The sequence below is a fragment of the Desmodus rotundus genome, chromosome 2, assembly GCF_022682495.2.
Source record: "Desmodus rotundus isolate HL8 chromosome 2, HLdesRot8A.1, whole genome shotgun sequence".
Classification (NCBI taxonomy): Eukaryota; Metazoa; Chordata; class Mammalia; order Chiroptera; family Phyllostomidae; genus Desmodus; species Desmodus rotundus.
In genome coordinates, this window is record NC_071388.1 from 59,511,085 (window position 1) to 60,041,028 (window position 529,944).

Here is a 529,944-nt window from a genome sequence, read left to right on the forward strand (position 1 = left end):
TACAAAAGATCAAGGAATCCAAGAGCTGGTTCTTTGAAAAGATAAACAGGATTGACAAACCTTTAACCAGACTCATCAAGAAAAAAAGAGAGAGGACCCAAATTTGTAAAATCAAAAATGAAAGAGAAAAAATATCTACTAACACCAAAGAAATACAAAGGATTTTAAGAAAATATTATGAACAACTATATGCCACAGACTGGACAACCTGGATAAAATGGATAAATTCCTAGAAATATACAATCTTCCAAAACTAAATCAAGAAAAATCAGAGAATCTGAATAGACAGATTACATCTAATGAAATTGAAGCTGTAAAAAAAAAAAAACAAAAAAAAAAACTCCCAACAAACAAAATCCTTGGACTGGATGGCTTCACAGGAGAATTTTACCAAACATTCAAAGAAGAACTAACACCCATTCTTCTCAAACTATTTCATAAAATTCAAGAGGAGGTAAGGCTCTCAACCTCATTTTACAAGACCACTGTTATTCTAATTCCAAAACCAGATAAAGACACTAAAAAGAAAGAAAATTATAAGCCAATATTCCTGATGAACATAGACACTAAAATCCTCAACAAAATATTAGCTGAATGAATACAACAATGCATCTAAAAGATCATACACCATGATCAAGTAGGATTCATTCTGGGAATGCAAAGTTGGTACAACATTCACAAATCAATAGATGTGAGACAGCAAATAAATAAAATTAAGGATAAAAACCATGTGATCTTAACAATAGATGCAGAAAGAGCATTTGATAGAATCCAGCACCCATTTCTGATAAAAACTCTCAGCAAAGTGGGATTAGAGGGACCATACCTAAACATTATGAAGGCCATATATTACCAACCCATGGCCAGCATCATACTCGATGGGCAAAAACTGCAAGTGTTCCCCCTAAGAGCAATGAGCATGAGACTGTGTTGTCTTCTTTCACATCTCTATTCAACATAGTACTGGATATCCTAGCCACAGCAATCAGACACAAAGAAAAAATAAAAGGCATCCAGACTGGAAAGGAAGAAGTAAAGCTGTCTTCATTTGCAGATGCCATGATACTGTACACAGAGAACCCCAAAGATTCCACCAAGAAACTAGTAGAACTGAAAAATAAACCCAGCAAAGTAGCAGGATACAAAATTAATATCCAGAAATCAGTTGCATTTTTATATGCCAATAATGAACAGAAAAGGAAATTATGAAAACAAACCCATTCACAATTGCTAAAAATAGAATAAAATACCTGGGAATAAACCTGAGGATGTAAAAGACCTGTTCTAGGAAAATTATAAAACACTGAAGAAAGAAATTAAAGAAGATACAAATAAGTGGAAGTTAAAGACAACTAAGCACTACTAGAGCCATCTTTTAGAAAAAAAACAAATTTCTTGGCCAACCCAATATCATGCCTGACTTTCAACTCTCAGCATCTTAGCAAGGGACTAGAGCTAATGTATTGAGATAACTTTTATTGGCTCATAACACGTTTTTTGTATATGAAGAGCAGTGGCAAAGAGTGTAGGCTCAGACTGCCTGGGTGCAAATTTTACTTGTACAACTTACTGTGAAGTCTTTGACAGTTCCTGGGAAGGTTCTTTGGCTCCCGTAGCCTCTTTGCTCACTGTAAATGGGGATATGGATAACACACTTCTGGTCAGGCTGACTTGCAGAGAACCTGAGAAAGGGGCTGGGGGTCATGTGATTTACTAGGGGAGTGTTGGCAAGGAGGAAAGAGGAAGAGGGCAGGGCTAAGTCAGGAAGTGGACTCAGCTAGGGTCTAGCTTCCCTGTCATCCACAAAGAGCTCATGAATTGGACCACGAAGCACAGAGTTAGTCCTACCTTAAGGCAAGGGACTAGCTTTTTATGCCCCATGTCCCTTAGTCATTGGCTGCTGAGAGTCACCCAGGTCTGTTGTGCAGTGTAATCTCCCAGCACAGCTCCTGTTAGGTTGATGGCTTATCCCTGGAGAAAAGGGAGAGCTGTAAACCTTTAGCAACCCCCACACAGCAGCTGGGCAGCGAATGCCCCTGTCTGGTAAAAGACATAAACGTTCCAATGGCAACCACTCCAGCTACCACCTCACTCGGTCATTATGCCCCATTGTGAGGGGCAAGCACAATATCACAAATAAAGCACTTAGAACAGGTAACATGTATCGAGAATAGGTAACAATGCTTAAACCAAGCATTGTTCTAAGTGCTTTGCTCTTAGAAAACTGCATAATATAAAATAAACCCTCAAATGTCAGCTAATTTTGTCATCTCATTTAATAGCAGACTTCCTAAAACATATTAAGTATTTAATAAATGAGGGATGAATCACACGTTTGAGGCAGATGGTCTTCTCATCTCTTTGATTAGGCTCTATGGCTTCTCACTGTCCTTGTTTTTCTGTTCAGTGTTAATACTGTGTTTTGGACCTTGTATATTCTGTGGGTGTTGACTTGACACATTTCAGCCATTTAAGAACTTCAGTATTTCTAGTGTTATTGTTGTACAAGGGGTACGTGCGTAAATTTGGGTGAGTATCTAGGAGTGCCTGGCCTGCTTGCTAATGACTCCCACCCCCCATGCTGTCATTCCCAAGGAAGCTTGGACAAACAACAAAAATGGGAAGGGAGAATTAACAAGGTTTTTGCTAGTACTTGTGGGCATCAGCTAGGGTTCCTCAGAGAATCAGAAGCCTGAAGAGTGCTGTCTTGTAAGTGATTTACTATAGGGACTTCACCTGACACCGCAGGGGGAGTTGGGTAACCGCCTGTGTGAGCCTGCTGGCTCTGCTTCTGGTGCTGGCCCACCTGCAGGGCAGGTCCTCGGAAGGGCAGCAGGGACAAGCTGGCACCCAGGTCATTTTCCAAGGTCTCCAGACCTCCCACTTTGATAACAGGGGGCCTGCAGGAAAAGTGGGTGCCTGCCACAGAGCTGAACAACCCCCTGACTCAGGAGTCAGAGAAGCTGAGGGAGCGTGGAGAGGCAGCTGGAGGAGCCATGGGTCTGGCAAGGAGGCTTCAGGGTCTCCTGGAGTTTCCGATCACTTGTTAAGAAAAACAGAGAGGAAAGGAGAGAAGGGCATATAGTGGTCTGAATAGGCTGGACTGAGCTGTGGCAACAATTCCAAACCTCAGTGGACTAAAACTAGATTTTGATCTTATTCACTCTACTGGTCCTTCACAGGACCGTGGTAAGGGCTCTGCCCCTCAAGGCATCTCAGGGTCCGCCTGATGGAGCAGCCACCATCTCAGGGATGTGGATGTGGTGGGTGGTTAGGGTGATTGTCCTGGTTTGATCCCACCCCCTACCACCACCAGCACTGTGTCCTCCTGCTGTGCAGTTCCCTCACTGCAAAAGAAGGAAAGGGAGCCCTGAAGTGTCTCACTTCTGCAATTAAATTAAAGAGACACTTGTTACTTCTCACCAAAATTCATTGGCCCCAACTGGTTAGATGACAACACCCAATCACAGAGAGCCACAAAGTGATACCCTATTTGGTATGCAGAGAGCCAGAAGTACCCAGAGAACCACGTACTGCCATGGAGTCATTGAGGGATGTGGAATTCTGTTCCATCAGGCCCTTTGGGGAGTGAATTACAATGACCACAAGTATCCCAGAGTCTTTCCCAATGGCTCATTCTATACAAAGACAATAAATGTCTGTGCCTAAAGCGCTGGTTCTTCGGGATGACCTCCTATTCCAAAGCCTTCATTTTCTCCTCAGAATATGATACAAACTCCTTTCATAGTGGAGATCAGATGCTGCTCTAATCATGCCCACGGAAGGATCCAGGCATGTCAGGTCATGCTAGGGGGACAGGTGGCGCAGACCTTCCTAGGGACTATAAGGAGAAATTAAGGGACCCCGGGGGATACAAGTCAGACAGGGGAAAAACACAATGTATGTGGCCTTGGTCCAACACCTATGTCTGTGCAAAGCATTGTGCCTGTCACTGAGAAGGGATCACACTGGATTCCTGACTGCAACGATCAAAAAGAGTTATTTTTACAAAAAATATCTGGTAGCTCAAGGCAGCCTTGTTCTGGGATGTAGGTAATACAAAGGGTAAGGAAAGAGATTGCCTCTTCTTCAGGCGGGAGCCCAGCCCAGCATCTCTGCAGTGCCATGCTATCAGGGTCAATGGTAGTTCAGGCTTGGGCATCGCTGACCAGCTTTGGCACAGTATGTTTTGAGCAGATATGGGTGGGAAATGGCACTGGGCGTTTTGATAGCAAAGGAAGCAGCAAGGCCTTGTCAGCGGTGGTAGATGTCAGAGGCGATGGCTATACACATGTGCACGGAGAGATGGTGCAGGTGAGGAGGAAAATGAGCATGTCACAAGCAGCCAGAGAACTGGGTTTCTGGGTGCACAGGGGGCCACTCTGAGAATATGCAGAAGTGAATTATTATTCTATTTAACAGCTACTGGACACATACTACTTAGGTAGTAAACAAAAGGGACAAAGTCCCTGACATCATGGAACTTATGTTCCAATGGGATAGACTGGCAAGACAACAATTTAACATATACATAAATAATTGCAAAGAGTGGTAAGTACTACAAGACAATAAAAAGCACACACACACTATTTTACTTTTTATTACACCTTTAATGTATAAGGTGAGATACTTTGCATTTCTTTGATTGTGGCTCAGAGTAGAATTACATTATTATGATCCTAATTTTACTACTAGGCTATTGAAGCTGGGAGAACTTCGAGGCCATCTGTAATACCACCACTTTCACAGATTTCACAAGCCTTGGCCATGAAGGTTGGCAGGTCTTCAGTTGATGGGGAAAAAGAAGTAGGCTGAGGCTGAGAAGGGCCCAGAGGACTAACGCTGTTGTCACTAAGGTCGGGATACAGAAGTTACCACTGTAGTAGCTAAAGGGACACTTGAAACCTTACCCTAGTCTAGGCAAGTACTGGTGTCCAAAGGTCCACTCAGGTGGACAATATCAGGCATCTGTGGTCACAGGTGCTCTCTATGACAAGTGGCGGAAGGTCTTGGTGCTAATACGGTTCATCCTGGAAGGAGGAGGATCACGTTGACAGCAGATGCCCACAGAAGAGTCTGGTAACCTGGAGTGTGGGCAAGGCCTGGGAAGGTCATCAGTGACCCATTCATTTAGTGCATATCCATTAGGATTCTACTATGTGACGCGCTGTGTGCTACATGTTGGGAATACAGTGATAAACCCTCAAAGACCTTTCCCTTATGAAGCTTATACTTTACTAGGCTCAGCCCAGAGAGCTGTAGATTCCAGTCCTAGATGAGTACAGCACAAACTACCAACCAGGTGTGTGGAAGAGGCTGGTCACATATCCTGGGTGGTATCTGCATTTTTATGGGCCCACGGAGAGATGCTGAGAACTTTGTCCAGGTAAAGGATTGAGACAGAAGGTAAGGATGGCATAGTCCTAACACCATCTGAATTTATTTTTATTAACTCAGAGCAAGAATGAGGATGTAGTCTACAGAGAGGCTGAAAGGTAAGCTGTCCATGGCTGAACAGGGTTGGAGCAGCCAGTGTCCTGCCAGAGTCCCTGAAAGTTAATGCAGCTCAGCCACCATCCATGTAGCCAGCAGCCAATGAAAAGGGATCACAAACACTCAGTCCTTTTGCTCTAGCTTCTTCCCTTACTCTCATCCCCCGCTCCCCTCAAATCCATCACAGGAATATCCCTTAGACTACATGACTGAATTCTGCTTCTTCTGTTTTTAACCCCTGGCTCCTTGTTAGATTTAATGTGTACTTATTCCATACTCTTTAGGCTTTTGATCATTTGAGATAAAATTCCTACCCTGAATATTCTTGGCTCTGGGCCTTCATGTCCATCCACCTGGCCTGTAGCCTAGTCAAACCTACATAAGCAACCTTCAAGAGAGTCCTGATTATTTTGTCATGAACCCATGGTTGCAGGGGCAAGCCCGTTGCTATGGCAATGTGGATGATCTATCAGGCTCATGCTGTCACTCTGCTTTGGGACTCTGAGGGCTCTGGGAGAGGAACACCAGCCTCCTGAGGGAGATAACAACCCTTGTGGGCCAATTACCAGAGGAAAGGGCAAAATGCCTCCCTCACTCTGCCCCAGCAGGCCCTGTGGCTCACAGCTCCTCCCCCTTCCCCTTCCCTGCTTCTGTTCCTGCCCCTGGGGAGATTTGGAGGGAATCCAGAGAAATTACTAGGTTTCATTATGCAGCTTTGAACCTGCATCTTGATTCTCCAGAGAAGTCAAAAGGATGACATTTCTCTTTTCTTGCCTAACTGAGGATGTAGAAAGATGATGACCCCACTCATGCAACCTGGTAGTCCCTCTGGGCAGGTAGCACAGGTTTCTGTCTGCAAAGAGACTTGGAGATCAAATCCATGCCTCTCAGTTCTGTTTGCATTGGTGAAGGTCCAAAGTGCAACCTCTACCTCCATGCCCATTGGGTCATTTGATCCACTTCCACAATCATTCTCATGAAGCTTTGTGCATCCTTCTGTCTCAGCCTTCCACCCCTCTTCTCCTCCCTACTCATTTTCACCCTGGCCCTTGAATTCCCACAACTAGCAAATCACCTTACCTGCACAGTTCCTTCTATAGCACTCCCTTACCTCCTACCTCCTATCTTGCTGAAGGCTCTTCCCTGAGGGCACTTCCTCTTTTGCAGCTCTCTCAGGTGGTAACTATTGTCTCATATCCCTTGTATTTCAGAACAGCAAGGTGGGTTGATATTTCTATGGGGAATATAATTACAAAGAATAGATAAGTCAACAAACACTTAATGAAGTAGGGTTGATTTCATATTACCAGAAATCTGGGTACAGATGGCTACTGGTATTGGTTTAGTGGTCACTCAAAATGAGGACTCCCGTCTCTGTGATTACCTTTGACTTTTCCTCATGTTTATAACCTCTTGGTCACTGCAGCTCAGCCATCACGTCTGCATTCCAGTCAAGAAAGGGTAATGCCTGCATCAGAAAAGCAAAAACATTCTCAGATTCTCTGGTCAAGTTAAGCTTATGTCTGATTGGCTAGAGGCATGCCACATGGCCACTCTTTAATGAAGGGGAATCTAAGAAGGTAGGCATACTTAGCCAGCATATTGCACATCAGAAAATAGAATTTTGTTAGGTAGAAAGGAAAGGGATATATTTACCTGGCAGGGGAGATACCATGATCACGAAGGTGGTTTTCCCAGGGCGAGGCTTATCTGGATGTGCTGACCCCTGCGATTTCCCCAAATGTGGGAAACTTGACTGCATAATTTGTGGTGTGGGGGACTGCGTTCCCATTCTCCCCTAAAAAGAAACAAAGGAAAGGGATAAAGATGTGAGGCAGAGAACAAGCAGTGTCTGCCATAGTGTCTCCCCACTCCCCCACATTGTATTTCCACTGTTTTGTTTAAGACCCACTTCATATGTGCATTGGCAAGTGGCAAAAAGCTCACTGTTCCATAGGACAAGCCAGTTGCTTGCCCACTATCCCCAAGCCTTGATCAGTCTGGGTGATGCCCAGGTGGGTTGCCTGTCCAGCACATGGCCACTCAGGTGCTCACCTTCCTTTCCTCTTCAGTGATTTTTCTCTCCACTCAGTCATCCACTCCCACAGACACTCCCTGGGTATCGTCACTACTTGTAATGCTGCTCCTCCTAAATTACTAACACCAGTACTCCTCTGCTTGACTGTGACCTTCCCTTCTTCCAGGGGAAGGAATGCAAAAAGAAGGACCATTGTCACTGCCTGTCCTCTGCTATGCCCTAGTCCCTCAACCTTTACCTTTCTATCTGGCATAGATTTCATGAGCAGTATTTCTATACTCCCTTCTCTGCCCCGTATTTCTCCACTCCCATCCCCCTTAGACTCTCTTGTCCCTCTGTTGCCTCCACTTGTCTAAGTTCTATACCTGGATGAACCCAATGGTCTGTTTCACTGTGCCTGTATCCAAGCTGATTATTACCTAATGAGGCAGACTGATTCCATTGTAAGTTCAAGGTCATTAACTTCCAACAGGTCCTCACACTATACAAAACACTACAGTTCTGTTTTTCATTTTCCTATTTCACACAGTGGCTGTGGAAACCTTTCTCCTTTTTTCAAGCCTACAATCTCTATTCTTAGACTATTAAATAAAAAATAGGGGCTTTAACATAGGAACACTGTTATTTAATCTCCTGAGTATTTCTGCACTTATCCTGTGGGTCCTTGTCTCCTGTTCCAGTAGCAGAACTTTCCCACCTCCCATCTCCCATCTAGAAAGAATCCCTGTCTGCCCTCCAGGAAGCTCACACTATCTACTATTTTTTTCCTAGTTGAATATTCAATCTTTCCTTCTTACCCAAACCGTTCAGATTTTATTTATACATTTCACATTTCTGTCATTAAAAAACCCCCCAAAACTATCACAATCCACTTTCAGTTATTACCTGATCTCTCTTCCCACCTACACAGGTCAAATTCTGGAGAGAGCTGTCTGTATTTTTCTGAACTTCGGTATACCCTAACCTCAATCCATACCATTCTGCCTTTCAGTCTTACCATCAGCTTCCCCTGGAATTGTGGATTACTCTCATACTAAAACCCAGGATTTCAGTATTTCTCTTAATTGACCATTCTCTACTTCTTTGAAACACTGTCTTCTGACTTACGTGATTTAACTTTCTCCTGGCTTTCTTTCCACCTCTGCAGCTGTTCCTTTATTGCCTCCTTTGCAAACTCTAATTGGCCAGTAAGTTATGGAGATCCTCAAGACTTGTTTCAGTCATCTTTCCTTCTTCACTTCATACTGTCTTCCTAAGTGCCCATGATCTCAACTTCATAACTTCAGTCTAGACTTCTCTGAGCTCCATAACTTCTAATTTTCTTTCAACTTAACATATTTTCTTGTATAAAATTCTTGACTGTGTAAAAGTCAAATGTATTAATTATCTATTGCTGAGTAACAAAGCAAAACTTAGCATTTAAAACCACAAACATTTATTATCTCATAGTTTCTGTGGGTCAGGAGTCCAGGTGTGGTGGAGCGAGAGCCCCTGGCTGAGTCTCTCAGGAGGCTGCAAACAACATGCTGGCCAGGGCTGTGGCCATCTGAGGGCTCCAGTGGGGGGGGGCACTGCCAAGCCCACTCAGGTGACTGTCGGTGGGTGTCAGCTCTGCAAGGCTGTTGCCGGGAGACATCAGTTTCTTACCACAGGGGCTCTTCACAGGGCTAGGTTCCTGGAGGCTTGCTCCTCCAGAGCAAGGGAGGATTCAGAAGGGCTGGTGGTCGGGAGAGGAAGATGAAAGGCAAAAATTTCTTTATAACCTAGTCGCAGAAGTAACATTTCATTATTTTTGTTTTATTCAATTCATTAAAAGCAAAACATAAACTCACACAAGGGGAACAAGCTATATAAGGATGTAAATACCAAGAGTTAGGAATCATCAGGAGTCATTTGAGAGGCCACCTACAACATCATCTCACATCATTATGTCCAAAATTAAACTTTTGCTCTACCGACCCCACCACCCCATCTCGGAAACATGGTTCTCCTTCCAGTTTCTCTTTTTCGGTGACTGATACCACCATAGTTCCTGTTCTGGAACCTAGAAACCTAGGAGTTATTCTGAGCTATCTTGTCAATCTCATCCCTCCATATCATGACCAAATTCTGCCAGTTTATTTCTCAAATATCACCTATCTGCTCATTTATCTTCACCACTACTACCATTATCAGTCTAATAGAAGCAAACATCATTTCCTGCTTAGATTTGCTATTGCCTACTAACAAGTCCTCTCTCATCAACTCTGACGACTTCCCCTCCAATACACATTCTGTGATGCAGACAAAGTGATTTCTTCACCATATAAATCTGATTGTGACACCTTTTGCTTAAAATCATGAAATGGTTTCTCATTCCCTATTGGACAAAGACTCCTCAATAACCTATACTGTTCTACATGGTCTGGTCCCTCTCTCCCTTCCAGCCTCACCTCACACATAGCTCCTTTTCACTCCTTTATCCAGGCATGCTGGCTTTCTTTCAGTCCTACTAGCCACAGGGTCTTTGCATAGGCTGTTTCTGCTCAGAACATTCTTTCCTCCTTTTTGCATACTTTTGATTTATTTTTTAGATCTCAGCTCAAGCATTGCTTCTATAAGGAATCCCCTTTCTAGAACCTCAGAGATTCATGCCCTTCTTCTTGAAGCTTGTCACAGTTGCAATTTTATACTAGTTTGTGTGATTGATTGTCTCTTCTATGTTCTGTAAGTGCCATTAACTGAGAGTTATAGAACTGCTGTAACCCCAGCCTTTAAAGTACCTGGTACTTAATAGATGCTCAATAAACCTCTGTTAAGCAAATGGAATTTCTTGACCATAACTCTCGCCAAATGGATGCAGGTCTACTTGCTTGACCTGGTGGGAATCACTGGGCCAGTATGTAATTAAATTTTGCCTGCTTGCTCAGAATCCTGGAGTGCTCTGGACTCCAGATCCAGAGAGGTCTCACTACATACTTAAGGGATGAACTGCCCCAGACCACTGATCTCAGCATCCAAGTGTACTTAATTGACCTTTGTATCCAGTTAAAGTCAAAGCATCACAGGGTACCAGGCCATACATTCTTGATTACTGGACCTGGCTTGGCATGATTTGCTCTGAATGTGCTATCCAGGCTTGTTGGAAAAGGGGGCATCTATTTCCTTCTTTCATCATTAGGAGAGAGCAATTATGAGTCCGCTGTGGCACATATAGCTACTTCCTTCTTTCCTTGGAAATGCCACAATCTGCTGGTAATGGAGGATGCTGGCTTTGCCTCAGCGCCTTGTAAGAATGGGAAAGCCAGGCTCTGCTAGGACTATGATGTCTCACTGTGGTACACATATGGGAATGCTTCTTACCCCTGCTCCTCTCCACGATTGTCTTCCACCACACTGAGCCGCAGCTTTCCAAGGCTCCACCTCTGGGGCACCTGCACTCTTATTTAAGTACAAGAGGCAGTGGAGCGTATGCCTACCACAGAGCTCCAAATGCTCAGGAATGGACTTTAAGAAAGTGGGGGTTAAAGCATCTCTGGATGATGGCTTAATTGACTCCCCAAACTGGGACCACATGAGCCCCATCCCTTTAGCACATTGTAAGAAAACCTCGACTTTAAGACTGAGGAGTTTAAACTTGATACTGGGTTGTACAAAACGTCTGTTTAGTTTTTTCTGTAAGATAAAAGACTCATTTTTTATTTTCACTAACAGCTTTATTGAGTTAGATATTCTGAATATGCCGGCTACCTCCCACATGGCAGAACGTTGATTGTTCTCAATGTCTCTCTCGATTTGATCGCTATCAACTTCAGCTGGTCTATCTGACTGTGGAGCATCGTCCAGAGACAAATGTCCAGCAAACTGCTTTTGACATGTTCAATCAGTCACAGCACCTTCTCTGTACACCGCACAATTTTTGTGTGTGTTTCAGTTGTGTTTTTACCTTTCTTGAAAGGGTAAAACATAATATGCCAAAAATGTTGCATATTTTCTTCCATCTTCAATATTAAAATGGCTGCACAAAAATTCACAGATTTTAATAAGGTTTTTTTAATATGCACGCTGATGTGACAGCTGTCACAATACAATCTAACAAAATTGTTTTGAATGAAGTTAAAGACAACTGAGTGCTAGTAGAGCCATCTTACGGGAAAAACCAAATGAACTTTTTGGCCAACCAAGGACTTAGCAAAGAGTTTGCAGCAAGAAATAAAATTTAGGAAAAAATCTATCTGATAACCTTATGCATTATATTTCAAAAAGATAAGTAACTGGGGCAGGGAAACAAGTTGGGGTATAAAGACAATCCAAAGCAAGAAAAGTTGCAGGCCTGGACTAGAGCTGTAGCTGAGAGATTATTAAGGACTGGATGAACCCGAAAGAGCTGGGCCAGAACGATCCAATAGGGCTTAAGTGTGGATGAAGATATAAAATGATTCTACGTTGGAGAGTAGGGAGATGTCTGCCCTCTGTTTGCTGTAGCATGCATATGCACTGAGAGTGCCCAGATCCCCCTGTCTCCCACTTTTACCGTAACTGTGGAATACTTCCCATTCACAGGGACTGACTGATCTCAACTCCTCCAGGCTCCCTTGCTGATCTGACACACTTCTCCATCTTCATTTGCAACACTCTCTGAGACTTAATTTTATATTCACTCTGCAGCTCCATATACCACAACTGTAGCCAAGAGGTATTCTCCCTTCTCTCCTAACCCCTGGAACTGTAGCCACCTGGTCCTGCCCTGCTCGCAGGACACAGGGGCCAGCTGGGGGGGGTACGGTGACAAGCAAGGGAGACATTAAGTTAGGGCATCTTGAGTTTGAGGAGACAGAGGAATCCCCTTATTGCAGCAGCAAATGGTGGCTGGAGAGGCTGTGAACAGCCTGGACTGGAGTGGGAGGTGGGAGTAGAGACTGTCTGGGTAAGTCTGAGAGCAGAGAGGGAGAAGAGCTGAGGATTAAGTTTACTTCCAGTGGGGGAGGCAGAAGGGGAGGCCTAAACCACTGCTTTTATCAAATAATTTGTGGTCAGTTCTAGATCAGTCAAGCTCTGGTTTTCCTGTTCGAAGGTTTAGCAGGAATTCTAATTCTCTTTTCTTCCATCCTCTTGCTGAGCGTTTTGGTTGACTGATAGCATCTCTGCCAGAGGGTGAGCAGAAGAAATGAAAGAAGATGAAAGTCGAATTGGTAAATTTTACTTTTTGTTAACAGCTCTGGGAAAGCACAGTGGTGAGAATGTTAGGCAATGGTTTAACAATATTAGTAAAAAATGCTATTATAAACAGGACTCACGTGATCGATTTGTGCCCTACTATTCCCCAAATGCTACTGAGATGAAAGAGTTGGCAGCATTGTTTTTTTATTGCTTATAATTTAAACTTTAGATTTAGCAAGCCATAGATACCAAACTGTCTTTTGTATGTCCCACAGACAGGGGAAATGCATTTTTATGTAAAATTTGATCCTGTTACATTTAGTTTATCATTTTAATCTGTCAAGATATTTTGTGTAATATCAAGGACTCTGCCATTCAAGTTCTTTTTCATGCTTTCCTGTTCTGTGTGAAAAGAAATAATCCTCTGAGAACTGAAATATTTCATAATTAATAAATATAAGATTAACTTTCATCAGATATAACCCATCCTAACAGATGATGATGACTAGAATCTTGACTAGTTAACAGTAAGAAAAAGGTCAGCTACTAATATGTAACTGAACACAAATTAATCAATCCCCCCCACCCCCCAAATCTGAGGCCAGGCCTGGTTAGCAGAGGCCTCCTTATAATAGGGATCCCACTCCCACTGGGAGCCAGCAGCCTCTCAGGGGAGCTGCTCCGCTGGGGCTGTGACAGCAGGCTACGCACAAAGGGGTGAGTCTGCCGCAGCTCCAGCAGAGTGATGTCACTGAAAATGTGGACCCAGATTTTTCTAGAGTCCAGAAGTGACTATGCCAGCTCAAGAAAACAAGCCTAAAAAACAGGTTTGTGAGCCACCAGGAACCTCCGGTGATAGGACGTAACCAACAAAGACATTGGATAGGAACAACCTGTCCATGTATCCACCAAAAGGACCGGCAAGCAGAGGTGTGGCATCTGTCCCATTCCTGTCACGTGGGAGGTGAGTTCTGTGGGGCAGTCTGAGCACACAATCCTTGGAGACTCTCCAGTTCCCTTTGCTTTAATTTTATGCTCACCCAGAAAGCTTCTGCTCACTAATTTGATTTTACAAGGAACTTTAAAACTAGCAAGGGGGTGATCTGAATAAGGGGATATGCTGATTTCAGTCGGTGGAAAGGCCAGTTCCTTTGTATCAATAAATTAGCATTTTGGTTTTCTACAGAACTCTTTCTTGAGTTTGTTTAGCATTTGTCTGCCTTATAGAGCTTTGAACGGCTCTGAGTAGGCTGAATAGGTAACCGGCCAGTAGGCCTTCTTTTTGTAAATGCAGCAGGCACTGTTTCCTTGGTGAATACGATTAAATCGTTAGCCTAGTCATGGGCTCAGGTTGGTAATTCAAAATTATCTTATCACACCCTTTGATTTATTTATTTATTTATTTATTTATTTATTTATTTTAGTCCCAGACTTTTCCTTCCATGTTCCTGACCCCCTCACATTTCCATCTGTCTAGCAACTAATTGCTTTTTGGGTACCACTGTCTCCCCGATTTGACGTCACTTTTCTTCTTCAACATTCTTTTGTTTTGTTTCTTTCTTTACTTTTTGTTGTTTTAATTTGGAAACTCACCTGCTTCCTCAGTGATCTTACTGAGATCCCATACGTCACAGGCTCACCAGGAGTGAAACAAATATCCTTTTAGAGCTGGGCTGACCGATATGATAGCCACTAGCCATGTGTGACTTTTGAATACATAAAATGTGGCTGAAATGAGATGTGCTGTAAGTGTAAAATTCACACTAGATTTCGAAGACAGTATCAAAAAAGAATGTAAAATATGAATATATTACAAAACTGAGCACGTTAAAATGACAATATTTTGCTATATTAGGTTAAACAAATGTATTACTAAATAGATTTCACCTATTTCTTTTTACTTTTTTAATGTGGCTACTAGAAAACCTAAACCTACATATTTGGCTAACAGTATAATTATATTGTCAGTACTGTTTTAGAGTGTCTTAATGTGGGTATTCTTTACAGTTCTATAAGTAGCTTAAAGACTATATTAAAAACTCCATTTGATTGGACCATCCAAAGTTAATCTACCATTTCTTTTTCTCTATTTTGACCCACCTTCTCAAGTCATTTTCATTTTTCCTTTTGTTTAAAAGCTAAATGGAAGGAGAAATTTTCTTTTTCGATTCAGAAGTAGGCACAAGATAAATACATTTAAATGTGATAGGGACATAAGGAAAACGGAAAGTAAACCACACTGCCTGTAGAAAAGCTGTTAACAAAACACACTGACATATACACCTGGACAAGCATCAGTTCCATGGGGAAACACAGCCACTTTAATTACTTTACCTATGGGCCCTGCACTAAGAATTGTTTCTTTCCACTTGAGTGGAAGCATGCTCGATGCCAGGTTAAGCTGTTGGGAGTTTTGCTTCTTTTATACCAGGCCTGTCTTCTGAGGCTCACTTTTATGTGTTACTAAATGATAATTTATATGTGTAGTACACTGACAATGGTGAGTCTAGGTTAGAGGGTCAGAGGGATCTAGGTTTTATCCTGGCTTGTGTCAGTTACTTTACCTCTAGAACTTCATCTGCCAATCTGTAAAATAGAGATAAGACCATTCTTCCTTTTCTGATGGGGAAACACCCTGCCTTTGCTCCTAGCCTTTCTCCACTCTCATCTTTTGAAATCTGCTCTGCAAATACAATTGAGTCTCTGCGTTTGGCCAAAGAAATTGTATTCCTCACCGCAAGTCTTGTGAAAAGAGCTTTGAGAAGACAACTGGCCTGGGCATGTGACATATGTCTACTGACCCAGGCTGGAGAACGCTCAAAATGAAGAAGTGTGGCTTGCAGAATGCATCCATGGTGGGCAAGGAGATTAGGCTGGTGAGAAGATGCCTGCACTGGAGTATGTGTGGACAAAGGACATCGGTGTGTTTCCCGCAGACCAAACACAGGGAGAGAAAGCTGGCCATGAACCTTCTTAAAGGGACTTTGCCAAAGAGCACAAAAAGAAGTCTCAACTACAAGGGGACTCCTTGCAGAATTCTGAAGACTGGGGCTTGCAGAGGGAGCATAATGAGCTAGGGAGGCTACTGAGTGGTCTTTGAGGAGCCCTGGGATATGACCCAAGAAAAAGGGTCAGTTTTTAAATACTTATCAGCTCACAAAAGCAGCCCTCGAGAGTTAGCTTCATATTTGGAGGATAATGTTCCATATGTTTAAAATGGTTTATAATTCGTCCTTCTCCGGCCACATTTCAACCCCCTTCTCACATCAGCTGTACAAAAGTTCCTCAGGTGAGTGAACTTGTTGCTTCTTGCTAGGCTGAGGTCTAGGCTAGAACCTGTCTGGGAAGCCTGTGTTTTTCCCTGAGTAATCCTGTTCCATGCAAACAGTTCCCAGGCTCAGGGAGGGGGGCTGCCATTAGCCTGGTAATGATAAGATGCCCCTTATAGGGACAGTAGTAAATGAGACTCACATTATTCAATAAGAAATTGTGGTCATCAGCTGTGTTAACCAGCACCATGATGAGAAATTGAAGCACAGAATAGAACACTGCGGCTTCCACGTTAAGCCCACCATGTCAACCGGCTTTAGTCAGCTTAAAGACTAACTCAGAAGTGGAAGAAGGAGAGCACGAGGGTAAGGTAGGGATACGGAAACAGGACTTTTTTGTGTGGCACATTTGAATGCATGCCAATAAATAATGAGGTGTTAAAAGAGGAGAATGCAAAATAAGTGCTAAGGGGACTGAAAGAAAGGATCATCCTGCACCTCAAGAGTTTGGGGTGGGCTTCAAATAGTCCAGACTCTAAGGACTGCCCTCAGGTGGCTATCCAAAAGTGAAAGCCTGGGAATTCCTCATTTGGAAATAAGAGTGAGAGGTAACTGGGGCCAGGGGTTAAGGAGAAACAACAGGATTGGTAGGTGGGGGGCGCATTGTGATTGTGAAGAGTGCAAATACCGGTATGAGGGAGCACAATGCCCATCAGAGGCCCACGTACTGAAAGAATGACTTTTGAGGAATTAAGTGATATTCGAGCGTATTAAAGCATGCACGCTCTCTTTTTTAAATATTGAGAGGGCCAAAGAATCCATGCCAGACTGTCACGAAACAAGGGAAGGAATTAAAGTTAAGAAGGGGAAACAATAGGGGGAGAGCTGACCCTTTCCCTTTTTCCCCAAACCCTAGAGACACATTATTCACACATTTTGATTTTAAAATAAACTTTTTATGGTTAGCTAAGGTTTTGAGCAATTCAACAGCTTTTCCTTTGTGGAGGCCAGTTGGGGAGGTGTTTGCCTGGGTATACAGGGGACGAATTCAGGTTACATCTCCCATCAGGCTGGGATATCAGCACAAGGCATCCCCGCAGTACTAGTGATCTATCCATTCACACACCTACGCACCCACCCACCCACTCATCTTCCGTCCCTTCCAGCAAACAAACATGTTTCTGAGTGCCTACCATGTGTGCGGGTCCATACTCTACCCGGGCTAATACATAACACTGCTCTCTCCAGTGTGTGTCACCGTATTGGGGGTGGAGAATGTAAAACAAGCATGGCAAAACTTTGATAACTGTCACAGCTGGGAGATGAGTAATTAGGGGTTCATTATAGCATTTCTTCTGCTTTTTGGTATGTTTGATAATTTCCTAATAAAGTTAGATAACTGTCCTTTTCCTCAAGCAAGGAAGCTGGATTTAATAGATGCCTATGTGATAGGGCAAGTTCAGCTCGGAAGTTACACTTATCTTCCCCCAAGGTACTAGGGGAAGATAAGTCCTTGGGGCAGGGTGCAGAAGATGCACAGGAAATGCCTCCTGGTTGACGGTAACAGTTCTCTGTAAGTACTTGCTCACATTGAGTAAAGCCCAAAACTATAGGTGTGACTTGGCGCTGCTTTGGGAGGTGCTATTAAGTCAAGGTCAGGAGTGAGGAAGTAGCCTCTGCTACATTCCAGGGCCTTATCTAATCTTTCCTTCCTTCCCCTTTACTTAAAGTCAGCAGTGGTAAGTAGATATTCAGAGTTGGCCAACATCTTCTGAGCACTTACTATGTGCTAGGCGTTATACAGTCTTTGGATTAGATTCCACTCACTTGTCTTACTGAGGATAGATCTAGGAGCGGAGAAATTCCTCAAGGTGCGGGGAACATGACACACTCAGGCAAGGGCAGGTGAGGAACCCTGTCCCTCCAATTCAAGTCCTGTTGAATAGGTCAGAGACTTCGGATCAGGCCACGTGGTGTTGAGCAAGTCACTGGGCCTCCCTGAGCTGACTCAGTTTCTCTATCTGTAAAAAGGGTACAGTATAACCTAATAAGGTTTCTTTGAAGGATCACAGACCTTTACTGTCAAGATCCTGGCACCAAGCGAGGGCTCCGTAAGTGGCAGCCATCATTCTTGGCCAAGTGCAGGCGCATCCTCCCGGGCGCGCCTCCCGCGGGCGTCCCTCGGGACTGGACGGACCCGCCCCCGCAGCTCTGGTCGCGTAGTGCTGGCGGCAGGTGGCCCAGCGTCTCGGTGCCCACGTTCCGAAGCGGGGAGTGCCGGCGGGTTGGAGGACTAAGCTCTCCCCAGGAAGATCTCCTCCCTCCCCCCACACGCCTGGCGCAGGTGAGATTTGCGGCTCAGGCCGCCGGGACGGCGACTTTAGGAAAAGTCGAGGCAGACGGCACTGCCTGCGGCGGGGAGAGGGGTCCTGGGGGTGCCCTTTCCTTCCCCCAGTTTCGCCGCTGGGCCGGTCCCGGTGCCCGGGCCCGCGGGCTGCGCGCTCTGCGGCCGCGAAAACCCGGAGAGGCGGATCGCGGCGCGCTCGCAGCCAACTCCTCCGCGGTCCGGCCGCGGCGCTGGGCATGCTCAGTGCGGCCGGCGCGCCGCCGTCCGCCAACTCGGAAGCTCGCGCTCCCGGGCCGTGGGGGCGAGAGCGCCGGCGGCGAGCCGGCGTTGCCCGCCGCCCCCAGACAGTGGCAAACTTCTCGGCGTTCCCCGGGCTCGCTAGGACGATCCTGATACCCTACCAATAAAATCACTCAAACCTCCCCCCCCCCCCCGCCCTATCCCACCCCGAATAATGGAGGCTGCGGCCGCCTGAGTGCCGCCGCCGGCCCCTGCCCCCTAGCTGGGGACCAACAGGTAAACTGTTAGGCGGGTGGGGGAGGGTGGGAGGAGGAGCGGCGGTCGGGGGGAGGGCGGCGGCCTAGGGGAGACCGAGATGCCCGCGGGCAGGCTGCCCCCGTCGGCGCTCACCGCCCACCCTCCTCAACCCCCGTCCCCAGCCCCTGGAGGGGCAGCAAAGGGTTAAGCCGGCCCCGCGCCACCGTGAGCGCGGCCCCCACCAGCCGCCGCGACCGCCAGCTGCGCGACTCGGCGCCTGCCCGGAGCCGCCGATGCGCCACCGGAGCCCCGCGGGCGTCTAGGAAGCATCCGCCGCTTCCTCCTCGGCCGCATCTCTGCCTGCCCCATCCCCTCCAGGCCTCTTTCTGCCCCGGCGGGGTCTGCGCCCAGGTGGCGGGGGTGTGCGGGGCGCGCGGCGGCGGCGGAGGAACCCTGCCGGGGAAGAGGGGCGGGGGCGGGCCACTCCGCTCTCTCCGCCTGGGGCGGTAGGGCCACCCTAGCCTGGGGCTAGCACTTGGGCTACCAGCCCGGGCGCCGAGAAAAGTTTTTTTTTTTCCCTGTGCCCTTCCCCCACCCCCTGCCTCCGTCCGGCTGGGGTGGGTTTGGGTCCATTGGTGAAAAAAGTCACACGTTTCCAGCGGCTGCTCCTCCCCCGGGGGACACGGTTGGGGGAACTGGAGGCAGACGCCGCGAAGGACCCGGCGGACCTCCAGCCCCTCCGCCGCCGCCGCAGGAGCGCTGCGTCCTGGGGCTCCCGAGCAGCCGGGTGCCCGCCGAAGGCTGCCCCCATCAGTGCGTGTCTGCGTGCCTGGCAGCGGCAGCATCCAACCTGCTTTATTCCTTCCTGCAGCGCCACAGCGAGCGAGCGGGCGAGGAGGGGGAGAGAGGGAGTCTGTCTGCAAAGTGCTGCTCCCTGGTGCTCAGAGGCGGCTGCTCCAGCTCCAACTCTCATTCATTTCGCCGGTTAACATGAGAGATCATGGCCGCCTTCGGGCTTCTCAGCTATGAGCAGAGACCGCTGAAACGCCCCCGGCTCGGGCCGCCCGACGTCTACCCGCAGGACCCCAAACAGAAGGAGGTAAGGGCGCCGGCGGCCTCCCAGGCAACCGGAGCCGCGCTCCGCAGCGCTGACCCGGGGCCAAGTTGGCCCAGCGGGCAACGGCGGCGCTGCGGGGGAAGGGTCGGGCAGGGGACTGGCGACGGGGGCCCGGCTGGGGGCTGGGGACTGGGGGACCCCGGGCGGCAGAAGCCGAGCGGCTGTCAGTTCCCGCGCCCCATAGGGGCGCTTGCTCTTCGGGTGTAGGGTCGCTTCTCAGTTAGCGGGCCTTGCACGACAGAGCTGGGCGCCTCATCGGGTTCTTCTTTGCCGTAACCTTTCAGCTCGCTCTCCCCTGCTTCTGCGTGCTTTATTTTCCTTCCCGCCGCATCGGTAAATCGTCGTAAACTTTTTGGAAGATTTTGGAATGAGGTGCATCCGACACAGATCTTGGGTTTTGCGCTAGCGGAGCAGGGACGGGGTGTGTGTGGGGGGGAGGGGGGCCTTTTCTGTTCATAATTTTCAGTTGGGAGTGAAGTCATTTTTATCGAGGTGATAAATATTTAGTTCTTTGAAGGTACTACTTTCCTTATCCCTTTTCCCCTTAAAGATCAATATTACAGGGAAACGCCGATTTCATCCCTAGAGGCGATTGGCTTAATTGCTGGAGGCTGTTTTGTATATGTAAAACTCGTCGGGTTAGGTCCCGGGATTTCTTATATGTTTGAATGAAATTTAATTGTAGAAATCAGTGATTCGTGCCCTAGTACACTATCTTCAATGGCTAGAGTAACCATGGTATTTTGTAGCCATGTATATGTTTGTCAGTAGTTAACAAGTAATTATGTAACAACTCTCTTGTTATAATGATCACCTTTCGCTACACAATTTGTCCAGGGATTTGCCTTTTTTTTTTTTTTTTTTTTTTTTTTTTAGATCACCAGCTACCCAGCTCTGCTTTTCTGAGTTTTCCAGTTGCAGCCCACCCATCCTCTGTTTTTTTTTTAGCTAAACCGAAAGTGAGCACGTTTCAGAACTTCTCTTTCTGGGAATGTGAAAACCCTCTATTAAAAGTTTACAGGCTGACTGACAGGACAGAAAAGGCTCTGTAAAGAAGGAGGTGGGGGAAGGGGTCCTTAAGACTTCCTTTCGAAAAATGTATCTAATAATAGAGAAAGAATGGTCTGGTCCAACTGTTTTGTTAATAATGTTTCTGAAACAAGGAGTGAAAACTTCTTTTAGAGGTTTAGCACATTAGATACGTTTGGGCATCCACAGAGTAATTCAGATTGAACTGGGAAGGTTTTACAGGTGGCTTTCAGCTGAGGCTTAACATGATGAAAGGAGTTTGATGAGGTTTTTTAGATTTCTTTCCCACCCATTTTCTATTTTCCTTCCTGACTGAGAATAAAGTTAATTGCCAAGGACTGGAAATAACAGGAGAAGGACCAAGTGTAAAGAAAGTTAATAACTTAAAAGATTAGTGGCAGAAAATTCTTGGGAGTTTTGTTTGGGACAGGTACATTGATACGTTGATTGGCTGATCTTTATTATCTTGTAATGAATGTCCTGCTACATTTTTCTGGAGGGCACCATAATTGATGATAGCATCTTCCTAGTTAAGGGGGTGGTGGCCTGTGATGCCATGTGGACATTTATTCTCAGGTCGAAACTCATTCAGGATTGAGGCCCCTATGATTTTGGAAAAAAATAGTTTGGGACTTTTGGGATCTTACAACATTTTATGGAATTCTAAAACTGGGAGGGACCTTAAAGTCTACTTTTTATAACTTTTGACAAAGTGAAACGGAAGCCCAGGAAAGGGGATCTGATTTAATCAAGGCATGCGGTGAACAAGCAGAGGAGTTGGACCATTAAACCAGTATTTATATCAGGACCAAAACTGTGTTAAGGATGATTTATGCTAAATTATGTTGTTCTGATGTTACTCCTTTTCTCCCCAAGTCAGTCACATTTTGTCTCTCTGGAGCGGAGTCAGAGTTATGTGTGACAATAGCCAAATTTGAGTACAGTACGGAACAGTGCTTCGCTGTTCTTGGGTGGTGGTGTGGTGAGCAGTGTGCTTTTTACAAGCTTCAGTGATTTATGCATTGCCTCAGAATTTCTACCCTGCCTGGATCACCTGTTCTTTTATTCTAATGTTTTCTGTAATTAACTTTTAAGAATCTCTTTTATGTTTCACATATACACATGAGATCATGGATTTGATGTGATGCCTATATATTCAATATGTAAAACCTATAATTTATATCATGTATACATAGCTTTAAATTTTTATTTACTTGATATTACACACATACATGATTATGTGTATTAAAACACGACCATGGTATCAAAACCCTAAAAAGTTCACCTGTGCATCTAAGACCGTTGTTGTGTTCATCAGAGATATGCGCCCCATGTTGTGGAAAATGGTGTCTAACGGAGGAATTGCAGGCTTCCAGGTTGGACAGACCTGGGTAAGGATTCTGGTTCAGCCTCTTTGCAATTGTGTGGCCTTGGGCAAGACGCACAACTTCTCATTTGTAAATTAGGAGAACTGTGCTTTTCAGAAAAATTTGAGAACCTGGTACTAAATTAGCATTACATTTGTGTGAAAAAAAACCCGGTAGAAGGTATTCTTATTACTGTAGCTGTAACTTAATTGTTGTTGTTAACCAGTCCTAATAGTGTTCTGAAAGACACCTCCCAGGGGATAAGATGGGACCCGTGAATGCAGATCCCTTCCGGAAAAGTGTGGGAGGAGCAGAGAGCTGCAGGCTTTAACCTGCTGATGAGTTGATTATATTCATCGGAGAGTGTGCTGTGGATGTGCACTCCATGGGACTTTATCATACATTGTGTTATAGTGCTTTGTCCTCTGGAAACATAGACTGTTCTTCAGCCTTGAAAACAGGGAATCAGAAAACTAAGCGTCCCCATTGATTCCTTCTTTTCCGTCACACCCCATAATACATCTGTCAGGACATCTGGTCTAGTCCAGTTTCCAAATGTATTTCCAAGTGCATTCACTGCCCCTAAGTTTCACCAATATGCTTGACCTCCTTTCTGCTTCAGGCTGACTTTTTTCCTGCCCCAGGACTCATATGCCTGGACACTTGTCTGCCTCTCCACCTCCACTGTTCCACCTAGTGTTCTCACCTTAGCCTGTGGTTAGGAGGGTAGGGTAGGCTCTGGAGCCAGTCTGCCTGGGTTCAAAACCTGGCTCTGCTGTTCACATAGTCCTCTCCTCTCTATGCCTCAGTATCCCTTCCTGTAGAGTGGGGTTGGGAATGCTGTCCACTCCATCGTGCTGTTGGAAGTTTACGAGGATAGTACTTGTAAAGCACTTAGAATAGAGTCTGGAATGTGTTCAACACTCAAATACGTGCTGTTACAAACTCTTGTCAGGCCTGCCTCTTCTTCGTTAGTTAGGTCTCAGCCCGCTGAACTGCCTGAGAGGCCTCTCTAGAATAAGTATGTAACCTGTGACTATGGGTTTATTTGCGTGTTGCCAGCCCCCACTGAAAGGTCAGTTTCAAGGGTGAGCACCGTTCCAGGCATCACTGGAGCATCAGGCGTCTAGTGCCGTTAGTTCCTGGGATCCTTAGGGCATGACTACTTGGAAGTACAATGAAAGTGGGAATGAATGAGTAAAGAGAAAATCTGGTGCCTGAGGGGCATAGGGAAAGTCTGGGTTAGGGCAGAAATTATCTACCTCTACCTTAAAGGCTACAAGGCCGAAAGCTAAATTAAACTCTACATGTAGGAAGGAGGAGTTTTCCCTGGGGTGAGAGGAGGTCTAAACAGCTGAATAGTAAATATTTTCAGGAAATTAAATTAGTTACAAGAATAAGGTTGGGGCAGTAGTGAGATTGCCAGGGATCAGGAACCATACAGCCCCTCCACCAGCAGCTGCAGTCCGGGGCGAGGTGGGGCGGGGCGGGGGACGGTAGCCTGGTGTGCAGTGCAGGAGCTGCTTCAGGACAAGTTCCACGTGACTTGTCCTGGGGTGGGGTGGGAATGGGATGGTGCTGGCGGTGGCAGGGGGTGGCAGAGGCAGCAGTGGCAGGGGCGGCAGTGGTGGTCGTAGCTGGGTGTGGATAACCCAGAACCACTCTAGGGCTTTTTAAGAACAGATGGCTTGGTTTTTCAGATTCATAGGTTGAGGTGGGCTCCATCATTTGCATTTCTGACGAGATTCCAGGTGACCCCATGCTACTGGTTTGGGCCCCGCTTAAGAGAACTGTGACCTAGAGAGATGAAGGCATCCAGTTTGGCGGGTGCTAGAGAATCGTGCTGACACAGGTAGGGCAAAATTGGACATCTGTGTCTGGCTAAGTTGCGGTAGTTTGGTTTAGCACTCAACTTAGCCAGGGTTTGGTGGGCTTTTCCCAGAAGAAGTGTCCTCTCATCTCAGCTCTGAGGGAGTGAGTCAGGAAGTCTCAGCCCTCTCCATATTTTATTACACTTGGAGTAAAGTACAGACTCCTTACCTAGCCTACCAGTGGGGCGCCTGCTCACTTCCATAACCGCTGACTGTAGCCAGACCACCTGCCTTGGCGTTCTGGCTCCATCACTTACTGCCTGTTTGACTCAGACCTCACCTGTGGAAGGGGGTTCACACTTGTTTCTAACTCACGCCGTTGTTTGAAAGATAAAATGAGATTTGAACTATGCCTGGCACTCAGACCGTGCTCAGTGCAGGCCAGCTACTGTTAGCGTAATCACCTACTCCCCTCCCCCCCCCCCGCCCCCCCCCTCCCCCGCTGTTAAATGATCCCAGGGCTTCCCATTGTACTTACGACAACATCCACAAGACCCTGCCCTTTAGTATCTGGCCTCTGGACCTTGGAGGCACCCTTTCCTGACTTGCTCACACTCCTCCTGGTTGAGTGGTGGGACCACTGGTCCCCTCTGTTCTTCCCACAGGTCTAACTCTTTTGTGTCCAGGTCCTGGCACTCACTGTCGCTATAGTCATGTTTTCTGTCATTTGGCTCTTAGAGACTCCCACCCATGTTCCCTGCCCTGCTTGTTCATTATCTTGTGTTAGTGTGTTTTGTAGTGCTTGTCAGTGTTTGAGAGTCTGCCGTCAGGTTGCTTATTCATTCCCTGGCCTGCCTTCCACACTGGAATGCAGGCTTCATGAGAGCAGGGGCTGGTCTGTGGTGTCCTTGTTGTGAACGGCCGTGTGCCTGGGATTAGAGAATGTGTTCAGTATATGGTTGTGGAAAAAATTAATGAAATGCAGAAAGAACTCTTACTGAGCAGTTGTATTTGTAACATTTAACTGCCCCAATGCATATTTTATGTTGGCAAAGACTGTTCTTATTAGCATCCAAAACTCTTAAAACATTAAATGCTTATTTTAGAGACAGCTGGGGAGGTGGGGTGAGGGTAGGTGAACATTTGTTTCTTTACAATCTTTGAGCGGGAGGACGTTGATAAAGTTGCCTGGGAAGACAGGGTAGGTTGGCAAGTTGCCTGGGGGACCAAAAGACAGAGATGGTTCGGGCAAGAGCTTCCCCTGAGATTAATTGGCTCCATCAGAGACACCTGCCTGAATACCAGCGCTCCTGGAGGGGCTTCTGTGTGTTTAACTGTGGAGTCTCTGAGGCCAGAATCTGTGCATAGGAAGCACTGGGTCAGAGACCCTGCTGCTGCTTCCTGCTCACAGAAGGGTCGCTGCCCAAACTTTGTGGTCAAGGAGGAGGAACTGAGGTGACTGTCATTTCTCAGGGTCTGCCAGCACCTGCAGTGGAATCAAAGATGCCTGGGAAATAAGCCAGCCTGTGAGAAACACAAATATCATATGATCTCACTTATATGTGGAATCTAATGAACAAAATAAACTGGCTAACAAAATAGGAATAGAAAAGCAGATATAATGTCATACCTCCGCCCAGACCTGCTGAGTCAGAATTTCTGGGGAGGAGGCTGAGGAATTTGCATTTTAGACAAGCTTTCTAGGTGATGCCAAATCACAGTAAGTTTGAGAACCATTACTTTAGCTTGTCCCTTGATCTGTAAAGAACCTTGGGGCCACTCCCCCTTATTCCTACCTGCTCCTCACTATTTGATGTATTAGAATCTTTAGACAAATACACTGTTCAAAGTATTAGTACCTTTTGGTACTACAAAATAGTTTTGTTTTCTGTCAGCTGTGATGGTTTGTAGCAGAGCAGAATTCTGTGCCTTGGTCTTTAAATATCCACAGCTCCCTCCTGCATGCACTGGGCTAAACTGGGGCCCAGCGGAGCAGTTTGTCCCATGAGGATGTTCTTTAAACTTGTTCTGGGCTGCAGAGTTTTGTGTTTGACTCTGGATCTGGGTCTCGACTGGGCACTTTGGGGGCTCACGCAAAGCTGTTAATTTGGGGTACAGCCACCATCCTTCAGTCTTTTGGATATTTCACTTGGGCTGGCCGGCACCTGTGGAGATGAAAAGTGATCCTTTAGGAAGCCGGAGGACCAGGAGGTGAGGTCCGGACGGCAGACTGCATTGGCTGAGGACGAAGTAGGGGAGATGAGGGTGAAGGGTCACAGGGTTTTAGTAAACCAGTGCCTCTTGTGGGGGGTGTGCACGTAGATGTGCAAACAGAACAGAACTAGACTAGACGGAGTAAGTGGAAGTTGGAAACTCCAAGAATTGTAATGTATTTAATGAGCTTCTGAACTCCACTTGTGAGGCTTCTTTAAAAAAAAAATATATATATATTTATTTATTTTTTAAAAGAGGGGGGAAAAGAGGGAGAAAGAGAGGGAGAGAAGCATTGATTGGCTGTCTCTTGTAGGTACCACAGCTGGGATGTGCCCTGACCGGGAACTGAATCAATGACCTGTTGCTTTGTGGGATGACACACTGGTCAGGGCGGTCAGGGCGGCCAGGGCATGAGGCTTCTTGACTTGACTAGGCAGGAATTGGAGCAGTTGGAGGGAGCATAAGCAGAGTGAGTGTGATTAACAGTTCTCTTTAGTAGTGTTCTCTGAGCACTGCTGAGAGGAGCTGGTTGATGGAGCCTGGAGCGTGGAGCCTGGAGAAAAGCGGACCTGAGGCCTACGTGGGGAGGGCCAGAGGGAGAGGCCTGCCTCCTACACATTCCTCCCGGAGAAGGGAAGTGGAAACACTCAGATTTGTCTTTAGAGAATTTCTGACCCGGGGTGATGGCAACAACACAGTTCCTAGTAACAACCTCCAACCTATTTCTCTGTTTTGGGAAATTTACATAATAAAGAAAAATGTCGTTACGTTACAAAACAGCATGATTTCATAAAGAGGAGCTGGGTGGAAAAGGTGAAAAGGATTAAGGAAAAGACAAGAACACCCCCCTTATGCCCCGCCCCCCCACGAAAAACCCCCCACAAAACCCTTTATAGACAACAGCATGGTCATTACCAGAGGGAAATGGGAGTTTGGGGAGGCAGGAGAGCGTAAAGAGGGGTAAATGGTGATGGAAAGAGACATGACCTGAGGGTGGTGAGCACACAGTGCGGTGTACATACAGATGGTGTGTTACAGAACGGCACACCTGAAGCCTATGCAATTTAACTAACCAGTGTCACCCCAATAAGTTCAATGAAAAAATATACAGGGTGGGGTGTAAGTAGGTTTACAGTTGTGAGTAGGCGAAACATGCAAAAAAGAGTTTATTCTTGTGTTATTATTTATTAATTATTTTATTATATTCCGTAAGGCCAGTGGGAAACCTACTTCTGCCCCACCCTGTGTGTCTACATAATCTGGAAGGACTAGCACCCGCACACAGACAGTCGTTATCTTTTCAGGATGGGATCAGGGGTGATTTCCAATTTCTTTCTTGCACTGACCTGTATTCCAAGCTGTAACAGTAACCGTGTACTACTATTGCCATTGCGGGGAAGAGCTTAGAGAACAATTACTGACTGACTTCGGCTGAGTTGACAGGAATGGGCCGTTGTTGGCTCCACACCCAGCTAGAGCCTCTGTAGCTGACGCATGGGCAGAGGGGCTTTAAAGGATATAGGTATAGACACTTACGCACCTGATGCCGCCCAAGTGCGGTAAGGTTGGGGTGGGGGCTTTTGTGTGAGCATTTCAGCTCTGCTACTTGTGCTGTGTGATTTGCGGTGTTGTGTCCTTTTCCTCACCTGTGAGCTGGGAGAATACTACCGGATCCTCTAGAGTGTTTTAAATGTGAAGGCGCGTAGTGAGTTTAAATTATTACCAATTGTGAGGTATATATTCAGTGGTGTGCTGCAGGAGGCTTGTACCAGCTGAGTATTAAAATTTCAGGAGTTTTGTGGGCTGGTTAATATTATGTTGGTAGCTTGAAATCTGGCATAATGGGAGTATTTGCACTAAGGAAATTGGCAAATGGTACAAATCAGGGTTTTTATTTTCTTGGTGGTTTTTTATTTTTCCTCCATAGCCAGTCATAAAGCATTTGCCAGCACACCACACTTGTATGTCGCACACACTGGGCTGGCTGCTCCACTGTGATTCTTGTCCCAGGTGCCCCTTAACCGCTTCCTACAAAAAAGTTTTTTTAAAAAGCCAGATTCTCACTTTCCTAGCCTCTTGTGCATCTTGGAGCAAGCAGATGACTTAATTCTGTCTAATGACATTTAGTGAAAATTTACTATGGGACGTCTGGAGAAGAATTTTTTCCTCACTGAAAGGAGAGTGCTCTTAATGCCTGATAGCTCCTTAGTTTCCTGTCTTTGGATAAGTAGTAAGAAGATGTGATACCTGGAGCTAGGGCGCTTCTCTGTGATCATGAGGCAACAATCCCATGGATGAAAAGCCAACACAAGAGGAGGCGATTGAGTGGCTTTATGAAATTGTTAAAGCTCTTGAGCTGACCTTGGGAATGCTTCTCCCTAGACTTTTTGTTAAGTAAACAATAGATGTTCACATGGTTTAAGCTGTTGGACCAGCTGTCCATTTCTTGTAGCTGAAAGCATTCTAATGTTACGGTACTTCCCATTTAAATTTTGGCACCCTCAAATCATCACAGCACGAGCCCCCTTTTTCCGAGAATACACACCTCCAGAGCACTCTTACTCTCTGGCTTCATGAGTACACAGCAAGAGACACAGTGCCCATGGCATCCCATAGGCAGCATTGTGAACCCTGCCCCGTGCCTCTCAGATGCAGAGGGAAAGTGGAAACAGCTTCTTTATTTATTTCCACTTTTGGCAGAAAGAGGTTGGGTGGGAAGGGAGGGAGAGTCCTGTTCTTTTTTGTTTGGAGAGGGAGATTTTGTGGGTCTGTACCATCATAGGGGGAAACCAGGTATGTTTAGAGCTAAAATGAAGGTTAGAGATATTCTAACTTTGTCAGTCAATACAAAGGGAAACCGAGTCCCAGAGAGGTTAAAGTGGCGTGTTAAGGCAGATCTGGGCCAAGCATTCGTGTGCCCTGATTTGTTCTTGCATCTTGGCTTGGCCTCCCCTCTGTAAATAGCCTTTGCTTCTGGTGCACACCCTCATGTTGCCCTGGAATGAGAATTTCTTTGCATTTTGGGGCATCAGTGCCTCCATGAGAGCTGAGGACTGCTCAGCTCACCATTTGATTTTCTCAGGACTTGCTAGAATCTTGTGTGGTGTTTCCTGGGCAGAGGGAAGAATACTCGGAAAGGTCAGGTACTCTTGTCTTTGAGGTTTTGGATGGAATGTTCTAGTCCTGTCTCAGGCCTTTGGTGTAGGTAGCTCTGGCATGGCATTGGTGGGCTGTGTTCGTAGGGAATGTTCCTATTGACTTGCTTTTTATTGGCTGAAACACTCCTCTATTTATGGATAGATTTCTTGGAGATACAAACATACAAGCTGTACAGCTGCCCACTTCCAGGGAGCAACACTTGTATGTCCTTCTATATAAATGGCTCCTCCTGATGTGGGCAATGCTCTGGCCCTGAGAAAAGGAGAGGAAATTTAGCCCCTGGGTTTTGTTTTTTCATGCTTTGAGGGAAACATTACTATAATGTGCCTGCCAAGCAAATTTAGTCAACCAACATTATTGAGCACCTTGCAGGCCCTTTGCCTGCTGTGGCTTCGTGACCCCAGGGCCCAAGACTTTTTTTCTTTTTTATTGTATTTACTGCGCTTACATTGGTTAATAAAATTATATAGGTTTCAGGTATACAGTTGTATCATATGCCATTTGCATGTTGTACTGTGTGTTCACCACCCCAAGTCAAGTTGCCTTTCATCACCATTTATCCCCCCTTTTACCTTTTTCTCCCTCAACCCCTTTTCCATCTGGTAGTCACCATTCTGTTGTCTGTGTCTAAGAAGAATTTTGGGTTTGTTTGTTTATTTATTTATTTATTATTTTTTGCATAATCCCTTCACCTTTTCACCCAGCTCCTCACTCACCCTCCCCTCTGACAGCTGTCAGTCTGTTCTCCATCTATGAGCCTGTTTCTATTTTGTTTGTTAGTTTGTTTTGTTCATTAGATTCCACATATGAGTGAAATCATAAGGTACTTGTCTTCCTCTGACTGGCTTAACATATTTCACTTAGCATAATACTCTCCAGGTCCACCCATGCAGTTGCAAAGGGTAAGAGTTCCTTCTTTTTTACAGACGAGTAGTATTCCATAGTGTGAATGTACCACTGCTCTTTTATCCACTCATCCACTGAGGGACACTTGGGCTGCTTCCATATCTTGGCGATTGTAAATAATGGTGCAGTGAACACAGTGGGGCACATGTTTTTCCGAATTAGTGTTTTAGGTTTCTTCAGATATATTCCCAGATGTGGAATCCCTGGGTCATAAGGCAGTTACATTTTTAATTGTTTGAGTGAAGTCCATGTACTGCTGTCCACACTGGCTGCATCAGTCTACATTCCCACCAAGTGCCTGCTTTTGAGCACAGTGCCTGACCCATGCCTATGACTCAGGATTTCTTTTATGAATGAATGTAAGAATAAAGGAATGTTAGCATTGGATGTGGTCCTAGGCCTCTGAAGATTGCAATGTAGAGCAGTGGTTTCCATGTGAGGGAGGTGAATCCCATCCTCCCTCCCCCACCATGCTGTTACCATGTAGTTGGTAGAAGCCAGGGATGTTGCTAACACTCTCCAGTGCTCCGGACAGCCTCCCACAACAAAGGACTGTATGGCCTCAAATGTTATCAGGTCCAAGGTTGAAAAACCCTGGTGTAGAGGGAGTTACAGTCTTGAGTGAGGGATAGAATGCCGCACATCTTCTTCGAGAGGAGTGTACAAAGTGCTATGCCAGCAAGAGGGAGTGGCCCGTTTTTGGGCAGGACCTACCTGGAAGGGATTTTTGAGTCTGGGACTTGGAGGCTGTGTAGGAGTGGATGGGGCTGAGAAAGTGGGAGGAAATTCTGGGAAGAGGGCCCCGTGCGTGCAAAGGGTTACAGGCCCGAGGGACCAAGGGGGGTTGCTCTGTGCTGTGGTCCTGAGTCAAGGTGTGAGGTGTGCAGGTGTGGGGAGCTGGGTTGGGGCGGGAAAGAGGTGGGATTGAGCTCTGGGGACCTTGGTATGCTGTGTTGAGGCATTTGGGTATCATGGTGGAGGTGATGTGGTGCCGTTGAAGGCAATGAGATTTTAGATGACTGAGGGTCACAGTTCGAGGGGACAGTGGTTCTGAGGGTCATGCTGAGGCAGAGACTGACCAACTAGGTGGTCACTGACATTCCAGGCCTGGTGGTCTGGGTATTAGTTTCTGGTGGCTGCCATAACAAGTTACCACAGACTGGGAGGCTTGAATTTATTCTTTCTAGAGATAAGAAGGCGGAAGAAAACAGGTCGGGTCTAGGCTCGCACTCACTCCCCCGGAGGCTCTGGGGGAGAATTCTTTCCTCTTGGAGCCTCTGCTGGATGCAGGTGTCCCTTGCCTCATCTGTGGCCGCATCTGCCTACCTTCTGCCTCCGTCTTCAAGTGGCTGCCTTCTCTGTGTGTCTCTTTTTCTCTGAGTGCCTTATAAGGACACTGTTATTGGATTTAGAGTCCACCTGAATAATCTAGGATGATTTCCTGTCAAGATCTACAGGAGCCCTTTTTCCAAATAAGGTAACATTCACAGGTTCCTGGATTTGATGTAGACATCATTTGGGAGTCCTTTTTTTTTTTTTGGCCCGTGGGGGTTGGGAAGCTTGGGAATAAAAAGGAAGAGAGGATTTAGAGAGGATTTAAGAGAGGTGATTTGGATGGCAGGATGGACAAAGTATGGAAGTGTGATGAATGTAAGAACATACCAACATTTTTAGCTTAGGCTAAACCTTTTGATTTCAAGTCACCTTTATAATGTAATCTCAACCATTTGTAAGGATCCCATAGAGCTGTTGTGTATGTAGGTTTTATATTGCAATATTTACTGTATTAGAAGTAAAAACTGAGAAATTTTAGAAATGTATGTTCTCTTACAAATAATTTCAAACTAATTTCATGGTAAAAATGGTTTTTATGAACAATAGCCATTTTTCTAAACAAGTGAAAATTGTTTTACATTTTTGCAAATCTCTTTAATGTCTGGATTCTCATATTGAGTTCTACACTGAGTCTGTTACAATATGTTGTTTTGGCTGAAGAATATGAAAAAAAACCTGGCTTCACACAGATACGTGGTTGGAAAGTTCTTGGGAACCGCAGAGGTCTTAGACGTGGAGAACCACTGGCTTACACAGTTGATAGGTAGATTGATGGTGGTCCCCAAATTAACACACCTTTGGGAACAAAAGAACATGTTTGATCCCCCTCCACCCCAAGGATTGGGGTGGTGGGGGAGAGGTGGGGAGAGAATGAGTTCCTTTCTGAATGTTTTCAATTTGAGTTGCCTCTGGGGAATCCAGGTTGAAATAAATGTATAGAGTGGAACCTAGAAATCTGGATTTGGGTGCTTGAAGTCGTGGCTGTTGTTACCTGTTGAGAGCATGTGAATAGGTGGAGGACAGGCTGATTCCAAGGATGGGACCTTCCGGCACCGGACGTCCTGGACCCTGTCTGGCAGGACCTCTGAGGAGAGCACTTGGAGGGAGATGGGTGTGGGGTGCTGAGCAGCCAGAGGGAGAGTTACATGGAGTGAGACTCCAGCTATACCGGCCCCCTCTTAGTTGAGCAGTATGTCTCTGGGACCCTTACCCATGTGGCTCCTGTGGCCTGCTTGCCTTATTCTCTTTATCACTGCAAGTGATTGTGTGCTCTTCAGCACTCAGCACTGTTTGTGCTTGACTTATTTATCACCTGCTCTGTCCCCCAACCAATGCAAGTTCCATGAGGCAGGCAGGAGCCATGTCCTTTATACCCCCCACTGACACAACTGGAGGCAAGGAGAGGGACGTGGCAGGAGTTAAGTATTTTGTTGACAGCATCTGGTAACCAGGCAGTCATTGTCAGCAAATGGTTGTTAGAATACTGTTAAGTCAAGACGAAGTACAGGGATGCCAGGAAGTATCAAGACCTGGTTCCTCCCCTTGAGGCACTTTGAGTGGAGGGATGGCACTCCTGTGTGCCAAGCAGTCAAGTCATTAAAAGGTTCGGTGGGGTGATGGGAGCAAAGAGGGTGGGATTAGAAAAATCTTCAGAAATGTAGGTGTTTTCCAGGTGTCAAGGATGCAGAGATGGGAAATAGGACACCACCTTCGGAGGAACTGCAAAAAATTCAGTAAAGCAAGAGTATATTGAATCTATAAACTCGAACACGTTGGCAATTTTAGGGATAGTTGTGGGAGAGGAACAGATGAAACTGGCTGCAGAGAAAAGGGATAGCTGCTTGGTCCTGGGGGTCAGGGGATCAGAACCCAGGGGGAGAGATGCCTTATGTAGAACATCTGGGTCACTGCCTCTGAGAAAGAGGGGAGACAGGACACTTAGGGGCTCCCTGTTTGCCTTGAGTTTTCTACAGGAATTTCCAGAGTCAGTATGTGTAGAGATTTTCCTCAGCAAGAATAAACTCAGCCTTCAGCCCATACGCACTGTGCCACAGCTCAGCTATGCCAACGCTGTCTTGTCAGTTAAAACTGGGTAGCATTTGCTGCTGTCGTTTTCCCGCTGTTTCATTCATGGATTAACCTACTGAGGTTGTTGAGGAGAGGACGATTTAAGGCATTGGCGGCAGTGAAAAACAAATAAAGTGTTTTGACTGAAGTGTTGTTGGAATTATTTTGCTAAAATTCTGGTTTATGTAAAGATGCGAGGTTCCATTAAAACTATGTCCAAGGCTGAGCTAAATAATTTATCCTTCTCCTGAATTCTGCATGGAAGATTGATATTGACATTGCTCGGTTTTTGTGTCTTTTTTTTTTTTTTTTAAAGCTCCACACAGTGTTACCTTAGTAGACAGTATGGAAAGTATTTTCCGGGTCAGAGCTGTTTTTACTTTATTAGTTTTAGACTAAATGTCAACTCCTTCTTGAAAAAAAATTTATGAATTGGACATGCTGTTTACATTTCTACTAATCACATGAGATCTACTTTTAAGTCATCATTAAATAGTCAAAATGTTTTCCGAGTTACATTTTCATTTTCTTAGTACTGCCATGTGTGACTTCCATTAGGTGATAGGAGGGTGTGGAAGAGAAACAGAAGCCTGCTGTGTGTCCCCTCTAGAACTGTGCTTCTCAGAATATCTGTGGTGAAGGATCAGTTTTCCTTTTTAAAATTAATTTTTAATCTGTTACACTGATATATGATGAAAACGAATGGCTGAAAAAATGAAATGCTGATTGAATGCAGTGGCCGAAGTTTCCAAGCACTCACGCTCAGCTTTTGGATGCTTCTTGTTGAGGATCTGTTTGGGTTTCTGATGGCACTGCTCTAGAAGTTAACATCTGCTTCACTGATACACATAAAACCGTTTAAAAATGGCTAGTAGGGTTTTTTTAACCCTCACCTGAGGATACTTTTTATTGATGAGAGGGAGAGGTGGTCAGGGAGAGAGGGAGAGAGAAACATTGATCGGTTGCCTCCCCCACCCCTGTTCGCACCCCCAGCGGTGGGGATTGAACCAGCAAACTTGATGTGTGGACGGGATGGAATCTGCAACCTTTTGGTGTATGGACGATGCTCCAGACGCACTCAGCCAGGGCTGTGTTAGTTTTATTTATTTTAGAATTGAGGAATAATATATTCATTCAGTGTGGTATATAAAGTGCCACTTTTCATTCTGATAGCCAGTGTTGTGTTGGTTATTCTGAATGTTTTCCTTGTTTGCTTTCATGCTAGCCTCACAAGCACCTTTGAGGTGCGTACTATTATTTTCTTTTTACAGATGAAGAAACTGAGGCATGAGGAGGGATTAACTTGCTCAAGGTCATTTAGCCATATACTGATGGAGCTGGAGTCGGACTTCTGAGCCCCTGCGTAGCCATTCTGCTCTCTACATAGTGAGGCAAAAATGCTGTGTGAGTTCAGAAAAGAGGGTTGGAATACTTGGAGGTTTTAGGAGGATGGAGGATGTGAGGGGCAGGACCTGCTTGACTGGGGCCATGCTGCCCCCTTTCTTAAGACAAAGTGGGGAGGTAAGATGAGTGAGGTGCAGGGGCGGGTGGGGGGCAGAGAGGGGCAGTCTCGCAGGTCAGGCTGGGAGTCCAGGCAGGCTGGGGTGTGGTGGGTGGAGAGAAGCTCACGAGGTCCTGCCGTCAGATTTATCTCACTAGCTCACGGGTGATGAATGCAGTGGGGGAGAGAGTGAGTCCCAGAGGCTGCGAGGGAGGTGGCTGCGGTGACCAAAGCAGGAAGAAAAAAAGCCAAGTGATCAGGGCTGTAAATAGGACTGGAGGAGAATGGGCAGCTGGTGACGCTGGTCAAAGGAAAGGGAGAGAGGAGTATGAAGAATGCTCGACCTCTGGGACACTGTTCAGCTCGGATGGTGGGTGCTGTTGCTCGTGGACCTTGGGGTCTCACATTTTTGTGCTGTCTTTGGTGGTCTGACCAAGGATCTAGAATTCCTGAATTGCTGAATCAGAAGAAATGTCTGGACTCCCCTCCCCATTCACCCTGTGACTTCTGGCATGAGCTGGTTTACTGAAGAGCTTATGACGGAAAGGGCCAGTGTACCTTTGGTTCATACCGCTTGCTCATGCCCTCGGTACCTGTTATCTGCCTCCCGCGGGATGCTTTGGCAGTGGTGGTAAACTGCCGGAATTGGTTGGAAGGCTGGTTAAGCTCTGTGGAAGAGGTGGGGATGATCAAGCTCCTGAAAGTAGAGAGGGTGAAGGCTGAGAGGGGCTCACAGAGGTTTGTGTTCAGACTACGTTTTCGAAGGTGGACTTGCGAACATTTGTTTTCTTGCTCACAATGGTAGGTTTAGCCTCTCTGATTTCAAGCAATTGACCTAAAACAAATGAAAAAACTCACCAGCACCACCAACAAAAAGAGACATTACCAATTTCTGTTCTGTCTCTCCCAAGCAGGAAGAAGGATGCTCTGCATTTTAACCTGATTTTTCCTGCACGCATTTTATCCTTATCACCCAACAAGTTTTCCTTTTTAATGAACATGCAATTCATTGGGTGGAAATTGCACATGCCTACCAATGGGCATGTGCCAAGCGTGGGGCCAGGGGTAGAACTAGGCTGGGGGGTCAAGGGATGAACAAAAGGGACCCGGTTGGGGGTGAGTGTGTGTCAGTTAACTGGATAGCCTGTGACACATGGCTTGTGTGTTTTCTCTGCCCTCAGACCACCCAGCACCGAGGGAGGAAGGTTCAGTACTAGGTGAGAAATATGATTTATGGAATGCAAGGATTGTGAGGGACTGTGACTTACTGAAGCAGTGGGTGCTGTAAAGAGAAAACTATCTTTTGAGGCTGCCTTAAACAAAATTCTGGGCAGGGTAAACTAGCGGATACCTTAAGTCCTCTTTCCTGCTTTATGATTATGCAAATCTAAAACTTCAAGTATTTTTCTCCGGCAGTTTTCCTACAGTTTTTCTGAGAGCCACATCCAGGTGTTTGGTAGCAGAGCGGAGGGTGACATAGTGTTACATGTGATGTGGATATGAATTAATGGGATATAATAATTTAGATAAGAGGGGAATAAATGCGGAGTATATTTAGATGTAATCTGAAGCCAAATCTCTCCCACTTTAAAACGGGAAGGCAGGGCTGGCTGTCTCAGTAGGTTGCTTAGGTAGGGGGAGGAAGGTGGTCACGGGGAATTGGCCCATCTGAGAGCTGCGTGTTTTCAGCATGTCGTCTTTGGTGGACATTTCACCCAATTCATTGGCAAGTTACTTGAGTAACCGGTCATGTGTGAGATTTGGGCCTGTATGTGCTGGTCATACAAAAGATTGCAGTCACGATGATGATTCCCACCTCTGAAGTACTTAGTGTGTGCCAGCGACTGTGCTTGGGTGCCTCACGTGTGATTTTCACTCACTGTTTACCGTGGGCACTGGCAGGAAGTGGAGGGATCTCCATTTCACAGAAACGAAGGCAGCCAAGACTGCGATGCAGGTGTGTTGGGGCCACACTGAACTCCTCAAAGATCTTGCTGTATCTGAGAATAGATTGCACCTCCTGGCGCCCGGATTCTTACATGGCCTCTTAAGCATTTCATTTTTGCCCACGTTAGTTTTTCACCCTGTCAAATGGGGGTCCAGCCTGCCTAGGCCACTTGGCTCTTAGGAGGATGGGCATGAATGTGCTGCTTAAAGGCCGGGTGGCCCTGGCCAATATGGGTCACATGGTTGGAGCATTGTCCCGTAAACTGAAAGGTCGCAGGTTTGATTCCCTATCTGGGCACATGCCTGGGTTGCGGGTTCTATCCCCTGGTTGGGGTGCATATGTGAGACAACCAATTGATGTTTCTCTCCCTCTCTCCCTCCCCCTCTCTCTAAAATCAGTAAGCATGTCGTTGGGTGAGAATTTAAAAAAAAAAAGGCCAGGGTATGGTGTTATGATTGACATGATTTTCTTCTCTTTTGCCTGTTTCTCAGTACAGATATGAAATAAGACTTGTTTTGAGTTCCTGTCCTATTGGTTTCATTTAAGTCCCCACCATTAGTGATTGATGGCCTGCAGGTGTGCTGTGGATGGGGGTGAATATTAATAGCAGTGTAGATGGGAGTGGATGTATAGAGCAGAGTTTCAGATGCAAATGTGGCCCCATGTCAGAGATGTTGGAGGGGGAAGGGGACGTGCTGGGTTGTCATTCAGGAGAGTCCTCCCCTAAGTCAGTCTGGCCCATTCCCTTGGCCCTCTTCAGGAGGGCCTCTCTCTCTATCTTTTTAACTTCTCAGACCACTATTAAGTGACACCTGACTTAGAGGAGATGCAAACAGAAATTACTCCCTGTTGCTGTGTTGCAGGGCTGGTTGTCCGCTTATACAGAGCCCGTGATCCTGCCTTTCCCAGCTGCTGTACACTCCGCAGACAGCCTCTTGCTGCCGCCACGTGGCCTGGTCCTCATTTTGAGGGGTAGTCTTGCCCTGAGGGATAGAGCAGAGCTTTCCTTCTTGCTTCCCGTACGTGTATATTTTAGTTTCCCCGGGCTGCCGTAGCTAACTACCACACCTTCGATGACTAAAAATCATGGAAATAGATTTTCTCACAGTTGTGAAGGCTGGGAGTTCAATCCCAGGGCAGAGCCACACCTAGAAGGCTCTAGGGGAGGATCCTTCCTTGCATCCTCCAGCTTCTGTAGTCCCAGGCATTCCTTGGCTATGGCGGCATAACTCCAGTCTCTGCCTTTGACTGCCTCCTTGCCTTTTCTCTGATACGGGCACCAGCCATATTGGATTAGGGCCCATCCTAATTTAGTATGACCTCTTCTTAACTTGGTGATGTCTGTAGAGACCCCATTTCCAAAGAGGGTCCTGTGCACAGGTACAGGGATTAGGGCTGATATTAGGGCACACAGTTCAACCTACAACAGTGGGCCTACAAGACCTATTTCTAGACTTTCCTCTGCGTGTCCCAGGTTTGTCTGGTACTGCATCTTGCCTTCTGGATCCCTCTGGCTCAGGAAGTCCTGGGTCCCTACCGTTGTTCTCAGCCTTCACCCTTTCTCCTGTTATCTTCAACTACTTCCTGCATGGGTTCTTTGGTGCCATCAAAACATGGACAACATCCTCACATCTCAGCTCTCCCGGTACTCCATGACCCCATTTCCCTAGTTCTTCCCGCTTCCCATACTTTTCCTAAGCACACAGACTGTGTGCTCACTATCTCCTTCACTTCCCACTCTCCCTCTGCTCCTGCCAGTCTGGCTTCTGCCCTTGTTGTTCCACTGAGACCCTGCTCAGGTTGGGAGTGACAGCCACATTCCCAGCAGCACTTGCTCCCTTGGTGCAGAGGCGTCCTCCTTGGCTTCTGGGGTCCAGCACTCCCGGTTTCCTTCACCCCTCTCAGGCTTGACCATCTCAGTGTCCTTCGAAGGCTTTTCTTCCTCTACCTGGCCATTAACTCAGTATTGGATTCTTTGTGGGGTCTGGCCTAGGCCCTTGTCCCCTCTCACTTCACCTTCTCCCCAGGTGACCTTGGCCACCCCCGGCTTCAGTTAGTACCACTCAGGCACCTCACAGCTTTCCGACTCCATCCTAGACCTCCCTGCAGTCTAGATTTGTATATCTAAGTGCCTGTAAGAAACCTCTTGTTTTGTTTGCTTGCTATGTCAAATTTACATTTAAAACTGAACTCGTTTTACAATTTACATTTACTTGTTTTTAATTTACATTTAAAACAAGTTCAGTTCTCCTCTTCCCTCCAACCCCTCCCCAACACTTCTGTACCCTGGCTTGAGCTGTTACCATCCCAGAAATGGGGCAGACATCACTGACAGCCTCACTCTTTGTCATTCCATTATTAACACGCCAATAAAAGCCCTGTTGAGTAGCCCTCATAATTATCCCTCCACATACCCCCTTTTCTTCATCTCTGTCACCACCATCTTGATCCCAACTACCGCCCTCCGATGTCCTTACTCTTCTTATGAGAGCCTGACAGCTGGTGCCGGTCCCCCTGCCCACGGCCTCCCATTCAGTGTGACCCTACTCCAGTCAGCTGCTCGTGCTTCAGACCGAGTCAGGTCGACGATGTCCTCCCTCCACATAAAACGCCTTACTGTTCTTATGATAAAGGCAGAAGCCCTTCACCTGGTCCATGGACCTTGCGTAGTCTGCCCCCACCTACTGCTTGGTCTCATCCCGCACCTGCCCGCCTTCTGCTCCTGCTGTGACCACATTCTTCCCTGCATTTCCCAGCCCGAGAGCCTTTACACAGGCTCTCCCTGTCTTCTCTTAACTCGCTGGGGCAGGCATCCTCGTGATTGTTATGCCATCTTGGTGAACTCACCCGTTTATCATTATGATCTTTGATATCTTGAAGTCTACCTCATCCATATTAATAAAGCCACTCCAGCCCTCTTATGTTCATTATTTGCATGCTATTTATCTTTTCCCATCTATTCATTGTCAACTTATGTTTTTATATATAAAGTACACCACATAGTTGGGTTTTGCATTTTTATCCATTCTGACAATCCCTGTCTTTTAATTGCAATCTTAGTCCATTAACATTTAATTAGTATTTAATTATTGATATAGTTGGATTTAGGTATATTATTTTACTATTTGTTTGAACTGTTTTAAAAAGTAATTTTAATTTATCTCTTTGTATTTTAGTTATATCTCTTCACGTGGTTTTTTTGTGTGTGTGATAGCTCTAGATGTTACTATGTACATCCCTCATTTTTCAATCTTGGGGTTCATATTGTTTCACTCTATGTAAAATGTCAACCTTGCCATTTTAAGAGTTCTCTTAATTTAGTTAACACCTACTTCGACTCAGAGCTCAGTTCAAAGGTCAGTTCTGCAGGGAATTCTTGTTTGACGTCTCAGACTAGTGAGGCCTCTGTTGGGGCTTCTGAGCAGGTGGTGCTTTTCCGGGGGCACTGATCACTCTTGCAGTTTGCCCACTGTGGGATCCCCAGCACTTAGCACAGGGCTGTAAACTTAGTTGTTTGTTGATTGAATGAAGGGGAGCCCTGCCTCGTGGCTTCAGGAAGGCAAAAGATTTCATGATAATGTACTCCAGGGGATGGGAATGGCATTATGTAAGGCTGAGAGGTTGAAAAGACAATGTATGTGGGAAGGAGTATAATAGTCGAGTAGATTAAATGAGAGTTAAAATACAATACTTTTGTAGCTCTAAGTTTTTATAACAATAGCCACCATTTATAGAGCACTTGATGGGCCAGGCACCGTGCTGAAATCTCTGTACATTTTATCTTACATAATCTCAGCCCTGTGAGTTATTCTTGTCTCATTTCAAACGAAGCATCTGAGGTACAGAGAGGTCAGTTACCTTGTTTCCAATCACAGGTAAGGGCTGTACATTCACACTCAGATCTGTGTGATTCTGACACTTAGAATGGAAGGAAGTGAGACTGGTAAGTGAAGCTCAACTGTTCGAGGCATTGAATACCTGTCCTAAGTAATTGGGTTTTGATCCGGGGTCTACGTCAGGTGGAGAGAAGGCCAACAGATGTTAGTGAGGGTCTGTAGACTCTTATGCTAGATGCTTCTATTCTTTACCCCTTCTGGGGAAAAAAAAAAAAAGTGGAAAGCCCTCTGAGGCTTTTGAAAAGGGGAATGCAGGAAAGAAAACCGTTTCAGGATGATTAACCTGGGGCACTGGGCAGGCTGGATTCAGGTGAAGTCTGGATGGAGGCGGGGCAGTGTGTGAGGAGCAGTGAGGGGCCAGGGCCTGCTGTGACCTCGGCCACAGTCTGGGGAGGTGGCTGTTGTATTTTAAAGGAAAGAATGAATGTGAGATGTTTTGAGGGAAGTATGGATGAAATGGGTTAATGACGAGGTGTGAGGACAGAAAGATTATTCCCTTATCTTCTGAGTCATTTATATCTGCTAACTCTAAGTGTTGCCTAAAGACCATTAAATACATATCCGTGAGGGGTGCTGTCATAGCCTCGTTTCTCAGACTGGGATCTGCAGACGTCCACAGGGATCTGAGAGAATGTTCTTTTCAGAGGAAGGTGGGCGAGGCTAGGAAAAATGGCTCTAACGCTGTTTTTAAAGTTTCGTTGATTTGGGGGAAAACCCTGGCTAATGCAGCCGACCTGACAAGTGAATAGAGGGGCATTTTTCTGCTTCTGTGGCGTTCTCATCCCTGGTGGACATTTCTGTTCAGTTCGTTGACAGCTGCTGGGTTAGTTTGTTACATATGAGTAGGTGACTGTGGAAATTGAGTGTCTCTGCACATGTTCTGTGAGTTAGATGAGAAATCTGGGTTAGGTGAAGTGGGCGTGTGCCCCTGTGTGTAGGTTAGTGTGCATTCTTACTGCTTTTCAGATGGTCATTGAAAACTGTGCTCATCTGATCTTTTTTTCTTTAAGTGAGAAAGAGCTTAACCAGTTTCCTAATTAGTGTTAAAATGTTTTCACTTTCCCGAAGAAACGTTTATTGAAATTAAAAGATTGCTTTGAAAATGATCCAAAAAAATAAGATCATTCTCTGAAGTTCAAGGTAAATGCATGAGATTTATGGGTGCATTTGGAGTTCACCCAAGGTATTGAAGGTCTGTTTATTGTATTAGTATTAAATATGAAAATGCTCCGTGAACACTGGCCTTCCGTATGGATGTGGGCCAGTTTCTAGGCTTTTGTTTCTGTTTGTCTCTGGGTGCCATCTCCTTAAAGTTTCTTTAAAGCTGGTTATTTTAGTTAAAACCAATGACAAGATGTGCGGGAGACCTCTTTCCCCATGCTGATGTTATGTTTGGACCAGTTATGTTTTTAATGTGTTGAAATCCTTGTGCAGCCTGGTCGGGTGCGTGGCTGCTCTAGGCCACTGGGCAGAGACTGTGAATACATATTTTCAGCTGGCGTTGTCTCTTGGCTAAGTAAATATTAGGCACAAGTTATACAGTGCTCCCTCGATGCTGTTAGTGATAAATACATTTAAAACTCTCTTAAATTCATTGCTGTTCCCTCTCTTCCAAAAGAAAAAATATTTTTTTTGACTCCCCATGTCAGACAATGGGAAATTTTTAAACCTTTCTTAAGGGTCCTTGAACTGGAAAAGGCTTGGCTCTGCTGGTCTGGTCTCCGGAGCACAGGTCTAGGAACGAGACCCCGATTACTAGTCCTGTGTGCCTCAAGTGGTTGGGGTTTTAGTTGTCTCCCGTCTGCAGAAAGGCAGAGTAGCAGCTCATTGTTCTATCTGTCGTGAGAATCACTGACTAGGCGTAGTGGAACATGTTTAAATCTCTAGAAGCAGCATTGTAAGAATTTTGGTGGTGATTTTGAAAGGTTTGTTAAAAGATAAACTTAGGCATATTAAACTTTTAGGAATTTATTTGAGCAAAAATCAATTCAAATTGGACAGTACAAAAGCAGAAGTTGTTAGAAGCACTCCATTGACTGGGGAAAAGCTTTTATAGAGAAAATGTGGAAGCAAAGTAAGGAAATCATTGATTGTGCATAGTTTAAACCCTAGTTGGCTTTTTCTGATTGGTTCTTCTTAGGTTTGGCTTTTGACACATTACCGCCACCTCAGTCGAATGACCTCCTTGTTTAATTAATTTAACAATCCCCTCCTTCCTTTTTAAAAAATGATTTTATTTTTAGAGAGAGGTAAAGGGAGGGAGAGAGGGAGAGAAACATGGGTATGAAAGAGAAACACAGATCAGTTGTCTCTCTCACACTCACAACCTGGGGATCTGGGCCCCAACCCAGGTGTGTGTCCTGATGAGGAATCGAACTTGTGATCCTTTGGTCTGCAAGAGGACACCCAGTACACTGAGCCACATCAATCAGGGCAATAATTCCCCTTTTTGGTGAACCTCTTGTACATGAAATTAATCAAAAACTTGGTATTAATGCCACTCTCAGTCATCATGCCCCTTTCTCATCATGAAACTCAGGTTATGATGTTAGATTCATAGAGGAGTTGCTATTGCTGTTTGTCCTGTTTTTCATCTTGTTTCTGTTTCTCTAAGTGCAGTGAGACCATCTGATGTGTTGCCGATGGCTGCAAACATGCATTTAAAATGTTTGGGAGAACTCAGTGCACCAGGGAGAGTGTAAGAGGATGATACCAAAAGACTGAGTATACTTCTTAGCCATGGCCTCCATGGGCCAAACCAGTTGGTGTCAAATAAATTTAAAAATGTATCTGATGAAGTATCAACCTGTTTTAGCCACATAGCTTGTTAGTTAATATCTTGTTCGCATTTCTACAATACCATAGGTGTTAATTCAGGTACAAGAGGAGGTATTTGCTGTGGGACGACTCCTTGTTCAGCCAGTGAGTATTATAAAGCAATTCTATAATCAAAGACCACCTTAGCAAGAGAGCCTGGGGCCTTCTGTTGTGCTGCCATGGCCCGCCCTGGCAGTGGACTCAGCAATGGTTGCCAGAGTTTAGGATAAGTCTCTAAACAAATGTTTGTCTGTTCTAACTCTGAGCCAGGGAAGAAGGGGCTGTCCAAATGACCCCCATCCAGAGGGGTTAATTTCTGTTTGTAAACTTCGTTTTGGTTGCTGCTATAAATACAAGGGAATGGACCGATGTTCAGTTTCGGAGGTCTCGCGAAGGGACCGTGGAACAATAAATACAGCAGAGCACATTGCCCTTTCGTCCTGCAGCTGTCAAGACTGAGTGCCCAAGCATGGGGACCAGTACCAAGCCTCCATATAGAAAGGAGCCCCAGGTTGTTTGGAGTCAGAGGAGTCATTTTTCCCTTTTTCTGCTTTTTGTTACTTGAGGCCTTACACTGGGCCCAGTCCAGCTTAAATTAAGTTGGACCCAGTCCGACCTCAGAACCAGTTTGTGTTCTAGGTTGGACCCAGTCCAATTTCTTTTAAGTGAGCTTCCCTCGGACCCAGACTGAATAAAGAGAAGCTCAGATAAATATGAAGAGCTCTTTTAAATGCAAAAATCTGGGGTCTTAGCTACCTGGTACTCCAGATGCAGGGAGAAAGCAGTGCGCTCAGGAGTGCTGCGGGCAGTCTTACCTGGCTGCTCCTGGCTCTTGGGTGCCTTGGGGGTCTCCCATGGGTCCCAGTTCTGACCTCAGAACTATTGAAAAAAAAACTGAGGCATATTAAAATTTTAGAAATTTATTTGAGCAAAAGTTGATTTCAGTTGGGCAGCACCAAACTGAAGTGGTTAGGACCACTCCATTGCTGGGAGCTGGGGAAAAACCAGTATAGAGGAAAGGTGGAAGCAGAGTAAAGAAATTATTCATTGTTTATAGCATAAACACGAGTTCGCTGTTTGTAATTTGCTGACCTGAGGTTTTGCTGTTAAAACCTGGGGCATTTAGAAGTTTGGATTGGTTTGCTTATGTAGGTGCCAGCAGCATGAGCGCCACCTCGGTCTCATGGCCTCGTGTTGAATTGATGTAACAATACAGATGGAAATACAGACTCCAGAGTCATGAGCTAGTGATTTAGAATGTGCTTATTATGGTATTCAAACAGGTTTTCATTCACTTATTCTTTTGACAATAACTTACTGAGTGCCTGTGTGTGCTGTGTGCTACGTGCCAGGTGCAGCTCTGTGTGCTTGACACTCGTCTGAACAAAACAAAGACCCCTGGTCTCACGGCCCTTACGTTCTGGTAGGGGAAAGAGACAGTACGTGTTGTAAGTAAATTAATTGGTGTTTTTGGTGATAAGTGCTGGGGATTGTTGGAAGGTTGGAGTGCTGGGGATGAAATGAGTAGGGTGAGAAGTTCCAGTTTTCAATAGGGTCATCAGAATTTCTCATTGAGAGTATGAAATTTGAGCAAAGACTTCAGGTGGTTATGGAGTTGCCCATGTGCGTACCATGAGGAAGAGCAATCCAGGCAGAGGGAACAGACAGTGCAAAGGTGCTGAAACTTGAGAACACCCAACTGGCATACTGGAGAAACTGCAAAGAGAACTGGGAACAGTATGGCTGGAGTAGAGTGAGCAAAGAGCGGGGAGTATGGTTCAGAATGAGGTCAGAAAGGTAATAGGGGCCAGGTCACATAGGGACTTGTGGGACATCATAGGACCTTTGCTTATACTCTGAGTTGGGGAGTTAAGACAAGTTTTGAGCAGGAGTAACATGCCCTCATGTTTTAAGAACCCTGTGGCTGCTGGATTGAAATGGTCTTCAGGGGGCAAGAGTAGAAGCAAGGGGGGAGACTGGATGGGAGCCAAATTAGGAGACATTGCAGTGGCCACACAGGAGATGATGGTGGTCCTGACCTGGGGTGGTAGTGAGTAGTGGTCAGATTCTGGGTGTATCTTCATGCAACTTACAATCCAAGATTAAAAAGTTTTCAGCATTCAGGTTTCCCAATAGTACCTGTGTGAACCCTTGTTTGAGGAAAATCGGATGTGGTTGACAGATGTGTGGTCACGGTTCCATGTTCTTTTCCTTCTGGGGATTTGTGTGTGTGTGTGTGTACACGTGTGCACACAGACAGGGCATGTCTCTCCAGGCCAGTGGTTAGCAGTCACACGTGACGAGCCGCTCTCTGAGCCAGTGTCAGTTTAGAGTAGAAAGTTACGCAGCACTAAGTGAAACTAATTGGTCCTAAACGCTTCGCACATTTCCTCTTGATTAAGCTGGAACATATTTTTAGTAAAAATATATGCTGTTACCCAAGGTTTCTCGTAATTCTCTGATGATAAATGAAAGATAATCAATTTTCTTATCATGATCCCATTTGTGCCCCTTCTTTCTTAGACTCTGAGACTATGGAAATTTCAATAGGTAGTCTTGCCCTAGATTTCCCAATAATTAATTTGAAACTGTGGTAGCCAGTTTGAGATGTCTTCCGATAGGTGTGCAGCTCATTTTCTGTGCAGATCATGACTTCAGCGATCTTCTGTGCTTGGAGGAGACTTGATTGTCATGGAGCTGCATTTCCTGTCGTGGGGTCTTTGGAAAGCTTGCCAAGACAGTGGCGCACCAGGGTGTTAGGTAGAGCCACACAATTAAGTTACATGGAATGTCTCCAGGAGACCTCAGTTCTCAGCCAAGGTGACCGTTCAGATGCTTATATGTCATAGACTGCTTTGTTCTAAGGCTTCCTGCCTAATACAGTCATGATTTTGGTCAGTTGATTTTTTTTGTTTTCATTTTACCTTTGCAGCAATTATTTATGAGGAATAAGTATATATTCTTATTCTTTTATTGTGGACATCATTAACCCAACGGTTACTAAGGCCATTTCTTGGCCTGGATTGAAGGGAGTAGAAAGTAGCTTCCTTTGCTCAAGCCTTTCCTTTTTATGTTTTTAAGTTTGTATTTTAGGAACTCTGATTTACTTCTATAACTTAGTGATTTGGGCAGTGCAAGGTTTTTCTTTTTCTTTTTTTTTTTAAAGCTGGGCTATTTTTGATATTTTGTGACCTTGGGAAGAAAAGTTCCTGTGTATCTATCCAGTAAGAGATCCTTTTTTAATGAGAGTATGAGTTGTAGCTATATATTTTTGGATCACATTTTCATGTGTCATTTATAATTTGGTAGCATGGTATCTGGGGAGTTTGTCTTCCTAGTCTGGGATGGGGAAGTCAGTGTTTCAGTGTTGGCTCTTTCCATGTACTGTACAGGCTTAGTGCGCCTCGCTCTTCTCATCAGTAAATGGGCATGAAGACAAACACCTACCGTCCACCTCGGAGTAGGTAAAGATCAAGGAAGCCAAGATGTATGAAAAAACTGCAAGCTCCAAACGTTCCTTTAAATGCAGGTCATTGTGTTGTGTGGTTATCACAGAGCTTGTGCCTAAGAACCTTTCGTTTCTGTCTTTAACTTGCTATGGGGTCTTGGGTAAGTTGAGTGAGCCAGTTTTCTTGAATGTAAGATAGGGCTGTGCATAGGGGCTGTCTAAGAAGGAAGAGTCAAACTATGGGCTCTCTAGAAGCAATAAAAAAAGTCCGTTTAGTTTTTCTGTACGATGGCTCTAGTAGTGCTTAGTTGTCTTTAACTTCATTCGAGACACTTTTGTTAGATTGTATTGTGACAGGTGACATATCAGCGTGTGTTAAATAAAAGTTCTGAAAATTGGCGATTTATTTATTTATTTATTTATTTATTTATTTATTTATTTATTACTTTTAGACGGGGAGAAGGGAGGGAGAAAGAGAGGGAGAGAAACATCAATGTGCGGTTGCCTCTCATGCACCCCCAGCTGGGGACCTGGCCCACAACTCAGGCATGTGCCCTCACTGGGAATTGAACCGGTGACCCCTTAGTTCACAGGTTAGCACTCAATCCACTGAACTATACCAGCCACAGCCCAAAATTGGTGAATTTTGGGGCAGCCATTTTAATATGGAAGATACAAGAAAGATATGCAATATTTTCAGCATATTATGCCTTATTATTTCAAGGAAGGTAAAAATGCAACTGAAACACACACACACAAACACACACACACACAGATTTGTGCAGTGTATAGAGAAGGGCTGTGACTGATCAAACGTATCAGAAGTAATTTGCAAAGTTTCTTGGTACTATTGACATTTGGCCAAATAATTCTTTACTGTGTGGCTGTCATATGCATTAGAAGATGTTCAGCAACACCCCTGGCCTCTACCCACTGAAAGCCAATAGCAGGAGATAGTTGACATACTTGAAATATCCAAATCAATAAAGTTATTGGTGAAAATGAAAAATGTGTCTTTTATTTTATGGAAAAAAACCATACGGACTTTTTGGCCAACCCAGTAGTTTAAAAATTCTATGATTTTATATGTCTGTGTGTGGGGGAGGAATTTTTTGCTCCCTTGCCCCCCCAAGTTGTTAGTTAAAAAATTTCAAACTTGCAGAAGAGTTAAAAGAATGGTGTAATGAACACCCATACCCCTATCTATAGCCAGAGTCAGCAGTTGCCAACATTTTGCCACATTTGTTTTATCTCTCTCTACTCATTTATACATTGGGTTTTCAACTTTAATTTCTGCTTTCTTTGATGTGCGTTCAACAGTTCTTTTCTGCAGAGTGTAGCAAAGTTAGTCAGTAGGCTGTAGTATGAAGGGTAAGTGGGAGCGTTTACATCCTTCTGATTAATCAATACCTTTTCTTGAACAGGATGAACTTACTGCTGTGAATGTAAAGCAAGGCTTCAACAATCAGCCAGCCTTTACTGGAGATGAACATGGCTCAGCCAGAAATATTGTCATTAACCCATCAAAGGTACGCTACTTACCTGTGTTCCAAAACTTCTGCGAAGTATGTGTATGTGACACCGTTAGTAGTTAATGTTGATAAACTACTGTTATTTAAACCACGATCCATATTCAAATTCCCCCACATATCCTGCAAACTGCCCCGTGTAGGACCCAGTTGGGCATCATGCATTGTGCTTGGCTGTCCTGTCTCCGTAGTTCCTATAAATCTCATACAGCGCGCTCTCCAGCGTCTCGTTCTGTTTTTGCTTTTGTTTTGGGGGAGCTTTCAGGACTGCCATTTGAGGAGAGTCCAGTCCAGTTACTTGTCTTATATTTTAGTCCTTTGTTCTAGGTTTGTCTAGTTGTTCTCTCACGACAGGATTCAGGTTGAGTGCATTGCATTACGTCAGAAAGCACGCAGTGCCACTTTGCCCTTAGTGTTGGTTGCACTAAGTTCCATCACTTACGGAGGTGTCTGCCATCTCTTTACATCGTGACAGTAGTCATGGTTCCTTGTGGTAACCTCTGCACGGTGATACTTTGAGAACCTGTGAGTATCCTATTCTCCAATAAAGTTTTGTCCTGTGATTTTAGCATCAATTGGTGATTCTTGCTGAATGATTTATTTTGCTGAGGGATGCAAAATGATATTTTCTAGTAGTTACTATTTTTCATACATTTATTAGTTGGCATTCTTTTGCAAAGGACATCCCATTTTGGAGTATCACCTTTAACTTCTGGACTCCTTTTAAAATCTGATGTATTGTTTTCATTTTGCTTTTTGATACTCAAATTGTCTTATATTTGGGCCGTGGGGGTGCCTTTAACCTGGCTCTTGGGTTTTTTTTTTTTTTTTTGAGCACTGTACCTCTGACACAATAACACATTCCAGGTTCATGTTCTTTCCCGGTGTCAGCTCCGATCTGCATGCTTGGTATGGTCTTTGCTACTTGAGCATCGTAACTTCTAGGCCCTTTCAGTCGACAGAGATGGGAAACATGTTTCGATTTTTTTTGTTTGTTTTCCTTCCCTCCTTCCTTCCCTTTCCCTTCCCTCCCTCAGTGTCACGGGACTTCCCTGTATTGTCTTTGTACCTCCTTTCTCCTAAGGTGAGAACCCTGCCTCTCAGCAACATCAGCATATTTATTAATCTACTCTATCTTGCAATACACATAAAGAGTTTCAGAATAAATTATACTAATATTTTCAACAAAATTACTAGGTAAAGTTTTCAATTTTTCTACACTAATTTTTGTCTTTATAGTACTTACTTTCATTAACATTAGACAGTCAACTGGAGCCCCAAAGTCCCAGCCGCTTACAAGCCCAGCCCCACAGTTGCTGCCTTTTCTTCCCATCAACATGGTAGATGCCGCTGTGTCCTTTGCCAAGGGCTTCCTGGCAGGTGCAGTGGCTGTGGCCATATCCAAGATGGCCGTAGCGCCCATCCTGCGAGTCAAGCTGATGCTGCAGGTACTGCCTGTCAGCAAGCAAATCATAGCAGCTAAGCCAAGCCGTGCAAAAGCAGTATACTCTGTGTGGTTCTTATCCCCAAGGAGCAGGGAGTCCTGTCCTTCTGGCTGGTAACCAGATCCTTCTCCACCCAGGCTCTCAGCTTTGCTTTCAGAGATAAATATAAGCAGATCTTCCTGGGTGGGGAGGACTAGGGAACCCAGTTCTGCTGATACTTTGCAGCAAATCTGACATCAGGTGGTTGCTCTGGGGACACCTCCCTGTTTTTTGCATATCAAAGCTGGAGTTGAAATGGATTTCAAAGGCCTCAGGGACTGCCTGGTTAAGATCTACAAATCTGATGGGATCAAGGGCCTGTACAGAGGTTTCAATGTGTCTGTGCAGGATATTATCACATACCCACCTGCCTGCCCACTTCAGCTGCCCACTTCGGTATCAGTGACACTGAACAGGAATGCTCCAGGTCCCAAGAATACTCTCATCTTCACTAGCTGGGTGATGCACAGTCCGCCATGGCAGTGGCTGGGTTGACTTCCTATCTGCTTGACGCCATTTGTTGCTGTGTGATGATTCACTCAGGGTGCAGATGAACTGATACCATGTACAGAGGCATGCTTGACTGCTAGAGGAAGATGGCTTGTGATGAAGGAGGCACAAAGCTATTTTCATGGGTGCTTGGTCAGTGTTCTCAGAGGCAGCACTGGTGCTCTTGTGCTTGTCTTGTATGATGAAATCAAGAAGTTCACATAGTTCTGGCTGGTGTGGCTCAGTTGGCTGGAGTGTAGTCTTGTAAACTGAAGGGTCTTGGGTTCAATTCTGGGTCAGGGCACATGCCTGGGTTGTCTGATTGGGCCACATAGAACAGCCTCTGATCTGGTACACAGGAGAGGCAACCAGTTTCTCTCTCCAAATGATGTTTCCCTGCCTCTCTCTCTCCCTCCTTTTCCCTCTCTCTAAAATCAATAACATGTCCTTGGGTGAGGATAAAAAAAATAAAGAAAAAGAAATTCATATAAATTATTTCTTAGTCTTCCTTCTCTGCCCCCCTCAACCTCATGAGCAGGCATGTTGTGTTACGTGACGTATCTTGAGTATTCTTGAGACACTGTCGGCGATCACTGGCAGCAATTTACGGCTTGAAAGTGGGAAGCAGAATATTCATCTGACCAGTTTTCTTTAAAAGCCCTTTCCATGATGATGGGGCTCAAGTATATTTTTTATTTTAGTCACTCCTGATAAACAACAAATTTGAAGAAATAAAAAATATTCCAAAAAATAGTATAGTCAGAATGTAGTGTTAGTTTTTCTGAATTAAAATTTTTTTCTGTGTGGTAATATTAATAATTAGATATATAGATAGAAGTATTTGTTTCTGTTTGTAGTCTTTTAAGGTTTGATTTTGAAGTTATTTCTTTTTCAAATATTAAAATACTGTTATTAAGTTGAAACCATCATGCATATACATAAAAAGAAATCAAACATAGAGACTGGTGTCTATACTTTTTCCTTCTTCCCCAGAGATATCCATTGTTAAAGGTTTATGTATCATTCCAGATCTCTTCTTACGTGCGCACATGGACACACAGACACGAATGCAATTGACAACTCAGTAAACTATCAACCAAAGTATTTAAGTGGTGTGAAAGAAGATAGAAACATTTGTCTTTTTCCAATCTTGGCACTTTTTAAAATGCTATAACCACAATTATGTAAGTTGTAATTTGTGTTCTTCTTTTTTTATTGTGGTAAAACAAACATAACATAAAATTTACCATTTCAACATTTTAAAGTGTACAGTTCTTTGGCATTAGGTACATTCACATGGTTCTGCAACTATCACCACCATCCAAAACTTTTTCACCTTCCCTAACATATACTTTTAAAGAATGTAACATTTTTTGTCTGTACTTTTCTTTGAGGTTGAAGTATTCATGTTCATAATAATTAATGGATAGATAACATTTCATCATTTATGTACTATAATGGATCAAAGCTATAACAATGAGCTGTTGCCAGTTTCTTATGGTTATTAATAAAGAGGTTGGAGTCATAGTTGAACCTAGAGCTTTTGTTCTTTAGGGTAAATTCCTAGAAGAATGCTTCCCCAGAAGGTGCATTCGTCTTCCAGAGCGGCCATAACAAAATACCACAGACTGGGTGGCTTAAACAACAGAAATTTGATTTTCCGAGATAGTTTATTTTCTCACAGTTCCAGAGGCTGGAAGTGCAAGATGAGAGTGTCAGCAGGTCTGGTGTCTCCTGAGGCCCGTCTCCTTGGTGTGCACACACTGCCGCTCACACGGCGCCCTCTCTCTGTGCGCATGCATCTCTGCTGTTTCTTCCCTTCCCATAGTGATGCCAGTCGCGAGGGCGCCATCCTCGTGACCTCATTTCACCTTAGTTGCCTCTTTAAAGGCCCTGTTCTGGAAGACTGTCAGGGCTTCACAGCTTTGGCATCTGCATTTTGGGAAAACACAATTTAGTTCATAACAGAGAATATGAATGTTTTATCTCTTCATTTGAGCTGCCAAATAGTCCTCAGTTGTATCAAGTTTTATGTCAATTTAAATAACAATAGAACTATCACCCATTAGAAGTAACTTCTGCTGCTATCAACCCTCCTGTGACATTTACTCAAGAATCAACCCTTCTGAGGGAGTTTGATCTTATAAATATTAAATACATAAACTATAGAGTGTAGCCCCTCAACTTGTCCCATTTTCTTATTGAATAAGTAATTTTTAAAATAGCTCTGCGTGGATGGAAACAAGTTTTAAATTAAACCTTATCTCTCATACCTTGTCCAAGAGAGTGCAAATTGGTATAAACCTTATGGAGGGCAATTTAGCAGTATTGATTAAAATTAAAGATCATAAAATCTGAATTCCAAAAATTTATCTGAAAGCTATAGCTGTACATGTATGAGATAATAAATAGGGAAGGCTGTTCATTTAAGGTTTTTTTTTGTTTTTTTTCCTTCTGCTTTTTAAAATTTATTTATTTATTTATTTAGAGTATAATTTTATTTTTTTTAAACAGGGGAAGGGAAGGAGAAAGAGAGGGAGAGAAACATCAGCATGTGGTTGCCTCTCACGCGCCCCCTAGCGGGGATCTGGCCTGCAACCCAGGCATGCATCCTGACTGGGAATTGAACCCATGACCCTTTGGTTCACAGGCCTGCACTCAATCCACCTAGCTACACCAGCCGGGGCCATTTTAAGGGGTTTTGTAATAGCAAGTTTGGAATGAATAATCTAAATGTCCGTTTACACGGGTGCTTGATTCCATAAAATGTCCATCCACACAGTACATTACTATGTGTCTGTAAACATGAATGAGGACGCTCTCCTGTGAAAGGCTCTCAGACATTTACTAATTGTCCAGAAGGAGATTTACATACAAGAAAGAAAAAAAAATTTTCGTGTTTGTGCGTATTCTCACAAAGTAACACTGGAAAGTCATAAGAAACTAATCAAAGTTGGTTCCTTGGTGGTTGGCATTGGGACTTGGGGACGAGGCTCTTTACTTTTTTTTTTTTTTATTTTGGAATAATGTGAATATATTGCTGTTAAATAAAATTAAATGTGTGACCATGTTTTGAATTTTTTTTTTTTTTTGAGTCCTAACGTGCATTTTATTCTCTCTCTTCTTTCGGAGATTTTGACTTTGTTTACAGTATGCGGTTGTTCACCAGGTTTGTTAGGAAGTAAAACATATATACAGTCACCATGTTCCACCGCTATCGTGTATATGGAAGGGAGTATAATTGTAAAACAGGCTTCTCGGACTAGTTTTTTAAAATAATAATTTATGCCTTTGTTATGATTAAACTGCTCATACATAATTGCAAATAAATGTAAAACAATTTGCATAGGTAGGTGTTTTGGGTCCTTTGTTCAAAGACCAAATAAAGTTTCCCAATTGATTGAGAAATTTAAAATGAACAATTTGTTACTATTAGTGGCTTGTTTTTAAACAACTTTTTTTTTTTGCTAAATTTTTGCATTTATATAATCTGGGCATTATGTAAATATTTGCTTATACACTATGAAGTTGTTTTTTTAAAAAAGTAAAGCTTAGACTTTTTTTGTAATTACTCTAATGTTTATAGCCATTTTGCATCAACACACCAAAAACAGACTTCCTTCTATTGTACATTAATCGCAAGGATTAAGGAATCACAAGGCACATTAGAAGTTTTGTTTTTAACACTAGCTTTTCACCCTGGTAGATAATAAACTTGGCTAGTTGCTTACAACTGTTTTAGCCTATGGATCAATTGTTTGACTCATGATCATAAACTAAGTAGTGATTCTTATTGGGTTGGCCAAAAGGTCTGTTTAGTTTTTTTCCGTACGATGGCTCTAGTATTGTTTAATTGTCTTTAACTTCATTTGAAACAATTCTGTTAGGTTACATTGCGACAGCTGTCATATCAGTGTGCATTAAAAAAGAAAGAAACTTCAAAATCAGTGGATTTCTGTGCAGCCATTTTAATATCTGAAGATGGAAGGAAAGGTACATTTTTGGCATATTATGCTTTATAATATCAAGAAAGGTAAAAATGCAACTGAAATGCAAACAAAAAAGATTTGTGCAGTGTATGGAGGAGGTGCTGTGACTGATCAAACATGTCAGAAGTAATTTGCAAAGTTTCTTGGTACAATTGACATTTGGCCAAATAATTCTTTACTGAGGGGCTGTCTTATGCATTGCAAAGATGTGCAGCAGCTGGCTTCTACCCACTGGAAGTCAATAGCAGGAGATAGCCAACATACTCAACATATCCAAATCAATAAAGTTATTGGTGAAAATGAAAAATGTGTCTTTTATTTTATGTAAAAAACTAAATGGACTTATTGGCCAACCCAGTATTTTGCTTCACCAGAGTAGGTATTTTGTTTTAATCATGGTTATTACGTCTGATAACCTTATTGGAGGTATTTACTAGAAAGTATTACTAATAAACTTTCATATTAAAGAATTCCCAGGGAATGAAATGTGATACTTTGATAGGATTTGGAAATTCCAAGAGATTTTTTGTGGATTTATTTAATTTTTAGATATTACTTTATCTCCTTCCTTGTTGTCTTTCTCCTTCTTTTGACCCCTTTTGGTCTGGTTAATATGAAAGTGCTGCAGTAATTCACAGAAGCTCCCTTTGCTGTCTTGTTCCACTTAGAGCAGGTAACAGTAGCTTTCTCCTGAAACACTTGTACTCATGAAATTGGCAGCCCAATCAAAAATGTTGAATACTTAATTTAATTGAGTCTTGTAATTTTCCATTTAAATAAATTAAATTTCTCTAGACTCTTTTTAAAAAGCACTGAGTGTAAATACAGAGTTTCCTTTCCAAAAATACATGCTATTAAGAGGAAACAAGAAAAAGAATGATTACGGTGTGATTGATTACCAGGCTTTCTCTGCAGCACCTCTCAGGGAAAATATTCTCTCCAAGTGGGTGTAGAATAGGTAAAAGGGAAGTACAGCTGAAGATTAAAGCAGAACCCATTTTCTTGATATTTATTCAGGATGTAATTAATTGCATTTTACCAGAGATTTTCAAAGGCTCTTCTTTTTTTCTTGAACTACTTGTTAACGGCAGAACAAAGGTGCTGTGTGAGTTTTTTGCATTATGTTAATACAAGGAAGTCACAACTCTTGATTTCTAGAACTGAAATTGCCATTTTATTTTTTGATGGGCTGTTGGGAGATTTTTGATTAAAATGATAAAAATAAAATGCTAATATACATTACTAACATACTTACTGTCTTCAAACCTTTTCTCTTTTGTTTCCTCAGATTGGAGCTTATTTTAGCAGCATATTAGCTGAGAAATTAAAGCTTAACACTTTCCAGGACACTGGGAAGAAGAAACCACAAGTTAATGCTAAAGATAATTATTGGCTGGTTACTGCTCGATCGCAGAGTGCAATTCATAGTTGGTTCTCCGACTTAGCAGGAAATAAACCACTTGCTATTTTGGCAAAAAAGGTATTAAGTTTTTCTTACATTATTTTAATTACGGCATTACAGAAATGGAGATACTTGAAATACTGTTCAAGAATATATTTCTTTTCCCCAGTTCTCTTCAAAACTCAGAGCCTCAGTGCAGGCACACTGCCCCAGGTGTGTGCCGCACCTACGCTGTTTTCCTCCTTGTTTTGATGGCATGTGGCGCCTGGGACGCGCATAGACCTAAGCATTCTGCACGGGAAGCAGTTTATGTGGCTTTGGGGAGACAGGTTTGCAAATCAAAGACAGGCGGTATGACTTCATTATATTCTCAGTTTTATTAGCCCAGGACGTCCAAAGTGTGTTACAGAGAAGTCTTTGCTTTGATGTTACTTCTTGCCTTGAAAAGTAACCATTCAAATGTTTTAAGCCGTCTCCTTTGTAACAAATAGGATAGTGATAGTGATAGTGATTCTGTGTCTGTTTGAAAAACTTGTTTGAAAAAGTTTTAGAGCAAAATGGGCAGGCTTGCTTATAGCCCCTGGCTTTTTTTGGTGGGGTGGATGGTGGGTGGGAGGGAGGGTTCTTATAAAATCTTTGCCTTCGGTCATTTGCCTCAAGTGGGAAATACTACATGGATTCAACCATCTTAACAATACGAAATGTCTTTTGAAATTTAGAGAGCTAGAAACCTCCCTGTTTGTCTGGATCTCTAACTTCTTGCCCATGTTTCAAGTAATCTTACGGGTCTTTCTCATCTCCCCTGAAACCCCTCAGTTTTAGGGGTGCCCATCTTCTGTTCCTGATACTAGGGTTTCATTGTTTGCTTGGTGCCGGCCCGGTTCAGAGGAGAGCTCGTTTGTGTAGTTGCTTGTGTGTTTTCTAAAGCAACTCTTCGAAAAGAGTACACATAGCTCCCATTGCCTTTATTTTTGCCTTAGTGTCATAGCATTGTGTTGCCTTTCATAGATTTCAGTGGCAACCGAGTCATTGAAAAGCACAGCAGTCAGCATACCCACCTCTTTCTACTCAGGTAGTGCCTCTGTCTTAACACAGGCTGAGCCATGTGGCGTGTCTTTTCCAGTGAGGAACACGTACCAGGCGGGCCCACTGTGGCCTATGAATGGTACTCGAGGGCCATGTAAGTCAAGGGGCAGCCTTTGATATTCGATAGTCTACACCATCCCTGCTGGTTAGTGCCTTCAACTCCCACGCGGCCAACCCGACAACTTTGTTTTTAGGGTTTCTTTTTTAAAAGCTTTTGGAATGCATTTTGTGGCTATTTCCTGAAAGGGAAGACTGGTGAGGAGTTGATGCCCTTGCTTTAGGGGTGTGGCGGTCTCATCTTTGAGGCGGGAGATGAATTATGGTGTGGTGTATTAGCCATTGTTCTTCTCTCTTTATTAGGAGCTGCCTCTGGCCAAGTCAGGTGTTCCTCAGGTAAGCCCTGACATTAATTTTTTTGCAAAGTTAAAGATATATTCTTTATAAAACCATTGTCTCTACTTTGAAGTATTCATTTCTTGGGTGTTTCAAAAGTTTGTCCCCCGCGTCCCCCCTCTTCAGCATATCATCTTCTTGAGATGGTGAAATCTTTCTGAGTTGGGTAAAAGATTGCGTTCTCGTATATTCTTCAAATTCGAGTTTAAATACTTCTTTAATTTCTGGCATTTTTCTGTGAGATGGCATAGTTCCTGCTAATAAGCTCCTGAGTCATCTTCCGCCTCTGATAGAGGATTCAAAATCCTTTCCAGTATGGGACAGATCAGGTTTCTGGACCTGGACTTTCTGTTACTGCAAAGCTCCCAAGGATGTAGCCACGAGGTGAACAATGGCCTGTAAAGGGCCTTTTAATCATTGTCACGGCTGGATTTGGGAAAGGAGACTTCTGGCCCCTATCCTTGTAGCTCTGAACAGTTCACTGGTTGTCACGTGTTCACTTGGGGTGACTCTGATTACTGTGGTCTGTGGGATTTCCTTTTGCCTGCACCAGTGCTCTGTGACAGGGGGTGCTGATGTGATGTGCACCCAAGGGGGACGGTGACGCAAGGATGGGAGACGATCACATGCTAGGTGTCTGAGTTTTCTCTTGGTACTTACATGAAGCTCTGGCTTGATGTAGACACCAAACAGCTGCCAGTGATTGCCTAGGTTCAGCTGCAAGTTAAAAGTCAAATGGTTTCTTTGCTGAAAATAGAATCCATCACTGTAAGGAAGTCATACTTCAGTCAGGGTAAACATATTTTCCTTCTGTAACTGTAGAGTTGGCCCTAACCGTAAATTTGACAAAACCGTTAGTATGTGTCTTTTCCTTAATTAAATAACTTTCTTCACCTGTGTTCTTCTGAATTCTAAAGCCCCTGACTTGAGCAAACCACTTCTTAGGGCTCTGCCACAGGAGCAATGAGCTAAGCTAGAGGTTTGCCTTCTGCTGTCACTGTAAGATCTGTGGCTGAGTTTTGTTTGCTGTTTCATCTAAACATTTCACATGTTCAAAGAGTTTTTTGTTCCCTCCTGTCAAGTGCTTTTCAAAAGAAATCCTTTAGGCATCTGTAAAAGATACTATTAATGTTTCTTTGGAGATGCTAACTTCACTTTTTGGCATTTGCCAATTTTTTAGGCCTTGGTATTATAATCTTTTGCTACGTCTGACTAAGAGGCAACCTCACCTTGACAGTGGTGGAAATTAACTCACTGATACCAAATGTGTGCTCTAAGTGGAAAAAAAAAGCAGCAGCTCAGGTCTTGAACTAAATATTTTAAAGCCTGTGCTTCTCTTGTCCTTGGCTTAAACGATAGTAAACCCAGAGCCTTGTGCTCCGTGAAACTTACAAGGCTTGTGCCTTGTAAGCTAAATTTTCAAGAAATTTTCTTGTTAAAATATATCACTGTAGTCTGCAGAAAGGAAGCCTTACAGCTTTGGCCTGTGCGGTCTTCATCTCCCTTCCAGTCAGGTTGGGACGGTTGTAGTTAGTTGCCTGTGTCATGGGGGATGTGTTCTGAAGTCTGCACCCAAAGCAGGGACTAACACAGGGTCGGAAGTCTATTAAATTGCCCATAATACACACTGTATGGACACACTGAACGTCAGCGTTGCAACCAGCTAGATTTTCCTTCAGTATTGGAGCAGCCTGATGTTGCCTTTGTAAGAACCAGATGACTTCAAGTGAAATCAGGTGACTTCGCTTTGTTTTATAAAAAGTACTTATCTTTTAATTCTGGGATCACACTTTGGACCAAATATGTGAATAGTCAAATTTATGACATATGTATGATAGAAAAAATCCACTGACTGAACGAGGATTTGGTTAATTAAGAGAAAAATGCTATGCTATTTGGGTCAGTTAGCTGGTCTGAAGCCTTGATTCCCAACCCCAAATCAAACAAGAGCGTGGGGCATAGAGACCAAGGCTCTGGATGCCCGTGGTTGTGGGGGTTAGGATCCTCTCAGGAAAGGGTTAAGCCTGAGGCTTGAAAATAGTGGCTGGCATGGAGAAATCTTTGGAAGTGGTAACAAAACAAAATTGTTATAATTTTGATTCTTTTGCTGAACATGTAATTCTTTTGCTTTGCCCTTCCAACCACTCAGAGCGGTGGGCCTGGTATTACCATGTTCGTGGGTGAAGAGCATGGCAGAGGTGGTTTAACTAAACAGGCTGGTGCCTCCTGTGAGGGGTGAGCCCGCCTCTCCGTGCCACTGCTCCCGCCCTGCTGCCTCAGGGCCAGCAGGCTCTCTGTCCACTAGTCCCCTGTATTCGGGGAGAGATTATATATAGGTGGGCGGGCTAGTCCTTGGGGATTGTGAGGCATTCTAAAAGAGTGAATTAACTCTTTCAAACCATTTGGTGGTACATGGGGATACTACTTTGCTAAATAGTACCTTTGTGGTCTGGAGGAAATAATTAACTGCCCCAAGTGTCTACTTTCCATCAGTGAATTAATTACCCAGCTATTTCTAGCTCAGTGTTTATTAGGCAGATTCACTGATCTGTCATTTTAGCCTCTATTTTAAATTTTTGGCTAAAGGCACTTTTAAAAGCTTTGTGGAAATTGTTAATTCTTATGAAATGGTACATTTAAAAAGCTTTGTACAAAAAAAGTGTTCTTGGATAAAGTGTGGAGTTGGGGGCAGTTTTTGCACTTGACCTACCTGTCTGTTCCAGTTTTGAGATAAACTCACAGGATTGTCATGAAATTATTTTTCCTACTTTGTTGATATGATGAGTAGCTTTGAGCATCTGAAAATCATTTTGTAAATGTTTTAAAATTATTTACTTATTTTTCAGAGAGAGGGGGAGGGAGAGAGAAAGAGAGGGAGAGAAACATTGATTGGTTGCCTCTCCTACATCTCCAGCTGGGGACCTGTCTCACAACCTAGGCGTGTGCCCTGACTGGGAATCGAGCTGGTGATCTTCGATTTGTGGGATGTCGCCCAACCCACTGAGCCACACCAGTTAGGACGCAGATAATTTCTTAGTTAGAGTGAGAAAGCACAGCTGATAATTTGTGTTGCCAACGTGCAAACATAGTTTTGGGTTTTTTTTCTTAGTGAAAATTTGCTTAAAATCCATTAAGGATATACTTTTTTTTTTTTAACGGATATACTTTCTTATAACTAGAAGGAGCTTATAGGCTCTTTCTTTTGCCAAGTGGTGAACATAGTGTGTGATTATTATAAATGTTCTTTCTTTTTAGGTTCCCATCCTCAGTAAAAAAGAAGATGTTTTTGCATACTTAGCTAAATATTCAGTGCCAATGGTTCGAGCAACGTGGCTAATCAAGATGACTTGTGCCTATTATTCTGCTATTTCCGAAGCTAAAATTAAGAAACGCCAGGCTACTGATCCTAATTTGGGTAAGAGAGAGAGCATGCTACATTATACGTTTCATTATTGATTCTGCACGTAATTGTTGCCTGCACCCTCTGGGGAGAGTACTGATGCAGGTCATGGTGTGGCTAAGAGTCATGCGTGGTGTGGATGGAGAAGCCAGTCCTTGTTCACCCAGTCCCAGAGTCCTGGTTCCATCAGCAAGTTCTATCAAAACTACCTCAGAGACGCCCAGCACTTGAACACTCCCCACCGCTACAATTATTGACATGCTGGTTTTAGCCACCAGCAGCTCTTGCTGGATACGGCTTCTAAATCGGTCTCCCTGCTTTTACTTTTCTCCTTACACCATTGCCACACTGATCACGAGGCCTAAATCATATCATGTCACATCCCTATTGATAACTTTACTATGATAGTTTCTTACGAGCATCCAGACTCTTTGCTGTGGCCATCAAGGCCGTCCATGATTTGCTCCGTCTTCCTAAGACGCTCCGGCCGGACTGCTTTCCTTCCGTCCTCTCAAGTGCTGCCCGCCTTTCTTTCTCAGGCCTCCTGCATTCCCCCTCCCTGAACTTGGGCTGCTCTTCAGGATGCTTGTTACCTCCTTCTCTTCACCGAGCCTTTGGCTCCTGTCATTTCCTCAGCAGGGTTTTCTCTGGACACTTAGCTATGTAGCACTTCCTTTCTTCCTCTCCTTCCTCCCAGTTCTGTCTCATGTGTCGTGATTTTATTCACAGCATCTTCCACTAACTGAAATTGTCTTTAAAAATTTTGTGTCTGTCATTCCCCCCCCACCACACGCGCGCGCTGGCTCATGGTAGGTATTTATTGAATGAACTGAAGGGAAAGTATTTTTAGTCAGAGTCTTCACTCTTTTGGTAACTAGACAGTGACTCCTTGAGGTGGTGCTAAAACATGCTTTATAAAGGTTTGTACCACATTAGAACTGTGCACAGAGAATTACGTATAAAGATGTCTATTTAAAAATTAGGTTTACGAATAATTCTTTATGAAATGAAACCATGCTTATGATTTTGTTAGGGAGGCCCCAACTACGAGCGGTGGGGAGCAGGGACAGAAAGGGCAGGGTCCCAGATCAGTGGCACTAAAAGCATGAAAACATAAATTCAAAGCAAAATAAAACAGAAAAGAATTTTATGGCTGTCACTTCTGAGTTCACCATATCTCGTGTGTGTTAAAACAAGCAGAAATGAACTGTACATCAAAAACCTGCTGAGTGTATGTGTGAGTGTCCAGGGGAAAAGGCTGGAAGGAAATAATTCATAGTTAACAGTGGTTGTCTTTGGCGGTTGGCTGTTTTCACAGACTTTAGTTAACTCTGTACTTCTGAGTTTAATTTTTTTCATCAGCTTATTATTTTATTGGGGGGAAACAAAAGAAATGCCCCCTTTTTATCACTAAAGCAATACATTCTCTTTACCATGTTTTCAAATCGTGCTGAAGTGGATACAGTGTTCAAGTTTCTCGGTTCCCTTCTCTGTGTTTTCCTTCTTGGACTTCCCTTCATTCATTGTGTGCATGTATTTGTACAAACACACATATATAATTCTTATTTCTATATCTGCATCTCTGTTTATCTGTTGCATTTATTTACTTAGTTTTTAAAAAGATTTTATTTATTTATTTTTAGAGAGCGGGGAAGGGAAAGAGAGAGAGAAGGAGAGAAACATCAATGTGTGGTTGCCTTTCATGCACCTCCTACTGGGGACCTGGGTATAACCCAGGCATGTGCCCCAAGTGGGAATTGAACTGGTGACCTTTTGGTTCGCAGGCCGGCACTCAATCCACTGATCCCCACCAGCCAGGGCTATATTGCATTTATTAATACTTCTCCACAGAACTTGCATATCTGGTCACTCACTAGCTACCTCTATTATGACTAATAGGCACCTTAAACCTAATGTATATCAAACTGAAGTCTTTGACTTCTCACCATCCTTACACTTGCTCCTTCCTCAGGCTTCTCTTTGTTAGTAGATGTACTTGTAGTCACCGGTGGATAAAAGTAAAAGCCGTAATGTCATTCTGGGCTTTTATCTTTCTCTCAAAATGCTACATTCAGTTCCTCAGCAGTCCTGTCAGCATTCTTTCAAAGTATAATCAGAATTTGACAACAGATTCCTCCTTCCACGGCTGCTATTCTGGCCCCAACCCACCCCTCCCCCCCCACCTTTGCCTGTGCTATTGTGGGGCCTCCAGCTGATCTCGTTTTTGTTCTTGCTTCTCTAATGATAGCTTTCTACTTTGTAGCCAAAACATAAATGATGCCATACTCCTGTGCTGGGAATCCTCTCCTGGCTCCTTGTCTCAATCAGATGTCTATGTCAGCCGGACACCAGTGGCCTGCACACGTATTGGGACCTCGGGGCCTTGACCTGCAGCACCTCTCTCCCTCCCACCCACAGAGGTGCGTCCAGCCTGGCCCGCTCCCTCCCCCCACTGCCGTCAGCTCAGATGGCGCTGCGGCACTGAGAGAAGCCTTCTCAGACCTGGCTCTCTCCCTGTCTCTTCATCTTCTTGTCCTGCTTTTTTTTCATCATAGCTGTAAATACTGCCCCATGTTAGTATTTAAAATTAATTTATGATCACTTATCTCCTCCCTCTCCTGGCTATAATATTTCTCCATGAGAAACGTCAGGCTTTATGTATGCTGGATCTCCCAGGACAGTATCTGGCATATGGAAGGTGCTCAGTAATTTTTAAGATAAATAAATGGATACTTAGGCCTGAAGCATTTGTGTGTATGTGTGCATGCATTTTTTTCTGTTTGCCCCAATTCATAATCCTGGAATCTTCCAGCATCACCAGCTATAATGGAGAGTCTATTTCTCCATCCCCTAGATTCTCTTCATTTTTTTTTTTTTGTTTGTTTGTTTTGTAACTTGTTCCTCCCAGTGTTTGCCTTGATGGTTAGTTTAATCTGATTTTAACTGTCACAGAAAGGCAAAAAAGGGTGATCATGCAGGAATGATTCTGCCAAATGAAATGTACATTTTAGGACAAATAAGTTTGATAGACCCTCATCATTTGCAAGAACACGTGGAGTTTTAGGAATCCCAGATATGAGTGTGTCACCGGGACCGTATGATTTCCTCTACAAATAAATGGAGGCAAGCCTAGCTCCAATTTTTAGTTAAGAACATCATGTACTTTTTGTTAGATTCATTACATTTACCATTCATTTTCTTACTAGCATGACCAATTGGATTTTGGGTGGGGTTATTTTCTATGCCCACAAAGCTAAAGTTTCTATTATTTGTATATCCACAGTGGATGGTTGATTAGGCTTACCCACTAGCTTTTTTTATTTTTCCATAAGCCATGTAACATGAGTTTGTTTTCTGACTGAGTTTATTTACAAAGTGTTACAGTTCGTGGGTCTTTATGGTTATTCATGTGTATTAAAAAGTGTGCATTTTAAATCCACGAAGGTCAAGTGCCTATCAGTTTCTCATGGCGGAGAATAAAAGCTTTGACCTAAAAAATGTTTAAGGCTAAAGCTAAAAATATTTTTAAAATGCATGAGATCAGGAGTTCAACCCTTGGCCTGTCAGGCCTAGCATCCTGCAAAGAGCTTTGGGTTTTACCTGTCCCAGGTCTGCCACTGAGTGTCTGGGGGATTTCAAGCCGAGTCCTTGTTAGTCTCTCCGGACATCAGTCTTCTCAGCCTTGACCCACAATCCGTGTTGCCTTTAGTTGCCATGTCTTTCAGCCTTTTAAAATCTGGAACAGTTCTCCAGCCTTTTTCTTGACCTTGATATTTTTGAAGAGGACAGACGAGTTATTTTGTCCCTTGATTGCATCCGTCCAGTGCCTCGTGATTGGATTCAGGTGATGCACTTTTGGCAGGAAGACCAGGAAGCTGTGAGCCTCTCAGTGCATCCTGTCACATGGTCTTGAAAATGGTGGGCGCACGTGGGTCATCTGGGTGCCTACCAGATTTCTCTTCTGCAAAGTTACTATTCTGTGCTTGGTAATTAAGAAGTAATTTAACTATGTTAATATCCAGTTTATCTCTATTCTGACATGTGTTCCTAACATGCGAATGAGCATCGTATCTATATGGAAAGAGCACATGTTTCCAAATGTTTGATCTTGGTTTTCCGTCACCCTGCTGCACCTCCTAACCTCGCATTTTCTGCTTTGTCTTCTGCGCCTTCCTCAGCCTCTTTAAGCAGATTGTACAGTACATTTGGAAGCATTTGGCTGTGCAGACACAGCCATAATATAGCAAGTTTCCCACTCCAAGCAAGCAATACAGCCAAGCAAGTACACACATATATATGTGCTGAATTGGATTAAATTGCATACATTTCAGAAGATTAACTTGGAGTAATAGGTTCTGTGTTCAGGCTTTGATAGTGAAAAGAGTCATTCAGCACATTTGGGGTGAGATTGACTATCAGGTGTCACCCTTTTCTGGCATTGGTTTTATGTCTAGGTTGTCTTGATGTTTTTTCTTATGATTTATAAAGTTTATTTTTAGTAGAAATGGCCTTTATTCCTTTGTAATAGAAACATATGCTTTATTTTCACTTCCCACATTCAGAGTTAGAACAGAGTTATAAAATAGCAGTGCTGTTTGATTTTATTGAAGAGAGTTTTTCCTGAAGTTAAATGGGCTAACAGCAACAAGGGAGCAGGCCCTGGTGTGTGAATTCTTCAAACACAGCAACACAGAGATCCTCACTCTGGTCATGTGGAGAGTTACAGATGTGAGATGTAGATTAAATGGGCCGCTAACCTGGGGAGCTCACAGCCAGCAAAGGCACACCCAGTGGTGTGTCCCCAAAAGTGAGAGGAGGGAGGGCTCACCGGTGAGGTTTTATGTGTAGTTTCAAGGAGGGTAAAGAAATATTTGGCTTGGATAAATTGTAACATCTGGGCAGAGATTTTAAAATAGAGGTGAATTAGGGAAGCTTGGAGGAAGAGGTTGTAATTTTTAGTCCTTATGAGGCCTAAAAACGAAACTACAGAAGAGGTTATAGGTAAACTTGGTGTTTAGAAAATGCTGTCACGCAGGGTGAGTGCTGCAGGCTGGAGGGAAAGCACACCAGGCAAAACACAGCGTTAGTTTCTGATATTTTTCAGGGTTGATTGCTGTTCAGTTTTTAACTGAACAGGGATGCTTAGCTGTCTTCAATATTTTGGGCTTACCAGAGAAAAGCATTGAAAATGGTCTAGCTAATAGTTAAAAATAAAAAAGTAAAACTTACAGTTACATAACTAAAGGAAGTTTTCGGATAGATTAAGCAGTGTCGTTATAGGAAATAACAGAACTCCGTACATTTATCTGTAGGAATTCCCCCTGGGAGGGCTCTCATTGTTGCTGAGCCTGCGAATAGTAACTGCGCCGTTTACTGCCATCACTGCTCTCACTGTAACAACCTTCCCTGACTCATTACTGGATGCCCCACACGGAGGTGAGCAGGTTGCCCCTGCGAGCCTGCATTGAATCCATTCCCGATCGGACTGTGGAAATGATCTCGGTCGTTTGAGGGAGCTGTTTGGCCTCAGTGAGTCTTCATCATCCCCTTGCCGATGGACCCCGAGGCTGGGTTCCCTGTCAGCTTGTGTGAGAGGAATCCATCCCTCTCTGGCTGTCCTGGGGTGACTGTGCTGAGCCGTCTGTGTTCCCCACTTCATTGTGAACGTCTGCTAGGTTCGGCGTCTGTTCTCGCTGATTTCCGATTTACCAGTCGGGTTCCTGTGAGCGAGGTGCTTGACCCCCGTGTCACAGGGTCACGGGGAGGGTGCTCTGTGTGTGTGGCCCACGGACCCTCAGTGCACGCACGAGTCCACCGGGGCCCTGCGGCCTCCTGAGACACTGCTGGTCCGTGGGGACAGAGAGGGAGAGTGCAGGGTTAGCTCCTCCTGCCTTCTCTGCTACTTGGACTGCTTGGACACCTGCCCTAGGGCACAGGTGGCAAATGGCAAATGCACAGCCCACAGCTGAATCCAGCCCCCCACCTTGTCTTTGTCTGCCCGGAACTTTGTGTGGACCCCCCCCCCCCCCCCCCCCGCCACTGCACGGGGTCCTAAAATTACATCCGGCCCTTTGAAGGCGCCCAGGAGGCTCACGTGGCCCCCAGTGAAAATGCGCTCCACGCCCCTGTCCGAGGGCGAATAGTGAAGTGAATAAAGTGCAGAGGGCATCCCGTGAACTTGGAAGTCCAGGGAGCCCCGCAGAGGCAGTGATGGTTAGTACAGTTTGGAGGAGGCGGCACTTCCCGGGAGGACCGAGTTGGGGTGTTGTGCCAGGAAAAGTGTTTCTGGCAGAGGAGGAAGAGGGTCGTCAGACAGTTTGAAGAGGACTGGACTGCCAGGGTTTTACTTTTTTCAGCTCAGTCCTCAGTCACCAGTGGGTGGTGACGAAAGGCTGTTTGCCCGTGTGGGGTGTGTGAGTGCTGGCTGCTGGGTGGCGGGAGCCAGGGAAGGGCCTCGATCTGCAGTACTTGCAGTGCTCCTCCGTTCCTTGTCTGTCAAGTGGGGTGGTCGACGGTATCTTTAAGGATAAAATGGGTCACTGCTTCTACAGTGTTTAGAGCTGTGCCTGGAGCGCCGCAAATGGTCAGTAAATGTAGACTATTGATAGTCCGCGAGAGCGGCCATTGCGACTGCTGTCATCACTAGCTGGTCTTTATTAATTATTTTGTGCATTGTGCTCGGAACTTTGTAAACATCATCTGTAATCATTAGTGTAAGAGCCTTGCAGTGTAGGTTTTATTATTCCCTTTTGACAATGAGACTCAGGCCTCAAAGTGAAGTAACTGCCTGGCACAGGTGCAGGTTGACTCACTGGAGGGTGTTTGCTCTTTCCTTCCTGCTGTGACGTGGGTGCTGGGGGTGTGCATGGTGTGTGTGGGCCTGGGTCCCTGGAGGCAAGAAGCCTCACTAGGGAGAAAGGTGCAGCAGGGAACAGGAAGCAAAACTGGGGGCTGTGGCCGCATTGGAGGGCCTGGACTCTTGTTCTCATGAGTGCATGGGAGCAGGCAGAGCATAGCACAGTCCAGGGTACATAGAAATGAAAGAGGAAGATCACTTTGTTTGCAAGTTGAGCAACTCGAATTCTGGCTAGGAACCGTGGAGTGTTCAGTATGGTGGAAAGTGACAAGATGTGTCATGGGTGTGAGGTCACTTTTGAGGGAACAGATAGATTAGAAGAAACTTAAAATGCTTCGTGGTTAAACTGCCCAGGGAACTGGTCTGCTTACCCTCAGTACCACTGAGGTTTTGTTGGGTCGGGGGTTGCAGTTGGATGAGAAACTTCTTGGTTGACTGTGCTGGTGGAGCCACTGTCCTTATCGCCCCCATTCGCAAATGCGAGGCATAAACGGCTACCCTTCTTGCACAGTGGGTAATTAATTTGTGACATATTCACTGAGCCATTTGGACTGCAAAAATAAAGCCTGCTAAACACGTAATTGACAGTCTGGTTTCTTATCTGAGCCAACCAGCTTACTTTTAGTTTGGGTCCTTCAAGACACTGCATACTAACTTTTTTGATTCCAGCAACAAGCTTTTAGTTTCAAGTCAAGATTGCCTCCACATTTTCGCAGTGTTCCTTGTATCTCATTTGTCACAAGAGAGATAACTCGGAAGATTGGACAGAGTGCTTGTATTTAAGTGTAATTTAAATTCATGCTTTACTTAGGCATGAAAATAGATTTTAATTGGTGAGGTAACTCTGGCTCTCTGGTAAAAACCATTCTCCAATAAAAGGAATGGGGCCTGTGGGGTAAGAATGGGATAACCTGCAACTATCCCATTCCTCCACCATCTTTGCCCTGAAAGCTTTAGCATCCATTGGACCACACCACAGGCTGTCATTTCTTGGGGGGTGGCTAGATACTGTGAGCATGCCGGTGTATTATGGTGGTGGTGGGGTGTGTGTGTGTGTGTGTGTGTGTGTGTGTGTTCATGGCCACTTAAAATTTTGATGAAATCAAAGGTAATGTCTGGCTATGATTGCCTTTGACTTTCTTAGAGAAATACATTCAAGAACATCTTGTATTTCACTTGAATCAGGAGTGATTCAGTTTTAAAAGAAGGTTTTGTGAGCTCCTACGCGTTGGGGCAGATGCTGTAAAGAAGTTAACTAAGAGGGGGCCGTGCTCTCTGGCCTTCAGGGGCTCCCATTTTTGTGGAGACAAGATGCACACCTAAAGCAGGGCAACAGTACATGATTCCCCATAATTATATAGGAAATGATGGTGACACTGGAAAAATTAGGGGGTGTTTTTGTTTTGAAGGAGGAAAAATAATGAGCTGGGCCTTAAAGAAATATGGTCTTCAAGTAAAAATTGGGAACATTTTTTGTTTTTGTCTTCTTTTTGCATCTGAAAAAGTATTTCTTGATCGTGAGTTAATTATCTTCTTCCCTGGCAGGCCGAGGGCAAATGAGTTAGACTTGTGGCTCCGTTAGACCTGCTGCATTTGCTTTGTCTTCACTACTGTCGTTTCTTCTGGGCTCGCTGCGTTGGGTGAATTATCTAGCCTTGCATTTTCTGTTAAGAACCTATTGCCACTCAACATTACCTCTGTTTCCTCCTCAGTTCAATGTCAACTACTGCTTGGATCAGTTGATCATCTTCTGTGATAAAATGGTATCAGAATCTAAATTTCATTCTCAGTATTGTCATTTTTTACTCGTTATGACTGTTAGTATGTGCATGTATGACTACCCTGGGAATACCTACTGCAGAAATACCTGTGGTTTTGTAGTTTGCTGACTGGTTACTGCCCTTCGGGCAGTCCTCCCGAAGCCCCTTTGAGGTAGCCGATTACCTTCCGTTTACAAATTGGGAGAAAATCCGCGGAAAGTAGAAGAACTGGGAGCTCTGTCCTGTGTCTGGGCCCTGTTTGCCTTACAACCTGCCCGAATGCAGTGAGGGGTGACTGTGAGGCTGGGGCGAGGCAGTGATGCTGGGCGAGGCACGGAAAATGCTTCAAAAAGCTCAGTGATTAATGAGTTTTTGTTCGTTCATCTTGCAAGTCTATTGCTTAAAGCCTCAACATGAGAATTTTAAAAAAAGACAGCTTCTTGTGTGACTTAATTTTTAAAATAGGCAATACATCTCCAAGGTACAAAACACAAAATCTTCAGATGTTTGGAGTGAATTCTTGCCTCGCTGTGCGCCCTCCCGCTTTCTCCCAGACCCCCCATCTCACACCTCAGAAGCAGGTGTTAGCGGCTTCTTGTGTATCTTCTGGGATACCCTCTTTGTGTGCATATTCGCCTGTGTTTTCTGTTTCAGAAGCTTGGCGCTTCCTCCACACGGTGCATGTAGTGGCCTTGCTCTCTTACGGGGCTGTAAACTACTACCTTTTTAATGACGTGTAGAAGTTGGATCTTTGCACTGGGCTGTTAATTCCATGATGAGTAGAAAAAAATTTTTGTCAGGTTAAAAAGATACACCTTAAGTTTCGGAGTCATTTTCAGACAGAATTTGTATAGTCTTCCAAATGAAATCTCTGGGCTAAAGTGGCTCTAAAGCCCATTTCAGCTCACTGTTATTTTGGAGTCAAGGACTACGTAGAATATATAGACAGGATAGAAAACACGTTGGTGAAGGGTCGGTACATCACCAGTCGGAATGTCTTTGTGAGAGTAACACAGCTCAAGTGAACAGATTTAATTAAATGAATATATCGTGCATCAGACTTTGGTCTCCAGAAGAATAAAACTCTGCCTTTATTTTCATATTGGGATGTGTCTGCTGGGTCTGCTTGGTCTGTGTAGTGTATAAGCATTTTGATGTGTGAGAGCTTTTTGGTCTAGAGTTACTTTACGTGGTTATCTGGGAATATAATGCCTGTAGTAATATTTGTATTTGTGTCCTAATGAAAGACCGTTACCTGTCGAAAGCTTGTCCCAAAGTACAGACCTCTCAGCACCTGCCTTTCGGACAGAACAGTGAGCACAGCGCTGCTTGAGCTGTAGAGACTTGACTCGGACCATGTTGTTCATGGGATGAAATTTCAATGTAAACTCTAAAATGAAAGTGTAATTTATTTTTGCTTTGCAAATGACTGGGGGTTTCTACTGCGTCCACTGTAGCAGGAGCTGGAAGAGGATTGAGGGTAATGAAATCTCTGATGTAACTATTCAAATAGGTTTGAAGCCTTCAGGGGGGCTGGCAGGCAGAGGTTTTCCTCAGCTGCCCCTCCGTTTCACCCCCTTCCACCTGGATGCTCGGAGGGGCCTGGACCTGACATCTGCGCGGGGAAGCGAAGCTGTGGTCTCATCAAGTCCACTGTCTTGCTAAAGACAAGCCTGTTGTCTTGCTGTAGCTTTCCTCCCCTGGGGCGGTAAAACCCATGACTTGGTCTCAGATGTGGAAGGCTGTGGGGACTCGTCCTGAGGGGTTAATTAAGTGTACCAGTTTAATATTTGTAAAAATAATGTCCTGTTATTCATGCTGGGATTATCCCACCATGGCCAAGGCTCACTCAGGTCTCTACAGGAAGCTGAAAAGGTTGGCGGAACTTCCCGTGTGCTAATGTGGCATTAATTGCCAGCAGCATGGCACGCCCCCGAGAAGGAGTTGAGCTTCTGCGGCCTGTGTTTAGTATGGGCCCCTCCCTCAGGAAGAAACCCCCGAAGCTGTCCATGTGCCAAGAAACTGGTCGTGTGATTGATGTGTTGAATGAGAAATTCTTGTTCTAGGGGCTAAAATTGGATTCTGTGGTTGCCAAGAGCCTTGGCTTCAGATGCATGTATGGGATTGATAGGGAAAAAGAACAACTAGAAAAAAAAATCCTTAAATGTAACGGTTAGCATTGTCTACATTAGAATGGCAACGAGAATTGGAGACCTGGCAGCAAGAGGGAAAAACCAAGAAAAGAGTCAAATGCTGCTCTCCTCAGGTATCAGATACCGACGGGCCCCTGCAGGCCGGAAGGCGCAGTTAGGAGTACCCTCCCGCCTGGGACAGAAGTCTCTCTCTTACCCCACCAGTCCTTCCCTGTCAGCCCTTCTTTCTCTGTTCTCTGCCTGAAGACGTACCACCCGTTTCTTCAGTTGGCCGCTATGGTCTGTTTTTACCTTGAAATCCTTAAGCATGAACTGTCTGTCACACAGTTGTGCCGACATGTGTATGTTGCCTAGTAATGGCCCTTACCTGGGGGGAGGTATTTCTTTGTCATTCCCTCCTCAACTATACCATTACTGCTGCGGCAGAGTGCCCTTTGGTCAGCTCTTCACCTCTCTCTTCAGGTTTTCTTCCCTGCCTTTCACCCTCTCCTTGAACTTCAAAGAGAGAGAGACTGTGAGTAGTCTCCCTTAGCTACCTGCTCACTTCCACCTACACAAACTTACCTGCATTCTTCACCTGTCCTCCTCAGCTTGGTGACATCCTGCTTTCATCTGCATGCCATCTGTGGACTGCTGTCTGCCCAGCCCTATAAATCACATATGTTTGCTTTCTCCTTGGCACATATCACAGTTGTGAGCATGTTGTATATCACTTAGTTCTCAAAGTAACCCTGTAGGCTAAGTATACTGATCAGTGCTGTTTTTCATATATATACATATATATATATATATATATATATTTCCAGATTTTATTTATTTATGTTTAGAGAGAGGGGAAGGGAAGGAGAAAGAGAAACATCGATGTGTGAAAGAAGCACCCATCAGATGCCTCTCCCATGGCCCTGACCAGAGGGATGGGGCCCACAACCCAGGCATATACCCTGACTAGGGATGAACCCGTTTGTGGGACAATGCCCAGCCCCTTGAGCCACGCCAGTCAGGGCAGCCCTGTTTTAGAGATAAGTAACTGAGCCACCCAGGGGCAGAAGGAGTTGCCCAAGACCCCAAAGCGGGCAGGCGATTGGAGCGGGCCAGGAATCAGGCTGTCTGATCACACGTCCTGTGCTGTTCACCCCCAGCAAGCTAGCAATGTCCACCGAGGGCGCAGGAGAGGACTGAGTGCCCTGCGAGCACACAGCCATATTCTTACTCTGCAGGAGATCCGGTGCCTCCCCCAGGACAGTGCCTGCTGGGCACCTACTGTCATACTCTTTAAGGCGTTGAAGCCACATAGGAAACGGTCCCCACATCTGTGTCTTCATCCTGGCCCTTCTTCTGAGTGTCAGACCTGTGTATCTACCTGCCCCTGGACATATTTTCCCATGAATATTTCTGATACCTCAAATTCAAGTGTCCAAAACTGACCTCAAAACTAGGATACCTGGGTAAACTTGGTGGGTTGTAGTAATGTCTGTCCTGGTTGTGATATTATATTACAATTTTACAAGATGTTAGCCTTTGGGAAACGTAGGTAAAAGGTACGTGGGATCTTTCTTACAATTGCATGTGAATCTATAATTATCTCAAAATGAAAAGCTTAATTAAAACAGAAAGTTAGTAAAAACAAACTGCACTCAGTCCCTTCACCCTCCTCCCCCGCTTGCTGTCTCTATTCCACATCTTGGCCCGGGGCACCGGGAGGTCCGATCCACCGCCCCCTCCCCCTCCAATATCAGGCTGGTTACTGTTCTACCTGCCGCTTCTCTTTGGTTTCCTCCTCAGTCACTGCCCTGCTGGACTTGGCAGCCTCCTTTCAATTTGTCTTCCTGACAGCTTCCTGAGAGTATTTACATATCTGATTTTTTTTGTGTAAAATCCTTTTTTGGCTTTTAATAATTTGTGATAAAAGACCAAACTCCATAGCTTGTCACTCTGGGTCAATCATTGATTGGACTGCTGGTTGTAAATGCAGGCTTCTACATCCCACTCCAGATTTACGGGGTTACAATCTCTGAGTTTAAGCGCCCTCTGGTGACCATTTTGTGCACTAGCATTTGAGGACCTCTGGCCAACGCCTCCTTCCTAGCCTTACAGGTGACCCTTGCTCCCTCCCCCTTCCTGCTGGCAGCATAGTCTGGCATGTTACAGGCTGCTGTTTCTGTGTGTGGAACTCCTTGGTAACCCATTTCCCCAAGACTGGGCTAAAATGGGCCCCTGCTTCCTTCTCTGTGTCCTATGATGAGTCAGAGCGCTTATCACAATGCTGTCACTATCCGAGGCTCCCTACTTCAGGAATGAATCGCCTCAGGTAGGGACTGCTTCCTCCTCACCTTTGTAGTAGCCATAGATTCCAGTAGGCATTTAACGCTAGCCACAAAATACCCATGGTTATCTTGAGTTGTCACCGTGATCTCTAAGTGGCAGTAGCTAGTGTGGTTGCTCAGTGAATCAAACCAGAGGGAAAAGGCCAGTTCAAAATAACAGCTACTCATTCACACAGAAACAGATGCTCAGTATTGGCCAGTAAACACCAGTGTTCTCCAGGTAATTCTGTGTTGGAGAAAAACTTTTTAAGCATAAAAAAGATTTCAATAATTTATTACACTGTAGCGTTTCCACCCATTGCCAGCAGCCACCAGCCCCCTTCCCCCTAGAGGCCTGATTTTACTAACTGAACATTCAGTAAAACAGCGTTTTGGCCAGTGGGCTGCCTCTGTGGGTCCCATCACACCGAGGGTCCCATCGCACCGAGGCAGCGGTTTTCGTTTGGGCCACTCTCAATCCACACTGCCAGTCAGCACGCTGATTTCCCCTTTTGTTCCCACTCGAACAGTGGCTGAAGAGTGGGTTTCAGGTTTTCTGTGAATCATTTGATAGGATACAACCAATTAACTTTTAGAAGCCTCTTATTAGGGAAGTTTCAAACACAGGCACATAGAAAAGATTGTAATAAAGTACTTTTACCCTTCACCCAGGTTTAACCGTTAATTCCTAGCCACTCTTGTTTCTACCCCTTCCCCTTCCCCCTGCCCCCCACTCTGTCAAAGTCATATCATTTTATAGTGGGTTACTGTTTATCAATGTGGAATAGTCATTTACTTCATGGAATACTTCACTAGTAGTATTTTAAGGAAACATTTTTAAAAGTGACATAACAGCTTTAGTGAGATATAATTCACTTAAAATGTACAATTTAGTCGATTTTAGTGTGCTCATAGACTTGTGAAACCATCACACTTTAGAATATTTTTGTCACCCTAAAAAGAAATCCTGTAGCCATTAGCAGTCATTCCCCACTTCCCTGCAGTCCCCCTTGGCTCTAGGCAGTAGCCTTGTAGATTTGCCTATTTTGGACATTTCATGTAAATGGAGTCATAAAACATTTGGTCCTTTGAAACTGGCTGTTTTCAGTTAGCGGAATGTTTTCAAGGTTCGTCATGTATGTTGCAGTGTGTCAGTAGTTCATCCCCCCTCACGACCGACCGAAAGGCGTTCCATTGTGTGCACGTACTACGTTTCACTTACGCATTCACAATTTGTCGCGCATGGGGTTGCTTTCAACTTTTGGCTATTATGAATTATTCTGCTTCAAATATTAGTTCACAGATTTTTGTGTGAACGTGTGTTTTCATTTCTCCTGGGTATATAACTAGTTGTAGCATTGATGGGTTATATGATACTCTGTTTAACCTTTTGAGGAACTGCCAAACTTTTCCACAGTGGCTACATATTTTACATTTCTCCCAGCAATGAATGAGGAATTCTATTGGGTTGGCCGAAAAGTTTGTTTGTTTTCAGTAAGATGGCTCTAGTAGTGCTTAGTTGTCTTTAACTTCATTCAAAAACAATTTTGTCAGACTGCATTGTGACAATTGTCATATTAGCATGCATTCAAAAAAAACTTGTAAAAATTGGTGAATTTTTGATACAGAACTTTCAGCCAAGATGGAGGCATAGGTAGATACACTTTGCCTCCTTGCACAACCCGAAGAAGGACAACGACAAATTTAAAAAACAAAAAATAACCAGAACTGCCAGAAAATTGAACTGTATGGAAGTCCAACAACCAAGCAGTTAAAGAGGAAACATTCATTCAGATTGGTAGGAGGGGCGAGGCCAGGGCAGAGAGGACACATGGCAAGGCAGCGGCTGGAGGATGAGGTGGGCTAGGCAGAGGCTGGCGGATTGGGCAGCCCCACACTTGCATGTGAATAAACTGGGAAGAACAACTGGGGAGTGAAACCTCGCAACCCAGGGTACCAGCATGGGGAAATAAAACCTCAAAATCTCTGGCAGTAAAAACCTGTGGGGGTTGCGGTGGTGGGAGAGACTCCCAGCCTCACAGGAGTGTTCCTTGGAGAGACTCACAGGGTCCTAGAATGTACACAAGTCCACCTACCCATAATCAGCACCAGAGGGGCCAAATTTGCTTGTGGGAAGTGGGGCAGGTAACTTAGGCAAATACCTAAGGCTCTGCCCCTTACTAGGTAACAGGTGCACCGAGACAAAAAAAATATGGCCCAAGTGCAAGAACAGATCAAAGCTCCCAAAATAGAATTAAGTGATGAAGAGATAGCAACCTATCAGATGCAGAGTTCAAAACACTGGTAATCAGGATGCTCACAGAAAAGGTTGAGTATGGTCACAAAATGGAGGAAAAAGTGAAGGCTCTGAAAAGGGAAATGAAGAGAAATGTGCAGGCAACCAACAGTGATGGGAAGGACACTGAGACTCAAATCAACAATTTAGAGCAGAAGGAAGAAATAAATGTTCAGCCAGAACAGAATGAAGAAACAAGAATTCAGAAAAATGAAGAGAGGCTTAAGAACCTCCGGGACAACTTTAAATATTCCAACACCCAAATCATAGGGGTACTGGATGGAGAAGAGGAAGAGTAAGAAATGGAAAGCTTATTTGAAAAAATTATGAAGGAGAGCTTCCCCAATCTGGTAAAGGAAAAAGACTTCCAGGAAGTCCAGGAAGCTCAGAGAGTCCCAAAGAAGCTGGACCCAAGGAGGAACACACCAAGGCACATCATCATTGAGTTACCCAAGATTAAAGACAAAGAGAAAATCCTAAAAGCAACAAGAGAAAAGGAGACAGTTACCTACAAAGGAGTTCCCATAAGGCTATCAGCTGATTTCTCCATAGAGACCTTGCAGGCAAGAAGGGGCTGGGAAGAAGTATTCCAAGTTATGAAAGGGAAAGACCTACATCCAAGATTACTCTATCCAGCAAAGTTATAATTTATAATAGAAGGGCAGATAAAATGCTTCCCAGATAAGGTCAAGTTAAAGGAGTTCATCATCACCAAGCCCTTATTATATGAAATGTTGAAGAGACTTATCTAAGAAAAAGAAGAGAAAAAATACAAACAGTAAAAGGACAACAAACTCACAACTATCAACAACCAAACCTAAAAAAACAAAAACAAAATCAAACTAAGCACACAATTAGAACAGGAACAGATCACAGAAATGGTATCACATGGAGGATTATCAGTGGGAGGGGGAGGGCAGAGAATGGGGGAAAAGTTACAGGGAATAAGAAGCATAAGTAGTAGGTACAAAATAGACAGGGGGAGGGTAAGAATAGTGTAGGGGAGGAAGAAGCCAAAGAACTTACAGGTATGACCCATGGACATGAACTGGGTGTGGGGGAGGATGCGGGTAGGAGGGGGGGTACGGGGCAGAGGGGATTAAAGGGGGGGAATGGGACAGCTGTAATGGCATTATCAATAAAATATATTTTTAAAAAATTGGCGAATTTTTGTATAGCCATTTTAATATTGAAGATGGAAGAAAATATGCAACATTTTGGGCATATTATGCTGTATTATTTCAAGAAAGGTAAAAAGGAATGGAAATGCAGAAAACAGTTTGTGCAGTGTGTGGAGAAGGTGCTGTTAGTGATCAGCTGGGTCAGAAGTGGTTCGTGAAGCTTCGTGCTGGAGGTTTCTTGCTGGATGGTGCTCCGTGGGCAGTAGAGCAGTTGAAGTGGATGGCGATCAAATCAATACATCAATTGAGAACAATCAGTGTTATGCCACACAGGAGATAGCTGATGTACTCAAAATAATCTAAATCAATAAGTTTATTGGTGAAAATGAAAAATGTGTCTTTTATTTTACAGAAAAATCCATATGGACTTTTTGGCCAGTCCAGTAATTTGTGTATATTCTTACCAATGCTATTATATGTCTTCTTGTTTATATCTGTCCTAGTGGTATCTCGTTGTGGTTTTGATTTGCATTTCCCTGGTGGCTAATGATACTGAGCATCTTTATATGTGCTTATTGGTCATTTGTTCAAAGAACATACCTTATTTGGAGAAATGTATGTTCAGATCTTTTGCCCATTTAAAAAATAGGTTATTTGTCTTTTTATTACTGAGTTGTAATAGTTCATCATATATTATAGACCCAAGTCCCTTATCAGATACATGATTTGCAAGTATCTTCTTTCATTTAGTGTGTTGCCCTTTCCCTTCGTTGATGGAGGATATCAACAAAATACGTGAGGTAGGCAATCTTTCAGTCACTCTTACTGAGTGTTCAGAAAGGCAGTGTGTGGCATATCACACATAATGAAGGCTTTTTCCCCAATCTGCCCCAAAGTCAGGCTGGTTACATCCTCCATACAGGACTTCAGCCAAGATGGCAGCATAAGTAAACACGGCTTGCCTCCTTGCACAGCTACATCAAAATTACAACTAAAATATAGAATGGCCATCACTCAGAACCATCAGAAATCAAGTCGAATGGAAGTCTGACAACTACGGAATTAAAGAGACCACATCCATCCAGACTGGTAGGAGGGGTGAAGATGTAGAATGGGCTAGCCCCACACCCAGGTGGATAAAAATTCGAGAGGGATGTCTTGGGAGCGAGGAGTCCCAGCCCCATACCAGGCCTCCCAACCCAGGGTTCCAGTTCCAGGAAGGTAAGTTCCATAACTCTGGCTGCAAAAACCAGTGGAGGTTGAGTCAGTGGAAGAGACTTCTAGAGACCCAAGCAGTTCTCCTTAATGGCCCCCACACGGATTTACTTAGATTAACTCTCTCTGAGCTCCAGCATTGGGGTAGCAGCTTGAAAGTCACCAATAGAATATGAGCAGGAATTGAAGTGTCTTGCATCAAAGTGAGAAGCCATTGTCCCTTTCTGAGTCCTCCCCACACAGAGCCCGCAATTGGGTGCCACATCTGACACTCCATCAACCCGGCTAACACTGTTTGCCCTCCCTGTCCCCTGAGACTATCTCATGCAACTTACGGGCCCACCAAAGCTACTTTTCCATATGAATGTCTGCTGTTGGCTCATTCTTTACAACTTCCTAAATCCTCTTCAATAATCAATAGCCAGCCTCAGTGAGCCCCCAGGCCTCCTACCTCTTGCTAAGGGGTCTGAGGCCCTGCACTAGGAGCAACCAGCCTAGAGTCACAGCTTGGCTTCACTTGGGAATCTCCAAGCCCAGCACAAGTAGCAGCCATCTGAGATTGCTGTATAGCTCATGCAGGGTGGCCCAGAGGCCAAACAAAGGTGGGGGCTGACCTTGGCCTGCACCACCTGGGAAACCCCAGAGCCTGTGCACCCAGTGGACAGCTACAGACCACACTGGAGCACCACCACCCTGCTCCCACATGGCTGATCCTTCACAGAGGGCTGAGGTTGGTGGTCAGTGGTCACAGCCAGTGCTTGCAGCTGACTGGCCTGGGAAAATCCCTCCCATTGATGTGCCAACAGCAACCAAGGCTCAGTTGTAAGAGGAGGGTGTACTCAGCCCACACGAAGGGCACACCTCAAGTACTTAGCTTAGGTGATAGGGGAGGCTGTGCCGCTGGACTCTGTAGGACACCTACTGCATTAGGCCACACTACCAAGACAGGGAGTCATAGCAGCTCTACCTAATACATAGAAACACACACAGGGAGGCTGCCAAAATGAGGAGACAAAAGAAATGTACAAATGAAAGAACAGATCAAAACTCCAGAAAAAGAACTAAACAAAAGGGAGATAAACAATTCATCAGATGCAGAGTTCAAAACACTGGTTATAAGGATGCTCAAGGAATTTAGTGAGGACCCCAGCAACATAAGAAAGATCCAGTCAGAAATGAAGGATACACTATTTGAAATAAAGAACAATTTATAGTGAAACAAAAGTAGAGTGGATAGAGCTGAGAATCAAGTCAATGGTTTTGAACATAAGCAAAAAAAACAACCAATTAGAACAATAAGAACAAAAAAGAATCCAAAGAAACGAGGATAGTGTAAGCAGCCTCTGGGACAGCTAAGCTTTCCAACATTCACCTCATAGGGGTGCCAGAAGGAGAAGAGAAAGAGCAAAAAACTGGAAATCTATTTGAGAAAATAATGAAAGAAAACTTACCTAATTTGGTGAAGGAAATAGGCAAGTCCAGGAAGCACAAAGAGTCCCAAACGAGATGGATGTAAAGAGTCCCACTCTAAGACACATTATAATTAAAATGGCAAAGGTTGAAGATAAAGAGAGAATCTTAAAAGCAGCAAGGGAAAAACAGTTAGTTACCTACAGGGGCATCACCATAAGACTGTCAGCTTATTTCTCAAAGGAAACTTTGTAGATCAGAAGGGATTGGCAACAATATTCAAAAGTCATGAAAAGCAGGGACCTGCAGGTAACATTGCTCCACCCAGCAAAGATATCAGAAGTGAAGGGCAGATAAAATGCTTTCCAGACAAGAAAAACATTAAAGGAGTTCATCATCACCAAACCATTATTATACAAAATGTTAAAGGGATTTATTTTAGAAAAAGAAGATCAAAAAACTATGACCAGTGAAACAGGAAAAAATACAAATCAATCAAAAATTGAATCTAAAAAACAAGCTAAGCAAACGAAGAACAGAGACAGAATCATGGATACAGAGAGCATTTTGATGGTTGCCAGATGGGCCAGGAGTATGGGGGAGAATGGGTGAAGAGCTGAGGGGATTAAGAAATACAAATAGGTCATTACGGAATAGCCATGGGGATGTAAAGTACAGTACAGGAAATGGAGTAGTCAAAGAACCTACACGCATGACCCATGGACATGAACAATGGTGTGGGGATGGCCTGAGGGAGTGGGAGGTGTTGAGTGGAGGAGGGCGGGGGGGGGGGGGGTAAATTGCTACAATTGTTAATAGCATAATCAATAAAAAATAATTTAAAAAAATCTGTATATCCTGCAGTTTTGAGAAGTGGGCTTTTATCACTGGGGAGAGGCTAAAACCTTTTATTATAGGTGGTACTTCCTCAGGAAGAATTTCCCCTAGTGGCTGGTGGACGTAGGTTTCTCCCTCGAGGAGCATGTCATCTTTGACTTAACGTGCTGTAGCCAGTGGATCACCTTGAAGATGTGTTTTAGTCTCTGGACTTGGTGGGAGACTTTAAAGACAACGATCACTTTTGTATTTATTTCACATGCAGGAGTGTCCAACCTGCGGCCCATGGGCTGCATATGGCCCAGGAGGGCTATGAATGTGCCCCAACACAAAATTGTAACTTTATTTAAAACATGTTTTTTTGCTCATCTGTTTATATTAGTGTTTGTGTATTTTAATCTGTGGCCCAAGACAACTCTTCTTCTTCCAGTGTGGTCCAGACACACCAAAAGGTTGGGCACCCCTGAGTGAGTTCCCACGGGCTTTGATAACTTGGAAGAATGTAGCCAGGAGAATGAAACGTCACAAAATATATTTAAGTTTATTAAAAGTTTAATTGAATGTTCAGTATTTACATGGCCCTTTGTAGCACACTGATTAGCTCGTAGGTGCTTGTAGGTGAGTTGGTTATAATAAACATTGTATTAGAGAGGAATTTGGCATTTTCCCTGTAGTGGGTTTTGAAACCTTTAAGTTGTGCAGTGATGAATTTAAGCTAGAAATAAAGATGTTTGTGTGAAGATTTGAGAGGCAGAATAATTGGAAAGAACTTAATTTAGTAGTTATTCTGAGAGAAACTTGGGATGCATTGATTCAAGTCCATGCTTAACGGTTGACTGTGTAAGGCATTGTTTTCTGGGGATAACAGAGAGGTGGAGGAAATTCTAATCTATCACTTGGGCAGGCCGGGGGCGGGGAGGAGAGGGACAGAGAGATCCCTGCTATGTGGTGGGGTGGTGTCCAGAGACCAGAGAAGGCTGTGTGTTAGATGTGATGTTTGAATTGGGCCCAGAAAAATTCTCCCATGCGAGCACGTGTGAGTAGAGAAGGTATTGTAGATAGAGATTGCATCATACGCACAGGAATCAGAAAGCAGCTTGAGCTAGTGGAGGACATAATGCTAGGTGGTAGGCAGTATTCGAAGTGATTTAATTCCTAGCCAAGGAGTGTGGCCTTAATTCATTAAGGGTTGCCGATCCATCGAAGGGTTTGGAACCGGGACACTCACGCTGATGCTGGAAATGTTGTGCAGAGCAGCGCATTAGGCACTGGCCGCTCAGCTGAGGCAGAGCAGGGGCTGACAGCATTGGCTGCAGGTGCTGTCCTCAGTCTCTACCTACCAGTGAGGGCCTGACCTTTAGTTTTCTTTCCCAAAACTTTTCATCCTCTTAATGAGGATCTTAGCTACAACTTATTGATCAACTTCTGTAGTGCATGCACGGTGCTAAGTAACTCACCCTTACAGTCACTCGATATTTATATGTTATTGATCTGTATTGTGAAGGTGAGGAAAGGGAGAGTTAGTAGAGGTTAGAGCTGTTGCTCCAGGTTGCATGGCTGAGCGGCAGAGCTGGGATTTGGAATCAGGGCCATACTGTTCCCAAGTTCGTTTTTCCAGGGCCGATAAATGCGGTCTCTGTTGCTTCTCCGCTGTGTCGCACTGCAGGACGCCCTCTCCCGGAGCCTTGTTGCGTTGGCCTGCTGTGTGTGCCCCCTGGATGGGGGTGCTGCTCCTCTGCTGAGCGCCCGTCCTCTTATTACTGCTGCAGGTATTCCAGGCCCAGGGGCCTCGTTTAAGGTAACCTGGTCCACTTCTCCCCACTGTGTTTTCACGTACCAGAGTGGGGCGTCTCACACCTGTTTGTGCACTTCTGGGCTAGCTGCATCACCTTGGGTGAGCCGACAGGGCCTGGGTCTATGAAGTGGGAGGGTGAACTGCATGACCTCTGAACCCCCTCCTGTTGGGGGGTTAGGCATTAACAGAGAAGGAATAGTGGCTGTTGGATTTTTGGATGCTAGGGAGAGCATTGTCAGAAGGACCAGACATTTTACTCAGTCCTGACCCCTCTCTCAGTAACATTCATGCTCATAAACTTTCTGCAAGTGTGGCTTCAGACCTCGGGTTCCCCTGGCCATCCAGGGGCTGCAGACGTCTCCACACACTCCAAGTGCTTGAATTTAGAACTTCATTTGCAGAGCAGCCTCCTCGGTCACTTTCTGCATCTTTTTACCTTTGAATCCCGCCCTGCCACCCGTCTTCCCTGTGACTGTTATCTAGTCCTTTTCTCCTTTAGCACCTGGAAACTGGGCCTCCCACTTGAGACCAGTTAAGTCAGAATCTGGCAGGTGGGGCTGAAGGCACTGGCATTTGGTAAAAGCTCCCATTGGGGGGGCGGTTTACATTCAGGGCTGAGACCACAGCCTGTCTTTGCCACTGCTGACTGCCCCGTTGCCCCTACAATGACCAGTCCTAAGTAAGCGTGAGAGGGCAGCAAATCCTGATACTGGCTTGGCCAAAGCGTCCATTGGTTTTTTTTTCTGTAAAATGACTCCAGTAGCACTTAGTTGTCTTTAATTTCATTTGAAACACTTTTGTTATCTTGTATTGTGACAGCTGTCATATCAGTGTGTATTAAAAAAACATCAAAATTGGTGAATTTTTGTGTAGCCATTTTAATATTGAAGATGGAGGAAAATATGCAACATTTTGGGAATATTATGCTTTATTATTTCAAGAAAGGTAAAAATGCAGCTGAAATGCAAAAAAAGATTTGTGCAGTGTGTGGAGAAGGTGCTGTGACTGATCAAATGTTGTCAAAAGTGGTTTGCAAAGTTTCATGGTGGAGATTTCTCGCTGGACGATGCTCCATGGTCGGGTAGACCGGTTGAAGTTGATAGCGATCAAATCGAGACAGTATGACAGCAATCAATATTATACCATGCAGAAGATAGCCGACATACTCAAAATACCCGAATATATAAAGTTACTGGTGCAAATGAAAAATGTGTCTTTTATTTTACTGAAAAAGCCATACGGACTTTTTGGCCAACCCAGTATTTTCAAGGAGCACAGTACTTGTGGACATTTGTTTTTAATTTCTAATGAAAATTTTGCGTGCGTCCTAATTTTTTATACTAGTCCACTCGTGACTGTCTTATGTCCCAGACCTCTGAATCTACCTGCTTGATACTGCTTGAGTCTGTCAGTTGAGTACAGTTAAAATTAAAATACACTACTAAGAGTACTGCATTTGAATTCCATGTGAGTTCCAAAAGGAGTGGAGATTGTGGAACGGTATATTCAGCAAGTTTTTAAAAAGACATGTATATGTTTGTATCAACAGTCAAGTACATATAAACACTGAAAGGCTACATGTTAAAATGTTTAATGATTATGGGTGATGGGGTCACACGTTTTTTGTTTTCATAATTTGCATGACACATTTTCTATAGTGACCATGTATTTCTTCTACATTAAAAAAAAAAACCTTAAAAAGAAAATATATTCTTGACAAAGTAGGGTGTGTGAATGTGTGCGTTATTTTTAGCTCTCGAGACTAAAATACTCTGTGGGGATACTGAGAATAGTACCATACTGAGAGTGAGCTAATAGCAAGGCTTGGCACTCAAACTAGGATTTGGATCCTTGTTATTTTTGTTTTTGCTTATTACAGCTAAGCGAAACTCACCTCATCTGATGGTTGGCATTTTGCTCTGTTGAACAAGTGTCATGAGACTATTAGTCCATATCAGGGGCAGCAGAAGATGATGACATTGATAATTTACTCTTCTGTTTTTAACTCCAGTGGATTCATGTTAATGATAATCTGTTATTGGTGGCAAACGTTGACCTAGCATCTGTTCATCTTTTTGCATTGGTTTATTATTGGAGTTTAACATGTGCATTTGAATTTGAATTTTAAATAAGACACAGTTAGACTAAGTGGTTTAAACCACAACTTAACAGTAGTTATCTCTGGGTACTGTTTTGAAATAATTTTAACAGTATTCAACAAGGAAAAACAAAGTGCTCAATCCCTAACAGATGTTTAGTGTCTGCTTATACTTTTGTCAAAATAGCTTCCTTCAAAGTAAGGTGGAAGTACCTGCTGCCAAGTAATAGGAAAACAGCATCGTGCGGTAATGTTTCAATACGATGGTTTCTTCCGAAATGCTGTTTGGCTAATCCGTGGGGAAATTTGGCTGTGAGTATGCAGTTATTACATTTTTATCCACAGAATGGGCTAAAGTTGGCATCTCATCCCTCATGGTTGCCAGAGGCAACACACTGATTTAATTCGTGCCCCTGTGGCAGACGTTTCTGAGTAATTTCAGTGATTTTTTAATGCTACCGTTTCTGTTTCCTTCACAGTCCCCTGCCTGTTGTAGCTCCCCACTCCTGCCGATTGCCTTCTGAGGCGCCTTGTGTTGGCTGAGGGGAGTGGGATAAGTGAAGGCGCAGCTGCTTGTCCAAGAGGGCAGCCGCTCTGCATCCTGGCCGCTCCTGGGCCGGCCCCCCTTGAATGCCAGTCCTCTCACCGATTGTCACTCACAGAACCAATCTTAATTAGGCATGTTTGAGGCTTGACTCGGACTCCGAAAACATACTCTCAGAGAGCTGCACTTGGGGGATTTTGAATTCTTTTGGTACAGACTTGAGCTGTCTTGAAGGGCTCACCCCGGCTGTTCTGTTTCCTGCTTGTGCTTTGATATTTTTGTTATGCTGACTGTTGTTTAACGTGGAGGATCCCCTGATGCACCTAATTTGAGCGTAACTGCCTTCTCCTGGATGTGGGGTTGCAGAGCACAGAGGAGAGCTGCCTTCTCCGCTCAGAGCGGGCCAGATCCCTGCGGCCTGTGGAGGGCAGGCCGTGGTACACTGGCGTGTGTTGCTTAAGGGCTTTGGGGTGGACGAGCCTTTCTGAACACCGCTTTCTCCTGCAGAAGCCTTTTTTATGTCATTTGTTTTATAAGTCCATCCTTAAGATAATCAGAAAGGGGGGAAAACAGTTAATTCTTATACTATTTCTTTAAAAAATGCAGAATGGACACAAATATCTACCAGATATCTTCGAGAGCAATTGGCCAAGATTTCCGACTTCTACCACATGGCTTCCAGCACGGGCGACGGCCCAGTCCCGGTGCCGCCCGATGTGGAGCAAGCTCTGAAGCAGTGGGAGTACAACGCAAAGCTGGCCTTCCACATGTTCCAGGTAACCCTGAGCAGGCAGTCTCTGTAGCATCTCTTAGGAAGAGAGCAGATTCCTTATGGTTTAGTTTTCTGGGGGTTAAATTGTATCTCTGCGTTCAAAGGAAGCAATCTGACATTTCTCACATCGAATTAGATTGAAGGCAACACCTTTGCCCTGAGTCGATGGCATCTTACTACACATATTGATCTCCAGCTTTAATGATGTCAGCTCTTTTAGTGCACTATTAAATATAATCCTCTTCAGCCTTTTATTTTGCAAAAGGTAGATGTATTCATTCAAAAAGCTTTGTGCTGATGTAGATACCCTTTAGAGTCTAGTTATTCCAAAGGTAGGTCGTTTTAATTTGGTGAACCTACAGTTTAATACGCAGTTGAGGGGGCAGGTGAGGGCGTTGAGACGTGACTGAACAGCCACCCAGAGAAGCTGATGTGAGTCGTGTTGACCAGAAGAGGGCGCGTGTGCAGCCAGATGCCTCAATCTTTACTCGGGGCCAGGAGGAGGAAGTGTGTGTATTCAGCTGAAACTGTATTGCTCGCATACAGACTTTCACTCCCTGCTCTGCTGACCAGAGAGGAGAGGGATTAGAAAGAATGTGTGGCTTCTAAATTTCCCCCTGAGAACTTTAATTATAATTTCCAGCTTGTGATTTTTCCCTAAGAGGGAAAAATAGGAAAAAGCATGGTCCTTTTGTGAAGTAGCACTGTTAAAGTCAGTTAACACAACTCTTTACGTACCCTAGCTCCATTTACTAGCGGACTACTTCAGTGCCTGCTCGGAGCGTTTATGACTTTTATTGAGCAGAGGATTAGGCTGCATCTTTTAAAAAGTGTCTCTCACCATGCTTAATGGCTTTTGAAGGATTTCTTTACGTATTAGGACATTGAAATCAGTATGTCTTTTACAGGAAGCAATTAGGCCATAAACTGATTGGATTCTAATTGGAACATTAATACTACAGCTTAAAAGTTTGTTATACTTTTGAACTGCCATATTCTGAAATGTGAAACTGACCCTCGAATGTACCCGTGCGGACAGCCTGTGCCGAAACGAGGGCGTGGGTGCAGAGCCCCAGCCCCTCGAGGGTGGGCTGTTGTGTCGCCATTGGCAGTCGTGCTTGTGAAGGTCCTCGTTTTGAACGCTGCATTCACCATCTCTTATACCTCAGTGCAGGATTCCATTGTATTTATTTCTCTATTGAGTTAAAGTTCACTTTACTGGTTTTAAAGTTTTAAATTACAGTTTTTCTGTGACTAACGCTTTAACTCTTTTTGACTTTCAGTATTTAAAAAGTTAGAAATTAGCGATAAGTAACTATCTTGGTATCATGTCAATGTGGTGTCTTTGTAATCTCATAAATACTGTAATTTATCAGTACAGTATTTCATACAAATTGTCGGTAACGAGGGTCGTGGACCACTGGTAATGCACAGGTCTGTAAAAGTTGCCAGGAACAAAGTAGGAGTTCACATTAATTACTGAGGTTGTTACCCTAACGACCATGAAAGTGTGTGTCTTTCCCAGAAAAAATAGCTTTTTGTTTTCATCTTGAAGTTGCTTTCATGATGTGAGTCATAACGCAGAACTGTACGGTGGCATCACATGTGATGTGCACGGGCTGTCATAAAATAGCGCGTGTGCTCGCATGTACATGCGTGAAGGCAGTAGATGAAAAATGTTAGGAGTGCTTGTGTCTAGGGTCTCTTTCACCCCTGTGGGACGTTTTGGAACTTTGCAGGTGTGTTATCGTTTTTAGTAGTTATACTGGAATATTTACACATTGTAGTATTTTATTATGAATTCCTTTTATTTCTTCATATTATAGTTAGTTATGCCATTCTGTTTTTAAGGATATATTTTACGAGTAGGTTGTAGTGTCTGAATTTTATTTTAGCCTAGAGGAGACTATTAAGGGACCTGGGATTTGTCAGGGTTGTCAACTTCTGGTCGAGATAATGATATGATGGGTGCTTCTGTTCTTTATAGTTGCCACCACTGCCAGGTTCCCTCCAGTGAGGATGACGTCATGCACTTCTGACATCTCGCCGGGGGCTCGATATGCCTTGGGAGTCTTTTGAATTTTCTTTCTTGTAGGAATTAAAATTTTTAAAAATTTAGAATGAAGTATATAACCAAAAACCACCACCACCACCACCAACAACAAAATACCCAAACCAACCATATAAAGTAATATTAGTTCTTTTTGTTTAGAATTTGGGCTGTGATTAATGAGTTTTACTACAACTGAAACAATAATAGTAGAATTATGCTTAAGCAGAAGAATAACAGTGGTTTTTGCTTTAACATTATTAATGTAATTTTCTGTGCTCATTTAAGGAAGGAATGCTAGAAAAACATGAATATTTGACATGGATCTTGGATGTCTTAGAGAAGATCAGGCCAATGGATGATGATCTTCTTAAACTGCTGTTACCACTAATGCTGCAGGTACAGTACATATAACGTGAGCCAGCTGATTTTACGGGCAAGAAATGAGTCTGATAAGAATGGTTAAGTTTAGTAGAGATGGAAGAGGAAAAGATTTCATTTTGGAATGGAAGGCAGAATATCTTGACGCTACAATACACGAAGTGGTAAGAGGCTTCTTAAGTTTTAGCATCTTTTGTAAGGGCCGCGTTCAAAGTTTGATCTGCCTGCCCTTTTTACGTATCCTCACCCACAGTGATTTCTCCCGTCACTGAGCTAAGCGAGCAGCCCTTTAAATTCTGTCTCCTTGTTCACACAGATTCCTGTGAAAATAAAACAGATCATCTCTCTTTAAGGTTACGGAGGATCTTCTACATTTGTTTGATATTTTTTGAGCCACTGGGGATGGGAACTTCCTATTTTAGTGATTGGCCTAAAGTCTGTTAAAATTTAGGCTATGTGGATGAAGTTTATTTAAAAAATCGTTCTTGGAAAGGTGATACATGTATTTGATTACTCAAACACTGCGAAAAGGTGCCTGACGGAAAGTACTGCCGTTTCTCACCCTCGTGCGCGCAGCCTGTCGGGGACTGCACCGGGCCGCCATCCTGGGCGCCCTCCCTGAGAGGTGCTGTTGTGGCGGCAGCCACCGGCCAGGCGTGGCTGTTGAACGGTTGGACTGTGACTAGTACAGATCGGGCTGTGTTCTCAGTGAAAAATACACACCAAATTTCACACTTGATGCAGAAACAAGAGCATACGTAATGTCTCAACACTTTTTGTTTTGATTACATGTTGAAATGATAACATTTTGGCTATATGAGGATAAATAAAATATATTATTCTTTTAATTTTACCTTTGTTTTTTGAATGGCTGCTAGAAAATTTAAAATTACTTATACGGCTTATGTTTCTGTTGGACGGCACTGGCCTATATAGTACCTTTGAAGGTTTTTTTTTTAATTAAAAATATGTGTATTAAAATAGTTATTTCACCGGTCACGACTGAAATCTGGTGTCCTTGTACTTCTCAGTATTCGGATGAGTTTGTTCAATCGGCCTACCTGTCGCGTCGTCTTGCCTACTTTTGTGCCCGGCGTCTCGCCTTGCTGCTGAGTGATAGCCCCAGCCTCCTTGCCGCCCACTCGCCCCACATGATGATAGGACCAAACAGCTCCAGCATCGGGGCCCCTAGCCCTGGCACCCCCGGCCCCGGCGTGAGCCCCGTGCAGCTGGCCTTCTCAGACTTCCTGTCTTGTGCACAGCATGGTCCCCTGGTTTATGGACTGAGTTGTATGTTGCAGGTAAGTCCTTGGACCTGGTTACTTTATGTTAAATTTCCATGTAGGAAATAATCGTAGTGGGAATCACATCCTCAGCTGTCACATCACAGCTCTAGTTTTTTCCTTAACCAAGTAATTAATAGATGGAAATTTCATGTTTTTATTACCTATGTTAAATCGGGCTAAGAGAAGATTAGTTGCTTTAGTCTCGAAGAAAGTTACTGCAGTTGTTCTTGGTTAGAGCCGTTAGTAGTTCAATGATTAACAGTCCTTGAGGGAATCCATAGAATGAGTCAACTATATTCCTGTGCTGGAAGATCAGCTTCTTCACGCAACATTCTTTAGCTTCCTCAGTTTACATCTTGAGTTGGTTGCCTCTTCCAAACAATTTATCACACTCTGTTCATGTGCCAAGCGTTACTGTTGGTGCGGTGGTGACCGTCCAGTAGCGTGCCGGCCAGTGGGCTGACAGTAGGGAATGAGATGCAGCCCTGCCCTGGGGAGCTCACAGGTTAGTGTTCAGGGCACATTTCTTGGGCTCTTTGCTTAGACAGAGGCCTTGCCATAAAGACATGGTAGAGTTTACTGCTTTGTCAGGAAGACAGACTTTAAGTGGGCAATTTTTGTACACTCTGATAAGGGCTGCTGGGGGGATGCACAGGGAGCTGAGGGAGGTGAGAAGTAGAATTTCTGGTCCCATCTAGAATTCAGGGAAGCCTTCTGAAGGACATGGTCCTGATTGGTGCTTACTATATGAGTTAAGGAGAAAAGGTGTAGAGTCTTCCTGGCAGAGCTGACAGCAGGGGCAAGGGCCTAGAGGGTTGATTGGTCCTCCTGTGTGCAGATTGGTAGTAGTGGAACACAGAGCATAAAGTCTGTTGGTGGTCAGGGCACAGAAGACCCCCGTGTGCCTTCTAATTGGGATGTCATCGAAGGATCTTTGTGCACGGAAGTGACACGGTCAGTTGTGTGGGTTAAATTGTTTTAACCCCAGTAGTGGGATGATTTGTGGAAGTGGGGAGGTAGTGGAGAGAGAGACAAGGCAAAGAAATAAGTTTTAAGAGTCCAGGTAAGTTCAATTTCGGACTATTATTATTCCTTAGGATCTCCAAGTGGACATTTTTGAGAGGTGTTACATGTTTCATCCTGAAGATGAGGGCAACAACAGACTAATGTGTGGATTTGATTCATTTGTGGCCATTCAGCTGGTCAGAAGTCTGGGAGGGGGTGCAGGTACCTCAAGAATCAGCACTGAGAGAGGACTTGTGGGCCTAACAGGCATGAGGGGTGAGAGGTGGCAGAGGGGACTGCACAGGGAAGTCTGGCCAGACTGGGGAGAGAATGGGAGAGAATATTACTATAGAAACAAAGACGAGAGTAAGGAATACTGTCGTTAAGTCTGTTATTTTAATAGCATTTATTATTCTGGGCACTGTTCTAAGTTGTAACACATACTAAGTTATTAGTGTTCTTTTTGTAACACTAATACTGAAATGGTGGAATTCAAACCCAGACTGCCTGTGTCCAGAATCCACACTCTTAACTGCCACATGAGACGGCTTCTCTAGGTACCGCAGAAAGTTTCAATACGCAGTTAGTAGTGGGCAGGGCCCAGTGGATTGGGGAAGTGTGGTAAGGAGGTGGCTGAACTTGCCTTTGACAATCTGGTAGTGTCATTGATGATCAGTTAGATGTTGGGTGAAAAGTCAGATTAAGGGGTTGACGAGTGATGCAGAATGAAGGGAAGAGATAGAAATTGCTGCTGGGTGAATGGAGATTTTTTTAAAATTTACTTTTGATGGGCAGATATTTCTTAGCTAAGGCTAGAGTAGTAGAGAGAGAGTCAAGAACAGGAGCTGAGGGGTGTCGGATAGACCGGTGCCCTGGCTGTGGGAAGCTTTGGAATTAAGCACGCAGGGAAGAGCTCCACTGCGGATGGGAGATGAGCATCCCCATGGTCACAGACAGGAGGAAGTGGGCAGGGATGTGTCCCCGTGGAGACAGCTGCGCCAGAGGGTTCAGAGACTTAATGGTCTTCTCATCTGCCATCTGGGTTCCACAAACATGCCTCCTAGAATCTAGTACTTTTATTTCTAAATCCACTTTTTATAAAAAGGAAATGGTGCATTTATTGTCTAAGCCATCTTTATTTGCTGTTGAGTGGCACGATACCGTAATGGTGAAGACATATACTTTAACATCGTTTCAGACCGGATTTTAGCCTTTGCTCTCTCTTTTGGTAACTTTGACCTTGAAGCTCTGTTTCCCCAAGTGTACATGGCAGATGCTAACAGTTCTTATTACCTGACAGGGTTAAGGTTACGAGGACAGAAAGCTTTCAGGGCAGTGTTGGGCACCGAGCAAATGTTTCATTAAATGTAAGCTACACTATGTAATTTGCATTTAGGAGGCAGCATGGTTAGCATCATGGTTCCCAGCGTGTGTGCTGAAATCAGTTTGGGCCAGTTTCTAGTCTTTCTGTCTCATCGTCCTCTTGTGCAGAGTTGGGGCGTAGCAGCACTGTCTCGGGTTGTTAAGACATACCGGTAAGGTGGTCAGAGAAAACGTGGCATTCAGGCTGGTCAAGCAGAACCGGCCTGTCGGGCGCAGCCGGGGCAGACAAGCTACAATCTGTGGGCCAGACGCAGCCCACCAGCCATGATGGGTTCTGTGTTTTCAACGAGTTACTAAAGCAAAAAAAGAAGAATATGCGACAGAAGCTGTAGATGAACTGAAAATCTTAAAACATTTACTATCTGGCTTTTTATAGAAAAAATGTGCCGACTGCTAGTTCAGGTTACTGCCTGCCCAGCATTTAGGAAGCTACTTGCTGTACCATATTTGAAGTAGTAAAAAAAAAATTGCCTTTTTAGAGTTCATAATCTTATAAATTACGTATTTAATTCTACCTAATTTTTAAAATTTCTTGAAAAAATTGTTTTGTGATGATTACTTCATTTGTACTGTTTCCTTGGTTTCCTGTACCAGATAATTTCTCAATAACTGTACTTCCCTTTCAAATTAATAATTACTAGTTTTGTCTTATCAATTGAAAAATTATGGGGTAAAATACTCATATTTACTTTAAACTCACTGGTAAGAAACTGTAGAAATCCTGGCAAGGCGTCATTTTTACTGTGAGTTGTTCCGCTTTTCCCTTTCTCCCACTCTGGGTTTTCCTGGTTTACTTGCAGACTGTCACTCTCTGTTGCCCAAGTGCCTTGGTGTGGAATTACTCCACAAACGACAGTAAGAGTGCGACCCCCGGCTCACCGCTGGATCTGCTGCAGGTGGCTCCCTCCAGTCTCCCCATGCCGGGCGGGAACACGGCTTTCAATCAGCAGGTAGACTTTTGGTTGTGGTTTGGTGGGGATTCTCATTGTTTTTATTCTTTTTATTTTAATCTTCACATGATGACATGCTTACTGATTTAGAGAGGGGAAGGGGAGGAGAGAGAGAGGGAGAGAAACAGCGATGTGAGAGAGAAACATTGACTGGTTACCTCTGGCATGCACCCTGACTTGGACCAAACTCACAGCCCAGGCATGTGGCCTGGCTGGGAATTGAACCCACGACCTTTTGTCTTATGGGATGATGCTCTAACCAACTGAGCCACGCTGGCCAGGGCAAGGGTTCTCATTTTGAGAGGCATCAGGGCAAAATGAGTCGAGTGGGTTTTAACATTTTACGTGCTGGGTGATGTTCCCAGCTCTCCTCCTCCTCTCTGTCTGGGTGGCCTCGAGAAATATTTAGCCTCTGCAACCACAGAAGTTCATGTTGCTGCCATCTTGCGGCACAGTTCTGGCAAAGAGTTCTGCCACCCAGACAGTAGTTATGGTGATGGTTCTACATGACCACAACTCTCATAGTAGTAGTCTGTGAAATTTAGTAATTATCACATTTTTATTAGTGCTGGGTTACTCGGTTCAAAGATGTAAAGAAACTTGAACCAAAGAATGGAGACTAATATTTAGAATCAGGTCCCTGTTTTTTGCCAGGCAGTCGTAAATTAATGAATCACAGCTGTTTGCTTTCATACATAGAAGAATAGCTCAAAGATGATATTGAGAACTTTTACCTTTCTATATGATGTCCTAAAAGGTTTTCACTTACAAAGAATTTTGCAAGCATTTATTTTTGTGAGCATTTATTATTGAAAACTTGCATTGATTCACGAACTGTAAATTTTAAAATGCACTCTTGGGCCACAGGCTGAATTTCCTACAATGCAATCAAGACTGTAGTTCACCGTAGGATACTCTGCTCATGTGGAAAAGCCTGACATGATTTAGACAACCACTGTGGCTTTCCAAGCACAAGGTAATTAGAAGTGATTATTTTTCAGGTTCGGGCAAGGATTTATGAGGTAGAACAGCAGATTAAACAAAGAGGCCGCGCAGTGGAAGTTCGGTGGTCTTTTGACAAGTGCCAAGAGTCAACAGCAGGTACAGAATGAACACAACAGAGAGTGCTTTTGAATGCGGGGCTTTTTATGTTTTGCTTCTGATTCTTGCAAATTCATCCACACGTTGAATAAGGATGCCTTTTGACAAAGCCATCCTGTGAGTTTTGAGGATGTTCTTTAGTTTATGCCCTGAAGATCCTGGCTGGCACGTCAGGCTTGGCTTTGTCGGCGGTTCTTCTATGCTGAGAATGATTTCTTAACATTGTTTTTGCATCACGTAATAACGAGAATCGTACTGCACTGTTTTGGCTTCATTTGGCCTCTTTAACCGCTCGCTTCCTGCCCACTTCCAGGCGTGACCATCAGCCGGGTGCTGCACACGCTGGAGGCGCTGGACCGGCACTGCTTTGACCGGAGCGACTCCAGCAACTCCATGGAGACGCTCTACCACAAGGTTTTCTGGGCGCACCAAAACAAAGACAACCAAGAGGTGGTTACTCTTTTCACCTTTTATTGGCATTTTTTCTTACTTTTCATTCAGTAAATTTTGCTAAAGCCTTTTCTATGAAGTGTTATATCTTATAAAGTGGTCTTCACCCTGAACCCATATTTTTGTAGGACTGAAATGTCCCACTGTTATAAAAACAGAATGTCCATTGTGCTGGTCTACCTGCGTGTATTGATTGGAAAGACTTTTCTTTGTCATTTTCTCATCATTTCCCATCATTTCAGTTTCAGCAGAATATTCCTCACCTAGCGATTGGACTTTATGTAGTGGTTTTGCTTAACTAAGGAGGAATAGATGTAGCACATCAGAAGGCAGTGAATGAATACTTGTGGTGTCGGTCGTTGGAAAAGCTGTAGACAGTGTGCTATTCAGAATTCTCCGCAGAAACAGAACCAACAGGGAGAAATTATGTGTGTGTGTATGTACGGAAGAGTGAGAGTATTCACAGTCGTTTGACGCGGAGTGGTGTTTGGGCGAGTGGTGGATAGCTGTTTGGGCGAGTGGCGGATAGCGTCTGGGACGGTGGTCCCACGGATTCTAAAGGGGCTAAAACATCCGTGTGGCTAGTGACGCGGTGGCATCATGACGCAGTGCAGTGCGCTGCTCATGCGTGTGGTGGTGGTTCAGGCGTGAACAAGCCTGCTGTGCTGCCTGTCACGTGACAGTGTGCCCACGGTCCTTGGTAGTGCATTTTACTGTCATCTTAGAGTGCGTTCTTTCTACTTGCTGAGGAAGTTTGCTGTGAGACAGCGCGCCGCGTGAAACCAGCAGCAACCTCGTACGTGTCGTGTTTGCCGTGTCTGATTGCGTCATTTCTCCTGTTGTTTCGTGTGGTAACATGCTGTACAGGCTTGTAGCGTAGGAGCAATAGGCTGTGTCGTACAGCTGTGTGTGTAGTAGGTTATACCATCCAGGTTTGTGTAAGTGCCCTCTGTGATGTTTGCACAACCACACAATTGCCTACTTGACCCATTTCTCAAAATGTGTCCTAGTCCTTAAGTGGTGTGTGACTGTGTTTTAAGGAACTGGCTCACGTGATCATGGGGGCTGGCAAACCTGAAATGTGCAGGGCAGGCCAGCAGGTTGGGGGCCCAGGGAAGAGCAGGTAATGCAGCGTGAGTCTGAAGGCGGCCTGCGGGCAGACTTCCCTCCTGCTGGGAGCCCTGTATTTTCTGTTGAGGCCTTTACCTGTTTGAATGAGGCCTGCCCAGATTATGGAGGATAGTGTGTTTTACTGAGACTACTGATTTAAATATTATTTACATGAAAAAAAAAAAAAAGAAAGAAAAACCTTTACAACAACATCTAAATTAATTTGATCAAAAAATTAGCCAGCTAACTGGACATATAGAATTAGCCATCACACACAATTTTTACCATATGCTTCCTAGCAACAGACTGTTTCATTATTGAACTTATCTATAAACATAAATTTTTATTTTTTTAAACTTTTTTTTTTTTTTGAGAAATAAAGAGTTTGTGTTTTTTTACAATGGAAAGTATATATGGAAAGAAGAGATACAATGAAAGCAACCACCACAAACCTTTTGTTATCCTACATTTATGTGAACTTAATGTGAAACTTTTCCAGATTATTTCTCTTTCTGGAATATTTGTGAGTCAGCACTCTGCTTCTCAAAGATAAGGCTCAAGACCATTGATGCCAAGGAGGACATCCGAGTGTTGAGAGTGAGACACAGGGACTGAGGGTGATTTCTAGTTTACGTGAGCCTGGGTAGAAATGCCTCAGTACTTCCGGAGAGCATCCCGATGATAAAAGTCCACATCATTCCCTGCTTATGGACACAGGATAGAGCGTTACTGTGTTCTTTTGGGGTGGACACCTGAAAGTCAGTCTTTTTGTAATAAAGACTTTCTTGAGTAAGAGGCTTCAAGGATACTAAGATTTTTAATAATTAGAAGTGAGCTTGTCTGGAAGGAAAGTAGGACTACCTGAGATTCAAGGTGTGCTTTTGGATCGCTAGCCTGCTGGTGCTGAGTGTTGAGTAAAGGCTACCGTGCTCCCTGGGGAGGGTGTTGCCTGGCCTACTCAACCGCTTCAGTTTTGTGGTTAGCAGGATTGTATAATCCAACTTTGTAGTGAATGAAATGGGCATCTTCGGAATTATATGCCTCATTCACCCATACAGAATGTTACTCTCAGACCCTCGAAAGAGAAGATCATGAGTATCTTATCCAGAGCAGAAATTATGTTTGATGTTTTTGAATAAAATTGTATTATCAGGTGGTCTCTCAGGCACAGTTGTCTCCAATGTGCAAGAAGAAATGATGAGAACTTCTATTTAGATTACATTTTAAAACAACCTTATGCTTTAAGCAGTTCTAAGTTTTATAATGAACATAATTGTTATGATAGTATCAGTATAGAAATAAATAAATATGTGTATAGTGAAAATACTTACTTAAAAAATATTGAGCTGTATGTGAGAAATGTTGGGAGATCCCTGCTCTAAGTTTCCTCTCCGTGACAAACTTCACCCAGCAAGTGGGAAGCACATGCCACTAGAGGGCGACATGTGCTCAGCGCTGAGTCCTGGATGCTCTAGTCACAAACGCACTTCAGTGGAAGGACCTCAGCGTTTCCCAGTTGCCCGTTTAGGAGTAATGATTGCATGTTGACTCAATTCTGGGAAGATGCGATGTGAATGAGTGGTTCCTTTGTGGTTACTGTGCTGTTTTGTGAGTAAGACAAAAACTACATTTTAACCTGTAATTCAGACTGGTCACCTTTCTTAATAATTGGTCGGAGAGAGTAACTGGATAGAGCGAGCCTTCTGAACATTTAACATTAGTTAATTTTTTTCTTTTTTAACAACATGGCATTGGTATCTATTTGTGTGTGTGTATGTATATGTGTGCAAATGACAATGTTTCATCTCTGTTGACTCTTCACAGGGTTTGCTGTTTTCTTCTGAGTCACTTGATGTGCTACTTGAATTCGTGTATGAGCTGCAGAGCTGTGTTGACTGCTCAGTTCTGTGACCTTGAACAGGTTACTGATGGGCTCTGTGCCTTAGTGCCCTCACTTGTTAGCGGGCACAGAGCACTTGACCTGTCTATGTCTAAGGAGACATGAGCACTTTCAGAATTGTGAAGCACTGTGTAAATATGTTTCAAATTGTTATTGTCAAACGGTAATATTACTAGGATTGTATCAGAAGAGCCAATGTAGTAGTATATTGGAAGTTATAGTTCTGATAAGGAGGAGTTGCATAATGTGGTTAGTATTCGGAAACACACCTCGCCTCTTTAAAATGGACCTCCCCTTTGTGGGTTTATAGTTCGTTAGGACTTTGGCAAGGTGATAGGCCATAGAAAATGTACAAGTGCTGCAGTTGCAATGAGTTTGAGTTTTGCTTTTGCCGAAGTTGTGTTTAGGTATGTCTGGGCCCTGGATTGCATGGCCTCTTTACTCAGATCTGTTTGGGAAATTTGAACTTCACTCTCCTCGATTCCCTTTTCTTTGGAACTGCGAAGGGGAAGTACTGTCCTCTGCACTGACTTGTGGGGGGCGGGAAGAGCAGCTGTCCAGATGGGATGCGGGGTCAGAGGTTCAGATTTGTGGTGTGTAATGTCTCGGTGTTGGGTGGAAGCCCACTGGAAACAGTAATGCACGGGATGAAGGGATTCGGGGCCTCGGTCCTGCTCTTTGGTGGGACTGCGGTCACAAGAATGAGAGGAGCAGCTGCCACTGTGCCCACAATGGGGCGTGACAGCCTGTGGCATGCTTTCACTCCGTCCACATGAAAAGCATTGTTCCTGTGCCCTCCCCCTCCTCTCCTTCCTGCTGCCCCCAGGTCCTGAGCTACTGCTTCTTTGTCAGGGCTCTGGTGCTAGTTTGAGTAAGGGAGTGAAGATGCGAACATCAAAACCCTTAATGTTTACTTATTCTAGATCTGTGCCACTTGAGTTTCCGTTTACTGGAGTTGGGGTGTGAAAGTGTGCTTAGGACAGAGCTTGTCACACGGCTGCTAGATGGGCGCTGTGAACCTGTGGTGGGCTTCTGTGTACAGGCTGCCGGGAGCGTGGGGCTGCAGTGACCGTGGACTTGGCTTTTTAGGAACAGGGTAGCGTCTCTCGGACTCTGCTTGGGACTGCAGACACAGTTGCCTGATCCAGCAGTTCAAGAGAACTACGAAACCACGATTTGTATGTTGACTTTTGCAGTCTCACAACACTGCCGGCCCGGCTGCGTGTCTGGTGGTCATGTTTGCTCAGGTGCCTGTCACTCTCCAACTCCGAGTACGTGCTTTATACAACATTTACTCATCTGTTTAGTGTTCTAGAGCCATTTCAACTTCTGGCGACGGGAGCAGACAAGCCCAACACCCGTGTGAGGGAGTTACGGGGTGGGGTGCAGGGACCTCCTGACTGCAAACCCTGACTGAGTCTGTCACTTGTGGCCCCACCTCCAAGCAGCAGGATGAAGGCATGGCCCCTCAACCCTCTAGAGCCCTTGGGCCACTTCCTTCCTCTTGGCTTCTCTCCTTGTTGATGGGGGCATAAGGGGAGAAGCAGCTGCATCTTCGGGTGCTTGGGGATGTGGGTAGAAGGGAAAGTGTAAAGGGGGCAGGAAGAGCTGCCTTTTCACTTCTCTCTCTGGTGTTCCAGGAAGCCAACTTTGTCCTGAGTCATGAGTAGGACACACCAGCTGCAGTGGACAGAACTGGTCAAAACAGCTTGAGCCCGTGCATTCCCCTTTCCCTGCAAGCAAACAAAAGCATCTCATGGCAGAACCCTGGAACCCCACGTGTTTGATGTTCGTGTTTGTTTGATGCTTAGAATGTTCATGAAGCATTCTTTGACAACTGTGATGATCACATACTGGTGATCAGAATGGCAGCCTGAGGTGCAGAGCATGTGCCTGGTTCACATGCTGGTCTCCAGGGCCAGACCAGGCCTGTGTCAGTGTGGCTGATGCGCCACCTGGGCATCGGGACCTAAAAGACAGAGTCTCGGGTTCTGTGACTGTGCTTGTCTGTGTTTGTCTTCCTGCAAGCTGGGACTCCCACGGGCCGGGGTCTGTCTGTTCTGCTCGCTAGCACCAGGCCTGGGCCCACAGGTCCTGAGGAGATACTTACGAAATTTGTTTTTGGGGGCTCATAAAAATGCTGCTGGAACAGTGAACTTGAAGGGTAGAACTTGAACCAGATACAGCCTAGAACGGTAGGAGTGAGTGCGGTGTGCACTCGGTGTAAGTTGTCACTTTTGCCGGTGGTGCCCGATCAGATGTGCAGGGGAGTGTGCAGGTGGGAGCGTGGCTGACAGGAGGGTGCTCGCTCAGCTGTGAAGTCCGGCTACTGCGTTCCTTTGGGGGCATATGGACACTTCCCTTACTCTGGATGAGTGTCCATATCTTCACTTGTGAAGGGACACTCTATCTCTTGATGTTGTGAGAGTGACATGAAATCTTACAGATAAAACATTTAGATACTTACAGGGCCTAGATGTAAATCCTAGCTACTATTTTTACTGATGATGTATATTGGGAGACAGAAACTTCTGGAGAGATGGAAGGAATACGATCCCTCAGGACTACTGTGGACAGACAGACATACCCCTCCACCCCCAAGTGTCCATCACGCAATCCACTAATCCATAAAGTACAGCCAGGATCTGTCCGGCCTTCTTACATTCTTTGATTTTCACAAAGCCTTTTACCCTCAGTAGGGAAGGGGGAGGACGGGCTTGGCACACCGAGGTGAGGTGGCTGCAATGCCATGTTGTAAAAGAGATCATGACCATTTCAATGTTCAGGATCTGTCTCCCCTCCCCTCCCCTCCCGTGTTCTCTCCTCTCCTCTCCTCTCTTCTGTCTCCTGTTCTCTCTTCTCTTCTCTTCTTTTTCTTTCCTTCATTTCATTTCTTTTTTTTTTAACGTTACTTAATGTAAGGAAAACATTTTAGTCACTTTTTTTTCACTTTAGTCACTTTTCAAAGCCAACACTGAAGGGTGTCTAACAAGGCAAAAAGTCAGGCAAACAAGGAAAACATACCTTGCGTGACATCCCCTCGAGCTGCCCTGTGCCGAACTATGACAACTGTCATTAATGCTGACCCTGATCCTGCTGGAATCGACTGCACTTCAGTCAGAAATGACATGTTTTCCTGCCGGCTCTCCAAAGGAATCGTTGCTAATCTTTTACAGCCACCATGTTCTTCTTTTTAAAAATAAATCTAAAACTAACTAAATAAAAGGGCAGTTATATTCACATGACTGGGGACAAAATTGTGTGATCAGACATTAGACTTCGCTGTTACAGAGAAGGGCCAATAATGCCTTCATTAGCCTGGGGTGGGCCTCGGTTTGATTTGACCATGTACACAAACCTTTCTTAAACTTTTTTTCCGAGCACTTCACAGGCCCTGTTTTAAGTGTGTTATATCATCTAATTTAAGTTTTTGCTGGCCAGTGTGATGCATGTTTTAAAAAATTCTTTCATCTCCATCTTTACAGGTGAGGAAACCGAGGCTTAGAGAGAACGAGTACGTTGCCGACCTCCCCCCAGCTCCTTAGTGGGAAGACAGGAGTTGGGACCCTAAGCGGTTCCAGAATCGCACTCTCATTTAGATAGTGCCTTCTGTTCTTTGAACCCCTTTAAGAATAATTTGATTTTAGGTAACTATAGCCGAGCAAACCAGTGTCAGATGCAATTTTAGAAAAAGGAGTGTAAAACCTTTGTAATTGCCTTAAACAGTCTCCACATATTATTAATATTGGCATATTTTTTCTTAAGGAATAATCTTTAATTTTTAAAAGTTTGCTTGACAGTTTTAACATAGTAAGCAATACCTAAGTTAGAAGAAAGCCCAAATCCTCAAGCTGAGCAACCTGGCCTTTGTAGTACAGCACGGACTTGAGGCCAACTCAGGCCCGGATTTGAATCCTGGCTTTGCTGCTAAGTAGCTGGGTAGCCTCAGGCCAGTAGCTCACCTCCTTTAGTACCATTCTCTTTGTCCAGGGCCCTTCCATGGAGCCCTTTTCATAGGGAAGCACATGGTAAACAGTAAGCACCAGTTGTTATATTCTTGGCTGGGCAACTGTGGGTGTCAAGTCAGAAGAACCTAGCACCATCTTTTAGAAATTGTTATTTCCCTTGTTCTCATTTCTTTGTTTCCTTTATTATTTGTAAAAGTCAAGCAGTACAGCCCTGGCTGGTGTGGCTCAGTTGGTTGGAGCATCGTCCCATACACCCAAATTTGAGGGTTCAGTTCCTGGTCAGGGCGCATGCCTGGGTTGTGGGTTCGATCTCCGGTTCAGGTTTGTACAAGAGGCAACTGATTGATGTTTCTCTCTCTCCCCACCCTTCCTCTTTCTCCAAAAGCAATGAAAAGAAAACATCTTGGGTGAGGATTTTTTTTTTTTTAAAGGCGAGCAGTACAGTTTATTGGACCATATAGGGATGACTTGGGAGTTATGGCTAATGTTTTAATTATTTCCAGGATTAGAGACCTGGCATTTTTCAGGGGCTTTCAGAGGGGTTTGCTTTGTGATGATAATTTTATCTCACGGATGACTTTGGCTATCATACAGTTAAATATTTCTCAGAACTGTTTTCTCCCTTCGTATGATTTAATGTTGATTTGACTGAGGGATGGCAAATATCTTTTTGGGAACAGTACAAATTAATGACAATTAGTTGATATAAATGCTTGAAAAATGGTTTTAATATTGTTTTCATATCTCTTTTCTTCTCAGAACTGTACTATTTTTAACTGCTGTTTTGGGAAAAAAAAAAGGACATCTTTTTTGTTTTCATGGTGTCTGTTTTGTTTCAACATTGATTCTGAGGATGTGAGACCAGGAAAACCTGCCCCTTTCCTCACAGAAATCAGCCATTCTAAATATCTTTTGGAAATGTACATGTGAAAACATTCATATTTATGAATATTTTTCAATAATGAATGCTGTTTATATTTAAGTAATAAATCTTGTGAACTTGTTACTTTATATGGTGATACTGTTAGAAATACTATTTGTGACTGTGTCCAACAGGCTTATTATGTCTTATTAGCAGTTCAGACCAGTGTTTCACTTAAGCAACTCTTGGAATTCATCCAGATCTCCACAGTGTGCCTCGAACCGCGTGAATTGCTGTCACTATTCTACATATCATTCCATATTATTTATTGGTTCTATTATATGAATAATGTCTTTATCCCGATATGACCATTTTGTTTAATGTTGACTAAGAGTGCTTAATTACATTTGTAAACATGTTCTTTTAGTCTCAGATTAAAGAGCTATTAAAGAACTTTATTTAGGGCCCTGACTAGTGTGGCTCAGTGGGTTGGGTGTTGTCCCACAAGGCAAAATGTTGCCGGTCGATTCTGGTCAGGGCACAGGCCTGGGTTGCAGGTTCGTCCCTGGTTGGGGCGCGTATGAGAGACAGCCGGTCAGTGTTTCCCTACTGCATGGATGTTTCTCTCCCTTTCTTTCTCTCTCCATTACCCTCTCTCTAATAAGTAAACAAATAAAAGAAGTCTTAAAAATTTTTTTGAAAGCGCTTTATTCAGTATCTGATATCCAGTCAAGTTTGTTGTTGCTTGCAGTAACAAGCCATTGATTTTCCGTGCTCCCTTTCATGGAATTATTAATTAATTAATTTATTTACAGAGAGAAGGGATGGGAGGGAGAAATAGAGGGAGAGAAATATTACCTGTTGCCTCCTTCACGCCTCCAGCCAGGGACCTGGCCCACAACCCAGGCATGTGCCCAGACTGGGAATCACACCAGTGACCTTCTGGTTTATGGCATGATGCCCAACCAACTGAGCCACACCAGTCAGGGCTATGGTATCGTTTTATAATGTAGGTTGTATGTTTAAAATGGTAAACGATCTCACCAAATATCTTCAGATTTTTAAAGGAAATCTCCCTTCTTTGTTTGTTAAAGAATACAAGACCTGTGGTTAGCTTCTAGATACCAGTAGGTTGTTGAGTAGTAATTGAATTAAACGTAATCTAGTAAGTTTGCGCTACCTTCCCCCAGGAAGGAAAAAATGTGACGAATCCCGTGATGATAAAAACTTGCTTCACATTTGGAACACCTGTACTATAGATGTAGAGAGCACTCTTCATGATGATTGTTTGCAACAGGATTAATAGTTTCAGTATCTTCCCACTGTGGGTGTGTCCCAAGTTCATGTGGGTCAGATGAACAATTCTGTTTTTTAAGGGACCTTACTGATTTTTGAATTTTTGAATTGCTTGTTCTCATTATAGAAGTTTTTTCTGCTTGTGATGGTTATACACACAGTGCATGAATATATTCTTGTTTTTTTATTTTTTAATTTATTTTTTTTATTGTTGTTCAAGTACAGTTTTCTGCATTTTCCCCCCACCCCACTCCAACCCCCCCAGCCCTCCCCACCTCCCTCCCGTTTCCACCCCCCACCCCCGTTATTGTCCATGTGTCCTTTATGATTGTTCCTGCAAATCCTTCACCCATTTCCCCTTAAATTCCCTCCCCTTTCCCCTCTGGTTACTATCAGCGTGTTCTCAATTTCTGTGTCTTTGGTTATATTTTGCTCATTTGTTTGATTTGTTGATTAGGTTCCTGTTCAATGTGAGATCTCATGGTATTACATTCTTGATATCAAGAACTCCCTTTCAGCCAGCAACTTGGAATCCTGCTCTACTCTCCTGCTGAGAATGGGGGGCTACCAGAGTTCCTGCTGTGGAGCCAGACTTTCCAAGTCATGACCTGGCAGTTTTGAGACATTTAACATTTTTCAAACGTTAGGCCTCACTGTGCTCCACAATCATACGATGGTGTGAAAGCACTGAAAAGGGGAATTCTGTGTTTTGTGAGAAGCAGCCCCCTTCACTTTGGCCTTTATACTTTGGATACTTTCCTAGGCACATTGATGTGCCTAGATGTGAACACTTAATACTCTAACAGGATTTTTTCCTGCTCAATATTGTCCACCACATTTTGCTTGTTTATTTTGTTCTGTCTGTGGTGCTCAATTCTTTTATTCTTATACAGTTTTCCATTTATCTGGGTTGATGGGGGGTTAGATAATTATTTTATGTGAACTGTTGCCTTATCCTTTCAAACATTTGTTCCTTTTTATTCCCATTGACTAATCTTTTAGAATAAGAGTGTTGGGGCCCGCATCCTTGATTCATTAAATTAGGAAGGGAAATGCTTCTGGTGTTTTACACTTAGTCAACTTTTGGGTTACATCAGGGTTTTTCCATGTTAAGTAAGTGTATCTATGTGTGGGGGAAGGAAGATAAGATATTAGACCCCCCCCACCCCCAACCATTCTCCTTATGTTTTTCTTCAGTTTCACGTAGCACAGTACATTGCTTTTATATTCTTTGATTAAAAACTATCTATTGAACCTACCATGTGTCAGGCACAATGGGAGATATTGAAAACATAACCATGAAGAAGGCCCATCCCAGCCTCAAGCATCTAGTCTGAGAACAGTTAGGGGAGGAGTGAAGTCTTTGGTAGTTCACTCCCGTGGCTTCACTTTCTGTGTGATAATTAGATTAGAATTTGGGCTGGTGTATAGAGAGGTGGGAGTCAGGGCTGGGACCGTGGGTGGCAGTGGCTGGTTGGAGTGGGGTCTGAGTGACTGCTTGGGAGACTTCCGTATCGCCATGATGTCCTTGTGCTTCCAGTGATCCGGCTTCGCCCGCGATTGGGAGCAACAGGAAGTGTGGGCCTTGGAATTAGGCCTCCGAGTTCTCCCACTTTCAACCTCTGTGCCCTCGGCCACCTCACTTACCCCCTAAACCTCTGTTTTCTGATCTGTGAAATGGGAATAGCAATGCCTGCTTCCAAGTTTCTTGTTGAGGTGAGAGATGATGTAAGTAACACACCCAGTGCCTGCTCAATAAGTATTTTTGATTATTACTACTGCTACTATCTGTGGTTGGAAATTTACAGCTGTTAATATTGTTGCTGTGATTACATGTTTTTATTTATGCCCAGGCCAGAATTCAGGCTCTTGGCCCCCTTGTCCCAGAGGTACTTTCTTTAGTAGGTCTCAGAGGTGTGTCTCCTCTTCCTAATGGACATTTGAAGCCAGTAGCTGGAGATCTTAATAATCATGAATCTGTGTTTTGAAATATGCATATTACGCGGGAGTCAATATCAATGTTACAGAACAAGGAAATGGAACACTCAGCGGCCGTCAGCACCAAGGGCGGAAGCCAGAAGAGCCCAGGGCAGCTCGGTGCTCACACAGACGGCCACTGTCCACTGAGGGTGAGGGGAGGGGGGAAGGTCAGAATTGCTTTCCCAGGTTCTTTTGACATGCGTGTTGCTCTGCTTACCTGGTTTATTTTCTCAGAGTTATGTTGTGGCAAGAGTTTCATTAACTAGTTGAGTGATACTGGACAAGTCATTGAGCATCTTTATATCTTGGGGTTTTTTTATCTGCAAAACGGGGATACTAATAATTAGCTCATAGAAAATGAAGATTAAAATAATTCCTAAAACACATTTGTTGCAGTCTCTAAACTCAGTAAGCACTCAATAAATATTAATTATCTCTGTTACTGCCACCTTTGAGTTTGCCAAGTTACCTTTCTTAAGTGACTTGGAAAGTGATTTAGTCTGTACTATGTTATTTTACATTTTATTTTAGTCTATACTATGTTATTTTATAAATTCTTAGGTGAATGAGAAGATTTACATTTAAGATCAAGAACTTCCATTTTTAACTTTTGTTGTGTCTACTCAGGTCAGTTATTGGGGCTAAGACATTAGTAATGACTAAAATAAGGAATAAATACTCTAGAAAGCCTATTCTACAAAACAGATATTTGACCAGAATATAAACAATTTCATTTGGTCAGGCCTGGTCTCCTTTAACACCCAGACTTTCACGAGGTTGAGCACAGAGCGGTGTACCTCACGAGTACCTGATCATTGTTTTCTTGTGTTCAGAGAATCTCCTGAAGTCTCCACTGCCTGTCGAAGCTCCGCATCCAGAATGTAGCATTAAAGCCGAGAGGATGGGGTACTACAACTGGTAACCCCTCTGGGCACCACCTGGGGCAGGAGGAAGAACAGTACTCCCAGAAAAAGGAGGGGTGTGGCTCTTGGGAGAGGGAAGAATGGTGGCCCGAGGCAGAGCAGACCTTGTCTGAGGGCCGAGAACTCCCCCTTTTGGTTTGGGGAGGACTTGGGATTTATTGCTGATAATGCACCTTTGACCTCCCCTTCTCTCCATTTACTTGTAAGCCTCTCCCATCTACCTTTCTTACTTATATGTCTTTAATTGGATCATGAAATATCACATTTGAGTGCAGAAAAATAGAAATAAAAACGAAACAGCTCCCACAACATTTTTCGTACTTCCATTGCTGGAGACACATGTTTGTGCCTGTGAACTGTCAGCATGGACCTCCTTCTCCCTGTAAGGTCACTCCGCTTTTATTGATCTGACCCCTTTATGTGCCACTTTGAGCTCTCAGAAGGGACCGTCGCCAGTCCTTGGGGCTGAGACGGAGAGGGTTTTGGCAGCTTGCTTCACCGCTGCCTGAATCACTCATATCCCAGTAATGTGTGCTTTTAGGACTCTTGTTATGTAATAGAAATTACATTCAGAAGGGAAGTACCCATTTTTATTCCTACAAAGTGATACATGGGAACCTATTTATAGCTAGTTCCTAGATTAGGGCCTGGTAATTGTAGGTGACAAATACATATTTATTGAATGAATTAGTAAGTAAATGAATGAGGGAGGCTACTACCAATTTCATGGTACTCTTTTCAGTGTGTTATCATTAAACTTTTTTCCAGATTTTTAATTTTGTATTGTAGCCTCTTATATTTGTCATTTAATCAGCAGTCCTCTGCTGCTGGGATTCTTGAACCACGACTGTGTTTTCCACCTTTTATGCGTTGGCTTAAAACTACTTAGAATTAATTTCCCATTGTTGCTGTAACAAGTTATCAGAAACATAGTGGCTTAAAGCTGCACAGATTCTTTCCTCCTAGTTCTGGAGGCTGTGATCTTACAGGGTTGTGATTAAGCTGTCAGTCAGGCTGCATTCCTTCCAGAGGCTCCTGGGGAGGATCCATCTCCCTGCATTTTCCAGCTTCTGAGGCCTCAGCTGGTGTTCCCTCACCCCATGGTCAGAGCCAACAAGGGAGCATCTTTAGATGCCTCCTTGACTCTGACAGCTGCTTCCTTTGTCACAGTTCTTTCTCCGACTCTCCTCCTCCCTTACTCTTATAAGCACCCCCCCACCCCCCCACCCTGTGATTATTTAAGGACCATCCATATAATCCAGGATACCCCCCACATCTCAAGGCCCTTAACTTAATCACAGTCCAGAGTCCCTTTTGCCCTTTAAGATAACACATTCACAGGTCCTGCGATTAGGAGGAGGACATGTTTGGGGGGTGGCGGTCGTCATTCTGCCTGCCACGTACTTTGTTTTTGCTTTTGTTCATCTCTGTTTTGAAATTTAATTCTTTAAGATATTTCTTAAAAGCTACTTTCCAAAAGAAACATCTAATAAATCCCTTCAGTTGTCTCTGTGCTCCTGGTGAATGTTGTTGTGTTTGTGAGATAATTTTCATGTCCTTTTTCTATTCATCTAAATTATTTACGGACATGTGTGTCTGTTCCACTGAATTGCCATCTTGTGGAAGGCAGGGCCTGGATTTAGTTCATATCTTGAATTGCTAACGTACCTCAAATTTTTGCCTTGAAGTTATTATGTGTTAAAATAATATTTATTAAGTTTCACTTAAACAATTATTGGTTGTTTAAAGGAAAAGAAGCTGATTACTTTTAGAAATTTGTTTTTAGGATGAAAATGCATTTCAATTTACATATTTAAAGCCATGATGTCCTGGTAACAGGGAGTTAATTTGTAAAATAGCATCTGGCGGACAAATGGAAGCCACCCTTTAATAATTTTCCGACAGTTGATTGGTGCAGAGCAGTGGGGAAGGGTACAAGGCATTGGTATGTGGGGACCATAAGCCATGGGTGTCTGTTTGAATGAAACTGATGGGCTGTACCCTGGCACTGGTGTGGAGGGTCAAATAAGCAAAATAGTCTCATTATTTTTGATAATTAGTGGTAAATTCACTTAAAATGTGGACCAAAACTTCATAGTAAACAGGGGAAACAAGGTTTGAACATGATGTTATTTTGAAAAATAATGCTAAAATTACAAAAATTTATTGTATAACTATTTTAATAATGAAGAGCTAATGGCATGCTTGATTACCCAAGTATATCAGTGTGTAATTACTCATATTGCAGAGATAGCTTGCTTTCAAGTTGCTATAATATAACCTGATTTTTCAGTGTGATCTTCTGAGAAGTTAGTGTAGGTTGCCATCAAATCTCTTTTGTAACATCTTCCTGTTCCTTCGAAAGTCAGCACAGAACCTGCCCATTCCTGCCCCCAGCTCCAGTGTGCTAAGGAAAGAATGGTATCATTTGGCAGGCTGTTCAATATTCAGAAAGGAGTGGGCTTCGCACTCTTGGAATCTGGACATTATGGGAAAATATTTTTCAGTTGAAAATAGAATTTAAATGTATAACTTGTTATGGGCACAATTGATAGGAAGACAGGAAAATTTCTGTGATAAAATTTTGAAAACTCAGTAGCATTTTCCTCTGATGTTTTAAATTCACTTAATTCTGAGTAATCACAAATTGAGACTACAACTCCAGGCAGACTGCGGGGCCTGTCTTCCAGTTAAGCTCCCAGATGTCTGCAAGCTGGGACAGACGGACACTCACCTCCTTCGGGATTTGGAAAGTGCAGACTGTGAGACTTGATTACTTCCTCCTCCATCCTATGAAAAACCTCTCGTTGCTTTATGATTAATTTGCTCTCCTTTTCCTGTAATAAGGTGAACTTTTTGAGAACAGGGACCAGATCTTTTAAACTGTTGTTTTCTAGCATGTGTATTCTCATAGGTACTTCCCAAGTGCTTTTAGAAGCTGAGTTGACTCCTTCCGAGGACTTGTTTTCTAGCGTATACTCCAAACCAGTGGCCATATCTGGATGTGTTAAAAAGAAGTCTTTTTCCTTCATATGTTCTTTTCTATACATCTCTAGGTCAGGCAGAACCTGTTCCTTGAATTGGGTATGTCAACTATTTATCCTTTGTAGCGTATTTTCATCTGATTTTTATGATGCAAAGGAAAGTAAAACATGGTGTAAATGTGGATTGCTGCACATTACTTACTAGGTTCATTTATTAAGTATTGGTGGTGGTATTTTTGGATAACTTCTTTTGTTCTCTTTAATATTGTAAATGTGAGAATTTGGTGCTTCACTAGACTGGCTTTTATATCTTTCTTTCCTCTGGGTTAGATTGAATCCAGACAGGAATTCCTCCCAGTTCACTTTCTTTTTTTAAATGTTATGTTCAATCTTTGTATATTTTAATTGGATTATTTCTCTTGTTTAAATCAAGAGAGCCAGAGCTCCTTTTGAAATATCTGTCCCAGAGAACTTAACTTTTTTTTTTGTTTTGAGTCAAGATGTTTTTAATGAAATTTAGGGGGTAGGATGGGTAAAATTTGGGGGATAAACTGATTTTTATGACCTGAATTGTTTACTAGTGTTTAAAAGCTGATTAGGGATGCTTATCCTGAGATTCTTGGATATCTTCTCACAGTTCACAAATCTGCATTATACTAAGTGTGTGTGTGTGTGTGTGTGAATATACACATATATACAAGGGTTGGCAAAGTGGGTTTACAGTTTTGAGTACGTGAAACACAGTTTATTCTTGTATTATTATTTATTCTTGTATTATATATTTTCCATACAAAGAGTTGTCAACCTACTTTTGCGAAACCCTGTATATTTTTCCAGGAAATGTGCTCACAGCTATCATAATCTTATTTGAGCTTATGGATTTTATGTTTTTTAAATATATTTTATTGATTATGCTATTACAGTTGTCCCATTTTTTCTCCCCTTTATTCCCCTCTGCCCTGTATGCATCTCCCACCATCATTCCCCCACCTTAGTTCATGTCCATGGGTCGCACATATAAGTTCTTTGGCTTTTTCATTTCCCCTACTATTCTTAACCTCCCTCTGAGCTTATGGGCTTATGGGTTTTAGAACATTAAGAATATTTCATACAGCATATAAGTGCTAACTATTTTTTTTGGCATAGTGTTTCTACAGTGGGGCACATATTAAAAACTTGCAGTTGATGTTCCATTGGTTGGCATGGATCCTCTAAGAGAAAAGGCCAGATTGCATAGAAGGATGATCCCCCTGCCGGCTTACCGCCTCCTCTCTCCCCTCTGATTCGTGGAACTTGGGTCCCTGGGACTTTTCTTTGACTCCTCTCGTCCTCAGTCGGTGGGGCCCATTGATGGGCCATGGCAGCTTCAGCTCGCGTTCTGGTGGCAGCGCTGAGCCCTGCATAGGCCCAGCCTACTGTCATTTGTTAACTGTGTCTGCTTTTAACTTCCGTTTTATTTTGATGTGTTGTGGCAGTCAGTTTTCATGTGTGTTGTTTCCGTTGCAGTGGGTCTTTGATTGGCAGCCTACCCACCCCTCTACTCTGTTTCTTTGAGTTTCTCCTTGGGCTGGGTGATTTGATAACCTGGCTGTGAGGGAGGGCCTGACGGGGTCAAGAGTGGAGTGAAGTGCTTGGGCTTTGTAACAGCTGTTCTTGATATTCATTGGTCTGTTTCCCTTTCTGTTGACTTTTGAAATTGAGTTCTGGGGCATTGATAGGGCTAGGTTATGATCCTGTGTACATGAAGGCTTATGAAATTCTAATTCTCTTGGAAATGTCACAGATTCACCTGTTCTAAGTACATGATTTCCTTCCTTATGACTAAAGTTTTACTCTCTATATTTCAATTACAACTGAGATTTGGAAACACTTTGTAAAATGACTAATGAAATGTTACAAAAAAGCTTCTAAGCTTTAGCTAATTGCATTGCTTGCTTTTCCTGACTCTCATGGGTGGCTGTTTCATTTGATCTGGCTGGTACCCCTCTCTCTCGGTCATCAGGTTGCCCCCAATGATGAAGCAGTGGTGACGCTGTTGTGTGAATGGGCTGTGAGCTGCAAACGGTCAGGCAAGCACAGGGCGATGGCTGTGGCCAAGCTCTTGGAGAAGAGGCAAGCGGAAATTGAGGCAGAGGTAGGTTGTTTTCTTTCTACTTGTTGAATGCCATCATGTAAAAATAATGTTTTGGAAAGGATTCTATTTTCTTATCCTCATTATGCTATTTTTTTTTTTCTTTTGAAGGAAAATGGGGGAATGTACAAATTCACGTAAGGACTTCATAGTAGGCTTCCTCTAAATTAATGCAGCCAATACATTGGACTAACTTATAATTATCTTTTAAAATAAAACTTTAATATCTGAGAACAAAGAAATCTCCCTTTGTGAGGTTAAGATACATTCATACACACGTATGTGTATGTATTTTATATTACTCTATATGTTTGTGAATATGTTTATATGTTATGTAATTTAAAGCCACATTATGTTTTAGTGGAACCAGAAATACTTTGTGCCTATCAAATTATAGATACTAATTTATATTATTTTTTGAGATTGTATTCTGGCCTCAGAGAAAAGCAATTAAAGCCTCAGAAGTAGATTATCAAGGGAAAACAAATCTAACTCCGTAAACATTAGCTTTTGTTGAAGGGAAAGGGACAGTTTTCTGTGCCTGTGAGATTCAGCAGGGACCCCTCCGGAATAGGTGTGTATGAACTGATCGGGCCCCGCCGTCTCTCACCCGGGCCTGCAGGGCCTTCTCCCTGTCTCTCTGCAGCCGGAGCCATCTTTTCAAAGTGGAAATAGATCACATTGTCCCCTCATTAAAACTCCGTGACGTCTCCTTATGTGGCCCACGGAGCTGCCTCACATGAGTTGCCCTGCCTGCCTTTCCCACTCGTCCCCTACCTTTGTCCCCTGGGGCGCACACAGATGCAAGCCGCCTTGGTCTTCCTGTCCCTCCGTCCGTCCAAACTCGCTTTTATCTTTGGGTCTTTGCTCATACTGTTCCTTCTGGTGGCACATTCTGCTCCCCACTTCTTACATGGCTAGTTTCTTTCTACCATTCCTGTTTGAGGAAGCGTTACTTTTTTTGTAGCATTCCCCACATGTGTCACCTACTCAGGAAGGTCTTCCATTTACCACGTTATCTACAGTGAATGGCGCCCACCATACCTCAGTCACTCTGGTTTACTTTCCTTATTGGCTCACTGTTTAATGCCTGTCTCTCTAGAATGTAGGCTTCACAACAGGGTCCTTGGCACCCAGAATAGTGCCCAGCACATAGTAGATGCCCAGAAAATGTTGCATAAATGGATGAGCACTTAGCTGGCTCTCTGGTACTGATAATGCACCCACTTCCTAGGAAGCTATTAGAAAATGAAATAGGAAGAATATTTTCATTAACATCTCTGTTGGGAAAGCACCGTTCCAGGTACAAAAGATCATGTCAAAATTGGAGCTTGGAGATACTGAAGTTAAGGTGTAAAACATGAGCCCATTTCACAGTGTGCAAATTAGGAAAAGTATTTCATTCTTTTTTTATACACATGTATCAATAGATACAGTGAATTCTATTCTACAGTGAATTGCAGTGATTAAACTTCAGTAACTAAAGTTGAATTTTTCAGACTTCCTTGTTGCTTTCGGATTGTTGTTGTCATCCCCTCCCTTCCCCCCACGTGCCCCAGAACACAGACGCGCGTGCACACACACACAGTCACTTTCAGAAGAGGTGCACACATAGACTACTTTGTCATTTTTTTTTTTTTAATTTTTATTGTTATTCAATTACAGTTGTATGCCTTTTCTCCCCATCCCTCCACCCCACCCCAGGTGAACCCACCTCCCTCCTACTTTGTCATTTTAATAGGTATAAATGTATGCTTTCAGAGATGTTTAAGAAATTGATTTCTAATAAACATCAGTTTTGAAATTTGATCTTTGTAAAGAGATGATGGCTTGGAGAAATACCAATATAAAATCAGTACCTAATAGTAAAGAATAAGGATTAAAGTGATATCAAAAAGAGTAGAAAACAAGGACGTGATTGCTTCTGAGCAGTTTCTTTTCCAGTCTTCTAGTAAGTTCTGTCTAACGAATACACAAGTTGAAGAACTTGTCTGAATGGGTTTCTGTCTCATGAACTGTGGAGATTCCCAGAGGCTCGGAGAGGTCTTACTAGTGACGTGTGATGAGTCAGCGAAAGGCTCTTATTGGAGAAACTGTGTTAGCTTCCTCATTCAACACCACCCCTCCCCACACACTCTCGTGAATATACCCACCGGACAAAAACAAGCGCAAAAGAATCGAACTCAATAATACATGCCCAAATGTTTCCTAGGGAAAATACAGTTAAACATGAGCCCAGTGAAAATGAAGACACCTCAAGTTATTTTTAGCAATTTACACAGGGATAGTGAGTACTTTATTTTGTACTGTTATGTATTCAGTGGATACTCATACAGTACGGTGCAGAGTTTATAATTCATATGAATAATAGTTTCCAAAAGGGTGTTGTTTGGACTCATTTGAATTGTTCTGGGATAGTTCCCTCAACTTTTAGAAATTATATTTACCTACTATGCATGGCCCACAAATATGTACAGAAATCTTAATTAATTTTACATTTAATCTGGGAACTTAATAAAAGATTAACAAATTCATGACCCACTGTAACTATACTTGTCCTTTATAATTAACTGTGCTTGTTTATTTTTAATCTTAGAGATGTGGGGAATCAGAGGTCTTAGATGAAAAGGAGTCCATTTCTTCGGCATCTCTTGCTGGATCTAGTTTGCCTGTTTTCCAGAATGTTCTGCTGAGGTTTTTAGATACACAGGCCCCCTCATTGTGTAAGTAAAGGTTTTTTTCTACTAGATGTTAAATAAGAGAATGACTCCCTTTTTTTGAAGTGATTCTTTTTCTTTCTTATTTGTATCCTTTTTTTAAAAAAAGATTTTATTTATTTTTAGAGGTAGGAGAAGGAAGGGAGAAAGAGTGGGAGAAAAACATGGTTGTGAAAGAGAAACATTGACTGGTTGCCTCTTTCACATGCACTGACCAGGGACCAAACCCACAACCCAGTTACGTGCTGTGGCTGGGGATTGAACCGGTGATCTTTCGAGTTGTGGTCTCATGCCCAACCAGCTGAGCCACACTGGTCAGGGCTCTTATTTGCATGTTATCAAAAGTTCTTGGCACTTAATATAATGCACATTTTACTGTACATTATAAATTTCTGTGGCATGTTCTCTTTTGTGCAATTTTAAAATCAGGTGAACTTCAAAGGCTTAGAATTTTATGTAATTTAAAAAATAGAGCACCTCCTTCCTTTATATTTAAGTGGACTGATTTTCCCTTACTAGATCTTTCTTACCAAAATAGGTCCTGTGATGTTTCACTATATATTGTAATTTGGAATTTTCTCTTTTCAAACCATTTTCTAAATTTCTTATTTTCTAACTTGTGTATCTTAAAAGGTGAGCAGGAGTTAAACAATAGCACCTTATAACCAGGTCTTAGATACAAGGAAATTATTTGTAAAGATGGTTGGCTGCTTGCCAACTCTCTTGGATGTTCATGTCATCTTAGGTGCTTTTTCTGTCTTTTTTTTCTGTAGTTGGTGGGAAGTTGAGGGTTTGGGGAGTAAACAGCCACCCAGTGGGTTTATACTGTGGGTGGACACTAAAAAAATCGTGTGTGTGAGTTAAGCGGGCTTGATCTTATCCTGAGGCTTTTATATGTTGAAGTACAGCAGGGAGGGTCTTAGGATAGATAGTGATGAAATGACAGAAAAATGGCAAAAAGTGGAAAGTGATAGAAAAGGGAGGAAAAGAGCAGAGGGGAGGGATAGGGAGACGTTTGTGGAGAAAGAGGTAAAGCAGCGAGAGACGGTAGCACTCCCGATTGCTCTGAGGAGGGCCTCGTTCGGGTTGAGTGGCACCTTAGTTATTTCTGTCATTTGGTGGCTGGTCTAGGAGAGAGGAAGAGACAGAGCTGGAGTCAAGCTGATGGGTGGAATGTGGGGAACAGTAATGAAACAGGGAAAATGAAGTAGGAAAGTGAAAAGACAGCAGAGATGCCAGATGGAGGATACACTGTCAGCAATGGAAATTAGCAGCACTAACTCATCTTGTGTCAGGGGGAGACAATGTTTGCTGTTTGCTTTCATCGTCCTGGCTTACTCCTGTTCTCTCTCCGGGAAAAACTTCCCACCCCTGCGACTTTGCTGGTTCTGGGTCCCATTTTCTGTCAGAGAAAGCTGTTTTGTCTCTGTAGAAGAGGTTGCAGCAGTGAACTGGGTGGTGGGTTAGAGCAAACGTTGAGGCTTAAGGTTTAGGGAACCGAGTGTTGTGTTGTCTGGATCCACCTTTTCCTCTGTGAGTGTGATGGGGCCAGGCGCTGAGTTAAGACTAAGATGTTAGTCTTAACATTTTTTAACCCCTCAAGGTACTGATACGATATTTTAGAATATAGTTGCAATATTAAGAGTCATAATGTAAGTTCAATAGACTGGTTGTGAATTAAAAAAGATTGAAGAGTTCCCGTGTGTGTCCCTTTAATTTCATTGTTTTTCTGTTTCTTGTCGGTAGATCCCATTCACTTTTTTTTCAAATACCTCTTGCATTGCGGTCCTATTGAGAAGTCCCCTTTAAAGTAGCTCACAGCGTGCCCCACAATACACAGATGCACCCAACTATAGACAGTAGTCAGAGGCAGCTTTAATAATAAAACCAGAAGACAGCAGTCTGGGTCTGCTGGTTTTTTTAGCCTGAAACTTTTTGTGTTTATATTATTTTTAAATAGTTATCCATTTGCCAGGGACCACTGTCTTTAAATTTGAAATCGTACTTAGCATACTGGGTAGTATTTTTCAATTCCAGTGGGAGAGTTAAAACTTATGTGCCACAGTGCTTCATAGTAAATTTTCCAATGATCTTTTATTTTGTAAAAAAAATAAAATTATGAAAAGTGGTAAACATATTGTTAAGCCTTAGGTATTGTTTTTTTAAAAAAATATTTATTTCTTGTTTTATCGGGCTCAGAGGGACCGAAGTTGTGGTTGAATTGTCTCTTTCTAGCGGACCCGGACAGTGAGTGTGAAAAGGCGGAGTTTGTGAACCTGGTGCTGCTCTTCTGCGAGTTCATCCGGCACGACGTCTTCTCCCACGACGCGTACATGTGCACCCTCATATCTCGAGGGGACCTGTCAGTCACTGCCTCCACGCGGCCCCGGTCCCCGGCAGGAGAAAACGCCGACGAGCACTACCCGAAGGACCATGACGTGAAAATGGAGGTAATGGCCCCGGGGGTGGCGTTCCTGCTCCCTGCCCTCTCCTGCCGCCCTCTCCTGCCGCCCTCTCCTGCCTGCCTCCCTGCCCCGAATTCTGCGGGGACCCCCTCTGAGGAGGGTTCTTTTGTGATAGAAGGGTGATCACTTTTTAATTGTATTCTCTTGTTACAAAGCTCATTTATTTCTACTCCCCACTCACAAAGACAGTTGGACTATAATTTAGATCTTCCAGAATTTTCTTTTGCATCCTCTAAAACTATTAATGAAAGGATTTGATAGGCCATAAAATTTTTCTTTGGATTGGAATTATATACTTTCAGTTTTATGTATTTCTAATCCTTAGTTTTCCTTTAATGTTGTGCCTCAAAATCGGACTTGTTTTGGCTTTAAAGTCCCGGCTCAGTTTTTGTTCTAAGGAGCATCTTCCCGGACGTGTCCTGTTTGTTACTGGCACCACTCTTTTATACGTAATGGGAGCGTCTGTTTTAGTCTTAATGCATTGTATTTTCATTCAGTTAATTAAAAACTTAATCTCTGTTTTTCAAATGCTTTGAAATTATTTTTTGCAACAAAGTATTTTATTCTGTAAGTAGGACTTTATAATTTTTAGGCATTTTCTGATATTTTGGACATTGTTCCAAAAACGGAAATTTTCAAGGCAAAAACAAAACAAAACAAAAACACATGAAGTTGGTGATGGGAAGTGGTAGAAAATGCTGAGAGATTGTGACAATTCCTTAAGAGTAAAGCTTCATATTGGTTCTGTGATAGTTTAAGCATTTAATATTAGATTTTTAAAACAGTGACTATACTTACTTAAAAACCTGACATTAGAATTACACACATTGGTTTATAGTTTATACTCTTAAGACTTGGTGACTAAATGGTACAGGAATTTTAAAAAAAATATTTCTTTGATATAAATACTTTTGTTTCTAAATTTATCCACAGTATAAGTTATGAGGGGTAAAAAAACCCCACTAAAGTTACTTTAGCTGTTTAGGTTTTTTCTGTGCTTCTGATTTTTCTTTTCTATTCTTGGATATCAAGTTACCTTATATCTTAGATATACTCTTAGATTTTTTCTTACTAAGCTTACATGGTGAGCATGTGACTGGGAAGAGCCCAAAGAAGGAAATTATGGTCAGTTGGTTTTTATCAGGAAGTTTGCACACTTTTCCCTTAAAGTACAATGGAAAGTATCTTTCTCGCGGTGAGGACAACTAATGTGACTTTGCAAAGCAATGCATGTCTTAAAACTTCTTTATTTTGGGGAAAGAACACTAGGAGGAAATAAAACATAGGATGGTTAAGATGTTGTACTGTCTTGTTTTAGCTTCATTTTCTTAATGAACTACAAAACTTACACTGTGACTTTCTTTCTCTGGCAATTATCAGGAACAGACTATTATGGCACGTATGGGCATTGACTCAGGAACTACTAATATTTTTGATGAAGTAGACAAGAGTGACTTTAAAACTGACTTTGGTTCGGAATTTCCAGTAGGTTCAACCTTCAAGTTCTTACTGACTATTAACCCCCCCAACCCTCCCCCAACTTGCCTCCGTTCCTGTGTTTCTTGTGCTGGAATGACCTGTGTTCTTGTGATGTAAATGTGACCCCACCACACTCCTCCCAGGGCACAGTTCAGCACCTTCGCAGCTGCCTCCTTTCAGTTCACCCTCAGTTCCCGCTGCTCTGCGTCCTTCGGGAATTAGAACACTGCTGTCCCCCTAGTTAGCTGCCTGGGACTCTCCCGTTCATTGTGAGGCCATCATCTCTCAGGAGTGAAGGGGTGCGGTGGTTTCACCGTAACAGTTCATGGTGATTCGCTGTGTATACATTTAGCTCCTAAATAAAAGCTTTCCTGGCTCTGGACTTGCTATACATTCTTTTACTTTATCTAAAATTATGTGTTCTTCCTTATGTATCTCAATGAGTAACTCTTTATGAAGAATATTATTTAGGGTACAGACTAAAACCTTTCTGTCTATTCATGACTTAGTTAATTATTCCTGTGTTTTTATAGAAAATGCAGCCCTAAGGGGAAAACAGTGACCTACAACTGATTTCATCTCTGGTCCTCCAGGAAATGTAGCTGTGCCCCTTTCTTACGTGTGTCATTGTCATTGTCTCATCTTCAAAGAGGAGGAGGATGGTGCCAGCCTCCTGGTGATCTAATACGAAGTTTGTGGGAATTAAGAAAATTTCTGTGCATATTTTGCTTAGTGGTTCAATAAGGAAATGGTCCTGTATGAGTGTCTTGTGTGTGTGACGCTCCGGTATGCGGCACTGGATTTTGGCTCCACTCTCTTTCACTTACAATCTCCATCATTTGTTTTACATGACTTAGATTTTTTCTCCCATGCCTGGAGAGCCCTGTGAGAATGCCAACCCTTCCTTGGGCAGAAGAATGTCGGTTAATGGGGAGAAGTTGCTCAAGAGAGAAAAGCCAAGAGAGTTAATTTTTCCATCTAACTATGACCTCCTGCGACACCTGCAGTATGCAACACATTTTCCTATACCTCTGGTAAGTCGGCGCTTCCATCAGTTGACAACCTGATCATTTCATTATGGGCTCATTAACCACCGGCTCTTCAACTGCTTGCCTGAGTAATACATATGGAAGCAGGTGAGTGCTTGCATTCGTTGCTTCTTTGGTTGTAATTTGATCATACAGCTTATGTACTGATGTAGTCCAAATTTGCGGTGTGATCCTACTGGCTGACTAGATTTAACAGAATTTTCTATATTAGTATGCTTTTTCATGAGCATTTGAGTCACTGCAAATAATGTTTAAATTTGTTTTCCTGCTTCAATTTGAAACTTTTTATTGAGTAGCATTTATATGCACTGTATTCTGGTAGGTACTTTTGGTATTATGCAGATGAGTAAGAATTTTGGGGCACAGGAAAGATGAATAAGACAGGAGGAGACAAATGTCTATAAAATGACAAGCTTTGAAATAAGTGCAATAATTGAGTAAAAACCCAATTGCCCACTCAAAGGTGGACCATTTGACATTCTTGAGTCTCTCCCACTCTGCAAGAATAAATATTCAGAAGTTGGTTAGGGCTTCAGAGAAGAGGCAGTACGTGCGATGGATTTGGATTTTGACCCATTGAAATTAAGAACTGGGTAGCACATGGGAAATACCTGCCAGGAAATTTAGTGTCTGAGTCGTGAAGAGGGATGCGCTTTATTCTAAAGGGAAAAAGTTTAGTTTCTTAGTATCAGTGGTAAAGATTGGGCCAGGATCTGTAAGTGTTTTTATTCTTATGTTCACTATCATTTTTCTTAGAATTTTGTTTTGCGTAGTTTTAATGAGTAATTTTCATTGAAGACTATTATTGTTTTAACAAAAATGTAATGGTGAAGTATATATTATGCTGTTTCCTTGATATCTTTGAGGAATTTTGGTCAGCAAACTAAACATTTTTTTACATTTCTTTATTGGTTTGTTTATTTATTTTGTTATTTTGGAACTTCCTCTGAAATGACTTTCAAAGTCACTGTACTCATGTATTTTTTTTCCTTTATTTTAATTCAGAATACTTTTTTTCATGTTACTTTTCCCATGTCTAGGGCTGTGTCCAAAGTTGTCATAATTCTTGTTTATCACTGGCTAATATATCAACATTTTCAGCTGTTACCAATGTTACTCATTTTTATAGTACTGGAATAATCTCACAGTTTATTTAGGGCGGCAGGAAGAGTAGCCTGATAATTAGAGATGTGTCCTGAAGATTTCATGGATGAACCGTCATATCTGGAATTTGTTTTAAAATAGAGTTAAAAGTGGGGGTGGGGAGTGATTGAAGTCCTGAGTTTAGTTAACAGCAATACATTGGTGTTAATTTCCCAGTTTTGATAAATGTATCATGGTTACATAAGGCATTAACATTAGAGCAAATTTGCATGAGGGATATGTGGAAATTCTGTACTATATTTGTACCTTTTTTATAAATTTTATATTACCTCAAAATAAAAAGTTTATTTAAAAAAAGAGAAAAAATGGAGAGGGGAAATGAAGCAAATATGGCAAAATGATGAAAATGGTTGAAATTGGTTGAGGGCCGTGTGCTCTGTTGGGTCGGCAGAGCTTTGCAGGTCTCCCTCTTCTGTGTGTTTGGGTGGCAGAGCAGGGCGCTGCCCAAGCATGGACCTTCTTATTCTTTTGTTCACGTGATTCTTAGCTACACCGTCGTTTGCAGCATTTAGTATTCTAAAGACCGTCTGCTTCCTTGGAGGAAAGAACACGAAAGATTTCTAATGGCTAAGTGTCGTGATGAATTAGGACATAATTCAACTGTATTATAATCATAAAAAGAACTTATAGGAAATTGATGTGGTAGGATGGATATACTTAATAGCCTTCCATCACCACTCGCCCTAATAACCCCATTAATTGGAGTGTCATTTACAATAAGCCATCAGTAAAGGGAAGTAAAAGTACATATATACTAATGTAACATTGACATTAGGAATGTTGTAGATCCTGGTTCTCTTCCTTACTAAAAAAGGAAAATTTGGCTAACTTTTCAGGCATGTGAGGAGAATATAAGAATATGGCATTTTAAAAAAGATTTTGTTTATTTACTTTTTGAGAGGGGGAAGGGATGGAGAAAGATAGGGAGAGAAAAATTGACAGGAGAGAGAAACATCTATCAGTTACTGCTCGAACACATCCCAACTGGTGACCAAACCCGCAACCCACCCATGTGCCCTGATCGGGGATTGAACCAATGACATTTGGTGTTGTGGCCCAACCAACTGAGCCACACCAGTCAGGGTAAGAATATGATTTTTAAAATAGATTTTTCTTTTTTTCTACCCCCTTGCTCTAAGATGATGCCCTAGTGAGTGAAGGCCAAGGTGAGAGAACTAAAGGGGACTTAACCAAAAGATTTTGAAAAAAATAAACTAGTTTTATGAATGCTCTTACAGGAATGATGTCTTGATCTGCCCATTAGTAAAAACATGTTCTTAGACTCCCAGCAAGCACAGGTTCTACTGTATAGGCATTCTACCAGCCTGTAACTCAGGCGAGTCATTTGTACCTCGTTGGTGTCCGATCTGTGATACTGATGGGGCTCCTAGTGTTGCCACCAGCTACCTAGAATTTGCTCCGTACTTATTGTGCTGTGAGTGTAATAGGCACTTTACTGTGCACTTTCTCTTTTATTATTTTCAAACTCAGAGAATATATTTATGAAATTGTAGACAGAGTTGTCTTGGGTCAGGCTTTAGAAAATAATTCTCAATGAAGATCTAAAAATGAATCTGGAATCAAACTTGTTTTGTTAGCTTCTAGGAACAACACTATTTCTTAAACATTGGAGCTAATGTTAATGGGTTACTAGTGGTTTTAATATGAGCTTTTCCTATTGAGATGAAAAACGCACAAAATCTTATATATGCTTATTTAAACTTTCCAATCTTCTTTTCTCTAAATAAGTCTTTTACCATCCGTTGGACTTTCTGCATTACTGGCAGTAGAGAGGTCGAAGGGTGTGACCCTGAGCACTGCAATCGCCGGCACTTCAATCTGCTGGCCCCACCGGTCAACTCATCTTCAGGGTCTGAGTAGCACCGACGAACCCTGCACCACGGTGTCGCTAGTGGGGCCTGGCTACATGGAGTTGGCATGTCTGTTTTAAGACCATTTGGTGCTATTTTTCCATAACTTTGAGTTTTTAGTTCTAAAACAGTTAGTATAATTTAACAGCTCCCCTTCAAAATGTTACGGGGTCTATTTCACATTACTACAAAATAAAAATAACCATTGGACTTGTCATTACTAACAGTAGGAGATCTTTGTTCATAACCTTCAAGTAGAATATACGTATGTACAGTACATTTAAAACTACCCATGCGTTTCCAAGCCTTTTTGGAAGTAAAAATTTTTAGTTATTTTGTCAGAAACAATTAGATGTTAAAAATTGGATTAGTAAACTAAAAGTTTACCTTGTTTGAAGTGGTGGATTAAAAATAAATCAGGCTCAAGTGGTCTTATGTAAAAAATAAGTTGGCCTTTTTTTGTTGTTTTCATTTTTTAAGTGACCGAAAGGGCTTTAAATGGTGTTGCTGAAGGGGTGTATGGCAACTTACATAGAATGTATAGTTGTCCCTTGAACGATGAGGAGGTTAGGGGCACTGACCCCTCACAGTAAAAATTCTGCATGTAACTTTGACTCCCCCCAAACTTAGCTACTAGTAGCCCACTGTTGACTGGAAATCTTACTGATCACATAAACAGCTGATTAACATGCATTTTGTATATTAGATGCATTACATGCTGTATTACAATAAAATGAGTTGAGAAAAGAAAATGTTATTGAGAAAATCATAAGGAAGAGAAGATGCGTTTATAGTACTATATGTATTTATTGAAAAAAATTTATAAGTGGACTCGTGCAGTTCAAATCTCTGTTTACGGGTCATCCGTATTTTACATATTTTATATGAAGAAGTCAGTTCCAGGTATTTAAATGAATACCCCACAAATACTTCTGTGTCTCTGTCACAGAAGTCACTTGGATATGGATATTGCAGAGTTCTACATTGGTTCAACAAGAATTTTTAGCTTTTTTGTACAAATAAGTGGCTGTAGGAGCATGATTGACCAAGACATACTGCTCGGTGTGCGTTAAAACGGCTCCACAGTAAACCAGGGCACACTTCCGAGCTGCCCGTCGTCACATTCGGAGGCTCTCTTTCCCGGTCGTTCTGTGGTTACTGTCCGGCAGGGGAAGAAATTATAGCACAAAATTATAACAGGACTCCACATTTATACATCATTTTCAGTACTTGATTTTTTTTTCTGAGCCTTGCTGTCCTTTTGTGAAACAAAAGTCCCAGTGACCTTTAGGCGGAATGCCTTTGAGAGGTGGTAGTACAGGATGGGATCAACACACAAGTTCGACACAGCCAGCAGCAGCGTGGCCTCCTTGGCCTTGAAGAGCGAGTTCCTAGTCGAGCAGTCAGATATGACTTCAGTCTGGCTGAGAGTGTATGGGATTCGGACAATGTGGTAAGGAACAAAACATACAATGTAGGCTGTAGTTACTAAGAGTATGTTGATGAGAGCTCTTTTCACATTGGAGTAATTTTCATTATCTTTGTTTCTGTAGAGTTGTCGAATTACAAGGCAGTTTGACATTAAAATGATGACTGAGAAATTTAAAAATATAGCTACACATATAAAGTTTGTCATCAGGTGCCAGTTTTTTCCAATCTCCCTTTTGAATTCCATGCATCCCACGTTCGGCTTTTCCTTGATGTCTTTGATGGGTATCAACATATTTGGCACCATTATAAGAAGGACCATTACCCACACAACAGTAGATATCATTTTGGCAAATCCAGGTTCTTGTATTCGATAAATTTTGCAGCTGTGTGTCAGCTGAAGGCAGCGATCAATGCTCACAAATGCTAAGAAGATAATTGATAAGTACATGTTAATGTAGATGAGGCAGGCTGTTACTTGGCAATGGAATATCCTCAGCTTCCAGGGTGCCACGCCCAAGTCAACAACAATTTTCACTGGTAATGCCAGAGTCAGCAGGAAGTCGGCTGTCAGCAAATTAATTAAGTATATGCTTACGCACCTATGATTTGTGTTTTTCTGTATGAAAGCCCAGGTTGCAAAACAACTTCCAATAAATCCAGTAAGGAAAACTAAATAAAAGAAATATGTGAATGGTTGCAGATTTCTGTGAACTGGACAGAAGATAGAACTGTTTGTCATCTTGTGGGAAAGGAAGAATGACTTGTCTCCAAAGAAAGTTTTTTAAGAATCTGTTAAAAAAGAAGGGAAGGGAGGTTAGTGGTTAAAATTAGAAATAATTTTCTTTAGAATTCATTTGCACTCACAATCTTTCTAGTTCTTAGAATTTTATTGAACTTAATAAGATTGTATGGACTGACAGGAACATCTTATGTTACAAGGTAGCCTGGGTTTTCCATGGTCTGATTTTGTGTTTTTGGGAAATCCCATGTAGGTTTACTTCTAGAAAGGATACTTTTGACGTCATACTTTTGCATTCTGATAGGTCTTGTTACCAGTTGGATTGAAAGTTGGTTTGCGGAGGAGAGAATTAAACTGAAATTCTGAGAACTAGAGAGAGGAAGCTAGGGTAAAATGGTTTGGTTGTGGCTGAGCCTGAAGAGATTTCATTGAGGCCACTGTCGTTCTTTTCTCACAGACTGGTAGCACTCCTCATGCTGGGGGAAACTGGTCTGAGGGGGATGGTGAGGATTAACAGGAAGTTATACTAAAATTTAAAAGAAAGTATTGCAAAAGTAGGCCCTTTACTTTCTAACCTGGTAGAACATTTTCACAATCAGAATTTATTGTATTTTTCTTTTTAGCAGGATGAGTTGAAGGATTAGAATCTGGTCTAGAATTGGTGCTTATTACTTCCCTTTTCCTGGCTCTAGTTTCCTAACGGAGTCGACCTGTGAGCCTGCTGTTGTAGGCTGCAGCCTATGACCGATGAGCCCTCGGAGTGCGGCCAGTCCAGTCTGACAGGTGTTGTACATGCAAAACACACGCTGGGTTTTTAAGATTTAGTACAAAACATTTAAAAAAATAGTACAAGTAGTAAAATTGTACTAGTTCACAGAAATAGTACAACAATTAGTAAAATAGTTCAATATTTTTATACTGAGCATATGTCAAAATATTTTTTGATGTATTAGGTTAAATATATTATTCAAATTAATTTCTCTTGTTTCTTTTTGCTGTTTTAAATGCAGCTACTAGATAATTTTAAAGTATCTTTGTGGTTTGCATTCTATTTTTGTTGGACAGTGCTTGCATAGATGTTTCTGTGTTCTCAGAGTTCTTAAGAAAATTCACAAAGAATGTATTTTAAAGACTTCTAGAACAAGGATGGATGACATTGGTGACCAAACCCTCAAAGAGAAGCTCAGTTATGTTAGTATCAAAACATCTGAAGTTAACACTTGAGTGTTTTTCTTTTTCTTTCACTGTGGTTTTGCGGCAGTCGAGCCCAGAAGTAGAAGACAGAGCCTTAGATTAGAACCGCTGTGATCGACACAATGTGACGTTCCCTCCAAGGGAACTGGGCTGGGCTTCGTTTGCTGCTTTTGACCGAGTCCAGTCAGACTCACACTCTGGAGGCCACAGCCCCTTCTTTCTGGGGCTGCTGCTTTGTTCGCTCCCTCCTCATGCATATTAAATACCTTTCTTTTGTTTTAATAAGATTATTTTTGTGTTTTGTCAGGAAAAAAATTGATGTATATCTTCTTAAATATAGTGACTAGTAAGTATGGTGGCTGACTAAGAAAGCCAAATAAGCCCATTCACTCAAACTTCTAAAAATGTAAAACAAAACCAAAAATCTTTGAAGCCTTTCTGAAGCTTAATTTGCCTACTTATTTAATGATCCCCCACATGCGCCACGGGGTGAAACTGTGCGAGCAGATTGGTAAGGTAGATGTCCATAGACCTTTCTAAGTCAGTGTCATTGAAAGGGTACGTGTCCTTCTCCTTTCCTACCTGAGATGGGACTTTAGGGTCCATGGATGGTGTCGTTCTATACTAAGCTCAGTGAAAATAAGTGCTTTGCATCTGGCACTGTGCTCAGGACTTTACATGGACTATTACTAAACCTTCCGTCATTCCTGTCATGTAGGTGTCGTCTGTGTTTTACATATGAGGAAACTGAGGCACGACAAGGTTATGTGAAGCTGAAGGTTAGATAGCTGGTTATGGAGCCAGGATCCCAAGCCAGACCATGGGTTTCAGAAGCTGTGTTCATAAACACTCCAATAATAACAACCGTAGTAATAATGGTGGTGGCAGTGAGGGTTATTATCACTGAAGCAGCCAGCCTTTTTGCTAAGAGCTTACTATGTGGCAGGAACTACATTCTAAGCAATTGTCATTCTTAATTTTGTTCCTGAGTACTAAAAATAAAAGAAGTTTAGGCTTCATGTAGTTTGATGTTTCATTCTATAATATATATATTTAAAAACCAAACGTAGGCTCTATCCTGTAAGTCTGACCTCCTTTACTTTTGAAGTTCCCATGACCTTAGCAGTCCCTGCATTGCATCCCCACGGTCTCATTCCCACCTCTCTACTTTAGATTGGTGGGATCTCTGCTGTTCCGTGAACTGTTTGTTTCATCCTGCCTTTGTGCTTTTGGTTGTGAGAGAACTTGGGGATGACAGGATTTTAAGGATGGAGGGGACCTTGGTTACAGCATCTAGTCCAATCCTCGACCAACTGAGGAAGCTGAGTTCTGGCTCTTGGGTGTTGCTCAAGGTTCCACAGCCGGTTAGAACAGGCTAGGATCTGACCTTGTTGCTCATGTTCTAGACTTTCCGCCTTTATCCTTCCTGTGCCCGAATCCGGCCTATTCTAAATGCTTTGAGGAAGCTCTTCACATCTACATTCTAATCCAGGCTTCACTGATTTCTTTAGGACTCTGACTCTGATTTTTCATACTAATCATTTATTTGTACCCTGGCATCCTGAACATTCTTTCCCTCTCTGGGTCAAAAGCTAATGTTGGTGTAAATTCATCCTTGTCTCCCACCTTTGCTCATTGTTCCTTTATAAGTTGCTAGGATTTGGGCTTATGTTCTTATATTTCAAATGGGACATAATAGTAACATAATAATGGGTTTTTTGAAGTGTCCCCATTGCTCATATGATTATACACTAAAGCCCCATTTTGTAGACAAATGCATGGTAAACAGAAGGATTAGGGAATGTTTTGTTTTGATCAATTAATATTCTTTGCAACTGGAACTGACCATATACACCTGTGGTTAATATATTTAAAAGTAACCACAGTGTGTCTATTTAAAAGTAACCACAGTGTGTCTATTTGTTCGATAATGCTTGAGATCATGTAGTGCCTGGCAGCTGCTTTTCATGAACCTCAGTCTAACAAAAGTCTATCACTTTGGTTATTGCAACAAAAACCAAATCTCTTCATTTAATATTTTTTGGTTATGTCAACTAGAGGTGACATTGTACTATAATAACATCTGTGTTCTCCAGCATGAATTTGAAAACTAAATGCTTGATAAATATTTTGTCAACCACTTACTAGCCTGTGGAAATTTGAGGTGTCCAGAGGTACTCCAGCAAAATCAAGAAAAGATTCCAGGTGTCTCTTTTGTTTGGATCAAGTGCCCATTGCTTAGAAAATAAACTTATTAGATTTTTTTTTATGGCAGTCACAATGGAATTTTCTTGAAATTACCTACTATAATGTACATAGAAGGAAGTCATTTTAAGAATTGTTGTGCTTTTTTGTGAAGACCAACATGGCCTTTGTTCATCCAGTTATAAAATTAACTGAATAGTTATGCTCACCTATAGGTAAGTATTTAGTTTTCCATTTATTAAGCTGTCTTTTTGAGAATGGGTGGGGTCTTCAGATGGAAGAAAATTCTAGTGTAGGTTACAGTGAGAATCTAGTTAGAGTTTAATAACTGGTGCCTTCTTACACAGCAGCCTCACTACATACTGACATTTCCAACTTACTTGGTTTAAACACTGAAAATCATCGATTTCCCTTCCAAGGAAAGACACTTGAATATATTAAGTATTTAAAAAGACATACCTGGGGGTATATTCTCTGAGCCTCAGGTGCCTCTCTCCAAGTCTTCAGAGAAGCTTGAGCTGCTACAGCAGGATCTCTGTCGTACTAAAAATTTCCTTTCCTTTCCTGTGGTTTTAAAATGTTGCATATTGACGTAGATGAAACTGTGGTTTGCAAAGAGTTTAACTGTATGAAGTTCTCCTAAAGAAGTTCTTTTCAATTTTATGTGTGCTTCTTAAGCAGTTAGGATTTGTCTATTCTAATTTTAGAGGGAAATTTCTTATTTGTCCATTGTAGTAAACACTGAAGATGTGTCTGCATCATAATGATTTTAAAGAACATCAGTTTTTTGTGCCTTGAAAAGGGTTATGAGTTAAAGACATTAGGTATTCAAGCAAAATTTCTGTAGTTCTACTTATTGATACTCATTAGCCTTTCAAATCTGTAATTTTAAAGAATTGTTGCAGTTTGGATCCTGCTGGAGACGCCTATTAAACAAAAAAATGTAACTTAACATAGTCTGGTAAAGTACTGTATGTTTTATTTCTCTTTATTCTTTTTTGTTCATTGTAGACAAATCTGGTAGTAGAAATAGAAGAAGTTAATTATGATGCAGAGAGATAACTATTAACATTTTTAGCACATACATTAAAATTTTTTTCTGCGTGTATATATACACCCACTTAAAAATGTTGTTATATTGTACATACTGTTGTATGGTTTGTATTTTTTCATTCAAGAATATATTGGATCTGTTTTTCTAAGTTATGAGAGTAGACTTACAAATGAGCATTTTTCCAGTTTGGCGCAAATGACTTAGTGAATTGGGACAGGTATTTAGTAATTATTAGGCTGCGTAGAAGTATGCATTTTAATTGTTTGGGTCATTGTTCATTCTGCCTGTGGGCAAGCAAATGCTTACTGGGTGTCTGAACGGAGCCCGGCAGTGTGAAGGACCTAACGAAAAGTCACTCTCTTATCCACATCATCAGTTGGCTCTGTTAGGCTAGGCTTCTTGAATAAGGGTAGCTTTTATAAAAGAGAAGATGAGGTTATGTTTCGAGCATATTTGAGGAAGTTCTAAATCTGCTGGTACAAAGTCGATTTGTAATTGCAGAACCATTTCCTGGTCAGTTATGGTCTGCTTTCTTCTGTTGCTTCGTCAGTTTGGTAGGTGCTTTGGTTTTATCTTTTTTTTTCCTAATAATTCTTAGTCACTTTTCCAGATGATTTGGAAGAAGTCAGAAGAAACCTCTTCCAAATCTAAAATTGAATCTCTTTTGGTATTCACTTTTAAACAGAAAAACTTCTCAAGACTATGGGAAATGTCAAGCTAGAGAATGAATTTAAGAAGAGTCAAAGGGAACTTTTGACAAAGGCAATGTGCGGATGCTTATGATTAACATAGCCATTTATTTCAGATATTTTGGTGTCCTCCCAAATTAATGTAATTATTTTTATTTTGCAAAAGAAGAGTTGTTTTTTTAAAACATATTCACTTTATAAACTAGAGGAAAAAATCCGAATCTTTCCCAGACTCTGTACCTGAATTTTGGTTAAGAACCAATGTTAACTTGCATCACAGTCGCACCAGGAATTGACCTATCTTTTCAGATAGGACTCACCAAAAACCACGCCTCAGAAAAGACAAGCTCGCTGGGTGGGCAGTTGTGACCAGCGTTGACATTCAGTGGGGGATGGAGAGGATTTGGTGGGATGGGGTTGGCTGCCCACTCAGTAGTGAATGGTTCAACATGGTGTGCAGGAAAACTTCACTAAAAAGCTTTCTGGTAAAGTTTCTTCTTTTCTTTTTTTAGGTCAGTGTATTTAGGTGTTTACTTGCATCCATGTCCACTTTGCAGATATAGACAGAGTGAAGAAAGGCATTTAACTGTTCTTAAAAACCCACTAAGGCCACAGTTTTGTGTCTGGATTGCCAAATATGAAGGTGCTAACGTATCCTAGTTTCAGTGTTCTGTTTCCTTTCTGGAATACTGAGAAACCACACTTTCAACAGTGAAACTGAACTGTTCTGTCTTTGGAGAACGAGGCTGAGGCCACCTGGCTTTTCATGGAAGTTCATTCTCAGCGGAATAGGCTTTCTTTTGGGCTGTTGTCCCTGTTTTTGTTTTTGTTTTCAACATGCGTTCCATTTGAATTTCCATGAGTCACTTTTTTCTGTTTCATTAAGGACACATGTTTTTTATGTTGTATCTTGTTAATGTTCTAGGAAATTACAGGTCATCACTAACAAGTATTTCAGAAACCCCAGTGGGAAGAAGTGTGGGGAGGTTCTTTTTACCTCGGTCATGGCAATACTTTTTATTAGAAATGATGTATTAGTTACTGTAATGGGTATTTTGTATGTTTAAAATAAAAAAATTGAAGCTAAATTGCCCCTTGAGTTGAGAAAAAATCTTTCTGTAGCTGTCTCCCCTGCCCACACAAGTCATGCTTTTGATTTTATTGGGCACAAATGCCAAACAACAGTATTTCAGTAGAAGTGTCATTTTTAATGTTTAACATTATTAAAATTGGCCTTTTAAAGGTAGCACAGTAGCCCTCTGGAACTAACGAGGAGGGGAAAATGAATGTTGGGGTCTCTTGCCACAGCCACAGCCAGACACGGGCCTGAGAACTTACTTTCCTTAAGGAAATCCATGACAGTAGGAGATTCCTCTTGAACAGCTGCACAGTTAGACTCCAGTGCCCTGGCACTTAAGGCTTCTCAAAATGAAAGTGTTGGACAGAGACGGTGGTTACAGAGGAGGCCAATAGGGCATCGCTTCCCCCGCCCGCCTATTTAGAGCTCCCAGAGATTCTAAGCTGGAGTGACCCGGGGCAGTGGAGCAGCAGCATTCCACTGTTGACATTCTCCTTGTGGAATTTGCGGTTTAGGATGCTCTCAGCTCAACAGCAGTTTGCATCCTGAAACTTTTTATGATCTTGGAGCAGAGGGCTGTTCCTTGGTTAATGAACTGTGGTGGTCTGTAGCAGCCGTATGGCTCTGGATCAGCCTTCTCTCTGGAACCACTGTGCTTTTGGTTCACATTTTGAAAGTTTTTTTTTTAAAGCACAATCCTCTTTCCCACCTGAATTAGTGCAAAGACTTTTTTCCTTCGTCTGAGAGTAGTAGCTTCTAATTTGTGAGTTATGGACATAACTAGACAAAGCATTTTTAAAGTAAGGTGCACATACAGATCTTCCAAGATGATGCTATTTCCACGATTGAAACTCCGCCTCAGTTTGGTACCTTTTTAATGAAAGAGAGTAAGGGTTTGGAAATGTTTTGAAGGTGAATGTGTTTGGCCCATTCTTGGGATGTGAAGTGGGTTGTATGAGCGGGTGGGCATACCCCCTTGCCCTTCTCCTTGCCCCTCCTTTTGGTTTCCTGCCTTGTTACTGACGGCACAGTGGTACTGGGTCAGCGTACAGTCCATTTCACCTTTCTGGTGTGAGGTGTGACTGCTGTTTGACACGTGGATATAGAATAATTATTGGAGGGAAATCCCTAAAGAAGAACTTTTAAAGGTTATCACTGAGTGCGTTTTCTCTTCCACTTGAGTCGTTATCGTCCGTCTCCTTTCAATGACATTATGAGTAACATATTTTCAGAGCTCAGAGCACATTTTACAAAACTCTGCAGTTACTTTCCAGGGGAAGGTTCTTTGGAGAAATTCTCCCTTTCCCTTGCCATGCGAATCTTTGTTTTTTTGACAAAGTAAAGAAAAATTGTAAGAAATGTTTATTGACTGCAGGCTGCCACCTCAGCGCCCATCCTAGGGAATATTTTTGTGACTTTGAGACAGTTACAGTGTAGAAGGGGTAACAAGGAATATTCAGAACCTGCAAGATACGAATGTACTGCTGGACCGTGGAATCCAGGAGGTACCTGTGGTGGGATAAAGGGATGCTTCTGGGATGTGGAGAGTGCTGTCACGCTTGGGATATGATTCAGTTGATTGGGCTGTGGGGACCTTGTCTGGGGACTCTTAGGCAGTCTGAGTATTGGGAGCATCTGAGCAGGACCTGTGTGAGGAGAAGGATGAGACCGTATCTTGGATCAACCTGGTCAACCTCCGATGTTTTAATAAGTAAGCAGTGGAGAGCTCAGGAACGTGAGGTGGGAGGAGCTGTCCATTCAGCAGCAAGGTAAATCTGCCGTGTTGGAATGTGTTGGGTGAGTGGAGAAAGTGGAGGACAAGACACCAGTTCGAGGATGGTCGCAGTCGTTTTGGGTGAGAGGCAGTGAGGTTCTGAAGTTAGGTGGGAAGAGGTGGCAAGTTAGGCCCCATTGCAGGGGTGAGGTCAGTGCGCTGTGGTGGGAGGGGAGCACCCGGTGCTTCACTTCCGGGAAGGGAAGTCGGAGGAAGACCGATCAGGTGTATTGACTTCCTGTGTTTCCAGTGCCATCTCGTTATTTGACGGAGTACAGCTTGATTTTTACTCCTTTCAGTTAGATATTAAATATTCCTCAGTGCTTCATCCATCATAACCAGGCCGCCCTGAATGTAATTTTGTAAAGTTGTTTTGAATAGCATTGATGGAAACACTGGTTTTCCTATCAAAAAATCACTTTTTATTCACCTAAATTCTTTCATAATATCAAACAGATAAAATATACATTTTCTTAGGACATGAAGTTGAAATTGCCTTTTAGCTTGCCAACAAAATGAGGATTAATTTATCATTTCAGTCAGTAAGATGTCAGAGAGCTGGTATTTTTTCAGACAGCTAAGGGGTTAAAGTAGAACATAACTAATTAATGGCTTGAAAAAAGCTGCGAGTTACATGTAGAAAATCTTTTAGCTTAGAAAAAGGATTATCAAGAAATTGTTTTCAGTAATGTGAAGCTTTATATGGAGATGATAAGCTATTTTCGGTGTCCTTTTATGCGGGAGATGCAGTGATAGGGAAATAAGCCCTTAGGACTTTGTCACGCACTTGGAGGGTGGCCTAGCAGTTCTCCAGCCACAGGGATTTGGGAGGGAGGGGCGAATCCCTGGACGTGCTGATACAGTGGGGGTGGAGCGACAAGGCGACCCCGATCCAGAGTCTTGCATTGCGGGTTCCCAAAGCACTTGAGGATAGTGTTTTGGAAGTGGGGTGAGGTAGGTTGGGAGGAGAGTTTAACTTGGGCCATGAGAAGTCATAGAATTATACAGTGAAGCCCTTAAACTCTGTCAGTGAAAGTATTCTGTTGCTGCTGTTGTTGAGATGGGCCTTTTTTTATAATGCTGCTTCCATACTTTTACCCTAGCTTCTTCTACTGGAGGTGGGGGAGACAGGAGTGGAGTAGCTGCTCCTATTCCCTATCAATTCTGAAACCTTATTTTGTGGAATAATTTTTTTTTCTGTAGCTAGTTTATAATAAGGTTTTAGAAATGTATACTACAGATGAACTAATACAACATTTAATCATTTTGTGCAAACAGTGTTATGAAATGGTTAAAGCATTTTTAAAAGTGGCATATGAGAGAGGAAAACTATATTCTGTTAAGGAGTTTTCTTTGGGGGAGATATTTTGTAATGCAGTGGAAGTTTGCATGCTATTGGGCACTTGCAGAATATAAATAGGTGAGCAAAGGAAACAGTGGCTTCTGCTTTTGAAGACTGCATGGCGCCGGTTGTCTCCCGCCCCAAACACACAAGGCTCTTCACCCAGGAGACATCCCACGTCATTTTGGGGGGTAATAATCTATTTTGTTTGTAATTTTTATGATATTATCTTTGTTACAGATATTTTCTGTATTAAAAAAGATGCTTAGTTTCCCTTTTTCTCCAGAGTCAGTTAAAGAATAGAGGTGGGTTAAGGACAGACTGCAGAATGAATGGCACATAATTTACTGCAACAGATGGGAGCACAACTTAGTGTAAGGGTGTTTTCTGGAGTTTCTGGATTACCTTTCTAGCTGAAGCCAATGTATCAAGACTTCTCATTTGTAGGTCACAAAGAAATACAATTAAAATAGCATTTATGCAATAAAAGAGATTTATTGGCTGATGGCCTTGAATGTCCACAGTTGTGGGTATGGCTTTAGTTGAGGGATAATGAGAACCTCAGGTGATAGGACCAGGGCTGGGTTCATACCGCCCTTTCCTAGCCACCTTGCATAGTGTCAGTTTCAGCTCATAGACCGCTGTAGGTTTCCTTTTGCGGTAGCAAAATGAAAGAAGCACTTCTAGACTTTACATGTTGACAGCAAGCCCTCTAGAGAATTTCTTCAGAAATTTGGGACTTGTTCTCATTGGGTCATTTTGGGCCATGTTCCATCTCAACTTGTGGCCAGTGGAATTGGACATGAATGAAGAACAGTTTTGGCCGACCCTGATGTCTCAGGGACAGGATGGGCTCTAGAACAGTATATGGCCGAGAACAGGGAAAGGTAAATTTTCCCAAAGGAAAAATTTTGCTTTGATTGATGAGAAAAGAGAGTGTAGAACCTGAGGACAGAGCTTCCCAGAAAATAAATATCTAAAGGAGTTCATCATCACCAAACCATTATTACATGACATGTTAAAGGGACTTATTTAATAAAAAGAAGATCAACACTATGAACAATAAAATGGCATTAAATATATATCTATCAACAATTGAATCTAAAAACAAACTAAGCAAACAAGAAGAACAGAGACAGAATCATGGATACAGAGAGCGTTTTGATGGATGCCAGATGGGAGGGGTGAAGAGGTGAGGGGATTAAGAAGTACAAATAGGTTGTTACAGAGTAGCTGTGGGGATGTAAAGTACAGTGTAGGGAATGGAGCCGCCAAAGAACTTACTTACACACATGACCCATGGACATGAACAATGGTGTGGGGATTGCCTGAGGGAGTGGGGTTCTGGGTGGAGGGGGGTAAAGGGAGAAAAATCAGGATAACTGTAATCACATAATCAATGAGATAATTTAAAAAGAAAGAACCTGAGGAGATAACCACCAAACAAGCACTACTATTGACAGCATTTTGTAAAAGATAAAATGGTTCAGCCATCTCTGTGGGTGGGTTACATGTGTAATCTTTTTATAGGATTGTGATTTCTTTGTTTCTTGATTCCTGTCTCAAATGTTTCTTTCATAAAAACACTTTAGAGTATTTTTGTATAGGTGGTTGAATCAATTGTGCATCAACACCAAACCTCAGTTTAGTTAAAAAAAATGTAAGGATTCCTGTTAAAGTGCAGTTTTAGTCTTAGCCAAGAGCCATTTCTGAGTACCTTTCTGTAGGACTTCTTCATTCCAGATGTTGCAGAGCACCTGTTGGTGTATCATGTTCTATCCACAAATATGTTTTCTTTTCATTACTGCCCCAGCAATTTAAAATTTTCTGATTTTAAATCCCTTGATGACACGGAGAAATGATTGGCTGAAGCTAAAGGGCCTGTCGGCCTCTCAGTGAGACTGGAGCTCTCGGCTCACGGTCATCTTCAGCATTCCCTATTATTATCCATTTTCTTACAACTGCATTTACGTGGCCTTCCTTGCCACTTCGGGCACCTGAGTTTGTGAGCTGCACAAGACAGCCCGAGCACTTGAAGACCTGCCCTACTGCTTTACCTACAGAAGGACCTGGGAAGCGGTCCCGGCTGTACCCGCACTAAGGTCTCGGAGATGTCCATCGTAGCAGTGTTCCAGCCCTTTCGTTTTTGTTGTAGCCCTGGACCTGAGAGTTCTGAAATGGAGTGACTGTTACTCACCTCTTGCTTCGCAGTACCCTTATCTGCATTGCATGTTGTTTCTTGGGAAATCTTGCCTTTCACATGCTTGATCTGCTATAGCACAGTAGCACAAATGCATTACTTGGTGCTACTCATCTTCTCTTTTTCACTTTCATTTTGTCTTGTGGCTCAGTAGGGGTATTTAAAACACCAGCATTTAGTAATTTGTCCTGGCCAATGGAAATGATGAAGAATAAGCACAGTGAATTTCTTTTGCAAATATATTTAGACAGACAAATACGGCAAGCTTAGTTTGACCTAGCATGTTATTAGTAGGTTGGTGATTTTGTCTTTTGACCCAGAGTTGGGAGCAGGGAGCTTTTACAAGAGTAAAAAGTGGGCACATTATATAAAAACTTTGCATTCTCCTCCTCAATTTAAGGTGTGTTTTTTGAGCTTTGTCTAAAATCTGATAGGTCCTAGAGCATATGCAATACTCATTTTGAAAAGACAGCAGTAAATAGAATTTGAATGTCCTTATTAGCATGCATAATTGAGTGTATTAAAGAAACCACCCCATGTCTTGACTGTGAGGCACCATATTTTTCGGACTGTAAGACGCACCCCCCAATTTGAGGGGGAAATGGGGGTGCGTCTTATAGTCCGAATGTAGCTTGCCTGGCTCGCTGGGGGTGGGGCGGTGGAGTGGGTTTTTTCCCCCCCCCCTATTTTCCTCCTTTAAAACCTAGGTGCATCTTACGATCTGGTGTGTCTTAAAGTCCAAAAATACAGTAATCGTAGTTTTTTTCATAACTTGATTATTTAAAAAATTGAGACTATTAAAAATGTTTTATTAGCATATATACAGTAAAGAATGACATATATAAATATGACTTACAAAATTCAAAAGAACATTGAAAGTTGGGCTGAATGCCAGTTAATAGCAGAGAAAGAATCATTTTGATAACTTATACGCCAGCAAACAAACATTTCGTATCTGCACATACTCATTTTTTTTTCAGAAAATGTGATGTGTCAAGTTTTATTTTATGTATAGTTTCTCACTCATTATTATAAATTTTAGATTTTTAAAAATCAAGTCCAGTTGCTTTCTTAAAAAAACTCCTTCACTCACCCCTAGAGAAGAATGCATGTTTCTGGCCCAACAGTGAGAGAGAGAGAGAGAGAGAGAGAGAGTGTGTGTGTTTGTTTCTGTCTTTTCTCGGCCATCCTTTCCTTTCGTCCACACCACTGAGCAGAGGAGGATGCTGGCAACACATGCCGTACCCAGCTTCCCTCAGGAGAGTCCACTTCTAAAAATATTCTAACACCAGAGTTCCAGGCTCATTAAGTAGCTTAACAATTCTCTGTAGAGAACGTGTTTAAAATGCATTTTATGTCATCCTCAAAATGCTATCAGAAAAAAAATTACATTTTTCATTGCAAAGTATATAATTTTTATCTGCTTTCTTTTGAAATGCCATGAGATAAATCAATAGGGGATTTCTTAAGTGACTTTCTGAGTGTCCGCTTTTTCTCCTTCTTCAAATCAGAGAAAACTTGACTCTTTCACTAACCAGGCCTTTAGTCTTTTATCAAACTGTGCCTACTTTTAAGTTGGTCTTTAATGATCCTGTTGAAAAAATTTCCATGACTTACTAACTTAATTCTTGTTTTTAGAGATGGAAGACACCCGTATTCCAGTGGGAATTGTCTTGATTGCTTCTTATTTTCATATCTATTTCTTATTTGCTATTTACAGTTCTACATTAACTGACTGACCAGATTAGTGATTATAAATTTAAACCTATTTTGATATGATTGAAAGATGTGCACGTATTATTTTTTTCTTTCGTGTTACACATAAGCATGGAAACTTATATTTTAATTTATTATCATGCTAAATTGGATAGTAATGCTCAGAGGTGATGCTTAATGTCATGGCCATTTTCAGATCTGCCCCTCTTGTTGGTAACTGAGGGTCACACGTGCACCTAGGGCTGTGCTGGAGCGGCGGTGGGGGTCACAGCGTGTCTGTGCTTTCGGGCGCTGCGTGTGCCCTCCTGGATCTGGACGTTTCTGAGTCATCCTGAGCTTTTAGTGAGATGTGCAATTTCTTACACAAGATTTCTCTAAAAGGCTGGCATAGAGAGAAATAAATAATGGGGTCCAAGCACACGTTGGCAGCGGACAGCAGCAGAGTGAATTCCTTCACGTAGTACAGGATTTCTCTGGACTGGCAGCTGTAGTGAGCTTCCGTCTGGCTCTTTGTGTAGAAGATTCTGACAATGTGGTAAGGGACAAAGCAGACAAAAAACACTAACATGATGCTGAATATGTTGCGGCTAGATTTCTTCTTGACCGAGATGGAATTCCTTCTGGACTTCAGGTGGGACTTGAAGATTTTCCTTGTGATAGCAGTGTAGAAAATGATTAACAGAAGAAACACAATCCAGAAGATGCCCACAAAAATGTAGTTTGATGCTTTGTGCCACTTTAGTCCCAGTTCGTTCTTAAGTTCCATGCATTTTATACGTGTGACATCCTTAACACTCTGGTTGGTGAGGATAATGTTGGGGACAGCGAGAAGGAGCATCAGTAGCCACACCATCACTGACAGGAGTTTGCTGTAAGTCACTGACTGGATGAAAGATGTCAAGAGAGGCTTTACGATTTTGTAGTATCTGTCGAAGCTGATGAGCCCAAAGAACACGATGCTGACGTACATGTTGACGTAGAAGAGCACCGCCGAGACCCTGCACACGAACACGCCCAGCTGCCAGGGGCCCAGGCCTGCGTCACTGAGGATCTTGAAAGGAAACGTCAGGCTCATCAGGAAGTCAGCAACAACGATGCTCTTGAGATAGATGATGAAACTCTTCGAGCTGGGCACATGAAAGAAGATCCACGCCGACACGCTGTTGAGCAGGATCCCCGCGATGAAGACCATCAAGTACAGCACGGGAATGACTTGCCGCATGACGAGGGTGTTTCGGGAGCAGGACTCTGGGGGCTGAGGGGTGGTGGAATTCATCATTTCGTCACTCCCGAAGGCGAGGCCTGGAAAACAATGGAAATAATGTCTTAGAGGGCTCTTATGGCCTCCAAGTTAATTGCCAAATAGTAAAGCAAAAGACAGTGCATATAGCCAAGCCCACCACATTCTGGAAATGAAGTTTTTGTTACATGTTAGGCACCCTTCCCTCCCTCCTTTTTTTCCCCCCTTTGGTGAAGGGAAACGCGGCGTAGTAGATGACAGGAGCGGAGAGTGGGTGAGGCGGGACAGCCCGAGGGCCGTGGGTAATGTGAGGGGCAGCGTTTCCCTGAATGACAGTGGTTCCCTGTAAGACTCCACATTTCGAGGATGTACTCATTTAAATAGTCTCAGAAGGTATGAAATTGTCAAAACAGAGCATCTGTTTTACTTCATTCAGAACTTTGTTTAACACATCAGATTTAAGAGCTATTGCTACAGATGTTACTGTTTAAAAAGCCTACCCCTAAGTATATATATTCTGGACATAACACATTCTGGTATTTTTGATGTGGGAGTTGGGTACCTTTCTACACTGAGCTTTTCTGTGTTTTTTTTTCCCACTGAAAAACTGATTTGCGTTATTTTTATAAATTAGAAAACAAACACAAGCAAATGATAAAAGCCCATTCTGGATCTGCACTGTTCAGTACGGTGGCCACCGGCCACATGTGGCTGGAGAGCACTTGAACTGTGGCCAGTCCAGATGGAGATGTGATGTAAGGATAAAGTGCACACTGGATTGTACAGGCCTCATACAAATAAAGTAAAATGTTTTAATATTGATTACATTTGAAATGATATTTTAGAAATATTCTGTTCAACAAAATATATTAGTATTTTTTTGTTTTTCCCTCACCCGAGGACATGCTTATTGATTTTAGAGAGGGGGGAAGGGAGGGAGAAAGAGAGAGGGAGAAATATTGATGTGCGAGAGAAACATAGATTGCCTCTTATACACAGCCTGACCAGGAACCGAACCTGAAAGCCTAGGCATGTGCCCTGACTGGGAATCAAACCTGTGACCTTTCGGTTTGAGGGATGGTGCCCAACCAACTGAGCCACACTGGCCAGGGCATATTAGTAACCTTAATTTAACTTTTTATTTTTAGAGAATAAGGAAGGGAGGGAGAAAGAGAGGAAAAGAAACATTCATGTCCGAGATAAACGTTGATCGGTTGCCTTCGCACACCCCCACCAGGAACCTGGCCTGCAGTCCAGGCATGTACCCTGACCAGGAATGGAACCGGCGACCTTTTGGTCTGTGGAGCAATGCCCAACCCACTGAGCTGTACCAGTCAGGGCTTAATTTTACTTTTTAAGAATATGGCTAGTAGAAAAGGTAAAACTACATACATGGTTCACATCATATTTACTGTATATTGACTAGTAATTAATTTTGTCTTGTTCCATGATGGTCAGATGCAGCTTAGTCTAAGAGCCAGACTCACAGGGATAAGCCGTGTGCCCCCAGGGGTCACAGCCCCCACTCAGTCCGTCTGGTGCAGTAATTGACTCAGTAATTGACTAGGGTTTACAATATTAAAAAATGTAGATGTAAATACATTTTAAAGTACTATAGAGGGAAATATCATATAAGATAATTATGTAGTGAAATAGTGAGGAATTTTCAGGAATGTTTGAGAGCCAAATTTTACTCCATATGGAAACATCATTGAAGCCAGTATATCTAGAAAGAGTGAAGAATTTCCTAGAAGTGATTTAGTGAGAGCCAGAGTTCCTTTCCTTGTAGATCTGTATAAAGACATTTTTCTCAGTCTTGTGCCATATACTGTTGAGCTGCACCGTGTCTGCATGTGGCCTGATGCCATGGGCCCAGAGCTGTGTTTTCAGGTTCCTCCATGTGTTGAGAGTCTGAGCACGCATGCCATGCGGTGCTCCTCGCTGCCTGCCCCCGCCCCGCTGTGAGGTTGACTGAAGGGGCTGGCTGGCCCAGGCAAACTTCTAGTGCAGGTGTGCCTTGCTTGATTGGGTTGGCCTAGTTTTAAGCAGTTGCAGACAATAGTCTGCTTTTTAGGATGTTAAGGTTTGACATATGCTAGTTGGGGGAAGGGGCAAGGGTACCTCTGCTGCCTGCCTGTGCCCCTGTCTGGTTGGATACAGCAGAGGCAAATTAAAGGGTTACCCTACTTGAGTGACCAGCTAAAGGTAAATCCAAGACAATTTTGGTAGTAATTTTCCAGTTCTTGGGTGTTTTTTTCTTTAGCGGTGGTACTGATGGTAGCGCATTGTGTCCTGTGTAGGTACAGATTTTACTGTGCTCGATCTTGGTGTCTCAGAACACGGCAGCCTTTTCTACAGTGACAGATTGAGAGAGACGTGACAAAAGAGCATCTGCAGCAGGTGGGGCCAGTTTTATATATTGAGACCAAAAGTCAGGGATATGAGTTGCATGAGAAACAAGACCAGGTAATGAGACATATATCACTTTGATGTTGAAACATTTGCCCAGCCTCTTCTACTTATCTTTAGTATGAAGATGATTTAATGCCCTGATAAAGGGACAAACTGAGACTTAAAGTCATTCTGCAAATGGAGGAAATGCTGCTTTTATACAGTAACTTAAAATCAGAAAGAAAACAAAGAATGTCTTGGTGTGGCCCAACAACTCTCCCTTCCCTGCCCCAAGCTCTCATTTGGTCTGTTTCTAAGCTGCTTGCTGCAGCCCATTAAAGGTGAGAGACAGGCAAAGGGAGGCAGGGCAGGGCGGGGTGGGGAGGGGCGAGGGGGGAGGCAAAGGCCTCTCATGATGGTCAACTGAAAAAGTGGGCAGACCGGTTTGTGGAGGTGTAGCCAGCCCTGCCCAAGGTAGTTAATTCTGAGATTCTGTCTGAATTTCTGTAGTGAAAGTGGTCATTATATTAACCTTGAGCTTTCAGGAATGCACACATTGCTCCCTAAAGTTCTCTGGGGGCGGCAGAACTGTGTAAAGATCGGTGAGTGTGTAAGTCCTCAGCTTCTCTTAGGCAGAACTCTTCCTCCTTCCACAAATGCAGGGAAAGGGGAATGAAGTGAAAAGGCATGAGAGTTTTAGTCTCTATCCCATGGCTTTGGGTCTTTGGTAACTTAATTAAAGAATGTGGTCAAATGGGATTCATGAGCCCCCAAAATAACTATAATAGTATCATATGAATTGCTTTCTTTCCATATTTTTGCACAGCTAGAAAATCAATGCCAAAGATTCATTCTAGTGTAGATGGTGAGTACGCTTGTCTTTTAGTGCGATATGAGGTCTCAGGATGTGCTACATTAAGTGTTTTCATAATGTAGATCAGGGGTGTCAAACTCACTTTCACCAGGGGCCACATCAGCCTCGAGGTTGCCTTCAAAGGGCTGAATGTAATTTTAGGGCTGTATAAATGTAACTACTCCTTAACTAGGAGCAAGGAGCTTGGCACCACTGCTGGGTAGACACAAGGTGCTGGGTGGATAAAACAAGGTGAAGGGCCGGATTCAGCCCTCAGGCCTTGTGTTTGCCACCTGTGCTGTGGAATATCACGTTCAACTGTAGGGCTCTCTCTCTGAGCAGAATTTACCAGTAGTCGATATAGGGCCATTCAAAGCAGTGCCCACCCCAGAAATACATTCATCTGAATGAAAACATGCTCAGTTCATTACTCATCTTCTGAGTAGTCACAGGGCCCCGTTTTCCTCTTCTACATGGGCCACCCCCACCACCCCAATCAAGTGCTGTCATTCTGTTTTCTCTGAAGAAGGGAAATGATTCCTCCGTAACATTTTGATGCAATTACCTGAGCTTTTGATAATACCAGAGGGTTTTTTTCTTTCACCTTAAATTTTTGTTGTTTGCATGAGGTTTCTTTTCAATGAAGGAATTAACCCAGTGAATGCTTGTGATCTTGAAGTGGACAAAGTGTTTCTTTACTAATGATCCTGTGTTGTAGGAGAGAGTGAAGAATTAATTAAGTTAAATAAACACCAGAATGTTTTTCTTGGAGAAGTATGTATGGTAGCAGTGTAATTACTTTTGAATTCAGCTTATAAAATTGTGGAATATTTTAACATGTGCATTTATTGTTTTAGGGTACTGGTCTTGGTTTTCAATATTAATAATTATTAATTTGGTGTGAACTCTTGTGAAAAACTTACAAACTCTTTACTCAAGAGTGTTGGACATGAAGTGTTTTTAGTTATTGGTTTATTCTCCCCCCTATGGAAGCAGATTCTCAAATCAATTCCTTGAATTACTGAAGTTAACAATTGACCATTTTAGCCAAGAAATCATGGGTGGGACTCTCTTGTTATTTTTTTTACGCCATCACACCAGATAATTATTTGTTGTGGAAGACTGTCCTCAGCCTCTGCATTATAGGGTGTTTAGCAGCGTCCCTGGCTTTTATCTGCTAGAGAGAAGTTGTGACAACGTCTCCAAACATTGCCAGACGTCCTGTGGGAAAGCACGCCACTCTGGTTGATAACCCTTGTCCAGTGAGACGATGCATGCAGGGGTAACACCTGAAAGCCACATTGTCTGCATGCAAAAGTGTAAGTTTGGCAGAAGGGTGGGTGGATTTGGTTCTGCCTTACTCTAGGTTGTCACTTTTCTTGTGCTTTATACCAGCTCTTCTTAAAACTTTCATGTGCATACACATCCCTCGGGGATCTTGCTAAAATGAAGACTCATATTCCATAGGTCCATAGTTGGGTGTGATATTAATGCTGTTAGCCCAGTGACCACATTTTGAGTAACAAGTTTTTTTTTCAGACCTTGTACACAGGAGACGTTTAGTAAGTATTTGGTGAGGAGGGTAAAATAACTTGTTTTTCTTTCCTGGAGTTGGGACTCCAGGTAGGAAAAAGTTACATTATAAGAACCTTGAAATCTAGGATCTTTCCTAGAGTTTGTTCATTACAGATATTATCGTCATAATTTCATTCTTATGGTTTCCTGGAAATATAAATATGTATTTTATAGAAATCTACTTGAGAATAAGTGACAAAGAAGTTTTATATTTACCTATAATATTCCTAAAAGGTTATGAAGTTCTCTTTAGAAAAAAAGCAGTAACAAAGGGATTAAGTTCTCCACGGAGCAACATCACCTGTGGTCCAGGGCGGCGCCAAGCACATCCAGGTCTGGGAGACACATTCTGAGGGTGTGGCTGTGCTGACTCCTGGGGAGGGAGGAGAGGCAAGCGGCCTAATAGGGTGGTTGGTGTGCTTGTGCTGTTTCCTCTGTTAAACTCTGAAATCATTATGAGTAACTATCACTGTCAGTGAACACTAGGTGACTGAGTACATTGGTTTTGCAAACAGTAGTTTCTGAACTTTTATTTTTGTATATTTGAAGTATTTCATAATTAGAAATAAATATATTTGGAGAATGGATTGCTTTCAAATCCTCCTGTATCAACTCCTACCTATGAGGAGCATTTTTCTTCCTGTTCTTCGTTAAATTCTTAAAATGGGACAGTCTGATATTTCCTCCTCCCTCCTTTTAGTCCAAACATTAGAAGCTTTAATCCAGGGTATTTATTTGGGATGTTTTCATATGACATGAATACTTGTTCTCTGGGTGATTTTTGTAATACGAGGAAATAGCACAGATGTGTGTAATCATTGCGTACATTTCTAAATTAACTGAAGCCATTTACTTATTATTGCTGGTTTTGTCTCCCTTGTCCTAATGTGTACCTTTTCCCCTCCCTTTTTGGTGCCAATATGTGATATCCTAGATGGTTTCCAGAGTTGTTAGAATGGGTTGAATAGAAAGGGTATTTATACATGGACTGCTTCTTCATTCTTGTCATGTTTGCTAATATTTTATGTTGTTAAATATATTTTATACTATTCAATTATATTAATTCTAATATGTCATCATGCTCCTGGCTTTTCTTCTTCCAAGGTTGGTTGGATGTTTTAGAATTCTTGCATTTTGACTCTTGGTCCTGCCTTCCCCCTCAATGTTCTAACTTCTTATGGGTTAGTAAACAGTGTCTTTGCTCCTAGGTCAAAAACCTGTGCCAAGAGGAAGTCATTATAAGCATGCCAGTTTATTTCATAGAAATTACTATTTTTTTTCTCTCCAACTGACCATCCTCCTTGCTTCTCATAAAGCCATTTTCTACTGGGCTCCTCTTTCTCTCTCTCTTTTTCTTTCTTTAAAAGATTTTATTTATTTATTTTTAGAGAAAGGGAGGAAGAAAGAGAGGGAGAGAAACATCAGTGTGTGGTTGCCTCTTGTGTACCCCCATCTGGGGACCTGGCCCACAATCCAGGGATGTGCCCTGACTGGGAATTGACCTGGGCTCCTTATTAAATTCTTAAAGTGGCTGTCTGACTCCTCTGTCTGGCCAGCACTCTCCCTAGGCTCAGCCAGTGGGAACCTCACTTTCTCCTTCTCCTGAAGGAATAAGCCCCTCTTATCTTCCTTCACTGCTTTGAACAGTTGATGATGATGCTCACCACACTTCTTCTAGGCTGCCAGGGACATCATTTCTAATTTCTTGTTCTTTTCTCAGTTGTCTTTTTCTCCTGACCTCTCTGCAACCTGTGATGGGATTGATTTCTCCTGCTGAACTCTTCTCTCCTTAAGGTGCATTGTAGTCTTTGGCTTCTGTGTGTTCCCGATCTTTCTTCCTTTGCTAGGACCTTTGTTCATTTGCTCACTAAATCTCTCCGAACATATTTGCAAGGCACTGTGGAAATACATTGGCCACAGAGAACTTTGAGGAAGGCCACACAGTCTAGGGGGAGGCTGAACAAAGTCGTACTTTTTTTTTTTTTTTTTTAAATAATCCTCATCCAAGGACATGTTTCCAGTGATTTTTAGAGAGAGAGAGGAAGTTGGAGGGGAAAGGGAGGGAGGGCCGGATGGGGAGAGAGAGGGAGGGGGGAGAAACATTGATAGGTTGCCTTCTGTGTATGTACCTCGACTGGACATAGAACCCACCACCTAGGCATGTGCCCTGACTGGGAATTGAACCTGCAACTTTTTGGTGCATGAATGATACTCCCAACTAACTGAATCGTGTGGCCAGGACCAGAGTGGTACATTTGGGTGTGACAAGGGGCGGTCATTGAAGGAGGAGCACCTAGCACCCTCCAGCTGCAAGAATGGTGATATCAGGTGCCTGTGAATGTTGACAAATGTATTGACTTTAGTCAGGCAAAGTGGGGGAGGAGGGAGTTTTGGGCAGAGAGAGCTACTAGGTAAATGCGGCAGAACACACGGGGTGCCAGCACAGCAGTGGGGCGTGGGTTGCTGAGCTCTTGGGTGACACAGAGCCTTGCCAGTGACTTAACCATTATCACCAGTTTGCAAGTGAGGAAGCTGATGCTTAGAATATTAAGTAACTCACCAGAAGTAAGTTGGGCAGCTAACGCATGACCAGACGGTATTCAAACGTAGGTCGGTTTAACTCTCAGCCAGCTGGGGGCACGTGGGGGAGCATGTTTTGTGCTTGCTGGTGAGTATGAGCATGTGTGTACACAGGCCTTTCAGCTTTCTTCTGCAGTCTCATCTTTAGCAGTCAATATTTTTTTGAGGGAAGACACACATGTGTGTTTGAGTTTGTGAGTAGGTATGTCCTGTTTTTGATCAAGGTTTTAAGTGTCTACAAGGTGTGGATTCCTTTACTTTCTCCAGTTAGCCTCCAGGTGCCACACCATAGAGAACCTCCATTTCATTTGACATTTTCTGAGTATGAATGTGTTTCTGACTTTTGACTTCAACTCAGCTTCCTATCTCCTGCACTGATGTTAAGCAAAGGCACAGAATTAGACTGTTGATAATGGCGATTAAAACAAAAGACATCAATCACTGAGTGGCGCAGACTGCTGCATGTGGTTTGGAGGCACACGCACACGGACTCTCTGGGGCCCCGGCAGAGGTGGCCTCTGCTTGTTGCTGCTTCTCGTTTTCGGTCTGGTTTTCCTTGTAGAAAAATCTAGGCCTGAACGCTGGAGTAGTTCTGATTTAATCCTCCTAACTCCTGGCCACTATGGCCCGTTGACTTCCCCTGCGGCTGGAGTCCAGGTTGGGACACACACGCTTGAATTAAACTTAAAATTGGATGGGCGCTGTGATCACATTTTAATTGAGAAACTGTGCTAATTAGTTCTCACATTAGAAATATCTGCAGGCTTTTCTTAAGCTGAATTGCAGACACCTATGAGCTTCCTCTTTTAACAAAGCGTAAGCTCCTCTCTGTCTTGACTGCCCGGCGTCCTTCCTGGGCCCTACTGTTCAGACTCTAAAACCACGAAGGTCAAAATATCTGAGTTTTTGCTACAAACAGCCAACCCTTTGATTATGTGTGACAGTGGGCACTGGGTTAGTATGGATAACAAGCTGATAATGTCAAAACCAGACCTTAATTTTAATTCCAACCACTTCCCTTAAAACACTTTTAGTAGAATTTGTAGCAAAGCACAAGACTACCACATTCAAGAACTTGGGTCTGTCTTCCCTTCCTGTGGTTGTGCAGACGCATCATGGGAGCTGCTAGAGCAGGGCAAGGTGCGGTGCAGGCACCAAACTTTTGGGTCCATGAGAATGGTCACCCATCACCAGCCTCTCTACCAGGAACTGCATCTGGACTGTCAGGATGGTTTGTAGGGATTTTTTTGTCTACAGTTTTTGGTATGGTCCAGAGTTTCTCAACCTTGGCAGTGTTGACATTTTTTTGTTCCAGTTCTTTGTGGGTGAACCATCTTGGGTATTGTTTAGCTGCACCCCCCACTGTGTCCACGAGGTGGTAGCAGCACCCTGTGATCTGTGACAATCAGAGCTCTCCAGATAGTTCTAAACGCTCCCACGGGTCTATTCCACTGAGAACCAGTGGTGTAGACCTTTAATAGTAGGTGTACTTAATGTCATTTCGATATAGGAAGATAATTTTGTCAGCTCTTTAATTGGGGCTAAACCTAACTGTATGTTGAGTAACTTATCAGCAGTAATAATTCTGCGCTTAGGCTTTAGAATGTGAAGTAAGCTTTCTCACTGCCCTGTTGGAGTAATGGGCGGACAGTGCAGCATAGTGTACAAGTATGTGCATGGGATGCAGTGGGCCTTGGTTTGACTAGGACTCAGTTTCTTGCTGTGATATTGGGATGTTACTAAGTGCCTTGGTGTTTCAGTTTTTAGATCTCTAAAATGAGGGGTTAGTGGTTAATACATCACATGGTTCCCGTTCCTGCGAGAGTCAGATACTAGGTCCCTGGCAGTGTGTGACTCTGAGAAAAACGTTGGGGAATCAGTGAGTGACTCAAATGGCAAAGGAATAATCAGCTGTCTCAGGGACTCTCAACCTGCCAGGACTTCCCCTGGCTCAGGCCCCACACAGTCTCCCTCCACGCCCCCATTTTAGGCTGATGTTCTTCTGCACTGTAGTTTAGGGCTGCAGGAGGCACGGAGCCTTTGCCCAGTCCTTCAGACCTCCTTGGGGTATCCAGCCCAACAGAGCTTACATGGGGGAGGAAGGAGGGTGGGCTGTGCTCCTGATGGCCCCTCCATTCCAGTCGCAGAAGTGGCACTCAGCCATAGGGAGTGCTTGTGAAGGCCAGAGTATTTTACGCTCTTATTCAGCAATTCCATGCAAGCCTGCACTTTGGTGAGAGGGGTGGAAAGCTATGAAACTCCCATCTTCTCAGTTTGGGAAACTGATTCCTTTCTCTGCCTGGAATTAGATTGAGCCACTTGGATGTCTGTTTTTCCAGCCTGTTCTTCTGTAGCATTATTTTGAAATGCGTGGTTCTTTTCCCTAGGGCCAGGCACGGAAATGAGTCTCTGACCTCTTTTTGCCTCACTGCGGTGGTGTTTGCATTTCTCCATTAAGCATGCAGTGCTCAGATCTCCAGATCTTGGGGCTTAGAGCATTAATGCATGTCCCTTTGCTATGGGGATGGGGAAGGTTGTCAGTTCCGAGAAACCAACAGCTTTAACGACTTAGCTAAATATCAACTACCTGTATATTTGTTTTAGATTCAGGCTTACGTAGCCAAAGGAAAAGAATAAAAATATCCAGGCTCGAGGTGGGAGCGGGAATAGGGCAGAGAAGTGATTCTCATACACTTGAAAACCTAAAATTTTTTGTACTTCCTACCTGTTGAAGGACTCAGTAACCTTTGGTTTTAATAAAATACTGTGGCAGTAACTTATAAATGGGTCAGTTCTTTAAATGAATTTGTATTTTGTTAGACACAGCGTGTGACAGCAAAGCAAGTGTGTTCATTTCAAAATGAGTAGGACTTGAATGCGAAAAGCGCATTTCTGTGCAGCTTCAAGGTAGGGCTCAGACTTTTTATGAATCCTGAGCCCACAGAGTGGGACCCGTCGTTGAATGGATGTGTCTTTTTTAGACCATTCCATTTGACATAGGTCATACTCTGAAATTTTCACTAAACACAGTTGGCCCTTCGTATTCATGGGTTTCTTTCACATCCATGGATTCAATCAACTGCAGGTGGAAAACAGTATTTTCATATTCCCAACCATGGTTTTTCATCCATGGGTGGGAGACACTGTTTTTGATCTGCATTTGGTTGATTCTCTGATGTAAAGGGTCAACTGGGGAGTCACTGTAGTTACTGGGGAGTCACAAGTTATTTACAGATTGTCAACTCTGTGGGGGTTGGCACCCCTAACCCCTGTGGTGTTCAGGGGTCAACTGTTTTTCACTTTTCCAATGGACTTCACTATGAGTCAGTCACCTTAGTTCTTGCTGTGCTCTATGGGAGTTATCGGTGCCATTTCTTCACTGCTTCAGACGTGATGTCTGTCTGTGAAATCTGAGACCAGCCAGCACTCCTTTCCACCTGTACTGGGCGTGGCAGAGTCGTGCTGGCCACTCGCTTGGACCAGGAACAGTTTTGTTTCACTCCATTCTCCTCCCTTCCTCCTTCCCTCCTTCCCTTCCTTTCTTTTTCTACTGTAGCCTACACCAATTTCTAGTGTTTTTCTTACATTATTGCTTTTTTTTTTTTGTATTTGCAATATCTCTGTCCAGAGGCTATTTTCCTTCCAGGTATAAACCTGCACAAGTCCTTAATAAAACAGTAAAAACCTTCAGGCCTACAAGTCATGACAACCCAGTATCTATAAAGTTGTTGAAGCTCTTTCCATTCTTAAATGACAAAAGTAAAAACCCTCTGTCAATGGAGAAGTAGTGATTCCCAGTATCAATGTGGTTGTCTTGTTTGTAAGAATCACTCCCCACTAAAAGGAACCAGGGCTCCTTGGAGAAGGAACTGATTTGAAATCAGGCACACGGCAAGTACAGGTGAGCTGAGGTACCTTGTGAGCAAAAACAAAAAAAATCCCCAAAACAAAAAAGGAAGTGCTGAAGACCAATGGGGAAATATAAAAAAAGGACTTGTAGGCACTTCTAATTTGACAGTTTGGATATCCACAAGAATGACAGTGATAGATGAAAATGCTATGAAAAACAAGCCAAATTCAGGAAGTTTATAGTGATATTAAAGATATGGATGCTGTAAAAGACAAATACCATATGATCTCATCTATAAGTGGAACCTAATCAACAAAACAAACAAGCCAGCAAATTATAACCAGAGACGTGGAAATAAAGAACAAACTGACAGTAAGCAGAGGGGACGGGAATAACGGGGCAAAGAAGGGGAAGGGTTGTCAAGGAACACATATAAAGGACCCATGGACAAAGCTAACGGGGCAGGGATTGACTGTGGGAGGTGGGGATGGGTAGGGCGGGGAAGAGTAAAGGGGGGAAATAGGGACAACTGTAATTGAACAACAAAGATAAAATAAAATAAAATAAGAAAAAAATAAAAGTACAGATTTGAAAAAGGGAGATTGAAATGGAGGAAGTTCTTTACCAAAGAAGGCCAGCTAGAAAATACAGAAGGGATGATAGAAGTAGACAGTCGCTGTTTTGCAACCTTAGTGCAATAACTGATTCAGGAACATTCTCCTGTGAAAAAGCCACTTGGGGAAATGTTGTGGGAGAACAGGATATTCCGGTATGAAAGGATCACTCCCAGATCATTTTTAGTAATGAAGAAAAAATTACACCATTTCAGCAGGGATATCTGAATGACCAAACATCAAAAATGAGATAACTTGGCATTTTGTGCCTCCTAATATGATTCAGTTAGATGTACACAACGTACCTTGTCTGCTAAACACAGATCAACAGTCCAACAGATTCAGAATGTGGAACATTCTGTAAAACAACCTTTCTAGACTCTTTAAAACATCAAGTTCACAGAAAGCAAACAAACGTGAAGGGTGGGAGGGAGCAGCTGTAGATCAAAGAGGCTGAAAAGAAATAATGAAATAATTGAACTGTGATTGGCGATTGAGGGAAATAGAGGATAAAGCTATAGAAATTGTTTTGGGACAGTTGTCCAAATTTGAATTCAGACTCTATTCGATGGTATTCATGGGTTGTTCTTTCCAGGTATGTTAATGGTGTGTTTAAGCAGAGACTGTTCTTACTCTTCAGAGGGGCATGTAGAAGTGTTCAGGGAGGAAGGGTCATGATGGCCTGCAGTTTATTTTCAAAGTGGTTCAGGAGAAGAAGGTATATGTGTGTGTGTATACTTGTGTTGACATGCACTTTTTTGCTGATATATTACAGTATTATGCATACATATGTGTATATATACACACAAATATGTATGTATGTGTGTGTGTGTGCATGTTAGTTTTGAAGGAAGGGTCCTGAGCTCAGTGCCTGACACACAGCAAAGGTGTAATTGTCTCTCAGACTTCCCTGCTACCCTCCTTACCTTTTCTTTGTCACCTTCCAGCGGTAACCCTGTCCTGAATTTGGGTTTTGCATTTCCTCCTTTTAAAGGAAGTGATTTTTAAAAATGCTCCCCTGAGGATATGGGGATTTTTTTTATATTTTACTTTTTAAAAAATTATTTATTTATTTTTAGAGAGAGGGGAAAGGAGAAAGAGAAGGGGGGAGAGAAATAATCAATGTGTGGTTGCCTCTCATGCGCCCCACACTGGGAACCTGGCCTCTACAACCCAGGCATATGCCCTGACAAGGAATCGAACCTGTGACCCTTTGGTTTGCAGGCCAGCGCTCAATCCACTGAGCCACATCAGCCAGGGCTATTTTTTATTTGTTTAATTGATTTTAAAGAGGGAGGAAGGAAGAGACATCCATGTGAGAGAGAAACATCCATTGGTTGCCTCCTGTACACACCCCAACCAGGGATTGAACCCACAATTATTTGGTGCACAGGACGAACTCCAACCAACTGAGCCACCCTGCCAATGCTAAAACAAATGAGTTTAATCCATATACACATATACTCCGCTGTGAAAATTGCTCACGTTGTATGTAGTTTTCCAGAACTTTAAAAAAATTCCCTGTTCAGCGTTCTGTTTCTAAAGTGTATCACTTTGAAAAAGGCATTGGGAATATTTGGAAAAGTTGAACACTCACTTACCCCATAGCTGAGCATTTTGATTCCTAGGTATATGCCCTAGAAAATTCTTACTTAAGCATATCGAGTAACATGTACAAAGATGCTCATAGAACACTGTAATAGCAAAAGTGTGGAAATGGCTCAAATGATTATTGACAGGAGAATGGGTAAAAAAAAACCCCATTATTTAGTGAAATTTTATTTAGCAGTGAAAATGAATGAACTACAGATGTGCACTTTTAAGTCCTTTTGTAGTACCGATAAGATAGAAGTAATCCCATTTTACAGCTGAGGAACCTGAGGTCTAAAGAGCTTGAATAAATTGTCCAAGGGCGTCACAACTGGCACCCTGTAGAACTGAGATCTGAATGCAGGTCAGGGTCATTCTAAAGCCTTAACTACTAGAGATGTTGTTTCTCATTGAAAAGACGGGTGTTTCTTAGCTTGTCCATACCGCATGGAGAGAGGAACTTTGTATTTTCACCTAACCCAGCAGTTACATAAATTTCTAAGAAATGAGCTAAAACTTCTTTCTTTTACACAGGAAGAAAGCAGATGAAGGTTCTTAGTGTGTTGGGCATGTTTCCTAGGTGGTAGTCAGAGCACCTGTGATTGGAACCCAGCCCTTCCAAGCCCTCAGTGACTGGCATCTGACTTGTGTGTTCTTCCTTTGGTTTCATGCCTCCCCTCTGGTAGCTGGCGGGAGAGGCCCGACAGATAGAAGGTCAGTGTAACTTGCACTATCTCTGACCCTGCTCCCAACTTCCTCATCCAGGTGGACAGCAGAGACTTCTCCTGTCCTCAGCTTGGTGACTCTTTCACCTATAATGTGAAACTCCAGCCTGTAGCAGCAAAAGTGCCAACGAGCTTTCTTTTATCTCTTGAACGTCACTGACGTGATTAAGCTGTGGAAGAAGTCAGGTGTGTTTGTGTGTATGGGGTGGGGGATGTGGAGAAGGCGAAGTAGCAGATATTTGTGTCTTTGGCAAGTGAGCCAGTATTCATTATAAATATAGATTATTGTTCTACTTAGCTATTTTGGCCCAGTGGAACAAAAAAATAAAATAAGACCAAAAAATTACCTGCCTAGCTATCACCTTGAGCTTTTCCTCGTCTGTCCTGCAGTGCTGGCAAAGCACTGGCCAGGTACTTTCTCGGTCCCAATAAATCACAAAAGGCTTCTGGCCCTTTGTAAACTGGTGAGGGCTGTTGACAAGGATCTGCACACATGGCCAACTGAGTTTTCTCGGGCACTGCGTGGGGATAGCAGGAATACCCAGGTGAATGTGCTTTCACAACATTACCACGGTGATGTCGAAGCCTAAATCTATAAAGATCTAAAACACACTCACGGGGGCAGGGGTACCTTGGGCCCTGGCATCTCTGTGGTTGTCTATCTCTAGCATCTCCGTGTGGCTGCCTCATATTGGTCTCTGTTAAAATGTCACCTTCTCAGGGCCATCCCTGTTCACAGCATCTGCCAGTCAAGCCCCTCCCTACCCAGGCCTTCCCAGCCTCTCACCACATGTTTATTTTCTTTATAGCTGTACACAGGTTTATACATTCACCTCCTTAGCTCAGAGACAAGGTGGGGTAGGTGCTTTGGAGCCAGATGACTTTTCCGTGAATACTGTCCCTGGCCTTTGGTAGCTGTTTATCTTGTTCAAGTCACTGAAACTTTCTGGACCCTAGTTTTCTAATCTGTAAAATAGAGGCAATAATAGAAAGTCTTTCCTAATGTGATTTGGATGCTGGAAACCCCTATTTTTGATACAGTATTTGTGCAAAGGCTGTAAAAGCCAAGGACCGTGCTTATGGGGATAATGAGAAGGCCTGGCTCTGGCTGTCATATAACAATTGTAAATCATGGTTGTTGCTCTCCTTACCCCCTTGGCTTCTGGGGCTGTCTTTTGAGACTCTGACTGTTTTTTATTAAATTGACTCTCCTGAACTTGCTGATATTTGACTTTTTTATCTACACAAATGGCAGTGTTGTAGGGTTAATGCTCATACACTTAATAGTTATTAGTAAAATTACACATTAATGGTTAAAAAAAACTCTGTATATTGTACCAGAGGGCATATGGCAAAAAGTAAGCCTAGATCTTGGTTATGTTTACCAGAAAAAACTTTGACTTTCTTCCCAAACTATCTGATGACACATGGTAATCCCTAGCAGCCAGTGAAATGTTTTATGTTGAAGAAGCACTAAAGGCAATGAAGTATCTTTTTAAAAAATTGGTGGGGCTACGGAGAGTTGGTTAGAACAGAGAGGGAAGTTGAAAATGCTAGTCTGTTCATTTTAATTATGTTAAGTGTGCGATCTGTGTATTCAGGGTCCGGCAGAAGTAACGCTTGTGTGGGTGTGGTTGGTAGGGTAATAATATGGGTGTGAGGATTTATAGTTTTAATTTGAACATCTCACCTAAAATGGCCTATCGTTTGCTTGAGTGCGATCATGTTATGTTACAGATTACATGCTTATGATTTTGTAGTAAAAGATTTTGCCACAAAAAGGGGGTGTTATTTGTGCTGGACCCTGTATATTCGAATGTCTGTATGTCTGTGTGTCCATTTAGATAGAGATATTTTCTCCTGTGAATGCCTTCCCCTTCTTAAATGGGGAAAATGGGCAAGAAAGTTGGTAGGTATAAAAATGAATTAGAGAGACGACTTAATAAGTTGCAGTTTCTCGATTTAGAGAGTCATTTGTTAAGAAGAATCACAGCTTTAAAAAAATACTAAATTTGGTTGTTTTAAAAAGTTTCACAGCAGTGGGTGAGGTGTACCTAGTTGATAAATTGCCTTCTAAAATGCTGCCCTTCTTGTAGCATTCTTACAATTTTCTGGAAAATGTGGTTCTTTAAAATAATATTTTTTTCTTTTTGGCTGGAAAATAAACTGGAGTAGATTCTAAGCACATATTAAATTTTAAAATTACTTCCTTGTCTAGATTTATGGAATTTACCGTGCAGTTCCTAGAAAAACAAATGATAGAATAAGTTCAACAAATTGTTGTTTATCTTTACCATCCACAAATTAAAACTAAAAGGCTATCAATGCTTGCTATTTAAATGTTTGTGAAAACTCACAGGAAGAAATCAGAAGTTAAGAATCAAGAACATGGAAATCAAAAACTAAGACATTAATGAGAGCTAAAACAGCAGCTGTGAGGTGTATTTAATTCCGTTTTTTCCTTTGAAAAATCAGTTGTAACTCACCATTCAGTCCACACCAGTAGCCCAGGCGATCCGCAATTCAGAGAAGACTTTAAGTGCTTCCTTACATGCAGTATTTCACCTCCGGTTTTAGTTTTTAGTGAGGTTGTGGCCTTTTGTGCTCTTAGACCAAACCTTCTGTTTTTCTTTTTCATTTTTTTTCTCTGGCATTTTAGTTTTTTATTGGACTCGCTTAGCTCTGAGGATTACATCACATCCCAGCTGTATCGGTGCTCTTTATCATGCCCAAGACTGGCTTTAACTCATTATTCACATACACACAACACTGTCTTATATTTTATAAGCAGTAAGTTTATAATTTTTTTAAAAGTAGAATTTTCTAATGCCTAGTGTACCAATGCATGGAAGAAAAGCCTGCTTTTTGCAATTGAAAGGAACATTTACAGGGGAAAGTTAATTTAGTCTTTGAACTTTGAAAAATCTAATATCACCTATAAATCTCTCACTTGACATTCCATCCATTAAAACATTTTTAGGACATTAAAAGCACAAAAAGCCATTTTACATTGAAATTACAAATGTTCTTTAAATATGCTCTGCATTGGATGGACTTTTCTTACTTACCAATTTTTCAAGTTTCTTATGGTCTCTGTAGGCAAGATTGGATCAGCAGCTGAGCATAACATCTGATGTTGAGGGAAATAAATATACTTTGCTTTCTGCCTGGGCTGCTTGTGTTGACCAATAGAAATACTGCATTAGCTCTCAAACCAAAACATTTAAAGTTCTCTATGAAATGCTGACATTGTGCCAATGGTTTGAATGTCAAGTACTAGAGATGTCCACCTCTGCCATGTGCTTGTGTACATTGTGCTTAGGGTTACAAATTATCGAGATCTGACCAAACAGCAACTGGGACAAAACTGGGAGCAGAGATGAGGAGTGAGTGACTGCCAAGTGAGAGCTCCAGCCTGCAGGAGGCAGGAGGCTGGACCTTTCCCATGCCTAGCTGTGACCTCTTCCTGTGAAGCTGTTGTAAGAATAGCTTCTGTATTTATTGGGAAGATTTTTCAAGTTGTAATTCACACGGCTTCAACTAACTCCTTAAAACTTATTGGAGACCCAACAAATATTTGAAAGTAAAAGAGATCAGGACATTTCCCACATCAGTACCAGGGAAAGAAGTGGGTAGGCCGTGCAGTAGGTGTTCACCGGAGAGTCTTGTTGGCGATGGACAAGGTAACTATCAAATGAGAGGACAGACTAAGGATCCTGAGGCTGTGTATGGTGGATTTGGTGCCTGATGGTGCCTGGTCTATTATGGCTTTGATTCTGACATATTTCCCCTTGAATTGGTGCTGTTGGGTCTCCTAACCTTTCTTCAGGTTACCCCATCCTCTTAAATATGGTTATGGAGCACCCTGTTTGGCCCCAGTTTCTGGATGATGATTATTATTTTTTTTATCTTCGCCTGAGGACACTTTTTTCATTGCTTCTTAGAGAAAAAGGAAGCGAGGAAGGAAAGAGAGAAACATCGATGTGAGAGAGAAACATCGATCAGTTGCCTCCTGTATGAGCCCTCACCAGAGATCGAAACTGCAACCCAGGCATGTGCCCGTTACTGGGAATTGAACCTGCAACCTTTTGGTTATGGGACAATGCTCCAACTAACTGAGCCACACTGACCAGGGCTGGATTATTTTTATGTAACAAATTGTTGCTAGGACTCTACTCTTATATGGCACTCAATTGATGAAATCATAATGCATCTTTTAGGAAGAAGGACTCAGGTCTTCTGTATTCTGTTTACTTTGAAGTCATCCAGTTTTGGACCTGTATTATCACCTCTACTTGTTTTACCTATTTATTTCCCTTTTTATTGGGGTAGCATGCTCCTTGTCAATCACGTGTATTATCATTATCAAACAAAATAAAGTGAAACCCCTCAAAACTCCCCTTGACTGTGAGTTCCTCTTGTTCGGTGCTCTTTGTCTACTGGTCACCCAAGCTGTATCCATTACATTCTCCTGCATCCTCTCGCCCACTCCTGTCCAGTCAGTCACCAAAACCTGGCGATTTTTTTAACACCTGAATATTTCTTGTCTATGCTTTCCTCCAAATCCAAGGACATTTTCTGGCTATATTCCCTGCCTCCCGTCTCTTCCCCACCGGCCATATCTGCCCTCTAGTCACCCACGGGAGGGATCCCTGTAAAATACCAGCTCGACAAGCTTGACCATGTCCTTTTTGGGGGTCCTTGTCTCCTACAAGATAAGTTCGTGCTGTTCCATCTGGCAGACCTGGTGCTGTGTGATGACGCAGCTCATCTTCTGCCGTGACTTGCCTTGAACTTTATATTACAGCAATACTAACCTGTTTGAACTTTCCACAGTTATCGATGGTTCTTGCCTCCTTGCTTGGGCTTACGCCTTTTCCTCTGCCTGGGCTAAATCTCTGGAATAATTCTCTCCTTTCATCTGGCTTGTCCTGAATTTTAGCTCTGTTTCTAGAATTTCAGCTACTCATGTACCCACTTCTCATTTTTTATTACATCCACATACAGCTGCTCTAGTTATGTCTGATTTTTGTTTTATGGAGTCATCTTAAAAAGTAAATGTTTAGCATCAGTCTAAGCAAAAATATCTTTGAAATGACAGATTTTATGCATTTCTTCATCTACTCAACCAAGTAATATTTGTTAGTCACCTTTTGAATGTAGATGCCCTGGGAGCCTGGGGCCTGAGGTGTGGCCTGAGGTGTGGAACCTATGTTTGGGAATTGTTCGCCCATGTCTCTCCCAGCTTCATGGAGCTGTTGAAGGCAGGTGCAATAGCTTGTCAATTTTTAATCTTCAGTACCTGCCTATTTGACTTATGTGATTAAAATAACACAAAAGTAAAGATTTCTTGATTTTTCTCTTCCTTCCAAGTTTTACTTACAACACTTGGTTTCTTTCATAAACAGGACTTCTAGACATCGATAAAGGCCAGAGTAAAAGTTAATATGCTTATTTTTATTTTGGAAGGCTTGAGATCCATGATAAAAAAAATAAGCTGTCTTTTATAAATACTCAGTTTGATAGGCAAGAATAGGTTTGTTTGTTTGTAATCCAGTAACTGCTACAACTACTCAGACACAAAGAAACTGTAAGTCAAATGTGTATATTTTAATCAAAATCAGTACTTGGGGCTGTGCAGATAAAATTTGGTTCTGTTTCATTGGATTAAATGATGGCAATGTCAAAAATAGCAAGTATTACACAAGAATGTCAAAGAAGAAATATTTTTTAAAGAACATGTATATTTATAATGGCATTCCATTTTGTAAGCTGAAGGGAGAACTGGAGGTACCTGAAACTCAAATCTCTAAGTCTCACGCGTTCAACGCTTTGGGGGGGTTTAAGGAAAAACTGTTGACAGAACCCACTGGCATAAAGCTAAGGAGGTGCGGGAAACTTGAGGGCATCACAGGGACCCCTAATAATCATAAGATAAATAGCAGTGTCTGGCACTTAAGAGTCTGTCCAAGGCAAAATAAGCCAGTTTAAACATGAAAGGTGTATTCCTATAAATTAGATAATTTGAGGCACACCTCTTTTACTGTATTGAAGTTGATTTTGTGTGTCGTTTTGCATTATGCCAGAAACCCCTAAACAAACTCCCAGCCCTGCCCACACTCTCGCAGCTGAAGTGGGGCAACAGTAGCATGGGGTGTGCTGTTCGATGCGGTTTAGACCACATCCCATTTCCAGACACACCATCTATTCTCTCACTTCTAGCCTTTATCAGGTTGTTTCCTTTTCCATCTCTACCTGTTGACATCTTGTGCGTCCCTTAGGATCCAGCTAGGATTCAGTCGATGGTGGCACTTTTCCTTACCTTCCCACTAAGCCTTAAAGGACTGTTTCCCTCTCTCTGAATTCTGGTAGTGCTTAACTTGAATTCTGATTAGGCCTCAGATGTTATACTGCGTGGTAGATGGTAATGGCTCTCCTTCCTGGCCTGGGGGGATGGCGGCAGGTCTTTGCTGATGTTCCCCAGTTCTGTTATTCATGTAGTCACTTGGCATGTTGGGCAGGAGGGCAAGTGATTTTTTGCAGCCCCTACCACCTCGTATTGTCAGGCCGTCCAGACTGGCTTCCTGGGCTTGGCACACTGCCCCTTTGCCTAGCAGTCCATGGGCACCCCGTCAAGAAGGTGATTGTGTTAATGAATGAGGACCTCCACTATTTTTTCCAGCCCAAGGAATTTAGACATCTTTTTAATTTTGATTTTTTTGTGTTAGTAATTCAAATTAAACAAATTTAGAATTTTTTTTCAAAGTCATGCAGTATGTACTTCAAGAAATCAAACAATTGTATAAAACTTAAAATGAAAAGAGTAGTCCCTGCCCTTTTCCTGTGCCCCTGTAGCCGCCTCTTTCACTTTTAGCCTGTTATTTGGGGGGATCAACCCCTATACTCCTACACAATGGACATTTCTTGGCTTCCAGAAGGGTCTGTTGACTTCTGTGTGTAGAATAGGATGATTTACCTTCCTTACTCTCCACACTTCTCTTCCCCTAGATAATTATGTCTGCCATTTTTGGATAAGTCAGTATCCCTTGTTTATATAATTAGAGCTGTATAAATATTACTTGTGGCCAAGGCTCATCACTTGTATTGAAAGGGATTGCAATTCCCCAGCCTCCTCTAGACACCAGCAGCATCCGTGCCCTCTTGGTCTAATGAAAGCAGGCTTCCCTCGAAGTCCAGGCTGCCCATTTTCCCATTTATAGGTAAGGTATGTAAACTCGCTCTTATTACCACTTCAGTATTATAATTGGAGCCAAACCTCCTTTAGTTAGTTCTTAGCTGTGTGTCTATGAATAAGCTTTTGTTAACAGCTGTGTTTAGAGAAATATATAAAGTCCAGGTATATGTTTATGTATGTAAACTTCTTAACATCAGGCAGAGGAATGGTGTGTTGACAGATTCTTCTTATTAAAAAAATTCTGTTATGTTTCATTGGAGGGCCCTTTTGGTTGTCAGCTTTAGGTATTTTGCTTTTGGCAGCTTGCAATTATTGCCATCTTGGAAAAGTCACAGATACCCTTCCAAAACTGTGTCTTTTATTCTTGTCTTCGTGGTTGAAACTTACACTCTACAGGAAGCCTGCATCAAATTTTGATGCTGTGCCTGGTTGCTCTCGTAGTTTTCCCACAAGCCTTGTATTATATTATACTTGATAAGCAAGGCCCCTGGTTTTATTCATTTAAAAATATAGACACTCACTTAGAAGATAAACAACTTCTGAGTTATAAATAGGCTTGGGATTGGCCTGTGGAGTTGATGATACTGTTGGGAGACCAAGTTCACATAAGAAGAAGAAATTCAGGAGAAGAACTAACTGCCAAATAACTGTAGGGATTTGAGAGGAAGACAGTGACTCTTGTTCGTTTGTAAAAATTCCATTTTGGGGATTCATACTAATTGGTAACCCTCCTGTGGGAGAGTGCGACTTAAATATCTACCTAAAGTTTTGTCATGGATCAAAGGGGGAGGGCGTCTGGAGAATGAGCATCCGATAGAGGGAAGGTCCATGGCAGTTGAATGCCGCTCAGCACAGGGATGTGGGATGTAAACAGACACCCACCAGCAGCAGTAGCTGACATCTGCGCTGCTGTGTGCCTTTCCCATGCATCCATGCTAATCACAGCCCTGTTTCCTACAGCCTGCACTTCCGTCTTTCCCAGGGTGTCTCAGGCCACCTATCAGAGCCTGTCCCTGAGATGAAACCTTTGGCTAGAGATCCATCCAGGAAAAAATGAAGACAAAAATTATAGCAAGCTTGTCTGCTCCAGTATGGAGACAGAATTGGGGATAGATTATTCTGCAATTAACCCTGCATAATATATTTAGAGTTGCATTTGGGAACAAAAGTGAGTTCTCCCTCTATCAGCATGGGGACATTGGGCTAGTTATATAATCCCTCTAAATCTGTGTTTCCCGTCTGTGTTAAAAAGGCTCTAGTGTCACCTACCGCATTGAAGTTGTTGCAAAGTGTAAATGAAGTAATGTATGTTTTCTGCCTGCAGTACTCAGCTGATGTATGTGGTCAGTAAATGGTGGGGGCTCTTACTGATATAATCACAGGCCGATTGTTGCTTTACAATTTTCTTTTTTCTTTTAAGATTTTATTTATTTATTTTTAGACAGAGGGGAAGGGAGGGAGAAACAGTGGGAGAGAAACATCAATGTGTGGTTGCCTCTCACATGGCCCCACACTGGGAACCTGGCTGACAACCCAGATAATGTGCCCTGACTGGGAATTGAACTGGTGACCCTTTGGTTCGCAGCCCATACTCAATCCACTGAGCTATACCAGCCATGGCTATAATTTTCTTGAGATTGCATTATCATTGACTATATAGAGATGGAATTCTGTGCTTTTCAGTTTTAGTAAATGTTGATTTTTATGAAAAGACTCAAATTTGAGGAGGTCTTTGGTTCAGTAGTGATGGTTATGGGAAAACTCTCTCAGATGACATAGCCGTACATAACCCTAGGAAGAATATTTCCAAATCGGGAATGTAACATCTGGAGGAGATAAGCAGTATGCAGTGCCTGGTAGAATCAGACCTTTAAAGGTGGGCATACATCAGTGGTTTACTCTTTGGCCAGCGTCCCCGGACCCCTCAGTGAGGAAGCCAGGTTCCTTTTCCACCCCAATCCTGGATGCCACTCCGTCTGCATGAGCCTGTGAATGAGCATGCTCCCTCTTTTTCACTGTTGTCATCCTGAGAGGTTTTTAGGGTCCTGCTATTTTTTCTCATATTGTAGACAAAATGTGTGGTCCCAAAATACCTCTTCATTGCCAGAAGTCACATCAGACGGCTACCCTACAGGAAAGATTAAAGCTTACCATGCTTATGGTACTATTCAGCAATGTCTAGATGAATCCCTCTTATTTTAAGGCCTAGGAGATGCCAAGTAGTAGTAAAGGCAGAAAATATTTATTTTTCCATAGGTAAGAAGAATAAAATGAGCAGAGCATTATGTAAAATATTTTGTTAGTTCATATGACTGGTTATTAACCCATTCCGTTTTATTGTGGGAAATGACAGAGGGTTGTTTTTAATTGGCCATAGGGAAAAAAGTAATGTTTGGATTTACTGAGTGGTCTCTTGCCATTTGCCAACCTAGTATCACTTATCAACTTCACATATGAAGTATGTGCTGTTGGCCAAGGGGCAGGGTGCTTTGCACTTAGTTTCACACAACAAAACAAAAAGGCAGCACATGATACAGCTGCTTCTGAAATTTCAGAAATGGTGCGGTTTTAAAGAGGAAATGATTAAGAGAGACTGTAGACCATTTTGATCCAAGGTTTCTCAGAATCACTTAGAATGGTTTTTCAGTGACCTTGCCTGGAAGGCATCTTCATGTGGAGTCTTTCTCCATAGCTCTTATTCTGCAACTTCAACTTAATCCTCCTTTTACTGTATGTCAATTGGCTTCTTGTACTTAGTCTAAATATTTACAGGATTTTGCCTGTTAAGAGACAGTAGAAATATTTGTTGACTTTGTGGTTCTGAGGGTGTGAGAGGCAGTTTGTCTGATTGGTTGAAAGTAATGTCTCTGGAGTAGGTTGCCTTACTTAGAATGTTGGCTAATGCACATACCAGCTCTGTGTCCTTGGGCATGTTATTGGATTGGCCAAAAAGTCCGTATAGTTTTTTCCACAAAATAAAAGACACATTTTTCATTTTCACCAAAAACTTTATTGATTTGCATATTTTGACTATTTGAGTATATCATCTATCTCCCCCATGGTATAATTGACTATTTTCAATTAATGTTTCAGCTTGATTGCTATTAACTTCAGCTGGTCTACCCAACTGTGGAGCACTGTCGGCAAGAAATCTCCAGCAGGAAACTTCACAAACCACTTTTGATATGTTTGATCACTTACGTCACTTTCTCCATACACTGCCCAAACCTTTTTTTGCATTTCAGTTGTGTTTTTACCTTTCTTGAAATAATAAAGCATAATATGCTGAAAATGTTGCTTATTTTCTTCCATCTTCAACATTAGAATGGTTACACAAAAATTCACCGGTTTTGTTTTTTTTTAAATGCATGACAATAAGACAGCTGTCAGAATACAATCTAACAAAATTGTTTTGAATGAAGTTAAAAACAACAAAGTGCTACTGCAGCCATTTTACGGAACAAACCAAACGAACTTTTTGGCCAACCCAATACTTAATGTCTCTCTGCCTTAGCATTCTCTTCCTCGGGCTGATTTATACAAAAACAGTGATAAATCTACTTAAATATTTCTGTGAGTTCATGGCACGTAGAAGGGGAGAATTAGTGTTGCCTGTCATAAGTATTATTTTTTGATGAACAACTGAAAAAAAACTCGAAGGAAACTTGCATTGTAGGGGGTTTCTTATTACCTCTACAAGATAATGATTGCTTGGAGAAAACATGATTTTGAGGTGGAGCTTACTAGTACTTACAAATGTGTATTTTATCATAATTTTCTTCTGGCCTGTGTTCAGACCATCCTCTGTCTGAGTGTCATTGAACCATTCAGTGCAGATGAGAGTCACAAATTTTTAGATTTCACATCTCTTCCCTATACTACGGAATTCGAATGGTGATTAATATGGGCTGTTCCTTTCCCATCTTTCCACTGTGACTTGCTTTAGGCATTTTGTACGTAGACAACTTAAGAATCAATTTGTTTTGGCCTCAAGCTCAATTTTGCTGGCATGAAGCTATGTCTGTTTTCTATAAAATAAAATAGTTAGTGAAGGTAGAGGTCCAGTAGGCATACCATTTGAATTTGTGGCATTTGTAGGCCCACTTTTGGGGTTTGTTTTCGTTCAGAGGCACAAATAAGGCCAGCCTGTGATGGAGCAGGAAGGCCGGGGTGCTGCCTCATCACCGGCTCAGAGGCATAATCAAACCTTCCAGACCCTCACCACTTTATGTAATTCTGTTGGTGGGCTTGTTGTGAAATGAACAATGTTAATGAGATAATTGAGTTAAAAACGATCTAAGATCCTTTCTTTAAAATGTTCAAGCTTTTTGGGCAGTTCTTGTATCTTTCTGAAATGTTTGCCCACGCTGTGGTTCTAGCAACCTGTTTAAAATTCTGTGTGTGTGTTTTTGTTGTTTTGAGTGGCAGAGCAGTGGAACCCATTTTTTTTTCTATTGAAATGTTAAACAGAACCCTGATGGGTAAAACAGATAAAAGTGCACCCTGCTTGCAGATGGAGACTCAGAGAGCAACTAGCCTACCTGCTCACTCCCTCCCTTGTTGCTCCCAAGATATGTCTGTGGTCCCCTGTGATTAAGCATACAGTTTGAAAGCTGTATGGATCTAGAAGACCTTTGTTTTAGAATAAGCCTACACCACATAGTGCAACTATGGGCTTTATAGATAGTTTAGTAATTCAAAACCAATGGAATTCCATTTGTTTATTTTTGCTGCTGTTGCCTTTGCTTGGGAAGACATATCCAAAAACATATTGCTAAGACCGATGTCAAAGAGTTTACTGCCTGTGTTTTCTTCTAGGAAGTTTTATGGTTTCTGTTCTTAGACAAGTCTTTAATCTGTTTTGAATTCATTTTTGTATGTGGTGTAAGAAAGTGGCTCAGTTTCATTTTCGTTTCTGCGTGTAGCTGTGCAGTTTTTCCAGCACAGGCAAACTACGTGTGCATTGAGAAATGGATGAAGAGGAGGTGGGGTGTGTGCGTGTATGTATGAAATATTACTCAACCATAGAAAAGAGTGAAATTTTGCCATTTCTGACAACGTGGATGGACTTAGAGGGTATGAGGCTAGGTGAAAAAAGTCAGGCAGAGATGGACATATATCACATGATCTCACTTATATGTGAATGAAAAACAAAACGAACAAACAAAATAAAGCAGAAACAGACTCGTAGCCATAGAGAACAAATTGATGTTTTCAGGAGGGAAGGTGGAAGAGGGAAAGGCAAAAAAGGTAAAGGAGAGTAATAGATACAAGTCTTCAGTTATAAAATCATCAAGTCATGGGGATGTACTCTGCGGTGTAGGGAATATATAGTCAGCATCGTTAGTAACTTTGCGTGGAGTCAGGCGGTTACTGGACTTCTCCTGGGGATCACTTTGTTAGGTTTATAAATGTTAAATAACCATATTGTACACCTGAAACTAATATAACTTTATATATTAACTATAATACAATAAAAATTAAGTTATATCTAGAACAGCAAAAAAAAGAAAACCTAAACCCTAATGAATTGACATTTAGAAGTTGGTGGAGATACTAGATTACAAGAAGAATGTTGCTGATTGGATATGGTCCCTTTCCCTGGGAAATTACAGTGTACGGACGCACAACACTAGGGAGACAACCAATTAATTCAAGCCTGGGCTTCCTTTCTGCTTAGAAGCCACATGAACCATTCGTGGTCGGTTGGTGTGGGCCCGCTGGCCTGTGTGTTGTACCTGGACCAGGAGGTAGGGGTTTCTCTCTTTACCCCAAGTACCTCAGCCCTTCCTGGGGCAATGTGAGATACTTTCTGGGTCAGGTGTCTTTATGTATGTGTAAGAGTATGTAAGAATGAGACAACCTCCATGAAATCTACACTGTCTAGTAACTTTAGATTGAGTGCTGTATTTGAACGTGTCCTTTTGTGACCTGGTTGGAATACCAGCTGTGTACTTCAGACATTCCTGAGGTGGGCCTAGAATGGAGAGAGGGCCTTCGGGTCAGCCCACTTATACAGCCTGCAGGTACACACGTAAGCCAGAGAGCCCCATGGGGCTAAAAGGTAATGTAGCCACGGAGACATTTGGCTGCTCTTTGAATAGTTCTTGGATATTATAGGTATTTAGTGTGTCTACATGTGTGTCTTATTTAAAATAGTTAAATTTTTTTGATGAAGACATTTCTCTTATTGATATGTATTTGTGTATAAAGTGCATAATTGTATACATTTATTATCAATAATAAATCAAATCAATTTATTTACCCCCCCCCCCAAAAGTACTTGGTAATGCTTGGGAATGGAATGACAGGAATGAAAAGTTCCCCTGCGGTGTTTAACCTGTTTAACTCCTTTCGTTGGAGTTTGGTTAGTTAGTGTGCCTTAGGGCTGTGTCCACACAACTCTCTTTGAGAGCACTGCACCCTGCGAAGCACCGTGAACATCTGGCTTTCCTTCGGAAGTAGGCACTCCTTTTGAAGTGTGATATATTTTTCTCCTTGCCTTTAAGATTTGAGGAGTAACTTGCTGATCTGAAGTACATTAACCCAGGAAATTCTGTTGAAGAGATTTCCTTTACCAAAAGCTTAACCAAAACAGATGGATAGGGTGACCTTATAATTTATCATTTAAATGGGGAGACACTTTAGAGAGTGAAAAGGAGTGTAAATTATAATTACACTGGGACTGCAGCGTGAGCAGGGTCTGTCCTGGGCAGACCGGGGTATAGTTCACCCTGTGAATGGTTAGAATAGGAATTTTGGATATGCAGAGTCTTTTGAAAACCCCGGATTCACCCAAACCTTGAAGTGAGTCCCTATATAGACAGACGTTATTACCCTGCTCTCTCAGTAGTGAAGGCTGCTGTGATGTAGGATTGCCGTCTACCAGGAGCCAGTTTATTGAGTATCTACTATGTGTAAATAGTTCTAGTCTTTAGGAAGAATCTTTCTACTACCACTTAAAAGAGCTTAATACTTCCTTTTTCTTTTCTTTAAGTTTTTATTGAGTTTATTGGGGTGACATCGGTGAATAAACTTATATAGGTTTCAGGTGCACAGTTCCGTCACACATCATCTGTGTGTTGTACTGTATGTTCAGCCCAAAAAGTCAAGCCTCCCTGCATCACCATTTCTCCCCCTTACCCTGTTTACCTTCCCCACTCCCTTTGTCTCTTGCAATCACCACACTATTTGTTTTAATTTTTGGTTAACTCCTTTTTCACCCAGCCCCCAAACCCCCTCTTTTCTGACAACTGTCAGTCTGTTTTTGTATCTATGGGCCTATTTCTATTTTCTTTGTTGATTTTGCTCATTAGATTCCACGTGCATCACTTTTCCAAATGAAGATCCTTGTTTACAGTTTAGCCAGATGCTTTTTTTACCTGCTCAGCTATTCTCTGTTCTAATTCCTTTATGATGTGCCTGTGTTAATCCATCCTGTTCTCTCCCTTCTATAATCCCTTTTTGTTAATTGTAAATTATTTAGACCCAAACCCCTTTCTTGTTTGTGATAAGTATTTCATATTTGTAAGCACTTTGAGGGGGAACTCGGGCATTTTTTATGTTTTGGTTGACTGCAGCATTCCGGTCATGGTTGGGGACACAGGGAATCCTCATTGTATTAATGGTGTGGCTAGGAGACCACTGTGTGGGGTAGCAGAGCATGCGTGTGCTTCAGCTGGAAGAAGAATGAGGCCTGTTCAAACTCATGTACATAATTTTATCCAGCTTAAAGCTGTTTGTTTAAGGGTTGATATTACCAGAACATATAAGGAACTTATGTTCACTCTTATTTCCTTCTTACCCTAGCTCCATTAACATCTTTTTAAAACTAGTTTTTAAGGGCAATTTACCTAGTACAACTCATTACTGACCAGCTTTGTTCCTTGGGAATCACTTTCCTGGGTGTGTAGGCATTGGGACCTAGTCTGAAAACGGTAATGAACTTCTTATTTCTGTGAATGACTGTACTCATTTTGCCGTATTCAGAATACTATTCCTGCTGTAGTTGTGCTCAGATGACTACCACAGACTCACACTGAGTTTTATCCTGAGAACATTACACCATTGTGTCAGCCTGTAGGTGCCCATCCCCCAGACTGAGTTCTTTGAGGTCCTGGATGAGTCTGGCCCCTCTCAAGCATTGTCTAGTGGTCCCAATGTGTTTAATGACCGAATGTCATTGGCTTTGATTCTCTTGATGGGAGCATCTTCAGAGACGTATTTTATTTATGCATTTAATTCTGAAACAGAGGTGGATTTTCAAAACTATATTATACTCTTCCTCACCTTCATTTCAGAATGCCTATATATAAGAGATTAGGGAGGTACCTTGCACATATGAATATTGGAACCCATCGTCACCCGCCGCCAAAAGAAATACACAGGTGGCAGTGATGGCGGAGTTATACTGGCAGGCACTACACGGTAGTTCACCAGTGTGCTCACCTTAAGGAAAAAGCCAAAATGCCCACATAATTCTTTAGGCCAATGGTTCTCAGAGTTTGGTTCCTGGATCGGGACCAGCAGTATCTACTGAGAACTTGCTAGAAGTGCAAATTCTCAGGGATTAAGCCACCCACCTCCCCACCACCCCCCAGCCAAAAATAGAGAGAGAGAGAAAGCCTGAGCATGGGCCCAAGGATACCTGTTTTAATAAGCATGTTAAAGTTTGAGGATCACTGTTAAATCAACAATTTGTAGCAGTTTTAAGCTATGAAGATCTTTCCGATTGGGTAAAAGCCAGAAAGCTAGAAAAATGCACAAACACACTTTATACAATCGTGGAGGGTTTGGGAAGCCCTGATTAAGTATTCTGATAGAAACTATGCATTTTAATTATCAGAATATATCCCATTAGTATTGCTGGATTCTGAGTCACACGCTAGTGAGTATTTTGAGAATTTGATTATTACTCATTTTTAGTAGCTCATGTAGTCTTGGCCTATGGTTTGCCCTCCCCCTGCCTTTTGTGGAGAGCTGTGCACTGAGATTTCTCCAAACATTAATCCTGGACCCTGCATGAACGTCAGCATGGAACTTGTGGGGTGGTCCTGACACCTGTTTGCTGGGCCATAGAGTTGACCTGGTCGAAGCTTCTATCAGTCTCCAGCCCAACCAGAAGGGTGGGAAAGGAACTCAGTGAGGGATTGCTTTACTTTAAACAACTTCTTTTAAAAATATATATATACTAAGGAATGCATGGGAAACTTAGAAAACATAGAAAAGTGAACAGAAGAAAATGAAGGTCACTGGACAGTTTATCCTTGGGTAACCAGTTGTTTGGTTGGAAACGGTTAAGTGAGAGGTAAGAGTCACTGGACGACTTTGGCACTACAGGGGAGTTTATGCCTCCTAGTTGTGCACTACCACAGTGGCAATGATAACAATGCTTAACATTTACGGATTTTTTTATAACATACCAGATACTGTTCCAGATTCCTTGTTTATATTAACTCATTAAAACCTGACAGCTACTGTATGGGGTAAGTACTGTTAATGTACACCAATTAAATGAGGATAATGAGACACAGAGTGGTTAAGCATCTTGCCCAAGTCACACAACTGGTAAGAATTTGAGTTGAGGCAGGGGGATGCCATGGTTCTCTGTCTTAATGTACCCTCTGCTAGTCCTCTAGAATGATAAGATCACAGTGCTGCGAATGCTGCTGGGTGGGGGTGGTAGTGGTGGAGAGGAGATGCACGCGTGGATGCGTTGGGGCTGAGGGATAAGTAGTAGGGCATTTCTGCGTGGACCATGTAGATGTAGAGGTAGATCAGCAAATCAGGAGTGTGCATAGGTCCTGTGCTTTTAGGATGGCCCGGGACCTTTAGTGGTTTGGTTTATCATTAGCCACATTTTGAAATGTTTTCCATTCCTTTGTCATCAACATGTGGAACTGCTAAAAGAACACCTGCTGATTGGAACCTTCCCAGCTTGCCTTAAAATGATGAGCATTTGCTTAATTTTAAACTGATGACGTTACACTTTCTGTGCTGAACGATTCGCAAACAGCTGGAAGCAGAGAGAAGTGCACAGATGTGGCATTCACAATTCGCTCCTGTGAGGGCTGACAGCACTGTTACGTCACCACACCTTTAAAGTGCGTTTGTTTGTAAAGTTGCCTTGTACTTTGATCTTGAGTTTAATGCCAGTTTGAATCATCGCTTTCCAAAATGTCACGAGTTTTGTATGTTTCATCATTAAGTTAATTTTCCTTAAAATTATTCCCTGAACATTAGTGGAAATATTTTCTTTAATGTTATTTGAAAGGAAGAGTCCAAGAGCAAATTGACTTAGTACACTCAGTGAGTAAGGACCTATCTCTAAGGGATGTGTGATGTACCTGTGAAGAATGTGGGCTTCAAGGGTCGGAATTCCTGGATTCAAAGCCTGCCTCCCCCACTTATCAGCTATTTGAATCTGGCTGAAATACTTACTTCAGCTGTTAATTGGGAGTAACTCTGTATCTCATTGGATCGCTACAAAAATTCAGTGAGGTGAAAGCAAAGCACTAGTGCAATGCTTACAGTGTGGAAGGCCCTCAATAAACGTGAGCCATCGTTAAATACTGGAAAGGCAGAGAAGTGTGGGCAGAGGCTGAGACCTCTTACCACTGCTCCCAACCCCCCGAGGTAAAGCAGCATTGTCTAGGCGGCTTTTCCATGCAGGTGTTAAAGCTCTACCTTTTTCTTTAGAATAGTTGCACCCCATCCCATCGAGGGAAAGAATCATGATGTAACCATTTCCCTGTTAATGGATATTTGTATTATTTCCTATTTTCCTTATTGTATTCTTGTGTTCTTATTTCCTTGTATTTTTTGTATTCTTATTTCCTCACTTCCTTCCACATTTGCCTCAAAACTTTGAAGGTCGTGTTTTGAGTTGGTCTTCAGTACCGCTGCTATAATTGTTCCGTTATTTTGTAACACATGTTTGGTGGGGTACTAGGAAGAGTTTTGTGTTCACTTAGCATAAAATTAAATAATCACATGCTATCCTGTGAAATGAAGAACTGCCTTCTTTCATGAGGGCCGTAGCAGTGTGTTTTGTCAGATATGAAAGAGGAAACCACTTAAGAGCTTTTATTGAAAACTTCTTGTGACCTTTTTTGGTTTATTAACTAATAACCCTAAACTCATTAGTTGGTATACAATTGTGCAGAGTGCATATAACGCATTATGGAGCATCCTCTCACTTGTATTTGAAGGACTACATTTTCCCCTGAAATTATTTCTCCTCAATTTCAGTTTAAATTGTGTATTTTATAACTCCTCTCAGTCATAGTCAGTGCTGGGAAGCAGGATTCTCCTATCTGGTCCTCCTGCCTCCATACCCCTCTCTCTCAGCCCCATAGTGCTCTCTCCAGCCATGTGCAAGGAGTCTCTAAGGACACAAAGTGCATCTTGGCAGTCCTTTGTTCAAACCCACCCAGGGAGGGCGAGGTGAGAGAATAAAATCAGGTTTGGCTCCTGGCCTGCAGGGCCCCCTGAGATCTGGCTGGGCGCTGCCTCTTCCCCACCCCCCTTCCTGACTGCACTCCCTGTTCTCTGCCTCACCCCTTCGGTTGCAGCTGTGTTGGCCTCTTGCTGCTATTCCTCCTCCAACTTAACAAACCCATCTTTCACTTAAAGTCACAGAGCATACTGAAGATGTTAAGTGAGTACTTACTGTAATTAGGTTTCCTTTAATACCTCAATTTATAAGGCATTCAAAATCCTCTATTAGAATGAGAACATGAACTATCAAAGACAAAATGTATACAAATTTGTGAAATACTTGAAACATATCATGGAATATATCTAGAAATCCCCAAGTAAGAAGGCTCATATTCACAGTACCACTCAGTGGAAAGCGGTTTGTTGCTAACGAATGAACTTAACATTTGACATAGGCTGTCTAGACTAGACATTATTAAATTCTCTTTGCACAAATGCATTTATCATATAGTACACTCTTTGCATGTACTCGTCCTCCCTCTTGGTCCTCCCCATGTCATCAGGTCTCCTGTTCTGATCTCTCCGGTTCATCGTGATTGCTCCTGAGCATCTCGTCCCCTGGGCACTCCCCAGGATGTCCTGCCCCAGTTCTGCTCGCTGGTTCCTTGTGGCAGAACTGCTCTTATGCTGTGCTAGTTATTGGCTTACTGTGTTTCCATCCCCAGGATTACAAACTTCTGAGGTCAGGCACTTGATCTCATTCACTGCTATGTCTGGAGCACTTAGAATAGTGCCTGCACAGGGAAGTACTCAGAAAATACTTGTTGAACAAATGAAGGAATAAAAGAAGGGGGAGACACTTGTAGAAGGTAACGTATGATGCTGTCTTTGGAGAATGAGTCTGAATATTGATCATAGAAACTGAGAGTAGATTCTTTGGATGGAGGTTTGATAGGTAGGCGTGCAGGAGAAGCATCTGTTGGAATGTGGATTTGCTACGTTAAGTCTATGCTGTCAGCTATGCACCAAATGTTACGCTAACTATTACAGTAGTTCTACTTAGGTAGGTGTTTTTATCCTGTTTTTACGGATGAATAAGCTGAGTAGGCAGAGGCTGAGTTAAGCTGGAATTTGAAATAATCTTTTTGGCTTTCACTACTTTTGTCATCAAACCACCGTATGGTATTACTGAGAAATGAGAGGGTGACGGCGGTGACATCCATAAACACTGTCCTTGTGCCAGTCATTCTTGGGCACTGGATGCGTGCATGTTACTTGGATTGGTAAAATTACGGTCTGGTTGTCTCCCTTAGTGAAAGCATGGCATACACCTGTTGTTAGGTGGGATAGGAGAAGATTTAGACAGAAACTACAGAGGCAGAATGTTGTTTCCGTGACATATTTAGTTTGTTAACATCCTCTTTTTGCCATGCATCTATAAAATATTTGTGGAGAAACTTCACTGTGCCATTTCCTTACTAGGCTAGGACAGACTCGGGTCTTTTGAGGAATTAATAGTCTAGGTCTAACTCTGGGTTATTTTTACTTATGTGGCTTCTCAAGTATTTAAAATGTCTCCTATGAGTTGACCTAAACTAACAAACTGGACATGAATGGCAATGTGGTACGTTTATGGTTTCTGAAGAAAAATTAGCACATAACTTTAGTCAGCAGACCTGTACTCAGAAAAAGTCATGCTAAAATGCCCAATGATTAGGCAATAAGTATATGTTGTGTATTTTAAGTTAAAAAGTTTAAATTAAAATATGTTATTTTAAGGAGATATTTATCCCTTTTGAAAAATAGTCCATTTTGGGGGTGTGAGGTGGGGGCTAGCCTGTCACTTGCATCAGTGGCACTGGGGTGGGGACTCCTCCAGTATTCAAGCTCTTCAACAGCCTAAGTGACAACAGGGGCCTCTACCCAAGTCCTGAGTTTTCTTTTCATCTCACAACATATCTTCTCTCTTCCTTTTTTCACTTCAGTAAAGGTGGTTCTGGCAGGGATATTTATAGTAGGGAAAGAGGCAGTGAGATCCTTGTGCTGACAGGCATTTTCAGGGCTAGGAAGGAGAGAATATGAAACACCATCGGTCAACTCTTTAGACTTTTAACTGAATTTAGTATGATTTTCCATATTCCGTTTTGACATTCGTGCATGCAGGGCTATCAGCTCCTAACCAGGGTTTGTTCAAGAATTTATGTCAAGTTAATAAATGTCTGTTGGATTCTGGTGAGAAATGGATCCTTTCCAAATTTGTATAAAGAAAATAAAATGTAATCTGTTAAGTTATAATATGCCCAAAGATTGTTGTTATAATTGAGTAAGTATCATTTCTTAGAGAAGAAAGAGTGAAGATGTAAGGGTTTGTCTTTGTGTCTATTGAAATGTAAGCTTCTTGAGGCCAGGGGTACTGCTCCATGCACAGTGTCCCTCGCATGTAGGGTCGCGGCTGCCATGTGGTAAGGAATCAGTGTGGACGTCCGGCCAAGATGGAGGCGTAGGTGGACACACTGTGCCTCCTCGTACAACCAAAAGAAGGACAACAAGAATTTAAAAACAAAAAACAACCAGAACTGACAGAAAATCAAACTCTATGGAAGTCCAACAACCAAGTTGTTAAAAGAAGAAACATTCATCCAGACTGGTAGGAGGTGCAGAGAGGGCAGCTGGGTAGGGAGGACTTGTGGCAAGGCAGCGGCTGGTGGACTGGGCAGTCCCACATTCATGTGCAGATAAACAAGGAAAAATAACTAGGGAGTGAGACAGACGGCACAACCTAGGGTTCCGGGTGGGGAAATAAAGCCTCAAAGCCTCTGACTGAAAAAACCTGTGGGGGTCGAGGCAGCGGGAGAAACTCCCAGCCTCTCAGGAGAGATCACTGGAGAGACCCACAGGATCCTAGAACGTACACAAGCCCACCCACCCAGGAGTCAGCACCATAGGGGCCCAATTTGATTGTGGATAGTGGGGGAAGTGACTGAAAACCTACAGAGAATGGAACAAGCGTCACTGTTCCTTCTCGGATCCCTCCCCTACATACAGTGTCACAACGCAGCGACGTGGGTTGCCCCGCTGTGGTGAACACCTAAGGCTCTGCCCCTTACTACATAACAGGTGCGCTGAGACAAAAAAAAAAAAAAAAAATGGCCCAAATGAAAGAACAGTTCAAATCTCCAGAAAAAAATACAACTAAGCAAGGAAGAGATAGCCATCCTATCAGCTGCACAGTTCAAAACACTGGTTATCAAGATGCTTCAGGAACTCACTGGGTACTTCAATAGCATAAAAAAGACCCAGGCAGCAATGAAGGTTGTATTATGTGAAATAAAGAAAAATTTACAGGGAACCAACAGTGACAAGAAGGAAACCAGGACTCACATCAACGGTTTGCAGCAGAAGGAAGAAAGAAACATTCAACCAGAACAGAATGAAGAAACAAGAATTCAAAAAAATAAAGAGAGGCTTAGGAACCTCCAGGACACCTTTAAACGTTCCAACATCCGAATCATAGGGGTGCCAGAAAGAGAAGATGAAGAGCAAGAAATTGAAAAGTTATTTGAAAACATAATGAAGGAGAACTTCCCCAATCTGGCAAGGAAATAGACTTTCAGGAAGCCCAGGAAACTCAGAGAGTCCCAAAGAAGCTGGACCCAAGGAAGCACACACCAAGGCACATCATAATTACATTAGCCAAGATTAAAGATAAGGAGAGAATCTTAGAAGCAGCAAGAGAAAAGGAGACAGTTACCTACAAAGGAGTTCCCATAAGGCTATCAGCTGATTTCTCGAAAGAAACCTTGCAAGCAAGAAGGGACTGGAAAGAAGTATTTTAAGTCATGAAAGGTAAGGACCTCCATCCCAGATTACTCTATCCAGCAAAGCAAATTATCATTCATCTATTATAAATGATAATTTATAATGGAAGGGCAGATAAAGTGCTTCCCAGATAAGGTCAAGTTAAGTGAGTTCATCATCACCCAGCCCTTATTACATGAAATCTTAAAGGGATTTATCTAAGAAAAAGAAGATCAAAAATATGAACAGTAAAATGACAACAAACTCACAGCTATTAAAAACTGAACCAAAAAAATAAAAAATAAAAAAACAAACAAAAAACCAAACTAAGCAAACAACTAGAACAGAAACAGAACCACAGAAATGGAGATCACATGGAGGGTTATCAGTGGGGGAGTGGGAAGGAGAGTGGGGAAAAGTATAGAAAATAAGTAGCATAAATGATAGGTAGAAAATAGACAGGGGGAGGTTAAGAATAGTATAGGAAATGTAGAAGCCAAAGAACTTATATGTATGACCCTTGGGCATGAACTAAAGGTGGGGAATGCAGGTGGGAGGGGGTATGTAGGGCAGAGGGCAATAAAGGAGAGAAAATGGGACAACTGTAATAGCATAATCAATAAAATATATTTTTTAAAAAAGGAGTCAGTGTTTGTTGAATTAATGAATGACTAAAATACCTCTAGAATGAGATAGATTTCACTCATCCTCCATCATAGGATGGAACTGTTAGTTAGATAGAGCCTCCTTTGAGCTCTTACTAACATTTGACCTTTGGGCTGAACTCACTGGGAGGATCCTCTAAGCAACAGGTGAGTTCTGCTTCTAGCCAGTTGTCTCTCCCATAAGAAAAGTTGACACATTTCAAGTCTGCCTGGTGTGAATCATTCCAGTAGTTCAACAACGAGATGAAAATGTGTGTAATCCTGGAAAATTGAGAATCAGATTCTTCTCCCACGTGACCACACCAAAATGTGTATATAGTTGACCCTTGACCAACAAGGGATTAGGGGCGTCAATCCCCAGTGTACTTGAAAATCAGCATATAACTTTTGACTCCCCCAAAACTTTAATATGCCTACTGTCGACTAGAAGCATTATCGATAATATCAACAGTTGAGTAACATATTTTGTATGGGTAATATACAATATTCTTAAAGAAAATTAGGTAAAGAAAATGTTATTAAGAAAATCATAAGAAAAAAATTTACAGTAGTTATTGAATATATTTGCATATAAGTGGACTTGTACACTTTAAACCTGTGTTGTTCAAAGAGTCAACTGTAATCTCCATTGGGCCAAACCTGAACAGCCAAATAGCTGATCTTTTTCTTTTTTCTTTGAGATGCTAACTTCAACAGCAGATGTTGTATAATTGAGTAGAGGCCACCACCCCTCTCTGATCTGAAAGATGAAGGGTCAGAACATATCTAAGGCCTTTGAAGTTTTTAAGTAGCAACAGATGGAAGACTTCACTGAAAAGTGGAAAGGCAATAATTTAATTTAGGTTGAGTGAAGACAAAGATTTCAAAGGAACTAGAATTGATGAGATCCAAAAGCATATGACTGATAATTTACTTTGCCTTTAAATGAACAGGTGTACTGAGAAGCTTTGTAGCAAACTTGGTTTTTCTGTGAATTAACATAGCCAAGTTATTACTGTAAAAATAAGACTAGTGAGTTGCCTATCAGGTAGGTTTGTACTTTTCTAGGGTGCTTGTCAGGAAAAGAAAACTCCCTTAGAGGAGCCAGAAGATTAGAAAGAAGGATTTTAAAGACTGGATGGAGGAGATTTGATTCCACATGCTACTCAGGAAGCTGGGAATTTAAACTAGATTTTATATAGTTTTTTGGCAGGTAATTTTTTGTAATAGGATAGGATACCTCTTTTGAAATTGGTTTCTCCAGCTACTCTCCCTAGATATTTTTTAAGTATATTTTACTGATTATGAAGTTATAGTAGTCCAATTTTTTCCCTTTACCCCTCTGCCTGGTACCCCTCTTCCCTGCAGCAATACCCATCCCCTGCCCTAGTTCATGTCCATGGGTCGTGTGTGTAAGTTCGTTGGCTTTTCCCTTTCCTATACTATTCTTAACGTCCCCCTGTCTATTTTGTTCCTACAATTCTGCTTCTTGATTTCTGCACCATTTCCCCCTGTATCCCACTTCCCCCTCCCAGCTGATAACCCTCCAAGTGATTCCCATACCTATGATTCTGTCCCTGTTCTGGTTGTTTGCTTAGTTTGTTTTGTTTTTATTTTTCATAGTCAGTTGTTGATAGTTGTGAGTTTCTTGTCATTTTAATGTTCATAGTTTTGATCCTCTTTTTCATAAATAAGTCCCTTTAACATTTCATGTAATAATAGCTTGGTGATGATGAATTCCTTTAGGTTTACCTTGTCTGGGAGTCATTTTATCTGCCCTTCCATTCTAAATGATAGCTTTGCTAGGGATAGTAATACTGGTTGTAGGTCCTTGCTTTCCATCACTTTGAATGCCTGTTGCCAGCTCCTTGTTGCCTGCAAAGTTTCTTTTGAGAAGTCAGCTGGCAGTCTTATGGGAACTCCCTTGTAGGTAACTCTCTGCTTTTCTCTCGCTTCTTGTAAGATTTTCTCTTTATCTTTAACCCTTGGCATTTTAATTATGATGTGTCTTGGTGTGGGCCTCGTTGAGTCCAACTTGATTGGAACTCTGTGCTTCCTGGACTGGTATGTCTATTTCCTTTGCCAAATTAGGGAAGGTTTCTTTCATTATTTTTTCAAATAGATTTCCAGTTTCTTACTCTTTCTCTTCTTCTTCTGGCATCTCTATGATGTGAATGTTGGACCTCTTGAAGTTGTCCCAAAGGCTGCTTATACTATCCTCATTTTTTTGGATTCTTTTTTCTTGTTGTTCCGATTGGTTGTTTTTTGCTTCCTTATGTTCCAAATCATTGATTTGATTCTTGGCTTCATCCACTCTACTTTTGTTTCCCTGTAAATTGTTCTTTATTTCAATTAGTGAATCCTTTGTTTCTGACTAGATATTTTGTATGCTGCTGAGGTCCTCACTAAATTCCTTGAGCATCCTTATAACCAGTGTTTTGAACTCTGCATCTCATAGGTTGCTAATCTTCATTTTGTTTAGCTTTTTTTCCTGGAGTTTTGATCTTTTCTTTCATTTGGGCCATGTTTCTGTGTTTCCTCATTTTGGCTGCCTCTCCCTATGTTTGTTTCTATGTATTAGGTTCAGATGCTTTGACTCTGTGTCTTGGTAGCCCTAATGTAGGAGGTGTCCTGTAGAGTTTGGTGGCACAGCCTCCCCTATCACCCAATTGTGTACTCTTCGTGTGAGCTGAGTACACCCTCTTCTTGTAGTTGAGCCTTGGTTGCTGTTGGCAGATCAGTGGGAGGGATTTGCCCAGGCCAGGCAGCTGCATGTACTGGCTGTGACCACTAACCACCAACCTCCTCCCTCCTTGGAGGATCAGCTGTGCAGGAGCAGGGTGGAGGTGCTCCAGTGTGGTCTGTAGCTGTCAACTGGGTGTACTGCCTTGGGGTTTCCCGGGTGGTGCTGGCCAGTGTTAGCCCCCCACCTGTGTTTTGCCTGGGGCCACCCTTCCTGAGGTATAAAGCAATCTGAGAAGGTGGCTACTTGTGTTGGGTTTGGAGGTTCCCAGGTGAAGCCAAGCTGTGAAACTAATCTGGCTGCTGCTAGTGCCCAGCTTGCAGCTCACTGAGGCCAGCTGGTGCTTGTTTGATATTTAGGAAGTTGTGAACCTTGTACCAAGACCAGCTATTCATATGGAAAAGAGGTTTGGGTGGGTCCCTAAATTGGGTGGGGCAGAGTCTTTGGGGATCTGCAAGTGGGTCAAACAGGTTAATGGAGTCTCAGATTGCCACCAGCCTGCCAGCCCTGTGAGGGGAGGGTTCAGAAAAGGGACAATGGCCTCTGCTTTCCCCATGCCAGACACTTCAGCCTCCCCCAGTATGCTACTGGTGCTCTTCAAGCTGCCACCCGGAGCTGGAACTCAGAGGGAGTGGGTCTGAGAAGGTGAGTCTGTGTGTGGATTCTTTAAGAGAAATTCCTTGGGGCTTCAGAAGTTTCTTCCAAGGGGACTCAATCCCCACTGGTTTTTGCAGCCAGAAGTTGTGGGGACTTACATTCCTGGCACTGGAATCCTGGGCTGGGAGGCCTGGTGTGGGTCTCAGCCTGTGAGGGTCTCAGAAATCCCTCCCAAATATTTTTCCACCGCAAATGGGAAAATATTTGAGGGACCAGCCCATTCCTTGTCTGTACCCCTCCTACCAGTCTGGATGGATGTGGTTTCTTTACCATAATTGTTAGACTTCCATTCAACTCAATTTCCAATGGTTCTGAGTGATGGTTCTATATTTCAGTTGTAAGTTTGATGTGGTTGTGCGAAGAGGTGAGACATGCCTGCCTATACCACCATCTTACTATCCTCTGCTCCCTAGATTTTTGTGCATCTTTTAGTATCCACGGAGGCTATGGATTTAGTGCTAGATGTAGCAACAAGAGTTGAAGCTAATTTGCAGCCCCAGGCAGTAAACAGAATCCAGCCAATGAACCCCTTTCGTAGCATTTAGTCTGAACTGTAAGGATGACCACATAATTTATTGTCCAACCTAGGACACTGCGGAGGTTAGAAAAAAGGGACTATACAGTATTGTCCGATATCAGGTGAAAACTGGAGAGGTCCCAGGATGTAGGTTCACTTCACCCAGTGGGATTCAAAATTGACTGTGCAACAGGATCACCTAGAGGGCTTGATAAAGCACAGATTGCTGAGCTTCACCCCCAAAGTTTCATAATCAGTCGGTCTGGGTTCAAAAATTTGCATGTGGTGGTGTTGATGCATCTTGTCTGGGATGATACTTTGAGAACCACTGCTGTGCCTGAATAGGCTTGCACTGATGGTATAATTTTCAATTAAAAGCAACTCCTTATTGTCCAGTTCTCCTCTGCTAGAGAGCCATCTACCACTGAGGATACTTTTGAGAAAGATGGCCAAATAAACTCGTTCAGTCTGTGTCTGTCTGTACTGGCCTATTCTTGGTTTTCCAGAGACCACTTAATCTGGGAGGCTGGGACATCTCAACTGGGACCAACCTAACTTTCAAGGAAATGCTGAAACCAAATGGAGTAAATGTTACCTCTGGTCTCTTCCCATAGAGACTTAGGTTTAGGGAGCCTCAATACCTAAATTCACATTAGAGGTTTTTTATAAAGTGAACACTGTTTTAGGCCACAATATTCCTCTATTTAACAGTTGACTTCAGAAGTATTTTAGATCTAATTGAAAATATTCTGACTCCGTCCCTCCCTTCCTTTCTTGCTCAAGAATAATGTCATGCTTAACTATGTGGGGAAAATACACTGCTTTTACTTTTTAAGCATTTATTCATTATTTTGTCCTTATTAAGTGGCTTAGATTGAATGAGAAACTTGTAGATAATTTTATTAGTAAGGCGAATGTGTATGAGGAGTTCACCTGTAGATCAGTGGTTCTAAAGTGTGGGCTCCTGTATCACCTGGGAATTGTTAGAAATGCAAATTCTGAAGCCCCAGCTCCGCCTTAATGAATCAGAAACTTTGGGGAATTGGGCCTGGGGATGTGCTTTAATAAGGCTTCCAGGCTATTCGGGTGTGCAGCAAAGTTTGAGAAGCACTGTTGTAAATGCTTTTATATCTTACCTATTTTGGTGTACAAAGGTATTGAAATGTCCAAATTATATTTGCCAATGGTCTGATACATAATTACATGTATATCCGCATTGATTTTATGATAACAGTAATGATGTCAGCCCACACTTACTGAATGCTTCCTACTTCACTGTGTTGACGACTTTACAACTATCATCTGATTTAATCTTTAGTAGTCATGTACTAATGTCATCACTAATGTCTTAGAGATGAGCGAATGGGGCTCAGGGAGCTCAGAGTACCTGCTGATACTGCCTAGTATACCCATTCACGGTTCTAGTATGGTTCTCCCTGCCTAACCCCCGCCCCCACCCCCAGTTCTCCTGACTTGAGACTTGCTTTTTCTAGCACTCCTCCTCCACCCATTGTATTACTTTTGAAGATGTCAGGGATAATTACAATCTTACGTCTTTAGTTTAACACTCCCCCCCGGGACAGCCCCCCCCCCATATAGACACGTGATACTAGATTGAGCATTCCTATAATCAGGGAGTTATAAAGACTCCCCTACAAATACATACTTGAGGATGAAAGTATTGATTAAAGATGATTGAAGATGTGCTGATTGGTGATTGGTGGGCAGGGCGGAGGGGAGGCAGTGGGTGTGGCAGTGTTCATGCTGTGCTGATTGAAGCTGTGTCCTGAGGGCCGGGCTGTGCTCAGAGGCTCAGGCTCACGCTGAGACCTGCTGGGTGGCCGTGGTCAGCTGCTGTGACATGGGCTCTGTAACACCTCTTTCTCTACACCCTGCCCACTTCCTTGTGTGAGTCTTTATGCTTTGAGGGTCTTGGTGTCTCCTCATGTCTTCCTTACTAAGCTATAACAGACACAATCATTTTTAGCTTATGTGTGTATTACCAGTGTGTGATTGTGTATGGGTGTGCATATTTTTATGTGTGTATTTATAGATTTTATTAGATGGAATTTATTGGTATGTTCACAAATCATAAAATGTTATTTTGATATTTTATAGTTAGTACATTGTATTTTCTCATTTTTTAACTTACAATATCTAGATTTTTTAGTGCTAAATTGTTTTTAAATCTATTTTTAAATCTGTTGTTTTTTAAAAAATAAAAAATTTTAAAATTACAGTTGACATACAATATTGTTTCAGATATGAAACGTAGTGATTAGACACGTATAACTTACAAAGTAATCACCTCTATAAGTCTAGTACCCATCTGACACCATATGTAATTATGCAGACTACAGTGTATTTTTTTTAAGCAGTGATGTCTGATTTATTTTCTTGGAAGAATTAGTTGTCCTTTAAAAATATCTCTGGACTAATGGATTGCATGAGATTGGTTGAATATGCTGAAAGTGTGGCTCTGTCCCAATTCCCCTGTGCATAATTTAAATTTATAATGTTTAAAGTATTTTAAACGAGCTGATTAGTCATAGATCATAATAAGTAACAGAACTCAAATGTTTGCTATACATAGGATAGATGTTTCTGCAGCTTACAGTTCTCTTTAAAGGTAAACAAATATCTTACTAGGTAATTGGGGTTAACTTATCCCAACAGCAAAAAAGATAAAAAGCTTTTTACCTATTTAAGTATGTGTACAAATAGGTACTAACTGTATGTCTTCACACACATGCAGTTGCAAACAAAAACATGTTCACATGGGCTCTTAAATATTATTGTAATAGTTAACTTCATAGCTTTTAGAGGCAATTTTGATACACATGTACAAGCCTTGGGCATGTTTGTGATGAAGACCTTTTAAACCTTTTCTTTGCTCTCACTTCATCTCAGATATATTTTGACAGCCACAGTTGGAAATCACAAATAATCATCAGTGATACAATTTCAGATTGCATTCCAGAAGCAGCATGAGCAAATGTATTACTTAACCACTGATTTCAGTTCTCAAACAAAAAGGGAAAATGCAGATGGTCCACTGTCCTCAGCATTGCTGCTGCTCAGTTCTGACCTCTCCTTCCCATTCGCACACCCCACTCTCACACACTCGGCTAGCTCCCGGAAAGGGTGTCTCCTTACCTGCTTCCAGCTCTCCTCGGCCAGTCAGGGGGCCCTCATTCAGAATGTGTCTCACCGTGCGCTCCAAACTAAGACTGTTACACACCGAGTTCTCCCTCATCTCAAGAACAAATGCAAATCGGGAACTTGACAGAAACCACAAGATAGTGGGTTGAGTGTCACTGCCGAGTTGGCCAAGTAGGACTTATTCAAGGCTGGGAAGTGGAAGGAGAGATGTTTGAATCTCGGTGGGTGCCTGGCTGGCCTCTTTGCAGGTTTTTTCCCTTTGGTGGTCCAGTTCCTTCTTGAAATTTTCTATTGCTGTTGCTATATCTTTGCATTATCTGGCAAGTAAACAGCAGGCAACAACCTCAATGTGTTTTCTTTTGAAACGTTGCCATTGCAGATTCAACATGTGGTAAGAGGTGAAGAACTGAAGGTGGGTATCTGAGGTAGGTAAGGGGTGGTTCTTTCAGAAACACCCTCCTAAGAGGAAACCGACAGCCACACAGCCTAGCCTGTCCATGTGGTGGCTGGAGTAACCTGGAAGTGCAGAATTAGCATTTGCGTAAAGAAGCATCTTGACACCAGTGACCGCATCTTCGAGATAAGAAGTGTCGCTATTGTTGTTTTTCTAAGCATTAATTTTTCCGTGTTTGGCATTACTGACAGGTAGACCATGGGTAGGACTTCAGATAAACTCACCATGTGTTAATCTTTTGCCAAGTTTGTGCTGCTTTTGTTATTGTTTTGAAGGCAAGAGGCAGGACCCCTTCATAGTTTTAGTTACTTTCAAGTTCAGTAATATAATTTGTAACTTCCTGCAGAGTGACCCAGTGTCTTTCCCATTGGATAATAGTGTGCAGTTAGATTTGGAAGTACTCAGGATTTGGCTACAAAGGTCAGAGTGTGTGACTCAGAACCAGATAAAAACCAGATAAGAAAGGAGCAGTGGTCTGAAAATCTCTTCACAAGGCTCCTGCGCTTCAGGTGTGTTCACTCAGGTGGTCCATTGCCAAATTATGGGCTAACAGCTGAATTTAGGAAGTTCAGTTCGATTTAAAAACATAATATATACATTTACAATTAGAATAATTGGTGGTACTTATTCACATGCTTGTGAGACTGCCAGCTAGTGTCCTCGGTACTTTTGTGTACCTCCTATGTGTAGTGCGCAGTGTTCCAGACAGCAGGTGTAGTAGTGACTAAATCAGACCCGGTCCTTTCCCTGATGAAGTGCATTTTCTTATTTCACATCTCACACGCAAACTTAGTTGTCACCGTTGATCCCTTTAATAGAGTCAGTAGAGGCCCAAGGGACCCCACAGTTGGTTTAGAGAGGCTCCGTGTGGTCCACACTGCTGCCTTGACTAGTGTGCATACTGGGGCTGGTTGGTTTCTGCTGCAGTGAGATCTGGCAGGTAAATAGGCAGAAGAACGGACAGAAGGGTGAGCCATCAGAGCTTGGTTATTACCAGGGCACGTTGCAGAGTCCTAGAGATGTAAACATGATGCTGATTAAATGGATGATTTGGCAGTACTGGTCTCCAAGCTGCAGCTCTCAAAGCTTGTGTGACTTACGGCAGGAGGCGCTGTTTATTCTGCCTGTCTCAGACACAGCCACTGATCATCCCAGGCACTCTCTTGTGCTTCTTGCCTTCTCCATGGGGTGCACCACGTGCCTGTTAGTGAGTATGACTGGGGAGGAAGTTATCCTTTCTTTGCCTGGATCTGCTTTTTTTCCTCTTGGTACTAGGAGTTGTAAAGCCCAAGGCCAAAGGGATAGTCCTGTAAGTGGTCATCTGATGGCAGGTGGTCCAGGTAGGTGAGGTAGGCCCTGTGTACAGCCTTTAGGAAATGAGGAACTGTGCGGAAGTAGAGAGGTCATGCCTTGCAAGACCAGCTGCCACTCAGCCAGAGCTTGTCGGGATCCAGCGTGGCCTCGTCTGTGGCCAAGCCACTTCAGTCAGAACCAGAGTGCTGATTGTGTGTTTAGTTGTTCTGAACACTTGATGTGTTTTAACTCACTGAACTCTCACAACAAGTGCATGAGCCGGGGGTGTCCCTACTCTAACCTCCCGCACATTTTTATTAATAGGCAGGAACCTGAGGCACAGAAATGTGAGGTTAGGCCCCACCACCCCTGGAATGGGATTCAAACCCTGGCAGGGCAGCTCCTGGAGCTGTGCTCTGATTTTACATGTTGGTATGGGGACAGACTCATGGATGGAGAGCAGGTGACAGCTAGCGGGGGCAGGGGAGGTGATGGGGTGGAGGGATCGAGCGAAAAAGACAGAGTTCCTGCACGTGGACAACAGTGCGGTGGTGCTGGGGGCAGGGGGTATGAAGTGACTACATGGTAATGGGAAAAAATACAGTAAAGATTCAATTTAAAGAATCAGGTACTTCCCAAATTTGTGAGCACCTAATGTCGCGTGGCCCAAACAAAACCTGACCGGGCACTGAACGTGGTTGTGGGGAGCAAGTCTGCAGCCTCCATCCTGGTGTTGTATGGAAGGCAGCGGGGCAAGAATGATGGGGGGCAGCCGGGGACTGAAAGGGAAAAGTCATCTGTGAGGGTTGGAGCAAAACACAGATACGTACTCTCACACGTGATCACGGAGCACTTCCTTTGTATTATTTCCTTTTGCAGCCAGTCTGTACCGGAACCATCTGAGGGACAACTAATCCTATTGTTACAGATGAGAAAATAGAGCTTCAGAAAATATACGTTGACCCAGCTAGGATGTGGCAGGACTGGACATTGGATTGCAGCTGGTCTTTAGATGCAGAGTTGACTATTCCTTCCTCGGTTCAGTGGCTCTGTCTTACAACCAGATAAACAGTGGGCACTGAATCATTGATGCATCGAGCAACTAAGAGTTGGATACACTAGGACAGCCTTGCTGGGAACACAGGAGGAGTCGATTTTCTCAACAAGAAGTGCTGGTTGTACACACACAGAAAACTTCAGTCTGAGATGAGAGATGGGAAGAGAGTGATGGCAGGCAAATGAGGAGGTACAGGTGATAGTAACCAGAGATGCCAGGGCAAGTGGTGGAGGCAGCACTTGCCTTGGAATTGGGAAAATGAACAGGCAAGTAACCAAGAAGAACTTGGTGAATTATCTGTTCATCTTGAGTTCTCAAGATTGCATGTCTCAAGGTAGATTTTCTGCCTTAGCAGAGTTTTTGGCCACAGGACCTTACTAACGGGGACAAGGCAGGAGTTGTGGTTTCTCTTTCTATGTTTGGGGGACTTGTGAGAGAGGCACCCAGAGCCCTGCTGCCTCTCTTCTGGGCCTTCTGCTTCCCTGGGGACTCTGAAGTAGTTCTAACTCTTAAGGTCATTCTTCATGTACCCAGCTGGCCATCAGCCTCACCTGGGGAGCTTTAAAAATGCATATTCTAAGACCCTAATTCAAATGAACTGAATCAGAATCCTTGTATTTTGGGCTCAGGAGTCTGTATTTTCAAAAGTGTCAGAAATGTGGCCAGGTGTGAGCATGCCTGCCTTGCTGTTTTGAAACCTCTGGTCTTAAAACACGTGGAGGAACTTTTATCTTCTGTACCTCATTGGTTCAGGTCACTCTTAACAGCCTGGGCCCCTTATCGCAAACGCCATAGCTTTGGGTAGCCATGCAGACCTGTGTCCTGAGAGCAGAAATTTTGACGATCAGAGTATTAGAAGGGTGGTATTAATGAAAAGAGAAATTCATAGACCTAGAGAGAGAGTAAGGCTACAGCAGCCACAGATAAGATGAAACCCAAGGGGGAAGGAAGGGTATCAGCATGGGCTTATGCAACAGAAGCAATCAATGATGTCTGACTTGTCCGGAGGCATTTCAGACTATCTTCGTTTTCATTCCTCCCCAGCCCCCAACTGTATATCAATAAATGAGTCAACTCTGTTTTTACGCTGTCAGCTATTACTCCTTCTTAGCAGTAAAGTCTCGGGAGTGGAGTCTTCCTTTATTTATGTCCTCACGCTGGGAACACAGGGAGACATGGTTGGGCGCGTTTGAGAATGACTCGCAAGTCGCAGCGCAGGATTTAAAATCGGCTCTGCTGCCATTTGGTGTCTTCTTAAGGCTTATGCTAGGCGTTTTGTGGATATGCTTACATACAAAGACAAGCTTGTGTACATTTTTCTCTGTTAGAATTGGAAATGAGTATTTTATTAATGTTTGTAAAGATATTTTATCCTGACAAGCTATTTATTCATCATATCTTCGTGTATTTTAAAAATTAGCTGTTTTCTTTAGCAACAAAACTCAGCTTTTTCAACAATAAATAATAAAATATTGGCGATGATTATAAAATAGTAAAAAGTAATGTAAAAATTTAATAAGAGGACATGTTTCCCACTATAAGGATTCTTACTATCAAAAAACAGGAAAAAGCTAGAATCAGTATTTTTTTTTCTGTGATGTTTTGATTTATGCTAAATAGTTCTATGTTTCCTCAACCCTTTCACATTTGACTTTGTGGATCCCTTAGAAAGCACGGGGGCGGGGGGTGGGGGGCGTGATTCATCCTGGTTACTCTTTTCCCGAGAGCCCTCTCCAGACCCCTGCGAGACTGCCCACCGCACATGCTCACAGACATGCACACACATTTCCTTTCTCCTACATTGTTTCCTGGCCGGACTCTGCCTTGTCCGTAATAAAACTGGTTATATATAAACATCCCTTGTGTATTCATACTGCAAACAGTGAGTTTAACACACGTAATCCCCAAATATGTCTGTTATTGTTTCCAGCCCGTTTCCATCCAGCTTGTCATCAACGGCCCTGAGCAGCTGGCTTTCTTAGTCTTGGTGTTCTGTAAATGTGCTGTGTTGTTCCTTACCCCAAAATCTCTTTTTAAAGTCAGTACAAAAGCAACTTTGTTGTTATTGCCTTATCCCAGATTTCCCCCATTTGCTTCATTGGATGGTAAAGACAGACTAGTGCGCTTTGCTGTTCCCCACTTGCTCTCTCAGACTTACTCATGTTAGTCCTGTGTAGATGGACCTTATTAGTGATTCGTGACTTTGTGGTATTCTGTACTTTATTTAATCAGCCCATATTGATGGATATTTTGATAGATATAAATATTTGTAGTTGGATTTATTGGGGTGACAATGGTCAATAAAAATACAGGCTTCAGGTGTACAATTCTGTAGTACACTGTACATCACCTGTACATTGTATTTCATTGAGTTTATTTTAACCACAGGATCTGTCCACTGGGTTATACCATGGGAAAAAAAAAAAGAAAAAGATTTTGCTGGCAAGTGGTATGTGTGTTAGGCAGGCGTGGCTGCAAACAGGGTCGCACTGGCCATCGGGAAATGTATTGGGACAAGAACATGGAGGATTGTAGCACAAGGGCCAATATAAGCATCCTATGAAAGTACCAGGATATTAAAGGAGGCGAGTTTGGCGGTTGTCCTCTAAGGGTCTGTGAAGGGGCTGGTATCTGGAGTGGTTCTTAACACATATGGCTCTGTTATTTCTAGAATGGGTTGAAAGTCAGCCTGGGATTAAAGAAGGGTGTGAGCAGAGGTATGAGGGAAGGAAAGTCAGCAGAGGTGGGTGGGGTATAATGTGGAGGATCCCACTTACGAAGCTGAGGAGTTCCTAATTCAGTATGCCCTTCTTTAGCTTGTAGTAAAATAACCTGAGGCGTGCTGTAAAAAGTGTATGCTGGCAGGAAAACGCTGAAGGCAGATACGCCTTTGCGTTTCCCTACGTGAAGCATTAGCTCCTGGCAAGGTCAGGGTGCTGAATTAGTAGTGAAGGAAGGTGGCAGGAATTACGCCAGTAAGATGTAATCACTCACTGTATTGTAAAACAGTGCCTTTATGCTTGTTTTTTCACTTCTTGAAATGAGGGTCAGGTACCTATGGTCGTTGCCTTATCTTTACTGAAGAATTAATATGGGAAACAAGTGTCTTGTACAATACCTCCCCCTTCTGGTAGATTGACAGAGGAGTGTTTCTGAAGTGAATCGCTAGGCACGGTATTTACTTGTTTCGGACACAGCTCACAAAACCTCACTTTGGATAGGTATTTACATTGAGTCATGGGTTGAAGACCTAACCCAATTAGTTGAAGTGTTCAAACAGATTTTCTCTGTTAAGAATCAGAAGGAATAAATTTCAGTTGACATCACTGGCAAAAATTCAAAATTGAGAACTTTGTTACAAACACAAGAACTTCAGTGCCCGTATTTCCTCTTCTCTGTGTGGGTTTTTGGAAGGATGTTGAGGAAGCAAGAGAGGCCAGTTTCTTTTACACCTCTGACTCGACAAAATCTATCATTTCTCATTGTCTTCATTCTGCTTCCATCTATTGTCAAGACTTGCTTCAGCCAACAGTCACTATCTCTGCAAGTGTCCCTGATACCTTGGTGGTGTTAGTATTCTCCCCACAGGGACTGTTTTTATCTCATGCCCACCTGCCATGGGCAGCGGCTGTGCTTGTTGATTTAATTTGGTGTTCCCAGTGCCCACTACCATAGCAAGCACTCAGAAATGCTGGCTGAATGAGTATATTACCAGTATAAAGGAGAGGCAGAGAATATTCCCCAACTGTGTGCGCTGGTCCTATGGTTACAGATATATGAGACAGTGGAATTAATCTGAGAACAAGGACTAAATATTTTTACATACAATAATGTTATCCTGGGGGCATTAGATTGTCTAATCAATTCTAGTGCACACTTCTGAGCTCCTTTTGTAGGTTTCTGAACCTCTGACCTGCGTAATGATTCCGTTTGAGACAGGTAACTGAGAGGATAATACACTGCTTTATAAGGCAGTTTTTTCACATAGTGCTCTAACTGCCCAGCTTTTTAGTAAATCATTAGAACAAGTTAGAAAAATGAGCCTTGGGAAAGCACTGAGAGAAGCTTGAGCTGGAATGAGACTTAAGAATGTGGAAAATTACTTCATTTTCATTAGATAAACTTTCCCAGAGTTGTTCTGATAAACAGATCCTACTTGTTCATACTGCAGGGGTGTGTGGGAAGAGAACATACCAGCAAGTTTGGTGTTGGTTTTGTGGTGCTGAGACTTCAGGGAACTTCACTGAGGTTAACTGAAATCAAAGGAAGTGCTGTGGGTGATCTCATGCAGTCTCTCTTTTTTTTTGTTTTTAAACCCAAAGACTAAGCCACACCTGAAAGTATGTAGAATCAGTCTTTGTTCAGCAAACAGGTTATTAGCTTAGCACACTTCTTTGTACTGGATAATGTGAAGGTTGTCTGGTTATCCATGGTAATTTAATTTCCTTGGTGGCCTGACTGAGAAATCCTTTATGGCTTCAAGCAGTATTGCAGAGAACTCATGTATCTTTTGCCAACAATGTGAATTCATCAGTGATTCTCAGGCTATTTGTATGAACCAATTGGCATAACCAGAACAAAGAATCAACGAGGTGGAGGTTCTGTTTTCGGTCTTTGAATGGGCTGTTCTGGGAGCAGCTGTGCAGCTGTGCTCTTTGCCTTTGTCTGTGGCATGAGTTGAATGAGGTCTCGTGGTTTAACCATGACAGGAAGGCTGAATGGGAACCCATATTTGCAAACAGGGTGGGGCTTCCTCAGCCTTTCTGGAGGATCACAGGCTTCCCGTAAGTGGCGATGTTGCTCTCACCCTCTGCTGTGGGGCGACCACACCAGCGCCCCCCTGTGGCTCTACCTTGTGATGGGCCTGCTTTGTTTAGTTGTCTCCGTGTAGTCTGGGCCTTGGAAGAACAAATGTAGCTGCTGTCTCTAAAATCTGTTGAAATCATACCAATCATATTTGGTACTTAGTAGTTAATAATGTTAAGAATGAATCATAATGGTTTTGTTGTGGAGGAAAGAAAGAACTTAAATTAGAACTTAGATTTAAGTCTTCTTCCAGGAAGCAAAAGCAGACAAAAACTATTCAGTTTGGGTGGGCTACGTTGTGTCTTGCGGCATTAATCAAAACTGCTGGCAACAAAGCAAACCATTATCTGCACTCTCAAGAAGCAACCTTTAGAGGTTGGTGTTGAATAGCTGCTAAACCAGCATCAGGCTTACGGTTTGCTTAGGAAGCTGCATAGAAGAAGCTTCACAGTGGGGCTTCTCACTAAGGGGAGGGCTGAATTCCTTGAATTCTTTTTTCTTGTCCTAAGCTGCCTGCTTAAGTACAATAGGTATCACAGTCCCGATGTAGATGGAGCTATGTGTTATGAGTGTGGGCAGTCATGTCCAGCTTTGCCCACACTGTCCCAGTTTATACTGGTTGTGCCAGTTCAGGGACACTTTCACTCTCAAAAGTACCCAAACTGTGGTGATGAATTACACACTCATCCTAATCATAAGGGAATAAAATGATCAAACATGCCTGATTGATTGGCTTAAGTTAATATCCTCTTGATGGTATTATCTTTCATATTTATTAAACAAGTTAGTGAGCCTTTGGTTAAGAGCTCTTCTCTACTTCAAGTCCAGCGTTAGTTGCAGTATCCATGTAGTTTATTTGTGTTAATAGCATTTGGTAACATAAATAATTAGCAAGGCTTTTGGTAGTATCAGTAATACCTTCAGGGATGCATTGCATTTCAATATTGAGCCATGGTTAAAATCTGAGCTTCTAGATCCACATTGCCTGCGTCCATTCCCAGCAAAAGTCTTTCTGAAGTGCATGACCTTGGTGACTGGGACTCTTCATCCCAGTGGTGAGGCTGGTGCTTCCTCAGGGGGTTGTCATGGGGATCAAGTGGGCGGATACAAGTCAGGGGCTGAGAATGGTGTTTGGTGCAAAGGGAGTATCCAATACACATTAGCTGTTTTCATTTCATTAGAAAACAACCAGTCAGTGTTAAAAGTGCTAGAAAAGAGTGCGAGGGACTGGGAAAAAGTAGGAGTCAAGGTGTCAAGCAGTGGTTTTGTCAGTTTAAAATCGTGGCGGTTGGTTTCTTTTCTTCTCTCAGTATGGCACACGGCGAGAGGTGGGATCCTGCTTTCAAATCCTTACTCATCCATGAGACCTCACAGCCCAGCCCTGGGCCTGAGCTCAGCCTGGTGCAGGGCCAGCCAGGGCAGAGGCTGGCTTGTCTACCATTTCTGAGGGTAAATTGTCAGGGTTGGGTACAGGGTGGTTCATGGGGAGGACGGAAAGAGAGGTGCCTAGAATCACTTGGGTTTCCAGTTCAGATGCCTGGCTGGGTGATGCTGCTGTTAGCTAAGTTCAAAGGTAAGGAGCCTCCTGGGTTGGGGTGGAGAAACTGATGTCTAGGTAACAGCCTGGACTCCTTGGCTTTATAACCTGCCACCATCACTTTACCTCCCAGCCATGCTCCCTTGGCTGGTGTGCTTCAGGAATAAGAGGATACCTACTTCACAGGGTTGTTTGGGGGATTAAAGTGCTTGGGACAGTTACTGGTAGGCACTACATGAAGATAAGATCATCATTATTATGATCTTTGTCTGTTTTTACCCCCTAATCTTAGGGGTATTGATAAGGTATATATAGCTGTCTTTCAAATGGCATTTGCAGAGAACATACTAAACTTAAAAGCAGACGTCTAATGAAGCTTGTATATAGACTCTATAGAAATCACTGTTTTTTTAGGGTTTTTTTTAATGATATGGAGAGGTGGGAATGAAATGTCTTGCCTTATTAATTTTTAAAATATATTTTATTGATTACACTATTACAGTTGTCCCATTCCCCCCCTCCCCCCACACCGTCACTCCCCTCTACCCTGCACACCCCCTCCCACCCACTTTCCCCACTTTTAGTTCATGTCGATGGGTCATACATATAAGTTCTTTGGCTTCTACATTTCCTATACTATTCTCACCCTCCCCCTGTCTATTTTTTACCTACCATTTATGCTACTTATCCTCTGTACCTTTTCCCCTTCTCTACCCCTCCCACTCCCCTGTTGATAGCCCTCCATGTGATCTCCATTTCTGTGGTTCTGTTCCTGTTCTAGTTGTTCGCTTAGTTTGCTTTTGTTTTTGTTTTAGATGTGGTTGTTAATAACTGTGAGTTTGCTGTCATTTTACTGTTGATATTTTCTATCTTCTTTTTCTTAGATAAATCCCTTTAACATTTCATATAATAAGGGCTTGGTGATGATGAACTAACTCCTTTAACTTGACCTTATCTGAGAAGCACTTTATCTGCCCTTCCATTATAAAGGAAAGTTTTGCTGGATAGAGCAATCTTGGATGTAGGTCCTTGCCTTTCATGACTTGGAATACCTTTTTCCAGCCCCTTCTTGCCTGTAAGGTCTCTTTTGAGAAATCAGCTGATAGTCTTATGGGAACTCCTTTGTAGGTAACTGTCTCCTTTTCTCTTGCTGCTTCTAAGATTCTCTCCTTATTTTTAATCTTGGGTAATGTAATTATGATGTGCCTTGGTATGTTCCTCCTTGGGCCCAACTTCTTTGGGACTCTCTGAGCTTCCTGGGCTCCCTGGAAGTCTATTTCTTTTGCCAGATTGGGGAAGTTCTCCATTATTTGTTCAAATAAGTTTTCAATTTCTTGCTCTTCCTCTTCTCTTTCTGGCACCCCTATAATTCAGATGTTGGAACGTTTAAAAGTGTCCTGGAGGTTCCTAAGCCTCTCTTTATTTTTTTGAATTCTTGTTTCTTCATTTTCTGGTTGGATGTTTCTTCCTTCTGGTCCACACCATTGGTTTGAGTCCCAGTTTCCTTCCCATCACTATTGGTTCCCTGTACATTTTCCTTTGTTTCTCTTAGCATAGGCTTCATTTTTTCATCTAGTTTTTGAACAAATTCAGCCAATTCTGTGAGCTTCCTGATTACCAGTGTTTTGAACTGTGCATCTGATAGGCTGGCTATCTCTTCGTCACTTAGTTGTATTTTTTCTGGAGCTTTGATCTGTTCTATCATTTGGGCCATTTTTTTTTTGTCTTGGTGCGCCTGTTACGTAGTAAGGGGCGGAGCCTTAGGTGTTCACCAGGGCAGGGCAACCCATGTTGCTGTGCTGTTAAGTTGTATGTGGGGGAGGGGTCTGAGAGGGAACAGTGATGCTTGCTCTGTTCCCTGCCAGTTTTCAGTCACTTCCCCCACTAGCCACAATCAAATTGGGCCCCTCTGGTGCTGATTCCCAAGTGGGTGGGTTTGTGTATGTTCTAGGTCAATTTGGGTCTCTCCAATGATCTCTCCTGTGAGGATGGGAGTCTCTCCTGCTTCCTCAAACCCACAGGTGTTTTCAGTCAGTTGTTTGAGGCTTTATTTCCCCCCCCCCCCCACTCTGGAGCCCTGGGTTGAGTGGTCTGTCATCGGGTCTGCCAGCTGTAGCCGGGTCCCCCAGCTGCCCACCCCAGTCCTCCTGCAACCATCTTGCTGCGAGTCCTCTCTGCTTGGCTGCCTGTCTCCGCCCCATCTCCCAGGTGGATGAATGTGTCTTCTTCTTGGTTGTCGGACTTCCCATACAGTTCTGTTTTCTGTCAGTTCCGGTTATTTTTTGTTTTTAAATTGTTGTTGTCCTTCTTTTGATTGTGTAAGGAGGCACAGTGTATCCACCTATGCCACCATCTTGGCCAGAAGTCTTATTTATTAATTTTTGATGAATGCCATATCCCTCTCCAAATTTAATTACACCTTATTGTATCTGGAGGCTTCGTTTTCTGTACTGCTTGAAACCTTGGGCATATTTGTCTCTCTGAGTATGAGTGGCTCAGGAACCTGGATCAGGGTTCTTTCAGTGTCATCAGCACTACCCCAGGGGCAGTTTGTCATATCTGGAGTACTTTTTCCTCCCGGTATCTGGTGGATGCTGGATGTCTTAGAAAGTAGGAGGCAGTCTTGCACAGGGAAGAATTGTCTCATGCTTCTCATAGAAGTAGCTCATTAAACTCTCCCATGGGTGAAAAATCTACTTATAAATATCTAAGCCAATGATTTAATTCTATTTTGCATGTAAAACATAGTTTTTCCTGGCTTAATATCCACCAATCAGACATTTCCATGAATGTAACTATTGTTTCAATACTATTTTATTTGGAATTTTCTCAAGAACTGTTTACCACTTTAGAAAGCCACATCGCCAGTGCAAGGATATACGTGGTGTTCACATGATTCTACATAGATGGAAGCATCTGACTCCTTCCTGGTGAATCAACAAATGATATTTTCTCATACAGTTGTACCTAAGAATTTGATATTAAATTACACATTGTTTTATTATCAGTTTCTCCCTCTCTGTTTCTTCCTGTTATGCTTATCACTGTACACACATGCACACACAGGCAGGCAGTCCTTGATTTTCCAGTTCTGACATATATGTATTCGAGTTACCATGATTTGGTTAAAGATCACTAGTCCCCCAGAAGCACGGTTCAAACTTCAGTTACCAGAGTGCATTAACTGATCGATTGCATGAAGTACAAACTTCACTGCCGCCTCTCTTGTTCACAGTTCACCGTGTGAGTGGACATGTGCGTCACAGTGACCAGCCACGGCACCTCATTTACAGCGGGGTGGTGCCTGGTCCCTGCACATCTGTCGTTCACTCCCTGCGCAGGCAGCAGAGTGTGTAGTCAGTTGTGTTTCTCTCGTGTTTGCTACGATGAACGGCATGATGTTCTACAGAAGTGGATGGTCAGAAGGGAGAGCTGATCAACAAAGGTGAACGTGCAGCAAAGGAATGAAAAGTGATGATCCCGAAACTGAAATTCAAACTCAAAGTAAAGAGAGTTAAAGAAGAAATAGCTCAGAGAGAGTGATGCTGGCAAGAAACTTCACATTATAAAGGGATTTCCGGAATAAAAGGACAGACTGTTGGAAGCCGATTCAAACCTAGAAATGGGTGTGACAATGCTACAAGGCGTGGAAAAAGGTGTTCACTCTGTATCCTAAGTGACGTACCGGCAGGTGAGCAATACTCTTCACAGTACTCTTAATAAGTTTTCTTCTTTACAAGGTAAAGAAGGAAACTTAATGTTTCCAATGCTATACATTTACTATTTTTTTGTTTATAACCAACAGTAAGGCAATTTTTAATAATTTGACAAAAAATTTTAAAGTTATGGAACAATAATGTTTTTCTTGATTATTAAGATTGCTTTGCACACTTTCAGCTTTGTAGTTATTTTTACAGTTTTGCATTACTGGGCAACTAGGTCTGCGTGCACGTGTGTGCGCTCACATGTGCTTGTATGTGTAGGTGGATCTGTCTATGGCTTTTATGTCAGCGTACTAAAACACGTTGACGTCTCTCAAAGAGGATGCATTAGGTGTGATCGTGTTGTGAAGGTCTGGTATAGATGTTCTAAGTTTAAATAGTATACAAATGTTTTGCCTGGTACTCACTTTCTCACATATTTATACATTTTTTCATTGTGGGGATATATATGGTTCAGGATTTTTGAAAAACATACAGATATTTATAGGGTAGATGGTGTCAATGTTATTGAAGATATTTTGGTTTAGGCTAGTAGTAACAATATTAAGCACAGAAAATGATTTTTAAGACTATTTAAAATAGTCACTAGGTTAAGGGACTGAGTGACATTTGTTGTACTAACTCTGTCAGCCCTCGTTATACAACACCCGTGCTGTGTGTTGGTCTGCATGTGTGTGTGCGTGTAAATGTGTCAGAGCTGGAAAGTTTTGTTTATGACATTTAAATCTAGATTTAGACTTGGAGGGTCTGAAAAATCTGGCTGACTAGTCTAGACCCTGTTCCTAAGTGATGCTGATTTAATCAGACACATGGCTCATGTCCAAGAGTTCCTGTGGAGCCTGCCCAGACTGCAGCCAGTGGGCATTTTCTGGTGCTATTCAAAGGGAAATTGGCCACTTTACTTTTATTAAGAATGTTTGCCTTTGAAGCTCTTAGAGATAAAGGAGTTTCCAATTTATTTCCATATCTTGAGTTTCCAAATGAGAAAAAAGGATGTGTGGTCTAAAAGCCACAATACATCATTTTTATCATTTTAGATAATTTCTTATCATTGTGGTTTATAAAAATAAAAGAACCTTAAAATATTCAAAACAAAAATTGACATTTGAATCCCAGGAGTTTCTTGGTAAGTAAAACTTTCAACAGTCTTATTTCCACCTCTTCAACACTAATAAATGATTTTTGTGTACTTTTAAATCTGTAGATAAATTATATTTACTTTATGTTTCATGTATGGAAATTAGGAGAGAGCAGTCAGTGTTTGTAGCATTTTCCCCGTGAAGTCCATTGTATATTAGACTTTTAGCTGTTTTTTTCCTTACATCTGTAAGATAATTTCCTGTAGGTCTTAATTATTCGTTGCAAACATTTGCATCTTTCTAGGCAGCTCCGGGACTCTGTGTGTGTGTGTGTGTGTGTGTGTGTGTGTGTGTGTGTGTGTGCGCATTAGCACTGATGGTGGCTGAAGGAAGATGAGGGAAGGGCTATTATACCAGTATATTAGTCTTTTTCTTCAGCTGTTTCATGAATCTACCACTAGATGGTGCTAGAGGGCTAGGGGTTATGCCTAATAATTTTGCATCTATGAGATGTTTGCATTCTGCTGAAATGTGAAAATGTTTGATCTTAAGAAATACTTATTTTTCTAATTAACTTTGGGGTATCCAAAGATTATTTTAAATATCATATTGATTACACTGTGTGTGTGTGTGTTTTTAACATGGTACATGCCTAGTAAGTGTTTACTGACTGTTTTAGCTGTCTTCTTGTAGTGTTTAGTCTGGGGAAAATCTCTATTTATAAGATTTAAGGAATCCCAAACCTTTATTTGCTCTTGTTTCCTTAATTTCCTCCCTAATATACCACATTTCTTTATTTTTTCCCCTAGTGTATCACAGTTCCCCCACGGTTATCATAAAATCCCTTTGTGTGTAGCCTGTACTGCCTGGTGCACACGCACAGCTTTGCCTCAGCTATTTAATCTAGATTTAGGGGCTCTCCTTGTGGCCGTTCCTTTAAAGCTTTCATTGAGAAAAGCGATGCTGCTGTACTGTTTGGGAATGAGAATAAAATGGTATGAATAATATAATAAATGAAGAGAGTAAGACATACATCAAAAGATTTTCTACAAATCAGTGTTTTTGAAAGTTTGAGAAAGAATAGAAAAAAATCTTTTTTTGAAATTATCTGAACATATAGTTCATGTTTCTCATGTACATGAAGGAAGAACAACTATGTTATTATTACTGCCCATAAGGACCCTTAGGCATTAATTTTGACTGTCATTCTAAGAAATTTTAGATTGCAGATTATTTCTAAATTATCAATTAATGAAAATATTTCTTCAGTACTAATGTATTTTGAATTAACTTTTGATACTAGCACAGTATTTAATATTATTCCTACTGATAATATTTTACTCATGTAAATATCCCATTCTTGGTTGGCGGGGATAAGTAATTTTGGGGATCACAGTGTGGGCACTGATATGAAATATAAGCAGTATAATTTTGAATTTTTTAAATAATTTTTTAAAAATGGGACAATTTTCTTTTTTTCCCCTAAGTCTATGTTTTAAGATATCCCATTAATACAGTAATGTAAGTTCAGGGAATAAAACTGTCATAACATTAAATGTGCCTACTATAGAGTGACACAGTTTTGGAAACATTAAAATAGGCCTGAGATGTTTTAGAGGCCTCTTAGAGTTGAGGTCTGGATTAGAGGGTTAAGTGACGTCTGGGCCAGAGAAGTGTTTGGTAAGTTCCAGAGAGCTAAATAGGGCCGTTTGATGGTATTAACGATGGTGGATTCTTAGTTTGGGGGGTTTGAGTGACCATGTGTGTGTATGTGCATATTCTGTGCCCATTTATATACTAAACACTCACACAGTGAAGTGGGTGATGTTCTTGAGATACTTGACTGGGAGCTGTGACGTAGTGGAAACAAGGTATGGAGGACGGGCCATGTTACACTGAGGGTATTCTTTCCAATGGCAGCTCTGCTCCTTCACTTTTTATAGAGGGCAGCTGTGCCTCACCCTGGGTGTTATGGGGAGGGTGGAGAAAGGAATCGGCCTTTCAGGCTTTTTTTTCACGTTAGCTATCTTATCCCAGCTAGCGGCACCCAACTGGGGGAGAGGAGTGGCTGTTCAAATATCCAAGTGAGGTGTATACATTCTTGTATCGGAGTGCCCCAAGAATTTATGGAATTGGAATCCTGATGGAGAGATGGGTGTTTTGATAGAGATCTTCAGGTAATTCTTTGAACCCCTTGGCTAACCAACCGCTTTGCCAAACCTGACTCACCTACTAGATGGGCAGTAGTTCCTGAATTCTGTTCTTGTATCTTCAGAGGGTTGTCACAGTTAAGCTCCGTTATTCTTAGGCCCTCATTTTTGCTCACTTTAGTGCTTTAGAATTTCACAGATAGTTTAAAAGAATCTAAATAAAATATTGTTCTTTCATATACAGGGATGTTTTTTGTCTCTGTTAACCATAATGTCCTCTTTCGTCGGCAAACGTGCCTTCACCACCCCCTCCTTTTCTTGCTTCCTCAGCTCCTCATCTAGTGTTAGCACAGATCAGGCACTTAGGCAACACACCGGCAGCTGAAGGCTTTGGAAAAGAATAAAGGCTCAAGGGTTTATCTTAGAGGAGGAGAAAATATTTTGTGATTTAAGAGGTTACTTATGCTTTTTGGACTTGATTTATTGAACTCTATCCTTCAACTTAAGGTTATCTTTTTATTTTTTATTTTATTTTTTAAATCCTCACACGAGGGTATGGTTATTGATTTTAGAGAGGAAAGGGAAGAGAGAGAAGCATCAATCTGTCGCCTACCATATGTGCCCTAACCAGGGATTGAACCCGCAACCCTTTGGTACATGGGACGATGCTCCAATAAACTGGGCCGCCTGGCCAGGGCTAACTTAAGTTTATTTTTTTAAACAATGATATTATTTTTAAAGGTGGCATAAAGCTTAAAGGAAAGATTATTTTACTAATAATTTTCTAAAATACTATTAAATGGTTTATTAATAAATATTTACATAAACTTGATTATTAACCACACTTCCATATTCTCTTCTCTACCTTCCACACATGAGGATTGAAATGCAGAATGGGTGTATAATAATGGTACACATGAGTTGAGCGTGTTTCATCGTAATGTTCAGTCACACTATTCTTTCTCCAAAATACATTACCAAATCTTCTCACCTACCCCGTACTATACAAGGTTTTTTTTTTTAATATGCTATGACACTGAAAAACACAGCAAAGGGGTGATGGTCAAGGTCCTACATACTCGTAGATGGAATGACAGAAAGCCTGGAAATCAGTATCTACTCAGTTATATCAATGATTATGTAAATGTATTGAGAACAGCTTTGTCTTCCCATAGTCTTAAACTTCAAGGTTAGACAGAGTTTTCTCTATACTTTCTGTTCTCCCAAAAGCGGCTTCAGAGCAGCAGCATTTCCTGGGAGACGGCTGCCACTCACTCACATCGCAGTAGCGCTCCCTGCCGCTGCTCCTTCCACCCTGAGCCAGGAACCCTGCCCTCAGCCACACACTGCCTCTCGTTTGTCTCACTTTTGGGTCTGCCCTCATGGTTTCTAGAGTTCCAAATTATACCCAGATTTCATACCATTTTAGTTATCTGTTTATGCATATTTTTAAGGGCTGAAGCAAGGATAATCAAAAGAAACATTTATTTACAGTTTGTACATATTGACTTCAACAAAGGAGAGAGGGCCTCATGGCCTTTAACTCCTACACATCAGTATAATCATAATATATGCGGACTTCTGATCTTCTGACACTTTGCAGTGATCTGATGCTTTCGCTCCTCGTTCTGATATTTGATTTCTTGAATAGTCTTCTTGAAAATGACCTACACATGAAAAAGTAAATTATTGGATCCAGACACACGTTGCATGCAGACAAGAAGAGTGTCATTTCTTTGCAGTAATACAAGATTTTGTGTGCAGATTCGTCTAAATGTCTGTCTAAGTCACTAAAAGTAAAAGGAATTCTGCACAAGTGATATGGTAGAAAGCAGGTGAAGAACACAGCCACAACCACCCGAATGCTCTGGTTGTGTTTTCGCTTTCGACTCGACTGGCTTATGAACTGCCTGCTGGATTTATGGATGTACCGGGATATGGCTATGTAGCACCCGATCAGGATTGCCAGAACAGCCACAAACAAGCAGCTGTTGACATAAACGACTGCATTATGCCATTTGACTCCCAAGGGGCTTTTAAGTTTCATGCAGTCGTGAATATTTTCCTTAGTTGGTTGAACGTTTGTTAGGATGATGTTTGGCAAGGACAAAACAGCCATGATCACCCAAACACAAACAGATAAAACCTTCGTAAAGGTTATGCTGTACATGCGAGAGTCCCCAAATGGCTTTACCACCTTCAGATAGCGGTCAATGCTTATCAGCCCAAGAAACACGATGGAAGTATACATGTGTCCATAAAACAAAACGGAAGTGTATCTGCAGAGGATAAACTTGAAGTACCAGGGTCCAAATCCTGCGTCATGGACTATTCGAAATGGAAAAGTCAGCGTCATTATGAGGTCAGCAACCACGATGTTTTTGAGATAAAATATGAAGCTGGTTTTATTCCTAATGTGGAAGAAGATCCACACTGCTAGACCATTCAGCAAGATGCTCGCCACAAATATGATGAGGTAAAGCACAGGCAGGATGATGGTGTCAAACTCATTGTTAGCGGTGGTGTTCTTTCCAGGTCCATCGCTGGCATTACTTGCAGAGGGGTTCCCTTGGCCGTGCAGCTCATCATCTGTGGGAGAGGTGGGACAGGCCACGTCAGAGCTTCGCATGCACGCCCCACAGACTCCTGGGTGCCCCGGCAGGCTGGGCCGCTGCTATTTGGGGTGACTTTCAAAATGTCTTTAGTGATGTAAACAGTCAGCTTAGTGCATTGTTAATATTTGAGTGGCTAAAGAATTGGTGGCCTTATCCCTAAATTTGATCCCCAAGCCCCACTCCATGTAGTCCCTTGACCAAAATGTGGTATTTCTGGTTCTCTATGATCACCTTTTGAAAATGAAAATAAATATATCAATGAAAATTATCTTGAATTTTAACTCAGTGTTTGATATCATTACAAATAGAATCAACAAAATCTGGGGGTAGAAAGTCAAATTTTCATAAATGAGGAAATAAAACGGCTAGTGCATGGTTATTCATTTAGTGTGGTTTTTGGCATGTTCCCTGAAAAGTCTGTTCCTCTCTTTCAGTTTTAAGTTATTTAATCATCAAGAATTGGAAAAAAGTCAAATTAGTGGGCCATTTTGAATTTTTTGCTCTTGACTTTCTTAACAGTAGTTAAGAAGCTTTAGGGAACATCTTTAGGACTAGAAATAGTTGTTTTAATTGTTTAAAATAATATTGCATGTCAACTGTAATTGCAATTTTTTTTTAAATAGTTGTAGGCTGGTACCTTTTTATTTACAAGATTTTACTAGATTTTACCTATCGCACTTGGAATATGAAATCTTTAAACCTTTTACCTTCTGTGGGGGGAATTTACAGTTTTGTTCATGTTGTTAGAGACCTATGCTATGCCACTTTGTCATGGAAGCACGGACATGGCACATGGCTTACGAACATTGGATTTACTGTGGTGACAACCTTGGAAAGGGGCCTCTGCGGTCTCTTGATGATGCCACACTTCCCAGGGACTGCTGTGGGCCAGTAACGGAGCACAGGAAGGACACTAAGACAAGCCAGTTCCTGAGACAGGAGAGGATTCTCTGATGAATGACTTAGGCTGGAAGATTCCTCATCGGCCTGGTCAAAACTTTCCAGGGCCCTGCAGTCTGAATCGCCCTGCTTCTTCTGCCCCGACCCCCCCTCTCCCACCTCCATGCTCCCCAGTCTGCCCTCCAAGGCAGACAGGCGCAGCCCGTGACCCCTGCCGGCATTTCCCCTGGAAATCTCTTGGCCATTCAATCCCACTGTGTTATCTGCTCTTTTTGAAAACCTGAACTAACACAATTTTAAAATGAACATTTTAGATGTAAGGTTACAAGGAAGGCCATTTTTTAGTTTTTACTTGGCACTCATTAATCACATTTGCCAGTTGTGTTTTGGAATGATTCTGGTTTAGAGGTAACAGCATGAATTTGGCCCTCTTTTCCCTACATGACAGGCTCTGTAGTATGTGTGTTGTTGTTGCTTCCCTTATTTGAAGGAGTGAAACAGGGGAGGTCTGATGATTATAATCCAAAAACAGGTTCTTAAATTGCTGCCTGAAAGTTAAGTGTAGGCTCTTCCTGAGTATTCTTGTCCGCTTTCCAATTTGTTCTCTCTTATTCCCTGCTAAGAGTGTTTTTAAAAACTGGTTTTCCTGGCTTAAATATCTTTATACAGGCTCGTAATTTATACCTGGACTGGCCTCTGATGATGATCCCCATAGTATTAGTAAGCTTTACAAGTTTAAATGCCTGATTCAGCGGCCCTCTATGTTCCTGTTGCCAGTTTCAGATGCTGCCGCGAACAGGTCCTTGAAGCCTGTTCTGACAGAATGAAGTGTTCTGTATCACAAGATCCACATCAGCATTCATGTCATTAGAAGCTTCTTAAGATGTGCAGTTTTACCTGGGATAACCTATTTGCTTGAATTAATTTCCCCAATTAACTATTAGTAGTCAGTCACTTTCATTTAACCCAGAATAGAACCCTAAGGAAGGTGGAGAGAAGAGAAGTAAGTTTTAACCAAGACAAGTGGTCCAGCTGAGAGACACAGGTGGAAAGGGGCAGCTACATCATCTGAAATGATGTTTGTGCTTGAAATGATTATTGACGAATGGCTTTGGAGCCGCTGTAAATGCAAATAAGATGCTACTAAAGGTAGTATACTGGGCACAGGCGGTATCAGCCCTTAGTGTTTGCTCACTGGACCCACTCTGCATAGCCGTTGTGGAATGGAAGGACCCACACTTACTTGTTGGTTAGGGATTGCGTGCATGTTCAGTATATCATTATAGCATTTCAAAGTTTTAATTGTATAATCAAGCTCTCTTATTATTAAAGGGATAATGTACTGTTCAATTATGGTTATTAAATACAGAGTCTTAAATCAGGATGTTAAAAAATGATCCTTCTCTGAACTGTGCCCCATAAATGATAACTGTCTAGCATGAGTGGCCTCATTCCACAGTGGGCATTGAACTGTTCTGTAGCTTTGAGAGAGTCTGGTGTTCAGTTTGGTGGTGGTGTTTGCTTCCTTAGTTTATGTAAAGGGTTAACATTTCAAATAAAGGTCCTCTAACTTCCTTGGGGTGGGCCTGGACTTGGCTATTACTTCATTCACAAATCCCACATTGACAGTGCAGCTTAAATTATTAGTTAAAGTCTGTTGTGGGTCATTTTGTGAAATAATTTGCAAACAGAGAGGGAAAAAGTGATTCCTCAGCGCCAGGCAGATCTGCATGTGGATTGCTCTGGAAAGCTCAAAACTTTAATGTGGAGAGTTTTGTCTGATTGATTTTTTAGGACTAAGTCTATGTCATTCCTAATCCCTTTCTGCCAGCTCTGCCACCATCATTTCTTCTCTCCTGTATCATCACCCCGGCTTTTCCAAGGTTGTGGGCACGCTCAGAGGCCTTTCTTGCGCTGTTCCCGCTCCGGAACAGTGACCGATAACAGTGAGTGGCTTTCTTCACTCAGGCATTTCAGTCAGGTTTTGCTCCTCACTGTCGATGGTGAACATGGCCAGGTTAGGGAATATTTCCAATGCCAGGCAGTATGGTGATTCAGTTAAGAAAAACTGGAAACTGTTTTCTGCAGTGTAAAGGCTATTTTCTCACATGCTACTTGTTTATTAGGATGTGATTTCCTGTATTACTTAGTGCAGACTTTGGTACAGAATGATAATTGAGGGTAAACACTGCTTTGTTATTCTCTCCCTGTTCCCCCTTTCTCAACTCCTTTAAATTAAATCAACAAAGACAATGACATAGGCACTCTAGTTTCACAGTAAATTATCGTTTTGTGAGAGTGATGTGGTGGTGAGTATTGCCGTGTGGGCTGTGGCTGTCTGTGTCTGTGTGTAAGGGGACTGTGTGTATCTGCATGTGCTGGAGAAAGGCTCGGGGTGTGTGGCCAGATGGAGCGTCAGCCGCGTGTGGCTCCCGTATCGTGCAGAGAGGAAGGGTATTTTCATCACTGCCGAAAGTCCGATTTGACAGTGCTGGTTAGTCACTTCAGGGCTTTGTAAAATGGAATGTATGTGACCTTGCTGGACCTTCTGAAAGTTAAATGCTCTGCAAACATTTCGTGCACAGTGTCTAGTACTTAGTATGTGTTCACTCTCTTACGGCACTAATTACAACTTACCGCATGAGTAGCAGTCGCATTATGAACGATAGAAAGAGTGGTGAAGAATCTCGGTCCTTTTGCTCTTGGTGAAGCTACATTATTGCTCATTAGGGTGTGTCTCCCCTGGCACGAAATGTGAACGTATCAACAACACGTCTCTGCTCTACCTGCCAGGTGGGAATGGAATACTAAAGCCAGGCAAATTACAGGTTGTCGCTGCCATGGCCCAGCCGCCCTTGCACGGTCGCTGCCTGACGTTACCAGTAGGGTAGGGAGGCAGTTGCCTTTGGCCTCTGGGGACCCTCAGTGAACCTTGGTTCAGATTTATTCCCTCTGCAAAGTAATCTGTACCTTAGGTGTAAAAGTCTTCTGCAAACGTTGCTAATTTAATCCTTGTCCTGTTAGAGGTGGTCTCTAGATGAAACAAAGCTTCAAAGTGATAGCGAGTTAGGTCAACCTCAGTGGTGCCACCCTGCCTGTTTTGCTGTTTTATACTTCAAGATAGCGAGCCTAAATGCTGGTTTATTCCCTGGTTCAGTGGTCGATAAAAACCCCCAATTGCCACATAGTATAAATAACAGTTACGGATCCAGTGCAGTGTTCTCTGCATTTCTCTATGGCTTACCTGGTAATTTCGCAAGTGTTAGGTTGAGCCCCATTCTTCAGCAGTGACAGACTGTCAGCAAAAACACCTGTCAGGAAACATTCGGGGACAGCTCAGGCAGAGGTTCAGCGTTGGTTATTCCAGGTTTAATTTCTGAGGGAAAAAAGAAAATGAAACAGTTGCAAAGGAGTCCAAAAACACAACATTTTGATCTTTCCAGTTAAATATATACATATACATGTCACTACAATTCAGAAAAATGTCTACTCTTCGGACATGAACACCTTTGCCACACAAGAGTTGTCTATTTTTGTGTCTTCTTTCAGCCGGCATGAAGCACGGACCATTTCTGGGTATGTGCTCCGTCTGAGCCACTGTGTGGCCGTGGGAAAGTCATTGAACGTCTCTGTGACTCGGTGTCCTCATCTCTGAGATGACAGTGTTAATAATCATGCTGTAGGACTGTAATAAGGATTATGTGAGGTAATCAGAACCTGGGCCCAGGAGTACACTCAGGCCCTGGTAGCTTATGTCTTCCCATTCCTGCCTCTTCCTCATTCTCTCCCCGCCCCCCACCCCAAACCTCAGCTCATATACTTAAGTGCATATAGGATGGGACTTTGTGCCCTGCGGATTGTTAAATACTAGAAAATCTAACACGATAGATGTAAGAGTGTTTTATAAACTCAAATGCAATCAGCCTTCTAATCTGGGGGGTTCTAGTTCTGGCTTTACATTAACCAACTGTGTGAGCTCTACCAGATCACCTGACTTTTCTGGACTTGGACTTCCTGGAGTCTGCAAGGCTTTAGAAAATTCCTGTTGGGATTCAAATTTATGTGAGCTTCTGTGTTTTCCTCAAAGATAGATTCTCACTAGGAATTTAATATCACTTGAATGTTTGTCTTGTAAGTCCCTGTGTTTCTTCATGATAACTATATTCCATCCAAATTCAAAGTTTGAATTTGGGCAAATAGCATTTTAATGACTGGTATATGATTTTGGCTCAATATCTTAACTTTTCCAAGCTTTGAACTCCTCACAGCATTTTTACAAAGCTTAACTGAGGTCGTATGTGCCCATGATGCTGAATACTGTAAAACATTATTTCCCCATCTCCTTCGGCAACCATGTCTACTCCCTGTTTTCTAGGTTCCCTCAGATACTGATCCAAGAGAGAAGAAACTCAGGAAACTGTTTTTGGAAAGTATACTACTAAAGGCAGACGTCCTTATGTAAGGGTTTACTGTGGGTGAAGTCACACACTTCCTCATGAAATGAAACCACGTGAGACTTCCATGCTCCTCTCACTGATACGGCTCACGTACCACAAAGGGACCCCAAGTAACCTCATCCTTTACCAGTACAAAGGAATCTGGCTGGTGTAAGCAGTTAATTTGCTGAGTCAGCAGGGAAAGAACACTTTGTTTTGTTTTGTTTTTTTTGAAAAGTAGGAAATTTTATTTCAGATTAATTACTCAAGCAGAAAACTCTTACAAGTTGTATTTCTTTTCTTTTTGATTTTGTTTTTATTATTTTTTATTTATTTTCACATTTTTTAAAAAATTGTTGATCAAGTACAGTTGTCTCCACTTTCCCCCTTCCTCAGCCATCCCCACTTCCCACCCTTGATTCTAACCCCCTTTGGTTTTGTCCATGTGCCCTTTATAGTTGTTCCTGAAAACCTTTCACCCTTTTCCCCCCATTATCCCCTCTCCTCTTCCCTCTGATTACTGTCTGTTTGTTCTTAATTTCATGTCTCTGGTTATATTTTGCTTGCTTGTTTTGTTGATTAGGTTCCACTTAAAGGTGAGATCATATGGTATTTGTCTTTTACTGCCTGGCTTATTTCATGATTAGTATACATAAAGTGAATTTTATGGTATGTAAATTTTAATTCAATAAAGGCAAAAAGGAAAAAAGGTACACAGAAAAGAAAAGAAATAGAAACAGGCTAGCAATTCCCTGTTGTAATGGATGAGTTCTCAAGACTAAGGAAAAAGCACATTATAAGAACGCTTCCCTGTCCTCTGCTGAAGGGCATGAAAGGCCACGGGCATTTGACAAGAGTTGCACCTCTTGATGTAGGAGAGGGGTACAGCATAGTGATGTACATGACTCATTTACGAGTTTTTTCTTTTAGAATTGGGTCCAAAATCCAGAGATCCTGGCTATGGGTGACCAAAGTTTATACTTTTGGGGAGATCCATGTTTCCATTTTCTTTATTGTTACTGAAATTATGTGGGAAAGTTGGGATTTAATCAATTAAGACATGATACTTGGATTTTCTGGAATAAGATTAGATACCCAGATTTGGGAAATGAGATGTTTTATTTTCCTCTATTGGGTTCTGAGAATTTCTTCTTGTCTTCTGCATCTCTTTTACCAGCTTCTTTAAATGAACCATTTCCCCACATTTAGTCCACAGCTTCTTATTCTTTTATTCTACTTTTTTCAAGGGTGTTCACATCTACGTGAATGCTCAGTTGTCACCTCTTTTACATGATCTCTCTCTTCCTTTCCTGAAACTTCAGTCCATGTGTACATTGGCACGTGCTCTAAGTCTGTGTTCCTCAAATTCAATGTTCTAAACGTCAACCATTTTCCCTTTTGTCAACAGAACCTGCGTTTTTCTCCCTGTTTGTGAGTATTTTCTTCATCTCTTGGTTGAAAGAGTATAAAACCTCAGTATGTACTTTATTAGTTTTCTCTTTCTTGTCACTCATGTAGTCACTCGCCAAATCTTTTATTTCTTCTGTTACCATACCTTTTCTGTGCTCCGCCCCTGCCTTGCTACTCCCTCGGTCGTCTTCCAGATTGAGAGCTGCCCCCATCCCCGTGTGCGGGCCACTGTACTGACCTCTCTGTGTTTCTGCTTCTTGCTTCATTCCTTTCAAATCTCTCCTGCCACTTCTTGCTAGATTCTTCTTTCTAAATAACCCATGTAGTCCTGCCTCTTTTTTTTTTTTTTTTTTTTTGCTCTGTATCCTGAGTTATTATGTGGCAGGGAAATTCTTGAGTTTCAATTACTAATCAAGTATAAGGAGTTAATATTGTACTGTTGAAGATCATGGAGTATGGAAGCCAAAAGATGTTGGGTTGTGATTATAAAAGTTGGCAATAAACTTTGGGAAAATCTGCTTGTTCCATAATTAATATTTTGAATCATGGGGACAACAATAATACTTACTCTATAGCATCATTATGAGGTTAAAATAGAGTACACATGTATAAAGTAAATGCTTTATAAGTGTTAGTTTTTGCTTGCATTGTTTTCATTAAGCTTTGCCAAAATGAAATTCATGATTATCTCACCTGATGGGGAACTCTCTGCAATACCAAACTGCTGTTGCCTCTCAGGAAATGCCTTCCATTTAGCCCCCTGCTTTTCTTCATATCCCTTTCTGCTCTTGAATGGCCTCCTTTCTCCCCCTTTCTCCCTATTTTAGAAATCTCTACCTTGCTTTCAGTGCCAAACCATAACCTGACCTTTTCCATAAGGTAAGTTACTGAGAGTCTGCTTATGGTCCAGGCGCTAGGATTATAAAGATCAGGAGGATACCTTTCTGCCCTCAAGGAGGTTAGAGTCAAGTTGAGGACCCAGAAGCAACAGATCACTAAATACAGAGTGAGATACTTGGGTCCTGGGCAATACAGCCATGCAGCCTGATGAAGGCAGCAGTGGTCCCAGCGGTTCCGTCGCAGCTGTGGTGCATGAGTTACGGCAAGTTTCTTGAAGGTCCAATGGGGAAGGAATATTTGGAAATGCGGAGTGTGGCCAAAGAAAAGACTCAGTAATCTGATAGTGCGATGATGATGGCATTGAGTGAAGAGAGATGTGGCAAATTTGAGGCTATTGAGGAATTAGTAGCTGACTAAGATTGGTGCAAAGGGAGGGGGAGTGTTGGTGGTTTCCCAGGTGTTTGGCAGTAGGTGTTGGTTTCTCTCCCTGATGCCAGGACCCCTGAGAGGAGGAGCACGTAACAGGATTGTTGATCTCAGAATGCTTTGTGTAGGTGTGTACTAGGTAATTGAAGATAGAGGTCTGGAGCCTAGGAAAGTGCCCCTTCCTGGTGATGTAAATTCAAGGTCAACAAAAGATCAGTGATAGAAGATCAGTGCTCAGAGCGTTGGGAGGATTATCACAAAAGAGTAATGTAAGGTGCATCCTGGAAAAGTTTAAGAAATGAAAGTTGTGGCTACCTTCATCCTGCAGGGAAGTGAAGTGGTAGCGGAAAGTACAGCACCATTGGATGGGCTTCAGTGACAAAGAGGTCGTTGTTCATCTTTGCCAGCGCTGCCTGTGTTGTGCTGTGTGTGTTTGTGGTGGTGGTGTGGTGGGGAGGAAGAGCGGGCAGAAGCAGAGGGCCGATGACAGAGGCCTGAGTAATGCTGGTGAGGTGAGGACATAAGGGAGCTATTCCAGGTAACTCTTTGGAAAAAGCACATGCTTGTGTTGGGGAGGGGAGGGTGGAAGGTGCTGTAGAAAAACAGATGCAGGACCAATGGAAGATTTTGTTAAGTTTCTCGTATAATGCCTTGCATTTAAAATGATATTTTCCTAGCTTGTTCTTAAAAAGAAAAACCTGAAAAACCCTCGCCTTACTCCTAGCCGACCATGACAGCAGTGTGGTGGAGCGCTGGGTTCCAGTCGAGCTCTGCACCTCCCACTCCATCGGACCTCCCATTTCCTCTTATGTGAAAGGAAACGGTGATGCGTCCTTTACGAGATGACTGTAAGGTTAAAGTGAAGGTATTTATGAAGCAACTGGCACAGTTTCACAGGGTAGAGGCTAAGTCTTGTAAGTTCCTGTTGCATATTCTAGGCACACAACAGAATTTTATTTGGTGATCGATAGGGTGGACACAGGCTGAATTGAGTTCTCGCTGCCTCGTTTATCCTGATACTGTTGTATGGTTTGTGGCCTCAGCCACCCTGTGAGGAGCCACTCAAATAGCCTGCCCTTCCTTTAAGTTGTCTCTGAGCCTCGTCTGCCTGCGTCTGTCTTTCCTCACCATCGGCACCTAAGCTTCGTACTCCCTGTGCGGTTTACTACAGGGCAGCTGCTCGTCCTCTGCGTGTCCCGGCGCCTGCAGGGTGTTGCAATGAGGATTGCTTCAGCAGTAGTAATGGGCTTGGTTCCAGGCCCTCATTCATGGGCGGGAATCCTGTCCTGCCACCTACTGCTCCCCAGCTGAGAGCTGATGAAACCGCCCAAGAATGTGAGGTCTGTGGTAGGCCCAGGTTTCACAGCCCTTCCTGAGGTTAGATGTATTAATGCTTAGAGACCTTCTGGTTGTTGATTTTTATTTTTATTTTTTTCCAGCCGCTCACTGATACCATCCTTGGACTGTTTTATCAACTGTGTTGCTATGCTGTTGGTTGTAAGATGATTCTATAAATGAGGATGCTGGAAAATGATTAACGTGTTCTCAGTGTTTCCTTTATCTTCAACCTTTGAGTTTGGTGCTTGATGTCTCATGTAATTCTCAGAGCAACCCTATGACCTAGGTGTTCTATGGCCCCCACAGCAGGTGGTCCCAGGAAGGTGTGAGGTTCAGACACCTTAATTAACTTGCCCTGAAGCACACAGTGAGTGATGGATAGAGTCAGGATTCATAACAGATCTGATTGAAACTGAATCTGCAGTTCTTTCTGCTCTACTGCCCTGGAGTAAAAATAGCGATTCTAGGGGTTAATCTTGGAAGGCAGGAAGTTAGAGGGGGAATATAGGGCAGAGGTGGGGTTTGTTTTCCTGTTAAACAAGTGAAGGAACTGCTGATCTTTTAAACTGGAGACCTAGTTTTGTTTTGTTTGACCTGAGCAACGTTGGAAACATCAGGAAATTTCATGTAAGAATTTAGATATGAATCTTATCTTGAAAATGAGATGTGCCCACACCAAGCACGGACAGCCCAGCAGCGTTCGCTGCCTCCCCCGATGGGCAGTGAGCTCCTGGCCCACAGCTCCCAGCCGTGCTCCTCACGTCCCCAGGCTCCTCACTTCAGAGCACTGCCTGCCTGACCCTGCAGACACTTGATTTTGCAAACCTTGCTCCTTTTATCACTTAATCTTGTGTGACTACATTTTACCTTATGGATCTTCAAACATTCTCCTTACATCTTTCCTCCTCTGCCCCCTCTCCACCAATTTCTGATTTTCTTACTTTAGTGACCAACACTTAACATTCTTTACAAATGATTTTCCTGGTGCCTCTTAGCAACCCCCATCCCCTCCTCCAAATAGTGGCAGGAGATCCTGTTTAGTTCACTCCTGAGAATTAATTGTCACAGTTGAGCCTTTTCTTTTTCTGTGGCCAGTCCTCTGCTGGGGCCCCTAAGCGCAAACCCTAGCAGTGGTATTGCTGTTATGGTTGGGAGAACTGAGACTCCAGGTCTCAGGCCAGGACAGGTTGATCGGTGTGTGGAGCAGGGGTGTGAACCCAGGGTGTTGTATGCCCAAAACTGCTGTTCCCCTCGCAGGCCGTGGGAAGACCAGGGCAAGCAGTAGCTTCCAGGGCCACTCAACTGCTACCTTGGGCACACAGCCTTGCTCTTACCGTGCGCTGGGTCCTATTTCAGCACGGGTGGGGAGCCACCTGTGCCTTAGGGGAAGCTCCCTCCTCAGCAGGAGGAGCCAGGAGGTGTGCCCACCAGGCCGTAGCACAGCCTTTATGCTCTCTGGCTTCACAGGATTTCATTGCCCTTCAAGGCCCAAAAGATCCATCATCCAGAGACAAATATCCATTAAATGCTTGCACCCTCCAATGCAGCAGATAACGATTTTTTGTACTGATTATTTGGTGGTGGTGGTGGTGGTGGTAGTTCTCAGATGACAGGCTTGTAGTATAATTACCTCTCTTATTTGTCCTCCACTTTCCAATTTGTTCTCTAGAAGCTTATATCTGAAATTGTAAGAATGTCAGATGTGAGGGGTTGTTTGCTGTTACTTGCTTACAGAAAAGCTACACTAAACTGATAGATCATATGACTAAGGATAGATCATACTGCTGTAGTCCTTCAGTTTCATGGAGAAAGATGTAATGCTCACAAAGCCGTCTAATAATGCAGTTTCTGGTGAACGGTATAGCTTCTCTTGCATTTTGGAATCACCTGTAACCTAAGAATCTTTCTCGATGTAAGTTAGTGAGAGAGAGAGAGAGAGAGAGAGAGAGAGAGAGAGAGAGAGAGAGAGAGAGAAAGACGTGCGTGTGTGTGTGTGCGTGTGTTTTCCAGCTCTGTGCTGAGATACAGCTCTGCTGAAGGCCTTGGGAAAGAAACAAGTTACCTCATTCGGTACAATTTACTTATTTTTATAATAGAATTAGGTCACTGTATTCATAGGGCACCTCATTAATGTGTGCTTGGAGTCACTGTCCCGAAGATGTTGGATGCAAAGCACACAGCCCTTCATTCAGGTTTTCCAGGTACTACCCTAAAGTTCTCATTTCCAAGTAATGCTTGATATCTTTAGCCTACAGTATGGCCTATTTTGGTTCACCTTTGGATTTAACTTTCTCCCTCTCTGGGAGAAAAATACATTGCAGATGATACAAAGTGGGTGGTACATTCCCTGAAGGCGAGGTTGTTTCTAATGCTTCCTCGTAGGCGTAAGCCCACACCTGGTTATTCCCTTCCTACAGGAACCTCGGTGAGGTCCGGCAGCTTGCACATCACGCAGCCAGTGAGAGGCCAAGGCAGGAGATGAGCTGTGGCCACAGAGCGGGCTGCCTCTCTGCTGAGCCGCTTGGCTGGTTGAGTGGAACCTCACAAGTGGTCTGGCCAGTATTGTAGACCTCAGTTCAGCAGGTGAAGTTTTTGACTCAGTCTTTGAGTCTGTGACCCTGGGCAAAGCTTTTTAACTCTCAGAGCTTGAGCTTGCTCATCTATGAAATGAGGAAAATTATGGCCTGGCTCCCAAAGGGGCTGTGAGAATACGTTGAGATAATACACGAAGTGTGCATTATAAGTACCACAGTCATATAAAGGTGTAATTGGTGGCATTTGTTCTTTTTTTCCACTTAATAATAAAAGTCTTACTACACGTAGTCAAGTTTCACAGTTTGCTGAGTTGAAATGTGTATTTTTATGTTCTGTTTAGGCAGAGTCGAATTTATACACAGCTAAATTCTGAGGAGGCTGGTCAGAGAGGTGAAGGGCAAAAGTCCCAGCAGCCAGAATAGTGGCTTCAGATGAACATGTTCTAAACCAGGTCTGTATTCCAAGTGACTCCTGGTTCCTTAAACACATTGCCGAGAACTTGAGACCCTGTGTCAAGTTTTTAGTTGTTTGATTGCCATTTCTCAGAAAGGAAGAATGCTTTTCACAGCTTCTTTCTTTTCAAGAAAGAGAAAGATATGCTCTTTTCTTGTTTTGCAAGGACCACCCATGGCTTCAGCATTACACTTGGGGGTAATAGCTGTTCTTTACGGTGATGGTGGTCACCTTCACCGTTCAGACAAGGCCCCTGTGGTGGTTGTCTGGGCTGTGGGCGAGGGTAGTTATTTTCAACGCCCCTCCCAATATGATTGAGGTCAGGTTGGCTCCTCTGATTCTACACATCACAGTAGCACCAAACTGTAATGCTTTAAAATAATGAAATAAGGCTGGTGTCGAAGAGACAAGTCTTCTTTCAGTTCATCTTACTGTCATTGGTAATTTCAAAATTCTCTAGTGAGGTCTGCAGTACTAGTGAATAATTCACAGTTTTTGTCAGCATCAAACCCTCAGTGTTCCTCATTTTCATAAAAATAAATAAATACCCCACCTCTTACATATGTAGTAAAAGGATCTGGCATCACTTATAATTCATTTCACATAATAATATGCCTGTATATGCACACATGTATAACATTTTTTTAAAGTACTGGTAACTCTTACTGTCATAACTCAATCCCCTCCGCAGGTACCTTCATGGCCTGACCTTCAGCATACCTGCCCACTTTCCAGCTCCCAGGCCCCACACCAGGCCTTTCCTATCCACCTGGTCCTTTTGTCCTGGAAATCCCATCTCTGCTGAGTCCACTAGGAGTCCACTAGGCAAGCTCTTTACACAGCTTTCAAGTCTAACGTATCTGCCTCCCCTTTCAAAGCCTCCCACGGTTTCCCCAAGTATCACGTTGGTGCTCCTCAGTCCCTGTGACTGCCTGGTTGCCCACACCTCCAGCTCTTGCACTGCAGTTCCCCTGTTTGACTGATGGCCTGAAGGTGCCTGCCCCTCCCATCACCTGAGTCCTTCAGGGCATCTACACACACAGTCAGAGCTTAGATAACATGACTCGGCGTCAGGCTCTTCTGGAACGTGGCTGATCTCGGTAGGTATCACCAGTTTTTTTTTTTCCTGAATATCCTCTTTGCCTTCTGAAGTGCAGGAGTAGAACCCTGGAAGGGCTGAGAGAACAGGCATCGCCTTTTGATCGTGTGTAGGCTTGGCCAAAGACCAAGCACGGGTCCTTTGATATTTCTGGACAGCTTACTGTGAAGTGAGAGAACTATAAAGCTGGGAGCTGAACATTCAAATGTAGCTCCATAGGTAATGTCAGTGAGGAAAGCGGGCCAGGTATAAGAGGAAACAGTCGACAGTACCAGCATCTAACAAAATACAGCTACAAGCTGAAGTGTCAGGAAATCAGGAGGGCTGGGGGCTGCCAAGAGCTGGGAGTGTTGCTCACCTTCAGGCTATGGGGTTTTTGCCACAGAGGTGTGTGGGTACACTGCCACCAGCTTGTCTGATTTACAAGAGAGTGGATTTTTATATAAAATTGAATGAATTTTAAGTACTGCTTTAACTTTGTTAAAACACGGGGCAGAGCAAATAGAGCTTGTCTATGGGTTACAATTTTCTACCTCTAATTTTCACTGTGGGGCTGCCCCAGGTCTCTCCTTTGGTTCTCCTATACCCTGTGTGACCTAGAGCCTCATTACCTGGTGCCTGCTCCAAACCTTTCCCTCATCTTGAATAGTTTCCTAACTTGATATTTTTTTCTCCATGAAATGATAAGCTTGTGAGACAAGATTTGAAATAATTTAGAGCATTTTAGAACTTCATGGCATTGCATTTAATTTGGGATGAACGCTCCTTCAAAAGCTCTATAGTTTTTTCTTCCTTGGTGCTAATGTGCTAGGTTGAAACTTATAAAAATGTTTTTACAGGCCAAAACGGCATTTTTATACAGTTTAACCTAGTATGTGCAGCAGTTGGGGAATTTTCATAATTCGAATCAGGTCTACTGGGAGAAAGACGGCAGAGAGGTTTTCTCAGAGTAATTACAAAGAAAGAGCAAAGTGATTGAGCTGTGCCGCATACGCGGACCCCTGTCACTCCTGCCTCCGGGAATGCCTTTGCTCGGGTTGAGTTGAATTGAATGCTCCAGGCACTCAGTCCTCAGTGGGCCTACCCTTTTGGCATTCAGTACAACTTCAGCTCTCTGGAGAAAGTTCTTTGAAGTCTGCATATGGAGGCTAATGTTCCTTTAGGCCTGTTACTAATACCAAAACTAAACCATGATGCCAGCTTGTTTTCTTATTGGAGTGCTTGCAGAAGGAAGATTAATCAAATAGGTAGGGGTTGATGCATTTGGTTTACATTAGATAGAGAGGAATTAGTGCATTTGTTGAACTAACCTCTGACCTAGCTTTTAATTTCCCACCATTGTTTTTCTCAGGCTTCATTTTTTTCTTACTTAAAATGCATTTGAACTTACTTCATGTTCAGCATCTCTATAAACTACCTTAAATCTTATTTTGGGGGGGAGTGGAACTAGGCAGGGTCTAAATAAATAGCCATGTGTCTGTGTTGGAGAGAGTGCTTGTCTGGTGAGAACCGATCAGGTTGTAATTCATGGGAGAGGCGCCGGAGGCCACGTGGGGGGTACGCCATCTCCTGATGGGGCTGCGGTGGAGAAGAAAGTTAAGGATAGAGGTGGTAGGCTTTGCCACCCTGGTTGCAAAATGACTATGTTGCTGGGAGTATCTTCTAGGACCGAGAAGGAATGGGGAGGTCATCAGACCAAGTGTTAGCGTACTGTGGCACTTACTGGTCAGGTGCCTTCGACTTTTAGCACTCAGATTGATTGCTGCATTGGCCAGTTGTTTCGTGTCCGTCTGACTTGCAGTTTCATATAAACCGTGACCTGATTATCAACAGTGTTTAGGCTGCGTCCCAATATGCCTTTGTAAGGATCAGGTGCATATCTGATAGTCGTTATTTCTGGGTCTTAGAATGAAAAACAAAGATAATACTTGAGGTATTATACTGGTGGCTATAGATCCTTTTTCATTTTATATATGTGGCACATACATTTTTTTGTTTGCAACATGAAATTAAAGTGAATGTTTTAGGGTAAAGGGAATATTGATGTTTAATGTATATTATGGTTTCATTTGTTCAACAGTGATCATAATATGCCAATATGATGACATCGTAGTTTACTTTTTTGATGGCATCCACTATTCTTTTATTCACTAATTTTGCTTTGTATAATATGGGTCCTACATAGACAGTTTTGAGACAAACCTTTATCTTATGTAAAGATTTCATTGTTTAGGTCATTAAAATGCTGGCTTGAAACAGCCAAAAAACAATTGTACCTGTGATTGTTTAAGGATTGCATGTTACCGTGAGCACTGAGTAGCCCTGTGCACCTAACCATGATATGCAGGACTGTCCTCTTTGTAAATACACCCCGTAGACAATTAATTTTGCAGCTTTTCCTATTCGCCTTTTAGCCAGTTTATTTAAATTATATTCAGAAGCCCACTGATAATTTATTTTCAGTATCATTTGTGTGTGGCAGGGCCATGGGGGAATGAATTCGGACGGGTAGGGCATCCACCCCATAGGAGTGTGGCAGGCCCTAGAACGCCTGCAGTCTAGGCAACATGTGCCCAGGCATTGTTTTCTTGGGTCTCTTCTCCCAACTCTTAGCCTGAGAGTCACCCAGCTGAGAGTTCTAATGCATACTAACATCCCAAGTAGCCTTCTGTTACCATTTTTCTTTCTTCAACTAGATTATAAGCCTTGACAGGGTAGGGACCTTAGAATTTTGTTTCTGCTGCCTTCTGTTAATACTGGCTTCTGCTGTGGAAGCAACCAGGATCTTGATGAAATTTAGCAAAGGGTACCCTTTTGTCTTATGGACTTGAAAGGAAAAGAGTCACCCGCTCTCCATTCTGTATCCTCTGGGGGGTTGCTCAGGTGGCTGAGAGCCAGTGATATCTGTAACCTGAGAGCTTGTTCAGGCTCTGGGCAGCCTTTCTGCTGACAGCTGACAAGTCTGTGTTTCTATCTTGTTAGGCACGACCGCAACAGTATTAATAGATCAGTAAGAGTAAGGGTTCAGCACATACTGGCTAATGGTGTTGTTTGCCTAGGACTGTTCTAAATTACTCGGGTATATTTTAATTTATTGAAAGGACTTTGGATTGAAATTGTACATCTGTGCATTACTTGGGCAGGTGCCTCAGTGTCTTCCTCTTTATATCAGTCATTTTAGGAGCTACTTGAGGATCAAATGAGGTGTCACTACCGTATTAACTCAATCCTGATAGGCCTTTTATCGGAGCTTGCCTTGTGGTAAAAACTGAGTATTTAGTTTTTACTATTGAGTGGTAGTAAGAATTGGTACCCCCTCTTTTTTAAATGAAGAAACTGAGGCATACAGAGGTTCCTTCAACAGACATGTGCTATCTGTTGCTAGAGGGCCAGAGCATGCCCAGGTTAACACACCTGTGGAGGGGCAGAGCCTGGACTGGACACAGGTTGGCCTGAGTGCTGTCCTCTTCTGCGTCTACACAAACTGATGGTTCATATGCTGATTATGATCTGATGTCTCCCTTGGGAAAACTAGGACGTAAAGTAGCTCCAACTTGACCACCAGCCATAACGCACCCAAGAACGGCATTTGTCAAGTAGTACAGTAGCACAGTAAATAAATCACAAATCTATATAATTTTACCCATTGAACTACCCAAAAGAGGTCACTACTAGCAAATAGGGAGTTGGCTCAGAGCTTTAGAAAGTAGTGACTAAGAAAGCATGGTTGACTGCAGGCAGACATAGTTCAAGGTCAGAGCTCTCCTCCATACTTGTGTACCACTTAAGTCCTCATTTGTTCAGCTGGAAAATGGGGGTAACAGCAGTATACACCTTATGGCGTGTGAAGGTTTTTAAAAAAGTAATGTATGTTAAAATATTCAGTAGTCTTGGACATGTATAAAACTATCCGTGTGTTAATGATTGTTGCTTTAGTGTTAAGAAAAAAGACAGTTTGTGCTGTATGAACTCTAATGCATTAGAAAAAGTCATTTAAGTAGTTAACTTTTCCTTTGAAAATGACAAAAATTAGTATTAGAAATTGCCTTATAAGAGGAATTGTGAACTCACTGATGTGAATAACTTAATGGGATGTCTTATACCAAGTGAAACCTAATCCGTGCTCTTCTTCAGATGCATTTTAGTGTAAATTTTTGTATGTATAGTTAATAAGAGTGGTAATGAAAGCAAATATGCTAACGAGGCACAAGATGGAGAACAGACATTCCGTTCTGCCCATATTTGCTGTGAGAGGAGGGAGAAACTTTAGCAATCCTTGCCAGGTCAGATAGGAACCTGGCTGTAACCGTTGGCCTGAAGCAGGTTTGAGTCTTGTTTTTGGTTCACCTTGATGTCTTTCATGTGACTCATCTCACTTGGTTTTCAACCACGTGGTCGTGGTTGCCTCTGCTCTCCCTCCCTGCTTCAGATGTTTGCAACTGTGAGAACTGCAGTTGGCCCCTGTATTGGCATTAACGTAAAACTTCCCACCTGAGGAAGTAGGAGCAAACCGTATTCATCCCATCTTGCAACGGAAGAATCTGAAACCTAAGGAGGTTGAGATTTGATTAACATCACGTAGTTGGCTGGTGGCAAAAATGGGTGGGACCAGTTCTCCTCATCATCTTTGACTTTGTCCAGTGTCCCCACCAGCATTCGCAGGTTTGGTTCAAGCCTTGGTTTCTTGTTAACCACCCCTACCACCTCAGGATATCACCTGAGGACCTCAAATGACCACGTGGTCTAAGCCTTCTATCATACTATGAGGGAAGGCAGCGAGCTCTTGGGGAAGTAAGAGGCTTGCCGTAGTCACTCTGATAACTTCTGGCACAGCCAGCATACCAACCCTGGTCATTTTGCCCTACACCACACTACTGCCCGTGCGTGGCATCTGCCGCAGAGGTTGTGGGATGCTCCCAGGTGATTTCACCCAGAGTCCCCCTCACTTCTGTCCTGTTGTCGCCACCACTCCCTTTCCTGGGCTTGGAGAGAGTTTCATGGGTTTTCCTAGCTTTTCTTAGTTCAGAGGTGTACATGAAAGAAAAAAATGACCATTCTTGTCTCTCCTATCTTAAATTTCCATGGTATTTTCTCATAGTACAGCAGGAAAGATTTTTTGTTCTTAAAGGAAGTGAAACCCTTAGGTATCAAGGAAGAAAAGCGAGCAGACACTGAAGGGCACAGACACCATTAACCTAAATACAAACATCCACTCTCATTTAGCCTTCCTTGTCCCACCCAGGACCCTGAAAATCACTGAGCCCACTCAGCATACTCTCTGTGACTGGGAAAGTTTCTCCTCCTCTTCATGAAATAGTTAGAGTTTTCTGACTAATTACTTTTTCCCTCTAGGCTACATTCTTAAATAAGGAATTCAGCAATCTAGCTGCTCCTGCAGCCCCTTATTCTCAGCCCAAACATACCTGAATTTCTTTTCAAGTAGGTGTTGGAAACAATAGTCTTACCATAAGGATTTGCTGAAGTACTAAGAGAACACAACCACTTGATCCCTAACTTGAAGGAGGAAAGACTGTTAACCTCAAACTGGCAGAAATAATGATGAAATAAAATATCAATAGCGCCTGGCTCTTTCCCCAGCGTCTGCCATATATATGATGATATAGAAACAAACTTTTTGTTCTTCATTTTGCTAGTAAATTGGAGTCTTTGATTAGAAAGAAAGTTGTTGTTAACAATGCTAATATGCCTCATGTGAAAGTAGATTCAACCTGAGAATATGATTTAAAATTCTGTAGTAGAAAAATCCTAACCGAGTAAGTGAACAAGTCATTCCACCTTAGGCTCACCAATCTTTTAAAGTCCTCTTTATAACTTAGAAGATCAATCTCCATGCTTGCTTCTTGTTTTCCTGAGTGAAGCACAAACTTCCCTAACAATTTGAACGCAAAGCAGAACGAAGCTGTTCCTGAGTGGTTTGTCAGTAGCTGGGCAGTTTTCTCAGTGCCTTTCTGACATGTTTTAACATGACCTCTTAAGGATTTAGAATGAGGATTGCCCTATTCTTTGCGGTACAATGAAGAGATTGAGGTTCTTTTACCAAAACGAGGCGATTGGGATAGAAAATCACTGCTTTCCTTCTGGCCTCTTTTTGAAAGATAAAATGTGAATAAAAGATTATGAAACAAACTTAAATTTTGGGTCTCGGAAAACAATCACAAGGCACTTTGGACTTGACTCATCTAATAAAGTAATGTGATTAAAAATCACTTAATTCAGATGATCTCCAAAACATCATTTCCACATCTGAGGGCCAGCACATGCTTTACATTTTCCACCTGTGTGACTTGGAAATAGCGAAGCCCCGGGGAAAACACTGGCCCCTGTATCAAAAAGTGGTGCCTCCCAAGAGCACTTCCACACCTCATTCAGTTAGTGTTCTAGCTCCTACCTTTTCTCCAGACCTCAGATTTCGGCAGAAGTGCAATTAATCAGTGCTGTGTCCTATCAACCACGGCTTTTAAGACAATTAAAAAAAATTATTTACCTTTCATTGCGGTAGCTGGCTGTCCATTCACTGGATCCGCACGTCTTCAAGTTGAAACAGGCTTCTCAACTCCAATTAAGAATGAGCCTTGAAGCTAAGCTTGGCAGCAATGTGGATTTTCTGGTAAACCATGAAAAATAAGAGTTTTTCTCCGCTGCCAGAGAAGGTGGGTGCTTCCCTGCCCGCCTTGATATCGTCCTTTGGGGCACCCTTGCAGAGTCTCCTGCTCAGGAACAACTGGAGCAACTCGCTCTCTGGCTAATGTCAGTGACTCACGTCTAAGACTAGGTGATATTTGTAGGCTGTGGAAGAGCATTTCCTGAACCTGCAGGAATCAGACGGTGAGTCACCTGAAGGGAACACAGAGGGCTGGAGCTCAGAAGGCCAGAGGACTCTTTGAGGAGGAGGGGATGAAGGCTCAGGTTGGGCCCTACTAAATCAGGCTCAGGCTTAGTTCTTCTTTTTTTCTCTTTTTTTTTTGGGGGGGGGGAGTCTTTCTATTGCTAATCAGAAAATATGCAAACATTTACAGCCTGCTTGCTAATTAAATTTTGGCTGAAAGGAATCAAAATATGTTTTATGAAATATCCTTTAAAGATTTTATTCTACATATTATTTAAAGACTAGAATTACAATGTGTTTTTATATTAGTAATTGATGACTTTGGAAACCTGTAGTCTTATGCAAGAATCTGATGAAATCTATAGATCTATTTTTATAAATACACAAATATATTTAAAATATTTTAAATAAAAATTATTTAGGGGGCAAGTTCAATGGACCTTTTGATTTTCATTCTTTAGGCAAGGGCTGGGGATGGCGGTGGAATCCATCATGTCTTCATTAAAGAGAGTTAGAAAGTGACTACACCTGGCAACCAAGGGGTGAGCTACTGTCCAGAAAGGTGGGGTGGCCTCAGGCCCTGGGGATTCAAGGGCAGACTGATGGCCTGGGGGGTGCCAAGGAGACCAGGTCCTGGTAGCAGCTAAGGAGGTGCCTGAAGGGGAGCTTTCAGGTACTGGGGTGATGAGGTGGTTCTGTGGGGGTTTACAGGTACATCGGGTTGGCCTGGACTCTCCCTGAGGCCACCCTGCGTTGTCTGCCTATATCATCCACTGGTTCTGCTCCTGGTCGTTACCTTCCATGTCCCCCTCCTTGACCTCTCCATCATCAGGTGACTCACTGTAGTCCTTCATCTCACCCCATCCTCTTCCTCCTCACTGTCCTCTTCCTCGTCACCATAGTGCTGTGAGGCTGGCCTACCAGTGGGTGGCTGGCCTACCAGTGGGTAGCAGGTTGTCTTCCCCTGCGACGCCCTGGAGCCAGGCCTGATGCTGCTGTTCTCGATGCCACGGCTCTGTCTCCTCCACACAGTCTCGTCACGTGGGGGAGAGTGAAGGGCACAAGGTGGGTGTGGCTCCTAAACGCCCGCAACCCAGAAGCACCTGAATCTCAGTCTTAAACACCAGTTGTTTCATTTAAAAAAAAAATCACAGTGATACATTTATATAATCAGATCCCTTTATCTTATATATAGTTAGTTTTAGAATGTTCTGATAAAAGTCTCCTAATGATTCCAAGATTTTCTTGAATGCAGCATTCCAACAAATAAATGAAAAATAAAAATCTAATATCATGAAATGAAATCAAAACCTGTTACTCTCATGGATGATGATAAATGAAAATAATAATCAAGATTGAAACATTTTTGAAGGTAGTAAATCAATAATAGGTTCACTTAGTGTTTACTTATGCCTAATGGAAATAATGTGCCAGTATATGTACTGTGTAGTTGATTTTCTTTCCTTGTTGGTACAGAAAAACAAACGTGTTTAAATACCAACAGTTGAATAGCAGAATTATGTTTCTTCTCTTGCCTTTTCCTAAACAAACAAAAACAGTCAACCGCAGCGTTTGACTGTTTCAGATTTTCCTGTCATTCTTTTTCCTAGCTAGGCCTAGGGAAAATCTCCGAACAAAAGTTAGCTAGCTTGATAGTGGCTCAGACTGACAAGAGCTTGCCAGATTTACAAACAGTCCTTTATTTTCGTTTGGCTGTGCTTTGTGGCATTTACCTCTTTCCCACAGGTGTTGCCTTTAGCGTTTGAAACCAGTTCACTGCATCCTGAGGGGGGAGGTTGGGGCATGCAGACCTCCGTTTGAAAGACTTGTCCTTCTTGGGTTCAGTTTTTGCCACTTGTCACTATGATCCATAAATGGATCCTGTACTTCTCTTAACGTGAACCCTAACTGCCAGGTCTTAAAAGCATCAGTTCACAGGGAGAGAATATCCCTTGTCGCCTCTCTAAAAGTTTGTTGAGCAAACACCTTCTCTGCAAGTTCTGAAGGTTCTCATCCCAAATTTTCAGTGGTGTGTATAAAATCATATTAGGGAGCTTATTTGGACAGATATTTCATAGGCTTCTGTTAAAGGAATAAAGGCAGTCTGTTACCTATCTGAAGTTTTAATGCATTTATTACTTGAGGTGACTTGTCCTATTAGGGGCAACTAACTATATATACTGATTTATTTTTATGTTAAAGAGAATCCCTTATTATCAAGCTGCTGAAAATGTTTTTTTTAAAGATTTTATTTATTTATATTTAGAGGGGAAGGGAGAGAGAAATAGAGGGAGAGAAACATCAATGTGTGCTTGCCTCTCATGTACTCCCTACTGGGGACCTGGCCCGCAACCCAGGTGTGTGCCTTGGCTGAGAATCGAACCAGCGAACCTTTGATTCTCAGGTCAGCGTTCAATCCACTGCGCCACACCAGCTAGTGCTGAAAATGTTTTTGATATACTTTGCTATGTTGAATTTGAAGGGAAATGTTTTGATAATTTAGGATTATGTTACCTGGTCTTCAGTGCCTTTTAAAACAGTCACTGAAAAAAGGCCAACGTGTGGAAAGATTATGGTAGGCGTGAAAACCTTTCTAAGCGTGAAGAAGGACCTTGAGTTTGAAGAAGCACCTTGACTCTCTGTGTGCTGTTTTTAACAAAGATCTCCTCGTGGAGGAAGGAAGGGGCTGGTGTCCCATCATCGGTGCAGTAAGTGACCCTTTTTTTTCTCTCTCACTGAGGGTGGCCTGAGGTGGGCTTTTCCCTCCTTAATGTAACAGTAGGATTGTCCTATTTAAAAGTTTCTTTGGCCGGTGATGCAACTTAAGTCTAGTAATGAAAAAGTTAACATGAGGCATATGCATTCATCTTAAAGCATACTGTGCCAGTCTCAAGTTGGGACTTGTTAAAGCTGGTCTTACTTAACATTCAGAAAGGGAAGTGTGGTACACGTTTAGTCACGAAAGAAGTGTAACGCTTTGATGAAAGAGCAGCTAAAAACCAGCCCATGACTTTATTATTGTTCAAATCAATGAAAGGTTAACTTGCAAATTTTTTTTCTGCCGATCTTTTTGTAGCAAGTCTCACATTTCGTAAAAGCCACAGTAGACTTTATAACAATAATTATCTTGTCATTTTGTTGGAAGATCCTATTAAGTGCAGGGAAGCTCTTTTAATAGCATTGTTTAGCCATTACAAATCCCAAATTTATTTGGAATACAGGATGACATCCTGGGATATGTGTTTGTGCTTCTCTACCACCATAATGTTTAAAACAATGTTTAGTTTTATTTTTTATTACTGTTGGTTTTTTTCCTTCTGATATTATTGTTAAAGATGTTAAACTTTCACACAAGTTGAAAAATAGTTGAAGTAGATTTTTACCTAGATTTACAAATTGCTGTTTTTCATGTACTCTGCGCGTGCGCACGCACACACACACACATACATTTCAGGAGGACCTGTCTGAGGTTGTAGCCTCTGTGATAGGTGTCCCACTCTTCACTGCTTCGGCATGTATTTTTTAATAATAAGACTTTTGTTCTATCCAAACACAGTACAGTTATCAGTCAAAAGATTAATGCAGAAACAATAATATTTTTAAATATTCCATCTACATTGAAATTTTACAATTTCCCAATAATATCCTTTATGATTTTTTTGTTATTGTGGAATCTGATCAGCGGTCACATATTATATTTGGCTTTACTTTCATTTTAGACTTGATAAATTATCCTTTAGAACATTCTCTCTGCCTTTTTTTTTTTTTTTTAACAACCTTTTTGTTTAATCTCCTTGGCTTTTGAGAATTGCCTCACTCTGTGTCTGCTGGGTCCGTTCTGTGGGACATGCGGTAAGGGATGCTTTTAAATGTTTCCAAGGCAGTTTGGTTTTATTAGCCAGAGGGCAACATTGGAGTTTGGAATTTTGAAACTAAATAAGACTATCTATAATTTTGTTTTGGACATAGACCTGGTTCATGGATCACTAATCTCAAAATTAGTGGGTTCAAACTAACTTTGTTGTTTTTTTTTTTTTTTTGTATATTGGATGTCTCATTCAACTACTTTTGGCTTCAGTGTTCTGCAAAACAAGGATTCTGGTTTAATCACAGAATTTTAGATGAGAATCCATAACCTTATGGATTTTCCATAATGTATTCTTTTCTTTTCAATCTTCACCTGACAACATGCTTAGAGAGGGGAAGGGTGGGAGAGAGGAAGAGAAACATCAATGTAAGAGGAATGATCCATTGATCAGTTGCCTCCTGTGTTCTCCCTGACCAGGGACTGAACCCACAACCTAGGCATGTACCCTCACCGGCAATCAAACCCGTGGCCTTTTGATTTATGGGACGATTCTCCAACTAACTGAGCCACACTGGCCAGACCTTGAAATATGTTCTTTTTTTTTTTTTTTTTTTTAAAGATTTTATTAAGAGACGGGAAAGGGAGGGAAAAGGAGAGGAAGAGAAAAATCAATGTATGGTTGCCTCTCCTGCGCCCCCTACTGGGGACCTGGCTCGAAACCCAGGCATGTGCCTTGACTGGAAATCAAACCGGCAACCCTCTGGTTTGCAGGTTGGTACTCAGTCCACTGAGCCACACCAGCCAGGGCTTGACATATATTCGTAAAGAGACAGAAGCACTGCAGGAGAGAATACATTCTAAGATCTTACAAGGAATGAAAATTAAGTAATATTATTGGCAAGTTTTTCTAAATCCTAGAATCAACCCTGTTCCTACTTTCCACCATTTTTGTGGGACACCTTAATAAATGTATTACCAAGGTTTTCTTTGGTCTTCTAGTCATTTCTCCCTTGCATATGACTTCTTCTTCTTTTTCCCTTCTTCTTTTGACTTCTTTACATCAACATGGACCTGGACACAATGTCCCTTCCTCCAGTGTTGATAAGCCTAGCATTTGTATCGTAATCTTGTTTTACTCTGTCACGATATTCTCAGATATATTCATTTTTCTTGGAGGAAAATTGCACATAAAAAGTCCTCCTAGATCTCTGTAGTACATGAATTCTTTATCATAAAACAAAGACAAGCAGGCATCTAATTGAAACTCAGCTGATGATGCTCTGACTTGGATGCCACACAACAGAACCTACAGCAAGCATTGTAGTAAAATCTTCACCAATCTTACTGTTCCATCTCTCTGTACAAGAAAGTCACTCTAATTGTGGCTCACGTGCAGTACCTGAGAATTTGTGCTGAGTATAATTATTAAAACCCTTTAATGTTCCCTTGCTGAGATTGGTATCTTTAGGTTGCTATGCTTGAATTACTGTGTTTAATCTGTCATTTGAAATGATTTGTATCTATTAGGCCTTCCTTATATAAAGCACTTACCTTTTTCTGGTATGAGAACTTCATATGTAATGGCTGATTAAAGGGGAGGATGGTTTGAGATGTAGTGTGGGGATATGCCTGCATCTGCGTCCTGTTCTAAGATCGATCCTCTCTCCTGTGCTGGGCTACTTGATCCATTCCCTCACTTTGGAAGTCTTGCTCGTGAGAGGCAGTGTTAGGCTGTGACTGGTGTCAAATAGACTAACCCTCTCCACTTAGTAGAGGTTTTTTTATTTTATTTTATTTTTTTACTTTCAGCAAGTCATTAATATATCTGAGCCTCAATTTTTTCTTCTGAAAAATAAGCATGGAATAGCTACCTTATAAGATTGTAAAACTTAAATGAGATAATATACAGGGTAATTAGTACTCAGTGAATAATAGCTTTTGGGGTTTTTTGTTGTTGTTCAGAAGACAGAGGGAGAGTAAGTAAGTGAATGAATGGGGGTGTCTGTCTAAATTTAAAGATGGAATGATTAAAAATTGAAAGCACTTTTCAACTAAATAATATTTTTGTAGCCCTTAGTCAGTTCTTGGATTTCCTTTAATGGTGACCCAATGATTGCTTGAAATACTTTGTTTTCTTTCTTTGTAGCTTTCTCTTCTGAAAAGGAGAGAGTGGAACTACCTTATTCGAGACTGTCTGAAATTGTGGGCAAATGTCGAGTCGAAGGCCAGGATATGTGAGGGGAGAGAGAAGCGGTCTTAGCTGGGTCACCACTGCATTCTGGGTGATGTTTCGTTCACTTGTAGTTCAGGCATTTTTAGTTGCAGAGTTAAATAGAATAAAAAGGATAATAGCGCAGAGTAATTATCATACATAGAAACAATATGTATGAACGATAATACAAAAGGCTAATATTTTTAAAAAGCTATAAAGCATTCAGATGTGCATGAGATGAAATTTCTTAAGATGACTGCAACTACCCAAGGTCACATACACAATCTAATATTTAAGCTGAATTTAAAAAATAAAGGTAGGCATTCTATTACTAATGCCCCAGGAATGTTACATTTGTGAATTTGAGCTTTATTAAAAAAGTAGCAAAAGTTCACATGCTGAAAGAGGTATGGAATTTTTTTCAAAAAACTGGTTTACCTATTACTATAAGTCTTGGTATTCAGTTTCCTTTATCTAGTACATCTTGCTTTTATCTTCCTTTTCTTTTTTTGTCACTTCTCCCATGGTTGCAGCTTGCATCCCTACTACATGGTGTCTCATCACCCCCTGCCCACCTCTTTTTTTATAAGTACTTTTTATTGGAAAGGATGGGGGTACTGGGAATCAGAAACCTAGGTAATGTGGAATGTGAAATGCTGGCACACCTGTTTTCTCACCCAAGCTAGTTTTCTTGGTCACGTGGCTACTCCCACCCTTTGATTTGTACCTCTGCTCTGTTTGCTATTTTACACAGCGTGTATTAACTCTGCACTGCATAGGAAACATAGGGAAGGAGCTACTCTACCTGTTCTTAGACACCCTTTGGAAAAGCCAGAGTAATCCACCTGTTGTTTTTCTTCCTTGGAACTCTTGCAAACTGCCTGGTCTTTTATGGCCAGATAAAAATATTTTGTCGTCCTTCACTTGCCATTACAAACTGGGCTCTATACCACCTCCTCCTTGATGTTCCCGCTGACACCAGAGTTGTAGAACAAACACATTTGACCTTCGCAGAGTATATGGTTCTCTTACTTCTTAAGTCTCTCTTTCTCCTTGGTTTCCAATGCACTGGACCTCCCGTTCCTTGTTTTAATTCACTAGTCCCACCCCCGATCCCAATCCCAGTCATCTCTTCCAGTTCCTCTTCTGTCTCCTCTGTCCATGAGATTTGTGCAACCTGGCCTCTGAGGTACTCTGCTCATTCCTTCCTCTGTCTCTGTCTTAGATTTTCCCTGGGCCTCTATTTTACCCTCTCCGTCTAGCTTTTGCACCCTTGACCTCACTTTCTCACTGATACTTCACATGCAGCATGTCCAAAGTCTGCTTTTTGGTCTTCTTCCTTCATGATGCAGCCTATCGCCCGAGTGAATGATCTTCAGAGCAATGGATCTTAGTTGGCGGGGCTTGGGGCAGGAATTATGGGCCCTCTGAGAATACATGTCAATCAGATACTTTTTACATATAATTCTCCAGTGGTCTTTGACTCAGAACCTCTCTCTGAAAAGGTCACTAAGGTCCATGTCAGGGTTTTTCCTCCTGGCTCTTGCCTGCACGGTTGGAAGACTTTTTTCATTGATCTCCTGACCTCAGCGGCTGTTCCTCAATCCAGAATCGCCCTGTTGCTGACAAGTTCATTTTCTTAAAGCGCAGCACAGATAGAGGATGTCATTTTTCACTTTAGAAACCTCCAGTGGCTCCTGGAGACATGCAGGCATGTCCGCACAGCACCAGGGTCCTGCGCTCCGTTCCCAGACTCGTCTTCTACACCCACACGCTGCAGCCCAGGCCCTCTGGGTCCCTCACGCCAGCCACAGCCCCAGGCCCGCCCGGCCTGAGCCTTCCTCAAAGTTGCTGTTTGCACGGCAGCGTTTCCTTTTGAATGCTCGGTTTTTCTCCTTTGAGGCTCAGTTCACCATTACATTTCCTGCGAGCCCTTCCTCAGTTTCTCCAGGTGCAGTTAGCTACTCTTTCCTCTGAGCTTCCATGGTGAGCTAATTATGGCTCTCATGCTGCTTTCCACATTTGGGCTCATTATGGTCTGGGTGCCTTACCAGAATGTGCTTCTGCAGAGGCCCAGGGGTCTGCACTCAGGTGCACGACAAAGAAATGACTGACCGAATGAACCCATGAATCTACTGTTTGGGGTTTTACTCCTCTTAAGAACTCCCAGTGCTGAAGGTACCCCCAAAGCACTCATAGGGTCTACAATTGAACTCTTCATACCCCCGGGGTGGTTGAAACTCATTTGTGTTCAGACCTCTTCCTCTCGCTTCGGCAGTCACCTCCTTACCATTCTCTCTGCTAGGCCTGATGCCAATCCTTAAGGGACTCGGCTTGTCCTCGCTGTCCGAGAGCTGGTGTGGCAGAGCCATTGAGGTGTTCAGCTTGAGGCCGCAGCCTCAGTTTCTGTCCTAGCTCTGCCTGTGCTGTGCGGGTGGGTCCATGTGCACACGGGCAAGTTATCTTACACTTCGTCCGCAGATTTCTTTCCTTCCCCTCCCCGCTTCCTAAGCAGGAGCTCTATAGTATTTATCTTGTAGTGTCGCAGTGAAAAGTAGAAAGGTAGTAAGTGCAGAGCACGGAGCCTGCCACACAGCAAGCACACGGTAACCAAGCGTGAGCTGCCAGAGCAAGGTGCTGGGAGGTTCTTGTGGCTTCTAGGTCAGGACTAATTAGCTGGCAGCATCTAGGCCAGTCATGGCTCACAGCAATGCAATGAATATTGCATTGTTTTTGTGGGGTCAGGGAATATGGGGGTGGCTACGGAAGTTTTGAAAATCACAGGCAATATAAGAGACTGGATTTATGAATTCTCTTGAGAACATTTCAAGGTCTGAGGTTATAAATATATAGAGTTTAAGAATATGGGCTCAGAAGCAAGAATCTGAATTGGAGCCCTAGCCCTGCTGTCTATAGGCTGTGTGATCCCAGGCAGGTTGCTTAACCTCTCAGTTTCTCAACTTCCTTATCTCTAAAATGGAGGTAGCAATAACACTTTATAGGGTTCCTGGTATTATTAAATGGGACAATGTAGTTAAAGCTCTTGGTACACAGTAAGTAGTAGGTAATGTGTGCTGCTTTTGTTGTCACTGATGCTGCTTTTACTACTGTTATTGCTGCTGGTCAGACACCCTGGGCTCCAAATCCCCCCTGTGCCAACAGCTGGCACTGAGTAGTAGATGCCCCCTTAGTGGGGTATGAACTTTTAAGGGAGCCACAGCCCTTGCCATGGCCTGGCATCTTACGTCTGCTACACTGTCTTAATCACAGTTCTGTTTGTCTCCTACTGACAGACCAGACCCCACTTTTGGACATCCATGTCCAAGATGGTTGAGCTGTGGACCAGTCTTTACAGAAGTGTGAACATCAAGGAACATTTTGTCACAGTGGTTCTTAGCGTGTAGTCCAGATGGATAGCATCAGCATCTCCTGGAAACTTGTCCTCAGCCGTTCCCCTAGACCTACTGAATCAGAGACTCTGGGGATGGGCCTAGCAATGTCTTTAAGAATCCCTCCGGCTGGTTCTGATACTAACTGAAGTTTGAGACCTATTGGTTGGAACGCAAGTGCTCCATATTAATATTGCCTATATTTGGTTTCCATGTAAAATTAAAAATGTTGAGTTTTGTTTCTGGGCACTTTAAATGATTTGTGAATTCCACACTTTCCTTACTGTGTGATCCCTTAGCTATCAGACACTGCTGGGCGAGGGTTCTTCCTCTGGGGGGAGCAGTTTGTCCTGTTAAAAGTCAGGTGAACTTTGATCTTTTAACTTGCTGGAGGAATGCAGTTTGTCTGGGGGTGATGGTCAGCCATTTTTAGATAGAAGAATTTAGAAAGTAATGGAAGGAACTGCTTTTAAGTGGATCTGAATACATGCAATAATGACTTTAATAAGATGGAATAATTTTTTTACAGATTCTAAATAATGATGACTTTATATCAGCCATCTAACTTCTGTGATGTGGAAGTTCACACTGGGCTTGTCTGCCTCTTCCTCCCCCATTTACAGTCATTTTTCTTGGTTTCTCAGGAATTCTTCTGTATGGGGCAACACCCTTTCTCCCATCGCCTGCCCCAGGGATATTCAGAAGGCCTTATCCAGTAAAAATAGTTACAATTAGCTTTTGACAGAAGCCCTTAATTGTGCTCTAAACTCAACTCCATATCCAAGATCCTTTTTCATTCTCTTCTGGGTGTTGTTATGGGCTATGTTATAGCACCCTATTCTGTAAGTATTCTAGAGTTTAGTATTCCTGTTTGCTAGTTTGGGAAGTTCTTCCCAAATAGTTATTTTGTATTTCGTGAGTGTGATTTTTAAGATGGCTTTCATTTGCCTCTTCTCTGAGTTCTTATTAGATTATTTTATTCAACATACCAGGTATTCTGATTTTGATTATAATGTTATTGAAGTAGAATTTAATATTTGTATTTATGGAGGACAGGTTTGCTATTGAAATTTTATCTTGAAAGATCTTTGTAAAAATTGTATACATTATTTAGATGCAATTATTTATAATATATTATTAGAGTCTACTCATGGTTATGTAATGTCCTCAGCAAAAACCATGTGGATTTAGTGACCTTGGCAACAGTTACTCTCTGAAAGGAGAGTTTTGGAGATTGTAATATGCTGAAGTTACAGTTTCTACTTACCCAAGACCAATAGTACATAGCTGAAGCATATTGTCAACAGCTTTCGAACCGAAACGTCGGTAGACATTAGCCCCGCGACTACGCCGTGTACTGTTTAGTAATCCTGCTTCCTTTGGAACGTCCACCAGAGAGCCCGAGAACACGCCCGCTTTCCAGGCCCCTGCGGACATGCCACAGGAAGGCAATTGAAAAGAGCTTGAGCTTTCAAGAAATTTATATCATCATTGATAATAAAAGCATCAGTGAGAATTGACTTCCCTTTTGCTTTTCTAGTACGTAAAAGTAAAACCAGTTTGGTTTATTTATTAAATATTTATTGATTGCACAAGGAAGCACGATCTCTGCCCTCAGAAGTATACATAGGTTGTTAACAGAGTAGGTGCATGTGCAAGCAAGTAATTACAAGGCAGTGTGATAAGTACAGTAATTGAAGCATGACAGATGCGGGAGTGATTGGGTTGGAGATGGTGGTGGGAGGTTGGCCAGGTGAGATTTCACGGACTAGGTGATGGCAGCGTAGGGTTTCATGGATGGATGAAGTTTCTTGATAAGTCAGAGATAAATTTACCTGTGTAGTGGCACAGGGACAAAGAGGAACGTGGCCTGTTCCTACAGTTACAAGTTCATAGACGAGTGTGAAGTTCCAGGCATGGAAGAGCAGTTAGGAGATGAGGCCAGAAAAGTAGTCAGTTTCCAGGAACTTGGGGGGCCTTGAAGGCATAGAAAGTGGCCTGAGATTCACCTTCCGGTGATAATGTTGGAGATAGAGGCACATTTAGAGAACGCTACTTTGGAGCATTTTCTCTAAAAGTTGTAAGTCAGCATCCACAATACCAGATAACCGTTCTGTAGTCTTTTTGAACCACAAAGGTACTCAGGGAAAAATACGGAGGTTAATAAGGACAAGTAGGGCTCCATCCTTTGAAAAATATCCCAGAATAGATGTTGCTGGTTGTGGGTCAGCAGTTCCTTCTATATATGTAGCAAGAATAGCAGAGTATTGACATATTCTATTTAAAACATTTGTAACCCAACATCTGTGGGGAGTATTGTGGGATTTACCAAGAAAAAAATGACATGTTTTCTGTCTTCAAAACAGGTTGTTTTTCCTTACAGATTCCTAACCACCTTTGCAGTCAAGAATATAGCAAACTAGTTTTAAAGGGAAATCTGCAATGAGGGCCCTAACACATACCCAAGCAGTGGGAGAAGTAATTATTTCAACCAGAGGTAGAAGGTAGGAAAGTAGAGGGTGTGGCCCAGGAAGGCTTTGCTGAGTGGGTGACATATTCAACCACCATTAGAGTATTTGCTGGGCAGAGTGAGAATTCTAAAGAAGAATAATACAGTATTCTTACCCTTGAATTGTACACACTCGGCATGTAAGAAAATTATTATAGTACAGTATTTTATGTGGCTTAATAATGGTGCTTGTGCCTCCTCTGGTATACTGGGATCCCATGGAAGAGGCTCTTTGTACTTTTAAGGAGATTCTCCTCCATCTGGGTTTTCAGAGACTTCTTGAACCACCTTTGGCTCCCCAGGCGCTTTGTAAGTAGCCGCCCTTTCAGCCTCTAGCTTTCAGCTTTCACCAAAGGACTTTCAAGGTGTGTTTTTTTTTTTAAATCAGCAAGCATCAACAATTTTGGAATACAAAATAGGTAACATTGTTTGAATTATGTGTGTAAAAGAGTGTGAAAAGGTATTTTGGAGGGGTGGTTTTAAGGATTGTACATTTATCCACAATACATCTTTTCTAAAATATAAGTGAATGTCCTTGAAAAGATGATCTGTAATGGCCGTTTACTTTCTGTTGTGTTATCTTCAAGATGCTTCATTCTGTTTATGAACAGATCTACGTGACATTGAAAATTTAGGTAATCCTTTCTGTACATCAGGATGATAAAATGTAAGAAAACATTTATTTTAATCCTCTTTTACTCCTTAAATGTAATTTCCAAATAAATCATTTTTTTCAAATCTAGTCCAAAAATAGGAGTGAGCCATGATAAAGTTATCAGCTTAGGGTTAAATTGCCTGTCTGACTACTATGGTTGTCTTGGGTTGATGCTGTGGTCTTCCTTCCCCTCATACGTAATAGCCTTGTGAATTTTTTACATAAAAATATATATATTAAGGGATCCATACAAATGTTAGTTGCTGCCAGGAAGAGAGTTGTTTCTTTAGCTATAAACAGTTGATTTTGTAATCTACAATCAGTCTTACTGTTGGTTTGACTGTGAGTATATGGAACTCTGGCAAAATGAAATGGAGCAAAACACAGAAAGAAGACAGCCACAACAATAAACACTTTACCTTCCAGCTTTTTGTTGTTTTTGCTGCCTTTACTTTTCGACTTTCTGTAAGACTCATATACTTTCTTTGCAATCACCACGTAAAACAGAAGCATTAGGGCAAAAACAGTCCAGAAGATGAACTGTGATGTGTAATTCACCCCTTGATGCCATTTCAGCCCCAGAGGGCCCTTTAAGGAGGCACACTTTTTCACAGACGACGGTGTTGCTTCCTTGTTGCTTAAGATCATGTTTGGCAGAGAGATGAGGAACAAAAGGAACCAGACAAGAGTTGAGACCATTTTTGCAAAAGCAGGTTTCTGTACACAATACTTTCCAAAAGGTCTGATGATCTTGAGGAATCTGTCGAAGGCTATGAGGCCCAGCAGAATGATGCCCACGTACATGGTATCATAAAAGACGACAGAGGAAAAGCGACACACGAAGGCTCTGAGTTGCCAGGGTCCGAGGTGGGAGTCGGAGAGAATTTTAAACGGAAGCATGAGTGTCATTATCAAGTCAGCCACCAGAGTGTTTTTGAGGTAGACGACGAAGGTGGAGGAGCTGGGAATGTGCATGAACACCCACAGGGCCACAGTGTTCAGCAGGATGCCGGTGAGGAAAACGACGGTGTAGGCGGCTGGGAACACCAGCTGGGTTATCCGAGTGTCTCTGGGGCACCGCTCAGATCCGTTGAAGCCCTTCATCTCCGTGGCGTTCATGATTCCCAGGCTCACTGTTACAAATAAACACGTACATGAAGTAAAATGAAGGCTCTCATAATTTCAAAATGCTACTTAAAAAAACAAAACAGTTTCGATTTGTAGCATATTAACACCTTATGTATTAACGTCACATTCAGTAGATCTGTTGAGAAGGCACAGGTTGTGTCTGGCTAGGATTTTTAAAGTGCCTGATCCATTTTTGGTCCTTGAAACAGTACCATTACTTTCACACCATTATGAAATCCAAATAACAGGTTCTCCTCCATTCACAATTGCTACTTTTACCTTGGCTGTAAAAGAAAACCCCATCTAAGAGGTAATAATTCATGTCAGATTGCTATACATTATATATTTCTTTATGCTCATAATCTATGGTTTTTGGAATGTTAGCCTTACTAAAGCATTTCCTCCCCAGAATATAGTCTGCCTTTTATAAGCAAGCACACTTACAGTAAAAATGGAGACTCACCTCGTTTGGGAGGATACCCCACTCAGTGTCTTCTGATAGAGGCAGTCATTAGGGCAGCCTGCGAAGAACATATGAAGCAAATGTCCTTCTGCTTTCTTACACCCAGTTTCCTTCCTCATTTCACGTGTGTAACATTAGCCATCAGAATCTCTCTCTCTTTTAAAGATGTTATTTATTTATTTATTTATTTATTTATTTATTTAGAGCGGGGGAGGGAGGGAGGGAGAGAGAGAGAGAGATTGAGAGAGAGAGAGAGAGAGAGAGATCCGTTGCTTCTGGTACACACCCCTGCTTGGGACCAAACCTGCAACCCAGGCAGGTACCCTGACTGGGAATTGAACCGGTGGTCTTTCACTTGGTGGAATCACTCCCAGCAAACTGAGCCACACCAGTCCGGGCAGGCATCAGGATCTACTCACATTCAGACCTTTGCAGGATGTTCTAATAAGAAACCTCTGTTATTTCCAACTTAAGTACTGTTAATCTACTGTGACTTGTATAAATTGGTTGCAGTTACCTTTATATTTTCTTATACAATAACTATCCTGCAGCTTAATCTTTACCTATGTGTTCAGTGAAATTTTTGTGTGCAGTAGTAGCAGGCAGAAAGATAAAGGAAATGGCCCCGACCAAGTGTAAGAGTTGAATCTAAAATCAGAAGAATCAATAGCTGCATCCTTGGAGAGTGTTTTCTCCAAAAATTTGTGTTCAGTATAGTGGCTTGTTTATTTCTATAAATATTTATCTGAGTCTTTTGGTCTTTCGATCTCTGAGAGAGAAAATGGCATATTTGCTAAGCATTAAGGGCTGATAGACCCAGATTTTTGGAGTCAGAATGCCACGTCCACCAATTATTGGGTACAAATACTTCAGTGGTCCTGTGCCACAGTATCCTCGTCCGTGTGATCAATTTAATAATGCGTATACCTTATTTATAGTCTCGCTGAGGGGATAAAATGAGTGCCTGGAATAGTGCTGGGGTGCGTATGAAGTACAGGGAGATAGGTTCCCAGTGCAGTGGCACATGAATTACAGATTTAAATAGAGATACACGTCTCACTTACTAGAAAATCATTTTTAGAAATCTTTTTCTATACTTGATGTTATATGCCAAGTGCTTAAGACTTCAGGGATTTCATCAATCGATCTCAGGCCAAGGTCTATAAAATTTTTTCTTTAAATTCTCTTCAAGTTTAAAAGAGTGTAATGCTGAAATCTATGACTGAAATGTTGTCTTGCCAGATAGGTGAAGGGAAAGAGGAAATTTAAGAGATCTTATGAGGGAATGTGGAGTTCTCCATGGTGAGTTTCACTTCATACTTTTACTACAAGTTTTACCACAGAGTTGGAGTAGACTGGGGTTGGGCCGATCGGGAAGTTTTTGATGACTTGGCTTAGGATTCTGAGAATAAAATTCTGTAACCCACTGGACACTTTAAAACACAAGGCAGTGGATGCCTGATACTTGTGGTTGGAACTACCCACTGGTGACGCAGCTTGAAAAATATGTGTTTGGACTCAGATTGATTCTTGGAAATATAGATTCTGGATGTCATTAATGTAATGGAATATAATTTAAACATATATCTTTTTGTTTGCTTCTATAGAGAGTAAAAACAAGCAAACATTTTTATTTTTATTTTTTTTAAGTAGAGGGATTTGACAGCTACATAATCAGAAGACGGAGCCAAATCCAGTATTTAGATGAAGGTTTGGAACAGTTTCAATTTGAACAAGGGAAATGCTGTACAAGATAATTTCATAACATGAAAACTGGAAATCACATTTTGCTCAAATTTCAAAACGCCAAAGTGTGGGAAACTTTCAGAAGAGGAACTTAAATGGTATTCATTTCTAAAATTACAGAAAAGTATTCTTTTAAGTGTGATAGTTTCAAAATGTTTAATCATGGTAAATATTCAACAGATCATTCATTTTTATACGTTCATATGCTTCATACACGTTAGCTCTTTGTTCTCAACAGTCACCGTGGCCACTGAGCAAGGTCTTTTGCCCTTGATGGCTGGCGTCTCTGAGAGGCGGACCCCCAGAGCAGACTTGCAGCACTGCCTCGGGAGCCCAAGTGCCTGGGTTCAATTCCTTATTCTAGCTCTTGCTTTTCTTGTGATGCCGGGCAAGCTGTTTATGCTCTCTATGAAACCATCGTCTCCTCTTTATATGGAAATGGATAATAGTATCTGCTTTATTGCATTATTAAGGGGATACAATGGGTGAACATTCACCGAGTGTGGAGAATGATGTCTGGCATGGTAGGTGTTAGTGTGTTTTTTGTTAAATGAAATTGAAGGAAAATTGGAATATCATGTAGAGCTGTGGAGGTAGCTCATGGAAGACAGGAAGGAAGAACCAATGAAGATGTAAGTAAAGGTCTTGGGAATTAGGTTGCTAATAAATGGGAATAAACTAAACATTTAAAATAGTACTGGATTCAAAGGGAATATAGTCCAAACTTATAAAACTACACTAGCTGTGCTGTTCTGTCTGATAATATGATCTTATTTAATTCTGAAAACCGTACTCAGAGTTGGGTCCCATTTTACAGAGGAGAAAATACAAGTACAGAAGTTGGGCAGTTTGCCCCAAATCATGCAGCCCAGGCCCACTGCAGATCCACACCATCTGGGTTCTAGAGCCCGTACTCAGAACCTGCCTTACTCTCCTGGCTGTAGCAGCCAGAGGTAAGGTGAACACGGAATTGTTTACCAAATTCTGGGGGTTTTGACCTGGGTATAAATGATTGCTGAGTGAGAAGAATCAAACAACTATAAAGTCAATGGACTTGTGAAGCTTCTTGCCTTGAAGTAAGATACAAAGTTGAAAACAAATTGGTTCAAGGCAGTATAATCAGGAGAGACTCAAAGAAGGTAGAATAAAATTAGAAACAGAAGCCTGTGAAATGCAAATAAACTACTGTTGCCATTTGTAGTCTCCTTTGGGATTTTCCTTTGGATCAGAGTTAACATTCCAGAGGTTCCTGTTGATGTGGTAACCAATACCATATAAATATTTAATAGTATCTGAAAAGATGAGGAAGTACTTGCTTTCACTTGGAATGAAAGTCAAAACGGGAATTCCTAAACTCATAGAAGAGCCTTTTACTTCCCATCAAAGTACACCATGGTACTTTCTCAGATTATATGAAATTGTTTTAAAAATTTCATACCGAGTCAACCAAAAGCAATAATAATAACCTAAAATAAATTATGCAATTTAATGTAAAATGAAGGAATCTGTGTCTGTTCAGTATAAGAAGGTCTGCACATGTAACTGGAAACAAGCAATTGTTTCACAGTATCTGGAATTTTTATATGACTGTCCAGTTTCATATTTTTATTTATAAAAGTTAAAGAGTTCAAATACAGACATGTATATAGTAGGAATTGAAAGTAAAAGTAAACCCCCCTTATACATACATGCCAATCGTGTGGGAACATACATATACATATTTATTTATTGACATATTGGATCTTTGTTTCATTCTGTGTTAGTACATGATGACTTCCCTAAGTTTTAAAAAGTGTAATCTATATATATATATAAAGTTATCATAGTTTAGTTGTCACTAATGGGCATTTTGCCCATTTTTTCTCATTAAAAAACAGTACTGTAGAGCACATACACATCCATATATTTTTGTGCATTTGTTCCAACATACTTATAGTAAGTTTCCTAGAAGCGGAATGGTGGATCAAAGATATGCATCAAAATGTAGAATGCTTGTTTCCCAATAATAGCTTTCCAGAAAGACTGTACCAATTTACAGTCTCACTGAGTGGCGTTCTACAACACTTACTAAAAATCTTTTACATCAATTCTAAACTTGCAGGTGCAAAAGAGCCATGCCCTTTAAGTATAAAGTTATTTGCTTATTAGTGATACAGATCTTTTTATATTTTTATTGTCCACTTGTATATCTCCTGCAAGTTGATTTTTTTTGAAGCACTTTCTCCATTTTTTAAAAAGTCAGGCAACATGTTTCTCTTTACTTTTGATGCGTGAGCGTACTTCCCCATGTTTAGTTCCCACAGTGGGCATTGCCGGCCAGCCTCCGTCACCCAGATCAGCCCCTCCAGTCTGCGCTTGTTCGCTGCGCACGGCTGCTGCAGCACCTTGATGCATGAAGGCGGGGTCTCTTGTTCTGTGTAGGGATTTTCTCCTGTTTTTAAAGTTCTAGTTAGGGGTTGTCAATCTTCTTTTCTAAAGAACCAGTTAGTAAGTATTTCGGTTTTGCTACTCTGTAGTCTCCAACACAATTACTTAACCCTGTTGTTGTAGCAGGGAACCAGCCATAGGTAAAACCTGAATAGGTGTGGCTATATTCTAATAAAACCTTATTATGGACATTGAAACTTGAATTTCATATAACTTTAATGCAATACGAGCTTTTACTCTTCTGATTTTTACCCTCATAAACATTTAAAACTATAAAAACCATCCTTAGGTCTCGGGCTATACAAAAACAGACGATGGGCCGGATTTGGCTTGCAGGCTCCAGTTTGCCACACCTGCTTTTAGACGTTCCTGTGAGGAAGCAGGAGAGAAATGGCCGATACCCAGCATCCTCGGGATTTCTTGGCCACCAAGGCTTTGGGCAAGACTCCGTTTTGTTTGCCTCATTTCTGAACTTTTCATCTTTTGGACCTCAGTCTACAAAATTGGGCTTCACTTTTTTTTTAAGCTATTGTGAGATGTGGGATGTATTATATATATTAAAATTTCTAAGCTGGAGATAGTAATGTGTTCTGTGTATAATAAGCACTTCATAAATACTGATCTCTCAGTCTCTCCTGAATGGGTTCAGTTTGGTGTTTGATGCAGGAGTATATACTACTATCTTAATGTCTTTGAATAAAGAATTCCTGACAAAGTGTGATTTAGAGGATAATGAAATTTTTTATACTATATATAAAAACATCAGTAGTTCCAAACACTTTACAGTTTGTTTGGTTTTTTTTTTGGTAAAGGTACCATCATACCTTTAGCATTTCTGGTTTTCTTTTCTTTCTTTTGTGGAAGTTGTTGTCTCAGTGAGTTAGTTTAAGCTAAAATGAAAGCTTATTCAAGTAAGTCTTTGCCCACTCTGTAGTCTCTTAACATCTCACGCCGTCCTGGCACTGTGATGTGGGCATCTTTATTCTACTCTCTACCCCAACTTGGGTGGGTTGAGTGGTGGATCTGCCCTTTATTTTTCCCATATACAAATTAAGACGGTCAGATAATTGAGCTTTCATTTCTCTTCCAGCTCAAATATCCTCATATTCTTATAGAACATGCACACTTATACATGTGACATGAAAGTGAATTTCATTAGTTTACATGGCAGAAACAGCTACTGCTGTTGGCCCAGAGCTACGTAGAACCTGCATCCGGTTGGACACAGGTCCCTGTTGGTCTCTGTGACTTCCAGTGCTTGCTCTTAGCAGGGCCAGAGAAGGGGGTGTGGCCACTTGAGAATAGATGCCATTTAGAGAGTTCAAATGAGTTCAATTTTGAACTGAAATTTAGCTCAGCAGAACTTGTGGAGGGTTTGAATAAAATCCATTATTATTAAAGTTCAGTGAACTTCCTTATACCATAATTCACCCTTTTAATTTCTTCTATTGTATGTAGATATTGGGATCTATGCCTTCTGTTTGAGAAGCACCTTTGAGGATCATAAATAATTAAGATAAATTATGTCAAATTCTAAATATGTTGCATATTTTGTTTATATTAAAAATAATGAATATGGCTTGAGTGGAGTCAGACCGCACTTTAAGCCTGACCTGGGTTTCCATTTCCGTGTGAACTAATTGATGAGAGATGGCACCCTCAGAAGAGACTTTTCCCAATGTCGTGTCATAAAACGGCGTTGCCGGCTCTTCTTTCTTAAATGGGTTTGATGACTGACGTAGGGGGAAATAGGAAGTGAGTCGTGGTATCCAATATCTTTGAACAAAAAATTCCCAACAAAGTGTGATTTAGAGTTTAATATAAATTTTTTGTTAGACACACAAATAGCAAATGGATAAATCCAAACATTTTAATCACTTTCCTGTTGATAATTATGCTATGCAAATGCATAATTATATTTATTTTTCTCACTATGGGAAATATGTATTAACCTGAGTTGCGCGTAGTTTGTAGAACCAAGTTAATAAAAGTAAGTCAATGATGGCATTGGATTACTGGAGTTGTCAAAATATTAGTAAAACTGTATTGTCTAGTGTTAAAGAAGTAGTATTTTTTCCTATTAGAATTCTCCTTATTTTAATAAGGAGAGCTTTTTTAAAAGCTTATTTTAACAAGCTTCGTTTGCTATTCTACACTTTTTATTGAAAAGGTAGTTTTTAAACCTCTATCTTAATGAACACGTAAGAAAATTCAGTCCACTCTATTACCATTTCAATTAGTATAAATCCCTTAGGTCTTTGCTAATAAGTAAAAGTGAGTAGTTACTCTTCTTTGTGTGTCCCACTTAAGTTTTTATAAGGATTATCACAATAGGTCAGCATTTGGTTAGGGACTAGGATTGTACATACATCTTAAGTATAATTTTTGGTTAAACATTTATCAGATTTATTAGTCTTCAGTTGATTATATATAGTAAGTTGATTATAACATTGTGATCAATAATGTACTTAAAGAATTACAGTAGGTATTATATTGTTACCTGTTTTGCGAAAACTCCACATTTCATGAATTCTGTATAGTTTTACATGTCACATGGTAATTGGATATAGTTTGTTTTGCTCCATTGCTACGTGTTAATTTCTTTTTCTGCATTTTAAGATAGCTTTTAATACTGGAAAAGTAAATTAAGATTATTTTTGTAGTCTTCTATTACTTTAAGAGTCGTTGTTACTAACTCAGCTACTTCTTAGTCAGCATTAATATTTTCACATAGTGTTTCCCGGTTAGGAGCCCCGGACACCACTAGATTGAACTATTACCTCCATTTGTTTACATTGGAGTCTCTTCACTCGGGTCCCCACCATCCTGTCCTTTTTTCCTATTTATATGTGGAGCAGATGTTGCAGAATTGGGGCACTTCAGCATACTCATCAGGGAATTTTTGAAGGACTTGCAAAGGAAGAAGTAGATGAACGGGTCCAGGCATGCGTTTAAGGAAGTCAGCCAGAGAGTGCTCTCCTTCACATAGAACAGCGTGTTCTCAGCGGGGCAATCAAAGACGTCCCGGGTTTGGCTGAGGGTGTAGGGGATCCGGGCGAAGTGGAAGGGCACAAAACAAATAAAAAATACAGCAATGATAATGAAGACTTTGATGTTCACCTTTTTCTTGGGGACTTTGCCTACACCCCTTGTTCTTACATATGACCTGTATAGTTCTTTTGTAATGAGTGTATAACATACAATAACAATCAAAAAATTAATCCAGAAAATAACTTGACAGATATAATTGACTATTTCATGCCAGACCAAACCAAACTCTGATTTGAAGAAAGAACATTTCTTCACATTCTTGTCTCTTGGCCTTTTGTTGGTTAGAATCATGTTAGGCAGAGAGAGTAAGAACATGAATGCCCAGATGACAACAGAGAGAATCTTAGCCCCCAAGAGATTTTGGGGGCTGGATGTTTTGAACGGCCTGGTGGTCTTCTGATAGCGATCAATAGTTATCAGTCCTAGGAATGAAATACTGATGTACATTGTGAAATAAAATACGACGGAGGTCACCTGGCACACAAAAGTCCTCAGTGGTCCTGTTCCCAGTTTGGCATCGCTGAGGATTTTGAAGGGAAAAGTCAGAATCATGAGAAGATCAGAAATGACTGTGTTCTTAAGAAAAATGATGAAGTTGGATTTACTGCGGATTTGAAAGAAAATCCTCATTGCTAGGCTGTTCGTGATGAGTCCCACGAAAAACAGGACAGTGTAGAGGAGCGGGAAGAGGACCTGGGTGATCTTGTAATCTCTGGTGCACAGGCTGCTGTTCCCAGGCGCAAAGGTGAGGTTGTCCATGGCTGCGTTTCTTCTTCAATACCTGGAAGGGGGAGAGAGGGAATAGTTATTTTCAGTCTCAGCTGATTTTGCTCTTATCTCCGTGTGTAATTTTTTGGACAGCCTTCTTTAAAAACTGAGGTTTCTGATCCTCTTTGTGGCAGCTAGTAAGAATACAGAAAACTAAATCTCAGAATATTTCATCACGGCAAATGTTCTCTCTCTAGCAAAGTAAAATGGTCTGAATTGCATGAAGGCATGGATGCTTTGTATCTCTTATTTGTTGAATATTTGCCTCTCAGAACATTTTTGGTCTTAGGCAAATACACACGAGTATTTATATATAAAAACTAGAAGAGCAGTATTGGGTCTTTGCTTTGTTCTTCTCTAGCTTTTAACTTTTTTGTCTTTATTCAGTCACTTTGTCCACACCATCCTTATTACAGGACTTATTTTACTCTACTAGCACCATTAAAGAGTTCTAAGGAGAAATGACTAGTAACTGCCTATTAGAATTAAAAAAGTAAAATACTGAATCAGACAGAAAATTTTCTTTTATAATTGAAGGATATTTATTTCTGCCTTTATATTGATGTCATCCTTTCAAAAATCAGCCTCACGGGGACGCATTCTTTAGCTCCAAATGTAATGGTAGCTAAAATAAAATACTGAAATCATGTCCATGTCTGGTTCTGTAGGTTTTTACACCCCAACAGGCAGCTGTAAAGACAACCAACACTTAATCTGAATACATTGTCTGGCATCTAAATTTTGAAATTTAAAGTGAAATTTGTATTATTTTTATTTCATCAAAAACCATGGAATTGACTTCATGAAATATTACTTCTAAATATAAGATGTAGTAATGTTAAAATATAAATTTCTAAATTTTTAAAAAAGTTTCACGTGAAAGATTTAAATATGACAAGTAAAGATAAAGCTAAATCCTTCCCCCCCCCCATGTCAATGGATTTATTTTTTACCACCCTTTAATTACAGAAAGAAACAATTAAGATTCATGTTGTCACAGTTACGGTTTCAATTTTCAACACCTCCTCTCCTCTCACCTGTTTAACCTAAAACAAAAACCAAAAGCAGTATTTAATTGATGCAATATCAGTAATTGTAACCTTCCTTGCTATTGTATATTCTTTGATAGTTTTGGAATTTCTACTTTGGGAATAGTCATTTTGCGTAGACCATAACTTTTTTAACAAGTGTTCTTGATATTAAGAATTTCATCTCTCTATATTTAAATCTCATTTCACACTCGAAGTAAAATAAGACCATTTGTAATATATTTCATTGCTCTGTATAAATTTTTTAATGAAATTAATGGTTATCTCTAACACCATTATTGCAGCTTATATTTTAATTTTTATTCCAAATAAGTGCTTGCATTGATATTGTTATTAAAGGTTTCCAATTTTAAGAAAACTTGAAACAATTTCCACATGCATCATAGTGTATATACATATATTTGTCACATACTTCTAGATATACAGTTACCTGGTTACTCTGTTGATTCTGAAGGATTTGAATGTATCCAGTAAGTGGTAATTAATTCAACCTGCAGAGTGGCAGCTGGTATTTTCCAGTAATTTTCTGGGTTTTCACCAATAAAGTCTTGAGGATTCTAGAGAGACATAGAGCAAGGCAGGAAAAGAGAAGTTCACAGTGTGAAATTACCTTCAGATGCTGTGGACTGAAAGCTATGCAGACACTGGATTTCCGTTTGGCCCCTTTTATGACTTCTTCTTTTATTTCCTTGGGAAGTGTGGGGCACGGTGGGTGAAGAGTCATCTTTTGAAAAGCAATTTAAAATCCTGTGGCTTTTTTTACTGAAACCTGCCTTATAGTTGATGCTGTATGAGTTGTTTTGGTTATTTTCTCTCTAAAGGATAAATCCAAGCCTTTTGAAGTCAGCTTCCTGGAAAAGGTTGCAAGCTTGCTTTGCCTGAAACATACTGTGCTCAACATGGGTGATATGTTACATTGTAACAAGTAATTACATTAACTTGAAATGTGTGCTTGTTAGGGATGTTAAGTCTCTTGCTCCTTGCTTTTTTTCCCTGTTTAATAATGTCATTATTTTAAATCTGCATTTGATCAACTTTTTGTAAGTGAAACAGTTTCCTCTCATTATAAATTATAAGTTTCCAAAATTACATTAGAAAGAAAAACAGCTGTATCCATTTCCAGCCTTATTATATAAGTATCTTGCATGCTTTTCTTGAGCAGAATTTACATAGAAACAATTTTTTTTCCCTTAACCTAGCTTTTGGTTTGGGGAAATACTCGGATGTCATTAAATTCAGGGATTCATGTATCTCTAGTACATTGATACAGTGTTGTGGGTGTGCGTGTACACAAACACACACACACACACTTCTAACTGTAATCTCCCCTGTTACCAGAGAACCGTTTGGGTAGATGCCTTTGCTATGAAGATATGTTTTGGTTATTTCTTTCTTCTAAGTTTTTTGTGTGTGTCTCTGCATTTCTTAATCTTCAACAGTGGTTCTCAGTGTGCAGAACGGTAGCAAGTCTTCACCTGGGAAGTCATGGGAAATGCACATTCTTGGGCACCAAACCAAGTCCCAATGAGTCAGAAACTCTGGGTGCACCTTTCATCTGTGTTTTAATGAGCCTCCCATGTGATACTCACGCACACTAAAGCTTGAGGACCACTGATTTAAACTGACAAAAGAGTTTTCTTTGCATTAAGAATTTTAAATCAAGCTATGAATTTGAGTCATTTTATTTGGAAATTTCAGTTACTTAATGATCTTGATCTGTCAGTCATCAAGAGGTATCTATTTGATATTAAACTCTTGGAAAAGTAGGTATCAAGTTATTTTTATTTTAAATTTGACTATTGCGATGAACAAGTCTTATTTGTTGAATTGGAGACACAAACTTATACTTTGCCAGAACTTTTATGCTATGCACACTTCAAAATAATAATAGCCAATGTTTGATTTCTTGTATCATCATGAATTAACTCATTTTGTGATCTCACCTGCTGTCTGAAGTAGATGTTCATATTGTTTCTATACTGTGGATGAGGGAAACTGAAGAAGGGAGCAGTGAATTAGAGACCCAGTTCCAACCCATGCTGTCTGATCCCAGAGCCTGCATTCATAAGTAACTACTATGCAGTTGCCACTAAGTCTTCACCATCTCACTGTCTCCAAGCCCCTAACCTACCCCTACCCCACATTGAGGCTGAGGAGTGAGAGGTGAATACCATGAGTGGCTGCACTTTCTGCAAGAAAGCAGGAGTCATACTTGCCTTTACAGCAAATTGTAAACTCTACAGGGGGTTTATGAATTGTTTTTAAGGTCTAGAGCTGAAACAAGACTTGTGGGGAAAAGCATAACTGTTTTCAACAAATCAGTGTATTGTATTACAGGAACACGAATTCAGGATCCTTAAGTCATATACTTTATTGAGAATTTGTATTTGCAAATCCCCAGAGGGCTATGAATAGGGATTTGAAGGGTAGAGGAAAGGCTCCAGCTCTTTCCTCTGGTTTTAACTCACAGCCACACCTGTCTGGGAACCTTCTCAGACATTCTTTTCTTATTGGAGGATGACTGCCAATTACCCATTTTGATAACTAGACCCTGAAAGTGACTAAAATCTTTTAAATGAGATTGTTTTAGGTTACAAAAGTATATTATCATACGAATAGAAGTTGAGCGAGTTGAGCAGTTTGACTGATGAGCAGTTTCTCATTAGTAAACAACAACAGGCAGTTTGTAATTGTATGTATAACTATTGGAAGCAGGACTAACTTTGAATAATTTGGTTATTTTCAATGATTGAGATAACTTAGAAAAATAAAATTATGTGCAAGTGATTTAATTGGTTTATTTATTTTGCCAAGTCTGCTAAAGGTTGTCTGCTTATCTGAAAATATTTACTGAATGAGATTACTCTGCACCCAGAGGACCTCGTTCCTGAAACGATAGGGCTCCGTGTCCCTTCAGAATCAGTTTGTGGCAGGAGGACGGAGAGGTAGCTCTAAGGCTGTCAGGGTTTGTGAATGTGGTCATTTGGACATCAGAGGGTGTTCTAATTGAACACATACATCTTAACACAGTGCTTCTGTCATCCAGCCTGGCTTTTCCTGCTAAGAGCATAGAAATTTAGGTTAGGTAAAAGACAAGCTCCTAAAGTATAAGGAGTCTTGGGCATTGGGGTTTTTAGTAAATGAGAGTGCTAACTCTGCCCGTCTAATTATTTGTCACCCCTGTCTCAAGTGCTTTGCTTAAAAATAGAGTATTAGTATATCTGGTTAAATACCTTAACATCAGTTATGCTCCCAGGATGCACTGAGCTTGTTGGATAAAGGCCTCATTTCAGCTATTCTGTGGACTAGAAGCTATCGTAGAACAAAGATTTGCTATGCAAATCAAATTAAAGGGGCTTCCTATTTTCTTGATTTAAAGAAAAATTTACTCCAATTCAGGTGGAGTTACTGATGAGAAGAAGCTGCTCATTTCCTGTTCCTTTAACACAGCCTCCCTCTTGTACATGAACATACCCATTCTTCCAACCCAGCTCAAGGCTCATTACTGATACAGCATCTATTTGAGGTTATTTTATTATAAACAGAATAATGTGGTAGAAATAAACAGAATAATTGAAGAATTCAGCTACAAAAATAGTGGTCGGAAGCCTCTTTTAAGAGTCCTTTATTTTAACAAATGAACTAAAGTTAAAATTTTATGTAAATTTATAGTTTTTTTTAAAAAGTGGCCTTTACTGCTTTTTTGGAGATGATATATACAGGGTTTGTATTTGAATATTTAAGCATGCAAATTAAAGAGTGTTGGGGAAATTAGAAATGTTTAATTTTATCGTATCAGAGTGGAACTTTTATTTCCCTTTAGAAAGAGCATTAACTTACTAATTTAAAAATTCTCCAGTTATCGGGTCTCTGTAGAAATATCAGAACATATGAATAAGGAGAGTACATAGCTCTGATAGTCCAGCCACGTTTTCACATCTGTATGAACACACACTCGTTTGGGCAACATTTCCAATCGCTTATTTGAAAGAAATGAAGATGGCTCAGAGCAGACGTCAGTTTAATTCACTGCAATTCTTCCTTCTAAAGATATTTGGGTCAAGAGACATATTTTAATTTCTGTAGTATAAAAGGCCTTCCAGGTCTTTGGACGTGCCTCCTCCTAGTTCCTTATCAATTAAGTCTTTGCAGTAGAGCATCTGGTGAAAGAAAGTAATTGGTCTGAAGATTTTCAGAACTCAGTTTACAGGGGAAATGAGCTGCTCCATGGAAGGACAGCAGTGGGCTGGCCTGAAAGGGATGGACAGGCTTCTTTGGATTGTCCAGTTGATTTTTTTCTCCTGCCAAATAAATGTGTCTTTCAGGAAATAAATAGTAGGATGATTCTTTGGTACTCATCTCCAGTCTTTAATATTACTTAAAACTATGCAATTTGAGGGTATTTTAATTCCCAGTTGAAAGAGTAGAACTCATTGGTACCTTCGGGAATATTTGGTCTGTTTTCTTAGGTTGCTTTAATTCTGATGTAGTAAAACTTGGTATTTGGAGACTTGTGTATTTTCTACATGTTCAGAAAATTGACATAAACCAATCTCATAGGCCAGCGATTTGCAACATTTTTCATCTCTTGGCACTCATGAACTAATTACTAAAATTCTTTGGCACACCAAAAAAATTTTTTGTTGTTGGTCTGACAAAAATGTAAGTATAATTTTGATTCCTTCATACCATATGGCTATTGTCATTTTTTAATTTGACAATCTAAGGGAAAAGAAGTCAGTGCCCCTGACTAAGTAGTCAAGTATTGCATGTTTTAAAAATTCTTGCAGCACACCAGCCGAAAATGGCTGTGTCGAGCTATTGAAAAAGAGTTGCTTTTAGAAGTCTTTGTTTTTCCATTGTGACGAGTGGTAATGGCTATCATGATTTTCCTAAAAATATTAACTGTCAAAAGCAAACACTGTCCCTACACCGTACAGAGGCGACCAGTGGTTCTTTTTAAAACTCTGTCCTCACTCTCCACTTAGGACTTTGCTTCTAGCCCAGCTCCTGGAGCACATCGGGGCCTGAACTGATACAAGCTTCTTCTTGTTGCTCACTTTTCCACCTACGGATTTCTCTGTGTTTTTATCAATTTTCCTTTTACCCTGTGATTAAGTAGAAAGGTGTGCCTGTGTTTCTTTCCAAGTTAAGTCAGACAAGAAACTGTTGTTTTCTCTCTCTTTTATCAGTTATCTGCCGGAGACTTTATGTGGAACATGGCTTTGAAACAAGAGGTTGCCACTGATTATCCTAATACAACTTTCTCTTCCAGGCTTTTGTTCTTCATACCCAACTGTGAGTCAGTGTGGGCCACTTCCTTCACCTTCGCGTATTTCTCCACCTAGTCTTACTTCAACTGCTTGTTTCCTGCTATCCGCCCCACCACTGTAGAGAAACTTCTCTTTTGAGGTTCACATGTGTTTTTTAAATAAACACATCAGAGAGGCCACATCCATTGACTTCTTCACTGCATTTGATAGTCTCGATGACGCCCCTTGCTCAACATCCCCTCCCTGACATCTGTGACCCTGACTTACCTGGTGCTCTTATTGATTGTGGAGATTGTGTATGCGTCATCTGGCTTATTTATCCTCTGCACTGTCTCAGCCTTCTTTGCTCCCCCAAGAGAATTGGGGGGATTTGCCTCCTCTCCCAGTGACAAATTGCTCTTATACCTAAGCTGTCACCTCTGTATGGGTCTCTGTGTCAAACTACCCACTAAATATTAAAAAACGTGTACCTACCCCTCGAATTCCCCTCACCTAAAGATGAATTCATGAGCTCCCTGCCCTTATTACCTACACTTCTTTTCTTTTAACATAGTTTGTCTAGTGAGTACATCTTGAAATCCAATGAGATAAACATTCCCCCAGATGCTTTCCTAACTTCATTCAAATACCTCCTGATTTTGCTTTTTATTTTGTATTCCCACCACTAAGATGCAGTTTATACCCTACAAGCGTTTTTACTCTTTCTCTGCTTCTCATTTCTCTTCAGTTTTGTCACACTTACAAAGTTAAGTTTCCTACAGAACTAGTTTTTGTTTTTATCTTCCTTTTACCCTAATCTTTTAGTCATGTGTTCTTTCACTAATCCAGTTATTTATTCATTACTTTGTATAATTAACTAATGTTAAGTACCTAATCAGTGCCTATTAAGAATTTAAATGTGACTAAAATATACCTGGGATTCCCTTTACAAAAATGGACAGTGCAGTGGGATAGACAGGCATTAAACAAATACCTGGAAACTAAGTGAATAATACTGTGATACATGCTCCAAAGGTTCCCTGCCCCTCCTGTGGTGAGGGCTCTCACTGAAGTGAGGTGTTGGGGTGAGGGACCTGGAGCTGTAATTGTTCACAGCATTCCCACAAGTGAAGCTGAGGCTGCTGAGAGTATTTGAGGTGGCGGAAGGGGAAACAGCAAAGGAGGGAAGTGCCCAGCGTCTTTAGAAAATGTTGAGTAATGTGGTACGGTGTAAATATGGAGTGTGTGCAAGAGAGAAGGGGAAGTCTAGGAATATGAATGGACAGCAGTGGGTGCTACTAAGTATTTTACATTTTCACCTCAGTTATTCTCCCAAAAACCTACAGGGCAGGTGGTGTTACCTCGATTTTCAAAGGAAGAATCTGAGGCTCAGAAAGGTCCATTTTCCGGGACCCTGGAGCTGGACTTGAATGCAGGCACAGCTCTCTCTGGCCCGCGCGTGGGCTGTTACTGGTGTTCTGTAGAGCCCCAGTCTCCCACGTGTTTGTGAGGATCACATGGATCTTTCCGGGACACCGGCCCTCACCATCGCTGCTTAGGCTTCGGGCTCTGCAAATACTGCTTTTACAATGTGACACTGAATCTGCACTCCTGGAGGACAAGGAGCTGTATCTGTCATCCTTGCCTTTTTCTCAGGGTTCCTAGTGCCTTGTCTTACTGTAACTAGATACTCTACAAACTTTGTTGCTAACATCTTTCCATCATACCTTACACAGAAGTTTTCACTAGGAGCATTTGATGACAGGGACCTTAACTGTAAACAATCCCAGGGCACAGGACTGTCACTGCTTAGGTTTTGTTTATTTTGAGAGAGGCGGGTAGGGAGAAGGAAAAAGAGGAAGAAAAACATCAATGTGTGAGATAAACACTGATCGGCTCACAACCCCATACCCCGTACACCCCTAACCAGGGGCCTGGCCCACAGCGCCGGCATGTGCCCTGACTGGGAATGGCACCTGCCACCTTTCAGAGTGCAGGATGACGCCGATCCCCTGAGCCACACCAGTCAGGGCACTGCCTGGGTGTACAACAGTTTTCTCCGTGCCCTCCTGTTCCCTTTTTAAGGTTCATATGTGCACATCCCACCAGACAAAAGACACATATCAGCAATTCCGTGTGACAACAACAAAAATAGGAAATTAACAAGACGCTCAGGTCATTCAGATGTGCAGCCAGGTGTAGGAGTCCCTCCCTGTGTTGACTTTTTCCTACGGTCTTTGAGGAATTTGGATGCTCGGGATATATTAAATGTCAACAGCTTCTAGGAGTGATTTGTTCCTAGCTGTTTTTTCTTCTTTTTTTAAGGAGGCAGGTTTGAACACCTGAAACAATAATTATTTGGGGATGGGGTAGCAAGGTAGAGCGGCAGAGTGTACAAGTATAGATTTCTAGTGGAATAGAATAAAAAAGGAACCAGTGCAAGGAGAAGTGGTACTTTGAATTCAAGTGTGGGAGAGAGAAAGAACGACAAAAAGAGACTGGGAAAGAGACTGGGAGGAGAGCGGCAGAGACAGGGACGGGTTTCGAGACTGCAGAAGCATATGCCACCGTGTGCGCGTACATGTGTGGAGTACTCCAAATTCACTGCGCTTCTGCACGTCTCAAGCATTTTGCTCTTTTTTTTGTAGACACTACTAATTATGATCACAATACAGTTGGTGTTTACTGGGAGATGTTCTTCTCTCATGCAAGCTCCTGAGGGTTAGATGCTGTTAGGGAGGGGAAGGAAGCACCCACCATGGACAAAGAGGTAGAAACAAAGAAGGTGGACGGAAGGAAAAAGCTGGGAATTATCCCAAGAAAATGGAAGTGCATGAGATCGGAGAGAGAAAGTTAGAAAACTTGAAAACCAGGTGTATGAGAGGGTACACCCTGCGCTATTTAACTTTGGCTAAGCAATGTGTTTAGCAGCATGTCCATGTCTTTGTTTTGCTGTGACTAAATAATTTCCCTTCCCATGTGGGGGAAATAGTGCTTGAATTCACTGTGTGCGGGTAGGGCGGGGGTCCAGAGGAGCAAGGTGGTGTCGGACAGAACTTGTTTGCATTTGCAGCTATTTACCTCACATCAGATGAGACCCACGTACTTACTACGTATTGTCTTGTTTGGAAATAGCCATACCTGTGTATCTTACACAGTCATGTTGAAAGTAAGTGAAGCATTTTCTAAAAGTCCTTGAGGATCCTAGGAAGATCTTTTTTCTAAATATGAACTATTTAATGATGCTGTACACAGAAAACCAAACTTACTAAGAAATAACATTTCCCGTAAGGGAACAGTACACGTAGATAGTATGTAAATATGAGGTGAAATCAACACCATGTTAAATTTTAAACAATGAAAAGTTTTTCAGTAGTCAAAACTTACTCTGTAGGGTACGCCCACATCAACTGCTTCTATTAAGACTTCAGGTCAGTAGACACTTTTCTTTTTAACTTTAGCAAGTTCCAAACTGGAAGAACAAGGGTGTTGCCAGTGGAGGCTGAGGTGAATTGAAGGGCAGGCGGGGCCCCACCACCTCCAGCCGGCCTGGAGCTCTGTGGTTAGTGCCCTTCGTGAGCACGGCCCGCAGCCCTGCTGCTGCAAACAAGGCTTTCAAAGCTCATTTTCTGTTTTTCAGGACGAGTCTTCAAGTCATGAATGTAACCAGCGCACAATCCTTCTCTACGGAGTGGGCAAAGAGCGCGACGAAGCCAGGCATCAGCTGAAGAAGATTACCAAAGATATTTTGAAAATCCTAAATAAGAAGAGCACCACAGAGATGGGGGGTAAAGAGCCCAAACTCATTCGCTTCCATTGTGCTGTCTTACGTCTTCCCTCTTAGCACAGCCCTTATCAAAGCGGTCCACGGCACTGTCCCCGGAGCGTTTCCTCTCCCGGGTGACTGTCACGTTGAAATATGAACAAGCACATTGACATTTCAAGCCCTTCGTTCCATTTATAGTAATCCTGGTTATTAAAAGAGCATGTTCTCTAGATAGAAGTAGGTAGTTTTTATTTTCTACTTTTTTAAATACTTACGTTTTCTACTGTAGCGAGAATGAAGTACTGAAGAATGAGGTGGAAACCCCTTATTTTGGAAGAGTTTCCCCTCTTCTTACCATCTTTTTTCAAGCCCGTACTTTGCTCTGGGCCCTCATATTTCCGTGGTAATCGAAAACCATGACAGTGCAGTTGCTGACCTGTCCTTACATTATTTAGAAACAGAATTGCAGGACGTTGTGGCCCCTCATAGCACCAAATGATTTCAAGTGAAAAGTAGAATTAGGTCTTCACTCTAAAGTGCCTTCTTTACTGGGAGCACTCTTCCCCCAGCTTCGTGCATGGCTTTCCCAGTGAAGCTATGCCGTTGTCTTATGTCACCACCTTGCATAATTGAAATTTTGTAATTATCCACTTCGTGTTTGCCTAATTAATCTTTTCAAGGTTTGTTTATGTTACTGGGCAGTCATATGATTTCAAATATGATATCATTATATATACTGCACGACCACCAGAGGTGTTCATTTCTCTATTACTTAAATAATACAAAGGGGAAAAAGTTTCCATTTTCCCTGTGCGAGCAGCACACTTCCCGCATATGGTCCAAACCACCTCTAGAAACCTTACTTTGTTGTTCAGTACAAAATAATACTCTATTACGAACCTCTGCCCAGGGGACCCTTTGGACTTTAACCAGATGAATCACTGGATAAATTAGTAGAGTTTGTCCGTGCTAGATCTTTGCTACAGGAAAGCATAGATACAATTAATACAAAGAGCTCTCCCTCCGCTCCATCAGTACAGGGGCAGAGGCAGAAGCAAGGTGCAAGGGCAACACTCTTTTCTCTCTGAATGCGCCCGTTGAGGGTGTGTGAATCGCACGCTAGTCCGTAGAACACTCAGGGTGGAGAAGTTACCCTCCTGTGATTTGCCTCACTTTCCCTAACTGCCTCCTATTGCCAGTTAAGGGCCTTAACTGGGCAGCTGTACTGCACCAGCCTCCCGAGGGGGCAACCATGAGGTGCGGAAGGGAAATGAAACCCTGTTGTTGTTTTGACCGGTCCTTATTCAGCTTGAAAAGAACAAAACTGCTCTAAGGAAACTGTTGATCTGTCCTTGGCTCTTTTCTCAGTTAAGAGAAAAGAGGAAATGGGTCACATTTAGAAGGTTGAATTTAGAAGCTCTGCAGGTAGGGAGTAAAAACTACAGAAACTACTTCTTTGTTTCCTTGAAAATGGGGTAGACACTATCTCTTTCAAAAGGTTCAGTAATACAGTTTTTTAAAAATCTAAATTAATTTTAGAGAGTCTTTCCAGAGCCTATGGAATTTGGGGGTTTTGGAAAACTGAGAGGGATGGGAAGAGGAAGGAAGCAATGTGGTATCTTTTTCTGTTGAGTCTACTTCCTTCCTTCACAGAGTTTTTAATGCCAGACTGTAGTCTGTGCTATCTTTGTAGCAGCCTCTTACACAGGCAAGTCTTGTTCATGAAGTCAACAGGCAACCATTGCTGTGTGCTCATTTGGGACTCAGTAATAGAAAAACCACTTCGAGGAGGATTCTTCAAAGGGAATTTTTGTCTTTCCTTCATTTTAGCTAAAATTCCTCAACCAGAAATATCTTAATTTGGTGATATAGTGACCTGGCTTCTGATAGTTTACCTTTAAGTCACTCCTTAAAACCTAGAGTGCCCAGCCGAAGCTAGCTACCTACCTTTCAGATTAACAGAAATTTGCCCCCTTTGTTTGTAAAGATGAGGATGGGTAAGGCAGGAAAACAGAGCTTGGGTAAGCATGTATTTGATTTCTGGCTATGCATACAAATATGATTTTGAGGAATTCATTGGGAGTGTTCTCACATCAACTACACCTTACCTAGGGGTATTTATAATCTAAAACTTACATGATATTTCCAGTTGAAGATGGTCAGACCGTGTTTTACATTTACATTGATTAGTCATCTTTGGTTTTCAATTGTGCATCTGTTGAAAATATTAATGAAGTTTACCAAACTAGAAGGTCAAAACTTGTGTGATTTAAAGATTTCAAAAAAAGGACAACCTTGTCCTGGCCCGGTGACTCGGTTGGAGCATCATGCCATGCACCAAAAGGTTGCAGGTTCGATCCCCAGTCAGGGCATATACCTAGGTTGCGGGTTCGATCCTTGGTTGAGATGTGCACAGGAGGCAACCAATTGATACTTCTCTCTCTCTCCCTTTCTCTCTGTCTAAATTCAATAAAAACATATCCTCCAATAGGGATTAAAAAAAAGGACAACCAAAATTAAGTAACTGAAGAACAATAATACCTACTAATTAACATAAGACAGATGAGGGAAATCTGAATTATGACTTAGGTGAATGTCATTAAAATAAAGTATTACATTGACAACCACCACTATTTTTTAATATTTTTCTTTGAAAGTGAATATAAATTGCCAAGAATCAATAGTATCTTTTTTTATAGAGATTTTAAGAAGTCAGCTCTATGTAAGTAAATAGTTCATCAGCATAAACAAACAAAGAGGATACATTTGTGAATTCTCCTGAAGGGTCTACTTCCTCATGTCTGTTATTTTTATGTTTCTGCTTGGGGCCCAGGGAGGACTAAATAACTATGTCAACTTCAATTTTAAAGCACATTATAGCCAACACTGTTGATGTGAGCTTTCAGCCTTGGATTGGCGATATTAGTAAATGAAAAGTTCAAAACTTGGATATTTTAAACATGCTTATGACCCATGAGCAGCTATACTTGAAGGCAGATTTTCGCATTTAATTTGTAACTTTGAAAATATATATCAAAAAACAAGTAGGTTTAATGAACTTACTAATTCTCATTTCTGTGTTATTGTTGGTGTTATTTGATAAAGGCGGCCCAGTCTTATACTTCACATTACTCAGCACCTTTTAATTCTGTTCACTCTGGTGTGGGGGTTTGGTTATTTGTTTGCTGCAGGAAATGAAGACCAAATAGACGGGGTTTTTATTTGGGAGGAAGGCACTGAGGACTTAAACTATAATTGCTTATTATTGAAAGAGAAGTATCTTTTCCTCTAATGTTAGTTTTTAACACCATTACATTGGTCATTAATAAAATCCATTTGGGTTCAGTGAAATCTTTCTTGTGTCTTTAACAGAGGTGTGTAATAACCTTTGTTCTCTGAAATTAAACTTTTCCGAATAAGATATGAGGGATTAGGCGCACACACACACACACACACAAACCCTCATAGACGCAACACAGGTGAGTACCAGAGGCACAGGGGGATGGGGCAGGCAGAACAGGGTAAAGGGGAGAAAAAGGTGTGAGTGGAAGTGCCCTTGTTAGAGATCATGTAGTCCAGCCTTTCCTTTTTGTTTCTAGGTTTGTCTTTGTAAATACATATATTCAGAAATCTTTAAAAACAGGATCTAATTATTTCTTGGATGTTATCTTTTAAATTTGTAAGAAGAACAAGAGTCCTTCTGGGATAGCAGTATTTATAAACATTTTTATTGGAATTTTTTCAAACTTCTTTATGCTAAATTGATTAAGTGAAACACCTTCCTGATTATATTCTTTTCGACCCCTAAAAAAGTTAGGAATTGTATAAACTTCCTTTTTTTATGAACTAAGCTGTTTGAAGAAAATACCATAGTAAGTCTCTTAAGAAGATGCCAGTGAAGCTTCTTCTTGTATCAGAATGAGCCTGGGTGATTTTTTCCCCCTTCATTGCTGAGATCATTCTATCTCAAAAGTCAGTTCATTAGAAATGCCCTTGCAGGGGTTTCTCCTAGTAGCCGAGATCTAGAAACAGTGCACCGTAATGGGTACATAGATGGTGGTATACAGTCTGTTATGGGAATACCGCCCACAAGTGGGAATTACCAACTTCTAGGACAAATTAAAACTGCAACAACAAGATGTATTAACCTCAGAAACACAGTGTTAAATGAGAGATGCCAGATAGCAGATGTATATATTGTATTGTTCTGTTCATACAAAGTTTCAAGGTGGGCAATGTCCATCTAAGCTGTTAGAAGTTGGGATCTTGTTCCTGGGGAGTGGGGAGTGACTGGAGGGGCCCGATGCACTTTCTGGGGTTCCGATATAGGACTGTGTTTGAATTTCATCATCTGAGTGTGTTTACTTTTTATAAATTCATGAAGTTTATGTACTTTTTCGTGGGTATGTATGTTCCAATAAAAACAGTAACATTAAAAAGCCAAGGTTTCTGTTCAGATGAAACTAATGTGTTTACTGTGTGTTTGTTTAGGTGGAGATGAAGGACAAAAAACCAGGAAGAGCAAACAGGAAGCATTTCCAACACTGGAGACTGTGTTCACCAAACTTCAACTCCTTTCGTATTTTGATCAGCATCAAGTGACATCCCAGGTAGCCATTTAACACTGTTTATTATGCATTTGGAATAGTCATATTTACTTAAAAGTCTTTTCTGCAGTATGTGTTTCAGGTCATAGTTGGTTTTAATACATATTTGTTGGTTTTTAAAACATATTTGGGAGCATCTCAAACTGTTGAGTAGTTCAGTTTGAAGTGTCAGGTTGTCACTCTCAGAAGAATTAATTTTTATTATGAAAATATGTTTACCTCCTAAAAAATATCACCATTGTTTAAAACATTCCTAATGCAATACTTATGTTATTACATTATGGTCCTGCATTGCTATTAATAAGGAAGAAATCTGTTGATGACAAGTAAAATACTATGCAATTGAGAAGAAACTTTTAATGTATAAAACCGTTGATATGCAAATATATATTATCTGGAAATTAATTCTTATACTTGTTCTGCCTTTAGGATAGTTATGTCTAAATCCTAATGGTAATTTGGATTATTTCTTCAAATTATAGTTATAGTAAAGAAGTCAATTTGTACATGATTTTGGTTTCTGTAGAAATGTTTTAACTTTCTTCTAAGTAGAATCACATAAATTCAGATATATTAGTAAAAAATTAAAAGAACTTAATAAGTAAAAGATTACTTGGAATACTGGTCTTAAAATAATTTTCGCTTTTGTTTGCACAGATCTCTAACAATGTGCTGGAGCAAATCACAAGCTTTGCCTCAGGGACATCCTACCACCTCCCTCTGGCTCACCACATTCAGCTCATCTTTGACCTCATGGAGCCGGCCCTGAACATCAATGGACTGATTGACTTCGCAATACAGGTGTCAGAGAGACACTGCTGCTCTCGGTTTTAGGGAAGCAAACCTACCAGGCATCATGCAACTTAAAATGAGACACCCAGTGTGTTTTCGAACGATTGAGACATCCTGAGTCAACAGTATCCAGCTAGCATTTTAATTGCAGCTATGTTAATAGTTTTCAATTAAATAACTATAATACTGTGCTAAAATACATAGTAGTCATTTTAAAATGAGTGTTTTCGGGGTATTTTTTAAGATCTTATTTATTTTTGGGAAGAGGGGAAGGGAGGGAGGAAAGGGAGAGAAACGTGCGTGTGCGAGAGAAGCACCCATCGGTTGCCTCTCCCACGCCCCCAGCCAGGGACCTGGCCCACAACCCAGGCCTGTGCTAGACCAGGAATCAAGCTGGTGACCTTGCAGTTTGTGGGACGACACCCAACCCACTGAGCCAGATCAGTCAGGGCTTCAGGGTGCTTTTTTTTTGTCTTTTGCTACTTTGTTTACGGAAGGGCAGAAGTTATTTTCCTGCTTATTATAGAGTATATTTTATGTTAAGAGCAAAAAAATTAAAATCTTATTATTTGATTTTTCCTGCTATATTTCTTGTACATGTACTTGAATTTATTTATTATCTTATATTGTTAGTAAATGAAAATGAAAGTTGGTTTCTATTGCTTGTTCTGTTGGAGGTGTTAGCTTTCTTAATAATAAGAAACTAATGATTGAAAAATCTCTTTTTTAGTCAAAAGAAGGGACAAAGGAGGGAAAAAGTGAGAGGTAGGATGTTCTCTGCAATTATTCAGTCTAGAACTTCAGACTGCCTTAAAGTTTTGGTAACTGCTTCCTGATTGCATGGGCCATGGTTTCTAGACAAGAAAAACTCCATTATTTGATAAAGAATTAAAAATAAAAAACCATTTTAGTTTACTGGGATGAGTTTTCTGAGACTGGTTGTATATGTATATGGTCCTGGAGCAGGATAAAGGGTAAGATCAAGTATTACTAGGATAACTCAATATACACATGGTTTTTAAAAATAAATGTTTTCTTATTTGCTGTGGCAGCTACATTTTCATTCAATCTTTTCTTTCGTTGCAGCTACTGAATGAACTGAGTGTTGTAGAAGCCGAACTGCTCCTGAAGTCCTCCAGCCTGGCAGGAAGCTACACCACGGGACTCTGCGTCTGCATTGTGGCGGTGCTCAGGCGGTACCACAGCTGTCTGATCCTGAATCCCGACCAGACAGCCCAGGTGTTCGAAGGGTCGGTATATACAGTAACATCATTCTTTTACCCACTCTATAATGTATAGCTTGGGATGAAAATATTACAGTAGTTTTAAGAGAAAAATAGTACTGGTGTTTATTTCTATAAAAAGATATAACATAGCTAAAGAATAATTTTTCAAGAAAACATGTACCAAAGGAGTTACAAGCATGAAAATAGTATGTTTTTCTTAATAAAGTGTGATTCCCTTCCTCCCTTTCTCTTTTCCTTTCTCCTTCTTGTCGTACATCCCTCCCCCTAGTTTCTATGACTACAAGCCAGTTATTTATAGCACTCTGTCATCTGTGCTACCGAGCATCATGGGTAATTTTGAATGGTGCATACATGACACCTTCTTTGTCCGTAATTTCAGTTTATATTCTGAGAATCCAATGCCAAATAAGCTTTGCGTGCATTGTCATCTTAGAGATTTACTTCTTTATTTTCATTTTTTAAATAAATTGAATCCCTCTTCTGATAAGACAGTCTGGAATAAGTGACCTTCTTGTTTCTTAGTCTTTTGGTTTGTGTTAATTGTAGGCTGAGGTTATCTCTACTGCTACCACTAGTGAGCTAAATAATTACCTAATATCCCCATTAGAGACTGAGGCTTATAGAGACCAGAGAAGTATAATGAGCTCTCAAAAACCCTATCCTAAGCTCCTTTTTGTCCACAGAAGACTCGTTTCCCAGGCTTTAGAGTTTAAAAAGGCAACCTGTATTTCTTTTTCTTCCATTTTCTGACTGGGCTCAAAAGACACATGGTCCTTTGGTTCTATAGTGTTCTTCTGTAAACTAGTACATGTAATCAATTTTCTATTCTAGAGTGACATCCACTTAACAGCACCTTTCGGGGTGGGGGGAGGAAGCGCTATTGCATTAATTATACACATAGATTATTAAGTGAAACCTGAAATATCCCAGGTAATTTTAAATGTGAGAAAGTATGTTAGAATTGAGGAAACAGAGGACAGTTTAATAACATTCAGCTACCCTGTAAGGTTGAATAATCAATACCATTTTACAAGTCAAGAAACTGAAACTCAGGCTTGTTAAAGGAAGTGCGTGGTGAGGTGATACAGCACCCAACGTCACAGAACTACATCTCCCAGGTTTTCTGTACTTACACAAATGAATATACTGAATCTCAGTGTAAAATGTTTTTCTTACCTATAGCAAATGAAAACAATTGAGAAAACATTGACTGTTATACTCTTGATGCCTGGCAAACTCTCAATAAATGTTTATTTACAAGTAATTATTTGCGTTTTTAGATTATGCCCAGAATTTTTTTGTTTATATAGTTAACAACCAAATGAATCTAGTTTTCATAATTGTGTGACATTTTTGATGTAATTGACAGCTTTTATCAGCTTCCTGGTGGCCTCATCTGCTCCTGTCATTTTACCGGGTTTGGGATACTATGTTGCCATTTCCTCACACACTTTGCTGAGTTCACCTCTGGAATTTGTGATTCCTCCTTGGCCTTTACACCTAGGCTCCCTCTGGCTTCACCCAGTCATCTCAATAGTGGAGTGAGCTCTGGCCTGGGAGTGTGGAGACCTGAGCTCTCCTCATGAATCTGCTATGAACTAGCTCTTTGCCTGTGAGCAGGTTACATTAACTTTCTGAGCCTTAGAACCCTCTTTGTAACATGAGTAAGATGAATCAGGTGATTTTTAAAGCCCATTTTAGCTTTAATAATCTGAGTCATCTATAACACTACTGTAGGCCAAACCCTGTAACAGAATACAAGATGGTAGTGGAATCAGACTCACAAATAGGTCGGTGGACCACTTTTGTTTACTTCTGTGTTGTATGAATTTTTTTGTTGTATGAACTATGGCCAAAGAGATCATAGTTATGATTTTGGGAAAATGGCAGAGATTGCAATAGTAATGGTACTTTTGAACTGAAATACTTACAGAGAATGTCACTAAAAAAGAAGGGGGGATTAAATTCTTATATAAGATAAACTAAAGTAAATTTTTTCTAGTTTGAATAAACAAGGAGAATGTGACCTAAAACCATGAATTCACCAGGTTTATGTGAGAACCAACTCATGGTTTTAAAAATGGATTTCATAGATTTACTTATTATTTATCGGTCCTTAACAAAGAAGTAGATTCGGGGATCTTTGAAAATTCACTGAATTTATGAAATTTTTACTAAAGTAAGATTCTGTCCTTCAGCTTTCTCTTTGTGTTCTGATCATAGCCACTTAATTGATGGATTCATCAATATATACCTTTTGTATGGAGGAATTTCTATTGTTTCTTGTTGTTAATGACATTTTTGAAGTTTTAAAAAAAATACCTAGTATTTCAATATCATAATAAACTGATATTTGACTCAATTATTTACTGTTGTGATGATGATCAGTGTCAACAATCTGGTATCTTTTCTTACACAAGCGATACAAGGACATGGTCTCACTCTAAGAGATCCGAACAGGAGCGTGTATATTAGACAAATGTGCAGCTCACTCCCTCACATGCTTTCTCCTAGGCTGTGCGGTGTGGTGAAGCATGTTGTGAACCCCTCAGAGTGCTCTTCCCCTGAAAGATGCATCTTAGCCTACCTCTATGACCTCTACGTGTCCTGTAGCCACCTCAGAAGTAAATTCGGAGACCTCTTCAGGTGGGTAGAAGAAAATCAAAAGAACAGACATGGGATTTATACCTCTGTGTGTTAATGACTGAACCAATATTGTCATCCTTTTTAATAATGAAAGTCAATCATCATTGTATCTGCCTGAATTCATATTGATTCCTTTCATCGTAGCTATAACTTCTTATCACAAATGCATGTTTAACTGTGATTGCAATTTTGAGATAAACTTGAGAGAAAATATTCGTATTTTGCACTAGCTCTTACCTCACTTGGAACATTGTTTCCCCTTCTCTCACTTTGTTTGGTTCCCTGCTTCCTTTACCACCCTGTTTCAAACAGCATCCCTGACTCCCTTTCATTCTCTGCATCTTAGTACTTGCTACCCCCACAGCTAGACACGTGCTGGAAAATATGTACTTATTTAATGCTATTTCAAGGAAATTTAGATTATCAGTTGTAGGAGTCGATAATAGCCAACAAACTGAATTTAGAGTCTAGAAGGAAATGAGGAAGGCATGATCAGCCACTCCGGTCTTCTTTGCTCTCTCGTGTCTTGCATCCCGTTTGTTTGCAAATCCTGTGACCACCCTTCACGTTCTGTGACTGCCACCGTGGTCATCTCTTGGTTAGACCATCGCGCAGTTCTGACGGTTTTCACTGCCTGCCTCCTTGACTCTCTTGAGCACATGATCAACATATCTACTAAAATCATCCTTTAAAAAAAGAATAATAAAGTTTTCTAATGTCTTCTTATCTACTTAGACTAAAGCCCCCAAGTGTTTAAGTAGCCTTTGGGATCTACTGGATCTGATAGTCTCTTCTTCCGCTTTTCCCCTGTTCTGTTCCAACTGTGTGTGCCTCCTTACTGGTCTGCAGACGCTCTGAGCGCCCATCTTGGGGCTTTTTCACTTGCTGTTACCTCTGGTTGAGTTTTCCCTAGTTATTTGCATGTTCACTTCCACACTTCATTGATGCCCCCCCCCCCCCACTGCCCTCCCCTTTACTCTCTGTCATTCTTTGAACCTTAGCACTTTACTAACTCCGGTAAACTATGTGTTTGTTTATAATCCATCCCATTCCTAGAATGGAAAAGAAAGCAGAAACTTTTTCTGTTTTCTTTACTGCTGTATCCCAGGACCTGGAAGAGTGTCTGGCTCATAGTAGACACTCATAAAAAATATCTGTTGGATAGAAGATATTTACAAAGATACCATGATACTTTGAATGGTTTCAAAATAATCCCTTATAGAAAGTTGGAGCACATCTCAGGAAACATCTTGCCACAGAAATGACGTAACAGTAGTAATACCCTGTGTTCTGCCGTGTCTTTACAGAGCTCTTTCAGTTTCAGTTGACAGTTTTTAGAGAGCTTTCTCATCCATGACACGGTTTATGCAACAGCGCTGTTTTCACTAGCGAACTTCCCAAGAGCCCAAAGAGCCTGTTTGACCCCTAATGCTCCTGCAGAGTAGTCCAAGTGTATGAAATGAGTTAACTTAAGCCATTCACACTGGCTGTGTGGACATTTAGGACACCAACAATGAACTGAGGGGCTACTTAGAATCAGCACAGTGGCGCATCACAGGGTGTGATACCATCTAAAGTTTCCTCGATTAAAGAAGTGGAAGAGATGCCCTGGTCAGGTGACCCGGTTGATTGCACCCATACACCAAAAGTTTGCAGGTTCAGTCCCCGGTCGGGGCGCATATGTGAAGCAACCAATCGATGTTTCTCTCTTACATCGATGTTTCTCTCTCTCTATCCCCTCTCCCCTATTCCCCCTCTCTCTCCTTTCCTTCCTCCCTCCCTCTCTTTCTTTCTCTCTAAAATCAATAAAAATATCCTTGGATAGGGATAAAAAAAGAAATAAAGTAGAAGAGAAATGCAGCTGTCTCAGAAAACGTGGAAGTCAGACATTATTTGCAGTTTGGGATTGAGAAACATGGTCAAACAAAAGCCAGGTACACAGAGAGATTTCTGTTAGTAAGCTATTAAACCAGTGTTAATAATTGGATCTGACACCATGTATTTGGGAGGCACACAGCATATTCACATCAACCTCTGATTGAGCGGCTGCCTGTGCCAAGCACGGCGCTGGGTTATTTCCATTAAGATCTGTACTCCTCCCAACAACCCTGGGAAGTGGAAGTTATTTTTCCTATCAACAAATGATTGTTTTTTATCCTGAGTTAATAAATGATGAAGCTAGATTTGGACATAAGTCATTTTGGCCTTGGTGTGTGTTGCTCTCATTACTGTATCAGGTTTTTTGATACATGCAATTTCAGAAGGAAAATACCTGAGTTATTTCCCTTAATTCCATATATGCCTGCAATAGAGAGTGATAAGAATTTGAGAGTGACCTAGGTAGCAGCTAGCTCTTTATTAAAACATAGAAGCTCACCTGGAAAGAATCTAATAAATGAAATAGGAAGCCTAGAAATGAAGGGTGAGGAGACTTCACCATGACCCATAGAGTTCAGAAAAGTTAGGCAACCCAGGTTGGAGGTTGGAGAGAATCAAGTCAAGAGGAGTCTCTATGATGATAGAAAATTAGGGGCTGAATGTTATGAAAACTAAGAAAGAAAAGTAGAATTCTTTTCATTTCTAAAGACAGGAACGAATAGCTTGTTAAAATAAAGGGGAAGTTGACTAAAATAGAGGAAATGCTTTACTATTTGCCGAAGTGTGTTTCATTCAACACTCAGAGGTGGAGGGAACCAGGGATGTGGAGTTAGGGACGGAACCAGCAAAGAGCAAAGTTTGTTTTTGTTTCACTTTTAGTGGGAAAATGAAACAAATTAGGAATTACTGCTAAGTGAGAATGAAAGAAAAGTTGAGTAGAAAATTGGCAAGAGTAGTTAAGACAGAAAAATGGAGGTTTTAAAAGCAGTGAGGACTATATAATTTCCAACATTTTGAACAGGTCCTGACTCCAGATTGCAAATTTATATCCTTCTGTGAAAAGATTTAGACAGTAATTACGATTAGTAACCAAATGTCTTATTCTTGTTTTGTTCTTCAACTCATTCAGCAACTATTTATTGAGCAACTACTACATTCCTGGCACTGTGCTCAGTGCTGATTATCAAGAAATTGGTATCAAGAACTCACAATGTGAATCTTTTTTAGGAATACATTACAGTTGTTGACATTTAATTTGTCCTTAAATGAACTAACTTTCTAGTTATTCTAGGTTGTTTTTATTTGTAACTCTTCTTCTTGTAACCTCAGTAGTGCCTGTTCAAAAGTTAAGCAAACCATATATAATAATGTGATGCCTGCCAATTCTAACTTGCGATGGGATCCGGACTTCATGATGGATTTTATTGAGAATCCTTCAGCCCGTAGCATCAACTACTCAATGCTGGGCAAGATCCTCAGTGACAATGCGGCCAATCGCTACAGCTTCGTCTGCAATACACTCATGAATGTATGTATGGGCCATCAGGATGCTGGAAGGTGAGCTGAGTTACCCTGGAATTTAGGACTAACCACACAGTTGTTGCTTTGGCGCTACTTTGAAATTAACTTCTTTAGTAATTACTTATGCTGACGTTTGGACGTTGTTTGCTTTTATTTATTTTTTTATCCTCAGCCGAGGACATACTTATTAATTTTAGAGAGTGAGGAGGGAGGGAGAAAGAAAAGGAGAGAAACACTGATGTGAGAGAGAAACATTGATTGGCTGCCTCCCACGCATGCCGCATCCAAGGACCAAACCTGCAACCTAGGCATGTGCCCTGACTGGGTGTCAAACCTAGGACCTTTTCTTGGTTTATGGAATGACACTCTAACTAACTGAGCCACAGCAGCTAGGGCTGCTTTTTTTTTTTGCATATTTTTTCATTCCTGAATTCACCTCTGCTCTATACTATGATTTCCTTAACCTGAGAGACAAAAACATAAACAATAAAAATAAAAATTACCTATATTTTGAAAACACTATATCTAGGCCTACCTACATTAAATTTCTTTAATTTTTTTGTTCTTTTTTTTTTTAACCAGTTCATGTTTTGTCTCTTTAATCCTCACCTAATGATATGTTTTTATTGATTTTAGAGAGAGGGGAGAGGAGGGGTGGAGAGAGAGAGACATTGATTAGTTAACCTCCCATACACGTTCCAACCAGGAACCAAACCTGTAACCTGGGTATGTCCTGAATGGGAATCAGTCCCTGGACCTTTTGGTACACGGATGATGCTCCAACCAACTAAGCAACCTGGCCAGGGCTAATTTTTTTGACGCGCTTAAAAGTTAATTGTGTAGGTCAGATTCGTTCACAGAACTAAAAATATGCTTATTGACATCTGTACTGATTATTGTTTGTTGCTCACCAGCATTAAACAGTAGAAAGCATTTGAAGTCATTTACTTTTATCTTCTGCCTTAGATTCTACTAGGTTATTTGTCAAGTGAGCATTATATATTCTTGAATATAAGAAATGAATAACTCACTTGATGATAGTGAAATACGTGTTCATTAAGTATGTCACAGGAGTAGTTCTTTTTGTTACTTCCTGCTACGGATATTCTTTTTCTTTTTTTAGGATTAATGACATAGCCAATTTCTCCTCTGAGCTGACGGCTTGCTGCACGGTCCTTAGTTCAGAGTGGCTGGGAGTTCTGAAGGCTCTTTGTTGTTCGTCAAATCATGTGTGGGGGTTTAATGATGTACTTTGCACTGTAGATGTAAGTGTTCTTTTTCCTTTAAAAACTCAACTGCAATTAAATATTTGATTTGTGAGGAATTGTTTTTAATTGGCTCAACCCTTAACTGAAATATTGTAAAATAGTTTTTCCTTCTCACTCCGAGAGCAGTACACCAGAGTGTGGTTGGTTTTGCTGTGTGGCATAAGAATGTGCAGGCTCGATTCATCGGTCATCTTTAGTGGTGGTGTCTGGAAGTGATGAAGAGATGCCTGTTACATATCACACATTTCCTCAAATATCAGAGTGCATGCATGATATGTGAATTTCCTAAAAATCCACCTTGATTCTTTATTTTTGCCTATCATTTCTTTGTGTAGTATATGTTAATGTATCATATATGTAGAACCATCTTATACATTTTAAAAACTACCTTCCAGTTGAAGTTGAACTTCTCAGTTCTGATATGTGAAGATGGGTTGGACAATCCTATTCCATTCATTCTATGACTACCGAAGATTCTATACCTGTAAAACTCCTACCCGTGGCCTGCTTTTCTAGACAGAAAAGACACACATTGCTGTCTTTAACATTGTTCCTTCACCTCTTAGTTGTTTTTACTATACTTTACCTCTGAGCTGTTAAGTGAGGTGATCTTCGTAAGTTGCTAACCATAGTCCCTGGCATATACTACAACTCAATATAAAGGATGCTATTACAGATTTTTTAAATTATTATTTTCTGTCAAAGTCTTGTGAGTTCTGTAAAGGTAGAGGTTTTACTATGAATGAATTTTTTCCTCTTTTCTCTCTTTTTAAACTTTAGGAGTCAGTTGTAAATTTTCAGCGTTATTTTTATATCTAATTTAATTATATTAAAGACATACTATTTGTTACTCCTAAAAAGAACTCCCAAACATTACCAAGGCTTATTTTTCATTTAGGGCTTACTAACGGTTGCCCTTCAGTGACAGAGCATACTGAGTTCTGCAGAAAAGCTTTATTCCTGCTGCATTTTTTAGGGACTTCTTTATTTTTTTCTTTTTTATTGTTTTCTTTTTCAATTATATGTACTCAACATAAAGCTCAGTATCTTCTTCTGGCATTGGGGTGTGGGGAAACCTCATTCCTTGTCTTATAAAGTAGAAATAGGCCTAGAGGATAATAATCATGACAAGTTATTTCACTCATTTGGGGATTGGAGACCTTGTTGGTGTTGCCTACATTCTCTTAGATAGTAATCTTAGATGTTACTTTAGAGGATGTTAGGTATTAAAACATGTCAATGTTTTTCTTGAAGGTGAGTGACCTTTCATTCCATGATTCATTAGCTACTTTCATTGCTATTCTGATAGCACGACAGTGTTTCTCCCTGGAGGACGTCGTGCAGCACGTCGCGCTCCCCTCGCTCCTCGCAGCAGGTGACGGCATTTGTTGTTTGATTGTGGTCTCGGTGGGGTGGCTTCTAAGAAAACCCTGTGAGAGTAGCGTGTAAGGGTACGTGCGTTGGGCAGCGGTGTGGCATCATGGGAAAGACGACAAGATTGTACATTTTGCTCTACACAAAGTGCCATGAATCCCCATGGATGTTAGTGCCCATTTTTGAGGAAGCATGGACATCTGGGTTTCTCAGAAAAGCATGGCCAGTGCCTGACTTTATACCATAAGGAACATTTATTTATTTATTCTAGAAAGTATAGCTTAATAGGAAACCTGAAGATATGTTCTTGAGTATGTTAGAGAACTTGCTTTTAAAACCCTTCTTCCCTAGCGTGTGGAGATGCGGATGCTGAGCCTGGGGCGAGAATGACATGCCGGCTCCTGCTTCATCTCTTCCGAGCTCCCCCGGCCTGCTTATTACCTCAGGCAACTGGTGAGCTGAGCCCTGAGAAATCTGTGATGACATTTTCATTTGGAGCTGCAGGTTCTAAAATGACCAAGTAGGCTGTCCATTCTGTAATTTCCTCCCTGCCCCTGGTGGGCCAGCTTCCGGGCGAGAAAGGGGCGCAATGATGCCACTGACAGGGCTGTCGGCACCTCTCCCTTATGTCACACCTGGATGTATTGAGAAACTCAAATCCAGAGTAACAAACAATAAAAATACTTTTGCTCTTAGGCCAACCCATGCTGGGGGGCAGTGTGATCCTCTAACACACTACGCGTGTTGGTATGAACCACATCACAGCAGCTTAGGGTCGTGGTGGTTCATTTACTCTTTTACTCAGGTAAAAGGAGTAAGGTGAGCTGGGCATGTTAGTGAAGTCTGTTCCTAGAGATCATTTCCATATTGGGGGGTGTGTGTGTGCGTGTGAGAGACAGCATAAGTGTATGAAAATCCTACTAATGTTTTTGACACCTCTCTCTCTGGAGCAAAGACAGTATTTTAATAATCGAAAGAAAAGCTTAAGTAAGGAATACTGGCAACGTTTCTTAGTAAATCCATGAAGCATCAGTTAAAGCTAGCTAATGGCAATTAAGCCCCCACAGTCTAACAGTGAAAAGCCCTGCCGACTGTACATGGTTACAAAAGACTGTTAATGATGGTGATGAGACGTTAAGGGTTTGTTGTTACTCTCATAGGCAAACCTTTCCCGGGAATACGATCATCTTGCGATAGACACCTCTTAGCTGCTGCGCACAACAGCATCGAAGTGGGAGCAGTGTTTGCTGTTTTAAAAGCAATTATGATGCTTGGTAAGACTATCCTGGTACTAAGCTTGGTTAATCACCAGAAGTTTAACTCGATTTAATATTATTAGAAATGTTTTTGTTGCTGTTGTTGTTCTCCTGGAAAAAAATGAGTTGGCTTTTCCCAAGTCCAAGTTTACTTGGAGTCTGAGAAGTCTGGCCCTTCCTACAACACGGGTGGAATTTAAATATAGCACCTGTGTTTGGTGGTGTTTTAACTGCATGCTATCTCATTCTGATGTAATATCGATCCTCCACATCCTGGGTTGTTTTGCCTTCATTTGTTGGCATAAGTCACACTTTCTGATGGATACAGAAGGCTCGGTGACCTAACCAAAGTTTTAAATTTCATGTTATATTCCAGGAGTAAAACACCAGAAAACCTGGGTTGTAATCTTAGTGTTCCTGTTTCCATTGTGACCCTGAACAAGTTTATATCTTTGTACTTTAGTTTTTCTTACTAATCAGGTGATAATTGCATTGATTGATATTACTGATACATCAATATTAGATACCACTATTTTTTTATATATTTCATGATGTCCAAGATGTCGTTTATATTCTTACTGGTTTCTATCCCCTGGAATGGTAGTACTGCCTTTTCTATCCATCCGCAGTACCATCCCTTATGACTTGTTTATCCTATGATCAGTCAGGAGAATGATTGGGAGTCTTGAACTCACACTGCCTAATTCCAACTTCGAGCTCCCTCTGTTGGCCTTCACTACACAAAAGTTGTCTCTTATGTTCTGAAGGAGTCCCCTTTGATTTGGGTAGAACTTACTGCATGGATAGGAATTGTCTGATGAGTCTTAAAGAACATGTTTGAGGATATACCCTTTCTGTTTATACTCCTACGTGGGACGTGTTATTTGGTGGTGACAAGGGAGGAAAAGCAGGGTTCTCGTAAGACAAATAATTAAGTTCATTTAAAAATATCTACATATACACATATGTATACACATTATGTACATCTACAAGTATATAATATCCCTGTTAAACACCCATGAAGTCTGTAGCAAAAACAGAAAGGTAGAGTCATATGGAGGGGTACAGCCTCCTCTGAGCTCAGGAGCCTATAGTGTTAACAGCCAGCATTAAATGGTCATCTCAATAAGTAAAATTTCTGCACTTTGATGATATTTGGAAGGATAGATGGGTTGTCAATTCTGTTTAATTAATAAAAGTAGAGACCTTGAAGTCAGGACTCCCTTTTTTTACTGTGCTGTTTAACATTCATCAGAGAAACTAAACAGATTTTCCATAAACTAATGTTGGAAGTGTGCCTGCATAAGTCACAGATATTTTAATAGCAGGAACCAAAATGAGTACAGTGTAGACATTGTCCCTTTGATTTGAATGACTGGTTTGATTCCAAGTAAAATTGGCCAACCTGTTTAAATATCTAAATAACCATAGTTTACTACCTATGCATAATCACCAATTCATTTTTCTTTGATTGCCTCTCCTTAACCTTTTTAAATTGGCCTCAGTTCTTGTAGATTGTACAGCCTCATAAGCGCTGGAAGGTTCTCCAGGTCTGAGAGGTCAGGATTGGGCAGGTTGAGTCAGCGGAGCTTTGGGCCAGGCCCTCACTGAACACTTACTTGTTCTAGTGTCTGTATGATGGCAGACGGTCCTGGTGTGGCCTCCACAGCACCCAAACGTCTAAACTGATTTGAGCGTCTCCTACGCTGGGACTCACAGAGATTCTTGTTATGGTTTTTGGCTTTTTTTCTTGCAGAACTTTTAATTTATCTATGTCACATGTCCTAACCACTGTTTTCTCAAGCCCTTGTCCATTAGGACTTATTTCGAGTTCGGGAGATAGGACTGTTTTATAGAATTTGGGGTCTAACGTCTACAGCAGTTTTACTTTAAGTTGTAAAAGTAATGATTTGTATTACCAAAGCTGGGAGAAGGCGTGTGAGATTTTGTATATAGAGAATATGGCCTTTCTTTCAGCTCCTAAAGAACTCTGATAAATTAAATAAACTTCTGTGGGTGAAGTGAAATTGGTAGTTTTCGTATATTTTAATGAGAAGTGTATGATAAGATATAGCAGGATACTGGTGAGTTGAAGTGTATTTTTATTCCCCTCATCATTTTAATGATTCTATAAGTAAATATTCAGTAAGCAATTCTAATTTTTCAGATTTTTTCAGCAGAGTCAGAACCTTTTCTTGGTTGACCTGTGGGTTTTTAAAGACTTTTTGGCACTGACCTGGGCTTGGTTTCGCCCAGAGTGAGGCGGTGAGGGCCTCCTGTGAAATCACTTGGTGTTAGCTCTGGGACATGTTCTCTCTCAAGGCTTATGACCCTGTGGGTAAACAGGCAAAAGTTTGGAGGCACTGTGTCATTTGGCGGTCTTTATTACCAAAGTATTTTATTCTTTTTTTCCAAATTATTTTATCTTTCATCTTCAGAATATGATAGTTATTTTTCTCTCACAGTTAGAGGTTTCTTATTTCTAGATATTCAACCACTGTGCTCAGTTTTCCCCCCAGAACTTTTTTTTTATAAGGAAAACACTTAACTAAGCTTCATTTTAGTTGAGGGTAGTAGAGACTGATGAGATGAAGTTTTCTGATTTGGTCTTTATAGAGAGGAAAGTGAAAGGCATGGGTTATTCAAGGAATGCCCTATTTTCCGGGGCTTCCTTAGTATGCATTGCCCTTTTCCATTCCCAGGGAAATAAATCTCTCTTGTCAAGAAGTTGATAGTAAGGTGGGCTAAGGCAAAACTTTTCTCTTGACCTATGGATAGAAAATAAGTCATTGTAAGAGAAGAAATGGAAAAGGGACATCTTGAAGGGTGAGTAACCCATTTTTTCCTTGTTTACAAGTCAAATGAATCTGAATACATTTATGCTTGAAATATTGGTGAAATCAATGTTCTGTGATTATTAAGTGTGATTCATAATCGCCTTTCCAAGTTTGGTGAAAGCATACTTAATTCTGTAAACAAAATAAAGATTGAGTCTTGAACTTGCTTTTTTCCTCATGTCTGATGAAACTTGTCTGGGTTCTCGCATTTATCCCCTTGATCCATTCTCTTCATTGCTGAACTACTATGCAGTAATGATACCATTCACGTACTTGAAGCCCCTGGAAGCTTGCCTCATTTACTTTTCAAATACTTGGCAATATTTTGAACTTGTGTGATTTTGCTTTTGTGATTCTGTTATTTAGGAGATGCCAAAATTGGCAATAACAGTGTCAACTCTTTAAAGAATGATGACTTCACCGTGAGGGGTTTACGACGTGATGGGAATGCTGATGATATCTGGACTGCCTCACAAAATTCAAAGTCCTGTGGGAAAAGTATTTCCATAGAAACTGCCAATTTAAGAGAATATGCTAGATATGTACTGAGGACTATCTGTCAACAGGTATTGACCTCTCAGTTTGAATATGTAACTGTCCTTTTGGAAAGAGATTCTCACTATTGTACAAAACTTGTACATAGGTAGACCTTTTCTTTCCTGCTAACTTTGTTTTGAAATAATTTCAAATTTGCTGAAAAGTTGTAATAATAATAAAGAATTCTAGTATATCCTTTATACAGACTCATTAACTTTTTACATTTTGCCACATTTGCTGTATAATTGTACGTGTGTGTGTGTAAATGTGGTACATATACTTAAAAATTTTTTTTCTGATCATTTGAGAGTAGTTGGCATACATTATTTTTTTTTTACTTTTTAATACTTCAGTGTTTATTAACATAAGCAAAATATAGTTTAAAACATCAGGAAATTTAGCATTGGTACAGTAATTTTTTCTCACCTATAGGCCACATTCCAATTTTGTCAATTGTCCCAATTATGTTGGATTTGTCTGAAGTTTCCTGTAGATTAGCTTCAGATTATGCATTCCTGGCCAAGATACTACAGAAGTAATGTTGTGTTCTCCTCAGGTAATCACATCTGAAGGCACATGATGTCCATTTGCACCTCATTGGTGATGTTAATTTTGATCAAGATGTCTCCATTGTATGATTTCTCTACTGTATAATTATTTTTCCCCTTGCAAGTAATAATCAGTCTTTGGGGAGACACTTTAAGACAACGCAAATATTCTCATCAAACTCTCTCATTCTTCCCTAAGGGAGAGCCTACCCTTATTTTTTTCCCCTTATTTATATTTATTTATTTTCCACATGGGTTATAATTTACTGTCCTTAGTTATTTTCATGTTCAAATTGTCCCAGATTTTTCCAGTGGAAATCTTTTCATGTTGGCTGTCATGTTATTTGGACATGTCTTTATCTTGGGGTTTTTTTAGTTTTTTGTGTGTTTGTTTTCTTTTTTTAATTTATGTCTCCTTTTATAGTTTCTCTGCCCCAGACCTGGAATTACTCAGTCCTCAAAAGAACCTTGGTCTTAGTTAGGCAAGGATGGTATTTAGAAACCAAGGTCAGCACTGTGTATGCTCATTGCCATGGGCCATGTGTGTTCATTGCTTCTAGGCCCTTTCAGCAGACAGAGCCAATAAAAAAACATCTACATACATAAATGTGTGGGTAAACCATGAGTTCATACTGATATATTTAATACCATTTCAACCCCACAAAGTTCTTTGTGTTCCCCATCTTCCTCAGTAAGAACCCCTACTCCCAATAACATTAACCCATTTACTGTTTGCTTAATTCTACAGTATACCTGTAATAGTTTCAGAATTGCTACACTTACAACACAAGGAAAAACAGGCCTACTAAAAGGATTTGAAGATTTGTTTATCATTCTTCCTTAAGGGTTTACAGTACTGTATTAAAAATTCATTTGGATTTTCTCCTTCAGTGTGTATATGTTACTTGAAACAGAATTGATTTTGTTTCTGTTCACACTCAGTTTAGATTTCTTTCTCCCCCCCAGCTCTGTCTTTAGAATAGCATGCTTCCACACATCAGCTATGCAAAAAGGTGTACTCAGTGATGAGTTCTGTCTCCCTTACCCCTTCTACCCTTTATTGCTCCCTGCCTTAGGTGATCGATTTTATTATTTTCTGGTTTAACTTTTCGTGTCGTTCGTTCTTTCTTTCTTTCTTTCTTTATTCTGATCAAAAGAATCATGGCATAACATATATACTCTTTTTCACTTTCCTAATGTTGACAGGGTCATGTTTTTATTAAGGTATATTGTAACTATGGTAAAAGTTAGCTAAATAGTTGTATAGGTATTTAAGAGGGTATTGAGTTGTTCATTGATTCTCAATTGTGAGGGCACATTAGAATTACCTGAGGAGTTAAAAGAATTTTTTTGATGCCTTAAAATGTGACTGATATCTGGCCTCGCTCTCTAAGATGACTTAGTTGATTTGTCGTAGGGCCTGGGCTCTGGAATTTTAACAGGACAACTGGACTTGAGCCACTGGTATAGTGGTTAAGAAACAGGTTTTGCTTGAAACAGTTTGGGTTCACATGGGTCTCAGAGACACTTGGTGATTTCTTACCTCATTTAATGTGAGTTTTCCTTTGAAAAAATGACGAAGAAGAGATGATCGGAGTTTAAATTGGTAGAAACTCTCTGGAGGCCAATTAGTCATATACATTAATAGCCTTAAATTTTTGCCATACTTGGTGACCCAGCAGTTGCACTTCTGTGACACTGTCCTAAGAAAATAATTATACATAGGACAGATGTGCACAAATATTTATTTATAGTAATATCAGAAAGGGAGAGACTTTTCTTGAATGTTATATCATGTTCTATTCAGTAAAATATAGTACCATGCATTCCATAAAAATGACATGCTGTGATATAGACTCATTGCCCTTATAAAGCAAGTTAAAAATACTGATTACAAAATAGTTCCTAGAGCAGGAATCCATTTTCCAATTGAAAACATATACCAGTATTTTCCTTACTTTCCTTAATTAGCTTTCTTTTCTTTACTTTTTTTACACATCTGTGTTTTAAAGTTTTTTTAGCCAAGGTTTTACTTTGTGTTTTTAAGAAGTTAAAATATTAGAAATTTTGTTTTTAAAACTTTTGCCACCATTTTTTGTCTGTAATATTTTATTAATGGGAAGATTCCCGTCTGCTTTATATTCCATTGTGTGCCATGAACTTAGTACCTATTACGTATGCCTGTCGAAGTCTATGCCAGCCAGTCTAACTGCTGTATTATTTTTAGGAATGGGTAGGAGAACATTGCTTAAAAGAACCTGAACGATTATGCACAGACAAAGAACTCATACTGGACCCTGTGCTTTCAAACATGCAAGCACAGAAACTATTGCAGCTCATTTGTTATCCTCACGGCATTAAGGAATGTCCTGAGGGGGACAACCTGCAAAGGCAGCACATTAAGCGCATTCTGCAAGTGAGTGATGATCATTGAAAGGTCGTGTTTCTGTCACTTGACACATTCTTTGTAGTTCTAACCAAAATTACGGTCTCTTTTTATCATTGCTAACTAATTCTTCTCAACTAATTCAGATTTTTATTCTCCCCATTTTATTTTCTGTGTTACTGCCACACTTTATGGCTGGCTAGCTATAGGTAGTAGATACTGCAAATTATGTGCAGTCATTACATAAATATTGATATTTTAAGTCAGTACTATAATTGCATGAAAATAAGCTTTGTGGAGGGATTGTGTTAAATGTCTTATTCAAAAAATATCGAAATCACTTTGGAATAGAGTCACTTAGATAGATTTTGAAGGAAGACATGTTTATCTTAGTTATTTCTAGTGCCCAGCTGAATGAGGCACGTTATTTTAATGTTGCTATTTATTTCTTTGTGTGTACAATGAATCTGTGTAATAGATTTGGTGGCAGCCTTTTGATCCATGTACCCATTATCAGAAAGTAGAGTGTTCCTGTGAAACCTTTTGTAAGTAAAAATGGTAAAAAATGAAGAGTCAATTACCATCGATTTATATGGAAAATTTTTTGAGCATTCCCAGACCCCAAATTTAATGCATTTATGTCTTTATTTCATTTACTGCGACCAAAATGCTTAATTATGTTCATCTTATGCTAAGTTTAGCACTCTTACAAACTCTCGCAAGCTTTTCTGATACTGTAAGACCCACTTTGCTACTGAATGTACAAAGGAGATGGAGGAAGAGCACAGGTGCCCACAGGCATGGTTCAGAGCGCAATGGCTGGAAGCCGAGCGTGGTTCCCTGGGAAAGAGCTTCACTGGGCCACCCTCACTGCTCGGGGTGTCTGTCTCTATGGTGCCTCACTGCATAGCAAACACTGACTGCTCTAATGCTATTTTCACACTCTTCGGATTTCCTTCTGTCAGCGAAAGCAGGTATAATGTAGGTCTTTTGTAGAAGTAAAGTGGCCTAACACAACCTGTTGAAAAGCAGAGGATACCTGTAGACCCCTTTACTGTATATTGTTACTCTACTCTTCTTTGAGATAGGGAATACTGCAGGGACTTACTGTATTTTAAGACGTGCTTAATATTCCTAATGTCTTTATATTTCCATTTTCCCCAGAATCTTGAACAGTGGACACTGAGGCAGTCCTGGCTGGAACTTCAGTTAATGATTAAGCAGTGCTTGAAGGATCCTGTAAGTATATCTGAAAATCACGTGTATGTGTAACATTTTACAAAAAGCAAAAACATGTTGGTGTTTAAGGATAAAGTAAAACATCTTTTTTGTGTTTTCTTGTGTCTGACACTAGGGCTCTGGTTCGGTGGCTGAAATGAACAACTTACTGGACAATATTGCCAAGGCAACAATAGAGGTATTCCAGCAGTCTGCCGACTTGAACAATAACTCCTCTAACCCTGGTATGAGCCTCTTCAACCCCAGCGGGATTGGAAACACTGACACGAGTAGCCCGAGGCAAAATGGAATAAAGACATTTCTAAGGTATTTTTCCTGTAGTTTTATTACTCTGTTGTTAATTTTCCACATGTAACAGGGTGTTTTACTTGCATAATGTAGTATTTTTTTTTTCATGAAGCTGCAGGAGTGAGAAGAAAGTAGTTGTCAATTGTCATTATTTAATAATATGATAAAGGGTAACCCTGTGGGGTGGATGATATATTAGTGTTCGAAATAGTAAGTTAATGAGGCCGGCTCCTTGGAACCACTGATGACATATTCATGATGGATTAATTTCCATAGTGTCCCTGTTCAGTGGTGTATTCGTTATATACTCTGTTCAGTGGTACTCTGAACCTGAGTACCACTGAACAGAATATATAAAGAAGTAACCTGAGTGGTATTCTGAGGCTACTCTGTTCAGTGGTATATTCTTTATGTAGGAAACAGTTTTTTCTGCCTTCTTTATTCATTGGCAGTTTTACACAAATGATAATCATGAAAGGCAGATTACCTTGTGTTTCATCATTTTGCCAAATGGACATCAAGGTTGTTCAACCTTTTGATGCCTGTACACCACACTGGAAGAAGAAGAGTTGTCTTGGGCTACACATTAAATGCATTGCAACATATAATCACAAATCTCATGTTTTAAGTAAATTTACGATTTTGTGTTAGGCCGCACTCACAGCTATCCTGGGCTGCGTGTAGCCCGCAGGCCGCAGGCTGGACACCCCTGGACTATAAAGTAAACCAGTGAATTCTAAAACTTTAAAAACTGGTTATCGGTATGCCTAAACGTAATCAGAACATCCCATATCTTAACCATGACAGAAAAGTGTACTGGTTGTTGGACAAAAGGACCATTGCTAATCAGAGAGCCAGAATCATGGAAGAAGACTTTTATAGATTAAAAAACAAGAAGTGTAGTTATAGTGTCCTCCCAGAAGCCCACCTGTCGTTGCCTTCCATAAGCATGAGTGGAAGTGTGTGCAGATGTCTGGTATTTGGCAAGAGGAACAATAGTATAGAAATGAAAGGGAAATTTCAGAGTGATCAGTATGTCTTGTGCATAAAAGTTTTACATTGGCTATAACCGTGAGAGCAGAGAAAAAGGATGCCTCCCTGGCTGTAACGCGTGTTTCTGACTCCAGTTCCTCTGAGCGCAGGGGCGTGTGGCTGGTGGCCCCCCTGATTGCCAGGCTGCCGACCTCTGTGCAAGGAAGAGTGTTGAAAGCTGCCGGGGAGGAGCTGGAGAAGGGACAGCACTTGGGTTCTTCTTCCAAAAAGGAAAGAGACAGACAGAAACAGAAAAGGTATGGCTGGCAGGTGTGCCTCCTGTGTAAGATTCTGAAGAAGAGCATCTTGCTCTCTGCAAACTGGCGTGATCGCTGCACCCTGAGTTACTGAAATTTTGTTCTTAAATGAAACTTAAAGTATTTTGTTAGGTAAGGCACTGTCCTTACCAACTTTCAGGTTATAACATACCACGTAAGTTCTCAATTCTGCATACCCAAATCACTGCTGAAGTACTGAAAATACTGACTTCTTAGCCCTACCGCATACCTCCTGAATCAGATCTGCATAGCCACTTGGCCCCTATATTCTACTTTTAATTCCTATTCCATTTTTTTAGATATTTTTGTTTAAAATGCACAGAATTGTTTCTAGTTCTGTCTTATTGGACCCTGAAATAGTTACTAATATTTTTAGCATTTAAGTCTCTTGTTGTAGATTAGACATTAAAACTTAATAAACCACAAAATTTAACGGTTTCTTAGTTTATTTTATGCCCTAGAAAAGATCTTAAATAATTATCTTTGAAAACTGACTATGCTGAGGAAGTCTAAAACCATATTTAAATGTGAAAACGTGATGAATTTAGCACTATAGCATAAAGAGAAATAATGGTAATTTCTTCTATTTAAAAAAAAAAATCGAACATACAGGCCTCTTTTCCCCTGTTAATAACATTTTGGTAGCTGCCATTTATTGAGCTCGTACAAAATGCCAGCCCCTGCATAAAATGTATTTCGTACATTCTCGAACTTTTAAAATCTCACAGCAATCATGCAGTAGGTGCTTTTATTATACACTTTTTACAGATGAAGAAATTGATGCACTGAAAAGCTCAGTTAATTTCTTACGGACACACCACTAAGGAAATAAAAAGCTGGGGCTTTAACCCAGGTGGTCGGGCTTCTAAGCCTGCCCCCTAGACTCCAGTCCATTTGGTAGGTGTCTACCTACCTTCAAATGTATTTTCTTGGTTGCCTGATTGTTTCGTCGTGTTTACCCGCATTCAGGAACCAGCCAGATGACTCAGCTCACTTCTCAAAGTTCATTAGCTAATGGGTGATTGTGTGTCCGTTGCCTCACGTGCCACAGAGAGGACAAACGGTATTAAAACATTTCAAAATGGCCCTTCCCAACTCAATCTCTCTCAGCTCTGCTGATACGAAATGAGGCAGATTGAAATATTTTGGCCTCAGTCTCCTTTTAAGTTTATCTTTCCAGTGTAGCAATTAGTTTATCAGTATGACTTATTAGTTGTTCTCTAATAATTGAAGAAGTCTTAATAGAATTCTTACCAAATGTCTTAAAACGCCTTTACAAGTCAAGCCTCTGAGCCTGGTGGGACTCGGCACTACAAGTCACCAGCAAACACTGTTTGGGGTCCTCAGACCCCAGTGCTAACCTCAGCCCTACCAATAAATGCCGCACTCTTTGGTCTTAAGAAATGTGCTGAAAAATAAAACAAGCACAACAACTGGGTAGGCTTGGACCTTAAAACAAGAGTTTTGTGTGAGAGTAATTTTTAAATTTTGAATTTTACTGTGTGTATTAATTGATATTGCTTCCTATATGTCTTTTTAAATGCAGCTTACTGATATAAAATACAAATCCTCTTCTCCATGCACCCCCCTTACACGCTCATTTGCAGTATCAATTTATGCTAGTTTTGGGAGTGCCTTCAATATTAAATTATCCAGAAGCATTACAGTGGCTTTTAATATAATTAGTAGAGATATCATTTAACTCTCCATTTCCTAATAGTCAAATAAATATGAATCAATAACCCAAGGGCAAGGAATTGGTGTTGCACAGGAAGTAATCCATTCTTTCTAACTAGGTCTGCTGTTATTACTTCCTTTGTAGTATGTCTCTTTTGAGTCAACAACCATTCCTCTCACTGGTTCTTACCTGCCTTAAGGGACAAGATGAACAACGAGAAGGCCTCCTAACATCCCTCCAGAATCAAGTTAATCAGGTAAAGCAGCGGTCCCCAACCTTTTTGGCACCAGGGGCTGGTCTTGCGGAAGACACTTTTTCTACAGGCCAGAGTGAGGGGGTAGTTTCGGGGTGGTTTCTGGATGGTTCAAGCGCATTACATTCCAGCTCACCTCCTGCTGTGCAGCCCTGTTCCGAACAGGTGCAGACCCATCCCAGTCTGCGCCCTGGAGTTGGGAACCCCTGAGATAAAGTAGAGTAGAGAATTAAGCCCAGCAAATATCTTTCCAATGGCATTAATTTGTTTTCCTTTCAAATAGTAAGATTAAAGTAATAAGGACACACCACGATTTGATGAGATGTAGGGAGGCATAATCCACGCCCTGTTCTCCTACCAAGCATTCTAGTCTCCCCAAGATTAACAATTTTATATTATTATGCATTGGATAAAATCTAGAGGCTATAAAAGAAACATTTTTCAACATTCCACCTAACTTTGGCATATCTGCTCCTCGTCTGGCCCTGCCTCAAGGGAGGGGCTCTGGAGCAGCCCTGTCCCCGTTGGCCTGGCAGTGAGACGGGAACAGAGCTCCAGGTCCTAACTGGCTTCCGCATTATCAGGCAGGGTCTCAGCTTGAGCCCTATAGATTCAGAAACTCAATTTTATTTTACTGCTAGAGCCAGACTGATGGCGGTCAAGTGTACAAGGTACTCATTTAGAAATCAGAAGTCATTTTGGTTCTTTTATAAAGAATGTGGACTTTGCCTTTCTACCAGCTACAATTCCCCTGGCACTTGCACTCTCTGTACCACAGGAAACTAGGGACCACATTAGACATTGGAGATCATGGACTGGAGTGGAGTGGTTAGATGGTGGTGTGGGGTGTTTTATCCTGCTGCAGAGCCCAATGGAGCCCTCCTGTGGTGCCGTGGTTGTATGACACCATGCTTTTCCTTTGAGTGGTGTAGATGAACAAGGACACTTGGTTCTCCTGTGGTCTCCTACCGTTGGATATGACAAATCTATTCTCTACACGGCAGCCAGAGTGATCCTTTTTAAATGTGAATCACTATGAACATTAAAAAGGCAACAAATTCACAGCTATCAACAGCTGAATCCAAAAACAACCCAAACAAACAAACTAAGCAAACAGCCAGAACAGGAACAGAATCATAGATATGGAGATTATTTGGAGGGCTATCAGCTGGGAAATGGGAGAATGGGGAAATGGTATAGGGAATAAGAAGCATAATTGATAGGAACAAAATAGACAGGGGGAAGTGAAGAATAGCATAGGAAATGGAGAAGCCAAAGAACTTACATGCACTACTCAGGACATGAACTCAGGGGGCAGAATTGCTGGAGAGAAGAGGGGTACCAGTTGGAGGGGGCTGAAGGGGTAAAAATTGGGACAACTGTAGTAGCATAATCAGTAAAATATAAAGTAAAATAATACGTCACCTATTTTTTTGGTAACCAAAATGCTGAAATGATTCTTACTACAACTAGAATAAAAATCAGAGGCTGAGCCTATAAGGCCACACATGAGACGTCACTGGCTCTCACTTCTACCTTGATTCCTACTAGTCATGGCCTTGCTCGCTCCACTCTTTTCATGGTGGCCACGTGGATGTTCCTCGAACTTGCCAAGCAAATTCGCATTGCAGCGCCTTTGCATCTTTTCTCTTCACCTGGAAGGCTTTCCTCTCACATATGAGCATGGTCATCTCCCTCACTTCATCGGGCCTCTGCTCAGATATCACCTCCTTCGGGAGGCCCTCCATGATCACTCTAAAAAATAGGACTGTGGTCATTCTCTATCCCTTGTCCTGCTTCATACCATTTGTTACACCTGATTTATTGTGATTTGTCCTGCTCCTTGAATGTAAACTCCACGACGACTTGTGTGTTTTGTTAGCTGTCACGCACCTTTAAGTCGTCAGCCTTGGGAGATGGGGGAAGTATTCTTCTCTTACCATGCAGTGTACTTACAGGTCATCTGTTGGGGCTGGGCTACTTTTGCATGTAACTCACTTCAACGCTTTTAAGATGATACTCATTATTTAACACCGTTATTTCAAGAGCACGGCACTATGGGTTTCTTGGGAAGAGTTGCTTTTTGCTCATGCCATCTGCATCTGGGAGTGGCCCACTTGTGCCATTTCCTAAGAAAACCTTCCCTTTCCCAACATCACTCTGAGTCAGTGAAGATGCACTCACTGTATAAATTGATATACCACTTGATTGAAATATACATTGTCATATTTTTCAAAATAGTACATATGTATATAAAATCTTTTTAAGGAAGACAAATCTATCAAATAGCAAGATTCCACTTTAATAGGACACCAAAATAATACATTTGCCAGGGTTCACAACGTGTTCCTAGAAATATAACCCAAGTCTGACGTGAAATGTAATTTTGTCTGTCCAGTACGTATCTGTGTAAGAGCAAAGAAACGATGTGCACTTGACCCTTGAATAACATGATGTTTAGGGGCACCCACCCTCATGCAATCAAAAACCTATACAACTTGGCCTTGCTGAACCTTCAGTGGTCCCTTGGTATCCACAGGAGATTGGTTCCAGGACCCACCTCAGAAACCCAAATCCTCAGATGCTCAAGTCCCTTATATAAAATGGCACAGAAGAGTGCACTGTAGTCCTCCTTTCACAATCCAGGAATTTTCAACCTCCAATCAAAAATACAGTTTCGCAGGTGTGAAACCCCAGTTTACAAAGAGCTGACTGCGTATTTATTGAAAAAAGCCACATAAAAGTGGACCTGCACAGTTCAAAGCCATATTGGCCAAAAGTCAGCTGTATTTTAAAAATAAGCTTTATGTTTGTTAATGTTTAACTTGATGGTCTTCTAAAATGTTTTTTAAGACTCGTCACTGAGTAATTAGAATAGATTCTTCATCTCCCTCCTAGAAGGGCAATGACAAAGAGATGGCCAAGTTTCTGTCTGCAGGGTGGAAGGGGAGGAAAGTTTTCGTGTTTGCTAATTGGTTAAACTAAGAAGTTATTTTAGACTGTCAGTGAAAAGCTCTGTTTAAATATGAAAAAAAAAATATTTTAACAGGGGAAACAAATTCAGGGGTTTTTAAAACTGTATTGTGTGATCTAGATCTTAAGTAACTGGAGAGAAGAGCGATACCAAGATGACATGAAAGCACGGCAGCTGATGCACGAAGCGCTGCAACTCCGCCTGAACTTGGTGAGACATTTCTAGTGTTTCCCCTGCGTTCACCTCTTCTAAAATAGCCTCTTCCCATTTCTCCTGTGGTCACAAGTCTTCCTTACACGGGGAGGCCTTCTGCCGTTTGTTCTCTGTACCTACTTCCTGTCCCTCTAACCTTCTGTCTTCCGGACTGCTGTCCTTCCTGTCTGGCCTGACCTCGGTCTCCAACTGCAGTCGGTATTTTTGGCATTGATCGGCTTCTGCAACCCCTGCTCCAGAGAGTCTCTCCCATTTGGCGTCTGCTCAGAGGAGGTCTTAGAGAACTATTATTTTGAGATAAATGTTAACCCTTACTATACTTATTTAAAAACCATCTTAAAATGACATTTAAGTCAAAATTTTATCAGACATTTCATCAAATTGATCATAAAAACAAATCCTACCTGGAAAATTTACAGAAATTTAAAATTTCCTCACACATTGAACATTCCTTTAAATTCCCACCCCTGCTGCCCCCAACCACCACCACCACTGGACAAGCCAGATGAAGGCTACTCCGGAGGATGGCTTGCCTGATATTTGGCAGTTGATTTTAACTTCATTCCCACATATGAATGAGTTGACTGGGGGCCAAGCCTCCTGCCCGTCATGACTTTTGTGTTACTGGATATTTCTGAGTGTTATGACAATAGGCTTAGATTCCATCGTAACTGACAGCACAAAGCTGTAGATAATCGCATTATGTGGTTTTGGCCTATTCAGACTAAAATTTCATCATGAAAACGGATGTCCAGAAAATTTAGAAGTGAAAGAAAGCTAGTTATACTGGCTTACAGTAGTAGTTGTATGTGGATTTTCTACTGAGAGGAGGAAGGTTATTGCCCCCAATCCTCTGCATTTTGGGGGGTCAACTGTAATTCTTATTATAGGTGCTCCTTTCTTTTTTTTTGAGTTTTTAAAAATTAACCAAAGTTTGGCTACATGAAGTAACGGGTTGATATTTTTCTGTTTAACACGGTACAGATCTTTTCAGTGTATTATTTCTGTGCTAGGTGGGAGGAATGTTTGACACGGTGCAGAGGAGCACCCAGTGGACAACCGACTGGGCACTCCTCCTCCTTCAGATCATCACTTCCGGCACCGTGGACATGCACACTAACAAGTATGTACCTACTGTTTCACCTTTAATTTGACATACTGATGACAAATTCTGCTACATCTTTTGGGTATCATTAAAAACTCTGCGTTAACCCTGGATGGTGTGGCTCAGTGGGTTGAGCGCTGGCCTGTGAACCCAAAGGTACTTGGTTTGATTCCCAGTCAGAACACATGCCTAGGTTGCCGGCCAGGTCCCCAGTTGGGGGCGTGTGAGAGGTGAGCAATCTCACATGTATGTTTCTCTCCTTCTCTTTTTCCCTCCCTTCCCCTCTTTCTAAAAATAAATACATAAAATCTTTAAAAATTAAAATTCTATGCCTTAAATAAAAATTCTCAGTTAGTTAAAAGTATCTTGGTTTTTTTTGCCTTAAGGTGAAAATAACTATTTTCTGTCCCCTCTTAGTGAATTATTTACAACAGTTCTTGACATGCTGGGTGTTTTAATCAATGGAACATTGGCCTCTGACCTGTCAAATGCATCCCCAGGGGGGTCTGAAGAGAACAAACGTGCATATATGAATTTGGTAAAGAAACTGAAAGTAAGTTTGTGACCTGCTTATATTACGAACTCAAATTGTTGATGGATTTGTTATTTAGTACATTTTATCTTATTTACTAATTAAATTAAATGTTATTTGTTGCATTCAAGTTAACTAGTACCCAAAAGTAATAAGCATATATAGCTAGATTATTTTTCTTTTAAAACTTTTATATTCATAAAACATTTTTAATTTTTTAAGGAAGTTTAGAAATGCATCACCAAATGTCTAACCAAAACGCCAACATTAGATTTAGGATAAACTTGTGCTTGGACTGGCACACGCAGTTGAAAAATAATCACTTGTACTGATATTTCTAAACCTGATTCATTTTACTGTCTACTAACCCAGTCTTTGAAATGAACTGTAGGAAAACAGCATAGGAAAAAAGTTAATATATCTGATGACCTTACAATAAAATAACTAACAGTTACCTTGCGGTTTGACTCTGCATTCGAGAATGTGTTCGGTGCTGCAGCTCCTGACTTCTGATTGCAATTACTACCCAGGATTTTTGTCACTTCAGCACTATGACATTGTTGCATAACAAGAGTGCCTTTTTATGTCTTCTGTTTTCTACCAAAAATGAAGAAATGAAACACACTCACCACTCTAAATGAAAGCTTCACCCTAGACCATGTTCCAAGTTAGAGAACTTTGCAGCTACCTAAAAGGAAATGTTTCATAAGGGAACTTCCTTCTTGGTAACTTTGCCTTCATTGTTATTTCTGTTCCACTTTTCTTTTCTCTCTCTCTCTCTTTTTTTTTAGAAAGAGCTAGGAGACAAGCGGTCTGAAAGTATTGACAAAGTTCGACAGTTGCTACCTTTGCCAAAACAGACATGTGATGTCATCACTTGTGAACCTATGGGTTCCTTGATTGACACAAAGGGAAACAAAATTGCTGGATTCGACTCTATAGATAAAAAACAGGCAAGAGTAAATGTTTGTTTCTCATATATATAAATATATAAACTTATAAAAACAGAATATATCTTCTTATGTTTCTGTAAAGCCTATAAAACATCTTCATATTAGTTTCCTGATTTTTAAAAGCATATTCTTATCATTGAAGTGCAATGGTTATTGGTATTATTGTAAAATAAGTCAACTCTTTCAAGGTCTTCATTTAAAACTGTACTTGAACTTATGTGAATTTATGTAAGATATTAAACAGTATTTTCTATAATACAAGAAGAATAGTCCATGACTCTTCCAGTGAACATGAGCAGCAACAGGTTTCCGGAATCACAGAGATGAAAGACAGTGCTCCTACCCTCCGGAGGTAGATGGACAATCACAATTTGGTGAGATTTATGTGCCATATTGCACAGTGTTAGGGGACCCCGAGAAGGAGCCATCATACTCAGATGAGAGATCGGTAATTGGAGCAGTATCCCCAGGAAAACTGAAACTTGAATCATTTTTGAAGGCTTTAAAGTTAGCTGGGAGACAGGAGAAAATGTGGTACAGGTAGAGTTAGCTGGGAGATAGGGGAAAATGTGGTACAGGTAGAGTTAGCTGGAAGACAGGGGAAAATGTGGTACAGGTAGAGTTAGCTGGGAGACAGGGGAAAATGTGGTACAGGTAGAGTTAGCTGGGAGACAGGGGAAAATGTGGTACAGGTAGAGTTAGCTGGGAGACAGGGGAAAATGTGGTACAGGTAGAGTTAGCTGGGAGATAGGGGAAAATGTGTGGTACAGGAGTTTATTCAGAGATGTGAAAAACTAGGGCTCATAGGACAAATGCACTACTGCAGTAATTCAAAGTACCTGAGCACTTAGGTGTACCAGTGCATTTGTGGACAGAGAAAAAGCTAGAATCACAAGCAATTTGTGTTTGCAGTGCCAGTGGGCTCTCAAGTGGTGAGACATTTAGAAGCCATTTGGGGATGTGGTCTTGGCACCCAGAAAAGAAGTCTAATCTCTAGACATATTAGGAAGCATGCAGATGGGACTGAGCCTCGGTTTTGGGTGAAGCCACTCACGGAAGAGCATGTGTGGATAAGAACAGGAACACTCATATTTTCTGGAATGCCTGAGTAGTTATTTTCAGGGTCATGTTGGAGAAGAGTGTTTTCAAATTGCTATGCCAGGGTAGTTACTATGGGACATCACCAATTCATGTTAAAAATAAACTGTTTATTTGTAGAAACAGAATAACAATTTCTCTGAATTCAGTAGAAAGAAGCTTGAATTGAAGGACTGTATTTCTACCTGTTTGTACAAGTTAATTCTGTAATAATATGACTTAACTCTTCAGAGACTGGCTGTTAAGGTTCATGAAAGGTGCCCATATTGAGTCAAGTCCATACGTGTTTGCACTGAAGTTTAGTTGAGCCCAGTTAGAGGCTGAATGTAACTTGACTGGTAATTTTTGTTTTATCCTAAAAGCAATAAATGTTTTATCCTAAAAGGTTTATAACTGATTATAATTTAGACAGTAAGATCAACTTTGCAGGTTTCTGAGAAATTATTATTTTTTACTAAAAAAAACCTAAATGAAAAAATGCCATTTTATAGTAGAATACATTGGATTATCTAGTGTTACAGCCTGAATGAGCCTCAGTGGTATAAAGAACCATAGAACTGACTCTTAACCACTGGATTCTAACCACTGACCTGCAGCAACGAAACTGTACCCCCAGAATAATCAGTTAGCCTGTCTGCTGTGTGCGAAAGTTCTTTCCAAGGCCCACACCAGCCAACATGTTCTCTGAACCCATGTCCTCAGGTAGTCTGGCCTCCAATCAGGAAAAGGTGTGAATGCATGGTCATAGACTGCTATTTTACCACAGGGTCTCCAGGTCTCCACAAAGCAGAAAGTGTCCCCATGGGATTTGTTTGAAGGTCAGAAGAACCCAGCGCCTCTGTCCTGGGCCTGGTTCGGGACTGTCCGAATGGACCGGAAGGTGATCAAGTATGAGGAGCAGCATCACCTCCTTCTGTATCACACACACCCCATGCCCAAGCCCCGGAGTTACTACCTCGAGCCGCTGCCCCTGCCTCCTGAGGAGGAAGAGGAAGAGCCCACATCTCCCATCTCTCAGGAACCAGAGAGGAAATCAGCTGAGCTGTCAGATCAGGGAAAAACCGCAACAGATGAGGAGAAGAAAACAAAGGGAAGGAAGCGCAAGACGAAATCAAGCTCAAGAGTCGATGTAAGTACGGGAAGTAGAGGGATCTTAGGCTCACGACGTCTGGTAGGAGATTTACTAGTGTCCGAATTATATTCCTAGCAGCATTGCTAAAAGTAGTAGAAGCCTTTTGTAAGAATTATCCTAGTGAGGTGCTGTCATAATTAACAGAACCAGGATTATAGCTCTTGATTTTTCTTCCTCCATGCTTTATAACTATTTAATTTTAGGCTTCCATTGTGAATAATTAATATTTCAGTGCCTTGTAATTTCTCAAATTTGAAACTTGACTTTTTCAGACCTATAAAATCTCATCCTCTTTATAATTTTTATTATAAGCCATATAAATAAAATAGTTACTGTATTTTGGACAGTTGGTATCTGTAGTATATTAAAAGAAAAAAAACTATTTGCCTTTCTCTCAATATGTCTCCATCTAATGTATTGAATAGGATGTTTCTGAGACCTCAGTTTACCATTCCACCTTACTCTCCTGTGTAGTCTACTTATTTACCATATTTTGATACTTTGTAAAAGATAAAATAAACATAATCTAACACAGTTTTACTTCTTGTTTGCCTACTAGCCTTCCCTACCTACAACAACATAGTCTTGAAAGAAAACAGAAATCTATAAGATGGTAATTTAGAAATAATTTTACAGAACTTACAGAATCAATGTATAAAGTATCTTTCCTTTTAACCTCACCTGAAAAATACTTGAGAGCTGATTTGACACATTTTCCTGTGAAATTCATGGGTGTTTTTGCTGTGCAGTAGAGAAAACATTCACAATTTAGTGTTTAGAAATCACGATTACTTAATGTTGTTGTTCACCTATGTCCAAGCCCACATGTATTGTTCTCTCTGATAGCTTGGTGATTAATGTTATTCTAGAAATGACCACCATCACTTTCGGATGTCACCTGAAAGTCAGTGCTGTCTTTTCTTATGGTCTTCCTACCAGTATTCCTTTGTCTTGAAAGGGGTGCTTAATAAGGTCCAGACTGCCACTCCCTGAAATCTGGGTGTCCTAGCCTGTCCATCCACATGGATGGACTTCTGTTCTTTTCAGATGGAAAAGACCTAAAATTCATCTCATTCCCCGAGTGAGTCTTGGTCATGTCTCCTCCTCCCACACCACCCCTGAGGCTGCCTCTTCCCAGTGGGGTGTAGTACAGGCTTTAGTTTCCCGACATTTATTTTTCCTTTATCCTTTAGGGCTAGACTAGAGAAGGAGGGTTGGCGGGGGAATTGAGACATGCAGTTGTGATCCTTAGAGACTTTTGGCTCCTGTAAGGAAGAGGAAGCCCTGAGCCGGAGGCATGGGGTAGAGGGGGGTGGTTGCCTGAGCCGGAGGCATGGGGTAGAGGGGGGTGGTTGTGTTTGCAGGATAGGGGTGGAGTCTGCTCCTACAGAGTGCTGTCTTAAACATTGGAATAAGATACTGTCTAGGCCAGCTGGTTCTGAAGTATTATGGGCCTTCAGCGTGAATCCAGTCCAGACCCCATGTATCAGGAAGGCCTTCAAAGAGGAAATGATTGAGAGATTTTGCAACTAAAGATACTCTTTCAGCTGTGGTTGGTGGTCCATACTGATATTTTAAGTGTGCTTTTAGTGTTTTAAAAACAAAGTTTAGAAAAGACTTTTTTCCCATCTTCCTCCACAGTAACCAGATACATTTTAATCAAGGAAAAACTTAAATGAGTATTTTGCAGAGAATATATGGAGACTCCTGCCTTCTCTGCCCACCCCACCCCCATACCCCCCATATAAAAATAGCCTTATCTACTGGGATAGGAGTTATCTCTAATAATGTGGTACAAAGACTTTGCATTCATTACCTTTGTGCTGTGTGGACTTAAGTAACTTTTTGTTTTAACTTTATGTTGAAGGAGTACCCACAGAGCAACATATACCGAGTGCCTCCTAATTACTCGCCCATTTCCTCCCAGATGATACACCACCCACAGTCTGCCTTGTGGGGCTACAACCTCATGGGTCAACCCCAGCAGCCGGGCTTCTTCCTTCAGAACCAGTCTCTTACTCCAGGTACGTGAAGAGAGCACAGTCAGGTCACTGGAGATGAAAAAGAGCTTGGCCTTCTCACGTGTGGTTTTCCTTGCCCTTGAAGTTTCAAGAGCTGAGTGCTCAGCTGACATTTCTGCAATTCTTTCCATTCAAAATTTTTTTTCCTCCTAAAATGAAGTTTCAGTTATGAGTTTATGTGCTGATTGTGGAATTTTTATCCAGTGCTGTGAGGACATTAGCCACTAATGAAAATCTTAAGCTATAAGATGTAAAGTTGTTCAAAGTTTTGTTGTAAAATTTGTGTACATTTTTATCAGGTATAGTTCTTACCAGCATTTTAAAGATTAGACAGTATTATACAATGTTTTTAAATTATTTTCTTATGTTTTGAATAATAAATTATTTGAGCTATGAAGGATTTCAGAAATTTGGTTCAGCAAATGACTGAGATTTATCAGCAAGGAAAACTACCATATCCGGAGTAAACATTCCTTACTTTGGTATTGCTTTGATTCAAGCTCAGGTAGTTTTACATCTGGAATGAAGATTTTCTAAATAAAAAGAGCTCTTAATTAGGAAATGATTTAATTTTCTTTCTAAAACAAAGTTTGCCTGGTTTAGAAAAGTAGATTATTTTGAGATCTCAGTCTGCATTTTGTTAGGGTGTGCCATTCTAATATATATTTTTCCTTATTATGTTCTGTGGTAGAGCAATTTTTTTTATTGTAGGTTGAGTGTGACATTTTGAGGCCTAGGGAAGAAAATATTTATTCTTGTTTTAGAGCAGTATAGAATCCATGTTTTGTCCTACAAATTAGTAGTTTTGAGAGCTGGTCTGGGTGTTACAGTTCTATTTTATAATTTGGCTCTTCTACTTTCCTGCTGTATAATCTCAGCCAAGTCTTAATTTCTGTGTGCCTTATCATTTTACAGCTTAATCGTCTATAAAATGGATATGCTGTCATATACCTTCATAGGGTGGGTGATTCAGTTATTCAAATCAACAAAAAATATTGGGTATTAGGGTATGCAGTCAACAAGATGGGTAAAGTGCCTCTTCTTTTTTGAAGTGTATGTGACACATGTGCACACGTGTGTGTGTGTATAATTTAAAGTAAGTTTGTAAAATATAGCACGCAAGAGATAGCCCGACACAGGGACACGTTAGGGAAATGACCTAAGCGCACGCTCACTTTGGGGCAGTGCTCCTGCTGGTCCCATGCCCAGAGCGCTCTCCCTCCGCCGTCTCGTGGCTCACTGCCTGCCGCCTTTGGGCTTGCTCGCTCAGACACCCCTTTCTCAGTGCGGCTTCTGCTGACCACCCTGCAGTCTCTTCCCCTCGCCCTCTCTATCTCCATAGCAGCAGCACTTGCTTATATGCTATATATTTACCTATCGGCTTGCCCTAGAATGTTACCCTCTTTGAGTGCAGGTGTTTTTTACATTTTGTTTGCTGTAGTGTCCCTAGAACTTACAGCAGCATGTAAGTAGGCTCCTAGAAGTAGGTTGTTGAGTGAATAAACGCAGACTATAAAGAACAAACTAGACCTGATAAATGTGGAAAGTAATACATGATAGTCCCTTCTTTTGACTTTCTCTTTAATCCCAAGGTCCTGTGAACTTTCTGTCACGTTCAACTTTGTAGGTAATAGTGTCAGGTACAAGGACTGTCTGTGACTGAAGGCTAAGTCCTTCATAAAGGCACATGCCCTTTCACCCTAGAGTGCTATAAAAGGCATTCGTAAGTTGGGGGACTTGGGTATTAGGTTAGTCCTAGGTATGATGAGTAAGAAAAAAATGTGAAGAAAACAACTATTTATGAGGGTTATACGTGTCAAATAACAGATTTTCATAAAAATATGCATCTTACGAAATTGAGGAAGAGTATGTACAACACGCTTCCATTTATATGAACCCTATTTTGCCATGTATAATGCATACTTTTATGCCCAAATTGTTGAGGGAAAAATAAGGAGGCACATTATATATGGGTATAATGATTACATACCAGGGGTATAATAATGGGCATAATAATCCTGAGTATAATGCTCACAGAAATGTGGGTGCGCGTTAATCACAGCAAAGTAAGGTAGTTAAAATGCAAAACAGTGTCCCTGCGTACACACACGCACTCCTTCACCCGTCTCTCTTTCTTGTTTATACACACCCGTATGGTAAATGTATAAGGGAATGCGTAGGAATAATAAATGTCAAATTCAGAATGGCATATGGTAGAAGGGGAGGGAAATAATTAGGTAGGCATATACAGAGGCTTCGACTATATTTTTTATATTTTATTTTTTTAATTGATTTGGAGGTAGAAGATTACAGAAAAGTTAGAAAAAATTAAAAGAACATAGACCATAGTCTAATCTTTAAAAAGAATGTTCCTTATCTTGAAAATGAGTCAATTAAGTTTTTATATATTAGTTCTAATTCTTGCTTCAGCCTTGCCATATGTTGCTCAAATAGACTTCCCATTTTTTCCCAAGTGATCTTCAAGTACTGCTCGATTACTTTGTAAATCATGTTGCCAATTGTGGTGCTGAGTGTTTAAAAGGATGTGGGTTTTTCAGGGAAACAGCTTTAAAATGTTTGTTTCCATCATATAACTTCCTTTAAAAAGATAAAACATCTTTTGTAAGGTATCTATATATAAGTTTTCTTATTCACATACATTAAAGGATATAGACTATGTAGTGAATGAAGGATTGGCATCTACTTTGAAGTCAACACATGTTGAATGTTTTTTTCCCCTTTGAACCCTTAAAGACATTTGACAAATTGCATATGCAAAATGTGAAGGATTTTCCTTGGTTTCTTAGCATCACTATAATCAACATTTCTTATTTATTTCATTTCTAGCCTTCAAAAAAGATGTTTTACCTTTAGAATCAAGGTATTTTTAAGTTTCCAAGCATTTCAGGTTTTTTAAGTATTTTCATGCCTCTGGACTATAAGATAGGCATTTTCATTTTCCATAGTAAAGAAACTTAAATTCCTGCCTTGGTTGGTGTGGCTCTGTGGATTGAGTGCTGGCCTGCGAACCAAAGGGTTGCTGGTTCAATTCCCAGACAGGGCACATGCCTGGGTAGCAAGCCAAGTGCCCAGTAGGGGGTGCACACTAGGCAACCACACGTTGATGTTTCTCTCCTTCTCTTTCTCCCTCCCTTCCCCTCTAAAAATAAATTGATAAAATCTTTTTAAAAAAGAAGCTTAAATTCCATGAGCTTCTAATTTGTTTACAATTAAGGAAGGGTTTCTCTGCCTGACTTAGGACACTTGGCAAAGTGCACCACAAAGGCAATACACTTTCTGCAAGTACTATGTTCCTGAGAGCTGGCCTTCCATCATTTAAAACCCACGTGATTCTGGAAGTCTGCCAACGCCTTTGCTCCAGGCGTTTCACTTTACCAGTCCAAGCGGGCCCTCCATGAAGCGTGAAGCCACTCCGATACTATAATTCACTCCCACATCACCCTCCCATGCTTTGGAAATTATGCAGTTTTTGTATAGGGGTGGGGCAGCGCCTTATTTTCTATTTTTCTTCATAAGTGAGGCCTTAGAAGGTGAGGTTTCTGTGTTTTGGTAAAATGAGGAAGACCTGCTGCATTAATGTGTCGAAAGCCCTTCCTTCTGGTTGGTTTTACAGGTGGCTCCAGACTGGACCCCACAGGCTCCTTTGTCCCCAGCAACACCAAGCAAGCTCTGTCAAACATGCTGCAGCGGCGCTCGGGCGCCATGATGCAGCCGCCCTCCCTGCACACGCTCCCATCGCAGCAGCAGCTGATGCAGATGAAGGCTCTGCAGCAGCAGCAGCAGCAGCAGCGGCTCCTCAGGCAGGCCCAGACCCGGCCATTCCCACAGGTTCGTCCAGATCCACAGTGGCATCCCCCACACTCCATGGTATCCTCTAGCTAGGGATGCATGTGAGGGTGAGGCATCTTCTTCCTGCATTTGTACCCCTGGTACCCTGGGGGACTGGAGGAAAAGCTCTTTTATACAGGTTGATAAACACTTTTTCTCCCTTCCATTTTACTGTTATCATCGATCAAATAAGAACTTGAAATGTCTTAGGTTCATTAAAAGTATGCCTTAAAATAAAAGGAGAGCGAATGACTTTCTGATCAGTTAGATTTACAGGGGTGTCAAACTCATTTTCACTGGGAGCCACATCAACCTCGTGGTTGCCTTCAAAGGGCCGAATGTAACTTTAGGACTGTATAAACGTAACTACTCCTTAACAGTTCAAGTGAGAGTTCGGCGCTGCTGCTGGGTAGAAACAAGGTGCTGGGCTGTATAAAACAAGCTGGAGGGCCAGATTCGGCCCACAGGCCTTGTGTTTGCCACCTGTGACTTAGAAGCAGCGGGAATTTCATCCTTGAAGTGACCTTCTCTGAGCACTCATGCAGTATTTTAATTGTCATCGTGTTCTGTACTCCTTTAGCTCGCTCTTTCACGTATTGTTATTCAGTTCACTACTTTGATGTTGAATCTCGGGAGCCCTGATGTTTCTTAGGTTGTTTCCTGCAGGGCCTGGGGCAGGCTGTATTTCTATTGCATGCTTAGTAAGTTGTATACCAGACATATAACACATTACAAATAACCGTCAGTAATGAGTATCTTTAGATTAATTCTTGATTTATATTATTTCTGTTTTTATGCCATTATTAATCCTTTATTAACTTTTTAGATGAAAATGATTTTTAACAAAATAATGGTAGAAGTCACATAAAATTTGGTATGGACTCATGAAACCCACGAATCTATACAAATACATTAAAATAAAAAGAGAGGGGAGATTGTGACTTCTTTTTCTAGTTTCTATATACGTTTTTGTATTGTCTAATTTTCTCAAAATTGCACTATTTTGATGATAGTAATAATAATTATAATATTTATAAGCAGTGAACACTGATGAGCACTTACTATTTGCCAACACACTTCCAAGCACTTATAAATGTATTAGTTACCTTAGACCTCACCACAGTCCTATGAGCCAGGCATTTCTATGATCATCAAAGGAAGCAGCCAATCTTAGGTGTACCCTGCTCTAAGAAAACCCACAAAACTTCCAAATTCGCAAGAAATTCCAATGCTTTTAAAATATTCTTTGTGTTTTGCATAACTTTCCATACATATCTCCATTGTATAACTTATAGTACGTCTGCGTTCCGTCCACCTAGTGATTTGGAGTGTTGCAGATACAAGGGTTAGTTATGCCTTCTTAAAAACACTTCCTTCTTACCTGTATGATGAAGACAGGAAAGAGGAAACTGGTTGAACTGCAGGTGACTGCAGACAACAGTCACTACAGGCTTGTATCTCCCTGCCCTCGAGTGACGCCAGCTCCCTGGGTGGCAGGTAAGATGGGCCTAAGTTGCTTCTTACACAGAAAGCGTGAAGATTTGATTAAAATATTTAAAATGCTTTGCTGTTGCTTAAATAATCAGAAAGTTTAGAGCCATTTAAAACCCCAGTGGAATTTTTGCTTTTCTTGGGGATGATTGTTTCATTTTTTTTTATCAAGATAAATTAAAATTTTACTAGACGTTGAGTAACCATCCCACAAGCTCCCTTTTAAAGTAATTTAGGCCTAAGTAAAGTTTGCCTTCCAGTAAGTTCATGCAGGCTTTCATGTCTGCCTTTTTATCACAAGGTATAATTTGCCTTATTAACTGCCCAGATTCAAACTAGTACTGCTAACTTCAGTTTTGAATTGATCAAAGTGGTTCCTAGTGTCAGGGAAAAGCTCCCTGAGAAACGTACCTTCCTGAAAAGGTTACTTCCCCAATGCAAGCAATTTCTCCAAAGGCAACTGTTTTTTTAAAAAAGGAACTTAATAGAATGATGTGCGTGTAATCAAAGATATCTTGCATATTTGGAGAAGGCAGGCTTATGACCTAAAACATACCTGGAGGACCCCATTCGTCCCACACTTTGCTCTAATCACTTAGCAATACCTGACTCCATGCGTTCCCACCATCTGGAGTTACACTGCCTGTACTAAAAGGCATGAACTGATAGTTCATTCTTTTCTAACTGATTCTTTTGTACCAACTCTGTCACAGTGTTGGAATTTTTCTTTTTTTTCTTTCTTTCCTCTTTTTTTTCCTTTTGAGAAATCAGGAATCCCTTTTCAAGAAGTAAAAGCTCAACTTCGTAATACTGCTTATACAATACTCCTTTCCTCCCCCACCCCCATATTATTTTTTAACAGTTGAAACTCACTTTAGAGTCTCCGAAGGGCCCTCAGAAGCAAATACATTTTTTTCTCAATCATCATTCTTAAAGTGCTGGATAGTTGAGGAAAATAATATAAGGACAAGAACGGCATGCATGGCGGTCATCTAGCTGAGGGGTGCTGCGTAGAGTAAATGAGATTTGTTTGCAGCATCTGGCCTGTACCTGGGAACATGTGTCCTACTAGGTCATGTGCAAACTATTAATACACCTGAATCTAGCTAAATACAGTATTGTGGCAGAAAAAAATCCTTGTGGTAATCCTTAAAAACCTAGAATAAAAACAGAATTATATGGAATATAACTGATACCGATAAATTGTTTATGATATGATTCTGGCATCAATTAGTTCTAATAAATACAGACATTATATTCTTCATGATAGGAGATAAGAGAGGAACATTTTCTCAGATTAAATGCCTCCACATGATGTGATTCTCTCTAGCTACATAAGAACTTTTATGGGTTTTTTTTTTCCTTTCAATTATTGGCTTATAGGGAAAATGATATTATCATGTTTCTTCTTATCCTAGCAATTTTCTAAGTATGGAAATTCATTTTCTTAAATGTAACTAATGTGTTGGAGAATTTCCATTTATCTTAACCTTGAAGACCAATCTTGGAATTTTAGCAGATGCTTTTAAAGATTGACAGCTTTCTCCAGGCCTCGGATATGACTGCACCCTACACCAGTTGTCTGTGAATCGCTTGGTTGCCACCCTCTTCTAACAAGATCAGGCATGTGGGTCTTAAAATATTTTGTATTATCTTGTCATTTACAGAACACGGGGTAGGAATCTATGGGGTATTTAGTGAGTGGATTCATATTTCAAGCATCTATTTCCCAAAGCCTAGAGCTTCCTAGCAGCCTTCGCCTTTGCCTCTTCCCATCCAAGGAAACAAGTTGATGTATGTAGAAAGCATATAGTCCTAGATGGTGCACGATGAAATTCAGAATACCATTACAAAGTAACTCCAGTTCTGCAGCAGAAACTGAATATAAGTTTCAGTTGGTCGTGGAATTTTCTGTTACAGACCATCTTATATTTCCTCAGGAATGTGTTAAGACATTGCTATAGTGCCTGTAAGCAGATGCTAAATAGTAGTACTGGATTTTGTAAGGTATTTTTAATCAACTTATTTGATGTAGTGATTGTTACATAATCAAGTGTCTTTTCTTATAGCTTTAGTGCATATTAACATGCACAAAGATGTTTTAGCAAGAAAACTTGTTTGTATTCTTCTTAGTTACAGTCTTCACCCCATTACTCTTCATTCCTTTCTCTGTGTCTTGTGTTAAAATGAGACTCGCTGTAGTGACTGTTATCTTCCTGTGCCTCAGAGCCTCACCTGTAAAATGGAGCCAATGCGATATTGACTTTATAGGGTTCTTGTGAAATGAATTGTTTAACATATTTGACAGCCCTTAGAACAGTGGCTGGCTCATGGTAAGTGCTCAAAAAATGTTAACTGCCATAGTTATTATCACTGAAATGTTATTATCACTGTTTTTATTAGAGTTATTTTATGGTTATATTATTTCAGGAAAAAATTCCTATCCCATAAAAATATTTATTTTCTTAAATATGTTAAGAATTAAAAGAGAAGAAAAGCACATTAAAGGCTTACTTGTCTAGTAGCATTAATTATCCCCCAGTGGTCACCAGTAAAAGAGACCAATAAAAAGGAATGTTGCTTAGTTTTCTTAATAGCCATTTTGGTTTTTAGACCAGTGTGTTTTTACTGTCTAAATTCTGTGATACAAACTGCAGAGGGGCTGATTCCAATTTCAGAATTAGAAAGTTCACTGTATTTTTTCTGTATAGCCTATGAGAACTATCACAAAATATAGAATGCTGGTTATAACAATGCAAAATGCTGCTTAAATTGTTTTCCAGTCTTTTTTATATCCAGTGTTTTTCTTCTAACGGAAGGAACTCCCTTCCCCACCCCTGGTATATCCATCTTCTGGGGAATGAGCTTTTTCACAGATGAAAAAGGACTTAATCTCATGCCTCAGTTTATGGCATCACTTTACCCTGATTCCTCCCTTTCAGTGCACAGAATCATCTTGTGTAATAATCAGTGCCAGACAGTGTGAGTCCAAAGAAAGATAGACAAAGATATATTTAGCTTAAATTGATGGAGAAAAATTTGAAAGGAAGCAGTTGGTTACAGACTACAGATAGTGAATAGGAAGGATTTTCATGACATTAGAGAGGAAGATTACCGGCAGCAGACGGAAATGAGGAGCCCGGTTGTACATAGCGGTTGTTTGTAAGAACACTAACTGATCGCCGGTGCAGCGGGTGCCGTTACTGTGTATCCAAATAAAGGCCTCGGGTAACTTAATGAAAGAGCAGTAATGGCTGAGTCAGAGGCTCCCAGAGTTGTTAACTTCATGGCAAAAGTGAATCTGCCTCCTGAAAACATGCCTCTTGGATTGATGAAGCCAGTTTAAGATGATTAACCGAGCTTTTTGGATTTGGGATCGCCAAACATCTGTTCTCTTCCTTTACTCCGTAGTGGTGTGTGAAACATGCAGGTAATAACACAGTCATATAGGAAATTCTGATGTACTTACCACCTACTTTTATTAAAAATGTTTTGCCACATTTGCTCTAAATCATTTTTGAAAAATACATCATTACAGAGATGGATAAGGCTCCTCGTCTGCTCTCATTTCTGTTCTTTCCTATAAAGTGGTAATCATGAATTTAGTGCTTTTCTTTCTTAATGTTCTTACACTTTCATATTTTAAACTCTATAATAATCTCACATATGTGCTATTATATTGTCTTGCAACTTTTGTATTTTGACCAGTTTTTAATTATTTTAACTTTGTTACACTTAGTTTTATTCATTTGTTCTGGTTGGGTGCTATTCCATTATGAAGAATAGCACCCAGTCTCCCATTAGGGATCATTGAGGTTACTTCCAATTATTTCTAACTGTTAACAGTGTTACAGTAAACTTTTTTGTACATTGCTCCTCTGTGTTTGGAGTGTTTTAGGGTATGTACTTGCAAGTGGAAATGCTGATTTGATTTCTAAAGTGTTAGTGATTCCTGTCAGTTATGAGTGTTTTCCTTTCTCCACATCCTCACCAGCCCTTGATATTGTCAGACATTAATTTTCTCATTCAGAACAGGTGGAATGGTATTGTATTATGACATTTTAATTTGTATTTCCTAATTACCTGAGAATTTAAGTATTTTTATCATTTTACTACCTATTCAATTTTCCCTTATATAACCTTCCTAATTGTATAATTTTAGCATATTTCAAAATAATTTGATTCTTATTTGATAAAGGTAGGCAAAATAGTCTTGTTGAAATGAATCTTGAGTTTTGACAACTATCTTTAATGCATTTACTCAGACAGTGTAATTTATGAACATCTCAGTGACAGAATGTGAATGTAAGAGGACAAAAACCACTGAGCAGTAAATACGTCCTGAACCCCTTTATTTTGCTCCATGGATGGAAACCATGTCCAGAGAAGTGGGTGCTTTGCTTGTTACTTATTATCTGGTGTTTCTCTATTTACTTGGATGATAAGGAAGGTGCTCATTGTATTTGCTGAAGTTGTCATTTGGCAACTAGAATGATCTAGAAGATGGCATGCACAGCTCGATTTTTGGAAGAGAGGGGAGCAGATTGGGGTGGGGAGGTGAGAGAACAGATCACCAAAACACAGGTGGTTGGTGGATTTAAAGCAGACATACAGACACAATGAATCACATGCCTATACCTCAAGTGGTGAGGATAGACATTATTTGCTTGGGAAATTCCTTCTATAATTTCTAGCTCTTAATGTGGTAAAATACATTTACTATTAAGGTTGAGAATCCTGTGCCTCATTTCTATCTCTAAAGCTCAGTGAGCAGAAAATTTTTAGTATCTCAGACAAAATGTTATTTAGAATATGTTTGTAAAAATGATTAAACAAGAGAATTATTTATGTGAGGAATAGGAATTTCCCCCAAGCATTATTTCTGTTTTTCTAAATCAGATTCCCAATCAGTGTGTAAACATTGTTGGCACTGTAAATATTTGTTGTCTGTTTTTAATTGATTGAATGTCTAGTTAACCCAATGTTCTGCTTTCATTTTCATTTACTGGGGCCATACCTACCTAATTACATCCTCCAGTAACATATGACCTGCTGACTTGTTCACTTACTGTCCATCTGGTGTGACCCAGATGGCCTGAGCTGTCCCACTGGCTCCAGGCCCAGAAGGATGCCAGCTCCCCGTTGTTCACTGGGGAACCCGCACCCCTGTGCTGCAGGAAATGTCTGTGTGTGATCTCACCTCTGCCTCTTTTCTGTCACCAGTTAACCTCCAGGTTGTGCTATTCCATTATAGGAATCTTACCACATTGTTTTTCAGCATCCAAGACTATGGTGGTATCGTTTGGCATATAAATGAATAAAACCTCTGAAGGGCCTGGGTTTTGAAATCTTGACTCCCTGAAACATTGTTTTGAAATGAACTTTTTCATATGTATTTTGGCTACCCAGATCATTAGGCTAAAAAATTTCTCATCTGTATTGTCTGCCGTTTTCTTGCTGTCCCCTTTCTGTAGGACTTCTGTAACTCTGCTGTCTCCCTTCTGGAAGACTTTGACAACATAATGGTAACACCCCTGCTGTCATTCCTTTTTCTTTCTTTCTTTTTTTTTTTTTTTAAGTAAGCTTTTATAGCATTACTCTTTGAACATCAAAATGAGAAGCGGGTTATTCTTCTATAGCTGGTAATAATTATAATCTTCATTTCACTGTTACTTGTTTTATGTTTGAGACTATAACACAAATTCATGAATGCATTGACCATGCTCAACTTAATGACATTTATTTCGGAAAGTTTTCCCTTTGGATTGCCTCATGATTTTCACCACACATGTGTATGGTATAGAAGCCAGTGGACGTTCATGGCCTGGGCTTGGGAGCATAGACCAGTGTGTGCACCCTCATCTCAGTTCCAGTTTTGAACGCGTCTGTTCCCGAGCTTTGCTTCTCTCTGTGGTAACTCACATCATTAGTGGAGGAACGCATGGCATGCTGACTCATGGACCAGTGCAAGATAATGAAAACTGTGGTCATGACACGCACCCTTCTCATCACATCCCACTTACTGCCTAGTCCAAAATTCCCAACAGAACACATCATTTCAGTTTTCTTTCCGGTGTGGAGAATATGTCTTTTTCGAGCATAGATCTTGTGCATGCATGTCATCGTCTTCACCTCTACTGCTTTGCCTGGGCTAGCTAAGAATGCATGTTTTGCATTAAATTACTTATAGGTTTCTGTATCAGGTAGCCAACTTACAACATAAACCCAAGAAGCATTAGAATAAAAAAGAGCACACATCTCAGATGTGAATGTAAGTCAACTTGTTTCACTGCCAATTCAATGGGTAACATTTTCTGTACATTGGTGAAAATATCCTTAACTGCATATTCAAGCTTTGAAAATATTTAAGTTATTAAGTACTTGTTATATAGGCCATTTCTTTGAGTTATTTCTGCAAAGAAAAGCTCAGAGACTTTTCTGAAAATCATTTTTTCTATCAATTTTTTGACATTTTGTGTTGTATAGAGAGGAGGTGAGGTTTTTATTTATTTAAAAACTTGAGTTGTACATTACCAAATTTAAAACTTTTGGAGGAAGCTTGATTTATTGTTCAGATGATAATATAATTCTGATAGAAAACAATTTGTATAAGTCATTGATTTTACTTTACAGACAAAATATTTTGTTGAGTATTTTAAAAGTTTCTATAATTTTCATATTCATTCAAATTGATAGGAGTATGTATGTATATCTTTGCTTTTCACCATTCTTATTTTCCTTCAGTATTCTCCATTACAAATTTAATGAATGTATATATTCAAACAATCATTATGTTCATTATTTATGGACATGGTAATAGAATATATTGTAAATGTTTTATTTTATATGAGATGTGGTTATTTTAGAATGAATCCATTCGTTCCAGCAGTTAATCTTATTGTTAACTGATTCTCAACTAATTGGTATTTGATGTGAAAGCTTTATGAGAATCAAACATAACTGGTCAACAGGATCTCTTGCAAGTATAGAGTTTTCTCTCTTGTTTGAAGTCAGAATATACCAGTGTGATGTGAAGACCATTTCCAGTCCATACCCTGTGTCTAGCCTTGAGCGGCACTACTCAGTACCTGCCAAGCTGATACCACAATAAAACCCGTTTTGCTAAAATGACTCATAAAACATTACCCACTGGTTTTCATTAGATGACTTTGATTATTATTCCTAAATCAGATTCCTAAATCTTTCAGGAAGAGTCACAAAATCTGTTGTTTTTAGGTAAAACTTATCTGCTTACTTGCTACCCTTAGACACTATTGAAAAGTTACTAAATACGGATTTGAAAAAAATCATTACTAGTGAATAGAGTGTGTAGAAAATTCCTGATCCTGTAATACTGCTGATTATAATATCTGCTGTCTGCTAGTTGGATGTACAACTAATTCTCCTTTAGAAAGAGATCTTCACATTTGCTCAGCTGACTGAGGGAGTGATTGCTAATGAAGAGAACAGAACTCAGAAGAATGAAAATCATGTTTGAGGTTGATTTACCAAAAATTTTAACTTACTAGATGCATTAACTTCAAATTATTAAAAAAGGCCTTTGAGGCAACATCTCTTTGGGCTTACTTATTTTGTTTAATTAAAAACAAAACGATAGGAGAAAATTATTCTTATAAGGGCCAGGAAAATGAGTCAGTATTGAACAGCATGGCCTTTTCTTTTTTTCTTTCTTTTTTTTTTTTTACTATTTTTTTAAAAATTTTTATTGTTATTCAATTACAGTTGTATGCCTTTTCTCCCCATCCCTCCACCCCACCCCAGCTGAACCCACCTCCCTCCCCCACCTCCACCCTCCCCCTTGGTTTTGTCCATGTGTCCTTTATAGTAGTTCCTGTAATCCCCTCTTCCCACTGTCCCCGCCCCCCCCCCCCCCCCCCCGGCTATTGTTAGATTGTTCTTAACTTCAATGTCTCTGGTTATATTTTGTTTGCTTTTTTCTTTTGTTGATTATGTTCCAGTTAAAGGTGAGATCATATGGTATTTGTCCCTCACCGCCTGGCTTATTTCACTTAGCATAATGCTCTCCAGTTTCATCCACAGCATGGCCTTTTCTAGAAGTTTTTAGAAAGTGGAAATTTTTGAAAATATAATGCATTTATATTTCTTACATAGAGGCAAGTGCAAAGCAAAGTACATAAAAGCCAAACGAGAGAGACGACGTGTAGGAATTTACCTCAGGTAGCAATGTAGGGGTGGGTCTGTGTAGTTTTCGGAATCTCCCAGCTAACTGTGGCTCATTTTGTGCGCAAGTGTTAGTGGGGTGCCGGAGCACAGGGGCAGGGCACAAACATGTACGTTTTCTCTCTCCGTGACGTGTTCAAAATCATATGCGCCTGGCTGGACACACATATTTTGTCAAAACGGCCTCCTAAACTGTCCTTTGCACCCATAAAAATGTGAAGTTAATGTTGCCTCTGCTTGTTTCAGTTAAACAGAATAAACCAAGAGGGGGAAATGAGCCACTCTCCAGATATTTATGCAGGTAGCAGGAAGAAATCCTTAGAATCATAGATGCTAAAAATTAAAGTAAAAAGTGAATTTTCTTCAAAAAAAAAAAAAGATGGTACTAAAAATGTGGAACAATTGGAAAGTGCGTGTTAAACTAACTTATGTTTGCTTAAGAGTAAATAAAATAAAGCTTTGAAGGTTTTCCGAAAATAACAGACAAATGAATTATGTATAACTGAGGTGTCACCGTGTGTCCCAGTTTGCCAGGCATGGTCCCACTTGACACCTGTCATCCTGGCCTGTCCTAGTTTGCGTGATGAGTCCTTTCTTGATTAAATCAGTAAAACCATCCCCACCGATATTAACAACCTTTTACTAAATACTAATCTGTAGTTTCCATGCTTATTCTCACACTGTGATCCTTGTTGAGTATTTGTAAAATCTTTCAAATTACTAAAGAACTTTTTTTATTTATTCTTCCCCCAACAAATTGAAATATTTCTACAAATTGAAGTGATGTGTTCCTGGCATTATTCTGGGAAAAGCCAGAGAACAGTAGGAGGCCATTTCAGTTTGGTAGAAGAGTCTGGGGTACTTTTTCAAAGTAATTCAGGGCAACATATGATAATGAAGCTACTCACAGAGCACTTGGATAGTGCTCGCCAACTTGGGTGTTAGTGATTTCCCCAGGGCGGGCGTTGCAGATCAGAATTATCACTGTGCGGACATAGGTAGTAGGAGGGAACACAATATGATCACAGATGGTTAACCTTTAGGGAAAAATGGTTGACTGAGAATGCATGGATTTAGAGTGCAAACACTGATTTGAAATTTTTGATCCTTTTCTCCTTCTTTTGAAGTTATATTGCTTTTTCCTTGAATGTGGTTTTTAATGTAGGATAGTTTTTATTTCATATTTTTTAATCTCCACAATCTCAACTGTTACTTATCAATAAAAGAGTGTAGCCCAGTAACTCAGATACTTACTAGTATTCTAGTTTTCCCCCACATGCAAGTCATAGTTTGTTTCATACGTTTTTCAACAAGCAAAGAAGAGTAGAGAGTTAGAAAGGTCTGCCGCACGAACCAGCCTATAGCTGTCACACTTGGGTCTTGTTTCCCTTCAAGCCAAAGCGCAGCATGGGTATTGTAGATGCTGTATGGATCTCAAGATGCTAACTCACATATAAATAACTCACTTTTCTTCATTTCTATCCAAGTGATAATATACACATATTTGTCTCCACAAAGAAGCGCAGCAGTGTGTTTCAGGGACCTCGCATGATGCTGTCAGGGAGCACTGATTTGAGGAATGGCATTTAAAGATCTGGTTGATTTAATGACTCCTTGTCATAGTGTTTGGAAAATCAAATGCCATTTGGGTACTTGGACAATAGTCGTAGGCTCCCAATGGCCACACTGCCATGGCACGGGTTCCCATACCAGGGTTTGGGGCACTTTTTCTTAGACACAGGCAAATGGAGATATAATTGCACTTAGATTAATCAGCTAAAGACAGAGGGTATCTTTATGGTACCCTGTTCTTGAAAGTAAGATTCTTGTTGAAGCTGTTACATACAGATACCATGGTAGATACTCTCAAAAATCAATATTTGCTTTGTGTATGCATAGTACACAAAGGTAGCACCCTAAGAGAGGCTGAAATTTTTAAATGCCCCAATTGATCTTATGAGGGGATCAGAGAAAGAGCTTTATTGTCTGATGCATACATTTTATTTCAACATTTATAATGTCTTCTTAGAGAGTCTCCATTTGGTTATTTATTGGGGTGAATTTAAGAGGGCATATGTCCCTAAATAATAAGCACCAAGTGGGGTTTTAAATATATTCATCCTTAACATGGCACATAGAAGCATCTTTGTCATAATGGACAGAGCCCTGGACTCTGGAGTCAGACTCACCTGATTTCACACAGTGGCTCACTCAGCCAGGTGTAGTTGCGTGAACTCGCCGAGAGCTGCTTAAGCTCTTGGAGCTTAGCTTTTCCTTGCTGAACAAAATGGGGATAATGCTCCCTCCCTGCAGAGTTCCTGTCAGAAAATGGGAATAAGAAGAAGCAGCCCTGTCCCTGGCATATAATAGATATTTAATACATCTTAAGCTAAATGTTTATCTCTTTCTCTCTGTTAGAAATAAGTATCCTAGTTTCTAAGAACATGAAAGTGTTTTATATAACTACAATTTAGCACTTTAAAAAATGATGACATCTATTATATAAAACAATAGTAAAATATGCTAGGATAAACCCCATTCTTTTTAATTGGTGGGTCCTAAAAAAACATAGGGATGGGCAGAAACTAGACCTCATCCTCTGGTTATTACTGCAAACTTCCATGAAGCTTCTGACACTAAATATAAACTACATACTACTATTATGAATATATTTATTTTCCTAAGGCCAAAATATATTAAATTAAGGTTGTAGAACAGATGTTAATTGGTTTTATTTTATATTGGAGTTGGTTAGAATTGTATTTGCTATTGTTAATAAATTTTTATTAATTATATTTTGATTATTAGAGTCATGGGAGATACCAAGTTCATCCATTGAATACGGGGCTAAATAGGCATATTTTAGGTCACTATAAAGAAACTTTGTTGAAAAGTATGAAGTTTGTATATGGCATTTGTATGTACCACATATGCTTCTTTCTTTATGGGCACAGAGTGGTGGACTCCGTGGTTTCAGATTTCACAATTGGGGGCTCACGACTTTTACTCTAAGGGGCATCTGTATGCTGGAGTGTGCACGAACACTGTCTCAGCCCCCGGTGAGCAAACCAGTGATTATTACAGCTAGCGTTTGTGTCAGTACTCTTGTTGTTGGGGGTGCCCGTAGTCTTCTTCGAAAGACATAGTAAGTTCAGCAGTCTCTACACATACAGCAAACTGATGAGACATCAAATTGAGTGCAGGTTGGGAATGTGTAAGTTCTGTATCACATAATGACATTTGGTGTCGGGGTTATTGGGGTTATTAACCAGGGGCTCAGATCCAGTCTTTGCTGTTATGATCCAGAGTTCCCTTGGCTTTGTTTTCCAGGGCCAGCCGGGGGACCAGGCTGCTCTCTTTGCTGCCCAGGCACGGCCCTCCCCACAGCTCCCCCAGTATCCAGGGCTGCAGCAAGCACAGGTACCCACATTTGCTTCATAGGTGCTGCTGGGATTTTTAATCTCTTTGTTTGAAGTAGGAAACCCAAGTAAATAATGTGTCTACTCCCTACTGGGGTCTAATACTTAGTTACTCCTTCTGTTTACAGATTTTAATTGACATTTCAAAAAAAAAAAAAATGATTGTTGAACGAGTCTCAGGATTAATTAAAGAACACACAACATTCTAGAAAATTCTTGAATTAGAAACAAGTAAATCCAAACTTCTGTTAATGGTGATCACAGGTATTGAAGTACTTAGCAGTCCCAAAGTACTATGTTATAATATATAATGAGGTGATTCATGATTGAATTTGTCATATTCAAAGATAGCTTCAAAGAGGAATATGGCACAATAAGAAGATAATTGGCCGTGGAACCAGACCTTGGCCAAATTCTTGGTAACTTACTAGCTGTGTAACATCGTACAAGTTACTGTGAGTCTCGGTTCCTTTCTCTGTGAAACAGGGGGGCCATTGTGAGTATTGAGGCCAATCTCTGGTACTGTGACAACCTGTAGAACTACGCTGTGCTGCACCGGATACACAGCAGCTGCTCAACAAATGGTGGGCTCGCCTTAGTGTAATGTAAACCTGGAGCTATTTTTTTTCTAATAATTTTGTTTTTTCTGCGTCCATATACTTTTATCCTATCCCTCCCATAATCAAGACTGCAAGTTGTGGCTAACAATTCACACTGTGTCCACCACAGAAAGGAGGACGAGGCCGGCCTTCATAGGCACTGAGCCCTACAGCCCAGCTCCACTCATGCTGCTTGCTGCAAGTTCACTACACGTTACTCTGTCTTCCAAGTCAGGCCACTGCACTACCTGAGAATGTGGTGCTTTCAGGATTTGCACAGCAGTCCTCTTCTTCTCTGATCAGCATTCCACTCTATAAAGTATAGATAGTGATCCAGCAGAACCTCAGGTTTTTCATTTACATTAGTTGTCAAGATTTAGAGAAACAGTCACGTTATGTTAATACCGCATAGAAAAGTTAAGGGTACAGGTGATGGGTACAGTACTGAAAGGGGCTGCGGCCCAACCAGGACTAGAGGGTATTGAATAGTCTTCAGGTCCATCCTTGTTCTGGTAAAGGTATTAATTGTGTGTTTGTTTGTTTTTAATAACTGGTTAGTTACCAGAGACACATTGATCAGATTCAGGGAGGTATATATAGTCACATACCAGGAGAGGGTACGCCATTATTTTTATTTACATGAGTGGGGGTAGTTTTCCTGGGTAATTTGGAAATGACATTAATGATGCTTGGGATCCGTCGAACACTGATGCCATCTGTGCATGAAAGCTATGGATGCTTGTCTACAAGGAAACATGCTCTTCCTTCAAAATAATCGACTGATCTTAACACTAATCTCTTAACCAAATGAGGGTTCTTTTTCTCTTCTTTTCTTATTCTTAAGTTGCATTTTCTGATAAATCATTATGTAACTAGTTCATTCTTTAGCTTTCTGGTTAGCCTGTCTGCCTCCATGACAGTCCTCTTCATACTTGGAGTCATAAGAACATTTGAGAATAGCGGATTTGAGGGGACTCCTCCTGGGTTTGTTTATCCACATATATCAATATCTTAGCAATAGGAAAGCTGGTGGTAAACTAAGACACTGACTTTGTTTCTTGTGCCTGCCTGCAGACCATGCCCCAGGGCTATACAATGTACGGAACACAGATGCCTTTGCAGCAGAGCCCGCAGCAGCAGGCTGGCAGCATGGTCCTGTCTCCCAGCTATAACTCCAGAACCTATCCGGCTGCACACTCCAACCCGGCGCTGATGGAGAGACTCAGACAGATGCAGCAGCCACCGAGTGGCTATGTCCAGCAACAGGCATCGCCGTACCTGCAGCCTTTGACTGGCTCTCAGAGGTGACACAGTGATGGCAGTAGTGGGCACGGCTCTTTGTTATGCTTCTTCAAGGCAGTGGCACTTTATATTGTTTTTATGAACTTGCATATTTGCATTTAATTTGCATTACATCACCTTATTTTTATGAGCACTCAGGTAAAAATTCAAAATAAGCAATGGCCCATCTTGTTTATTTCATTCAAGACCTCTATGTTTTGATTCACATCTTCCACAGTATGGGTGTGATAGATGATACCACTGTGTTCGCTCTAGAGTTCTTTCTTTTCCCCTCTTTCAAAAAGTTTTTTTTTGGCTAAATATACCCAAGTTTAAAAAAAACAAACATTGATTATCAATAGCAGTGCCTTACTAGAACATGTTGATTAGAGCCATAAATTCTATGATTACAATACTCGGTGTACACGGTGCCTATAAGACTTTTGTTAAATCTTAATTTTTACCTTTTCCACGCCAGGGATGGTTGGCAAAGCAGGATTGTGAAAGACTGTTATTTAGTTCTTGCTTGAATCAGATCCCTTAGACATGGTGTATAATTTCATTGTACCTTATAGTAGCCATCAGCCACATGTAGCGATTTCAATTTAGACAAACTCGAGTTAAATTAAAAACTGTGGTCCTCAGTTACCTAGTCACATTCGAAGCGGTCAGGAGCCACAAGTAGAGCCGGCAGGGCCAGCCTCGGAGATGTGGGGCCAGTGTCGTCACACAGGTCGCCAGGCGTAGAAGGACCCACGCTTGATTTAATACTCTTTTGTCACCCTCTTGAAATTCTAATTTTCTATCTGGAAGCCTTGCAGTTTTATTTTACACTGAGACCCAAAATTATGTAGCTAGTCCTGGTGGCCAGTGGCTGGTGGGCAGCACAGCTGCAGAACATGTCAGTCATCATAGAAAGTTACATGGGACGGCATTGATCTAGAAGAGACAAGTTGCATGCAGATTTTGTGCAGTAGTGGGTATCAGCTTAGCTCCGTGGGTCATCAATGGCTGCACGTCAGTTCCAAGTAATCACTGTTTGGGAAGTTGGCAATGTTGATGGTAGCACAATTGGGAAAATAAATAAAATTGGAAAATACACATTACACTTACTATTTTTCTCATAAATGGCAGCATTGCATATTGCCTAAGAATTTAAACTTTAAAGCCCTAAAGTTCTGGATTTAAATTCCGCCTGTGCCATTTGCTCGTGAGTTATTCTCCAGCTCTCTGTTTTCTCAGTTTTAAAGTGGTGTTAACAAAACTACTGACCTCAAAAGGCTGCTGTGGGGAGTCAGTGAAATAACACCTTTCACATTTTGACCACAATGCCTACTCCAGAATAAATGCTCAATTAATGTTACTTGTTATTGAAAGCTATTAATTTTTTTTAAAGTAACTTATACGTGATTGCATTTCTCCCTTAAGTAGTAAGCATGCTTTTTGTTTTTCAAGTGATCCTGTCTATCCCTGGGGATCTAGATTATCTTAACCACTGGCCTTCATGGCGTTTGAATTGTACAAGTAATTATTGAACCAGTTCTTTCTCTGTGAACATGTGTGATGTGCTTGCTGGTGGCACTGATTAAAATGTGACAGTATGCTTGGCCTGAAACAAGCTGCGTTATTCTTGCCAGACTGAATCATCAGTCCCTTCAGCAGAGCCCTCTGATGGGCGGAGGAATCGATGCGGTGCTGACTTCCGCGCATCCAAACCTTCCGTCGGTGCCGCTGCCTCAGGACCCCATGAGGCCCAGACAGCCGCAGGTGCGACAACAGCAGAGGCTTCTCCAGGTATGGGGCTGGTAGGTGAGGTCAACACATGCTGGGTCATGAGAAGGAACAGGCACTTCAGACTTTAATTGCCAAGTTCCAAGGAACCCTGTGTGTGTGTCAGTGGGACCTAAATTGGTGTAATTTAGTTTCAACTTGGCCAGGGTCTTCCTTACTCTGTGCTCCTACCTGGTCACGGGCAGGGGGGTACATTTTACAGAGCATCCTTCCCCTTTCACCAAGGTTCGAGGTAGCTGGATGCCTTTCTTTTGGTAATATAAGCCACACTTAATCAGTCATTATTTAATGAGAGGCCAGGCAATTTGAATGCAAAATTTCTTATATTGTTTAAAGAAATTTTTTAAAAAAGCTTTCCAGAGCTTTTATCAGGCTTCTAGAGGGGTCTTTAATCCAAAAAATTTCTGTAGTACCTCTGGTCTGATTAGGCTGTGAAGTTGGTGTTATATAAGTAGAATTTTCACAGGGATGTTCCATCTTGACTGTTAGAATTCAGAAAGCTATTCTTTCATTATTTGAAATAAATGTTGAGTCTCCTAGATAAAGGGTTCCTCCCCTTGACACATTCTTGCTTCTAACTTCCTCATTTAAGAAATAAAGGCTATTATGTTTACTACCCAGTGTCCACTTGTCTTCATTATGTATAAGTTTGTCCTATGTTCTTGCATTAAATACTGCCCGACGAGTCTCTACAGCACGGGTGGCAAACACAAGGCCCGCGGGCCGAATCCAGCCCTCCACCTTGTTTTACCCGGCCAGCACCTTGTTTCCACCCAGCGGCAGCGCCGAACTCTCACTTAACTGTTAAGGAGTAGTTACATTTATACAGTCCTGAAATTACATTCGGCCCTTTGAAGGCAACCGCGAGGTTGACGTGGCCCCCGGTGGAAGTGACTTTGACACCCCTAGTCTACAGTGTACTCTAATTGTACCAGCAATCCAACTGAGATGCGCTGTCATTTTATGTGTTACTAAGAAAGGGGAAAAAGGAGGATCTGCCAAGGGCTGTTCCCTCGGTGTGAGGTCAGTGAGGAGTAACCCGCATGGGAAGGGAGGAACTTGCACGGCTTCACCCAGAACTAATACTTACATTTTCCTCTACTTTGAAATTTTGCAGTTTCAAATCACTGAGGAAAATTATTACATTATTTATTTATGGCTTTCTATCTTACATTGGTGTTTTTTAAGGCTGCAAACTTAAAATCTTCCATATTGATTAATATGCACTTTTTTACCCCAATAAGCATCATATGTCTTTCTAGTAATTTTTTTCATTAACAATGCATTCCTGGCCCTGGTCGGGTTGTTTAGTTGGTTAAAGCATCACCCCAATGTGCCAAAGTTCAGGTATGATCCCCAGTCAGGACACATAACAAGAAGCAACCAATGAATGCATAAATAAGTAGAACAACAAATCATTGTCTCTCTCTCCCTGTCTCTCTCTCCCCTTCCTCTCTCTCCCCTTCCTCTCTCAATCTCTAAAATCAATAAATATATATATTTAAAAAAAAACACATTCCCTAGAAGTAAAAGAAGTGATTTGCTTTTGAATCAGAATCACACTTACTCCTTTTCTGGTGATTTGTAATCAATTAATAATTATGAAGTTGGGTTGATTTTTCCTGGAAGAAGTTACAGAGAGCGAAATGGAAAATTGGCTCCATATTGGAATCCCTGTGTTTCTAGCCCAGGCAGCAGTGTTCACACTGGGAGAGACCCGTCCAGACCTCTGCTGGGTTCCACGTCCGTGAGCACTATGGCTTAGTGAGCAATGCCATCTGGCAATAGTCCCTAATTACCTTGCCCTAAAGAAGACAAATAAATTGAAAGATGGTACACAAACCAAGTTGGAAAATGCAAAAGAGGAAAAGAGGTCTGGTTCTGTCATCATCAAGACGAAGTGTTTTTCGTGGAGGGAACTTGAAAGGTCTTTGAGACAAACCACCTATTCATATTTTCCTGGGCATTTTCCGTGTGTCTTCTCTGGCTTGGAAGTGTTTTCCAAGAGTTAGTGTATTTGAGCCAACTTTGTCACAGACACAAGTTATGATTTTATTCTCATAATTTATGCCAGAACTTCCCACATCTTTGACTTCCTTTTTTAAAAAAATATAATCTTCAAGAACAACACCTTCTGTTTCCTCATTCTCCTTCTCTGTCTTCATTTTCATCTTCATCTTCCTTAAAAAAACAAACTAATCTTCAAAAGTCCATCCAGATACCATAGAGAAAGAAAGGACACCTACTGAGCCGTCCTTGTCTGACCTGGTGGTACAAGACAGGATGAAATAGGGGTGAGGCAGATGACATGGAAGGGGCCCTGGGTAAGTGCAGGGGCTGTCCTGGAACGGCGCAGGGTGGGCAGACAGTGCTGTGGCTACCAAAGGAAGAGGGCCTGGGGCTTGGAGTGATCCCAGAGGCTCCATCGATGAGCAGATTTAGGTCTTCCCTTGAAAGAGGAACAATGTTTGGCCAGGCAGCAAGGGAGGAGGCCGGTGTATGTTATATTTGTTGCAGCAACATAATTAAATAAAAAGCAGGTGGGAAGAGGAGATTGGAATATTAACCCCCTCTGATTAAGTATGTAATCCTTTTTCTTTCTTCCTAGATGCAGCAGCCCCCACCGTCCTCGCAGCCCCAGAGCCAGTCCCTCGGTCTGCAAGCAATGCAGCCCCAGCAGCCTTTGGTAAGGCCTGGTGCTTCGGAGTCATGCGTGTGGGCGTTTTCTTTAAAGTCTCTTTGCTTTTTCATGTCCCGTAATATCGTTAAAAGTTAAAATAGCCTAAATCTACCCTAGCAGTTTTCCCAGATTTTTACTAGAGAGGGATTGTACTGGTGGCGTAGTCGGCATATTGGTTTTCATACAAAGCTCTGCACAACACTATTTGGGTGTCAATACGTTGTATCATTTTTCCTCTTCAAGCCTTTCCAGACTTCTCAGTGGATTGAAATATGTGTATTCAGACACAACTATGTTTTTTCTAAACAATGTTGAAATGATAAGTTACTACACATATGTTTAGAAGATTATCTTACTTTGAATTTTTACTATAAGCTTAAAGTCTAAAATGCTGTCTTGACTGATGTAAGAGAAATACTGATTTCGGCTAGTTAGCATTCGCTGCGAGAACTGTCGAGTGACTTACCGTTGTGTGGCTGGCTCCCCTGGCTTTGTAAAGCACGGCATCAGCGGCCGACCGCAAGCCTCGGTTTACACAGCCTTCACTTTGGCAGGGGCCACGTCCCTACTTTTTTGTTGACGTACGATTGCCTCTTTTCTTTTTTGCCTCTTTTTCTATTTACTTAAGTATATTCTGAAGAGAACATTTTATCACTACTATCAATGGTCACATCACTTGCTACGTATTAGAAATAAGTAAAAATTGGAAAAAAGTACTCATTGTAAAAGTAAGTACTTACTCTGAAGGTAATTCAGCGGCATGAGCTGTGTGTGAGTTCTGCCTAAGAGGAGCCGGCTACTGCACGTCGGACACTTTGGGAATCTGGGGTCTCTTTTCAAGGCAGGATTTGAATGTGGGTGGTTTCACAACTCGTAATGAAGAAGGAGCAGCATGGCCAGGCTGTAGTGCATCAGGAGGCATCAGAGTAGAGTCAGGTGGTACAGGTCTGACAGTGCCCGGGTAGGACTGCTGAGGGAACATGGCCAGCCGGAACAGGACATTCCGTATGCATTTGACAAGCCTCCGCCTGGTCGGTGTGCTCTCCATTTTTAAAGAAATTCTTCTTTATTATGAATTTGTTGTTGTTGTTGTGTGGGGGTTGTTTGCTCTGCTTTTTTTAAAATGTGTCTATGACATTTACTGCAATCCACCTTCAAAATCCTTTTTGAGTAGAGCGATACATAAACATTCACAGACTGTCTGCTTTCTTTACCATCACAGGTGTATTAGCAGGGATTGGCTGACTGCTCCTTACAAATGTGGAAAGGAGCCCTTTGGATGGGGTACTGCTAGCTGATTCTAACATCTCTCCTAAGAACAAGATTTCACTTTGCATTTTGTAATAATTTCAAACTAACAGAAGAGTTGCAAGGATAATACAAAGTATTGCTGTAAATGATTCAGCCAGGTTCACTAATTGTTAACATTCTGCCACATTTGTTTTATTATTCTCTGTCTCTACACACACACACACACACACACACACACACACACACTTTTTTCCTGTTCTGTACACTTGAGTCGTTGCAGGCTCATGCCCCTTTACTCTAAATACTTGTGTGTTTTCAGCAACAAGGACATCCTCTTACAAAACCTTGATACAATTAAAATCAAGAAATTGGTGACATTAATGGAAAACTACCATCTGTACATTTTTGCAAATTGTGCCAATTGCACCAGTAATACGAACAATGTCCTTTACTGCAGATTTTTTACTGGTCTAGGGCCACACTTCGCATTTAGATTTTATGCGTGTTACCTTTCATCTTGCAGCTTTATTATTATTATTTTTTTTTGTCCTCACAACATTACATTACATTTTTTTTTTGAGGTGCCTAGGACTTTGTAGAATGTTACTCAGTTCGATTTGTCTGTTTTCTCATGATTAGATTCGGATTATACATTTTCGGCAGGAATATCAGAGGTGACATTGTGTGCTTCTCAATGTATCACATTAAGGTAGACGTTGGTGGTACTACTTTAATCCCTTTGTTTAGGTGATCTAGAAGATTTCTTAACTGTAAATTTATTGATTTTACTTTTGTAGTTAACAAATAATTCATGAGGATGTTTCATATAATCAAATTGTTCTTTTAATCATTAGACTTCACCCTCCAGTGTTAGCACAAATTATTCTTGCCTAAATCTGTTTTTAAATGACCGGGGGTCGGGGGGAGGAAGAATGATTTACTAACTTTTTTTCCTGAAACCCAACATTTGACTCTTTGAGTTTAAGATGGGCAACTACTGAGAATATTTTAAATTCTCCCTCTAACTTTACCCAGTATTCTGGGGTCGTATATGGCTTCAATTAGATTAAATTTGGCAATTTAATAATCAACCTTTCACTTGGTGTATGAGTATAGGAGGCGGCACAAAAGCTTAAGTAGCCCTTATCTTTTGTTTCTGCACACACCAAAACGTTCTAGTGGTATTTTGACAAAAGACAAGAAATACAAATTTTGTCAGGCTGACCGTTTGGAATAATTTAATGGTGACCTGACAAATCCTTAGCCTTTTTTTCTTTCTAATTTAAAACAAAGACTTACTTTGCTGTGATGCTCATGTTGGCAGCACAGACTATGTAAAGGGCTGGGGGAGATAGATATAACTGTACCTTTTCAGAGATTTAATGCAAATTCATAAATGAGCACAGAGTAACAACTATAAGGAACCCATTAATTTGAGAATTATAACTGTTTTGGCTAGCCACTACTAATAAGGAAATGGTTACATAATACTTTCTTTAATCAAAAAAACAAACATTAAATGTAGGACTGATATTATTACTGTTGAGTATATAGAGTATATATTGTACATTTTTAGCTGTTTTTTTAAACCTTTGATTTATATATGTAAATAAACATCTCACATACGAAATATGCACATATAGTGGCTCCAAATAAAATTTATATATAAATGTAACCTATATATTTATTTTTTGTATTTAATACATGTATTTTTATGTATTTAAAATCTATTTAGTCGCACAAATACATAACTGCCATCCTAAGAGTTTTACTTTTCAAAAATTTTGACTAATTTATAGGTACATGTTCCTATAAAATAGTTAATAATTTCAACAAAAACCTTGGATTGACATCTGCAATTAGGCAGGCATTAACAGTTTCTTCATTAGTCCTTCTCTTTGGCCTTTTATCCGCTGATTATTAAACATTATTTTACTTTGTTTATAATATAATGTATAGGAAATATATAAAATATTAAGAGTATAAAATCATTTTTATTCTTAGAGAATAATGCTACAAAAACACCATGTGAATATTAAGTACCTACAATATAATAGTTGTTTCGGAAAGGTTAAAAAAAATAAACATTTGATTCTATTGCAAAGTTTTACAGAGCTGGGGAGGATTAGTCTTTAAACATTTAATTAGAATTTGAAGCAGAGAATCAGTTTTTGCAGAATTGAGAGGAGACTCAATCTCCATGTTATACTAGAATTAAAGCCTATTTGATTTAAGGAAGTTTACTCATCTAATAGTTTCATAAATATTTAATAAATTTATTATATGTGAAGAATACATGTCAAACTTACTCGATTTTGACTTCTAAGACAGTGCTGAAGTTTTTTAGTACAGTAAGTTGTTTTTCACTGACTAGCTCAAACTATGTCTACCCCCGGCGTGGAGCGGAGCTGGCAGAACGTAACACATGACTTCTCCCATTGTGTCCAAAAATTCCATTCCAGCCGTCTTACTGGATAGGAAAAGCTACCCTGAAGAGCACAGTGACTTATTCTGAGCACTGTATTGTTCTAGGCAGCAATTACTTTTACAAAGGCAGAAATACTCTACGTTTTGTAAGTCTGAGAATGGGCTAGGAGATTTAAATTATCACTCAGAGTGGTACATTGCAGAGAATTTTAGAATTAGAAGTTACGAGATGTCAATGATCTTGATTTTTCCATTATTATAATTAATTTTTAAAGCACTTAGTTGTTTTTCAACAGGAGAAAATGAAGTTTTTTAATACATGTGCATGAGGAATTCACATAGGCATGATATTCAAAAGACAGCGAGGCAATATTGGGAAATAGGACATTTTGGAAAAGGAGCGAAGGGGAGGTCCAGGGTACTGGACTTCAGAAGTGAGAATGGGGATGATTTACATGTAGTTGAGGAAGAGGGGAGCTTACAGGGCAAGAAAACCCTTGCTAGGCAGCTTAGGAACAGTGGGACACAGCTAACAGGCCCCAGCCCGAAGCCCTCGTATTTGCCATACTTAATCAAATTAGGCTAAGGCAGCAGCCTGAGATGTCCTCCCTGAAGCAGGTTTCTCTATGTAAATCTCTTGGGCAGAAAAGCGAGGAGGGTCAAAGGTCCCATCTGAGTCTTGTTTCTTAATAAATCGGTGAAAATCAATCGGTGAATATCCCCAAAGGGCAACTTCAGGGCAACGAAACTCCAGGTCCCTTCGGTACAGACGGACAGGTGACTGTCCGACAGCCTGGCTCACCATGACTGGGCCAACTCCCACCGAGGGCAGGGTAGTTGCCCTTGGAAATCTCAGTTCAGAGTCATTTGGACAAAGTGGGGAAACTAGATCTTTTTTTTTTAACTTGTCAATTACAGCTGACATTCAATATTAGTTTATATTAGTTTCAGGTGCACAGCATAGCAGTGAGAATTTACATAACTTGCAAAGCGATCCCCCTGATAAGTCTAGCACCCACCTGGCACCATACACGGTTATTACAGTAGCACTGACTGTATTCCCTGTGCTGTGCTTTAGATATCCCGTGACTATTCTGGAACTGCCAATTTGTACTTCTTTCTTTTTAAAGCACACCTTTTTACATATACTTTTAAGTTTATTGATACAGTCCACATGTTTGTGATTCTCAGTAGCTGTGATACTGGGCCATTGTGTCACTCTGCTGTCAAATGCTTAGCCAACCCACCTGCCGTTGAACATTTAGATTGCTTCCAATTTCAAAAATAGTACTTCTAGGGATATTTTGGTATGTGTTCTACTCCTCTTTTTGTGTTTGTGTGTTCTTACAATGAAAGAAAATAGAAGTATGAGAAAAAAGTTATTTCTAATAGTATATCTTTAGAACAGCAATAGCACAAAGACTCAACAATATTAAGAAAAATTTTATATTTCTTTTATCTTTTGGTGGTGTTCCTTTTCAGTTCCACTAAGATTTGTTATATGCCTTATAAATATGTTTAGTGATTTTTAGTATAAGCAGCAAATCCAATTCTCATTATGGGCCAATCAGCACTCTTTGTTTTCTGTCTCTTCTGCTAGAGACAGAGCGGTAAGCTCGCTGTCGAAGAGAAGCCAGCTCTCATTCATTGGGGGTTCTGAGTCACACCGTCTCTGGGGAGAAGTGGTAGTGGTACCACAGCCGCCGCCTCCCCATGACTTCCCCTACCTCTGTCTGGTGCCATTCACAGTCTAATTCAGCCAGTGCTTGTTCAGTGTGTACATAACCCCTGGCCAGAGGTTATGGAGCACACTGATGAAGTGCCAAGCATGCCTTCTGCAACCAGAGGGCTTGGAACAGCTCGGAAAATGGAAAATAATGGAGGAGCTAGAGAGGTTGGATTAGTTTGCTAAGGTTGCGTAACAAAGTACCAAACACCCGGCGGCTTAAGCAGTAGAAATGTGTTACCTCACGGTTCTGGAAGTCTAAGATCAGGGCATCAGCAGAGTTGGCTCCTTTTGAGGGCTGTGAGAGAGAAATCTGTTCTGTGCCACGCCCCTGGCATCTGGTGATGTTTACTGACGATCTTCGGCGTTACAGAAACATCACCTTGATCTCTGCCTTCATCTTCCCATGCTGTGCTCACCATACATGTGTTTGTGCTGAAATTTCCCCTTTTTATAAGGACACCGATTGCATTGGATCAGGTCCTACCCTGATGACCTCATTTTACTTGATTACCTTTGTAAAGATCCTATCTCCAAATAAGGTCACATTCTGAAGTACTAAGGATTAGGATGCTGTCCTGTCTTTTGTGAGGAATGTAATTCAACTCATAACAGGTCAAGAAGAATGTGAGAGTCTGGGACGCCTTGATGGGGAGGTTGAATGTGATGAGCCTTGAAAGGCAGTAGGGTTTGTTCACTGCTTGTTGACTACTCCCTTGTCAGTCTGCTCCCTTGTTGACAAGCTGGGACATGTGGGACAATGACTGTCAGCACCCACATGGGCAGGTTGGTCACTGATATAAAAAGTGTACCTAGGAGCCCTGGCCAGGTAGCTCAGTTGGTTGGTTGGAGAGCTGTCTTATACACCGGAAGGTTGAGGTTCCGACCCCCAGCTGCGGCACATGCCTAGGTTGCAGGTTTGATACCTGGTCAGGGTATGAATGGGAGGCAACCTATCAATGTTTCTGTCTCATATCAATATTTCTCTCTCTCCTCTCTCTCTCCCTCCCTCCCTCCCTCCTTTCCTCTTTCTCTAAAATCAATAAATGCATCTTTGGGCAAGGGCTTAAAAAAATTTTAAAGGGTACCTAGAAGTCAAAACTAACAGTACAGAAATGGGCACTTTTTCAAGAGATCTCATCATAAAATAGAGCTTTTCTGTAAAGAGTAAGGAAGTGTAAGAAAAGCTCGTGCTTACAAATTAAATCTGATGTTGGCTTAATATCAGTGCCTGTGCGGTCATTTGCTTATTTTTGTACTCTTCTGTGAAAGAAGAGCATCTGGAAAGAAACAGAGGTGCCTTTGCTGGAAAATTATATTTGGCCTCTCTAGTCAGGGCCTAAATTATAGTTCTTGACTTGAAAGATACTTTAACACTTGTGAGTTAATATGATTAAATTAACTCAACTAAATATGTTAACAGGCCATGATTTTCTTTAAAGCTGCTTCTAGCTTTTCAGAAAGCAATGTTTACCCTATCCTGATGTGTCATTTTTTTAATCTTAAACTCTGGTGTCCCAGGTGTGTGACCTGGAAGCCATGCTAACAGAAAGCTTTAAAACATTGGCTTCCCCCCACCCTCCGAGTTATAAAGCAGTCACTGTTTATTAAATGACCGGATTACAGAAATAACCGTGGTAGATACCTTAGTTCATCCTCCTAATAAGCCTGTTGATCTGGTCGTCCCTGACCCCAAGGAAGTCAGCTTTTCCGAGACGAAGAAGATTCAGTGGCACTTATTAAATAGAAAGTACTACTGTAATCAGTGATGCATTTCCCTTAGTAATGATTGAGTGAAAATGTCATGTTCTTAGCAAATGTGTTTTGTCAAAGTAGACATTTAGGGATCAGTCAGAATACATCAAAAATACATTTTAATGAATTTTTTTTAATTCAATGGAGAACGTGTTTACTGGGGAGTGGCTGTGCCTTGTTGGCCCATTCCACCTGACTGAGATCATGGAGCCCTGTGCTTTGCCCTGTGGTTGCAGCAGGAGCACAGCCCAGCTCCTACCCTGAGGAGCTCAAAACCCCAAATGCTGGGAGAGGCAGCTGTCCTGTTGCACTGTGGCTGATTATGGAGGCATCTTTGTAGCACCCAGGGTGCAAGAGTGGTGATTCACTCTTCAAATGCCTGAGGGAGTAGCTGACAACTTAAGCTGACTGTTGAAGGCTGGGTCTTTTTTTTTTTTCTTTTTTAGGAGTGTGCAGGGCAGATGAAAGGGGAGGAAGGCTATTCTGAAAAGCTTAACATCTGCAAAGGCACAGAGGTGAGAGAAACCATGAAGTTCTCTCACTACTGTGAGAGAGGGGTGATTCCAAAATCTAACCAAGCATCAGATCATATGGGAGGACCACTTTAAAAATACAGATTTTCAGCACATTCGCCCCAGAAATTCTAATTCAGGAAGTCTGGGGAGGAGCCTAGGAGGGTGATTCTTTAAAGTTCCCCAGTGGTTTGTGTTCTGCAGCCACAGCCAGGGTCCAGTTTCTTCCAGATATTCGGTGACTTGCTGTGAAATGCTCAGCAGTGAGGTTTCTGTGGGAAGTTTGTGGCACCCTCTCTTTCTCTGGGAGGATGTGTTCTAGGACCCACAAAAATTGCACGTGCAGTATCTTGCCTGCTCACATACATGTACAAATTAAAGCCAGTTAAAATCAGTTGCTGGGTGGTGTTGAGAGAAACACTGTGACTGAACATACAGTATAGACCCAGCCCACAGACTCCTGCTGGCGCTCTCCAAGTTCTTGGCCTCAGGACCCCTTCACACTCAAAAGTTGTGGACCCCAAGAGCTTTTGTGTGATATTAGAAATTAAAACATATTAAAAACATTTGGGCCCTGGCTGGTGTAGCTCAGTGAATTGAGCACGGGCTGAGAACCAAAGGGTCGCCTGTTCGATTCCCAGTCAGGGCACATGCCTGGGTTGCAGGCCATTCCCTAGTGGGGGTCACATGAGAGGCAACCACACACTGATGTTTCTCTCCCTCTCTTTCTCCTTTTCTTCCCCTCTCTCTCCAAATAAATATATAAAATGTTTTTAAAAATTTTTTAAAGTAATAAAAATATTTGACAATTTCAAAAATACTCCATATGAACACAAATAACATTTTAATGAAAACTACTTGCATTAAAATACATTTCAAAATAAAAAATTAGAAGAATGACATCGTTTTACTTTTTTGAAAATTTCTTTAATGTCTGACTTAAAAAGGCATTCAGTTTGTTACAGTATCACATTATGTTTCCTCTGGGAGACTGCACTGTGCACCCTGAGAGAATGAGTGGAAAAAGCAAATAATTTCTTAGTATTATGAAAATGGTTTTGACTTTGTAGATACCCCAACAGAGTCTTGGGGTCTTCCCAGGAATTTCATCTCTTAAGGCCACCTAGCAGACCACCCACCACTCCCCCACATACACTTACACCCACATGGGGGCCTGCGCTCCTGTGCCCCACACACCGCCTTCCCAGGCGCCTTGGCCCCTCAGAACAAAGAATCTGAGGCGATCACTATAGAGTTTCATTCTAAGAATTAATCTATTTGAAGCAGACTTTAAATAAACACAGAGAAGGCACCTGTTTGTTGAAGGAACAAATGTGAAACATTTATGCATTGTGTACCTTAATCAGCTGATAAGATTAGACATTTTTGCAGTCGACCATTTAGAATCTGTGATTATTTCCAGAAAAATTAATATTTGGAAGCTCATATTCCAGTTAAGGATAGCACTAGATTGTGGTTAAGATGGTGAGCTCTGGACTCAAGAAGCATAGTCTGAATTCCAGCTCCAAAACTTAGAAGGATCATGGACAAGTGACTGAACCCCCAGAGCCTCAGTTTCCTCAGTCCATGAAGTGAGGAGGATAGAATTAATGGTTCCAAGTTCCTTAGATCTGATTCCAAAATTCAGAAACATGTGAAAAGGGAAACTTTATGTATAACTCATTGAATAACTAAACTGGACCTGATTAATTTGGGAGCAAAAGCTACCTTGAACAGACATGAAGCTCTTTTTATTTATTTTACCTGCTACGACTATTGGTGTCTTTTGCTACAGAATTTCAAACATTTGATCATGGAGTACTGTCCTGGACCTTGCTTGGTTTGCATATTGGGAATGTTTCATAGTAAATCATTGTGCACTGACCCCGAAACACATCTGCCCCAGGGTCTCATGTAAGAGACTGAGGATGGGGATTATCTTATCAGGGTTGGATGGGGGGCTGTACACATGTCATGTCTAGAACACTGCGTGGCACTTGAAACCGTATTAGTTTTTGTCACATGAACAGGTTTTGTTTCCAAATAAGCGTAGAAACCACTGGATAGAAAAGAAATTACTTCATATTTCATGAACATTTTCACGTCAGTGAAAGGAGGATTTTTGTTTTCTTTTTCCCCTCTTAGGACAATGGGAAAAAATGGTGAGCTGCTATTTTTCCTTCCATGCGTCAAGGAAAATAGTAACTTTGGTGCAGGTGTGCCTTTCTTGTTATTAAGAAGGTTTGGAAATTGAAGGCACTTCAGAGTTAGTCATTCTGTTCATTTTTGCTGAGCATCTACCCACTGGGTGCCTGGCACTAGGGATACCTCAGTAGACAACCCAGGGCTTTATCCTTAAGCCACTCATGACCCAGTGGGAGAGAATCAGTTGAAACCAGGTGTTGTGCCAAATATTCAGTTTTAACAAAATCAACCCGGGAATGCCTGTAATTAGGGTTGCCAGATAAATTAATTTGAAGTTTTGGTAAACAATGAATAACCCTAGAATTATGTTCCAAATATTGCATGGGATGTACTTATGCTAAATGTGATATTTGTCCCATGCAATATTTGGGATGTACTTAGAACTAAAAAAAAAATTGTTTATTTGAAATTGACATTTAACTGAGTATTCTATATTTCATTGGCTAAATTGGGCAACCCTAACCTATAATCCTGGGCTATTTTCTGCCATATTGGCAATCTCTATGGAAGAAATACATGTTTCCGTCATTTTGGGTAATTGAGGTTTTTAAAGAAACTATTTACAGAGGTAGAGGCAGGGCTGGGGAAACTAGGGATGATGAAGCGCCTAGGGCTGGACACAGTTACTTCCCTGGGCTCTGTGGGGCAAGCAGAGGGAGGGAAATGGAGAGGGCTGCTGACAGGGGGTGTCACTGTCCCAGAGAGATGTGTTCCACCAGCAGGGACCCATTGTGACTGAAATTGGCAAGAAACAAAACTTTGCTCTGCTCCCTCCCCACTTCACTCTGCTCCTGCCCTGCAATCTCCAAGGCGTGCCCCTCCCCATCTGGAAGTCAGAGGCCAGGGGCAAGCCTGGCGACCTCCATCCAGGAAGCCTGGTGGGCAGCACACCGAGGGGCGGGGAGTGGTCTGTGGAGAGAGAGCCAGCGCAGTGCTGCTGTGCATGGGATCGGAATAGCCTTGGATAAGAACACTTCTCTGTTACATCCGCAATAAGCCAGGTAGAAAGTGGGGGGACAGGGGGAGCAAGAAAGGGAAGCAAGGCGTGACAGTCTGAAATTTGAAGGGTAAGGAAAAAAGTAAATCAGCATTACCAGTGATTTTAATCAAAATAATTTTGCTTTTACCACCACAATTTCTTGTATCAATTCAATGGCTAGAACCAGAGCACGGGGGCCCTGGGTGCCTGCACTTACTGGGCCCTGGAAATGAATGCGTCCTCAGAATGTACACCCTCGCACCTCACCTGGCCAGGCTGGCCCAGGTACAGGCCTAGAGGTCGACCTTCGTACTCCTTCAGGTGAGAGGGCGGAGTCCCCAACAGGCTAGACGGTACAGCCTTGCTCTGCTTCAGGCTGTCCCTGTCTCTCCTCCTGCAAGGCAGGGCCTGCGGTGCTTGAACGAGTCCCCAGACCGAAAGCTTGCATTGTGCCAGCGGAAACGGTTTATAATATGATGATAATAACCAGGCAGCTGGTGAAGGGGGAGATAGGAAGAGTATTTGATCCACTGGGCTGCCATCAGAGTGTGGACTCCTTCGTCAGGACTCTTCAAATAAATGCCTACTAACCAGGGAGAGGGCTTTTAAGTGGACTGGACACGTCAGGTGTCCACCAGATGTACACCAGTGTATACATGAAAATTAACGAACGCGCACTGGACATGGCACCGTTGCCCTGAAGTATTCGAAGTAACTTTCCAGACTGTGACCCTGGGAGTCAGGCTGTGCCGCACGGGGCTGACCCCTCTTTCTCCTGTCACCTTGCAGTTCCCTAGGCCGGGCCTGCAGCAGACCCAGCAGCAGCAGCAGACAGCCGCCCTGGTGCGCCAGCTCCAGAAGCAGCTCTCCAGTAAGTACCCTCAGGAAGTTCAGAACGAGCACACAGGCAAAACGCAAGTGGTGCCTCCCCAAACGGCACTGCCTCCCGTGACACCATTTCATCCGTGGTTTAGTCCAAGGCGTTTCATTTCGTTTTGTTTCAGTTCGGTTTTAGTTGGAATGGTGCTTTGCCTAGAAAATCCCCAATCTTTTTTTTTGTTTGTTTTTTTAGTTCAGGGAGGCTCTTTTCCTGTTGGTTCCGTCTGAACCTGGAAATGTTTCTTTTCATTCGGGGGATCCCTGTGGAACTGCAGGCACGCTCTTTATAAAGCTGGAAGGGACAGAGACCGAGGACAAGCCAGCGGATGCTCTCACGGGCACTGATGAGGGGGTTGGGTGGCCTCCAAAGGGCATCAATAGACAGAGGCCAGCGTTAGACCTGCCTCCTGGTCACAGGGCTGGGACTGCTCTTACCACCGAGCCATCCCACCCTCCCTGATAACAACTGAGAGAAATCAACACCTGTACCGTGGTCTCGCAGGCAGCGCAGCAGGGCGGTGTTCTTCCCCAGCGCTCCTGCCTGCATTGTGGTGTGATTTTTAAAATTGTGCTGCCTCTCTCGAGTGCACACCACCGGCCCCTTTCAACCACCTCACCTAGGTGCCGGTGGCGTGCTTCTGTGAATCCAGTCGCCCCTGTGCTGCAGTCACAGGACAGGAAATTCCTTTAGAAATGGGAGCCAGCCTCTCTGATGCAAAGCCGGAAAGTCAGGAGACCTACTTTCCGGTGCCAAGTTCACCACCATTATCCAAATCGTGTAGTTTTTCATCCGTGAAGTGAGAGTGACAGTAGCAGTTTCTCCCAGTCTCGGGTTGTGTGTCTGGGGAGCAGAGTTAAGAGCAGCCCGTCCTGAAGGCTGTCATGTGACTAGTAGGATATTGTGAGGAAAGGGGGCAGCTTATGGCTGAGGGGCAGCTTGGTTTTCATCTTTCTTCTCTGCTTGGCTGCCGTCCGTACCAACCTCCTGGGAAATGAAACGCCCCTCTTGTGTTTCATTTACCAGGGCATAGCCAAGATCTTACTTTTCTTTTAAAATATTTTCCCCTTATAGCCTCATTTAATTTCAATCAATCTTTTTTTGCAACTACTTTTTAACAGGTGCGGTCTATGAAACAAATGTGTAATTAAAATTTCATTGTTTCATTAATTCTAGAGTTTATATTTTTATATGGCTTAAAGAGACAATATAATTTTAAGGGTAAGAAAGCATGTTTATATTTTAGATTTTTTTCCTAGTGTTTAGAAATATGTACGTAGAATTTTTACATAGTCTTACCTACTTAGGGAGCATATGTACTCTTGTTTCCTGTTTCTCAGAGCTCAGGAGTCGCAGCTTCTGTTTTTTCAGCCATCATTTACAGAGCGCTTTCTGGGACTCAGGCTCTCTTACTGCCATTCATGAGTTCACCTAATTTCTAACCCTGCCCCCTGCCTCTGCAGTGAGACTAGATGCTGTCCCTGCTTCAGTGTTGTAGATGAGGAGACAACTAAAGAATAGGGACATTGACTCATTTGCCCAAGGTTACTCAGCTGACAGTAAGGGACGGAGCTGGGACTTGAACTCAGACTGTCTCCTTCCAGAGCCCACTCTTAACCCCCACACAGGCACACCTTGTTTTATTGTGCTTAGCTTTACCATGCTTTACAGGTTTACAAATGGAAGGCAAGACCCCCCACCGCAAAAATGTTATGACTCGCTTTATCGCGGTGCTTGCTTTATTGTAGTGGCCTAGAACCAAACCTGCATGCCTCCAAAGTGCTCTTGTGTGTACCCTGCTGCCTGATACTAGCAGTTATGCCCACCTCCTTGGCTGCTTAACGACAGCTGAGCTGAGCTGCCCACAGCACAACTCCAGAGGGCTCCTTTTCTATCACGGACCATGTGACGGGGGCCTCTGGATGGGAATAGTCCCACCAGAGTTGTTCAAGCAGTGGCTGTTTCTTTTTTTGTGCGTGCTCTTTACTTTTCTGTGGGGGGGGGGGGCGTGCTCACACACATGTATGTGCCTAGGCACACACTTGAGTCAACACAGAGCTGCTCTGGCGCTTGCATACACTCGTGCACAATTCTCTCTTATGTGTCTTTTGGCCATTTGCAGAAAATTATCCAGTTTCAAGCTCTTACAATGTTTACATTTAGGCAAAACTATCAGTGTGCTTTTATAAAAATCTTGAGAACTTTCAGTGCTTCGTGATACTTACAGTCCTTTTGTATGTTAGTATTGACTTGTTTCTCAGTTCAGAAATAGAGACCAAACACCCTCATCCGAGCCGTGTGTGGGCAGGTGCAGGACTCGGATGTAGAGCTGGCCCTGCTGCAGAATGAATTCAGCTGCCGCGTTAACGCCTCTAGGGTCTCCAGGCCAGCAGTGATCCCGGCCAGTCAGTCAGGCCGGGACTGAGAACAGTGGCAAAAGGGGTAGCGTCTATCTGGGGCATAAGTTTGCACCTACAATTTTATCTGAATTTATTTTTCTCACTAGGTAACCAGCCACAGCAAGGAGTGACTCCCTATGGGCATCCTCCACACTTCTGACTCGGGAAGGAGACAAGACAAGAAGTTTTATGTTCTCACTGAAAAACAGAATGTCAAATTCAATGCATTAGTCGTCTTTAGAAATGTCCCTTTGTTCTTTCATTTCTTTGAAGTTTTCTTCTGTTTTATGCTACACTTCGTACAAAGGTGTTTAAACAAAAAGCAGAGAAGGAGGCGTGATTTGGTTTTGTTGCTTTCAGCTTTAAAGTAGGCTTGAAAATGTGTACCCTGTGGGCCTACTCCAGGAGGTTTGGTAGCAGACTTTTTGCAACTGGTGCTTTTTTGAATCTCATAGTTACAGAAAGAATGAATTATGGTAGATACAAAATATTTACATATCCATTAATTTTTTTTTTTAATTTTCAAACTGTGCCGGACCAAACCACTGATTTGAAAGGCATGTCAGTTCTTGACTGAAAAGTGACCCATTCATTCTGCATTCACCTTGGATGGTGAAATGGACATTTATTCACATCACTCTAATTTGGAAATGTTTGTAATTTCATAAGCACTTTATAAACTTTGTCCTTATTTATGTAGGATTTTTCTTTGCTTTCGTTGTGGTCAAAAGGTGCTGAAACAGATTGTTGCTTAGTATTTAAACTTCTTAGACCAAGAACTTAAACCGAGGCTTCTGTGAGAGCCCCCCTAAGACGTGGGGAAGCCCAGCAGAAGTCGCTGCACTTAGTGTGCAGTGGCCAGCTCGCCAACAGGGTCTTTGTGAAGGAGTGGCCTGTAGGTTATGAAGGCCCGGATGAACCACGATGGAATTGTTCTAATTCTTTATTGCCGGGTTTGGCAAAAATGACTCTGTCCGCTTTTGGTTCTCCCGAACCTTACGCCAACTTGAGAAAAAAAATCTCGCAGCTGGCCTGAGATTCCACAGTGCTCAAATTTGACATGGTTTCCAGAGAATCTGGCCTCCAAGTCCAGAGGCTCTGGTTTTCTTAAAAGATGTATTTGCTGTTTATTTTATATGGTAAGTATTTGCTATTTTGAATTTAATTATTAATATTGGTGTCAGTCTTGGTTGTGTATTGCATATACTGTATTTATAAATTGGTGCAAAAAGCACAAGTAAAGTAAATTATACATCAAATTTATTATAAAGAAATAGTAACTATTTTAACTTTGTTCAAGTACGTGGTAATTTGCTCCTATTAGAGTAAAAAGAGACAAGTAAATTATTATCAGTTTGTGTAACTTAAGAGTATTCCATATAATATTTTTTTAGATTTAGATGCATAAAATTTTGAATGTGAAAATGGCAGGGCATTTTAAAACATATGTGGGGGATTTTTTTCCCATGTTCTCTGTTAATTCATTTTCTTTTGCCATATGATTTTACATGTTTATGTAGTCGCGCAAACTGTGAATAGATTTGTCTATAATGAGCAAACCATGTAGAACTACTTTTTTTCAATGTAACTAGTACAACTTTAGTAGATCATTTCTTTTGCAAAGCATTGTATAAATAATTTATATCTTCCTAGGTGAGTTACTCATTGCAAAGTTTGACTCATGCGAGTGACCTCAAACATGTGTCCGCTTCTTTGCTGTGGCAGCATCCATGTGACTGCTTTGTACACTGTGAAACTCTTCCGCTCCAGCCTGCTCATTTCGTGTTTACTCTGGGCTGGAAAAGACTTTGCCAAAACATTAAAGACCATTCTTGTCACTAAATTAACATATTCTATCTGCTTTCAGAAAATGCATCTTTACATTTCAACTGGTTTTGTATATCAGGGTTTTACTTTTTTCCTCTTAAGAGTCATACTTAGTGTTCACGAGGCTATTTTTCTTCAAGTAATGTATCCATATAATGACTGCCTTGGCAAAACAACCGAATTGCGAATGTTGTGCCTAGTGAGTGAGTCCTGTTCCGTCCTGATCATTTTTTTTTTCTAAGAGTTATTGGTATTTAAAATGTCGGTTTTCAGTGTGAACCATATATTTCTGTAGCTCTGTATTGCAAACAGCAGTAATACTGTTTCAAGAATGAGTGTTAAAATTGCATAGCATTTGTATGCACTTTATATTTTGCAGAAGTCAGTGAAATTAATTTATTGATCATTTGCACTTGAAAGCTGTGGGTAGGCATTTTTTGTTGTGTGTCCCTCTGTCTTAGGGGAGGAAGCTAAGCATGGTAAGGCTGCAGAGACTCCGCGGAAAGTTGAGGGGAAACCTAAAACACGTTTTCTCCTACAGCAACTGGAAATTTTAATCTAGTCTTATCATATTAACTCTCACTTAACCCTCTCTCCTAAGAGGCTTCCTTTTTTTTTTTTTTAGCAAATGCATTAATTTGCATTAAATGATCACAAGGGAAAGCCCTGTCCTTTGACAGAACCTGGTGATTTGCTTCCTGAAATAGAGAGGAAATTGTCTTAGGGTAAATGGGAGCCCCCACCGCCTTAAACAGAAGGCTTTGAAATAGAGTGGACTTGGATATGAGAGCCTTTAGACATACCTGTTTACACTGCAGGTTTGCTCCTAGAAGAGTTACATATGTCGTTTTATTTACTCCTCTTGGCCCAGAAGTGGAGGAAGATCACTGTTAGGATGAGTATCCTTTGACTTCTTGCAGCCACACGATCCCAATGTCAGAGACAGTAGCAATCAGGCCCCCTCTTAGGCGGGGCCAGCTGGAAATGGAGTGATGAACACAACGTCCGAAATGATTGGCAAGGGCTAGCAGTTCTCGATTTTGTGTACTGAGATATCTGAGCAAGACCTACGGCATTTTCTTCTTTTTCACTTATTAAGGCTCCTACAATTCTTAAATAGTAGGTGAATATTTGAGTAGGTGGTGGAGAAATTACCCTGGAAAATCCCAGCCTCCACAATTAGAAAAGATGAATCATCATGTCCCCCAGGTTGATTCAGGTTGAGTTAATCATGAAATATAAATAAATCCAGTAAATCACGAAAGGCAGCATTCTGGGCGGGACTGAAGAAATTTTAAGTACAGTAGACTTCCTGGCATGATTGGGTGTAGAGTTTCCCCCACACTTACCTGTCGCCTACAGGACTGCCCCCTAACAGAATACCACGCTCATCACGCAGCGGTTCCTGCTCAGAAGATTTCCCGTAACAGCTCCAAACCAGGGGCACCTGAGCTAGACTTTGAGGCTATAGAGAAGTTTTATTGAATTTTTAAAAACCTTTTTAATGGGTTTATTTGGACAAAGATATAATCAACCCCCTTTCTGCATTTTATAATGTACAGGTGTTAGGTTGCTTTTTACATGTGGAAAAGTTGGTCTGCATTTATTTTTAAATGCAGTCATTAAAACATCTTTGTATTCCCCATCAGTGAAAAATTTTCAGTGTGCACAAAGTGTAAATCTTGATCAAAACAGTTCAGTGCTTATTTTCTGTAGGCTTTAGTAAAATATTTATAAACGAACCACGAAATATTTATATATAAAAATGGCAAATTTACAACAAGACTGCAAATTTGATCTTTTCCATTGTTTCTGTCGTCAGTGCCATGCTTGTAACACTGATAGGAGGCGGACACTAGGCAACTGGTAATGAAAGAGAAAAGTCCATTTGATGAAGAATTCAGGTACATTAGCCATTTGTTGTTTTCTAGTGGACAGTTTTCTCTTAATGTTCATTGTTATTTGTTGGCAAAATAAAAGTGCCTTAAGTTTAAAGTTTGTTTTGAGATTTATTAAAGAATTCAGTATCAGTTCATAATGCATTTATTTACAAGTCTTTTTTTTTTTGCATGTCCATGATAAATTTAATATTGTAAATGTATTAAAATTCATTTACATGCCTATGGCTGCCTTTGATTAAACTTCTTCCAAAAAAAATAAACTGTCCAGATGTTGATTCTGTTCAAAAAAATGTATTTCATGTCAGATTACCTGCATGTAAGTCATTGCAGAGTCACTGCCAAGTGTGTTCTTCGCTGTGCATTTGTATATCCCAGAATCCGAGGTTTGAGGGTTCTGAATGACTAGGGTGCCCCGCGGGTGAAAAGGCTCAATTCCGTGTGTCCTCCCTTTATTTGCCTTTGAGAGCTGGGAGTGGTCAGGTGTCTCCCATGTGATTTCCGGTTTGGGGACTCCCAGGGCCACACAGCGGAGCCGAATGGCTGTCCCTGTCTTTGTCAGGATGCTCCTGGGTGGACGATTTGTGATTCGGGGAGCGTAGGCTACGACAGCAACTGGGACACCGATCTGTGCGTGGCCAACGCTGTTTTGGGCCTTGCAGATATAGTTTCCTCTGTCGTAAGCCGTTGCTTCTTGGATGACTAAGGTGCCATTTTCATGCAGTATGTATTTCCCACTAACTTGAGGCCTGTCTATGACGTGACCGCTTGGTAGAGTCCATTCAATGTTTGGCTTAGGGATTCCATCGGACACACAGTGCAATGACAGAGACTCTCCACTGATACAGTACACTGTTCCTAATGCATTCGTAAGAATAACTGGCTTCTGGCCAATTTCCAACACAATTAATTTCTCAATATAGCCAACTTTATTTCTTGCTCCACACCGGTATTTTCCTGCGTCATCCCGGGTCATTTTATAAATCATAAAAGACCCATTGCTTGCTATCACATACTGAGAGTTTTGTGGTCTGTTGGGAAATCGTGTGCCATTGGGTAAAATCCAGATTATTTCAGGTGGTGGGTTTCCATCAACAGAGCAGTTCAGTGCTGTGGACTTTCCAAGCTGGGCCACTATTTTTTCATTAAATGGATTTCTGAATGTTGGTCTTCTCAGCATTTCTAATACTTCCAGGTGTACCACCAGCACGCTCTCCCCTCCTTCATTCCGAGCCACACAGGTAAACTTGGCTGAATCTGAAAGCCTCACATTCCTAATTTCCAAAGTTCCATTTTTGTGGACTGTGACTCTGCCTCCATAGTACGGTGCTGTGAGGAAAATGTTGTCTGGCATGATCCACATGATTTGAGGAGACGGTGTCCCTTCAGCTCTGCAATCGAAGTGTTTTTTGGAATGCCTCACAGCTGTGGCTGTAATGACCGTTTTGTTTGTATATAGTCCATTGATTAATGGAGGCTTGGACACAACTTCCAGTTTGTACCTTTTGGTGTCATCCCCACTGGGATTTCGGGCCACACACAAGTACTCTCCAGAATCGAGCAGTTTGACTTTGTTGATGGACAAAGACCCATTGGCATGAATTATGTACCTGTCTTTTGAGAATGAAATCCTGTCATTGGAAGGCAGCAGCCAAAATATTTTTGGTGTGGGTTCCCCAATGACCTCACAGTCAAGGACAGCTGTGTCTCCAGCTTTGACTCTTACGTTGGCCTTGTAACCCTGCTTGATCCGCGGGGCAGCCGTTATTACTGTTAGGTGGACCTTCATTTCATCCTTCCCTAGAGTGTTCTGGGCATAGCAAGTATAATCTCCTTCCTCTGCTATCCCAACTTTGTTGAAGTACAACGTCCCATTGTCAAAAAGGGTGTACCTCCTGGTACGCCGGCCACTGCCATCAGCTTGCATTGCATTGTTTACCATGGTTCCGTCGGGCAAACTCCAGGATATCTTGGGCACTGGCGAGCCAGAAGCCTTGCAGTCCACTTGGAAATCTTTCCCATGAAACACTTGCTTTTTAAAATGTTGCTTGTGATCAATTTTGGCGGGTTTCAGTTTTAGGCTAACATGCATCAGTATCAGGTCATCTCCTATTTTGTTTCTTGCCACACACAAGTAATCACCACCGTCTCTTTCTGTTACTGACCCAATAAACAGGGATCCGTTTGGGAAGACATGGATCCGGCTGCCCATTCTAAGAAGAGAGGACAATGATGTGAGTGCGCAGCTATTAGCAACGGGCAGGGTGGAGGTGTCATTGACATAGGTTAGCTCTATGGGCATTTTCTCAAATTGTTGCAATAAAGTTTAAATCAGTGCTAGCTTATTTACTGTCTTCTAAACCATTTACTGAAAGATGAAATTCTCTAACTGAATAGGTACAATTTAGTGCAAACGTGGAGTATTTTTTTTTTAATTTTTATTGTTATTCAATTACAGTTGTATGCCTTTTCTCCCCATCCCTCCACCCCACCCCAGGTGAACCCACCTCCCTCCCCCACCTCCACCCTCCCCCTTGGTTTTGTTGATGTGTCCTTTATAGTAGTTCCTGTAATCCCCTCTTCCCACTGTCCCCACCCCCCCCCCCCGCCCTGGCTATTGTTAGATTGTATGATCTCACCTTTAACTGGAACATAATCAATAGAAGAAAAAGCAAACAAAATATAACCAGAGTATTTCTAAGATGGACTTCAAATGGATCCACTTAACATAGTCAATTTTTAAAAAATTATAATGGTAGCTCTGGCTGATGTGGCTCAGTGGACTGAGTGCCAGCCTGTGAACTGAAAGGTCGCCAGTTCAATTCCTAGTCAGGGCACATGCCTGGGTTGCGGGCCAGGTCCCCAGTTGGGGACCTTGTAAGAGACAACCTATATCTCTCATACTGACATGATGTTTCTCTTGCTCTCTCTCTCCCTCCCTTCCCCTCTCTAAAAAAAAAAGTAAACAAATTAAAATTATAATGGTGAGGAGAATTCTAGAAGTTTTGGAGTCCTGGACACATGATTTTCTTGACCATTATAATATTAAATATCAAAGGAACATACTGTAATATGTCAGTAAAAAAGAACTTTCACACATACTTAGAAAAGAAACCAGGTTACACTTTTTAGGAGGATATTAGTAACAAAATATTTAGAGTTATTTGGTTAAAAAATAAGTTCTACTTTGTTATAAAGAGAGAAAATGCCAGTGCAAGACTTACTAGAAGCTTGCTGTAGTAGCATCTGCCTTCTGCGGGCAGCTGTGAATGACTGGTCCTTGCATTGTGTTGAACTGCATGGAACCCCATTTTTCCTCCTGAAGCAAACTACCCAGCCTGCCCTTAGCATAGTGAGCCATCAGATGGCAGGTATTTCCTGTTAAAACTAAATCTAGTTTTTCAGAAAGATCAGTGGGAATTGAGTGGGTACTAAAAACATGATTAGAACACCTATAGATGAAAATCTACGTGTTTTTCTTCTAATTTTTTGGCATCGTGAGCTAAGCAGGGAAGGGAAACTGGAGAGAAAACCGTGGACGGTCTTCCGTAGTAAACTGCTAACCAAGTCCAACAGTCTCGAGTCATGTTTTATTCTCCAGCAAACATGTAAGAAGTATGGAAAGTATTGCAGTAGAACATTACAAAACACGCTGGTGGCTTATTGTTTCTGTTTTTTAATTTTATTTTTCAAGTATGCAAGAGACTCTCTGGTACGTAAATCAAGATAAAGTCATAATGGATATGCTTAATAAAGGGGTGGAGACTGCTAGGAACTTTGCATATACTTTTAAATCTTTCAGTAGCTCCTCACTCTTCAGCTTAAAAACCTGATATTTAGAGAGGCTGTGTCACTTCGGGTCACAGGGCTGGTTCTCAAACCCTGCCTTCTGCCCCACACTACGCTGCCACCTGCTACCATTTTTACCTGATTCTTGAACGTGGGTGCACATTAAAATCAGTTGTGTAGTATAAAATAATGCTGTCTGGGTGCCACCTCTGGAATTTCTGACTTAAGTGCTGTAGAATGCGGCCTTGGTATTTGCATTCCAAGTTTTCCGAATGATTCTCGTGTGTAGCAAAGTCCGAGAGCCACTGCCCTAAGTCAGTTCTCACTGCACGCCCTTCACCACCTGCCTCAGAATTTAGTGGGGCCTTATTTAAGGTGTATCCCCATATGCCTTGGAATTTATTTAAATGCTTTAATTTCACAAAGGGGAACTGGTATTCATTAATGAAATGCTTATAATTATTTGAAGGCAAAAAAAGAAACATACTGAAATTATAATATTAAATGCAAAAACTAATAAAGCATTGAAAATATTTGATGCCCAAAATGGACTCATACATATAGTAAACTAACATGTTATTTCTAAACTTTACATTTCATAGCTCAGTATTTGTTTCATTTTAAATCTAAATTTAATTAACATTTGGTCAAGTAATTTTGATGCCTTATTGGAAAACTTGAAAATGAACATTTAAAGATCACAAATGAAATTCATTAATAACATTCAACGCCACAGTGTGACACTAGAAAAACTACTCAGCTTATCAGCAGGAATATAAATTCATATCTGTTATGTTCAATTTGTCCTGCAGGGTATTTTCCATTAATGAAAAGCAAATACATAAAGTATAATTATTCCCATCATTTTTGTCATAGAAAAATCATTGCATAAGGTCATGCAAATGGCAAAAATTAGTAGCTCATAAGCCATAATTGTGACTTTTCAAAGATCAGACTCTACAGAAAGCCGGGGGGAAGTCAGTGTTAATAGCCTGCAGCGGGACGCGAGAGCCAGTGCGTGGGGCTGACGGCGCCGGGCGGGGGGTTCTACCCGTGTTTCCCTTCGTGCGGTTCTTAATGCTGTGATTCACAAAGTGCTTTGCAATTTTAAGGTAGAAGCAGTTAAGTACAGGTTATACTAAAATTTAAAATGTTAAACAGGAGACCTTGCAGAGTCAAATAATGGATGGAGTCTGTCTCTCCAAAACCTCCACTGAATTGAAAAAATTCTTTTTTCATCAAGAGATTATGAATACATGTACACAGTTACATTTTAAAACTGGCACAACTGTGAAAACAAAGGAGGTTGTTATTCTGCTTTTAACTACATAAACTCAGTAAGAAGTTGGCCTTTAGAGTTAGGCATGTAAAAAGCTTGGTTATATATATAGTTTATATTATTTTATATTAATCTCAAAAGAATTCAGTGTCAGAGAGAGTTACATTTATGTGCTGAGTCTGGGCTCTCTAAAACTGCTCTCTAAAATTTACCTTATCACTTTTCCATTGCAGAAGTTGTACCGCTAAGTAGATAAAGAAGATAATCTTAACATCAAGGTGTGGTTTACCTGTGCCACTGGTCCACGACAGCCTTGGACGGTAGCCTCCATATTATTTTGGGTTTGGGTTCACCAATGGCTGAGCAGTTCAGTAGTAATTTGTCCCCAAAATTCACCTCATTCCATGTCTGGGATGTGAATTCTATCCTGGGGATGGTCTCTTGTTCTTCCAGTGTGAGAATTACCACCCTTCTGTCCGAGCCCGTGGAGCTGGTAGCAATGCATTCGTAAGTGCCTCTGTCTGAAGAGGCCACGTTTCTTATATACAGTGTCCCGTTGGAAAATAAGAACAAGTTGGAATCAATAAACTGTAACGGTTTCACTTCAGTGCCATCAAAGAGAACCCAGTGAACACTGGGCTGAGGAGTCCCTTTTGCAGTACAGGGCAGTTTCAAACTTTCACCCCGAGTGCCTGCAATCACTTGCCTCTTTTGTTCTAGAATGACAGGTGGGGCGGCGATGACTTGTATTTTAACCAGCACTGAATCCTGGCCAGCGGAGCTGCTGGCCACGCATTTGTAAAAGCCCCGGTCATACACACTGAGATTGTGGATAACCAGAGTTCCGTCAGCTGTCACCAGGGCCTGCCTGTTCCCTTTGGATGACTCTGAGACCTCTGTGCCGTTTGCGAGGACCCAGGAAATCGTAGGCCTCGGGCCACCGTCAGCTCTGCACTGCAGTTCCACAGTGCTTCCGGAATGGACTGTGACCTCTCTGGTGTGTCTCTCCAGGATCCTGGGGGGGTAGGACACCACGGACAAGGTGACATGAAGGTGGTCTTTGCCAAATGGATTGGATGCTGAGCACAGGTACTGTCCACGGTCCTGAATGTCCACCCTCCGGATGGACAGGGTGCCATTGGGGAGCACCTGGAACCTGCCACTCTGTTTCCTTGTAGACAAATCGAGTCCTGATAAAAGAAAGAAATTTATAGCCATAGGTCATCAGAGTTTAAATAGAAAACAAATTGTCCAAGTGAAAAGCTATCTTTCTGTTAGGCTACTGAGAACAAATATATTTAAAATTAGAATACATAGTCTTCACACTACTAAAAACATTCCTGGATTTTTTATATCCCCATAGCTTTAATTTAAAAGCCCGATGGTTCAACAAATGACAATTACCTTTTTTCAAATCATGTTTCTTTGGATCTGCTTTCAAAGCATTTTTTAAAATGTTCTTAATTAACAGAGGTCTAAAACCTTCTAATGAGCAAGAAAGCCATGCGGCAAATGTCAAATGAGGATAGTAACGTTTGTGTATCTTGGGGAAGTTTGAAACTGGTGTTGATTCTCTGGATGCGTAACCCTGAAACATGGCACAGTCACCCCTTGTCTCTTAACTAAAGAAGACAAACGTTTAGATACCTGATGAGACTCTGGTCCAGTGGATGGTGGGTGGAGGATTTCCCACAGCCTCACAGGGAAGAAAGGCATCTGAGTCAGCCGGGACAGTAAAACTTGCCGCCTTTCCTCCAACTATTCTAGGCCTTTCAATCACGTTCCTGGACAAAGGCTCAAAGGGAAGGAGTTGAGTAGGTGTTATTTCTTGAACCTGTGTCTTATCAAAGCCGTTCTCTGCAGTTTTCTGAATTTCCCAGTTTGAAGCATGAGTGGTGTCCTCTGGCAAGCCTGGAGCGGGCAGCATGCTCATGCCTGGCTTTTTGCCTTTTTGAGCAATTTCCAGGCGGGACTCATGCCGAGAGAGATCTTCTGACCAGAGAGAAGGAGTCGATTTAGGATTCTGTGGTTCAACTGTTGTAAGTGCTGGCATAGGAGTAGAATGTAACAGATTGGAGTAGATAAAGTAGGTGGTTCCAACTGTGAACTTGGCATTTGGATGAGCCTTGGGAGATGTTGCAACCTCTGCAGCTAATTGCTGTGGATTGGCATTGTGCTTTGAGGGTTCATGCAGCTCGAACATCGGATTTGTCAGCATCTGGAAAGCAGGAGTTGTCACATTGATAGTAACTGCACTTGCATTACTCCAGGGAGGGGAGGTGGAGACTGGCATCGGAGTGGCCCTGCTGCTCAGGAGTGGCGGCACCGTGGAGTGTCCAATGGTTGTGCTCCTAGGTGTGGTCCTCTGCTGCAGTTTGCTGGACAAAGTGGCTTCAGAAACAGCTGTGCTCTTCAGAGTCTGAGTAGTTTCTTGGGGTGGTTCTTCAATTACATCTGTCCTGTTAAGTGTTCTTGGGTAAAGATCAATTGTGCTTGAAGTTCTTCTGGTGTTTTCTAAGGCGGGATGAGTGAAAGCAGAGACACTGGCCTTGGCTGAAGTTTCTGCTGCAGCTGGGATAGGGAGCCTTAGAGCAGGGTGTGTGGTGAAGCCAGGACTCTGGCTGGGAGAGCTGTTTGGGTCCTCTCTGCCCTGAGGCTCCTTTTGGCTTTGCACTTTTCCTGTCCTGGGTCTGCCTGTTTGGGTTTGATTGACAATGATAGGTGCAGGGGCAGTAGGAGTTGTCAGCGTGGCTGCTTGCTCTGCTATGAAGGGTGTACTTGATTCCTTGCTTGAGCTGCTAGGAAGTGTAGGGTAACTGGGTGGGAAGGGCAGCTCCTTCGTTGTGGAGAGACCTCTAATACTATGTGTTTTAGCGGTATCGTGGTAAGTTGTAGCCAGTGTTATAGATGGACTTTGCATCACATTTGCTGAGTGTGCTGTGAAGTGGAAGGGGGAAACTTTACCTGTGGGGAAAGCAGGAGATATTTTAGGAAGCACCGTGGCTGTGCTTTTTTGTGAACCAGATGTATGCTGATTCTTTAGCCTGTCTGTTTGGGTATGGTTATTTACCGAGACCTGATGCCAGGGAATTTTCCTTCTTGGAAATCTGGTAATGCCCATAGGCGTAGGCATAGATGGTTCGGTGGTGGGACCTGGGAGTGACGGTATAATCATTGAATCTCTTTTAGCTTCACTAATGTTAGACACACTGGGGTAACTAATATTTGTTTTATGAGCTTTTTCCATAGTTACGGATGTCGGGGCATGAGTCCAGACTGTGCCAGTTGGCATCATTTGGGTGCTTTCAGGACTGGAATACTTCATTGTGGGTGTTGTTTTCTCAGTATCTACATTTGGTTTGTTATTAAATAGTAATGGTGAATTGTAGGCAAGAGTTGTAGACTCTGCTGTGACTCTGGCCACATCAGCTTTGGGGAGGATGACGGGGGAAGAACTCGGAAGAGACAAGGTTGCTCCCGCAGCGGGGAGCTTTTCTCTGAGAGAACAGGACGGGCACACTGCACTGAGCTCTGGGCCAGAAACCACAGTGGTGCTTCCCTCAGAAGAACCTCTGGAGGTTGGCCTCACAAAGCCATATCTATGCCGTGGGAGAACCGGAGTTCTATATGGGCTGATAACTCGTCCCCTTCCCCAAATTTTCCTCCGTCTGACAAGGCGTCTGGGCACTGGGGTGTTTGCGGTACTGTTTCTCGGAGTCTGTAACTGAGAATGCGCAGCACTGGGCGGGCCTGAAGAGACCCTTGAGGTGCTAAGCCTTTCAGTAATGTGAGAATGGGAGTGATTGCCCCTGGGCTCACTGCCTCCCGCTACAGGCATCTGATGACCATTCATGACATTTTCTGATGCTAAGAATACATCAGCTTTGCTGTCAGCACTGCTCAGCATTTGGGTCTCAACATCTTTAATCACCACCCCCATTGTTATTGGGGGTGCACTTTGTAAATGCTCTCTTCTCCCCATGCCCTCAGCACCCTGAAATCGAGTGACTTCAGGTAGTAGAGGAAGGGCAGTGCCTAAATTTTGGTTGTTTGTGTCTTGCATTTTGCTCGATGTGGTTGGGTTTATGTTCTTTGACATGGCTATAGTTTTAATAGTAGTAGGTAGGTTGAAATCTGTTGGGTTTTCAGGTGGTAGCATGTGTGGACTGGCAATTGGGGAGACTTCGGTACCAGTAGTTGTAATTGCCACAGGGCTATCAGGTATTTTTTTGGAATCAGCAGACACTCTCCTTGCCGAGACACTGGGGGATTTAGTTGCCAGGACCATAAATTCCTCATCTGGAGGGAGCATGCCTGAAGCGTCTGCTTCCCCACCAGCTGTTTTCAGGAGTTGGGTGCCCAGCGGAGGTGGCCTTGCTGTGGTATTTTCTTGCTTCTGTGGCATAGTTTTTTTAGCTTTCTCCAAAAGTGCTGCCCAGTGTCCAGGGTCGATTCTCCGAGCAGAGAGGGGGAACTGCCTTCTATGCTCCCTAAAACGGTGGTTTGTTGAATCTCCATGCCGCTGGTATATTAAATCTCGATAGTTGTGCTTCTTACTTGTGCTTAAGACTTGTTTTCTAGCCTCACCTCCCACTGAAGCAGATGTAGGGAACTGTGCAGCTGGTGGGTCCCTGGGGTGCACAGTGGGACTGGGCTCATCAAATCCAGATCCATCTGTTTCTGCATTATGCTCCACTGGTCTTGGCCCTTTTATTCTGACTGAAACTTGGTTAATCAAAAAGTCAACCCCTGATGGGTTGGCTGCAACACAACGATAATAACCCTGGTCTTTTTCGATGACCTGTAATATTCTCAGTGTGCCATTAAGAATCTGCTTCTCCCTTGAGGACTGGTAGAGCACAGTGTTTCCTGGAAGAACCCAGCTAACAGAGGCATCTGGGGTACCAGTGGAACGGCATGGAAGGTCCAGTGTGTCACCAACGAAGACAGTATGAGAAGCCCCATTTTCGTGATAGGTTTCTATGTAGGGCTCTACCACGGTGATCCTATAGGTGAGAATATCTGCATCAGCGTAATTGGTGCTTATGCAGTTGTATATGCCTGTGTCAAAACTTTCAGCCATCTGGAGTTCCAGTTTTCCACTTTTGTCTATTAGGATCCGTCCATCCTCACTAACATAAGGGGCTCTCACTTTACTCCCATCAGCTAGAAGCCATTCCAAATGTGGGGCAGGTTCCCCTTGGCCTGGGCAGTCTAGGTCAATGGTCCCACCAACCAAAACAGTGTGTTCCAGCTTAATATTGTTATCCCTGGGAATCATGGTCCATTCATGTTTCACTGGCCTCATCTCTGACCTTGGTAAAGTGACTTGAGCATCACTGGAGTACTGGATCTGCAATGTACTGAGTGTGGTGGCATTTCTATTTAGCTGCAGTGAAATCTGGTCTTGCATTAACCAAGGGGGATCTGCTCTGAGATCAGCCTCTATGTTGGTAAAGATGTCTTCAGGCTCAGGAGCCACCTGTTTATATCGGTAGCAGAGTTGTGGTTTATCAGGGAGCAAGTGGCTCCTTTCTAGCATCAGAGGAGAGTCACTGTACAAAGCCAGAATTTGCCACACCGGCTGAATGTGACTGTCATCTATGTTGCACACCAGAAATGTAGAAAATGATGCATTTAGCCTGATGTAATCATTGTCTTCAGTGATCGCAATGGATGATGTCCTTGAGGGCTTTTGGATACTGCAGACCACACGAGCCTCATTTCCAGACTGGTCTGTCATATTCAACATGAGGGAGCCGAAGGGCGCCATGAAATTTTGGGGAGAGATGGACACAGAACTGCTGTCTTCCAGAATGGTCAGGCTCCTCAGTTTCAGAGCTGGGTCGATGGTCGGCTTGACACACAGGAACGCTGCAGCAGGGACTGTGGCCAAGGGCTTGCCCTTCGAGCTCCTGGGGTCCATGCACAGCGGGCATTGCTGAGAACCGGAGGGGCTCCTGTCTTTTCTGCATTTTATTATATCTAGGAAAAATGACAACTTCATTATTGCCAGTTCTGGTCTCTTCATGAATTAACATTTGAACATTTTGAAGAAATAGCTTGTAGTGGAATTTGAAACAACATTTTGGAAATGTTAGTGTTTAATAGAAAGTTCCCTGCTTTCTTTGTCTTTGGGTTGACTTCTAAAAAACATACTATCTACGTATCCTGTCATAATATTATATTCATCGGCACAAAGATTTTGTCAGTCTTGTAGAAAGTGCCCGACAAAATGGCATGCTTGTGTTTGTCACTTTATTAACAGTAATTTAGTTCTATTTGTTCATTTTAATGTTTTGAGTCATAGAACTTTATTGTCCTTTAAAAGATAACCTGTTTGATAAGTTATCATTTATAAGTCCTTGGATATCATTAAAAACCCAAGTTACTTTCCATTATCTAAAAGTACAATAACCGAATAACAAGGTATCTTCACCTGGTCTAGCTTAGTCTTAATAGGAATGGAGAGAAACAGATGGATGCAGAAAATAATGAATCAGGTAGAACCAGTCAGCAGAAGATGAGGATCTGGCCGAACATGGAGGGTGACCGAGTGGAAGAGAGAAGGAAGACACAGCATGAGTTTGGTAGCTGGACTGATGGAGAGAGGCAAAGACTCATTGGAGGAGGATCAGGTTTAATGAGGGAGAACACTGTACCCAAGGACTGGGGCAGCCCTTTAAAGATCTGGCAATTTGGTGAAATCTGAAGCCTAGAAGTCGTATAGGACTAGGAACGGCCTAAGCCTTTCTAAATCATAGAAGCCCCCTCTTTCAGGTGTCCCCATATCACATAGCTGGACCTTTAAAAAAGACCACTCTAGTGAGCCTATTTAAAATGGCTGGTCACTGAAATACTTGGTAAGGGGTACAGAGTTTTACTTTACATAAAATGCTGCCAGGGACTTCACATGCTGTTCCATGTAGTAGCTCCCATCTCATGTCCTGGACACCGCTTTTAGAAGAAGACTATACTTCTTAGAAGATCTCATTTGTCAAAGTGGCTGGACAAGGTCGCATCACCTTCCCACATATGCACAGTCCTCCAAGGCTCAAAGGCTCAAGTCCCTCAAACCAAGGACTCAAATCGCTTCAGTACGTAGTTCAGTGCAGTAAGTCGAGCCACAGAGATCTGGCCACTCAGCTTCCTTCAGCAAATTTTAGAGTCCAAGCCTCCGAAGAGTAGCTGGCCAGCCCGAAGACCTCTGAGCCTGCAGAGGCTCCCACTTACAAACCAGGTCTGGCCCCTCCCTACGTAGCAGTACCCGGGGCTCAGACCCTGCTAGAGCAGAGAACGTGGCAGACTTCTGGCTTACTTAAAACTTGTCACAAAATTAGGCACACGTCTTGGTAAGCTTATTGCTAACACCTGGACCAGAGTCAGCAGGCCCCAGCCATCTGGTATTTTGCTTCAAATGCAAATATGATCATGTTGCTTCCATTCCCTCTATCACTCTAGGTTTGAGTCACAAAGAAATGCTTTCCATCCCCAAGCTCTGCCATGCCCTATCAGGCTCCTCTTCCCATACACTTGCTGTCTGACACGCCCTCTTCCATCACTGCCCAACTACTTACATCCTTCATGGCCCAGCCAGAGCAGCACTTCTACCAGATGGGCTCCCTGCTTTAGTTCTGGTACCTCCCACTTCTCTTACCCTGCCCCTCATCACCCACAATCAGAATGACTTGTCTAGTTGTCTGTCTTCCCACAAGACCGTAACTCTTTGCTTGTTCATCTATATGTCCCCAGGCCTGGCCAATGGATGCTCAGAAAAGATTGTAGGAAGGCGGGGAGGGAGGGAGACAGGCCCAATTCTAAGACTATATTTTTTCTGAATTAAGATGTCTTACAATTGAAGGTGTTTTCCAGTAGCAGCCAAACAGCTGGCAGTCCTGCTAGAGCTACCACTGCCTACACACATCAAATGCCGTCACTTACTTATAATGCTTTCTCGTCAATTGAGTTACATGCACTGTTGGTGCTGTATATATTACACGTGCCACTTAAAATATATTTATTAAGATTACATTATGCTTTGGCACTAAAATAAGTTACTATATATGCAGAAAGGTATGGAAACAGAGCGAGCAGCAGGACATAAATTTAATATTTATAAAACAAATGTTTATCAGAGAAATGGCCACAAATCCATATTTTACAGAAGAGCAACCCCAGGCGTGTTTTGGAACCTAAGAGCAGAAGAACACAAACAGATGAAGCTGCGCTACATCTGACTGCGGAGCCACGTGCCCACGAACTGCCTGTCACACACCGAGTGAGGCAACAGTCAGGCCTCCTGGAATGCAAGATGAAACGCACTTCAGAAAAGAAGTTGATGGGACCGATTCCTGAGTGTTGTAGGATTACCATCAAGGCTTCTCAGTCAAAAGGAGAACACGTGCTTATTTAAACACAGCTGAAAAATGTTAGCCATAATGAAAAATGTTAGTTGTTATTTGATATATATGTATCCATATATATTATATATATAAACACATACACACACATGCAGTTTGGGGACAATCATATTAAGATGACTAATGGGTAGTCAGCATTTGTATTCACCATCAAAATGGCTATGTAGTTGATAAAAGCTTAGTTTAACAAAAGTTATTGAGACCTACTCTGTTCTAGGCACATACTAGGGGCTAAGGATAGATAAATTAGACTTAGGAAAGGCAACAGGCATGTAATACAAATAAATATAATAAAATGTTGTCCATTCAAGAACAGAAGTGTGGGCCAGCCACAAGGGGTGAGTGATCCTTCTGACAGGGATGGGGCAGGGGGAGGAGCAGCCTGGCTTCCCGGAAGGGTGAGTGCTGAGCAGAGTTTGCTGGCTGGCCGGGAGCCCACCAGGCAGAAAGGGAAGGAGGGGTTCCAGGATGGGAAGCAGCAGGTTGGAGGTGGTAAGACAGGGTTAGGTGTGTCTGGCATGGGAGGGTGGCTGAGAGTTGGAAAGGAAGGAAATGAGGCTAAAATTGGGCAAGGAGCACCCTGGGAAGACCTGGCCTTCCAGGCTAAGGGGCTCAGGCTCTGTTCTTTAGGTGAAGGTCAGCAGACTTTTCACGTGAAGGGCCACGTGGTAAAGAGTTTGGGTTTGGTGGGTCACAGTTCTCTGACCCTCTGACTCGACTGTACTACCGGAGCACCAAGGCAGCCGTAGGTATGTATGAAGTAGGCATGACTGGGTTCCAGTAAGACTCTATTTACAAAAGCTTGATGCGGGCTGGATTTGGCACGTGGGCCACAGGAGGCCAATCCCTAGTACATAAAATAACTGATGTTTTACAGTGGTATATTATTCTTGATGGAATGATAGCTGCTAAGAAAATATACACTAGCCTGATTTTATTACCCAAGCACGTAACGAGCAAAATGGCAAGTAGGTTTGACACTCTGTAGGAACTGAACACGGAATCATTTTCTCCCTGGGTATACAGAGTATGGGCATCATTTTATTTCTTTGTTTTTTTCACTGCTACATTTCTCAGATAAGTTTTCTCTATTTGCTCACCATCTTCCCCTTGTAACCCAGCTAACAATTGCATGAAAATTCAGTGGTTCTTTCTTATTCATCATTCTCTTTATCTCTCCATGGCATTTGAAAGTAGGGAAACTCAATCCCTAGTGCCTTTTAAATGTCTGTGAGGCTACATTCAGGTGTGGTCACCTCATAGTTCAACCTGTCATTCCCAGACACGAACTATCCCGAGCACCTCCTAGCAGGCGCCTGTTTCTCCCCTCTCCGGTCCACCCTGCCTACTGCTCACAGACCGGTGATGCCTAAAATGCATCTCAGTGGGAAACTGTTCAAAATCCTTCAGTGTAAAATCTTTCTTTTTTTTTTTTCGAGGGGAAAATACAGACATTTTGGCCTAGCACTCAGCACTCCCCTCAGCACACTTTGCCAGGCTTTGCCGACCCTACGCCAGGCAAACTGGCCCCTTCATCACCCTTGTCGTGAAGCTTATGCTGTCTGCCTTTATGGATAAAGCCCCGATTTTAGAAAGAGATCCAGACTTTTGGGCTTCTGATTTTTGATTTTCTAGCTGTTGGACCTCAGTGGGAAAGAAAATAAAACTTACATTTATTGAGTGCTTATTTTGTGTCATACATTTAGCTAAGCACTTTGTATATATTATTTTAAGTATTCTTTCCAATTATTATTATTCCTATGTTACAGGTGAGAAAACCGAGGCATAAAGAGTCTAAATGACTAGTCCAAGATACCTAACTTTTCTACACCTCGGTTTCCTCACCTGGAAATTGAGGAGTGTTGTGAGGATTAAATAGAAAGCATGTAGCACAATGTCAAGCACAAACTGAGTGAGTTACCTCCCTGCTTCTTTCCCTCTTACTCCTTCTTTTCCTGTTGATGTATCTTTTATGCCCCAGCCTACTTTCTCTCCTGTTTAGTCAAGGCAGAGTAATTTTTACGGACTTTGAGTCCTGTAGAATTAAATCTTCAATATAAGTATTTGATGATTTTCATTCATAGCCTGATTGTCTTTGTCTTTTTTATGTGTTTAGCATATTCACCTAAAAGATTCTAAACTCCTGGGAAGCAAAGAGGGTGTCTATTGGCCTAGTATACCTTACGGGGTTCAGTTAATGTTCTTTGATTAACTTTTGACTATTTACATTAACTGACTACATACGCACATACATACATATATGATTGTGTGTGTGTGTGTATATATGTATGTACCATACATATTTATATATTTTACTACAGTAACTTTAAACCTTTTTCACTTTTCTCAAGCTTCAAACTTTGACCCCTTCTTACCACCTCCCTCAGTCAGCCCTCCCACAACTTCACGGAGGAGGAAAAGCCATCAGACACAAATTTTCTTTGTCTCCTCCACCAGCCCCAGGAACTCTCCTGCCTCTGTGCCCACCTAGTGCACCTTTTATCTCCTGCCTCCTGAGGAAAACCCCTCCAGCTATGGCTGGATCTTTTGTCCCCCCAATCTTCTCAGGGGACTTGCACAGTTGATGATCTGTTCCTTCAGCGGTGTTGTCACCTTATCAGCAATCTAATCACCTATAACACGCTCAAGTCTCTCTCCTGCTTCACTGCACCTACCCAACTGGCTGCCACCTTCCTCCTTTGCTTCATGCTAAACTTCTCTGAAGAGTGGACTGTGCCCCCAACCTCCGCCCCCATCCCTCCCCACATGGCCACCCCGCTCCCATCAATCTTTCCAAAGAAACCAACCATCCCCTTTGATGACAAAATCAAGGGGTTCCTTTTGGTCATTATCTTAAGGACTTAATTTAAATAATTATTTCATCAGGTTTTAATAATTAACAATGTAATTAGTTGTTTTCCCCTTTCCCACATAAGAATGTAAGCCCCATGAGGGCAAGGACCTTACCCTGTCTTGTTCATTTTTTGGATGCCTGCGTTCTCTCTGGCCTCCTGTACCTAGGTTTATGGTAACTGCTTGTTGACTGAATGCATTCTTCATGGTAAATTCTACCTTCCCCATCAAAGGACATTTCATACCCTGATGGTCTGTCTGCTTATCTGTAACCCACTAGAGGTGTGGTTCGAGCAGAGACAGTGCCCTTGGCACTTCATCACCTCGCACAGAACCTGAAACAGAGCTCCCAAAACTGTGTATTGACTGAATGAGAAGAGGAGGGGAGGTTTTTTATGGCTCATGGTGTGGGGAAGCATAACACACACGCATTTCTTACTTGGTGATTTTGCCAAAGGCCAGGAATGGTGATTGGATAGCTAACCTTTGAAACAATGAACAATTAATGAAAGAATGAAGAGAGTTTGTTATCTGAATTATTACTTAGACTTATTTTCTTTCCACCTAAATCACCTTGGCCTTCTCACTTCCTGATAAAGCACCTCCAGGCAGGTTGCTGCTATTGCATTAGGACAAAGAAATAAACAGTGTACGTACCTGGCTTCTCCTGTATCCAATCAGACAACCATTTTAAGTGACAGTCACAGGTCCAGGGGTTCCCGTGAAGATAAAGGCTTTCCAGATCCGGCATGGAGGAGATCATCTCCTGAGGGAGGGTGCTCAGAAAGTTGTCAGACAAGTACAAGTACTTAATGAAAGATGTTTTAAATATCTGGAGGTAGCGCAAAGAGACAAACGTATCTGGATGGAGCTTAGTGAGCCGATTGCCTTCCAAGTGCACGAGTCGGAGAAAGGCGAGTCCATAAAAAACCTCTGGGTTTATAAACTCAATATTGTTGTGATCCACGTGCAGCCGTGTTAGGCTCCTGAGGCCGTAAAAGGTATCCTTCTGAAGTTTTTGGACTTTATTATAGCTCATTTTTAAGACCTAAGAATAAAAAGAACATTTATTTTGTCAAAGGCATTATCACAAAAGGGAAACGCGTATCAATGAAACACATGCTAAGACTAATCCGATGCAGTGTTTCAGTCAAGATTCCCAAAATCTGAAACATGTACTGAAGTATTTACAGATGAAACATTCTGATATCGTGCGTTTGTTTCCAAACAGCCCAATGAAATGGAAAAGCAGGGAGTGGAGGTGCTTGTAAAATGATGTGCTATGTGCTGATGACTATTGAAGCTGGGTGATGCTACATTGGGGTTATTTTATGCTCCTTTTGCATGTAATTGAAAATATCATACTAAGTTTTTTTTCAGTATCTTGATATTCCAAGTAAATTTAAGATTTCTTGAACCTGAGTTTTTCACAAAAAATGATTTTAATTTATTTTTGACATTTATAATGGCTTATTGATATATAATTGACGTGCCATAAAATTTTACCTATCCAAAATACACAATTACGAGTTGTGCAACCGTCACCACTATCTCATTTTAGAAGATTTTCATCACCCCAGAGTAAAATCTGACACTCTTTAGAAGTCATTTTCCCATTTTCCTTGCCCTAGAAAACCACTTATTTACTTTGTTCCTGTGGATTTGCCTATTCTCACCATTTAAAATAAGTGACATCATACAGTATGTGATCTTTTGTGTCTAGCGGTTTTTTCAACCAGCCTCCTATTTGTAAGACCTACCCATGTTTAGCACACATCAGCCCTTCATTTCCTTGTATTGCCAAGTAGCATTTCATTGCCTGCGTGAAACATATTTTGTTTAGCCATTTATAAATTTATGAACATTTGGGCTGTTTTCCACTTTGGGCTATTATGAATAATATGATTTTAATTTATTCTTAGTTAAAATTAAAATAATATTTGAATAATTCAATAGTGTATGGATATTCTTCAATTTCTTCAGCAGTTACTAGTTGAACACACTTTGTCTCCCCCAAAGAAAAGAAATGCTAGTAAAAACAATGGTTTCTCATAATTTTTCCTGATTTGACCTATTCTGTCATCTCTGTTGAGAGTGTGCTTTTCTGGAATGACGAATTCCCTAATAAGCAAAACCAGTTAAACTGGCAACATAGAAGAGCTTTGCGTGTAATGTTACCTGGGAATACAATTTCAAAGTCAATGGTTGTCGCCCTGACCTGCGTGGCTCAGTTGATTAAGCTTAGTCCTACAAAGTGAAAGGTCACCAGTTCGATTCCCAGTCAGGGCACATGCCTGGGTGGTTGCGGGCAACTGATCGATGTTCCTCTCCCTCTCTTTCTCCCTCCCTTCCCCTCTCTCTAAAAATAAAGTAAATACAATAAAATAAATCAAACTCACTGGTCCTCAATATCCAAATTTGGTTGAGAGTATGAATGTGTGGAGAATCTCATGAAGGATATGTATTCCATGTATTCCTCTGAACACATATATTCCAAATAAAGCCTGTCTAAGCCAAATGAACAGAATCCCATACTAGACTGAATTCTATGGCTTTATACAGCCCTGGTATGTTGTCAAAAGGCTCTATGCATACTGGCATTTTATCTTTTATAAAGATATAACTGACTTTATTGTGCTGTTTTTTTTTATCAGAAGCTATGGGAGACAGAAAGTCTTAAATCAGATGTGGTTGTGTTTTTTCTGAAAAGTAGTTTTATTAATGTTTATGTATTAAAAATTATAGACATCATGACTTGTGAGCTCCTGGAAAGCCTCAAGTCCTGCCTAGCGCAGCAGACGCGCCCACCCCCCCACCAGTGCTTCCCGGGGCCCCTTTGTGATTACCCTCAGCTCGTTTCACCTGCATTTTATCACCTACAGGCGTGAGAATTCCTACAATATCTGACACATTCTTGGAAGTCTCTACAACTTTTTTAAGTTTTTTGAACAAAGCAGGATATAAATAAGTAAATAAAATGAACCTGAAAAAAAGTATATTGATGTAGAAAGCTAACTTCTAAGATGGAATTATTTTTAGGAGCCACATTCATTTCTCAGATGAACATGACTAGAAGCAGCATTTTAGGATTAAGTTGTAAAGGATTGGTAATCACTGGGTATATTAGCCTGAGGCATGAGAAAACTTATCTTACAATTCTTTTATTATTCGATTTCCACACACAGTTGCATTTAAGAAGAAATCGATTCTTTGACGTTCTCCCTTGATGTCTACTTCTAATTTACAAAATGCTGATTTGGGCATGCTGCAGGGACAGGCAGCTTTTGGAGGGATAGCTTACCTCTTTCATCTGTCCCTCCCCACCAGGTCTCACCTGCAGGGCCTGCAAATCCGCGAAGATCTTGGCTGGGATCGTGTGAATGCCATTGCTGTGCAGCATGAGTAACTCCAACTTATGCAGGCCCGAAAAATCTGTTTCTGTCAATCTGACCAAGCTATTGTATCTGGAATACAAATGGCATTCTAGGCGTAAGCTGGGCCTGTCAAAGTTCACATGTCAAAGCAACCCCCCACCACACACACACATTAGTGCCTCTCTTGTTCTACCTGTGCTCTAAGAAGATAATACAATGCTTAGAATATTACTGAAATTCATCAGACACCACGGGAGGTCTACCCTCCACCCAGCCCTTGTAGCGTGTTACGATCACCTTACTCGTACTCCTGGAACATGACACATTCCTTCTCATTCTCAAACCTTTGGGAGCACGCTGTTCCCCCAGGTTGGAATGCCGCGACTCCACCCCCCTCTCTTTGTGAGCACTATTGTGAGTACTGTTAGCACCCAGCCCCCTCACTCTCCCAGGGGCAATTCATCTTTGTAAAGCAGTCAAGAAACCTGGGCTCTGAAGCCCAATGGTTTGACCATGATTATGAACTCAGGCACTTGGTAGTAAGTACTAGGAGTGACTCCAAATAAAATCAGTGACCTTTTGGTGCCCCTGTTTTCTCATTTATAAAATTCAAAGAATAGAACCTACTCCAAAGGGGTTATGAGGATTAAATGAATGAATACATGAAGAGCACTTAGCCGAGTGCCAGGCCCTAGTAAGCAAACAATTAATGATAGCCATTTTAATCAGTGATTGTTGCTAAGTTCCTTTACTGTATTATGGTTCTTATTAAGTTGTACTGAGTGTACATCTGTCTTCTCCTTTTAATTATGGCTTCTAGCAGTGAATGTAAGTCTTGTTTATTGAATTTCCAGTACCATCCATTGTATTTGGCACATAGGGGCCATTGGCTCACAAATCTCAAGTAAATGATGTTAAGTTTGAATACACATGTTCACACAGTTTTTTATGAACTTTTAAAATGTAGTCACCTTTTGGTAGATTTAATTAGGTATGCACTTTAAAAAGCATTTTAAATAAGTCACTTAGTATGGGGAAAAAGCCCAAGGGCTTCAAAAAGGATTTAGCCCACTTTCCACACACATCTTTTCCATGTAGGAGGACGCTCCTAGTCTTCCTGTTCTCTCTCACTGGTATATCAGAACCCTAATTTGTAACAAGAGCTATTTTACTCTGCAGCACAAAGGTAGCCGGGATGAAGCTTTTCGATAGTCGTGGGCCTGCCCACCTACCCAGAGTGACTTCAGGTGCCAGAAGAACTTTCTCCTAATAAAAGTTTATAAGTTAAATTTTCTTAGCGCCCTAACAAACTTAAGATCCTCGTGTGCTCATTTCAGAAAAGAAAGTTTATTACAGTTGTGGTTAATCTCCCACAGTCATAAGTGTTTAGGGGACAATCCCTTCTTGAGAAGGAGGCAGGATGAGGGCCCCCACGCACCCTAAATTGATACGTTCCACATTGGGCGGGATGCTGTTTGGGATGGAGGTCAGGTACCGAAATGTGCAGTGCACCTCTGTGGGCACATAACAGGCACAGCGGCGAGGGCACGCCCTGCCCCCGGGGGTGACCACCAGGCACATCACAGCAAAGGGCACCAGCAAGCAGGTGATTCTTCTACCTTTCACTTTCATTCTGAAAAAAAAATCACAACTCAGAGTTATAACTATGGTCTGAGCAAAGTCCCAGTACAGCCACACACAGTAACTCTGCTAATCTCAGAGACCTTTCTGAAGGGTCCTAAGTGGCCAATTTTGTTTACAACTTTTACAGTGAAACTAACTCTATACAAAGCCACAGTGTCTGCTGGCCTCGCCTGGAGCTTTGTGATCAAGTGGGATATTTACTGCTATGAAAATTCCTGTATAGCTTTTCACTTATTCATAAAAAGCAGAAAATCCTATTACTTAGGGAGTCATTAAAAAGAGAAAATTAAGACCAAAATAAAGATATTGTGACAACTGAAATACATAAGGGATAGTTTCCGGTTTATATGTTAGTTCTTTTAAAAACTGGTTATAAAACTAATACATGTGCATGATAGAAAATTTGGAAGCTGTAAATACATAGAAAAAAAAATTAAGTTACTTATATTCTTACCACCCAAGTATAAGCATTAAAAGTTTGCTGTATACTGTCCAGCCTTTTATATATATTGTATAAGTTTCTGTGTATATGTGTGTATATCAAGCTAAATTGTGTAACATTTTTAATCATTAAATGTATAATACAAGGTGTGGCAAAAGTGGGTTTACAGTTATGAGTATGTGAAACAGTTTATTTTTGTATTTTTATTTATTAATTATTGTACTATTTTCCATATGAACAACTATAAACCTACGTTTGCCCTAATCTATGTGTTTTCATTTTATTAAACCTTCTTCAAAAATGCTTTTATAAGCTGTAATAATCCACTGAAAGACTGAATAAATCTCTTTCTAATACTTCCTTAAGCCTTGCCAGAAAAAAAAAAGGCACGTTGCACATTTCACTGCCAAACAATGACCACTAACAACAGCATCTGCTGAGAGGCCCAGCCTTGCACTTGCACTTGCACTGAGGCGGCCACGCTGACCCCTCGCAGGCGTGATGCTGTCTGTCCTCTTTCGCTCGCTTGGCACGCCCCTCTGCCTGATTCCCTGCTCCCTTCTCCTCCTCATGTCAGCCATGGGGGTGGGGGACCATTGCCAGGGAAGAAATATGCTCAGCTTGTTGGAAAATGTTATCTGTAACCCACATGTGGGGCCAGCCCAGGAATCCAGACCTTGTTTTCTCCTGAAATTCAGAACATACAGGGTTGCAATAAAAACCTTTATTGTGCGTTTCTAAGAAATGCGACCTTCATAATTTAAAATCTCAACGTTCCTTAGGATAGAATGATTCATTTTGGATTCTACCAGCAGCCGTCCTTTGGCCATAAACTACACTAGAAACAACACGGGTGTTGAATTGTTTGTATCTTCCTATAAAGATAATGGAATTATTGTTAGAATGTAGCCCAACCTAAAATTTAGTATAAAATTAATCACACACCCACTTTTGTCGCTGTGACCATCTTGTTACAAAACTTGTAAATAAAGGTGTTTGAATGGAGACAACATTTGCATCTTCTTTTCCATAGACGAGCACAGAAAGGAACAGCAGGATGCAGGTAATTGTCTTGTTCAGCTAGAAAATAGCATTGGTGTGCCCGCAAAGCAGGTATTTAAAATCAAAACCCTAAAGGAATATGGATGGTGGATCCACAAACTTCCACCTGAAAACGTGTAAATGAAATGGAAGTTGACAATACCTGAGCTCTTCGTGGCTGGTCCCCAGTCCTCTCCAGACACAGGCAGAGACAGAAACTCTTCCCAGGAAAGGGAAAATTTTATCGGAACCGAGTGAGGTCTGCTCCCAAAGTGAGCCAGGGCTTAGTCTTTCTGGCTGGCAGCTCCGGAGCAGCGCTCGGGAGAGGGACCTGGAGGCACTCCCACCACTTCAGAGACTGACCGGTTCCCTTGTTGTAACTGCTGTTACTGAAACAAAAGGCAACGTGGAGGTTTTTAAATTTCCCTTCTCCTCCGTCAACAGTGTGCTTTGATTCTCCTTAACATTGTCATTTAAATATAACTACTTATATCACTTCATTTTACCCCCAGGTCCCAGGAGTTTGTCCTCCATTTCTCTCTCTCTCTCTCTTTTTTTGGACAATTCTGCCAAAGGTGAAGCAATAAGGATCTTGACCCACTGAAAAATCTTTACTCAGTGTCTTTTGCCCGGCATCAGTCACTGAAAAAAGTGACTTTGCCCTATTTTCTTTAACCCTTCTCCCTCCTCGGTGCTTCCTCCCACCCCTACCGACCCTCACCCTCCCACCCCACCCGGCAGCAGGCTTTCTGCATTCCCACTCCAAGCCCCTCACAGGACCGCCTGTCCCCTTCCCGGGGAAGGACTGGCGGAGCCGCTCACCTCTGCCCAGGTGACCAATGGGCTCCCGCTGCCCGCAGCGTCTGCAGCTCAGCCCAGCCGCCGGGGGCTCAGGTCGCAGGGCTGTTCCAGAGCAAAGGGAGAGAAGGCGGGGCCGGAGTGGAGTGACGTTGACTCGTGTGTCTGGGGACACCGCTGGGGCTCGCAGCACTGGGACAAGGAATAGGCGACCCTCAAGCTCTTCATCTCCGAGAGCGCGCGGTTCACCCTTTGGCCTCTGCCGCTTTTCCATCTCAGTTTCCAATGCCCGCGACTTTTCCAGGTGTGACTTGGCTGGTGGGCGAGGCAGTTTCAGGGGGGCGTGTCCACACCTACGTTGTGCCCCTCCTCTCTGGACTGCAGGGTCATTTGGGTTAAGGACTGCTTTAATCACCCCGGTTGTCCTCAGTTCTGTGTCTCCTCGAAGTTTTTTATTGAACTTACTGGGGTGGCATTGGTTAATGAAAGCGTATGTTCCAGGTGTACAGTTCTACAATACATCATCAGTATGTTATACTGTGTGTTCACCACCGCAAGTCAAGTCTCCGTCCATTACCGTTTATCCGCCTTTACCCTCTGCCACCTTCCTCCACCCCCCTTTCCCTCTGGTAGTCACCATACTGTTTTCTGTGAGTTCTGTTTTACTTTGCACAATCCCTTCACCTTTTTCACCCAGCGCCCCCCTCCTCTGACAGCTGTCAGTCCATTCTCTGTATCTGTGAGTCTGTTTCTATTTTGTTAGTTTTTGTTCATTAGATTCCACATATAAGTGAGATCTTATGGTACTTGTCTTCCTCTGACTGACCGATTTCACTTAGCATGGTATTATCCAGATCTACTGCTGTTGCAAAAGGTAAGGCTTCTTTTTTTTTTTTTTGCAGCCAAGTAATACTCCATTGTGTACCACAGCTTTGAATCCACTCATGTAGCGGTGGGCACTTGGGCTGCTTCCATATCTTGGCTATTGTAAATAACACTGCAATGAACATAGGGTGCTTGTATTCTTTTGAATTAATGTCTTGGGTTTCTTTGGATAAATTCCCAGAAGTGAAATAGCGGTCATAAGGCAGTGCCAGTTTTAATTTTTTGAGGCATCTCCATACTTCTTTCCACAGAGGCTGCACAAATCTGCATTCCCACCAACAGTGCACAAGGGTCCCCTTTCCTCCACATGCTGGCCAACACTTGTTGTTTGTTGATGTACTGATAATAGCCATTTTGACAGATGTGAGGTGGTATCTCATTGTCATTTTAATTTTCATTTCTCTGATGATTAATGACATTGAGCATCTTTTCACACCTAAAAGGAGAATATTCATGTCATTTCCATTTTATAGGGGAGGCACATAAAGGTAAGTGACTCACCCCAGGTCACTGAAGCTTATAAGTAAAGAAGCCAAGTGGATTCATACCCAGGAAGTTCAGCCAACAACCTGACTGCTTCACCACAAACCTGTGGCTGCCTCACTGAGCTGAACCCTGGGAATGTCCCAGCTCCATATCAGCTCCAGAGGCTGGGCATGCAAGGGGTTTAGAGTTAGTAATAAGTAAGTTGGTTAGCAGGGTAGAATTCTAGAATTGGGGACTCTGGGTTACAAGTAACTCTGGAAGCGTATGTGATAAGAACATGTTCTTTAGCTCTGCAGAGCTGGCATGGTTTTAAGTCAAAAACTTACATGTGATATCCAAACTTAGATACTTGCTTTGGAAATATGACATACTGTGGGTCCTCGGTATCCAGTTTTTCTTTCAAAGTTCTTTGGCAACCAACCTCATGGCTTCATATTTTTTAGTCAATTTCTAACCAAGGTCTGGACCTCAGACTCCTGCTAGAATGATCTATGGAAAAAAAGAATGTAATATGTTATACTCCTCATTTTCCCAGGATTGTTGTCCGGGGTCTTTTTTTTTTTTTCTCTCAGTTTCAAAAGGAACTCTTGTTAAGAATGTTTGCTTGTTTTAAGATTTTTGATGCAAAGAATTTTTACAACTGCTTTGTGTTAGAGTTCTCCATGTGTTTTTCTACTAATCTGCCAGAATTACTAGAAATTTGAAAGGGAATTTGTGACTAATGCTGGTTCAGTTTGTTGTATTTAATAATAATAACATCTATAATTGCTTTCACAGTTAGTGCATGTATGTGCCAAAGGTTTATTATGTGTTGCTTAATTCTCAGAAATATTCTTGTGATGTAGGTGCTAAAATTATACCTATTTTTCAGGTGAGATTGCTGAGGATAAAGGATGTTAAATGATTCAGAGAGGAAATACAATACTGAATTAATTTAAAACTGTAAAGTCTCTGCCCTTAAGCCCTTTATTTCCCAGCTTCTGTTTACATTTACACTGTTGTAAAATTTGAAGGGTCTACAGCAAATCAAAGATTAAAGTATGACCATTTCCTTTTCTAGCCTTACTTACTAATGCAATTTGTGTCTAAGATTCTTATGGTTTACAAATCACTTTCATGTTTGAATGTGGCCTTGTTTAATGTTTATAAGAAATATGTCAAACTCAATAACTATAACTCTTTTAAACAGAAAGCAGTTGACTTCAATGAGCTGTGTGATTTGCCACAACCTCATGATTGGGTGTGGTAATTTGGAGTCAGTCTTAACTCCTGAATGGTACTCCGTTCATTCACCTTCACTTTCAGCTGGCTTGTCATTTTCATTACCTCTCACTATTTTCCTAGCAGTTTTCTTTAAATCACTCTTCTCTCCTTTTTTACTAAGTCTTTTCCTAAACAAAAACATCAGTAAAGTCACAGGTTTGATATTTTTCTAGTAAACATGACAATAAGTATATATCCCCTTTACTTTTTACATCACCTGTGGGAATTTACTTCCTCCCTCATCTCTATGTCATTGATATCCTTTCTGCTATTCACATACCTCTTACTCCTCATCTTCAACACGTCAACCATGCCACTGTTCGTTTCTACCCCAAATCAGAGCATTTAACACCAAGAAACCAAACTTAAGCATTTACAAATCATATTATCACCTGGCAATCATAACAAACGACGGAGTTTAAAACTCACTCATATGAATATTAGCTGATAAACAAATGCCAAAATTGTTACATATCTTTTAAAATCAGGAACAATCATTACTAGCTCCCAGCCCCATAATTTTCATACCAAATTGATCAATTAACAAAGTAATCAAAGTCCCACTTAAGTGATTCCAGCTGCTGTGAAGTAAACCTAAAATTCTGGCCACCCCTTTAACAAAGTTACAGCCTACTAGGGCAAGTGATAAGTGCCCTGAAGAGAACACTGCAGAGAATGGACATAGAAAGAAATCAGTCACTAGTAGCCCTCCTGCGATATAATTGCATCTCAGCCCACCAAAGTCAAACTGCAGGGCTGAAGGCACTTATATGTCAATAAACAATTAGCATTTCAAACCTCTAACCCTTTCCTCACTCAGAACACCATGTATGGGCGCGATTTTGGAAGACTTAGAAACAATTTGAAGCCAATGCATAGTCTTCTTATGAGACCATGGACTCCAGATTACGGGAACTAGAGATCCTACTTAGGAGCCAATGGCATAGTCTTGCCTTAAGATGACAAATTAAAGTAGTAGTTATGAAGATAAAGAAAGATGTTAGAAATAAAAAGGCAATTAGCAACCAGAACTTTTCAAAATGTATTTAGGAAATAAAAGAGGAATAATGGACATAGCTCACATTTCTGGCTGATGACTTCCCGGGATCCCAGGAAAACCAGGGCTGGAGCAAGTGAAAGAAAGAACCCACATAGATGCAGACCCGAGAGAAGGCCAAGACAGAAGTAGTGTGAAAATGACCAAGTAGCCATAGCTGTCGAGAGTTTAAAAACAGATGTCTGGACGGTAGCCCTGCTGACCTTAATATCATACTCTGGTCACTGTAAGTGCTACATGTTGCTTTTGTAACAAGTGCTGACTGTATCAAAGGCCACAATTGGTGAACATTTGCAGAAATCATCATGACTTTTTGGAGTTTCTTGGAGAATGAAGTCTTAGAGGCTATCCAAAGGTGAATGTTCTTTGTGTGAAAAGGTGGTGGTACAATGTAGGTAGTGGTTCAAGAGCATCTTCAAGAGCATGCAGAGTGTGGGCTGGAGCTATAAGCACATGGGGAGAACGTCAGTGCACTACATACAGTCAAAGTCATTAAGCACTCGAGATGCTGATTTTAGAGAAAAACCAACTTTGGTTTTGAGGTCAGCCAGTGGGAAGAGGGGTGAAGAAATCTAAAACCATAATTACGGACGGAACATGCACAGTGTCTGGTTAGGCTGTTGGCCAAAACATGAACCTTTCCATACCACTGGTGTATTCTGAGGTAATGGATAATGATGCAAGAAACCTAAGATAGGATATGAGATCCAGAGCACAAGGGGTAGGATGCTTCTGTTGTTCTGACACACGTGGTGGGAGTTTTAGGTGAGGTAAGGTCTAGAGAATCACATCCTTGTCACATGATGCCTTAATTCTACATTACCTTAGCCCTTGCCCATTCCTGCCTTATTCCAATATACCAAAATACAATAATTTTTTAAAATCCAGTCACTCTGGTGGGAGAGAAAAGTGAAAAGTAATAAAGCCTTGTTATTCTATGAAAGCTTTATATGTTATACCTACACACACAGACACACACACATACACACACAGAGCAGGTCTGTCTGGAAAAAGTCCAGCCGTTGTTAACATAATGAGAATGGTTTGCACAACACCAATTTAACCTGGCAGCCAAGGAGAGTGGGCTGGAATGCACAGTCATCATCATCACTGTACCAGCCAGTGGGGGTGGTAGATGCCTTTGAGTGAGCTTGTGTCCTGTGTGGCTGTCACATTCAAAATGACTAGAGCAATGAATCTGCATCAAATTTTGCATTAAGCTTGAACATTCCTCCGGAAACTATTCAGATGATTCAGAAAGCTTTTAGGGACAATGCAATGAGTGTAGTGCAAATAAAAAATGTGGCACAAATGCTTCAAAGATGGTCAAGAATATGTTGAAAGCGATCCATGTTCTGGAAGGCCTTCAGCAAGCAGAGCACCTGAGAATGCTGAACGTGTACGGGCTGCAATCAGCAAAGATTGCTGACTGACAGTGCGAGAACTAGAAGCTGATCTGCGGATTCCGAAAACTACTGCTTTTCCCCAAACTAAAATCACCTATGAGAGGGACTGTTGATGAGATTCAGGAAAATATAATGGGGCAGCTGATGGCGATTCCAACAAAGGATTTTGCAGAGTGTTTTGTACAGTGGAAGAGATGCTGGGAGAACTGTGTGAGGTCCCAAGGTACCTACTTTGAAGGGGACTGAGGAGTCATTGTCCTGTGTACAATGTCTCTTGTATCTTGTTCAATACATGTCTCTATTTTCATAGCACATGGCTGGATACTTTCTGGACAGACCTTTTTGTGTGTGTGTAAAATGCATTTTCAAGTACATTATAGAATTAAGTACAGATAAAATAAGTGAATAAGTTTCTTAGGGATGGAGTGTCTTAGATTTTTTTTAGGACTTTTTTTTAACATACATTATAATTCACAAAAACTATAGAAGTTTTCCCTTAATTTCATTATTTTAATTCACTAAACATGGTTGTCATATATGTTAGACATTCATCTCTTGGAATAAGGTTTCAGAGTGTTAGCAAATTATAAAGGAACAAAGATTTGTTTTCAAAGACCACCAATGATCACGGAGGTGCTACTTTGTTTTTCCAGTACCCCAGTAGATTTTAAGGAATGCACTCTGAGAGCTGCATGGAACAGTGCAGTGGGAAGTCTATATTTTGAAGCAGAGTCAACAAACTTTATCTGCAAAGGGCCAGATAGTGAATATGTTATGCACTGGGGGCCACAGGGTCTTTTCTCTTTTTATCATTATTTTTATTAATGTTTGAATACAGTTGTCTCCATTTTACCGCCACCACTTTCCCACGCCCCACCCACTTTTCCTCCCACCCTCCATTCTACCCCTCTTTGGCTTTGTCCGTGGGCCCTTTATACCTGTTCTTTGATGGCCCTTTTCCTTCTTTCCCCTGTTATTTCTCTCCCCCCTCCCCTCTGGTCACTGTTAGTTTGTTCTTTATTTCAGTGTCTCTGGTTCTATTTTGCTTGCTCGTTTGTTTTGTTGATTAGGTTCCACTATCACAAGGACTTAATCCTGTCCCTGTAGTGAAAGCAACCCTAGACAGTATGTGAATAAATGAGCATGGCCGTGTTCCAATAAAACTCTACTTATAATCACTGAGATTTAAATTTCACGTAAATTTAATATATCATAAAATATTACCCTTCTGACTTTGTTTTTTACCACTTAAAAACGTATAGAACACCCCTGGCTCACAGACCACACAAAAATAGGCAGTGGGTTGCATTTGGCTATAGTTGGCCTACTCCTGCTCTAGAGCTAAGTCCCGCAGCATCCTTTGTCATGGAGACATGATGAGGACAATGGCACGAAGTGTCACATGGAACTGTGACCACATCAAACAAAAACGGGAAAAGTTTGAGGGTTTTCTTTCACTTCAAAATCCAGAATTAAATGGCCTAACACGCTTTAAGAGATTTATCTTCGGCAGTCAGAAGTGACTCACTGGACGGATGACATGACTTTGCACTTGGGAGTTTCTTTGTGCAGTATTCTGTGGGATCTTGCTGGAATACCGCAGTGATGTGTTCCGGTGTCGTCAAAATCCTGGCATTGTGCTGAAAGCGTGACTCACTGGATAGATAAATTTAAAGTTCTACAGTTCACAAGCAAATGCCACGTTCATCCTTGTTGGAATTCTATGTTTAGGGAAGGTAGGGTGCACTTCCGACCTTCGTGAGAAGACAATCAAGTTCCAGTGGTCTAAAAGAATGAACTATTTTTGCATTTGAAAAGAATGGCAAATCTTGAAAGGTAAAACCACAGCCAAGGCCCGTCCCTAGGGACTTAGAAAAAGTGTGATAGGGGAAGAAGAGTTTAAGGAATAGGCTGATGTCATAGAAACAGCTTTGGTGAGATAAAATAAAGGCCTTTCATATTAAATTAAATTGATACAGCTCAGGAAATATTAGCCTTAACCAAAAATATCAAGAGTAACACTAGTCAAATATGCAAGAAGGGGTATCTTAATTTCTGATAGTCTCCCAACACCTGAGCCCTCAGGCAAGTAATCTTGAAGATATCACGTGCCTTGTTTTTCTGCTAAACCTGATTTGAGTTAGGAAAGCCACATCTGCAAATACAGAGCAGCAAGACTTTTCCACATCAAGTAGCCCTGATCAAAGCAATCCCAGTTGCAGAGACTGAAAGAGTTGACAGAGCTGAAGCTGAAAGAACCATAGATCAACTTTTCTTTCCTGTGCAGGAATCACATACCATAACAGAAGGGCGAACGATGGCAGTCATTGTAAGCTGGGGTAGAAGCACCCCAAGTCTTAATGAGGAAAATGGCTGGGAACGAGGTGACTGCTATAGATATTTAAAACCAGTTTTTCTTTCTGGTTAATGTGAAACACAAAATTTTATATGACTTTTAAAAAGTTGGTGTTCTACTCTTTTATAGTTTTAATCCTATTTATTGTCACAAAGGACTATAACTGAGTCAAAATAGAACTACTCACTACTTAAAGCTAAATTCTCCACTTAACAGATACATATACGATACAATATATAATACAGAATAGGCTGTGTGTGTATAGTAATACATACAATAAAAGATACATATATGATACAATACATAATACGGAATAGGCTGTGTGTGTATAGTAATACATACAATAACAGATACATATATGATACAATATATAATACAGAATAGGCTGTGTGTGTATAGTAATACATACAATAACATACATATATGATACAATATATAATACAGAATAGGCTGTGTGTGTATAGTAATGCATACAATAACATACATATATGATACAATATATAATACAGAATAGGCTGTGTGTGTATAGTAATACATACAATAACATACATATACGATACAGTATATAACACAGAATAGGCTGTGTGTGTATAGTAATACATACAATAACAGATACTATACACATTTATGAAACTCTTGGCTAATCTCATGAACATGTGCACAGAACAACTCGCCAGCCAGCATCCAGCTTAAACATCTTCCCCTAAAATAACAGAACAGAGCTTTCCTTGTTAGGACCAAGAGTATTTTTTCCTGGGATCTGAGAATTCTAAAAATATAGCTCATAAATATGTCACTTTCTAACAACACTGGGAATATAGAAAATATACCTACAGAGTGTTTTTCAGAGCCCAGAAACAGACCCATTTACCTACATTATTACATGGAATGTAATCTTCATCTTCCTCTTCAGTTCCCTAATGACCTGCGTCGGAGACATTTCTAGACTATACTGGGCGCCGTGCGTGCCACAGGGAGAGTTACATCGTGAAGAAACAAAGTCTTTGCTGTGAGGGGTTACCAATGAAGAGAATGTGATAAACGACCAATGTTTACCTTTATCACAGGCACACAATTAAATGGCCATATAGGTGGACATGTAGTTATTGTTACTTGAGTTTAAAAAAATACCTCTTTATTGTTGAAGTGCTGAATATATAACTATATAAAAAGAAAATAAGGGAGATTTCTGGTCAAGATGGACGTGTTGGTAAACAGGGCTCACATCCTCACACAATCACATCAAAATTACAACTAAACTATAGAACAACCATCACTCAGAACCCAACAGAAATCAGGTTGAATGGAAATATGACAACTATGGAATTAAAGAAACCAAATCCATCCAGACTGATAGAAGGGGCAGAGATGTGGAGATGCTGAATGGGCAGGGCCCACATCCATGTGTGGTGGATAAAAATTCGGGAAGGATATCTTTGGAGCAAGGAGTCCCAGTTCCACACCAGGCCCCCCAGCCCAGGGCTGCAGTGCCAGGAAAATAAGTCCCCATAACTTCTGGGTGCAAAAACCAGCAGGAATTGAGTCGGTGGAAGAAACTTCTGGAGTCCCAAGCAATTCCTCTTAAAGAACCGACACACATATGTACTTAGACTCACTTCCTTGAGCTCCAACACTGGGGTATCAGCTTGAAAGGCACCAGTGGTATACAGGGAGCAACTGAAGTGTCTGGCATCAAGATGAGAGCTGGGGGACAGTTTTCTCCCAGACACTAAGGAGGGTAGAGGCTACTGCTCCTTTTCTGAACCTTCCCGCACAAAGACAGAAGGCAGGTGCCATTTCTGAGACTCCATCAACCTGGCTAACAATGTTGCCCCACCCCAGAGATCCCCTGAGTCACCACCCCACCCAACTAATGAGCCCACACAAGCTGTTAACAGTGGCTTTTCCATATGAATGGCTGGTCTTGGCTCATGCTTCGCTATGTCTTAAATTCTCTTAAATAACTAACAGCTGGCCTCATTGAACTACAGGCCCAGCACTAGCAGCAGCCAGCTGAGGTTCAGAGCTTGGCTTCACCTTGGAACCTCCAAGCCCAGCACAAGTAGCAGCCATCTGTAGATTGCTTTGTAGCTGATGCAGGGTGGCCTCGGGAAAACACAGGTTGGGGGGCTGACCTTGGCCGGCACCAACCAGGAAACACAAGAGCCCGTGCACCCAGGAGACAGCTATCGAATGCCAGAGAATCACAACCCTGCCCCCACAACTGATCCTTCATGGAGGGCAGAGGTTGGTGGTCAGAGGTCACAACCAGTCCTCAATGATGACTTGCCTGGGAAACTCCCTCCCATTGACTTCCGAACAGCAATCAACTACAAAAGGAGGGTGTACTCAGCCCACATGGAGGGCCCACCTCAATTTTGGGTGATAGGGGAGGTTGTGCCACTGGACCCTACAGGACACTTATTACATAGGCCACACTACCAAGATATAGCAACTCTGTCTAATACATAGAAACACACACAGGGATGCTGCCAAAATGAGGAGACAAAGAAACATGGCCCAAATGAAAGAACAGATCAAAACTCCGGAAAAAGAACTAAACAAAATGGAGATGCACAATCTATCAGATACAGAGTTCAAAACACTGCTTATAAGGATGCTCCAGGAACTTAGTGAGGACCTCAGCAGCATAAAAAAGATCCAGTCAGAAACAGAGGATACACTAACTGAAATAAAAAACAATTTACAGGGAAACAATAGAATGGATGAAGCTGAGAATCAAATCAGTGATTTGGAATATAAGTAAGCAAAAAACAGCCCATCAGAACAAGAAGAAAAAAAAAATGAGAATAGTGTGAGCAGCCTAAAGGGACAACTTCAAACGTTCCAGCATTCACATCATAGGGGAGCCAGAAGGAGAAGAGCAAGAAATCAGAAATCTTTTTGAAAAAATAATGAAAGAAAAGTTCCTTAATTTGGTGAAGGAAATAGACATGCAAGTCCAGGAAGCAGAGAGTCCCAAACAAGAAAGATGCAAAGAGGCCTACTCCAAGACACATCATAATTAAAATGCCAAAGATTAAAGGTAAGAAAGAATCTGAAAAGTAGTAAGAGAAAAGAAGTTACCTACAGGGAAGTTCCCATAAGACTGTCAGCAGATTTCTCAAAAAAAAAAACTTTGAAGGCAAGAAGGGATTGGCAAGAAATATTCAAAGTCATGAAGAGTGGAGACTTACAGCCAAAACTGCTCTACCCAGCAAAGATGTCATTTAGAATCGAAGGGCAGGTAAAGAGCTTCCCAGACAAAAAAAATTAAAGGAGTTCATCATCACCACACCATTATTACATGAAATGTTAAAGGGTATTATTTACAAAAAAGAAGATCAAACTTATGAACGATAAAATGGTAATAAATACATATGTCAAGAACTGATCTAAAAACCAAACTAAGCCATCAAGGAGAACAGAGACAGAATCATGGATACAGAGAGCATTTTGGTTGCCAGGTGGGAGGGGCATTTGGGGGACTGGGTGAAGAGGTGAGGGGATTAAGAAGTACACATTCGTAGTCACAGAATAGCCATGGGGATATAAGTACATATATAGGAAATGGAGTGGCCAAAGAACTTACACGCATGACCCATGGACATGAACAATGGTGTGGGGATGGCCTGAGGGAGTGGGTGGTGCTGGATGGAGGGAGGCAAAGGAGGAAAATTGGGACGACTGTAAAAAAATAAATATAGAAAAAATTAAAAAATGACAAAAGATTTCTTTCGCTCTATTCTCAGCAAAATAACCATGGTTGATATTTTGATGAATTACCTTTCTCTTTTTAAAATATATTTGCCTTTATAATAGTGACATCGTGTTTTATGTTATCTTAATTTATGCTTTTATGATTTGACAATATATTATGAATATTTGCACAGCTTTTATATTTGTCACATGTAATGTTTCAGATAAGTAGCTTCATTCGACTACTACTTGTTGGGTTCCTACAATATGTGAGGCCCTGTGTTGGACACTGTAACACAGGTGAATAAAATTGATGTGATTCTTCCCTTGAAGAGCTTATAGTCACGTTGGGGTAGAGGAAGTAGGCAATAAATGAAGAAAAAATTGATGAGTATAATAAATGCAATAAAAAAGCAGATACTACCATATATCAGCAGAGCTTGGAAACCTGTTTTAGGTATATGGTTTGGGAAGGTCCTCTGAGGAGGTGGCACTTAAACATAGACCAAAAGGATGAGAAAGATACAGACATACAAAAATCCAAGAGAAGAGTGATTCTAGAAGAGATGAAGAAGTTCATTGGAAGAGCTTGTAGTATCCCAAGGACTGACATGAAGCAGTTATGATATGGGTTATGGTGGTGAAGGGAGAGTGAGTCACAGGTGACACTGGAGAGATGGGCAGGACCAGGTGATGCTGCATGGTGAAGCCATGGTAAGGAGCTGCGTTATAGCCTGAGAATAATGGGAAATCACTGAGAGATTTAAAGAGGGGAGAGACTTAACTGATACATGTTTTGAAAAGATTTGTGAGAGCATGGTCCTGTAAACCAAAAGGTCGTGGGTTTGATTATCAGTCAGGGCACATGCCTAGGTGCAGGCTTGGTCCCCGGGCAGTGTGCTTACCAGAGGAAACCAACTGATGTTTCTCTCTCACACTGATGTTCTTTCTGTCTGTCCCTCCCTTCCCCTCTCTTCAAAGTCAATAAGCATATTTTCAGGTGAGAAAAAAAAGGTCATACCAGCTGCTCAATTGTTGTCATTGAAGGCAAGTAGGAATGGAAAAACTGTTTAGAAGTGTTATACTAAATTAGGTAAGAAAGACTGGTAGTGAGAGTAGCGTCAGTGAAATGTGGAAGGATTCAAGAACATTTTATAGGTAACATAGGTTAGGTTTTCCTCAGGGCGTGGGCATAAAGGAAGTAGTAACATCAAGAGTAACTCCCAGGCTTCTAACTAAGCAACTGTGTCAGTAGTGGGGTGCCATTACTGACTGGGAGGAACAGGATTTGGGAGATAAGAGTGACAAAAGGAAAAATTCAGTTTGGATATGTATAGGGGATCTTTTGATGGTTAAGTAGAAATATCAAATGAGCAGTTGAACATGTGAGTCTGAGCCTCAGGGGAGGGACACGGGATGGAGATTTAAACTTGTTAATTATCAGCAATAATGGAGGACTTCTCTCGGGGAAGGGATAGGTAGACCAGAGAAGTTCACTTAGAACAAAGCCTTGTATAACTCAAACATTTAGAGTTTCAAGAGATATATTGTGATATTGACCTGTTACATATCACATTACTGACTTTTGCATTTAGATCTTATATTCTACTACATTGGCTCTTATTAATTCTAGTATTTCTTGGAATCTGTTGTATTTGCTATATAGATAATAATATTGTTTGAAAAAAGATAATCACTTTGCCTCCTTTTTATCTAATCATTATATTAATCATTTCCTTCTAATTTTCCTTGTTGTAATGAAGAGGCTAGGAGCGACAGTAGAATAATAATGGAAGGCCATCTAAATCTTCACTGTTAAATATAATTGCTATAGGTATTTGGAAGATACATTCCTTTTTTAGGTTAAGAAGTTCTCTTTCCAGTGTGATAAGTATCTTTTATTTTTAAAAACTTTTAAAATTAAAGTAGAGCACATACAGAAAACTGTACTGTGGTTGTCTGCTAAAGGGTCCTGAAGATCTCTCCACGTCCAAATACAGGGAGGTTGTGAATGTCACCTTATTTGGAAATATGTATCTTTGCAGATAGATGAAGGATTTTAAGATGAGATTATCCTGGATTATCCAGGTAAACCCTAAATGGTATCCCAAGTGTCTTCACGAGGGAGAGGCTGAAGGAGATTAGATACACAAAGAGCAGAGGTAATTTGAAGATGAAGCAGAGATAAAGTGATATGGACTCCACTGTAGGAATGCTGGCAGGCAAGAGAGCATTTTGCCCTAGAGGCTGGGCTCTGGAGGAAGTACAGACCTGCCAACACCTTGATTTCAGACTTCTGACCTCCAGAACTGTAAGAATAAACTACTGTAGTATCTCTAGGCAGGTAATAGATGCACAAACTAATATGTAAAGCTTAATGGATTATCAGAAAGCTAATATTTATAACTACCATCTAATCAGAAAGTTTGCCCACACCCAGTAAGTCTTGTCATTCTTCTCCTTACCAAAACCTTCCCATTATCCCTAATGCAACCATTATCTTGAATTCTGTAACCATAATTTATGCCTGCTTTAAACTCTGAATAAATAATAATTTTGACTGTAATCTTTTATATGGCTTTTCCACTTTGGCATTTTCTTGTGAGTTTTCCCATGTTGCTGTGATTACCTGTAGTTTATTTTCACTACAGAATATTATTCTACTGTGTAGCTATATCACAATTTATTTATTCATTATACTATTGTGGAGGCATTTGGGTTGTTTTCAATTTTAGGTCATTATTAAAAAGTGCTGCTATGAACATTCTTATATATTGTTCATATGCACATATCTTCTTTGCTTCCTTATTTTTTCCTATTTGTTCTCAGGTTATTTGCTGAGTTCTCAGGTCATTTGCTGAGTTCTCTTCTATTTCCTGAGTTACAGGGTGTGTATATGTCCAGTTCTAGTAGATTATACCAAACAATGCTATTGTACTTACTTATTAGCAGTGTGTGAGGCATCCCAATGTTTCATATCCTCTCCAGGATATGGTATTTTTAGCCTTTTACTTTCAGGTTTGAAAAAAAAAATTTAGCTCTCCTGTGGGAGGTATAAATACATCTTGTGTATCTTTCTAAATACAAACTTTTATATTAAGATATAAAATACATACCCCCAAATCCAAAACTCTGAAGTATACAACTCAGAGAAGTGAGAGCATCCATGAGACCACCATCCAAATCAAGAACGTTATCAGCATCATAGAAGTCTTCTTGTGTTCTCTGTGATTACACTTTCCCCATTCCTGAAAGGCAGTCAGTTACAGCATCTACACTAAATAGTTTTTCTTGCTTTTGAACTTTAAATTAATTACATTGCATAAATATGTTCATTTTATCTGTCTGTTGAGAGGGCCTAGAAGAAATGACACTCCAGCAGCAGGAAGCACACCTAATGTCCAGACCCATCAGTTCCAAATACAATTCTCCGGTAAAAGGAATCAAGGCTCTTTGAAAAATCGCTGATTCTAGGGCTTGAACAGCAAGAATTCCAAGTGAACCTGAACTGTCTTATGCCAGAAAATAAGAAAGCACTTAAAAAAAGGGAAAGGTATGTCAAAAAGACCTAGGAGTCAACCTGACATAGTTCTGAATGGTCAAAGTTAGAACAATTTGGGCAACAAAATAAATGATAGCATTGTGTGATAAGCCAGAGCACAAAATCAATGTCCGTGAGTTGGTGCCGATATAAAGAACTGATTACATAAGTAAATACATGTTGAAGAAGGTGCAAATCTTCCTTAGGATTCTCATTAATAAATGTAGAAGGGAAACAGAAAATCGTCATTAAAACACTACAGCAATGATTGCTGAAGGCAAATTCCATTGATGAATGCTAAATTTAGAGGATGAAACTTTAAAGAGAAACAGGATATTTGCATAGCTTCCTGTAATCTTCCTGTAAATGTCTGTTAATACGCTGGTGGTTTGCCCTGACTGGTGTGGCTCAGTGGATTAAGCGCCCGCCTGCAAACCAGAGGTTCGCTGGTTCGATTCCCAGTCACGGCACATGCCTGGGTTGCAGACCAGGTTCCCTGGTGTGGGGTGCATGAGAGGAAACCACATATTGATGTTTCTCTCCCTGTCTTTCTCCCTCCCTTCCCCTCTGTCTAAAAATAAATAAATAATATCCTTTAAAAAAACCTTTAAAATTAAAAAAAATAGTATGGTAGTTTTATCATGTGTCCACAAATACCTTGATTTTTTTCCTGCAGGAGGTGAAACTTAATTTCCTTTCCCTTAAGTGTGGTCTGGACTCAGGAGCTCACTTCTGATGACTAGAGAATGGAAAGGGAATCATAGTAACTTTATAGTTGAGAAAACTGGCAGACTCCAACTTAATCACATGAACAAGGTTAACATCACCAGTTTAAGTCACATTGATGGCATGCACTCCTTGATATGATACATTGAAAAGGGTGCTTTGTTTCTGTGATACTCTTCTCAAAGACACATAACTTCAGTCTAACCATGAGAAAACAGACAGATGCAAAGTGAATCGCCTTCTATAAAATACCCAACGAGCACTCTTCAAAAGCATTAAGGCCATGAAAGACAGTGGAGAGGTGACAATATCGCAGGTTAGAAGAGACTCGGGAGATGTGTTGACGAAAGGAAACCTGGAATCTTGAACTGAATCTTGGAACAGAAAAACGATATTAATGAAAATCTAGTAATATCTGAATAATATCTGTAGTTTAATTTATAGTGTTCCATTCCAATATTAGTTTCTCAGTTTTGATAAGTGAGTGTGTTGTGCTTATGCAGGGGAAGCTGGATAAAGGACATATGGGAACTCCGTAATATCTTTGCAACTCTTCTGTAAATCTAAATTATTTAAAAATCAAGGTAAAAACAAAGGAATCTGAACTGTAAAAAAAAAACACAACAAAAAAACAAAACCCAAAAAAACTGGAAACAGCCCCAAAGCCCTCCCACTGGTGAATGGATAAACAAACTGTGGAACATCCACGCAGTGGAGTGTTCTCCTCAATAACACAAAGCCACGGACTGTTGACACTTACAACAGCATGATGAGTCTCACATGCGTTACGCTAGGTAATAGAAGCCAAATTCAAAGTCATGCATGCTTTTATTTTTATGATATGCTGGAAAAGGCAAACACGTGGGAGCGAAGGACAGATCAGTGGTTGCTAGACAGGAGGGTTGGCAGGGACTTGACTCCAATGGGTGCATGAAGGAATTTTGAGGTGGGGGAACTGTTCTGTATCTAGATTGTGGTAGTGGTTACACAACTGGTCATTTGTCAAAACTCCTAAAACTATGGAAGTCAGTTTTACCTAATGCACATTTAAAAATAATTTTTAAAAACAAAAAGCCAGAGTGTTTGCTGACACTAGTAATTTTCTGCATCACAAGTGTAAATAGATAGAAATGTACTATACATAGAAAGTTACATAAATGGAAAATCCATACTTGCCAAAATGGGTCAAATTTAAATAAAAAGCATAAATAATGTAGTTATTTTAAAAATACAATTGATTGTAAAAATCTTCTCACAAAGAAAACATCAGACCGTGGTCATTTTACCAGGAAACGATCATTCCAATTGTAAATCAACCATCACAGATACAGGACAGAGAGAAAACCACCCCTCCTTTATAGCGTTAACACAACTTTCACATTAAACTCAACAAGGACAGTGCAACAAATTACAGCTCATCATTTCTTATGAACAATGATGCACAATTAGTAAACAAAAAACCCGAATCAAGTAATGTGCAAAATAAAAGGTGGTATCAGGACCGAATTGGATTTATCCTACACATTTAATCTGAGTTTCACATTAGAAAATTTTGAATGCTGTTGTGGACACTTTGAATATTTTGTAAGAGTCTGGGTCCCCGTAAAACCCTCAGGAGAAAGCTGATGGTTTTAATAGCAAATCCTCCCATGTGGTCAGACTGCAAGTTCTCTGTTGCTTTCTGCGAGTGCTGGTTCCAATGAGGATTCAAATTTTTAAACCGTTTATTATAATGTCTGTGTTTTCATTCAAGGGTTGGTCTGAAAACAGTGGAGTTGATGTGATAAGAGAGCTTCCAAAGCTTTGGCGATGCTTCTTTTGTGTCTAGTCCACTCACGCAACCGCTCGTGGGGTTGGGCCTGGGACTTGTGTTGCTTAACTAACTCACACAATTAGGAGATCTCCTTCTACAGCTCTCACCTTTCATGGATTTTCCCTCACTTTCTAGCCCCCTTTCTCTGAAAAGAAAAATGATTTCTTTTTCTCAGAGTTTTAGCTCCTCTCACTGTCGAGTAATTCAATGACTGGGGTTGTCCTCTGGGCCAAGCAGTGAGTTACAAGGAAAAACACTAACAGAATTCCTCCCCTCCCCATCCCACAATCACCAGTTCACTGGGGCCCTTTACATGGGTCCTCGGGCCAGACAGACTGTTTGTCAGGGTTTTAGGTACCTGTGCCACCACTTGTTATGGCAGTGCAGCTGTAGGTCTGCAGCTCACCTTTGGCCTGGAATGGACTGGGAGAGGAAAAGAGAAAAAGAGAGAGAAAAAAAGAGAAATGGGAATTTCCTTGATTTTCTCTGAAAGTCACCCACCATGTCATAAGGACATTGAAGTAAGACTTGGGAAAGAGCCACATAGTGAGGAACTGAGGTTTCTGGCAACTGGAACTGAAAGCACTGACCAACAGCCAGAGAGTGAATTTGGAAGCAGAGCTTCCATCATCAGTTAAGTCTTAAGACGAGGCAGCTCCATCTAACATCTTGACTGCAACCATGGAGAGACCCTGCATCGGAGCCACTCATGCCCCCTGCCCCCCATCACGGCTTCCAAACTTCTGCTGACTCACAGAAACTGTGAGATGGTAAATGCTCATTTCACACCACTATGTATTGGGACGTAATTCATTACACAGCAAAAGAGGACCAAAACGTCGTGCAATTAAGGGAACATTATAAAGAAAAGAAACAAAACCCAGAATTAATATTGCAGTTTTGTTCCTAAGTTACTACTAATGTCTAGTAAATACTTCATGAAAAAGCCAATAAGAAACTCTGAAAATTTTCTAATTTTGTAGCTTTTAGTTACCACATCTACAACTTAGCTTTTCCAAAATACGTTATAAAGTTTTATTTCTTGGAAAGAGGTCCAAAATCCTAGGTTCTCAAAAGGATTCTATCAGTTGATGTAAATATAAGTTTGACTTTAATTCTAAAATGCTGTGTTTTATGAAGTAAAGAAAAATAACTTAGCTAGAACTTTCTAAACTTAGAATTTTCTATCAAGTCCCAGAAGGAGATGAGGTGGGGAGGGGTGGAGAGGGTGTGTCAAAAAGCCCAGCCATATCTTGAATGTGAATGGTTTCAAATTCCCATTAAAATATTAACTACATTAAAATATAACTATAAAACGTAGCTAATTCAAGTAACCAAAAACTTGGAACATTTTTTTCCTCTCTTCATTGATTAGTGATGACTTTTCAATTTATTTATGGAAAATTTGGGATGATTGTATGGGCAAATAATGTAAATATGATTTAGGGTTACTTCTCTTTATTTTGGTTCAGTATTTAAAATCCAGGTTTTGACTTTAACTGCATTTGACTATACTCAAGAGATAATTATCCTTTAATATCAAAAATACTAAAAATTTTACCTTTTATTCATGAATTATACCCAAAGTAAGCTGAGTTTAAGGACAACGCTCCTGCTCCTCGGTGGTAATGGGTTCCATTACGCCTCTGTAAAACACAAGTGCCAGGATTTGCTGGCAAAAAAAAAAAATAATGAGCAGGTTTTGTCCAACAGTTGTATTTCTTTTAGGCAGTGCCATTAAATCGCAACCACATGGTAGGATAAAACGTTCCACATGTTTTTTCAGCAGTCTTCTGGGGAGGGTTTAGTAGTTTTTGTAATTCAGTATGAGGCTTTTTGAGAAGCATAGACAGAATCGATTCAGAGCACGCTCAGTGCATGCACGGCGAGGAAGACCATTCTCCCGCTCCGACAATACTTACCATCATATGCAAGAAAACTACTAATGTGTATGTTGAAGTTTGCTTGGAAAATAGAAATGACATTTATAGTTGCCATCACAATTTAAAACTTACCTAAACATTCCTGCTTTTTGTTTTTCCAAGTGAAGCTTATTCTCTGAGCATAACAGAGTTAGGACATGTCACTCCCAAACTGCTGCCTCTGATTCAGAAGGTTTGATTGAAATGGAAAACTTTCTGTACTCAAAGTACGAAATCCTAAATATGCTCTTGTAGAACACAGGTCATCTGCAAAATGAAAACAGCACAAGAACGACTCTGTAAAAACTAAAGAGGGACCTTCGGAACCAAACATGTTATGACTGTGAAAATGCTTTACTATCAACGAATATTCATGAAATATTCAATAAAAACAAGTCAAGCTTCAAATGGTGGTATTTAAGCAGTAACCCCAATTCTCCATCATCCATGGCAATTTCGGAAGTAAAGAGAAGAAATTATTGAGGTTGACAAATAACCCACAAATGTAATTCTCACTATTTTTCCCAACAGACCTACCCTAAGGCTAATAACAAGCAGGGCAAATGACTGATTTGATATTCACCTTTCTATTCCCCCTGTCTACCCTATAGCTGGGAATATTCCCGAAGAGCAAAATGGCCAAAAGGCATATAGCCAGAAGTGGGAAAGGAGAACACAGACAAGGGTTGTAGATTGCTCACAAACTGGATACTTAACCACCAAATAATATATTTCCCCTGAAAATGATAAACTGTATTTAGACAAAATATTGTGTGTATATGTGTGTGTGATATATATATATATATATATATATATATATAATACATGTATACATATATATATCTTCCCCCACTTCCTATTACACCTAAATTAGGTGGAGCAGGACCACCAAAGTTTTGTTTTCTACTGATCTTAAGTTTTTGTGTTGGGATTTGGTGGATTTTTACCATATTGCTTACATCTATAATGCCATGGGCCAAAATTAGCCTATGATTAAGTTTTAGCCTGATGCACATGTCAAAACTTATATGATACCTTAATAAGAAATAATTTATGAAATACTTCGAAGATACGGCCCTTCCAGAAGCCATTTTCCTCCTGAGTGAGAGGACAGATTCCTTGTTCGCTTGTATGCATGCTTCCAGTGAGGTAGGGAGTGTTCTGAAGATCAAACAGCTCTTGTAGCAGCTCTGAAGTCCAGTACTGTTAATCATATGTTATTTAAGGTATATGTGATAGATGAAACTATAAGACTTAGCAGCCACCTTAAAAATTCAGACACGTTTTAGTGTTTGGTGGGAGATGAGCTAAAAACAGCCCTTTCAGAAGCAAAATAAGGAGGTCATGGGTAGGGAAAATGAGGTGAAACATTTTCCCTCACAAATACCTAATTAATTTTACCTATAATTTAAAATCATATTTATTTTTTCTAATCTTAAAACCAACACACATTCATTATTGAAAATGTATGCAACACAGGCATATAAGGCAAAAATTACAACCATCCAGAATCCAACCCTTCTTCCCTGCTTAAAGATCGCCACTGTCGCCACCCCATGCAAGTCCCAGCAGGCCCCTCTCTGTGCAGAGAGACATTCTTTACAACTACTGCCTCTGTGTATAGTCAGAAAGTCTACTGAGGCCTGAGTGTGCTGATTATTTCAAATCCGGCAGTTCAGTTTCACTCCATTGAGGCTAATAGTGGTTAAGGAATGGGCTGCTAAAACGTACATTTTGGTTCATACAGCGTTTTTAATAGCATTTTATTTGGAGATATTTTTTAAGTCAAATATTAACTTATCACATTCTTTAATATGCAAAAAGAGAGCCATAGGATGCATACATATTTAAAGTGGTAGCAAGTGAGTGAATTTTCATTTTGTACAGGTTTTCCTGCACATCTGCAGATAATTAGTTAAACATTTGTTCAAATGAGAGAAAGCACACATTTTTTTTTGGTTATGTATTTCATTTGACTTATTTATCTTGTAGAGAGAACCTGTCAGCAAAAGCTTTATACCCCAAACAATTCCTTCATTTTATTTGATTTTAAAAAGCTTGCCAGTGGCTGCAGTGGATCTTTTACTAACAAGGTAATGCTGGCAGGGAATTGGGCAAAAAGCATACATTTAAAATAATTTAGTGATGCCGGTTTGGACTGGCAGGGAACTTTGTTACTGGTTTCTGCAACAGAAAACGTGGCATTGCACGGTAAACCTTTCCAAGGCCCCAGGGAACCAGTTTGCCTTCCCCCCCCCAGTTCTCAACAAAGGGTTACAATTGAGTGTTTGCTCAGAGAGCAGTTTACTCAATTCTCTGAGGTCAGAGGCTGTGCCTCCGTATCTGTGGCACTCTCTATACACTTTCTATAAACCAGGGTGTTGGGTTCATAGCGGGCTCCTAATTAATACTTTTATTTTAATAAATAATTTTGGTTTCTTAGGAGCCACGAACTGGGGTGCTGTACCTGGGTTCCCGGGTCTCACTGGTGGTGCTCTCTCCTTCCCACAGGCACCCGGTTTGGTCAACTCACATGGCATGTTAAGGGGCCCATTTGCTCCAAGTCTATGGCTTCTGATGGGACAGAAGTGCACTTTATACTATGTCTGAGTGGCAAAAACCAAAAAATATGGTCCCTGCAGGCAAAGAAATGTCCATCTAAGGATGATGATGAATGTGCCCACTGCCATGTTACTTAAAACAGCAAATTATAATCAATTCATTAATTTAGTGGAGAGGAACTTGGTGCCCTTAGATTTGAGTTGCATTTAAGTTTAACCTTTCTACTTTGAATGGAAGAAATTTGTAGGTAAGATGTGGTGGTAGAACTGGATTATGTTTTTGAAAATGATCACTTAAAAATATTAGCATGATTATTTAACATCAGTGCTGCTATTAATTACTAACATATTGTATTTATCCATTGTAGCAGACCCAACTAGGTTGCTACTTAGAGGTAGTACCTAGATGGTTAGAATTATTCTACTGGAAAGTAATATAACTGCAAAGCTTTCAATTACCACCATAGTTTAATAACACCACTATGTTATCTGCCCTTTAGGTAAAAAGGCTAAATCTGTGTATGTGTGTGTCTGAAGCACTAAACACAGTACATGATATATAATGCTTATTAATGTTTGAGAAATGGACCAATGTTTTTGCTATTATTATTTTGAAGTACAAAAAAGTTTTTTTGCTGCCAGATTTTACATGGGGATGGTATCTTTATTGTGTTAGGGGGGAAGTCCACCCCAGAAATAAGAAAGCTCGGATATATCTGATTACTTAGTTGTTTAGATAAATTAAAGGTTCAACACAAAAGTGGGGAATAATAACTACTAGGTATCACACAAGCCGATGTGTCCAACCCTTTAAATCCATTTTCTTAGGTTATTCTCCCAAACAGGTATTATCATCCCATTTTATAGATGAAGAAATCAACACTTGAAAAACCAATGATAACAAATGACTCCCAAGCTTAGTGGTTATAACAAGGAACTCTTTCTCCCTGACATTACTTGCCCATCACACCTTTGCAGGTGTGTGCCATGTCCTCTCTGCTCTGATGCTCAACCTTAAGGAGCAGTCCCTACCACAGTTGTTGTGAGACTAACAGCAGTGAGTAAGAGTCACAGAAGATCGTGAACTACCTCTTCAAGGTTCTGTCCCTATCATTTCTGCTCACATTTCTGGTCAAGAGAAGTCACAGGGCCATGCCTGATTTCAAGGAAGCATAGAGGTATAGTCCTCCCACAGGGGCACTTCAAAAGGGGAGATGGATATATTGAATGAGAATACAATTAACCACTACTGTAACAAGAACTGACCTCACTACAAGCCTCTGGCTAATAGCAAAACAAAAAAATCTCTAACCAGACATGCCAGGGCTGCTTACATCCATGCAGATGACACATGAGGAAGTTAAGGATTTTTTTTTTTTGCTTTTGTTTTCTTCTTTGCTTTATCTTAAGCACCTCTTCTGCACTTCTGTTATAGAAACTAGGACTTGAATTCTTGCTCATTTGTGAGCTGAAACAAGTTATTAGCTTCTGTGGTGCTTGTCGAATAGCCTCTCTGAACCTTGCGTTGTTTTTTTTTTTTTTTAAATCTGTAAAATTGTGATCATCATAATTCCTACCTTCCATAATTAGAGATACTGAAAAATAATGCACTTAGTATAATGCTTGGTGTGCACAAAGCATTTAAAAAACAGTATCCAATATTATTATCTTTCAAGGAATCACTCTCAATAAGTTAATCCCCAGGAGATTGGATGCTCCTAGGTATGAGAGGAATGAGTGAAATTTCCCTCAAGGTGAAATCTAAGAATGTCATGGCGGTGTGTCTGCAGACCTCTTGCTTTGGGAAATGCCAAATTAGTGGTTTGTCCAAAGTGTGTTGAAGATGGATGGATGGGTGGAATTTTAGAGATGGTGCACAACATAGGGTTTATATAGTCTAATAGAAATTGCTATACACCCACAGCTCAGAAGAAACAAATGAATGAAACAATAATCAATAGGTCTGTGTCTCAGAAATGGTTAACCCAGTCCTCACAGAAACACTGAGAGTTTGTGTAGATTTAAAAAAAAAATTGAAAAGTACATTGTTGCAAACATATTTCCCTGACCTTTTCACATATATTGTTTATACAATTTTAACATTGTTTTTTGAGAGGAAAATAGCCAAAGAGCTCTCTTTTGCTCTTGCCAATAGAATTATGCAGTGAAGTTAAAACAACAGCTCAGCATTTATTTCTCAACATATTTCTCTTCCGTCCTTCTCTAGTTTAAATCAAAGAATCCCAGATTGAATCCATCACTCTTTACAGACCTAAAAACTGATGAGGTAGTGGGAAATCACTTAATGGGTCTCCTTCTGCACCATCTACTCAGCCCCCCGACTCTGTGCACAACTGTCTGCCCCGTCTAAGTGGCTGCATGAAGCTTAGGGCCCTCCTTAGCCATGTTTCTATGAAACCCAACATTCAGGAATTTTTTTTACCTGCAAAGTGTTAAACAAGTTTTATCAGTTTTCTTCCCATTGTGTGAGTATGTAAAATTCATGACTTGGCTAGAAACTTTTCATAGCAACAAGAACAAATTCAGGAGAAAAATTAACATTTGTAAGTAAATCCTTCTTTACCTAAAAACATCAATTTTCTGGGAATTTAAAGAAAGTCATGGGTTAAAGTGTAAGGGAAAGTGGGTAGGAAGAAAAATCTATTAAGTAACACCTGCATTTTAGTCACTCTTGTTTTAATATTTTGGCAGAGTATCCTTAGTTTCTCAACTCAACGAAACACATACACACACATACAAACAAAAAAATAAAAACTTTCTCCACAGATTTTGGCCACACCTGCTTCCTGTTTTCAGCTAAATCTCAATGAAAAATAACAATTCTAGCACATAGGCCATCATTGACTTCAATCTATTTTACATAATATCCCAATTCTCTATTTTAATAGCAATATTATGAGGCTACTATATATTAACATCAATTTTCCTATGGCTTTACAAATTTTGAGGCTTGAAATGAGAAGACTTTTAGTCTCCAGTATGGGCAGGCTTGGTTATTTGGACCAAACCTATTATTGAAAAAATAAAAAGCTCAAATAAATTATTGAAACAATTCTTTTAAAGAGCTATAAAGATCTGACAATACAGTAAAGCAATACTGGCCAAAAACCAAAAGGAAAGCAGGAACTGAGACTAATAAGAAAATTCATGAGCTGCTTTTTGTCCTGAGGGATTTTGTGACTTAGACACATTTAAATTTTCAATTTGAAGGCCTCTTTCGTGAAAGGGATAGAAATGAAATGTTGATTGAAGTTGGAGTATAGCAGATTCTTTACAAAATAATTTGGACTCCAGCCTCGCTCTTAGAGTAAATCAGAAGAGTTGTAGAATAGCCCTCACATAACCTTGCAGCCTGAGATCATAACACAAGAGAAAGAATTTCAAGCTTGGAACATACATAAGGGACCCCTGGCAGTAGTACAGAAGCAAAGACAAATATCTGCAGGAAAAAAACCTTTCAGTCTCAAAATATTCCTTAAATAAGTTTGCAAGTACAATGAACAGTGTAAGAGATAATTAGGCTCCCTGGGAATAAGACGCCAAGAGAGGAAACAAGCAGAATCAATAGAAGCAGGACTAAAGGGCTTCAAAGGTCAAAAATACCAGTCACAGAGCTTACAGTTCAACATGGTAATGTAGGAAGATTCTCTAACTTTACCTTGTCCCTTGAACACACCAAATCCACAGCTACATACAAAACAATTTTCTGTGAAAAAAATCCCAAAACTAGCTAAGTTACTCCTACACATCAGGCACATAAGAAAAACAAACAAACAAAAAAAACCCCACAGCAATCTGGGGAGGAGAATCGGAGACAATCTTGCTGTAAACTCCATCCTTAACATGGAAATCTGTGATGAGGAGGAAATGCACAACTCTTCCTGAGGAGCAAATAATTTGAACCCCACATCTAGCATCCCACTTTTAAGACCTGCACCTGAGAGGCAAGCCCCCAAAATATCTAGTTTTGAAAGCCGGTGGACTAGTGTCCACAAGACACACATGGCAATAGCAAACCTAGAAACAATTCTTGAAAAGCTCCTGCAAAGTCCCCTGGTGACTCTCTCCAGTGCACTAGTCCCCAGCCTTTCCGGCACCAGGGTTGGGGGTGGCAGGAGATGAAGCTCAGGTGGGCTTACCTCGAGGCCCGGTTCCTAATAGGCCACACAGTTCCTGGCCGGTGGCTGGGGACTCCTGCTCTAGGTTACAGAACAGGGGCAGCTGAAACTCACCCAGTCTTTCTGTGAAAAAGGCCTATTTGCTTATTTTAAAGCTTAAGCCAGAGGGACAGTCATACAATTTAACAAATATCTAGGGACTTACTGAAACACTCTCCCAAGACTGCTGAGGCTGACAGGTACCATCTTTGTACTCCTTCTGCCTTGTTCCAGGTAGCCAGTATCTCTTAGAAAGGAGCTTGTTTACATATCTGGCACCCTGATATTTTTGGCTGCTGCCCAGGGACACCCCTTGATTACATGTCTCTGTTGGCTATTGAGTTTATGTTCAAAGGTCCCACAGGACTGTAACAAACGAAGAGAGTCCTCCAGGATATTGTACAGAGAGAACAGACTAAGATGCACCCCTAGTTTTCTGTGAAAGGGGACTCTTTGCTTATCTTAAAGTTTTGTCTGAGGGGTAGGTATCTAATTAAACACACGTTCAGGGGCTGACTGCAACCCTCTCCACAGATGAGGGGTGCTGGCAGCCTTCTCTGCGCTCTCCTTCTGCCCACACCAGGTCACTGGTGTCTCTGAGGAGGGAACTGCGGCACACTGGGTAGACCAGTTTTTGTGTGTGCCACCCAGAGGATACATCACTTGACAGTCTGGCTCTGGTGTTCACTGGTTCGCTGGCATGGTGGCAAGCCAAGAAACGATTCTTAATTGGCTATCGCCCCAGGGCTCATTACAGAAGGTGCAGACAGAAATGCTCATCTCCTGTCTTGTCCGAAAAAGGATTATTTGTACACTTTAAAAGCCATTGTCTGGCAGTTGGCTTCCAATCAGCCTAAATCTAGGTGCTGAAGAAGATCCTCCCCTACAGGACACTGACAGGTCTTGGCACACCCTCGAATACTGGGAGCCACCAAGAATAAAGTAAGCTGCTTGGATAATTATAATGATTCAAGAGACAAAAAAAAACTAGGGCTGGGTTGTACAATCGTGTTTACCTTCCACAAGAGGCCATTCCTTCAAGACTGCGAGAGGTGGCTTTTTTTATCTGATGCATAGAAACCAGCACAAAGGGGAAACTACAAGAAATGGAAGATTTGTAAAAAAAGCTCAATGCCTGAATGAAGTGAGAATTTCAAGAAAGAGGTAGAAATTATAGGGAAGCACCAGCCAGAACTCACAGACTTGGTGGAGAACACAATAACTGAATTGCAAAACACAATAGAGGGGTTCGACAACAGACTGGATGAAGCAGAAGAAAGATTTAGAAAACTCAAAAATAGGGAGAGCAACTCAAACAGAGAAGCAAAGAAACAAAACAGAAAACAGTAAAAAAGAGCGGAGCTAGCTTAAGGGACTTGCGGAACAATCTGAAGCAGACTAGTATTTGCATTATAGAGGTCCTAGAAAAAGAAGAATGACAAAGTTAGTAGCAGAAAATCATATGAAGAAATGATGGCTGAAAAGTTCCCTAACCCGGGAAAGGAAAGAGACATCCGGATCTAGAACACCCAGAGTTCCAAATAAGATGCATCCAAATGAGACCCAACCAAAACATATTATAATTAAAATGCCAAAAGGTAAACAAAAGGAGACAACATTACAAGTAGCAAGAAAAAACCCACAGCTAGTTGTGTACAAGGGAACTCCCAGAAGGCTAACAGCAGATCTTTTAGCACAAACTTTGCAGGCCACAAGGAGGTGTGGCACAATATGCTCAAAGCGCTAAAAGAAAAATGCTGACAGTCAAAGCAAAACTACACAGCAAAGTTGTTTAGAACGGAAAGACAAATAAAGTGTTTTCCAGACAAGTAAAAGTTAAAGGAATTCATCACAACTAGGTTGGCCTTACAAGACATGTTCAAGGTGATTTGGGGTGGTGAACACACAATGCAATATTCAGATGATGTGCTATAGAATTGTACACCTGAAACCTATATAGTTTTATTAACCACTGTCACTCCAATAAATTCAATAAAAAAGAACTGTAAAAAGGAACTTAAGCAGTAATAGGAAAACATGCAAAAGTATAAATATCACCAGTAAGGTAAATATTCAGAAAGTTTAGACTAATCTAATGTAAAGGTGTTAAGTTCATCACTGGCAGAGATGGTATGAAGATTAAGAAACAAGAGTAGTAAAAGCAACTATGACGACAATAATTTGTTAATGGGTACACAAGATAAAAAGATGTAAATAGAGACAACAAAAAATCAAATGTGTGGGGGGAGTCTAAACACAGAACTTTAAGAATTCATTTGAGCTTAAGTTGTTATCAACTTAAAATAGACTCTTATAAATTATTTTATGTAAGCCTCATCATAACCACAAAGCAAAAACCTGTAATAGGTCCACAGCAGAAAAGAGAAATGAATATAAATAGGCCACTACAGAAAATTGGCCAAATCATAAAGAGAGCACGAGAAGAAAGAAAGGAACAAAAGAATTGCAAACAGCCGGAAAGCGATTACAAAATGGCAGTAAGTCCATAGTTATCCAAGCTTACTGTAAAAGTAAAGGGATTATTTTCTGTAATCAAAAGACAGAAGTGTCTGAGTGGACTTAAAAAAATGAAAACAAGAACAAGACTCACCTATGTGCTACCTACAAGATACTCACTTCAGATGTAAGAACATGCACAGACTGAAAGTAAAGAGATAAAAAAATATTTTCTATGCAAATGGAAATCCATAGAAAGCTGGGGTAGCTATGCTTATACCAGATAAAATAGGCTTTAGACGGAGACTGTCATATAAGAAAAAGAAGTTTATTATATAATGATAAAGGAGGTCAATTCAATGGGAGATATACATTTGTATATATTTGTGCATCCAAAATAGGAGCACCTAAGCAAAGATTAACAGGCTTAAATGGAGAAATAGACAGCAATAAATAATAGTAGGGAACTTTAATATCCCAATTTCATCAATGGTTAAGATCATTCAAATAGAAACAATAAAGAAAAATTGTCCTTAAATAACATGTATAGACCTGATAGACTTAGCAGATATTTACAGAATATTCCATCCAAAAGCAACAGAATACACATTATTCTCAAAGATAATCAAAAGTCGATGTATTTTAAATAAACTCTAATTATGCAGCCTCAATATGTCTGAATCAGGCTCAGGTCCTGATGGCTGGAATGTAGAAGCAGCCTAGTGCCATAAAAAAAATTTTTTTTAAGATATAGTAGCAACTCAATTTCCCAACTGTATCAGTTTTCTATTGCTGTATAAGAAATTACCTCAAATTTAGCTGATTAAAACAACACAGATCTATTATATCAGAACCCATAGGTCAGGCATCTGGCACGTTGTAGTTAGATTCTCTACGAAGGGTTGAAATCACAAGGGCTGAACTCAGAAGCTTGATCAGGGAATCATTTGCTTCCAGCATCACTCAGGTTGCTGGCAGATCTCAGTCCCTTGTGGTTGCAGCACAGAGGTCCCAGTTTTCTTGCTGGCTATGTCTTGGGGGCCACTCATAGCTCTCGGATGCCATTCTCATGTCCTGACACACAGCCATCTCACGCTCTTACCCTTTCATCCCGTCCTTCAGGAAGAGCCCAATCCCTTTAAAGGCTCCTTGGGTTAGGTCACGCCCACAAAGGATAATCTCCCTTTTGATAAAATGAAATAAAACTGATTTTGGTGTTTTACTGCATCTGCAGAATCCCTTCGTCTTTTTTATATAAAGTAACTGAATTACATGTGACATTGGTCATAGTCGCAGTCTCTCCCACTCTCAAGGAGAGCAGAGAGTATAGGGCATATATATCAGGGAAAGGATCTTGGGATGACAGAATCCTTCCTGACACATCAATTTTAAACCTTTGTTGCTCCCAGGCACCTAGTCACTTGAGCACTTCAATGTTAAGGAATGAAAGACCTAGCCCCTGACCATGGCACTTTTGGTGTGACATTTGACAGAACTCAAAAGAAAATGTTTGAGTTAAACATTGAAGAGGTCAGACCACAGAGTGAAATGTCTTCCTCTTGCTCTTTTTCAGCCAGGGATCCCCAGTCTATGGCATCACCTGGCCTGGAGCACTGCAACCCCCCCTTTCTTCTTGCTGGCCTCACTTTGCCTTTATTGCTTCCATTTCTTTTTAAATTGTGTATCTTCATCAAAAAATGGTAACTACTTTAAAATTGCCAATTAATTGAAATATACTCATCTCAAACTAATACTCCAGTTTTTATATAAGGTAGACATGTTATTATTATTACTTAGTACCTCTTAAAACTGTGAAGTCCTCTCTTCAAGATGAGTTCATAGCCCAAGTGCCCATCAGTAGATGACTGGGTAAAAAAACTGTGGCACATTACACAATGGAATGCTACTCAGCTATAAAAAAAGAAGAAGAAAATCTTACCTTTGGGGGCAGCATGGATGGACATGGGGAGAGCATTATGCTAAGTGAAATAAGCCAGTCAGAGAAAGACAAGTACCATATGATTTCACTTATATGAGGAATCTGATGAGCACAATAAACTAACAAACAAGATAGAAACAGGCTCATAGATACAGAGAACAGACGAAGCTGTCAGAGGGGAGGGGCACTGGAGAGCTGGGTGTAAAAGGTGAAGGGACTAAGCAAAAAACAAAAACAAAAACCCAAAAGCCTTAGAGACACAACAATGCTATGGTGATTAGCAGAGGGAAAAAGGGGTAGGGAGAGTTAGAAGAGGATAAAGGGGGATAAATGGTATTGGAAGAAGATTCGACTTGGGCTGGTGAAAACACAATACAACGTATAGATGAGATATTATAGAACTGTACATGTGAAACCTATATAATTTTATGAATCAATGTCACTCCAATAAACTCAATTAAAAATATAATGAAAAAAAGTTGATCTCATAGCATCTACTCCATAGACATTGTGACTACAAAGTTTTTGTCAGTTGAAGTTGTCTCTTTCCATAATTTTCTGATCTGTGGTTTATTTGTTAATTTATTCCATGTAAGTTCTGTAGAATCTTCTAGTTCTTCTAATATTAAAAAAAAATTCATGCCATTTTCTCCCTGATATTCCTTCTCATTGATCTCTTATTTTCCTATTTGGAAATATTTGCTTCCAGATTTATTTTTAAATGTTTCATTATTTTTTGTTTGTTAAAATTTTTTTATTGTACTTTTTTTCCCATTACCATTAAGTCCCCTTATACAACCCCCCACACAATCACCACACTGTTGGTCATGTCCACGAGTCTTCTTTCCTTTTTGTTTAACCCCTCTACCCTCTAACCTCCCGCCACCCACTAGCTGTCATCCTGCTCGTTATCTATGAATCTGTCTCTATTTTCCTTGTTAGTTCAGCTTATTCATTAGGTTCCACATGAGTGAAATCATATGTTATTTTGCCTTTCTCTGACTGGCTTATTTCACTTACCATATTTTTTGGACTATAAGATGCACTTTTTCCTAACAAATTTGGGAGGAAAATGGGGGTGCATCTTATAGTTCGAATGTAGCTTACATTTACATTGGTGAAATATTATGTTATTTATGTTATTAAATATTTTACCACATATTTTGCTTCAAAATTTTTTTCCCTATTTTCCTCCTTTAAAACCTAGGTGCGTTTTATGGTCCAAAAATACGGTAGCATAATGTTCCCCAGTTCCACCCATACTGTCACAAAGAGTAAAATTTTCTTCTTTTTTACAGCTGAGTAGTATTTAATTGTGTAAAGATCCCATAGTTGTTTTATCCACTCGTCTACTGAAGGACACTAGGCTGCTTCCATATCTTGGAAGCAATTATAAATGCTGCAATGAACATAGGGGTGCTTACGTTCTTTTCGAATTAGTGTTTTGTGTTCCTTTGCATATATTCCAGAAGTGGGATCACTGGGTTAAAAGGCAGATTGATTTCTAATTTTTTGATGTCTCTCCACACTGCTTTCCACAGTGGCTGCAAAATCTGCATTCCCACCAACATGCATGAGGGCTCCCCTTTCTCCGCATCCTCACCAACACTTGTTTGTTGATTTATTGATGATGGCCATTCTGACAGGTGTGAGATGGTATTTCATTTCAGTTGTAATTTGCATTTCTCTGATGATTAGTGACGTTGAGCATCTTTTCATATGTCTATTGGCCATAGGTATGTCCTCTTTGGAGAAATGTCTATTCAGGTCCTTTGCCCATTTTTTTATTGGATTGTTCATTTTTTTGGTATTGAGTTTTTAAGTTCTTTATAAATTTTGGATATTAACTCCTTATAAGATGTACCGGCAAATATGTTCTCCCATTCTGTGGGGTGTCTTTTTTATTTTGTTGATGTTTTCCATTGCTCTGCAAAAACTGTTTGATGTAGTCCCATTTGTTTATTTTTTCTTTTGTTTCCCTTGCCTGGAACAATATATTTGATAAAATATTGCTATAAGCAATGTCTGAGATTTTGCTGCTGATGTTCTCTCCTATGTTTCATGACTTCATATCTAACATTTAAGTCTTAATCCATTTTAATTTATTATTGTGTGTGGTGTAAGAAGGTGGTTTAGTTTCATTTTTCTGCATGTATCTGTCCAATTTTCCCAACACCATTTATTGAATAAACTATCTTTAGCCCATTGCATGTACTTGCTTCCTCTGTCAAATATTAATTGACTATAAAGGTGTCGGTTTATTTTTGGACTTTCTATTCTATTCCATTGATCTATGTGCCTGTTTTTATGCCAGTACCAGGCTGTTTGTGTTACTATAGCCTTATAAGAATAGTTTCATATCAGGCAGCACGATTCCTCCAACTTTATTCTTCTCTCTTGGATCACTCTTGCTATGTGGGGACTTTTGTGGTCTCATATACATTTTTGAAATATTTGTTCTAGTTCTGTGAAATATATCTCTGGAATCTTGATAGGAGTTGCATTGAGCCTATAGATTGCTTTGGGCAGTATGGACATTTTAATGATGTTAATTCTTCCTATCCATGAAAACATGGTATGTGCCTCAACTTGTTTGTATCTTCTTCAATTTCTTTCTTTGGTGTCATAATTTTCAGAGTACAGGTCCTTTACATCCTTGATTAGGTTTATTCCTAGGTGCTTTATTCTTTTTATTGCAATTGTAATGGGATTGTTTTCTTAATTTCCCTTTCTGTTAGTTCATTATTGGTATATAAAAATGCAACTGATTTCTGGATATTAATTTTGTATCTGCTACTTTGCTGAATTTGTTTATCATTTCTAGTAGTTTTTTGGTGGAATCTTTGGGGTTTTCTATATACAATATCATGTCATCTGCAAATAATTGTAGCTTTACTTCTTCCCTCCCAATTTGGATGATTTTATTTCTTCTTCTTTTCTGATTGTTGTGGCTAGGAATTCCACTATAATGTTGAATAAGAGAGGTAAAAGCGACATCCCTGTCTTGTTCCCAGTCTTAAAGGGAAGGCTGTAGTTTATGCTCATTGAGTATGAAGTTGGCAGGGTTTGTCATATATGGCCTTTATTTTGTTTAGGTATGTTCCCTTTATTCCCTTATTGCTGAGAGTTTATCATAAATGGGTGCTGGATCTATTAAAAAAATCTATGGGTCAATATTCCTGATGAACATAAATGATGCTAAAATTCTCAATATAATGTTAGCAAACCAAATACAGCAATGCATCAGAAAAAGCATACACCATGATGAAGTGGGACTTATTCCAGGAATGCAAGGTTGGTACAACATTTTCAAATCAATAAATGTGATTGACCAGATAAATAAAATGAAAGATAAAAACCACATTATCATATCAATAATGCAGGAAAATGTTTCTGGATTTACTTCAGCCTTGTTCCTTTCCTTTGCTCTCATCGTCCTGGTGATCCCAAAGGTGGCTGCCCTCATTTTCACCTTCACCCAGTCCTACTGGCAGCCCTTCCTCTCCTTCTGCATCAGATGCTTTTGCGGAGAAGGTATGTGCGTTGCTGAGGCCACCATCATGGTCCAAGTATAAACACGTGTGGAGGGGAGAGCAAGGGAGGGAAGAATGAGCAGGGTTAACTTGCAGGATTTGCTTTTGTTGACTTGAACCAAATCTCGGACAGACTTGGCCTTTCTAAGTTTTAGTAGGATTTGCAGAATTTTTTTTTTTAAATAGCTAGCATTACTCTATCTAATTGGTTACAAAAACTACTGACTCCAGAATAGGCACTTCCCCCTCTGGAAGCTTGTACCTGTCAAGTTTCTTTTGGAGGTTAATGACAGAAAACTCAGTCCAACCCAGCACAGGCAAATAACCTGGTTTTCATCTCACTTAGCTGAATGGGCCTGGAGGACTCCACTGGGAGCTGGACTCACCCCCGTTTTGGCTCACTATGCTCTGTGCCGGTTCCGCTTTCAGACAGGCCATCTCTCATCAAAACATGGTGGTGAGGGTATCCATCCCCAGCGAACAATAAAACCCCAGAGTTTCAAAGTGGATAATGGCTTCTCTGCATAATAGTGAAGTGAAAGATATTTAAATGCCCCTCTGAATACTTTTGGACTTCAGGTAACTTTGGAGTTATTTTACACAGTACATGCCTAATAAAAATGTTAAATACTCATCTGGTCTTTTATCATTCACTTAAATTACAGTATTCATTGACCCAGAAAAACATGATTTCTAAAGTAAAAGAAAGGAAGAGAAATGAGGAGAAAGGGGAAGAGGAAGATTGTTTTCGTGATCTGTGTTTGGATTTTATCTTTAGCAATTAATAAATATATAACCTGAGCAAATTATTTTGGTATTTTTGAGCCTAAGTTTCTTTTCACCATGGGGAATATACTTGTAGATGCCTTTCTCCTAGATTCATTGTGATTAAATGGAATGATGTAGGTTGAGCTCTTTACACAGCACTTGGAATACAGAAAGCTCTTAATAAATGTACTAGCACTGATGTAATTATTATTAGCCTTGAACCTAAAACATAATGCTCTCAGAAACATTGGTTTCCTCCATTTTACTTTGTTCATTCTTTTCATTGGATGTAGTTTTAAATTTTATTCTATTAGTTTATTTTATTCAGGCACTGACCCAGGTTTTATGGGGTTAAGTGCTGATACAGTTTTGAGGGGCTTTTAATATAAAGCATAAATTATGAATAAAGATTATATATAAAAGTTAATATTTATTTTTTCATTTGTTTTTATTGTTGTTCAGTTACAGTTGTCCCACTTTTTCTCCTGTTGCTGTCCCCTGCCCTGCCCACCCCCAGCTCCCATAGTCAATCCCCACCCTGTTGTCCATGTCCATGGGTCCTTTATACATGTTCTTTGACTGGACCTTTCCCCATCTTTCCCCTGTTTATCCCTCTTCCCTTCCCCTCTGGTCACTGCCAGTCTGCTCCTTATCTCCATGTCTTTGGTTCTTAATATTAGAAACAATTACAATCATCTACAAATATATAAACCATGGCTACTCCTGTTATAAACATCACAAATCTAGAAAATAATATTTTTATTTTAATAAACTAACTCCTGACACAAGTCTAAACTACTTATTCCCAGCCTCCATCCCCACCCTACATTTTTTGGTTGTACTTTCTTCGGTTGCCTCATCTTATCCTTGCAGTTTTACCTTTTGTGTGTGTGTGTGTGTGTGTGTGTGTGAAATCCCAAATAATGCTACATTGATCATTTTTGTACAGCCTTTGCATGCACATACTTTCTCATTTATTTTTTTAAATTTTTATTGTTATTCAATTACAGTTGTATGCATTTTCTCCCCATCCCTCCACCCAACCCCAGCTGAACCCAGCTCCCTTCCCCACCTCCACCCTCCCCCTTGATTTTGATCTCACCTTTAACTGGAACATAATCAATAGAAGAAAAAAGCAAACAAAATATAACCAGAGACATTGAAGTTAAGAACAATCTAACAATAGCCAGGGGGGAGTGGGGTGGGGACAATGGGAAGAGGGGATTACAGTTTTACCTTTTTAATGGAGAGAATAGAAAAATAATTCAGTCTTTCTTTAGAATGATGGGTCAAAATTTATGTTCAATTTTTGATGGTTTAGAAAGCTTTTTTCACCTTCCCTTCTCACTACTGGTAATGCCACATACATAACTTCAACTTTATTTCTTTGCTCAGATGGCATTACTTTCAAGGGCAGATCCTCAGAGGATGGTAGCCCTTTGATCTCAATCTGCATATTTCTTGGGAGCAGCTGTGTCCTGTCCCAGCCCCAGCAGTAGCTTGGAGGTGGGAGTGGTGAAGTACCATGAAATCTGGCGTTGACCCTCCAGAGGGGAGCTGGGTAGAATCTCATTTGTATCCTTCTTTGAGTCAGAGGGGGACGATGTGCCGTCCCCCAGGACAGGGTTGCAGCTGGGCCTGGTGGATGCGGAGGGTTGGGGCTGGCAGCCTGTCAGCCTCCTCTGCGGACCACCACAAGGGAAGCGAGCACGACCCCAGTCTGAGGCTGCTGATGTCTCCGTGCATAGGGTTTACTTAGCAAATAAAAATATAGGACGCGCGACCTTTGGGACATACTTCAACTAAAAGATTATTATTTCTCTGAAACGCTAATTGAATTGGGCATCCTGCATTTTATTTGGCAGCCCTGTCACTGTTGCCCTACATGGAGCTTTGGAAGGGGTCCATGCAAGTAAGTTGCTCTGAAACTTAAGTTCATTAGCCTCATTTTAAATCTGCCCTTTGATTCTAGTGTAAAGCTTAATATTTGTTCCTGTTAAATGAAATTGTGAATCTAAAGTACCTGATTTGAAATAGAAGCTCAAAAAATAATTTTAATTTCCTCTTTTAAACTCATTTTGTTCAATTTGGCTCATTATTCCAATATGTTGCTTTTTAAAGAGTCTTTATTCTGTAGTACATCACATTAACCACTGTTCTAGCTGTGTAGGATCCTTAAATTTGATAAGCATGTAAAAAGCCAGTCTCTTTGACATTGCTAGGGGTGCAGGATCCGTCATTATGGGTTATACTGCTTTTAAAATAACAAGGCTAATAAGGACTAGATTCTCAAACTATAGAAATTAAATTTATTCTTTGATTATGGGATCCTTTTACAATGTATACATATGTCAAATTATCATATTATGTATTTTAAATATATTATAATTTTATTTGTCAATTTTTCCACAATAAACCTTGAAAAATAAACAATAAAAATCAACATTTTAAAGAAAAAATCCCATTTATGTGGAATATAGTAGAAGAAAATATGTTCAGTACTAGCTGTGGTTCAGTTTTCAGCACCTTGGGCACTTAGAGAAACTAATGGCGAATGTGCTTGACCACCTACAAAGAAAAATGTTCTTAGGCTGTGTTTAAGGAAGACACTTATGTATATTTGTTTATGAAATGTTATTGCTTACCAAAAAATGAAAATTATTTATAGCTGTAATCTTAGAAAAATACAAAATTATTTTTTAAGCAAAAAAATTAAAAATAAATTTATCCTTTATTATAACATTTGTTCTTCCCAATGACAATATTTGATTGGGTCTATCTGTGGGCATCTAACATGAGGATCTCCTCAGGGAAGATTTTGGGGGGTAAACCATCTCAAAGTAGTCTTTCTACCTCTCCAGTGTTGATTACATGAGTACGCGCTTTGGCTCATGCACTGTCATCTTGGCCCACAGTTACGGCTAGAGAAAGTTGGATTTACTCAATATGGCATGATCTATATGAATACAAGTAGTAAAGTCATTACTGTCTCTCTCAAAGGTAGATAGATAGATACGTAAGGATTTGTAGCTTTCATCTGAAATCTTATGAGAACAACAGGCTATTGATTTTTGTCAAAATCATAGAAAACTATTGAGGATAAAGCCAAGAAGAAAGAACTACTGCCCATAGCTAGGTAAATCTACTCCATTTAGGTGGTGGTATCATCATTCAATTACTTACAGCCCATTGTTCTAGTGTCCAGCCTACCCCCATCGTGTACGTAATGCTATCATGAAACAATCTACTAATAACTTGTTGAAATCTGTCCTTTTCTTCATTTGCCAATTTAGTAATACTTTTAAAAGCCAAGAAGTGATGTTAGTTGCAGTTACTTGTTCTTGATGAAACCATTCTAATTCTCATCTTTACTGCTTCCTTTTTTAAGTGTTCATGTAGTCCTTTAAAAAATGATCTCTTTTAGGACTTCTGTCAAGCTCTCTGATCTGTAATTCAATAAACCTACCTTTTTCCCTTTCTGAAAACTGGAGCAACATTTTCCATTCTACAGTCTCCTGGCACCTTTCCTATTTTCCGTGGTTTCCTGTTGATTACCCACAGTGGTTCAGTAATTACAGACATACGTTCTCTCTGTTCCCTAAGATGCAGTTCAGCCAGGCTAAGAGATTTGAAATCATCAGAGCAGCTAGGATTTCTCTCATGATCTCTCTTACTTCCTGGGTTTCAAATCTCTTTGACTAACGTTTAATCCCCTCTTTTACAGGCCCAGTGACTTGGCAGAGAATGAAGCTCATGGGATCCTTAGTAGTTGCCAAAGTTCACATAGAGTTCCGGGCCCTTGGAAGGACCTGTACCTAATTGTCAGATGCAGAGACCAAGTCTCATTTGGAGGCACCACTGATAGACACAATATGTTATATTCTTAGAGTTTTCTTACAATTGTGATGCTTCACTTCTGGGACCACCAGAAGCCCAAAGACATGAAAGTTCATTATTGCTCACTCATTATCACTCTGTCAGCATATTTATTTCACAATTATTAACTGAAGATTAAAAAGCCTGTTGCTGGAGTCCCTGTTCAGGATAGCAACATAGGAGGATCCTGGAATCGCCTTCTGCACAAACCAAGTCTACAGATACATATAGAACAATTTCTGCTGAAAGGAGCCCAAATGTAGATGAACAAAAATCCATACCAACAGGTAGGAGAAGTAGAGATAAAAATCTCACCGTAAACCCCACGCCCAGTGTGGTGATTCACAATCATGAGGGAGCTTCATTGAGCTTCTCCCAGAGGAACAAAGGGTTGAACCCCATATCTGGCACCCCAACATTTAAGACCCTCCCCTGATGGGCAAGCCCACAAAACATTGAGCTTTGAAAGCCAATAGGACTTTTGTCCACAAGACCCACAAGGCTATAGCAAACAGAAACTGTTCTTAAAAAGCTTATAGGAACTCACCTGGCTACTTACTAGGGCAGAGAGCAAAGAGCTGGAACTTGCCCAGTGTTTCTGTGAAAGAGGTCTATTTATGCTTATCTTAAAGCTTTGGCCTGAGTGGCAGGTATCTAATTTAACACACAACTAGGGGCCTGCTACAAGTTCTGCAAAGATGTAGGCCAGCAGGCATCATCTTGACACTTTTCCTCTGCCTCACTCCAGATCACTGATTTCTCCCAGGAAGGAGCTTATGTACTTACTGGTGCCCCAGTTTTTGTGGCTGCTGCCCAGGGGACACCCCTTTATCACCAGGCTCTGATGGCCAGCAGGGCTTATGTTTGCAGGTCCCACAAAATGTAACAAACAGATAAAGAGTTCTTAACCAGCTACATCCAAGAGCACAGAAGAGAGGCAGCTGACTGCAATGCCCAGTCTTTCTCTGAAAGAGGCCTATTAGCTTCTCTTCATAATTTCAGCTTGTAGAGCAGGCTTCTAACTAAATTATGTCTAAGGCCTAACTTTAATTCTCTCCAGAAATCTTGGAGAATGGATGATATGCTTGATCTCCCTCTGCCCCATCCTGGATCACTGGTGTCTGAGAAAAGAGCTTGTACGCACAACTGGTCCTCCAGCTCTTGTGGCTGCTGCCCAGAAGCCACATCCATCAAGAGCCTGGCTTTAGTGGCCAATGGGGCTTGTGTTCATGGGTATAACAGAATTGCAGCAAACAAAGAAACAGTTATTAGCTGGTTATCACCCCAGGGTTCAGTGCAGGGGGAGCAGACAGAAATGCCCATCTCCCAGTCTTCCTGAAAGAGCTGTATTTGTACACTTTAAAAGGTACTGCATAAGGGTCTGACTTCCAATCAGCCTGAATCTACATGCTGACTGAGATCCTCCTCTTTGGAAAACTGACAGGTCTTGACTCACCCCCAACTACTGGGAGTCACTAAGAATACAGTAGGCTACTAGAAAATTCAAAGGCGTGAGACACAACCAAAAGCTAGGACAAAATTGAACAATAAGGTTCATCTCCTACATGAGGTCACTCCTTTAAGACTGGGAGAAGTGGCTGGTTTACGCATAGAAATCAACACAGAGAGTCAAGGAAAAAAAAGTAGGAATACATTCCAAACAAAAGAACAAGAACAAATGTCAGAAGGAGCCTTTAGTGAGTCAGATATAAGTGATTTACCTAATAAAGAGTTTAAAATAACAGTCATGAAGTTGGTAACTGAGCTCAGGAGAAGAAAGGATAAACAAGGAGAACTCTCAAGAAAGAGACAGAAAATAAGAAAGTATCAAGTAGAAGTCACAGGGATGAAGAATACAATAAATGAAAAATACAGTAGAGGGGTTCCGCAGCAAACAAAAACAAAAAAATCAGTGAGCTCAAAGACAGGAAGTAGAACGCATCCACAGAGCAGGAAAAAAGAGAACAAAAAAGACTGAAGATAGCTTAGAAGACTCATTGGACAGCATCAAGCACATCAACATTTGCATTATAAGGACCCCAGAAGGAGAAGAGAGAATAGTGAGGAAAATGTATTTAAAGAAATAATGTCTGAAAAATTCCCTAAGCTGGAAAAGAAAACACACATCAGGTCCTGGAATCCCAGAGAGTTCCAAATGAGATGAACCTAAACCCACACCAAGACATATTGTAATTAAAATGTCAAAATGTAAAAACAAGGAGAGAATCTAGAAACAGCAAGAGAAAAACAACTTGTTGAGTAGAAGGGAACACCCTATCAGCAGATCTTTCAGCAGAAACTTTGCATGCCAGAAGGGGGTGGCGCAATATATTCAAAGTGCTGAAAGAAAAAGTGCTGATCAAGAATACTGTATTCAGCAAAGTTGTCCAGAATTGGGAGATAAAGTGTTTTCCAGACTGGCAAAAACTAAAAATATCCATCACCACTGGACTAGCCTTACAAGAAATGTTAAAGGGACTTGTTGAGGCTGAATCAAAAGAGACCTAATTACTAATAGAAAAACATGAAAGCATAAATTTCACTAGGAAAGGCAAATGTATACCAAGATTCAGAATAATCTAATTTTGTAAAGGTGGTGGGCTAATTACTTGTAAAGTTACTATGAAGGTTAAAAGACAAAAGAAGATGCAAATTGTAATATCGAACACATAAAATATTGGGGAGGGAATAAAAATACAGAACTTTAGAAAACATTTAAAGTTAAGTTTTAATAAACTTAAAATAGATTATTGTGATCATATTTTCTTGTACTCCTCATGCTAACCACAAAGCAAAAACCTATAGTAGATACACAAAAGAAAAGAAAGGAATCAGAGCATACCATGACAGAAATCATCATATCACAAATAGAACAAAAGAAGAAGAAGAAAAAAAAGGAATTACAGAACAGCCAGAAAACAATTAACAAAATTGCAATAAGAACACGTTTATCAATCATCATCTCAAATATAAATGGACCAAATTCTCCATCAATACAGAATGACTGCCCTGGCCACAGTGGCTCAGATGATTGAAGTGTTGTCCCACATGTTAAAGGTCACAGGTTCAATTCCCAGTCAGGGCACATGCCTGGCTTGTGGGTTCAGTCCTGGTCAGGGTGCATATGGGAGAAAACAAATTGATATCTCTCTCTCACATCGATGTTTCTCTTTCTCTCTCCCTCCCTCCCTCTTTCTCTAAAAATCAATAAACGTATCTTTGGGTGAGGATTAAAAACAGAGAGAATGTTTGAATGGATTAAAAAAACAAGACTTATCTATATACTGCCTACAAGAGACACACTTCAGATGTGAAGACACACACAGTGTAAAAGGGAGGGTGTGGAAAAAATATCACATGACATTGGAAACCAAAAGATAGTTGAGATAGCTAGCTATACTTGTATCAGAAAAACAGACTTTAAGACAAAGACTGTAAAAAGAGGCAAAGAAGTAATTCTATAATGATAATGGGGTCAATCCAACAAGAAGATATAATATTCGTAAATGTTTGTACACCAAACATAACAGCACCTAAATATATAAAGCAAATATTAATAACCTAAAGAGAAAAATATACAACAATACAATAAATAATAGGAACTTGCTATCTCACTTTCAGCAATGGGTAGGGCATCCAGACAGAAAAATCAGTGAGAAAACAACTGATACCACAGGAGTACAAATGTCATTTGGAGTATAGTATGAACACTTATACACCACAAATTAGGCAACCTAGAAGAAATGGATAAATTCCTAGAAACATACAACCCACCAAGACTGACCCATGAAAAAAACAGAAAAATATGAACAGACTGATTAGTAGTAAGGAGATAGAATCAGTAGTAAAAAGCCTTCCAACGAAGTCCAGGACCAGATATCTTTACGGGTAAATTCTACCAGACATTTAAAAAAGAACATCAATTTTTCTCAACTCTTTCCAAAACACAGAAGACAAGGGAACACTTCCAAACACATTTTATGAGGCTAACATCACCCAGGTACTAAAACAAGATGAGGAAACTACAAAAAAAGAAAATTATAGACTAATAATCTTGATGAACATAGATGAAAAAAATCTTCAACAAAATATTAGCAAACTGAATTCAATATTACATTATAACAATCATACACCATGATCATGTAAGATAATTCTAGGAATGCAAAGAATTCTTTAATATCTGCAAAATCATTGTGATACACCACATTAACCAAATGAAGGATAAAAAATGTATGATCATCTAAGTATATGTAGACAAGGCATTTGAGAAAATTTAACATCCATTATGACAAAAACTCTCAACAAAGAGGGTACAGAGGGAAATGCCTAATAAAGGCCATACGTGGAAAGCTTTTCCTCTAAGATCAGAAACAAGACAAGGATGCCCACTTTTGCCACTTTTATTCACAATAGTATTAGAAGTCCTGAGAGCAATGAGGCGGTGGGGGGAGGGGCAGATGGCGGTGGGGGTATTGGGACAACTGTACTTGAACAACAATTAAAAAGAAAAAAAAGAAGTCCTGGTCAGAGCAATTAGGCAAGAAAAGAAATCAAAGGCATCCAGATGGGAAGGAAGAAGTAAAACTGTCACTATTTGTGATGACATATTGTATATAGAAAACCTGAAGATTCACCAAAAACAGTTAGAACCAATAAGTTTAGTAAAGTAACAGGATACAAAATCAATGTACAAAAAATCAGTTGCATTTCTATACACTAATAGCAAACTTTCAGAATGAGAAATTAAGAAAACAATTCCATTTACAATTGCATCAAAAAGAATAAAACATCTAGGAATAAACAACCAAGGAGATAAAACATTAAAGAAAGAAATGGAAGAAGACACAGATAAATGGAAAGACATTACATGCTGGAAGAATTATTGTCAAAATATCCATACTAGCCAAGAAATTTACAGATTCAATACAATCCTTATCAAATATAAATGGTATTTTTCACAGAAATAAGGCAAATAATCCTAATATTCATATGGAACCACAGAAGACACTGGAATAGCTCAAGTAATCTTGAGAAGGAAAAACAAATCTATAGGCATCCACTTTCTGACTTCAAACTATATTACAAAGCTATAGTAATTAAAATAGACACATAGATAAATGGAATGGAATGGAGAGCCCAGAAATAAACCCACACATATATGGTCAGTTAATTTATAAAAAGGCAGCCAAGAATATAGGATGCTGAGGATGATTTCTTCAATAAATAGTTTAGAACAATTGGACAGCTACATGCAAAAGATAAAACTTGACAACTATCTCATATCATATAGAAAAATCAGTTCAAAATGGACTCAAGACTTGAATGTAAGAACCAAATCCATAAAACTAGAAGAAAACATAGACAGTAGATTTTGGTGATGACTTTTTGACTCCAATACCAAAAGCAAGAAAAGCAAAAATAAACATGTGGGCTATGTAAAATTAAAACAATCTCTGCACATCAAAGGAACCATCAATAAAATGAAAAGAAATCCTATTGAAAGAACAAGAAATTTGCAAATTATATTGCAGATAAGAAACTATTTGCAAACATAATATGATAAGGGGTTAATATCCAAAATATTTAAGAACTCATACAACTCAACAGCCAAAGAACAATCTGCTTAAACAGTAAGCAGAGGATCTGAGTAGAAATTTTTCTAAAGAAGACACACAGAATGATAACAGGTACATAAAAAGTTGCTCAGCATTACTTATTATCAGGAAAATGCAAATCAAAACCACACTGAGATACGACCTCACACCTGTTCAAATGGCTATCATCAAAAGACAAGAAATAGCAGGTGCTAGTGAGGATGAGGAGAAAACGGCACCCTTACACACTGTTGGTGGGAATGTAAACTGGTATAGTCACCATGGAAAACAGTATGGACAGTCCTCAAAAAATTAAAAATAGGCTACCATAACTAGCAATTCCATTTCTGGTGATTTACCTGAAGGAAATAAAAATACTAACTTGAAAAAATATCTACAATACCATGTTCATTACAATAGTATTTGAAATGCCTAAGACATTAGAAACAACCTAAGTGTTCATTAGTGGATAAATAAACAAAGTGAGGTACATATGTACGATGAAATAGTACTCGGCCATAAATAAAAGGAGATCTTGCCATTTCTTACAACGCGCATAGGCTTCGAGGGCATTATGCTACATGCAATAAATCAAACAGAAAAGACAAATATATAAGCTCACTTGTTTGTGGAATATGAAAACAACGACAAAAATTGAACTCATAGAGACAGAAAGCAGATTGGTGGTTGCCGGAGGTGGGTGTGGGGGTGAGGACAGGTGGGGGGAGGGTTGGGTAAAATGGGTTAAGGTGGCAAAAGGTACAAACGTCCGGTTAGAAAATAAATAAATCCTAGAGATGTCATGTATAGCATGCTGACTACAGTTAATGGTGTTGTATTGTATATCTGAAAATTGCTATGAGAGTAGATGTTAAAAGTTATCACAAGAAAATTAAGTTGCAGCTGTATGTGGTGACTGATGTTAACTAGACATTGTGGAGATCACTTTCCAATATACTCGTACAGTAAATCGTTACGTCATACACCTGAAACTTACAGTCTCGCATGTCAGTTACAGCTTAATTAAAAAAAGAAAGGCCTGGTGACAGTTTCTCAATGCAAAAGACCTGGATGGTTTTTGTTTGCTTGGTTGTTTGTTTTTGTTTTTAATTCTCCTTCATTTAAATAATGATGTTATAACGGTTTATAATGATTAGATAGCTCACTCCACAATCAGCTAATATTAAAAGAAATGTAAAATTACAACCTAATTAAAATGAGAAATCTAAATCTTTGTATGATATATTGGGATATAAAAGTGAGAAAAAGTATCTAGTTTCCATGTTTAAACAAGAACAACCAGCAAGTCCCTGAGGTTGTTTTTCCATTCACATTGCGGACATCAGAACCTGAAATAAGTTTCCATAAAGACATTTAATAAAAGGTGTCGAAGAGGGCTTTTTCTGCAGCAATTCCTGGATGACCCCAAGTACAGCAGTGATGAGGATCTGCCCTCCAAACTGGAAGCCTTCAAGAAGAAATACATGGAGTTTGACCTGAATGAAAATGGAGATATCGATATCACGTCTCTGAAGCGAATGCTTGAGAAACCTGGGGTACCCAAGACCCAGCTGGAACTAAAGAAATTAATCAAGGAGGTTTCCAGTGGCTCTGGGGAGACTTTCAACTACTCCGACTCTCTCAGGATGATGTTGGGCAAGAGATCTGCCATCCTGAAAATGATCCTGATGTACAAGGAGAAAGCAAGGGAGCAGGAGAAAACAAAGGGTCCTCCAGCCAAGAAAGCTATCTCTGAGTTGCCCTGATTTGTTGTGGGATTGAAGGTGCTTCATATAACCCCAACACAAAAAAGAAGACAAGATTGTGAGCCAAAGTCAAACCAAAATAAATTCTCCTCCTTCTGCAAAAAAAAAAAAAAAAAAAAGTGTCTAAGATACAAGCATCGTGTTAACACAACTCCTTCTATTTCCCAATTCTAGCACATATCTTTTCCAAATAGTGGCCCCATAAGAATGTGGGAGTTGAATTTACATTCTACATAAAGAATGTGAGTTAAATCTTGGGCCCTGAAGACCATTATAATTGTTTCATGCGCAGCAAGGATTCAGGGACAAAGAAAAGGGCTTAGAATTAAACATGTATTTTGGGGACCCTAACGCCAGCAAATGAAAATACATTACAATAGCAACAATATTTTAACTTTCATTGGCATTCGAAGGGCAAAATAAAGAGCAAGTTTCTTTTTCTGCCAGTGTTCTTTAAAAAATGGGTGAGAAACAAAAATTCTAGGCCTATAGAAAATCAAAATATTAGCTTCATCACTATTGGATGTTGGTAAGAGTGGATCTGCTGAGCCCCAGAATTAGGGACTTAATTCTTAACTTTTCTGGCTGAGTTCAGGTGAGACTACAGAAGAGTCACAGCCACCAGCAACCCCAAAACTGCTGGCCTCCCCACACAGATGCATGTTCCTCTAGCTTCGAGGCAGACTCAGAATGTGAATCTTCGCGCTCACTCTCAAAAGGAAGGGGAAGAGAGGAGCTAGCTAAACCTGCCTGGTGTTTTATCCCAAATTCATCAGTTGGGTAAATTCACTCGACCTGGGGGTTTCCATGTAAGGGCCAAGCAAGAGACTCATCTTGGAGAAATCCCTCCTTATGAAAGCTGCAGAACTAGAGAATTTCTACTCAAGAGTATTTTAGTACATTTTGGATTAACCGTTAAGACATTGAGAAGTGGTAATGGTGTCTCACAACCTCTTGAAACTCATTACATCTCTATAGGAATCTGTAATCCAACACAGCCCTCCACCCCATCCCCCAGTACCAGACAGGCTGTTTAGATAATGAGAAGTAATCCTTGATGGTTCTCAGGCTGCAACCCTTTCATTTATGCTATCTCAACAGTCTCTGTCTCTGTCTCTCTCATCCTCTCTCATATCATCTATTCATCCATCTACGGGAGAAGAGGTGCGGGGAAGGAATTTGGAGTGAGGAACCTCAGACAGGACCTGCCTTAGCCCCAGCAACACTGACATAAATGGTAAATCTCTTGTCCCTTTAATTGGTTGTCAGCGATGTCATTTTTTGGTGGGAAATGAGGAAGAGTTTCTAAAAACAAATGCACAAGTCATAAGTATGGTACTCAATTTTTATAAAGAAATCTCATCTGTAACAATAAAGTAGCAAAATTAATTTTAATAAAGGTATAAAATAAAACAAATAAAAATAAAAAAACTTTGACTAGCACTTGATACATTACAGTTTGGATCTATTATAAATGGTACTGATGTGAAATTTTGTTCAGTATCTTTCAGTAAACGTATGTATCTACTATGCTGGGTCTATGTCTAGGGGGGTATTCCTGGGTCACAGTTAATAGTTGTTTGGCTTTTGAAGTTGCTAGCCATTGTCCAAAGCGTTTACCAATTTATACCCCCACCACGGTATATGACTTCCTTTCCAGTTGTTTTACCTCCTCACCAGCTGTGGCAGGCGCCCAAGGATGTCCTCATCCTAAGCCCTGGAACCTTCGAGTATGTTATCTTTCATGGCGAAAGGGACTTTGCAGATTCATACTGGAGATCCACTATTAATTCATTTCCTCTCTGGGGGTCTTCTCAGTTTTCCACTGGTGAACCCTGAACAAGCCTCCATATTTTATTTTGTGTGAAGATGATCAGAAAAGATTATTTGAACCCCTGAGGAGGGAAAACATTAGAGGGACTTCTGTTCCAGATGGCAGAAATCATGCTGAAGTTTCTCTGGTGTGTACAGAACAAACCATGTGGTTTAAGACTAAAAAAACAAAGCAAAGCCTCAAAATAGCAGAGGTTTATTTTTAAAACCATTGTATCTGACATAATTAGCAGTGAGAAAAATTCATAAACGATCAGTGTCTCTTACACTAGCCATATTTCTGACTTTCCACAGTTATCTAAGGTATGTGTCAGGAACCTCATGTGAGCAAGTCAGACGTGCCTGTTAAGGCAGAACAATTTTAAGACGTTATATTTTTACCTGGAGTGGAAGGCTAATACAGTGTAATATGTCACGACACAGAACCGAGGGGTGTCGAATATAATCATATGTGAAACTTTACTTCAGTGAGAGTGTTTCGCTCACCAGAGATCTTTGTTTAGTTAGCCAGGTCATAAATTCAGGGTTTTAAAAAATAACAGTATAGAAGGGATTTCAACATGTTATGTGAGTTTACAATTTCCTCATAATTGTGCCGTCATTAAAGTTGACACTCTTCTTTAAGGAGGTTGATATTTCTGATTTTATATTTTCCCTTTTTACCAATTGGCTCTTCTCTGTGCCGATGTTCTGCCTTTTATTTTCATAGTCTTCTCTAATATATTTCATCTCACTAATTCCTCCTCATATCCTCTTCTGAAATTCATGGCTCTTTCTTCTCTCTCTTTCTCTCTCAAGAATACATAGAAAGTAGATGGATAAATGATGATAGAGAGAGAGATGTCCGGTGCCCATGGTGAACGAACCAGCTGTGGAGGGGAGAGGATTTGGGGGCCAATGGAGGTAAGCACTGCCAGTCGTGACTGTCCCTTAAGCAGCACAGCTTTCCTCAGAAAGCTCTGTGTCTGCAGAAGGTACTGTTTGGACACATTCCTTACTTACCTTCATCTCAATCTCTTTTCCTGTGTTGTTCCTTAATTTGCTGGTGCTTTCCCCCCAACTCCCTTCTCTTTTCACTCTACACTTTCCCTGGGTAACCTCACCGCCTCAGCAGCAGCACTTGCTCTATCTCCAGCCCAAGTGACTTAAATGAATCCCGGACTCCAGATCGTACATGGCTGTAAACCCCACATATGCCAGAAGAAACCCTTAGTTTACATCTCCACGAAGCAAACTGCCCTTCTTCCTGTGTATCTTCTGTCAGGACTATGAGATGCATGTAAATATCTGTGCTCTTTGTATGTAATGTTGTAAATGGTAAAAATTTACGTATTAGATTTTCCCCACCATGACCAAACTTACCTTACTTTAACATAAACCCAATTAGTTCATAAGAATATTTCTTAAATAAGAAATATATAAAGAGGTGTATAGAGAAAAGCAAGTTTTCCCGTCATTTGTGATCTGCACACTCCAGCTCTTTCTCGTGTTAAACACTCTTCCCAATCCCAGCTGCATCCTAACAGAGACATCCATCAAATAAATATATGTGCATGCGTGTTTTTTTAAAAATGTATATCCTCCAGTGCATACTGTTCTCTTTCTGATGTTTTTTTACTAACTATATAACTTGAACATTTACTACAAAAATAAACTCAGAAATGCTTATAGTTAGAATATACACACGGAAAACTACTTATAGTTTTCTGATTTGAGTTCTTAAAACTTAACTCTATTTTAATCCCGTTAAAATGTATCCTTACAAAGAGTTTTAAACTATTGGTGATTAGAAATTTTTATATACAGTTTTCTTGTTAAAGTAATATATTTTTTACTAAAGATATTTTTGCTCTACCCTCACCTGCTATCTAGACGCCATGCATTTTTATAATTTTAACTCTTTTGGTATGTAGCACTCCATTTCTGAACAATATGCTCATCTGTAAAAATAAACTTTATCTTTTTTATCAATTTCAGATACCATCTTTGATATTGTTTTTGTTAAACAAAAATGGTTCAGCTTTCTTACACAGTCCCTCTCTGAGTAATTCTCCTACTTAACCTTCCACTGTAATTATATTAGAATCTGGTTAAGTTGAAACTAAATTTTGCATTATTATTTCTTTGGAATTCTCTGCTGTGCCAAGTGATGGTCTATGATTATCATTTATTTATTTTTTCCTAAATGTTTTGTCATTTGCTTTGTTTCCTATGTATCTGCTGCTCAGTGTATTATTTCCTGCGTATCCAAATGCAGGGCTGGCTTGCCTGGGAGCACTGTCTGCCCGCCCCTCACCGACTCTGCTGACCTGCTCTAATCGTTCCTATTTGCTCTGTAGGCTACTGCAGCGTGGCGGTCGTTCTGGAATTTTCTCTATTCTTTCCTTCACAGGGTTTCCTGTTTTCTGTATCTCACATCTTCCTTCTCTTGGTATAGCAAACTCTAAAGCTTTTTTTAAAATACCGCGTGGGACGTAAACATTTTGAGTGTTTTCAAATACATGTTCAACTCCCACATTGGAAGGACAGATTGGTGGGATGGAAATTCTAAAATGAAAACCATCTTCACTGAGAATGTTAGTGGCATCGCTCTATATTTTCCACTCCCCCACATTGTACTTTTGCTGCTGAAAAGTAATGCTATTTGATTTTTCATTCATCTGTTCAATGAGCATTTTTCTCTTTCTGAAACTCTTATGGATCTTTCCTTTTTTATATCCTAGGGTTCAAAAATTTCCTTGTGATGTGGTATGGTGCTGTTTATACATTTTACCATGCGTGAGAGAAACCCTTTCAGTCTGGAGAAGTTTGTCGTTTAGTTCTGGGAACTGTCTTACAATGTTTCTATAAGGATTCTTTTCTATTTCGTTTTCTCTATTGTCTCACTTTGGAACTTCTATTATTTAAGATGTTTAGCTTTCTATACTGATCCCCTAACTTTAAAATTTTTTCCACCTGTTCTTTTGTTCTAGTTTTCTGAGAGATTTCCACAAGTTTATCTTCCAAAATTCCTGTTGAAATTTTATTTTAGTTATTTTATGTTTAATTATTCTAAAGTCCTTACTTAGTTCCTTTTAAATAGCCTTTTATTATTGCTTTGTGATTACAATGTATTCTCTATTTTTTGAGGACATTAGTGATGTATTTTTGGAAGTTTTCTTGTGCTCTTAGCATGTACTCTATTTTCTCTGGGCATCATTTCCTGTGATTTTTGGCTGGTTCGTATATTAGAGACTTTTTTCTAATACCTGGCAATGCTCAACTCCCAACTCTTATTTAGAAGGAGGCTCTAAGGAGCAAGTGAAATTGCTGTGCATAAGCAGTTTGTTGACTGGTAGACTTTACTATAGGATAATAAGGCAGCAAGGTGGTTTTCTTATTACAGGAGGTACGGCGGTATTTTTCTCTTGAGCTGTTCAGTTGTCACGGTGAAGAATCTTGTAATCCTTCCTCTGCCTTGGCGTTTTAAGGGAAGGTGTAAGGTCTGTAGCTGGAACTGCTCTGAAATAGGCTCCCTCTCCCTACCAGTGTGTAGCTTTAGCCCAGGTATTCACTGTGCCTTTGGCTTTCAAGTCCTGAGGCTTTATGGGGTCCCAGAGGGCAATTAGGCTCAATTCACATTTGCAATCCCCTCAGGTGCTGCCCACATATTAGCTCTCCCCACTTCACTTCATCAGGTACCGGTTTCCATCTATTTGTTATTTATTTTTGTTTCTCAATGATCATGGACATTTCTTGTCTGCTGCCATCTCCCCGTTTTTCTCACCTTTTCGTATCCTTTACTGCCAACTTAATGAGTAGGAAAGGACAACAAATGTATGTTGTGAATATACAATGTTTAATTGAAATCTGCATGGATAGGGAAGCAAAGGGTACTAGGCTGCCGGGTAACAGGGTAGGAACCTCTAGTGGAACGGTGAGCAATGGGCTGCCTGCTGGCCAGATCTGGCCCACAGACTGTTTTCTACGCCTCATGAGCTAAGCCTGGTTTTTACACTTTTAAAGGATTGTAAAGCCAAAAAAAAAAAAAAAACCCTACAAAAAACAAAAACAAAGAAGACTACGTGATAGAGAATGCATGTGGCTAACAAAGTGTAAATTAATAATCTGGCTCCTGACAGAAAAATCTTGCTGACTCTCCTCTAGTGCTCTGGTTCTCCGCCCGGGAGCTTTAGAAAGATACCTAGGACCAGTCACACTCTGGACCATTAGTGAAAATCTCAGGGGTGAGGCTCAGGAATGGGGTGACCCAATGTGCAGCCCAATTAGTATGAAAAGTCCACCTACCAAAAACCAGCCTCATCTACCACACCATAACACCGCCACCACCGGCAGCAACCATTTCAAATACTGGGAATTTCCGGAGACATCTAACTACTTGATAAATTTCTCTGCCTGATCGTTCCTGTTTATTTTTGGCAATATTACATCTGCAAGTAAAATTGTTCCTACAAGTCTTATTATAAAAGCAGTAGTGCTCTGTGTCCCTCTTCCCGTTCCACAGGCACAATCTCTATAAATTTTTAGTGATTCTCTTCACATTTTTAAATGATATTTTTACATTGCTTCCTCAGGATTGTTCATTTAGACATTTTCTATTAACTTCTTACCACGGACAAAGAGAAGTTTCCCATCCCCTACACTATCCTTGTTAACTTAATCGTGTTGTGAGAACAACTTACGTTTTCCTAAATGTGTTCATGAGTATGTAAATACTATTCATAGCTGAGCGATGTTTTAGCCTGTGACTATGTTCCTGCACAATTTTATATACTTCCCAAAGTTAGTAATTATCTTGCCTTTTACCTCTTTCCTTCATTTTCCATATATATGTTGTTTTTTAAAAATATTTTATTATTTATTTTCAGAGTAGAGGATAAGGAAGGAGAAAGAGAAGGAGAGAAACATCAGTGTGAGAGAGAAACATCAGCTGGTTGCCTCTTGCACACACCCCGACCAGGACCAAACCTGCAACCCAGGCATGTGCCCAGACCGGGAATTGAACTGGTGTCATTTCACTTTGCAAGATGACACCTATCAGCTGAGCCATCCTGGTCAGGGTACATATTGTCATTTTAATACCAAACTGCTGCCTATTGTGGAGATTTCTCAGTACAGGCATCATGTATTCTATTGATCCCATCTTTGTGAGACAGTACATAGCTGTCATCCTGAGCTCTCTCCTTACCTTCCTCTGGGATTTCCTCTGCCTCTGCATTGTGTTGGGCCTCCTGGTTTCTGTTCCTGGAGCACACATCTTCTTTCTTGGTTTCTTTTTGGAATGTGTCCTTCGGTGACTTTTTTGAGAAAGAATGCATGGAAAATCGCAAATGCTCGAGATGGTGTATGTCTGAAAATGTCTTGTTCACTTGCCCATTATTGATAGTTTGCTTGCAAATAGAATTCCAGGTTGAAATTTATTTCCCTTTACCTTTCGATTGCATCATTCCATTGTCATCCAGCTTCCAGTCTGGCTTTTGAGCCATTATTCAAATTTCTTATTTTGTGGTATGGTAGATTATATTTTCAAAAGTGGCTGCCAAATATCTTTCATCTAACATGCTCTTTGATAGTGTGACCTTTTCACCCTCCCATTGCCATGGATGTGCCTTTCCCTTAAACTGGGATGGCTAGAGAGTTGCTTATAATTAATGAAATGTGGTAGAAGTGATATTGTGGGAACTTTGAAGCAAGGTTAGAAAAAGCAATGCTGCTTCCACCTTGTTTATGGGGACACTCGTTTGTGGAACCCCAGTTGCAGTGTAAGAGTCTGACCACCCTACCCCTCTCTGGGTGGCTCAGTTGGCCAGGGCATCCTCCTGATATGCCAAGGTTGTGGGTTCTATTCCTGGCCAGGGCACATATAAGAATCAACTAACAAATCTATAAACAAGTGGAACAACAGATTGATCTCTCTCTCTCTCTCTCAAAATCAATAAAGAAAAAAATTTAAAGAGTCTCACTACCCTAGACACCATTATCTAAGGAAACCCAGAGCAAATGGAGAAGCCACAGGGAAAGCTTCTGTCAACAGCCCCAGCTGAGATTCCTGCTGACAGTCAGCATCAAATGCTAAATATGTGAGTGAGCGAGACTTCAGATGATTCCAATCCCTTGTCTGAGTTATCTCTAACTGTTGAGTCTTCCCAGCTGAAGTTGCAGATGTTATGACAAAAACAAGACATTTCTACTGTGCCCTGGCCAATTTTATGACCTACAAAATCAAAGAGCATAATAAAATTGTTTTTTTAAGCCAGTAAGTTTGGGGAGATTTGTTGCATGACACTAATAATTGGAAGAGTATATGAATTTTACATTTTTTTATCTGGAAGCTTTTAGGGTTTCTATTTGTTTTCAGCATCCTGAAAGTTTATGATGGCCATTTTACTCACTATACTGGGTATATTATCAATCTGAAAAAAATTCATATCTTTCATTTCTTGGAAATTTTCTCCAATTGCGTCAGCAATGATACTTTTCTCTCTATTTTCTCCTTCTCAGGAGCTTTTACTATTTAGATATCAGACCTCTGGGGCTAATCCTAACTTTCTCATTTCTTACTTTTTTCTTTTATTTTTCAAGCTTTTAATCTTTCTATTCTAATTTCTGGGATATTTCCTAGACTTTGTTTTCTCAATACTTACCATAGTTTTAATTTCCAAGACGTTTCTTTTTCAGGCATCCTATTCTTTTTTAAAAAGTAGGTAACCATTTTTTGTTTGCTTGATTTCTTTTTCGTCTACTCGAATAATCTGTTGCCTTTCATCTGCTTGTTTGGTCTTATTCTGTGATGTCGGACTTCATCCTGAGTGTTCCTCATGGTACAGGGTGCAGCTCTGAAACAGAAGGAGTGCTTGACTGTGGGCTACTGTTCAATATCCTGGGTGGGTCGTTTCACTGGGGAAACTCAGGGTCATTATTTTTATCTGTAGCGTTGGGGATGGAAGAAGAGGCTGAGCAGATTCTAAGAGAGTGGGTATCCAACTTTCTGTTTTAGTGAAAAAGTCTGCCTGTCAGTATTTTAGGCATCAAGTGAGAGGAAGGTTAAGTGATGTTTCCAGTAGCCACTTTTAACTTTCATCTATGCAGGCTGTCTCTTCTGGGAATAAACCTCTAGCCTCTAGGGGGAGAGGACAATTGTTTAACTACATCTAATGGACCTGGTGTCTAACTTAATCACCCAGTTTTTGCCCTATCTTTCCCACATAGAGGTACCTGCTATCCTCAATTCCTATGCTTTTAAGGGTTTTCAATATGGATTTTATTTCCTTGCTTTCCCTACCTGCCTTAAAATTTAGCTTTTAGAATTAAGTTTTGCTTCTGCTAAGTCAGTCCGCACTTACTCATCTTTCTTATGAGGGGGGACCCAAAAAACCAGAATTATCTTCTGTTGGCTTCCCCAGCTACATGAGTGTACTAGGAGCCCATCTGTATCAGTGTACTAGCTGGCATTGTTGTGAGAGGCTGTGTTCGGCTTCAGTGAAATTTTTTTTTTTTTTTAAGACTCTCAATGTGTTTGTCCATTTCATGATGGGTGATTTACGAGCACACCTGCCCACACTGCTCTGACTGCTCAGCAGTTTTTGACCGGAAACAGCATGACTCCATGCCCCACCCTCCCTATTCACCTGATCTCACCCTGAGTGACTTTTTCTGTTTCCCCAGATGAAAAAAGTCCTCAGAGGGAAATGTTTTGCTGATGTGGAAGAGGTGAAAAAAAATAGCAGAAATGCTAAAGGGCATCAAAACTGAAGAGTTCAAAAGCAGTTTTGAACAGTGGAAAAAACATCTTGGTAGGTGTATTATATATATGGAGAGTACTCTGAGGGTGACTGAAGTTTAAACATGTAAGAATAAACACACAATTTTTATAAATAAATTCTGGGATTTTTTGTGTCTCCCCTCGTACAGCTTCTGAATTATTTATTTATTTATTTATTTATTTATTTATTTATTTATTTGGTGCACCGTTCCAGGAAGTACTGCAATACCAGGCTGATGTCCAGAGTGGGTGGAGCAAGCTCCTATTCCATCTCCCAGCTCCAAAAATCCATTTAATATAATGTCCTCGGATAGAGGACATATCAGATATTAAACTGATAAGAACAGACACTACACTTGATCTTAGCCACAAGGCCAAGAAGCAATGAATTATTATTTTTTTTTAATGAGAGGGGAAAGGAGAGGAAAAGAAAAGGAGAGAAACATCGATGTAAGAAAGAAACATTGATCGGTTGCCTCTCACACATGCCCCGGCCAGGGACTGAACCTGAAACCTAGGCATGTGCCCTGACCTGGAATTGAACTGGTGACCTTTCACTTTGCGAGATGACACCCAACCAACTTAGCCACACCAGTCAATACCAGCTTCTGAAATTTTGAGACTGTGATTTTCTTTCCTTTTCCCGTTGTCCTTGGGTAATATGCTTTTTTAAACAGCTCTTTGATATGATTTTAATGGAATCCAGGGAAGCAAAGTAAATGTATGTTCTCAATCTACTGTCCTTACTGTCAGATTAAAACGTATACATTAGCAGGATCTCTGCAGTAAAATTTAGGGTTTGTTAGCTGGTCTAGGTTTGCCTTATTGAAATCATTCTCTTGTAAGATTGTTGCACGTTTCTATGCTCTATTTTAATTCAGTTCTAAGCAAAATATTCAAATTAGTGACAGCTTACGAGGAAAAAATATTGCAATACATATACATGTGGACTGTAAGAGATTTTGATTTAAGAAAAACCGAAGTGTAAAATACTAAAAATCTTTGAATTGGAAACTACAGTGAACAAATATAAACAAATAAAGAGGATTTTTAGCAATAAAAGAAAGAGAGAAAATGACTTGTTAAGTGCTTGTCTTTTATTTTGACACTGCTAATAGTAAGAGAAAGATGAGCAGTCGTGGAGTTATACAGAACTTCAAAGTTTTACCTCAGGTCAAACAAAATTTTGTTCTATTTTGACTTTTGTATTAATAACTCAGGAGTGTGAGTTTGACATTTTCATCCTCAATTCCATCTGGTCAAACATTTGCATTTTATTGCTATTAATTATCAAGAACTTGGGGCTGGGTGGAGGTGGGCACAGTGAGAAAAAGCAGCAACTGTAATAGCATATGCAATAAAAAAATAGTTTTACTGAGGTAAAAAAAAGTTGAAAATGATGACATGTTATGAAAACTTCTAGAGTGTCTTCTATAATCTTTAACTGAGAATTTATTTTTGAGTTACTGCACATGTGGCAATAAAAAGATAAAATTCCGAGAGCTTTGTTGTACAAGAAAAAGGGCACATGAGGGCATATCCTCTGTACAGAGTGAGGGAAAGCATCCAACTTGGCCAAATTAATTCTTACAAGATTTAATTTCACAATGACTATTTAAAATGTTCCTTTTCTTGGGAGTGGGTGGGGAAGAAGTGGTCCATATGGCTGCCAACTAAATCATTTTCCTAGATTTTTAAGAGACCTGATTTTTTTTAAAGTAGGATTGTTCTGTTTTTTTTTTTTTTACATTTCTACTGTGACTGTGCTCTGAGACATTAATTCAGCTGATAGCACATCTGTGATTTAGCATGGCTAGCACCAAATATGACTGCGACCATGGATCCTGGAGTTCATGCTTTTATTTCTTCCTTTCTGGGGCACTCCATTTCCTGATCCATTCCTGTTCTTGGTTTCTAACTTCTTGCCTGGTTTGCTGCCTGTGATCCAACACTCACTCCTTAAATCCCTTTGTATTAACACTTGGCTGTGCTCCTTGGAATGGATGAACAGTTCTGCCTGACTCAGTCTGGCCACGGAAACTCCGACTCAGGATTACCCGCGTTGCCTTTGTGTTGCCACTTTTTGACCTGACCCTGCCATTCAACTCAAAACACCCTGGTACCTGGAGATAAAGAACAGTTTGTTTGTTTTGCAGAGTAATTTGTTGTATACTGGGTGACATCTCTTAAGCATAAATGTTAGTCACATTTTGTGTATAATTATGAGCCTGTGATGAGATCAGTGGTACTTAAGACACTGCTTTTTCTTTGGGAATGGATTATTTTAATTTGAGAAATTATAAATTAGATGTTTACCTTAAAGGCTTTAAGATATGAAAATGTCTTAGGAAGGGCCACCTATATACACGTAACACACACACAATTTAAAGAAAGCTGAAAAAAATTATTATTACAGGGTTTTCCTGCTCTTTTGCCATTTTGCTGGTTTAACTAAAATTTGCCTCTTTAGATAAAACAGGAGGCATGTTTGTTGATGAGATGTCCTTTTTCATGGAAAAAGTGTTTTTGTAATTTAAGAAATTTTATTTTTGCTATGTAAATATTTATTGAGCTCCCTTCTGGTAATGTAAAGAGTTTTAAGATCTAGAACCTACGTTTAAACACATAATTATGAGGATAAAAACTGGGAATTTTAGTCTTAGCTGTGATTCAAACAAGTTGTGATATTTTGAACAAGTTGATAATTTCATCTGGCATAATGTCTAAGAGGATATGGTTATGTTCTTTCTAAGTATTTCCTTAACTTTATAGTTAATCCATATCTATGAATCAGACTAATGATTTCTTAATCTTTATCTCTAGCTCCTGCCTCAGGCCTAAGTTTTGAGGATTGTATAAACCTTCACAGCAACAAACTTGAAAAGTGTGTCTTGGGCTTCTGGCAGGGGGAGGGGAAAATGAGTAATTTATAAACACACAAGAGTAGTTCTGTTGTCTTAGTAAGTTCTGCCCTCAGGAAAAACTAGTTGCCCAGAGCTTAATCTTTGGGGGTTTTATCAGAGCCTAACTGATCTGGGGGAAGGGAAATGCCCAAATGCAGCCCATTCTAGCTTGTCCCAGCTCAGGGGGCAGGAGCAACTGAGAAACAAATGAGAAGTTCATAGTCCAGAGTCACAGGCTCACTAAAAGACTGAGACATAATCATAGGATAAGAGAATGTGTCCCCTCCCTCTTCACCACATTAGTAAAGGCCTACTTGTAGCATTTTCTTTTGCCCAGCACATTATGTCTGGCTATCGAGAAAAGACAAACTGAAAGGCAGAAGGCACAACTTAAAGACACAGAGCAAGCATCAGAGCCAGACTCAAATTGGTAGAAATGTTGAAATTATCAGACCAGGAATTTTATAAAACTATGATTAATATGCTAAGGGTTCTAATGGATAAAAAAGGACAGTATGAAAGAGCAGATGAGGGCAATGTAAACAGAGAGATGAACATTCTGAGAAAGAACCAAAAAGAAATGCTGAAGATAAAAAATACTGTAAACAAAACAAAGAAGGGCTTCAATGGGTTTATTAGTAGACTCAACATGGCCAAAGGAAAAATCTGTGAGTTTGAAGCTATCTCAACAGAAACCTTCAAAACTGAAAAGCAAGGAGAACATAGAATGAAAAATCAGAACAGCGTATCCAAGAATTGTAGGACAACTTAAAAAAGTGAGAAAGTACGTATAGCGGGAATATCAGCAGGAGAAGAAAGAGAGAAAGGAACAGAAGAGAGATGTAAAACAATGACCGAGAATTTCCCCAAACTAATGTCAGACACCAAACCGTCAATTCAGGAAGTTCAGAGAATATTCAGCAGGATAAATGCTCTCAAAAACCTACACCTAGGTGTATCATTTTCAAACGACAAAAATAAAAGATAAAGAAAAAAAATCCCAAAAGAAACCAGAGGGAGAAACACCTCATTATGGAGGAACAAAATAAGAATTACATTAGACTTTAGGAGCGAATATTTAAAGTGTCGAGAGAAGAAATCTATCAACCTAGAAATTGTGAACCACAACCTGCCCCCTGGGAAATCCTTCAAAAGTGAAAAAGAAATAAAGATTTTTCTTCAGACAAACAAAAAATGGAAATTGGTGCCAGTAGACCTGCCTTGGAAGAAATGTTAAAGACGTTCTTTAGAGAGACGGTAACTGACATGATGCTTTGTAACTGCCTTAGTCAGCTATTGAGTACAGGCCATTTGTAGAAGAGTTAGTGGTCTTGGGCAGTCCCTTATCCAAGGGTTAGTCTCCTCATGAGACTCAGCTTGTTAGGTGACTCAAGAGTTGGAAAATTTTAGTAAATAGTTAATAACCCTAGTAGGTAATGCACATGTTAAAGCTGTTGTTTCAGGAACTGCAGGTACAGCCCACCACTCCCGCCCCCAACTCCTGGGAGGGATAGCCCACTCCTGGGACACAGCTGGAGACATCCAAGTGGTGTGGAGAGACTGTGGCAGTAGAACAGGCATGGGTGGCCTCACATTCATGTATGGTGGATAAACTCAGGAGGGATACATTTGTAGTGAGCAATCCCGGCCCCAAGCCAGCCAGACCATACAGCCCAGGGTTCCAGCACCAGGAAGACAAATCTCCATAACTTCTCGCTGTAGAAAGCAGTGGGAGTGGGGCAGTGAGGGAAACTGCTGGATATTGAGGCTCTGATAAAAGGGTCCACATGATCTTAACACGTGTGCAAACCCACCCACTCTGGGATTCAACACCAGGGCAATAGCCGGAAGGACGCGGGTCTATATGGGGAGTAGGTGAAGTGACTGGAAATGAGGCAAGTGCTGGGCAAACTTCCAGAAGCCAGGCAGCAGCACAGTCCCCTCTCTGAGCCCTCCCCACACACAGAGCCACAAAGCAGTGAAGTGGGTTGCCCCACCTTGGCAATTACCTAAGGCTCTGCCCACACAATTTTCAGGTGCCTTTTTGACAATAGGCCTTGCTACTAAGACAGGGAGTCAAAGCAGTTCGACCTAATACACAGAAACAAACACAGGGACGCTGCCAAATTGGGGAGACAAAGAAATATGGCCCAAATGAAGTAACAGAAAAAAAACCCCAGTAAAAGAACTAAACAAAACTGATAGCCAACCTATCAGATGCAGAGTTCAAAACACTGGTGATCAGGATGCTCAAAGAACTCACTGAGTATGGCAACGACATAAAGGAAGAAATGAAGGTTACACTAAGTGAAATAAGAAAAATCTACAGGGAACCAACAGTGAAAGGATGGAAGTTGGGATTCAAATCAATGATTTGGAACATAAGGAAGAAATGAACATTCAACCAGAACAGAAAGAGGAAACAAGAATTTTAAAAAATGAGGAGAGTATAAGAAGACTCTGGGACATCTCCAAACTGCCAACATGCTAATCATAGGGGTGAAAGACAGAGAAGAGGAAGAGCAAGAAATTGAAAACATTTGAAAAAATAATGAAAGAAAACATCTCTAATATGGCAAAGGAAATAGACATACAAGTCCAGGAAGCACAGAGAGTCCCAAACAAGTTGGACCCAAAGAGAACCAAGACACATCATAATTAAATTTCCAAAGGTTCAAGATAAAGAGCGAATCTTAAAAGCAGCAAGAGAGAAGTAGAGAGTTACCAACAAGAGTTCCCATAAGAGTATCAGCTGATTTTTCAAAAGAAACTTTGCAGGCAAGAAGGGACTGGCAAAAAGTATTCAAAGTGATGAAAAGCAGGGACCTACAACCTAGATTATCCAGCAAAGCCATCATTTACAATGGAAGGACAGATATAGTGCTTCCCAGACAAGGTAGAGCTAAAGGAGTTCATCATCACCAAGCCATTATTACGTGAAATGTTAAAGGGACTTATTTAAGAAAAAGAAGAAGATAAAAACAATGAACATTAAAAAAGCAGCAAATTTACAATTATCAACAACTGAATCTAAAAACAAACAAAAAAACTAAGCAAACAATCATAACAGGAGCAGAATCATAGGTATGGAGATCTTTTAGAGTGCTATCAGCTGGGAGGAGGAAGGAGAAGAATGGGAGAAAAGGTACAGGGATTTAAAAGCATAACTGAATACAAAATAGAGAGGGGAATATTAAGAATAGTGTAGGAAATGGAGAAGCCAAAGAATATATACATATGACCTGTGGACATGAACTAAGGAGGTTATTGCTGAAGGGAAGGTTGGTACTGGGCAGAGGGGAGCAAAGGGGGAATAACTGAGACAACTGTAATAACATAATAAAATATACTTAAAAATAAAACATAAATTAAAAAGCTATGGCACATTTATACAATGGAATACTACTCAGCCATAAAAAGAAGGAAATCTTACTATTTGCCACAGCATGAATGGACCTGGAGAGTATTATGCTAAGTGAAATAAGGCAATTGGAGAAATATAAGTACCATATTTTTTTACTCATATGTGGAATCTAATAAGCAAAATAAACTAACAAAAAATGAAACAGACATAGAAAATAGACTGATAGCTGTCAGAGGGAAGGAGATTTGGGAGGTTGCGTGAAAATGGTGAAAAGATTAAGCAAAAGAAAAAACCCCTCAAACACAGACAACAGTATGGTGATCACCAGCGGGAGAGGAGGTTGGGGAGGTAGAAGAGGGCGCAGGGGATTAAATGGTGATGGAAGGAGACTTGACTTGGGGTGGTGAACACACAGTACAGTGTACAGATTATGTGCTATAGAATTGTACACCTGAAACCTATACAGGTTTATTAACCAGTGATACCCCAATAAATTCAATTAAAAGTTAAAAAAATAATACAGCCATGGGGATGGAAAGTACAGCATAGGAAACACAGTCGACAATATTGTAATAACTCTGTTGGTGTCACATGGATTCTGGATTTATCAGGGGGATCACTTCGTAAATTATATAAATTTCTAACTGCTAAGTTTTACACTTGAAACTAATATTAAAAAAATGAAATGTCAACTGTTATTGAAAAATAAAAAATAAAACAGTCAACCAAAAAATTTAAACATTTTTCCTAAGATTAATATTATTTCTTAATATCGTCTGAATTTTAGATATCTATTTACCAGTTAGAGTATAGCTATTCTTTCTTTTTCTCCTCCTCTTCCTCTCTTTCTTTCAATACATATATTTCCATGAGCTATATTTCATACTTTGCTTTTACTTAATTTTAACAGATTTAAAGCAGGCACCAAAGACACACACCCTGAGAAAGAGAGAGAGGGGGGAGAGAGAAATAATTTTAAAATCTTGCTTCAGAATGACTTCACTAGGAATTACCCAGGCTTGACAAGAATAAATATATTGAAGGGCCACGAATTTAGGTCTTGTCCAGCCAAGGGGCTGCAAAGCACATACTTTTCCTGTACCGCTGGATTTAATCGTTGCTATCACATGAGCTTGGAAATATGCCATATGAGTAGATATTCTCCTCCCAGTTGATGTAGAAGTTGGCCTAGATAGGTCATGTGATCCTAGAGATTGCCAGTGAAAAAATGTTTGGCATATGTGGCAGAATTCAGGACATTTATCACCTCTGGTGGAGTGTCCTCATGACCCATGAGACAGAATGAATCTGTTAGGAGGAGGTGTGGAGAACACCAGTGGACAGATTCTGTTTGTCATGTATAGTATTTATATGCAGCCACATCTTTCCCACCTCCTGAATTTGAGAAATGTAATCCTGAAGTCATCGTTGGCCGAGATTCATTTAAAAGATGTAAGACTTGAGAGAGGCCTTAAGGCTTTAGTTATGGTAACCCAACAACAACAAAAAATAGTTTCCATTCCACTGAGGAGAGTAAATAATTTAAACAAGATGGAAGATAGAAGAAGCCTTATAGCCAGACTAGAAAAATAATTGAAAAAAGGAAAAACAGAATAAAACTACTGCTCAAAGTATTTTGTCAACATATGTGAGAACATAGGCACATATCTGAAGGCCAAACGTTTCCCAGTAGATGGTGACTTAAAATTTTATAGCAGTATTCCTTCATGCTGTGGCATTTCATGCAGTGAGAAGTCACCAATGAAAGATTTAACTGCTGAGATTTTTTGGAATCAAAATACTCTAAGAATCTGGAGTATAAGACTATTGTGAAAACCATAATAAAGACTATAAAGGAATTAGTGTGCTAGGAAACAACAATTGAGAGAATAACTGACACATGAATGTTTAAAAACCTGGAAGTTCTAGAAGACAATTATTTTGGTTGTATAAATAATTTTGTACATTTAGAAAAATTCCTTAATTTATTGCAGACATGTATTAAAATACTTCACAGGATCATGGTAATTGTTAAGAGTGAAATAGAGGCACATTCTGATATATAACGTGGTGGTTGAGAGGATTTAGAAGGGCAAATTGAAAAAGGGGGCACATGTGTGGTAGGGGGTGGTCCCCACCTATCCTGAACTAGGATTCTGACTACTTCGAATAGTTCTGATGAATAGTTGTCAGCAAGAGGGCATCTGGTTGGAGAGAAAGATTTTGCATGTGTACTTCAGAGATGGAACAGTTCCAGTGTGGGGAAGACAGCCTGGTATCTGTCAGATCAGTGCATGTGAGGAGATGGTGTGGTGCTCAGGTGACTAGGTCCAAACCAGAGCTTAGTGAGATGTTTTGGAGGAAACGCTGTGTGAATGAGGCACTCTTCCAACTTCTGAGGGCGCCGTGAGGGCTTGGAATCCTGAAGGACTGGCTTCATTTCTGGTATGGAGTGTGCGGAGCCAGGACTGGCACAGTTGAATCCTCTGCTCCATCCTATCTCAGGCAGAACAGACAGTAATAATAGGCTAGAGAAGGACGTATCTGAATATATGGGAGGCATCCCTTGGTAACTCAAGGAAATCTTCCTGAGTTGTGGGTGGGCGTCCCCTGTGGGTGGTTGTCCAGTTGGGAGAGGCATGTTATTGAAGATACATGAAATACATGTCCTGTGCAAACTTGTCTAGAGCCAATGAAATCTAAACAATTATGTAAATTTGATGTAATTTATAAACACAAGCTGGCAGGTTCTGAGAATATTGAAGTTACAGATCTACAACAAATTGTGCATTGCCTTGTGCCCCTGTCTCCTCCCACAATCTCTTAAGCAAGGGAATATGCTATGCTGTGTATTTCTTCTTACCAACACAATCTTTTGGAATTTTAGTCTCTGTAGTATGTTGTTTGTTTAAGCTGTAAGATGTGAACAAAATTAGTCAGAGAAAAAAATTGACCACACAGGGTGCTTTTCTTTAGCCACGTTGACTTCTTGGTCCAACAATTTAAAATTAGATAGCCTATGAATTTTAGTTTATTTGTTGGAAGGTGTTGCTTTGGATTAACAAAACTATTCGTTGCATTTTTTCCAAGGGAGAAAATGATGAAATCCTTGTTTTCTTTACAAATTGCGCCAACATATTTTGGGCTGAGATACCATGTGGTTATACATTCTTTTATAAAGTCTGGTTGACATTTTTGGGAGAACTTGTTTGTTATTTGTTTCCTGTCAAACAGTACAACTTGCTGAAAACAGCCCATCAGTGGCAGGCTGGAGTCAGAACAATGAGCAGCTTCCCAAAGAGAGTCTTGGAACCGTGTATGATCATTAAAGATTCGTGATACATTTTGTCTTATAAAAATGATCATGTTTTGCTAAAAAAGAGAAAAATCTCATTGTCTGAGGCAATAGATTAAATAGTTCTTTAAAAGAGAACTTAGTCTAACTTCCTAGGCAAAGCATACTGTTTCTCCTCTTTACTTGTTTTTTGAAGAATCCACAAATCCCTAGAAAACCAAGTATTCTCCCCTCCATGAGGCTCATGTGTAAAAGCATTGGTCCTAGTTGGAAAAGGTTAGTAACCTTTTTGTAAACGCACATGTCTAGTAACAGGGGGATACCTTTACTCATTATTCATATCTATGTAATAGAACACAGTGTGGCCATTAAAAAGAATGAAGCAGATGCGTATGAAATGTACTCTGTGATATCCTGTTTAAACAAGGAGGAAATTAACACCCATATCATATCTTGCTACTATTTGTGGTTTGAAAGTGGGAGGGTTAATAGTGTGTGCATATCTCTGGGAGTCTCCAGGCCAAGGAATCCACAGTGTGGAAAGCAGGGAAGGAGGAATAATTTTTTTAACTATGTAATTCTTTGTACTGTTTAAATATTTAAGCACGAGACATTAGTTCTTATTTAAATTAAACAAATAATAATTGAAAATGTAACCCACATGTGTAGCTTTGACCTTCCTCTGCTCTAAACACATGACTTTAAGCCCTGTCCTGTCCTAATATCCTATTCAAGGAACTTGATCATCTGTTCAAACTGCCCATTTCTTGTTGAGGTGCAGAACCCAAAGTGGAAGAAGATACTTGACTCAGGATACAGTTCGTAATACTAAAGTCTGGACTAGAGCCCAGGCCTCTTAATTCTAGGAAAGTGCTGTTCTCACCCCATGGCCATCTGGGAGAGAGAATAAACAGCCTTGGCTGTAAGACTGAGCTTCCCCTCCATTCTTCCTGGCACTGCTTGCTGAGGCCGACATGTCTGATGTCCCAGGGCATCCTGCCTAGCCTTTAGGCATCAACTAACTAGCAATGAAACCAAAAAGTGTCCTAACTCAGGCCTTCTTAATTTGAGGTCTGTGGCTAAGCCTCAAAAAAATCCTGTAAGATCTGAGAACTCTGGGAAGAGAACTTGGTATTCTATGAGGTTCATTGTCAAGTGAGATAAAGAACACTTTTATACCTGAAAGAGACTTTCGCAGCCATCAGGTCTGACCCTAGTGAAGTACACAGATGTCCTCAACCACACCTGCTTTTCTGCTACAATACTTCGACATACTGGGGAGTCATCACTGACAACATTAAAGTCACTAGGTCATTTAGTTCTGTTTTAAAGCATTGGAGTGAATTTGGTTCTTGCTAGAACTCATGTCATTCAGTGTTGTCCTTACTTTAGGACCCAGCTGATAGAACAGACACTGTTAGGGTGCTGCCCTGGCAGGGAAAAGAGAGCTCACTGGATGCCACACCGAGTAATAATCAGCCAGGTGTGGCACGCACCGTTTCTGCGGTCAGCTCATTGACCAGAATGGGTACATGGCTTCAACAACTACTGGGAGCCAGAAAGTGCTACAATGCCATGTAACTAGAAGGCAGAGAAAGGGAATATTCAGTGAGCTATATTCATTACTACCATCTTCCTCCCTGGATAAATAGTCAAATGTCCTGTCAGACATTTAACAATTTCTTAAAGGCCAAGAAAAATTAAACCACTTAGATAACAGAGGCAATTGAATACAATACCTCTTTTGTACTGTATTTTCTATTGTAGCGAATTGAATACAATAGTAGTTGATAGTTTTAGGGTACCTGTCACCACTCTCCATTTCTATCGGTGCCATGCTCCACACTCACCCCTTGCTGAAGGGGTGAGAGTCATGTTTGTATCATGTCATTGCCTTTCCCCACAGTGAGCCGGACTAGGGATTGACGCCTGTCCCCCTGGGTGTTCATCTGTTGGCTAGCTTGTAACCAAACCTGTTTTCTGAGACACAGTCTGTAGTCAAATCAATGTAGGGCCTATGAATTAAATGGTTCTACAGAGCTGGGCCTAGAGTAGTCCTTTTCAGCCAGGTTCAGAGAGAGAGAGAGAGAGAGAAAGAGATTGATTTCTTCCGTCTTCAGTGGTTCCTAGATCCCAGCTCCTATTCCCCAGAGGCCCACTGTACTTCATTTTTCTGAGAGAGTTTATAGTGTTTCAATAAATCCTCATTTTATTTGAACTACTTGATTATCATACAAATAAATTGAGAATCCTAGTCACTCTGTCTCTACCTAGATTATCATCCCTGATCTATGTAGAAATGTTGGTACTCACGCTGGGTGTATGGTTGGGGACTAATAGAAAACAAACTGATCATAAGCCTTATTTTCTTATTTTCTGTGTTCTCGATGCTCACTAACCTGGGAGAGACCCCCCCTCAGTCCCCACCCAGGCTTCATTTATTCCTAGAGATAGCAAACCCTCCATCTGGGAGTCCATCTTTCTTATGTAAACTAATCAATGGAGAGCCTCTCCTACCTCTCCTCTAACAGGCTTTTACACTCCAGGCCATCATTCCCCTACCCTAATCAACCCAGGGCCAGGTACCAGACAACTTAGGACAGCCCCTACAGCCAGAGCCTGTTGGAATTGTTCAAACCAGACAATCTTCAACCTGCTTCACCATCCTTACCCTACCTTGTCCATTCCACAAAAAACACAACAATGTTCCTGCCTTGTTTTTTTCCTCCTCCTTCTGCCCCTCTTGGTCGACAGTAGTGCCTCCCCATGTGGCCCCTATGTGGTGTGCCATGTTCCTGTTTCTAGGGATCTGGAGGGTGAGGATTCTCCCCTCATCATAGTCATTCCCATGTCTGTCTGCTTTATCATACATGATTAAAACAATCTCAGGTGCATTGTATTTTATTTTATTTTTAAAAGATTTTATTTATCTTTAGAGAGAAGGGAAGGGAGGCAGAAAGAGAGGGTGAGAAACATCAATGTTAGAGAGAAACATTGACTAACTGCCTCTTGCAAATGCCCAACTGGGAACTGGCCTATAACCTAGGCATGCACCCTGATCAGGAATAACCCGTGACCTCTCAGTATATGGGACGATGCTCTGAGTAACAAAAACACCCCACCAGGGCAAGTAGTATGGATATTTTAATGATGTTAATTCTTCCTAGCCATGAATATGGTATATGCTTCTACTTATTTGTATCTTTTTCATTCTTTCTTCAATGTCTTACAATTCTCCAAGTACAGGTCTTTTACTTCCTTCGTTAAATTTATTCCTAAGTATTTTACTTTTTTAATGCAATTTTAAATGAGATTGTTTTCTTAGTTTCCCTTTCTGACAGTTCATTATTGATGTATAAAAATGCAACTGATTTCTTGCCCTGACTGGTATGGCTCAGTGGATTGAGTGTCAGCCTGTGAACCAAAGGGTCGCCAGTTTGATTCCAAGTCTAGGGCACATGCCTGGGTTGCAGGCCAGGTCCGCAGTAAGGGGTGCATGACAGGCAACCACACATTGATGTTTTTCTCCCTCTCTTTCTCCCTCCTTTCCCCTCTCTAAAAATAAATAAATGAAGAAAGAAAGAAAGAGAGGAAGGAAGGAAGAAGGAAGGAAAGAAGTCTTTAAAAAAATGCAACTGATCTCTGGATATTTCTTTTGTATCCTGCTACTTTACTGAATTCATTTATCAGTTTTTGTAGTTTTTTGATGGAGTCTTTAGGGTTCTCTGTATACAGTATCATGTCATCTGCTATAAGGACAGTTTTACCTCCTCCTTTCCAATTTGGATGCCTTTTATTATTTCTTCTTTTCTGATTACTGTGGCTAAGATTTCCAGTACTATGCTTAATAAGAGTGGTGAAAGCAGACATCTCTTGTCTTTTTCCTGATCTTGAGGGAAATGCTATTAGTTTTTGCCTGTTGACATGATGTTGGCTGTGGGTGTGTCATATATGACTTATTATATTGAGTTATGTTTTCTCTAGTTTCACTTTGCTGAGAGTTTTTTTTTTTAATCATCAATGGGTGCTGGATTTTATCAAATGCTTTTTCTGAATCTATTGATATGATCATGTGATTTTTATCCACCTTTTTAATGTGGTGTATCAATTCACTGATTTGCAAATGTTGTACAACTCTTGCATCATTGGAATAAATCTCACTTCATCATAGTGTGTACTCTTTTGAATGTATTGCTGGATCCAGTTTGCTAATATTTTGTTGAGAATTTTAGCATGTATATTCATCAGGGATATTGGTCTATAATTTTCTCTCTTTTTTTTGTAGTGTCTTTATCTGGTTTTAGAACTGTGGTATTGCTGGCCTCATAAAATGAGCTTGGGAGTCTTTTCTCCTCTTGAATTTTTTGGAATAGTTTAAGAAGGATAGGTGTTAGTTTTTAAAATGTTTGGTAAAATTCCCATGTGAAGCCATCCAGTCCAGGACTTTTGTTTATTGGGAGTTTTTGATTACTGCTTCACTTTCAATTATAAAACATGAAGTTAAATATAAATTTTATTTTCTTATTTTAATTACTTTCAAAGATAATTATACAAAGTCAATATTCAGAAATCTAAGGCATTTTTGTACACTAACAGTGAGATATCAGAAACAGAAATTAGGAAAAATATCACATTTACTATAACAACAAGAAAAATAAAGTACTAAAGGAATAAACTTAACCAAGGAGGTAAAAGACCTGTATTCAGAAAACTACAGAACACTGAAGAAAGAAATTAAGAAAGACACAAATAAATGGGGGCATATACCATGTTCATGGACTAGAAAAATTAACATCATTAAAATGTCCATACTACCCAAAGCAATCTATAGATTCAATGCAATCTCTATCAAAATGCCAATGACATATTTCACAGATATAGAACTAATATTTCAAAAATTTATATGGAACCATAAATGACCCCAAGTAGCCTCAGCAATTTTGAGGAAGTACAAATCAGGAGAGATCACAATAACTGTTATCAAACTATATTACAAGGCTACAATAATCAAAACAGTCTGGTACTGGCATAACAACAGACACATAGATTAAGGGAACAGAACAGAGAGGCTAGTGATAAACCCATGTCTCTATGGGCAATTAATATTCAATAAAGGGGGCAGGACAATAAAATGGAGTAAAAATAGCCTCTTCAATAAATGGTATTGGGAGATCTGGACAGGTACATACAAAAAAAATTAAACTAGACCCCCAACTTACACTATACACCAAAATAAACTCAAGATGGATAAAAGACTTAAATATAAGTCATGACACCATAAAAGTCCTAGAGGAAAACATAGGCAGGAAAATTTCAGATATCCCATGCAGTAAATTTTCACTGATATATTCCCTTGGGCAAGGGATATAAAGGAAAAAATAAACAAAGGGGACTACATCAAACTAAAAAGTTCCTGCATGGTGAAAGAAAGCATCAACCAAATGAAAAGGGAACCAACCGTATGGGAAAACATATTTGCCAATGATACCTAGACAAAGATTTAATCTCCAAAATATATAAAGAACTTACATGACTCCACACCAGGAAGACAAATAATCCAATTAAAAAATTGGCAAAGGACCTGATCAGATACTCTTCCAGGAGGACATACAGAGGGCCCATAGACATAAGAAAGGATGCTCAGCATCACTAGTCATCAGAAACATGCAATTTAAAACCATAATGAGATATCACCTCACACTGGTCAGAATGGCCATCAATTAACAAATCAACAAACAACAAATGCTGGCAAGGTTGTGGAGAGAAGGGAACCCTAGTACATTGTGGGAATGCAGACTGGTGCAGCCACTGTGAAAACAGCATGGAATTTCCTAGAAAGTTGAAAAATGGAACTGCCTTTTGACCCAGCACTTCCACTGCTGGGATTATACCCTATGAATTCTGAAACACCAATTCAAAAGAACCTATGCACCCCAATGTTCATAGCAGCATTATTTACAATAGCCAAGTGCTGGAAACAATGTAAGAGCCCATCAGTAAATGAGTAGATCACAAATCTGTGGTACACTTACACAATGGTACACTATGCAGCAGAAAGAAAGAAGGAGCTTCCACCCTTTGCGACAGCATGGATAGAACTGGATGGAGAGCATTAAGCTAAGTGAAATAAGCCAGGCGATGAAAGACAAATGCCATATAATCTTACCTATAAGTGGAAGCTAGTCAACAAAACAAACAAATGAATATAGAATCAGAGACAGAAATAAAGAACAAACTGACAATGACCAGAGGGGTGGGGGAATGAAGAGGAAGGAGCAAGTCAAGGAACATGTATAAGGACCCATGGGCATGGACAATCATGTGGAGATAGACTGTGGGAGCAGGGGGTGGGGGTGGGAGAGGCAGGGGAGAGCAATGGGAAGGAGGGGAAGTGGGACAACTATAATTGAACAATATTTTTTCCCCAAAGAGGTTCAATTAGAAAAAAAATACTTTTCAGGCTTGAAAACATTGGCAAGAAATATTTAAAGTCATGAAAAGCAGGGACCTATGGCCAAGATTGCTCTACCCAGCAAAGGTATCATTTAGAATCAAAATGTAGTAAAGAGCTTCCCAGAAAAGAAAGACTAAAGGAGTTCATCTCATCAAACCATTATTATATGAAATGTTAAAGGATTTATTTAAGAAAAAGATCAAAACTATGAGCAAAAAAATGGCAAAAATACACACCTATCAACAGTCGAATCTAAAAAACAAAGAAAACAAGAACAGACAGAATCATGGATACAGAGAGCGTTTTGATGGTTGCCAGATGGGAATGGGGCAAAGGACAGTGGTTGAAGAGGTGAGGGGATTAAGACATACAAACGGGTAGCTACAGAATAGCCATGAGGCTGTAAAGTACAGTAAAGGAAATGGAATAGCCAAAGGATTAATATGCATGACCCATGGGAATGAACAATGGTGAGGGTTTTGCCTGAGGGAGTGGGGGGTGCTGGGTGGCAGGGGGCAAAGGGAGAAAATCAGAACTGTAATAACATAATCAGGAAAATATAATTTTAAAAAATTCTGTCTAAAATTTGGTATAAACTTTCTCTAAAATTTTTATTTAAAAGGGAACTTATATTGTGAATACTTATGTTGATTTTCACTGTGGTTCAGTTTCTAAGGATGATTTACTGATTTGCTCACTCTGACATCTTTTATGTTTTAGAAAGAAAAAAAGCTAAATTGCCCAACTTGTTCCATGCAGCATTCTGTTTGTTTATACAAGACATTTTTTTCCAATAGCACCCTTTAAATTTATGGTATTATTTGTCTATTTTCTTCTCATACCAACTAAATTCCAGTTCAGCTTTTTTGTAAAATCAGATTGTTTGAGAGAGAGAGAGAGATTGAGAGAGAAGAAAACAGAGGGGAGAGGAAAAGTCTTTTATTATATCAGAAAAAAGTTACTATGTATTTTTTCTTGTTTGGAGTAGAAACAGATTTGTAAAAAACAAATAAAAAACATACAACTGAAGTTCATATATTTGTATGAATGTTCATGCATCTTTCTGTGCATTTAAATGGACTATTAAGGCTTTCAGGTTAAACCAAACGTTTAACTCACTTTTCATACTTTCCTGTGTTGGAATGTGGGCAAAAGAAGTCTGCCACAAACATTTTGTGGTGCTTAGTAAATGTGAATTTGATTCAACCAGAAGTGATGCAGTATGGTAGATCAGAAACCCCATTCAGCTTAGAACCCCAGTCACTTCCATAGAAATCAGCTCTTCTCACACTTTCTATTATCTCACTTTCTATTCCTCTCACTAGCCTCTATACTTCTTTAAAAAAAAATATGGGGGAACAACTGTAATTGAACAACAATAAAAAATGATAATAAACATTTTTAAAATTGATTTTTGAGAGAGAAAGAGAGAGAAACATTGATTTGTTGTTCAGCTTATTTATGTATTCACTAGTTGATTCTTGTATGTTCCCTAACTGGGGATCAAACCCACAACCTTGGCATGGTAGGACAACACTCTTACTAACTGAGCTACCTGCCAAGGCTTATATACTTCTCATAACCTACAATGATCTTCATCAAAATAGAAAAGCAGAGAGGAAAAAGATTTTTAAAAACTTTGCAGTATTTCTTTTTATGCTCATTGCCATTGCTAAATATTGTCTTGAGGATTGTGGTTTCACTGTTTTTGGTGTCTAACACAAAGATTACTGAATGAGTACCGGAGCTTCCAGCAGAATGACTTACATCCCTTTATTCACGTCCCAAGGACTGTTGTTGCCTTCACCAGGTAATGGATCTAAGATGATGTCTTTTCTTCTCACTATTAGAAAAAAAATCTTTTCCGGCACATCTTTAAGACCAGATTCCTAGTGTGAGAAATAATAATGAAGACTTAAAAGGTTGTCTAAAGTCATTTATGACCATATTTATAGCTTTTCTCAATTCTTTTATTCAGTTATTATGAAATGGTGACTATACTTGCACAATATAGCCATTATTTATTTTGATTAACAAAAAATGTTGTTCCAAAAATATATTTCTAAATTTTAAATGGAACAAATAATAATTTAATAGATTGGCTCATAAAAGTAATTTGTTTTCCTTAAAACACATATTTTCCTTGTCTTCTACAAAGACCCAAGTGTATACCTAATAGGTATTATACATTTTTGTTCCTAAACAAATATTTTATTGAAAATACCAGAGAGAGAAGAGTACAAATAATTATGTGCCATTTATCTCTTCTCAAAACTGTCATGCTTGCAGACAGCATTTGTAGGTGCCCTTGCTGTGTCGCTCAGGTGGCACTGATGATTTCCCTCTGGACCGATGGAAAATATTGGGTCCTCGATAACATTGTTGAAGTGTTTAATCAACCAAGCAGGAAGGCTGTCCTACTTATTAGGCAAATAAAAGATGAAATAAAGGCATCTTTGTTTTTTAAAGCTAACTTGAGGAGCTTATGTTACTAGCCCAAATATACAATTAAACAACATTACAAGGGAAAGGAAAAAGCAAACAAGGAAAAAGCAAACAAACAAAAAGAAACAAATCCGGTGAAACTGTTGGTGAAGGGAATGAGATAACACTTGAATAAACCAGGCCCTATTCTTATCTGAGCATGGGTTCAGTGTGTACTGAGTAAATTTAAATGTAGAAATGTTTAACTGAATTAAATGATATCAATGCTTTGGGAAGGAAAAAGGTGTCAACATATGTTCAAGTCCCACTCTGCATCCTGTTTTACAGCATTTGTTTTAGCAACAAAAATACTTGAGGGAATTAGCTTTAACAGTGTGTTAGATTTTAAAAAGCTCATGACTTAGAGGCATTTACTCATTAATTCAACACCCAGGGAGCCCCTCTGTGTCCTAGACACGGAAGTTGTAAAAAAGATGATTGAAATATGATGCCTGCATTCAAGGCCCTGCAGACCCACGATCAGACTCACACTCTGAGATTCAGGTCAGAATGTTGGCCTAAGCCACGAATAGGGACTTCACCTAAGAAAGCCATAATGTTTTTTGTGGTTTCATTGGGTTAACATCTTGTTTTATGAACTGATATGTAAGTTTGTGTTCTTGTTGAAAATGTGTAAATTTTGGTTTGAATGGAGGTAAGGTGATGCTTTAATTTGCTTAATAAAGTGTTTGAATGGATAACTTGTTTTCTTAGGGTCAAATCAGGTTTTTTTTGGTATTTATTGCTTGAATAAGATTACAAATTTGTTTTTAAACTGACATTTTATGAATCATTTTCCTTGTTAACATTTTCTAAGACTCCTATGGTAACATATTAGCCAAAACAAATTTCAGTCTTTAAAGACATAAGGTCAGAAGTCCCAGAAAACACTAAGTGAACTCTAGTGTGTTGTGAAACAGAGAAATAGTTCACGTAAACTAATTTTTAAGATTCTGAAAGTTGAGGATTTGGGACTTCATAAAGTATCAGCTATTTTCAGTGTTTGTTAGATGCATGTATCAAAGACAGATAAATGAAAAGAACTTACCTGAGCACAGGAAATTATGCTCTCGTGTCTATGACACGATGCTGTTTCCTGTCTGGTCCTGTCTCCAGGAAAGAGTCACTGGGGAACATTGAGGAGAGCGAACAACCATGCTCTCTTCTCTGTCTTGCAGGGCCCCTTTGGTAGGTTCTTCCTCCTGTCTCAATTCCAGATGTTTCGTGGCATAGCTGACACTCCCTCTTGTTTTCTCTATAGCTTTAACCCTGTTGTCTTGGGTGTTACATGTCATTCAGAAACTCTTACGAAAATCATGAAATGGATATACACAAATGTTTCCATAAAATTTTAGGGACACTCGGTTATGAGTCTTTATTATAAGATTATAATCCAATTTCTCATGTGATGTGCAGCTTTATGTCAATTAGGACTTGCTGTACATTAAGCACATCATCCATGCATGTAGTAAATACTGGGACCTACATGCATTGCTCTCGGTGCTAGGAATGCCATGGTGCAAAAATAAAACACCTGCCATCACGGAGCTTATGGCCTAGGAAGAGAGAGGCACACCAACTGTCAGCAGATAAAATAAGGGGATACATAATATAATATCAGGCACATGCAATGTAGAAATGAGTAGGAAGGGGAATAGAGAGAGACAGGGCAAGCTCTGAATAAACCATGTCAAACAAACATGTCAAAAACTGTGAGCTTCCTTAATGATTTATAAATTATTTATAAATGTTATTATAATTTCTTCATACCAGTAATATTGAAAACATAAGATGCAGGAATCATAACAAAACTTTTCATTAAAGCTCTTTCTATAGTTACCTAAATAAATTAATTAAAATGAAATGATATATAAAATTAACATTTTCTTCAGAAAAATCAGAAGTAATCCAACATAATTTTTGCTACATTAGTAACTGTTGACATACAATGTCATATTAGTTTCAGTTATACAACAGTGATTTTTGCTAGATTTTATTCAACAAAATTTTATGGAAAATGCAGTAAGCTTGCTAGAAGTCTTGTTAGCTTATTGTATTTTTGGCTTCTGTAGAGTTAGAGATCATTTAAAGACTGGAAGGGCCCCAGTTTCCACAAAATGGAATGAAATGGAAATTACAGCGAAAGCATATTATCTTCCCACAGCCCTTCTGAGAAAGACAATGAAGTTAGGTTTTATTTAATGCAGATGTGCCATCATTAATTTTCTGTCTGAAGATGTTCTTGACAGCGGCGTTACATGTGTAAATACACAGAAGTATAACGTGTAATATATTTAACCAAGCTGACCACAGAGCCCTTATGTTGCCTTTGGAAGTGGCAGAACACTGAGGAAATTAACAGTAATTCCTTCCATAGAATAAATCTCCACTGCTCTTTTGGCCAAGAAGAAGGAGCTGCAACTACATTTGTCCACAACTTTAGGCAGCAAAGTATGCTCTCCGATTATTGCACAATTTCTGAAATATTACAAAATGTTTCACTTTTTCATGTCATGCCAGTTAGAAAAATGGTTCTTTTGATGGGAAAAACCATTGCCTAAGCCATTGCCTAAAGTGATGCAAATGAACTCTAATGGACTCTGCAGGGTGATCTGCACTCCTAGTTACTAAAGTGCATGGCTGCAGACCTGCCTACGTTTTTAAGTCATGGCAAGGAGTAGAATTTAAAATGCATGTTTTAAAACATGTCTTCAATAATGGCTAATTTTTTCCCTTTGAAAACGTTTTCTTAAAAAAAAAAAACCCAAATTATCAGATGCTGATTTGGGGAAAGAGGATGGATAATCAGGTTGGTAATTTATTTTTCCTTTTTATAAAAAGCAGAAGAGGTTGTAAAATAAAGCGGTTGACTTTCCAGCATAGCTGGGGCTGTGGTTACCAGAGAAGAGCCCCTGAAATATTTCAAGCAATGTGAACATTATTGGAATGGTCCTTGAGGTTGTCTTTGAAGATGTCATTCAGGGAAGAAAAGCATTTTGATATACATCACAGTTGTACCTCAGGTAAAGAGAGATGACATGAAAGATAAATTCATCATGTCACCAGGGGGGCGGGAATTAAGATGGAGGCAATATTCCTGATGAGAGTGTTAAAAAAAACAACATGGCAGACATGCCTTAGATTTTGTTCTGGAAGAATGGGTAAGATCTAAATGTATAAAAAAGGAAGTGTGTTCTGTACCACGAGAAATGCAAGGTATACGTGTGAGATAGGGAGTAGATCAATTTGACTGAAGAAATGTTTTCATGTAGAAAAGGTAGGCAGTGGGTGTCATAAGGTATATTGGGGTTAAATTTGAATTGAGTACCAGGCTCCCAGGGAGTTCTGATTTATATTATGGTCCATGGGGAGTCACTGAAAGCTTTTGAGCAGAATCAGTGTGTGGAGAAAGTAGGACATTAGGAAGACTCATCTGGTAGCAGAATGGGCTGTGGAGAGGAGGAGACAGGAGAGAAGAAGGCCGGATGGAGGCTCTATGGCAGAACAGATGTGATGTGATAAGAATTCGCCCCGTGACAGTCACCCTGTGCCACCAAGTGGGAAAACATGATCAAGATATACATTTCTCACCCCCACATGTCGGAGCATTCAACTAATGCCAAAAATATATTGGAATGATATACAATATACAATAGTTCATTAAATTTTTTTATAATTTATTCATTCGGCTGTTAGGCAGTCATAAGTGAGATTTTAAAATCTGAATGTCTGAATATGACCCAAATATTCTTAGCAAAAAACCTTAAAACTTTTATCTTATATTTTACTATTGAAACTATTTTTTATCAGATACTAAAGATAATTCCTTAACTCTACTTATTATTAACACCAATTGCAAGGCATCACGCTCTAAGTTGTGAGGGGGAAAAGGTAATCGTAAGCAGAAACTGCCTGTCTCAAAGCGATCTACACCTGGATGAGGAGAAAGCAAGGACTGCTGTGCTGAGTTCCAGCCAGAGACAAAATGCTGTACAGTTGGGAGAAATATTTAGCTATTTAGGGAAGTCTTGCGGGGGGGATAGCACTTGAGCTTTGTCTGGAAGAATGAATAAGATAGGCTATATAGGTCTAGAGAAAGGAACAATTTTGCTATGTAGTCTTCTTTTGTAACTATTTGATAAAAAATGGAAAATTCTGGAAATAATTTCATAGAAAAAATTGTACATATATGTCCTTCTGTTTCATTATATTGGCAACATTGCTTTAGGTAAACATATTAGTGAATTTTAATATTGTTTGTATGGTTAAAAGAATAAGGAATTAAGGTCTTTGAAAATATAAAAGAAAAATGAAATATATCTTCTGAAGTGATAAAAAATCATAGTGGTTAAAAGCATGAACCTTGGACAAATTACCTGGGTTCAAATTCTAGCAGCAACCCTTATGAGCTGTGAGACTGGATAAATGATGGAACTCCTTTTGCGTATCTTAATTTCCTTACCTACAAAAAGGGCCTAGAGTAGTATTTACTTCATAAATTGTTTTGAGGTTAAATTACACACATACACACACACACATACTAGAGGCTGGGATTTGATTTTACCCTACTTAAAAGCTAGTAGGTTACATAATAATTATTTCATGGCTGTCTGCAGAACACATGAGGCTCCTGGGTCGGAGACAAAAGACTTCTCTATTGACGGGGCAGCAGGCAGCATGAGCATCGGGTTTACATCCGGTCCCTGGAGGGTAGTGCAGGGGGTCCACTTAGATGCTATGCACACAGGGGGTTTGTGTTGCAGCCGAGGAACCTTAACTTTGGGAAATCCACCTCTTTTATAGAAGGCAGTATGTGGGCCTACTTTCGGTCCCAATGGGAGGCATTACCTTATTTCTCAGGGCCACTTGCTGCATACAACCCTGAGAAATAGCTTGAGTAAAGGGCTGATAAAGCCTTGCATTATTGGCCTACTTAGCAAGACACATACAGTGTGAGAGACCCATGAAGTGTTTCTCACAACAAACTAAAGCACTTTAAAACTGTGCTGTGCACGTATTAAAGACTTTCAATGAAGACACTATTTTCTTTACTGTGGAATAATCTGTGCATTCGGAAATACAGCGCTTTAAAAACAAAACATTTATGAAATAATCATTGCAGTATTTAGCATATATTTAAGGAAAAAGAACTACAGAGAAATGTGTTTATATTAACAGATATTGCTCAGGGATATACTTGGAGAAATTAGAAGTTTTGTTTTTGGTCAGTAGCCCTTGACTACTTTGGGTCCATTAGTCAATTTGAAATGAGTTTAAATACTCTGTCAACATTTTATTGATTAACCCAAAGTAAGACACTTGGAATGTACAAATGCCCCAAATTAACGGCTGATGGCTTTGTGAGGGAACTAGAGGCTGCTCCCACCATTTACGCACAGCAGATTAGCTATGGGATTTTTGTTTTGATTATTATGTTCTTAGGACTTTAGGGTTTTGGACTATATCACAACTGCTTGCACATATGAAGAAACAGAAAATCATAAGAGAAAAAGAAAAGAATCTTGACAAGAGTAGGGCAAAGACACATTCCCAACAAATATATTTTTTTAAAGGCAGAAACCACTTTAGAAGAAACACATAGCATTGGTAAAGGAATAATTTCAAACTATGCAGGGTTTCGGCCATTAAATCCCAGAAAGGAATTAGATTAGGGAGATTATTAATAGAAAAGACAACTTAAATTAAGAGCTGTAACTAAAAAAGACTATTAAAATGTATTTTTTGGGGGGGGAACAATTTTTTGAGGAGATTTTAAAAGAAAAGAAAGTCTAACAAAAGACTGATAAACTTTTATTAAAATGATATCAGCAACAGAAATGAATTCTGGTTAGATTTTGTTTTAGAAAAAAGACTGAGGAATAGGTTGAAGGAATTAATATGGCAGGCGGGTCAGGAGAGACTGTTTCACTCCAGGCCTGTCTTCAACTGTGCCGGCTACACTCTGCCTCGGGTCCGCTTTCTTGCTTCAGCTCTTTCCTGTGCTTAAGTTTCTATGTGGTCTGTCCCACAGTACATTCTGAGCTGACTCACCATTAATAACATTATTTGGAAGCCTTGTACTGGAACTCAAAATCCCAAGAAATGTGGCCAGATTGAGTTTGAGTCTTGCTGGCTGAGCTACAGGAAACAGTCTATGCAGGTAATGTCACAGAAATTGTTTTCTTTAATGGGAACTGTGAATCGGGTTTCTAAGGTTTCATAATGTAACTGAGTAAAAACTCCCTTTGACGGTTTTAGTTTCATTTAGGAGGTATGATAAGCACCAACTGGAGAACTGAATATGCAGACCAAACTTGTAGTGAAATCCATGGTTCAGTGGGTTTTAGTCACCATGTATTCTTCCTTCCAGGTTTCTATTTAGAGCCAGTCTGTTTTAGTTAGCTGAGCCATCAGTAACAATTAGCTGTTATCAATTATTTTTAAAGTGTCATGAATCAATGGCAAAACAATGCTTTTATGGAAGTGGGCATGTTATCAAATACCCATTTACTATGCGCCTGGCAGCCCCAATGTGAGATGCATCTCATAAATTTTGTTTATCTATTATTGGATGCATTGGACATGATGGGGCTATATATTTTTAAATTTTTTATTTACACTTTTGATAGATTAAAGAATAGACAATGCAAAGGGCATAATAACATATGGCGTCTGTGTGTGTGTGTGTGCACGTGCCCTTACGCACTTTGGCCTTAGGAAAATTGCCTATGCAGTTCTCGTATATCTACAGTCTCTCCCACATGAGCACCTTAAAAGTGTTCTTTCTATTCAGAACCCCTATGGTACTCTGCGATGCACTCCTCCCTCAGAGCACAGCTGTGTGGACCGGAGTTGGACCCAATTTATGCTTTCCCTTTCAAAAATTGAAATTGAGTCACTGAGAAGCTCACAGTGAGGAAATGTTAAGCACAGCACATAAGCTGAGTAGCTATGTTCGAGTCTGGGCTGGTGTAGATGCACGGACAGTCAAGGCCGTGACATGTAAGCCGGGTGTGGAGGTTTGAGACCATGAGTCATGTCGGAAACCTTGCAGAAGGGTGGGTGGTATGATAAGATCTCACTGGCTTAATGGTGAAAATAGAAATTCCAAACTCTGTCAGTACTTCTTGTGGGATCCCAGGCAAGTTATGTAACTTCTCTGAGTGTCTGGGTCTTTGTCTTTTCAGTAAAATAAATGAGTTGAATCCGGAATCCCTGTTTTGTTTTGTTTTAAACAGTCTTAACTCTGTCCTCTAATGATTCAGATGTCTGATATAAACAATTTCAGCAGTCGTGGTCCTCCTTAGGAACCAATAGCAAAATGGACCATCGACCTCATTCTATCTTCATTCATTCATTCATTCGACAAGTATTGGGTGAATGTATACACATCTTAGGCACTACGTAGGTGTTAAGACACAATGAGGACAATGGACATGAGTTCTGCCTTTACAGACCTTATAAATAAGGCACATCGATTGAATAATTACTTGTTGGGAACTGCCCTGCTTGGTTTCAGAAGCTGTAACCCCCCATGGCTAAGGCTGAGTGAGAGACCTTGGGACCATAAGCCACTAAGGAAACAAAGCTTATCTCCCTGGCAGGGGCGCCACCTCTGCCCACTTTACTTTACCTTGCTTGTCCTGGAGCCTGACCAGTTAGACAATGACAGGTAAGATTCCTCAAGGAAGGGAGGACCTAAGACAGGCATGGTCACGAAAAAGGCCCTCAGGGAAGGACTTGGGGGCTATAGAACAAGGGGGTGATGGACCCTTGCCCCTTGGCTTTGACAGAGCCTGAGTCTTCATTTTGTCTGCAAGAAGTCTCCTAATCTCTTAGCTGCCTGACTTCCCCTGCCTGACTTAAGCCTGAAACAATGACAGAGGGCGGTGCAGCCCTGTGCTGGAAAGGGCAGATTCCCTGGGGCGATCAGGCCTAAGAAAGAATGCATAAAATCCTGTGAAACCTGCTTTGCTAATACCCTCAATTTAAATGATAAGGGTCCAAGCCTGAAATGAGTTTGTTTCCCAAAGTCTTATAGCCCTTTAGCTAACTGACTCCTACTCAGAATAAGCCTTCAGAGTTCTCTGTATGTTATCTGTTGTTTGATCCTTACTGCCTGACAATGATTAATGAGCTTTACCTGTATTCCTGTGCAAATTGAACCCAATAAAAGCCCATTGAGGAAAAGGCTCTCAGGCCTTCTCCTTTGAGAGATCAGCCACCTTTCCTCCCCAAGCAGATCATGTCTTGGTAGACTTATTCTCATCCGTGACAGCCAGATTACTCAAATATATAATATGAACTTCCGTGAGTACTATGAAGAACATATAGAGAGAGCTAAGACAGCCCCTAATAAGAGGCTTGGTTGCTTTGGGTGAGGTCAGAGGAAACTTCCCACAGGAAGTAATATGTGAACTCAGCTGAAGAATAAGTAAGTAAATACTAGGAAAAAGTACATCAAAGATAAAGCCATAGAATTCTTTATAGTGGTCAATATCAGAAAATATACTCACTTGAAGTTTTACTGTGGGCTATTTTATTGTAGGCTAGCACTCAGAAACCTACAACTGAAGGGAAATGCTTTGACATGCCACAGTCTCAGAATTACACACAATAGAGACTAGATCTATATGGAGGCACAAACTATAATATTTGGTAAAAAGTTCTTCCTGGAACCCAAGAAGAAAGCAATAGCAATAACAAAAATTTTTACTTGTGCCAATGAGTACCAACTTTTTTGTTGACAGTGGATGAATTATTTTAAAAGATTTATTCTTTTTTAAAAAGATTTTATTTATTTCTTTTTAGAGAGAGGGGAAGGGAAGGAGAAAGAGAAGGAGAGAAACATCAATGTGTGGTTGCCTCCTACAGGGGAACTGGCCCACAACCCAGGCATATACCCTGATTAGGAACTGAACTACTGACTCTTTGGTTCGCAGGCCAGTGCTCAATCCACTGAACTACACCAGCCAGGGCTAAAAAGACTTATTCTTGACCTCTTCTCCACACCTCATCCTCCATGCCTGCCCTGGGTTTGGAGTAAATTATATAGTAGTACTGGGGTATGTAAGCTTAAGTTCTTCCTGTAGGCATTGTGTGTGTGTGAGTGTGTGTGTGTGTATAATTTCTCATCATGGAGAGCTGGCCTTTGAGATCATGTTTGTGAACAAGTTTCAGCCTTTAACTACAAAGTGCTTGCAAAAGTCTAGGCATCTCAGTCAAATGGGAGAACTCTTGATTGAATGACTGAAGATGCTGGCACTGAAGGGTAAGCCTAATTATTTGAATCCAAAATACAAGTTTAAGAAATTATTGGCACCACAGGTATTAAATGAGTGGATGGTGCACTCTTTTATATTACCATCAAAATTGATGAAAGCTTATTTTAACAAAAATTATTGAGTTCCTATGATGTTTTAGCATGTTCTAAAGACCAGGGACAGGTAAATTAGATATAAGAAAGTAAGAGACATTTAATACTAATAAATATTATAAAATGTCATCCATTCAAGAATGGAAGTGTGAGCAAACTACAGGAGTGGTGAAGTGATCATTCTGTTCAGATGGGGTTAGGAGGAGGAGTTGCCAGGCTTCTCCGAAGGTTGAGCACAGAACAGGGTTCCCTGGGTGCCTGGGAACTCTCATCAGGCAGATAAGGACGGAAAAGACACAACCCTTGGGCCAAATCTGACTCACCCCCTTTTTCTGTTGGGCCCAAGAGATAAGACAGGTTTTTGCAGATAACAATTTTCAATCAATTTAATGATAGAAAATACTGACTTTGAACCCTAATTAAGAAAAATGTTATCTTTTCAAGAAGAATTCTATTCTTCTCACTAGAAGATCCATATTACATTTTTCTCAATTCTTATTATGTTTTTAATTTTATTACAAAAAATTCCAGAAGTTTGTTCTCTCTTTTGGTATATATGCACATGGATATTAATCCTTGATTTTCCATCTTGGCCCACAAAGTCGAAAATATTTCCTATCTGGCTCTTTACAGAATGAGCTGGTGAACCCCTATGTCTAAGGGAGAGAGAATGAGGATAGCACAAAAGAGAAAAAGGAAACGGGACAGGCAGTTAGGACCATCTGGGTATGAGTGGCTACAAGAGGATATTAATTTCTGAATATGTATGGGTTGATTTGGAAAGCACAGGAGTATAATAAACACGTTTTGCCATGTAGACAAAGGGTTGTCTAAATTAACCATTTTCAATCAAGTGTAGTATCATGAAGTTGCAACTTAAGATCAGTAATATTATTCATTTTAAAAAGGGCTTTATTCCATTTTCATCAAGGTTAAAGCAGGTACACAGAACCCCATACGTATTGACATTTGTTATGTGCCTTCATGTAGCTGAGAACATACTTTCTTATTTTTTGTTTATTAAAAAATTTTGTATTATTATTATTTCTTTCTCCTTAAACTTTGTTTTAATGGCCTTCCAAATTCTGTGACAGATTTTTGGTCAAGTTATTTCCATTTTAAAAACTAATGTCTTAAAAACTGCCACACACACACACACATACACACAAATGGTCCACAAAACAGTCTCCTTTCCTTCTGAAGTTTTTATGATGCATTGTAATCATTAACCAGTCCTTTACAATTGAACTTAAAAGGCCAGCTGAGACAAACAATTCTGAGGCCACTCTTCCACCACTGGTTAAGACCATGGTGGCAGGTAGTAGGGATGGTATTCTGGGCAGACTTGGTGACTTTGCCAGCTCCTGCTGCCTTCTTGTCCACTGCTCTGATGACACCCACACCACCTGTCTGTCTTGTGTCACGAACAGCAAAGTGGCCTAGAAGAGGATAGTCAGAGAAGCTCTTGATGTACATGGGCTTCCCAGGAACCATATCAACAATGGCAGTATCACCAGGTTTCAAAATCTTTGGGCCATCTTCCAGCTTTTCCCCAGAATGATGATCAGTCTTCTCCAGCTCAGCAAATTTGCAAGCAATGTGAGCTGTGTGACAGTCCAGCACAGGTGCACGTCCAGCACTGATTTGGCCGGATGGTTCAGGATAATCACCTGAGCTGTGAAGCCAGCTGTTTTCATTGGTGGGTCCTTTTTGCTGTCACCAGCCACATTGCCACAATGAACATCTTTGGCAGACATGTTTTTGACATTGAAGCCCACATTGTCCCCAGGAAGAGCTTTACTCAAAGCTTCATGGTGCATTTCAACAGAATTTTCTTTAGTTGTAACCTGACTGGAGCAAAAGGGACCATGGTGCCAGGTTTGAGAACACCAGTCTCCACTCAGCCCACAGGGAAAGTCCCAATGCTACCAATTTGGTAGACACCCGGGAGGGGCAGATACAGGGGCTTGTCAGTTGGATGGGTTGGTGGTAGGATGCAATCCAGAGCTTCAAGCAGCATGGTTCCACTGGCACTGCCATCTTTATGGGTGACTTTCCATCCTTGAACCAAGGCATGTTAGCACTTGGTTCTAGCATGTTGTCACCCTTTCAACCAGAAACTGGCACAGATGTCACTGTGTCAGGGTTGTAGCCAATTTTCTTAATGTAGGTGCTGAGTTCTTTAACAATTTCCTTGTATTGCCTCTGGCTGTAGGGTGGCCCAGTTGAACCCACTTTGTTAACACCAGCAATCTGCTGTTTCACACACAGTGTGTAAGCCAGAAGGGCATGCTCATGGATCTGCCAATCCTTGGAGATACCTGCTTCAAACTCACTAACACCAGCAGCAACAATCAGGACAGCACAGTCAGCCTGAGATGTGCTTATGATCATGTTTTTGATAAAGTCTCTGTGACCTGGGACATCAATGATGGTCACACACTTGCTGGTCTTGAGTTTCCACAGGGAAGTGTCAGGGGTGATACCACACTCATGGTCAGCATTCAGTTTATCTAAGACCCAGCCCTCCTTGAGAAAGCCCTTCCTCCTCTCAGCAGCCATCTTTTCAAGTTTTTCAGCAATTCTCTGGTCAATCCCACTATATTTATAGAGATGGCCAGTAGTGGTAGACTTGTCAGAATCTACATGTCCAATGAAGACGGTGTTGTTATGAGTCTTTTCCTTTCCCATTTTGGCTTTGATTTAGTGGTGGTTTTCACAAAACCTGTCTTCTGGTAGCAAACCCAGTGCAAAAATACAATTTTTTTAAAAGTACTATTTGAAAAAATACAAAAATCCATAGTTAAAAAAAAAAATCCCACAGTACAAAAAGATACACCATGAAAAGTGAATTTCCATTTCACTTCGGCCTTCTAGTCCCTCAGTTTGCCAGTCCTCTTCAGAGGCAATTCATTTTGCCAGTTTCTCACACTCTGTACCTGCATAGATCTAACGTGTGTGTGTATACAGCTCCGATTTCTTTTACGCACACTCTCCATGCTGTACTATGTCTTCCTTTTACAAGTTAATGTAATTTTGAATTGGTTTCACATCACTTTCCATTTCTCTCCCTTATTAATAGCTGCATATTATCCCAATGGCTGGATGCTACAATAAATCACTGTATACATACATCTTCATGCATGTATTATTGGATTTCTACACTAAAAATTTTAGTGCAGAGGATATTTGTATTTTAAATTGACAAATATTGTCAATTTGACTTTTAAAGTTGAACTAATTTATACCATTACCAACTATACTCATATATTGTAGTATATCTTTCCTTATCTCTTTGTCAAAATAGTGTAATAGTTAACTTTTAAACCTTTGCCAGATGGATGAGAAAAAGCATTTCCTTGTATGTTATAGTACATTTCTCATATCATCATGAAACTGAACATCTTTTTATATGTTTAAAGTTTATTTCCTCCTCTTTGAATTGTCTGCCCATATTCTTGCCTCTTTCTATTGGGATTATGTTCTGTTTTAAAAATAAAATAATTTTTAAAAGTAGTATATCAAAGAAAGACATTTTATTTAAGCCAAATTTCATAGATGGAAATGAAAAACTCATTGTTAAAAGGTTTCAATTACTTTAGCAGAAAACAAGAATTTTCCATACTTAGCTTCCTTTTACCATATTCTGTGAGAGTCACCCAAGTCAATGTGACCTATAATCAATATTTTTTGAACTAGCTTCCCTATCAATTAATCAGTTATTGGCCCAAAGTCTAAATGGACAACTTCAGAGATATAGATCAAGGATAGAAGAAAAAGTAAAGTGAATTCTTTTTTATGTAACAAAGCTAGTCCCAAGAAGGCTGGAATAGTGATGGAAAGAGAAGAAAAAACAGCCAATTTTAATTCATACAGAACAGCCAAAGATTATGCAAAAACTACATTTGAAAGAAAAAAGAAATTAAAAATTAAACTACACACACACATTATTTGAGTAAATTTTAAAGTCAATTCTCAATACATGTTGCTTTGGCTCAAATAATGTGGGTTTTTTTTCTTAATTTTATTTTAGAGAGAGGGGAAGGGAGTGAGAAATAGAGAACAACACCAATGTGAGGGAGAAACATCAATTGGTTGCCTTCCACACTCTGATTTGGTTGCCTTCTGCACCCCGACCAGGGACTGAACCTGCAACCTAGGCATGTGCCTTGACCAGGAATCAAACTGGAAAACTTTCCGTTTGTGGGTCGACACCCAACTGGGTCACACAGGTCAGGGCTTAAAGAACGTGTTTTAAATGAGACAGACTTGACAGTCACACTGCTTTACTTGGGACCCGTGTTTTTTGTTCATGTATAAAATTTCGTGAGGTTTAACACATAAGCCAAAATCCAAGGTGAAGTCCTGAAGAGGTGGGAGTCTGAGCTCAGCACCTGTGTGCTTCTTTCTGTCAATAAGCTGTTGAAAAACTACAGAGATTTATACATGAACATCAGTAGACACAAAATCAGTAACAGAAACCCAGGAATTGGAGGGCATTGAACTAAATGAAGTTTAGATTTTGTGCTTATATGAGAACCTTTAAGGGGAGCTCAGTTGAAGCTGACGTATGTCTCCTCAGGGCAATTAGCCACACAATCCTCCAAAAAGTTCTTCCAAGGCCACTAAATGTCTTCTCAGTTATCCTTCTTGAGGGATCCTGGATGTCAACACATCATCGCTCAAGGGGCATTACTATAAATCAAATTAAAGCCTTGGCAAGAATTTCCTACTTTTATCAGTTGAATTTTAACTAGCAGCCTTTAAAAACAGAAACAAAACTGGCAGCAGTTTAGACACATACTTATTGTGACTTTTTCTACTAAAAAAGGCTTTGTTATGGATTCTTTTTAATGTTTTAAGTAAAGGATTGATTATTGTGATGCTTTTTCCATAATAGAACATTTGACATCATTAACTACATATGGAGAATTTATTGAACTGGACAACTCCTTTATGCTTTTAAAAATAAAAAGTATAGAGCTTTTTAGACTCATTAAATAGTCTATACTTAATGCTCATGTAGAGTTTGGCATTAACCCATTATTTGATTTCCTGTGCTTAATCATCGTATGCTGAGTCTAAGAAGCTAAACTTTCCCTTGGCAAATTGCTATTCCAAAGTCCCCAATACTACGTGTGTGGCCTTTAGAACACTCCCTGGAGCAGTAGACAATAGTGATATTCTGATATTTAAATTTCCAAATAGAAGATTGATTTTAGTGGGCTTATCCCACTCACACTATTGGCTTATCATATCTACACCATCGTTTTATTTCATGATGTCTTTTTTTTCTCTTTCTATTTCTTACCACCTACTTCATCTTCTGTCATCCTCTGATGACCTCCTGAGCCAGAGTCAGCCCCCGCCACCCTGCTGCGTGTCTCCTCTCTCCACACACTTCACATTCAGTGTTTCCCTACCTTTGCTCTGTAAGTGACCAGGATCCTTTCTGAACATTCTTGGGATTACCTCCCGAGATAACTGAAGGGGTGGCATCTTTATTATCCTTTTAAGAAGAAATTATGTTAAAACTGTTTCTATTGTTTGGAGTTTTTGCTTTCAATATTTTCTAGAGTAATTTAAACTATTCTTAGATGTTCACATTGTGGACAAAAAACTGAGGTTCTGTGGAAAGCAACCTTGCGGGGTGATCTGATCATAAATTCCTAACTGGGCAGGTCAGGGTGGGTATTCATGCCCCAGGCACACAACTTGTTTAGCAAAAGGCTTATATATTTGGCCTGTCCATTGTCTCTGTGCATCTAGGTAACACACCTTTGAAAAGCCCTAACCACCCTCAACAGAGCACATAATCTTATCTATCCTGCAATTCAATCCCCATCTTGTTTTCTCCCACCTTCATGCAATCTTCCTTAATTTCAAATGCATAAAAGAAGCTGTAAAACTGTTACTCACTAAAGCATTTGAGATCTTGCTCCCTAGCATATGTCATTAGTTTGGCTCAAATAAATGCTTATACACATTTTCTACACATTTGGATGCTATGTCAATAAAGTAAAGTGGTTAAAAGAGAAACTCTTTTATCAGAGCAAAAATCACCTGTCTTGGTGCACTCTGCCTCCCTCGAGCCCTGCCTGCACCTTTCGTGTCCCCCGTCCCTTCCCCCAGGCGTGTTACCTTTGCCTGTCTCTCTCCTAAGCTCCGAGGGCCCTTCGTTTGCTTCTGTAAGTTGTTTCCTGAGCCTATGCAGCTCAGCGGACTCTCTCCTGCTACACCTGTAACTTTCTAAATAAACTTTCTCTTATAATTTTAAAAAATCACCTGTCTTTCTGCCTGTATTCCATTTTCCTCCCTGCAATTATTTCATTACTGCTTAAGACAAAAATCTGGTCCTGTCACTCCTCTGCTTTAAATTTTTCTTTGGCTGATGGAAACAGCCCAATCTTTTATCAGGGCTGATCTGGTGTTTCTCTTTACCACTTCCTCGTTGTCTCCCCCCGGCCCTGTGGTGCAGTGAAGGAGTCATGGTAAAAGCATGCACTCTGGAGACTGCACTTGGTCATGGAGCCCGGTTCCGTGTGATCATAAAATTAATGATCACATCTTCAAGTCTCAGGTTAAAGTCATACTTCTGGGGAAGCTTACCTTCACCCTGCTACTGTCTGCTTTCTGGCCTGAGTCCTTTGAGCACAGAAATGTGTTTATCTTGTTTTCCATTGTATCTCTGGTACCCAGCACAGTGCCTGGCACATGTTAGCTTTCAATAATGCTTGTTATATAATTAGTTAATTCATAGGTAATTGTAACTTTTTTCCATTTCTGATAATACAAATATTCAAAAATATACAAAACACTAGACAAAATACTTTGAGGTATAGTAACTAGACTATCTAAAAGATCCTCCAGAAGTTATAAAATACATTCCAGAATTTATAAAACTCAACATAAAAAACCCAACAATCCAATTAAATGGGCAAAGGATCTGAATAGACACTTCTCCAAAGAAGACATACAAATGGCCAACAGACACATGAAAAGATGCTCACCATCACTAATCGTCAGAGAAATGCAAATTAAAATCACAAGAAGATATCACCGCACACTGGTCAAAATGGCTATAAATCAATAAACAACACAGGGTGGTGAGGATGTGGAGAAAGGGGACCCTTGTGCATGTTGCTGGGAATGCAGCCTGGTGCAGACTCTGTGGAAAGCAGTATGGAGCTACCTCAAAAAATTAAAAATGGAGCTGCCTTATGACCCAGTGATTCCACTTCTGGAAATTTATATGAAGAAACCCAAAGCACTAATTCAAAAGAGTATATGCACCCTTATTTTCATTGCACAGTAATTTACAGTTGCCAAGATTTGGAAGCAGCCCAAGTGTCCATCAGTAGGTGGGTAGATAAAACAACATAGTATATTTACACAACGGAAAACTACTCAGCTGTAAAAAAAGAAAAAAGTTTACCCTTTGTGACAGCATGGGAGCTAGAGGACATTATGCTAAATGAAATAAGTCAGCCAGAAAAAGATAAATGTCATATCATTTCACTCATATGTGAAATCTAATGAACACACTGAACTAACAAGCAAAATACAGACAAACTCATAGAGAGCAGGCTGACAGCTCTGGAGTGTGAGGTGGGGCTGGAGGGATCAAGCAAAAATGAAAAAGGACTCATGGAGATGGATAACAGGGTGGTGATTGCTGGGGGGAGAGGGTGGATAGAGGTGGAAGAGGGTATAAGGGAGGTAAATGGTAATGGAAAAAAATACAATAAAAACTCTTTACAAGAAACAAAGATCATGCTACTTATTGGAATTATTTAATCTTAATCACAGACTCTGCCTTGCTGGTAAGCATATAACAGAATGTGCTGATGTTTGTTGGTAGAAAGCATTATGCATTTTAAACTCAATCATGTATTAATGTTTTTACAATTACATTCATTGTGGGGACATTGGTTAATAGGATCATACAGGTTTCAAGGACATTTCTATGATACAGTGTCTGTATATTGCATGTGTCACTACCCAGTGATCGGTCTGGTATTTGTATTCTTTGACAAAATGGACATAAACAAGTTAGCTTTCAGTTTACCTTGGCAAATACTCTAGTTTCATTCAATATATTTATATATCCAAATTAGATAGGAAGTTGAACAGTTTAAAAATAAACATCATAAGTCTTAGACTTGATATGTCCTGCCTTCCACCTTTAGCAAGATCCCTTTCACCCTTATCTGTGTGGTTCAGTTGGTTGGGCATCATCTGCAAAGTGAAAGGTTGCTGGTTCGATTCCCAGTCAGACATATGTGTGGGCTAGGGGTTTAGTCCCCAGTCGGGGCGTGTGCAAGAGGCAAATGATCGATGTTTCTCTCTCACATCGATGTTCTTACCCTCTCTTTTTCCCACCCTTCCTCTCTTTCTAAAAATAAATAAAATCTTTTAAAAAAGAATCCTTCCTTTAACAATTTTTGAAAGATTATATATGTAATATATAATACATAAATTTTGAAAGATTATATATATTTTATATATAATTATATATGTGTTTACACACACACACATATATACACACAGACATACTGTCCTCAAAACCTTGTTTGCTATTAAAGGTTTATTTCATCAGCTTTGTTTTTAGTTTTCTTTTGGCTTTAGACTTTTAAGTACAGTCAATTCTCATTATTTGTGTGCAGTAGTTATATTCTATAAAGTCCACAAGGATTGAATTAGAAAATATTGAACCATAGCTTCTATGAGAAAAACAGGGTTAGGTTCCTGCAATTCTGGTCACAATATTTTTGTCAACCAATCAATATGTACCCTTGTTTTATGTGTGTGTGTCATATATATATATGTAAAATATGTATATATTTGGTTAATTAACACTGAAATCATGGCTAATAGCACTGTAACTCATACTTGACAGCAGCTTAGCTAATGTGTATTTTCTTTATAAGACACGTCACAACCTTCTTGCACTTAGGAACACTGCTGGCTGCCATTGTAATAGCAAAACTGTAATGGGGTGTTGAGCTGAAGGTCCCTCAAGATGGAGAAAACTCTCATAGCTATCACTTGGGGAATGAGGGAAGCATAGCAGGGCCATTGAGAGCTACTTTGCATATCTAAAGAACTTGGCCTTTGTTTTATTAATATTAAAACCTGTGCCTGCACAAAGACAGGGAGATGAGAGTGACTGTAATCCTTGATGTGATTTAGCCGGAGGGGCATCCTGAGCCTACAAGAGTGGCTTGGAGGCAGCTCCTGAGTCACGGGGCCACGCTTGCCTGGACTAGCAATGGCATTTTAGAAAGGAAGAAGAAACCAGACTATTGGCAGGTGTAACCCAGTGTGGGAGGAGTTGGAATGGGGTTATGGAGGAAGATCTGTGCTGGGATGTAAACCCCGGTGTGGAAGCCATGCTGGGGCTTTTTACCACGGGGTTTGGGAGCACAGAGGGGGCTCTCTTATCCAAGCAACTTAGAAAGCAGGAAAGCACGATGTAACAGCTGTGCTGAGCTCTCTCTCTTAGCCACGTGGTTTGAAAGGATGCAGGATTCCCTGGCCCACCTTGAAGAAGTGCCACATGGTTTTGGATTAAGAATGGGAGCCTAGCCGAGCTACCGACTTCTATTTTCTTTTCCTGAGATACAGCGTCCCTGACTGGCCTTGTTTGGCAAAGGGAGGCAGGACTGTGTGTGTGGTTTGTGGGTTTTTTAAAGGGACTTTGGGATTTAATGGTGACATTCCGCCATTATTCTGAACCTGTATAATTTTTGAATAAATAATTCCTTTCCTTTTATCAAACTCTGGCATTGAGAGCCACAACTCTTACCTGTAGTGGGCAAAAAGAACCATAGAGTAACAAGACCTCTAGGGGCGGGCGCGGGGGTGATTTTCTGTACCAGTATCATCAACAAAGAGCCATAACAAAAAGGCAGTGATTTTTTTTTGACCTCAGTTGGGAATGAATGTGTGGGTCAGGCAACTCAAATTTTTCATTGCTCTGCACATATTTTTGATGATCGAGATAATGCTACAAGTATTGATTTTGGAGTTACAAATAAACTTCAGCAAGTAGGCAAATACAAAATCTGCAACCATCAATTGTATTAATAATATCTGTGGATGTTTCTTAAGAATTTTTAGAAAGGATTTTTGTAAATATTGCAAAGAATTAACTTTGTAGTCAGCTGTATGTGACTTCTGTAAGAAACATCTAAGTATGTAGAGAATTTTTGAGTTGATTTCAGCCAAACTAATGACATATGCTAGAGAACAAGATGTCAAATGTTCCAGAGAGTAACAGTTTTGCAGCTTCTTTTATGCATTTGAAATTAAGGAGGGAAAGTAGAAAGATTGGAGAAAGCAAGGTGAGGATTGGATTACAGGGTGGGTAACAAGATTTTGTGCTCTCTGGAGGGTTAATACTCCCATGGAGGGGTATTTCAAAGGTGTGTTAATCTGGACGCACAAGAACAATGGACAAGACAAACTTAAAACCTTTCATTAAAGAAGTTATATGCCTGGAGCAGGACTACTGGCCATGACCTTCCCAGTTAGAAATTTATGACCAGGTGACCCAGTGAGGTTCTTTTGCATAGAACCCCTTCCTTTTTGTCCATACTTCTATAACAAAAAGTCTAATGTACTTCATATATGAGATATATATGTATATAATGTATATATCACATGGATCATATAGAAGAATGTGAGGTTTGTTAAAGTTTTACTTTATCATGAAACTGAGTTACTCATTCTGCATTTCTGGATTCTCTTCTTAAATGTTGAAGATGGGTGTAGTCTATGGTTATGAAAATTATGGCATAATTATATAAAATGTTTTAACAAAAAATATAAATGCTCCAAATTTGATTTCTGAAAATCATATTTTCTATGTTAAAGACAGAAAACCTAAGGGTTAGGTAGAGGTGACTTGCTCATGGCCGTTCTTCAAGTGGAGACAGCAGCAGGACACAGCTAGGCTTTCTGTGATGTATTTCATGCTTAGTGTGTTACCTTGCCTCTGTGTGGGAAGGTGAGCAGCTTCTACCGGGTCAGATCAGTGGCCATGACTTCAGTAACTCTATTCTAGACGTTCTCAAAGTTTAGAATGTGTCATAATGGTCAGACTCAACTAGGGGGCTACTCAAACACAGATTTCTGGGGCCTATCCCAGAGGTTCTGATTCTGTAGGTTAGGCTGGAGCCTGTGAATTTGTATTTTTAAGTTCCTGGGTGATGCTGCCCCTGCTGGTCAGAGACCTCTTGCACTATATTACCTGACCCAGTTTCACTGGTTAGTTTCCTAGTGAGGTTGGTCAAAGATCACAGGTTGAGCTTGCTACCGTGCTGTATTTTTATTAAGCTCTGCCACCTGTCTCAGCATTTTTTCCTGGATTGTATCCTTGATACAGGTCAGCTTTGAGCTATTTATTTAATTCTTTAAACTCTTCTGAGAGTAATTAAAAAACCAATTTTTTCTGGAATAGAGCTTTCAATATGGGACTAGCCAGGAATTCTAGTTAATGAAAGCTAGTATTCTCAAGACAGAATGTGAGTCAATAGGTTGGTTTTAAATAGCTAGGTTGATTTTAAAGGAGGAAGAAAATGTTAAGTGATTATTGTTAGATTGTCATAGATCACGTTTGGGAAAATAACTAATATATGCTTTCTAATGTAGTTTGTTAGAAGCAAAAATTTATACGTTCAAAGAAGTCATGTAAATAAGAGTACTCCTCTAAAATATAGTCTTCAGACTTCTTGTGGAAAAGTAACACCTGGAAAAAATACTTTAATGTTTTCAATGAAAACTCACCAAATGTTTACCTTAATTTTCCAACACTTAAAGTACTAAGTCTTTGAGCATGTATTATTCATACATCTTAAATGTGAGGGCCAGTTACTTTTGCCTGAGACTACAGGAGCAAAACATACATCTGTGAGCCTGCACAGATTCATTGACCTATGAAGTAAGAAATCCTTGATTTTATTTCTGTTAAGAGAGAAAAGAAAACATGAGAGCCAGAACAAAAATAGTATCTTTTAATGTTTCTTTTTCCTCATGGATTTCTCAATTCTCTGTAATGGATATCTTCCATGAGTCCTTAAAAAAGGATTTTTGTTAGCCAGAGAAACTTTCTTTCCATCAGCTTTCTTTCTTGCCAAAATTAAGACCTCCTGACATGATATGTGCTAACCCAAAAATAACAAACTCTACCTCTAAAATTTCAGCTGTATATAGAAAAGCAGCTTAACTCATGTTTATTTTGCCACTTGTATTTTAACTTGAGTTATGCTTTCCTTCCTTTTTCAAGAATTATTAAGATTTATTACTTAAATGACTATACTATGTACTAGACTGGAGAAGAAATATTAACCTGTTGACAAAAAATTATGCAGGAATTTCCTTCTGGGTTGAGCCACCGACTAACCCTCAGTTTTAAGATATTCTGCTTGTGAATAGGAAAATTGGTCAGCATAGAGAAGTTAGAGAAGCTTAGATGGTTTGAATAAATGTTGATACAGTAGGCACGTCTACAACATTGGTCGTAGGACTGTTTCTGTCCCCATCTTCCCCTCCTTTGGACTTTTCCTTCCCGTATCCCCAAATGAATGTCTTGTAGTTCTTTTGTTCCAGGCTCCATCTGCCACTATTTTTTTTGTGGTCTTTTGCTCCTGTAACTTGTATGTAGTTTTTTTTTCAAGTTCTCAGTATCTTTCCCTCTTTCACAAACTTGCTGAAATCTCAGCATGCCACAGTCCTGGAAATCCCTTGACAAACATTTGCTTTCTCATTCAAGTCTCTTGGGTGCGGCCCACACACAAAGTGAATGAGACCCTTTCACAGTACTAGGCTGTTCTCATTAGAGAGGGTGTCTGATTGTGGGACACACACCTACCACAGAGCCCCTGATGTCAGCATCTCAGGAAATGGTTTTTCAGGTGGTGATTAACCTTTGAATGTTTTTTCCCCCAAAGTAAGTCACAGGGAAAGAGCAACAACAGAGTATAAAAAATAGGAAATAAGGATCCTTCACCTCAGAAATGAGCCATCTGCATCCAACATTTTGCTGAGAATACAATTGAAGGAGGGCAGTTTTATTATACAGATGCAAACAAAAGAAAAAGTTAGAGATATGGGCATATAGACTATAAGACTGATAAGAGAAAGAATGAACATTTTCTGCAATGAGGGTTAAAGATCTGAGGAGGAAAAACAGGAATTCTGGGATAGGTGCTTATCCCAGCTGGGATAGGACCAGTGCTGACCATGATAGAGGAGCTGGAAGCCATACCAACAGACCAACAAAAGGGAAGGAGAACGTGACTGGACCAGGGAAGATTCACATCTCCGCTGTGCTAGTTTCCTACAGCTGCTGTAACAAATGATCACAAACCCAATGGTTTGATACAATACAAATGTATTATCTTACAATTCTGGGCAAAGTGTTGGTGAGGATGTGGAGAAATTATTATTCGGTCTAAAAAATAGAAGAAAATTCTGCTATTTGCCACAATGTGGATGATCCTGGAGGATGTTAGCTAAGTAAAATAAATGTCACAGAAGAGCAAATACTGTGTGATTCCCCTTATATGAAGTATCCAAATTAGTCAAACTCATAAAAGTGGAGAATATTTAATTTGCATTTAAGGATTCCATATGCTCTTGGACACCAGGTTAAATATTATATGCATGATTCTTAATGTGATAGGGCAATAAGTTTGTCACTTATCATTTATCATATTTATCATCTATAATACTGTTAGATAATCCATGGTTAGAAATATATTCCTTTATTTTGATATTCTATCCAAAAAAAATTTATAACAAAATTCTCCTAAGTGGCTCATTATGTTTTTGTTAATGCTAGGTCGTATTTTATGAATTAGTTTCTTGTAACTACTTTGCAATGAGTTACTGTGGAAGTGTGAAGTTTATAGAGGGACGGAGGCACTAATTTAGGGCATTGAGGAGGAATTCTGTTGAAATATAGAAGGGCATAATACTGTTCAAAAAGTGGCTAATATTTGAGTTGGAGAAAGAGGATTATCTAAATGGAAAAAAAAAGTATCAAAAATGCCAAGGTGAATAGATTCCAAAGATGATCTTTCTTTAATTGATAATTTTTCTTCGAGCATCCCTGGGGGAAGATGCTTACTGTAGTACTTTTGAGTATATCATTAATATGCCCCTTAAAACACACTTTAAAGGCCAGTGATACAGTGTTTAAAATTTTGGCATATGAAAAAGCTGTGGTGGTATGGAAGGGGGATGCATTTGGTTTAATGTTCATTGGCTTAATAATTAAGGGAATAGCTACAGAAACCCTTATAAAATCGTTTAGGTAATTCTCTTCAGTATGGCTTCTGACTATTTGCATTTTTTAGTATTATAGTTCTTCTTTAATGCCAAAGAAAATCTTTAGACTTCAGACTTGGCTTTCAGAAAACTAAACATTTTTGTTGATGTCATTAGGATAATAGACGATTTAGGAGGCCACTGTTAAATCTATTTACAAGTACACAGAGTTAAGATCATGGAGCACATATTAACAAAATTCACCTGGTGTTTATGTGAGTGTGTGTTTATAATAGCAGTTCTCACCTTAAGAAATGACTCTTTTTAAAAATTCATTTTGAAGTCCCTTGTTTGGGACCTAGGGCACATTTTTCCTTAGAACCAAATGTTCTATATAGTGGGTAAGTTTCCACTCTAGCTCTCAAAATTCTCTTTAACCCATGGCATTCCTGAATGCCCATGAATACTAATATCATTTTTAAAAGATTACTATGTACAATGCTGCTTTCTAGAAGAATCAGCTTGACTGCTAGTTGGGATTCTGGAGCATTCACTGCCCCCTGCCCCCATCTTCTGTAAGTCAGCAATGAGAGAAACTCTAGAAAGGAAACTAATTAATTAATTAATTAATTAACTGGAAGAAATTGCTGAGGGTGTTAAACACTACAGCAAAACATAGAGAAAGCAATTAAATAAAACTAGAAATAGAGTAGTTGTAAGAGATGGAAAATGAATTGAGACGCTTCTAGAAGAGATAGAGGAGAAGAAAAAATATTAGAAAATCAGAGAAGAAATATTTGAAGAGAGAATCTGAAAATCTTTATATGAAAGAACAAAATGCTAAGAGTTGCTAAAACAACTTTGAAGAATAAGGTAAAACTATAAAACAATAGTAAGTTATAAATGGTAGAATTATAAAACAACAGTAATCAATATAACATGGTTAGTATAGCAGGGTAGATAAAAAGGACAAGGGAATAGAACAAAGACTAAGAAACAGATCCAGCTAAATGTGGAAATTTGGTATAATAATATAATTGGCATTACATAAAGTAGAGAAATGATGCAATAAATTATATCGAGTAGTTATTCATATTGGAAAACATGGTTCTATTCTTTCCTAAAACCATGCACAAACAATAAATCTAAGGTATTATACATACTGCTAGTTGGTTTTGTGGATGAAAAAAGAGGTTCTATGGAAAGTAAACTCACAGGGTGATCTGGTCATAAACTCCTAACTGGCAGATCACACCCCAGGCACATAACTTCCTTATTAACAGGCTTGTCTTTGCCTTCAGCAAGCCTTGTCCTTTGTTTCTGTGCATCTAGATTAACACACTTTTGAAAAGACCCCTTTCAGACTCCTGAAGTACGCAAGACAGCACATAAATTTAACTACCCTTTAATCTAAGTCCATTCCTCCACCTACGTGTAATCTTACTTATCTTCCCTCCTTAGTGTCAAATGCAAAGAAATTGGAAACTGTTATTCTCCAAAGTTTTTACCTCAGTCTTTGTTCCAGTTATATTCTCTGGCTCAAATAAACTTTTATTAAAATTCTGCACAATTTTGATGTTCTTATGTCAACAGTTTATAAATTAATATGAGCTCACATTTGTTTGCAATATGAACCTGTATTAAATTTCAATTGCTCTGTAACAAATTACCACAAATTAAATAGATTAAAACAACACAAATTTATTTTCTCACAGTTCTAGAGGTCAGAAGTCTGAAATGAGTCTCTCTGGTTAAAATCAAGGTGTCAGCAGGGCTGGGTTCCTTTCTGGGGCCTCTAAGAAAGGGTGTATTTCCTTATTTTTCCTGTTTTCTGGAGGCAGTCTGTATTCCCTGGACCCTTCCTCCATCTTCAGATGAGAAACATTGAGCTGAGTCCTTTTCACACTGCCATCTCTCTGGTTGTTCCTCTCACCAGCTGGCCTCCCTCTTGCACTTATAAAGATTCTTGTGATGATCTTGGGCCTTCCCTGGATAATCCAGAATAATCTCTTTATCTCAAGGTCAGTTGATTAGCAACCTTAATTCCCCTTTGCGTGAAAACTAATATGTTCACACATTTTGGGGATTAGGACATGACCTTTTTGAGGGACTAGTATCCTACGTACCACAGGAGCTATCTAGTAAAGTTAAATTTGCTTATGTCTAATGACCTTGCAACTTTATTTCTAGGTATAGTTCCTTCAGAAAATACAGCACATGTTTAGGGGAATTTATATAAGATTCAGCATTGTTTAATAGTTTAAAAAATAGTAAATAGTAAATAATCTAAATGTCTAGCAGCAGGAAGAAGGATAAATTGTGTCCTATTGATACAATACAATGTTATACAATAGTTTACAATAATGAACTAGAAGCTGCAGGTGTCAACATGGGCATTTCTCAATAACAAAATGTAGGAAGCCATTTAGTCTATGGTACCATTTTTATAAGGTTTAGAAACCAGAAGACAACCATATTTTATTTCTGGACACACTGCCTGAGGTGTAAATAATCCTCACCTACACTACAATGTTTTTAGACTCACCTTTAGCCTTTCACTTCTGTGTTTACGCCCACTCCTGAACATATAACCTTCTTCTATAGCAGTGGTTAGGCAATGTGACACTGAGGCCACCCGCTTGTTCAGTCCCAAGCATTGAGCTGGTCCCTCAGAGCTGGGGTGTTCTGTGATACAATGAGGATCCAACGGTGTTTAGAGGGTCTTGCTCTCAAGGGACTTAGACTAATAGAGAAAGAGATGTAAACTAAGTGTAATGAAATGTAAGTATATACTCTAGGAAGGAAGTTATTTAAAACACATCTCTTAGGAAGTAGGAAATGATAACTTTTCCTCAGAGGTTGAAAGGGCAAATATATGAGGGTTAATGTACAAAGTACCTGGCTCAGAACAGGGTTTCAATGTTATGAGTTTACTATTTTATCTATATTCATATGTTTTTGACCATCATCATCCTTTGATACTGTGTGAATCAGAGTAAAGAAATAAAGGGAAGTAAAAGGGCATAAAAAGGATATTTAGAAGAGGAGAAAGTTGAAAGTGTATTAAATAATGGAAAACAAATAATGACAATTTTTATTTTTTACAACTTAATATTTCAAAAATAATAGTTTGTTGATTCCATACCATGTTTTTTATTTTATTGAAAATGTACAGTAGAGTTCCATCTAAGATGGAAGTGTAGGTAGAAACATTTTGCTTCCTCTCACAACCAAAAGAAGGATAACAACCAATTTAAAAACAATAAAAAATCAGAACTGCCAGAAAATCAAACTACATGGAACTCTGACAACCAAGAAGTTAAAAGAAACATTAATCCAGACCAGCAGAAGGAGTGGAGACAGGCAGCTGGGGACAGAGAAGACCAGTGGCAAGGCAGCGGGTGGACTGGGGCAGGAAAGGCAGAGGTTGGTGGAATGGAAAACTAAAGACTCAGAACCTCTAGCTGTAAAATACTATGGGGGTTGCGAAGGTGGGAGAAACTCCCAATCTCACAGGAGAGTTTGTTGGAGAGGCCCACGGGATTCTAGAAGGTACACAAACCCACCCACCTGGGAATCAGCACCTGAAAGGGCACAATCCACTTGTGAGAGTCAAGGGAAGTGATGGAAAGTGGGGCTGGAGCAGAGCAATGGAGTGGCATTGTTCCCTCTCTGACCCCTCCCCCACAGACAGTGCCACAAGGCAGCAAAGGGGGTTGCCCCACCCTGGAAAATACCTAAGGTTCCACACCTTACAACATAACAGGTGCACTGAGACAGAGAAATATGGTCCAAATGAAAGAACAGATCAAAACTCCAGAAAAAGAACTAAGCAATGAGGAGATAGACAACCTGTCAGATGTGGAGTTCAACACACTGGTAATCAGGATGCCCACAAAATTGATTGAGTTCAGTTGCAAAATGAAGGAAGAAATGAAGGCTATACAAAGTGAAATAAAGGAAAATATACAGTGAATCAACAGTGAAGGGAAGGAACAGGGACTCAAATCGATGGTTTGGAACAAAAGGAAGAAATAATCATCCAACTGGAACAGAATGAAGAAACAAGAATTCAAAAAAAAAAGAGGAAGAGCAAGAAATTGAAAACATATTTAAACAAATAATGAAGGAAAACTTCCCCAATCTGGTGAAGGAAATAGACTTCCAGGAAGTCCAGGAAGCCCAGGAAGTCCAGAGAGTTCCAAAGAATATTGGACCCAAGAAGGAACACACCAAAGCACATCGTAATTAAGTTACCCAAGATTAAAGACAAGGAGAGAATCTTAAAAGCAGCAAGAGGAAAGGAGGATGTTACCTGCAAAGGAGTTCCCATAAGACTGATTTCTCAAAAGAAAAGTTGTAGGCAACAAGGGGCTGGAAAGAAGTATCTTGAGTCATGAAAGGCAAGAACCTACATCTGAGATTACTCTATCCAGCAAAGCTATCATTTAGAATGGAAGGGCAGATAAAGTGTGTCCCAGATAAGGTCAAGTTAAAGGAGTTCATCATTGTCAAGCCCTTATTATATGAAATCTTAAAGGGACTTATCTAAGAAATAGAAGAAGATAAAAAACTATGAATGGCAAAATGACAAACTCACAACTATCAACAACTGAACCTAAAAAACAAAACAAAAACAAACTAGGCAAGCAACTAGAATAGGAACAGAATCACAGAAATGGAGATCACATGAAGGGTTATCACTGGGGAGGTGGAGGGGAAGAATGGCGGGGGGGGGAAGTACAGGGAATAAGAAGTATAATTGGTGGGCATAAAATAGACAGGGGGAGGTTAAGAATAGTATAGGCAGTAGAGAAGTCAAAGAACTTATATGTACAACCCATGAACATGAAGTAAGGTGGGGGTGATGCTGGAGGGTGGGGGTGTGCAGGGAGGAGGGGGGATAAAGGGGAGGAAAAAATTGGGACAACTATAATAGCATAATCAATAAAGTACACTTAAAAAAAGAAAATGTAAAGCAGTGGTTTTGTTTTGCTTTTCATTCTGACATGCACATTTCTTTCACATACAAAGTTTGATTTAACACCAATGAATATACAGAGAACCCAAAAATTTCATTGCAAGCTTAACACATTTCTTGGGATCTAACATTTAAAAACAATTGCCAGACACACAGTTTATCCTCTAAGAACTTATTTATGGGGATGAACTACTTTGGGAAGGTAAGTATAAGATGTAATAGGAGGAAGTTAAGGGAAATGACTACTACATACTGCAGAAACACACTGAAAGGTAAGTATGACCCAAAGAAAAAAACTCCATTGGAAAAAAATATATTGAAGACAGATTGTAAAACTAGTGCTCTGCTCCAAGGTCAACAACTTGAACAACCAAAAAAGTAAAAAAGACCTTGTCCAATCCTGGGGTCAGTGGGGGATTCCAGGAAAGAGTTGTGCATTAATGGAACTCCTGAGAGCAAAGAGTGGTACTATTCAAGGGGCATGTCTTGATCTGAAGACCAAATACTCTTGAGCCTGGCCCAGAGAGATTTGCTGTTGTGCTAGAAGCATGGGGCATGCCTGGCACGTGGACCAGCAACCTGCATGTCCAGCGTTCATTCACTCACCCCACTGAGGGTCGATGTTAGGTCTCTTACAACTCTTTGCTTGAAACTTGGATTTTCTTCTTCTCAAATCACAGGGAAAATTAATCTATATCTGTTATAGCTCCTGAAGCTGAAAGCAATGAAGGGTGACCACTTTCAGCCTTTGAGGAATCACCTTAACACAGGGATTCCATGACAGGGAAGGAGAGGAGGCTGCCAGTGATTTTCCTGAGGAGGCTTCCCCCCGGACCACCACTGAGTAGACCAGTCATCACAGGAAACAAGAACGAAATCCTCCAGAAAAATAAGTCAGAATCTCTCGTAAAAATGATGCTCGTACATAGGTATGTAAGTACGCCAAACACCCCCAGGAAAAAAATTTGAGGGCTCTTGGTGCCAGCTGCTAGAAGTTTGATACTAGATTGGAATGGAATGGTATCTTTGAGATTTTAGACAATTTTAGATGTCAGCACAAGGGGTTCAGGGCCCACTCCTGAGGATGCTGTTAAAACAAAACCAAAGTAACTACTTTGAGAGAACATGCACGTTCTAAGAGATCAAACATTTTATCTGGGTGAAGGGATGATATAATTCATGAAACTCAAGAACACAAGCAATCAACAATAACACCACAATGTCGAATATATTCAACTATCAAGGCAAGGCATTTTCCCACACAAAACATTATAATTTTCCCACTACTCCAAAGCAATCCAATAAATAACTTCACAGTGAAGGGCCCTGATGAGCATTGTGAATGACCACAAGTCCCCAAGCAGCTGCAATGGTGGAGGCACCAAAAGCGCCACCCCCTCCACAAGGTTGCCTGCAGTTGTCTTTTTCAAATGTGACCCGCTGGTGTTTCCAAGCTGCTTTACAGATTAGTCCCATCTGGTAAAGCCCAGCAGGGAATGAGCCAAAGAGTACAAGCCAAGAAGTGGTCAAAGCCAAAAAGTGGTCAGAGCCAAGGTTTCCTCATGACAACTCCCTCTTCTTCTGAGGGACTGGTGACCGCTGAGGCCTGGCTTGAAGTGCTTCAGTCATGTGTGCTTGGCAAATCTTCTGCGGCCATCTCGCCAGAAGAGCTCAGGAAGGCTGTCTCTGAAGCAATACTTTGCTATGGGATCCCTATAGGTGTTCTCAGGCTTCACGGTCTGGGATGAGGTCCTGCACTTAGCCAAACACAATTCAAAGCAATCTTCAACTGCCATGTAGAGGTTCTGGGATGCCACAGCTGCCAGGTTGGGGAGCTGCTCTAGAAGTTGCTTGTTGAGCTGCTGGCAGCAGGAAACGCAGTGCTCCTAAGCCTGCAGCAGCCGTTGGACAAGCAGCCATCACAGCACTACTGCTTGGTGCCCTGGACGTTGACCTTACAGCAGCAATCAGCAACAAATCCTCCCCCTCATAAACGTGTCCTAGCTCATCCCGTGATGAGGTGCTTCCCTTGAATGAAAGCACTGGTTGCTGGGCCGACTGCTATTGCTCAAGTTAAACTGCACTTTCCACAGAAAGGGCTGATCATGGTCTTGAACCTGGAGTAGATTCCATCTCTCACTGCCCTCTCCTCCTGCTTAAAGGTGCTGGTGAGGAAGTAGATGAGCGAGAGCCCAAAGACTATGGTGAGCATCCACCTCTTCCTCAGGAGCCTGTGCCACACAATGTCTGCGAGGTTCACCGTGCAGGCGCGGGCGCGGGGCACTGGCACTGCAGCCGGGGTGCTGGACCCAGAAACTCAGGGGCCAGGTGGCGTGGCCCCCACACAGCTGGCATGGCCCCTACACAGCCAGCAGCCACAAACCTCACGCCAGGCACCGGCCCCCTGAAGCAGTCATTTTCATCAGAAACATAATCATTTGATTTTCCTAGTGCTAAGTAAAGTAAGTAAAGTAAGATTTCTCAAATAATTTGCTTGAACTTGCATGCTAGTATTTGCCAGAACATATAGGCCTATAACTTATAATAAATATATTTATATAGTATGCTAAATAATTTTTTGAAACAAACCCTCTTTTCTGTTAGAGAACACATTGTTTTCTTTAATTAATTCTTTTTTTAATTTAATCTTTATTGTATATTTTCCATTACCATTGAGTCTTCCTATACTCACCTCCACCCCCAGCAATCACCACACTGTTGTCCATGTCCATGAGTCCTCTTTCATTTTTGCTCAATCTCTCCACCTCCTAACATCCCCCACCCCACTAGCTGTCATCTTGTTCTCCATCTCTGCATTTTGGATATTAAAACTTTATCAGGTATATTGGTGAATATAATCTTCCGTTCTGTGGGTTGTCTTATTTTGTTGATGATTTCCATTTCTGTGCAAAAACTTTTTAGTTTGAGGTGGTCCCATTTGTTTTTCTTTTGTTTCCTCTGCCTGGGGAGATATATCTGAGCAGTGTCCGAGATTGGTGCTCCCTTATCCGCAACTACCTGCCTTTCTCTTGTGGCTTTTAGGATTCTCTCTTTGCTTTAAGCCTTGGCATTTTAATTATGGTGTGTCTTGGTGTAGGCCTCTTTGAGTTCAACTTGCTTGGGACTCTCTGAGCTTCCTGGACTTGTGTGTCTTTTTCCTTCACCAGATTAGGGAAGTTTTCAGTCATTATTTCTTCAAATAGGTTCTTGATGCCTTGCTTGCTGTCTTTTCTTTCTGGTATGCACATGATGCAGATGCTGTTACGCTTCATGTTGTCCCAAAGGTTTCCTAAGCTCTCCTCAATTTTTTAAAAATTCTTTTTCTATTTTGCTGCTCTTCCTGGGTGTTTTCTACCTTTTCTTCAAAATCACAGATTTGATCCTCTGCTTCATCTAACCTACTCTTTATTCCTTCCAGTGTATTATTTATTTCAGATATTGTATTCTTTATTTCTGACTGGTCCTTTTTCAGTTTCTGTGTCTTTTTTCTGCTCTTGAGTATCCTCATAATCATTACTCTAAATTACCTGATAAATTGCTTGCCTCCATTTCATCTAGTTCTTCTGGAGAGTTCTCTTGCTCTTTCATTTGGGGTCTGTTTTTTTGGTCTTCCAATTTTGGTTGCTTCTTTGTATTTTCTGCCTTAAACTGATCAGTGATAGAGCTTCAAGCTGTAATCAGCAGCTGGGCTTAAACACCACAGGGTGGGACAGAGTAATTCCTGTGGCAGGGCTATTGCTTCCCCTCAGGCTGATGCCACTTGGAGAGGAGTGCTCTGCCTGAGAAAGAGAGCTTTGGCAGTATGTGGAATGACTCAGCACAGGGATCCTGGCAGCTGTTCCTTTAGTTCTCTCCCCAGAGCCACCAACCCCATACCCTCCTGAAGGGACTCCTATATTCCACTCTGCCCTTCCTCTGCCAGAGCCCAGGATAAGTGGCTGCAAATGAAATTTTGTGCATTGGCCCTTTAAGAGGCTCTCTGTATCTCCAGTCATAGCTCCATGGCAGACAGAAACCCTGCTGCTTTTCACAGCTGGGTGTTATCTGGGCTCTTTTCCAGCTCTGGTGCTGTATGCTGGGGATCCCATTTTGTTGTGTAGACTCCACACATCTCAGGGGGAACATCCTGGTTGCTGAAATATCCCTCTGGAACTTCGGTCTCTGACTGTGGGAGCCCAGCCCGCCCTCTTGCACGTTCTCTGCACTTCCCACCAGTCTCATAGTCACATAGTTTTTTCTTCTGTGTCCTTGGTTATAAGGTTTCTCTCCAGTTAGTGTTCAGGATGATTTTTCTACAATTTAGTGGTAATTCCAGACTGGTCCTGGGAGGTTAGTGTAATTTCTACTTACTCCTCTGCCATCTTGGATAAGGTTAAAAGAAAAAAGGTTAGATAAGTTGTCATCATAATCATTGCTCATTTTTATTTACTGAGTTTTTGAGGCCTATTCAATTATCTGCAGAACATGTTTAATTCTGTTACACAGTCAATCATGATTCCCCAAATGACAATTAAAGTTATTTTGGCTCATATTATTTTTGTCATAGAAAACCACTTTTATTTGCCCCCAGGATAAAAATATTTTATATGTAATGTATTTTTCTCCTTTTCTTTTTGATCTTCAATGGCTCCAACTGCTTGTTCTCTTGGGAAGACAAATTTGTTCTCTAAGGGGGAACAGGTCACTTGCTTTGAGCTAATAATTTTCACTTAATTGCAAAACTATTACTACCTGGTTTTCCATCCTGGATATTTTTTCATATTTTCTGTTGTTATATAAAGTCTTATAACCATGAGATTTTTAGAATTAATTTCTGATGACAAAGCTTCTTAAAAGGGTATTTCGCTCTTTTCTCAAATGGAATCTTACCAAGCTAGTAGTTTGCTTCTAGAATTTCTTGTGTAGTTCTATTATGTATGGCATCAAAATGATATTTCATTAACAAACAGGAGGAGGACTTTAATCGTTTTCTAATAAAATGTTCCTTTAAATTCAATTTAATAGTACTCCTGTGTTTTCTATAAGGCTTCATTTTTCCTTCAGCCAGCAGTGCCCTACTTAATGAGGGCAGTTATAGACCCAACCAGTAACACAGCAGGAAGATGTTGCTCCTTCTGGGAGAGCAGGGGCTAGGAAAGCCCCACGGTGCTGCTGTAGGTGGTACGAAAGGAACAGAAGCACGCTACTGACAGAGTTCAGAAGGCACACCATGCAGACTGCCCACTCATCTATGACATAAGATCCCACCTCCTCCAAGCTAATTTATAACAGCCAGTAGAAATTATCCTTTTGAGAATTTTGTTTTGTATTAAAATGATGAAACATATTTAGAATTCTAAAATCCAAAATAATGAAATATGTTTAGATTTCAAAGGAGTTCCTTAAATGTCAGTCCATTTGCAACTATTTATCCTTAAATGCAGAAAGTTCAACACATAACTTCAAATAAATGAAGATTACAGCCCTGAATGGTATGGCTCAGTAGATTGAGCGCTGGCCTGCTATCTGAAAGGTCATGGGTTTGATTCCCAGTCAGGGCACATGCCTGGGCTGCGGGCCAGGTCCAAAGTTGGGGGCATGAGAGAGGCAACCAATTGATGTTTCTCTCATATATTGTTTGTCTCACACACTGATGTTTCTGTCCCTCTCTCCCTCCTTTCCTCTCTCTCTAAAATAAATAAATATATAAATAAATAAAATAAATAAACTGTTCCTGCCTTTCAAAAAGCCTTAAAAAATACAAATGAAGATTACATGATGCATTTTTGACAATGTTGGATAAATTGACCCAGCGAGATCAGCTCAGTGACAGTCTGAATGAAGTAAGAAGTTTAGTAGAATTATATTTACAAAGTCATTAATTTGCAAAACTGTTTTCTTATCTTTATTAAAATGTCCTAACTAGTTTTCTGGTGTGTGTGTGTGTGTTTAGAAAATAATACAGCATAATGGTTAAGGTAGAAATTCTAGGGTCAGCCCTGGTTTTATTTCTACATATTAGTTCCATGGCCTTGTTCCTGACTCTTAAGGTCTGTAAGCCATAATATTCTCACTTTTAAATGAGGGCAATAACATTGTATATAAAGAGCTTGGCCAATGCTTGCCAAATTACAAGGACACAATCAATGTTACATTATGTGACAGTCATGTGTATTTGAAAATGGGTAGCAAACCATAAAGTACTATATAATTTTCATGAGAAATGTATAGATTTCTTGCACAGGGCTGAGATGGGGGAATTGTCAACCAAATATTGTTTGATTTGCCAGTGGCTCAGTAAGTAGAAGAAAAGCTTAGTTCTGGTAATGAAATTAAAGGTATAGAATATTAAAGCTGAATTCAATACAATTTGTTTTGTTTGTTTTTCACCTAAAAGCACAAGAGTGAACAATCAAGAATCAATGTTATGAAAATGTATTAAGTAGTAAATGAATCCTGGAGGGTGTGATCTTATTGAAGTGATTCTAGCACAGGTAACATCTTGGCTACTCTTAGACCATGTAGGTGGGACAGGTGGGTGTGAATGCAAACTCCTTAGCATGTTATTCAAGGCTTTCACATCTGGTCCCCGACACCTTTTAAGTTTTTCTTTCCATTATAGTCCTCCATATTCTGTAATCTTCACCAACTCTTACCAAGCCATGCATTTTTAGACATCATTGCCTCTGTTCAGCCTAAAATATCTTCTATCTTTCCTCACAATTCAGGGCTACTTGACCTATTACTTAATCATCACCAGGAAATACTGAAGACTTTTTAGTCTCACTTAGAAATCATAGCTTCTCCCCATGTCTCCCTATCACACTGCTTTCATCTCCACTTGTATGCATATGTCATTTTACCTTCAGTCACAGTTATTTGTGTCTCCTATTCTTTTATTTGAAGACCAGCTCCTCGAGAGCAAGTCCCTTGGGTCATCCTTTGTGTCTTCTGGTCTCTATAGCCTCTCAGTGCCTGCCCCAACGCGTTGCACACAGTTCAGACTTAGAAATGATTGCTGGATTAAATTGAAATCGGACTTGCTTAGACTAAGTCCATTACCTGTGGGAGAACTCCCTCTGAGGTGCTGGGACACGTCAACTTTCTAAATGGCCCTAACTGCTGCGGTAGACAAAAGCCTTGTGACCTTTGGTGGTCTGCAGAGGGAGGGTACCTTTGAAAGCCTATGCTCCATCACTGAAAATGGTCAGGCTGGCGTTGAATATGAGAAGACATATAACCTAATAATTTTGGTTGTGTCATTGTAAAAGGAATCTCTTACTAAAAACAGTGACAGCTGTTCTCTTAATGAGACATTACTCTAGAAGCCCACGGCCTTTTGAAATCTTTTAAAATATTTACATTTGCTGAGGGCAGAAAATTTTAATACCATCATTTTTGGTAAGTTTGTTTAGATGTATTTGAAGAAACCTGTATTAAACCTCTACTATATGCCAGACAGTGTTCTAGTCTCTCATATAATATTGATCAAAACATATAACTGAAAACTACTTTATTTAAATGATTTTATGTCAAACTATGTCTAATGATTTATGCCAACAAAATTAATTTACTTAAATGGAATCTTTCATTTGTCTTTAATGTCTTTATCACTTTCTCCTTATTTAGTCTATTTCCTTTAAATTTTTATATTATATTTATTTTATCTATATAGATATACATTTCACTTAAAAATTTTTATATCACTTACTACAAACTACTTTCTAAAAATAATACATTTTTCACTTTATTGTTTTATGCTATGTTTTAATTATTCTACTTTTTTCACTTAAATAAATAATGAACTCTGAAGATGTGAAGAAATTTGCACTAAGGGGTAAGTAAGAGGTCAAAGTTATGCTAGGCATAAGAAATAAGCTCAATAAAAAACTAGCAATGTGGAGTTAATAAAAAAATTTCTCTATAATATCTTTATGGATGAAATAAACTACAAAGTGAAGCAAATATGTAACACTGAAAGAAAATGATGAAAGTGACAAATAAAAAGAATAGTGATTAAAATAGCACATAAAGGTGGAGACAAGTCTTTTAAAGATAAACAATTACTGGCAGTCACTTTTAAAATGGCAAAGTATTCATTAAATACTTAACAGCTAAGTGTGGATTCCTGGAATTATGTCAATTTATATCCATTCATTTATACATTTATTCACTTACCAAATACTATTTTCTTATTGCTATTTTTTTCATTTTTGTTTTATTCATTCAATATATACTACAGGTTTCAGAGTTGATAACAACTAGCTATAACTTAATATAATAAAATAACTAAAATATAAATTTTCTACAAACAATATCTCAGAATAGAATAGTGACAGTATATTCTTTTCATGGACATTCATTAGGTGAACACACTTTAAAAAGGAAGCATGGGCTTATGTTTTAAGGAATTCTTTCATTGAAAATGTAGATTTTTCCATAATAAATACTCAGGCCCTAACAAAGCTGTTAAAGTAAAGTAAATGATTATTTTTCAGGTAACACCATTCAATAAAATTAAGAATATGAGGATATGAGGAAATATTCTTTTAAAAGAAGAGGCAAGTGAAAAGATTCATAACTTTAGATGTCACTTAAAATGAGTACGAATGCTGTGTTTTTATGTTAGCTTCATGCCTCCTCATATTTGGGGAAAAGAATAAAATCTAAGATAAATAACTCAAGATTAGCTTTCCCACCTCAGCTATATTGTCCTTCAAAGTTGGGGTATATGTCAAATCATTTTAGGGCTGCTATTGACCTTTAACTCCATCAAGGACCGCTAGTCAAATGTGTTGATCAAGCAAATATGAATTCATTAGACTTAATACAGTAAGGGAGAACACCAGCGTGGTAGATTTCTCAGCAAGGTCTCTGAAGAGGGAATTTCCAGGAGAAAGTAAATGGGGCTTTTAGTGATTTTAAGGTAGACATTCCAAAGCAAAAACAGGGTTTGAGCTTTGGTTATGTGGACGTGATCAGGAGCAGGTCTTGAAGTGAACTGATAGTCTTCCTAAGTAAGCTGTTTTGGTTGGTTCATAGATTTATCTTCCAGAGCAAGTATTTCCTGTAGCAAGTAGCTAAATTGCTTTTGCCCAGTTGCAGGTGTGTTTAGCACAGAAACAGGATGATATACTCAGTCCTCAAATTCTTTAGCCCAGGAACAAGAAAGTCTATTGGCTTTATTTCTCACTGCAAACAACTTAAAGTTAGTTCAAAGAGAGCACACAGCCAAATATTTTTCTTTTAGAGTAAGCATTCTTTTACATCAAGTTTATTCCTTCACCATGAAGGGATCTCCAATGACTCCCGAGCTTCTCTAATTCTTTTGGTCCTTAAAATATTACATTTTGTCTTCTTTGTAAATAGTCAAATTCTCATTCTTTTATTCACTTTTTTGGTTGATCTCTTCTGTTTTCAGCATTGGACTAGGCTCCAAGTACATTAAGTTGAATGAGTATAATCTTTGATGGGACAAGCATGCAAACAAATAGGTGCGAGAATTTATAACATGCTGTTGAAGTATGGTGCAGAGGGTACACAAAGAAGGTAGGGGTGGTTAGGCAAAGTTTTGTATAAGAGCTAACCCTTGATCTGAGCTTCAAAGAATAAGAAAGAAGAGAGGGAGAGAAAGGAAGGGAATCACAGATTAAAGGAACAGGTGTGAAAGTTTGGGAAACTGACAACTAATCGCAATGATAATTTAATGTAAATATTACTTGATATACCAATATTTCATTCTTGTTCATGTTTTCTTTTGAATGGAGGTCTTATTTCCCTAATAAAACTAAAAGGATCTGTACAAAGGAAATCTTTTTATGTCCCTTATGTCACCTAGATGTGTATCTAGACAATGTGCAATAAACATTTTGATTTATTTATATGTGGTAACTGAGAAGACTAGGATGAAAATACTGTGGGTTGGATTATTTCCCAGTTTAACAAAGTACTGTTATTTTAACAGGATTTTCAGTGTGTAGAATACTCTTGGGTGGGTACCATAGTAACTCAAGCAAGTAGCTCTCCTCAACTAAACAGTTTATGATTGTTTTCAACGTTCAGGGCCATTTATTAACACCATCAATTATTATTGTTAACATAATGAAGTCCCTAACTCCTATGAAGAGTATTTGCCTGGTACTTACACTCAGTAACTTTGTGTAGAATGAATGGATGCGTGTGTATGTCACCTTAATATTCACCAAGAGTGAAAAGAAGTCAGCTGTGGGGTTTGGGAAAGCATTTCTTGGTGCTTTCTCTGTGAGGTTTGCTCTCCCTTCTTGCAGAGTTATTTGTGATGCTGGTGTGATTCAGTCATGCATGAAACTCTGTAGCCGAATTGTTTCAACAAGTCACAATAGCTGGGAGACAAAAGCCTGTAAACGGAAGATGGCTGAACTGGAGGATATAAATAGGCTGAGTTCTTGATGACTTTGTTTTGCTGTGGAGCCAATTCTGGGCTCCCTGTGGCTCCAGACTTCTCCATATGCAAGATTATTAAATTGCTTAAGCAACTGTTTGTCCCATCCTAAATACTGTGCAGGAGAAAACATTGTGTACTGAAATAGCAGTATATGACTCATTAGTTTTTCAATGAATATTTATACAATGAATGTTAATAACTGGGAGGGGCTGTGTGTCAATGGGGCCACACTAAATTGTATCAGTCTGCTAGGGCTGCCGTGACAAAATAGCATAGAGTTGGTGGCTTTAACAACAGCAATTTATTTTCTAACAATTCTAGAGGCCTGAGGTCCAAGACCAAAGTGTTGGCAGGTTTGGCTTCTCCTGAGCCTCCCTCTGACTTACAGGTGCTCACCTTCTTGCTCTGTCCTCACTTGGACGTTTGCCTGTGCATCAGCCTCCTGGTGTGTCTGTGTTGTCCTAATCTCTTTTTATAAAAACACCGGTCAGATTTGGGTTAAGGCCCATGCTAAGGGCCTCATCTTAAACTAATGACCTCTTTCAAGGCCCATCTCCACATACAGTTGCAAGTAATGGGGTTGGGCCCTCAGCCCCATGCCTGCGAGTCCGGGGGACACCGTTCAGTTGGCAACACGAGCATTATGACTGAGTGATTTCTGCTGCTTGTTTGTTTCCTCATAGAAACTTTTGAATCTGTTTGATTAAAAAGAAGTAGCTTATATTTTTCTTGGGATGCTTTAGATTTGTAGATTAATGTGGGATAATTAATAACCTTATGCTATAAATTTTATATTAAAAACAGGTAGTTTTTCTTTTAATCAGTTGTTTTCTTTTTCTCTTAGAAGCATATGAAGGTTTTCTTTTTAGAACTTTTTCATTTTTCTTGCTAATCATTATGTAGTTATATTATTCTTGAGTATTTTATATATATTCTTCTACATTATACTTTTTAAGTAGCTGTGGTTTTTTACTGAGGGCTGTTTATGTTTGTACCAGACTTCGTATGGTTTGGAATGGTTTTGACTTTAAGTTGCTCGGATTTTTGATTTCTACAATGCTATCTTCTGCAAGTAATGTTACGTTTGCCTCTTCAAGTCATATACTGTACATTTTTTCCCTTTTCTTTTTTCTTCCTTATTTGTCTAAGTGTGTTAGCTAGATGTTAACTAGAAGTCAGTTATCATCTAGTGTTTTTCTACTGAGCTTGATGCTGGATTTCGTATTTATAAATAACTAGAAAAAATTCATCTGTTTTATTTTATTCACGGTTGTCATCCAGAATAGATACTAAATTTTTATTGACTGTTGTTTCAGCAACTGTGGCAGTTATGTATCAATATGGGTCCAGACCTCATGTAATTTTTCTGTGCTCAAACAAATGGAATACTTCTAGTTGTAACTGTGTGTGAGTGGGTAAAGCTATTTCAACTCTTACGAATGGGCAGGCAGTGTGGTCCTGCCCCCTGGGCTCACATGTTCCCTGATGTGTGTGGCAGATTTGACTTCCATACCTACAGTGCCCCCTGAAGGTCCATGTCTAGTCCGTATACACGGTTACAGCTGCAGCTGGATTGCATTACTTTAATCTCTGTCGCTCTGTGTTCCCTCGGCTTCTGCAACATGAATATTTTCACTTCCTATCTTGGAGTGTGGTCCTGTGCCTTTAAATGTTTAAAAAACATTTTATTCATTATTTCTATTTTGGTGTGGAAGAAGAGATATCTGATTGAGGAACTCCTTCATCTTGACCCAAGCATTCAGTTCTCTTTCTGTACATTGTCAAGTCATGGAGTTCTTGTGTGGTTTTTCATCTTACGTAGCTGAAAAATTATGAAAGATATTTTTCTGTTTAGTCAAGCCATGTGAAATAATGAAAAGTTCCTAAGTTTTGAGGCCACAAAACTTGAGATTGAACCCCAGTTTTGCAACTCACTTGCTTAGTAAGTAATATGTTTTAAGACAAATTATTTAACTCTCTTGATTCTGAATTTATGAAAATGGAAATGATAAGAGTTACCATTGGTTTAAGGGCTAAATAAGATAATTAATGTAAAATGCTTCCCAAATAGTAGAGGCTCAATATGTTTTTTCATCATTTCTTGCTTCCCAAGAAGAATTAATGGAATGCCATGATATATATTTACATTTTAATATACACCCACTTCACATTCTTAGGCAAGTGAAAAACATTTCAAATTGGGGTAATGATTGAGAATAACATTGTCAATCACAGGTGAGAAATTTACTCCTGACACATCTTATTTATGTGTACAATATCTTTTATCATGTATTTTTTAAAGCTTAATTTCACTTTTGGGGGGAAGGATTGAAAAATTACTATTAAAAATATCTGGCTGGAAAGACTAGTAACAGAATTATCATATTTAATAGACATTTCAGAAGTTGTTTCTTTTATAACGCAGACATGTTAGACTAAATGATCCCCAAAGCTCCTTTGATTTTAACATTTTCTGATGTTTCTATGATAATCTAATTCATCCTCTTCCTTTTACACAGAAGGAAACCGAGTCCCAGGAAATATACGTGAGCCAAAACCACATGCACTAGTTTGTTAGTAACGGAACCAAACTGGAAGGCAAGGCTCTTAATTCCCCAGCACATTTTGAGGTTTCTCAGAGCTAGTCATTCCACTGAAGACAGGAAACCCAAAATATTTGTCTGCCAAAGGGTGGGCTGAAATTTCCACCATGGCATAGCAACATGAACGTATTTATTAGAATTGTCAGTTCTTACGTCTCTTGACATAAATATACTGCAAGTTATAATTCTGAAGTTATTTATATTCAGGGATGGATAGATGAATAGATGGATAAATAGACAGATAGATACTATATAATTGGATTATGACCAAGTTAAAATAGTGGACTACATCTTAAATTAATAGCCAAGTTAATTTACCATTCATTTTGATGGTGTTAAATTCTTCTTATACTTGTAGATCAGATCACTTATTTTCATAAAATCCAACCATAGGGAAGTCAAAACTGCCTTTTCCATTTTCTTTTCAAGACAAAGTCAATGAAAGCATATCTATCCAAATGTTTTTAAACATTTTGTATTCAATATGGTTTAACATTTTCCTAAATTGTGTTCCGTACAAGGTATTAAAATGTACGTAACTTTATCATCAATAAGTTTAAAACTTAGTAATAATATATAATATTTGTATTTTTCAAATTGATTTTCTTTCACTCTTTTCTTGTACTCTCACAGCCTCTCCTTTCCCTACAGAGAAACAAAGGGCTTTACACCCCGGGAGACTCAGGCACAGAACTGTAGAGGGACTTCCTCTGCAGCCTTCAGTTATTTTTCTGGCATTTCCACAGAAATGCAACTCTTCCTGGATCTCAGCTGGGTGCTTCTCCTCTTAATCTTCAGCCCAGAAAGCACCATGTATTTGTGTATTTGATGTTCGAGTCATCCCCTCCAGCTTGAGAGATAATAATAATTAAAAAGAAAGGATAAGTTTCAAAAGCCTTGTTTTCACTCCTGAAACATTCTGTTTCTTTACTGCTCCCTAAGTGTGTAGCCTGAAGGTGTATACACATTTTTAAAAAGAGTATGTGATTATTCTGAAGACAAATTCTGGCCCATAAAAATTGTAGTAAAAGCTCTTATTGCTTGACATCTCTAAGTTTACGACTTTACTTGTAATAAGATTCCTAGCGTCAATTACTTATTCATCACTCAATCACTCAATAAATACTTATTGAGTACCTATATCTGCTAAAACCACTATTCTAGGCACTGGGGATACAGCAGAAGAAATTGTACCCTATGGAGCTTGCAATTAAAGGAGTCAGAGAAGATATAAATAAAGTAGTAAAATATGTATTTTTCAACTGGTAATAAGTGCTTTGGAGGAAAGCAAACAGGAAGGCAGAGAGATGGTGGTAGGAAGAAGGGCTTTTTAAGCAGGGTAGTGGGGGAAGACCCCATCGGGGAGGTGATTTCTAGGAAAGGCTCGAAGGATCTAAGGGAGTCAGCCTTTTAGATTTCCAGGGGAAGAGGGTTCTGCCCATTGAACAAGGAAGTAACGATACATGTATTTGTCTAAAACCTGAGACTGATTGACAGATACTCCTTTCAGGAAATTACTAAACCATTCGAAGTTAGTTTCCTTCTCTCCAAGAGAATTGTCCAAGTGAATGAGAGCTTACATGTTCCTGGCACCGACACAGACAAAAATAGCCATTGATGAGATTTGCACCTGTATTATTTCCAGAGAGAGGATTGGGCACATCCTGACATTTATGAAACAGTAGTGCTAAATGTTTCTCCAGATTTTTAGACTTCATCACATCTTCATTTAATAGAGACTAGAAATTCATCCTGATGGCCTGCTCTGCTGAGACAGTGAATGACAGCCCAAATGTCAGCCCATCAAAAGAGATTACCCGGAGTTTCTGATGCCTAAGAATTATAAAACAATGGATAGAAATGTATACATACATATCTATATATCTATATCTATATATATTTCCATCCTTAAATGCATTTGACTAATGAAGGATTAAGCTGTCTGTTCTGTGCCCTTATTTCTCTAAGAAAGAATGAAAATATCTCATATTTTTAAAAAACATATTTGAGCCCTGGCTGGTGTGGCTCAGTGGTTGAGTGTCAATCTGTGAATCAAAGGGTCTCCAGTTTGGTTCCAGTCTAGGGCACATGCCTGGGTTGCAGTCCAGGTCCCTGGTAGAGGGCACTAGAGAGGCAACCACACATTGATGTTTTCCTCCCTCACTTTCTCTCTCCCTCCCCTTCTCTAAAATATAAATAAAATATTTTTTGAAACTGTATGATTGATGATGCTACATGTTAGCTTGAGTCTATTTACTCCCCTTGCAAAGGGGTGTTCAAATGATGAACTATGGTCAACTCTGAGGCTTTGTGTACTCCTGCTCTGAGCTCCCAGGAAAAACAGTAGACACCAATGAACATTAGTGGCAGAAAAACATGAAAATTAAATCCAGAGAGAAATCAACCCTGATCAGTATTTCAATTTGAGCTACAGAAGAGACAGAACTGATCTGGTGAAGGTTGAGAGGGCCCCAAGGCAATAAATGAACTTTTAACACCATAAATTACTTTAATCTTGTTTATCAAATATTAGGATTAGAAAATATCACCATCTAGAAGTTTCTGCTAATGCCTAGTCATACTGGCTCTTGCCTTCTTATGTAGAAGGTCCACCTCGAAGACTTTGATTATGGTGGGCATCAAAGGAAATGTAAATCATTATTTTGTTTTTTTTTTAACTTCACTGGGAAATGAAAAGGAGGCTACCTGTTCGCTTCCTATGGAAGTCTGAACATGCAACTGATTTGGATGCATCCTATGTTTACTAATTTCCAACAGGGGTGAAGTGCTGGAGTCACAGGCCAGGCTTTGGTTTCTTTGGGATGGCTTTTTTTTTTTTTTAAGATTTTATTTATTTATTTTTAGAGAGGGGAAGGGAAGGAGAAAGAGAGGGAGAGAAATGTCAGTGTGTGGTTTTCTCTCAAGCGCCCCCTACCAAGGACCCCAGGTATGTGCCCTAGACTGGGAATTGAACTGGTAACCTTTTGGTTCACAGACCCATGCTCAATCCACTGAGCTACACCCGCCAGGGCTGGGATGGCTTTTTGATAGGTGGTGCTAATCACTTAAAATATGTCTGAGCTCTTACAGTATTAGGAATTGTAGGAAAAATAGAGTAAACCAACCACAGGTTTTAAGGACTTTACAGTGAAATGGTGGGTGGAGAAGGGAGCATGTTAGCAGTCTTTATTCCAGATAGGAGACACAGACAGAGGGCTAAGTGTTTTAATGGAGAGCAAGACTACAAAGGTGACATTGGTTTGGAAATGGTGTTTGAGATGTACTTCAAATGATGTACCCGGGTTTGCCTCTTGGCTATGGTGTTCACTAACTGTGATTTAGGGCAAGTCTTAGTCTCTCTGAGCCTTGGTATTTCCTCATTTGTAAAGTAAGCACACTCTTTCCTAGCTTGCATTGAGGTTCTGGGCATTTAAGAGAGTGCCTGTGAAGCAACTGACATTTTGCCCCAGATAAAGTGGGTGATATTGCCATATTAAGAAGAGTGAGGAAGGACACCGCACTAGCTTGAAGTTAGAGTGTCCAGTGAAAATCTGAGTTAAGACTGGGCTCTGCCACCAGGTAGCTGGGTGCCAGGGTAAACTCAGCGGGGGGTCGAACTTCATTTGCTGGCAGAGTGCCATGTGGGTAGTGACAATCACTGCTGAGGTTCCTGTGGTGTCATAAGATCATAAATAATGAAAGCCCTTGAAGAGGGAAATAATAGGCACATAAATCAAGAACACTAGCATATGGAGAGCAGCTTAAAATTTGGCAGGTGTGTAAAGGAAATCTCTAGGAAAAATATGGGCTCAAAAAAAACCCTTAGGTGACCTATGGAAAGTTTTCCTTGCTGCTTCCCCCAAGGCTTCCCATAGCTCTTCTTCTCTCTTCCAGCCCTTAGACCCAGCACCAATTCCTTCACTACCCTTGTTTCCAAGGCTAATGCTCTAATGTTACTTATTATCCATGAACAAGTGAGAAATGTACTAGTAAAAATTTTATACTTGGATAATAAGCCAGTCTACCTGTGCATATAATTACAGTTTATATAACATAATGAAAGAGAGGAGGAAAGTGATTATGTAATAAAATATATTAACAAAATCATTTGTAATGAGTGATTTTATTTTCAGGAGCTGAGTTTCAGTACTTAGGTGTTTACACCAGAAGTCTATGTGACATTTTTTTTTTTAAATCAGGAGAAAAGAACTAATAAATTGGAGCACAAAAAACAAAGGTCATCAGATTAACAAGTGGCAGAGCTAGGATTTGAACTAGGTCTCTCTGTTGGCAAAACCCATATACATACTGCCTTTCCTTCTTTTAAAAATGTTTTTCAATTTAATCTTTATTGTATTTTCCCCAATGCTATTTAGTCCCCTTACATCTCCCTACCCCCAGCAATCACCACACTGTTGTCCATGCATATGAGTCTTTTTTCCTTTTTGCTCAGTTCCTCTACCTCCTAACCTCTGCTCACCTACTCCCCCACTAACTGTTATCTGCTCTCCACCTGTGAGTCTGCCCCCGTTTTCCTTCTTAGTTCAGTTTGTTCATTAGATTCTACATATGTGTGAAATCAAATGGTATTTGTCTTTTCTGACTGGCTTATTTCACTTAGCAAAATCTTCTCCAGGTCCATCTATACTATTGCAAAGGGTAAAACTTGCCTTTTTTCTACAGCTGAGTAGTAGTCCATTGTATAAATGTCCCATAGTTGTTTTATCCACTCATCTACTGATGGGCTGCTTCCATGTCTTGGCGATTGTAAATAATGCTCAATGAATATAGGGGTGCTTGTGTTCTTTTGAATTAGTGTTTTGTGTTCCTTTGGATATATTCCATGAGTGTGGTTCCATATATACCAGAAGTGGGATCACTGGGGCAAAAGGCAGATTGATTTCTAATTTTTTGATGTCTCTCCATACTGCTTTCCACAGTGGCTGCAAAATCTGCATTCCCACCAACATGCATGAGGGTTCCCCTTTCTCCGCATCCTCACCAACACTTGTTTGTTGATTTATTGATGATGGCCATTCTGACAAGTGTGAGATGATATCTCATTGTGGTTTAAATTTTCATTTCTCTGATGATTAGTGACATTGAGCATCTTTTCATATGCCTATTGTCCATCAGTATGTCCTCTTTGGATAAGCGTTTATCTAGGTCCTTTGCCCATTTTTAAATTGAGTTGTGTGTGTGTGTATGTGCATGTTGAGTTTTGTAAGTTCTTTATAAATTTTGGATATTAACCCTTTATCAGATGTATCAGTAAATATGTTCTCTCATTCTGTAGGTTGTTTTTTTATTTTGTTGATGCTTTCCTTTGCTGTGAAAAACTTGTTCAGTTTGATGTAGTCCCATTTTTAGTTTTGTTTCCCTTGCCTGGGGAGATATATCTGATAAAATATAGTTACAATGTCTGAGATTTTGCTGCCTGTATTTTCTTCTATGATTTTTATGGTTTCAGGTCTAACAATGATCAAGTCTTTGATCCATTTTGAATTTATTCCTGTGTGTGACATAAGAAGGTGGTCTAATTTCATTTTTCTGCATGTATCTGTCCAATTTTCCCAACACCATTTATTGAATAAGCTATCTTTAGCTCATTGTATGTGTTTGCTTTCTCTGTTGAATACTAATTGACTATAAAGGTGTGGGTTTATTTCTGGGCTTCCTGTTCTGTTCCATTGATCTATGTGTCTGTTTTTATGGCAGTACCATGCTGTTTGATTACTATGGCCTTATAAGTATAGTTTCATATGAGGCAGCATGATTCCTCCAACTTTGTTCTTCTTACTCAGGATCACTGTTGCTATGTGGGGACTTTTGTGGCTCCATATACATTTTTGAAATATCTGTTCTAGTTCTGTGAAATATGTCATTGGAATCTTGAAAGGAATTGCATTGAATGTATAGATTGCTATGGGTAGAATGGACATTTCAATGATGTTAATTCTTCCTATCCATGAACATGGTATGTGGTTCCACTTATTTGTATCTTCTTCAGTTTCTTAATTCAGTATCCTAGAATTTTCTGAGTACAGGTCTTTTAAATCCTTAGTTAGGTTTATTCCTAGGTATTTTATTCTTTCTGTAGCCATTGTGAATGGGATTGTTTTCTTCATTTCCATTTCTGTTATTTCATTATTGGTATATAAGAGTGCAACTGATTTCTGGACATTAATTTTGTACTTTGTTACTTTGCTGGTTTCATTTATCAGTTCTAGTAGTTTCTTGGTGGAATCTTTGGGGTTTTCTATGTACAATAACTTGTCATCTGCAAATAGTGGTAGTTTTACTTCTTCCTTTCTGATTTGGATGTTTATTTCTTCTTCGTGTCTGATTGCTAATTAGTTCAGTTTGAATAAGAGACTTCCACTATTATGTTGAATAAGAGAAGTGAAAGCAGTCATCACTGTCTTCTTCGTGATCTCAAGGGGAACACTTGTAGCTTTTGCCCATTGAGTATGATGCTGGCAGTGGGTTTGTCATATATGACCTTTATTATGTTGAGGTGTATTTCCTCTTTCCCCACTTTGCTGAGAGTTTTTACCATAAATGGGTGCTGGATTTTATCAAGTGTTTTTCTCTATTTATTGATATAATCATGTGGTTTTTATCCTTCATTTTGTTTATGTGGTAAATCACATTCATTGTTTTATAAATGTTGTACCAATCTTACATCCCCAGAATAAATCCCACTTGATTATTGTGTGTGATCTTTTTGTTGCATTGCTGTGTTCGGTTTGCTAATATTTTCTAGCGTCTGTGTTCATCAGAGATATTGGCCTATAATTATCTTTCTTTGTAGTGTCTTTATCTGGTTTGGGAATTAGGATAATGCTGGCCTCATAAAATGAGTTTGGGATCTTTCCCCCCCTCTTGAATTTTATGAAATAGTGTGAGAAGGTGAGTTTTTAGTTCTCAGAATGTTTTGCAAAATTCACCTGTGAAGCCATCTGGTCCAGGGCTTTTGTTTGTTGGGAGTTTTTTGATTACTGCTTCAATTTCACTGGGTGTAATCTGTCTATTCAATTTTTCTGATTCTTCCTGATTTATTTTTAGAAGATTGTTTGTAGGAATTTGTTCACTTCGTGCAGGTTGCCCAGTTTGTTGGCTTATAGTTATTCATAGTATTTTCTACAATCCTTCGTATTTCTTTGGTGTCAGCTGTTATTTCTCCTCTTTCATTTCTGATTTTATTTATTTGGGCCCTTTCCTTCTTTTCTTGATGAGTCTGGTTAAAGTTCCACTAATCTTGCTTATCTTTTCAAAGAAACAACTCTTGGATTCAGGGATCTTTTGTATAGTATTTTTTAGACTCTATTTTGTTTATTTCTGCTTTGATCTTTAATATTTTCTTCCTTCTCATTTTGGGCTTTTTTGTTGTTCTTTTTCAAGTTCCTTTAAGTGTGAAGTTTAATTGTTTGGCTGAGCTTCCTCTCTCTCTCTCCCTCTCTCTCTTTCTCTCTCTCTTTTTCTTAGATAGGCCTGTGATGCTATGAGTTTCCCTCTCAGGACTGCTTTCCCTGAGTCCCACAGATTTGGGGTTGTTGTGTCATGACTTTCATTTGTTTCAAGATATCTTTTGACTTCTTCCCTGATCTCATTATTGACCTATTCATTGTTTAATAACATGTTATTTAGCTCCCATATCTTTCCGTGTTTTCAGGTGTTCTTGTGATTGATTTATAGTTTATAGTATTGTGGTCAGAGAAGATGTTTGATATGATTTCAATCTTCTTAAATTTAGTGAGACTTGATTTGTGACCTAACATGTGGTCTATCCTAGAAAACAATCCACGTGCACTTGAAAAGTATGTATATTGTGCCTCTTTGAGGTGGAATGCTCTGAAGATGTCAATTAAATCCATTTGATCTAGTGTGTCATTTAAGGCTGCTGTTTCCTTGTTGATTTTCTGTCTGGAAGATGTATCGATTGAAGTCAATGGGGTGTTAAAATCCTTGATTCTGACTGTATTTCTGTTGATCCCTGCCTTTACATCCACCAAGATTTGCCTCACATATTTAGGTACTCCTATATTTGGTGTGTACATGTTTACTAGGGTTAAATCTTCTTGTTGTATTGTTCCCTTTATCATTATATGGTGTCCTTCTTTGTCTCTTACTGTAGCCTTAGTTTTCAAGTCTATTTTGTTGGATATAAGTACTGCTACCCCAGTTTTTTTCCTCTCCATTTGCGTGAAATATCTTTTTCCATCCCTTTACTTTTAGCCTGTGTATGTATCTTTCTATCTGAAATGTGTCTCTTGGAGGCAGCACATATATGGATCTTGTTTACTTTTTTAAAAAAATTATTTATTTTTATTCAGTTACAATTGTCTGCATTTTCTCCCCTTCCCTCCACCCCACCCCAGCCAGTCCCATCTCCCTCCCCCACCTCTACCCTCCCCCTTGATTTTGTCTTTGTGTCCTTTGTAGTAGCTACGATAGACCCCTCTCCCCACTATCCCCTCCCCACTCCCCTCTGGCTATTGTTACAATGTTCTTAATTTCAATGTCTCTGGTTATATTTTGTTTGCTTTTTTCTTTTGTTGATTATGTTCCAGTTAAAGGTGAGATCATATGGTATTTGTCCCTCACCGCCTGGCTTATTTCACTTAGCATAATGCTCTCCAGTTCCATCCATGCCATTGCAAAGGGTATAAGCTCCTTCTTTCTCTCTGCTGCATAGAATTCCATTGTGTAAATATACCATAGTTTTTTGATCCACTCATTTGCTGATGGGCACTTAGGTTGCTTCCAGTACTTGGCTATTGTAAATTGTGCTGCTATGAACATTGGGGTGCATAGGTTCTTTTGGATGGGTGTTTCAGGATTCTTAGGGTATAATCCCAGCAGCAGAATTGCTGGGTCAAAGGGCAGTTCCATTTTTACTTTTCTGAGGAAATTCCATACTGTTTTCCACAGTGGCCTCACCAGTCTGCATTCCCACCAACAGTGCACTAGGGTTCCCTTTTCTCCGCATCCTCTCCAACATTTGTTTGTGGATTTGTTTATGTTGGCCACTCTAACCGGTGTGAGATGGTACCTCATTGTGGTTTTAATTTGCATCTCTCTGATGGCTAGTGATGCTGAGCATCTTTTCATATGTCTCTGGGCCCTCTGTATGTCTTCCTTGGAGAAGTGTCTGTTCAAGTCCTTTGCCCATTTTTTAATTGGGCTGTTTGTCTTCCTGGAGTAGAGTTGTGTGAGTTCTTTATATTTTAGAGATCAGGCCCTTGTCTGAGGTATCATTGGCAAATATGTTTTCCCATACTGTTGGTTCTCTTTGTATTCTAATGCTCTTTTCTTTAGCCCTGCAGAAGCTTTTTATTTTGATGAGGTCCCATTTATTTATTCTTTCCTTTATGTCCCTTGCTTTAGGGGACGTGTCTGTGAGGATGTTGCTGCATGGAATGTCTGATATCTTCCTGCCAATGTTTTCCTCTAGGACTTTTTTGGTGTTATGACTTATATTTAAGTGTTTTATCCATCTTGAATTTATTTTTGTGTATGGTGTAAGTTGGTGATCGAGTTTCATTTTTTTGCATGTAGCTGTCCAGATCTCCCAACAACATCTGTTGAAGAGGCTATTTTTGCTCCATTTTATGCTCCTGCCTCCTTTGCCAAATATTAATTGACCATAAAGACTTGGGTTTATTTCTGGGCTCTCTGTTCTGTTCCATTGGTCTATGTGCCTGTTTTTATGCCATTACCAGGCTGTTTTGATTACAGTGGCCTTGTAATACAGTTTGATATCAGGTATTGTGATCCTTCCTGCTTTGTTCTTTTTTCTCAAAATTGCTGCAGCTATTCGGGGTCGTTTATGGTTCCATATAAATTCCTGAAATGTTTGTTCTATATCTGTGAAATATGTCATAGGTACTTTAATAGGGATTGCATTGAACCTATAAATTGCTTTGGGTAGTATGGCCATTTTGATGATTTTAATTCTTCCAATCCATGAGCATGGTACATGCTTCCATTTGTTTGTGTCTTCCTTAATTTCTTTCTTCAGTGTTGTGTAGTTTTCTGAGTACAGGTCTTTTACCTCCTTAGTTAGGTTTATTCCTAGGTACTTGATTATTCTTGTTGCTATATCAAGTGGGATTTTTTTCCTGATTTCTGTTTCAGATGTTTCATTGTTGGTATACAGGAATGCCTTTGATTTCTTAGTATTGACTTTGTATCCAGCTGTTTTGCCAAATTCATTTATTAGGTCAAATAGTTTTTTGGTGGAGTCTATAGGATTTTCCATGTACACTATCATGTCATCTGCAAACAGTGACAGTTTCATTTTCTCCTTCCCCATTTGGATGCCTTTTATTTCTTTTTCTTGTCTGATTGCTGTGGCTGGATCTTGTTTTCTTATCCATTCAGCTACCCTATGTCTTTTGGTTGGAGCATTTAACCTATTTACATTTCTTCAAATGAGTTCTTGATGCCTTGTTCTCTCTCTTCTCAATTCTGGTATTCCCATGATGAGATATTGTGATGCCTCATGTTGTCCAAAACATTTCTTAAGCTCTCGTCATTTTTTTTTTTATTGTTTTTTCTTTTAGCTGCTCTGCTTGGCTGATTCTTTCTATCTTGTCTTCCAAATCACTGATTTGATCCTCTGCTTCATCTATCCTACTGTTTAGTCCTTCCAGTGTATTAGTTATTGCAGCTATTACATTCTTTATTTTGACTGGTCCATTTTTGTGGTTTCTGTGTCTTTTTTCATGCTGTTGAGTATTCTTAAAATTATTACTCTAAACTCTCCCTCTGATAAATTGCTTGCCTCAATTTATCTAGTTCTTCTGGAGAATTCTCTTGTTTTTTCGTTTGGGTTCTGTTTCTTTGTCTTCACATTTTGGCTACTTCTTTGTATTTTGTGACTTAGTTGTTAAACTAATCAGTATATAGCCTCAAGCTGTAATTAGCAGCCTGGCTGAAGCACCACAAGGTTGGGCAGAGTAATTCATGTGGATGGGGTTATTGCTTCTCCTCAGGCAGATGCCACTTGGAGATGAGTGGTCTGCCTAAGCAAGATGGCTTCTGTGTATGGGGAGTGACTGAGTACAGAGATCCTGGTAGCTGTTCCTTCAGTTCTCTCCCCAGATCCACCAACGTTAGACTATCCTCAAGCACCTGTGGTCTACTCTGCCCTCCCTTTGCCAGAGCCTAGGATAAGTGGCTGCAAATGAATTTTTGTGCATTGGCCCTTTAAGAGGCTTCTCCCTCTCCAATAGTCTCTCCCTGGCAGACAGAAACCCTGCTGCTTTTCACAGATGGATGTTATCTGGGTTATTTTCTGGCTCTGGTGTTCTAGGTTGGTGAGCCCAGCTTGGGGTTTAGACCCCACACTTCTCAGGGGGACCCCCTGGCTGCTGAAATATCCCTCTGGAACTTCAGCTGCTGTTCATGGGAGCCGGGCCAGCCCTCTCATGCTGTCTCTGCACTCCTACCAGTCTAGTTGTGGTGAAGTGGTTTCTTCTGTCTGTCCTTGGTTATAAGGCTTCTCTCAAGCTAGTGTTCAGTTGGTTATTCAGAATGACTTCTCTACAATTTAGTTGTATTTCCAGGTTGGTCCTGGGAGGAAGTTAGTGTAATTTCCACTTACTCCTCTGCCATTTAGGATCTCCATCTGGCATTTCTAAGACACCCAACTGCTTTAACACTTCTCTTTGACATTGGGACAGTCTTTTCAAAGCTGCTGGGCTGTGTAAGTATACAAGGTTTACTTGTACAATATATAGCTTTTAACTTACCCCTCACTGGCATTTAAATTGAATACTGTCAGAAAGTTGATATCTGTTATAAACAGAGGTCAGGACATAGAAAAAATAAATTAGTTTTAATTTAGTATTTTAAAAGTAATCTCTCTGCCTGACATTTAATATTTTATTAAAATTTTTATGGAGCAAAAATTTTAGTTCCTATATATTTTTTATAATTATCCAAAGCAGTGATGTTCAAAACCAGTGGTGATTTCAATAAACTACCATCACCCTTCTTCAGAGGACTTCCCTTTTCCTTTTAGACCAAAATAGCACCTTCCTCCTTGGGTGCTCCTGTGGCATTTTGTTCCTCTTCAAAGGCTTTGTGGCCTTGTCTTCCTCTCTCACTAGGTTATTATTTCCTAGATTGTGAATTTCTTACTATACCATAAGTTTCTGTAGCTTTCATTTATATTTCAAGTACTTATTTGCCTAATTAAATTCTATGGACAGCATTTTAAAACTGTTTCAGAGGAATGTAATTTTAACCATAGCCCACTTTTTTTGTCAGATACTGCATAAATAGTAAAGAATATTAAAGTACTAGCCCTGATGATGTAGAGGCAGAAAGAAGGAATTTTGTGCTGTGCCAGGGGGTTGGAAGAGAGATTAGGAACAATCAAAAGGATTAAGAGGGGCAGCATAATAAAATGTCAAGGTCCTAATTCGTGAATGTATTTCAGATAATAGGACTAGGGAAGTGTGAACAATTCAATCATTTACACTGGAGTCTTTAATGGAACGAGTAACAATGTGGTAAAAATGAAACTGAATCATACATCCTGTCTCAGCTTGTGGGATTTAATGATTGGTAGAATTATTTCTGTGGGAAAACTTGTACCTGTGTACAGTTCGTAACATAAAAAGTTCAATTATCATACTGGTAGTACATCATTATCTTTCCCCCTCATTTTTATTGTTTTTGTGAATAGTATCTGAATTCACTCAGAGTGCCCAGCATGACTTCATGTCTCTGATCCCACATGGACTCATGGGCTGCAATTAATAAAAATATCTTTCAAGAGCATTAAGATCTTAGAGAATACCAAATACACTTTGATATTTGGAGGCTATTGCCAGCCAAGGGGGTGGAAGAACATATGGTGAAAAGCTGTGCTTTTTGCATAATCTTTGAGTGGGACTGGACAGTGGGAAGTGTTAGGTAATGAAATAGGGTTGAAGATTTTTAATTCTCTAACTCCAGGCAGCCTAGATAACCTCTGGTACGCCAGTTCAGTCCTGCTCCCCATCCTCTACTCACTCCCCTCACCATCACCAATGTCTTTAATCTCAGAAACAAATGTCCTAATGTCATCGCCATGAGGTGTCCCTGTTAGGTCATAATATATAACACTAGTAGAGATTTTTTTTTTGTTTTATATGTAGCATTTTTATTTTTTAACAAAATAATTTTTAAACCAATGTAAAGATTTCATTTGGAGGATTTTAAAACAAGTTATAATATTCTGTTCCAAGTATTCACATACAATTCTGTATATTTTTTAAATTTAGTTTTTATTGTATTTTTTTCTGATTACCATTTAGTCCCTTTATAACCCTCTCTTCTCAACAATCACCACACTGTTGCCCATGTCCATGAGTCCTTTTTCCTTTTTGCTCAATCCTTCCACACCCTAACCTCCCTGCTGCCAGCTGTTATCCTGTTCTCCATCTATGAGTAAAATTTTTTTTAATCTTCACTTGAGGATATGTTTATTGAATTTAGAGGGAGAGAAGAGAGAGAGAGGGGAAGAGAGAAGAGAGACAGAAACATCGATGTGAGAGAGAATCATGGACCGATTGCCTCCTGTACATGTCCTAACTGAGGACTGAACCTGTAACCTAGGTATTTGCCCTGATGGGAGCAAACCCACAACCTTTTAGCATACGGGAGGATGCTCTAACCAACTGAGCCACCCAGCCAAGCCTAGCAATGTTTAAGTAAGTAAACAGGTCTACAAATGTTAAACCAACAAATCAGCCTCTAACTATGGAATGTGAGGCATGAAGAACTGGTTGAGGGACAATTGCTTTGGTCAGTGTCAGGATTTCCTCCCAAAGCCAATATTGACTCTGAAAGATGATGATTTGAATTTTTCTGAAGAAAGTGTTTTATGGAATGATTCAGTGAATTCAGAGAGCATTAACTCCATAGGGGGAAAAAGTCAATTGTTTTAAGTTTTTGGTGTTCCTTCAATTTAGTTTTTTTTCTTTGATAGTCTTATAGAATGTTTTATTTAAAAGGGCATCTTTATTTTTAACATACCTGAAACCAAAATGCTGTTCAGGGAAAGATGCCTGCTGTGGTGGAACTTGGGGAAAGAATGGACTCAAGGGGAGGAATGAGCCGTTGGGGGAGGGGAAACAGGTAGCTACCCCAGGAGTCCTCAGCAGCACAGGGAAGGGAGGTCAGCATGAGGAGAAGTCCTAGGAGATCAGACAGTTCTCTTCACCCAGCCGTGGCCCCTCCAGCTGACCCCATCAGGCATCTGATTTCCACAGACAACTGCCCCTCTGTGGTCTAACCTGAAATGCTCTCAACAAAGAAATCCTACTCCTGCTCACATCACTTTGAAGGAATAAACTGGAATGTTTCACAAATAGCTCAACTGAACAGGTTGAGAGAGCAGCTGTTAAGGTAAAATGCCATGAGTGGCTAGTTTTAGTTCTTGGAAGACCAAATACTAAATGACATCAAGTGTATATTTTTAACCTTCTTTACAACAACATTGCACTATCTCCTCATTGTCAATGTTACTTATAAAAGATTATGACAGAAGATCTGACCTGCATTAAATCTCCTCTGACTTTGAACATGGCACATGTTTATCATAAGGAAATCAATAAAATTTAGGGGGAGATTCAAATGACATTTTTAATTCTGAAGCAGCATTTAAATGATTTAAAGTGCTCCATTTAAAACTTTGTAAAATCAATCTGTGGCTCTTGGTTTTCTTGTTCATTCATGAATTTAACAATATTGAACACTTAGTATGGTACAAATGTAGTAATAAATTGTTGGAAATATAACAGTAAATCTGAAGAACTTTATAGTTTGGGAGCGATGATAGTCTCATGAATTAACAATTAAAAACACAGTGTGATCACTACTATAACAAAAGGTATAAACAAAGTGTGACCCCGAAAGAGATGAAGCCTCGGATGGGGAAGGCTGGAGGAGCCAGGACAGGAGTTCCCAAGGTGTCTGTTGAAGGATATAGAAACTGGACAGCAGGAGAGTCGAAGACTTTCTGGATTGCAGTGTGCACACAGACTTCACGTGTGACGTTATGGCATAAGCACGCACTGTGTTTAGCGTAATTGCATTTGTCAGCTAACTTTGTGTTATCAGGGGGAGCCACTTTGGATAGTTGTAGTGGCTTTGATATTTGACTCTATATATCATAAAGTTTGGCAGCATTAGTGGATGTTTCACTATTTTTCCCCCTAGTGATTATGTTGGTGGTCTCCAGTCTTAGCATTTAAAAGAATTAACCTGAGTTGGTCAAAAGTGTGTGATCTGGGACTTGCCCGGGTGACTCAGGTGGTTGGTGGGTCGTCCCATACACCGAAACGTTGCAGGTTCGATCCCTGGTCAGGGCACGTATGTTTCACTCTCTTGCTCTCTCTCCCTTCCTCTCTCTCTCTAAAATCAATAAACATATCATCAAGGGAGGATTATTAAAAAAGTGTGTAACCTGAGCCATATTCCAAAAGGGCTGATTCAGTAGATCCTGGGTGGGGTCTAGAAACCAGCATTTTGGAAAAGATTTTATTTGTTTTTAGAGAGAGAGGCAGGGAGGGAGAAAATCGTCAATGTGAGATACATGCCCCAGTTGGGGACCGAACCCACAGCCCAGGCTGAGACTGAGCTGGAGTCAAACCAGCGATCTTATGTTGTGCAGGACAAGGCCCTAGTACCCGAGCTGCCCCAGTCAGGGCAGAACCAGGAGTTTTAAAGCCTTCTAATGGTTTTGATTAAGGCAGCCTGAAGATTACACTTTGAGAAAAACAGGCTTAGGGGATTTAGAAAGTAATGAAATTTCTGTTTCTGATTTAATTTTTTGTTTGCAGAATGAGAACATGGGGAAGAGAAAGGGCTGCTAAACAGTGTGGGATAAAGGAAAAAGGTCATGGAGGGACACATTGAAAGTTGCTGCCCATCTGGGATCTAAGTATCAGGAGGTAAACTGCTGTCCGTTTGAAGTTGGGAGGGGATTTTACAGGGGCAGGTGTACAGAGTAACAAAATAGCAATCATACTATTTAATATTGTGGAAATCTCAACAGAGAAGCCGGCAGTGGTAATACCAAAATAAAACATGTTTTTGACAAATATATTAAAGAAGAGTGACAGAAGACAGAGAGGAGAGTGGCTAGGTTGTGCTATTTTGCTTGAATATTGACTACAATATTGTCCCCAGAAGGTTTTTTATTGTGTTCAGGCAACATCTTTGCTTACTCAGTTCTGGGAACCATCTGTTCACGTCTATTCACTCACCATGAGAAAAAGGTAACAGCCCTATTGTTACAATGCCATGGAACTTTGGGACTTGTTTGTATTGAAATAATGGAGATCATCTTGCTTTTTCAGTTTCCAAAAATCCTTTATTTAATTGCTGCTCACATCATTATTAGTTTTGATGCTGCATCCTTTATTGTGACTTCATAAATATTGGGTCGATGACTCTCAAATGTTATCACTCTGTTCTGTTTATGTATTTATGATGACTGCAAATACAAGTCTTACCCAGAGTGTGCACAAAATGTGAGAACAACAATTCATTTTCTGTTAATGTTAAATTTACTGAATGATGTTTTATGGTATAAACTGAACCAACACATCATCCAACCACATTTTCTCCTTAACTTGTCAAGTTGCAATGACTGCACTCTGAGAATATGGTCCCTTTCAGTGTGGGCCCCACCTGTGCCTTCCCCATACTGTCTCCACCGGGAGAGGGAAGAGAGTACCCAGGGAAGGTCAAAAAGAATGATCCTGTTTGCACAGGCGTTGCTATTCCTTATCCATCATGGATTAAAACTGACCAGGAGAGAACACTATCACCACACCAGTCAGAGTCAGTGAGAACGATGAGGAGACGGCCCACTGGCATTAGGAGCTATAGTCTCTAGAGCCCCTGGAGAATGCTGGATGCAAAATGTGAACCCTGGGGAAAGGGGTGGTGGAGCAGCTCTGAGTACCAGCAGTGGAGGCACACTGGGTACAAGACCCTGCCCCCACCACTCTCGGATGGTTGAAACACAGGCAAGAGACAATGGAAGGGCTCACACATGTGGCTCAAGGCCAAGTGTTGGCAGTGAACCTTCAGTAGCCACTAGCCTGGGACTTGTCCTGTGAGTGGAGTAAGTCACCCAAGTTAGCCATTCTGGTGGCCCAGTCTCGCATGATCCCATGAAGGCAATACTGTACTAATCAGTGGGAGTGAGCTACTTGCTTAGCTATTGTCCCAAAACCCGCATCTGGGCCATTTTCCTGGGAACTATACGTGTGAGTGCTGAAGTTCCTCAGGATCTGGGTGACTCCAGTGCAGGGTGGAGAGTTGGGGGGCATTTGGAAGAGAGAGAATGGGATTTAGAACTTTCTCATTGTCAGTCTGGGCTCAGGCATCTGTCCAGATAGCACCGTGGGATCCTGTTGGTCCCAGGCACTTGAGGGGAACTTAGAAAATGTTGAGGAAAGAATGCCAAAGCATGAAGCCTCAAGCAGGTGCCCTCTTTATCTCCTTTTCCAGCTCTGCCCGCATCCACGACCGTAACTTCGCTGCTGATAAGCTCTGTGGTCTTGGACAAGTTACTTAACTGAGCCTCCGTTTTGTCATAGGTAAAACAAGGATAATGCCTTAAAAAATGTTGAGAAAATAAAGTGCCCAAGATATCGTAAATGCTTGATAAGTTTGACTATTATTAGCTATTCTCACTTCAGCCAGGGACGTGTCTGGGGTCTGAGTTTTTTGTGTGTATAAACAACTGGCAGCATTCAGGAAACTCTTGCCTGTGAAAGTAACATTTTTCATGATTATAAGAGTGATTATTTTAGAAAAATTGAGAAGAAAAAAGCATTAATTTATTCAACAAACATTTATTGAGCACCTACTGTGAGCTGTGCTACTGGTTTGGACAGTGGTAATTCAGCAGTGAACAGATATAGTCCCTTTACTTTTGGATGAGAGACGTACTTCTAGATGTATATTATGTAATATGTACATGTAACACATGTAATATACACATGTAATACATGTAACGTGCATGCATATATTACATACAGTATGTCAGATAGTGATAAGTACAAAGCAGAAAAATAAACTAGAAAGGGGGATATGGGATGCCAGCAGATTTGGGGTTAGAAGTTTTGAAAATGGTGGTCAGAAAAGGCCTCACTGAGAAGGTGACGTTTGAGCAAGGTCCTGGGAATATCTGAGGGAAGAGAATTTTAAGCAGAAGAAGAGTTAAGTCCAGGAGTCCTAAGTCGGATCACGGCATGTGTGAGGAACAGCGCAGAAGCCGGTGTGGCTACAGTGGAGGGAGTGATCAGTAGAGTAATGGGAGATAAGGACAGAAAGCTATGGGAGTGGAGCAATGCAGATCGTGCAGGGCCTTGCAGATCATTGTGAAGACCTTGGCTTTTATTTTGATCAACATGGGAAGTTATTGTCGAGAGAAATTGTCTTCCATGAATTTCTTGCACTCCCACATATTTTGCTAAGTTTGCCAAGAATGCAAGGCCCTGACCCCTCTTTACCCAGGCTAGTTCTCAGAGTCCTATTTATAATGAGCAACCTTGATGAATGAAGTGATATCTCTCTCCTAGACAAAGAATGGGTTTGCTTAATGCTTGCTATAAAGTGGTGGGTTTCTTGAACAGTGTTCCTCTCTGTAATGCAACCCATTATACCTACGAAAAATCACCCCCTCACGGAACTTGAAGATACGAGAAACTGATGCAAATATGCTTCATGTTGCTTGCCAGACTATGAGAAATGAGATCTTTGTTTGAACCCAGGAGTCTTGTGCCTTCTGCCTACATCTGTGAAACAGTGACAAGCTAATGTACTAATTATAATCAGCTAAAGTCAGATCTCAGATTCTACATTCCTTGAAAACCACTGTAAAGTTTTGATCAGTAGAACAACATGATCTGACTCATTTTAAAAGGGTCACCCTGGCTACTCTTGGACTATAGATTTTGGTAGGGGACAAAGACGGAAACGGGGGACCACCAAGGACCAACCACAATGATCCATGTGAGAGAAGGTGGTAGGCTGGATCACCTACCACCTTCTGAAGTTTGGTTGTTTGGTTGTGTTAATGAGAATTACTCCCCTTCTGGATATATTTGGCAAGACAAGATTTCTGTCAGATTGGATAATAGTGAGAAAAAAAGAAATGAAAATGAAGACAAGATTTGGCTCAAGCATTTGCCTCTTGTAAGATGAATTTTTGTGTTCTTTTGTGTTTAACTGAGATGGGAAAGAAAGGGAAAGGATTTTGTTGAGATGGGCTAGGAATTAAATGGTTATTTTTTTACATAGTATATTTGAATTGCTTATCAATCATTTAAGTAAGTGTTGAGCGGGGAGTTAGGTATGAGTCTACAGTTCAGAAAAGAAGTAAAGACATAAGATATAAAAGTGTAAAAAGAAAAAATACTCCCATAATCCCACTTGCCAGAGACAGACACTGTTAACATGCTGCTTTACTTCCCCTCAGCCTCTTCATGCAAATACATTATTTGAACAAACAAACAAAAAATATATGTAGGACCTTAGCTAGATGCAATGACATTTTATTTCTTAATTTGGTGTGGAAAGACACTGTGGAAACAATGAAAGTGATGGAGGATCACAGTGGTAGAGATGCACAATTTGAAATGATCTGGTAGAGTGTCATTGAGTTACACTGCAGTTGTCCTGCCACATGGATTTGGGTGTCAGAAATTGCCATGATGAAGAAGTTGGGTGACTTTTCACCTGGGCCAAACTCTGTGATTTAAAACACACTGCCTGTTGGACATAACCCTTCTAATTGAAATAGAAAATGGGCAGTTGTAGAAACCGTGCAAGATAAGAGGAAGTGTAGTTTTTCTGCTTTAGCCCCAACACTGACATCTTGTAACACAAACATTACTCTGTTATGGGTTTTTAAGTGAATTCCTTTTAGTAGAATTTAGGTCCTAAGGGTAAAAGTATAATCTAGAAATTCTGCAACAACAGTTATTCTGACCCTGGATATGGATGGAGAAATGATCAACATGACCTTTGCTAGCTATGTATCATTATATGTTAGCACATAGTTGCTTCAGAGCAGGGTGGTATGAGGCTGCGGTCTCAAATTAAGCCTGGATTAGGGTCCCCTGGAGAGCTCAACAAAATGATAATTCTTAGACCCGTCTTCCAAAGCTTCTGATCCAGTAGACCTAATGTGGTGTACAGGAACTTGAATATCCAACAAAATCCCAGGTGTGACTGCTGCTGCTGCTCTGCTGGTTTGGGGGCCACCTTTGAAGGCCACTGATTAGTGGGACCTTGGAGCCCAACTACTCAGGTTCAAATCAAGGTTTCATCTCAAAGGCATTACTTAATTTCATCATGCCTGGTTTCTAGATTGATATAATGAGAGTAATGATAATGTCTACTTCATAAATTTACTGTGAGGATTAGATAAATTGATGACTAGGAACAGAGGTTGGCACAAAGAATATGTTTGCTATTCTTATTAAGACAACCTTCTCAAAACTAGTTATAGTGATTCTCAGTTTCTGGAAAAAGTTTCCTTTCAATGTCTTCAGTTTTTGGTTAATATTTACACTGAAGGTGTAATGGGAGATATGAGCAAGGCAAATGATAGAAAACTTGAGAAGAATCCCCTACATGGACATCCAGTCATGACCAGGCTGAAAGTTGAACGAGTCAAGTTGAAATAAAATAAATTTGCTTCTCATCCCACCCCTAATTGTGTTGACAGGTGTAGAACAACACCACCACACACTCACACATGTGCACACATGCACACACAGACAAATGATGATACTTCTGCCTTTTGCTTCCTAGCTGTTCATAGGGTGATCACTTGGTCATCCCCCCGCTTCCATAAAGTTCCTTTTATCCTGGAGTTGAAGTGAATGGCTTTACTTCAAGATGAGATTTGCTGACATTTCAGCAGTGAAGTGATTCTTTGGCTGTCCTGTCCCTGAGGCATTTGCTCAATCACACCAAAGCCAGGAAATCTTGCACAGTGAGCTGCAATAATTATTTCAGTGTTTATGATACTTAATGCATTTTTCTGAGTACTGCATATTATACCATGTAGGTCACAATAGCCCTCAGATTTGGGTTCCAAGTATCTGTCCTTTTTCTCCCTAACACAAAGCTAAGTGTTCTCTTAGACTTGTGAACCACAGTGAATATACATGTCTTGGCGGTTCCCCAAATCCCATGGAGTTCTTCATGACTCACTGTGCCTTTTGACATAATTCTGGGCAAAATTCAGTGACCCCATTAACCCCTCAGGAATTTCTTCAGTCATCTACTTCAATGACAGTGTTCTTCACTCAATTTTAGCAACTCATTTTCCTGCCAATATTTGGGACCTTTAATTAATTGTAATTTTTTTTTTTTAAGCTCTGAAACCTTGAACTTGGACATCCCATCCTTTGTTCACTTTTGACCCATTTTACTTGCTGTTCCATCTCATTGTGGCCTTGACTGTTACCCACACTCCTGTTTCCTCAGCTCCCTCATGGCCTTCACTCTCCAGCCTGGACCCTGTGGACCCACTTTTTTACCTCCTTCCCAGTCATTTATCAAGCCCTTTCTCATCACCACTGCCGATCCTCAACCCAGGGCCCATGGAACAATCCTTTCTTCTTGGATTGCCAAGTGCTGACATGGGCTTAATTGGTGTTATCACAAATTTGTGGCTTTCAATTTTGGATGAACTCTTGACAGTGCATGAATGCCAGCACAGGCTGTCGGTCATGTGAGCTGCCCCATGTCATGACTACAGGGGAGAGGCTACAGGGGAGAGGTCACAGAGGAGGGGCAGCAGGGCTTTATTTAATAGTGACTAATACTTCTCCAGGGACAGTTCTAGAGAGGAAGCTAATCTAACAGTAAAATTAATCACACTAGGCACAATATTTTTGGACATTTTAATAAAACTCACTGCTTTCACAGCCAAAATTTCCTCTGCCATCACACAGGAATGTGCCAGCCAGTTTTTGGAATTTGATCTGACAACTGCACCTTCTTTGGTTCCTTCTATCTTTGTTACTCTTTTCGGCAACAGGATCATATTTAAAGACTGCTTTAAAATCAACTAACCATTTTACTACAAGCATGAGGCTTCTCAGGGCCCAAGCCACCTACCAGTGGGTAAATTAAAAGGCTCGGTGTAGTCACAGATTTCTGCAACCTTGATTTTTTGGTCATTTACTTGAGTCCCTTTTCTTCGTAACCCATATTCTTCTGATTAATTCCTCTTCCCTAATGCAATTTACCAACTAAAATCGGAACACCGCCTTTAGGATCCCCTTCACTGAGGAGTCCTGGAGGTGTGGTGGTTGCTTCCTGAGCTAACCAACCATCCCCATTTGCTCAGGACTGAGGGGTTTCTCAGGGTATAGGACTCTGAGTGCTAAACCTGGACAGACCTGGAACAGACCCTTTTTATGTCTTATTCATTTCTATTACCTGAAACAATCTTGTATCAGAAAAATATCCTCACAGCCTCAGAATGCAGTACTCTTTGGGGGCCATGCCCAGGTCAGTCTGTTGTCCAGTGGAGTAGTTCATTCTAAAACTAAATCTTTTAATGCATTTATAAAAAAAAATTATAAAACATCCTTTTTAGTTACATGTGTAGTTGCAAACATCCCCTCACCAAATATTTTACTCCCATTATGCTGAGGGTCCAGCTCCCAGTTTAAGAGGTTGGTGTCCTCACAACAAAAGTTATCTAAGTTGCATGGACTCCATATGTTTTCTTATTCCCACTCCACTCCACCCTCCTCCTTCTTCTCTACCCTCTTCCTCATCTGAGAAACCCACTGGAAAAGTACCAAAATGGAGCGTCAGGATGGTTTATCTGTCATTTTCGCTCCATGTTCTGTAGTGACAACTTGTGACTCTTTTTGTCCCCATGGCCTGACCATGTTTTATCACTCATTTCTCTATGACAGAATTTTTGGATATGCTTTATCGGGCCATGACACTCATCTGGGGAGTGAACTATATCCTGGAATATAGGATATTATATAGTTGGAACTACAGCAGCATGAAAAAAGGACATAGAAACTATGAATAAGAACCAGGAAGAAATGAAGAAAACAACATCTGAAATGAAAAATACACTAGAAGGAACTAAAAGCAGGCTAGATGAAGCAGAGGACTGAATCAATAAGCTGGAAGACAAGGAAAAAAGAAATACCCAGTCACAGCAACAAAACAAAAAAATCCTCAAAAAGACCAAGGATAGTTTAAGGGAGAGTCAGGACAACATGAAATGTAACAATATTCACTTTGTGGGAATATCAGAAGGAGAAGAAAAGGAACAAGGGGTCAAAAACCTGTTTGAAAAAAATAATGACACAAAACTTCCTTAACACTGTGAGGGAAAAAGTCACACGAGTTCAGAAAGCACAGAGAGTCCCAATCAAGATGAACCCAAAGAGGACTACTCCAAGACACATCATAATTAAAATGGCAAAATTTTAAAGACAGAGAATTTTAAAGGTAGCAAGGGAGAAAAAGCTAGCGGCATACAAGGGAGATTCAATAAAGCTATCACCTGATTACTCATTGGCTCATTACTATGATCCAGAAGGGGTTCGCATGAAATATTCCAGGTAGTGAAAAGCAAGGACCTACAACCAAGACTACTTTAACCAGCAAGGTTCTCATTTAAAATGGAAGGTGAAACAAAAAGTTTCACAGACAAAAGAAGGCTAAAAGAATACATCTCTATCAAGCCAGCACTGCAAGAGATGCTAAAGGGACTGCTATCAACAGTGAAGAGACAGAGAGAGACAAACAGAGAGACACAGGAACAGAAAAAAAAATGGCAATGAATAAGTACCTATCAATAATAACCTTAAATGTAAATGAATTAAATGTTCCAATCAAAAGACATAGGGTAGCTAAATGGATAAGAAAACACAACCCACATTTATGCTGTCTAAAAGAGACCACCTCAGAACAAAAGATCTACACAGGTTGAAAGTGAAAGGATGGGAAAAAATATTCCAAGCAAATGGTCACAAAAAAGAAAGCTGGGGTTTCAATACTTATATATGACAAAATAAACTTCAAAATACAAGCCATAAAAAGGGACAAAGATAGTCACTACATAATACTAAAAGGAATAGTTCAACAGTAGGATATAATCCTTGTAAACATATATGCACCCAACATAGGAAGACCTATATATATATGTAAAGAAAATATTGGAGGTCTTCAGGAAAGATATTGACAACAACACAGTGATCATAGGGGATTTTAACACCTCACATTCAACAATGGATAGATCTTCCAAACAAAGGATCAACAAGGATTATTGTTGATTGAATGACACTCTAAATCAAATGGACTTAATTGATATGTACAGAACATTTCACCACAAAGAAGCAAAAGATACATTCTTTTCAAATGCACATGGAACATTTTCAAAGATAGACCACATAATAGAACACAAAACAAGCCTGAACAAATTCAAGAAATTGAAATCATATCAAATGTGCTGAGATCACAGTGGTTTGAAACTAGAAATAAACCTCAAGAAAAAAAAACCCAAAACATTCAAATACATGGAAACTAAATAACATGTTATTAAAGAATGAATAGGTTCACAATGACATCAAGGAAGAAATCAAAAAGTATCTGGAAACAAATGAAAATGAGCACAAAACAAGCCAAAACCCATGGGATGCAGTGAAGGCAGTACTAAGAGGGAAGTTCAGAGCAATACAAGCCTACCTAAAGAAAATAGAAAAATTTCAAATAAACAACCTAACCCTAAACCTATAAGAACTAGAGGAACAACAACAAACAAAGCCCAGATTGAGTTGAAGGAAGGAAATATTCAAGATCAGAGCAGAATTAAAGGACATAGAGACTAAAAGAACAATTCAAAGGATCCATAAATCCAGGAGTTGGTTCTTTGAAAAGATAAATTAAATTGACAAACCATTAACAAGATTCATCAAGAAAAAAGGAGAGAGGATCCAAATAAATAAAGTCAGAAATGAAATAGGAGAAGTTACAACCTATACCACAGAAATACAAAAGACTGTAAGAAATTACTATGAACAACTATGTGCCAAGAAATTGGACAACCTGGGGAAAATGGAGAAATTTTTAGAAACAAGCAATCTTCCAAAACTGAATCAAGAAGAAGCAGAAAGCCAGAATAGACCAACAACAACTAGTGAGGTTGAAATAGTACTAAAAAAATCTCCCAACCCAGCACACAAAAACCCTGGACTGGATAGCTTCATAGGAAAATTTTACCAAACATTTAGGGAAGAGCTAACCCCAATACTTCTTGAACTATTCCAAAAATCCAAGAAGAGACTTCTGGCCAAGATTGAGGCATAGGTAGATACACTTTGCCTCCTTGCACAACCAAAAGAAGGACAACAAATTTTAAAACAAAAAATAACCAGAGCTGCCAGAAAATTAAACTATATGGAAGTCTGACAACCAAGGAGTTAAAGAAGAAACATTCATCCAGACTAATAGGAGGGGTGGAGATGGGCAGCCGGGGGGGAGAGGACTTGGGGCAAGCCAGTGACTGGAGGACCAGGGCGGGCAAGGTAGCAGCTGGCAAAGCAGGTAGTCCCACATATGTACAGATAAACTGGGAGGAAAAACTGGGGAGTGAGATGTACCTTGCAACCCAGGCCTCCAGTGTAGGGAAATAAAGCCTCAAAACCTCTGACTGAAAAAATCTGTGGGGGGTTGAGGGGGCAGGAGAAACTCCCAGCCTCACAGGAAAATTTGTTGGAGAGACTCACAGGGTCCTAGAATGTACACAAAACTACCCACTTGGAAACCAGCACCAGAAGGGCCCAATTTGCTTGTGGGTAGCAGAGGAAGTGCCTGATAGCCAGCCAAGTGCTGAGCAAGTGGCATTGTTCCTTCTCAGACCCATCCCCCACGCACAGCTCCACAATGCAGGGAAATGGGTTGCCCAACCCTGGCAAATAACTAAGGCTCCGCCATTTACTGTGCAACAGGTGCTTCAAGACAAAAAATATGACTCAAATGAAAGACAGATTAAACTCCAGGAAAAATACAACTAAGTGATGAAGAGATATCTAACCTATCAGATGCAGAGTTCAAAACACTGATAATCAGAATTCTCACAGAAATGGTTGAGTATGGTTGAAAAATAGAGGAAAAAGTGAAGGCAATGAAAAATGAAATAAAGGAAATAAAACGGAACATAAGAAGGAAAAAGGGAACCAACAGTGATGAGAAGGAAACTGGGACTCAAATCAATGGTTTGGTGCAGAAGAAGAAATAAACATTCAAGTAGAACAGAATGAAGAAACAAGAATTCAAAAAAATGAGGAGAGGTTTAGAAACCTGCGGGACAACTTTTAACATTCCAATATCCGAATCATAGAGGTGCCAGAAGAAGAGAGGAGTAAGAAATTGAAAACTTACTTGAAAACATAATGAAGGAGAACTTCCCTAAACTGTCAAAGGAAATAGGCTTCCAGGAAGCTCAGAAAGTCCCAAAGAAATTGGACCCAAGGAAGAGCACTCCAAGACACATCATAATTAAATTGCCCAAGATTAAGGATAAGGAGAGAATCTTAAAAGCAGCAAGAAAAAAGGAGATAGTTACCTTCAAAGGAGTTCTCATAAGACTATGAGCTGATTTCTCAACAGAAACCTTGCAGGCAAGGAAGGGCTGGAAAGAAGTATTTGAAGTCCTGAAAGGCAAGGGCCTACATCCAAAATTATCCAGCAAAGTTATCATTTAGAATAGAAAGACAGATAAAATGCTTCCCAGATAAGGTCAAGTTAAAGGAGTTCATCATCACCAAGCCCTTATTATATAAAATGTTAAAGGGACTTATCAAAGAAAAAGAAAATAAAAAATATGAACAGCAAAAGGACAAAAAAAACTCACAACTATCAACAATTGAACCTAAAAAAAAAAAAAACAGACTAAGCAAACAACTAGAACAGGAACAGATTCACAGAAATAGATATGACATGGAGGGTTATCAGTAGGGACAGGGAGGGGGAGAATGGGGGGAAAATTACAGGGAATAAAAAGTATAAATTGTAGGTACAAAATAGACAGGGGTAGGTTTAGAATGGCATGGTAAATAGAGAGGCCAAAGAACTTATATATATGATCCATGGACATGAACTAAGGTGGGGGAATGATGGTGGAAGGGAGGTACAGGGCAGAGGGAAATAAAGAGGGGAAAAAAATGGGACAACTGCAATAGCATGATCAATAAAATATATTAGAAAAATCTCTTCGAGGCCCTGCTTTTGATTCTTCTGAGTATATATTCTGGGGTGGAATTGCTGTATGATATGATGATTCTATTTTTAATTTTCTGAGGAAGTGTATACTGTTTTCTACAGCAGCTGTACCATTTTACAGCAATTTTACAGTCCCATTAACAATATACCTGTTTCCACTTTCTACACCTCCTCATCTACATTGTTATTTTCTCTTTTTGTTTTAAATAGCAGCCATCCTAAGGTATACAAGAGGATATCGTGTTATAGTTTTGATTTGCATTTTTCCTAATGATTAGTGATATTGAGCTTCTTTTCATGTGCGTATTGACCATTTGTATAGCTTCTATGGAGAAATGTCAATTCAAGTCCTGTGGCCATTTTTGAATCAGGTTTTTAAAAATTTCTGTTGAGTTTTAGAAATTCTCTACATATTCTGGATATTAATCTCCTACCAGATAAATTATTTGCAAATATTTTTCCCATTCTGTAGGTTGCCTTTTTACTATGTTAATATTGCTTTTTGATGCAAAAAAACTTTTAAATTTAAAGAAGTCCAATTTGTCTATTTTTTCTTTTGTTGCTTATGCTTTTGGTGTCATATCCAAGAAATTGTAAAGCAGTGAGTTTTTATTTTTATAAAGCTCTTATCCCAAAGTCATCTCATAATTGAATAGATGGTAAAAATATGTAGTATTGCTTTTCAAATTCAGGATATATTTTATTTTATCAGATGTAAAATATGACTTTGATTTTTCTTCTGAGAACTTAAAAAATATCTTTTAATACAACCTTTCCTGAAGAGACATTATACTGTGTCTGGATCTTTTGAGGAATCTTACATGATCAGAAAGTAAGTATTTTACTCTAATTCCCAATTTTTGGTACTATTTTTATGGAGTATCATTTTAAGTTATTTGCAGTAGCTTGGGTAAAGTTTCCCCTTCCATAAGCAAATTACTCTCAAATATTTAATGTTAGTGGTTTTTAACATGTGTTGAGTATTATGTTTTATTTCTTTTCCATGATTTTTTTAAACCTTTCAACAAGTAGTCTAGTAAAAATGGTATTGTTTCAACAACTTTAAAAAGAGAAAGTAAATAAAGTTGAAGCCCAATTAGGGACTTCATGTATTTTTGCATGTAATTTTGGAATGTGGAGGCCATCAAGGTGAGTCAGAACAGCAGGGTCCAAAATGGCTAGTCCCTAAATGAGAGGGGTCTATCATGTCCCACAGATCTAAGTGTGAAGGTCAACTACATGAGGTGGCCAGAAGTAAAAATAGGCGAAGGTCTAGAATTTTGGAGGCCCCCAAAACAAACAGTATTCTCAAAAAGGAAACTCCCAGAGTAAATTGTATTATATGTGATGGGCTAATTACCCCTGGTTTCTTTGATAGTCTTTGCCATGTATGGGAAAGCACATGAGGGTGCAAGTCTAAGCTCCCCCTGTCTTTTCTAGCGTGGGTGGAGGTGAGCCGCAGTTTCTTCTGTGTCGACTGGAGTAGAGTGGTTATTGTCCACTCTACATTATTATCCACTCTACACCATTGTCCGCTGTACATTTCTGCCTTGCTAAACTGCTCCTTTCCTGGTCCTTTTGCTAAAGACAGCAGGTTTTTTTGTATGTTTTGTCTGTTCCCCTGGGCTTTCCTTTGTTACTGATGTTTTCAGCTCCACATCTGGGATATGTGAGCCAACAAGAAAAGCCAAGGAAGCACCACCATTGCTTTCTTAGGTCTGAGTGCCCTACCCAGTCTGCTGCTTCTTCCTAGCCTTCAGACACTTCTTACCTTTTGTTTATACATAATGTGCAGGAATTTTAGTTGTACTCAGGGATGGGAGAAAAGTGGAAAAGTATGTCTATTCCATTTTCCTGGAAGTAAAGCCCATTATTCTATTTTTTAGCCTCTCTGAATGATTTTAGGGATGTCTCTTGCACACAGCATATATATGGGCCTTATGTTGTGAACCAAATTGATAATTCTTTTCATAAATAACAGAGTTAAGTACATTCACATTTATTAATATGCACAATATGTTTGGTCTCAATTGTCATATTTTGTAATTATGCATATTTTCTTGCATTTGCTATGTGTCTTTTTGAGATGTATATTCTATGTGTTCTATTTATTTACTAATTTACTTATAATTTGTCTCTAGGAAGGTTTGTATTTTTGTTCTGGTGGTTACTTTACTTTGTATTTATTCCTTAAGAAACTACCCTCAGTTCCCTGTTTTCTTCTCTAAGCTTTTACTGTCTGTTTGATACTATTCTAAGCATACCTTTATGCCAACCTATTGCCTATACAGCCATGAGCTTTTTCTGTTTTTTCTCTTTCTTTGTTGTACTCCATTTTTTTAGTTGCTTAATTTTTACTTTTTCACAGTATATAATGTTTGTACCTGAGTCTTCCACCTTTAGTACATATTGTTTTAGTCTTAAATGTACATTTATATATCTTAATGCAATCATCATTGATCTTTTTGCTGAAGATTTCCCAGTCATCACTTGGTTGAAGTTCATTCTCTAGTGAATTCCTTAAGTAGGGCTGCTGAGTGAAGAATCTCCTTTTTCACTTAGCATAATGCTCTCCAGTTCCATCCATGCTGTCACAAAGGGTATAAGCCAGGCAGTGAGGGACAAATACCCTATGATCTTACCTTTAACAGGAACATAATCAACAGAAGAAAAAAAGCAAACAAAATATAACCAGAGACATTGAAGTTAAGAACAATCTAACAATAGCCAGAGGGGAGGGGGAAAGGGATAGTGGGGAGAAGGGTTTTCAGGAAGTATTATAAAGGACACATGGACAAAACCAAGGGGGAGGGTGGAAGCAGAGGAGGGAGGTGGGTTTGACTGGGGTGGAATAGAGGGGTGGGGAGAAAATGCAGTCAACTGTAATTGAACAACAATAAAACAATTTAAAAATTGGAAAAAAATGGCAATAAATAAATAAATAAATATACACAAATATACCTAAAACAAAAACAAAAACAAAAATGAATCTCCTTTTTCCTCCCGTACTGTTGGTGGGAATGCAGACTGGTGCAGCCATTGTAGAAAACAGTATGGAGGGGCCTCAAAAATAGAACTGTCTTATGGCCCAGCAATTCCATCTCCGGGTATACATTCAAGGCAACCTAAAACACCAATTCTAAAAAATATATGCACCCTTATGTTCACTGAAAAATAAAAATATTCTCCTAAGGTATTATGTATTACAAATGATTTATTATACTGTTTAAAGGTTGCTATCCTTCATATAATCCTTTATTTTTATACTTCCTTCTACTGAATATTTTTATAAATATAGAGTCATAGTTATTTTGTTTTGCATTTGGTTTTGAAAAGTCTGATGTCAGTTAAATTATTTTGACTGTAAATTATTTAACTTTTTTGCTTAGAGGTCTTGAGGGTTTTATCTTTACCTTTACAATCTAATTATTTTACTAAAGAAATACTTTAATTGTTTTGAGTTAATTTTTGCCAGTTACCCAGTGAACCTCTTCCATGTGCAGAATCAGGTGATTATTTTTTATTTCTGGAAACTTTTCTTGGACTCTATTTTTCATGTTATCTCTGTTCCATTGTTTTCCTTTCTCAGTGACTCTGACAATATGAATATTAATACTTGTCTTCTGTTTCCATTACTTTCTCTCTGACCCTTTTTTGCTTCTCTATGTCATTTTCATTCTCTTGGTCATTTCTGCTTTTCCTCAATGCCCCTCGTTACATTTTCATTTTACACCATTCTGCCTTGTAAAAATTTTCCTTTTTTCATTTCATTTCTTATTTATTTAGCATTCAATTTACAGCTCTACAAGGGGAGAAATTCATTAGGATAATGAAAATGCAATTTTCATTCTCATTCTGAAAGATTCTGCTTTGCCACAGTGATAGCGCAACACAACTCGAAACCTGGACCGTGCTCTCTTTGAAGGTAAGAAATAGCGAACTTAACTAAGGTTTAGGAATGGTATAGGGCTAGAAAGAAAAGGTGAGGACACCTGAAGAGTAATTATATTTTTGTTTAACCTTAAATTTGCCAATTGCTTCTTTCCTTGAGCAGCTTTATCTTCTGTTTGATACACTCATATTAGAATCTTAGTGAAAACTACTTAGTGGTTCTACTTGGAAGTTTAACTGCACAACTACGATGTTTTGAGTATAAGCCTATCCACACACCACATTAACTTTAGGAACTCTTAATTTCTCTTCTTTTACAGGAATTGTCTCCCTATCCTGGTGTACTTTGATTAAGGGCCAGAAAACTAACTTCCTTAAATGAGACCAAATTTTTTAAAAATTTCCAACTACTACTGTAAATAGGAAATCTTTCTTTCAAATACAAAATCAATTTTCTCAACTGTACAATAAATTGTAATTTAATGGTTTTTACTCTTAGTACTTCACTTCAGTGACCTATACATTTGTTTAAGCAATAATAAGTTCCTTTCTGGTATCTTCAGAATAAAAAGAATACATTAAATATGTTGAAGATACTACTAATAATATTCCACCCATCAAATACATGGCTTGTACATTGAAACAGAAGGATTTTTCCAGTTAACTTTCAAATCTTCCTAGTACCTCAATTTTTAAAAATATCATCTTTGAAATAATTTGAATGAATGTTTTAACAAAAACTGATTCATAAGTCACTATTACCATAATAATCAGTCTTAACAAGTCTCCTAAAAATGATCTGAATCTGTTTTCTTGATATAAGATTTCAATAATAGAGAAACATATTTTGTATAAGAGAACATTTAATCATATTAGTTTCCCTTAAATACACACGTCATTTGATGATGGTAATATTACCCACTGGTCGGCAGGAGGCTCTTCCACTAAAGGTTCCTGTGGTTTCCATTGTATCATTTTTCTCACCAGACTTAATTCATTTGCAGCCTGAAGAACCATCTCTTCAATCTGGCCGCCCTGAAGTTGGTCTTCTAATTTTTTAGTATCTGGTTCCACTTTAAACATATCCAGCTTCTTATTTGTTATCTGTTCTGTACACTTTCTATATGATGCATTTTTAGGGCTTTGATTAAGAACATCAAGAATCTTTGTACAACATTCTTAGCCTCTTTTGAGGACTCTCACATACAGCCGATCCCACAGGGCCAGGAGTGCTCTTTAGGAAGCCCGCCATGACAGCGCCCATGAACTGGGTACCACATTTTTCATACTATAAGATGCACCCCCTCGCCCCCCCTGCAAATTTGGGAGGAAAATGGAGGTACGTCTTATAGTCAAAATGTAGCTTACCTGGCTCACTACAGGATTTCTGCTTTAAAGGATGTTATTAAATATTTTACCACATTTTTTGCTTCAAACATTTTTTTCCTATTTTCCTCCTCTAAAACCTAGGTGTGTCTTATGGTCCAAAAAATACGGTACCTCTATATGTTTTATTTCTGAGATAATTTGGGCTATTTCCCTTCCATTTCTTTCCTAAATTTAATCAACTGTTTTTTTTTCTTTCTCCCTCCTCCCTCCCACACCATTCTGTTTTTATTTCTCATTCACGGCAATATTTTCTACCTTCAATCATTTGTTTGAGTATTTTTATTCCCACTCCCCTTGTCTCTGTCTCTCTGTTTTATGTCTATGAATTTTTTCTGACTGTATATGACTCTGATTAATGTAATCATGTTTTTGAAACTAGATTTTCAGTAAATATAAAACTTTTCTATGTTTTAAAAATAAATGTTTTATATGTTTTCTTAACCCTCACCCAATGATATGTTTATTGATTTTAGAGAAAGGGGAAAGGAGAGGGAAACATCAATACGAGAGAAACATCGATCCATTGCCTCCTGCATGCAGTCCAATTGGGGGTCAAGCCTGCAACCTTTTGGTGTGTGGGACAGCACTCCAGCCACCTGAGCCACCTGGCCAGGGCAAAACTTTTCTATGATTTTAGTTTTCTATATTTGTCTATATTTTATATCTATAGATTAGGAACTTAAGTATTCCTTATGAAAATCTTCAGTTAAGCTATTATGAACTGTTGCTTAAGAAAAGAAGCAAACGCTGATCACCTTGTTCTGAACTTTTGAAACTGAAATATTCCTTAGCTTTTATCTAATAGTCCCATCCATCTATCCATTAAACAAGGTTAAAGGGCATCTGGATAGTGCAGCATTTCTCAAACTTTAATATGCTTGTGAATGGCCTGATATATTTGTTAAAATGCATAATCTGCCTCACTAGTTATGGGGTGTCTTATAATCTAGATTGCTACAAGCTCCCAGGTAATACCCATCCTGCTGGTCATAAAACCACAGTTTGAGTAACAAAGTATCAGTGCTGTACGCTTTAGGCTTTTTTCATGCAATTGAAACAGTCACACTTATTTGGTTTCAAATTACACATCTGATATCTTGTACCTCTATATATCTGATGGGACCTGATGTACGGTAACATCAGGTCCCGTCTCTTTCTTTGGCCATACTGCCGATGAGACTGTGTTCTTGCATCACAAGACATATGCTGTCTTTTTTTTTCTTTCTCTTTCTCTTTCTGCTAGCCAACATGAATGCTTAATGCCTAGACCTGTTAACCCCACTGGGTTTTTAAAAAGGTAATATTCTAATTATACCATTTCTTTTTCACTTATTAGTTGTAATGATTTTATAAAGAGCCTTTTTCTCTTACATACTTGGAGGTTGACCAGTAGCACAGCTCATATGGGAAAGTCAGGATAAATTCTTATTCTTTTCCTTTATATAGTTTTTAAGACAATGAATTGCTTCGCTGTTATTTTCAGAAAGTGACTCGTTTATTGGTTTACTTTTTAAATATTATGAACCCATGGCTTTCAACATAATTGATGGGTTGTAGTCCATTGCAATCCTCCATATTAAAGTTTAAATGGTTCCATATTTGGCCAGTGGGAGCTTCTTCAAGCTGGCCCCTGCGCCCTTCTGTAAGGACCTGGTACTATGTGGCAGCTTCTCTACTATCTTTAAGACCGGGTGTTCTCAGCTCAGCTAGTACAACTTTTGCACTGGAATCAGTCATTTTTAAAGAATTTATGGTTTCTTTTTATTTATTTTTATTTTTATGTATTAATTTTAGAGAAAGAGAGGAGAAAGGGAGGGAGGGAGAGAGAGAGGGTGAGACAGAGAGAGTGAGAGATTTGTTGTTCCACTTATTTCTGCACTCATCAGGTGATTCTAGTCTGTGCCCTGACTGGGAATCAAACCTTCAGCCTCAGCATTCTGGGAGGAGTCTAACAAGTTGAGACAACCAGCTGGCCAGGGCAGTTCTGGTTTCTTTCACTCTAAAATATTATTTCAAGTTCATGGCCTGGACACTTAATATGCTTGTTGCTCCTGAGTTGGTTATTATAAATCACTTTGTGGTTTTTTTTGTTGACAAAACTAGAAAATATTGTATGTGTATCCACACAGATAATTATTTGTATTTAAAGATCAAATACATTGTGTGTTTTTTTACAATGCCTTGTCAACTTACTGTGAGTTATGGATGCTATTTTTTTCCCCAAGGGTAGGACAATTAAACACATTTTATGTCCCATGACAATTCTCTGTGGTCATCAGAGCCTCCCCTGGCCTACTGTTTTTATTCGCATCCCTCACAGTGTCCATGTTTTTCCCAGGCTCCCGACTCAACCTTAAAAAATGAAAACACCAGCATAGATGTTTCCAGGAAGTTTCCTATCTGTATAACAGCAAAACTGTTTTTAAATTAGAATTTAAAACACTACAAGTTAATACTGTAAGTGCTTACAATCCAGATACTTTAAGATAAACTTATTTTACTATTGAATATTTAACTGTTTTCCTCAAAGAACTGTAAATTTGTTTTTATCCTATATAATGCCTCTAATTTAGGAATGTCTCAGACATATAGCCTTTGAAAACCAATTTGATACATGTACAATATTGTAATATATAAAGAAATAAAATTTTTGAGCAGCATAGATAATTCTTGTCTACCTCATATGTTACTTTTCCCCTTTGTATGTAAAGTTATTCTACGTATTATTTTCCTGATTCTCTTTAGTTGTCTGTCTCCGTCTCTCATATCTCACTGAGCTTCTTTAAGACAAGTACTTTGAATTCCTTGTCAGGTAGTAGATTTCCATTTCTTTAGGGTCAGTTAGTGGAGTTTTATTTTGTTCCTTCGGTGGCGTCACTGTTCCCTGATTCTTGTGACCCTCCTAGACTCACATTGATGTCTGTGCATTTGAAGAAAAGACATCCCTCCCAGTCTTCTCAGCCTGGCTTTGGTAGGGAAGGCGCTTCAGCAGTCAGCCCAGCCAGGGATTCCGGGTGGTTTGGGTGATGGGGTCTGCCAGCAGGCCAGAGACTGCAGTGAGGCCTTTGCTCACCTCACTCCCCCTTCCCTCTTGGGGCAGCTCATGGGCTAAGGGGATCTTTCCTGGTTCTGCACAAAGAGGGGTGATACAGGTAAAGTGAAACAGTACTCCTTACTCTTTTCAACGCATCTTTTTTTGTTTGGTTATTTGTTTCTGTGCTTCACTGTATTGCTGTTAACTCTTACCTGGACTGCAGAATCCTTGTGAAGATTATTTTCTTTTGTGTTTGGTTGTTAGCTTGGTGTTTCTGTGGGGTCATTAGAACTGGAACATACTATTCTAGCCATCATGCTGATGTTACTTCTCAGCATATTTTCTTTTCTTTTCCTTTTTTATTTATGGAAGACACTTTGGCTGAGGCCTGACTCAAATACATGAGATATTTCATTTGAGTGCTTCTTTTTTGGAGTTGTATGTTTATTCAAAAGATGGTTTTTGAAATAAAGCAATTTGTTTCCATTTGTATAAGTCCTTGCCTAGTAAGTAGTAACAGATGAGAAAGAAAGCATTCTCTTTAAAGCATTAAAATTTTTCAAACAGCCCTTTTGTTGCCTCATTTAGATTCCCTATTAAAGCAAGTCACATTAAATTGGCTCTTCTGCAGAACAATCATTCTTATAAAGAATCTTCAGTTAGGTTTCAACTCCCTCATTACATATGGGGGGAACATATTTCCCCCCAAGGGATGTTAAGATCCTAAAAATTACCATAAACGGGTGATTTGTTTACTGTAACTTCTGACAGAACTTGGGCTACTTTGAGTGATTTGTTGAAACTACTAGGCACATTTTTATAGTAAAATATGTATCTGTGGTATTGTGGGATGGACAGGAACCAAAATGTATAAGGCATGCCCAACTACATCAGCCAAATTAATTACAAACCCCATCTCCTCCTCTTGCCGTTTTATAACCCTAGCAGTAGCGTTACGGGATATTTTCACGGTAAATATGGCTATTTAACATAGTCTCCAAATAGTAAGTTTGAAATTTTCAAAGTTTTTTTAACCCTTCTTAAACCTATTTGCCAATTTCAGTGTATTTCAGCTGGTCTGATTTCACAGGACATACGTTTATGTGATTTAGTGCACAAAAATTGTACTAAGTGAGTGTTCTTAATCTTTCCCTGGGGGATATTTAAGGTAAATCATTTTCCTTAACTGTTAGCTTGTTAACAGAGGATGTTCCTAGACACTTACCTGGAACCTCTGATTCTCATTGTCTTCAAACAGTATGAATAGTTAAGAAATTTTACCTAGGCAGAACTTACAATTTTTTAGTTCATGGTTTCCTTACCTGCCCAATTAGCGGGAGTATAAGTGTTCACTTTGGAGAGGGAACTTACACTTGACTCAGTACCTCATGCATGTAGTTTTCCCTGGACAAGAAGCTACATTGGACTCGTCCTGTGTCAAGTCCTTTCTTCCCTGTGTCTCGGGCGAGAAGAAAAGTTGACTCCTTCTTAGCTATTTTGAGCAAGCTATTACTTGCTACAGAGAGGGGAAAACGCAGTTTGCATTCTGAAATCACCTAAAAATTAACTTTTAACTATGTATGTCTAAAGATAAATATGAATATATTAAAATTATTAGACAAAGAAAGCTTACACATGACAAAGAGGAAAAACATATAGGTCAAAGAAAAATTAATCTCTCAATGCAGACTGCTGTTGACAAGCAGCACTACATCATTCTATCCTTGTACAGCAAAGGTTTCTCATAATCACCAAAACAATCTCGCTCAAGAGCCTACTGATTTTCTTGGTGCTTTTTTCATGCTTTTGAATGAATTTTTCACAAGATTTCACTGCTGTAAAGGCAAGATTTCCTAATGTAATTTGTATTTACTTTCAGTGCAAATCAAAAATAAAACTGTTTCCTATAACCATTTATTATCTTTAAAAGTTCATGGAATAATGTCTCCTTTTAAGTATGACAACTTGAAACCAGAATAACACAACTATCAAGGTGTCTTTTACACACAGAAAACTACTAGACATGAATAATTTTAATATTTTATAAATGGAGAGATGCTAAAAATAATTGTGTATGCATTTGGATTGGCCAAGTAGTCCATTTAGGTTTTTTCCATAAAATAAAAGACATATTTTTGTTTTCACCAATAACTTTACTGATTTGGATATTTTGAGTATGTTGGCTATCTCTCACTGTTGGCTTCTAGTGGGTAGAGGCCAGGAGTGCTGCTAAACATCTTCCAATGAGTAAGACAGCCCCACAGCAAAGAATTATTTGGCCAAAAAGTCAATAATGCCAAGAATCTTTGCAAATGGCTTTTCACGTTTGATTAGGCACAGTACCTTTTCCATACAATTCACACATTTTTTTTGAAATTTCAGTTGTGTTTTTACCTTTCTTGAAATAATAAAGCATAATATGCTGAAAACGTTGCTTACTTTCTTCTATCTTCAGTACCAAAAATGGCAATTTTGATGTTTTTTTAAAAATGCACACTGATAGGACAGCTGTCACAATACAGTCTAACAAAATTGTTTCTAATGAAGTTAAAGACAACTAAGCACTACTAGAGCCATCAGATAAAAAAAACTAAATGAACTTTTTGGCCAACCCAATATTAGTGATCATGCCATTATTTCAAAACTGTCCTGTTTGCCAAACTCAAGATATAAGAAGAGTTGACAAATCAAAAAGTGATGCTCTTTTTCCCTGTTATAGAAAATATATGTTTCTGTACATTTGTATTTTTTAGGACAAATAGAAACAGTCATGGAAAATGTAAAGACTTCGACAGTAATCATCAATAAGTTGATTATAAAGGGTTTCTAGGACTTCCAGCCAAAATGGAGGCATAGGTAGACACACGTTGCCTCCTTGCACAACCAAAAGAAGGACAATAACAAATTAAAAACAAAAAACAACCAGAACTGCCAGAAAATCCAACCGTATGGAAGTCTGATAACCAAGGAGTTAAAGAAGAAACATTCATCCAGACTGGTAGGAGGGGCAGAGAGGGCAGCCAGGGTGGGGAGGACTCACAGCAAGGCAGCAGATGGAGGACCACAGTGGGCAAGGTGGCGGCTGGCGGAGGAGGCAGTCCTACGTTTGTGTGTGGATAACCGGGAGGAACAACTGGGGAGCTAGACAGACCACACAACTCAGGGTTCCAGCCCCAGGAAATAAAGCCTCAAAACCTCTGATTGAAAGCACCTGTGGGGATTGAGGCAGCAGGAAAAACTCACAGCCTCACAGGAGAGTTCGTTGGAGAGACCCACAGGGTCCTAGAACATACACAACCCCCCCACCTGGGAATCAGCACCAGAGGTGCCCAATTTTCTTGTAGGTAGCAGAGGAAGTGACTGAAAGCTGGCAGAGAGCTGAGCAAGTGGCACTGTTCCCTCTTGGACTCCTACCCCACAGACAATGCCACAATACAGCTACCTGGGTTGTCCCACCCAGGCATATACCTAAGCCTCCACCCTTTACTATGTAACAGGTGGGCTGAGACAAAAAAAATATGGCCCAAATGAAAGAACAGATCAAAGCTCCAGAAAAATTACAACTAAGTGATGAAGAGATAGCCAACCTATCAGATGCAGAGTTCAAAACACTGCTAATCAGGATGCTCACAGAAATGGTTAAGTATGGTTGCAAATTAGAGGAAAAAGTGAAGGCTATGAAAAGTAAAATAAAGGAAGATGTACAGGGAACCAACAGTGATGAGAAGGAAACTGGGACTCAAATCAATGGTTTGGAGCAGAAGGAAGAAATAAACATTCAACCAGAACAGAATGAAGAAACAAGAATTAAAAAAAATGAGGAGAGGCTTAGGAACCTCTGGGACAAGTTTAAATGTTCCAATGTCCGAATCATAGGCATGCCAGAAGAAGAGGAAGAGCAAGAAATTGAAAACTTACTTGAAAACATAGTGAAGGAGAACTTCATTAATCTGGCAAAGGAAGTAGACTTCCAGGAAGTTCAGGAAGCTCAGAGAGTCCCAAAGAAGTTGGACTCAAGGAAGCAAATACCAAAGCACATAATAATTACATTAGACAAGATTAAAGATAAGGAGAGAATCTTAAAAGGAGCAAGAGAAAAGGAGACAGTTACCTACAAAAGAGTTCCCATAAGACTATCAGCTGATTTCTCAAAAGAAACCTTATAGGCACGGAGGGGCTGGAAAGAAGTATATGTAGTCTTGAAAGGCAAGGACCTACATCCAAGATTACTCTATCCAGCAAAGCAATCATTTAGAATGGAAGGGCAGATAAGTGCTTCCCAGATAAGGTCAAGTTAAAGGAGTTCATCAGCACCAAGCCCTTATTATATGAAATGTTAAAGGGACTTACCTAAGAAATAGAAAACAATCAAAATATGAATGGTAAAGTGACAACAAACTCACAACTGTCAACAACCAAACCTAAAAAGAAAACACCCCAAAATGAACTAAGCAAACAACTAGAACAGGAACAAATTCCCAGAAATGGAGATCACATGACGGTTATCAGTGGGGAGGGGAAGAGGGGAGAATGGGGGAAAAGGTACAGGGAATAAAAACCATAAATTGTAGTACAAAATAGACAGGGGTAGGTTAAGAATAGTATGCTAAATGGAGAAGCCAAAGAACTTGTATATACGACCCATGGACATGAACTAAGTTGGGGGAATGATGGTGGGAGGAGGGTACAGGGTGAAGGGGAATAAAGGGCAGAAAAAAAATGGGACAGGTATAATAGCATAATCAATAAAATATATTAAAAAAATAAACAGTTTCTAGACTTAAAGTAGGCCAACTGGTGACGATCGTAACACACATTTTACAGGATAAATTAAAGGGCCCTAGAGACTTGACAGTGACCTCATTGTCGTGAATGTGCTCTTTTTCTCAGGGTAATCATTTACCAAACCATTAAAAAATTAATTTGTAAGAAACTCCACTGGGGTTCTTTACTTTTCTCCATTCTTATTTTGTTCGTTGTTACAATAAAATTACCAGAGTCTTTCAGTCCTATACTTAAAAAGTTGTTTCTGCTTTTCCAAACAACTGAGCGACAGTGGCCAAGGCTATATCACACCTTCTTTATCCAATCTTCCATCAAAGCACACTTCAGTTGTTTTTTATAACTCACTTCTTAGTTATTTTTATTTTATTGTGTTTTCTCCATTACTATTTATCCCTCCATACCCTCTTCCACCTCCACCCACCCCCTCACACCTGCAATCACCACTCTGTTGTCCATTTTCATGAGCTTTTTCTCCATCTTTTTTTTTTCTTGATCCTTCCACCCCACAAACAACTCCCCAACCCTGAGCAATCAGCCTGCTCTCTGAGTCTGTATTTATTTTGCCTCTTAGTTCAGTTTGTGTGCCTTCTTGAAAAAAGTGTTTGTTCAGGTCCTCAGTCCATTTTTTAATTGGATTGTTTGAGTTTTTTGGTGTTGAGTTATGTGAGTTCTTTATATATTTTGGATAGTAACTTCTTTTTAAAGTTGTTTTCAAATATCTTCTCCTATTTGGTTGGTTGACTGTTCTGTTGGCAGTTTCTTTTGCTTTGCAGAAGCTTTTTAGTTTGATGTAGTTCCATGCATTTATTTTTGCTTTTACTTCTCTTGCCTTTTCGGGTCAAACTCAAAATCCTCTGTAAGACTTCAGTCCGTAAATTTAGTACCTATGTCTCCCTCTATGTAATTTATTGTTTCAGGTCTTACATTTAGGTCTTTGATCCATTTTGAGTTAATTTTGTAGATGGGGAAAACAGAAGCCTAAGTTCATTCTGTTGCATGTGCCTTTCCACTTTTCCCAGCACCACTTACTGAGCAAGCATTATTTTTTCCATTGTATGGTTTTGGTTCCTTTGTCAAAGATATTTGCGCATATACACGGGTTTATTTCTGGTCCCTCAATTCTTTTCCATTGATCTCTGTGTTGTTTTGCTGACAAAACCATGCTGTTTTGATTATTGTCATTTTGTACTATAATTTGAAATCAGGGAGTGTGATACCTGTCTTCATTCTTTTTTCACTAGAATGCTTTGGCTATTTGCAATCTTGTGGTTTCATACAAATCTTATAATTTTTTTGTTCTATTTCTTTAAAAAATGTTATTGGGATTTTGGTGATGATTGCACTAAATCTGTATATTGCTTTGGGTAATATGGCCATTTTAACTGTGTTGATTTTTCCAATCCGTGAACATGGACTCTCTTTACATTTCTTTTTAAAAAAACAATATCTTATAATTTTCAGTGTATAGGTCCTTCAAATTCTTTGTTAAGTTTATTCCTAGGTATTTTATTCTTTTTGTTGTAATTGCAAAAGAAATTGTTTTCTTCCCACTTGATTTTCTGAAATTTCATTGTTAGTACATTGGAATGCAATGGAATTTGTACATTGACTTTTCTTTACTTCGAATTTACTGTAAATGTTTATTGTTCCTAGTAGTTTCTTGTTGGAGTCTTTAGGGTTTTATATATAAAGAATCATGTCATCTGTAAAAAGTGACAGTTTTACATCTTTATTCTGAATTTGGATGCTTTTTATTTCTTTCTCTTACCTGATTACCCTGTCTAGGACTTCCAGCATTATGTTGAATAATAGTTGTTTACCACCCATTCTTTTTCTTTTTTAATCCTCACCTGAGGGCATTTTTAAATTGCTTTTTAGAGAGAGAGGATGGGAGAGAGAACTTCGATGCAAAAGAGAAACATCAATTGGTTGCACGTGACTTGGAATCAAACCTGCAACCTTTCAGTTACAAGACAACACTCCAACCAACTGAGCTACATTGGCCAAGGCTTCCACCTGTTCTAAACACCTGACTGTAAATGGAACAGCCTTGGGCATATAGGTGCCCTCCTCCTGGGAGAACTTTCCTTTCAGACAGGATTACCGGGCCTCCTAGTGTACATGAATGCGGAGGACTTTACACTCATCTATCACCCAAGTTCAAAGAATAAAAAGTAATTACCTAAGACTGAATGACTCTACAAAGAAATTGAATTGTGCTTAACTAACAATATAAGAACATTTACCATTCTTCTTGATTTATCAGTTTTAAGGCTGTTCTATTACAAACTGGAACATTTTAAAAATAATATCTCAGGTAATGGTCTCCTTACAATTCAGTAAAAGTCCTAAATAAATACCTTAATTTACAAAGTAAACTAGAACATAATTTCAAAATTTTAAGAAATAGATGTTATAAAAATCAAAGGCTTTTGACCGAACTTCTTAGAATGGTTAAATATTAGGCAAAATGCCTTTAATGTGTCTTGTTCCTTTTTATTACAGTACAGTTGTTTTCACAGTTTCAATAGAAATGTTACTTCATGAGGCGTGATAAATTCACTGTTGATATACAAGGAGTATTCTTCTCATGGAAACGATGCCACAATGTTCTCTCAGGCACTTCCTCTAACATTCGTGTTTTCTTAGACTTACCGGTAAGAGAGAATGTCACTTTCTGGCAGGATCAGAATCTTGAAGATCTTAGAGAATTACTTTTACATTTGCATGCATTGCAGGCAAAACCTTGGTTACTCTGGATGGTATTTGGACCCTAGCCTTAAAGTAAATAGTTATAGGGGCAATAAAAGCACTTTTGGCAAATAAAAGTGATTAACTTATAGCTCTCGAAGCTTTACAAAGCCTCTAGAGAAAAATTAATATCAAGGTCTAGTTTTATATGGCTCTGGTTATGTTAAACATATTAAGAAAGATTTTTATTTCTTAATTAAAATAAATTTAAAAAAACAGCCAAATAAGCAAAACATCACATTATTGGCACTGAAATAGAAAAAAGCTAACCAAATGTATGTGGTCAAATCTTCACTTACGTGGGAATAAAGTTTGACTAGAAGCAGCAGCTGAGAAAGCAAAATGGATACCTTGCTTTGCTGCCATTTGACTAAGCACCTCACATAACATTTGTTGGCAAAAACACCAATTTGCATCTTCAGATACACTTTAAAAAGCAGAAACATCGTGCAGAGTACTAGTCTCAAAGTAAGCGAAGCCGTGAGCCCTTTCTCTAAGCCACTAGCTCTGACTGTTGAAATACTTTTCAAAATGTAAGTGTGATGATCTTTGATCATTGTACATATGCAAATCAAGTTAGCAAACTGCTATTTCTCTCAGCTTGAACAGACTAACTATAAATTTGGTAACATTTTTGTTTGTATTTTGGTCTTTAAATACCTCTTGTGATTGTTTGTTATTTTTTGTACAGCCAGTTTTTCTATAGTCAATTTTGCAAAACATTGTAAGAGAAAAAAATTATTTTTCCCCTGCTGTGCCCCTCTGGGTTTTCCTTTCACAGGGGCCGTCTGAGAGCGGGCGGCACGGTACCACCTGCAGACTGAGCAGGAACCGAAAAAGTTCTTCCTGGTGGTTCAACTGGGACGTTTTACTTAGTTCATTTTGTTTGGTTGTGCAAATCTGCCTTATACCTTCACAACTGAGTCATTTAATCCCTACTTTCAAGTTTTTACACTGAATTTGTGCCAGCAAAATTACTCGCTAAAACCACATGCTTGGCTCAAATAAGATCCTTAACAAATGTTAAATTCACATTTTTCTGTCCTCAATGATAATAAACATTTACTCTATGTTTTTGCTATGAAATGATTTTTCTTAACACCACAGTTTTCAATTTCATGGGGCTTTTTCAAAATAGCTTTTTTTCTTTAGTTGTGTAGAAAGAGGAGCCATAAGAACGAGATACCACAGATTATTTTATCTTCCCTAGTGTAATATTAGTATGCTCTGGATTCAAAAGGAAAATGAAAACTTATCTTTTCATGGGAAGAAAGAACAATTTTGGGGACTCTACTGCCTCTCAGTGGTTCATTTAATATTTATCTTAATTACATTTAAAAAAAAATTAAAAACCTAACATTTGCAGGAACAGATTTTTTTAGTATTTTGTCTTTGGTGAGTTCCTAAGACTAATAGTAATGTAAATTATCTTGTGTTACATGTGTGTGTATTCTCACTGATTAAACACTCAGAAGCCATGTTATAAAAAAAAGTTCATGTTCTGCTTCCCCTGAAACAGGATTGGTGAATGAGTCTATATGCAAAAGAGTGATTGACATGCCGAGCCAGGATAAGCAGAGAAAATAGCTAGCTTGGAAAATTGTACCTCTCTGAACATTTATTGTTCCACGTCTAGGCACTAATAAGTTTTTTAATCTATATTTTGGTGACCTAACAGCAGAGAGCCATATTTCATTTTGAGACTCCTGCCTGTTAAGTTGGCTTAGTTCAGCTTCGTTTGAGTGTGTGAGTGTGTACGGGTGTCTGTGAAGAGGGGACTATGCCAGGCACTTCTGGAAACTCACAGGCAAATAGAATATGGTCTCAGTCATTAAGCAATTCGTCATTTATTATAGCAAAGGGAATACTTCACTTCTGTCCCCTCAACATTACCCAGCATTTGTTCATGGACTGAGTAATGAAAACTATCCACTATTTCCTTTTTATAGGATAATTTTATAATTTGCTGAGAGATGTTATGTTAAAAGTAGTGATAAAATGTGGGAAAACCGGTTTCAAACATCTATAGGATTGCTTTATATTGGGTATGGTGTCTGAGTGAGCTTTTAAAGAAATGTCTCTGTGCTTAAATTGATTTCTGATTTTAGACACATAATTGATTTATGATCTTGTAGCCATAATTTACTCAAGACTGGCAATAGTTAGGCATTCCAAAACAGACTTAAGTGAAATGGAAGCTTGCAATAGTGTTGAAAGAATAATCTTATTTTAAGTTTTACAACTTTACTTTTATAAAAGCTTTAGAATTTGAAGAAACACTTTGTTGTGGAAAAGGAGTTGGAAAGAAGAAATGCACTTAATAATTATTTGTCAGGTATACTTTTGGGCACTGGAAATCAGTAGATTAGAAGTAGGTAAAATTCAGTAAAATAGCAGGATACAAAGTTAATTCCATAAATCAGTTAAAAACATAAATATAGATAAATGGAATAGAATAGAGAGCACAGAAATAAACCCCACCTTTAGGGTAAATTAATAATTGACAAAGAAGGCATAAACATACAATGGACTAAAGATAGTTTATTCAATAAATGGTGTTGGTAAAACTGGACAGATATTGGTTTGGCCAAAAAGTTCACTTGTTTTTTTCCGTGAGATGGCTCTGATATAGTGTAGTTGTCTTTAACTTCATTTGAAACAATTTTGTTAGATTGTATTGTGACAGCTGTCCTATCAGCGTGCAGTACTTTTTACAGACGACATGATTCTTATTTTAGAAAACCCTAAAGACTACACCAAAAAACTACTAGAAACAATAAATAGAGTTGTAGGATACAAAATCCATTGAGTTCCTACATACTAACAATGAAATTTCCGAAAAACAAATGAAAAAAACCTACAATTTCTTTTGCAATTCCAACAAAAAGAATAAAATACCTAGGAATATACTTAAGAAAGAATGTGAAGGACCTATATACTGACAATCACAAGATATTGTTTTTAAAAATAGAAGAAGACACAAAGAAATGGAAGGATGTTCCATGTTCATTGATTGGAAGACTCAACATAGTTAAAATGGCCATATTAATGTATTAATCTATTTCTGTTATGAGTTCAAATCCCTTTTTTTTTAGTTTTAAAGGTAACACTATAATAAACATTGTCAGAAGCATGTAACATTTTTATTCTACTCATAGAATAAAATACAATTAAAATTCTTTCTAGATCATCTAGGACCTTTTAAAGTTATATAAAGAAAATATGTTGAGCAATTTTGCTAATTTTTTTAGATACGTAATTCAGAAGTAACACAAACCACATAACCTGAAAAAAAAGGAGTAACATACCCCTCCTTAAAACAGTCCAGTGTTTTAGGAACTATTTTTACATCTTAGGATCAGTTAATCAAAAGAAAGATATTTAATAAAGATTAAAAAATAAAATGGCCATATTACCCAAAGCAATATACAGATTTAATGCTATCACCACCAAAATCCCAATGACATTTTTCCCTTATATTGTTTATTTTTTACTGTATTTTTTCCATTACTATTTAACCCTTTATACCTCCATCCCCCCTGCAATCACCACACTGTTGTCCATGTCCATGAGTCCTTTTATTTTGCTCAATCCAGCCACCCCTTAATATCCCCCTGCCCCTTAGCTGTCATCCTGCTCTCCATCTATGAATTTGTCTCTATTTTGCTTGTTAGTTCAGTTTGTTCATTAGATTCCACATATAAGTGAAATCATATGGCATTTGTCTTTCACTGACTGGCTTATTTCACTTAGCATAATGTTCTCCAAGTTCATCCACACTGTTGCAAAGGGTAAAATTTTCTTCTTTTTTTGACCAAGTAATATTCCATTGTGTAAATGTTCCATAGTTGTTTTATCCACTTATCTATTGGTAGCAACTTGGGCTGCTTCCATATCTTGGTCATTGTAAATACCACTGCAATAAACATAGGGTGCTTATGTTCTTTCTAATTAGTGTTGGGTTTCTTCAATATATATGTCCAGAAGAGGGATCACTGGGTCAAAAGGCAGATCCATTTTTAATTTTTTGATGAAACTCCATACTGCTTTCCACAGTGATTGCATCAGTCTGCATTCCCACCAACAGTGCAAAAGGGTCCCCTTTTCTCCGCTGCCTCACCACCACTTGTTTGTTGATTTATTGATGATAGCTGTTCTGACAGGAATGAGGTGATATCTCATTGTGGTTTTAATTTGCATTTCTCTGACGATTAATGACGTTGAACATCTTTTCATATGTCTATTGGCCATCTGTATGTCCCCTTTGGAGAAGTGTTTATTCAGGTCCATTGCTCATTTTTGATTGGATTGTTTGTCTTTCTGGTGTTAAGTTTTAAAAGCTCTTTATAAATTTAAGATATTAACCCTTTATTGAATGTATTGGCAAATATGTTCTCCCATTCAGTGGGTTGTCTTTTCATTTTGTTGATGGTCTCCTTTGTTTTACTAAAACTTTTTACTTTGATATAGTCTCATTTGTTAATTTTTTTCCTTGTTTCCGTGTTTGGGGACATATATCAGATAAAATGTTGCTATAAGCAATGTCCGAGAGTTTATTGCCTATATTTTCTTCTAGAGTTTTCATGGTTTTGGGTCTAATATTTAAGTCTTTAATCCATTTTGAGTTTATTCTTGTGTGTGGTGTAAGAAGGTGGTCTAGTTTCATTTTTATGCATGCATGTCCAATTTTTTCCAACACCATTTATTGAATAAACTATCAGCCCATTGTATGTGCTTGCTGCCTCTGTCAGATACTGACTATAAAGGTGTGGGTTTATTTCTGGGCTCCCTGTTCTGTTCCATTGATGTATGTGTCTGTTTTTATGCCGGTCCATGCTGTTTTGATTGCCATGGCCTTATAAGTATAGTTGATATCAGGCAGCATGATTCCTCCAACTTTGTTCTTCTCTCTCAGGATCAGTATCGCTATGTGGGGCATTTTGTGGTTCCATATATGCTTTTGAAATATTTGGTCTAGTTCTGTGAAATATGCTATTGTTATCTTGATAGGAATTGTGTTGAGTCCATAGATTGCTTTGGGTACTATGGACATTTCAATGATGTTAATTCTTCCTGTCCATGAACATGGTATGTGCTTCCACTTATTCGTATCTTCTTCAATTTCTTTCTTCAGTGTCTTAGAATTTTCTGAGTACAGATCTTTTACATCCTTGGTTAGGTTTATTCCTAGGTATTTTATTCTTATTGAAGCAATTTTAAATGGAATTGTTTTCCTAATTTCCCTTGCTGTTATTTCATTATTGGCATATAAAAATGCAACTGATTTCTGGATATTAATTTTGTATCTTGTTACTTCACTGAATTAATTTATCAGTTCTAGTAGCTTCTTTGTGGCATCTTTGTGGTTCTCTATGTACAGTATCTTGTCATTTGCAAATAAAGACAGTTTTACTCTTTCCTTTCCAATTTGGATGTCCTTTAGTTCTTTTTGTCTGATTGCTATGGCTAAGACTTTCAGTACCATGTTGATTAAGAGAGGTGAAAGTGGACATTCCCATCTTGTTCCTGATCTTAGCTTTTCTGAGTATAGTAAGCTTGGTTATAGGTCTTTGCTTTTCATCACTCTGAATATTTCATGCCTATCACTGCTGTCTTACATCTGTTGAGAAATCAGATGATAATTTTATGGAATTTCCTTTGTACATAATTAACTGCTTTTCTCTTGCTGCTTTTAAGATTCTGTCTTTAACTTACCTTTGGCATTTTAATTATTATGTTTTAGTGTGCGCCTTTTTTGGTTCATCTTGTTGGAACTCTCTGCACTTCCTGGATTATGTCTATTTCCTTAGCCAGATTAGGAAAGTTTTCAGTCATTATTCCTTCGACTAGGTTTTCAATCCCTTGCTCTCTGTCTTCTCTTTCTGCTGCCCTTTATGATGTGAATGTTGTTACACTTGATGTTACCCCAGAAGTCCAGAAGTCCATTAAACTATTCCCATTTTTTAAAATCTTGTTTCTTTTAATGTTCTGACTGGGTGTGTTTTATTACCTTGTGTTCTAAATCATTGATTCGGTCCTCTGCTGCATCTAATGTACTGTTAATTCCATCTATTATTTTTTTTAACTTTTTAATTGATGTTCAAATACAGTTGTCTCCATTTTCCCACCACCAGTTAATATATTCTTCATTTCAGTTACTGTATTCCTTATTTCTAATTGTTTTATGGTTTCTGTATCTTTGTGTAAGTTATCAGAGTTCAATGAGCATTCCTTTTTTTCTTTTTAAATCTTCACCCAAGGACATTTCTTCATTGGAGAGAGAGAGAGAGAGAGAGAGAGAGAGAGAGAGAGAGAGAGAGAGACATTGATTGATTGCCTTCCACACAGGCCTTTACTGGGGATCAAACCCACAACCTGGGTATGAACCTTGACCGGGATTCAAACCCACAGACTTTTGGTCCATGGGATGATGCTGCAACCACCTGAGCCACAGCAGCCAGGGCTCATTGAGCATTCTTATAACCACTGATTTGAACTGTGTAACTGGTTGATTTCTTGCTTCAATTTTATTTAGTTCTTTTTCTGCAACTGTGTTCTTTTCTTTAATTTGGGACATGTTTCCTCAATTTAGCTGCTACAATCTCCCAGTCTTGGCTGTGTGGTCTTGTGTATTAAGTGTCCTATGGAGCCCTGTGGCACAGTCTCCCTGGTCACCTGAGTTGGGTGTCCCTTGTGTGTGCACCCTCCTGTTATAGTTGAGCCCTGACTGCTGTTGGCACATCAGTGGGTAGGACTGACCCTTAAGGCTGGTGCTCAGGACCTGGGATCCCCACTGTTCAGGAGTGATCTCCCCAGCTGAGATATCCCTCCTGTTTCTTACCTGCTACCCGTGGGTGTGGGAGCAGCCTGTTTCACGTATCCATCTTTCCTACCCGATTTGACATACCTTCTTCTTTACAGCTCTAGTTATAGGAGTTTGCTTCGCCTAGTCTTCAAGTGGCCGTTTTACAGTTTAGTTCTAATTTTCAACCACAGTGTTTATGTACTGTGCCGTCTGGTTCAGAAGTCGCAGGTGTGGGCTAGTTTTGATGCCAGTCTTTTAAGTTTGTTCTGACCCCAGGTGAACTCTTCTCAGTGCTTTTTTTGGTTCTCTCCAATACAGTATCTGTCCTACAATTTAGCTTATTGTTCACATAGAGCTATCAGAATTCTCTCAATTACCAAATCACTGTTTTTGAGAGTACTCAGGCTTGAACTTTGCCACATTCTGTTTCAAATGAACTCAGTTCTTTGAAGAACTTTAAATCTATCTCTCCTTATGTGATACCTCTTCCTCTGAGAAACTACTGCTCTGAGAACTGAGTAGATTTAATTCCTCTGAGAGCCTTTTTGTATTTACTCTTGTCCTTAGAATGTAAGCATTCAAGGTGCCAGCACAAGGCTTTTCCCAAGGTCTCTATATATGGGCCCTGAACTCCAATCCCCCCATCTCATCCCCTCATTCCGAGTCAGCCTAAAACACTGCCAGTTCCACGTTGTCTCATCAGGACTGGTAAATGCACTGAAGATAAAAACCGTACCTGATGCTGAGCTTTTCTACTTTGGCTTTCATTCTTTCATGGGTTCAAGTTTGCACAAATCCTCAATTCTCATTACTTAGGTAGTTTTCATATGTGTCTTCACATTGATCTACATACTTCATTCTGTGCAGCTGTTTTTTAAACAGGGAAGATTGCTCTGAAGTAACTGGTTTTACCATCCCCAGAAATAAAAACTCCACTCAAAATTTTAGCTCTTCACCTTGGGTTTCTGAACTATTTTGTGGAGCCCCCCCCCCCCCACCAAGGTAGAGTCACTTTTCACCAGGCTTATAAAATGTGAAGAAGAGAACACTGAGCCCCGCGCACTGCTAGACACCACCTTGATTAGCATCAGGTCTGCAGACTCAACCTCTGCGTGATTTGAGAACGTTTGCACCAAAGGAAGACACCAAAAGGATAATCCCAGCATTAACTTATATATTAGTTTGCTAGGGCTGCCATAACAAAGTACCACAGGCTGATTTGCTAAAAAAAAAAAAAAAAAAAAAAGGATATTTATTTTCTCACAATTCTGGAAGAGTCCAAGGTTAAAGTGTTGACAGGCCAGGTTTCCTCTGAGGCCTCCCTCCTTGACTTGTAGGTGGCCATCTTATCTGTGTCTTCACCAAGTCTTTCATCTCTGAATGTCTGGGTACAAATTTCCTCTTATAACCAGTTATGTTGAATTAAGGCCTAACTTAAGCACCCAATTTTAACTGATTTATTTAATGACCCTAGAAATATAGTCACATTCTGAGATTCTGGGGTGTTAGGGCTTCAACATAAGAATTTTAAGGGGCACAATTCAGCCCGTAGTAACTCAGGTAGTGGATCTTGGCCCGCAGAGAGAAATATCCTTTCCATACATTGGAGGCCATCACAATTTAGCTCCTACAGACGCTTCAGGAAATGGCTATTAAACCACTGAACTCAGTGGTAAAGCGAAGAGACACCGTCCCAGGGAATGTCAATGGGTTCTTGTTGCCAGAGTTCCTGAGACTGCCACACTTCCCGCCCTGTCAAAGGCCTGGGTGCTCAACATTCCCTCGAATAAAATGAGGTATCTCTGTGGTTTTCAAAAACTATCCTTTTAACTTAAAATTATTTCTAATTTCTTAATTTTCAGAACACATTAGAAAGTTTAAAATGCTTTAATATTTAAAAATAAGTAAAATATTTATAACTTTTCAAATGGATTTACATCATTCCATTAAAGACCAGCCTCATGAAGAGCATACATACATCTTTAGATTATTTACTACTAAAGTATCACAAGCATTAAATTATCGGAATAATAGGTATCACATTGTAGCTACATAATCTCTGGAGTAAAGAAAGATTTCAAGGTGAAGTTAATTATTTATCTGTACATAATAGCATATTTACTTAACATATATTTATCAAACATTTGCTATATAATTTTACATAGTTTAAAGCAAGCACTGTGGTGGTTACAAAAAACAAAACAAAAACCAAAAAATCCACTAATTCATGTGCCCTATCTTCAAAGGGTATATAATGTAGCTGGAGAGACACGTAAGACCTAAAATGTTACCTGAAGAGTTGAGAGTCCTCTTTACATACAGAGCATACTATCCTCTAAGTCAGCGATTTTCAACCGGTGTGCTACAGAATTTTTAAAACATGCAATACTCGACTACTTAGTCAGGGGCACTGACCTCTTCTCCCTACGACTGTCAAAGAGAAAACTGACAACAGACGAAACAACAGCCATACAGTGTGAATGAATCAAAGTTATACATATTTTTTGTCAGATCAGCAAAAAATGTATTTTTTTAGTAATTAAATTTTAGTAATTAGTTTGTGTGTGCCCTGAGATGAAAAAAGGTTGAAAATTGCTGCTTTCATTTAAAACTATCTTAGCACAGGTATTAGATTGCCAAAGCAAACATAAGAATTACTGAAATGTAAGGTAGAAAAATTAAGACTACATTCGTTTAACAAAAACAGCTGGATTTTCAGCAAGGCCAATCATTTATAATATAGATATTTCAAAAGAGCAGCTAAAAGTAAACTTTGACCTCAAAATAAAGACTGTGATTCCAATCACAGGTTCTGCATTCCGGTGTGACTTCCAGGACAAGAACGGTTCCTTTTTCCATATGTCTTAGGCTTGAGAGTAAAAAAAAGATTATGGGAAATTGTTTTCGGGACCCGCTTTGGCCACCTTGTTCTTTTGACTGTGTGGTGCTGCAGGACTCTAGAGGAAGCCGAATAAAATGCTCACTCAGCTTCTTGTAAAGAGGTTATTGAAGAAACGTATCATAAATAATGTGTTTATAATAGTGCTATCTTAAAATATACTTGAGCAAGTACATCAGCTTTTTCTTATTTTTCCACTTTATATATTAAAAAATAAAATAAAACCTATTCCCTAAATATAATGTTATGGCACCACCTACTGGAAATTTGTAAGACACACAACAGTCAAGGTTTTTCAGTGTGACTACCCTTCCATAACAACAAGCATTTAAAAAATTATCAATAAAGCGATCAAAGAAATGTCCAATATATACACACTGGTGAAGGCATAGAGAAATTTTACAAAATTATTAGTAAATTTTTATGTTAAGAGAGTCTCTAGTTCAACTGTTTTCATTTTGGGTATTATTAACCAGATGATCTAATTTGGATTAATGAAACTGAGAATATATGTATTTACTACCCAGAACACCAACTTACTAACCTATAACAAGAGATAATTGCTTAGAAGGAAAATTTGGTTCCATTTTTGCATCAATCTATTTGAGAAACCTAATTAAATCTAATTGGATAAAGGTCACAGATTGGGTTTTCTGGAAGACCACAGTTGAGGCAGAGTTGGTGTGCAGACAGACCGGAGATCTGTGGAAGCAACTGGGAAAACTAGGGCTGACCGAGAGAGGACAACTCTGAGCATCAAAGCCGAAGCCAGTCCAGTGGCCTGATCTTCACTCCTCGCATCAGCGGGACCCCATCTGGGACTTCCAGGGAGGGCTTGTCCTGGAGTGAAGCAGCCTCCTGTCCTGAGGCAAGCCCCGAAGGGCCTGCCAATTGCCCACCTTGAAAGGGGATCTGGGTGGCTGCTCTCTCTGTCTACCTCAACGTGGGATTACAGAGAGACTGTAGAGATTTTAAGGCTACATGTACAGAAACATTGAATCCTTCTACCTTTCTAAAATTCTTCCTCTTCCCTGCATAACTGCCATCAAAACCAAGTCAAATTCTTTCCTAAGCATCAACATTTGAAAGAATTTTTTATGCTGATTTCTGAAAATATTTATATTTACTTCTTGGTCATGGCTTATATGAAATCATTTTTAAAACCAGGTTTCTGATGGCCAAAACTTTCCATTTTCTATTTCCTATATTTCTGGGTGCAAGTTGTTTGATCCACTTCGGGTCTGAAGCTGCTGCTGCCAGATCGAAACGCTGTCACTGTCAACCTGTGGCTACTGCCAGCGAAAAGTTCTGGAGATTTTTCAGAACATGCGCGCCAGGTAAATCGGTAAATCGTAGCCACAAACCCCCACCTCCAGATAAGCAGCTTGTAACTGTCAATTACTCCCTCCAGAGGAAAAGATGAGAAAGACAAGTTTCTTTACCATCTCCCTGGGTAGGTTTTCTCCCTTTTTCCTGACGCTTTTTCTTTTTGCCTGGGTCCTAGATGCAATGTAATGCTCTTTCTCCTGCTTCCTGGCCTGAATTAAGTTTTATGGGTCCAAAGATCCAGTTACAGCGAGAGGAGAAGCTTTTACATAAAACCATGTGAAATTATGTAGAAAAGTTAATTTTAGAATAGGAAAATAGCAAATTCATAAAAATATGACAAATGCCAATAAATAAAATTAAAGCTAGTCATCTCAATATTTTTTTCTTATATATGCCAGCAATTCTATAGTTTTTTTTATGGGGAGACTAAAAGTAGTTCAGTCTTCCTTTTGGCATAGTTGATAAACATGGAATCAGGCTTTCTTGATTCTTGGCCATTGAGGCTATTTCTCACTTTCTTTCCAGGCTGAAGGATACATTGACACTGTTTCAGTATTTTATCCAATATGGTAAGTTCTTTGTTGTGGGGAGTATTTTCGAGCTGCATTGTCAGCCAGGTTGTTGGAAATCTAAGTCTCCGTGGAATTTTTGAAGCCTTCCCAACATGCCTTCTGTTTCCACCACTCCAATGAAAGGACCCTTGTCAAGATAACCAGCTCTTTGCCTTCATTTTACTCAGAAGCATTTGTCATAGACGACTACTTCCTACATTTAGAAAAATTCTTGTCTTGGACTAAAAGACACCAGCCTTTCCAACTTCTTTTGATATTTCTCTTTATTTCCTTTGCTGGTTTTCCCTCCAACACAGCACCTTTGAATCCCCCTGAGAACTTGGGCCTGGGACCTCCTCTCTTCTCTCTACATAATCCTATTACATCTCGTGCATTCCCTTGCCTTCAACTGCATCTGATAGCTCATGATGCTTAAATTTGTCTCTAGGGGGACAATTCTGTTTCATATTCCACACTTATAACTTCAACTGAAAACATATATATATATATATATACAGAAAATTAAACCATGCCAAACCACATAAAATTGGAAGCAAGTCCAGGGGCCACGCAGATGTCCCTTCCAATAATGTATCTTTCCTTCCTTCTAGAAGTTACCATTATCTGGACCTATACATGTAGCAATCCTTTTTTAAAAAAATTTACCTGGATTTTTTCTTGAAGATTAAATAAATGGAATTATACTAGATGTACTTTTATCTCACTTCACTATTATTTTTATAAGATTCACCCATGTTGATATATGTGGCTGTCATTTATTATTGCTGTATAGTATTCCATTATATGAACATCCTCAAATTTAGGCTTACTGTTGATGGGTATTTGGGTTGTTTCTAGTGTAAACAATGCCTCAAAGGACATTTTTGTATGTGCAAACGTCATGATACACTTGTCCCTAGATATTCGGGAAAGTACTAAGGAATTAATAAATAATGTGCTCATTAAAGTGTCTTAAAATAATGCCAAATGCTTTTCCCAAGTGGTTGCAGTATTTATATCCCCACAGTACAATTTGTGTGTTCCTATATACACACCTCACCAAAATTTGATAGTGCCAAGTGTTTTTTGCCAATCTTGTGGGCATTTGGTGGGATCTCACAGTGGTTTTAATTGCATTTACGTGATTACTAATGAGGTTGAGCACTTTTTCTTGTTTAGCAATCATTTGTACATATTTTTTGTGAAGCCCCTGTTCAAGTCCATTTTTACATCGGAAGAAAAGATTGCAGAGTCATAGCCCCTCAACCAATTCTAAGACTCAAGTCAGTTTGCAGCTCCAGAGCCACTTGAATGAAGGGAAGACATAGACCCCTTGAGAAAGTTCCTAATTCTGCAACAGCAGTATCCGTACTCTAAGTCATAACCTCCCCCTGAAGGGACTTGTGCCCTTTGCCGAGGTGACTGCGCTTTGGGGACCACAACACAATCAGGCATTTCCGATATGCTGGACACTGTATCCAAACTGATACTAATCCCTGTGGTACGAACGCCAGGAGGAGTAGACATTTGTGTAGGTTAGATGATTAGTTTTGGGTTAGGTTCATCTTCCCTGTATTCTACTTCCAGCAGCTTTTTACCCAGGATGATCTTGGGCCTTCTGGAATAGTTTTGTTTTTGAGCATTTAATTTCCTGGAGGGTTAGACTGCCTGAGCCCTTGGGATTTTCTGCAGCACCATAGTGCCCATGTCCTTTCGTACTCATCCACAAATGGAAGCCTCGCCCAGCTTCGCCAGTTGTTCTCACACCTACTTGCGGGAGATGCCCATCAGATCGGGGTCATCTCACCTACGCTCCGTCTTCATTAGTTTTTATCGCCTTGTCCTCTTGCACACCGCAAGATCTCCTACAGCACTGCCTTGTCTTTTCACTCTCTCCACGGAATCGTCCAATGGACACAAAGCTTAATGTGTTCACATTTAATTTCCTTTATGTTGAATTCTTTTTCTGTTAAGAAATCCATTATTAATTTAAGATCTTAAAGAATACTCCCTTATGCTATCATCTAAAAGATTTACAGACTTTGTGATTTAGCCATCATGAAAGAGACGGTATCAGAATAACTTTCCCGCCATCAATGCCCACAAAACTGGATAAAAATATATGAAA

At 40.5% G+C, this 529,944-nt stretch overlaps 7 protein-coding genes, 1 non-coding gene and 5 pseudogenes across 21 annotated transcripts; 4 read left to right on the forward strand and 9 right to left on the reverse strand.

The window, feature by feature from the left end:
- Positions 1–7,141: 7,141 nt before the first annotated feature.
- On the forward strand, positions 7,142–7,294 carry LOC112310113 (U1 spliceosomal RNA; annotated as a pseudogene).
- A 10,900-nt stretch (positions 7,295–18,194) lies between these two features.
- MED12L (mediator complex subunit 12L) lies at positions 18,195–332,152 on the forward strand. Of its 9 annotated transcripts, XR_011650864.1 has the most exons (46): positions 18,195–18,283; positions 19,635–19,862; positions 48,803–48,907; positions 56,158–56,349; positions 57,718–57,750; positions 61,006–61,165; positions 86,145–86,314; positions 88,649–88,759; positions 89,773–90,042; positions 93,216–93,365; positions 94,367–94,466; positions 94,780–94,916; positions 111,942–112,073; positions 114,667–114,793; positions 117,023–117,237; positions 119,589–119,765; positions 254,905–255,052; positions 259,522–259,640; positions 260,295–260,438; positions 261,516–261,679; positions 264,191–264,322; positions 267,530–267,757; positions 268,845–268,986; positions 270,244–270,364; positions 270,715–270,816; positions 271,524–271,637; positions 274,823–275,022; positions 277,769–277,957; positions 279,092–279,166; positions 279,282–279,472; positions 280,582–280,743; positions 282,587–282,698; positions 285,790–285,879; positions 286,896–287,005; positions 287,405–287,540; positions 288,311–288,472; positions 290,337–290,699; positions 292,570–292,726; positions 296,358–296,572; positions 309,596–309,685; positions 311,358–311,587; positions 313,202–313,358; positions 315,964–316,041; positions 327,680–327,761; positions 330,274–331,305; positions 331,820–332,152. XR_011650864.1 is itself a non-coding variant. In XM_045199938.3 (45 exons), exons 2-45 carry the CDS (start codon positions 19,764–19,766, stop codon positions 330,324–330,326), a joined length of 6,444 nt encoding a protein of 2,147 aa, XP_045055873.2. In that variant the 5' UTR covers positions 18,195–18,283; positions 19,635–19,763; the 3' UTR covers positions 330,327–332,152. The 9 variants fall into 9 exon arrangements, 8 of the variants coding, with proteins under 8 accessions (XP_045055873.2, XP_071076700.1, XP_071076702.1 ...); XM_045199938.3 differs by having other exon boundaries at positions 330,274–332,152; XM_071220599.1 differs by having other exon boundaries at positions 313,202–313,331; positions 330,274–332,152.
- Positions 50,245–51,105, forward strand: LOC112309983 (ADP/ATP translocase 2 pseudogene; annotated as a pseudogene).
- On the reverse strand, positions 123,614–128,922 carry GPR171 (G protein-coupled receptor 171). Its single transcript, XM_024566226.4, has 2 exons — positions 128,844–128,922; positions 123,614–125,035 (listed from the first exon to the last, which is right to left on the reverse strand). The coding sequence occupies exon 2, from the start codon at positions 124,983–124,985 to the stop codon at positions 124,026–124,028; it is 960 nt and encodes a 319-aa protein (XP_024421994.2). The 5' UTR covers positions 124,986–125,035; positions 128,844–128,922; the 3' UTR covers positions 123,614–124,025.
- On the reverse strand, positions 135,475–222,744 carry GPR87 (G protein-coupled receptor 87). 5 transcript variants are annotated; one of them, XM_045199978.2, is made up of 3 exons: positions 222,466–222,744; positions 206,668–206,799; positions 135,475–139,539 (listed from the first exon to the last, which is right to left on the reverse strand). In XM_045199978.2, the coding sequence occupies exons 2-3, from the start codon at positions 206,699–206,701 to the stop codon at positions 138,503–138,505; spliced, it is 1,071 nt and encodes a 356-aa protein (XP_045055913.2). In that variant the 5' UTR covers positions 206,702–206,799; positions 222,466–222,744; the 3' UTR covers positions 135,475–138,502. The 5 variants fall into 5 exon arrangements, with proteins under 5 accessions (XP_045055913.2, XP_045055926.2, XP_045055925.2 ...); XM_024566192.3 differs by lacking the exon at positions 135,475–139,539 and adding an exon at positions 201,372–202,497 and having other exon boundaries at positions 222,466–222,743; XM_045199991.2 differs by lacking the exons at positions 206,668–206,799; positions 222,466–222,744 and adding an exon at positions 183,805–183,885.
- On the reverse strand, positions 233,760–237,113 carry P2RY13 (purinergic receptor P2Y13). The gene is given in 4 exon segments (XM_024566181.3): positions 233,760–236,513; positions 236,614–236,615; positions 236,972–237,095; positions 237,098–237,113. Coding segments are annotated over 4 exon segments (1,155 nt in total). The 3' UTR covers positions 233,760–235,500.
- Positions 240,352–288,056, reverse strand: P2RY12 (purinergic receptor P2Y12). 2 transcript variants are annotated; one of them, XM_053918256.1, is made up of 4 exons: positions 287,975–288,056; positions 254,652–254,988; positions 246,443–246,569; positions 240,352–244,976 (listed from the first exon to the last, which is right to left on the reverse strand). In XM_053918256.1, the coding sequence occupies exon 4, from the start codon at positions 244,952–244,954 to the stop codon at positions 243,935–243,937; it is 1,020 nt and encodes a 339-aa protein (XP_053774231.1). In that variant the 5' UTR covers positions 244,955–244,976; positions 246,443–246,569; positions 254,652–254,988; positions 287,975–288,056; the 3' UTR covers positions 240,352–243,934. The 2 variants fall into 2 exon arrangements, with proteins under 2 accessions (XP_053774231.1, XP_045055945.2); XM_045200010.2 differs by lacking the exon at positions 254,652–254,988 and having other exon boundaries at positions 287,975–288,031.
- A 1,879-nt stretch (positions 332,153–334,031) lies between the features above and the next one.
- Positions 334,032–357,075, reverse strand: IGSF10 (immunoglobulin superfamily member 10). The gene is made up of 7 exons (XM_024566136.3): positions 356,897–357,075; positions 355,045–355,239; positions 353,567–353,696; positions 350,890–351,280; positions 340,607–344,944; positions 339,249–340,149; positions 334,032–336,104 (listed from the first exon to the last, which is right to left on the reverse strand). The coding sequence occupies exons 2-7, from the start codon at positions 355,236–355,238 to the stop codon at positions 334,196–334,198; spliced, it is 7,863 nt and encodes a 2,620-aa protein (XP_024421904.2). The 5' UTR covers position 355,239; positions 356,897–357,075; the 3' UTR covers positions 334,032–334,195.
- Positions 357,076–403,075: 46,000 nt separating this feature from the next.
- LOC112310061 (allograft inflammatory factor 1-like) lies at positions 403,076–403,357 on the forward strand. The gene has a single exon (XM_053919386.2). It carries the CDS (start codon positions 403,076–403,078, stop codon positions 403,355–403,357), a length of 282 nt encoding a protein of 93 aa, XP_053775361.2.
- A 9,790-nt stretch (positions 403,358–413,147) lies between these two features.
- Positions 413,148–413,338, reverse strand: LOC112310121 (U2 spliceosomal RNA). Its single transcript, XR_002975352.2, has one exon. It is a non-coding gene; the product is annotated as a U2 spliceosomal RNA (small nuclear RNA).
- Positions 413,339–442,034: 28,696 nt separating this feature from the next.
- Positions 442,035–443,519, reverse strand: LOC112310070 (elongation factor 1-alpha 1 pseudogene; annotated as a pseudogene).
- Positions 443,520–461,708: 18,189 nt separating this feature from the next.
- Positions 461,709–462,809, reverse strand: LOC112310080 (SREBP regulating gene protein pseudogene; annotated as a pseudogene).
- A 42,346-nt stretch (positions 462,810–505,155) lies between these two features.
- Positions 505,156–505,525, reverse strand: LOC112310091 (NADH dehydrogenase [ubiquinone] 1 alpha subcomplex subunit 5 pseudogene; annotated as a pseudogene).
- Between the last annotated feature and the right edge of the window lie 24,419 nt (positions 505,526–529,944).

Excerpts from the sequence above, each read along its gene's own strand:
- MED12L (XM_045199938.3), top strand. The coding sequence starts at position 19,764 with ATGGCCGCCTTCGGGCTTCTCAGCTATGAGCAGAGACCGCTGAAACGC. Across the intron at positions 19,863-48,802 it reads AGGACCCCAAACAGAAGGAG|GATGAACTTACTGCTGTGAA; the intron begins GTAAGGGCGCCG and ends TTTCTTGAACAG. Across the intron at positions 311,588-313,201 it reads CCTTTGACTGGCTCTCAGAG|ACTGAATCATCAGTCCCTTC; the intron begins GTGACACAGTGA and ends TATTCTTGCCAG.
- GPR171 (XM_024566226.4), bottom strand. The coding sequence starts at position 124,985 with ATGACAAACAGTTCTATCTTCTGTCCAGTTCACAGAAATCTGCAACCA.
- GPR87 (XM_024566192.3), bottom strand. The coding sequence starts at position 206,701 with ATGGGGCTCAACCTAACACTTGCGAAATTACCAG. Across the intron at positions 202,498-206,667 it reads AACACTTGCGAAATTACCAG|ATGATGAGCTGCACGGCCAA; the intron begins GTAAGCCATAGA and ends CCTCTCCCACAG.
- P2RY12 (XM_053918256.1), bottom strand. The coding sequence starts at position 244,954 with ATGGACAACCTCACCTTTGCGCCTGGGAACAGCAGCCTGTGCACCAGA.
- IGSF10 (XM_024566136.3), bottom strand. The coding sequence starts at position 355,238 with ATGAAAGTGAAAGGTAGAAGAATCACCTGCTTGCTGGTGCCCTTTGCT. Across the intron at positions 344,945-350,889 it reads TTGGATACAGGAGAAGCCAG|ATATAATAAAATGCAGAAAA; the intron begins GTACGTACACTG and ends CATTTTTCCTAG. Across the intron at positions 340,150-340,606 it reads CTGGACCAGAGTCTCATCAG|GACTCGATTTGTCTACAAGG; the intron begins GTATCTAAACGT and ends TTCTTTTATCAG.
- LOC112310061 (XM_053919386.2), top strand. The coding sequence starts at position 403,076 with ATGGAGTTTGACCTGAATGAAAATGGAGATATCGATATCACGTCTCTG.